At 39.4% G+C, this 532,592-nt stretch overlaps 6 protein-coding genes, 1 long non-coding RNA gene and 1 pseudogene across 17 annotated transcripts; 2 read left to right on the plus strand and 6 right to left on the minus strand.

Moving 5' to 3' along the window:
• Positions 1 to 559: 559 nt before the first annotated feature.
• On the minus strand, positions 560 to 147,896 carry LOC116665322. 2 transcript variants are annotated; one of them, XR_004321892.1, is made up of 4 exons: positions 147,491 to 147,896; positions 45,771 to 45,902; positions 1,287 to 1,703; positions 560 to 1,081 (listed from the first exon to the last, which is right to left on the minus strand). It is a non-coding gene; the product is annotated as an uncharacterized LOC116665322 (long non-coding RNA). The 2 variants fall into 2 exon arrangements; XR_004321891.1 differs by lacking the exon at positions 147,491 to 147,896 and having other exon boundaries at positions 45,771 to 46,019.
• Positions 71,330 to 73,830, plus strand: GPR6 (G protein-coupled receptor 6). The gene is made up of 2 exons (XM_006187411.3): positions 71,330 to 71,608; positions 72,224 to 73,830. Exon 2 carries the CDS (start codon positions 72,243 to 72,245, stop codon positions 73,332 to 73,334), a length of 1,092 nt encoding a protein of 363 aa, XP_006187473.1. The 5' UTR covers positions 71,330 to 71,608; positions 72,224 to 72,242; the 3' UTR covers positions 73,335 to 73,830.
• Positions 147,897 to 178,011: 30,115 nt separating the features above from the next.
• On the minus strand, positions 178,012 to 301,260 carry WASF1 (WASP family member 1). 8 transcript variants are annotated; one of them, XM_032484691.1, is made up of 9 exons: positions 246,159 to 246,737; positions 197,160 to 197,320; positions 190,464 to 190,598; positions 186,211 to 186,364; positions 185,011 to 185,128; positions 183,376 to 183,548; positions 181,583 to 181,762; positions 179,799 to 180,427; positions 178,012 to 178,880 (listed from the first exon to the last, which is right to left on the minus strand). In XM_032484691.1, exons 2-9 carry the CDS (start codon positions 197,290 to 197,292, stop codon positions 178,723 to 178,725), a joined length of 1,680 nt encoding a protein of 559 aa, XP_032340582.1. In that variant the 5' UTR covers positions 197,293 to 197,320; positions 246,159 to 246,737; the 3' UTR covers positions 178,012 to 178,722. The 8 variants fall into 8 exon arrangements, with proteins under 8 accessions (XP_032340582.1, XP_032340580.1, XP_032340579.1 ...); XM_032484689.1 differs by lacking the exon at positions 246,159 to 246,737 and adding an exon at positions 301,153 to 301,260 and having other exon boundaries at positions 178,014 to 178,880; positions 184,984 to 185,128; XM_032484688.1 differs by lacking the exon at positions 246,159 to 246,737 and adding an exon at positions 297,883 to 297,988 and having other exon boundaries at positions 178,014 to 178,880; positions 184,984 to 185,128.
• Positions 247,127 to 291,508, plus strand: CDC40 (cell division cycle 40). Its single transcript, XM_006187409.3, has 15 exons — positions 247,127 to 247,365; positions 262,525 to 262,611; positions 268,752 to 268,881; positions 271,700 to 271,783; positions 273,278 to 273,417; positions 274,489 to 274,585; positions 276,013 to 276,152; positions 276,970 to 277,044; positions 278,911 to 278,956; positions 281,054 to 281,155; positions 282,185 to 282,300; positions 282,557 to 282,690; positions 286,839 to 286,915; positions 288,390 to 288,534; positions 289,552 to 291,508. The coding sequence occupies exons 1-15, from the start codon at positions 247,177 to 247,179 to the stop codon at positions 289,727 to 289,729; spliced, it is 1,740 nt and encodes a 579-aa protein (XP_006187471.1). The 5' UTR covers positions 247,127 to 247,176; the 3' UTR covers positions 289,730 to 291,508.
• On the minus strand, positions 292,506 to 394,729 carry METTL24 (methyltransferase like 24). 2 transcript variants are annotated; one of them, XM_032484694.1, is made up of 6 exons: positions 393,862 to 394,729; positions 359,729 to 359,827; positions 352,296 to 352,435; positions 343,502 to 343,730; positions 301,153 to 301,281; positions 292,506 to 297,996 (listed from the first exon to the last, which is right to left on the minus strand). In XM_032484694.1, exons 1-6 carry the CDS (start codon positions 394,558 to 394,560, stop codon positions 297,847 to 297,849), a joined length of 1,446 nt encoding a protein of 481 aa, XP_032340585.1. In that variant the 5' UTR covers positions 394,561 to 394,729; the 3' UTR covers positions 292,506 to 297,846. The 2 variants fall into 2 exon arrangements, with proteins under 2 accessions (XP_032340585.1, XP_006187469.3); XM_006187407.3 differs by lacking the exon at positions 292,506 to 297,996 and having other exon boundaries at positions 299,893 to 301,281; positions 393,862 to 394,724.
• A 21,844-nt stretch (positions 394,730 to 416,573) lies between these two features.
• Positions 416,574 to 446,686, minus strand: DDO (D-aspartate oxidase). Of its 2 annotated transcripts, none has more exons than XM_032484696.1 (5): positions 446,612 to 446,686; positions 435,471 to 435,646; positions 431,448 to 431,556; positions 428,092 to 428,268; positions 416,574 to 418,540 (listed from the first exon to the last, which is right to left on the minus strand). In XM_032484696.1, exons 2-5 carry the CDS (start codon positions 435,640 to 435,642, stop codon positions 417,973 to 417,975), a joined length of 1,026 nt encoding a protein of 341 aa, XP_032340587.1. In that variant the 5' UTR covers positions 435,643 to 435,646; positions 446,612 to 446,686; the 3' UTR covers positions 416,574 to 417,972. The 2 variants fall into 2 exon arrangements, with proteins under 2 accessions (XP_032340587.1, XP_006187470.1); XM_006187408.3 differs by lacking the exon at positions 446,612 to 446,686 and adding an exon at positions 437,405 to 437,529.
• On the minus strand, positions 440,021 to 466,449 carry SLC22A16 (solute carrier family 22 member 16). The gene is made up of 8 exons (XM_032484695.1): positions 466,310 to 466,449; positions 462,470 to 462,949; positions 459,284 to 459,401; positions 453,785 to 454,316; positions 450,305 to 450,432; positions 447,710 to 447,819; positions 446,612 to 446,711; positions 440,021 to 440,391 (listed from the first exon to the last, which is right to left on the minus strand). The coding sequence occupies exons 1-8, from the start codon at positions 466,360 to 466,362 to the stop codon at positions 440,194 to 440,196; spliced, it is 1,719 nt and encodes a 572-aa protein (XP_032340586.1). The 5' UTR covers positions 466,363 to 466,449; the 3' UTR covers positions 440,021 to 440,193.
• A 27,552-nt stretch (positions 466,450 to 494,001) lies between these two features.
• On the minus strand, positions 494,002 to 510,721 carry LOC116665325 (annotated as a pseudogene).
• Between the last annotated feature and the right edge of the window lie 21,871 nt (positions 510,722 to 532,592).

Consider the following 532,592-nt stretch of genomic DNA (forward strand, 5'->3'; position numbering starts at 1 on the left):
CACAACTGACTATAGAATGAACTTCAAGTCCCAAATAATCCAGGGCCTCTCCTCCCAAGACCTTCATGTCCTACCCAGGACCTTCCTGACTGTCCTCTCCTCCAGGAATAGGACTTGATTCCACCGTTGAGAACGGGGCTGACCAGAGGAGGAGAATCAGTCACAGTGGAGCCAAATTCCTGCCTTACCCGAGCTGGCGTTGCCATCAGGAGCAGGACTGGGTGAGCTCACTGTGTGGGGGGTTGTCCCCTCCTCTCCTCTCCCAGGAACCCCCGCAGAGCGTGGAGCCTTTCTGGTGGTGGCACTGTGGTTGTTTTTTTGGTTGACTGTGTAGGGAAACTGAATTTGCCACCTCGTCTCCCCTCCACCCCTGGCCCTCAAAGTACAAATGGGGAAACTGAGACTGGAGACACCAGGTGACTCAGATCACATGATGAGGGTGTTTGAGAGCCCAGTCAGGACCCCCACCCCGTGCATTTCCCTGTGCCCTCTTGTCCATGTTACAGATCACCAGACTGTGAACACGAGCGCGGGATTATTCCTTACCTTTCTGTTTCGAATCCAAGTTCGTGTGCCGGACACACAGTGAGGCCAAGCTAACCAAGACGTCGGAGTTTGAAGCAGAGAAAAGTTTGCTGCAAGGGCCGAGCAAGGAAAACGAGCAGCACGTACCCAAAAAGCCTAAACTCTCAGATGGTTTTCGAGGAAGAGTTTTTACAGGCAAAATTTAGGGGGCAGGGCTGCACGGGGTGTGACCTTCCTCTGATTGGCTGGTGGGGAGGTAACAGGGTCGTGTTCCGGAATCTCAATCAGCCTCCTGGTTCCAATATGGGGTCCACGTGCTTGTGCTCAGCCTGAGTACCATCTTTCACCTGGGTCAGGGCCTTAGTTCCTGCAGAAGATCTCAAAGATATATTGTTACGTATCTTCCTTGAGGAGGAACAGGACCCGCCCAATCGCTGCACTATTGTTTCTTAACTGTTCCTCCTTTATTTCTGGGTTCCTTCACTCCCCTGATTAGTAACTGTTCCAGTTGGCCCTTTGAAACTCAGGAAAGGTCTAGGAGGCTGAAGCTTTTTTCCTACAAACAAGAAACAGAGGACATGGAAAGGCTTTTGTACCCCTGAGGGCCCCACAGGGTCCTGCTCATTTTCAACCCCCCTTTCCTTTGATTCTCCTCAATCTTGAAGGGAACAGGTATTGGAATCATAAACTCAGCTGAGGAACTTGGTGTTAGGGGGACTCAGTGTCATCTCTCTGTATCTCCCTCAGCACCTCATACGTACCTGCTACATAGTAGGCGCTCCAGGGACCGTGTGCAGAATGCGGGCATAGCCAGTGGTTGTTCTAGAAGTACAGCTGGAGGGGCAGGTGCCTGTGGCTGCAGGTCGCCTGTCCCCAGCAGGTGTGTGTGGCTGGCGGGTACCGAGTCGTGGCTGAGACACACAGGTTCTCTTCCGGCTGGTCTTCCAGCCACTGAAAAATTCTCACCTCCTAGGAGGTTCTAATTTAGCAGTTCACCCTTCACTTTCAGGAAGACTTTTCACCAAAGAAAATGGCTTCAATCTTTGAGATTAGCTGGATTTGCTATTCATTTATTCTTCAATTTCTGTGCTCCCTTCAAGAACTTCTTTTCCAAAAATGGTCAGTTAAGTAGTTTGATTTCCACTCTGTCCTGTTGCTTTAATGCGTGTCTCTGCAACCTTAAAAAAACAAAAACAAAAACAAAAGCAGAAACAAAAACAAAAATAAAACAATAAATAATAAAACAATAAACAATAAAAAAAAAACCCCTCTGTCTCAACTAATGATGTCAGCTGTGCTCCCTCTGTGGGAGCTAGGTTTATTTAGGTCACAGAGGTGTTTTTCCTCCCTACCCTGTTTAGCAATTTGTTTGCTGCCATTAAGAATAGTTTTGTGTTAAAATTTTTTATTTATCCAAGAGCAATGAGTGCTGGGAGGAGGAGGAGCCGGTGAAGACTCAGTGGCACCAGCCTGATCACACCATCCCAGATTCCTGCAAAGCCCTTTGCTGAGAGCAGAGAGGGCAGCACCCCCATCACACCGGAGCTGCCCTGTGGGACATTCACCTGGCCAGGCCACTGGCCTCCTTGGCAAAACCAGAGAGTATCTGCTGTCCCAACCCTGGTAGCTGGGTGGGCATGTGAGAACCACCTGGGAGCCTGATAAAATACTACAAACCTGAACCCGCCCCAGGACTCTAATTGGTCAGGGGCTGGACCTGAGCACCAGCATTTCTGAGTTCCCCAGGGAATGCTTAAGGGCAGCCTGGGCTGGGAACTGGGGAGCTGGGTTAAAATCAGGCCTGAGTGAGTTGCCTGTAGCATCAAAACTTCTCACAAAGGTTCTGAGTAGGACAGAAGGTTGGATAAATTGACCTCTAACCTGCAACATCTCTGACTCTGCATGACGCTAGTTTGAGCCCAGGATATTCAGCCAGGGGGAAAAAGGGGCTTGATCCATACAGCTACTAACAGGCTCTCAGCCAGATGCTTTAAAAAAATAAAGTTAGAACTAAACCATTGCTTTGGAATAAACAACCTTGTCTCTGTGGGGGATTTAAAAAACAACAATAAAAACCCACCAGTTATGTTTTAAGACATTAGCAGTGATAAAAAAAATACTTAAGAACAAAGAGTAGAATAGAAATTAGCGATCCTGACCTCAGTCTTTCTTACTTACAGTGTGACCTTCTGAAAAATTGCTCCACATCTTTGTCAAGCAACCTCACCTCTGGCCTCTTGATTTGCTCTGAAAATCAGCCAGTGAGGGCCTGGAGATATGGGGGGGCTAGGTTGTACCCTGCCCTGCCCCCTAGACCAGGAAAGAGGGTCCCATCCTGGGCTCTGGCCTGAGCCCCACTGTGCTCCTCCCCATGGACCAAATTCATATGTTGAAACGATAATCCCCAATGTATTAGGAGGTAAGGCCTTTGGGAGGTAATTAATTGGTCATAAGAGAGACTCTGTGATAGGATTAATGAGTGCTTTTATAAGAGACATGAAGGAGATGACCTGTCTTCACTGTGTGAAGACACAGCAAGAAGGTGGCCAGCTGTAAACTAGGAGGAGGGCCCTGGCACCTTGATCTTGGACTTCCAGCCTCTGTAAGTGTGAGTAATAAAGGTCTGTTGATCAAGTCATCCAGGCCATGGTATTCCGTTAGAGCAGCCCAAGCGGACTAAGACAGTGTCCCTGAGGCCTCAGTTGGCCCTGAGTGGGCCTCGTCCCCAGGCCATTGTCCCACAGCTGATTGCTGCACTGGCATTTGTCTCCTGGGGCCTGTAGGGTGGCTGAGCGTGGCTGTTTGCAGGGTATGGACAGATAGGCTGGGTGTCCACTTGTGCGGAAGGTGGAGCCAAGAATGGGACAACAAGAACGGGGTGTGCCACAGGCTGACCTCACTGTCCCACCATGTTCAGACAGAGCACTGAGATCCTCAGTTTGAACCTGGTCCTTTCAAGTCGTTACGAAGGTGCATTTTTCAAAACAGGAGGCCAGAACATACTTTACAGGAAGTTCATGTGCTTGATTTGTAACTTCTAGAAAGTTAGACCTCTGGGGGTCCGGACTTTCTTTGTACCCCTGTGTGGAGGTTCAGAGTGTCATGCTGGGTGTACACAGTGCTGCATGTACAAGGCACACACACCAATGATCTTCACATGCTGAGGGCCTTTCTGCATTTTTATGGTGTATTGTGAAGAACATGTGGATAGAGATCATTTCTGTTTGCCGAGTGTTTCTATTCATCCCCATCAGATGTTTCACCACTTGACTTGCAGATGTATCGTGCTCTTAGTCGTGTGGAAAGCAGTCACTTTAGGGGCAGAGGCTGGTGATAAAACCTTGAAGGCAGTCTTCTGAGTAGTCGGAGGGAAGGTTAAAAAGTACATAATTTCTTCTTTAGTGGAAAAACAATCCCACAAGTACTTGCATCCTAGCTCACAGTCAGTCACTCTTCCTTTGAGTCCCGGCAGGTGCATATTTCATGGTCCTTGCAGAACTTTGTCTTGTTCCTGTCCCTTCTCCACTAGGTTCGTAACTCCTCGAAGGCAGGTACTGCACCTTCTTCCTCTTTAGGGTTGCAGCACCATCCTCGACACTGTGTAGTGGGCAGCTTTCTACAACTTTTGTTCTTTACTCTGAGCGGTTCTATTCGTTATTAGCACTGTGGTATATTGCAACTGTACATAAAAATTAAACCATCAGAATTCTGTTAACTGCTATCAAAAGAGCAGATGACTTTTTAACATGAAGACTTATGTTAAAGGATGTAGGGAAATATTTTTTACATACGGCAGTTCTCTGACTAGATAAATCTTCCTACACACCTCTCATTATTCTCTTAGGTAAATTCGTAGAGATGATCTGCTGGGTCAAGGGACATGCATGTATTAAAAGCTACTATTCAGCCATACAAAACGACAACATAATGCCATTTGCAGCAACATGGATGCCCCTGGAGAATGTCATTCCAAGTGAAGTAAGCTAGAAAGTGAAAGAAAAATACCATATGAGATCGCTCATATGTGGAATCTAAAAACAAACAAACAAAAAGAAGACAAATGAACTTAGATACAAAACAGAAACAGACTCACAGACATAGAATAGAGACTTGTGGTTGCCAGGGGGGATGAGGATGGGAAGGGACAGACTGAGAGTTCGAGATTTGTAGATACTGACAGGTATATATAGAATAGACAAACAAGTTTATACTGTATAGCGCAGGGAAATATAGTCAAGATCTTGTAGCAGCTCACAGTGAAAAAGAATATGAAAATGAAAATGTGTATATTCATGTATGACTGAAAAATTGTGCTGTTCACCAGCAATTGACACAACATTGTAAACTGACTATAAATCAATTTTAAAAAGAAAAAAAAAAAAGCTACTATTGGTTCACACGACCAAGCTGTGTAATTCAGCTCCCTCTGTCCTCCCAGGCTTGGGGACCTACATGGGGAGAGGCCCTGAGCTGCTCTTTCCTACTTCCTCCTCCGTCTCACTCTGCTGTTTCCAGGTCCTCCGGTGCGGTGGGTAGGGAGGGGTGGAAGAGATAGAAGAGGGCAAAGTCTTAGTACCTGGTGGATCCTGTCTTGGTTTGTATGTCCTCTGGGTGTTGGGCCCCCAGATGCTCACTGTCTTGTAGATCATGTGGTAAGCACCTCCAGAGTCTGTGGGATGCCTCCACTCAACAGGTACCCCATGTGGAAATGTGCTTCTATTGGACCTTGTCCTCCCACCTCAATTCCAGCCCCCAGTTCTTGCTGGTGGTCATCCCCTGGGCAGGGTGCCAGCAAAACAGCACAGCTTGGCCTCCTTCTACAGTACCCACTAGTCCACAGGCCACTCATGCCTCCTTATCAACACCAGATGACAGGGGTGGGGCAAGAGCAGGCTGCTCCTTCTCTTTACAGTGCCATTGCTAACCATTCCTCTTTTCCTGCTCAGTCAGTGCAGAACACAGACCAGCAATTGTACATTAAGCAGATGTTCAGGAGGTCAGATGCCTGTCTCACCTCAGGCATCTCTGCAATCCATCCCAACTCTACAGTCCATCCACTGGGGTGTGGGGACAGGGGAGCACTCTCTTCTGGGTCAGGAACTCTCTATCCAAAGCCTCTTTTCATTTCTGCATCTTGGACTTACAGAGACTTGCAGGGAGGCATGGGGGTTAGTAGGCAAGGGATTAGCAGAAGCTGTGGTGATGGGTCTGGGAACCCTGCCTGTAGGATAAGGAGGTAGGTAGGGCCTCTGCACCTTAGCTTTGGCTTTTACCCCCAGTAATCAGACAATAGGAAATTCTCTTTCAGTGGTTAAATAACCACAATATAATCTCTATGAAGGAATAAAATGTAGCTGTGATTTTGTGATTTATAAGAAATACATATTTGGTCATTCAGATAGATGATTAAAACACATTTCTCAAATATTTGGTCTTTGTCTACAATTCCTGGCTCACAGATCCACAAATTCTTGGAATTTCCTGGGTGATAAGAGCAATGGGAACATCCTTTGTAATTGCTTCAGAGCCACAAAGGTGAAATGGGTGTCTTGTTATTTATAACAAGCCCCTTTCCACCACAACTGAGTTTATGTTCACGAGTCAACTTTTGGAAAGCACCTAAGGATGGGGGCTGGTTGCTGGGCAACCAACCATGAATAGAGGGTTGGAATTTTCAGTCCCTCCCCCTGATTCCTGGGATGGGGAAAAGGGCTGGAGGTTGATCAATCACCAATAGCCAATGACTTAATCAATCATACCTTGTAATAAAGCCTCCGTAAAAATCCAAAAGGGCAGTGTTCGGAAAGCTTCCTGGTTGGAGAACCAGAACATTAACATGTGCCATTATGCCAGGCTTCAAATTTCGCGGGAACAGAAGCTCCTTTGCTTGGGACCTCACCGTGTGTACCTCTTCATTTGGCTGTTGATTTGTATCCTTTAATATCTTTTGTAATCAATCTGTAATCTAGTGAGTAAATGGGTTTCCTGAATTCTGTGAGCTGCTCTAGCAAATTAATTGAACCCAAGGAGGGGGTCATGGGAACCTCTGATTTATAACAAGTTGGTCAGAAGTACAGGTGACAATCTGGACTTGTGACTGACCAGTGGAGGGTGGGCTGAGCCCTTGTAGGGAATCTGATGCCATCTCCAGGTAGATGGAGTCAGAACTGAGTTGACTATAGGACATCCATCTGCTGTCAAAGATTGTTTGTTCTAGAGGGGGAACCTCCCATGCTCCCCTACATCTACACATTGGAATTGGGACTTGGGTACAGAATCCTCTTAGTAGCCATTCAAAAATCTGAAGACTACTTAATGGGAAATATTTATTGAATGTATTTATTGATATATGTGTAATGGTTTTTGCTAAATGAAGAATTTAATCTCCAAAACCACATAATCCCATGTTTGTAAAATATATATTTCATATCTATAAATGCACAGAAAAAATCATTAGAAGAACACTACATCATTGTTTTCTCTGAAGGCTAGAATGACAATGATTTTCTTCACTGTGCTTTTTGGGGGATTTTTCCATTTCTGTGAGCACAAGTTACTTATTTTGATAAGTAAAAAAATTATTTCTGAAAAATACAATTAAATGTTAACCTCCCTCTGATCCACATCTCCCTACAAATGTTCTTTTTCCTTATTAACTTTCGAGTTTTCGGTACCAATGAAGCTGTTCTCCCTCAAAGCAAATGAAGGTGCAGAAATAAAAGCCACACGTGCTGGTGCTAAATTCTCAGCAGTCAGCAAGACCACACACGTGCAGGACCTGCTTACACAGAGGCCAGTGGAGCTCAAATAAGGCAGCCTCACCAGCAAGTGTTTTAGGAAGACTGCCTGGAGCAGAAGTCTGCACCTGGGTGTAAACTGGAACCCCCTGCAATGCTTTAAAAACAACTGATGTTGGGGCAGCAGGAGTAAAACACTGGAGTGATTCCAATGTGCAGCCCAGCTTAAGAGCCTCTGCCCAGGGGTGTGAACTTCACCTGCAAGTCCACCTGCCCCACTGTACAGGCACCTTCTCTGGGAGTTTCCTGGGTCTCTTCCTATTTCAATTACCTGAAAGTATTTGACTGCAAACGTAGTCCTCAAGATTGTAACTAGAAGTAGGAGGCAGGAAGATAAAGATTTTAGGTTCTAAACTGAACTGAATAATGTCCCCCAAAGATTCATGTCAACCTGGAATGTGACTCTATTTGGAATAGGATCTTTGCAGATATAATCAAGTCAAATGAGTTCCTACTGGATGAGGATGAGCCCTAAAGCCGATGACGGATGCCCTTAAAAGGAGGGAGATTTGGAGATACAGAAACATACACAATGGGAAGAAGGCCATGTGAGGGCAGAGGCAGAAACTGGAGTGATAAAACTATAAGCCAAGGAATGCTAAAGACAGCCAGCCACCACCAGGAGTTAGGAGAGTGGCATGGAATGGAATCTTAGAACATCCAGAAGGAGCCAACTCTGCTGACACCCTGACACCCTGGACTTCTGGCCTCCTGACCTGTGAGAGAGTAAGCCTGGTGTTTTAAGCCACCCAGTTTGTGGTGATTTGTTACAGCAGCACTTGGAAACTCATACAGGCTGTCTCAGAAGTCTTCCACAGAGCAGACATATGATGCCACATTACATCTCCACAGCACAGCTCTTTCTGGACCTCAAAGGTCTCTTCTCTGCATACCCAGTTCTCTTTGTATGCATGGGGAAAAAACCATCTTAGATAATTCATGTCGATTTTCTTTCAACCATGCATAGCACAGGAGCTATTTGGTTTGCAAGGTGGGAAAACCCCCACTATACATTTTGTTCCATTGCTTCTCCTAGCTCAGTCAGGAGACTTTTCTTATTAGAGTCACTCACTTGGTAACTAATAAGAATTGCCAGCCTCTGAAAAGCAATTACTTCTAAGTGAAACAATCATTTCTGAGTCAGAAAATGCTGTACATAATGTAAGCAAGGCACTATGTGAGCAGGAGTTTGCTGTTTCTGCTTCAGTCTTGAAAAGCTGCTTTGATCAGGATTGTCTTTAACAGAGGATGGGAGGATGGTGAGGGAGGCCTTCAGTGGTCATTTATTTTCTAGTTTTCCGATGGGTGGCACCAACCCTGTCAGTTAAGTTCCGTTCAATTGCATGCCCTCTATGTTAGGGGATGGGGATGCAAAGGGACCACTGCCCACAGGAGGGTGGACAAGTAACAGCAGACGAGAGCACAGGTGTGGTGGGCTGAAGAGGTGGCGTGGAATGAAACAGGAAACTGAACACGGATGCTTGTCTCTGCTCCCTCCTGAAACTTGCACTGAAATGAGAGTGAAGGAACAAAAATAAATGTGCATCAGCCCCAAAGGACACAGAGAACTGAGGAAGAGACCACATGAATAAGAAATGTCATTGAATTTGGTAGGATGGAAAGTAGAGGCAGGAGAGTAACAGAGAAATCTGACTACCGAGTGCCTGCAGAGGATGGGGAATCAGAGACGCTGAACCATGGGAGGTGGCGGTACGCATGAGGGGAACAAGAGGTTTGACTGAAATCCTGTTTAAGGAGAAATTAGAACCCAGGTCACTCGCCAGCTGGAGGAGCTACCCCTCTCCACCCAACTAGGAGGTTTATTGTTGGAGAGCAGGACCAAGAGGGGCTGCAGTCACAGCAGAGAGGGGCCCAGTGCTTTTCTGAGAGTGAACACCAACATCTGAACCATGGACTGGCCACCCTCTCCCTCTGTCTCCACTTCCAGGAGGCTGACCAGGTGTGCAGTCCTCAGGCAGGAGACGAGTAGATTCTCTCTGAAGAAAATGAATGGTCCCAAAGAGAAGATACATATAATGACAGATGGCATTTCTGTAGGGTGGAGGAGGGAGTGGAGGGGAAGGAAAGAAGAAATCCAAGTGCTCCTTGAATCATCCTGTCATCCTGGAGATCCCCACCCTTAAGTCCACACAGACATGGATGAGCCCCTGCCCCGGTGCACACACAGAGCTTCTCTCAACCTTTTAGTGTTGAGTGCATAGCCCGAGTATCCTCAGATATTTGATGAATGCTTTTAACATGAAAAATAGAAATTACGTTAGGTAAACAGCAAAAAGTGGACTCAGCAGGAAAAGAAAACAGGAAAACTAAAAACAAAACAAAAATCCTAATAGCCTTGGAGAGAAAGCATCTCCAAACCAAGAAGAGCTTGCTACTAAAAAGGAATGTTCTTCACAAAAGCCAAGAAGTGGAAACAACCTAAATGTCCATAGACAAACAGATAAGGAAAAAGTGGTGTATACTACATGCAACGGAATATTTTTCAGTTTTAAAAGAGAAGGAAACCATGTCATTTGCTATAACATAAGTGAACCTTGAGGACATTATGCTAAGTGATATAAGCCAGTCACAGAAGGACAAATACGGCATGATTCCACTTTTATGAGGTATCTAAAGTAGGCAAACTCGTAGAAGCAGAAAGGAGAATGGTGGTTGCAAGGGCCTGGAGGGAGGGGGAAGTGAGAAGAGTTGCTATTCAGTGTGTACTGAGTTTCAGTCATGCAAGATGAAAAGGTTGTAGAGATTTGTTGTACTTGCAGATGTGGTTAATAATATTGTACTGTACACTAAAATTGTTACGAGGATCGATTTCATGTTTCATGGGTTTTCTTTTTCCCATAATTAAAAAGAAAAAAAAAAAAAAGCAAAACTCAGCTCTGGCCTATACCAGCTGTGTGACCTTAAGTTAGTTACTTCACCTCTCTGAAACTCCATTTCCTCATCATTATGAAGTGGGGCTAATAACTCCCTTGCAGAGAAGTTGAGAGGATTCATCTAATAATATATATAAAGCACTGAATCTAGCAGCAGAGGACCAAAGAGAGAGAGAGAAAAAAGAAATGTTGGGAGAATGATATAAAACTCAGCAGCATTTAAAATATGATAATGGAAATAGTTAATAAAGTAACTGATCATTAATTATATAGAAAATAGCATTCAGAGGAGTTTTGTAGTTCTATTGAAGAATCTGTGATAATGATATGAAAAACTAAGCTGAAAAAAGGAAAAGCAAGTAGTATCTGAGAAAACAAAGAAGTTATACAAGAAAGGAAATGAAATTGTATTATACTATTTGGGTTGGCAGTGAAGGATAATCTTGTGATCAAAATAATGTAAACTGAATATTCACTGAAAGCGTGGTATCAAAGTTGCAAGCAGCGAAGGTGATGGCAGGGTATCAGAATGCTAAATCCTCATAGTAGGAAATCAATCACTAATGTAAAAGTTGATAAATCAGGAAAGAGTGCTATAAACATTACTAAGAATCACTGAGTGGACCCCCACCCCATAAGAAATAGTTGGAAGATTTGAGAATGCTTTATTTTCTGGGGAACTAGGCTCAAGCTAGGAATTTAGGGAGAGCTGTAGACTAGTATTCCTATTACAAGCTTTGTAGTATCATTTGACTTATAAAATTATGTAAATGTCTGACTTTGGTAAAAGAAATAAAGTTTAATAAAAGGAGGTAGTACTAAGGAGGGTGTGATTATTTGGAATGTGCTCATGTACTAGTCAGTTCAGGCTGCACAACAAAATACCCTTGTAGACAGCCACCTTCTCACTGGGTTCTCACATGACCTCACATGCATGCTCAGGGAGAGACAGAGAGTGCGAGCAAGGGAGCAAGATCCCTGGTGTCTCTTCTTATAAGGGCACTAATCCCATCCTGAGGGCCCCACCTTCATGACCTCATCTAACTCAGAATACCTCCCAAAGGCCCCATCTCCAAATACCACCATATTTGGGGTTACTGCTTCAACATTTGAATTTTGAGGAAACACAATTCTGCCCATAGCACTCAACAAAAGATGTCTTAAAGGGGTGACATTCAGACTGCTACAGAGAGTGGGCAAGTAGAAAAAGGAGGGCTTTGTACACAGGTATGCTGGAACCTGGGGTGTGTTGGGGGGAGATGCATACAGGAAAACATACAAGAAATACACTGCTCTTCTCAGAGATCTCACTGCTGTCTCCTGTTGGAGAGATCTTCCTTAAGCACAAACCTAGATGTTCTTGGCCCCTTTTCCTCCCGGCCTCTGGGGAGGTGGAGTCTTACCCTCTGGTCGACAGACCACATCCTCCAGCTTAGCCTCACTCACTAATACACATTTGTACTTTTATCTGCCACTTCTATTATTTCTTAATTTTTTCATTTTCTAAATTGTTCCCAAAACAAGTAAGAAAGAGGAATAACATTTTGTAGGGGCTTCCCTAGAGACCTCGATAAGGCATTTGGGAAACTAAACATAGTTCAGAATTGTTGGAATAACAGCTGTGTGGGGCGTGGAGTGGAAGTGGGAGGGGCAGTAGGAGATGTCCATGTCCTGAGGGAGCAGCACGAATGGTGCGCTAGGTTACTTAGTTAGTTAGGGCCCTACCAACAGCCAGGCTTCATTCACTTTGCACTTGGCTGAGGTGGGAAGGATGGAGTGTGGTGGGGGGTGTTCTACTGAAGGTTAGGAAGTGACATAGAAATGCTGACAAAGAAGCCAGGGCCTTGGCAGAGGACACTGAGGGGAAGGAATGAATCTGAGTTATAACTAAAAGTAGAATCAAAAGGATTTGGTTATTAGTTGAGTGAGAGAGAGATTCAAATTGAGAGTAACTCCTGAATTTCTGGTTCCAATTTCATGGAAGATACATTTCTCAGAGATATCACTGCTCACCTAGATGACTTAATCCATCACAGGCCCCAAGACACTAATCTGGGAAACTGGTCTCTAGTGCCCTGCTAACCCTCTCTCCCAGCCTAAGTCCTTTGGCAATTCCACACCTTAAATTCTAGTGTCAAGTCCTCACTTCTCCAATGCAGAGGTTAGAGAATCAGAAAACTTAAAAAATAATAATATTTTTAATCAATATTTCAAAATTACAGAAAAGTTGCAGAAATTATACAGTATCTTACCATTGGAGTCACCGATTATCATTTTGGCATCTTCCTCTCTTTCTAATTGTTATGATTTTTACTGCTGAACTATGTGAAAGGAAATTGCACGATTTCTGCCTCTATCCCCAGATATTTCAGCATTTATCTCCTAAAAACAAGGACATTCTCTTCATAACCACAGTATAATGGTCAATTTTAAGAACTTAAAAATTAATACAATATTATTATCTAATATATAATCTGTATTCAAATGTCACCAATTACCCAATAATGACTTTTATGGCAATCTTCCCCCAATCCAAGATCTAATTCAGAATTATGCATTACATTTAGTTGTCATGTCTTTTATTTCATTTAATCCGGAAAATTTCCAGAATTATTTTTTTTTGCCTTTCATGACTTTGATAATTTTGATGAATGCAGGTAAGTTGTCTTGTAGAATGCCCCCAATTTGGATTTGTATGGTGATTTTGGATGTTTATACTCAGGTTACATGCTTTGGACAGGATTACACCATAAGCAATGCTGTGTCCTCCTCAGTTTATTACTGGAAAATACACCGATGTGGGTGTGTTCCATTATTGGTGATGTTAACTTTGATCATCTGATTGAGGTGGTGCTAGCTAAGTGTTTTCACTTAGCTACTTTAAAGTTACTATTTTTCCCTTTGCAATTAGTAGGTTATCTTTTGGGAGAGACATTGAGACTTTCATTGATGACGCTTGCCTGAATCAGTACTATGATGCTGCAAAATGTTGATTTTTGCATTCTATTGTACATTCTATATCTATTTGTTGGCTTTTTATTCTAAGGATGAGCCTTCCCCTCTTCTTCACTTATTTATTTAGTATAAATATGAACTCGTGAAATTTTATTTTTTTCATGGTTTAAATTCATCATTATCCTTACTTATTTTGATGCTCAAATCATCAAAGATTTGGACACTAGGATTCCCTTCAAAATATTTCCTGTAATCTTGCAACATCCTCTTATCATTTTATGAGCATTTCTTACTTTCAAGAATAACAAGACGCCCATCCCTGGATTCAACAATTTCTCCAAAAGTCCTGGCTTTTTTGTGTGTGTGTGGAAAATGGTATTTAGGGATCAAGATCTGTGCTACTGGGGTGTCTCTGCCCCATCAGTGGTCAGAGCCAACAGTAACCACTAATCCCAGCCCAACACCAACCACGGATCCCAATCGGAAAAAAAAAACACAAAACTTTGCTTTTCTTTGGTCCATATGTGTGTCTTCCTTCTCATATAGTAAGAATCCTGAATCCTCCATCTAAATAAAAATATTGATGGTTTTTCTTAGTTCTGCAATATGCACAAAATAATTTCAGATTTGCCACATCCTTACTTCTACCAACAATAAACATACTGAAAGTTTAAGACTTGTTTGTATATCTTTCTGTCTTTAGACTGAGGATAGTTAAAATCCTGTCTTCAAAATTAATTTTTACTTCTCTTCTGTGTGAACTCACTGAAACCTAGGCATTTGTTTCTGTTTGAATTCAGTTTTCCTTGACTCCCATCCTTGTTTAGCTAAAAATAAATATTAGCATATTTTCAAAATCAGGACTAGATTAAATGTTATACTCAGAGGACTGTTACTCCCTCCTATACCTCTTCTACTCTTTCCACCCATCCCTTGTAGGTAACCAATTTCACTAATTTCTAATTATCTTTCCTATGTTTCTTTTTGCAAAACACACACATGTGCATGTACGCACACACACACACACATACACATTCTTTTTTCCCCTTAGTAATCAGAGTATTTTTATTCAACAACTGTATTGAACAATCTGAGAACTTCTCTATGAACACAGAGGTCAAAGACAGAGCTGTGATTTTCAAAGACAAGGACAAAGAATACACAGAAGAAAAGATAGAATGCAAGGCTTCACACGACAGAATAGTTAAACTGAAGGAGAATTTAGGCATCTCTTCTGTCCATCCCTAGTCACCTCTGGGTGGATAGTCTTCCCTCTACTGCTTAACTCCCTCCAGAGAGGGAGGTGTGCGACATGGAGGTAAAAAGCGCACACCCTGGAACCAGAGACCTGCCACTGACCAACTGTGAGGTATTGGGCACATAACTTAACTTCTATAAACCTTGGTTACTTTAGTGTAAAATGTGTATAAAGTTGCCCATCTTATAGAGTGGCTGAGAAGATAAACATGCTTAGCAAAGCATCTGGTATGCTATGTATGTTAGTTTTTTTCACTTTAATTATGATCAATGTCACCTTGGGGTGGCTGATTGACTCCCTGAATGTAGAGTTGCCAAATAAAATACAAAGCACTCAGTTAATTTTAATTTTAGATAAGCAACAAATACATTTTTAGTATAAGTAAATATAAGCTTTTAGTACATTTATGTCTCATACAATATTGCATGAGACATACCTATGCTAACAATCTATTTGGGAGTTGCCATATGATCCAGCAATCCCACTCCTGGGCATATATACAAAGAAAACTCTGATTCAAAAAGATACATGCACCCCAGTGTTCATAGCAGCACTATTTACAATAGCCAAGACATGAAAGCAACCTAAATGTCCACTGACTGATGAATATTAGAGTTACCAGGGGGAGAAGGGGTGGAAGGGGGTAAATTGGAAGTCTTGGATTTTCAGATACTAACTACCATATATAAAATAGATGAACAACAAAGTCTTGCTGTGTAACAGAGAACTATACTCCATATCCTGTAATAAACCATAATGGAAAAGAATATGAATCACTTTTCTGTACACCAGAAACTAACACATTGTAAATCAACTAGACTTCAATTTTTTAAAAAGAAATCTATTTATTGTTTACCTGAAATAAAAATGTAACTGGTGTGCTATATTTTCATTTGGTAATTTTGCAGCCCTACTTGAGTGCCACTGAGGGATGTAGGCTGTGAGTGCCAGAGCTCCTTAGAGAAGGGAGAAATCACTGCAGAGTCTGGAAAGTTTACTCAATTTCTAATTGAATTCTAGCTAAACCTCCTAAGGTATAATTTTCAAAAGGATAAAATTATACTCTCATACAAATTTAAAATGAACATATTAGATATTTTAATTAATTAGGGAACCAGTAAGATGTTAAAACTAGTTCAAAGGAGAATTTTGAAGAACACAGACACAGACATACACATACTTGCAGAAACAATTATAGCCTTACTGGATAACATACATTATTTGCATTGCTATGGATAAGAACCATTTCTAGTACTCTTAGTTTTCTTTTACTTCTACTTCTATTGGGCTGTGAAATTGCCCAATCATCAAAGAGACAAAAGGTCCACCAGACAGTGCCCAGATATCACTGAAAGGACATCCAGTGATCTTTTTTGCCCATTTCCAAATCTTTGGCAATTTTTCCTGACAGTCTTTACTAATACTTTGTTCCCAGAATTCTGCACAGGAGAATGAAACACACATGAAACTCAGAAATTGTACATTCTGGTTTAAAATGTCAATTTGGTAGACTAGCAATGATGAGAATTGAAGAATGCAAGAAGCAAAACTTAATTTTCAAAAACCGTTAAGTTGTGATGCTTCTAATTTCTCCTCGGGTATTTATTAAAGTGTGTCCAAATTGGTAAGTTCCTAATGAAACAGTTGCTTTTAATCATGTGGAAACCTCAATTCATTTTTTAACAGCAACTTTTTAAAAAAAAATACCAAAAATGATCACTTAACAAAGAAGAAATGGTTACTTTGAAAGAAACTACCTGTAACTCTATGAACACAAAAGATCTTTTTTCGGTCTGAGCTTAAAAACAGAAACAAAAGAAAACAAAAGACTATCTGATAGACAAAATCCTTGGGGAAAATATTTTACAGTCAAAGTGTTTGCTCAACCAGAAAAGGAAGAAGTTCAAAGATTCATGTGGCAGATTGCCATAGATAATGCTTTGTGAAGAATCCCCAAACTAAACTTTTTGCATTAGAGGAACCACATTTAAAAAATCCAAACTTAAAAAAAGTTATAGTAAAATATACATATCTTAAAACTTACCTTTCTAATCACTTTTAAGTGTACAATCCAATGGCATTAGGTACATTCACGATGCTGTGCAACCATCACACCCATCCATTTCCAGTAATTTTTCATCTCGCCAAAGTGAAACTCTGTACCCAGTAAGCAATAACTCCTCAGTCCTGCTCCCCGCCGCCCCTGACAGCCTCTGCCCTACTCTCCGCTCTATGAATTTGACTATTCTAGGGACCTCATCTAAGAGGAGTCAGACAATATGTGTCCTTCTGGGGTCTAACTTATTTCACTTGGCATCACGTCTTCAAGGTTCATGTTGTAGCACAAGGAGCCACATTTTATAAAGACAAATCAATACCCCGAAGATCCCAGGGGAAAAAAAATCCTTCCCATCTAATTTCAACCTTCCACATGCACCCTTGAGGACCGATCATACTGACGTTTAATAGTCACCTTAAGAGTGCAGGGCTGGGCTTTGATTTCCTTTGTGGAACTTTCATTTCCCACTTCACCAATCAGTGGTAAAAGAGCCCCTTCCTTTCCCCATTCATTAAGCTCCCACACATTCCCGCATACTTTGGGTTCACGGAAAGGGCCCTGGACTTGATGTGACCTTAGGCAACTCAGCAAACTTCTGTGACCTTCAGTTATCAGTGAGGTGAAAACAAGAAAAATCACAGCTTGATAGAGTGGTATGAGATTTGAAGGCTATGTCAAACTGCGAAATAATGTACAAATACCAAGTCAGGCTGTTTGGAGGAGGCCTTTGCGGGGCACGTAAATAAACCACTGTCCTTCCGCACAAAGCCACCCAAACTGTTTTTAAACCCCATCTACCCTGTAGTCCAGAACAGTAAGACAACAACTAGGATGGCTGTGGTATCTGATCGACAGGAGACAGTTTTCCTCCTGCAGTCTCACCATTCCCCTTGAGGATCACAGTGCTGGCGACTCACTGAGTTATTATAGAAAGCAACTTAATACTTAAAAAACAGTATCGTTATGCTCACTGCTCTGTGAGGCCAGCAGACAGTCGACGCTGGGTGACCTGCTGATGGCGAAAGGGCTAGAATGGACACTGCCCCCAGACAGGCAGACTCTCATTTTGCCAATAGCTTCAATCTTCCTACCACTACCTGTCCAGAGTTGCTAATGAGTGCCAAAATTGACTGCTCTCACCTCCTCTCGCAGCAAGGGCTCTCCTCTAGTGGAAGTGCTAATGAGCCCTGACGCTGTCTCAGCAGGCTGAGGAGGAGAGGTAAGAGTCTTGAATAATCCACTCACTGTCGCAGAATATTCCAGAACCACCTATCAAAGGGGAACAGTTATCCTCTCTCTAGCTTCTCCTGCTTGCTCAGAAGCCTCCCGATTCTGTTTTTTTGCATCAGGGTTAACACGCGTATCTCATTGTGTCATCCTCACACCATCGACAAGCTCAGACCAGACACAGACCTACTGACACTGGCCCCTCAGGAAGCAGAGAGCACTGGCCTGGGGAGCCCATCCCTGGACTGTGTCTCCTTCACCACTTTTTATCCTGTTTCCCCAGCTGACTGGGTGACAGCTGCTCTAGAAATACTGAGCAGAGTGGGCTTGCATAGGCTGAAGGAAATGTTAAAAACCTGATTTCAAACTGGAGGTTTTGAAGGTTGGGGATGCCCACAGAAGAGGTAGACTGATGCCCACTGCTGCGTTGATGTCTGCCTGCTGGACCATGTGTGGAAGGAAACACTTTGAGAAAGACATGCCCAGGGTGGCACAGACTTTACGGCAGGGTGATGGGTCGGGTGGAGTTGGGGACCCAGCTGTCAAATGTCAGCTTCCTCCCTGTCTGATTTGTAATAACAAGCATGTGTAACTTTTGTATTAAAAATTCAGTAAAGTGAAAGAGAATAAACAATCTAGGTTTTTCCTGTTGAACAACAGCGTTTCATATCCTGCAGAACACTTCATTTTTCAGTGGACATGAATCACTCGCAGTCTTCTGAGAGCCTAAACCACAAATGTGGGTAGGTTTACCCCTCTCTAGGTAAAAAGAATGAATTTCAAAAGAAAATTGGCTATTTCATGACACCCCAAGGCCCTGGCTATCGAAGAAGAGGGTGTTAGAGATGGGAAGCCTGAATGACTTAGAAAGTAAAGAGATGTGTGGCTCATGGTTAGATTCCCAGTCAGTCTGGCCTGTCAGCCCAGAGGCATCGCGAGGACACTGAGTTCACAGGCTCAATAACTCAGGCAGTTACTGATGCAATTAAGTTGCTGTGGCCTTTTGCAGCCACTTTACAGCTGGAAGGCACACTGGGAGAAGCAAAAATTTAAGCTTAGTTCACTTTAAGGAAGCCAAGTGTCTCTTCTAAATTTCCCCCTGCCCAGGGCTCCCCATACCTGGAAGACACAGCCTCAGAACCTGCTATAAATTTAGCTATAAAACAAGCAGTGTACACATGTCCTTTGCCCCAGAGCCCATCTTCTCTGGTCCCCTGGAATCTCATAGCCCAAGTTACAATCTTTTCTATTATACGAGCTTCATGCAATTCTGCAGGGAGAAATAAAGTCAGAAAAGTAATATTCAAAAAAAAAAGAAAACTAATATTCATAACAAATTTTTACTTTTTAGGGAAGGAACTCATGAATATTGTTGGATGAAGCATCCTTTCATTCAAGGATGACAAAAAATGCAAACAGAATAAAATAAAACCTATACTGATCTTCTGTCACATGGCTCTAGAGAGTCCTGGGTCAAATTATGCCTCTTGAAGTAGAACAGCAACATCAGTTATGTGATATAATGGTCAGTCCTGTCTTCCAACAACACCACCAAAGAAGTCCTGCCATAGATGTTAGATCAAGAAGATAAAGGATGAGAAAAGAAAAAGCAGGGACTCCGAGACAGAGAAGGTGTTTAAATTGTATGTAACAAGGGATTAAGTTGATATCACAGAGACCCTTCCTGGGAGCAAAATTATTAACTGTGGACTGGACCACCAAGAACCATTAGAGGTCCTCATTTTCTTAGCAGTTAGACACTTCTTTCTTTCTCTGTATTGCTACAGATCTCTCCTTGCTTGCAGAGAATGAAGGCACTGGCTCTTTAAAGATTCTTCTTGCATTGGCCCCTATGACTTTCTCCCTTTCTAGCTTCCCAGCATTCATCTTCCATTTGTCATCAGTGATTTGAATATGGACTTCGCTTTCTACGCAGGGCAATGCATTTTCTGTCCTGCTTTGAAGATTTAAGAAAGGCTATAGATTCCTCAGGGTTCCAAGAAGGTCTCCTGATTTCTATCACCATCCATGGGGATGAGTTACCAAGATGTAGTATATTCAGATTATCATTCTCTTTCCAACTTCCCCCCAAATACATTTTTGCCCCTGGTAACCTGCCTGCCCTGACATCACATGTTGAATGAGTCAGAGCTGTCTCACTTAAATGCAGCCAACACTAAAATTGTGCTATCGATTTCTGATGCTCTCTTTACTTTTCCTTGGTGTTGGTTTGTAAAAGTTGGTTCAACTAATATTACTCTAAATATGTAATGCTGGCATTAGAGCCCTGTCTCTTTCCCCACTTGCCTTGCTTACCGTCATTTACTGGAGTCATTTTTACGTCAAAATATTTTTTTTAAGATTTCAAATTATGGATTTTTCCATTCTAAAATAGTTCCAAATGTTATCTAGTCTTTTCTGTGGGGTCATAATAGAACACATCCATGCTGATTAGATATATCCCTCCTGACATGCATAGGGTAATAGTAAACTGGTATTAACTGTATACAGCTTTGAGCATTGAAAGACCTGGTTGAAATCCTGGCTTCATTACTTACTACTTGCATGATTTTAGGCAGATTATTCAGCTTCTGTGGGCCCCAGTTTCCTCATTTATAAATTGAGCTCTTCACATTTACTGCACAGGGTTTCGTGAAGCTCAAATGAGATTACACAGGTAGAGGTGGTTAGCTAGTACCGTTACTACTACTCTCTGATATCCCTGCTCAGCTCTCTTAAATTGGATACATAACCTGATAAGGGAGAGTGGTCTTATGGTGGAGACCATGAGAAGGACCAGGGCATGAAAAAGGCTACAATGTCTCCTTTTTTTGTGTCCTGGCTACTGTCATCTCATCCTTCAAGACGCAGCCGAAAAAATCACCTCCTGAGAAGATACCCTTGAATTCTCCAGATCAACATGGGCTTGCTTTTGTTCTCCAATAGTACCTACCATAAAATTTCTCTCCAACTCTGTAACATAGGTGCCAGAAACCCCCACCTCCAAGAGAATTCAATAGTTAGGAAATTAACAGTTTATTTGAAAATGTAGATTGAGTAGAGGAGGTTATAAGTGACTCTGTGACACTATTTATTACATTCACTAAAATAAAATAATAAAGATGGCATCTTAGATAAAGAGAATATTAATAACATTCTGCATTAATAGTAATGTACAATTATATAGTTAACATCCATTTAAGAGAAAAATCTCTCTTACTCAGCTGTTTCAATGAACACTTCAAAGTGACAATGTTACTTTATCATAGATAGTATGCCCAATAAAAGGAATTCACTTTTCTATTTCCATTCCCACCGAAATGTTCAAAGCTTTTCTGATTTTATATCTTAGATTTGTTGGCTCCTGAAGTCTAGTTCTCACTAACTCAAAATAGCTTGGGGGAATTGAGAAGCTTGGCTGCATGGAAGAACCTCAGCGCCCCAATTCTTGCACCAGACTGAAGCTTTTGCTCTGTCCATGATAACGTCATATACTTCCCTTCGGTTAGCCAATCTGATAAACATCTCCACTTGTCTCCCTCCAAACGGAGGCTCCCAGCTTCTTTGCTATCTCTCCCAAAATTGCAATAAAAATGTCTCCATTTCAACTCTGCCCTTGACAGTATCTCCCTTGTCCATTCTGAGCCTCAAGCTCTATCCCCTACACTACATCTAATTACCTCAAATGGTAATGATTAAATGCATAGATACTGGAACTAGAATTTTTAGAATTTTATATAAGGGGACTGAGGTTCTGGAGAATTACCATTGTAGTCATCACTTCAGTGTCTGTCTCTCTCACAGACTGAGCTTCCGGAGGGCAGGACATTTTCTTATGCACCATTTTGTCATAAGCATCACGTACAGACTCTGACACATGGGAGGCTCTTGATTCATAGCGATGGAGGGGACACATACCTGCCAAGAGACCAGTTTTGTGCCCTGTCTACTGTCAATTTCAGTCAGATAAAATGAAACTTCTTGGATGTCCTCTTCCAAATTATAATTTCAGCCTCTAAATTAGAAAGCTACAGAAGGGTAGGAGGAAAAGAAGGCAAAGGCGCTAAAGAACAGATCTGCCTAGTTCTACTCAGCTAAAGGTGGGAGGGGTGGGAGGAGAGCCAGGCTGGCCGGAGAGTCTTTGGTGAGCAGCTTGGGAGGTGGGGAAAGCCTTAGTGCATATCAGGGAAAAAGTCCAGAAAATGTGCCACATGTCTCCTGCTATCTGCTCTCACAGCAAGGACTGTCTGGGATTTTGACCCTCCCGGAGGCTGGCCTAGCTGTACTGGGTGCCTGGGATGTGGCCCACGTATGGGGTTGGAAGCCCAGGACCAGCAGGTCTGCTCAGATTGTACTGCCACATCCCTCCCTGACCCTTCTTCAAGGTCCAGCCTTAGAGCTTCTTGTGAAGCCATCAGTATAAACGTTCACTCTGAGTTCTGATTTACTGTCAGCTTGGTGCTCTCCCGGGCTGCCCACTGCCAAGGCATGCACAATTACAACCTCTCTGCTCAGCGTGAATGCACTCTGGGGGTGGGAGCAGTCTGTCTTTATAGGAACTAAGCAATAATATAATACTTTTTCCTCTTGCACATGAAAAAGAGGAAAAAAGCTCAAAAAAGCCAAGTTTTCAGGACAGAGAAGACAATGCCAGTCCATCAGTAGGAGAAGTCTGGTCTAGTGTAGGGGTGGTGTACAGAGAGGGAGACAGAGGTACTGAGGCTCTTGGCACTGAGGGCTCCAGACATGCAGAGAGAAATCACTTCACTGTCTTCACTATCACAGGTCCTGAAAATGTCCCAGTTTATCACAGCAAAGCGGTGGATATTTTCACAACAGAATTAACCCACAGAATCATGTTAGTCAAAGGTCCTAGAAAAAAAATAATGTCCTATAGGTTACAGTTACTCCAAGACCATGTCAAAATATTGGATCTACCTTTTTGAGATGTTAACTCAGTGAAACAATTGGCTTGCATCTTTCTTTTTAATTAATAGATTTTCTTTTTATAGCAGTTTTAGGTTTACAGAAAAATTAAGCAGAAAGTAGAGTTCCCACGTACTCCACCCCCTACTTCCCCACACGATTTCCCCTATTATTAACACCTTGCATTAGTGTGGTACTTTTGTTACAGTTGATGAGCCAATATTGATACATTATTTATTATTATATACTGATATGTTTATTCTATAGTTATATGAAGTCAGTTCTGGCCTCATATGCTACAGAATCCACGTATTAGTTTCCTTAGGCTGCCATAACACAGACATCCAAAATCAAGGTGTTGGCCGGACCATGCGCCCTGAAGCCTCTGCGGGAGGATCTTCCCTCGCCTGTCCAGCTTCTGGTGGTCCCAGGGGTTCTTTGGCTTGTGGCAGCTGAACTCCATTCTCTGGCTCCATCTTTACACAGAGTCTTTCCTCTGTGTCTGTATGTCTCAGTGTCTTCACGTGGTGTTCCCTGCTGTGTTTCATGTCAATATCCCTCTTCTTATAAAGGATGCAGTCATATCGGATTGAAGCCTATTCTAATGACTTCATCATAACTTGATTAAAACTGCAAAGACTATTTCCAAATAAGGTCACATTCATAGGTACTGGGGGGTCAGGAGTTCAGTGTATCTTTTTTTTTTTTTGGTGGGGGGTACACAATTCAACTCACAACAGCCCACCCTGTCAATAAATAGACTCTGCCTCTGCTGACTTTTGAGCTGATCTCCAAGTGATAGGCTTTGTTTTCTGCTTGTGAATGGGCTCAGTGTTTCCTTCTCCTTTCCTCTTGTCCTTCCTCTGGTCCTTGGGCTGTCCTCCGCCTGACATCTGAGAGAGTAGGCAGGGCAGAGACCACTCTGAGCAACTCTCAGTATCAAATGAATTGCACCCTTTCATGTCTGTGGGGCCCTAGTAAATGCATTTTGGTTGTAATACATGTAATTTATATATATCTCCCTAAAACTCTCCTAGTTAATCAGGTAAGTGAGCGTGGAAATGTCAGCCCGGAGGCAGGATCAGACACAATTTTAAAATTTCACCATGTATACTACACAATATCAGAATGCCATTCAGCAAATCTTACGTTTTTCAGAAAAAAAAAAATCTGTTTTAAAAAAACAGCACTAAAAAGATTTTTAAAATAAAATTTCCAAAATGCAGAGCCATCTTTCTAAGAAAAGAAAGGGAATATATTTCCTCTCTCAAGTGAATCCTCTGACAGGGTTTTGTATGACAGGGAAGGGAAATCAAAGATAAAGGGGCAACAAAAGTAAAGTCTCAGCACCTCGGATGGTACACTGAGAACAGCAGCGTCATCCTGTGTGTGCCAAACTCAGCTTCTTCCTCCAACACGGCGAAGGTTGGGGAAGACACAGAAAACAAATCATTGAGGGCGTGACGTGTGTACAAAAATTAAAACCAACAATTATCTGATCTTGTTATTTTATCATTAAAAACACATCAAAAACGGTTACCAATGGGAAAATTTCTAAGATGATGAGTACTGAACCCAGACACTGGAGTGAAAAGGGCATGGAGAAGGAATTGCCTTGCTGAACTTAGAGAAAACATTTATCTTCAGACAAGCATGATTATCTTGCAGACTTCCAACAGTCTTCTGCATCAATTTCCAGACTCATTTGCAGTTTGAAAAACTTTTCATCTTTTCCCAGTCCATCCATCTGGCCCTCTTTTTATCAATCCACTCTTCAAGAGTGTTTGGGTTTAAATCCTGGCTCCATCTCTGGAGAACTCAAGACAAGTAAAATAATCTCCTGGTGCCTCAGTTTCCTCCTATAATATGGATCCATAATTATATGTGTCTTATAGGGTTTTGTGAATAGTAAGTCAATTAGCATCTATTTTCCCTTAATCTAAGCTCTCAAATTTTAACTACATTGTTGTTGTAGTTTCTATCATAGACTGTAAGAGCAGATAACAAATTAAAATTAAGAAACTTAATTCTCCCTGTTGAGAATAAGGGAACATATTTCTCTTCCCCTCACCTTTTTGTTTTAGAATTTCTTTCTCTGTCCTTTTCAAATGCATGGAAATCTTTATAATGCCTAGATATGTTATTTACTAAGGCTTGTTATGCAGATTTCTCCGTTGCCAGCACTGGGCTGGTAACAGTCTAAAGTTGTGCCTGGTTGATTAAGAATTGTCCTGCCTCTCCTGGTAGAAAAGGGGAGGGTGGAGAGTTTTCCTGTGTCTGCTTTTTCTCAGTTGCTTCCAGCTCAGGATAATCTTATGTCAGAGTGGCCTATTTCAGGGCGGCATGCTCTCACCCACTTCAACATGCATCCCTTCTCAATGCTGCCCCACAGAGGGGTGAAGGCAATAGATGGAGGCCAGGCCCTTTGATGAAAACCGCACTCTGGTTGTCTTCCTTCCAGGGAGATTTGCTTTCATCTTTTTGGCTCTTTGCTTGGGACTGACTGAAACATGAATGAGAGGAGGCTGCTGTAGCCCTCTTGTCTGGCTGCCCCCTTCCTAGCTCCTCCCATTTGTCTGAAGTCCAGCTGCCACAGGTAGGTAGGGGCCAAAGCTGTTTTGTGCAAAGAAGGCAAAAGTAGCTGGGAGTTTCATGAGCAGAGGGTATTCAGAGTCTGACATCCTTTCGTTCAGAGTGGCAGAGACAGACTAGGCATCGGGAAACCCACCGTCAGTGTGGGCGTGCTCAAGCCAGGGACACGTGCCAGGCTCTGTGGGGCTTGGGAGGACTTCTGGCAGTGCCCTGAAGAATTCTCATAGAAAAGTGAACACATTACATGTGAGCAAGTCTTCAATATTCATTAGGTAGAAATAGACTGTCTTTTCTTTTGAATGGGATCATTTTCAGAAGCCCTGCTCAATTTCCAGTGAAACCCTATGGGTTTCGATGCTCATTATTCCCATGATAGTGTTTGAATTAGGACCATGACAGGCTAGCTTAGGGCCAATCAATCACACAGCCAGTCCTCTGCACACAAGCAGCAGAGAGCCGGGGGAAGGGTGACAGCAAACAGGGGTCTGAAATCTAACCATGCAGGGGACTTCCATCTGAGGGTATTGCTTTTCTTATAATTCTCTGTGAAAATTTGTATAAGAAATATCAGGTTGTTTTGAAATCAGAAAATGAATTAGACTGAAATCCCTCCACTCGGAGAATAACCACTGGAAGCATATATCCTTCCAAACTTTTCTCCATTGTATTAGTTGGCTAGGACTGTGCCACAACGAACTACCACAGACTGGAGCTTAACCGACAGACATTTGTTTCCTCACAGTCTTGGAGGCCAGAAGTCCAAGGTCAAGATGTGGGCAGATTTGGTTTTTTCTGACGCTTCTCTCCTTATCTTGCAGATGGTCTCGTATGGACTTTCCTCTCTGTGGGCGCATGTCTGAGTCTGGATTTCCTCTTTTTGTAAGGACATTAGTCATACCGATCAAGACACATCCTAAACATCTCATGTTAACTTAATTACCCCTTTAAAGACCTTGTCTCCAAATAGTTACACCCTCAGGTACTGGGAGTTAGGACTTCAACGCACACATTTTAGGGGTATGCAATGCAGCCTGTAACATCTCCTGATCTTTATGTAAAAATGTACATCTTCCCCCAAAACAAGCATCATGATGCAATTACTTTGTAACCTACTTTTAAAAAACTTTAACATGAGCTATTTCTATGCCAATAGATACAGACTAGGTCTGATTCAAGATTAAATGGTCTGAGTAGATGCATTTGCCTCCTACTCCCTCCTAAAACTGAATTAATCACAATAGCTCACATTTACTGGGTGCTTATTATGTGCCAGGCCCCATTTTGACTGCTTTGCATGTGTTCAATTATTTAATTCTCACAACTCTGTGAGATGGGTGCTATTATCTCCACTTTTCAGATGCTGAGGGGTGAAGAAAGAGTCAGTACTGCCTTGAGGGAGGGATTAGGAAGATTTTTCTTCCCTGCAGGGAGAGCCTGGAGTGAGTCAACAGAGGTGGGAAAGGACTAGAGGGGAGAAGGCTCGAGGCGGCTCCCCTCCGGGCACGGCCACCCACGGTCTCTGGCATCCACACCCTCCAGGGTGGCCCTGCCCCTGCAGGCAGCTGTGCGTCTTGACTCCCACTCCAACCCCTGGGGGCCCTTGTTCCCAGCACCCAGCAGTGCACCTCATGCAGAATAAGCTTGTATAAATATTTGTTGAAATAAATATACACTAAAATGAGCATCCTGAAAGGCTCTCTTATAATAGAAACATTCTTATATTTTTAAAGGTTTTTAAACATTAAAAAAAACTTCCCAGGGGTAGAGGGCCAGCATTCTCAGTTCAGCGAGTTCCATTTCTGGCTGCAGTTGAATGTAACACATTTTTCTTGTTAAGTGGGAGAAAGAAACTAAAGAAGGGCAGAAAATCCCCCTGTGCTGCCTCGGCTAATGGCAGCAGCATGCGTATGATTTCACTTTACCATTTGCAAAGCATTTTCAAGTGGTAGAGTTTCCAGGCCTCAAATGGAGATAATTCCTCACCTAGTATGAATGACGGTGCTTTTACTTTCCCTTATCACCATCCAACTCCATTTAACACATCTTTTTCCCACAAGATCATCATTAGCCTGGACCTCTCATTCCAGCCCAGATAGCTACACACACACCTCTTGTCACAGTGCACCCCAGGATGCACGCCCAGCCCGAGCACAAGCCAAGAAGCTGCCCCCACTTCTCTACACCAGCTCTCTCCACTAAGATCCTACAGGAAGTTCACTTTTACCATGAAGCCCTCCCAGATCCACTCTCCCAGCTCATCTCATTCAGTCCTTTCTTTGCCTGCTGAGTCCACAGATGCCTGAATCCCTAGATGAAGGAGTCAACCATTTATGCTCCTGCTTCCTTGAGCACAGACACACAGAAGTCCCACACCTGTGTCAATGGCTTTGATGATCCCATATTGCCAGAAACACGATGCTCACTGCTCCTGAGTCACAGGAATAGTGCCACAATTATACACTCAAGGATGCTTTGTCCTGATGACTGATGAGCATTGTCAAGGTTGGCCAGTCATTGTCCCTGTCCTTACCTTCTGTTTTACCCATCAGCTTTCAAAAAGTTGTGAATCACTGGAATGGTTGCTCCAAGGGAACGTTACAAACATTCACCACTCTCATCTTAATGATCAACATATCCTGATGCTTAGTTATGTATAAAACATTTACAGTTTTATTATAGAGAACATGGCTCAGGAACAGCCAACTGGAATAGGGCAAGGTCTGGGGAAGTGAGAGGGTTCCCCGGGGAGTCAGGAACACCTGATGCTTAATGTTTAAAAACCATTTTGTTGCTTTATTTTGTATGTCTCCTTACTGCAAGGAATAAGAAGAAATTAAGATGTGGAAAAGAAATGAATGTCTGTGTCCTCCAGCAGCTCATTCCTCCCATTTCTCTATAACTGCCCAGGCTGATAAATTGATCTCAGTCATAATTGTGAAAAGACAATCTTAATCACATCACTAGTGATTTCTCATCTATCTTACCGAAAAGAAAATTCCCAGATTGTGACTGATTTGTCCACACACGCACACGTGCGCGCACACACACACACACAAATTTAAGAGAACAACAAAATGTGCATAGTCCTTATTAGTATGGTTTCCCTGTGTCCCCTGAAGAGGACACACTGTACAGGAAACAGTACTATATTCAGGGGAGTATAAATAGGCAATTCTGAAGAAATGATTTTAAACAAGTAAGTGCTAAAAGAACAGAGCTCAAAAGAAAGTTGTTTGTTTTTTTTTAAAAGAAGAAACCCAAGAGACAACTGATTATCTATTGTCATAGGTTGCTTGTCCTTCAAGGGGGAAACAAGCTCAAACTTCCCTTCTACTGCCGTCCAGTATATGCACGATGGCCAGAAACCACCCTTCTCTCTTTACTACTTGGCCTTTTCCCCCACAACGTCCTGGGCATCCACAGAATGATGCAGCCTATAGGACACTGTGACACAGGATAAGAAGACAAGAGGTTTTCTATCTACCTGATAATGGTGGTCCAAACCAATTATGAGCTGGATAGGAGCCAGCAGCTCCCCAAACCTTTGAGAAAGAAGATGATCTCTCTTGTGCCTCCCAAGTGTGGGGTGTGGGCTGGGGAGGGAGCAGTGAGCTATGTGCAAGAGTTGCTACAAGCACCCCCTGAGCCAGAGATGGGCAGTGGGGTTCACTGCACCCTCCTTCTATGCATCATGGCCAACCACAGCCTGAGAGGGAGCCAGCAGAGAGAGAGCTGCCTGCCAGGGGCTGAGATTCAGCAATGGTAAAGGAGTTCTCCTCTTCCCAGGAGATTTCTGGTTCAGTCTTGTGACTTTGGGGAAGTCACTTCACTTCTTGGAGTGTCCATTTGCTAAATTATTAAGTGTGAGATTCACCCAAGTAACACTAGAGCTTTACACTGAAGATAAAATCAGAAATGTGATTGGGGACTTACTAACTAAACATACTCAAACCATATGATCCAACAACCATTCTGCTTGGTATTTACCCAAAGGAGCTGAAAACATGTCCATACAAAAACCTGCATACAAATGTTTATAGCAGCTTTATTCATAATTGCCAATAATTGGAAGCAACCAGGATATCCTTCTGTAGGTGAATGCGTAAATAAACTGGGACATCCAGACAATAGAACATTCATTATTCAGTGCTAAAAACAAAAGAACTATCAAGCCATGAAAAGACATGGAAGAACCTTAAACGCATATTGTTGTGTGAAAGAAGCCAATCTGAAAAGCTGTCTGATTTCAAATATATGACATTCTGGAAAAGGCAAAACTATGGAGACTGTAAAAACTCCAGTGGTTGCCAGGGGTTTGGAGAGAAGGAGGGGTGAATAGATGGAATACAGGGGATTTGTAGGGCAGTGAGATTACTCTGTATGACACTATAATGGTGGATATGTGTCATTATACATTTGTGCAAACCCACGTAGTGTGCAACACCAAGAGTGAGCCCTAATGTCAGCTGTGGACTCTGGGCGATGATGATGTGTCTGTAGGTTTATCAGTTGTAACAAACGTACCACTGTGGTGGGGGATGTTGACGGCAGGGGTAGACAATGGTGGGTGAGCTATATAGGAACTCCGTGCTTTCCTCTCAGTTTTGTTGGCAACCTAAAACTGCTCTCAAAGATCAAGTCTAAACTATAAAGTCTAAAATTATGTCTGATAGCATTACTTATTTTTTTAATTACTCCTAATTGGTGACCTCAATTGTAGAATCAAGATGATACTGCCTGACTAAATCATTAAACACAGTCATATTGTCAAACTCATTTCTCCTATGCTGGAAACTTTATAATTAATAGTAACACCTACAGGAGTAAATGACTATTACTCACAACATGCCCCAGATTGAACTGAAGACAGCAACATTTGGAAGCAACTTGAAAAGTGAGCTCCCCAACACAGCTCTCAATTCTCACATTCAAATAGGATGATCATGGCTGGAGGAATGGGTGATGGGTGTGCAAGTTCTCTTAGGAGACCCCCAGGGTTTGAGGGAGGACAAGCTCAGGAGGCCCCAGGCCAGTGTAGGATGTGACATCTGCAGGGACTCTCCTTGGGCTCAAATGAGGCCATCTGCCTGACACATCCATGAAAACGCCAAGGGACCACCTAGTGGCCCAGAAGGGCAGGGAAGGAAAGCTTTGAGTCAGATTTCGGTCTGGGAGGAAGAAGAAGAAACCCCAGGCAGGGGAAATACTTGCTGGAGCCAATTGCTGTGGCAGAGAGAATCAGGCAGGCAGAAACAGGGAGGATTCTGGGAAGCAGGGCTTGCAGGGTGAGTGGAGGGGGAGACAGCCTGCACGTCGGCGCTAAACGTACACTGAGGGTCTCACTGACCACCCCCCCGGCCTGCCCCACCCCTGTGCACAGCTCAGCGTTGGCTTCTGCCGAGCTGCGGATGAACTTCGCCTTTCTCCAGCACCATGGATAAAGCTGCTGGTCACCACTTCTGTTCAAGAAAGCCTGAGGCCTTTTCTTGCCTTGTTGCTGCATCATGCACACCACACTCTCGTCCCCCACTTTAGCTCCACCGATCCTCTGCCTAGGGTTGAGGCCTGCCTGCTGCAGCCTCTGTCTGTCTAAGGTCACGTCTCAATCCGGAGGTGTGGGTGAGCCATTTCTGAGGGACAGAAGCACAGCGCAGACCTGCTTACACCATGAGCAATATGGAAAGAAGGGTCAGGAATATCACTGAGGGCCTCAGGAGCCCCTGCATGGAGGGACCCAGAAGACAGGGGGACTCTTTCCACCTGCTGTCTCTGTTTCTCTGGCTTTATGCTACATCTTGCTATAGACTGGCTTATCTTCATGACAAAACAAACACACAAAAAAATATGATTTCAATAAAACTGAGAAAAAGCATGATTTCAATAAAAATTTACAAATTTTACCATCTACAGTTTCACCTTCCAAAGACTCTCTTAGTCCCAAATTCAAAGGTCCTATGAAAGCCTTTGATGCACAGCTGGGGTCAAATACCCACCCTAGACTGATCAGTGATGGCTTCAGGGCAGACTCATACATAGACTCATATTCATACTAAATTTTTCCTGGGGCCAAATTTAGTAACCTGTTGGAATTTCTGACTTTTCCTGTCTTCTCCACTTGCTCACTAATGGAAACGTTGCCTTTATCCACTCAGAATGAAATTAGCACAACACTGTAAAATTATTTTAAATCAATAAAAAATGTTAAAAAAAAAAAAGAATGGAATTAGAAGTCAAAAGAGATAATATGTGTTAAGGAACTACATACATGTTCAGTGATGTTCTTCTTACTAATTTTATTCATTGGGGAATCCCCCAGGTTGCTTCCCGAGGAGAATTATCTCACGCCAACCAGCTCTGGGCTACATCTTTTATGAGGGAGGACAGGCTTCAAATAGGCTGTATAGGGGTAGCTGCAGAGGTTCAAAAGAGGCAGGATTGGGAGGGGAGGGGCAGAGGGTACTAACTGGTCACATGGAGAAGAGATACAAGGGGGTCACTTGGAAGAGGCTCTAGGGAAGCTGGGCAGTGAGGGAACTGGTTGGGGGTGGGACAGGAAGCCAGGTTTTTGAAATACTAGGGTGTGATAATGGACTGGACTATCTTTAATGTTCTTCAGGAAATGTTAATAAATATCAGAATACTTTTATGTTGAATGTTGGTTCCTGGACAATATGTAACTCCATGCAGAGACTAGACTCTGTGTGGCTTTCTTAATGTCAGATACAAAAATGTACAGATACATAAAAATGCTGATGGCGGTGATGATGATGATGATGACAAAACATTTATTGAACATTTACCACGTGCCAGGCTCTGTGCCAAGGGCTTCATGTGCATTTGATATTCCAAACAACACCAGAGGGAATGAATACTTACTATCCTTAAAAAAAAATCATATAATATCATTTAATATGTGGAATCTAAAAAAAATTATACAAATTCTTTTTACAAACCAAACACAGACTCACGAACATAGAAAAACTATGATTACCAAAGAGGAAAAGGCGGGGAGGGCTAAACTAGAGGTTGAGGATTAACAGACACACATTACTATATATAGAATAGATAAATAAACAACAGGGACCTGCCATATAGCACAGGGAACTATATTCAATTTCTTGTAATAACATAATAGGAAAGAATCTGAAAAGAAAGTATATATATGTATATGTATGACTGAATCACTTTACTGTACATCTGAAACTAACATTGTAAATCAACTACATTTCAATAAATTTTTTTAAAAAACCCATGAGGAAAGTAAGGCTTAGAGACGTTAAATAACAAGTCCAAAGACACACGTCTTACGTGGTAGAGCTGGGATTTGCATCTGAGCAGTGTGATAGCGGCTGTGGAAAGAGGGGTTGTGAGGTGCAGATGGGGTGGGGGTTGCTTCATGGTAAGAGATTCATCCATTTCTAGAAAATGGGTACTGGGCAGAAAACTCCATGGAGCTGGTAACTTTAGCCCAGCAGGGTTATAGCTTCTATTGGGCTTCTCAGCGGAGGGTGGCTCCTTGCTGTTTGAGTCACATAAGTTGTCCTCATGCTGTTTCAAGGTCCTTTATTAGTCCCCATTGGCCTCTTTCCCTGAAAGCCAAGTCCTGATCTGGCCTTGCCAATCAACACTGGCATTGTGGCCCAGTGCCTCCTGGACCTACCCACACAGCCTTCTTACCTGCATGCCTTCCTCCAAGTAGTAACCAGCCAGCAACACCACCCCTCACCCAACCTGTATCCTTGTTAATTTAAAGCAAGGTGACATCAGAAGATCAGGCAGCACTAGAGTTAGGCCCCAGGAGAAGTAGGAGAGTGACTATTGGGAGGCTCTGTAGTGACATCGGAGCCCTGACTCCCACCCTACAGTGAGCAACAGAGGTCCCCAATTCCCTGGCAGAACTGTGGTGAGAACCCAGAGAGAGATGAGGCTAATGATGGTCACCACTCTGCCAGCAGGTCTGGGCTTGTGAGAATGTATAAGACACAGGCTGGGAATGCAGTGGCTTCTAGGGGGATGAAGTTCCTGCAATTTCAGGTTGAAATAAAGACAATGGAATGTTTTATACCAAGTCTGGTGTGGCCCAGAACCATAGGTTCACTGCTAACTTGTTTGTCTTAGGATGTTTGACCAACATCACAAGGTTCTTATACAGGTCACATTTCTAAGTCCACATTCATTGTTTGGATCATCTCCAAGTCCCAAATGACCATTCACAGAGCAACTCGCTGAGCACATGTTACATAGAGACTTATACTGTGCAGCCCATAGTCAGGGGAAGAATTTGAGATGCATAGAAATCTCCTTTCTAGCAAAAAGGCTACAAATTGGCAGACTTCCTAGGGTGCTAGTTAGCCCAGGCTCTTCTCTGAGAACTTCTCAGGGTGTTAGCAAAGGACTCGGGCTCTCTATCCTTGATTACCCAGCTGCAGTGAGGACTAGCCTTCCCTTGGAGCAGCAGGATGAGACTGGAGGGAGGACCCCATGGGGCCATCGATTTCCTCATCATTATGGTCAAGGCAGTTGTTAACAATGATGGCCAAAGACCCATTAGCAATAATGCAGTCAAAATGGAAACTCAAAATGGCTCAAGCCCAAGAGCAGAATCTGTGAATTAAGAGACTGAGTCATCTTTTCTAAGCCTAGGAAAAATATATCAATTTATAGATTGTCACCTCAGTATCTGAGAGGGAGTTCAGAGAAACAGAAAAAGGAGGAATTTGAAGAAGTTGAAGTTGGCTTATATTCTGCTATGTCATCATCATCATTATTATTATTGCCTATGTAATATTACCATGAGCCAGGTACTGTTCTAAGCATTTTACATGCATTAGCTCATTTCAACTGACCACAATATGACCACTTCACTGATATGACCAGTTTGGGGCTGCCTATTCCTTCAAATCTCTCCTTGATTTCTGCCCTTTACAGTATATTGCTTTCAGGACCAGTAACTACAGGCAACCTGGGCTCATGTGATGTAAATAATAACTTAGTCATTAGCCTCTAGTGAATGCTTGAAAATCTATCATGAGATGCTAGATAAAGACATTGACACTGATTACATGCAAACCCATCTGTAAGGGATAACCCTTTACACTGAAAAAAAAAAAGGCTGTTAAATATCAATTATGTATTAGGCACTGCTGTAAACAGTATTTCATCTAATATTCACCATCCTACAAGGCAGCTGGTATTTGATGCAAATTAAAGTTAAGCGAGCCCAAGAAACTCATTCAAGTCCTCCCAGTTAAAATGTGCAGGGACTAGGATTTGAGCCCAAATCCTAGTTCTAACAACACCCAACACGTTCTTGCTCCTGTACCTTACAGCCTTAGCTCTGAGTTAATGTGTTTTCATCTTTTTAAATACATTTTCATTTATTACTACTTCATTATACATTTTAATAAATAATGACTTAAAAACATAACCACAATACAGTTTTCACACTTAACAAAATTAACAGTAATTTACAATAAAGCACATGTTCCATTTTTCCTGGTTGTGTCAAATATGTCTTTTTAAATTAAGACTTGTTCAAAAAATTAGCATCCAAACAAAAGCCACACACACCTCATTTGGCTACTGGGTCTTTTTCTTCTTTGATTTTTAAAAAAATTTGAAAAAATTTAAACCTACAGAAAAGTCAAAAGAGTAGTATAATGAACACCTGTTTGTCTTTCAAGAAGCATCACAAAAGTTGGTATATGTCTTAAATCTTTTTTATCTATAATTGTTCCACTTCTCTTATTAAAAAAAGAGTCATTTATTTCCAAGTTAAACTATGTCATTTGACCTATAGAATGTCCTACATACTAATATTTCTGATTAAATTACCCCTGGTATCATTGAATGTGTTCTTCTGTGTCTCATATTTCCTAAGAACTAGAAATTAGATCTAGAGTTTGATTATATCCAGGTTCTTTGTTTTGGGGGAGGGGGAGAATCATCCTTCATAGAATATGTTGTATACTTTCAGCTGTATCACATCATGATGCACTTAATACCTGGTTAATTTACCCCTGACCTTTGGGTTCACATGATGTCACCATGATCCATGTATCATAGAATGCCCCATCAACTTTTAACCTAATGGCTTTAGCTGCTATTGGTGACTGTTGCCTTGAACCATTGTTTTGTTAGGGTTTGCAAACTAATGAGGACTCAATTTTATCATTCCTACTGTGCTTACCAGCTGTGTTTCCTCCATAAAAAAAACTCCCTCGCAGCAAACATTTGGTTGCTGTGAGGTACAAACCATGAGGTTCATTTAGGAAGGGGAGGATAGCCACTTGATTTCTTTTCTTTCTTTATCAATTTTCAGGATGATGAACTGGTATTCTGGCGAATTCCAAGGTAATAAGGCGTTTTACCTGTTGTGGCAGTAGGGGAAGGGTGTAGGGGATGTGGAGGATCATTATGAACCCAGGGACTTTTCCATATTGATGTATTTCAATCTGTTGCAGTTGTTTGGGCTTGTTTTTTGTTTTTTGGGTTTTTTTGATGTTCAGACTGTCTCATCTTTGGTAAGTGAGGGCCCCTTCAATTTAGCTACCATGTCATTTTGATGTGATCACAGTAATCTTTGACAGTGTCCTTGCTTTTAGGCATGACAAGATGTTCCAGCTCAAGAAGACCTTGTTCCTTTTAGTGGGAAATGGCATCTAGAGACTACAATCTGGGAACTAGGGGTGTTTGTTGTTATTGAGTTACCATTGTTTCTAAATCTTTTCAGTGGACGTCACTAGGACATATCAAAGTTTTAGAAAAAGAAAAGTAAGTCATGAGTTAATACTGAAATTTTCAACTAGAAGAATTACAGGATTTTATTTAAACTTCCTGATTTTATTCATTTATTTGTCTATGTTTTATCTCTTACTCTGAAAATCTTAGTTTCCTCCTAATGAGATTAGGGCAAACATACTTGTTTTAGCCTATTTTCTGGTTTCAGAATAATAATATATGTTTTACCCAATGCCAACAAGACCACTGAATGCAGAGTCAGGTTTCTTGATACCTTTGTGGTTCTTTTTGTCTTTGGGATAGATCCCACTAGGGGTGTGTAGTGAAAAGACTGTGGCTTAAGTTCATTTGAAATTAATTAGCCTCCTATAGGTGGTTATGCCACCAACCAGATACACAGATAGTTTTTTTTTCAGTTTGCTGTCCATTTTTAGGGGGTTATTTTTATTTAGTTAATTTAAAATTATGTAAAACATTTACTGGTTCTAAAATCAAACTGTAAAACAAGGTGTATTCAGAGAGGTCTAGCTTCTATTCGACTCCCTTCCCTCCTGCTCTCTCCCCTCCCCAGTGGTAACATTTTAAAATGAGTGTCTGTGTATATGTATATGCATGTGTGTGTGTGTGTGTGTGTGTGTATGCCCATAATACGTATGTATATGTATATACACATATCATTTATATATATACATTATATTATAATATACATATGTATAATACCAGTTGACCCGTAAGCAATGCAAGAATTAGGGGTACCAATCTTGGGCATAGCCTATGCATAATTTGTAAGTGGCCCTCCATATCCGTGGTTTCTCTGTATCCAAGGTTCTGCATCCTCGGATTAAACCAACCATGGAATTATAGAATCACTATGGAAAAAATTCTTGTATAAGTAAACCCATGCTGTTCAAGGGTCAGCTGTGTGTGTGTGTCTGTGTGTGTGTGTGTGTCCCAGAGATTACTCCACAGCAGTTTATGGAGACCCTTCTCATTCTCTTTGACAGCTGTATGGTAGTCTACTATAAGCATGTTCCATAGTTTATTCAACCAATTCCTTGTTTATAGACATTTGGGTTGTCTGCAGTCTTTGGCTATTACACATTGGGCTGAGTGAATAGTTTTATGAATTCATTATCTAGTATTTTTTCCAGTGTGTCCTTGAGGTAGAGTCCTAGAAGTAGGGTGACTCGGTCAAAGGGCAAATGCATCTGTGATTGTGCTAAATATTGTCAAATTCCTGTTCCTAGGAGTACCATTCTGAACCACTCAGAACTAGCGTGTCCTGGGTGCGTGAAGTATGCTCAGCATTGTGATGAGCTGTTTGAATACTAACATCTGGGAGACTGTGCTGCACTTGATCTTTGGGAAACTTGACTGCTTTGTTAATTAGCTAGGTTTCCAGACAGACTGAGCCTCATGCTTTCCATTGCATCTTCTGTGAAATGATACTCCAGTTTGCTTTTATAAGCACATCATCAGGGCTATGGGTATGAGCAGAAATGTTTCCCCCAGAGTCTGCTCAGGGCTCTTATGAAGCTGCACAATCTGCAGTGAGATCTTGGTCTGCAGCTGGAGATAATATCTACATTGTGTCAAGCCTAGTAGAGATAGGGTTCTTGAAATAAAATCCATCACACAGGTAGGACTTACTCATAGCAACCAAGAATGAAAGAAAACCCCAAGCAAGTCAGTATTTCTGGGTGCAGACTCCAACAAAGCTTACGCTAGAGATTTGTAGCTGGGAGATTAGAGGTGTGCAGTCCTTACAGCCCAACTAAATAACCCCCAATTCCTTCCTGAATTTTCTTTCCAAGTTCTTCTTCTATCATTAAAACCTGTCCCAGGTGGGGGTTCCCATTTTCTATTTTTCAGATCATCCTTCCATACGTGAAGTTGTTGGTGGGAGTGGGAACTTCCCCAATACCTTACTTACATTATTTAATTCTCATAACAATAATTCTATGAGTCAGGTTATAGGCACTTTCTAAATGAGAAACCCAAGGTTCAGAAAGGGTAGGTGACAGGCCCCTTTGCAGACATTATGTAAGTAGTGAAGTCAGCCTATGCCTATATCCCCTACACTGAGATCCAAAGCCTGTGAGGAAGACACAGCACAAGGAGGCTGGCTCCAAGAGCCTAGTAATTGTCATATCCTCTGATTTTCATGTATTTCTTATTCTGAGGAAGGGGATCCTAGAAAGGGTGTTGGGCTAGAAAACAGCCTGCAGGGTGGGTTCGTTTTTCTCACTGAAGTCCCAGAGAGCATCATTTGTCCCTGCTTCTTCTGTCCTGCTCAGCCATACATACTGATATTTAGCCACCCACAGACTCAGGCCTCTCCTGCTGCTGAACCTGGAGGAGGCAGGCCAAGCTGGCCAGTGTCCTCAGTAGGCAGATGCTCGAATGCACCTTCATAGCCCATGGCAGCCACGTAGCACTGGTGTGAGCACCCAGGTACACCTTTTCTCCCTTACTTCTTGTCTCTCTCCCCATGAACTTGTTTCTGACAGGTTCTTGATCCTCATCTCACTCCCAACCAGAAACGAGCACCCTGTGCAACTCCCAGGGCATCTGACTTGAACTCTGCACTAATCTGGAATGCCAGTCCTGGGTCAAGGATATGCCCATGCACATCTAAGTACAGAGGCTGAGCACAGTGTCCAGGGGCTTGGTGCCTCCTCATATTTGGCCGATACTCAATGAGTGTTCATTATTACTATTATTGCCAGCAGTAAATAGATTCTTAGCCTTGGTATGTGATTATTCCGGTGATAACCAGAATCTACAAACTTAGCCATAAGATTCCAAAGATCTATGGAAATGGTGGGGAGGGAAGTGGGTGATCAAGTAACATCTGAAAAACCACTGCTTCATGGCTTTTGATGGTCATGAGACCCTGTCTCACTGGCCAAGAGATTCACCACAATTACACCATGCTCTTCTGAGCCAACGATCATACCTGCCCCACACCTTCTAATAGTTAATGGTACCTTCTGAGCTTTTGGAGTCTAATAGCATCTGGATCATTACCATTTGCTATTCCAAGTGGTATGACTTCCCCAGAAGCCACAAGTGTGCAGTGTGAAGGCTGGGTAGACCCTGATTTCACAGCCCAATGCTCTGGAGGGATATCTTGACAGTTTTCTCCATCACTAGGACAGTAGGGCCATGAAAGATTCATAGGAATGACTCTAGTTGTGGTACTGGACCCAGGCTGTGGCTGGGACACATTGTAGAGGAAGAATCTGCGAGCTAGAACCCATAGACTTAACCTTTTACCACGTGTAACACCAAGTTCTTTGGGAAACTGACAGGGGGAAAAAACAATAAATAACCTGTCACCCAAACCTGTCCACCACCCTGAATCCTGGTTAATGATGAAATTATCCATATAATCACGTAAGTCAAAGACCAAAAAATCATTCTATATTCCTCCTCTTCCTGTTTTTCATTCATCTAAGAAGTCACTAAGTCCCCCTAGTTTCACCATATTAACATTTTCCTATCTCACTGCCTGGGCCTTAGTTCAAACCTTTGGTATTACTCAGCTGCTTCAGTTATCTCCTAACTGGTCCCTGCCCTCATTCATGCCCTTCCATCCAGCCACCAAACCTGATCATGTCACTCTCATTTTTAAAGTACCTTTCACATCTTCCCCATGGCCCATAGTATCCAAACTCCTTAGCACAGACAGAACCTGCCCCTAAGTCCCGCACCTGAGCTCTATCCCCTGTCAATCTCTCCACCCTCATTTCTCACCACTCCCCACATGTACTTAATGAGTCAGATTAGGCTGGAATATGCTATAGTAACAGACAACTCCCTAAATCTCCATGGCTTAACATACCAGTTTATTTCTTATTCATGCAAAGATCCCTGTGGTACCACATCTCCACAAAGAAGGTGAGACATGTAGTCTTTCATGTGCTCAGGAAAGAAAGGAGAACCAGAAACTATTAGACACTGGTCGTTTCTACCGTGTGCTGTGACCTCCTCAGCATACCCTGCTGTGCGATGCCTCTGTGCCTTTGCACATGCTGTTCCTACCCTCTGCAATGCCTCTCTTTTCCCTCCTTTCCCATCTCTTGCAGCCTTTCTTTCTCTGCCAACACATTTCCTGGGAAACTCTCCTACTTGGTGTTTGGAACCCAGACTTCGTGTCTCCTCCATGAAGCATTTCCTGACAGTCCTCAGGCCCAATGATGAAGATGAATCTACCCTCCTCAGTGTCACAACACGTAGGACATGGACAAGTTATTGAACTTTCCTTTCTGTGCTGACATGGTTGGTTGATATCTCTGTTCTCCCTGCTTCTTTATGTCCCAGGATCCTGACATAGACCCTGGCACCCAATAAGTGTGTATAGAATGACACTGAGTGAGTGAATGTGGCCCTTACTGGTGGGGGTGCAGGTCTTTCTCATGAGTCCCATCTGCATTATACGTGCCATGAGGTTGGAAACAGTGATCTATGTCAGAGCTGCTGTCCTCATCTCTCCCTAAACCCTCTGCCTGTATGTTAGAAGGGCCTGTTGTCTCCTTGGACCTAGCAAGCACTGCTAGGAACAAACAAGATGTTAATTCTTCAAGATTCTGTGAATACTCTTTCCACTCATTCTTGAGGCCAGGACAAGGGTTAACAGATGAGGGGAATAAATACTAATTGGGGAGGAGCTTTGGAAAAAGGAAGAAAAATGAAAAATGACCATAGTCCGCAAGAGGGTAAAGGCATTTCTGCCCTTTCCTTCTTGGGCATGATCACCATGTATTATGTCAACTTCTGTCCAACAAGGCTCTCATTGACTACTTATGCTCAGGACCCAAAGGAAAAGAGGTCCTACATCAGTTCTTCTTTCCTTCAATTGCCCCCTGGCTTCTCCCACTAAGGCAGGCTGCTTCCACTGACCTCTACTTCTCCTAGTTGGGCCCAGTTAACTAAACCTCAACAACTCCCACTCTGTAAATTTCACCTGTGCCCTCATCAGTAAGGGCCACATTCACTCACTCAGTGTCATTCCATACCCACCTGGCTTCCTCCTTCCTCTCCTTGAAAACCAATTTTCCCACTAATATTCCAGTCTTCTCTGGAGATTCAGGTTGTGGGCCGGGCTATGTTAACTCAGGGTTCTTGCTAAACTATAATGGTAATAACTGGTATTTCCTCCTTCCCATTATCTGTCCAATAATCTGTGCATCTAGGATATATTTTCCTTCATTTTCATTCTCTATCATCAAAACTCATTTTGCTGTTCTCATTCCACATACTTACAAGCTCAGAGTGAGTTAGTGTGTCATCTGGGCTTCCGCCTGGCTAGCTATGCCTTCTAGATTAATATCCACACTAGATTTAATTAGCACAGTATTTACCTCTGCTTTTTTGCTCATTAATAAAGATACCACAGCAAAACAGACTCCTGTGACGGCCCTCCTGAGCCATATCCAGGTGTCTAAATGTGAGAAGAGAGCCATTTGATTATTTGTGTGATAACTGACATAATAATGCATTCTTAACCATTTCCCCAGAGGCTCAGCAGCCTCTTCAGAAGCAACTGTCATACAATTATTACTTTCAAAATTGTATTTTTAAATCAATGAAGCACTTGTGAGATCTTAAAAAAACATTCCCTTCACTGTTCCACCCTGACCACATCTTCTCATTGATCCAGAGCCCCTAAAATGGAAGAATATGAAAACAAACTCCAAGGTACAGAGCTGGAGGAAGAACAGTAATGAGCAAGCCTTCTATAGGGTCACTGGTGGCTCCCTGCCGTGGGTTGGAACACACCTGGTGTGCCATGCCTTGAAGGGGTGTTTTTAGTTACCTACTGATTTCCTCATCTGAACCAACTGGAATTCATGTTTGAGCAGGGAAATTTCATAAACCAATTTAGAGACCTCTATCTGCCAATAGTTACTTTGAACTCTTCAGTTATTAATTCCAGAGCTCCAAGGGTATTTGGACAATGCAAAGAACTCTTTTATGAGAAATACTGCACTAGGATCACTGAACATGATTGTTATATGTTACCAGTGTATCTGGTGATAAGAACATAAGCTGTCCTCTCACAGGGATTGGTGGGCCAACTGACATCCTTCAAAGTCCAACAACCCCCACTTCTGGGCTCTCAGATGTCTGCCTGTGATCCCTCAACAGATAAAGTACATCCTTAACTGGGCATGTCTCCCGTAACAGACTAATAGCCCTTGGGACTGCCTAATCTCACAATAGCTCAGGCTGGCTTGTTTCAGCCCACCTTATCAGACTCACAAACCCCACCACCCTTCCCAGACCCTAAACCTCTCACCTCACCTACAACCAATCAGAGACTTGTGCACAAACCAATCAGGCACCTTGTGACCTGACCTTATAAAAGACCCCAACAACCAGCCCTCGGTGCTCACACAGACACCTCTCGTCTGTGTGGCCCTCTGTTGCCTATAGCAGCTTACCCCTAATAAACTCCTTTTCTATTCCCACACTTTATCCCTGGTAAATTCTTTTACCAACCTGTGTGTCACTGGCTCACTGACCAACTGCTCCATTGTGTCCCACAAGAGAGATTTTCCTAAGACATCTGTGAAAAGTGACATAGAATAAACCTGGTAGGGGGACACGGAGGTAACAGTAACAATAACTTACAGATGGTTAACATGGTGGCTCTTAATTAGGGAGGTATCTGAGGTTTTTCAAAGACTTGAATCCAACTGATCAGGGGCTGAATCCAGGCATGTGTATTTTGAAAAAGCTCTCATTGCATACCTTTTCCTTTGGAGAAGGAACTTCATGGATTTCAAAAAGCATTTCCATCCTACACAACTGCTTGATGAGACTGCCTCCACATTGTCAGGTTCAGGGTCTCTTAACACTTAGGCTCTTCGTTGGCCATTTGCTCCGTCTGGTCAGACACTCCCTTCTTTCCTTGTCTTCAGGGAAACCACAGCCAAGAACTGTGGTTCTTTTTTGCTTTTCCTCTGACCTCAGTGATGACTCTTTCTGTCTCTTGCTAGATCCTCTTCCTCACCATCATCTAAATATTGAAGAGCTCCAGGGCCCAGAACCTGCATATCCTCTCTTCTTAGGTGACTCAATCAGTCCCATGGCTTCAAATACCTTGTCTATGCTGAGGAATTCCTCATTTGTATCTCCATCTCCTACCTGCCTCCTGAATTTTGGACTCCTATATCCAACTGCCTGGCTAACATTTCTCCTTGAATATTTAAAATATTTAAATATTAAAGTATTTAAAACAAAAGCAATACTAAATATTAAATTAAAAATATTAAACATTAAAAATTTTATATATTTAAAATTTTTTGTAAGTTTATATATAAATTTAAATATTAAAAATATTTAAAATAAAAGCAAAAAAGAAAAAACAAATGGGATCTAATTAAAAGCTTTTGCACAGCTAAGGTTACCATCAAAAAAATGAAGACAACCTACAGGATAGGATAATATATTTGCAAATGATGCAACTGACAAGGGACTAATTTCCAAAATATATAAACAGCTCATACACCTAATATCAAAAAAACAAGCAACCCAATCAAAAAATATGCCGAAGACTTAAATAGGCATTTCTCCAAAGAAGACATACAGACAGCCAACAAGCACATGAAAAGATGCTCAACATCACTAATTGTTAGACAAATGCAAATCAAAACTACAATGAGATATCACCTCACACCAGTCAGAATGGCCATCATTAAAAAGTCTATAAACGATAAATGCTGGAGAGGGTGTGGAGAAAAAGGAACCCTCCTACACTATAGGTGGGAATGTAACTGGTGCAGTCACTATGGAGGACAGTATGGAGATTCCTTTAAAAAAGTAAAATTAGACTTACTGTATTATCCAGCAATCCCACTCCTGGGCAAATATCTGGAGAAAAATATAATTCAAAAAGACACATACACCCCAATGTTCACGGCAGCACTATTTACAATAGCCAAGACATGGAAACAACCCAAATGTCCATCGACAGATGACCACCAGATAAAGAAGACGTGGGAGATATATATATATAGATAGATAGATAGAGGATGGATAGATAGATAGATAGATAGACAGATATAATGGAACAGTACTCAACCATAAAAAAGAATAAAATAATGCCATTTGCAGCAACATGGTTAGACCTGAAGATCATCATTTTAAGTGAAGTAAGCCAGAACGAGACAGAAAAATACCATATGATATTAGTTATATGTGGAATCTTAAAAAAAAAGACACAAATGAACTTCTCTACAAAACAAAAACAGATTCACAGACATAGAGAAAAAACTTATGGTTATCAGGGGGTAAAGGGGGTGGGAAGGGATGAATTGGGAATCCAAAAATTGCGCCTCTTGGGGAGTGATGGAAATGTTAGCTATCCTGATTGTGGTGGTGATTTCATGGGTGTATGCAGCTATCAAAATTCATCAAATTGTACATCTGAAATATGTATCGTTTACTGTACAGGAACCATACCACTATAAAGGTGTTTAAAATATATATAATCTTATTTTGGAACTTAAAAAAAAAGAAAAAAAAAAGACATTACAAACATAAAATGTCTAAAAAAAATTTTTTGATCCCTCCAAACCTGTTCCTTTCCTAGGCTTTCCCGTTTCACTTAACCAGTTGCTCAAACTAAAAATCTGACCTACCCTCTATTTGTCTTTTCCCCACATATCTAATCCATCAGCAAGACTCATAGCCTAGAAGTGTTCTTTTCTCTCCATCTCTCTCCTATTACCCTGGTCTAGCCCACCATCTTCTATTTGGACTCATACCCACAGCCTCCTAACTGGTTTTCTTGTTTCCACTTGATTTTCACCTACCTCAGAATGACCAGAGAAATCTTTTAAAAACAAAACCCAAATCATGACGTCCCTCTCTCTTCTGAAAATATTTCTCATGGATTCCTATTTCTCTTAGAATTAAATTCATTCCCTGTGTTTACAAAGGCTGAAGGACCTAGCCCCTGGTCCCTCTCTCCTTCACTCACTATGTTCTAGCCATGTTGCACCCCTACCCCCCTTTTTTTGTTTCTCAAATACTCCAAGTTTGTTCCTATAATAGGGCCTTTGACTTCCATGTGTCTTCTACAGATTGACCATCTCCATCAGCTTTGCATGGCTGGTTCCTTCCTGTCATTCAGATCTCAGCTTGAATATCACTTTTTCAGAGATACCTGCACTGACCTCCCAGTCTAAAGTAAATGCCCAGTCCCTTTTTTCACACTCTCCTGTTTATTCATCTGCATACGAGTTAGCATTTATTTGCTATTTTTTCATTTATTTATATACTTAGAATGAGAGCAGGGACTTTGTCTCATGCTTATTTGAAATATCCCCCGTCCTAGATAACTAATGAATGAATAAACCCATTTACTTTATCAACCTGGCTACGAAGGAGGCTTGCTCGTCCTTTTTAACAGATGAGAAAAATGCCATCCAGTGGGGCCAGATGACTTGCTTAAGGTCCTACAGCTAGATCAGCAACAGGGCAAGTCTTCTGAGTCTTACTCCAGCCTTGTTTTCTGCACATTTAGAGGCTACCTCCACATGGAGACTTTCACCTTGAAAAAATGCTCTCATCTTCCTTTAAAAAATTAAATGTCCTGCCCACCAATGCAAAATAAGAGTGGTGTGCAGACTATGAGTCTAAGTGCAGGGAGAAGCAACAGTTGCCTGAGTTTGGTGGATTTCTGCTGACCAAATGTGATGCGACCTCCAGGAAAGGAACACAGTAGAGAACAACACAATTATACCGGGACTGCGTGGGCGTGTAAGTGTGGTGTGAATGAGTACCTGCACACATCGTTCCTCATCCGTGGGTCCTTTGTGCTTGCACTGAGCCAAGACTCCTAGGATGAGTCACAGTCACCAGCATGCATTCCTTGAGCTGAACCACCAGCATCTCCTTCACCAATTATTGCTCACCTAGGAAACAAGCCCAAGCAGAAAGTTTGAATGTACCCCAGGGCAGAGCCTGCAGGCACCCCTATGATTAGAAATGGGACTATCAATTAGTTTTCAAGTTGGGAAGGAGGTCTTCAGGTTTTGTCTTTGGAGGTGATCACCTGGCCATTCTTTTTCCAATTGAACCAGTGGCAGTACATGTATTAACAATGGCAGCATTTACCTAGGCCTGAGTGTTTCAGAAATGTGTAGGAAATTGTTCCCATAGCAATGAGGAGATGGCAGTTCAAGTGTGCTGTTCCTGCTGAATTAGAGAATGCAGCAGCCAAGTTCTTCCTCTTCAGACTAAAGCTCTCCTTAAAAAGGGAATGATCATGTTCTTAAGCATATCTTAACCGCCACTTAGCTTCCAGATCTGCCAGTTCAGAAAACACAGCCAAGTCCTGAAGGCTGTATGTCCAAATGCTTCCAAGGACATCCAAGGAATGAAAGAGGTTTGAAACCTGCTCACTCCTGCTGGCTTTTCTTAAGCCTCTGCCTTAATCTGGGCTCTCTGGTCAGTTCTGTTTTGTTTGCTGGCTAATCGCAGGTGTTAGCACCTGGGCTTGAAACCCCGGCTGCCACCCTCCATTTCCCTTGGTTTCCATGCTTGAGCCACACAGATTGTCATGAATAACTGCAAGGATTAGCAAGTCCCTGTTGTTCTGAGGACTCAACCCTGAGTGGAAAGAACTTGCTGAGGAGCAGGGGAAGTCAGCTAGGGGTTTTATCATCTGTATGACATGAACAAATCCCTTAATCTCTGAGTTTTAGCTTCCTTGTTTTGAAAACAGCATTTATAAGTTATAGGATTCTTGTAAGGATAGTACAAAAAGTAGAGAAAGCAGCTTAGTGCAGTGCCTGGGCAGTGGTGGCCTTCCACAAACTCTGGTTCTCCTCCCCTTGACACCCTACTCCTAAGGCCACACTTTCCTCAGGAGGACAGACTTTCTAGACTGAGGCAAAAATACTGGGAAGAGAGAGCTTCCTTGAAGGGCAGGGAGGGAGAGAAGAGGAATGGTGGACACCAAGGATGCTATTCTTTGGGGTGGAGTTGGGGAGTGTGTGTTGGGTGACATCCAACCAGAAAAGACCCATGAACATGTTTTGGGATATTTGGTAGAAATCTTCCATTGCTTTTTAAAAGGCTGCTGAATTGCACTCTCTTGGCTAATTGACATTTTCTTTAATCGTATTGCTTATGAGTTTCACCAGAGCTGTGCAAACAAGGTTTGAAATCCAGGGGGATAGGAGGGCACTGAATAAAGACTGAAGAGGAATGAAGCAGCAGTTGGCAGCCCTTGCAGTCCCTCCTGATGGAGTTGCCACACACCCCCTTTTCATGAATTACTATAAGACTGGGGTGAGGTAAATGTGGGGTATTTAATACTTCACTTCTTAATTATGCAACCCCTTTATCTTTGACCACAGAACTGAGAGTTCTCTTTTTTTTTTTAAGCTCAATAACACATTGCCTCCTGTAGGCAAAGGGAAAGACTTTTCTCTACCCTCCTGGGTTCTCCACCTGGGGCCCTGGAAATTAAACTCACAAAAGACAGACTGACGAGAAAAAAAAAAATAGTTTTAATTATGTGCAGAGGCAGTTAGGATCTGGGGGTTTGTATACCACTCCAAAGGGCAACAGCTGGTGGAGAAGAGGCTAGGTAAAGGAAAAGGGATTTGAGGCTTTTTTTTTAACTGAAGGTATACCTATTTCAGTTTTGACTCAAAATCAAAACCAATAAGCCCTCTCACAGCTTAACCAGGGATGCAAGAGATATTCCCAAAGACTGTGCAAAAGATGCAGCCCTCATGACCCAGAGTCATTCCCAACGATAGCTGAAAAAAAGACATGCATGAACCTCTGAGAGCCAGAACCATCAGCAGGGGTACAACCCCCATTTCTGTATGGCCATCTACAAATTCTCAGGGCCCGCAATCTGATGATTGGCCACATCCAGACGTGATCCTACCACCCTGTGCCCCCTAGCAGGCAGAAAGTCAAGCCAAAGCTCTCAGGACACAAGTAAGACAAACTGGAAATGTCCCTGGGAAGGAAGGGACCAGTAACCAATGAGTACTCAAAACCCAATTCACGAGAGTCACAATATAAGTAAGTACTTCTTGCCAATGTTTTTCTCCTGATAATCTAAATTTGGAAATGAAAAGACAAAGAGATTCTTAACTGCTCTGTCAATTAGACCCTAAAGGTAGAAATCTGGGAGGCTGATTTATTAGTAAGAATTTTCACTTTTTGCCAGTTTTGTCCGACATCCCAAGATTTCAGCCGGAGCCCCCAGACCAAGTGGGGTGTCTCAGCCACCCCTTTGTGGTAAAAAGAAAATACTCTTTCTCTACCCTCTTTGTTCAATGGCTGGGGCCTGCGAATCAAACTGATGAAAAACAGAATAACAAGAGAAAAAATAGATTTAATTATGTACATACAGTGGAAGTTCACAAAGAAAAATGTGGCTCAAGGAGGAGTTTAGAATGTGGGGGCTTATATACCAATCTAAGGGGTGACAAAGTGTGGAGAAGAGGTTAGAAAAAGGAAGAAGGGTTTGGAGCTTCTGGGCAGTTGGGGGTGAGATATGGAAAGGTGCGCAGGAAACACAGGTAAACAAGAGTTGTTTAGGAAGATTTGCTATACAGATGTAAGTCTCTCCCTGCCTACTCCACAGATAAGAGTTATCAAGAGTCCTCCTCTTCCTGCTTTAAGAGGAGATACCTTCACAAACTGGAATTGCCTTTATAAATGTAAATTTCCTTCACAAAAGGGAAACAGGCTCTGTTTTTAGAGCTTTTCCTATGTCTATTGTTCCTCAGTTGCCTTCAGCTCAATATAATCCTTAAACCAAGGAAGAGTGTTTTGGGGTGTCATGGTCTGGTCCCTGCCACTCCCAAACCAAAATCATGGCACACTTTATACTCTTCTGTACCTAGAGACTTCTGACCCTTAGCAGAAAAATGCCAGAAAGTCACAGCATGAGAGAGAAGAGTAAAACTTTCAGATAACCCATGCATGAACTAGCCTTTCCATAATGGGTTGCCTCTGGAATACACATATTTTTAATGTGATAAAATGAGAACTCAAGCAACATCAGAAGGTGGAGGATCCTAAGGGGCAATGATCGGTTCCCAGGGAGGATCTTCTTGGAGGGAGGTCTGGCCAATTCTGCTGCAGGGAAGATGGACATAGAGCAGGGGATCGAAGTGGAGAAGTCCAGAAACCACAGGGAGGATGTCAAAATGGCATGTTTCCTAGCAACCACTCCAGACTCCCACAGGTACTGCCCACAGGTGAGGGAGAGGTGAAGACAGCAGGAATAGAAAGTCAGGGAGGCCCTGGACAAGTTTCTGAGGGAACTCTGCACATAGAGCTAAGCAAAGTTCTGCCTGTCCTACACAGACCCACCTTTAACAGGCAGTGAAGGAACACTGAAGGTTCACCAGTTGCCATGGCCAAAGGGGGTTGTCCTGCACCTTTGCCACCTCACAGGCCAGGGCTGTTGTGCTGGGGAGAGGCTGCCTGTGCCTCAGGAACCAGACTGAGCCTTGGCCTGCCCTGAGCCACAGATGCCTGGGATGCTAAGCTTCCAGCCTGGTTCTCACTCCTAGGCCAAGGGATGACTTGCATATTGCGTTTGTATCAAAAACAGCTCTGAGGCTGAGAGCCCAGGGATCTGCAGCATCCTCAGGGGCTGTTAGTCACCAAAGTATCCACCTCTGGTTTCTGTTCACAGATGCTTCAATGCCAGAACCACCGGAGATGCTGTGCCCACTCAAGGGTGTGGAGGTGATTTAAGGAGACACACTGTCCTTGCCCTAATTGGTTTGCCCCAGAGAAAGCCAATATTTGGCTATATTTATCATTGCTGATTATTACTATTGTTGTTGCTCATACAGAATTTTGCCAATCAAGCTTTATCCTAAAAGGCTTTCAGATCCCAAACTATAAAACTAGCAACATTCAGCCCCACTCCTCCCTGCCACCCACCTTCCATGCCATTCCCCAACCCCCATATGTGGGCATCTATGAAAAAATTATGAAATGGTTAAGTATGTGGGTTCTGAAACTAGCCTGGATTCAATTCCTAGATCCTTACTAGTTGTATGATTTTTGAATGAGTTATTAAGTCCTCTTATACTTTTTTCTGTAATTTTCAAAACAACGATAATCAGAGTATCACCCTTATTTTTTGGAGATGATTAAATTAAATGATGTATATAACTTATATGCATGCCAGGCTCATAGTTATTATATGTGTGGTATTATTACCATTATTACTATCTGATATATACAATGTCTAGAATAATGGTAAGAGTAGCAGCTTTGGACTAAATTAGTCTTGGGTTCAAATTGTGGTTCTCCTACTTACTAATGGTATAAACTTAGACAAGTCACAACCTCAGCTGGCCTCAATTTCCTCATCTGGAAAAAGGAGATTAGCAACCTCCCCAGAATGCAGTCATCCCCAAGGTAGGTCACACAAATAAAACCTCTGGCCATGCTTGGCACCTGGAAGACACTCCACAGTCATAATTTCTTCAAGACCAGCTTAAACGTTACCTCCTGTTCAAAGTCTCCCACACCCCAGAGAAGCCATGCTTCTCTCCCTCACATTTCCATACCTCTTATCTATTTTTACAGTAAAGTCCTGTATTAATTTTCTAGGGCTGCTATACAAAGTCCTATAGACTGAGGGGCTCAAACAACAGAAACTCATTTTCTCACAGTTCTGGGGGCTGGGTGTCCAAGGTCACGGTGTCAGCAGGACTGGTTTCTCCCGAGACCTCACTGCCTTGAAGATGGCTACCTTCTCTCTGTGTCTTCACCTGGTCTTTCCAGTCCTACTGGATTAGGACATCATCGAACTGATTCAGTCATATGACCTCATTTAACTTTAATTACCTCTTTAAAGGCCTTATCCTCAAATACAGTCACCCTGGGGGTTAGGGCTTCACCCTATGAATGTTGAGAGGACACAGTTCAGCCCTGACCAAGGCCCTGCCGTAGTGCCAGGCACAGTCCACAGCAAAGATGGGGGCGGGGGGAACTGGCTTAGACAGAGCTTGGACTGTCGATGCCAGTCTATTCCACTCCTGGACACACAGCTTGGAAGTTACCTTGTCTTAATCAGTGAGGATTGGAGTGTCATGCTGGTGAAAGAGGAATAATGCATCATAATAAAAGAATTTCACAAAACCCTTCCTCTTCCAAGAGCTGCGAAGGCTGCTTAGCATTTATCTAACACATGCCACGTGCCAGCCTCTGAGGTGGAGACTAGGTACAACAGACACATTCTTTCCTTATAGAGCTCAAGGTCTAGTGAAGGAGGTGGTCTGTAAGAGACGCCGTCAAATATATTTTGCAAACTGGTAGTGCTGTGGAGGAAAAATTCATGTGTGAGAGGCCGTGAGATGGTGTACCTGACCTGGGCTGAGGGCGGACAGCTTCTCTGCAGAGTAGTCAGAGGAATCTGGAGCTTACTGGTTGGGCCAGACGACAGGTTGGCTTCCTGCTGCTGGAAGCACCCTGAGTCTATGACCGCCCACTCCAGGACAGCTCAGCTTTAGTGACATTGGCCTAAGCAAGCTCCGGATAAGGCTCCTGCCTATACTGGTCATCGGGGTTGGTGTGCTGATCACTCCTCCCACCTCCCCAAAGCTGCATGTTGGTCAAACAATCACCTTCTCAGAATCTTAGTAAAAATTATTCAAAGAGGAAACTTATTTTAAATAGCAAATACAAAAGCTATCCTACTGACACATTTTCTGGCAAGGTTGAGAGGGAAGGAGAGCCAGCCAGCCCAGCTGCTCTTCCATGGAGACAGCCTCCTTCCTATCATGTGCACACCCTGGACAAGAGCCGGGTGGTGGTGCTCCTCCCCCTCCGCTCACATGCAGCAGGGCCAGGAAGTGCCCCCAAGGATGCTCCCTCCCAAGAAAAAGACAATTTCTAGGAGAAACAATTGAGCAAAGGAGGCAGGCAGAGAACAATGAAATGCTTAAGTGGAACTCAGCTTTGTTTAAAAGCAAGGAGGAAAAATCTCCAGTTTTTGTGGGAATGCTGGCCGAGTGGGCCGTGGGCCTTTTGCTAGTAGCCCAGGGCCAGCCCTGGGAGGGCTGTGGAAACAAAAAAGCCATCCTGTCATCTCCCTCCTCCCCCTTCCTGGTACATTCAGGCTTCTCAAAACACCCCTCACCCTCACTCCCAACCACCTGAGGGGGGGGCAAGATAGCATCATTCAGCTGGTGTAGGAGTTTGTCTTGTACCTCGGTTCATGGAGCACTGTTGTGTACCTAATATGTGCCCACATGGACCAGGTTCTAGGGCATAAGTAAAACGTGTCCCAACCCAGGGGCAAGACAACAGAGACTGAGGGCTCTGCTATGCCCCGTGCATGGGCCATGGGTGCACGTTCACTCCCTGAAGGGGAAAAAGGCCCACAAGTGCCAGGGAGGAGCCCGGACAGGCTTCAGAGCAGGGAGGACGCCAGGCTGACAAGGAGGGAGAGTGCTGGAGGCAGAGGGAACGACATGGGCAGAAGCTCAGAGGCATGAAACAACATGATATTTTAAACCACAGATAGGTGTGTATTGCTGGAACGGTAAAGAATGAAAGATAGAAAAGTCATACTCACAGAAGCAGAGAGTAGAAGGGTGGTTCCCAGGGTCTGGAGGGATGGGGCTGGGGAAAAGCAAGAGGTTGAAAAAAGGGTACAAACTTCCTGGTTATAAGATGAATGAAGTCTGAGGCTCTAATGTACAACTTGGTGAATATAGTTAATATTATTGTATTGATATCTGAAATGTGCTAAAAGAGTAGAACTTAACATAGCACGCCCAACAAAAGGTTAATATGTGAGGTGATGGATATGTTAATTATCTCAACTATGGGCATCTTTTCACAATGTATATGTATATCTAATCATCACATTGTACACTTAAAATATACTACAGTTTTGTTTGTCAATTACACCTCATTAAAACTGAGGCGGACAAAGAACGAGGGCGAGAAAGATAGAGACAAGAAGAAAGTGCTAGGAAAATTCTGGATAGAGGTGGATACCAGATCATAACGGGCCTTAGGTGCTCTCATTAAAGGATTTAGAGCAGAAAAAAAATATATACTTTGTATGATCAGGTTTGCAATTTAGAAATTCTCTGTGATTAAATATCAAGGCAGGGAACTCTACAGGAAGGTCATTATAAAAATCTAGGCAAGGGACGAGTAGAGTCTGAACCAAGATTGCGGTGGCAGGAAATGAGGAAAAGGTGAACAAACACTATAGATTTTTTAGCCTATAAGTAGCCTATAAGTACCTAGGGAAGGGCTGTGCTTAAGAATGTGGATGTTGGAGTCAGCTCACTTGAGTTCAAGACCCAGCTCTGCTTCTTACTTGCTGTGTCTCTTAGTGTCTCCGTTTCTGCATCTGTGAAATGGAGATAAAAATATAACTTGCTTCACAGTGTTCTTGGGATGATAAATGAATCAACAAAGGTAAAACACTCAGAAGAGCCTACCTGTCGCACAGTAACACCCCATGAATGTTGGCTATTATTAGTATTATCAGACATAGAGAAAGAGGGAGAAGAGGAGGCTCAGAGAACAACTGAGTTTGGGAATGTACACGTCTGTGTCAGGTTTGTACTTTGTCTTCGGGGCAGAGTCCTTACCCCTGGAGGCAATCCTTTCTCTAGAGATGTAGCCTTTCTTAGGTCTCCTTTGGATGCTTGTGGTTCTCAGCAAGTTTCTTCTGTTCTGATTGTGCCCAAACTCCTGTGTGTTCTAGCACTGGGAGCCCTGGCGTCCCCACTCAGCCCTCAGCCCCCAAGCATCAGCCTCTTCAGGCCTGGTGATGTCTCACCCTGCACCCTCCAGCACTGGGTGGCCAGGGCCCAGGGGGAACCTTGTATGCATCATTCCACAATTCCAGCCCCCTCAGCAGCCCCTAACTCTGATCTCTGCCTCCTCCACCCAGAATCATTGTAGGTTTTCACTTGGCCTCCACATCTCCACACCAAGGTCTGAAGGCTCCCAGGTGGAAAATAGGGAGAGGAGAGGGGAGGGGTGGAATTTGGAGCTGACTTTGGGTGTGTCCCTTCCCTCAGGGAGCACAGACATGTGCTGTCTGTTGACCAATGCCTGAACACAGTTGTTTCATATATCTTGTCCAGTTATAGTGTTGCTTATGGCTGGAAGATAAGCCCATTGTCAGTCACTCTGTCATGACTGGATATAGAATTTCTAGCCTCAGTCCCTCATCAGGGAGGCGTGGTTAATCCAAGCAACAGACTAAAGAAGATCATTTATATATCAGTGCATGATGTGTCATTTGTCAAAAGGTACATGCACTATAAATATGATTTTCTTTATTCTTTAACCCCATATTAATTGTCTACTATTAAAAAAACTCACACTTTAGTACATCATAATAATATTATTGAAACCAAAGATAAAATCTTAAAGGCAACCAAAAAAAAAAGTATTGTATACAGAGAAACAATAATAAGAATATTGATTGACTTCTCATCAGAAACAATGAAATCCAGAAAGGCAACAGAAAAAAAGGGTAAGAAAGTTTTCAGAAAAACATTCTGAGAGAATTAAATGCCAGCAGAACTGTGCTAGAAGGAATGCTGAAGGAAGTTCTTCAGACAGAAAAGAAATGATTTCAGATGAAAACTCAGCTCTACAAGAGGGAATTACTGGAAAGGCAAATATGTGGGCAAATGTAAAAGACGACCCTTTTTTATTTTCCTAACTTCTTTAAAAGACAACTGACTAAAGAAAAATTATAATTTTTTGTAGAGTTCAAAATATAAGTAAAATATATGATAATAATAACATAAAAGACAGAAGAAGGAATAAATCATATATCCTGTTGCAAAATTCTTACATTCTAAGTGACATGAAATGATATTAATTCTAAGGAGTTTGTAGTAAGTTATGGATGTATATTTAAAACTACTGAGCAATTTTTAAGAAAATAATATAAGAACGTGTATAGCTAAAACACCAATAGGAGAAATAAAATGGAATACCAAAAAACCCAAAAATCCAATTAACCTAAAAGAAGGCAGAAAGCACAAATACTAAATAGTACAAACAGAAAACAAATACCAAGAATGACTCTAATGACTGAAACCCAATCATATCAATAGATACATGAAATGTTAAAAAAACAAGATATTCCAATTAAAAGTCAAAGCTTGTCAGAATGGATAAAAAAGCAAGATAAAAGTATATGCTACACATAAGAGACACATTTTGAATTCAAAGACCCAGATAGGTTGAAAGCGAAAGGATGGAAAAAGATGTACTATGCAAACATTATAGCATAAGAAAGGTGGTGTGGCTATGATAATATCAAACAGAGTGCATGTTATGGGCTGAATTGTGTCACATCCTTCCCCCTCAAAAAAACCCCTCATATGTCCATACATGCTAAGCCCCAGAACCTCAGAATGTGACTGCATTTGAAGACAGTCTTTAATGAGGTTAAGTTAAAATGAGGACTTTAAGTTGGGCCCTATCCCAATCTGACTGGTGTCATAAAAAGAGATTAGGACACAGACATGCTGCGTAGACATAAGGCCATGTGAAGACACAGGTAGAGGATGGCCATTTACAAGCCAAGAAGAGAGACCTCTGAAGAAACCAACTCTACTGCCACCTTGATCTTGGACTTCCATCTTTCAGAACTGTGAGAAAATACATTTCTGTTGTTTACACTACCCACTCTGTACTTTGTTATGGCAGCCCTAGCAAACTGGTACAGTAGATTTCAAGATAAGTGTAACCAAGAGACAAAGAGACATACTTCATAATGAACAAAGGGACTATTCAACAGGAAGATATAATAACCCTAAGTGGACATGCATCTAACAACAGAGCTTAACAATTCCTGAAGCAATGACAAAACTGGGGAGTGAAACAGATAAATTCACAATCATAGAGGCTTTAACCCTCTTCTCTCAATAATTGGTGGAAACAGTAGACTAAAAAAAAAAAAATCAGTGAGAATATAAAATATGTAAACAGTACTAGCAACCAACTTCATGAAATTAACATTTATAAACAGTACAATCAGCCACGGCAGAATACCCATTCTCAAATGTTCACATGGAATCTTCAACAAAATGCATCAATTGCTGGGTCATAACACAAGTCTCAATAAACTTCAAAAGACAGAAATGCTAACAGAGTACTATTTTTTTTTACCACAAAAAAATTAAATTAGAAATTAATAACAATATTGGTATCTAGGAAATCTCCCTAAATATTTGAAAATTAAGCAATGCACTTATAAATAATTTACCCCTTTTCCTCTGGGTCAGAGGAGAAATTACAAGAGAAATTAGAAAATATTTCAAATGGAATGAAAATACAACATACCAAAATTTGTGGTACACAATTAAAACAGAGCCTAGAGAGAAATTTGTAGCTTTAAATACTTATATTAGAAAAGAAGAAAGCTCTAGGATAAATAATCTAAAAATAACCTAAGCCTCCACTTGAAGAACTCAGAAAAGGAAAAGCAAATTAAACCAAAAAATAAGAAGGTGGTAATAATAATAAGAGCAAAAATGAACTGGAAAACTGATCAAAAATAATCAAAATCCATTAAAGCCGAAGGATTATGCTTTGACAAGTTTAATAAGGTTAGTAAACCTCCAGAAGACTGATGAGGAAGAGAGATGATTAATGAGAGGCAGAACACAAATTACCCATCTCAGGAATAAAAGAGGAACATCACTAAAGATTCAACAGCTGATAAAAGGATAGTAAGGGAATTTAAATTTTATATCAGCATATAAATTTGACAATTTAGATTAAACAGATAAATTCTTTGTATAATATTTTCCAAAAAACTGACACAGGAAGAAATTTTTTAAAAACCTGAATATCTCCTATATTAAGGAAATTGATTTTATAATTACAAATCTTTCCATTAAGAAAATTCCAGGCCTAGATTATTTCACTGGTAAATTCTATCCATAGTACTAATATTACACAAAATCCATAAAAAAATAGAAAGGAGAAAACACTTTCCAAATAATTTTATGAGACCTCTAACCTGATACAAAGAACTAATAAAGACATTGTAAGAAAAGGACACTGCAGATCAATATTCCTCATGAACATAGATGCAAAAATGAACACTGCAAAATATTAGAAAATAGAATCTAGCAATATATAAAACAGATACATCACGATCAAGGGATGTATCCCAGAAAGATACAGTTGGTTCAACATTAAATAATAATGTAATCCACCATATTAATAAAATACAGGAGAAAATTGTATGATTATTGGAATAAATAAAAACCATTTTTAAATGTGACTACCTATTCATTATAAAAACTCTGAAAACCAAGAAGATAAGAGAGCTTCCTCAATTAATAAAGCTAACACCATACTTAATGGAGAAATACAGAACATGTTCCTATTATGGTTGAGAACAGAAAGAATGTCCATTTTTATCGCTACAATTCAACACTTTCTTACAGGTCTTAGTACGATAGGGCAATGAAAAGAAATGTATAACATAGAAATTGAAAAGGAATAAGTAAAACTTTATTCAAAGACAGTATGATTTTGTTTATAGATACTTCTAAGGAATCTGCAAAAAATTTCTAGAACTAATAAGTTCACCTAGCAAGGTCGTGGAATACAAGACCAATAATTCAAAAATCAATTGTTTTCCATAATCTGGCAAGAAAAATTAGAAAATTAACATTTTAAATACTACTTAAAATGACACCAAAAGCCATAAAATACTTAGAAATAAATTGAAAACCCTACAGTTTGGAAACTGCCAAACATCGTCGAGAGAAATTAAAGAAGACCTAAATAAATAGAGAAATATATCATGTTAATGCTTTGGAATATTCAGTATTGTTAAGATATCAGTTCTCCCCAAGCTGATCAACAGAGTCAACACAACCCCACTCAAAATTCCTGCAGGTTTTTATTGTAGAAATTGAGAAGCTGATTTTAAAATGTGTATAAAAAGGTAAATGGCCTAAAATAGTTAAAACAATTTTGAAAAGATGAATAATGTTGGTGGACTTACACTACCCAATATCAAAACTTATTTTCAAGCTACAGCAATCAAGGCAATGTGGTATTGGCACAAAGACAGGCATATAAGTAAATGAAACAGAATAGAAAGTCCAGAAAAAAACCCACAAAATATATTAATTTTTTAACAAAGGTATAAACATAATTCAATGAGGGAAGAAACAGTCTTCACAATAAATGGTACTGGAATATGTGGGTATCTATTAGAAAAAAAATACTGAACTTCAACTTCTGCCTCACACCATTACAAACACGAATTTAAAATGAGTCAACACCTAAATGTAAAATTTATTAAATGTCTAGAAGAAAATATAAGGGCAGACTTATGGAGTAAGAATAAGGGTAGTACCTTTTGAGTCTTAAGAACACAAAAGGCACTAACTATAAATGAAAAAAATGGATAAAACGGACTTCATCAAAATTGATATGGCTTTTGCTCTGTAAAAGATACATGTAAGAAAATGAAACGTACAGTCACAGATGTGGAGAAAATATTTGTAAAATATATACCTGAAAAATTACTTCACTACAATACATAAAGAACTTTTACAACTCAATTTGAAGAAGACAAACAACTTTGTTTTTAAATAGACAAAAGATCTGAACAGTCACCTCACAGAAGGAAATTTATCAATGGTCAAATAAGCACATGAAAAAATGCTCAACATCATTACTCATTAGAGAAATGCAAATTAAAACCACAATGGATATCACTTCACAATCACCAGAATGACTGAAATTAATAAGACTGAAAATGCTAAGCATTAATGAGGATATGGAGAAACAGAAGCACTCATTCATTGGTTTGACAATTCTTTACAAAGTTAAACATACACTTAACCATATGACCCAGTCATTCCATTGCTAAGTATTTACTAAGAAAAATAACATGTCCACAAAATCTTGTACGTAAATATTATAGTAGCTTTATTCATAATTGCAATTATGCTAATAATCCAAATATCTATCAAGAGATGAGCAGATAAGTAAATTATAATACATCCAGTCAATTATTCAGTAAAGAAAGGTCCAAACTATTGATTTTTTAAAAGTATATTGCTAAGTAAAAGAAGCCAACCTGAAAAGGCTACATTCTGTATGATTCCAAATATATGACATCCTAGAAAAGGCAAAATTACGGAAGCAGTAAAAAAGAAAATCAGTGGTTGCCAGGGATTTGAAGAGAGGGCGGGGTGACTAGGTGGAGTACAGGGGATTTTTAGGGCACCCAGACTATACTGTATGATACTAACAGGTTGGATACATGTGATCATGTTTGTCCAAAACCACAGAATGTACAAAACCAAGAGTGACTCCTGATGTGAACTGAATTTTGGGTGACTATGATGTATAGGTGTATCTTCATCAGTTATGACAAATGCACCACCCTGGTGGGGAATGTCAATAACAGGGGAGGCTCTGTGTGTGTGGCGGCAGGGGGAAATCTCTGTACCTTCCTCTGAATTCTGCAGTGAACCTAAAACTGCTCTTAAAAATGAAGTCTTGGGGGAAGGATATTGCTCAAGTGGTAGAGCGCATGCTCAGCACCAAGAGGTCAGGGGTTCAAACCCCAGTACATCCTCCAAGCAGAAATCAGTGAAGAAAGCTAATTACCTCTCCTTCATTAAATGAAAAATGAAGTCTTTAAAAACGTTTTTTTAAAAAGGCAGCAGAAGTAATCTCAAGGTGGATCAATATAACACAAAAGATAGGAACTCAGCTTTCTGTCTGTTGTGTTAAGTGCAGAGGATATAATGAACAACACGGCATAGACTGCCCACAGAGAATGTTCATTCTGGTGGAAAAAGAGCAAAACTGATTATGCAGATAGTGGTGAGCAAGTCAGACCAGCGCTGTAAGGGAGAGCTCAGGTGGTGTGGGATTAGAATTGGAGAACCTAACCGAGTTTGAGGACCAGGAAAATATTCCTGAGGAGGTGACATGTAAGCTGAGTCTAGGGAGATGTGTTTGCAATGCAAAGAAGGTGAAGAAGACTCCAGCCAGAGAGAGCTGCACCTGAGCAGACTCCAGGCAGGAAGGAACGTAGCCACTGTGTCCTGAGCACAGACAAGAAAGAGAGCGCCTGGAGGTGGGGCAAGACAGCAGGACCAGCTCTCAGAGCCTCATGTGAAAGATGCAGCCTTTTATCTTATGAGCAGTGGGAAGTTATGAAGGGGAAATGCATGGCAGGGACATGGTCAATTTTGTCGTTTTAAAAAGATTACTGTGGGTGCAGAGGGAAAAATGGTCTATCCCAGTACTATCCCTTAGAAATAGAATGAGAGCCACAAATGCAGGTCACACATGTAATTTTCAATTTTCTAGTAGCCACATTTAAAAGATGTAAAAAATTTAAAACCTGGGAATAATTATTCTTAATAATACATTTAATTCGAAAATTCCAAAATATTATCTCAACATGAGCCAATATAAAAAATTATTGAATTGTTTTGTTTTTTTTTTTACATTCTTTTTGTTGTTGCTGTTCTGTCTTAAAAATCCAGTGTGTATTTACAGCACATGTCAATGCAGGCTGGTCACATTTTCAAGTGCTCAGTAGCTACATGTGACTAATAGCTACTGTAATGGAAAGTACAGGTCTAGACTGAGGCAGATCTGATCAAGGGGCTTCAGTAATTTCAGGGCAAGAGAAATGAGGTGAGCCATAGGGGTTGATCTGAGAGACAATTTGGAAAAAGAATTGAGAGTGCTTGGTAACTGGCTGTCAGAGTCTCAAACAAACTCCTTTCTCTAGCAGTCGGTCCTTGCCTTACTTAACACATTTGATGTAGTTGATCATTTGCTCCTTGAAACATTTCCATTAATTGACTTCAAGCACATTACACTCTCCCACTTTTCTTCCTACCTCACTGATTCCTTCTTCTCAGTCTCCCTTGCTCTTTCTTCCTCATGTCTCTGTCCTTGAACACAGGGGGGGCTCCAGGGCTCAGGCCTGTACTAGCTATCTTCTCTATCTATATCCGCCCACTGCCCTGGTGATCCCGTCTGGTCCTGTGGCCTCAAATACCATCTATAGGCTGGTGACGCCCACACGTGTATCTCCAGCCCAGATCCCTTCCCTGAACTCCAGACCTACAAATCTCTTATAACCCATGTCCAGTTTTGTTGCCACTCTCTTCCTTCAAAATAAACATTTAGGTTCCCCTGGTCCGCTGCTATCAGCCTAGTCTAGTCACTTAGAATACAGGAGTGAGCAACACAATGATCTCTGCTTTCAAAGAGTTTACATTCTAGTGTGTGTGTGGTGGGGAGAGGACAATGAATAATAACATAGTAAATAATCAAATTATACAGTATGTTAAAAGTTGATTTGAACCACAGGGAAGAGAAGAAAGGGGAAATTTGGGATGGGGGCGCTAATTGCAATTTTAAATAAAGTAGTCACGGTGGAGGAGGAGCAGAATGTTACCTTCACCTTTTAAAAGCTGCCTTCGGTTTTCAGTGTTCAGGACATAATAAAGGTGGTCAAGGGTTAGCCTTGGAGGAGGTGAGTAGTGGTTGTTTTCTGGTTCTCTTTTGAAAACAAAGCCTAAAGAATGTCCTGATGGCCTCCCTCATTACCCGTGAGAGCTGAAATTCTCTCTAGAGGGCTATGTTTCTTACTACCAGCCAACATTTTAAACACTTTCCAGAAAGAGAATTTTCTTTACTTCACAAGACTATTCCTAATAAAATGCACAACATCACGCCAGGATGCTGGGCTGTTGGCCAAACTTACTCATGAGCTAAACCTCTCAGAACAGGTGCCCAATCTGTGCCTCAATAAACGCCACCCCCACCCCCCCGCCCACCATCTCTACATGGCTCCTGCATGGTCCGTGTTGCAAGTGTTTGGGAGTGAGCCAGAGTTAAGAGCAGAGTTCAGAAACCAAACTGCCTGGTTTCAAATCCCAACATGGACACTTACTACACACATAACTTTGGACAAGGGAATTTCAACCTGGGTTTGAAATATAGGTAACAGTCTGTATTTCATAGGGCCATGTGAATAACGACCATGCTAATGATCCCATGTTTGCAGTCCAGGCACATTCTCAGATATGGCCAAAACCAGCCAGGAGGGACATCAGACTCTAGAAACCCTACGACGCCACTTCCACCTCATCTCAGTGTGGCAAGTGCCCCTCCCAGCCAGTGCTCAACAGCACCACCTAGGGGCGACCTGGCCCTTCCCCAACACAGCATAGAAACCAAGTGGGGCATTCTCTTCTCAGGGCACCTTCGTGTTCTACGTGAGACACAGGAAAAACGTCAGAAGGGCAACATCACCCTGTGATGCAGTCTGTAAGTACTCCCACAGGAATGGTTTTTTTCCCCTTTTAGGGGGTCCCTGTGAACTCAGACCTGCTCAGAAATGGCAGCCACGGTAGTGAGTGAACTGAAGAGCAAAAGACGATAGATTCTTTGTGGAGATAAAATGGTGACATGTGAGATGCTGAAGAATATGTTTCACACCAAATGTGTGAGAATAGCTGAAATGTCAACACTCTATTCCATTAACATCTGTTTTTCTTCATCTGAGATCTCCCTTTAACTTTGTTATTTTAAGTATCCCTTATGTTTCAAGATAATTTTCCCTTCATAGTGTAAGCAAATGCCTGGAAAAAATTAACTGAAAAAATGGCTTTTAGTCATTTGGAGCAGCAAAAGCAAAAGTAGCAGCTGAATCAAAGCCAACTTAAAATTAAATTGCTAGTGCTTGCCTGCAGTTTAGATAACCAAATGTAATGTAAACACTGCATTATTATTAGGAATGAATGGGGACGCCTGTGATCTAGAAATGGATGAGGAGGAGGAGTGATGGAGGTGGGGGTTCTTCCATATGACTGATTCTGGCATGGCTTCTAAATCAGCTGCAACCCTCCATAGGACCCAGTAATGCAAGGTTTCTCCTCTGTCACTGTTACATAACCGGACTACACATGAGTGTATGCAAGCACATACTCACACATCTAGACACTGCAAACATGCCTATGTGATACGCAAGCACACACAGCCCCACACCCTTCCCCTGAGAGGCACAGGAGCACAGTTAACATCCCCACATACAGACCCCCCCATACAACACATGGACTTCACAAATACACGCTCACAGAACACACATGAATACACGAACATCTCACAAACATGTATGCACCACCCACACACCAAAACCGCACAGCACATGAGTACCACACAGCCATGTAAAGCATGTGCAACACATAGTTGCAACTCGCACACACACACCCCCACACACACACTGACTCTTCTCTTGGTCCTCACAGGCCACGTTCTCAGTATGTTGATAGAAATAGCTCACTTGGGCAGGGAAAGGGCTGCCTAAACCATCTCAGCTTTGGTTTTGCCTCATATTACAGGTCTCTAATGACCTAAAAGGCTACTACAAATATCCCCAAATCATTACAGGCAAGTCACAACAATACCTTATTCCTAGGAGAATTGTGAAGCCCTCTGAATTAAAATCAAGATAGGCCATCGACTAGGGATGAGACAGTGTGTCCTTTCTATAAAAAACTGAACACAGTGTTAAGTGCTGATCTGATGCAATTTGTTTGGACAGAGTATGAGAGAAGATACAAGTAAAACTTGGGACAAGTGGTTTCAATGAAAAATTCTGCAGCTAGAAAAATCATCCCATGTGTGAGACTTGGACTTGAATTTTCCGTACACCCCTCTGTATTTCATGGCTTTCAAAAATACACAGATGTATTATCTAGGATTTGGTTCAGCTGTCAAGTGACAGAAAACTCAAAATAGTAGCAACAGAAACAAAACAGAGAGCAAAAATAATTCCCATATAGATATAGGATGTCGGGCTGGTGTGGTGGCCCATGACCACCAGGGACCCATGTTTCTTCTCTCTTATTATTCCAACATCTTCAACATTATGGCTTCCCCTTCAGGGACCAATATGGCTGCTCCAGCTCAATCATCACACTCACATTCCAGTTGGCAAGAAGAAGAAAAGAGAAATAGGGCATATCCCTTCCTTTCAAGGACACTTTCTAGAAGGTGCCATACAACACATCCACTCACATCTCACTGGTCAGAACTATAACATGACCACAGCTAGCTGCAAGGGAGGTCTAGACATATGCTATTTATTCTAGGTGGCCATATGCCCAGCCAAAATTGGAGGTTCTATTATTATAGAATAAAGGGAGAATGAATATTGGAAGATAGCTATTGGTTTCTACCACACGTTAAAAAAAATAAGATAAAAATAGCCTCCACTCAGAAGTAATTACTGTTAACATTTTGATATGTAGCATATATATATACACACACATATATAATTTCTTTTACAAAACTGAGTCCATACTGTATATACTGGATTTTTGTTTGTTTGTTTTCATGCTGTGAATGTCTTATAACCATATGTAGATGCCTATCCTTTTTAAAGAGCTCAAAAGAAAAATCTAATCTGCCTCCAGCTAATAAAATAAGCATGTTATACAAGTCACTCAAATCAATTATTTTTACTTGAAGCATCATTCAGCTTGGGGTTCAGGACAGGGATGTAAATGCATATCAAGTAAAAAGCCAGGAAACTTTGAGAATCTGTGAGAGGGTAGGGTCCCTGGCTGCAGGAGCATCGGAGCTGTAGACATCCTGAGAATGCAGGTGTGAAGAGGACTCTTGGTGGGGACTCACCTCTGTGCACATGGGAAGAAAGTCTGGAGGCAGAAGAAGAGGGCGGATCCCTGCTGGCTCCCTCCTCTTCTCCAGCCAAACCCTCAAATGCTGCTAGCTGGAGAATTGAGCTCATTTGGGAAAATTATTTTGTGGATTCTGCTGATTACGATACTTAGGGCTTTATTCCCTTAGCAACCTCTCCTAGTTTTCAGAATCCTTCTTAAAAGATCAGGGGATTACATTTCAGATAAGCATCCAGAGTGGTGACTTATCTTAGTAGCAATTCAGAAGTTCCCGCTTGCTCTCATTGAATAGGCTGCTTTATTTACTTGGTGCCCACAAGTGTGTCACAGAAAAACAGCCTGCCTTCTGCTCTCCACTCCCTGCTGTCTTCCTAAAGCGCCTGTTCAAACCAGCTCCGCTCAGCGTCCTCCCCTAGATCCCTGTTTCCTCTTGCACCAAATCCAAACTTCTCCACTCGACTTGCAGCGCTTTCCAGGATATACTCACTGGTTTGACTGACCCCCGTTCCTAAAGCTAAGCACACATCAGGTCCCCTTCCCAGAGCAGAGACCTTGTTTAGGAAAGTGAGACTTTGAGAACCAAATGGACTCTACCCCTTATAAGCTACGTAAGAATGAATGTTAGTTAACCCCTTAGATCTCTGCTTCCTGGTGTGTTAAATGTAACTAATAAAAAGAGACCCATGGGGTAAAAGAAGACTATGCATATAAAGTGCCTTGCCCCTGACAAAAGCCTAAGTGACTGTGACTTTCCTCTCCCCATCCCCTCTGTTTAGGGCTTTTCTGCTCAGAGTTTGCAGCAGATTGTGTTCCAGTTGGATGCCATTTTTGAGGCTGGTCCATACCTTGCTCCCTCTGGGCTGGGTTATTCCATTGCTCAGAGCCTGCTGGCTCAGATGACTGAGAAAGAAAAGCTATTTGAGGGAGTGAGATGGTGGAGAAGAAAGATAGAGAGGGTCTGAAGGGAAGTGGAGAGATTAACCTGAAAAAAAGACAGGGACAGGAAAGATGAGGAATGTAGATGGGGCCACACGTGTGAATTTTAAGTAGGGAGCCAGGGAATCAAGGGATTGCCTTCTAATTCCTTGTGAAATTTGGGGAGGAGGAGATCAGTTAACAGTGCGATGACAAATGGAAGGGACTTTACAGTTATCATTTCGATGACTGCACAATATTACATTAAGGACATAGAGAAACATTGAATTTACCACTTCTCCTACTGTTAGACACTCAGATTGTTTATGTTTGCTATTATTAGATAGCCCCACAAAGATTACTTTCATGTACACAATTATTTTTATATTGTATAATTATCTTGACATGAAAATCAGCAGCCAAAGGGCAGAAACATTTTTATGTCTCTTGAAATTCACTGCCAAATTGCTTTTCAAAATAAGTGTAATAATTTACAATGCTAATAGCACTCCACGAGTGTACCAGTTTCTCTGTCTTTTATAGCACTGAGTTTTATTATTTTAAAATGTTGTTTCAATTCATTAATGATTTAAATTATACTTATTTGAGTAACACTAAGGTTGACCATTTGTCTCTCTTTTTAAAAACAATTTGAATCAGCTATTCTTAACCTTTACCTGTTAGGACTTAATACTGATTTTATATAGCTGACAAAGTCTATGGTAGATATTAATCTTTTGCATGTCCAATTGAGGGAATTTTCCCCATTTTTCATTTTTTAATTTTAGTTTTGATTGTTTAGGAGTATTGCATTTTATAAAAGTTTTTTTTAAAAAGATAATGTGTACTTTGATTTCTAGCCTGAGAAAAGTAAATACCTATCTTTGCAGTAGAGTTTTTCTGTCATTTATTAGAGAATAAAGGGGACAGAGGTCTTCTGGGGACATAAAAGGTTATAGGAGGGGGCTGGGCCCTAGGCAGGCTGCAGTCTCCTCTGAGTGTCGGAAGCTCTACTCTGGCCAAGGCCTGTATAATTTTCCCAAGGAGAGTACTGGCACACGAGGACAGCAGAGACTTTGGGCAGAGTTGGGAGACTATGGCTCTTAAAGTCTAGCACAGAGCTCCCCAGGGGGCTTAGAGGTTAGGGCCATTCCTTTACATACATTGAATCCATATTTGTTTTTATTTCCCATGAAATTGTTGATATCTCATACACAAAGTACCTGCTGATGTCCTGTGTGCCCTTGGGCAACTCACTCCACCTCTCTGAACTTCATTTGCCCCATCTGCAAAGAAAATAACCTCAAACATCATGTAATTGTTTCAAAGAATAAAATGAGAAAATGAGTATGAACCCACTGTATGAGCTTCAAAGCACTTTGAAAATATAGGGAACAGCAGGTTAGAAGACTACCTCCTTGTTACTTTTCAAATATACCAACAGAACCAGCTTTATCCTTCTCATATTCACTTAGTCAGTAATCTAAGCTGCAAAATTATGCATATCTCCATGAAACTCAATAAAGTTATTTTCACTCTTTGTGAAAATGAACAAATGTCTTTAAATGCTACTATTTTTCCTGATTTGTTTCTCATGCCAAAAAAAAAAAAAAGTCACTCACCAACTGAATTAAGTAAAAAATTTCAGCTGCCCTGCACAATGTTCTGCATCATGTGGCCATGTACTGATAATAATGGTGGATAATAATGGTGGCTCTTTTTCTAAATTTGGTGGGAATATTAAGTGATGCTGAACTCCAAGGATAATAGCCTTTTGGAGTGAAGACTACTCACTTGGCATGAAGCAAGAGCAGCCCGGATGTGGTTGGACATGCTGAGGAAGTAGGTACCTTGGACATTATGACCCACCATTGATGCCTGAGAGGGAGAGGAAACCCTGAGGACAGATAGAAACAGAGAAAATGAGATATTTTGAATATCATTCATCTGCCTCAGCATTTGTCCCAAAAAGATTACACTTCATCCAACACCCTGGCTCTGGCCAAATAATGTAGAGCATTCAATGGCCCTCTGTGATTCCTGCCTCTTTCAGCAGCAATCTTTCTTAATAACAGCTTCATACATTTCACTAAGCACCTGCTCTCTTCCTCTGCTGTCAGCACAACTATCTGTATACCAGCAAATAGACTTGTACTTCCCAGTAGAAAACTGTATTCTTTGTCTCTAAGAACCAAGTAGAAGGAGTGTGTGTGTGTGTGTGTGTGTGTGTGTGTGTGTGTGTGTGTAGATGCCCAGAGCAAGAGGTCAGGATTGCTGGTATGGGTCTCTCCAACCTAGTTTTATAAGGTCTAGACAGCTTGGCTGACTGCAGCTCTGATTTTGTAAAACAGAATTGATTTGCAAAAATCTGGGCCAGGAGAGGGCACACCTGGGAAGTGACTGTGAACTCAGAATAAGTAACAGGGCAAATACTTGAGAGCTACAGAAAAATAGAGGGTTGAGGGAAACCAGAATTTAGAATTCCTTGATGGGGCCATTAATTTCATCAAGGCCAAATGGGAATCAAGTGTCAGCCTTCACCTTGGGCCATAAAGGAAGTTCTTCTGAGTGTGGAAAATTAAAGTTCTACAGAGGACTGTTTAGTGTCCTAAATCTGAAATTACACTACGTGATTTATTGCTAAAACTCCTTTATTGCAACTATTCTAAACTCCAATCCACTATTTCAGGAGTTTCACTGCATGCCAAACTGAGAAAAAGACTGTATGACTGCTTAGATGAGTGTTCTCTACCCTGGCTTTCCATTAGCATCTTTAGGAAATTTGATGCTGGTCCTCACTCCAGACCAGATGAGTCAGAATCTCTGGGTGAGAGATCCAAGAAACTAGTTTTTAAAAGCTTTCTAGGTAATTCTAATGTCCAACCAGGATTGGAACCACTGGCTTAGGCTGAGATGGGCAAGACATACCCAAGGGAACCAGAGAAAGAGTTGTGGTTGAGAGGTTGTGATTCTTGGGCAAAACTTCAGACAAGGAAAGTTTCTTTGTTGTTCATGCTTGGATAATGCCGGAATATAAAGGCACCAGAGGATATGTTCAGTGTGTCACAGGGGTGGATATAATAAATTTAACTTGTGACTACAAGCCAGAAACCAAACTTCACACATAACCAAACCCAAAAACATAACCAGGATCAAACAACCTGGTGGATGAATAATATATTTAGTTGTGTGTTTCAGTCAAGTATCAAAGATTTACAGAGTAGAAACCCACTCAAGGTAGCTCAAGACAAGGGAGGTTTGTAGTAGAGACTACAAATAGCAATTCTAAGGGATGTAGGGATCTAGACTCCCAGAGACAGGAACCAGACACTCAGGGACTGAGGTCATTCCCTCCATCTCTCAGTCATTTATCTTCCTTATCTCTGTTCCTCTCTGCACATCTGCTTCATTCTTTCATTACAACTGGCTTCCTCTGATTCTTATTTGACACAGGGCTCAACATGAGTGCTCCAGCCCTACCTTATGATCTTTCAGGTCCAGAGACCAACCCTGACTGACCATTGTCACAATGTTTCTTAGTTCAAATTTTCAGGAAGGGAATCTAGTCACTGGTCTTATATAGCAAACAATGGCTGGTCTTGACTAGCCTTGGGTTAGGCATCAATCTCCTCCCATAAGCTGGGCCAGGGGTAGAAACTGTCACATGGTTCACAGACTGAACATTCTTGGAGACCAAGATGTACTTGTGCAGAGCTTTGAGTGGAACAAGCAATGAAGTACTTCTAATACCCATCCATAACCATTGCATCACACACCTTTCTTCTTCTTCTGCCTCCCAGGAGATAGGTGGGGATGGAGGAGATGAGGAAAGCTTGAAAGAATGTGCATTTTCTGCTTTCAGGATCCAGTCCAGCATCTGAGACAGGTAACCACAGACTGGCATGACCCAAAGACAGTCTACAAACTCTCAACCAGCATTTATGTACATGATTATACATGTGTTGTCTTCCTTCTGATACCATTAAAAAGTCAGTCCATTACTGGTGATGGTGAAATCCTGAGGATGTACAAAACACAGGATCTCTGTTTGTTTAATTTTAACCTCAAAATTTCTGCTGCATTTTAACATGTAAAAATATAACACACAAGGGATTCTCCTCCCCTTGTGCCTTTATCTGTTTGAAAAATTTGTGATTAACATGCGATTATAGTGGTTTGACAGTTCGACAGCTCTGAAATAACATTCTTGGGTTTTAGTTGACAATCTTTTACTGAAACCCAAAATGGCGCTTTCCAGAAACTTAGACCTTCAGCCAACTTGAAGGTTCATGAAAATGGTGGTATGAGAATTTTATGAACTCCCCAAATAGAGAAATTGTGTGTAAAATCATTTTATGGTCCAACATTGGCTATTGCAGCAAAGAATTGAATGGTCCTACAGTTTTTCTTCTTTTCTCTAGTTAAATTCAGCTGCACTGAGGCAGGAAAGCAGGACTAGTCTGGACTTGGGGACCATGTTTAGAGGGAGAAGGCCAGGATAAAAATCCACCTCCCACTCCAGCCTGTAGACAGGAGTATACATAGATATTTTTTTCTTTTTGGGCCCCTGGGTCTAGAGGCAAAGTTAAGCCAGGAGAGAGAAGAAGGTACACAGGGAAAAGTAGAGGATGCCAGTAACAAATGTCTATTTTCACCTTGCTCAGAGCATGCTGTCCCTGAAAATCAGGGCTCTGGCTCTGGTATAATGCCATCATGCTGATATGCAACCATTTATTTTAGAGCCTTAGATGGAGTAAACTATTTTAGCTTTTCCCCAAGTACAGCTATTGGAGATCCTGGCTAATTAAAAACAAAGAAGAAGTCCAATACTTGTATTTTACTGATGAAACAAAACACCTTTAAACCAAAAGGATGATTTATCTGGGCTGGAAATAAAACTCCTGCCTACTGAAGTCTGGTGCAGCTGAGTTATCACTATTTTTGTCCTGTAATTTGTTTTATAGGGTACTAATTAACAGGGCAAAGTCTGTTGCCAGGAAAGTAAATCACATTTTGCTGTTTTCTTCTTTTCTAACAAGACACAGACCTGGTCTTTAATCAAAGAGCAAGTTCCAAGGGCACTATCAGCTACTGTAGTTGCAAAGAATTCGGCTGGGAAGATAATGGTGAAACCTGTTGTGTAGAGCTCAAGAAAGACAGTGGAAGAGAGGAAGAAATGGAGGGAGAGAGAGGAATCGATTGCACAGGCAACCTTCAAAAGAAGAGATTGTTGTTTTTTTTTTATAGATGTCCCATCTTTTTTCTGTTCCCCACAACTTGGCTTTTCTCCTCTGACTTTACTCAGCTGACACACTGTACCACAAACATCCTTAAACAACTCATTCCCCCCAACCCCCAGTTCATTCCTGTGCCTATACATTTATTTTTTTTTTAAGGTTGAGGCAGGGAAGTCTGATGACAGACCTCCCTGCCCCAAGCTCTCCCTTCTCTAGGGCTTCTTCTTCAATCTAGCCTCCAAATGACCTTTGACCCTGGGCTTTGCTGTCTGGCCAGTGCAACTCATCCCTCACCCCTCCCCTCCCAGGTCACCCTCCTTGCCTGGCCTCAAAGTCTTCACTCCTTTTTCCCTTTCCGCTTTCCCCCATCTCATTCCTGGATGTTCTGGACTGGCGGCGGTCCTCTGGCTTCTCCTCCCTCCTTGAACCCTCAGAGACATCGTTCGGGGAGGGTATATGGTGGGGGAAGGTAGTTGATGGGCGGGCGAGAAGAGCGAGTGCGGAGCTGGCACCCTGGAGCCAGGAGCCTGACGTCACCGCGCCCTGCTTGTCAATCTCCGGCGGGTACACTACTTGTAGCCGCCTTTTCTTCTACTGTGTGTCTCACTCTCGGAGGCGCCGGCACAGCGACAGGAGCCCCGTATTCCTCTCCCTGCCAGCCCAGCCACCACCTTCAGGCGTTGGCTCTCTTCGCGCGGGGAGCGCAGCCTGGCGCGCTGCCACAGAGCTCATGATCGGCGATTTCCTGAAGCCCTGACTCCTCAGGTGAGCAGCCCGGCTTCCTAAGGGAACTTTGAGAGTGTGGAGAGGGGAAGGGATGAAGTGGCCAGGGGATGAGTTCTTCCCGAAGCCGGAGAAATGGAGTCAAGCTTGATTCCACACCCTCCTCCTACACAGAAACATCTCAGCCTCTCTCCCGAAAAACCCCTATCCCAGGGTTCTCTGTGGCTCCACGATTTCAGAAACTTCTCTTTCAGAACCTTGGACAGCGACTCTGCCGCCTAGTTTACGAACGCCTGACCACGCGGGTCAGCGCCAGGGTGGGACTCTCAGAGGCTGACACCACTAGCTTGGTGCACACGATGCGTGTGCAAATACAGGCACACTTAGGTGATCTGTGTGCACGTGACTGTATGTTATTCGTGTGTATATCTGTGCAAAAACTCAGGTATTAGTGCGGGTATGCCTTGTGCATTTCACTCACTCACACGCTCACTAATTCAACAGGTATCGTTTATTTTTGGCTGTAAACCACTGCTTCCTCGTTCTGTTCTGGAGTCCCGGGGTGGGATGGGCAATATGAGCAGGACACCGGCGCCCGGGGAAGTACCCTGGCGGCGTGAACCACACACCTGAAGCTTCCTCTCCCTCTCCACGCAGGGTGTAGCGTCCAGCCACAATGAACGCGAGCGCATCTTCGCTCAACGAGTCCCAGGTGGTGGCAGTGGCGGCCGAGGGTGCGGCGGCAGCGGCCACAGCGGCAGGAGCGCGGGACACAGTTGAATGGGGGCCCCCTGCAGCGGCAGCGGCGCTGGGGGGCGGCGGCGCAGCTAATGCGTCGCTGGAGCTGTCTTCTCAGCTGCCAGCGGGGCCACCAGGGCTGCTGCTGTCGGCAGTGAACCCATGGGACGTACTGCTCTGCGTGTCGGGGACGGTGATCGCAGGTGAAAATGCGCTGGTAGTGGCGCTCATCGCCTCCACACCGGCTCTGCGCACGCCCATGTTCGTGCTGGTGGGCAGCCTGGCAACCGCGGACCTGCTGGCGGGCTGCGGTCTCATTCTGCACTTCGTGTTCCAGTACCTGGTGCCCTCGGAGACTGTAAGCCTGTTCACTGTGGGCTTCCTCGTGGCCTCCTTCGCGGCCTCAGTCAGCAGCCTGCTGGCCATCACGGTAGATCGTTACCTGTCTCTCTACAACGCGCTCACCTATTATTCGCGACGGACCCTGTTGGGTGTGCATCTCCTGCTCGCCGCCACCTGGACGGTGTCCCTAGGCCTCGGGCTGCTGCCGGTGCTCGGCTGGAACTGCCTGGCAGAGCGCGCCGCCTGCAGCGTGGTGCGCCCGCTGACGCGCAGCCACGTGGCGCTGCTTTCCGCCACCTTTTTTGCTGTCTTCGGCATCATGTTGCACCTGTACGTGCGCATCTGCCAGGTAGTCTGGCGTCATGCGCACCAGATCGCGCTGCAGCAGCACTGCCTTGCACCACCCCACCTTGCAGCCACCAGAAAGGGCGTGGGTACACTGGCCGTGGTGCTGGGCACTTTCGGTGCCAGCTGGCTGCCCTTTGCCATCTACTGTGTGGTGGGCAGCCATGAGGACCCAGCTGTCTACACCTATGCCACATTGCTGCCTGCCACCTACAACTCCATGATCAATCCTATTATCTATGCCTTCCGCAACCAGGAGATCCAACGTGCCCTGTGGCTCCTGTTTTGTGGCTGTTTCCAGTCCAAAGTGCCCTTCCGCTCCAGGTCCCCCAGTGAGGTCTGAAGGCTCCCTCTGCCCTCTCACCAACACCACACCCCAACAAGCCAGACTTTGGTGACGAACTGTGAGATCCCAATAGTGTGACTCTGACTTTGGAAAGAAAGAATAAACATAAACACAACAAACTTACAAAGACAAAGAGGCTTGTTGGTACTTTACATATACAGTGTATACACGTGTACATATATATACAAATATTTGTATCTTCTGGAAGTGTTCAGGATGTGGAATCTCCTGTTCTGTGAAAAAACTAACAAAAATGTGGTTGTATACTCAAATTGTACATCACATTTGTCAAATGAAGACATTCCAATACTGCTTAATTATAGCACTTTATTTTTAGCTGCTGAACTGCCAGAACAGTGTTGCCATTTTCAAAAGGTAGGGGAAGGGGGTTAAAAAGTGTATTTTTGTTGTATGTGATAAAGTATTTTGCTGCATATGCATCAGTAAATTATAACATATTTTGTACACAAATAAACACATTATAAAAATGCAATTTTTGGCATGTGACTGATGATAGAATAACTATTTAAGAGCTGAATTAATTAGTGCATTTACTCTAACAGTTTTTTTATGTATCATCTCCCTCCTGTGAAAATCTTGATGTAAAAAAAAATCATATGTATTTGCACATTGTTCACAAATTGTCACTGAAACACCTTATCCAGATTATTGGGGAGGGGAAAGAAGGGAGTAATATATTCACATCACAGTATTCATAGGACACTAAAGCATTATTGGTGTTATCAGTGCAAACTAATCTACCCCCTTGGCTACTGGGTTTGGAAGACAATCTCCAGAGGATGTCGGAAACCATTCCTTTATCTTACACATGTGCACTTGTGAATCCTGAAATCACAATTTTTAGACATAGTTTTTCCATCTAGAAAGAATTTTAAATGTTGAAAATTCATATTGACTGAGTTTATTGTTACTGGCCAGGTCTTGTAGCAAAATGCACAGTCCTATAAAATAAACAAATTCTTCTAAGACAGGAGTCCAAGATATACTGTGTTCATGAGATAAATGAAGGTATGCCTAGCAGTCCCCTTTAAGGCACTCTTATCTTCAAAACACAGGGCATTAAGATCCTCAAGAACTAAACATTCCCATTCCACTACAGGGTGTGAATCATAGTTAAATTGTTCCCCTCATCCCCTTCTTCCAGACTGATGTGAGGATAAATACAATATATGTGGACATGCTCTGAGCACCTATGAAGAAATATGCACAGAAGTACAAATAGTTACTGGTCTTAGGCCTTAGGAAAATACACACAAGCAAATTTTCTCATATAGTCCACAAGTATTTACTGAATGCTTATTATCTTCTAGACACAGTCTCAGGGCTGGGACTACAGAAATGAACTAGATAGATAAAAGGTGTCTGCTCATAGTGTTATACTCTAGTGGGGGAGATGGCCTACAAGCAAACAAATACACATTGAAGAGATTTATTATAAAGAATTGGCTCAAACAACAAAAACAAAAGAACTGGCTCATGCAACTATGGAGGCTAAGAAGTCGCAAGAGCTATAGTCAGCAAGCTGGACACTTAGGAGAGCTGATGGCATGGTTCCAGTCTGAGTCCAAAGGCCTGAGAACCAGGAGAGCCCATGGGCTCAAAACCCAAGAAGAACTGATGTTTCAAATAGAGACCAAAGGCAGGAAAAGACCAGTGTTCCAGCTCAGGTCAATCAGGCAGCAGGAGTTTACTCAGCTCTTTTATTCTTTTCTGCTCTTCAATCCACTGGATGAGGCCCCCTTGCATCAGGGAGGGCAATCTGCTTTACTCAGTCTACTGAGTCAAATGTTAATCCCATCTAGAAACATCCTTGCAGACACACTCAGAATAAGGTTCAACCAAATGTCTGGGCACCCATGGTTCAGTCAAACTGACATGTAAAATTAACCATCACATCAAGAGAACACAATGATCCAAAAAAAAAAAAAAAAAAAGAAAAGGAAATAAATGTTTCAGGAGGGAGTAGTCAATTGGGTCAAACATTGCTGAGAGAATAATTCAAATAAGGATTAAAAACAATGACTATAGATTTTTTAATGTGAATGTCATTAGTGAACTTGACAAGAGAAACTTCACAGGAATGAGGCGGGTAGGGGGAAAGGTACAAGAGAAAAATGAATGAGCATTCTAGTCTCCATCATCTTGCAACAGAGCTGCAACCTTTTTAAAACAATAAAGCACACCAAGTTTTATAAACATATAGTTTTATAATGGCTGTAAATTTAGAGCCAGGAAGATCAGCATTATTACCCATTTGTTATATTAACATTTCTTTTAACGAACTAACCGTCATAGACTAGTCAGCATCATCAGTGTTTCAGGCTCTATTAGTATCCAAGATGCATCCAAGTGGACTAAAATAGCAAAAGCTCTGGCTGTAAGCTTTTTCAAACACGTGGAGAGGTAAACAATATGACTTCAGAGATGGAATAAAAAAGTCATTACACATACTATAATTACAAAAAAATTTTTCTTGCCATTAGTAAGTTAAGAAATTTCAACACTAGGGGTGGGGTACAGCTCAAGTGGTAGAATGCATGCTTAGCATGCATGAGGTCCGGGTTCAATCCCCAGTACCTCCTCCAGAAATAAATAAATCTACCCCCCCCCCATTTTTTTAATTAAAAAAAAGAAAAGAAAAGAAAGTTCAACACTAAGCTAATAGGACAGGCCATGGGTTTAACTTCTATCTACTTGGTATTAATATTAAATATCTGCCCTAGTCCTAATCAAAATCTTTGAGAGAGCCAAGAACAGGAAGATACTAAACAATCAGGTTGTTAATACTCCCGGTGTACACAATTGGCCAATCTGTGTAATGTCAGTGGGCTGGATTTTATCCTACCTGATGATGTAAGGATATAAAACTCAAACATTTGTATGAAGAAATGTCACATATTCATTTGGTCCAACTAGTATTAAGAATCTCCTATTTTAATCTCCTATGCTAGTTGCTGGGAGCATACAGTCTCAGAGAAAAGCAAGATTCACTCTAACATCCAACCGCCTACACACTTTGCTGTCTAATGGGCATCCTAAATTTAACACATTTAAAATAGAGCCACTGATCTTTACCCCAATAAGTGCTCTTTCTCCCTTCTTTACTATCTAAGTTAATGGCAATGTCATCTTCCTAGTTGTTCAAGCCAGAAACCTTGGACTGACACTTACCCTTCCTCTTCTCTCAGACCTCCCACCCAATGTGAATGCTTTTTTGCCTTTATTTTCAAAAGACATCCAGAATCTAGCCACTTCTTCCCATCTCCACCACTATCATAATCTCTTGCCTGAATTACTGTAGTAGCCTTCTCTCTGGTCTCCTGGCTTCAGTTTTTGCACCCTTCAGTCTGTTGTCTACAAAGTGGTTCATCCCACAAACAGTTGCTCCCTTGACTACCCTTCAGATCAAGTCACAGAATGAGCCCCCTAGCATTATAGCATGTCTTGAAAGGACAAATTTAGGGGGAAAATGTGAATGACATAAAATCCTGGTTCAGAACTATTTTAACATGGAACTTAAATCCAGGGTTATTCATAACTTAATAGCTCTTCCCCAAGGAGATCACTTATAAGCAAGAAAAATATTTTAATTGAATGCTAGAAATTTAAAGAAGTTTGTCAAATCTCATCAAAATCCACTTGCTGGAAATAAAAGCTTATTTTTTTTTTTAAAAAGGACAAACTTGGAGAAGAGGTATTTAGACTCCAGAAATAGGCCTTGAATAAGAGTTTCTTAAGTGAGGAATTTGGGGGTTGTGGGGGCCTTGTGTCTGGTCTAGAAGTGAGGACATAGACTCTTCATCCCAAGATAAGGAATACAACTGGAATAGACCTAGAGTAGGGGCCTCTGCAGCATGAGGCCCAGGGCAGAGTCCCACTTAGCCCAAGGTATTATTTTCCTATTGCTGCTGTAACCAATGACCACAAACTTGGTAGCTTAAAACAATACATAGTCAGTCCCTTACAAAGATCAGAAGTCTGCACTATATTTCATTGGGCTGTAGTCAGGATGTAAGCAGGGCTGCACTTCCTTTGGAGGTTCTAGGGGGAGAATTTGCTTCCTTGACTTTTTCAGGTTTTAGAGTTGTATTCTTTGGCCTGTGGCTGCTTCTGCCATCTTCAAAACCAGCAGTGTATTATTTTGCTTCAGTGGTTACATTGCCTTCTTCTGAAGCCAAATCTCCTTCTGCCTCCCTCCTATAAGGACACTTGTAATTACATTTAGTGCTTGCCCAGATAATCCATGATAACCTCCCCATCTCAAGATCCTTGACTTAATCACATCTGCAAAGACTCTTTTATCATATAAGGTAACAGTCACAGCTCTGAGAACAGTACTGATGAAAAGTGCAATAGTAAAGGTATACACAGAGTGGTAGGGATCCCATAGGAAGGTCAGGGAAATTCTATGGAAGGCTCCACTAGCAAGGCAATACTGTGCTGAGTCAAGAAGAACAAAAGAAATCTACAAGGCAAAGGACATTGAAGGAGAGTGTTCTAGATCAGGAGGACAACATGAATCACAAAAGCATGGCCCATTCAGAGTAATGCAGGCCATTCAGTATGGCTGGAGTGTATAAGATCTAGAGCCTAGAGAGGAGGTAACAGGAGATAAGTCTGGAGAGGTAGGCAGGAGCAAGATTATAAAAAGCAGCATTAGGAATGGACTGCAGGTGGGAAATCTGGAAGCCAAGAGACTATTTTGAAGACCAGTTGCAGCAACCAAGGTAAGAGGTGCTGTCAGCCTCAGCTAAGAAGGGCAGAAGGGGTAGGGAGAAGATGGACTCCAAAGATCTCAAAGAAATAGAGTGTCTCTGACTGAGTGAGTGATTATGATTATGAGGAACAATTTAGGAGTCAAGGATGTTTAACTGGGTGGATACACTGAGATGGGAACAGAGGAGGAGGCAGATCTGAGAAAGAGGATAGTGAATCAAGTTTTCCATGTAGGAAATGTCAGGATCTGTGGGATAACCAAGTGGGGGAAATTGGCCCTGTGGCTTTAGAGCTCACAAGGATTGCTGGAATGGAGACCTTTTTTCGGTAGTCATTGACCTCAAGGTGGAAGTGAAGCCATGGGAGGGAGTGAGAAAAGGCCAAAGTTACAATCTGGACACAACAACATATGAGAGTACAGTGAAGGAACGCAAAAGAGAAAAGGAGACCAAAGAGGAGCATCCAGGATAGACCCTTGGAAAACCAAGAGGAAAAAAGTTTAAGAAGGAAGTGATCAAGTATATAAAGGCTGCCCAGAGGTCACGTAAGAGAGGGTTTGGAATGTGTGAAGCTGAGTGAGAGCAGCTTCAGTGGAGAGCAGGATAAAAGCTAGATTGCAGTGGATTGAGGAGACAGTGGGAATTTTCTAATTTTTACAATATATTTAACTTTAAACAGAAGGAAAGAGATAGGGCAGTAGTCTGGGGGAAATATAGGGTATTAAGATGGTCTTTGTTTTGTTTTGTTTTTTAAACATGGGCAAAAATTGAATATATTATTAGACTGAGGAGCAAGTATCATTAACTGGAAAAGCAGAAGACAGCGGAGAGAGAAAGATGCCTGACAGAGTGAGGCTTCACAGGAGAATGGGGTCCAGAATATGATGTCAGGAGGAGAGAGGGACTTAGACAGGAGGAGGTGGAGACACAGCTCCCCTGCTCTGACAGGAGGCAAGGTGGGAATGACTGGTATTAACAGAGCTAAGTTTACAGGTGGTGGGAGGAAGTTCACAGAGTTCCTATCTGACAACCTCAATTTATCTGAAGGAGGAGTGCCAGTTAAGAGACTATTGCAAGAAGTATCAAGAACATAAGTTGATGACATTGGGAACAAAGTTGTGAACTTGAGAGAGTGTAATCATTTAATCAAAATTAGAGGTCAGACCATACCAAGAACTGCAAGGATGCAGAGCAGCTGGAATTCTTATACATTGATGGTGGGAATGTAAAACAGCATAGACACTTTGGAAAATAGTTTGGTGGTTTCTTGAAAAGGTAAGCATACTCCTACCATATGACCCAGCCATTCCACTCTTAAGTATCAATCCAAGAGAAATTAAGGCATATGTCTATACAAAGATTTGCACATGAATTTTCACAGCAGCTTTACTTGGAACAGCCAAAAACTGAAAACAACTCAAATGTCCATCAACAGGTAAATGAATAAACAAATTGTGGTACATTTGTACAATAGAATGCTACTCAGAAATGAAAAGGAATGAACTACTGATACATGTGACCACATGGATATGTCTCCAAACAATTATGCTGGGTGAAAGAAGCCAGGCAGAAAAAGAACACATATTGTAAGATTGCACTTACATAAAATCCTTGAAAATGTACAATGACAGAAAGCAGATTAATAGCTGGGATTGGGGGATTAGGGATTGGAAGGAGAGAGAGAGGCAGGGATGGCAAAGAAGCACAAGGAACCTTTTTGGGATGATGGATAAGTTCATTATCTTACTTGTGATGATCATTTCATGGATGTACACAAATGTCAAATTTCATCAAATTGCATACTTTAAATATGTACAGCTTATTATACATCAATAAGGTTGTAATAAATAAGTTAAGGGTCAGAGAAAGAATCAAAGTAAAATAGCAGCTAATAATAATAAAAATAATACCATATGGAAATAAAATGCAAAGTTTCAATGTGGCATGGCTCATTAGTCAGAAAAAGCTAAATTATGTTGCAGTAACAAACAATCCCACAAAAATCACAGTGGGTTGACACAGCAAAGATTTCTCTCTTGTATAATGTTAACTGCACAGCCTGGGCAACTTCCTAAGGCAACTGTTTTCTATACAATGTAGTCACCCATCTTCTGGCACTATCCCCACAACATAAGACCATCTCCAAAATCACTGGGGTTTGGGAGAACTGTAGGGTCTCACAATAGCAGTGAAATGCTTTGGCTCATAAATGACACTTTCACTCACAATCCATTAGGCAGAGCTAGTTACACAGACCCACCTAACTACATGAGGGATATGAGGAAGTGTAATGATCCTGAGTTCTCAGGAAGAAAGGTAAATCAGAAATGGATGAATTCAAGATTTTTACCACTCATGGCTTCCAGAACAAACACGCCGTTTTTGTCAAAACTGAACATCAAGTTGCAGACAGAGATTCACAAGATTCAAACCCAAATTTTCAATTATTTAAGACTAGACAAGATGGGCAAAAGACTTGAACAAGCAATTCTCCAAGGAAGACATACAAATGATCAATAAGCACATGAAAAAATGCTCAATATCACTAATTATCAGAGAAATGCAAATCAAAACTACAATGAGGTATCACCTCACACCAGTCAGAATGGCCATCATTCAAAAGTCCACAAATGACAAATGCTGGAGAGGCTGTGGAGAAAGCGGAACCCTCCTACACTGCTGGTGGGAATGCAGTTTGGTGCAGCCACTGTGGAAAACAGTATGGAGATTCCTCAAAAGACTAGCAATAGACGTACCATATGACCCAGGAATTCTGCTCCTGGGCATATATCCAGAAGGAACCCTACTTCAGGATGATACCTGCACCCCAATGTTCATAGCAGCACTATTTACAATAGCCAAGACATGGAAACAGCCTAAATGTCCATCAACTGATGACTGGATAAAGAAGATGTGGTATGTTTATACAATGGAATACTACTCAGCCATAAAAACCGACAACATAACGCCATTTGCAGCAACATGGATGCTCCTGGAGAATGCCATCCTAAGTGAAGTAAGCCAGAAAGAGAAAGAAAAATATCGTATGAGATCGCTCATATGTGGAATCTAAAAAACAAAAACAAAAAAAACAAAGCACGAATACAAAACAGAAATAGACTCATAGACATAGAATATAAACTTGTGCTTGCCAAGGGGGTGGAGGGTGGGAAGGGATAGACGGGATTTTAAAATTGTAGCATAGATAAACAAGATTATACTGTAAAGCACAGGGAAATATACACAAGATCTTATGGTAGCTCACAGAGAAAAAAATGTGACAATGAATATATATATGTTCATGTATAACTGAAAAATTGTCCTCTACACTATAATTTGACACAACATTATAAATTGACTATAAATCAGTAAAAAATGTTTAAAAAAAAAGTCACACTGCAGGAAAAAAAATTCTTTCAATAAAATTTAAAAATTTTCTACGTTAAGAAAAAAAAAGAGTAGACAGAAGTTTACCATTCTTTAGTAAACTTATGTTACGGTGCTGTTTAGTTCATTTGGCAGAACACAGCATAAGAAAGCCAAGACTTGAAGTGAGCATAAAGGAAAAGCAGTTCCAGACGGGAGCCTGATTTTCTAACCTCAGTCAGACTTTGCCCCTGGTCTCACAGGAGAGGACAACTGTGAAGGTTTAGCACAAACCTGTCTTCACAAATAGACTAACAATCCCAAGCCCACGTTTTTGGATATGTTGTTGAGATTTTGTGGGAGAAACTGAGGGAAAGAGTACCAACTGATGGTGGTCAGAGGATTCAGAAATATCTGAATTCTACCACAACCTTAGTGTGTCCCTTAGGGAAATAGTGAGGCACAATATCCAGTCTAAATTAATAGTTGATAAAGGAAAGGAAGGAGGAAAGAAGTTTGCTGTGATTGTGAGCTGTGGCTTTGGAAAATAATCTAAATGCAGAACATCCTTAGAAGCTAGGCTGGTTCATGTAAACTGTCCTTTTCTCTTAAGCCAGGAAGGTAGACATTGCCTCAGTCCAAAGCTTGACTTGCTTTGCCCAATTTAAGCCCCTGATACTCAAACCGAGGTCTCAGATCTTGCCATTAGTGGTTAGAAAACAAACCAACACCAAACTTCCAGACATAGGGAGAATGATTCAAAATGAGAGAGAAAGTGAGAGAGAGACCCAGTGGCCAGTTAGCCTGGACCTGGTTGTCTCAGCAGATAGCCAGAAGGAACTGGCCAGGTCTCCAGACAAGGAGCAGCGCTGTCCCTCCTTCTCTAGACAGAAGGAAGGGAGTATGCAGTCAGCCACTTACGGGGTGGACCAACTGGATCAGTGCTCCTGCCGGTTAAGGGTAGTGTGAAAAGAAGATGGAGAGAGAAGAAAACAGCGTCTTACTTAATGTAGACGTCTGGCTTTTTAACTAGCTGTCAGACCTTGGGCAAATTCTTATTTATTCTACAGGGAATCATAATAGTAACTTAGGGTTGTTGTAAGGGTTAGATGAGTTAATATATAAAGTTCAATTGTGCCTGACACATGATAGCATCTTATATGCCTTAGCTGCTATTATTATTACTGTTGGTGAAAGCAGACTTCATGAATGCTGAATTTCACCTAGTCTAGATTTTATAGCCTTAAGTGCATTTTGTTTTTCAAGTTTCCTTCTACTGCACTCATAAAATATTTTTCATACATTATCAGTTTCCAGTAATCGGAAGATCTCGAAAGTGCTATTAAAATCTTTAGCTACTGCTCTGAAAATAATCTGAATGTAACATATGATATTTGTATAATATTTTGATACATAGTTAAGATTTATCTCCAAAACAGCAATCCAAATCAGTATTATGCCCATTTTTTCCAATGAATGAAACTGACATCTACATATTTGCTAAAATACTAATCTTTAATTTTCAAATAGAATCAATATTTAGGAATACCTGAGAACAACATTAATACTGATTGTATCATCACTGCTTCCCCCAAAGTAGATTTTTTTTGTACATAAAACCAAATAAAAAATTAACTTACACACAAATTCTGTCTTTCTGTCTTTGTCTTTCTGTCTCTGTCTTGCACACACGCACACACATCACGTACCTGGGAGTCTCTGTGACTCATCAGGGCTCACGCACAGAGGATATACTACACAACTAGTGTGGTTTGTGTTCCAAGATGCCCTGAAGAACTGGATTATTTCCTAGAAAAAGTGCACCTATAAGAAAGGAATTTATTAGGATCAACTCCAGAGGTGTACATAACCAGCAGAGCCAACATTCCCAGACAGATAGGTGGCTGGATGAACATATTTGAATACATACATGTAGGTGGAAGGAAGTTGGGAGAAGGACCTACTCACTAAGAGAATCCTTTTAGTATAATTATTTATGAGTCTGGGCATGTTGTATTGGGGGAAAGGGGTTTATGGCCATTTGATTATGCACTTGAGAGCCCTGTCCTAGAAGCCTTCCTGTATGTGCTGGGTTAAGTCTTCGTGTAACCAAGTCCAAGAATGACTACAGTGCCTGGCAGTGGGGTGTTACTGTAATATTCAAGTGAACCTTGTATTAAAAGAAGAATTGCCCCTCAATGTTTTTTATTATTAATGGGAACATACAGTAAATAAACATGAGATGGCATTCTTTCCTTCACTGAAAGTGCATTAAATTTGTTTTGCCAATATTTCACACAAAGGAGCCTATAAAAACTGTCGCAGAAGGTAAAGACAGCTATATAATCATGTTTCATAACATACTGATAAGTCATATGTCCACCACTGTGAATGCACATCCACTTTATTACCGAAGCAGCAGACAGCTGATAACATTCTCTTTTATTGCGAGACAATCAGTGTGTGGCAGGTGTCACTGGACAGGGTGGTACAAGAACAGCAGGACTTCCCACACCACGCAGAGTGCACGTGAAAACCGGTCAGGCCAGGCTTTGCAGACCACGCTTATCTCCTGGAGCCTGTGACTTCCTCTCTGCACACAGAGGCCACCTTCTTTGTTAAGGGAGCCAACCAAGTCTGCTAGGGGTTTTTGTTGTAGCATCAAAGGGCTAGAAGGGGCCTTAGAGACCATCTTGTCCAACTCCCTTGGGTTTCAGACAGTGATATTGTCTTGGGATTCAGATTAGAGAAAATGGGTCACTTACCCAAGACTGCACAGCTTGTCGATGGGGAAGACGGATCTGAACTCAGTTTACCCAGGTTTCCTACTTTTCTGTCCTGTCACCTGAAGTGGTCAACATTCTGTCAGCTCATTCAGATTCATGTGGTCTCTCAACTATCTTTATAGCCTCTCTCTGCCCCTTCCTCTGTTCTCAGAGATGCCCTTTCTTACATCCTAGAAAAGCAGCTGGGCCAGGACCCCATGCCAACCCTAATGCCTGGACTGAGCTCTGAATGTTGTTAGGGGTGGTGACTCAGGCTTGACTTTTGGCAAGGAGGATGCTGATGGAGCTATCTGCAAAGCCCAATGCTCTCTTTTCTGGACTGCAAACCCCAGGCTCAGAGTGGATGGTCCCACCACTCCAGAGTCCTGGCCCTTCAGTGTGATGCAAAAAGGGAGTTTTGACCCTAGGTTACAGTTTTAATTCTCCCAAAGCCCCAGGTTTGGCTGCTTTTCTTCTTTCTATCAGAGCCCACAAGCAGAGTGATATCATCCAGAAAGCAGAGTCTGGTGGCAGCTTCCCACCACATCACCATGGAGGACAATGTTTGGCAGTGAGTTGTAGACAAGCAGAGTCATCAGCCCTAAACACCAGAGCCAAACTCTCTCGTGCCCTATAATTCAGTCCAGGACCTGTTTTGAGTTTTGTTTACGCTTGAAATAACATCTTCAACTACTAAATCCTGCAGCTGACCACCTTAAAGACTTTAGGTAAAGGTTTTTTGCCTAAAGAGTCAAAAGAGTTATCTACCTCCCCCAATTAAGAAAATACAAGTGAGTACCTATCGCTAACATCTCTGGAGTGGGGAGGACTTTCTGAGCTGAAAGCAATGAACAAAACCACAAAAGTATATCAGAAATTAAAGAATGTGTGCTAAAACAAATCTGTGATAAAACTAAAAGAAAAAGAACAGAGTAGAGAAAATTACATATATATATGACAAGAGGGTTATTCTTTTACATTTTAAGAATTTTAACAATCAAGCAAAGCCAATGAACCCAATAGGAAAGTTAACAAAAATATGAAAGACATTTCAAAAAGGAAGATAAACTGCTCAATTGTATTACCAAGAACTGTGAATAAAAATAGCAAGATGCCATTTTTCCTCTAGCAAGTCAAGTGCTTTTTTAAATGAAAGTATCAAATATTGACAAAATAATAATCACAATGCCTTGTTGGCTTTAAAATATATGTAGAATTATAATGTAAGACAACATTTCACTGCCTAAGAGTAGAAATTTATGAATTAGAAAAAAACCCTATATGATGGAGAAGACTGATAGTCTTTGCATTGTTTGGGAAATGGTAATGGTGCTGTGTTAGTTTCCTGTGGCTGCCACAATAGATTACCACAAACTGGGTGGCTTAAAAAAAAAAAAACAGAAATATATCCTCTTACAGCTCTGGAGGCCAAAAGTCTCAAGTCAAGTTTTTGGCAGGGCCATTCCCTTGTAAGGCTCTAGGGGAGAATCCTCCCTTGCCTCTTCCAGCTTCTGGTGGCTCCAGGCATTCTTGCCTTAGCTGCATACCTCCAATCTCCAGTCAGCCTCCATCCACACCTGTCCTCCTCTCTGTGTCCTCTCCTCTTCTGTCTCTTTGTAAGGACCTTTGTCATTGGATTTAGGGCTCACCCAGATAATCTCATCTATTGAGATCCTTAATTACATCATCAAAGACCCTTTTTCTAGAAAGTCACTTTCAAACATGTATTCTATTCCATATTTACAGTCGTTCTCGGTGGAAAGATTGGTTTCGTACAAGCTAGTCCATCAGAATCAGAAGTTCCTAATATATCTTTAATAAGTATCACTTTGTTTGGAGATATTTCTACAGAATGTATGCTTTCTCCGTTTTCTATATATGTATTTTAAATTTACACAAATGGTGCTGGGTTTTGTGAGGTCTCCCTGTGTTTCTTACCTTTTTCTCTGAGTGCCATGACCTTGAGCTATCCCTGTAGCCATGCAGACTCTGTAAAGATTATGCTTCTCACTGCTAAATCTCAGTGTGCTTCTGCTACATTCTAGTCTCCCAGTAATGGCACCCAGATTGCCTCCCACTTTCTAAAACTACACATAGTATCAAAATGAACACTCCCAAATATGTCCCCTTACTGACTAGTCTGAGAATTTCTTTAAACTATACATATACCCAGGAGCAGAATTACTGAGTCACTTGACTCAGAATTTGAGTCAAATAATTGCTAAATTTGACCAAGTATTATCATATTGCTCTCCAAAATGGTTTTACCTCTGTGTTAAATGTCAAGATCACAGAAGTGCAAGTATTTGGACTTTTCCATACAGCAAAATGCATACAGCAGTAATGCTAATCGTTGTGTTCTCCCTCCCTTCATCCCCTACACTGCTTCCTGCTCTGGCCTCCTTAGTTTTACCCCATGAACTGGTCACCACAAGCCACAGCTGATCGATAAGGATGGACACATTGACCATGCTGAGCCAATCAGATACTTTCTACCAAAAATTTGGGATAAAGACACAGAAAGACCCAGTTATAAGATGGTGGAAGCTTGAATTGAAAGTTTATATAAGGTCAGAACTAAACTGGCTTAACCACCTTTAGTAACTTTTTTGCACTGAAATTTAAGCAGGGAGAATCAGTAGAGAAAGGGAGAGAAGCAGTAAATGGAGCTTACGTGGCTCCACTATAAATGGAAGAAGCAGTTTATCCTTTGCCTCCCTGGACCTGGTCCTCATGGTCTGGCTGAATTTTGTTTCCCATTTTGGATGTCTACAAGGTGAGTTACCTACTGAATTCTTTAAAAGAAAAAAAAAACTGACTTTACCTAACTTAAATAGGCTACCTTTCTAGTAATCAAATAGCTCCTAAGAAAATATATAGCTTATTTTCTTACCTTAGTAGACAGAGTACATTGTTTTTCTAAATAAAATTTTATTAGAACACAGCCAACTCATTCATCCATATGTTGTCTATGATTGTTTTCGCACTACAGAGCTGTTACTGTATGGCCCGCAGAGTCTAAATTATTATCTGTACCTTCACAGGAGAAGTTTGCTGGCCCTGGCCTAATCTTTAGATAACTCAGTGGCATCATTATGAAGATCACCTATTACAATCTGCCTTGGTCCAGTGCTGCTTGCTGGACTTCTTGAGGTGTGCAGAGGGCCATTTGCCCCACACTAAATGCCCCCAAAGAGCTGTGATGCTCTAGCAACTGGCTTTCTCTCTCCCTCAACTCAGGACTGTTCTGCTCTGCATTGTTACTTCTCTCTTTGGGTATGATGGCAGCACCACGGTTAGCTGTTCCTGTCTGATGTCTGTTGGACCCTCCCCTTTGCTCCTTTTTCCCTCCCTCTCCTTTCCCTGCAGCTTCTCACTTTGTACTTTTGTCTTTCAACATTGACTTTTAGGGCCAGTAACAGTCACCCTGTGCTCTGCTGAGACGCTATCTAGACACACTGCCTCTTTCAGTCTTCTTATCTGAGGTTCTTATTATTTTAATCACAGTTTAGTTTTCTCTTATGTTCAGATTACTGACACCTCCACATTGTGGAAAGTGCTGGAAAAAGAGCAGTGGAAATGTACAAAGGGGATTTCCAACAGTCCTGTGAGACACATGGGAAACTAGGCATTAGAACTAGAAAAGAGATGGGCCACCCCTCCTCCGTAACTTCACCCAGACTGCCCTGGGCCCCCTCCGCACACCACTGCTCCATTCCTCCCACTTCCACACAGGGATGGGCTGGGCCAGAGCTCATTGTACATCAGGAGGGTATAATTTCTGTTCACTGGGGGATGGCACCCTGGGACTCAGACTTGGGCCTCAATCCTGGCTCTTTCTTCGCATGGCTGTGTGATGGGTGAGGCCCTTCACCTCTCTGGGCCTCAGCTTGTTCATCTGCAAAATGAGGGGTTTAGACTGAAATGAGCGCTGAGTTCTCTTTAGCCCTGCCACTCTGTTCTGAGCAGTTGGCCAGCCAAGATCCCATCTGTGATGTGGCTTACAGAGATGCTGTATTGGCTGAGAATTAGCTTACTCCTCAGAATCTCAGGGGATCTCTTGCTTAAATAATTCTGGAGGGGGTTCATTATATCCAGAGGCTTCTCTACACGTTCTGGCTTTGACTAAGGTGGAAATGCTTTGAAAATTGTTGGAATTTCATGTCCTAGAAGTTCACCATGGAGCTCCAACCACATTATAGGAAGGTGTATGAAGAAGGGAGAAGTGAGCTATTCTTGTCAGCTCCTCTGCTAAAACCCTTGTAGCTCCCCATCACCACTAAAATGAAGTTTGACTCCTTCACATGGCTAGCCAAACCCTTCATCATTTACTCCCTGGCAGCTTCTCCCCACAGATCTCTTCTCAGCCATGCCAGATTCCTGTTAGTGCTTGCATATGCTGCTCTCATCCATCTCTAAGGCCTGGTATGTTCTGTTACCACCAACCTCAACCTTCTTGCCCTCCCCTCCCATCCCCTCTCTTCCCAGCTGGTGACTAATTCCTCAGGTCCTAGCTTACGTGTTCCCCCACCTCAGACCAGATTAGGTCTCCACAGGATGTTCTCCAAGTGCCCTGAGCTTTCTCCAGCCTGGTATTCATCACCCTTTCTGGCAATAATTTCTCTAAATTGCCTCTCCTTGCTAGACCGTTAGTTCCAAGGGACCCTGTCCACTTTGTCACCATCATATCCCAAAGTCTGGGACAAGCCTTGTGTTTAAAAGGTATTCAAAGCATACATGTTAAAGGAGGGTTAAGGAATGAATTTGCTTCCTCTTCATGATGAGAAATACCTTCTCTTTTTGGCACCGCTAGGGCAATTGGTCCAGAAGCCTTGAAAGTGATCCAGTTAAGTGGCTTAATTAGCTGAAAGCTAAATGATGAAGAGATGTCTGGTGGTGCTGGGTGGGCTGCAGATGGGGCTCTAAACCATTCTGGTGGCTGGGATGGTGATGTTATTAGATGTTGTTAGCACATCACATAGCAGCATAGGAAGATGGCTCAGCTAATCAAATGACTATTTAAAAGGCGAAAAGTAAGGAGACTGTTTCCAACTTTTAAACAAAGGGGGCATTAAATCCTTTTCACTTTGATCCTTTGACTCATTAGTCAAGTTAATTTCCAACTGCATAAGGCCCTAGGATAGCAGATTTCTCTTCCCCTGCCCAGCATCCTTCAGTGCCCTCAAGCAGCGGCACCTAGCATAGCTAAATCACACACTCCAGGGAAAAATGTGGGTTCTCAGAGGCAGAGGGAAGCCAAGAGGCCAGCTAGGAAACCCATCCGTTACTGCAGGTTCTTCTAATTCTAATCTCTATGAATAACAGATGTTCACAGAACAAAGTGTCCATTAAACAGCATTTAGATAAAGACACATGGCAACCAAGCTCCTTACACTTTCAGAGGCAGCTACTACAGCTGAAGAAAAGTACTCTAAATGCTGAGTGGTTATGTTAAGATAGGGGCATGTTTGATTTCTCTTTATTTTCTGTATTCCAAATTATTAATTTAATAATGGAAATATTGATTTATAGTAAAGAAAATATAAAATGGGGACTATATTGTCTAGTATTAAAGACAACATAGTACTGTGACCTTCTTACAAAAGTTAAAAATGTAATACTTGGCCCCTTGTTCCAAATTTCTAGTTCAATTTCCTGCCAGGATTCTCAATACACAGCAGCAAGGTCAACTCTTAATCAACTCTTAATCACTGTAGCGAGAGCTGGGATGGCGTGGGTTTGCAGCAATCATCTCTCTGTAAGAACAAGCACCCTGCAACACATTTTAGGATGAGAGATGACTCACTCAAAAATACGCTTGCTGGTGGAGTTCTACAGAAAATCATACCAGTAAATAGTGGAAACCAAGGTACACGGGGGCCCACTGAAGGGAAAGGCCACCTTTTATCCACCGAGATTTTAAAAGGCTTAAAAAGTAGATTTCCTTCTTTTAGGTTAATTCTAAATTATTTATTTGGCAATTGAAAAAGACAACAAAGCTCATGTTTACCACTATGCTTAAGAATAAACAGGATGAGGAAGGTAAAATCTGAACCGACTACATTATTTTCATGTTCAATTAAGACCCGCTTATTTTTAAGTAGGAGGTCTTTAGAATCTTTATTTCCTACATGTATTAGTTTCCTAATGCCACTGTAACAAATCATCACAAACTTAGTGGCTTTAAGCCACACAAATGTATTCTCTTACAATTTTAGAGGCCAGAAGTCCATAGTCAATGTCACTGGGTTGGTTTCTTCCAGAGGCTCTACAGGAAAATCCATTTCCCGCTTTGTCCAGCTTCTGAAAGCTGTCCTCATTCCTTGGCTCACTGCTCCCCATCATATCACCTCTTCTTCTCCCGCCTCCCTCATTCCATGGCCTTCTCTGTCTGACTCTGCCCTCTGGCCTCCTTCTTAGAAGGACCCTTGTGATTACACTGAGTCTGTGCAGATAATCCATAATCATCTCTTCATCTCAAGATATTTAACATAATCACACATATAGACAATATTTACCATGTAAGGTGATACACACAGGTTCCAGGGAGCAGGACATAAACAACTTTGAGAAGGAGGAGGCATCATTCACCCTATCACACTATGTATAACAAAATTCTCTATTTGGCTAAAACTGACAAACTTTTGAAAATATAGAGAGCAAGCATTGTTTAGTTAGTAAATGTATTTCAATATCTGTGATGTGTGATAACTATACTATAATGTGCACCCCCCAAAATGTTCCCAAATCAGAGACTTACCTATTTTAATAGCCTTTCATAGTTTCATCAATTTTTCTGACAAAGATAAAAATTTAAATAAAATCAGCATTTGTCTCATAGCTATGAAGGCCAAGAATTTTTTAAGTGATGAAATATATATTTTAAAATCAAAATGATCATTAAATTGGGTCTCATTAATTTGATTAATAATAAACGGGGTATTTTATTTTGTGAAATAACTTGTTCAAAAAGTTAGCTTTGAATCAGCTAGAAAGGGGCAAATGATGTTTGATTAGCTCTTTTTAAGAAAACAGAGAAGCATATGTGCTTTTTTGGTAAGTTTCATAAAAATTAAGTAAAGTTTTCCCTTCCTAACTTGCATGGAAGGATAAAACTTCAACCACCCAGAAACCCTGGCTCCCCTAAATGAGTTACTCTCTGGTATTCAGGAAGCAATGATTGTTTTTTGGTAAATTAATTTTTCATTATTTTGCATTCTACACATTCAGAATTTTTGATAATTCTATCCTAGCTGAAAAGACTAAAATTTTGCCTTCGTCTAATCTACAAAGAAATGGTTTGTCAAGCAACCTAACAACAAATAAATAAGATTTCAAAGAGATATATTTAGTCTGCTTATCAAAAAAATGTAAATAAAGTCCTCTGAAATTCTCCTATGCAAATAAAAACTACTCAAATATGTATTTTCTGTTCATTATTCTTAATGTAGAAACATCTTAATATCAGCTCCAGTTTATGTACATGAAAATAGTAAAAAAAAAAAAATCCATTTTTAAAAACATTTAAAATTCAGACTGACAACTTCAGTTTGTCCAAGTTAATGAGGTTTTTTTCCTTTTCCCCCTGTGCCTTATATTACAATTAAAGCAGTGACACCTAAATAATTTGAAAACTATTTAAGTAAAATGAAAAGATGTTTTAAAGGCACAATCACCATTTATGACAATTCAAAATGTGAATTATATTTAAGACTTTCTTTGTTAAACTGAAAAGATCAAACACCATTTTAAATCGAGAAACATGTTCTAATATATTCAACACGCAGCAATTTACAAAAGATTCACAAATGTTTGCAATTATCCTAATTTTTCTCCTACAGTCTAATTTGCAAACACTGGGAAAACAATTTCTATATTCTGTAAGTCACAAACAACAGATGAAAAACTGCAACCACAGACAAAGGAGAAGTCTGTGTGTGATTTCTTAAGATAACCGAAGTCCTGGAGTTGCTCACATAGAGGTAGGTTAAAAACACAACCCTTGGAAATGTATCTGGGAGATTAGGGTTAGGATTCGTAATTTTTAATTTAAAGCTGGTTTAGCATCTTGCTACTGTATGTTCAGAAGAGTTTATAAACAGAGGTTGTATCTGACTACACTATTTAGGAAAAATAAATTAAATTCAGCCAAACAATTATTTTGTTTCCTGTAGCAACTGGATTTAGTAGTCCAATAGATTATAACTAGATAGTAATTGGTTAGCTCTTTTGATTTCTAAATGGTTGATTATTGAAATATTGGTTTAAAAACAAAAAAGCTTTTTAAAAAATAAAGTAAAAGCAAAAAACTTTGACTAAATATTACATATATGAGATTTGCTTTGAATTAATCTGAGAGTGGAGGTGGATTATTATAGTTGGAAAAGATGGGTCATGAATTGATAGCTGTTAAAGCTGGGTGATGAGTACACAGGAATTTGTTATATCCTTCTCTCTACTTCTGGTATGTTTGATATTTTCCACAGTAAGGGGAAAAAGGAAAAGCTTAAGTTGCCAACCTTTGAAAGAAAACAAAACTAATTACTAGTTTAGCATCAGAAAAGGAAAAATCAAACTGAATTGTGGTTAGTTAGCCTCGTTTTTTAACATCTCCAGTGTTTACACTGCAGACGTCTACAGATGTTTCATACAGTTCAGTTCGGTCTAGAACTGAGTCTTTCAGATCTGCTGCACTCACCATACAAGCATGGGTGAGTCAGTCCTCAGAATGCTGGCAACTTGAGGCCCCCTTTCCAGAGCTTCTGGGTGATCCCTGGGCAACCTCAGCCCACCTGCCATCCAGATATTATTAAGCCCAAGGAATTCATGGTTGAACACTATGAGGTTTCCATATAATAATGATTTTGTGGTTTTCCAAGCCCCCCAGGCCCCTCATTGAATGGGAACTAACCATAATACCTGATTCTCACTGAAAATGGGCATATATGCACAAGCACACCTACACTTGCACATTTAACAATGTATAATTATACCCCTACCTTGTTCCCAAAAGGATTTAAGATATTTGTGCACATATGAAATAAAACTTAAATTAGTTTTGCGATTTAAAATGTCTCTCCCTAAAATAAAGCTCCATGAATATTTATTTTATATTTGCATAAAAAAGGCAAACACCTTATCATGAGACCCTTTTGTTCAGTTGGCTCACGTCACTCAAGCTCACGACAAGAAACTGTCCTATTTATACACAGAATGTTAGATTTGCTTTTGATTGAGAAGTGGTTAAGATCAGAAGAGTTGCCCCGTTAAGAATTTTGCTTTCCCTCAATGACATGCACTTCAAATTCCCATTTCATGATCCCTTGGATTGTTTTCAGTCATGACAACGGGGGCCCCATACCTTGTAAATTTACACATACAAGTCCAGTTGTTCTAATACTTCTTGCATAGAAAGGCACTCTCTACTGGAGATAAGTCTGCTTTCCCCTTTGTCAGCTCATTACCCATCGTCAATAAAAGTCTCAGTCAAAAAGTAGGAGGAAGCAATTTCCTTGCTACACTAGAACAAAAGGAGCCAAATCTCCAAAGATGAGTCTGACCATCCAGGGGCTTAAGAAGTGGAGAAAACACGTTCTGCTTGAGCACTCCAAGCAGTTGGTACTACCCAATTACACCCACTTACAATCACTGCATAGATTGAATCCCATTTGGCAAAAATTCTCCTGTTAGTTTGCAGGCAATTGGAGCTTGACCTTCCTGGGTAACAGCAGGGCTGGGCATGCTCCAGGCACAGCCATTCCAGCCTGAGGGACTCAGGGACAAGGGAAACACTGGAAGGTCATTACAAACCTAGTTAACCTGGAATAAGGAATTACAATCACATTTTTCTTTTTCATTCAACATTTAAAAAACAGCTATTAGTGCCAGACACTGACTGCGTGTCAAAAATCCAAGGATGCCTAAATCCTGGTTCCCCAACTTCACTGTGCTCCTGAGACCTGTCACTAAAGTAATTCTCATTACACAAGCTTGAGAACATTTAGTAGATTAACCAATGGGAGCAATGAAAAGCTAGTAAATGTGGTCACTGATAAACAAAGGTCCCTCAAGAGCCATTCAGAATAGCCTAGAAAACTAGTGTGAGCATACAGACTATATATAATTCTCCAAATTATTTGTGAGGCACTGAATGTCAGTCCTGACCCCAAGCCCCTCTGGTGCTTTACTATCCTCAGAAGCAAAAAGCAGGACTCCTAGTGAACAGCGCCCAGGAAGGAAATTTTTCATAAGGAGAGGAGGTTGGGGTGTTCTGGACTTTGGGCTATGATGGTGCTATGATGCCTTAGTCCCATGCCCTGGAGTATGTCTCTTGTCTGAATGTTGGTTTGATTGCGTTGCACTGAAATCTGGTTAGGGCCTGATGGATGTATGCTAGTCCCTTTGAAGAAGAAATTGCCCTTAGCAACAAACAGTTTTCACTGAGAGAAGAAACTCCTTTTGCTCTTGAGTTAGTTGCTCAAGGAGTCCAAGGTTCTCTTGAATGGTCTGGATTGTAGAGGAAAACTTGTATGTACCTTAGTGAGTCAGGCTGGCGACCAAGCAGCAAGGCACTTTGTATTCTTAAACCTGGCTAAATATCCTAGTCCTTGGGCAGAGCTTTTTAAATATGCAAATTCCCAGGCCCCACCCCAGTCGTACAGACCAGTCTCTAAGGGTTGTATGGAAATATGTTTTTTTATAAAGTTCTCCTAGTTGGAAATCACTTAGTTGGAAGACTATAGACTAAAGATGAGTGAGCTGTATTTTGTAAATCTAAATAACTAATAACAGTATCTTCCTCTCTGCATTTTTTTTCCCATTATGTTGTCCCTCAACCCATAGCATAGCCTTGTTTAAACACTCTAGCCACGTCTATTGTGTACTATGAGTTGTGTGCCCATGCTTATGCCAAAATATTAAAAGTGAAGTAACACTGGGCTTAGAGATCAACCTTCATCTCTCTGAGCACCAGTTTCCTCATCTGTTCAGTAGTAAATGGAATTAAGAATGTATATAATGCGTTTAATACAATGCTTGTAGGTCCCCAATACGCGATATTTCTAAAAACCTAGTTGCAATACCTATGTGGTGATAAGTAAAGATTCTCACTTCTTCTGGCTTTTTGCTATGAAAGGCAGCAATTTCCATGCCCAGGTGGAGGATATTAACAATCAATTGGGCAGTGACAGGAACCCAAGGACACTGGGCCCAGGTCATGCACAAAAATATAAAATTTGTATCTGAATGATGGAAGATTCATTATTCACATTTCACAGTAGGACTGTCTTATAGAAAATGATTCGAAGTTGGATTTCTTCAATCTACCAGCCCCTCTACTATATGTAAAATAGAATTTAATCCACACAAATCTTTCTCAGGAAATCATCTCCTGCATTAGACAAGGTCCAGTATTTATGAAAGAGAAATTTCCAAATGTAAAACCAAGTGGGAAGATGAATTATCATCTAGGAGCTCCATTAGCTCTCATTTTCCTTGTTTCTGGACTCATTTATTCTTTAACGTAGACTCAAACCACCAGAGGTTACCATCACATTCAGCAACTATTATTGTACCTACTGTGTCCGTGGTGCTGTGTTAGGTGAGGGGGTCAGCTTGGGGGTGGGAGTGAAGGACTCGGATACATGAAGGGAAACAGTGCAGGCGCCCAGCTAGAACAGTCAGGCAGCCAAATTACACTAAGAACAGGTGCATCCCCTTCCATGGCTACGAGGCCCCACATCATCTGCCCTGCCCGCTCCTCTTACCACCCTTCCCTGTGCTCACTCTGCCCCACCTCACTGGCCCCTTTCTCTTCTTCAGTCCCAAGCTTGTTCCCACTTCAGGACATGGGCCATGTGGTCCCCTCTGTGAGTGGACTCCCCTCCCCACCCATTTTTCATAGACACTACTTCTCTTGACTGGAGGAGCCCAGTACTGCCACCTCTTCTGAAAGGCCCTTTCCTGACCATCCAAATTAACAGCCCCTTTCCTCTCTTCTCCTCTTAATGTCTCTCAATCCCTTTCTGGCTTCCTTCATAGTATGAGACCTCCAATCATTTATTGTTATTTTACTTATTTGTCTGTTAACTGGGGTTTTATCTGTCTTCCTCACAAGAGTGCAAGGCCCAAGACGGTATCCTCAGTACCTATCACTGTGTTTTGAATGTGGATGGTGCCCAGTAAATACCTTAAAGTAAATGAATGATTAACAAGTCACGGCAAAGTAAGAGGGAAGATGCAGAATTACAGAAATTAAAGAGACTGGCGTTCAGAAGAAGAAGAGAGAGCCCCCCAGTGCAGAGGGAAGATGGTTGGGGTCCCTTTTCTGAGTGGTAACAGGCCAACAGTCTCACTAGACTTGGGAGGGTGGGTATTGGCCACATCCCTGGTGCTCTCTTGGCAGATGGCCACAGGGTCAACCATCCAAGAAGCCACTGGATGTGTGGGGCATGTCTCAATAAGATGCCAGAAAACAGTATTTATGGGTCACCTGGGCCCCAACTTAATCAACATGAACTTGACTCTGAGGGGCCCAGGCTGCATAAACCTCAAAAGCCATTCCTGAGATAACGACCAAGACCTCCTTAGTGCAGACGGCATCCTCGCTCTCACATTAAACATTAATAACTCACATTTACTGAGTATCTGCTTATGTGTTAGGCACTAACTTTATCATTTAATGCCCACAGCAACCCTATAAAGCAGATATTACTCAGGAAACTGAAGTAGAAAGGAGTTAGGTGATTTATCAATGTCACCCAAGCGAGGAAGTGGTAACATTGGGGCTCTGTCCCAGGCACCTGACTCCAGAGCCTATTCTTTGAAACGCCACATGACCTCACCTCCTGGAGCTGCTCATATACACTGCTGGTGCTTTGTATTCCTAACCACTCTAGCCCAAATGGAGTTTGCTAAATATTTAAAAGCAGTTCCTTAGTTTGACAACCTATTATGGGAAACCCTACTTTCTCTTTTGATAACATGGGAGCTCAGTTAATTTATCTGTGACAGTGGTGTGGTTTTACACACAGTAGGATGTTTTTAACAGCCTGATTATTTGGCATCTTGCCAGAACAGGAAGAGATCCTGTCATAGTCTTACCCAGCTTTGGGGCCACAAGGTCAACCTACTGATTTGCTGAAAGTATTCAGAGGCGTCTTTCCACCACTTGATGAATCTTCCTCCTCCTCCTCTTTCTCCACAAGCTGCCTTTTAGCTTTCTTCCCCACCCTGGCTGGCATACAATCTCAAATTAAAATGCCAGCTGGAAGACTGGCACAGACAGCCATGTGCCCAAGCTCACATGGAAGTGCTAAGTGCTGCTATTACCGAGAAGTCAGGGGTAGCGTGCAAGGATGCCAAAGCATGAATCCTCAGTCTTTCTCATCCAGAATGATGCAGAGGCAAAAAGGCACAACTTCCCTGAAAACTCAGAAGTGGTGTCACCTTTGTTTGTCTGAGTTGGCATGCAGTTGTGGAACTGTCCATATTACTGGGACCGTGTGTATAGAGGGGAATGAGTCTTTTTGGCTTCCTGCACAGAACTGCTGTGTAAACTCATTCATGCCAATATCAACATCTGTTAGGAAAGAATATGGGGGGGACAAGAGCCCCCTGATGTCTTTTCCCTAAGAGTGACAGCTCTCACAGGAACCAGGTATGCTCAGAGCTCTACTGCTTTTTATCTCAAACCCCTTGTTCTGGTAAGATGAACATAAAGGTTTAAAAAGGGTCCAGGTTAATGTTCCACACACAGTGTTAATACCATGTTGCTAGAAATGTATGCTTTTTCTGCCGTAAGTCTGCTGCAATTCAAAACAGGATTTTTTTTTTCTCATCAACCGATAGAAAAATCTAAATTTGATTTTATGGCCAAATTCTAAAAAACCACTGAAAGATATTTTTAATCTTAGGAGAAGCATCAGATTATACTCCCCCCCCAAACCCCGGTTGCTTATTGTAACAAAGTCATTCTAACAAGTTCTTCCAGAGACATTTCTAAAAGCCTATAATTAGAAGCAGACAGAACTAGGACTTTTTACTAAGCAAGAATTTTCATATATACCTTGAAATATGTTAACAGTGGTCACCTGTGGTGGTGATCCTAAAATGATCTGACTTGTAATAAAAGATGTCAGAGTCTGAATACAGCTACCTCATTGGGTGACTGTTAAATTTCTTTAGAAAGTATTTTTACATCATCTACTTAAGTTGGACATGTGAATACCCTGCGCCTCAGCCATTTTCATTGCTATAGAATTGGAATTTTCTGAAGTAGAGTGCAGGCTTTTTAATTCTATCAAATGCTTCAGATATGCAGACCTGAGCAAAAATATTCATAGCAGCACTATTTTGTAATAGTCGAAAAGTAGAAACAACCATAATGTCTACCAACAGTAGAATGGAAAAATTGAGGTCTAGTCACAGAACAGAATTCTACACAAAAATTAAAATGAAAAACTATTGCCACATGCAGAAGCATGGATGAATCTCACATAGCGTTGCATGAAAGAAGGCACACACAAAAGAAAACACATTGTTTGTGTCCACTTGTATGACAGAGTTTAATAGTCTCCACCAGTGATGGAAGCACTGGGGTTCACTCTGCAATCGTCACGTCGGTTATATATTTTGGGTTTCGTGTACTTTTCCATAAGTGAGTTACACTTCACAATAAAAATAATTTTTAAAAAGAAAATATATAGGAAGGAACTAAAGTCAATGTATACGGCTCATATTCTCAAATAATTTAGGAAAAACTCTGGCTTTATCCACATCCATTTTCCCATTCAAACCTGGATGTATGAGGCCAGAAGCCAAAGGCAAAAGTGGGTCTTTCTGGGAGCCTTTATGGTGGCTCTAAATCAAATTAGCTCCTGAGTTCCCAGTTCCACCTGTGAAAGATACCTAGTCTTGAACTCAGGAGTTCCAAATTCCATGTGACCAGATTCCTAAAGCCTTTTTACTTGATGAACAAATTGTGCTGTCAAGAAAGCGTCAAAATTCTATCAAGCTTAATTATGCAATTTCTGTCTTTAAATGACATACCTCCTGCACCGGGTGAGACCCACTCGTGCACTAATAGGATATGACAGCTGCATCACCAACAAAGCCTCCCCCGCCTTCAGTTCTCTTCAGAGGTGAATGCTTCCTGCTCAGGAGGTATTGACAGGCCCTTTGAGAAATGTGAACCCAGTGAAGTTGCAAATCTGAGACAGTGTGCCTGCCCAGACCCACCCAAGGACAATCTCATTCCACCAGTGGGTGTATGAAGGGGTGAAGAGGGGAGATTCATCACATTTTCCTTTTCAGACCAAAATACATTCCTGTTTGAGGCTTTGGAATTCTTTTCATGACATTTTTTATTTTTAAAAAATAGTTTAAAACTTTTTTTTTTTTTTTTGGTCGAGGTGTATGTAGTGTATTCCTGTCCAGAGGCACGCCCTTCATGAGTGCCCTGAACTGAGGACTCGTCTGTAACCTTCTCCTGTTACGGCATTTAAGGCAAAAGGGACAATATCTGTTCTCTAGGCTTTCTTGTCTCTTTACCCTCTTTGAATGAATAAACAAATGACTGAAAGGTAAGGTTTTGAAACCGAGCAGAATTCTGCAGGGCGCTCCCTTCCAGTGCAGAACTGAGCAGTTAAAGATTAGGACAAGAAGGTCACAGACCGTGTCTGATGCACATTCCTGAATTGTTTTACTGGTACTATACCTGCCACCAGAGGGGAAAAAAACCTGACTGTATGATGACCAGACTGTAGACGTGACATCAGGTGCTCCATCTTGAGCAGTACTAAATCTAGGACTAGCACAATCCCAAGAACTGGCCTCAAGAGAACGGGATTACCATTATTACTCATAATAATCTCTATCTTTGTGGGCATCAAAATAACTGTGGTCTGCTCTGCCTGTGTATGTAAGCAGGCAACTAAAATTGTCAGAAAAGAGATGCTACAGACCCATATTGACAGCTTCTACCCTGAGAATATGGTGCCTTATGTCAGCATGAGAAAACTGTAGAAGATGGAGCTTCGCCCCTAACCTCATGGAAATGGAATGACGTTTAACAGTGGGGAGGTGAAAATAGCTCTTACACCCCTTTCCTGTTTGCCTGTTTCTGTTCCCCTCTAACCTTGAAAGAACCTAACTATAGGAATGAGATTACTAAGCAATTTAACCTAACTTCTGACTTACGCTCTCCTGAATGCACACCCTGCCTTGCCTAATCTGTGGATTCTTTTCCTAGATAAAAAGAAGTAAGAATGAAGAATTAAGTAGTGAAAGAATGATAATCTCACTACCCTCAATAGTCCCTTTAGCAATTGTGCAGGCAGATCAGGGTGGGGCAAGATAACATCTAAAGAGAGAGTCAGCCAGTCTGCACGCAATGGAGAAAGACACAGAACCCAGCCTCCTGCCTAGACGATTCACTGACAGTCTTCCCCTCTTTTTCCCTTTAAAAACTGTCATGGCTGAACAGAATCTTTGGAGTTGGTCTCTGGACAGTAGTTCACCTTCTCCCCAGATTGCCAGCCATTCTGATTAAAGCACCTTTCCTTTCTACTGACACTTGCCTCTTGTACAGTTGGCTTTTGAGTGATGAGCAGCTGAGCTTGAGTTTGGTAACAGTTTCTGAGTCTCAAGAGAAAATAAAAGTTCTTTCAGCATTGGCTACAAACACATTATTCCAAATGTACTTTGGTTAGGAAAAGGAAACATCCAGTGAACTGAAAAGAAAAAAGGAATGGTCCCTTACCCTGCTCCCCCAAACCACACACTCAATCCCTCACTCAATTCCCTCGAGTTCAAAGGAAGATGACAGAAGAAGTGAGATGCATCAGCATATGCAGCCCCTGCTCTCTAGAGCCATCCACAGGCATATGGAAGGTGCTGACTAAACATAAGAAAGAGCTGTAAGATACTGAGTCTGGAATGTTTATTTTACTTATTTTTCACTAGTATTATCAACAACAACCTCTATATCCAAAGGTGGAAACTTTAGTAGAGGCTACAACATTATTTCAGTGGTGCTGATTCTACTGCAAACATTTTGGTAATACAAACGATCCTGAACAACACAACTTTGAATGTTTTTGCATGCAACAAGGCCCTTATGAAATGTAAGAACTGGGGGGAGTACTTGTGGATGATTTTATAAAGCCAGTTCAAAGAAAGGGGCATGTTCTTTGCTTCCCCTAGTATATTGTTACTGCGGGGGAAAAGTGGGAAAGTTTGGGAACAACAAAGGGAAAACCAGGGACTGGAAAAATCCTCCAAACCAGTGGTTCTCAAAGTGAGAACCCCTTCACTGGCAGCCTCACCTAGGATGTTGTAGAAATGCAAATTCTCCACCCCACTTCAACCCCACCTACCTAATCAGATTTCTAAATGTCCCCAGGGTTTTTTAATAGTCTGATTCCATTTTCACTTTCTTTTCTCATGTAAAAATAACTACTAACACCTTTGGACTTCTTTCAAGTCATCATCTTGGCGTACTTGTGTAAATGGATCCTGCCCTCTTCATTCTAGACCGTATGATTTCACATAGAATAACCCTGTTCGGCCTTCCTGTGTGTCATTAGACTGCCCCGGGTGAACTGGGTCACTTCTGTGGCTCACTGATCTGGTTTTCCCATAGCTGGCAGGAAAAAAAGGAAAATCACCTAGTGCAATTTCCCGTCAGGAAGCAGCTTGTTTCTCATCTTTAATTAACCATTTCTTCCTTGTGGAAATTCTATTAGAATTAAAACCCAAAATTCCCTGACCCTCTGTGGGAGAAAAGGAGCTATTTTCCTATCCAAGATCCCATGAGATATCCTGGAAGGTGGGGGTTGGTTTGTCACAAGTGGGGGGCGGGGGGGCATGAGGGTAAGGAAAGGTGGTAGTAAATTCCAGAGCAGATCAAGGGAGAGGGACCATTCCTTTTTTCTTTTCAGTTCACTGGATGTTTCCTTGAGGGAAACAGATCTGGAAGCCACAGTAAGAGGAGGCCTGTCTGACTCTACTCAAGATATAACTTGTCTTCATAAAACCATTTTGGGGCCTTATAAAAGTAAATTCAAATAAATGAAGAAGCATTACATGACAATAGATGCTCTTTCTCCAGCAGTACTTTTATCCTTATTCCATTTTGTCACAGAACAATTAGTTACTGGACAATGTTTTTTATTTCAATATGGAGGATGACAATGTCAAGAAAGAATACACATAAAAAATTCTAACTTCTTTCAACCTTTTCTAATGACCGTTGGAAGGGGGAAAACTCAAAACACTTATAAAACCAAGAACTGCTTTGGGAAACACAGTAATTTTTCAAATTTCTCTAACAGAGTTGTTTCCACAGAAAGTGGATGTGCAACAACCTGGAAGTCAGATGGGGTGGGGGGTCCATTTCCAGCTCTGTCAGGGAATCGCAGAGTGAACTTGGACAAAAGTCTTGACCTCTCAGAGCCCTTGGCTCCTCATCTGTAAAATAAAGGATTAGGATTCCCAGTCTCAAAGACCCATTTCAGTTCTAGCTCCCAAAGAGTCTAAAAAATTTAATAGCCAATAGGTGGAAACAACCCAAATGCCCATCAGCTGATGAATGGATAAACAAAATGTGGTCTATCCACACAATGGAATATTATTTGGCCACAAAAGTAATGAAGTACTGATGCATGTTATAACATGAACGAACTTTGAAGACACTATGTTAAGTGAAAGAAGCCCATCACAAAAGACCACATATTATATGATTCCATTCCCAGGGAATGGAAACCTATGGAAAAAGTAGATTTGTGGTTGCTTAGGGCTTGGGGCATGGGTAGGTGGGGGGATAAGGAGATGATAGCTAAGAATATGGAGGGGTTTTTATGAGGTGATGAAAATGTTTTAAAATTGACTATGGTGATAGTTAATACAAATCTGTGAATACACTAAAACCACTGAATTGTATATTTTAATTGGGTGAATTGTATGTTATATGAATTATATCTCAATAAGGCCATTTTTTCAAAGTCTATTAAAATACATTTTCAGAAGTTGCTAAGTTTTCGACAGGAACCAAACTCATGGAGTTAGACCAAGAACACCTTTATGAGATAGATAAGCATTATTATTTCATATGCAGCAAGTTGCAAAGGGTTTGATACCACTCCCATAAAGTAAAATCTGGAGGAGAATCAAACTCTAGGCCTTTGGGCTTCAAAAGGGAATGACATAAACCAAATGAGTGGAAAAGTAGAAAAATTAGGTGAGGAAAAGTTACATGAAAATCAGCGTAAGAAGCTGACTCTGCATTTGGGTTGGGGTGGGGGGTCAATGATGTGAAAACTGTGCTTCAGTGAGGACAGCAGCTGCTCAGTGACCCTGGAGATGGGTGGAGTAGCCAGGCCAGCCACAGTGCAGACAGGATGGTGAGAAAGCTAGTGCTGGCAGGTTACCTGGCAACACGCATGGGGACGGGCCAAGGGCAGACTGGGGTGGGGGCTGGAAGCAATTACTAGATCGCCCAGCTGTAACCACCATGGTGCAGGAGCCCATCTGCTGGCTCAAGGGCTTTTTCACGTCACAGAACTATAGCTGGCGCTCAGCAAAATGCCCTCAGCCCACAAAAGCAACACTGGAAAAACTGACCAAGCCCAAAAGCAGTGCCCTGTGTCAGACCTTGGCTAATGTCCCAAACTAGAACAAACGCATGCGCCTGTTTTCTTCTTTGAGAAAACATATACGTCGTGGTGCTGATGTCCTGCACTGCCATTATTCCTAGTGGGCAAGGGGGCTGGGATCCAACAAGCAAGCCCCTCCCCGATCCTCACGTAAGGTACAGCGTACAGCCTGACCCCACTGACCCATCAGCATCAGCATGCCATTTGCAGGGAAAGGGCTACAGAAGGGGGACCAAGGCCAGCAGACTGCTTGACTCTTTAAAACTCTCAAGTGAGAGCTTCCTAGACTCCAACCTGGTCAGCCCAAGGCAGTGGTTCTCAAGGCACAGCCCAGGACAAACAGAATCAGTATTGCCTGGGAACTTGTTGAAAAGGAAAATTTCTGCTGAATCAGAAATTTGGGGGTGGGGCCCAGGAATCTGTGTTAACCAGACACACTGAAGTTACAGAACCATTAGCTAAGTCACTCCCTACTCCAGAAACCCTAATGTCAGGCACCTGGGAACTGAATCCTGCAACTTTTCCACGGAACATTGAATTGGAGGGCCAGCAGAGACTGTGTCTGAGAAAGAGAAATCCGCAAGTTACGTACACCACGGACAGAAAACCTTCAAGCTTGGCCTGAGCCTTGCTCACCCATGCCCAGCCCCTCGGTGACTCACTTTTGTGAGTGGCACCCAAAGGGTGAGCAAGGTCTCATGTGAACACATCTGCCCACCTCAGCGCCCCCACTCTGCCCTCCACGAACTTCCCACAGGGTGATGGTTCCTTGGAACAGTCCCAACACTCACGCAGTGCTTCTGTCTAGGAAGTCCACTCACGGGTGTGCCTGCTTGATATACTCCACATAAGAACCTTGTGAGGGAGAGCCCTCCCTCCAGAGAAGAGCAAATGGAACAGAGGGGTGCTAAGACTATATACCCCATCTTCTCTCAGGTCAGAGTGACCTCCCCTGAACCACCTGCCTTCCTAGAGAAGAGCTTCTCCAAGGCTACACCCCCGGCTCAGAGACTGGAGACTTGGCAGCTTGCAAAGTGAAAACAGAGTGGGGAGCTGATTCCCTCTTCTCTGAGGGGTCCTTAATCCCCTCCAGAGTCTGTCATCAGCCAGAGCCACGAGGCACCTCTGCTCATCAGCTAGCCTGGCTGGGGGTGTGTGGTTGTCTGCGTGTAGGAGCCTGGGAGCACCCACCACCCATGCAGCCTTGTTTCAGGCCTGCTGGCTTCAAGAGAGCTTGCTCCCAGGCTTGGGCCATTTGACCGACCTCCCTGCGGGAACTTCATCTTATCTTCTTTGTCTCTCCCTCGCATTCCACAGTGCCAGTCCTGTGGACCAAAAAGTCCTCCACCATGTTTTCACTCGTCAGTAATGGAGGCAAGCAATGTTTCACTTAATGACTAGTTATTAGAGGAATTGTTCCACACAATTGTAGCATTCTCCACAGCCTCTTACTATGGAGAGAGAGAGGGACAGAGAGGGACAGAGAGAGATTGAATGTTACAGGACCAAGGTACCTTTGGGAAATACTGTGTACTTTGCCCTCATTACAAGGCACATTAGCTTGTTAACAGCTCTGAGAGTTTCTGCAATTAAGAAACCTATTGAGGTGGGGAGCGTATAGCTCAAGTGGTAGAGTGCATGCTTAGCATGTACAAGGTCCTGGGTTCAATCCCCAGTACCTCCTCTAAAAATAAACCAAATAACCCCCCCACAAAAAAAAGGAAAACTATCAAACACATGCTCACTGTCCACAGCCTTCAGTGGACCACTGAAGAATCTGATTCATGGATTCTCCCCTTGCCCAGCTTTCCTTGTCCCTGGAACCTGGCTGCTTCCAATTAGCCCCTCCCAGTCTCCCTCCTGTGTTGAAGTCCATAGCCCACTCAGGCTCCCCACTGAGTTCCTGGTTTCCTGTCTGAAGGGTGGTTCTGGTATTTCCGGTGTTTCCTTAATCCTAGGAGAGGATTATCCATGGTGTTCTGAGCTTGGTGAATGCCCAGACCTTTCTTGGGAGAAAACCCAAGACCTGCCACTTCCTTCAGGGATTCTTTGGGATTCTTTGGTGAAGGACAGGTCAGGCAGAGTTTCCCACTTGTTAGAGATTACAGAACCGCAGCCAGCTCCAGGGACATTCAAATAGACACTTATAAGAAATGACTAAAATGCAGACGTGGACTTGAGAGGGAGGTCAGTGCCAGAGCTAGAGAGCGGAGCTCAGGAGGGAAGATGGTGAGGGAAGATGGTGAGGGACAGACAACAAGGCTTCTTAAAGATAGGAAGGGAGGAGCAGAACACTGAAGGTGTGAATTCTGAAGACCAAATTCTGAAGACAATAAGAGAGCTTACTTGGCATCCTCGACCTGACAGATCCATCATTTTATTCTCATTAGACGCATTAAATTGAATACAACCTGGAAAGGGCTTCAGATGACACTACAAATACTGAGAAATTTCACAGCAAAAGGGAGAGGAGGCAAACACCAGTTACCATTTTCAAATGTTTACCAGGGGTACAAAGGAAAAAACTGATGGAACAGATAAAACTTCTCAAAGAGTAACATTGTATAGAATGTCTTTCTGTATACCTTTGGGAAGCAGAGAAAGGAAAACGCATGTGAGGTAACTTCTATGGAGTAATGGCAATTAAAACTTCGGATATCTTTTGGAACTTCTTATACATGACAACTCATTTTTAACCTTAAGATGACTTTCAGCTCAACATCTATAGCTACCACCTAAACTCTGCAAACTATCCCCAATCCACACATTACTCACTTCCAAGCACTGTGGATTTTAGAGCTCCTTATCTCTAAGGAATTTTTTTTCTTGTAGTAGAGATGTCCTACAAGAGCTAGCCAAACATATCAGAGAGAACAAATGCAGTTACTTTTAAAAATAATTAGACTATAAAAACAAAAATGTAGATCAAAACTATACTCACTCAATATCAGCTCAAAATGATTTGAAAGATGGAGTAGAGGGAAGGAGAGAGGAAAACTCATAATCTGAGTGATATTAAACACTCAACTATCTAGAATTGATGCTTCTTCCCTGCACTGAACAGGCGGCCCTTGACCTCCCTCTTTGAGGCTTTGGCAAATGATTACTTCTGAGGCAGAGGCATCAAATCTAATGTACTCCTTGTCACAAAAGCCTGATATTACATTATATTTCTCCTAAGTTAGTCACCTAATGAGATTGGCTCCAGGTGAAAATCAGAAGTGTGTCCTCCTGCTATTGTTAGCTCTCGTGAAGGGAGAGTCCGTCTCTTGCCTTTCAAAGGAGTCAGAAGTCCCTTAGCTGCTGATAGAATTATACACAGCTTCTCCTTGGCACTTTCTCAAATTCAGCACTTGCATTATAACATCACCAAAGATAATAAGGGGTCTGGCTGGGTACATGTGCAACATGCTCCATCAAGAGCCCACGTTCATGTCCTTGACCCATGGAGATAAGAGCTCTTGGGGCCACTCCTGAGTCTGGCTGTCTTTGTTGGTAAGATTCTCTCTTAACCATCGTGCTTGCGAAGACAAAAATGAAAACAAAGTGTTAGCAATGACACAGTCTCTTCTCTGTTCTTCTACAGGCACCTTGTTTTAAAATGTATCTGGGATTTATCGTAATCAGGTCTGGTAAGACAGGCAGACATGGAAATGACTGTCATGAAGGCAGAAGTTTTTACTCACAGATCCCTAGAAGCAGGAGGCATATCATGCCACACAGAGCAGGCGGAAGTACCAGGGTTGGTCAGGAGGCAGCAGGGGTGAGGGGGAAACATAGACAAAAGACTATTGCGGTTTTCACAGAAACAAATGGATCAGCAAGGTAAGCAGGATAGGATTTGCTAGTTTGAATAGTGTCAGCAAGCTCTGGGCTACAGGGTGGTCCCTAGTTGCCCAGTACCTAGCCCTGGGGGATTCAGGGCAGAGGGAATATTGGCTTGTTGTGTGAGTTAATAAAGGAGGTAACTTGGGGGCGTGGACTTTGCATTGGTTGGTTTGTATATGAAACACATGCTCATGGGCAAGTTGTTTACTCCTTCTAGGAATTAGCTAACTCTGGAAGGGGCAGTCTCTCCAGGATTAGCAAGGCCCCAAGATGTCAAAGCATCATAAAATGCAGAAAGTTTAAAAAAAAATCACCTGATGTCCCTCCCCACAATTCTCACTTCTTCCTTCCTTCTCTCCAACAAAGGACTAGTCTAGTCAGCATAAGCTCACTAGCCTCTCATCCATGTGGGAACCCTTCCCACAGTGCTGCCTTATCACATCGTTTAAGCAACCTGATTCAGAACCAGAGTTAAAGACACCTGCATGTCAAAATCATTGGGGGAATTTATTAAAAATACAGTTCCTTGGTTTCATTCCAGACTCACAGAATCAGAATTTTCCAAGGTAAAGCCACGGCATTCTGTGGTGGTTAATTTTCTGTCAAATTGACCCCAGGGTGCCTAGATATTTGCTTAAACATTTTTCTAAGTGTGTCTATGAAGGTGTTTCTGAATGAGATTAACCTTTGAATAAGGAGACTGAGTAAAGCAGACTGCCCTCCCCAGTGTGAGTTGGGTTCATCCAACTCATTGAAGGCTTGAATAATACACAAAAGGCTGAGTAAAGAGGGAATTCAATCTCTCTGCTTGACTGTCTTTGAGCTGGGATACCAGTCTTCTCCTGCCTTCAGACTTGAACTGGAATTTACACCACCAGCTCTCCTGGTTCTCAGGCCTTCAGACTCAGAATGGAACTGTACCACCAGCTCTCCTGGGTCTCCAGCTTGTCAGTTGCAGATCTTAGGAACTTCTCAGCCTCCATAACCATATATATGCCTCCTATTGGTTCTATTTCTCTAGAAAATTACACCTTGAAATTCTATCAAGTGCTTCAGATCTTCAGATTCAAATCTAAGGTGTGTATCCTCCAGTTCCTTGCACTTTCTGGTCCATGAAGATTTCTCTACTTCAATCCACACAGAGTTTTCCATTCTCTTGAATGCTTGGTGCACTAATCATCAGAACTACACATTTTTCTATTTATCTATGTTTTCACTGTCTTGGTCACTGTAGCTTTATATTAAATCATAAAATTAATGCAGCATAAGTGAGAAACTCCAAATATGTTCTTTTAATCAAAATCAATTTATTATTCAAAATTGTTTCCGCTATTCTAGGTCCTTCGCATTTCCCTATAAATTTCAGAATTAGCTTGTCAATTTCTGCAAAACTCCTTCTGGGATTTTGTTTGGAAGTGCTCTAAATCTATAGATCAATTTAGAGAGAATTGGTATCTTAATAACATTTAGTCTTTCCACCCATAAGCACAGTATGCATATCTATTTATTTAAGCCTCCTTTAATTTCTCTATGCAATGTTTTATATTTTTCACTGTACAGGTCTTACACACATTTTGCTAAGTTTACCCCTAAATATTTCATAATTTTGATATCATTATAAATAGTATTACTAAATTTCAGTTTCTAATTATTCATTGATTGTATATAGAAATTCAATGTTTGGCCTTGTATCCTGCAACATTGCTAAATTCATTTATTAGTTCTAGTAGATTTTTTGTAGTTTTCTTAGGATTTCTTTACATAGACAATAATGTCATCTGTAAATACAATTTTATTTATTTCTTTCTGATCCGTATGTCTTTTGTTTCTTTTCTAACCTTATTAGACTGGCTAGGATCGGTACAATGTTGAAAAGAAGTGATAAGAGTAGACATCCTTACTTTGTTTCCAATCTTAGGGGAAATGAATTCTTTCTCTAATTAGTATAATGTTAGCTACAGGTTTTTTGTTGATAATCTTTATTTAGGTGAGAGTATTTTCTTCTATTCCTAGTTTATTGAGAGGTGCTGTTTCCTTTCTTAACAAATCAGTATTGAATATTATCTAATTCTTTTCATGCATTAGATCTGATGAACTGATCATACTGTTTTTCATTTTTAAGTCTGTTAATGCAATAGGTCATATTGACTGATTTTGTTAAGCCAATCTTGCATTCCTGGGATAAACTCTACTTGGTCATCGTGGATTTGTATATTGTATATTGCTGGATTTAATTTGGTAATATTTTAAAAGAATTTTTGTATCTTTGGTCAAGAGAGATATTGTTCTTAACACTTCCTATGTGCATAATCTCTGCATGATCTTTTTTTAAATTGAAGTATAGTCAGTTACAATGGGTCAATTTCTGGTGTACAGCATGTTTCAGTCATACATATACATTACATATATTCATTTTCATATACTTTTTCATTGTAGGTTACTACAAGATATTGAATTTGTTCTCTGTGCTATACAGAAGAAATTTTTTTTAATCTATTTTATATATAGTAGCTAATATTTGCAAATCTCAAACTCCCAATTTATCCCTTCCTACCCACTTCCCCCCGGTAACCGTAAGTTTGTTTGTCTGTAAGTCTGTTTGTTTTGTAAATAAGTTCATTAGTGTCTTCTTTTTTCTTTTTCTTTTTTTTTAAGATTCCACATATGAGTGATATCATATGTTATTTTTCTTTCTCTTTCTGGCTTACTTCACTTAGAATGACAATCTCCAGATCCATCCGTGTTGCAGCAAATGGCATTATTTTATTATTTTTTTACAGCTGAGTAGTATTCTGTTGCATAAATATACCACAACTTCTTTATCCAGTCATCTGTCAATGGACATTTAGGTTGTGTCCATGTCTTAGCTATTGTAAATAGTGCTGCTATGAACACTGGGGTGCATGTATCTTTTGCACAATCTTATTTTGATTCTCACAAAAATCTTATGAAGATACGTCAATGCATCTTAAAGTGGATATAAGCCTTTAAAATCCCTGTCAGTCAGGCACTTATGCTGACTTTTTTTTTCTTTTTATTACTTGTATTGATAATTTTTAGATGAGAAAACTAAGGCTCAAGAGTTGAGTAACTCAACTTTTCCAGGAGTTAGAACTGGAATTCAAATCCTGGATTCAAATCCTACCGTATGTTCATGCTGCCTTTAGAGGGAATTGGTTTAACTTTCTCTTTGTGTAAGGATTCTGTATCAATTAGAAATGCATTTGACTGCACAGAATAGAAAACTCAACATATAATGGCTTATTTAAATAGATATTTTATTTTTCTTTTATCTTAGGAAGTCCAGATTTATGAATTTGAGAGTTGGCATGATGGTTCCTCAGTATCACCAGGGACTCAGTCTCCTTCTGTCTTTCCACTCAGCCCTCCCTAGTGTTTGCCTTTCTCCTCATGAGTACAAGCTGGCTGACCCACCTCCAGCATCGTGACAAGTTCAAGGCAGGAAAGAGGATGTGCAAAAAGCAAAAGGAGACTGCTATCTAAGTCTGCCCTCTTTAAAAGAATGTTGCAAAAACAACACAGTTAATTAATTACTTATAGTAATACCACATTGTCCAGAACTGTGTTACATGGCCACCCCTACCTGCAAGAAAAACTGGGAAATGTAGTGCTTCCCCCTAAGCAAATTGTCCACGCCCCGCTCAGGGTACATTGCTGCCCTGTGCAAAATTGGGTTTGATCAGTAAGAAAAGAAGGGAGAACAGATATTGAGTGGGTACTTAGCAAAGCTGACCACAGTGTCTCTCGGGGAGAACAAATTATTCAACAATCAATAACCCTAGCATACTCATTAGAAATGAGAGTGAAGTTCTGCTTGTATTATTTCCCACAGGCCACCAGGTAACAGTATAACCCTATGGATATATATGAGTTTGACTGAATTTTAGTTAAGGTAGCTTTCCTTGGATGGCACATCACTCCAGCCAAAGCAGTCCATCTATGAGTACTCTGTGAAACCACCCACAGTGTAACAAGGCTGAACTAGAGGTCGTGAAGAGACTTAAGTCAAAAGTTCACTGGGCCTAAATTTAAAGCAGGAGTTGGCGTGCTGCCAGTTTTCTTAGACAAAATTGTATTGGAACACAACCATGCCTGTTTGTTTAAATACTGTCTATGGCTATTTTCGGTCAAAACAGTGCTAAATACTTGCAACTAAGCCTATGGCTCACAAACTGAAAATATTACTACTTGGAACTTTGCAGAAAAAGTCTGTCGACCTCTGCTCTAAAGCAATGCTGTCCAAAAGAACTTTTTTTGATGGTAAAAAACGTTCTATGTCTGACCAATAGGGTAACCACTAGCCACCTGTGACTGTTCAGTGCTTGAAATAAGGCTAGTGAGACTAAGGGACTAAAATATAAATTTTATTTAATTTTAATTAATTTAAATTTAAATAGCTCCATATAGCTAATGGCTGCTACATTGGACAGTGCAGCTTTAAAACAGTAGTGCATCTTAAAGTGGATATAGACCTTCAAAATCCTGGTCAGCCAGGCACGTGTGCTGACATTTTTTTTTTTTTTTTGCTATCATTTCTTGTATTAATAAGTTCCTTACAGCGTGGCAGCTGAAGGACCAGAGACTTATATAAATTAACCAACTTGCCTACAGTTGCAGTGTTAATGACAGAGCCCATAGTCAAACGGTCTCCACAGAGCCTACAGTCGAACGGTCTCCACAGAGCCTATGTGTGATGCTTGCCAAGAGGTGTGGTGAATCCATGTTTTGGTTCTTCTGGAGTTTTCGGGGTGATGTGGGCAGTCTTCCCCCACTGTAGTCCTGGCCTGGGTGAAAGGTGTGTTATTAACATCCTGTCCATCCTTGGCTCCCTGTTGCTCTTTAATATGAGATGATGGAAGGATTTCTTCTATAGAAGATGTTCATTCTTTTACCATGAATAGTCCTCTTGGGAAGTGTTTGAAGCCAAATATAAGTGGTTGTACCCGAAATGCTAGCAAGGAATGAGCTCAGTGCACATACAAAATGCAGCATTCCCTCTCTGCAGTGTGGGTCCGTGTACCACTCTGCTTTTCCCTGGTTAAACAGGAGGTGCCTGTTGTCGTTTCTGCACTGGTTGTAAACTACCAGTTCTCTATTCATACTGACCTGGAAACCTGCTTTTCCCGTGAAATGAAATAGTAAGAAAGAAACATAATTTGTGTTCATATTCATGTCAGCATGGAAGCAAAGTGCCCCGACTGTGACAAGGCCTGAATCATGCAGGGGTGGGTTTTGACCCTGGAGAGGGCCTGCAATTTGCGGAAGTTAAAACGTGCGAGGGGTGACCACTGCCAGAAGAATCCTGTGCTGTAGCCTCAGCAGGAAGGGCGCCACTCACAACAGCAACAAAATACAGACTATACTGAAAAGTAAGCCTCATGTGCCATGTATGAGACCTATATAAAGAACACAAAAAGGCCTAATAAGAGACAGATGAAGAAGGACTCTGCATAAGCCCCAAATAGGGGGCCTGAGAGGACTCCTAAATCATGGATAAAATGCTAATTATTCTCTCATGAGGGGTAATAATAATTCTACTTTATGGAATTGTGGCAAAGGGTACCTGGGATAGTTCATATAAAGAGCAAGGTCATACTCATTATATATTAACTATTATAATTATCAGTTAATTTTAACCAAACAAAACATAATTTTAAAGGGAAGCAGAGAAAACTAGTTCTACCAGGTATTTAAGTATGGTTTAAAACAATGAGTAGAAGCAACAGGTTACTGACAAAAAGGCAGACATGTAAATAGAGAATAGATAGTACTGGAGACTCACTCTGACTGTGAGAACATAATATGTGATGAGGCAACCACTGCAAAATAATGATGAAAAGAAGGATTCCTTACATATTCTTGGGATAAAAGTAAGCTATTTTTACAAACAGCTCATGCAGCTCAATATTAAAAAAAAAATCCCAATAAAAAAATGGGAAGAAGACCTAAATAGCAATTTATCCAAAGAAGACATACTGATAGCAAACAGGCACATGAAAAAATGCTCAATATCACTAATTATCAGAGAAATGCAAATCAAAACTACAATGAGGTATCACCTCACACCAGTCAGAATGGCCATCATCAAAAAGTCTGCGAATGACAAATGCTGGAGAGGCTGTGGAGAAAAGGGAACCCTCCTACACTGCTGGTGGGAATGCAGTTTGGTGCAGCCACTGTGGAAAACAGTATGGAGAAGATTCCTCAAAAGACTAGGAATAGATTTGCCATATGAACCAGGAATCCTGCTCCTGGGCATATATCCAGAAAGAAACCTACTTCAAAAATACACCCGCACCCCAATGTTCATAGCAGCACTATTTACAATAGCCAAGACATGGAAACAGCCTAAATGTCCATCACCAGATGACTGGATAAAGAAGATGTGGTATATTTATACAATGGAATACTATTCAGCCATAAAAACCGACAACATAACGCCATTTGCAGCAACATGGATGTCCCTGGAGAATGTCATTCTAAGTGAAGTAAGAGAGAAAGAGAAAGAAAAATACCATATGAGATCGCTCATATGTGAAATCTAAAAAAAAAAAAAAAAGTAGGAAAGAAAGAAAAAGACAAATGAACATAAATACAAAACAGAAACAGACTCATAGACATAGAATACAAACTTGTTGTTGCCAGTGGGGAGGAGGGTGGTAAGGGACAGACTGGGAGTTCAAAATTTGTAGAAACAGGCATATGTAGAATAGATAAACAAGACTATACTGTATAGCACAGGGAAGTATATACAAGATCTTGTGGTAGCTCATAGTGAAAAAGAATATGATAATGAATATATGCATGTTCATGTATAACTGAAAAATTGTGCTCTACACTGGAAATTGACACAACATTGTAAACTGACTCTAACACAATAAAAAAAAAGATGTGATATATACATGATGGAATATTACTCAGCCATAAAAAAGAATGAAAGAATGTCATTTTCAGCAACATGGATGGACCAGGAGATTATCATACTAAGTGAAGTCAGACAGAGAAAGACAAATATCATATGATATCAGTTACATGAGGAATCTAAAAAATGATACAAATGAACTTATTTACAGAACAAAAACAGACTCACAGACATAGGAAAAAAAAAAAAAACTTATGGTTTCCCCCAAAGGGGAAGGCGGGGAGGAATAAATTAGGAATTTGGTATTAACAGATACATACTACTATATATAAAATGGATAAACAACAAGGACCTACTATATAGCACAGGGAACTATACTCAATATCTTGTAATAACCTACGATGGAAAAGAATCTGAAAAAGAATGGATATGTGTATGTATAGTGGAATCACTTTGCTGTACACCTGAAACATTATAAATCAACTATACTTCAATAAAAAAAGATCAAGCTATTTGGAAAAAATAATTTAGATTAACCCTTCATACCATACAGTGAAAATAAATTCCATATGTGTATTAAGGAGTTTAACATTTTTATAAAACACAGAAAAAAAACAGCAGAAAACGAAACTGAGTGATTATCAGATCTCTGGGGGATTAGTTAATTTAAGGCTATGAAGTGATCAAAGAAAAATAAGACAACAGACCCCAAATGGGGTTGTTTATGCTAAGTCCCATATCATAAAACCAAGACAATTACAGTTTCATCTTTCCCAGAAATTAATCTTAAAGCAGTCAATCAGGAATTGGCTGATCAGCACTAGTAGATAATCTGCTTGACAGACTCTGCCATTCCCTAAAGGAAAGTAACTTTGCAATAACCAACTCACTTTTCTGCCTAGTATAACGTCCTTGTTCCTGTTCCCTTCTGCGTTTGAAAGTCTTTCATTTTGTATAGCTCCTCAGAACACCTTTCTATGTGCTAGATTGGATGCTGACCAATTCATGAATCATTGAATGAAACCAACAGGATTTTTAAAACTTGCTCAGCTGAATTTCGTTTTTTAACAAAAGAAAGTACAAAAGTAAAGATTCGTAGAACTGACTATATAAAAGTATAATTGTTTGACAGGACAAAAACTGAAAGAAAATATCAGATTAGGGAAATTGTTTTTAATAAAGGTCCAAAGGATTAATATTTGTATTACATGAAGAACTCATGAATATTTATTAAGAAAACATTAAGACTCTGACTTATAAATGAGAAATGACACATACAATCCACATAAGGAGAGACATATTAGCAAAATACATATGAAAAAAAGTTCGCATCTCCCTCAGTCACCTAAAATAACCACCAAAACAAAATATTAACATAAGAGGAAAGAACTAGGTTATGTGCATCAAATTGGCAAAACGTAGAAAATCTGAAAAACTCAATGTAGATGAGATTGATAAAACTTGTGTATTTGTATATTGCTGTGTTACTGAAATTTGATACAGAACTTTGAACTTTGCAAATCATTTTGCCAATGTTCAAATCTTTTGTGTGTATAGTGTATGTATATATATTTTAATTCTCTGTATATTATGATATCTTGACATCTTTAAAAAAATCTTTCTGGCTAGGGAGAGACTGCCTTCCTGGCTGTCCAATTCTTAGAGATAGCAGAGGACACAGCAGGGAACATACCTTTGATATGCAAACTAGCCATTCTAGTCCTCTATCTAGCCTGTGCACGGGAGGCGATATTCCCCTGCCTTGAGTATCCCAGGGTAATTAGGGACCACCTCTATAGACCAAAGCCTGCTGAAATTATCCCAACTAGCCAATCCTAAACTGCTAACCCTGCCCTGCCTTGCCTTTCCCGTGGAAATAAAGGCTTCTCCCCATTCCATCATCTGCTTCCTGACAATCCTGGTGTTTTCCACAAGTCCCAGTGTGGCATGCGGTGCCTCCTGTCTCTAAAACCTGTTAGCATAATAAACTTTCTTTTTTCCTGAGCCTCTTTCCTCTTGAGGCCACACATGACTGACTATCTCATAAAAGAATACAAAACACCCTGAAATACCATTTGAGGAAAATATTCCAAAAGAAAAAAGATGTGTTTTGCTGAAGCATTATCTATAATAGTGAAACAATTGGAAACAACCAAAGTGTACAATGGCAGGGAAATAATTAACCAGCTTATGCTATGCATAATTAACACGTTATCATTTAAAAAGACAATTATGAATAATTTTTAAAACATTAGATAATTATATGTAAAATTAGCATAAAAGCAGCATATAAGCACAAAATAATGAAAACAGTTTTTGGTATGTTGTGTTGGAAACAGTGTGAGTCAATTTCTTTTCATTTTATATTAGCAGCTATTAATAATGTTATCTTGTCAATGTAATTTAAAATTTTAAAGTTTTATAGCTAATAAATATAAATATCTTCTAACATTAAGGAATATAGGTACCTCAAGAATATAATATGAAAACATCAGTACCCATTTGAATTATTACTTTTCATCCTTTAATTTAGTTAAAATATAAAATGGAAGAGATCTTTTCTAGAATTAATGTCTATTTTAATATGATTTTTAAACTGTCAGTACTTTTAAGAATGATGACTAGAGTGGTGAATGCCAATCTTCCCCAACTGGAATACTTTCTATGGTCCATGATGCCCTGGAAGAATCCAGTGCCCCAGCTCTGGATTCCCACAATTCTTCACTTCTCTGCTAGATATTAAAGAGACCATCTCATGGCAACAATTTTTTGAATATGACACTCAAAGCACAAACAACAAAGGCAAAAATAAATAATTTGGACTGCAGCAAACTAAAAAGCATCTGCAGAGCCAAAGAAATAACCAACAAAATGAGCAGGCAACCTACGGAATGAGAGAAAACATTTGTGAACCACATTGATAAAGGGTTAATACCCAAAATATATAAGGAAGTCATATAACTCAATAGCAAAAATCAAGTAATCCAATTTAAAAACAGGCAAAGGACCTGAAAAGACATTCAAAAATATTCAAATGGTCAGTGCATACCTGAACATCACGTACTCAACATCACTGATTATGAGGGAAATGCAATTCAAAACCACAATGAGATATCACCTCATATCTGTTAGGATGGTTATATCAAAAAGACAAGAGATAACAAATGCTGGCAAGGATGTGGAGAAAGGGGAATATTTGTACACTGTTGGTAGGAATGTAAATTAGTGTAGTCACTATGGAAAACAGTGTGGAGGTTTCTCAAAAAATTAAGAAATAAAATATGATCTAGCAATCCCACTTCTAGGTATATATCTGAAGGAAATGGAATCAGTATCTTGAAGAAATATCTGCACCTCTATGTTCACTACAATATTATTTACAAAAGCCAACGTGGAAAATACGGAAGCAGTCTGTGTCCGTGAATAGATGAATGGATAAAGAAATGTGGCGCGCGCGCGCGCGCGCACAGACACACACACACCAGGAATATTATTCAGCCATGAGGAAGAATGAAATCCTGCCATTTGTGACAACATGGATGAAACCTGAGCATAGTAAGCTAAGAAAAATAAGTCTGACAGAGAAAGACAAATAGTGAATGATCTCACTTAAATTTGGAAATCTAAAAAGAACCAAATCATAGAAACAGAACAGATTAGTAGTTGCCAAGGGCAAGGAGCGTCGGTGGGGAAATTGGTGAAGGTGGTCAAGTGGTACAAACTTCCAGTTACGAGGTGAATAAGTTCTGGGATGTAATGTATAGCACAATGACTACAGTTAATAATACTGTATTATATATATTCCAAAGTTGCAAAGAGAGTAAATTTTAAAAGTTCTCACCACACACACAAAACTGTAACCATGTGAGGTGATGGATGTGATAACCTTATTGTGGTAACCATTTTGCAATACATACATATATAAAATCACCACATTGTATACCTTAAATATACACTATGACCTGTGTCAATTCTATCTCAATAAAGCTGTGGGGGACAAGGGATACTTCTGAGACTGAGGGACAGTGAAATCTGGACTGGGTTTAAAACCTGGCAAATTCATGATTTCCAATTTGGTCAGGAGCTGAAAAGAACTAAGTTTTCATGGCATTTCACACATAGCCTAAGACACAATTTTTACAAAGTCTAAAATAATAATAATAAGCATTCAGATTCCCTGACAGAACTTCTGTAAATTTACATCAAAAAGTCTCCTTTTTGCCTAACAACTCTTTCCAGAGAGCTGATGTGATAAACACACCATTTTTAGCAACAGGCTTGTTTTCTCTTATGACTATTGTGTTTACACTGTGATTATGTTCCCTTTTTCCTTCGACTGCTAGGAAGCTCAAAGTCATTTTGCAGTCCACTTCTGCTGTTGTACAGGACTTTGATGGTTGTAGGCTATTTCAGTGTTTTCACCTCACCCCTAACATTACTTTCTTTTCATTCCATCATTTTCCTTTTTTTCAGTTTCTTTAACTACTTATGTTTTATCCTGTTATAAATAATTTTATAAACTTTTTTTTTGAAAGGAGGAAGCACACAGATTAATCAAATATTAAATCATGCCTGTTGTCAGAGTTCCTGAGTCTACCCCTTTTGACATTTTACAAACTGAAGAAATACAGCTGGGGACAGGTGCTCCGACCACCCTGAGTGCCCCTGACATGCTCCCTTATTAGAAATGCTTTAAGAAATTCAACTCTTCATCGAAGCCACGCCTGATTTGAGCCCTAAAACCACCCCCACAACATTAACCAATTTATTCAGTCCTTTTAAAAAGTGGAATTAACATTTTTTAAAAAACAACTTGCATATGTATACATAAGTATGTATACATATGTATACACAAGTATGTATACATATGTATACACATACATATGCATACACTGATTTTAGATATGAGACTCACAGCTCACCCTCTCCCAGAAATACACCAAGAATTACATCTACAAACCAAGTGAATTGCACAGAACACCTACTGAACTCTGGTAGAGTGTCTCTCGTTTAGAAATGAGGGAGGATTCTCAGAAAATCCGATAAACAACAAGTTTCTACTGTATAGCACAGTGAACTACATTTAATACCTTGTAATAGCCTATAAGGAAAAGAGAATGTGAAAAGGAATATATATGTGTATACACACACACACACACACACAAACTGAATCATTATGCTGTACACCAGAAATTAACAACATTGTAAATGGACTATACATCAATTAATAAAAAATAAACTAAAATCAGTAGAAACAAGGAAAAAAAGAATCATATAGTATGTACTATTATGTGCCTGGCATCTTTTATTCAGATTAATGCTTTTGAGATTCATCCATGTTGTATGTATCGGTAGTTCGATTATCTCCATCGATGAGCAGTATTCCACTGTATGGATGCTCCACATTCTGTTTATTCATTTGTTGATGGTTATTAGGGCTTTTCCAGTTTGGGGCTCTTATGAATAAAGCTGCTATGAACATTTACATAAAAATGTTGTTGTGGACATATATTTTCATTTCTTTTGGGTAAACACCCAGGAGTAGAACTGAAATGCTTGTTCAAATATTTTGCCCATTTTTTCATTGGATTCTTTGTCTTCTTATTGAGTTCTTTGTATCTTCTGAATACTGGCTTTTGTATAATGATTGATAGACAGATACAGATATCCACAAAATATTCACAAACATCTCTATTTATATTTAATAATAGATACACTTCATATACTTGTGAACATAAATACAAATATTTAATTAATTTTATTCATATATTTTATATGCAATATAATATATAAATATATTTACCTATGTAACTTATTTATAATATAAACATACATTTTAAAATATTTTACCCCAGTTTGTGGCTTGCCTTTTCATTTTCTTTATATTATCTTTTGAAGAGCAGAGTTTTTTGTTTTGAACAAATTCAATTTTTTATGGTGTGATTTTTGTGTCCTAAGAATTCTTTGCCTACCCAAAAGTCACAAAGATTTTCTCCTATGTTTTCTTCCAGAAGTTTTGCAATTTTAGCTTTTTTATTAAGGCCGCTGATCCATTTTGAGTTAATGTTCGCATATGGTGCAACGTAAGATTCTAGGTTTTTTTCCAAATGGACAACAGCCTCGTTTGTTGAAAAGACTATCCTTTCCCACACTGAGTTACATTAGCATTTTTATTGAAAACCAAAGGACCATAAATGTGTGGTTCTATATCTGGGTATTTTTTCTGTGTCACTGATGGGTATCATTATCCTTATGGCAATACCACACTCCTTGATTACTGTAGCTGTGCAGTAAGTCTTGCAGTCAGGTAGTATAAAATCTCCAAACATGTTCTTTTTCAAAATACTTTGCCTATTCAAGGTCATTTTGTATTTTTATACAAATTTCAGAATCACCTTGTCAATTTCTTTTTTTTAAAAATGCTGGCTAGAATATTTATTTGAATTGTATTCATTGACTCCATTAATCGGCTTGGGGAGAACTGACATCGTAACAGTATTAAAGGTTCTAATCCATGAACATTAGTAATGAAAGGCTGTATGATTTCTAAAGTGCTGGGTATTTTAAAGTCCTGAGTGAATTTTCTGTTACCATGCTTTTTATATGTGTGCTTTATTTCTCACTGTATGTTTGATATTACATTATTATATTTATTTAAAGAAAGCACTAAAATGTAATCAAGTAAATAATTTGCTTTGTATCTTAAGAGTGGCATAGTTCTTCTTTATAGAGATGTTTTAATTTTTCTCAGCAATGTTTTATCATTTGATGTGTACAGGGTTTGGATACCTTTGCTAAATTTATACTTAAGTATTTTATCTTTTTTTGGATATTATTGTAAATAAATAAATGGTTTTTTTTAAAATTTATATTCCAACTCTTTGTTGCTAGCATACAAAAATACAATTAATTTTTGTATATTGGTGTTGTATTTAGCAACCCTGCTAAACTCAGTTTTTATTTCTAATCGCTTTTTGCTAATTCTTTAGGATAACCTACATATATGGTCATGTCATCTGCAAATAAAGATAATTTTACTTCTTGACACTTGAATTTGCATGGCCTTTGTTTTTCTTGCCTTATTGTAGTAGATAATATCTTCAGGAAAATACTGAATCAGAATTGTGATAGTGGATAGCCTTGCATTCTTTTTTTTTTTAACATTTTTTATTGAGTTATAGTCATTTTACAATGTTGTGTCAAATTCCAGAGTAGAGAACAATTTTTCAATTATACATGAACATACATATATTCATTGTCATTTTTTTTTTTGCTGTGAGCTCTTGCCTTCTTGACATTAGGAAAAAAGTGTTTTCACCATTAAGTACGTTGCGCATTGCAGGATTTTTGTAAATGCCCTTTGTATATGGAGAGGCTTAACTCTGCAGTTCATCTGTGATGTCTCTGTGCTTATTTCTGAGGACACACAGAACCATGAAACTGACCCTTTGGCCAAGATAGGAGTGAGACATATTAGCTAGTAATCTATAATGTGCCATTTAAAGTCCAAAACTTCCCTAGAGGCCCCCTATATCAGCTTGTCTATATTGTTTATGGAAAAAGTATAGGCTGATGGCCTGAAATGGGTTTACTATGTACATAGCCTGGTTTTGGCTTTATGAGAGCAGAGAAAGGAAAACTAGCTTGTAATTTTTGGTGGTTATTGGTGGGGGCAGAGTGAGTTCGTGTGCAGAGGGTAAAGGGACTAGCATACTTTGACCCTCCCAGCAGCAAATGAGGAAGGAGCATCTGGGTTTCCTACGTGCTTGTCCAGAGGTGGAACACAAAGGGAAGAGGGAGAAGTGAAGCTTAAAAGCTGTCAGAAGGTAAACAAAAAATGGAGTTGGGAGGAGGGTACAGCTCAGTGGTAGACTGCATGCTTAGCATGTACAAGGTCTTGGTTTGATCCTCAGTATCTCCATTAAATCAATCAATCAATCAATCAATCAAATTGTCTCCCTTCCTCCCCCCCTCAGACACGCATGATGAATTTGTCCCTATTACCTAGTTGTCAAATTTAGTGATATCAAATTATCTACAATATTCCTTTAGTATCACTTTAATTACTATGGAATCTCTAGTGATGTTTCCTCTTTCATGCCTCATATTGGCAGTTTGTGCTGTCTCTTTTTTGCTTGATTGGTCTAGCTATAGGGTTATCAGTTTTATTTAGTCTTTCAAAGAACCAGCTTTTGGTTTTACTAATTTTGTTTATTCATTCTCTGTTTCATCAATTTTCTCTATATTATTTCCATTCTTCTCTTTTCTTTATATTTATTTGTATTTTTCTAGCTTCTTTAGATGAAAGCTTAGATTGTTCAATTTAGATCTTTTTCCTTCCAGCATTATTGAGGTATGATCGATAAATTAAAAATTGTATATCTTTAGGTGTATAGCAGGATGTTTTTATATACATATTCATTATATTATCTTTCTTCTTTATTAATACAAGTATTTAAAGCTAAAAGTTTCCTTCTAGACTTTGCTTTAGCTTCACCCCATACACTTTGATATACTGTATTTTCATTATCATTCAGTTACAAATATTTTCTTATTTCTCTTCTGGTTTGTTCTTTGACCCATAGATTGTTTTTTAAAAATGTCATTTAATTCCAAATATTTGGAGAGTTTGCAGATTTCATTAGTGACTTATTTAATTTTGTTGTGGCCCAAGAATTCAGTCCTTTTAATTTACTGAGACATCGTTAATGGCCAGCACATGGCTTTCTCTGGTGAATGATCCACGTGTACTTGAAAAGGATGAGTGTTCTGCTGTAGTTGGGTGGAGTGCTCTATAAATGGTGGCAACTTTGGACTGAGTGGTCAGGAAGGGCTTTTCAGGGAAGGTAGAGTTAAAATTTGTAAATGAAAAAAGAACCAATCAGGTAGAGACCAGGTAGAGACAGACTGGACAGAGGGAGTGGCTGATACAAAGACACTGAGATGAGAGGTGGGCCCTGTAATAACTGCCACCAGAGGACAGTAACCTCCTCACAACCCATGCCCACTCAGCTTTTGGAGAGCTGCAGTCACATCTGGACTGGTGCTTTATATCCATGGTCCTCCTTTCCCCCTGACCAAAGGCTGGTGGAACTGAAGGGACTGGTACTGGGTCACCCAAGTGGCAGGCCTGCCTCTGGTCTTTGCCTCAGTTATGATTTCCAGACAGCTGTCTTATTCCCAAGACTCACTAGAATAACAATAATTCTAAAATAATAAAGACATTATCACATGTTGTACCCAACACACATACAGCAGATTCCACTAAATCCTCACGACTGTATAAAGTAGGTGTCATTATCCCTTTGACATGTAAGGGAAGTGAATCTCACTGAGGCTGAGGAACTCGCCCAAGTTAATGAGGCTGGGAAGAGGCAGAGTTGGGTTTTGAGCCCCGAGAGCTCTGACTAAAAGCCCATGCTTCTAACCATTAGACAGCACTGCCTGTATCCACCCACCTGTCTATAAAGTTATGATCCCTGAATGCCTGTTCTCAGTACCAGTCTTGAAGCTGCCAAATTTCTCAGCACACTGAGCGTGGAGCCCTGCCGTGCTCCTGCTGATTCTCCCAGCCTGGACACAGACACGGGACAGGAACCTGCTCTACCCTAGCATCTCCAACCCCACTGCGCCATCCTGGCCTGCACCTGGATGTCCCGGAGTCACAGCAGGGGCCGTAAACACTTCGCTGTACCAGTGGGATTCCAGTTTTGGCCTCCTGGCCTTGGCCTCCCTGACTAGGGCCTGGGTCCAGTTCCAGGTCCTGGCCTCTCCCCCATAGCCTCACGCCTTCTGGGCTCACTAGGCTCTGGGTCTGACAAGATCCACACTGCCCCCAGCTTCCACCTTCTCCTGTGGTTCTGTGAGGTCTACAGTCCTGAGACTTATGGGAACTACACTTGCCCTGCACACCCTGAACGTCACCTGCAGTAGCAGATACCTAGTATTTTCATCAGAAACCCCATCAGCAAAATGTTTGCACCTGTGCCCCCAGTATATGTGCACCTAATTTTATGTAAACCACAAACATGAACTATTGGACCAGTATATTACATACTTCACAAAGCACAAAAAATATGGAAAGTGCTAAACATGAAAATGCTAAATTATAAAATAAAGCACTAATACATATTTAACATTTCATATATATAATATGCACACTATTATATGTACACACTAATATTGTATACATTATATAGTATATACACTAATATTTTCCACCTTAAGAATATATATGTGTGTATGTGTACTGCATGTGTTTTATTTTCTTTCATTCTTTAACACTTTTTATATTTTGTGTGCTTTATAGAGTATACAATGTACTGGTACATGTCTACTAATATTCTGTATACCAAGGATTTTCACATGTTTCACATGAAGGGTATGCCCCTCCTCTGGAGACCCCTTAACCACAGGAACCAGACCAAGCCCCAGAGGCTGACTTGCCACCTTCTCCACCCCAACCTAGACCTTTTCCTCTGTGAGGCAGCTCACTTCATCACTCCCCTCCATCCCAACACATGTTTTGGAGTCAGAACAAACTGGGGTCAACTCCAGACGGCCACTTACCAGCTGTGTGACCATGGACAGTGTATGTGAACTCTCTGGGCCTTGATTCTCATCTGTAAAACTGGGACAATAGCGCCAACTTTTCATGGTGGTTTTGGACAGAAAGAGGAACCACTTAGAAGGGGGCTGGCCAGTGAGGGCAGTCAGTGAACGAACACCAACACTATCATTTTGCCAGGGGGCTCACTCCTGCCTCCAGCCGCAATTTATTCTGACCCATCCTGCTCTGCTGAGAGCCCCTTACTTAGTTCAAGGGCTACCTTTCCTGAGCACTCCTGCTCCCCCACTTTCCTAACCACTCAAACTCCCCCAAACTCTTCCTCCTCTGGGACCCTCTGCTCTACTATACTTGGGCCTGGGCATCTGTAGATTGCCAATTAACCATTTCTATCTACTCTAACTTCCCCATTCGGCTTACTCGCTCCTCCCAGAGGGCAGGGGCTCCAGAGGTGGCATGGAGGTGTTGGTCGGCAAAGCAACTGGAATGGACATGTGCACTCAAATTGCGTGGCTCTGAAGTCCTCCTGAACCCCTATCTCTTGACATTTTACCACCCTCAGTCCACTTGCTGAAATCACAAGGTTGTGTCTGTTGGCCTGTGAAATCCCACAGGCTCCTGCAGAAGAGGCCACTCCAACCACACACTCCAGCAGGTTCTGCTGAGCTGGGATCAGCATCTAATCACGTTTCCATCACAACACAGTGAGAAACGTGTGACTGGCCCTTAGCAACGGTCTCTCAAGAAAGCTACCCCTATAGAGAGCTCATTAAGTTAACTGAACACACGTGAGGCAAAATCTAAAAACAGAGCTGTGCTGTCTGAAGCCTCATGCAGCACGTGGCAGAAGCTGAAAAGGGCAAGGAAGGAGCCTCGCTCCCAGGAAAAGCAGGGAAAGGAAAAGAAATCTGCTGGGCCTGCAGGCCCTGGGTGGGTCCAGATCCCTGAGCAAGAGAGCTCTGGACTTCCTCCCAGGGCTGAAGACCCTTTAATGAGGCCAGGCCAGCCACACCAACTCACAGACAGCTGCTCCCAGGTATCAGAAGCTCTTCTTCACCCCACAGACCCCTGAGTCATTTGAAACCCAGGGCAAGAGACCACCAGGAGAAGAGCATTTGAAGTAGTGAAAATTTTAAATTCAGAATTCATCTCAATTCAGCAAACCTCAGGCACCCACCATGTTGCAAATGTGTGTCCTGAGTGACACAGTCCTTACTCATGAGGTTTACGAAGACAGATGGGATATGTAACAAATACCCACAACTCAGGATAACTAACAGTAGACACTCTAATGGGGAAGCAGGTGGAGCATTCTGGGAGCAGAGAGGAGAAAGGAGGAACACTGAATAGGGAACAGGCAATCAGGGATGGCTGCATGGAAGAGGCAGTGTTTTCCCTAGGCCTTGGCTCCCAACTCCTGGCACCTACAAGCTGTCTTCCTCAGTGCTCAGCTGAATTCAGCAAGTGCTGGTTAAGTGGTTAAAATAAGAAAGTATTCTGGGATCTCAGCTCATTGTCTAAATTCTGGTTGCCAAAGGCAGCCTTGGAATGCTGCAGCTTCTTTTGTCTTTGGTGAACTGACTGGAAGAGGGTAGAGGGAGTCAGACCTCAGAGAGCAGACACCAAGGACCCCGTAGCCTTGCACGTTTGCTGATTGGCCTTAGTGAGGCCTTATGGCTCACTTTGATGTAAAAATAAGAAGGCAAACTGGGGCAGCACACAACTGTGAGTTATGGCTTTTTAAATGACTTTGAAATGCAAAACAATTTCAGCTACCTTCAGTTGCCTGCATGCCTTCAGGCAAATTCAGCACAAGGGGTTAATACTAATCCCTTTGCCTAGTGTATAAAAAAGGCAACTCTTCTGTGTTAAAGGGGGAGCAAATTTGCAAAGAAAAGCAAAGAGGGATTATGTGTTCCACCCCTAACAGTTTATATGTTTCAAAAGAATTCAGGAGAGCAGGCAAAGGAGTGGGCATCTTTAACCTGACAGTCTTAGCAGGCCATCAGGACAATAGGAAACCAGTCAGAAAAATAACAAACCACACACGAAACCACAAATGCACACATGCACACACCGGGACAGAGAGGGAACTTTCAAGAGTGTCCAGAGTTTAAAACACAGGACATCAGATGTGCAGGCCACCAGAGCTTGGGTCAGAAACCTCTGACCCCACTACAGCTGGTGAAGGTGAAGAGGGAAGAGGCGGAGCCGCTGTGGGGTGTTAACAGTGGGAATTCAGCTCTCACATCTTCAGTGCCACAGGAGGCTCCATCCCCAAGAAGCTGGCGCTTGAAGGAAGGGAGCAGCTCACAATTGCTTCAGACAGAGCCACACTCAAAACTGGGACACATGTCTGCAGTTATCTCTCAGATCCACAGACGAGGTGAAAGGTGGTGACAAAGGGGTCTGGGAGACCTGGAGACAATGGCAGGGCTCATCAATGAGAAAACGTGCACTGTGAAGTACTATGCCAATGTCAGGTTTTTGTTTCTAAGGAAATTAGCGTCAACATTACATCAGTTAGAATGAGAGTCTATGGTTCCCAGTCTCTTAGCAGCTAGTGATGTTTGCCTCATCCCCACCCACCTCACTGAAAATTAATCAGTTCATTCATTTATTCCTTTACTCAATCCATTCGAGACATGCTGTTGAGCACCGCATACGCATTAGGTTCACCAAAGTGATTAAGACACACCAATGCCCTCAAGAAATTCACAGCCTGGTAAAAACGTTCTAAAGGTCCAAGTTACACCAAATGCATGGAAAGGGTCTGAAAGGAAACAGGCCAGAAGTGGCTTCCTCTGAGGAGGGGAGAAGGATGGGGGTATTACTGAATTCTTTACTAGTTAAAGACTCAACCAAAGCACCCAAGCGCACCTCTGATTTTTGAAAAACTACTCCGCTGTGAGAGACCTTTTCATATGCACCAAAATGAAAAAAAAACTTTTTGATCTTGGACTAAGCTGCTATTTCAATTAGTCAGAAATTTAATGAAATGGATGTGACCACTGCTGGCAGCTGTTCCCAGCTGAGTGAATTCACTCATGAGTGAATGTCCCAACCCTGCAGGTCGCATGAGCACCAAACAACATTTAATTATTTCCTACTTCACACTGTCCACTTGGAGCCCAAGTAAGTTCTGCTTCATGTGCGTGGAGCTCCTGGGGCTCATTTTAGTTCCATTTTCAACTTACCGTTGACCCAAATCCCTCTCTGGCCCCAGGGGTGAAGACTCTTATGTCCAGTCACATAAATTCTAGGCTTCAGAAGAGACTCGCATGCTGACAGCCATTTACCCTGTCCCTGGGGCCCCATGTCCTGCCACCCTGCCCTTTCAGGTGACCAGAGGGCCTGTCACCCCCTCAGGTGGGCAAGGCTGGGAGGGCTGAGAAAGGTCTCCAAAAGGGGGGCCCAGACCACCCAGCCAAGGATCCTGACCCGTAGTGCCCACTCCCCACTAGAGGGCACGGGAAGAAGTCTTCCTAAGTGTCCTCTGAGAAGTTTTCAACAGGCAGAAGCCAACTTAAAAATAAACAGTAGAATTAAAATATAATTCCTTGGTTCTCAAAGTATAGTCCCAAGCCCGCAGCATCAGCAAGCCCTGGGAATTTGGTAGAAATGCACATTCTCAGGCCCTGCCCCACACCTACTGACTTAGAACCTGGGGCGGGGCCCAGCAGTCTGTTTTATCAAGGCCTCCGGGGGAGTCTGGTGCAGGCAGAAGTGTGAGCAACACTAACGGAATCATCTGAAGCCAAGGAATGCCTGGTTCCTGGTGCATGAGACTTGCAGAAACTACTCAGCTTGACTGCCTGCCTCAGAAGTGTGTGAATGGCCATTTGCTCAGACACTTAATTCTACAGGTGAGCTAAGTTATTGAAGGATGTCAGAATACCAGCTGTATTAGTTGGCTAGGGCTGCCATTACAAAGTAACAGGCTGAGTGGCTTAAACAACATGCATTTTCCCTCAGTTATAGAGGTTGGAAGTCCAGGATCAAGGTGTCAGGAGACTTGGTTTCTCCTAAGGCATCTCTCCTTGGCTGGCGGGTGGCCCTCTTGCTGCCTCTTAAGAACGGTCACGCCTCTGAACACACGTGCCCCTGGCATCCCTCTGTGCGTCCTAATGGCCTCTTCTTATAGGGACACCATATTGGATTAGGGCACACCCTAACAGCCTCATTTAACTTAATCACCTCTTTAAATATAACCTCCAAATACAGCCATATTCGGAGGTACTAGAGGTTAAGACTTCAACATATGTATACATCTGGGGGGACACATTTCAGCCCATGACAAGCGTCTTCTCATAATGGACTGTTCTATCAGTTTTCACCAGTCCTGTCTGAAACCCTTTCCCCAGGTGTGTGGGACCAAGGAGAGGATGCCTGGATTCTCTCTCTTCTCCTTGGCCCCCTTACCCCTCACACCACCGTCCAGGAGGCAGCTGATGGTACAACCCTGAAGACCCCTGGGAAGGACAGCCATGCCGTTGGCCTGAGAAGCAGACAGAAAGAAGAGGAAATGGAAGGGGAATGGGAGAGAAGGGGGAAGGAGAGGCTGAAAACAAGAAAGGAGGAGGACAGAGGGTGAGAGCGCTGAGTCGCTCAGGAGGGAGAGGCGTGCCTGCTTTGATTCCAGAATCAGAGATTGGAAGGCAACCAGGGTGCCGTTTGGAGCCAGAACAAGGCCATCTCACTCATGAGCTGTATGGTCTTGGGTCAGCCATTTACATCCTTGATGCCTCTGTTCATTCATTTGTTCTCTGGTTCATTTGTTCACTAGTTAATTCATTCATCCATCTTACAGAATAAGAATAGGCTTTCAGACACTGTCCTAGGTATTATTTCCTTGTTGGTGAAAGAGGAATAATAATCCCAATTTGCAGTTGTTAGGAGGATTCGAGGTAAACACCCAGTAGAGTGTCTAACCTATTAGACAGTGATGAGTTTGTGAATCTCACCTCACGTGAATGTGAGCCCTTAAAGATAGGGCTTTTTTCACGTCTGTCTCCCAACACCTGGAGAGTGACTGGTACTCAACAGACATTCGAGGAAGGAAAGAACCTTGGAAGGTGGGGGCATGAGGCGAGAAAGAGAAGAAAGAGAGGCAAGCGTGGCACACTGAACGGTCATTACCATTGCTGCTATGGGATGGCCCAGATCTTGGGGGGTCCTGAGAACATCGTCACATTAGCACCAGATATGGGGACCACATCACTTCCCTCCTTCCTCAGCAAGGCTCCTGGAAGACTGTACATGATTCAAGGGATTCCAGGTCAGCTGTAGGCCAGAGGCCAGTCCATGAAGCAACTGAATTTGTCACCTGCAAAGCCACTAACAATTCCGGGAATACATACAGAATCTGGGTATTACCTTTGTTTTCTTTTCCTTTGTGCACTATCTAGTTCCACCCGCTCACTTGGGTGCCGCATGCAGAGGCCTCGCACCCGGCGCTTCAGACTCAAGTTTCTAGTGCAAAATGGCTGCGCCGACACCTCCGCTCGGAGCGTCCGGCCGAAAGCAGAGAAGAGCTCTGCACGGCAACTCAAGATGGCGGGCGGGGCGGGGACGGCCCCTGGGCAGCGTCTGGAGCCCCGCGGCACATCCGGGGAGGACTCGCGAGAACTCCCCCGCTCCCCTCCCCACTCACAAGATCCCGCTAAAGCAGCCCCGCCCACAGCCTGCAGGGGAGAGCATGTGCTCTGGAGCTGGAGCTTCCAGCGCTCCATTCTCCCATCAAAGAATAAAGCTTTCCTTTGCTTCTCAACAGCACTTGGACCCTTGTTAGGGAGGATCAGTTATAAAATTTCTCTTTTACACTCTCCCAACTTCACCCCCCTTAACGCTACCCCTCACTCCCGATGCCGGGAACTTCTAGTTGCTCACAAGCTACTAGGGTCCCTCACCCTGGGGGAAAGGGGAGGGGAAGGACAGAGCTCTGAACCTTTCCACACTGCGCCCCTCGCACTTGACAAGGCTGGTCTCCCTGCTGATGATCCCAGACATCTGGTCTGGGAATGAGCTGATGAACAAATTCTCACCATGGTATAATAAACATGGTAGGATGGTGTGTTACACTCCCAAGGGTACTTGTCCTGTGGCTTTAAGCCACAATCATTACAAAAAGTACTGAGGGGAACTTACTGACCAGCCAGCCTGACCCTTCATCTCCAATAGCCAATTTGCAGCCCCACAAGGACATAAAAACTAACTGAGCCCCTGAATAGAACGTCTTTGTCACTCCCTAAACCCCAATTTCCGAATAAACCGCGCGTTGGTGCTGACCTACATTTCTGGCTTGGCAGAGACCAGCGAAGAAATTCTCTCTTCCATCTCCCTGCCTTTTCGGTGCCTTCAAACACTGCCGGGGATTGTTCTGTTATCACCTCTAATTTGACGAGAAGTAATTTCCTGACACAGGAAGATCTCCCAAGAAGCCACGCCCATGACCAGAGCCATCAAGCTGGACCCCCCGTGCTACCAGCCCACCCAAGACCTCAGACCCCACCTTCCTCTCATACACTCTTCCTCTTGATCATGAAACAGAGTTCGCTTTCCTTCTCCTTGGGACAGAAATTGCCAGAACGGGAAACAACTGCTTCCAAAGCTGTTTTTATAACTGGAAAATTGAGGGCCTGTGTTTCCTGTATCTTAGCAAAGGAGACCAGGTGTTAGCAGCAGGTCTGACCTTCTCTGTCCTGGGCCCAAGGCCAAACAGAGAGCTTGTCCCAGCACAGAGGGAGCCACGCAGAGACCTGTGCCTGCCACACCCGTCCCCAGCACAGTAGCTAAACACAGAGCGAGACAGGAAGAGTCTGCAGCGTCTCCACAAACAGCAGCAGCAGAGCTGGACTCACGTTGTGCTTAATGAATGCTCAGCGCCAGGACGCCTCCCTTCAAGGCTGCAGGGAGACCCTAGCAATGCATCCACAGGTCATGTTTTTGTAAACAATGTAGACGTAAGACATTTTAACCCCAGTCAATGAAGACTCTTTCCCTTCTGCACTCCCTCCACCATCCTCTTGTGGAGTGGTGGAGACTTTCTGGGCATCTGTTAAGGAGAAACTGAGTAAGGGATACATTTAACTTGGGTTTCATGGGACATTTTATGTTGGCCACAGTTGCTTCCGTGTCCTGTTAGAGTATTGCTAGCCACCCTGAGGAAGGAAGGGCTTCCAGGAAACCTGCCACTGCCCACTGGGCATCCTCTGTCCTCCTGACACAAAGGTGCAAGGCCAGGGTCTGGGTAGCAATGTGAGCACGTTCTGGAAGAGCGGGCCAGTGAAGGAGAGAAAAGGTCAACAATGTATGAAGCCAGAGGCAAGTCTGTGGAAAACTCAACCACTTGTTACAGCTCACACATGAAAGAAACTTGATGGCAGTTTTCAAACCTTTGACAAGAAGCCTAAACATTTACATGACACTGCTGATATAGAGTCATGAAGCTGGAAGAAATTTTGCTAAAATATAATAAGGAAAACCAAATTTTGATCAGCCAGGTTTGAGAAAAGATGAAGTATCTTTCTCTTCTCTCCATAAAAAAAAAAACGAAAGAAAAAAATTACCAAGTCATCGTTAGATGAAGTGATCAGAGAGCATGCAGGAAAACGTAATTAATTAATTAAGGGAATAAAGTGTTTATAAGGGTGTTTCAAAGAGTTAATAAAATAGTATGTTGTTTGAATTTTATAATATTTGTGTTAGTTTTGATTTGTATATGTTTGCTCGTTCTAAGTAAATACTCTCTTTTATACCTAATTTTGTGTTGTGTGTTTTTGTTTTTAAGAAGGCCTCCAAAATTATGTAAGGTTTCAGGCCCACAAAACCTGGATAGAGCCCTGGCAGGGAGTCACTAGGGAAACAACTTAAACCCATCAGAAAGAAGTCAACCACATAACAACAGCAATGACATTTTCCCCGCTGCAACCCCAAACAGCTACTCTGTATAAGAAAGGCAACTGAGCACAGAGAGGCTTTGGGTTCATAAGTAATGAGAGTTAAACACAGTTAAAGGAAACATTCTCAATGCAGACGGATAATGCACATTAATTTGTGCATTGGTACAATGTAACTTGATACAATGTGAGTTGTGAGTTGGTAGCTGGGGCCTCAAAAGGAATCCAAGATCCAGTGTCAAGTAAACTCTGCCCCTGTTTCTGGCAGGATGGGGCTGTGATGCTCCCTGTAGAAGGGGGGCTTCCCGGGACCTCAGTCAGAGGAAGGGAAGACACATCTCTGGAATGAATCTCCCCACCCACTAGTCCACGCCTTATATTAATGCTTTTAATTTCCTGAGTCTACTTTGACAGCCCATTTTTTCTTGGCTTTTGTTTTCTTCCTTTCTTTGTCATTTTATGTTTGGGGAAATGAAACATTAACAAAAAAAATCAAATCAACAGCAATACGCTTCTGCAGGTTGGGAGGGCAGCTGGAGCCCACACTGGCGCTGGATGGGCACTGAGATTTTAATGGGCCCTCAGGAAGGCTCAACATGACAAACGGCTGGACAGGTCCTCTGTCTACCTTTTAAATGTTCTCTAATTTCTTTAGTGACTAGTTTTAAAAATCATTATGAAAGAAAATGAAATATATGTTTATGTTTTTAAAAAGCCTCGGCCTCCTCTGTAGCAGGGTCAGCAAGCCTGAGGCCACCAGGTCACCTTCCCCAAAATCACCCAGAGGTTTCTTAAAATGCAGAAGCCCAGAGTCTACCCCAGAACTTCTGCATCAGGGTTTCTGAGAGGACACGAGGCTCTAATGTGGATCTGGAAGCTTGAATTTTAAGAAGCTTCCAGGGGATTCTGGTGAAGATCGACTGGGGACCTCACTTGGAAGGTTTTGTGAGACTTAAAGTAGATTAAGTTCATAAAAGTGCTTCAAATGGTACTTAGAGCTTCATAAAGTGCTAAATGAACCTATCATCACTCTTCTCTGTTCTGGGCTGGGTGTGGGGGAATGTAGCAGTGAACCAGACAAATGTGTCACCTGCCCTCAAGGATGGAGGATGGAATAGATGCGAAGAGCTGTGGGGTCAGGGGTTTTGCCAAAGCCTAGTTTACAACCGGAGAAGATTTTCTGGGCAACAGCCAAGAGCTTCATACCCTTAACTAAGGTGACCATCTTGGCTCTAGAATTTCTACACAGGAAGACCCTACGGTCAACCTCATTGGAATGCAAGTTAGAGACATGTCTTAAAGTCATGTTTGCATGGCTCTTTACAAAAGACTGAAAAATAAATGTCAACTGCTCACAGCAAACACTCGCAGGGGAAGGAGAGGCTGGTTCCCACAATGGAGAGCAGGACCAGGCGGGAAGCCGCCAGCTGCCAGGCACAGCACTAGAGCCTTTCACATAAACCACAGCACTTAATCCTCACTACAACCTTGTCAAACGGGCCACATCACCGCATCTTTTTATGGGAGAAAACCAAGTCTCAGAGAGGGTGCATTAAGCCTTTAAGTTCCTGCAGCTAGAAAATGGCAGATTGTCTAACTCCAGAGCTGTATTGTGCCTCTCCAACACATAATAATCATCTATCAAGGACATTTTATGGGCTACCTTGGATTCTCTAAGCCCTAAGTCTTCTGACCCTCAGCTATTCTTGTTATCACTGTGCCAGAAGATTCCACTATCTGAGGCTGACACCCAGAGTCTGTGACTCCACGCACCACCCCCAGACCAGGGGGGAGAGCCACACCACAGTGCATCATGGCGTAGGATTCCTCAGCAGTTGCCCCAAGGGCCAGGTGATGCAACCCTAAAGTGTGGGGTATTTAGCTCCACAGGAGATGAACTTGGACCAGTGGGGTGTGGAGTCAGGAGAGACCCAGGAGATAAATGCTCCCTCAGCGTCCTCCTCTTCCTGTCCAGGAGATGTCTTGTGTGGCCAACTAACAGGCCGTGTCTCCTCATGAAGCCCTGGCCAGTGTGGTAACACACCACCCTGGGCTCGCTTCCCCTCCTTCCCTGCCTGCCCTGGCTGTCCTGGGGCTGCCTCACCTAGGCTTTGCTGCAGGTTCTGCTTCCTAGGGAACCCAGGCTAAAACAAAGAAACTGCAAACATTCAGGTGGATTACATCATTTAACTCACAGGACACCCAGATAAGTTATTATCACAACTTTACAGATAAAGTAACTTGTGGGTGAAGTCACACAGCTGTGTTACCAGTGCAACCAGCGTCCAAACCCAAGAAACCGAACTCTAGATCCCACACTTCTGACTCAGCACTAGAGAGTATATGTTCCCAACAGCCTCCCTCGTCTATCTGGTCCTCCACATGCATCACTTCTGGTACATATTTTCTGTGGAAGAGAATGCTAGATGTATGGCATTATCCGTTCTAGCCATCTTTAAAAGAAAAGAATTTGGGGAAGGCTCTAGGCTTCCTTGCAGCTAGGTGCAGCCATGTGACAGAGTACAGACCACTGTCACATAAGAAGTGATGTGAATGATTCCCAGGTGGTGCCTTCGAAGGGAAGAAAACTGCTCTCCCCCTCCCCTTCTCCCTTTCCCAAAGCTGGAATGCGGACATGGTCGTTGGCGTTAGAGCAGCTGACACCCTAAGATGGAAGCTGATTTTGAGGGTGGCAGTGTGCTGATATGAAAGGAGCCTGTTTACCACCATGGAGCCACCACACCAGCCCTGGACTGTGAGGTGAGAGAAATAAACTTCTAGCTGGTTTTGTCCACTCTTGTTTCAGTCTTTGCTGCAACACCTAAACTTTCATTCTAATATACTTTCCACTGGGCAGTATAATAGCACAACTAGTTAGAGCTGACCTCTGGAGTTAGACCTGGGTTCAAATCCTGGCTCCATCCAAAAGGATGGCTCTGGTTCTTTTCTGGTAGTTACTATTCATCTTCTTTGACAGCCACTTTGTAGACCTTCCTGGAGGACAATTATTCATAGCATTGGCTTGATGGCTGAGCCCAAGAACTCAGACTGTTGGGTTCAAATCCTAGAACTGTTTGCTCCAATTGTACTACCTCGGGCAGTTTACTTGACCTCACTGTGCCTCAATTTCTCCATACGTGAATGAGGAATAAGAGTGCCTCCCTCTTAGGGTTTGGTGAAAGTTAAGAGAGAGCACAGCCACTCACTATGAATGGACTAAAAGATCCCTGGCCCAGGACTTGGCATATGATAAGCATTCAGTAAAAGTCAGCTTTTGCTGGTGCTTATTATTGTTACTATTATTCCTTTGCTGAGTACAGTTTCATGCATAACAGGTATCAGTAAATGCTTTCAAAGGATGAATGAATGAAGATCTAAACCACATTATGTGGAGTGGAATAAGTCACAAAACAAACCAAATACCAAGGTGAGATGTTTTACCCTAGACTGATCGCTGTGTATAATCGCTGCTCAACGGTGTCTCTCAGAGAATGCTGCTTCTCCGTCTGCAGACCCTCGCAAGAGTCCCTCAAGCTTGGAATGAGGGGTTTCAGTGATGTTTATGCTAAGTCAGAGTTTAGACTATAGCTCCTCACAGACCTCCTCTATAGTGGGGATCCCATGGAGCCCACGGGGGTGTCCACAGAACGCAGACATCCAGGCCACTTTTACTGTGGGTATTGACCCCTGCTATTTGGTGCAAATGTAAGAATCTGGAATTGTTATCCTCCCAGAATGGTGAGTGTAATTCTCACCAGTGATAAGGCTACAGTAAATTGTCTCAACCCGGGTGTTAGTTAGGAGCAGACCCTGGACAGGGCAGCCCTGGGGCAGCCCAGCTGTAGCACCAGAGGCTGACTCCACACAGAGTCAGTCCCTCCTCTGCCAGACAACACCACTGCTTCTAAAGAAACAGGGCTGCCCAGAACAAATGCATTCTGCTCAGAGTGCTGGAACCACCAGTGGCAGAGTGTGGACTCAGATGTCCTGGGTTTGTGGTTCACATTCTGGCTCCATTACTAGTTACACAGTCAGGTTTCTCTCTCTGAAACTCCATTTCCTCATCTGTCAAATGGATAGAATAACAATATCTACCTCACCAGTGGCTGCAAGAAATGAATGAAACAGTCAGTGTGAAAAGCTTATAACAATGCCTGGCACATAGTGAGGCCACAATAAAAGCTGACTATTATTCTTACTAGTTTTATTTTCTGGCTGGGGCACACAGCAGGACACAAGGGTCCATGTGTTGCAGTATGGTTTGCCCTACTTCTTGCTTCTGTACCTGACCCAGGCTGTCCATCCAGCCCCATGACTCTGCTAATTCCATCCTGATCACTGGACAGTGGCCCACATTGGACCAGCTGCCACTAGAACACCTCCAGAAATCTCACCTCCTGCCTCAGGTATGCCCCACTACATTTTCAAATTAAAATCAAATGGAAAGAAAAATTTCAAAGAATTTTATAAATTAAATGAGCAAAAATCCAGATAAGGCTGTCCTGGTAAGCACTGCTTTTCTTTTTTTTCCTCAATTCTTTCCCCTCAGAGAGATAAGGGCAGATCATTTTGGAGGAGGGTACTTTGCCACGTGAGCCCTCTATTAGGGTGTGGGCAGGTAGGTGCAGGGGGTTCGGGGGAACTGCCTGACAGTAGCTCATCCACTCAGCCTGCCAGTGTTTCTAAAGAAGTTCCTTATCAGTGTTTAACCCAGAGGTCCAGGAATAATGTTCTCTGCTTAGCGGGTTAATAGAATTGTACAAGGCAGGGAAATACTGCCACCTGTTGATCATCTGGAATCCCTGTTTGAGCACAAATTTCCAAGTACACATACTCTTAAAAATTTACTTTAGCCTTCTACTAGTCCTGGCTACTTAGAAAATTCAGTATCTTATGTTCTTGCCCAATATGTCCATTCTCACACAAATAACAGGTAAACAGACCTAAAAATCACCTTTCAATATCAGTTCTCTATTCTTAAAGTCACCTCTGAATAACCAGGTGCCCATTTCATATACAGTTGGCCCTCTGCATCCACGTGTATCTGCATCCAGCAGAGGGCAGACTGCAGGGGATTGGAGCATCTGTGGTATCTGTGGGGATCCTGGAACCAATCCCCAGCAGATACCGAGGGACAACTGTGCATGTATAAAAGTTATGTGGGATCATAGGATTAAAGGAGTGTTCAACTGCAAGTTTGGAATTCTGGGCTCTGTCCTTGGCTGACCATCAACTGGCTGTGGGACTGGGCGAGTGCCTTCACCTCACAGGCCCTCTGGTAGGTGGGGAAAGTAGGGACTTTCAGTTCCAACACTATAACATTCTGGGTACCTAATAACATGGCATGGCAAGGCCTTACAAGTGGATTTTCTGAACTAAATATAACATCACAAATATTACATCAGAAAAGTTCTATTTTAAGAAAATGAATAAAAAGAGCTCTCTTGGAGGCTGTCCTCTGGCTCAAAGCGAGAGAATGACTGTGGAAATGTCTGGGCATCCTTCCTCCCCACATTCCTCTGAATGGTTCACCTCTGGCCCTTTCAAGCAGAGGGTGGGGTGTGCTCAAACCATCCTTGACCGCTACTGCCACTAGGAGCCCAGATCCCCCCACGGAGTGCAGGCACTGGGGCTTCCCCACCTGAAGAAGCCCTGGGGCCATCAGCCAGACACTGGAGGTGAGCGATCCCTCCTTACTGCCCAGGACACCTGTGTTCGTGGCCCTGGAGCTCTGAGGGTTTGTGGCAACAGTTAGAATGTTTTCTCACACCTGGTAAAACAGTGTCTTCCAGGTTGGACAGTCAGCCCCAGAAATGGAAGAACTAAGGGGGTTCACAGATACATGTACAGTCCTGATTTGTTATATACCTTCAGATAGAAATATGTTACACATATGCTAAAATAAGAAAATCAATTGTAAATCACAGTAACCAAAAAGCCTTATTCTGTAAAATTTTCAAAATACTACTATGCTCATTAACCGTATTAGTTTTAAACTGTGCTTCCTTATTTCATCTAACTCATTCTCAGATGTCCTATCTCAGAATTGGATTTGGTTAGTCTACACCTCAGACTCCACTGTTTCCAGGCGTTAGAATAACTTGTCAGCCACTGCCACCAGAAGCAAATCTCTTTCCTGTTAAGCCCTACCCAGTGATGACTTTAGAATTTGAGGTATACTCTCCTCAAAGGAGAATTTTTTTTCATAGTTTCTGCCTTGTCTCGCCAAGTCCCTGCTAAGCAACTCCTGTAGCCCTCAAAGCAGTGATATGCTGGTAAATATTTAACAGTCACCCCCACCCACAGGGGCCAGGAAGCCCTGATGTGTGGTGTTTGCCAGTTTCCATGGTGTAAATGCTCCTGTTCCTGCTCCTGCCCCAGCCAGTTTCAAGCTGCTGGGATGTGACTGAACAGAGTTGGGAAGAAATGTGCAAAACTAGCAAGTGCCAGCCCCACTGCCATCCCCACCCAGCACATCTCTGCAAAGTGAACGCACTTTCAAAACTGAGGAATTCTAAAAGACACACTTTTCCTCCATGTTTGCATACAGAGCAGAAAATGTTATTTGTAATGTAAAACATTATTTTAATAATCTGCAAAAAAGTTGATACAAAGTTATTTTTTCCACACACTCCCACCCCCACTGAAAGGCCTGGGAGAGTCTCCCCAGTTCCTGCAGATGCAGTAAACAACAGTGTGGGAGGAAGGGGAGTCACCTATTTTATTACTGCAAAATCACAAAAGTGAGAGAAAAGTCTGGGAAGGAGGACCAGATGCAAGTAAACATGACATGGACAGATAAGGCTGAAAAAGGAGGTGGGGAGCAGTACATTTCAAACTGAAATCTCTCAATGGGGCCGAGCCCTTGGGGAGAAGCAAGCTGAATGCCAGAAGTGTGAATGGCAGCCCATTCCGCAGTCCCGGTGAGCCCTGCTCCACACCCATCAAAGCTCTGAGTGACTTGAGAGAGCTTGCACTTCAGGGAAATAAGAGATGAAGCAGGGTCCCAGGGAATCCATGAAAAGATGAACAGTGACCTCATTCAGACCTGGCTAGGGGTCAGCACAGCTGACAGTACATGGCTCAGGTCTTTTACACGTCACTGAAGCTTAGTGGGAGACGACCAGGCTTGGAAAAAACCGCGAGGAAGCAAAAGTGTGTTTTCCTTCTTCCATCCTAATCCTCTCTCTTCCTCTCCCTGTTTGTCTGGCTGCTGGCTGCCTTCCAACTAATCCACACACCCAAGAGGATTGGCCAGTCTGCTTCAACTAAGAATTCCCTTCAAAAAGCAATTTGCATTTTATTAATGGATCCAGAGTGACAGAAAAGCCTTCAAGAAATCAGCAGTCAGTGCAAGCAGGTGGGGGTGGAGGCTGTTCTGCCTCCCCAGGAGACCGGGGCTTGGTCCCAAACACAAGTCTTGAGAGAGCAAGGCCGAAGAAGTCAAACACATTCATACAGAGGGGGAGCACCTTCTGCGGGGGACTAAATGAGAGTAAATGAATTTACATTTCAGGATAAACCATACAACAGATATGAGAAACAAACCACAGAGGACAATAATTGTTTTAAATAATTTACCATCTTGGACTGGGCTGTCCTATCATCATCTGGCTTGTCATTTCCCTGTCTTTCCCTCTTAGATGCTGTATGTAGTTAGTTTGGTATTTTTGTTTGTTTGTTTTTGTTTTTTTAGTTTTAGTTTTTAAGTTAAATTGATTAAGGTATAATTTTGCTTTTAGAATTATCCTTAAAACTTTATTAAATGACATACCCAGAGGCATCATGGGAATAGTTTGGAAATGAAAGTGGTTTTTTCCTTTCATCTTTGCACAAAGCAAATTAATCAAAGTTGACATAATTAAGCAGAAACTTCTCCAGGAATGTCTATTAAAACGACCTCTACCCGGCTGATTATGCATTCCACATACTTTCTATCTGCCTCTTTGTTCATTCATTTTAAAAAGTTTATTCCTTTATCCTCATACTCCACACCTGTCTTTCTCCCATCATGTTCATGTAGGCAAATATGCCAATAATTTTCATCTATGTATTTTTGCATATGTGTTCCTGTAAAATTTGTTGTAGTTTTGTATACTTGGCCATTTATTTAAGTGAGTGATACTGTGTTCTGTACCTCCCACTGTTACTTTGTTCACTGAGCATTGAGTTTTCAGTATCCACCCAGCCTGCTCTCTCGTGGTGACCTGAGTGAGCACAGCCGCTGCACAACACCCCAGGCCATGCCTCACCACATGTTACCTCTGTTCTCCTTGTGAGGGACACTGAGTTCATTTCCAACTCTTTGCCACCACAAACAATACTGTGATGAACAGTCTCCTTATGGATGTGATGAGAGTTTCTTTGGGATAAACACACAGGAGAGAACTGACGGGTCACTGGCGATGCAGATACTACATTTTTCTAAGTAGGACCAGAAAGCTTTCTGCTCTTTCTGAAAAGAGTGAAACAGTCATTCCTTCCGTTGAGCAGTGCATAAGGGTTCCTACATCCTTAATAATATCTGACATTATCCAACTTCATTTTTTGCCTGGCTAATTTGTATAATTAATATCTCATTGTTGTTTTCATTTGCATTGTCTGATTACTAATTGTCTGAAGCATTACTTCCTATACATTACACAGTGATGTTCTATCCTTTGCCCATTTTCTACTGAGGCTTCAGTCTTTTTTTTTATTTGAAGGAAGTTCTTATATAGTCTAAATATTAATCCCACGTTTAGTTTAGACTTTGAAATTGTTTTCTCTTGCCCTACTATCTCTGCATTATCTTTGTTTTTTCCTGGAAAATAATGTTTAATTTTGAGTTAATCCAATTCATTTATTTGTTGTTATTTTTGCAGTGTATTTTGTGCTTTTAAAGTTGTGTTTAAAAAGTCCCTGTGTCTGAGTCACAAAGATGACTCCTATATTTTCTTGGATTAACTTTATAATTTTATCTTTTATGTTTTCATTTTTAGTTTACCTCTAGTCCACCAGTGATATGGCATTGGGTAGGATCCAGTTTTATTTTTCTCTATATAGTGAAACAGATTTCCCAACACCCTTTACTAAACAGTCTATCTTTTCCCTATGACTGTCACCTCTCTCTATCCTATTAGTCTCCACTTACACTTGGATTTGTCTCTGAGCTCTCTGTTCTGTTCGATAATCCATTTGCCTGTTCTTATTCCAAAACTAAACTGAAAAAATTAATAATTTGGTTCTATAGTATGTCAGTATCTAGTAGCATTAGCCCCCTTCCTACCTTTACTTTTCCTTTTTAAGGTTGATTAGTCATGAATCTTTATTTCTTCATATAAATGTTAGAGTAAGTTAATTAAGTTCCTCAAGAAAATTCAGCTAAAATGTTGATTGAAATAGCATTTGATTTATAGTTCACTTTGAGGAATAATCAACATCTTTATAATATCATTATCACACCATTTAAGAGTATGGACAATCTCTCCATTTATTGGCATATTCTATGCTGTTTATAACAGTATTAAAGTTTTCTTCATAGAATTATCATGTAGTCTTGGTCAAGTGAACTGGATATTTTGTGGGTTTTTGTTTCTATTATGAATGGTATCTTAAATCTGATTGTATAGTATAAGAGATACTGTTAATTTTTACAGGTTGATCTTTATCTATCAATACTGTTAAATTTCTATTACTGCCAATAATTTATAATTATTGTTATTTTTCTAGAAAGGCAATTATATCTACTGAAAATACTGAAAGTTTCAACTCTTCCCATTCAGTCTATACACATACACTTTTTTCCTTTCCAATATTGTTGAGAACCCTATTCCTCCGCAAGGTAGTATTAAGCGCTATTAGTACTAGCAGTGGTGGTGGCAGTAGTGGTAGTAGTAGGTATTGGCATGTAAGGGATATTGTTCTTATCCCTATCTAAAATTTTTTCATTATGCATTAAAGTGTATTTGCTGTTAAGATTTTGGTATATAAGCTTTATCAGTTTAAGGACATCTTCTTCTACCCCTAATCTGATAAGAGAGGTTATCATAAACAGGTATTGATCCTTGTCAAAAGCTTTTTCTGCAAGGATTGAGGGAATTATATAATTTTCCTTCCTATGTTTGGAAAGTGGGGAATTACATTGATTGATTTTCTGATGTTGAGATACTTTTTCTTCCTGGCATAAACTCACTTGATTTTGATGTATTATTTTTCTTTTAAATAAACTGATGTATTCAGCGAATACTGCACTCTCTGCTTCTGTACATATGTTCATAGTGAAATAAGTCTATAATTTTCTTTGTCTTCTGTCTTTGCAATCGAGTGTACACTAAATTCCTAAAATGAATGAGGCAGCTTTCATTTTTCCCATTTTCTGGTACAACTTATATAAGATGGGAGTATCTGTTCCTTAAAAGTTTGGTGAAATCTACCCGTGAGACTGTCTGAGCCTGGGATTTTTTTTAGAAGGTAGGTCTTTGACTGCCTTTCCAACTTGTTGACCTAGTTAAAGCTCTCTATTTTTTTCTGTTACAATTTTAGCATTTCATATTTTTCTGTACGTTTGTTTCTTTCACCTAGGCCTTCAGATTGAGGCAGATATGTGTCCATGTGCTCTTCCATTCTCTCTATTGTAGTTATTTCCCTCTTTTTATTCTGTATTTTTTAATTTATGTCTTCTCTTTTTTTTCTTTATCTGTCTTGCCAGAGATTTGTTGGTATTTGAAAAAAATTTTTTGTTGATTCTGTGAATTGTTTTTCGTTGTTCCCTATTTTATCTAATTCTGCCCTTATAATTATTTCCTTCTTTCTTGTGTGCTCCATTGCTCTTTTCTAAATTCTCTTATTGATTGTTCACTTCATTTATTATTTGATATTCTTTGTTTCCTGATAAATGTATTTGAAATATACAGTTGAATCCCACAATTTTGATGTGTAGTATTCACTGTAGTCCTGGTATTTCTTAAAAATTCCTTTATGATTTTTCTCTGTAACTCAAAGTTTGTTTAGTAGTCTGTTATTTTGTTTCCTGACAAAAGAGATTATTAAGTTCTATTTTTCTTGTTAGTCTCAGAATGTATTCATTATTAATTTGTTGCCTAAAACATGATCTATTTTTATAAATGTTTCATGTCTGCTTGAAAAGAAATTATTGTTTCATTTTATTGTTAGGTCTTTATCTTTGCTTTTTCTTTCTTTCCTTTTTTTTGAGGGGGGCAGGTGCGAGGTCTACTTGATCGATCTTTCTCCAGCTACAGTTGTAGGATTATCTAGTTCTCTCTGTCATTCTTTGAAGCTTTCTTATTAGGTATATATAAGACCATAATGGACATATTGTTTCTTATTATTATTCCTTTTATGCATATATAATGTCTATCATCTGTCCTTTGTGATATTTTTTGCCTTAAATTTTTATTTTGTAAGATATTAATATTGCTACTTTAATTTTCTTTTCATTCATAATTAGCTGGCATTTTTTTTTACCTATTTTTATTGTCAACTTTCTGTATTTTGTCATAAATGTGTCTTTTGTAGACAACTTACTGTTATATCACATTTTGTTTGTTTTTGAATCCACTCTGAGAGTCTCTGCCTTTGGTGAATTTAACCTTTCTGATGCTATAGTTCCATTTAGTTCCACTATCTCATTTAGTTATTTATTTTTTATAGTCACCATAATGTACATTACAACCCCAGGATTTATTTATCTTATAACGGGAAGTTTATACCTTTGACCACCTTCACCCATTTTGCCCACTCCCTGACTCTCGCCTCTGGCAATCACCAATCTGTTTTCTGTATCTATATGTCCGTTGTTTTTTTTTTTTTTTTTTTTTTTTTTCAGATTCTACATATAAATGAGATCATACAGTATTTGTCTTTCTTATTTACTTAGCGTAACGCCCTCAAGGTCCATCCATGTTGTCACCACTATCTTATTTTGCATTTGCTTTATTTTCTTTCTTTTCTCTATTCCTAAATTCCACTGCATGTATCAGGTTTTTCCCAAATGCATTGCTGTCTATATATCCCTGCTTACTCTACCATAATCTTTTGGGTTCCTGCCCACTCTGCCCCCTATATCATGTTGATAGAATTTTAGTTCTGGATTTTACATGGGAGGGCTTTTTCCCTTCTGACACCAGATATGTGGTGTCTTTTCCAACACTACTCTCCAACACCAACCAGATGTCCTATAATTCAATTCTGAAACTAACTACCCAGAATTAGTCAGATTCCACAGGTTTAAGGACTTAGCCCTTGAGAGTGCCCTCACTTCAGATGCTAGCATTGAGTTCCTGGGATACCTATGCATCTGTCCAATTCAGCTACAAAGTCAGAGGTTTGCACAACCCTCACCCAAGGCTTGATAATTTGCTGGAATGAGTCAGAGTTCAGGAAAATACCATACTTACTACTACAGTTTGTTACAAAGATTGTAAAATAAAATAAACAGCCGGGTGAAGCGGTATGCAGGACAAGGTCAAAAAGGGTCCTGAGCACAGGAGCCTCTGTCCCTGTGGAGTTGGGGTGCACCACCCTCCGAGTGTGTGCATCTGTTCACCAACTTGGAAGTTTCCCAGACCCCATAGTTTAAGGGTTTTTATGGAGTTTGCATAAAAAAGTCAATCTCAGTGATGAAAGGAAATTTCCCTCCATAGGGTCATGCCAAAGTCCCAAGAGAATGAGTCTTTTGCAGCCTAGACTGTTTTGGAAAGGGCATCTTCTTTTCGATTCCTGCTGGCCTCTCTTGGAGGACTGCAGTTTTTGGACAGAGGCAGCTCTGCTGCTTCTCTGCCAGGCACCAGCCCAGGGGGATTTCTCTGAGATTTCCAAAGCAACAACTGAAAACGTACACTTCCTCTCCTCAAATGCGCACCATTTTCTGGGGCTAAACAGAAGTGGGATGAGACCAACCTTCATAGATCAGGATCCAGGTCCCCTGATCTTCTTTCAGTCATAGGGAATTCCTCTCCCCTTCCTTTTTAAATCAGGACCATTTCCATCTCCCTATCTTCCCAAAGTGCCTCCACCCACTCTGGGCTGGGACCATCCAGCCCACTGCCCCTAAATGAGTCTGAAACACTAAAGCTCTCTCTCCCCTGTGGGGTGCTGAGTTTCAGGACAACAGCTCAGAGCTTCAATGACACAATGCTACTTTCTCCAAAGATGCGGCTGGGAAAAGATGAACCAGTTAGGTTTTGCTTATTTATTTATTTTTAATTCTTACTTTGTTATATAGATGTTATGTCAACACTTTCAGTAGTCCCTGCAATTCACTGCCCAGGTCCTCTTCAGTGTTTGGGTCACTTTCCTTACTCCAGGGGGCAGCCAAGGTCCAGCAGCTGACTGATGTGGGATTTCAGTGAGGTATGAAGGCTTGGCCCCCTTGACTCAAGGTGGTACAACTCTGAAAGGCCATCCACTGGCACTCCCTGTGAAACCAGCTGAGACACTGTGGCTGATGGTCCCAACTTCTCTCCCTGCCCACTATGCTTCCTTCCCTTCCCCTCCACATGCTGGCCCATGAAAGCATACTCCAAGGAGCTTCCTGCACACAGATCTCTGCCTCAAAGACAGTCTCCTAAGACAAGCCCTAAGAGATAGATATCACTTATTCACACTTTATAGATGTGGAAACTGAGGCTCTGGCAGTGTAACTTGGTCAAATGGTAAACTTGATATTTGATTATAAAATCTGTCTGGCTCCCAAGCCTTTGAAAATCTTTTGTCCAGCAAGGGCAGGAATGTAGAGTAAGAACAATCATTCAGCTACTCCTCCCAGGTCCTTCCTACCAGGCATCATGTCCCAAACCCATAGTTACATCACACACACACACACACACACACTTCTTTGCACCAGGGTTACCATCTCTTTCATGTTGGAAATTCCCAAAGAGAAGTGGGGAGACGCAGGTCACAAAGGTAAGCTTCAAATGCTTTGCAACTTCAGCAGCCCTATGCCAGGCTCCGGGGCTGGGAAAGAGGGCTCTGGCTGACTGGCATTTGCTGGGGCTGAGGCTGTGTTTCCCTTGCAGGATCCTTAAGAGGGGCCGCCAACCAGACTCCAGGAATGGCTGTCCCCAGGAAGGCTCCTCTGCCTCCCCTGACTTCCACCTCTTGTCCTCCTCCCATTCCTGAAAAGCTCAGTAAAAGGGGGAGGGTGTGTGTGTGCCGGTTTTCAGTTTCCAAGGCAGAGCCAGGAGTTGATGCATTCTTTAAGAACAAATGCCACCTGCTGTCAGAGCACAGCTAAAAGCACAGCTAATAACGCTCCCTCTGGGGCCTTCATTATAACGTACTCCTCCTCCCTCCCCCTCACGCCCACATTAACGTGCTGCACACTGAAATAGTTTCAAAGTGTAAGGTCCTTGCCTAGCACTTTTTAAAGAGGCGGTCCTGTTCGTGCCGCAGCAGAAACACCCTGAGTCTGCCCGACGTCAGAAATGCGCCCTGTGCTATGAGTTGAACTCACCTCACACAGCGAGACTGCTGCTCTCCCTCCGCAAAACCCTGCCGGGCTGTGGCATCAACGAGAAAATGCAAGGAACCCCCAGCTGTGTACAAACCGTGTTGGTGGGTTCATGCCCGGATCCAAAATACCGAGGGCCTGTGTGTGGCTTCGCGGCCCCGAGACCGGCCCCACCTCGGCCCCATGCTTTCCGGGTGCTTCTCTGGAGGCAGGAAAAGTGTCCGAGCAGAGGAGGGGCGGGGCCTGCGGCGGGGCGTCACTCAGCGGAGGAATCCGCCGCCGGGACCAAGCATTCGGCGCTTGCAACCGTCGGTCTTGCCCCATGTGCCAGTCAAGTGCCTGCGGCTCAGAGCAACAGCCTCCTCTGTGGGTCATTGACGTGATAGCTCCAGTTGTCCTGCTTAGCTTCCCCCCCACCCCCTAAATGTTTTATTAAAAAATGGGAAGAACAAGAAAGTTGAGTGGATCACCTTAAAAGCTTAGAAGAGTTCTGCCACTCTGGTTGCAGAGAGGACACTACCAAGGTCAGAAGCAAAGCAGTTTGTGGTGCCACGGCCTCCGCAGGGTCTTGTCCGCTCCTCCTTTTGGTGGAGCAGCTGTGGTCCCTGTACCCCTGGTCTGTGCACTTCTCCGCAGGGCCCCTCCCCTCCCGAGCACTCCCCATTGCACTCTTGTGCTCTACAGAATACTCCGGAGTCCCAACCCTCAGGCATCAGAGCTGGGAATACGGTGGTGAGGGGGAAAAATATATAAAAACCATCACCGAATTTATCATGTCTGAGGGGAAGGCCAACACTGAACACGGAGTTAAGACAAATAAAAATAACTGTACCAAGTGCCCAGAAAAGGAGGGACACGGAGCCATAAGAACGTGCGAGGGAGACTTGATCTAGTCAGGCGGCCCTAGGAGGTGGTGACTGGGCTGACTCTGTGGGAGGAGTGGACTGAGTGGACTGAGGTGAGGTGTGCTGTGAGCCAGAGCCAGAGAGGCACCAGAACAATGGAAAATCTTTAAAGTATTCGAAGCTGTCATAGGAAGTAATCAGATTTGCATTAAAAAAAATCTCTATTGGCTGCAGCAGAGAACAGAATAGCAAGAGACGGTGGAGACCAGTTAGGAGTTACTGGACCAGAGTGACAGCAGTACAAATGGAGAGGAGGGAACAGGTACTAGAGACCTTTTTGAAGAAGGATCAGCAAGACTTGGTGGATTTGATATGGGGGTAAGGGAGAGGGAGGTGTCAAGGAAGATACATGGGTTTTGGCTTCATAAGTGGTTATATAGTAAAGGGAGGATCAAATTTGAGGAAAGATAATACATTTTAGACGTGTTTAGTCTGAGGTACTTAGGGACATTCAAGTTGTGTAGTCAAAGACCTAGCTGGGCATCCGTGACAGGAGCTCTGGGCTAGGAACCTAATTTGCGGTAGAAGTGGTTACCAAAGCCCTGGGCCTGGACAAGTTCACCCAGGGAGCAGTTAGCTGAGGAGAGAAGAGGGCTGGGGAAGATGAAGGAACTCCAGCAGTTAATGGCAGGCGGAAGAGAATGAGTCCTGCTCAGGAGACTAGGAAGAGCTTTTAGAGAGCAGGAGGTGAGGCAGGAGAATGTCAGCTCACGGAATCCAATAGAAAAGAACGTGTTTCACAAAGAGGATTTTGCTTCTAGCTACAGTGGAGTAAGAGGGACCAGATTTGTCTCCCTGCTTTAAACACCTCTTAAAACAGACTATATGAAACAATGGTTTTCAGAGATTGAAAAACAGGCAGTGCAGGATGGCTGTTCCTGAGAAAAGAGAAATAAATGAGTCCTACACTTGCAGTTTTATGCCGCCTACTGCCTGGAGGTTTTCCAGGCTGCAGGGCAGGGAGTGGGACCATAAGCAGAACCTGATGGTCTTCCTGGGTCCAGGAGACAGGAATGAGAGTTTGGGGAAACAGATTTAGTCTTTTCTTCCTCTTCTTCCAGAGGGCCTGAAGTGCTGCCTGGGGGGCCTGGGGGACTCATGGTGAATGGTTTGGAACTAGCTATAAGCAGCCTAGTGAGCAGGTTAAAAACAGGACTTGCAGCCTGACTGGGGGAATGACAGAGGGGGCCCCATTCTGCTTGGAGAGTACAAGTTCAAGGGGAAAGAGGGTCAGCCCTCCTGGGAGCTAGGGGCTGGGTGAGAGGGGGTGACACAGGCTGTGTGGATTCATACTTTCAGGGTCCAGGGCCCAGATTTGTCCCCTTGCTTTAGCCAGTGCAGGTGCCTCCCTGCCCCTGCTGGGGTTGCTTACTCGGGCTTGTCTTCTAGAGAAACCTTATGGAAGATCACAACTGTGTTTTTTAACTTCTCAGTAAGAAACAGCCCATGGAAGCCCACCTGCCAGACGTGGAAGCCCACCCCTGTGGGAGAGAGAGTCACCGCTGCCTTTTCTCCCTCCCACTCACTTTAGCGTGTTGCAGCTTATGCAGGCTGACCTTCCCCGGGGGTGGCCTAGCTGGCATACCTCAGAGGCAGTGACAGGTAAAGGTTTCACCTTCAGAGGGAGAGATCCCCAAATCAACCTACCTAAGGGCATGAGTGATGAGCCAGAGAGCCAGGGCTGCTACCAATAGTCTCACTCCAGCAGTGCCGACTGAGGGAAATGCAAGGCAAAGAATCTCCAGCCAGGAAGTCGGCTCAGAGGGTGGGCCAGTGGCCTGTTCACGCCCAGCAGCACCTGAGCTGCTCCAGGTGAGGAAGCCTGGGAAGGACAAGAGAGGATGGGGCTAGGAAATGGTGGGGAGGGACCCAGGGTCACACAGCTCTGTCACCATGCCTTCCTTGTGATGCTGAACTAACTACCACTCTGGTTGCTGGTCTGGGTGGGTGTTTTCCTTGAGACGGGTGAAGGGAAAGGCTCTATCGTGTTCATATAATGTTCGCCACCCACCACATTAGTTTTCTGAATTTCTACTTAGAACATTTGTGCCTGTCAGATAAGAGAGGAGATCAATTAGGCTCCAAATGTCACCATTTCTAGTAATTACCATCATGCACAAACAATGGAAAACGCTAAACAATGGGTCTGATTTGAAACATTAACTTTCAGAAATGCTCACAAATGAATCACTTCATCTACAATCAACTACTATTTTAATTTTTTTCTCCTTGAGATAGAAAATAGATAATTACTGAGAAGAGAATTGGGGAAACTTTCCACGCACATAATTTGTGTGCAGAAACATCGAAACAAACATTTCTCTGGAATGTACAAAATGATTCCATATACAATCTGTTATCATTGTAGAAAACCTTCTAAAATGGATTCAGTGCAAGAAATCCTGGTTGGAAAACATCTGTGATTTAAGGCACGTCAAACTTGTAATATGCATGTATGGGCGTGTGGGTGTATCTGTGTGCTCCCCATAATAGAGTCCCTGTGCTTCTCGCTCTGTGCATGGCCCACGCATAAGTGGGCATGAAATGATTATGAACAACCCCTCAAGCTGCTGTACCAAGGAGAGTGTCTGATAGAGCAACACAAAAAAAGAGCATACAGTCAATGACTGCTGTGTGGTGAGGAAGACTTGGTAACTATAGCAACTTGCTTTAAGAACAACCCTGCCAGAACTTAGGTGGGCCCCGCCAGCCCTCCCACTGTCACACCGCGGGGAGAGGGAAGCCGTTCAGCAGAGGCGGCAGGACAACCACACAAAGGGCACATGGAGGAAAGCAAACCTCCTTAAAGTTCCGGCACCACATGGGTCTGTGAAGCAGCAGATTAGGAACAAGAGCAAGAATGCAACTGAGGAAGGTGAACATAAAGAGTCGATTTTGAACTCTTGCAAACAGAGTGAGAATTCTTTGTCATGAATACATCTGCCCAGCTGTGACCATTCTGATGTAAACTGGCATGGGACACCGAAAAAGATCAGCACACACTCAAGAACAGAGACAGCTAACAGGACCCAGGCAGGGTCAGGGTGTTAACATCTGGCTCCTGGATAAGCCCTCACTCATTCCACTGGGAAGAGGGACTGGGGTTAACACCAGAACCCCACATATAGTAGACAGATTTTTAGTTGCGGCAATTTTTTTTTTTTAATGTTTAACTGTTAGTAAACTGCAGATAGTTGAACCCACAGGGTGAGCTCATTTCTCATCATCAAATCCTTTATAGTTGTCATTAAAAAGCCTGGAGCAAAAGGAGCTCCTCAGACATGGTGAGACTAAGGTTTCTATGCCAGGGAGACCCCAGTGACTTTTACTAATCCCTTCTCTGAAGTGGGCAGAGGGAGGCCTCCCTCACATGGGATGGAGCCTGACATGCTGTTACAGGACTCAGGCTCAGCCTGCCCTTCCACCACAGCTCTGTCCCGAACCACGTTCTCCGCTTGACTGGAGAACTCACTCCAGTTTTTCTGCCAACTCGCTGCTGCTCTTGCTCCCTCCCCTCGCAGCATCTTCCTTCTCTTCTCCAGCTCTAGATGACCTAAGCCTTGCTAGTCCTCCCCTCCTAACTACCTCCATCTCCTGAGTATCAGGGTTCTCACTATATCTGTAGGCTGCTGACTCCTAAATTTATATCTGCAGCTCGTGGACTCAAGACTGATGTAGCCAACCACCATCTCAATACGTCAATGAGGATGTCTAGCATGTCTAGCAGGCACCACACACACAGCGGGCCTCAGACCACCCCCCTGTAGTAGATGGTTGGTTCCACCATCAAAGTACATCCCAAATATGAGTGCTCCTCAGCCAGTCCTCTACTCCCTGCCAAGCCACTGACAGCTCTGCCTGGATTGTGACAGCAGCCTCCCGAGTTCTCTGCTTTAGCCCTTGCTCTTTCCTAGTCTGTTCTCCACATGGCAGCCAGAATCTTGAAAAACACAAATCAGATCTTATCACTACCTTGCTCAAAACCCTCTCATGTCTTCTGGTCACAGAATAGAAGCTGGAATTCTTGCTGTGGCCTCTGAGCCCTTTGTGATCGGGTGCACCCTCCTCTCCAGCCTCCGCTCCAACACCTTCCCCTTTGTTCACTCTGCTCCTGACACACTGGTTTTCTTTGCTGCTTCAGACATGACCACAGAGCCTCACACATGCTGCCAACTCTGCCCAGAGCACCTGGAATAGCTCATTCCCTCTCCAAGTTTCCACTCTCCTTAGAGACATCCTCCCTGTCTATTTTACTGAACGACGCTCACTCCCACATCCATTCTATCCCTTTATCCTGCTTTTTTCTTTCCCACACTAATCACTACCTATATTATCATAGAAATTTGTCTCCCTCAGTAGGATTTGAGGTTTATAAAAACAGGGGCTTTTTGTTGTAGTTCACTGCTTTTTTTTTTCCCCAGGACTCAGAACAGTGCCTGTCACATGGTGGGCGATCAGAAAATATTTATAAATGAGCAAATAAACACATGCATAAGGACAGCAAGTGCACATTTGTGTAGCACATTGGCTGTGACATGTAGTGGTTCACTCGCTTTTAAACTGCTTTTGATTTTGTTGCTAAATGGTCTGGCTCCTGCAACAAATCAGGAGATAACATAAGTCATTCTGCTGGAGAATTAAAACACATCTGGGGTCAAAACATTGTGCACCCACGTGTCTGATATAAAAAGGTATTCAGCAATTTAGTTAAGGGAGGATCCTGGATAGAATTAGAACAATAGGATTTTGGAGCTAGAAGAGACTTCTCTCCCCAAGGGAGATACATACTTCCCTCCTCCAAGAACAAATACCTACTGTTCCTCTCACCCTGTGTTCTGTGGGCTCACGTGCCCCAAACTCGCTCACCAAAGCATTCTTCCAAAACAGGTGCCTCCCTCAGAGGAATCCTCCTTCATGTCATTACAGAATCACAGAAGTGTTAATAGTAGACACCACTATTGGGCATTAACTATTTGCTACACACTTACTTAACATTCATTTGTTTAATCCTTGCAGCAACCCAGTAAGCTGGTATTATTGGTAGTCTTGTTTCACAGATGAGGAACCAAAGCACAGAGAGGATAAAGGATTTGTCCAAGATTACAAAGCCAGTGAGATGTGGAGCTAGGATTCACCCTGAGGTTTGATTTCAGCATTCATGCTCTCAGTCACCTGCAGCCTCCCTGCTCGTAGCCCAAAGAGGCCTTGGAGACCACCTGGTTTGTCAAGTTGGGTGACTTGGCCAAGGTCACACAGCAGGCAATGGAGAGAGGGTACAGGTCGAGGTCTATGTTCCCCGTTCTCTCCAGTTGGCTTGAAAGATTTCAAGGAGTGTTATCTGCCCTTGGGGAGTGGGCAGCAGGGGAGTTCTATGGTGTAATCAGTCCTAACTACTAATTGCTAATTGTGTAAGACCAATGGGGGAAATTGCCTCAAGTATCCTATAAAAGAAGGTAGAATTCAAAGTAAATATCTAGAACTTTATCTCAGGTTAAGTGGCAAAGTATGCCTTTTACATTTGAAATATTGTTTCCTTTTTTAAGTCTTTCACTACAAGGTACTACTGTGTGATGTCTACTTAAATAGTACCTTTACCTAAGTTTTTCTCTGTTGTTCCCAATGAGTAATTATACTTACTTTAAACCTGGTGCAGGCTATACCTTCTGTGTGCCTTAATTTTGCGACATTCAAAGACTACTGTGTGCAGCCCTGATGGAGTCCCAGTGGCTACACAGCATTGCCAGGACTCGCCCTGATGTCCCAATCCCCAAGCACACACGATGAAATACATGGCCTTGAGCAAGCCAGCCCCTCTGAGCCAGCGTCCTCACTGCTAACACAAGGGATGGGCCTAGCTGGTCTCCATCACACTCTATGGTGTCTTCTGTTTCTATATCTAGAATAATCACAGTCATTATTTCTTTATTACCAGCCACCGTGCTAAGTGTTTTATGTGCATTTCTCATTAAATCCTCATACCATCACTATGAAATAGATACTATTATTATCCTAATTTTACAAATGAAGAAACCAAAGTTTAGAGAGGTTAATAAACTTGCCCAAGGTCACAAACACAGCAGGTGAGTGGCAGAGGTGGGATACAAAGCTTGGTGTCTGCCTGGATCCTACAATCCTAACAAGTACGAGGTGGTAGAGTGCACCCTCACAAAATCATGGACAGCAGAGGCGTCCACAGAACATCTCCCCTCACAGTACAGACGGAGACACTAGGGCAAAGAGAATCTGAGAGACGTTCAACATCACATTACCAGACAGTGGCAGAACCGACATGAACGCACTTTTGGCTATTTACTGTGGCTGTCCCATCAGGGGGACTCTGGAGAATGGACATCTCTCTCATCACCAAGCTTTTGATTGGACTTTTGATTAGGCCTGGTTTACTTACCTTTTGCCCAGGAACAGATTAAAAATAGACTGGGGAAGTTGTATGCATCTCCCATGCATTAAATTTATACATTTTCATGCTAGACTTAAGCCTGACCCTCTATGTCCATCCTTTTTTTTTTTTTTTTAAACTTTATTTGGAATTTGTATTCAGAGTCCAATCTGGGTTTCACAAGGATGCTATTGGTTGTCAATGTGCTGTTCTAGTACTTCCCCACAGATCTACTGCAAGGTGGGTCTGCAGAAGGCAGAGGCTGAGCTGAGCTTGAAGGGCCTGCATCTTCTCCCACGTGCTAAGCCCTAATACAATCATTCAGTGTTCTCTTTCACATCATCTACTGACTTTTGACTTTTAGGTTGCTTTTAGATTAGGGCACTGATTCTCAAGCCTGCCTATACTTTAGAATCATCTAAGAAAATGAGAAAAAAGGCTTGTAATTTGGGGCCCACTCACCATTGAAACCTTTGGAAGCCCCAAAACCACTGAAGGCATTTAAGCAGAAACGTGATGTAGGGAACTTATGTTTTAGGAAAGCTGGTCCATAATTAACTGGAGAGAGATTTTTACAGTATTTTTTGGAAAGAGCCAGGTCTTCCATTGCTTAACCTCTCAGTTTTGTGTTAATCTTGAATCACAGGTTCTGCACGCACCCCATTCTTTCTTCTCATGGTTCCCTGGGGAGTTTCTCTGACTTTCCTTTCCTTTTGCAATCCTCACTCCATATAGAACAGCTTGTAGAGGAGCATGTACCTCTATACTGTTTTCTCCCTACTTCATCATCAATTTTGAAAATATATTTTGTTTACATGTTACAACATTCAATATATAGTAAAAAATTAGTCTCCCTACTTTCTCCCTCCTCAGTTTTCCTCCCTGGAGCCCGGTTTCCATCTCTTGGCGTGTCCTTGCATTGCAGAGGTGGTTTCTGCAAAAACAGGCAAATATTATGTATATGGATTTACCCAAATGGCAACCTTCTAAACACAGTAATTTGCTTTTCTCCCCTCTTTCATCTCCAAAATTAAGCACGCAGGCCCTTGCTTTTCTAGATATTTTTAAAGGGGAAAAAAAAAGGAAAATGACAAGGCTCATATAGAGGATCCAGAACGTTAAGAGTTGTCATAATCTTATTTCCGAATTCCTTGTTCCATAGTACTTAGAGCTTCCTGCTCTCTTCCTTTATCCTCTGTACCTGAGGGTGGAGCTTTCCAAATATTATTGTCACTCCCCCAGTCTCCTGGGTCCTGGTTCCCATTCAGCATTTTTTTTTCAGTCCTCCCTTCATGAAAGTACCTTTGACTAGGAAGTGGCCCTGAATTTACAGTTGAGATGAAAGAAACAATGCTTATGAATAGCAGGCCATTCAGAGGCTGCCTAACCTCATTTGAGAATTATACATCTCAGGGGAATTTATGATCCATGGTCACCCTGAGCAACCATTCACTTAGTAATTTAGATCAGTGACAAGCATCTGAGCTATGACGTTAAAAGTTGGAATTCAGAGGAAGAGGTAAACAGAAAGAAACCATGCAAAAAGAAATGTGATGCAACTTGATAACTGACTAGGTTCAGGAGTGGAGAGAAAGGAGTGAACAACTCTCTGCGCCTTAGAATCTAAGATTTTAAGCTCAAGCAACCAGAAGAATGGTGGGATCACTGTTAAACAAGACTTCTTTGTGAAGGGCTTTCAAAAGCCTTATTTTTTTCTGGGTTGAATACTGTACTCATCAAATTTCGGAGGCAAACCAGGCATGGGAAAATCTGTGAAATAACGGAGTTTGACTCTTCTTTGCACCTTTTCTGCTTCATTCTTCTGCCTGATTCCATGGGCTGTTCTTCCACGTGGCTGCCTGTCGTATAACCCTGCCAAAGTGATGAACGGTATCAGGTGTGGGCTGATAAAGGCAAAGCTGTGCCCTCTTCCAGGAGCAGCTACATTTTAAAAGAAGACTCATGAAGAAATAACGCCTTGGAGATTGTCATTTTAAGTAAAGAAAGTCAGAAGAGAAAGAAAAATACTATATGATATCACTTATATGTGGAATCTAAAAAAAAAAAGACAAACTTACTTACAAAACAGAAACAGACTCACAGACATAAAAAACAAACCTATGCTTACCAGGGTGGGAAGGAAGGGGAAGGATAAATTCAGAGTTCGAGATTTGCAGATACTAATATATATAAAATAGATAAACAAGTTCATACAAGGAACTATATTCAGTATCTTGCAGTAACTTATGGTGAAAAAGAAAATGACAACGAATGTATGTATGTTCATGTATGACTGAAGCATTATGCTGTATGCCAGAAACTGACACAACATTGTAAACTGACTATCCTTCAATAAAAAAAAATATATATATATATGCAAAAACCACCAAACAAACAAAAGAGAAATAAAGCCTTAAGACAAAGAAAGAATGCACCTACAAGAGTGGAATTAATGGGTCCTAGGGTACATTTTTTTAGATGAGCTGGTAGTCTTCAAATCACACCAGTGGTTAATCAGAAGGTTAATTTTGATCTATTGGGATCACTTATTTTGAAATTTTATTTGCATGAACAATCTACTGACTACTGACGGAGCTTTAGGCCTATTATTGTGAGAGGTACAAAACTACTTTCTAGCCATCCATCTATTTATTTTAAAAGATAACAGACATTGAATAAATTTCTTCCATATTTCCTGACAATCTGTTTTGGTGGGATTTTTTTGGTGGCTCCTAACAGGTCTTCCCTTACTGGGGTTATGTAATAGTTAATGTCTTGTTGAAGAACAATGAAAACTCCATCACCACATCCAAAGCTTTAATAGAGATGCCATGGCTCTTTCTAAAAAAACAATTCCCCACACCCTCAGTTAAGTTGAATGCAGCTGAAACAGCTGAGCGAGCAAGCAAGCTCAGACCAGAGCAGGAACTTAATAATGCATGCATACAACAGTCACTAATTCCAATCCAGCTGGGTTTACCAGAGGTACAGCTAAAGGAGACACTGCTTCACCTCCTCCAGGCATGTGAGGTTGAAAATACTCATACTGTTTAAGAACTAGAAATGGAATAGTGGTGAAAAGCATCCACTCTGGAGCCAGGTTATTTGGGTTCAAACACTAGCCCTGCCAATCACTACTTAAGTGACTTAAAGACATGTATTGAACCTGCTGTGCCTTGGATTCTGTAAAATAGGGACCATACTAATGCCTGTCTTACAGGGTGGTTATGAAGATGAAATGACATAAAACATGTACAACACTTAGAACAGGGCATGGCAGATAGATAATGCCAAATGAATGTTAGCTCTTAATGGTTTTACTTACTAATTGAAACATTTCATATTACTTCAGATTTTACAGACATGCAAATTTGCAATTAATTTTAGTCTGTTAAAATGAGACAAAAAAGCAGTATCTGGTTTCTTTCTTTAACCATTTCAAGTTTATCTCTGATGTCCTAGGGTCTAGTAATGGCATCCACATGTGGCCAGGGACTATAGCAGTTGGGCCACAGAACAGCAGGGGGATGCCAGGGGAACCTTCAGAATCATCTTTAAATTCTCATTGCCCATCAGGGTAAGATAAACCCTTTTTATATCCCTTCACTTTCATACCATCCACACCAAACTCGGCCAACAACTTCTCACTTCTGCTTCAAGCAAGCATCCCTGACACTGGAGAGAAGGCAGTTAAAAAAGAAATATATTCCACATCCATACTTTAAAAAAAATACTGTATATGCCAAAGTAAGATTTTAAAGAAGTGACATGGCAATTCCTTCAGCTAAAGGAGATACAAAGTCCCTCTGAATATATCATCTCAATGAAAAGCAGATCTATGATGCCTCAGGGTTTGGAGAAAACTGATACCACCAAGGACTTTGGAACATCTGAAGAGATACTGAATAAATGGGTCTTTTCATCATGATGTCTTTTATTGCTCAGTGGAGCTACACAAACATTTGTTGAATATTTACGCTGGGTGCTTTTCCTGTATATGAAATGCCTGTCACATAAATGTTAATGAATGTTTGCTGATCTATTGAAAAGTAACAGTAATTAAATTGGGTGGTTGAAAATATTTTACTTAGTATTATTTAAATGCCACATCCTTTACGTTTTGGCTTTTAACTAGGGTTAAAATAGCTTTTTCTAAAATACCATAGTAGGAAAATATTCTATTCCATATTGTTTTGAACAATTTCTATTTTGTGGCATTCAGTAGGATTCCAGAAAAGAAACATAGCAAGTTTAGTACTTTTATCTTTTAGCTTAGCTAGCAAACACCAAATTAAAGCCACATATAACCCCTAGACAGTTTTTACTGCTATTGATTAAAAATTCACTTTGATAGCATTATTTTTAGGTATGAAAATGGAGCATATTTGAAAGAACTCCAGAGACTGCATATTTTCTTTGAGAAGACAAATCATTTCCTGCTGAAAATATAAGGCTGAATCAAATATCAATGTTAGAGGTCTAATAAATCTTGCTGATGAATTACACAGAAACACATAAAATGTCTAAAAGGTAGCTCATGCTAGAATATATTAAATAAATTTACATGCATAATATATATTTTCTTCCTTCACTCAACTTTCCAAGAAACTAAATGAAATATTTTAACTTTAAACCAGCCCAGAGATGGCTCTGTTTCATATCCTATTCCATGTTACCTAAACTTTTACTTTTATCCTATTTCTAGAAAGACGAGACCTCATACTGGATAATGGGATACCTGGCACAATTTAATTTATCCGAAAATCTCAGAAGGCCATACATAGAATAATGTGAATTTTACCAAAGAAAAATAATGTTCTTCACAGTCACATAACATGTAACATGAGCACTGGAGGAGCTCAGCTGGCTGTAGCTGGACTAAGCACAATGCTCCTTACTCTACAGCTATGTTTGCTGAGACACCACTTACAGGCTCTCTCATAGCACTGAAATCATGGAATAACCACAACACCTAAAGCCATAAAAATCAATCCACAATCTCAGCTCTTGGGTGCGGATTAGGAGGCATCTCAACTTTAAAGATCCTACAGGTAATAAAATAAATCATTAGTGATAAATGTTTTTTTTTGGTGATTAGCTTATGGGTTTACTGATAGTGTATAATAAGCCCATTGGGGAATGGAAGAGGACTGGTGAGTTTTGGAGTGAGACTGGGGGTGAAGCGTTATGGGCGGGACAGTTACATTAGGGAGCTGCAGAATTGCCAGCACAGCGGGAGCACTGAGGTAGTTAGGGAGGAATGTGCAGGGTGGGATGAAATGGAAAGGGTCTTGTGAGTGAGATGGGAGGAAAAAATGTAAAACACTCACTCTCTTCATGTAGATACATATGCATATAGGGTACATGTATAGCTTTCCTTCTCTCCTACCCCAGGTTGGCCCTGGCTAGTGATCCAACTCAGCATCAGCATGGTCTTCAGTAGAGTTTTTAAAACTCTAAAATATGTTTTTCTTAAAAATAATTGAAGCTGAGTAATTTCATCTTTTTGGGGTGTGTGTGAGGTAATTAGGTTTATTTATTATTTAAAAAATTGTTTTTAATGGAGGTACTGGGGGTTGAACCCAGGACCTCATGCATGCTAAGCATGCACTTTACTACTGACCTATACCCTCCCCTTAAAATATGGTTTTTAAAACTAAGCCTTATTTTTAAAATATTTTAATGTATAAAATGCATATTATCTGTAGAAAAAATGATAATCTTATGATCTAGAGATATTCTGATAAATTTCATCCAACTGTTCTGTTTATTATATTTACATAGTTGGGATTATGCCTATAAGATTTTTAAGAATCTGAGTATATGTTTCTTTAACTATAAAAAAAAAGCATAAAATACTCCCTTCCTGAGGAAGGGAATTATGATTATCCTGAACGCTGTTTTTTCCCTTGTGATAAAAGTTAAGTCCCATAGCATGCGCCCCCCTTCCCCAAAACTGTTGCCTTTTATCATGGTTTAACCATTTGCTTTGCTTTACTTTTAGTTGTTATTCAGAAGTCCCTCTCCCGACACCCTCTATAAAAAATGGGGACAAAGTAAATTTCACCTGAACAGCACGCTCCCTTGTGTTCATTTATTACTCTCTTCTTTCATAGTTGAACCCCTATCCCACCCCCTTTCCCTGTAACACATGGTTGTTGTTGGTTGTGATCTTTATTGTAGTGCAAGACAGCAAGACAAACTCAGTAACTCAAATGGTTGCCACAGAGTAAACTGTCTTGTTCAGACCACCCTGTAAATCCCTTGCCTAGTTTTCAGCCTTTGGAGGCAGAAGAGGCAAGGAGTGGGGGCACTATTTGCCTGTCCCGAGGGCTTTTAATTTTATTTTATTGAGGTAACACTGGTTATAACATTATATAAATTTCATTTGTACAACATTGTATTTTGACTTCTATATACACTACAGCGTGCTCACCACCAAAAATTTAGTTACCATCTGTCACCATACAGGTGATCCCCTTTACTCATTTTGCCTAGGGTTTTTTAACCCCAAACTAGGTTTAGTTCTGCTTTCAAACAGGCTATTCTTGTTTTTTGAGAAGGAGAGTATTTCTCTGTCTGGGCCCAACTCCATCCCTTTGACATCAAAATTGCTTTACTAGCCTTCTAAGACCAACCTGCCTTCTGCCTTCTGGGCTCTACCAGGAAATCACCAACATGCCTTTTTCTCCTGGCCCTGGGCCTCCAGCTCCTTACCCAATGTACTAATATGAGCTAGCCATCTCCATTAGCAGATTCCAGCAGTTTATTCTTCCATGTCCTTGCTGTTAGGGCTCTTACAGTAGTGAGCTGAGTGACCCCAGCCTGTTTCTCTATTCAATTACCTCGCTCTGGTTCCCACATTTTCTCTGAAAAGCCTGTTGCTGCATACCCTGTTCCTGTCCTTGGAATATCTAAGTCACAGCAGGGAAGGTCATCCTTCATGAATCACACTGTTCATGTACGCATTAGCATGTTAGAAAGTTAATCGCCTTCTCCTGGGAAAACAGAAATTTCATATGGTTCAATGTAATAAATGTCATCAACCGGAAAATAAATAAATCAGTCACAATCTATTAATACTCTGGCATAAAACTCTGGCAGTGAGAATGAATAAGCTAGAGCTACATAGATCATCATAGATAAAACTCACAAACATACTGCTGAAGAAGAAAGCAAGCTGTATATAGTACACCATGAATACAAAGTTTGAAAGCTAGGTACAGCAACACTAAATATTTCTTAGGGATTTATACATACACACATAATCATACATGTAAGTATATCTCAGAAATAATTCTTGGGGAAATATATATATATTTTTTCCTGGTGTACATGTGCATGCACACCCACACACACATACATCCTTACATATACATATATATCCCTAAGAAATATAAGTATAAATATATGTATGTATATATTCATATATAAACACATGTAGTAAAAATACAAATAAGTGCATGGAAATAATAAACACTAAATTCATGGTAGTAGTTACAATTGGCAGGAGAACACAAGTAGTTTCAACTGTATTGGTTAGTCTATATTTCTTAAGGTGGGTAGGAGACATGTGGGTGTTCATTATACATTTGATAAATTTTATATACTGCATAACAAATAAAAAGAAAATGCTCTTCAGCTCTTTCTGTAATAAGGTAGTTAAAATACTTAATCAAAGTTAGCTGAAATTTTGATGGAATCATTTATTATTTGCCTTCCTACAATGTAAAATTCTGGTAAGAAGTAGGAAACAGTAGGAAACTTCAATCCTAATTAAAACCAACTCCTCTCTTTCCTAAAATTAACTGTGGAATTAATGTGGATCTGGCACTAAGTTTCTCAATTGCTATAAGCAAACTGGCTATGATTTCTGCTCATCTCTGTTCAGGTTTTGGTGTTATAAATCATCATTTGCCAATAATGAAATCATATTTTAATGAAATATAAACACTATTAATATTAGCCCTGAATTTATGAATTTTTCATTGAACTATTCATAGAATATGTTCTGCCTTATTTATCTGTCATCAGAGTGGTGTCAAGACTATGTGCACAGAATCTCAGATAATTAAAAAAATAACCTCTGTTAATCAGCTGGTTCACATGTACCTTTTCTTTAAGCTTGTTTTGTCTACACACAATTCTGGTACCATGTGTAGTCACTACAAGCCATAATTAATAATATCTGCGTAGTGTTAGCATTTGCAAAGTGTTTTCAATCTGAGATAATGTCAGAATTCTTTTGTTTTAATTTTCTATAATACAAACTGTATGTCACCAACATATATAAAATCCTTGAGAAAATTATTAATATTTTAAAATCATATGTTCCAAATAACAGTAGAAACCATACAACTTTAAATTATATCCTATCTTAAGGAAGGAATGAAATAAAAACATATTTAATGGTACCTCTAAAAATCATGCTTTGAAGACAATAACATATTACACGTACATATGGAACTATGACATAAAATATCATAATATTTCTGTGAGGTGAAAACAGTCATTTTATTAGAGAAATACTAGGTGCCCAAATTCTCAATCACCAAGTTCCTCATTAAGTTCTCAAGATAATAAAGGTATTCTGACTACGTAGCTACTTCAGACTAACATTATTCACAACGGAATGGACTTTGGGAAGAAGCAGATTTCAAGTGTAAGCGTCTATATAAAAACTAATAGTCTAAATGTATATAACTTACTTTCAAAAGGTTCATTAAAAAGTCTACATATATACACACAAAATAAAAAAATAAAATTAAGTAAAATGTTAATAACAAGTAAACCTGAATAAGTGGTATCTGAGTGTTCTTTGTACTATCCTTCCTTATTCTTGCAACTTTTCTGTAAGTTTGAAATTATTTTCAAATTAAACATTTTTAAAAGTTAATTATCCTATTTTGGGCTTTAGGAGAGAAAGCAGGCAGGAGGAAGGAAGGGGGCAGATTTTAAGCTCCTAGCCAAGTACACAGGAGTCCCCTGAGGCCTAGACCCTGTAAGTTACTGACTATCACATTTCATTAATTACAGGAAGAAAGATTTTATACTGCCATGTTTCCAGGGAAGAAAGTGTTCCTTTCTGGCCTTGGTTCAGAACTCCAAACTTTGTTTCTGAGAATAAAATCCTCCTCTAAGGTATGTTCAATTTTCAGGATATTCCTGGAATGATGTAGAAAGACGGATAGCAAAAAAAGGGAAAATGCAATCATTTCTGATGATTTCAGCTGCAGGCAAGCCCCAGATAACCTGACTGGTAGGAGAACCATGGTTAGAGTTTAGCCTGTCAAAGACTGTGAAGGGTCTGAGATTTCATCTTATAAGCTAGTTTCCTGGATGCTGACAGAAGACATGAGACACTTGAGTAAGAAATGCAAGACTATTTCTCACAGCAAAAGCAGTGGCCAGAGTGTCAGATGTTTACAATTCCCAAAGGGGTGATGAGAATGGGTCCAGGTGTAGATGGAGCCGCAGTGGGTTGTGTTATAGGAGAGCAACACGGAGCAGGGTACCTGCTATTTTAAAGCAGGAAACAAGCAAGTTTACTTCTTCAGGGAGGAAGACATTACCTCATCTTTCAAGGCTGCTCACTGCAAAAACAACCGTGAGAAATGGCCCAGATAGAGAGTAGTCAGGGTCTTGCTGGAGTCAAGAGTCTTGGAGGACTGTTTTGCAATAGTCCTTTCTCAGTAACAGTTGGAAAGCTAGTGCGTAGCATTGTGCAGGCTATCAGTCATAACCAAAACACTTTCAGGATAGAGCTAGTGGCAAATGGACTCTGCAGGAAAATAGTAGACAGGAAGGATGGATGGGCAGGCAAGTATAGTTCATCCAAGGTCTTATATTTGATTAATAAGTAGGAGCGGTAGAAGAAGAGAGCAGGTGCCTACCAGATAAGGCGGCTGGACCCTTCCAAGGAGGATGGGAAATGTCTCTCTCACTCGTATTGCCTGTTTCTTTCCCTTAGCAGCTGTTTTCTCCTCCTAAGCCTTCCTTTTTGCCCTCTACGGGATGGCACTTTGGTGGCTGGCCCTGATTTAGACTGCTTTCCTCTGAGACGTCTTCCCATCCTAGATATTAGCTGCAGTCATTGCATCTTGCCCCACTTTTGCATCTTAACTTCAAAGATAAAGCAACAGAAATTATCCAAACTGAAACATAAGGAAAAAAGGAATGTGTATGGGGGTATGTAATAGAACAGAGCATCCAAGAGCTGTGAGACAATATTAAATTACTAAGCTTATATGTAACTAGAATCTCAGAAAAAGATGAGAAGCAAAACAGGGTAGAAGAAAAGTTTGATAGATAATAACTGAGAAGCTTCCAAAAGTTCCATAGATGAACCTGATGATCAGTCAAGTTTAATAACCACTGGGTAAATGGTAGGCAACTCCTCCCCAGTCTATGGACTAATAATGCAAGCGAACTGCAAGAGTGGATAGAAGCTTTTCAGAGGTAACTGCTTATTCATGTGTTAATGAGGCATCAAGCATGCTGACAAGTCAACATAATAAGAACACTAAAGAGGATTTTGTTTAGAGCCAATTCTCTATGGTAAGGGTGTTTAAGTCTCTGATTTCTAATAAATTTGGGGGGGGAAAACAAATTATCTTACCCTTCCTAAAAGAGATGCAGCCATACTAGCTTCCCTCCTCTATGAGAAAGTGACTGTAAACTACTTTAGATCTATGTGTTCCTCTTCTTTACAAGCACGTAATAGTCATACATGTCTGACATATAATAACTATTTATAAATATTTGTTGAATGAATCAAAAAAGAAAAAAATGACACCTGGAACTTTTCTCAAAAGAAACAAGGTTTAAGTACAAAAATGGAAAAACTATCCTTTTAGGTTAATGCACACAATCTACACCTATATGTGCTTTTTAGCAACTCATAGCAACTAATGCTGATAATAATAACAGTAACTCAACTCACTCATTATTCTAACAAACATTTACTGATGGCCTCCTATGAGGCTAGGACCTATACTGAGGGCTGTGGACACAAAAATGAACAAGATAGAGTTCTCAAGATGCTCACATTCTAATATAAGACGACAGTAATATAAACAAATAATTATAATATATTCTGATAAGTGTTATGCATCATTTTAAAATGAAAACAATGTACAGAATATTCTTTTTAAAAAGGTAGAAAAATTCATAGTAGCTTATAGTAATAATAGTGATTAAGGACATGGGCTATGGAATTAGACCTGGATTCAAATCTAGGCTAACTCCTTATAAGCTATTAGATATGGGCAAGTCATAATTTCTCTGAATTTAACCTCCTTCCTCTGCAAAATGCAGATACTGCCAGTTCCTACCTCAACCTATTGTTAGGAGGATTAAATGAGATGAAGAATGTAAACTACTTAGGGCAGTGCCTGGTACAAAAGCAGCAGATGGTTGGTGGGGTGAGTAGGGTGGAAATGGTAGTAATACTAATACTTCCTTTATAATATATAAAATTTAAACCCTTAGTTATCTGTAAAGAAGATATATGTAGAATGATTTATTTCTTAAGGATTCTAGATAGTTAATATTTTAACAAATCTATTATACCAAGAACTGGGAGTAGAAAGATGAGTAAGAAATAGTGCCTGTCCTCCAGCAGAGGTATTATCAGTGATACTTATTATGGCACCATTTATAATCAAGAAAGATTCTACAGTCACCAGAAAGTTAAAATAGAATTGGAAGTATAAATAAATGCTTCAAACACACTTGCCCTCCCTTAAGCAAGAATGCTTCAAAGCAAAGTGCCACTGGGGAATTTTGATTTATGATGAAGCTTTTACAAGTTGTATGACTTCAAATAGCATCCTGTAAGTCCCCACGCAGTAAGTTGGGAGCCACTTGACAGGTTTGTCACTTGCTTTTTCTCATTTTTCAGAAAACTCCAGGGATGCACTGTCTCCACTTATGTAAGGCTCTGTATCTATGCTTTTGAACACTTCCCTTTGTTAGTTAAAAATAACCCGGATTGTTCACAGTTCTCTTTCTTTGTTCTGATGTGTCTTTAAGTGCAGCTGCATGCAGTATCACAGCAAACAGTTTAATTGTGAGCTTAAAGAACTAGGTTAAAATTTGGAAATTATGCATTTTATGTAACTCAAGTTCAAGATGGAAACATGTTTCGTTATTAATTTTTACTTTTCATTAGTACCAAAATGGACTTCACACTAATTTCCCTTTTGTTGATAAAGGAGCAAAAAAAAAAAAAAAAAGAGAGAGAGAGATTAGGCTGGCCAATTTCTGCTGGTAATAGGGTACTAGGTAATTTAGATCTACCTTCTTACTGAGGGCAATTAGAAAGTTGGACAAATATTAACATTAAAAATATATGCTTGAAACCATTTGACAGATAACAAGATGGTAAAGAACTGCCAGTCCAAGATCTGGGAAAACTTGATGGCCCTGTTATTTTCTCTTGGATGAGTTTAATGATTCCTGAGGGGACTACTGAGAAAATAAGCAGTCCTTCTGACATCCTTATGATACTAGAAGGATAGGAACTGGGGTTTGGGACTGGCCATAGAGGAAGGCTGGGTGAACCTCCTTACTTTGGGTTAGGACCCTTAAGGGCTGTACCCTAGAGGCAAGGTTGAATCAGAAGCAGACAGGCTTTGAAAGGGCTGCAATTCAACTCTGAAGTATCTCCATTCCTAAAACTGGACTGAATTTTAAGATATACAATATATCGTATATAAATAGGATATATATACATATTACATATACAGTGTATATATAGTGTATATATATAGTGTGTGTGTGTATATATATATAGTATATATATATATAGTGTGTATATATACATATAATAGTCGATTTTATATATATATATATATATATATACTGATTGCTAGGCCAGAAAATAGTAAAAGTAAACCTTCTCTGGAAGAAGATATTGTTTCAAAAAGCCTTAAAAATTATTTCTATAATCATAAATAACATAAAGAGAGAAGACAACATAAAGAAAACCTACAGAAATAACAGACATTAGAAACAGAAAACATCTGATCTCTCCAGATTTATTCCAGGTACTGGAATTAGCAGACACAAACTATGAAATAACTATACTTACTACTTTCAAGGAGATAAAAGACAAGATTAAAAATTCTGACAGAAAACTGGAAACTTTAAAAAAAATTGGAAATTCTAGAAATGATAAATACATAACAGAAATTAGGAACTTATTCAATGGGTATAACAGCAGATTAGACACAGATTAAGTGAATTACAAAAGAGGTCAGAAGAAAATATCCAAATTAAACACAGACTGACAAAGAATGGAAAATAGAAAACAAAGGTTGACAAAGAGAAGACACAGAGATGATGTAACATGTAGGTAACTGGAGTTCCAGAAGGAAAAGAAAGAAAATAGGCCAGAAGAACTTTTTAAAGAAATGATGACTAAGAATGTTCCAAAATGGATGATAGATACCAAGCCACAGATTCAAGAAGCCTTTTGGATTCCAAGGAAGATAAATAAAAAGAAACTCATAATATTACTACAGATTCTAAAAACATTAAAAGGACAATAAAGACATACTGTGAACAATTTTATGCTAAAAAATTAAATAATTTAGATGAAAAGGATACAATTGAAGATCTGAATAACTCAGTATCTATTAAACAAGTTAAATCTCTTATAATAAACTATAACACAAAGAAAACTCAAAGCACAGAATGTTTCATTGATGGAATTTATCAAACATTAAAAGGATAAAATACCACTCTTATACAAACTCTTTCAGAAAATAGAGGAAGAAACATTTTCAAAACACCTACATGAAAATCTCACAAAGACATACCAGAAAAAGAAAACTATTAACCTTCCTGAACAGTGATACAAAAATCTTCAATAAAACATTAGCAAATCACATCTAACAATATATAAAAATGATCAAAATCAAGCAAAGGCTTATTCTAGCAAGGTTGATTTAATGTATGGAAATCAATCAATGTAATCCATCATATTAATGGAAGAAAGGAGAAAAATCTAACAGTCGAACAGATACAGAAAAAGTATGTGAGAAAGTGCAACTCCAAACCAAGATAAAAACTCTCAGCAAATTTGGACTGGATAAGAACTTCCTCAATCTGGTAAAAGGCATCTACAAAAACCCTGCAGCTATCATACTTAATAGTAACATCAAACTTAATGAATTCTTTCCTACTAAAGACAGGATCAAAGTAAGAATGTCTGTGCTTACCATTCCTATTTAACATTGCATGGGAAGTCCTAGCCAGGGCAGTAAAACAAAAAAAGAGATTAAAAAGCATACATATCAGAAAATAAATACATTGTTTCTATTCACAAATGATGTGACTGTTTATACAGAAATTTCTATGGATTCTACGAAATAATTATTAGCACTAATAAGTCAGTTTGGCAGGTTTGAAGGACACAAAGTAAATACACAAAAATTAATTGCACTTTCATATATTAACAGCAAGTAACTAGAAAGTGAAATAAAGAATAAATAATGTCAAAAATGTAAGATACTTTCAGTACAAATTTAATAGAAAACATGTAAAACTTCTACACTGAAAACTACAAAATACTGCCAAGAATGAGAGAGACAGACCAGGCTCATCACTGAGCCATGGGAAGACAGTATTGCTGTCAATCATCTTTCCAACTGAGCTATAGAGTCAATGCAATTCGAGTCAAAATTCCTAGAAAAAATTTTTTGTACAAATTGACAAGCTTATTCTAAAATTCACACGGGAATATAAAGGACCTATAATATTTAAAACGATCTTGAAAAAGAACAAATTGGAGGGTTTACAGCACCTGACTCCAAGACTTACAAAAGGTACCAGCAATCAAAGCTGTGTGACACTGGCAGAGGACACACAAATAAACCAATGAAGTAGCAGAGAGCCTAGAAATAGACTCCCACTCATACATGCATTTGATTTTTGACAAAGGCAGCAAAGCAATCTGTGGTGGCCATAAAAATGAACCATTCAGATCTCCTGCTGGGGGAAGCATGGCTGACTAAAGCCCTAGCTGCTGCCCTTCTGGATTTTACTATTATGTTCATGCTAAGGCCAAGTTTATCTTACACTGCTCCTAGCCAATGATTAAGCACAGCAGAGTTAGTAATACTGGTCCATTTCTCTAACAGGCAACTCCGGTGTGAGAAGTCCCCACTGGCCTGGCCAAAATTTTCTTAGGATAGCACTGCAGTCTAAGACACTTTTCAACCAATCATCCTTTTTCCCTCCTCTCCTTTCACCATCCAAATGCTCTCCACATGTCTTCTCTGGCCTCCCTCCCCTTTTTCCTTCAAAGGCATTCCCCCAATAAATATCTAGCATATTCAATCCTGTCTTGGCATATGCATCTCAGAGGACCCTAAGCTAACACAGGTGATGATGGGAATGGTCTCAGTACACAAGTGGTAGGATTGAGTTTTAGCCTGGCTTATTCATTACCTGGTAGGCAGAGAAGAATGTTAGCCTGAGTGGTATGTGGGGAATACAAGGTAGGCGCCAAACTGCTGAAGATTGTACCAATGGCGACCTGGGAAAACATCCTGGGGAGGGCGATTGCCCTTGCCTGTGTAATGATTCCGGCATCTCAGTGAAATGGGGAAACAATGTCTAAAAATTTAGAGAGTGGGATTGGCTGGTTACTGCCAAGTTGCTATAATGCTCTACAGAGGGAGGATGAAAAAACAAGGGCTGTCAACAAGCAGTTAAAGTCTATAGGTGAGGTATTACTTGATATCTTACAAAAAGGCCCTTATTTCAAGCTGTGGAAGAGCAGATAGAACTGAGTGGCTAACTGAAGATCTGTTTATTAGAGTCACAGAGGTCTAGAGACATTTAAATGCTCAGCTGAGGAGGTCTGCTATGCTAAGGACAGGAAAATTTGCAAGAGGGCATACGAACAGAGTGGTCAGAAATGAAGATCGTACAACAGGCTCCCACTTATCAAGGCCAGTCAAGCCACTGCTGCCTCTAAATGTCCAATGTGTTAGCAGCCAATCTGATTCTAAAATGTATATAGAAATACAAAGGACCAAGAATAATAAAGATAAGCTTAAAGAAAAATAGTAAGGTGGAATGGCTTGATTTCTTGGATATCAACATTTTTAGAAAAAAATTTGGTATTGGTATAAGGATAGACCGGTAGAAAAGAATACAATCTATAACTGGACTCATATATTTGTGTGTATCTATACTGTCATCATTATACAGTCATATTATATAATCATATATCAACATAAATACATAAATATATATTTTTGTCCGTGTTTATGTATTTTTAATGAATTGGCCCTGTAGAGAAGTGGAAAAGATAGTCTTTTCAATAAATGGTGCTAACTTGATTGGATCTCCAGATGAAAACAAAATGAAACTTAACTTGACCTCACATGGCTCACAAAGGTCAATTCCAGATGGATTTTAGATTTAACTGTGAAAGGTAAAATGACAAAGCCTCTAGAAAACAATATAGGAGAATCATATAACTTTAGCATAGAGAAATATTTCTTAAACAGGGCACAAAAAGCACTAACCATAAAAAGACTGATAAAATGAACTACATTAAAATTAGTAACTTATTTTCAGAGCACCATTAAAGTGAGAAGACAAGCCACAGAGAAGAAGAAGATATGGCTAATAAAAACATGGAAAAATACTTAACCTCACAGGAAAAGAAAACCATAATGCGACACTGCCACAAACCTGTTAGAATAGCTAAAATAAAACAGAATGATACCAGAAACTGGCATGGATGAGGAACAACAGGAATTATCAGACTGTTGGTGGGAGTGTAAATTGGTCCAAGTTCTTTGGAAAATCATTTGGCATTACTACTAAAGCTGAAGACATGCATATCCTATAATGTAGCAATTCCACTTCTAGATATATACTTAACAGATATGCCTGCACACAGACAAGAATCATATGCAAAAATGTTCACAACAGCATTATTTCTAAAAGCCCCAAACCTCAAACTAAAATATCCATCAAGAGTAGAGTAGATAAACTGCAGTATATTTATACCATGGATCACTATAAAGCAATGAAAACAAAGTAGTTTACATATAACAATATAGTTGAATCTGACAAATAAAATTTTAAGTAAAAGAAATCAGACACAAAAAAGCACATACTAAATATTCCTTTTATATAAAATTCAAAATATAGGCAAAATTAAACTACTATATTCAGGAACACATGCTTAGGTGGAGTAAGTCTAGAGATAAGGAAGTGATTACTATAAATTAGGACAGTGGCCACCCTTGGGGTTGGAGTTGAGGGAAGGGGTGGTAATTAGGAAGGGCATGAGAGAGGCTTTCTGAAGCGATGACAGTATTCTATTTCTTGGCCTGGGTGGTGGTTACATTTCTATTCACATTGTGGCAGATGACTGAGCTAAAAATTTTATGCACTTTTCTGTATGCATGTTTCACAATAAAACAAAAAAACAAAACAAAAGGAATGGGCTAATCTTTGATATCAAGGTGAAAGGCTTAGTATTCATTTAGTAGGCCCTTATCTTTCAGTTATTTTATTGACAATAGTAAGCAGTTCACACTAAATTATTCAGATTCTTTTAGTGAGATCCTTTGCCAGGTTTTTCTGAGATGGTTGGCTAAGGTTAATAAAACAGTTATTGCCAAAGACTTATGGAAAATTAACCAATCCAAGAATCAAATCTAAAAATATGGCCTCATTTTAATATGCTGCAAAAAACAAAATTAATAGAATCACATATAGTATTTATTGAGCTAAGGGAAGTATCTCCAAAAGAAAATGGATTCTTGTTAACAAAGTAAATGAAGCAGAAGAGATAACTTAGACATGAAAGGAACAGATAAAAAGTCAAATTCCAAAAAGCCTCCCCCCTTGCTGCTGCTTTGTTTTGAATTATAAATCTTCATGGTAGAATTATCTTTGACAGACTCCTCAGAAGATGATTTCTAGATCTGAAAGGTAACAGAATAAAGGGTAGCTAAGCATGTTAAAGTGGGAATAGAGCAGAGATTCAGCAGATGTGACAGGATAAAAAGGAGGAACTGCATAATAAACTGAGGTAGAAAGAAAACCAAGATGCTGCTGAGCCTAGGGAAGGAAGAATATAAAGTCTATAAGGCAGAAGACTAACCTGAAGGATCTGACAATCCAGAACAGCCCACAGGAGTGTACTTAATGAGAAAAGAAGATCAAACGAGCATTATGGCAAATTAGATGAGAAGAACTTCAATGTGGGAGTTTACTCATGGGGCTAGGACATGGGTCAAGCTTCCCTAGAGACAGTTCTTTCATTTCACAATACAAGCAAAATCCAACTCTGGATGAATCCAAATGTCTCATTCTGGCAAATGTCTTCAGACTGCTGGGGGAAAAAAAATCACTGGAGCCACTTTAAATTCATTGTCACCAATCTCAACATTTTCAATGTTGTCTGACAATTTTCCATTTCCCTGGAAAGCTCTCTCCCATTTTCCACAATGACTACTTCAAACCTCTTCTACTTTTCTTAAAACTGCTCGCACTCCTCCTGCTCCCCAATCACCCTGAGCAGTGCTGTTATCTACTTCAAAGAGAAAACAGATACCACTTTCTCAACTTTTTGGCACCAAACCTTCAAAGCTGTTACACATTCTTCCTTTTCTCCTTCCTGCAGGCAAGGTTTCCTTTTACAAATGTAAGATTAATCCCTCCCGCCAACTGTGTCAGTAATCCTTTCCCTGCCTTATGTCCTAAACTGCAGCACTCATCCTCCCAAATCTGCTCTTCTTCTTCATGGTCCTTCTATCAGTAAGTCAGGGCTCTGGAAATTATCCTTGATTCCTTCCTCTCTAATTACCAAGTCCAGTGCATCATATTCTAAATCTCTCTTGAATCTATCTCATTATCTGTCTTCTCTGTCATCATCACCTCCAATTATTATCTGTCATCTACCGTACCTGCGTGACTGGTCTCTTGATCTCTAAGTTTACTTCTAACTCATTTACCATGTTGTGGTTGCCAATCATTTTTCTAAAATGCGACTCTGATGTTACTTACTCAGTTTTACTGCCCACAGAATATAATGCAAGTTCCTTAATGTGGTTTATAAGACCCTTTCATGGTTTGCTCTTGCTTACCTTTCTGACTTATTTCTAGTTACCCCAACTCCTTGCAAGCTTTGCATCAAGCATTTCCAGACATGCACACAACTATTTCCTTTGCCTGGAAGATTGTCCAACTTCACTTCAACATTCACCTGTCCAGGCCACCTCAAATTTTAAATATCACTTCCTTTTGGAGGACTCTCCTGACTTCCTAGACTAGATATTTTCTCTGTGCTATGAGCTTCCCTAACATAACTTTCATTGTTCTTTAATTTATCTGTATGCTCAGAAAGTAGGGCTCTGTCTATTCACTGTTATGGCCCTAATACCCAGCAAAGTAACTGCAGGCATCAAAAATTTTTGTTAAACAGAAATATAATAAATGTAAAACTGAAAATAAAAACAAACCATTAATAATAGATATGCTCCTTTATCTGGTATGGTCTAGATAAATAGTTGCTACAGATTTTCTTTAAAGTTAGAAGCATAACATTTCATAGCTTTCATAAGAATGAAACAGATACTTTTAAGTAATACTGGAAGTTGTTACAATAGAAGACAGATTATGATTTGAAAGCTCTTGTGACTTTTATATTGTTTCCAGGCCAGAAAGGTGTAATCACATTACTCCCAGAGACATCAGTATCCTTTATCAAGAGTAGTACTGAAACAGCTAGCCTAAAGGCAGGATGGATAAATAAGAAATTTACCAAGAAGTCTTTGAGTATTACACTCACATACATATAAGGAATATATTTATATAGACTCTATAAAATATTCAAAATCATTATCACTAAACAAATTTATCTATTATAGGAAAAAGAAGAAACGATAAATATTCTGAGAAAAAATGACTTCCATACATGCTCAGTCATGTTTAAAATATTTTTTCTAAAGAAAAAAAGTCAGAGCAGCTGGCCTTACAATAATGAGAAAAAGGTATTGATAAAGTCCGTAAAAAAAAAAAAAAGTGCCTGAAATGTTCATTCAAGGCTGGTATTCATTCTTCATTCAGAGCCTGGTTGTCAGGCTTGAAAAGCAACAGAGATTACTGATGCATTCTACAGCCGAAACATGGAGGAAATAAATAAATTTGTTCTTAGTACAGCAATGAATAAAGGGAGGAAAAGACTTAATTCTTTGTATTACAAGGGTTCTATGCTTTCTATTTGACTGCAGTAAGATGATTTCTATTAATTACAGTTATATGACACCGTATAGAAATACCATAATTTGATATTTCATTTTCATTAGTTCAGTGCAGCAACGCCATCTTTAAATCCTGATATTGCATGATTAATATCCTGCATTGGTTTATCTGTATTTTTTAATTAAGTAGGTAACACAGAGATCATGAATTCTAGAAGGAATTTACTAAACTATTTAGGAGCTTCAAATAAATAATACTTGCTTCAGTTTAGGGAGGTAGTTTTAAAAAAAAGTTGGGGTCAAGATAAATGCAGTAGAGTGAAAATGGAAACAAACAAACAAACCAGCAGTAGTATGTTTACTATAGCCAAAATCAAAGCTATGTTTTGAAAGTAATTAATGAGAATTCCCATTAACTCAAAACATTTGATCAATTTTGCTCTCTACCTTAATAAATGACTTCAGAAATATTAATAACTTTCACCTTTTGGCCAGAAAAGTTGATTCTATGCTTTCCATTTTTTAAACTACACACACACACGCATACATAGAATTTTTATGAAGCCAGGACTAGTTTTAGGTCAACTGTATTACTGATATCAGTGGGGGAAATTTTTTTAAGCAGGAGCAGTGTCTAGTAAGATACAATTTTAAGAGCCTTAGAGGACAGAACAAAAAGGAGGTATTTCTGAATCTGTTTACAAGAAGAGATATTGTGAGTTGCCTGTTTAGGACAAGGCCCCTGCTGTCCTGTGAGTAACCTATTTGGCAAACTGAAATAGTACATAACTGTGATGCAAAATGGCTTAAGTATTAGTTGAAGAAAGCTTATAATAAAAGACTTAGAGAAACTGAAAAGGAATATGAACTGTACTTGTGGTCATCTGAGAAGACTTCATGAAAATATGGATGTGAGATGGTTATTGAAGAAAGGGTAGGGCTTTTAAAAAGTGGATATAAAGGGTAGTGTTTCATAATTTACAGAACACTACTGAAATGAACATTATTCTCATTTACCTTTAATACATATTTATAACATGAAAATGCTTCAGAAGTCATCTCATCTTCCCAAATAGATTGTTATGAAAAGTAGTAGTTATAGCTTAAAACACCTCATAATTCTGCAGCTTACAAATATCCCTTACTTAGGAAACATTATAGACACACTTCCTTTCCCTCCACAATGACTGAATTTTATCCCAAACTCCACTGTTAAGCATTTCCCTCCCCTTCTTCTGTCCCATCATTATCAGTGAGGGGAAGGAACAGTGTTACAAAAAAGCCAGAGGGATTGACAGTTTCAAGGAGGTAGAGTACAGGCAGAATACAAAGATCAAATAAATTGAGGACTAAAGAATGTTCATTGGATCTGGTAATATGGATTACTTCTCCATAACATGTAATTCATTCTTTCTGCCTCTATGCTTATGCACAATCTTGTGCAACAGTAACATAATTCAATAAGAAAAAAAAATAGTCATTACCCAGTAACTTTCATTCTTCTTAGGGTATTAAAATTGACTACGGAATGATTTGTTCCAAAAGTCTCTCAGCAGGTTAAGTTGAATACTAGACTGAAAGGTTATTTTGATTTTAAAATAAATACTACATATATGGCCTCTTCAGTCTCTGGGCACTTTCTTATGTTCTAGGAATGTTCTGAAAAACAAAAAAACCTATCATAAACTATTTAGGATACACACTTGCAGGCTTTACAACAGATCCACTTCTATTATTAAGAAATCTTCAACCATTTCCTTTTGTATCACCCTTAACTATACTGACACCAGCACCATTATCTTTTAGTTACCTGGCCACAACTGAGTTTTACAAAACCTATCAGTTACTGCCTTTTGACCATATAAGCACATGTGGAAAGACAAACTTTAAATTGTGGCATACTTTCTTGATTTAAATTTAACACTATACAGTTCCACGAGGTTGGAAAGAAACCTTAAACAGCTATCTGATCTCTTGTTCTAGGCAAAGCAACCCAAAAGAGCAGAGCAAATCATTTTATTAGAGTTATTAGGAAGTTTTTTATGTCCAAACTGTATTGCTACAGTGGACTTGATTCATCATTCCTATTCTACAAAGATTACAGATCATTAGTTAGCTGCCTAAAAAACCCCCCAAATTAGCAAGTTACCAATGGCCTCCTGTATCAGTAATCTATTGCCACAATGCTATGTGAAATAATCCACCTCAAAACTTGGGTGTATGACAATAAACATTTATTTTTATTCATGAATTTGTAAGTCAGCTGAACGGTTCTTCTAGACTGGGCTAATTTTAGCTAGGGTTGCTCATCTGTCTACAGTTAGCCAGCAGGTGAGCTTGCAATTGGCTGGTCTAAGCTGGCCTCAGTTGGGATAGATCTCTGCATGAGGTTTCTGAACTTCTAGCAGGCTGGGCTGAGCTTACTTCTGCCACATGCTTTTGGCCAAAATAAGTCTCAAGGACACTCAGATTCAAAGAGGTGAGAACAGAACCTGTCTCTTGATGGAAGAAACTGAGAATTGCATTGCAAAAGAAGTAGAAGCAAAGATGAAGATTACAGTCCCTTTTACAAACTATCAAAACCCCATTTAGTCTTTTCTCAGGCTAAATAATTTGATATTGATGCTGCTCTCCCTCTATCCCTGAATCTGGACTGTGTAAATGTTAACAACTCATTTTACCACTGCAAAATGTAATTACAAGAATGCTGTTATATTGAAGTCAAGGTGTGCTGAAATTAGAGAGCAAGGTGAGATTTTAATTCAAGAGTATAAGGAGTTGAAAAATACTGATTTTTTTTTTTACTTTAGGATATATATATAATATAAAAGCAAGCTTACATACTAGGCAATTTAAAATTTTTCATTTACTATTTAGTTTACTTTATATTATATTGATATATATATATATATTGATTGATCAATATATATATATATTGATAAACTATCAGAAATAGTTTTATTCAAAGAGGAAACACCCATGAACCTTTAAAATGAACCATTTATTAAATCAGACTGTTACTCTTAACAGTTAGGTAAGTTACATGGTTTATGTCCGAGTATTTCACATGGAAAAATTTTAAACTCTTATAGGCAAGCAAAATTGTACCACACAATATATAAGTAGGAAGGGGATACTGCTAAACATTCAAATAAGGCAAGTATTTAAAAACAATAAGACAATAATTAAAAAAAATTCAAGCATTCCTTTAAGAGAATTCAATGCTACAAGCTAAATGTACTTATCTGAGTGTGTTCATATAATCAAGGCAGTGTTTCTTCTTTTAAAATGTAAGGAAATGGAATAAGGCTCATTAATAGATACAGCTGCCCTCAAGATTTTTAATCTCAGTTGCTTTCTTTAAATTAAAATTCACAAAGTGCACAATTAAGATATATCAAAAAACTGAATCTGCTACTCTAACAACAGCTGTCCATGCTTAATACTTAGTGGTTTATTTGACCAAATTATGTCTTTTCAGGGAAAAATAAAAAAAGATAAGCCACTGTAAAACATTTAGTTGGAAACATATGCTAATATTTTTCTTAGAAATCAAATATTATGGAGGAAAAGGGTTATTTACCTTAAGGAAAAGAAAGCAAAACACTGGAATGACCAAACATTTTCAAAGAACAAGCACCACAAAGGACATTTGCATTCAGTTTTGTAATATTTATCAATGCATTTTTTTTCTTACTCCAACCAATCTACTTCATCAAATTCTGAATCATCTTCTGAATCACTATATTCCACAGCAATACGGCGGGACAGAATGGTGGCAACATCATTTTCAATGCGTTCATGTTTAGCTTCCTGTTCACGCTGCTCTTCGACTTTTCGCAGCTGAATACCTGATATAGTAAATCCAAACCATTCGTTGTAAACCAAAATACGAAAAACTAGGTATTATTAGATATTATTAATATAATAAAATCAAATACACATGAAAAATACTAGCAGAAAAATAAAAAGCAAGATCTATTAAAAAGAATTTGAAGGAATCATATTTAGAGGGACACTAATTCTTTTATTATGTTATCATCTGTGATATTACTTGGTGACTAATCACATATCCCAGTGGACATCTATAGTTTGTTTAGCCATATGTTCTATTGTGCTTCCGTACTCATTATTCCCTAAATTTTAACCAGGTAATACATTTCTTTTGTTTGTTATCTGTACGGTCAAATAAATTAAACACTGTTGAGCGTATTTTCTATGGTTTTATTCTCCCCAGTACTTGAGAGGAAGGCAATACTACATTCTGTCTGTTAGTGCCTGGTGTATAGTAGGTGCTTAGGAAATGTTGGCTGAATAAATAAATGAATATGACAAGTCTTTCCTTTGTTACTAAGGGAGGAAACTTAATCCTTTAAAGGCATTGGTAGAGCAAGTGTCACTTATACATCAAATTGACAGCCTTAACACTGAAGAAAATGCCACTTTTAAAGGAGTTAATTATACATATTAAATATAATATGAAGGGTTTTAACTAAGTTTTCTATAATGTTTAGTCTGATACTTTTAGTTTCTCATTCATTCAATTAACGTTTTAAGAAACTACTAGTATGAAAATAAAATAATTAATGTGATATATTTTCTTGAAAATGACTTAAAATATAAATCAAAGTTTTACTTTCCAAAGACCATTTGTGTAAAAACATGATCATCTAAAATTTTATAAATGAAGACAACATTATTGTCTCAAATATTTAGAAAGTTTCTCATGCTATCATAGCAACACATTTAATGACTCTTGAGAAAATTACCTTTTCGTATTGCTTCCAGAAGTACACTCCTGGCATCACTGATTACGGGTAAGGTTGATGGATGACGCTTTGGCTCAGAAGCAGGTATAACTTGTGATGGAGGAGATGGAGGCATTAATGGAACATGGGGACCTGGGGCAGTAGATGGAGTTGGATGTAGCCCAGAGGGAGGATGAGCAAGAGCTGCAACTGTGACGGGTGATGATGGTCGAATGCCAGGTGGAGGCAGAGGAGGCGGTGGGGGGGGTGGAGGCAGCCCCTGGACTTCTCCTTGTGGGAGTGGATGAACTGGTACAGTCTCACATACTGGGGCAGCTCTAGCTACTGGCGGAGAGGGCTGTACTAGAGGAGGCGCAATTGGAGGAGGAGCTGGGTGAAGAACTCCAGGGGCAATCTGAAGAGGAGCTGGAGGTGGTGGAACTGCTGGAGCTTGCAAAGCAGTGGCTGGAGGTGGAGGTGGGGGAGGTACTGGTGGGGGAGGTGTTGAAGTCATTGAAGCTCTTAATGAAGAAGTTGACAAGGCAGATGGAAGAGGTGGTGGAGGAGGTGGGGGGGCAGGGCTCACAAACACAGGTGTCCTGCCTGTAGCTGGTGACTGAGGACGATTTTCTATCAAACCTGTAGCAGAACTGAAATGATAAAGAGATCCTAGCAAGTTATTTAAAGAGGAAAAACTAACCGCACAAAATATAAATGCTTATCAGTAATTACATCAAGGTAGATGCATTCACATGTTCCTATGAGACTGACGCATTGCCTACTGCGCTAAGAAGGCACTCATTCACATGTTCCTATAAAAATTCTTCAGCAGTATTTAGAATACAATGAGAACGAAAAGTACACTAACAAGAAAAGTAATACATGGTGCTTTGATTTGTAATATTCTAAATGGTCTCATCCTCTCATGCAACTTTCATATGCACTCAAGCATTTTATGCTTATTTGGATAAATAAAATGTTCAATTTTACACTCTGATATGAGTCTTTGTAATGATACAACACTTCTTAAATTACAATATTTGTAGCAATACCTGTGGCCCATACAATACTGTATTTATATTGAAGCTATTGAGACTCATCATATGTCATTTCAGTTAAATCAATGACAACTAATTACAATCCACAAAAGGAAATTTATGGCCCTCTTCCTTGCTGAGGGTGGAACATCAAATAAGTCAGTGATATAAGGTTGATTTTTTAAACTGAAAATTGTAATACTGATCTCTGTTTCTCTATTTTAAAAAATTGCAAAGTGGATAACAATGGACAAAATTAAACTTCAAAATAGCTTTACTGGAAGATTATTAGCAGCAATTATCTATTCTCCCTCAAATTCTTAGAATATTTCCCCTAATATCAAATTTAACATTTATAATCACATCCTTGGTTCCCATTTCTTAGTCCCTAACCACATTCCAAAAATTCTTAATTTTTATTCATATATTGCACATCATGTGCTTGATACAGAAAACTATAATAAAATGAAAGACACTTTAATCTTTAAATTCTCATTAACTAAATTTTCCCAAGAGAATGTCAGCTCTTGTCAGAGGCTGGCAAATTATGCCCCAAAGGCCAAATCTGACCCACTCGGGTTTTTGTAAATAAAGTTTTGTAGAAATGCAGATTTATGTACATAGCTGCTTTCATGCAACAATGGCAGAGTTAAGTGGTTGTGACAGAAACCACACACCCACAAAGCCTGAAATATTTACTATATGGGCCTTTAAAGAAAAAGGTTACCAACCCCTGAGAGAAAACATCATGTCCTTGTCCCGACATACCTGATACAGGTGGGTATGGGTTTCATATCTCCTGTTGCATGCATTGGTGGAGGTGGAGGTGGTTCATGTGGTCTGACTAAGACTCTTTCCTCAGCTCTAGTCAGAAGTTCACTCATCTGACTAAATGGCAAGGCAGAAAGTGAGTAAGATCCATCCATATGATCCACATATGTCTGAGGTCTAAAAAATATATATATAATATCAGTGTATTTTTCTTGAATTATTGGTGAAGCGTTCTTTATGAGATATTTAAGGTTTATCCTTTGAATGCCAATATTTTAACTACTTTTAAGAAACTTCTTTCAGAAATTTATTACATTCATCCTGCTTTTAAAACACAGACTGCTGCTCACAACGCACTTTCCTTGCTGATTCAGGTTATTACAATGGCCTTCAGTTATTTCATTATTTTATAGTATAAAATGAATTCAATTCACAAGGGTGAAGAGTATTACATATATAAGCTTATAAATAAGAAAAAATGAACTTTTAGCAAATTTGTTCAAAGTTGTCTGCCTCTATTTAATTTTTTTCTTTACAAAAAGATGCCAATGACAAAAAGCTAGAATATGAAAACTGGAATTTTTTACTACCAGGATATCCTGTTGCTCTCTTAAACCTAAATGACTTCCAAATGTCTTGTACCTAAGGGAGAAAGGCCTCCCTGATACCAGTAGCACAGAGATGGCTAACTACATTGTTTTTGTCTTTTTCCTGATTTCTAAGGTGCTAGGGTACTCAGAAAATAGCTGAGTAAATAATAACACAAAACTTCAGTCAGATATAAGCGAAATCTTAGATACACTGAGCAAGACATAAACATTTACTGACTGTAGTGTATGCTAGGGACAAAGATGGATTTAAAAGATGTACACAAAGCAAATCAGAAAGTACTATATTTACACTATTAGGTCAGCTAAATACCTTAATCATTTAACAGCAGTAGAAATGTTTGTCTAGAAATTAGTAATTTAAAAAAAATCAATTCTTTCGGTCTCCTTCTTTTAGTACTGCATATAGATAGTATCTTGCATATTACTCCTAAAATAGGCCAAGATATTTTATACTTAATGGCCTAATAATTTACACGTACTATTCAAAAGAAAATCTTAAAGTTCTTTTCCATTCAATCAGTAATTATAAAATATATAATAATAACTATAATCAACTGTAAGTAAATTTCTTCACAGAGAGATGCTAATATGTTTCTTAGTGTAGCATGTTAGTTAGATGGGGCCCCTGGCTACTCAAAAAGAAACAGGACCTACTGTATATTTCTGCAAAAGAGGATGAGTAATTTTGTTTGAAAGTTCTGACATATCTGAGTGGGAGATGTGGCATAGAAAGGAAGTCAGGAGAAAGAAAAAGGAACAAAATATAGCCCCTTTTCAACTCCTATTTTATATATAGTGAATCAATAGTACTTCAAACAAAACAAAACAAAACACCTCCAGACCTTGTTACTGTATTACGAAATTCTAGCCGACTCTGCCTGAACTATTGAGAGGGAGTTGAGACTTCACATGAAAGCTAAAACAACCCTGAAGGTCATCTACTCCAACCACTTCTTCCTACAGATGACAAAACTAAAGTCCAAGTATGAAAACGACCTGCCCAAGATCAGACTTCAATAGGGAAACAGTGGTCAGGGTTTCAAAATCAACTCAATATTTATACACTAGAGTCTGTCAATTCAACAGTTCAGGACCTAAGACTTAGAGCTACAGGTATTAGAAATAAAGTCAGTGTTTTACCATTAATTTTGTTAAAAAAACAAACAAAAGAAAAGAAACCTTGTTTCAAAATGAGAGGCTGGGCCATTAGCAACTTCAATATGCTTATGTAAGAGATTAGCATCATCTTCAGCCAGCTCTGGACCTTGGGCCAGCTTCTGCCATTCTCTCCGCCTGTCATGAGGTGCTCTTGGCACTTTTTCTGGTTCATGAGGACGATCTAGATTTTTCTGCTATAACAGATGTATTGAAACAAAGCCAAATGCTGAAATGCTACATTTTAAAAAAGAGGTTATAATAATCAAAATAGAATTTTAACATCAATATTGAAAAAGACAATGTTATCATAATACAGTAAAAGTAACAGAGACAATTCATTTGTGCATTCAGAGCTAAGTTAGCTAGTTTGCTTGTAATCACAATTTCTCATGTTTTTGAACCTCCAATTGGAATTGATACAGCAGATAAAAATAGTATGCCTAAATAATAAAACTTTATGTTAGAAAGTCCTGTCAGATGAAAAAAGATGCAACTTTGCTCCCACATCTATCAGTTTTTGCTACAATGAGTGAAATTTCTATCATTAATGGTAACTGTCTACCTCTAGCCAAAAGGTGAAAATTTACTAAGGTTATGTTAATCTGACAATTAATTATGTAGCCAATACATTAGAAAAAAAATCCAATTACCCAGTTAAACCATAATAACTGTATCATTCAATAGAAAATAGGGTATTTGAAAAAAATGATGCAAACTGTGAAAGAAAAAGCATAGAAAGGTCTAGGGTAGGTGTAACAAGTCAAATTCCAAAGAGGCCAAGCAAGTAACATGAATAAAAAGAGTCAGGTATAAGATAAGGCCTGCAGTGAACTAGACTGGTATGTCCATCTAAGGCATTCCAAATAAAAATTTTAAAACCACTGTGTTTGTCAAACAAAACACTGCTTGCTGGCTTAGTCTGGGCTACCAGTCACCAGTTTGCAAACTCTGGCTAGAACACTGGTACACTGTCTAGTGCAGAAAATAATGACATGTAGGCATTGTGGAGAAGAGCGGAGAGAGAAGAGATAGCTACAGGAGAAACAGAGGGATTATAAAGACAGATGCTGCCTCCTCCATAATTCTGCCTACATCCAACTTTGTCTTCTCCTTCTGTATTTCTAGTTATCATTAACATGGAATAAAACATATCCAAGTGAATTTTATTAGAAAGCAGAAATGACAGCAGAGCAGACAGATGATAGGAATTTAGTGAGAATGTAATAACCTTTCCAGAACATTTAGGATATGCTCTATGGTAAGAAAACATTAACTTAATCTACTTTACCAATATCTGCACAATATTCCTTTGCTTCGTTTTAACAGAATGCCTGTCTCTTCCCTGATCCACTTAATTCCTATTTGTTCTTCAAGATTCATTATAAGCTTTGTTGAAGTGTCCCTGTCTTCTGTTTAGAGCAGGTGCTATTTTGTGCCACCCAAACCCTCCATGCATACCTCTGCTAGCATACTTATCACACCATGTTATAATAACCTAAGTGCTTATTTGCTCCCCATTAGACTGCGATCTTTCTGTGTATTTGACCATATGGACCAAACAAAACTGTCAAAGTACAGCATTTACAAAGTTCCATATATACAACAAAACAGAAATATGTGAAAACTAACTTCAATTTTTTGAATTTCTTGTAATACCTTCTGCTTCCTCTTTTCCTTCCTCTTATCCTCTGTATCTTGTAACATTTTTTCTTTCCATAGATCAAAGAAATATGAAGGATTGGTATAAAACTTCAAACCTTCTTTACCATCATCTCTGAAATATAAAATATCAATTAAAACATACATTAGTAAGACTTAAAGAGACAATCAGAATTGAAATAATTTTACTACAGTTTTTTTTCCTCCTACATTAACAAAATACAGCATGTGTAAAAATACTGACAAAATAAATCAGAATAGGCACCAACAGAACTCACAAATCAGACAGGAAACTAAGGAAAATGGAAAACCAAAAGTTTTTCAGAGTTAGTGTTAATAATTTAAAGTACAGCTGGACAATTTTCATCCCTAACTTCTACTGAATACCATGTTTTCTAGAAGTCCTGTGGGAAATGCCAATAATTACAAATGATTCTGCCAAAGATAAAAGCCTGAAAGGATAATAACATCATTTAGAATAGAGAAATTATACAGGGTGTCTGCCAATACTCTCATTTACTAATCATCTTACGAAATCCAAAAAATATCATCGAATAGACATTCTAGTAGTAAGTTACATCCAATCACTTGCCTACTGACAGATAGTTTCAAATAACTATCCAAATACCATTTTATCCAGGATATGTATTATACCTCTTAAATGACCCATTTAACAATTCATGTGAAAGACTCCAAAGAAAGGCTTAATAACTCCAGATTTTTTTAATGATAAAAAAATTTTTAAAGAGATACTACATATTCATTATACAAAAATTTAATGCATATAGATCAAGAGTGGACAAGAACAAGAAAAAACAGTATTTATTTTATTAATGTGGTGGGATTTTGAATTCTTTATTTTTTTCATTCTATCCAATTAGAAATTAAATTAAAAAGACAATAACAACTTCTTTTCCCTTCATATTAATATTTGCCATTGGCTTTTTAAAAAAATACTTGTTAAAACAACTCCTTTGAATAAGTCTTGTCTTTTGTATACCAGAACCTTGGGAACTTACCTAGTGAATAAAGCAAAGGTTTTCTAAAGGTGGTGGACAAAGAGGGCCCTATGCATTGGTCAGGAGTCCAGTGATATAAAAAATGTTTGGGGATTTAGCATTTAAAGGTACACTACTACCTGTTTCAATCTGAAGTCTGAGATAAATAACTGGCCTTTGTATTTATTAGCCTACTGACCTGTAAGGAGTGAGTATATTGAGAGGTGGAGGCTGTTCACAAACATCATATGTCTCCTGTAATGGGATAGGCAAAGTCTTGCGGTCGAAAAGCTGCTGATCTTGAATTGTAGAACTTCGGAAAGCTTTTCTCATTGTTATATCTTGCAAAGACACTAAAATAAAAATCCAAAATGTATTTTGTTTTATTTACTAAGATGATTTAACATAAGGGCAAATTCATATACTGTCTTTATTTAAAAGTCAGCATGGATCAGAAGGTTCTGACTGTAGTGGCTTATGAATCAGGAACCATATTTTTAATGCTCTATCATTGTATCCCAAATCAATTTGTGCTTTATTTTCCCAATCAGATGGGTTTTAATGCAGCTTTTGATTTCTGAGGCTCAAAAGGTTCTAATGACACCTGAAGCGTATCCTACATTTCCCATCAAATACATCTTTCTCTTTTCTCTACTTGCCATCCCCAGCTCCCACCAACCTACATTCTTCTCTTCTTTTTTTCTATAATTTTCTTTTCATCTCCCTTTATTAATTTCATTTAGCTTATATCAATAACACCGAAGGAATTAAATTATCAGTGGCATGTCAGTGGGCTAAACACACTATTGCCCTCTATGCTAGGAGACTATAAATATGATAAATGTACTATAAAGTTAAAACAAACTTACTGTAAAGAAAATGAAATTTTCAAGTACCCGGCAATCTGTATTATTGTTTATTTCACTTATCTTTTATCTTTATAAGGACCTCTCCTTAACTAAGCTCTTGAAGACTGAGACTATCTTGTACTTTAGTGTCTTCAGTAACTAGCACAGCCCCATCATATATATATGAGGGTTTAAAATAACTTCATTTACTCATTTTCTTTTGGACGGTGAAGCATGTTAAAATAAGAAATGTACCAAAATACTAGATTCTTAACTCTTAGAGTGAGTTCCTGATATTAAAAAATTAGGTGATTTCTTACATATTTAATATAGCTTAAGTATAGATACTTTATATCATAGAAAGGTCAGTACTAAATAATCATAAAAATTCTTAAATTATTTTTCTCCCTAAAATAATATCTCTTTCATCCTCACAAATAAAACTCACTCAACATGAAAGTTTGGATTTATGAAATAAATGGAGCAATGAGGCTGGCAATGCAATAGCCATACAATGACTGCATTTCCAGCAATTCTACTGCTACCTGACTTGTAACACACTTAAAAACACCATAATAAAATTCAGAGAAGGAAAAAAGTTTTTCTCCTACCATCACTAAAGAGTAGTATGAAGGATATTTAATGAGTACATACTATAGTGCTAGAAGCTTTCACTAATTTTTACTTATCTTACAACAATTTAATGAGATAGGAATTATTTCATTTTTAAACAGAAGAAAATAGAAAACATTATATAACTGGCCCAAGGTAAAATGGTTAATAAGTGGTAGAGTCAGAACAGAAAACTTAGATCTGTCTGCCTTTGAAGCTAATCCTTTTGCCACAATACCACACACTGTTCCCCTGGCTCATGTCAGAAGTGGCCTCAGTTTTCTGCAATCAAAATGGATCAATTCTTGCCACTCTCTTACTCCTCCTTATTAACCATAAGTATGAAACCTAGTGTTTAATCTTCCAAAACGTCCTTAGAAAAGGATATAAAAAACATGTAAATTAGTAAGCATTTTTCTATCTTCAACTCTCATTTGTCATTTCTCTAATTTGTCAACAGACCACTGTGACAGCTGCCAACAATGACATTTGATATTACTTAGTATTATAACAAAACAGTAAGTCAGCACATGTTTGTAAACATAATTGAATTAAATATAATTGCACAGGTCTTTGTTTAAAAATTCAGTTTTTTACACTTTCTAAATTATATTGGTAGTTCTCATTGTTACTTACTATTTAATGGTAATTAAAAAACCCCAAATACTGATATTACACTCTGTAATTGTACTTATAATGTTACTTTGCTTAAACTTTCACTGAGTTAAAAAATCTAGGTTAAATAACTTTGAAAATTCCTCTATCCAACTTCCCCAAAACAATTTCAAATTAAGTAGTTCAACTTTTAGGTTCTGAATTTCTCCCCAGTGCTCCACATAATTTTAAAGGAAATGGAACAATTTTCCTTTCCTGGCCCATTAAGAATTTTTTAACACTTAAACGCATCTTAAGTTATTTATTTGTTTCATTTTCAATTTTAATGAGAATGCTAAAATATGTTAAAATTTTGAAAGCGTTTTGAAAGTAAATGTTAATTTTTATTTCTGTTACATAAAAGAACTGCCTATGTATTTCTATATTATTATATGAAATGTACTTATAACTGAAATGTTTAAGTTATTTAAAAAAGAAATTTTGGATGTAAATGACATACTTGAACATATAGCCATAAAATATTTTTTTAACATTAGCAATGATTTCAAGAATTTCACGAGGTGTAACTAATATACATAAACGTTTTAAAGGATATCACCCACAGAATGTGAGAAAATCTTTGCAAATCATAAGATTTGGGACTTGGATTCAGACTATATATAGAATTCTTTTAACTCAACAATAAAAAGAAAAATAATCCAAATAAAAAATGGGAAAAGGATATGAACAGACATTTCTCCAAAGAAGATTCAAAAATGGCCAGTAAGTCATTTAAACCCTGGTTTCAAATCTTAGCTCCACCATTTTCCTGCCGAGTGACTTGTCACTTAAGTGGCTTATAAGGCATGAAAAGATGCTCAACATCTTTAGTCATCAGGGAAATGCCAATACATTCTACAAAATGAACCAATGTTGAAAACATTATGCTAAGAAGTGAAAGAAGCCAATCACAAAAGACCATATATTGTATGTTTCTATTTATATGAAATGTCCAGAATAGGCAAATTCATAGAGAAAGAAAGTAGGTTAGTGATTACTAGAGGCTAGGGAGAAGGGCGGATGGGAAGTGACTGCTATGATAAAGGGTTTTTGGGAGGAGGGTGAAAATTTTCCAGAAACTGATTGTGGTGATAGATGCACAACTCTGTGAAAAGACTAAAAACCACTGAACTGTACACTTTAACCTTAGATGAGTTAATTAATTGTAGGGTGTATGAAATATATCTCAAGAAAGCTGTTTGATTTTTTTTTTAAGTACTGTCTTGGTTTTTTCTCATATCCAGATCTATATAACTTTCCATCTTTGGATGCAGTAGAAACATAGCATAGTAAATTACCTCTCCTTATTCATGTATTAAATTAGTTATGTCAGAAGAAGTTCATGCCATTACTAAAACATCAATCATTATATTCTTCCTTTGCTTTTTCTAGTGATAACCTTTAATAGTCTTATTGTTCAAGTTTAGATCTATTATATAACTTGCATTTAAAAAATATTATTCTACAAAAAATATTTTGAAGAGAGGATTATAAGAGATTCACATTAAATAATCCTCTAGGGTAGATTATGTTCTTAGTAGTTTCATTTCTTTTGGTTAAAAGAAAAACAGAAAGAGGCATTTGAGAAATATGATTGGTCAATGTATTCTATCAAGGCAAGAAATGTTTCACCACTAAAGTTTCTACCATTATTTTAGCCTGTAATGTAGTTTTCTTAACCTGATATCCCTAGCTTTATATCTCAGTATAGAAAATTTTTGTCCTACATACTGGCATTTTGTTTTTTGGTTTTTTTGGAAATGATCCTTTAAAATGGGAAGTAACATTTAAATAACCAGATCAGATTTTAGCAATTTAGCAATATGCACACACAAAAGCATGTTAAAAGGAATTGCATTTTTACAGAATCAAACCTAAGAATTTCAGGTAATTTTCAAATATTTTTATTTCTAAGACGAAAGTATATAAATAAATTATAAGGAAGAAAAGAAATGAGAAAGAAAATGGAAGAAAAGCCTGCCTAAAAAAAAATTTATGTCAAAACATGAAGAGCTATTTATTATACAAAAAGAAGAGGTAAAAAAAGGGAAAAAAGAGTAGAAAACCCAGAAAATTCATGCTAATGGCATTTATAGATAATCCACTGATCTATTACAACATGTACAACAAAGGTCGTGGGTAAAAAAGATTTGTAGTAAATTCATGTTTTTCTTGTGTGTGAGTGTATGCACTTACTTCTTTGATGAATTAAAGTACATTTCTCCCAGTTATTACTTTTTAATAAATTCATGTTTAATATTGTTCTTAAATATATATCACGCATTCCACCTAACCTAAAATATACATGTGAAAGAAAATATAATATCAATAAACTTACATTCTTCTTCTTTAGGATCAAGCTGTGTAACACTAACAGATAACCGGTCCACACGTTCTTGTAATGAATTAACTCTGAAGGAAAAACTATGTGCTTCATTGAATAATTCTCCAAATATATCTTCAGCATATTTACCTAAGCAGAAATGAAATACATACCATAAAATTTAATGTGATCGGAGATAAACATCAAACAATTCAACCTTTGAAAAATGCTGACTAATGAATTTGGCATTTATTTGAAATTAGTTTAAACTTTAAACCCTAGCCTAAAGTAACCCAATTGTGATAAAGTGGGAAAAAAAACACAAATTCTGGGAAACATGGTTTTAAATACTAGCTTTACCACTTTCTGGTAGGTGACTAGTGTCTAAAATGGAAATATTCAAAATATTTGCAAAAGAGAAACTGACAAGGGCTTGATTTCTAGAATATATAAATAGCTCATATGACTTAATAAGAAAAAAACAAACAACCCAATCCAAAAATGGGCAGAAGACCTAAACAAGCAATTCTCCAATGAAGACATACGAATGACCAATAGACACATGAAAAAATGCTCAGTATCACTAATTATCAGAGAAATGCAAATCAAAACTACAATGAGGTATCACTTCACACGAGTCAATGGCCATCATTCAAAAGTCCACAAATGATACATGCTGGAGAGGCTGTGGAGAAAAGGGAACCCTCTTAAACTGTTGGTAGGAATGCAGTTTGGTCCAGCCATTGTGGAAAACAGTATGGATATTCCTCAAAAGACTAGGAATAGACTTACCATATGACCCAGCAATCCCACTCCTGGGCATATATCCAGAAGGAACCCTAATTCAAAAAGACACCTGCACTCAAATGTTCATAGCAGCACTATTCACAATAGCCAAGACATGGAAACAATCTAAATGTCCATCAACAGATGACTGGATAAAGAAGATGTGGTATATTTATACAATGGAATACAACTCAGCCATAAAAAAATGATAACATAATGCCATATGCAGCAACATGCATGTCCCTGGAGAATGTCATTCTAAGTGAAGTAAGCCAGAAAGAAAAAGGAAATACCATATGATACCGTTCATATGTGGAATCTAAAAAAAAAAAGACAAATGAACTTATATATAAAACAGAAACAGATTCACAGACATAGAATACAGACTTGTGGTTGCCAGGGGGAAGGGGGGTGGGAAGGGATAAACTGGGAACTTGAGATTTGCAGATACTGACTGATACATATAAAACAGATAAACAAGTTTATACTGTACAGCACGGGGAAATATATTCAAGATCTTGTAGTAGCTCATGGCGAAAAAGAGTATGAAAATGAATATATGTATATTCATGTATGACTGAAGAATTGTGCTGTACACCAGAAATTGATACAACACTGTAAACTGACTATAACTCAATTTAAAAATTGGAAATACCTCTCTTGCTTTATCCCTATCTATCCACCCGATGAGGGTTAGAGGTTACAATGTAAAAGTACACACAAATAACACATCTCTTAATCCCAATCACATTCATAAATAGATTCTACACTAGAACTGTATTTTAGGCCAAGTGGCAGAATCCAAGATTCTTCATAGACCTAGTAGGTGATCTATCTCAAAATTCTGAAAATTTATGAGAGATATTTTACATTTTCTCATTCTATTTCTTAAAAGTCAACATAAATCTAAAATCACTTGTTTCTCCAGTCAAGTAAATTTCCATTACTGAAAGGAATAAGCCAAAATAATCACATTCTAAAAGGAGAAATAGAAATTTCTATCTAATAAATAAGCCAGGGAGTTTTAGATGACCTATAATTTTAAAATTTCAAGTGTATTTAGAACATATAAAGAAATAAATACTCCAATACAAAGATGAGTCAATTACTACTTGTACCTTTGAAAAAAAAATTGATAGTATTCCTAAATCAAGACATTTTAGACTCAAGGATATTGTGAAGGTAAAATGTAGCTCAACAGTAAGTGCTACAGAGACAGTTCCTATAACAGAGTACTAAATACTTACAGAATGAATTCATTAATCTCACCAGTTTACATTTGAACAATGTTGTCTTTTTTTTCAAAGCACTTCAATATATTATCAGTTAAATCAACAAACATTTACTGAGGGCTCACCCTGTGCCAGATGTATTTCCTACTGAAGTCACCAAAAAGTAAAGTATAAAATTCCTGTCCTAGAAGATTTTATAATCTTTAGGAAAAAAATCAGACCTTTAATCTCTCTATAATAAATTAAGAGAAAAAGGATAATTTTTACATATTCATTCACTCACATATATTCTTAAAATCAAAATGACTGAGACAATGTACCAGACCCTGGAGATATAAAAATGATTGGAAGAAGGTCTCAGCCACTGATGAGTTTTGAGCAGAGGGAGAAGAAACAGACATTTAAATAAACATGAAAACCAATTTAATAAATAAGTCCAAAACTTTGTTCCATTCACTTTGAGGCCTTGGCATCAATTTCCTTACCTGTAAAATAGGAATAAAAATATCTCCTTCAAAAAGAAGTTACAGGGTGTGGGGATAAAGCTCAGTGGTAGAGCGCACACTTGGCGTGCACAAGGCCCTGGGTTCAATCCCCAGTGCCTCTGTTAGGGGAAAAGTTTTTTTATTAAAAAAAAAGAAGTTATAAGAAAAGGAAACAAAAAAGGCGGGACGGGGGGCGATGGGAGCTAGTAGAGTACCTGATGCGGGACAGGAATTCAACAACAGGCAGCTCTTACTATAAAATGAGCTAAGAGCCGCAGAGCACAGAGAAAGAAGCATCTAACTTTTGGGTGTTGGACGTTATTAGAGACACTTTCAGAGACACAGGGTTTCTCTGGCAGATAAGGGAAGCATCCCAAGTGGAAGAAAAGGCAAGTATAAAGCTATTCATTTATTCATCAAGTACTTGGGATACAGAGATCTAGAAGAGGTAATTCCATCCCTAAAAGAACTTAGTTTAATACATGGCTGTTTAACTTATAGTCTGTATACCACCTGAAATTATATGCAGCTTTTTTAATGTATTTGCATTTTTCTGGAAAGAGGGCCCATAGGTTTTGTTTGTTTGTTTTAACAGATCTTTTTTAAAAAAAAGAGTCTACGCTTTTCTCACCTCAGGTTTAAGTGCCAAAACACTTCAGTGAATTAACACCCCATCTCTTTTCATCACATCTATTCTTAGTTTCTAAATCTACCTCCTCCTTCCCTCCCTGAGAGAGATAAAAGGAATTAAGTTGTAATGTAAAACTGACTGTGTATGTATCTGAATTCCAAGTAACCTTAACCTTACATTTATTATACTATGTCTCTACTCAAGAATCTGATGTCTCATTATCTCTGATGTTAAGGTCTAAATCCTCTCATCTAACATTGTCTTCCATAATCAAGTTCCACCATATTTTTCCAGTATCATTTATCCCTCTTATCCTCCTCATATATTTATTTTTGCCCCCATTCATTTGTCTACTTCTTTGTGCAAGTTAAAATGCCTTCCTCCCTCATTCCTCTCCATTTTCCAAGTTCTTTTGTTCCTTAAAGGCCCAATTCAATTCACATTTCATTTAGCAAATTTCCTCTAATAACTTCACCTATGTTCACCTCTCTTTTCTCAGTTCCTTTAATCTAAAACTCATGGTTTTAATTATATACATGCTCACATTGCTTGAAACTCAGCTGGTTTCAGTATTCATCATATTAGACTCCTCAATTAAATGTGGTATGCTCTTTTTGGACAAGAAACGTACCTTTATCACACAGAAAATTATTCAGTGTTACCTGTCCATTATTTATATCAGATTAGTCTTATCAAGCCAATCTATTTATCTGCTCTCCTACCCATCCATTTTGCTATCTATCTGTCAAATTTTCTATGATTGAGAACAAGAAGTAGGTTCTATCAGCTCATCTTGGCAGCATGAACTGACTATTCAACAGAATAAAAGCCTTGGGAAGAGAAAAATGGTAAAAGATCTCTCAGGTAGTTAAGAGTCCCAATGGTTGCTAAATAAGAAAGTAATAACATAGGAAATTTTTTTCGGTATAGCAGAAAAAATTTAAATAAAGAGAAGCCTAGGTTTTCAGTAAATATCTATTATAAAACAGAATTGTGTTCTACTAGGAAAAATACTGAACTAGGATGTATATTTTTTGCAAGGAAGAGGTCAGGATGATGTCCACCCCTAAGCCATGCTAAGCCCTGGAGCTGACCTTCACTACTGTGTTCTGTAGCACTGCTGATCCTAGGAATAGTGCCAAAGTGAAAATCTCAATTACCCAGAACCGTTTTGAATAGCCAAGTTTTCTAAGTCAGATATTATTTAATGCATTAACTATTATTTTAACTATTTTGAACGGGAACTGATGTAAAATCTACTCTCAGCTTTTCCGTCTTCTCAAATAAAAATTAAACATAATTTAACTGATTACGAGAAATGACAGCCTTGAATGCATAAGAATATTTGCTTTTACATTAAATGGCCTCTTTCCAGTTTTTATGTTGCTTTTTCCCTTATGTCACTTCTTTTTGCTATAAATTACCTCTCTTGGTTGCCTTCAGTAATGCCTGCTTCTGTTATCTACCCCCATATCTTCTTTTTTAATGCTCTGAAGCATAAACGTTTGGAAACCACATTATCAAACCTGTCAGAACTATCAAAGTAAAAGAAAGCAAGCTTGGAGAGGAATCAACTGGTCATTTTACATGCATAGTCTTTAGTGCTTGGGCTTGTTTATTCTGGCTATCTAAAGGCCTTTTAAATTTAATTCCAGGTTCTCAACTATGTCAAGTGGGAAAGCTGCCAGAGAGCTTAATTCTAGGGTGGTAAACTATCGTTGCCCCTTGCTACAATATTTTATGCTTTTTCTCTTTCTTTTTTTGAATCTCTACCAACTGCTTAGAAAATACCTATATAGCCTCTGATTCCAAGTCTGAAGCACCCAAAACCTAGTTTTATTGTTTACAATGTATTTCTGTATTTCTGTTTTAAGAGTTTGGCTACAACATGATCATGTGCTTGCTGACAGATGTTGATTACATGGACTATACCAGACTGGAAAATTCCTTAAATTTTCATCTCTAGGTTATGTAAGAAATGGATTAGTACTGCATAATCGACAACCTTAATCATTACATTAATTCTAAATTCTATATTGAAAATATACCTAAAACAAGATGCCTATACTAGATCCAATATTCGTTTTACTTTAAAGAAATATTTAACCAAATTTATTAATGTTATTTCTATGCTCTTAACGTGTGTTTTAATATTAACACACTAATGTACCCATGTACATGTACTATACATAAATTTTATATGAAATTATGTTACATTATTAATATCTAACAGATCTTTAAAACCAATTAGTGCTAGCAAATGACTTTAAACAATATGATTAATCATATATTAATACACTTTCTAGAACTTTTCTTTTGACTTGTGTCAAAAGCACATTCTATATTGAATTTCCCAAGGAAGAAACAAGTAAACAATATAATGTTAGTGATTCACTGGCAATAACTAACCTGAAAAAAAAAAATCACCAAAAGGGACAAGGAGTATACTTAAAGTCAACAAAACAGTCTTCTAATTTAATCTTACAATTATTTCAAAGGCAATGTAGAATTTAGTGCTCTCACAAAAACCATTCAAATATAACTTTTTACATGTATATGTCCAAATGCTCTCACTTGAAACAAATCAGGTTAACAACCTTTTTTTTTATCTTGTGCTAAGTACTCAAACTATAAAAAGAAAGGACAAAAGTTAAAAGGAAAAGAAAAGAGGAGCCATTCTGCTTATCAGGACAATCTGCGGGGGTGGGTGGGTATAGCTGATAAATCTAGGACTACTTAGACAAGATATCTAGGCCAAGAACACCTTGTTTCATCTTTAAACTGAAATATAAATGTCTAATAAAAAGCTAATCCTTCAATTCAAAAGATAAACTGAATATCTAAAAATTTTTGTAACATTAAATTTAGACTAAATGGGAAATAATTTATTCACTTTCTTAACCTAGTAGCTCTGTTCTGTAATAATGGAAACACACTGCCTGTCTCTCCTCCTCCCGTAAACTGCCCCTTCCATTGGCCTTTATTATCTGACCAACCTGCTTACCTTCTGTCTGCCAGCAGCCAGGTTCACTTACTACTTTCACAACATGCTGCAAATCAGACTCTTGACTGATATCCTAATGGCCTAATGGCCTAATGTCATTTGACTAAATTAATCCTCTGACTAGTTAGTTACTACCTCAAATCTTTCATTTTTAGGTATTTGATAATATAAAAATATTTCCCTAGGTTAATAAGATACATATAAAGAGATACTAGTATCCCAAATCACAAATAGTTGGAAGTTTCTAAAAACATAAACAGCAATAACAAGCAAGTAAAAGTACAACTCTAGCTCAACCTTTCATAGATCAAATCATACTTTAAAGACAATCTCAGTAGTTTTTTTATCCATCATGCGATTCTGTTCCTAATGATTCTGTCCTTATTTTCCTTTCCCATAAGAAACACACAGGGGAAGAAGAAATGATTCTAAAACTCATTAATTTTACTTAAAATGAATACGTTTTTCAAGATTATTTTGTACTCTTCTCATTAAATATCCCCCCCCCCATTTAATATCCTAAAGTGTAACATTCTGGTTTGTAATATTTTTAATTGATACAAAAATACTTACTTAGGCTACTTAGTTGTCTAATTATATTTGCCAAGGAAATATTGGTTACACATTCCAGTTCATTCTTAATTCCTCTAGGCAGAGCTGTGTGGCACAAGTGCCTTGGATCGATGTTTCTTTTCACTAATGGCATCTTGAGATCAACCTCTATGCCAGTTCACCTGTAGAAAATCAAATAAATTAACATTTTTCAGTTTCAACCAACACAGAGAAAGAACTTATCTTTCACATTTAATAATAAAATATTTGTCAGTATGAAGATGGTGAAAATGGAGTCACTTGACTAAATGAATCAAAACTGATTTGTTAACCTTCTTTCATCTTCAATTATTAGAACATCAACATTATATAAAATTAAAAAAAAACTTACTTTGAATGTCAGTTGCTTCATGGTGAATTCATAATCACCATTGCTATTATTCTCCTAAAATCATTGTTTTTACTTATTATAGCTAGGGATTTTGTTCTAGAGAGTATGACAGGTCCTCACTACGGAAGCACCTAAGAGGATTAAAGAAGCTGAAAGAATAGTATCAAATTTACATTTCCACATAAAATGTATCAGGTATTCAACAGCTCAGAAATCAAATAGTCCAAGAAGCCCTACATCCTCAATCTCATCAAAATCAATCAAATGTTTTATTTAATTCATGAAACAGTTCAACCTTCTTTGAATTACAGTGAGTCCTCATTTCCCAGGCTTCCCATATACACAAATTTCAGATTCCACAATTTAATCAAATAATACCACAGTCCCCTAACTACATGGTTCCAATTTTACTCACCACAGTATACTAACTGTAAACAACTACATAAGTACAAACTCCTTTGTTGGCACTTCAGTTCACAAATTACTATGTTAACAGGAGATGCATGTCATGATCAGTGACCAGTCCGGTCATGTCACTTCTTTTCAAAGTCTGTTGGTGATAGGTTACTTCATCTGTTATTCAATTTGCCTACAGACAGCAAAGCATGTAGTTGGTTTACTTTTTTGCCTCTCAGTGATAAACTCATGAAATTTTACAAAATGGTAACTGAAAGAGGGAATGGACCAACAAAGAGAAAAGTGTGGCAAAGAAAGGAAAAATGGTAACACTGGAGTGAAATTCAAATTGAATGTAAGTGGAGTAGCAGAAGAAAGAGCTGATTGCAGGAATGATGCCACTGCCACTGTTTGAAAGACACTACATACACCGTCAGAGTAATTTAGTGAAGGTGCAAATATTGTCATAAATGAGGAAAGTGGTTGTGACAAAACAGTGTATGTCCCAGAAGAAGTGACAACAGCAAAAAAGAAGAAGTCACAATACAGGAATTCTCAAAGATATTTCAGGACATTCAAAGTGCAAAGGATAAAATGTTGGAAGCTGATCTAAGTTTAGTAGAAAAGAGTAAGACAATTTGCCAAGGCATAGAAAAAGATGCTCACTCTGCTAGCTGTTTTTCTAAGTTACACAAGGGAAGGCAAAGCACTGTTAAACTACTCTTGGTAAGTTTTTTACAAAGAAATAAAGCGCTGTAATTCTAATTATTTCTAATGTTTCATATTACATTGTCCTAAATTAATATTAGTTTTACTTCTTTTTACATTTCCCCATACATTCATAACAAAGGAAAGTTTTTAATGTTCTGACAAAATTTTTTAAAGATTCTAGAACTGTAATTTTTCCCATTGATTATTAAGATCGTTTTATACACTTTTAGTTTGTATGGTCATTTTTTTGGTCCCACACTACTATACAAAGTAAGGACTGCTTATACTTACCTAGTAGTAAACAATGGTTACTGAAGGAAGGCATTTATTATTTACTGAACTTTAATCACTACCAAATGGAAAGTTTTGGATAAATCTAATTGCATTTAGGTATTACTATATCAACATTCTTTTTCTTTTTTTTTTAATTGAAGTACAGTTACAATGTGTCAATTTCTGGTGTACAGCACAATGTCTCAGTCATGCATATACATACATCTATTTGTTTTCATATTCATTTTCATTAAAGGTTATTACAAGATATTGAATATAGTTCCCTGTGCTATACAAAAGAAACTTTTTAAAAAAATCTATTTTTATATATAATTGCTAATATTTGTAAACCTCAAACTCACAAATTTATCCCTTCCCACCCTCTTTCCCTGGTAACCCTAAGACTGTTTACTATGTCTGCGAATCTGTTTCTGTTTTGTACATGAGTTCATAATGTCCTTTTTTTCTTTTTTTTTTTTAGATTTCACATATGAGTGATAGCATGTGGTATTTTTCTTTCTCTTTCTGGCTTACTTAGAATGACAATCTCTAGGTCCACACATGTTGCTGCAAATGGCATTATTTTATTCTTTTTATGGCCAAGTAGTATTCTATTGTATAAATATAACACAACTTCTTTAACCAGTCATCTGTTAGTGGACATTCAGGTTGCTTCCATGTGTTTGCTACTGTAAATAGTACTGCTAGGAACATTAGAGTGCATGTATCTTTTCGAATTAGAGTTCCCACCAGATATATACCCTTCAGAAGTGGGATTGCTGGATCATATGGTAGTTGTATTTTTAGTTTTTTGAGGAATCTCCATACTGTTTTCCATAATGGCTGAACCAAACTACACTCCCATCAACAGTGTAGGAGGGTTCCCTTTTCTTGACACCCTCTCCAGCATTTATTGTTCATGGACTTTGAATGATGGCTATTTGACTAGTGTGAGGTGGAACCTAACTGTAGTTTTGATTTGCATTTCTCTGATAATTAGTGATATTGAGCATTTTTTTGTGTGCATATTGGCTATTTATATGTTTTCACTGGAGAACATTTAGGTCTTCTGTCCATTTTTGGATTGGGTTTTTTTTTTTTGTTATTAAATTGTATGAGCTGTTTATATATTCTGGAAATTAAGCCTTTGTCAGTCGCATCATTTGCAAGTATTTTCTTTCATTCTGTAGGTTGCTGTTTTGTCTTGCTTATGGTTTATTTTGCTAGGCAAAAGCTTATAAGTTTAATTAGGTCCCATCTGTTTATTTTTGTTCTTGTTCCTATTGCCTGGGTAGACTGCCCTAGGAGAACATTGCTAAGATTTATGTCAGAGAATGTTTTGCCTATGTTCTGTTCTAGGAGATTTATTGTGTCTTGTCTTATATTTAAGTCTTTAAGCCATTTTGAGTTTATTTTTGTGTATGGAGTGAGGGAGTATTCTAACTTCATTGATTTACATGCTGCTATCCAGTTTTCCCAACACCACTTGCTTGTCTTTTCTCCATTGTATATTCTTGCCTCCTTTGTCGAAAATTAATTGACCATAGGTCTGTGTATTTATTTCTTCAACATTCTTTAAAAACAAATTTTTGCATGAAATCCATCTCCTCTGACCTGTTCGTTTAGCATTCTTTATTTTTAAACCTTTTTACAACTATACAATATGAAACACATAGAAAAAAGTACACAAAATTGTTCAACTCAATGATTTAAGCAAACATTTACACAAGCTAACCTAAGGAATAAAACAATGCCTGGACCCCAGAACCCTCCCACTTTGGTCTCCTCCCCAATCACCCTTGCTTCATTCCTCCCCAAAGGTAACCATTATTCTGACTCTTACAATACATCCATTTCTTTGTTTTTCTTTATACTTTCACACCTTAAGCAGGTAACTCTAAACACTATAGTTTCGTTTGGATTGCTGTTTGAAGTTTATGTAAATAGAACCATATGATATATATTATTCTGTCTTGCCCTTTTCAGTCAACATTATATTTGTAACATTCATCCATGTTGCTCTGTGTAACTGTAGAGTGTTCATTATCAATGCTGTATGATAACTCTACTGTATAACTACACCATAGTCTACCCATTCTAATGTTGAGTATATGTACATGAGTTGTTTCCATTTTGAGGCTATTATGAATAATGCTACCATGAACATTCATGTACAGGTGTCTTAGTGTACACACTTCTATTGGAAATGTACTTTAGAATAGCTAGGTTAAGGACACATACAGCTTGAATGATGATGTCAAAATGTTCCAAAAGCGACTATATCAATGTATATTCCTTTTAGCTGCTGTTCCACATCCTCACAACATTTGACACTGTCAGTTTTTAATTTCTAGCTATTTTGTAAGTAAATTGTGATAACTTACTGAAGTTTTGTGTTTTTCCCAGTTACTAAGAGTTTAAGCCCCTCTCCAAGTGTTTATCTTTTGGATGTTTCTCATTTGTGAAGTGCCTATTCAATGCTCTTGCTCACCTTCTGTTTACCATTTGTAGTGTTAGGGTTGATTTACAGGAACACTGGATATGAGCCTTTGAAGGTCATATAAGATGCAAATATCTTCTCATGTCATTTACTATTTCACTCTCTTGATGTGTTTCTTTTATGAGGAAGTGGTAAAATTTATCAGTTTTTCTTAGGTTTAGTATTAAAGCAGAGATTTTTAAATCATTTTCTACACTAAGATCATAAATATAACCTTTTATATTATCTCTTAGCTTTGTTGTTTTGCCTTGCACTTCTAATCTATAATTGACATGGAATTAATTTTTATGAATGGTATGAGGTAGCAGTTGTGTTTCTTATATTATTTCAACACCATTCACTGAAAACACTATTCTTTCCCTACTGCTCTACAGTGGCACTTTTGTCATAAAACAAATTTCTATGTATTTTAAATCCATTTTGAGGCCCTACAGTATTCCACTAGTTTGTACCTAGAGCTAATCTTAATGGAACTTTACAGTAAGTTTTGATATCCAATAGGGCAAGTTCTCCTACCTTGTTCTTCAAAGATGTTCTGTTTATTCTTGGCCCTTTGTATTTCCATGTGAATTTTAGAATCAGATTATCAAGTTACACTCACACAAACACACCCATTGGGATTTGACAGGAACTGTACTAAATCTATAGATCATACTGGGTAGTACTGATACCTGTACAACACTGCAACTTCCTATCCACAAACATAGTGTATCCCTCCAATTATTTGTGGCTTTTAATATGTTTCTTAATACTGTTCTATAATTTTTCAGAATAGACATCATACATCTTTGTTAGATTCATTTGTATGTATATGATTATTTTTAACAATATTGGAAATGGCATATTTTATTCTCTCTTTATTGTATATGAAGAAACTAAGTTAAGTTTTGAATACTGACCCCATATCCAGAGACTTTCCTAATCTCTAATAACCCATCTATAATTATTTTGGATTTTTAAAAGGTATACAATCTATTATATGTGAATAATGATTGTTTATCTCTTCCTTTCTAATACTTATTTATTTTTAATTTTTTTTCCTTATCACATTAGCTAGAATCTTTAATATAACATGAAATAAGAGTACTGTTCTTTTTTTCCTGAACCAAAAGGGAAAGTCTTCAACACTTCACAAAATGCCTGCTGTAGGGTTTTTGTTGTTATTGTTGCTTTGTTTTGTGGACAATTTTAAAATAGATTAAGGGCATTCCTATGTATTCCTAATTTGCTAAGATTTCTTTAAAATAATGATGCTGATTTTATAATATTTTTCCTACATTATGATGGTTATGTGACTTTCTTTTATTGTTAATGTGGTGAACTACACTGACTGATTTTTTTAAAACATTGAAGTATAGTTGATTTACAAGGTTGTGTTAGTCTTTGGTGTACAGTATAGTGACTCAGTTACACACACACATACTCTTTTTCATTATAGGTTACTACAAGATATTGAATATAGTTCCCTGTGCTATATAGTAGGACCTTGTTTTTTATCTATTTTATATATAGTACTTAGTATCTGCAAATCCCAAACTCCCAATTTATCCCTCTTCCCCTGGTAAGCAAAGTTTGTTTTCTATGTCTGTGAATCTGTTTCTGTTTTGTATATGAGTTCATCTATGTCATTTTTTAGATTCCACATATAAGTGATATCATATGGTATTTGTCTTTCACTTTCAGACTTACGTCACTTAGTATGAGAATTTCTAGGTCCATCCATGTTGCTGCAAATGGCATTATTTCATTCTTTTTTATGGCTGAGTAATATTCCATTGTGATTTCTTTTATGTTAAGCAACTTTGCACCTTTGGAACAAACTTAGCTTCGTTGAGATATATGTGGTAGGGCAGAATAATGGCACTCTGAGGTAATCTGTGTTCTAGTCTCCAGAATTTGTTACTGTGTAACAGTACATGGAAAAGGGAAATTAAGATAGCAGTTGGAATTAAGGATGCTAATTAGCTGGCCTCAAAATAGGAAGATTTTTTTTTTAATATATTGCTGGATTTGGTTCTGGTTTATTACTACGTTTAGTAACTTTTGCACTTATGTTCATGAAAGAAGTTGGTCCATTATCTTCCTTTCATGTAATGTCCTTTTGTACATTAATGTACATTTTTTGTTCACTTTGTATTAAGTTTATCCTGGCCTAATAAAACAAGTTGGGATATGTTCCTCTTTCACTATTCTTTGGAAGGATTTGTATAAGATATGAATAATTTTTTCCTTAAAAGTTTGGTATAGTTAAACTATGAAACAATTTAGCCTCAAGTTTCCTTTGTGGGAAGGTCGAATATTATGAATTCTTTAACTGTCATAGAATTTTTGAAATTCTCTACTTTTATTGCTAACTTTGGTAAGCTGCATTTTCTAGAAATTTATCTACTTCATTTAAATTTTCAAATTTATTGACACCAAATTATCCTTATGCCTCTCTTATTATAAGATTATAAAATATATTTTTAAATTTATTACATTGATAAACTTTGCATGGTATTTTTTTTAAATCACAAAGAGTTTTATCAGTTTTATTAGTCTTTTTAGAGAACCAATTTTTGGCTCTACTGAATTTCATTATTGATTTTTTATTTCCCTCCTGCTTTCTGTTAGCTTCATATGATGGTTTTTAAAAAAAATTTCTTGACATAGATGCTCACTGATATACAGCTTCATTTCAAGCATATGGTTTTAAAGCTATAAACTTCCCTCTAAGCATATATTTAACTGTATCCCTCAAATTTTGATATGTAATTGTTCACTGCAAAATATTTTCTAATTTGTACTGTGATTTTTATTTGATCCATGGGTTATTTAGAAGTGTTATTTTGCTTGGGTTTTTTGGGGGGGAGAGGTAATTAGGTTTATTTATTGTTGTTTTTTAATGGAGTCACTGGGGACTGAATCCAGGACCTCGTGCATGCTTAGCATGCATTCTACCACTGAAGTATATTATTTTGATTAACAAACATATGGAGACTTTCTGATTACCTTTTTGTTACTAATTTCTAGCTTAATGACATTATAGTCAGAGTATACACTTTGTATTATTTCAGTCCTTCAAAATGTAGTCAGTCCTCAGTAAAGGTGAGTTCCTGTCTCCCACTAGAGCTAAAAGCCCCAGGAAGAGAGGGTGGCTGCTCCCAGCCAACATGGCCAACAAGGGTCCTTCCTATGGCATGAGCCATGAGGTACAATCCAAAATCGAGAAGAAATATGAAGCATTTACACTTCACATTGCCCAGCACATAATCAATTATACATAAAGAATGTATATTTTTGTGGTCGGTGGTTACAGTGTTCTACATATGTCCACTAGTTAGATTTGTTAATTGTGCCCAAATCTTCCATAGTCTTAGTGATTTTTAGTCTTCTGCTTCTATCAGAGGGATGTGTTAAGATATTCCACTGTGATTACAGATTTATCAAATTCTCCATATGATTTATATATTTTGAGACTTTGTTATTAAGTACATTTATTATTATAAAGTTCTCTCTTTATCTCTAGTAATACAGCTTTTGCTTAAATGACATATGATATGATAGCTTTTCCCATACTTTTCCATTGAACTTTCTTGTATCCCTATCCCTATGTTTTATACATGTCACTTTATAGTATACAGTTAGGTGTTTCTTTTTCATTTATTACTATTTTTAACTCAGTTTGACAACCTTTCATTACTTTATTCGTATGATGCTGATGTTCCCTCTACCCAGGCCACATTCCATCCTTTCCCTATACCTATTTGTTCTTAAGATTTCAGCTCAAATAAGAGCATTCCCTGATCCCCCAGCCCTAGACTAGATCAGGTCCTTCGGTTAAAAATTTCTCATAGGACCCTATAATTTTTCTGTATAGCATTTGTCTCAGTTTGTAATCACATATCTTCATGACTGATTTCTATTTCTCTCCTTTATTAGTTTTAAAGTAGGTATCGTGTATTTTGTTCCTCATAGTATGCTGGATACCTGGTACACCACTGGCACATAAAAAAATGTTCAGTGCATATTTACCGAAAAGTTCAAACATTCTTAACTCTAAATCTCTCTCCCAAGTTGCAGATGTATATATGCAACTGTCTCTTGTACTTCTGTACTTGGAAGTTTCTGAACATCCTTCACATTTGTTCATCCGAAACTTAACTCATTACATTTCCTCTTCAAATCTAGGCATCATCTTTAATTCTTTCCTACCACCACAATTCCTGACTATATCCAATAGGAGATAAAGCTTTACTAATTCTATCTCACAAACACCTCTCATATTCTAACCTTCTTTTTAAATTCTAACTTCTACTGCTTTAATTCAAACCTGGGCATCTCCCACGTGGTTGGACTTAGAGGCTTACAACTTCTTCCTGCCATGCCATCTATATCACCACTCCCACCACAGCTTTAAGAATATTATCAACATTTTGAATCTGGTAATGTCATTCTCCTATGAAAACAAACCTTTCAATGGTTCCTTCCTGTCAGGCCTCTCCCTATTCATAGCCTCATTCACCACTACATTTCTTCTACTTTATGCGCTAATCATTCTGAACATATTTTGCTGTTTTATAGTCCCGCCTTTTCTCATGCTGTTCTCTGTCTAGAATGCTTTTCCCTTCCTTATCCTTACAGAGAATAAATCTTCAAGACAGACTCAAGCATTATCTCTATTCTGAAGCAGGATTCAGTCCCCTAAGCAGATGTAACTATCTACTCTTTGGTGCCCTCAACTTTGACCCACATATGCATCCATCCAAATATGACCAGTTATACTCTTTTGCATTGCACTTCTAGGTTTACATGTCTATGCCTGAACAAGAGCTCCTAGAGGGCAAAAAAATCATGTCTTACTCATCTTGTGTTTCCAAGATCTAAAAAATGAAAGATGTTCAATAGTTGATGATAAATGAAGGGGAAAAGAGCAAAACCATTAACTGTAAGATGGCAAAAAAAAATTTTTCAGGTTAGTGAGTGGAGAGGAGATACATACATACCTTTCTAAAGCAACTATTTAATTATGATTCTAAGGAGTTGCTCTTTTCTATGTGCATGGAAAAGGAGTACATTTGAGAAAAATAACATCTTACTATTTGTATTGTGGAATCACAGGCTTGCTTGTTTCATCCTCCCAAGAGAAAGTATGGATCATATAGATCATTTATATTATACATATATTATGTTATATACATATCATATACACATACACGCACACACATATATGTGCAAAAGAATAAAGTAGTATGTAAAGTGTTAAAATAACCCAAGACCAGACAGATATCATAGTAATTTTATGACTTCAGAAATCAGAAAGATAAATTATCTAAATTCTTACTTTTAGAACTCAAAAATAGCCCATAAAATTTATTTTTTTTAAGTGTTTAAAGGACTTTTTGTTAACAATTCTAAGGAAAATAAAATAACGGCTTAAAAAAAACTGCCATAAAATAATTATAGTTAATAATCGCTTTATGAGTTAAAGAGCATAATAATTAAGAATTAAAAGTATTTTATTATGTCATTATGACAGGTGATTAATTCTTTATATTCACAATGAAACAACTGATTTATGATTGTTTAAAGGTGTTCCTGAATTTTTAAAAATGACAATATTAAATAAGAAAAACTTATGCTAAGTTAAGAGCACTGTGCAAACTAAAGGATTATATTATATAACCTAAGAGAATAAATTAGAATAAAATGACTACTAAAAACAAATTTCAGTATTCTAAATACTTTAAGAATTTCTGTATAGCACAGGGAACCATATTCAATATCTTGTAGTAACTTATGATGAAAAAGAATATGAAAACAAATACATGTATTTTCCTCTATGACTGAAGTATTGTGCTGTACACTAAAAATTGACACAACATTGTAAACTGATCACACTTCAATAAAAATATTTTTAAAAATCTGAAAACAGAAAAAAAAAGAATTTCTGAGGGAACAAATACTTAAGAAAAGTCCTACTTTCTTAAGACTAGAAGTCGATTAATTATGTATAACAGAAGAAAATTAAGTAATTTTTATGTATTCCTTAGGGATACATAAAATTAACCAATTTCCCCTGTTATGAGGGGTAAACTTTAAAACTATTCACTACTCATGAATCTCTAAAACTCTACAAACAAAGAGATGACAAAGCCAAACTAGGCACTCACAGGATTAAAGAACTATTAATCATACAGAACACCAATAGTTATTTGATTGTTTTGAGATGCTCCGGCCATTGCTTAAAGAATCTGACCTAAGAGTGCTATCTTTACCAAAAATTAATAAATTATATCTTTCATCTCAAGTCATGATAGCTAAGTATTAAATTTTGATAGGCTAGGGTTGAAAAGAACACACTGCTATACTAAAACAAAAAAGAAATAAATAAGTTACACATTGCAGTCCATTACTGACATTACTGTTAGATTCAAAAAGAAAATTGGACACTAATGAAACAATTAATAATGTTAAACAACTAGAGTGGAAATGAGATTCAGTATAGTCAAATCTGATTCCATTACTCTCAAAGAAAATATGTATTTCTTTTAAATTAATATAACCACTACTGAAATTTACTTAGATAAATCATACAGGCATAATATTGCTTCAAGTTTATTTTTAGAGGCTTAAGAGATGTTAATTTGAAATTTTAGGTATATAAACCACAAATACAGATTAAATTATTTGAAAAACAAGATTTAATGTTCTTTAGTCTATTAAAAAGTAGTATCTCTAAAAGCAATAATTACCTATCAGTATGTCGTACTTTATATGAAAATGACACTCCTAACACACTGCCATCCATCCATTATCTAGACATCCAACTATTGAACATCAATGGCTCAAGCACTATGCTAAGTGCTGAAGATAAAAGGGTGAGCGAAAAAGTCTCCCAAGGATTAGCTAGAATCTAGTATCTAATTACACTTGTGATAAGTTCAATGAAGTAAAGTATTAGGTACTATAAAGGGATCCGTTTCCTTAAGGAAATGACATTTAAGTTAGTACCACAAGGATTATTCAGAGTTAGCTAGCTAGGTTGGGGGAGCTGGAGAATGTACACATGCAGGTTTTCATTCTAACTTAGAAGGCATCATATGCAAAGGCCCTTAACTGGGAAAGGGTTTGATGCACTGGCAGATATGACAGCAGGCCAGTGGAGAGGAGTACAGTGAGCAGAGACTAGAGGTCACTAGGGGATCAGATCAAATAGGACTTTGAAGGTAATGTCAAAGATTTTCAATGTTATCCTAATGGGAAGCCATTCAAGGATATTAAGAAAAAGAGTGCTAAGATCAGGAACTACTATTCATTCTAATTGCTCTATGGAGATTGGGGTAGGCAATGGCAGAATAAATGCAGGTGGATCAATTAGAAGACTCAGTTACAAGATGACAGAAGTAGTCCAGGTAACAGAGATAGCAGTCATTTGGATTAGGTGATGGTGATATAGAAACTTGTCAATTCAACGTATACCCTGAAAATAGAATCAACAAGAATGATGATGGATTAGATGTAGGGGTGAGGTCCAAATTCTTGGCATAAGAAAATTCCTGTCAGCCAAAAACTAAAAATTTTTTCTAAAGCAGATCAATTATATCAATATATTATTTCCTATCTACAAACTCCATGAGATTGGGAACAAATTTATGACCAATACTAGTAATAAATATAACCATGTAACTGGGATCATAGAGAGAGTAATTTAATGGTATTTGGGGCAGAGGGCTGTGGGGGAATGATGGCTTTTAAAGCTAAAACTAACTGCGAGGGTAAAGGAGTGTTCAGTGACTTTCTTTTCCTCTTCTATTTCATTATTCTGCTGTACGACATATGCCTACTTTTATCTATTTTAGCCTCAAAGGAGAAATCTTATATCCACCTAATTCTTTTGTTCCCCTATACCGTTTCCATTCTCTGTACCCTGTAATTTCAGTTCACTTGACTTCTAGACTAGAGGGCCCAGGTGACACAATATTCCTAGCATTTCATCTTCCAGTGCCCCCACTCTTAGGAAATTTCCATCCATCTTCTTTCTGTAATAAACAAAATAGCAAAACAATAGGTATGTGCATTATTAATAATTAAATTTCTCCAATGTTCACTTGTACCTTTCTCTTCATGTGTACAAGGTAACAGAATGGATGTTGATCACTGACAACAGCAATAGCCATTATATTCTGTGGTACTGCACATTCATAATGGGATGAATTTCACTTCTCTGTTTTGTTGAAATTTACCACTCAAATGAGTTTCAAAGACCTTCTCAAATATCTTAAGGTTAACAGGGAAGTGACATACAGTATAGGGAAAATTTTAATGTTTATACATCAAAAATTGAGTAATGTATTAGCACTTTTTTGGGGGGGGGTTGAAAAAAATCTTTCAGACCCCTGATATTAGCTTAAATTATTTTTAATGTAATGTTACTTAGCAGTGTATAGATGTACAATCAGCTATAAAATCCTTATGCTTATAACTCTTATACCAAATATATATAAATCTATAAAACCAAAATAGATTTGAAATTAAATACAACAAAAATACAAAGGCAATAAAATTCAAAATAACAGTATTAAATACAATGAAATCATTATGCATTAAATCCCATTTGCTATATGAATCTTGAACTGGTTGCTCCAAAAACCTCCTTTATTTTGTTTATGCCTATTCTAGTATGTGTAAAAGCCTTTTCTCTATTTGAACTGCTGTGAAATTTATTCATACATAACTTGATTGACACTATTCAGGCTTTACTATTTTCAAATACAACATTTATGTAATAAACGTGTCCCTGCACTATCATTATTAGATTGAAACAATTAAAGCTATACTATTTGGCACCAAAGTTATGCCAGACATAATCATAAACAGAGATAACAAAATTACCTGACAGGATTTACTAAGTCCTTTTTAAAATAAAGTGTTAAATTCTCATAAAAAACTCACAAACATCCAAAAATATGTCCAGGCTGAGACCCACAGGTCAAGCCAAAGACATGACTCAAAGAAGTGGAATGAGCTGCTCAAGAGGCAGGGCCAGAAACAGAACCTATTTATATGCATATGTGTTTTATCATACTCTATTAGTTTCTTTTATATTAACATGAATTTACATAAGGTGCACTTTATGAAACCATTCTAACAGTTCACAATTCAGGAACTGAGCAAAATTTCACTTAAGGGGAGAAACAAAATGATTCTTTCACCAACCCAAAAAGATGAACACATATTTTTTTAAAGTATAAAAAATACAAAAAGTACATCCAGTATGTACCATGGATGAGAACAAGCCCACCCACGGACTCCTTCTGCATGTGATTTATGCCAAGATACGGAAAATTTTATCCTCCCGTCCCACTGTCTTTCATTCTCAAGCCAGGCTTTCTCTAATCTCCGGATATATATTTCCAAATACTATGAATAAACCTCAAAAGCAACAAGCCCTAAACTAAAGTCATTATTTTTCCCCAGCAAAAACCTAGCTCTTTCTTATATTAGGTAACAGTTCCATCAGAGTAGCCAAGTTAGAAATAGCAGAATCTTCTTTGACTCTTCTAATCTCACCACATCCAATCTGTGTAAGAATATTCATTAAATTCCTAGCAGCAGCAGAAGTTTCATTCACTGGCATCAAACTGTTGGTATGTACCTTGAATTTTTTGAAATGCTGACAAATAATCTAAAAATTTTCCACAAATTTATATTTCCACATCCTCACAAACAGCAGGGAAAATGCTTTCTAATGCCCACATATCCTGTAAGATGTACCGTAATTTATTTAAATTCCCTGAATGCTGGACATATTGATGGATTTAAAATTTTTACTACAATACATACTGCTGGGATTAATTTTCATTATATAAATCTTTAGAGAAGTTTCAGTTTATTTTCTTGGAATATTAAAAATTCAAGGCCTTTTAAGTGTTTATTTTCAAACTGCTTTTTATAAAATTATGCCATTTTCATTCTCATCACAAATGAGGGTATTTTACTATTTTCTCAGCTCCATTATTTACTGTCTATGAGACCACTTGGGCATCAATTTTCTCATCTTTAAAGTAGGGATAATAACAACTCCTACCTCAAGGGTTTTTTGTGAAGGTTAAAATGGTTATTACATATACAGCTTTTAGAAAAGTCCTTGGCACTCTGGAACAACCAATGGGTGAAAGAAGAAATCAAAAGGGAAATTAGAAAATATATTGAGCAAACAAAAAGGAAAACAAAACATACCAAAACTTACGGGATGCAGCAAAAGCCATTCTAAGAGAGGGGCTTAAAGTGATAAACGTTTACATAAGAAAAAAGAAGGATCTCAAATAAACAATCTAACTTTACACCTCAAGAATCTAAAAAAAAAGAACAAACTAAGCCCAAAGTTGGCCAAAAGAAAAAAAAAATAAAGCTTAAAGCAGATTTAAGTGAAATAGAAAGACAACAGAAAAAGTCAATAAAACTAAGAATTGGTTTTTGAAAAGATAAAATTGACACTTTTTGCTAAACTAACCAAGCAAAAAAAGAGGACTCAAACAAACCAGCAATTAAAAAAAACATTACAATTGACACTAGAGAAATACAAAGATTCATAAGCAGCTACTATGAACAATTATACATGAACAAATTAAATAACCTAGAAAAAATGGATAAATCCCTAGAAACTATGAAGATTGACTTATGAAGAAACAGAAAATCTGAACAGACCAATAACAAGTAAGGAGATTAAATCAATAATCAAAAATTTCCCCACCAAGAAGAGCCCAGGATCAAATGGTTTCACTGGTGATTTCTATCAAACATTTACAGAAGAATTAAAGCCAATATTTCTCAAACTCTTCCAAAAAACTGAAGAGGGAGGAACATTCCCAAACTCATTTTAAAAAGGCTAGCTTTACCCTGACACCAAGGGCAGATAAGGACACTACACTAAGGAAAACTCAGGCCAATATCCCTGATGAATACAGATGCAAAAACTCTTAACAAAATATTAGCAAACCAAATTCAACAGTACATTAGAAGAATCATACACCATGATCAAGTGAGATTTATCCCTGGGATACAGGGATGGTTCAATATGTACAAATCAAGAAATGTGACACATCACATTAACAAAACGAAGGATTAAAAAAAAAAAAGCATATTAACAAAATGAAGGATTAAAAAAAAAAAAAAAGCATATGATTGGAATACTACTCAGCCATAAAAAAGAATAAAATAATGCCATTTGCAGCAACATGGATGGACCTAGAGACCGTCATTCTAAGTAAGCCAGAAAGAGAGAAAAATATCATATGATCTTACTCATATGTGGAATCTGAAAAAAAAGACAGGAAAAAAAAAGAACACTATGAACTCATCTATAAAACAGAAACAGACTTGCAGACATAGTAAACAATCTTATGGTTACTAGGGAAGGGGGGTGGGAAGGGATAAATTTGGGTGTTTGAGATTTGCAAATGTTAGCCACTATATATAAAAATAGATTTTAAAAAAAAGTTTCTTCTGTATAGCATAGGGAACTATATTCAATATCTTGTAACAACCTTTAATGAAAAAGAATATAAAAACAAGTACATGTATGTACATGCATGAATGGGACATTGTGCTGTACACTAGAAATTGACAGATTATAACTGACAGTACTTCAATAAACTCTAGTATAAAACAGAGTAGATGGAATGATTGGTAGCCAGTAAGGATGCCAATTCCATTTTCTTTTCATAGGCTTGGTAGAAAGAGAAAACGTAGAAACTAGTGAAAACTGGTATTGCAGGGTTAGGAAATCTACAGGAATCTTAGAGATGAATGAATTGATGGGATTATAACATTTTATATATAGAAATGATGAAAACAGAATAAGTATAATAAAAACAGTAAATGAAACTATAATAAAAAAATCATACAATCATCTCAATATATCAGGAAAAGCATTTATGAAAGTCAATATTCTTCCATGATAAAAGCTTTCAACAAATTTGGTACAGAAGAAACGTATCTCAACATAACAAAGGCCTTATATTACAAACTGACATCTAACATACTCAACAGTAAAAGCTGAAAGCTTTTTTTTCTAAAGTCAGGAACAAGACAAGGATGCCCACTCTTACAACTATTATACAACATAGTACTGGAAGTCCTATGTCAGGGTAATTAGGCAAAAAATAAATTAATTAATTAAATAAAATAAAAGGCATCCAAATTGGAAAAAAGGAAGTAAAATGACATCTGTTTACAGATGACATATCTAGAAAACCCTAAATAGACTATCCAAAAAATTGGTAGAATTGATAGACACATTCAGATAAGTTGGAGAATACAAAATCAACATAAAAAATCAGTTTTATTTCTATACACTAACAATGAACTATCTGAAAGAGAAATAAAGAAAACAATCCCATTTACAATAGCATCAAAAACAACACAATACTTAGAATGAAGTTAATCAAGGAGGTAAAATATCTGTACACTGAAAACTATGACATTGATGAAAAAAACTGAAAAACAAATAATGGAAAGATGTCCCCTGTTCATGGATTAGAAGAATTAATACTGTTAATATGTCCACACTACCCAAAGCTATCTATAGATTCAACGTATTTGGAGCACATTGAATTCCTATCAAAATTTCAATGGCAGTTTTCAAAGAAATAGAAAAAGCAACCCCAAATTGCCAAAGCAATCTTGAGAAAGAACAAAGCTGAAAGCAACACACTTCCTGATTTTATACTAAAAGCCTATTGAAATTAAAACATTATGGTACTGGCTTAAAAACAGCCCAGAGATAAATGCATGTACATATGGTCAACTAGTATTTGACAAGGAAGCCAAGAATACTCAATGCGGAAACATAAGTCTTTTCAATAAATGGTATTGGGAAAAGTGGCCATTCACTTGCAAAAGAATGAAATTGGACCTCTGACACCACTCACAAAAATTAACTTGAAATGGATTAAAGATTTATATGTAAGACCTGAAATATAAAATTCCTAGAAGAAAACAAAGGAGAAAAGCTCACTGACATGAGTCTTAGCAATTATTTTTTGGATATAACACTTAAGGCACAAGCAACAAAAGCAAAAATAAACAGAGGAAGTACATCAAACTTAAAACCCTCTGCATGGCAAAAGAAACAATCAACAAAATGAAGACACAACCTCCAGAATGGGAAAAAATATTTGCAAGCCATTTATTTAATAAGGGGTTAATATTCAAAATATACAAGGAACCCATACCAACTGAACAGCAAAAAAACCCCAAGGAGTGTAATTAAAAATTGGGCAGAGGAATGAACATTTTTCCAAAAATGATATACAAATGGTCAACAGATACATGAAAAGATGCTCAACATCACTAATTATCAGGGAAATACAATTTTTAAATTCTGCAGTTAAAAAATTTTAATGCATTTTTAAAGGTTACTTTCCAGTTACAGTTATTATAAAATACTGGCTGTATTTCCCATGTTGTACAATACATTCTTGAGCCTATCTATCTTACATCCAATAGTTTGTACCTCTTACTCCCCACTGGTAATCACTAGTTTGCTCTCTATATCTGTGAGTTTGCTTCTTTTTTGTTGTAGTCACTAGTTTGTTGTATTTTTTTAGACTCCACATATAAGTGACATCATGCAATTTAAGACTGTAATGAGATACCACCTCACAACTGTTAGAACTGCTATTCTCAAAAAAACAAGAGATAACAAATGTTAGTGAGGATGTGGAGAAAAGGGAACCCTTGTGTACTATTGGTGGGAATGTAAATTAGAACAGCTACTATGGAAAATAGAATGGAGACTCCTTAACAAGATTAAAAAGAGAATTACCACATGATCCAGCAATCCCCTTTCTGGGTATATATCTGAAGGAAATGAAATCACTATTTTGAAGAGGTATCTGCAACCCCATGTTCACTACAGCATTTTTCACAGTAGGCAAGACATGGAAACAAACTAAATGTCCAATGATGAATGAATGGATAAAGAAAATGTGAAATGTACAGTATATATAATGAAAGGATACTCAGTGATAAAAATGAAGGAAATCCTCCCATTTGAGACTAACTTGAGGGCATCATGCTAAGTGAAATAAGCCAGATAGAGAAAGAAGAATACTGTATGATTTCACTTATATGTAGAATCCAAAAAAGCTGAACTCAGAAATAGAGAGTCAAATGGTAGTTGCCAGGGACTGGGGATTGAGGGAAATTGGGAGATGATGGTCAAAGGGTACAAACTTCCAGGTATGAGATTAATAAATTCTGGGGAATCCAACATATAGCATAGTAACTATATTTAACAATATTGTATTAAACACTTAAAAGTTGCTAAGAGAGTAGATCTAAATGTTTTTACAACAAAAAAAGGTAACTATGTGAAGTGATGGATGTGTTAACTAATCTTATTGTTGTAATCAGTTCATAAGACATACCTGTATCATATTATCACATTGTACACCTTGAATTTATACAATGTTATATGTCAATTACATCTCAATGAAGCTGCGGGGAAAAGGCCCTGGTACACAGTAAGCACACAATGAACACTGCTTTATCATAATTTCTCACCAACACTGATTGTTAGGAGATACAATTGATAGTACTCTCTGGCTCATTTTAAAGGGGGAAAAGTATATGGAAGCAGTGTTAGAGAGTAAAGATGATGATGAACCACATCTTTTCCAACTTAATATGGAATGTATGAATATAGCACTCTCCCACAAAAGGGTACAGATGAAACTAGTTTTAGGAACCAGCCAGTTACCAGTTAAGGTAAGGAAATGAAAAGTCAGTTTGGAGAAGAGGATGAAAACAACTATATGTAGGGAAGTTTGCAGGTCACAGAGGCAGAAGCTCTCTGGAGCACAACGGGAGGATCTGAGAAAGATGGAGAAATGGGTCAAACGAAGAACTGTTCAAAGCAGTATGAAGATATGAGTCCAGAAGATAATGAAAAACAAGGCTTGGCTTTTTGCCAGTTGACACAGATAAACAGTGATATGAGGCACAGTAAAATTACTCTAGGTCCTTTCAAAGAGTATGGGCACTCTCTTTGGTTTATGCTATAGTCCTGAAGGTGTTAAAAGATGATGCTTGGCATGAAGAAGCAAATACCCTTTCAAACTTTACCACATGTTGTCATACAGCTAATTACTGGCATTGCGGGGATAATAATCTCAGTTCTGACTTCCAATTCAGTGTTTCCTTCATTATAACATATTGACACTCTCTCCTAAATATTTTTTTTCTTTTTCAGCTTTATTAGGTAGAATTGTTACAGTCTGACTGCACATATACATTATATTGCATGTAAATGCATATATACAATATACTGCACACTTAAAAAATTTACATATGTGTACTTAACATTGCTTCGAAGAACAGATTAGAGCTTTAGCTTTTTAAAATTACATAGTTATCAAAGGAATATAGCCAATCACAAATAAGAATCAACAGAATGCAATAATTCAATCATAAAGGACAGCCAACCTGTGTTTACACATATTCAAGAAATCAGTCTAACTTATAAATAAGTAGTTCTTTTGCGTCATTTATTTTTTTTATTACTACCCCATGTGATAGGCAGAATTCTAAGATAGTCCCCAGATCTCCAGCCCCTCTGTACTGCTACTTCTATGATTATATGTTACAAGAGATTCTGAAGACGTAATTAGGATCACTAATTAGTTGACCTTAATATACAAAGATTATATGCATGGGTTTAACCTAATCACATGAGCCCTTTAAAAACAGAGTGTTTTCTTCAGCTGATGACAGAAGAGGAAGTCAGAGATTCAAATTATGTAGGAGACTCACCATGCCATTGCTGGCTTGAAGATGGAAAGGACCTGAGAGTAGCCTCTAGGAGCTAAGAGTGACCTCTGGCTGACAGGAATAAAACAAGAACCTCAGTTCTACAACTGCAGGGAACTGGATTCTGCCAATTCAAATTGAACTCAATGAGCTTGGAAGCTGATTTCCCCAAAGCCTCTAGAAAGGAATGTAGCCCAGTCAGCACCTTGATTTTATCCTTGTGAGACTCTAAGCAGAAAAACAGCCAAGCCCACCAAAATTTTTGATCTATAAAACTGCGAGATAATAGGAGCTATTTTAATCTGCTATATTTGTGGTAATTTGTTAAGCAGCAACAGAAAATTAAGACACTGCACACACTTAAAGTGTACAATTTGATTAGTTTTAACAGTTTAACACTGTGAAATCACTACAGCAACTCCTTAATTTTTCTCTGTGTCCCTCTGCAATCCCTCTCTCTACCCATGCCTGCAAGCAACTACCAACTTGCTTTCTGTCACTATAGATTCTTTGCTTGTTGTAGAGTTCTATATATGTGGAATCATATTTACTCTTTTTTGCCCCTTCTTTCCATTAGCCTAATCGTTTTTTTAGGTTCATCCATGTTGTTGCATGTATCAATAATTCGTTCATTAATTGTTGAATTTTATTGTTCACTGTATGGATGTATCCTAATTTATCCATAGATCTGTTCATGGGTATTTGGGTTATTTTGGGGTTTGGCTATTACAAATTAAGTTACTATGAACAGTTTGTGCAAGTCTGTGTGTGAATATATGTTTTTGTTTTTCTTGGATAAATAATACATATGTGTGTTTTAAGGGCCTAGGGTGGGGCACGGGAGAGGGTAAGTGATAGGCAAAGAGTTTAGGGTGCCTTTGGTGCAAAAAATGAGAGGATTCTTTTGAGTTCCAAAAGTAGATTTCAGGGAAAGCTATGAGCTTTCCTCTTCTGTATCTGGAAAAAATGTTAGAGGAACTAGGATTCTACAAACAGTTTGAATAATAGCAAGGAAGATGGACTGACAAACAGAGACTTAAGTCTCTTCTTTCTAAATTCTACTTTTTTACCAATATATCTTTCTTTCAGTGGTTTCATTTTGTTGCCTATATGCTTAATAAAGTACAGTATCATACAGATAACGTTTAATGCATTTTCAACACATTATTGCAAAGATGTCTGCATTCCAGATTTCTCATTTACTATGATGAACAATGTAACTTTGTCCTCTGTGAACAGGCTACATGACAAGAACCATGGCCCAGCCTTAACCTGACCTCTATGGAAGGACCACAGTTCAGCAAGAACCCAGCATATATGGGTAGTCTTCAATTTAATATGTATTACACATGTAAGCAAATAAAAGGGGTCTAAAACAAAACACATAATGCACAGACTTTGTTACCACCAACCAAGCTTAATAAATTGAAAGTTTATTATCAAGCAATTCTGAAACTAGTGGTGAAAAATCAGAGTTCTACCTGTCTCATTGACATATTTGAGTGATTACTGGGCATGTCGGTGAATATATTTTAGAAAATACATTCAAAAGTGTTTTTAAAGAGTAAAAGTATTTTGAATTCATCAAGAATGATTACTTACCAAAAATATTTTCTTTCGGGGGGACAGGTCCTAGAACTAGAGATAAATTCTGCTTAACCTCTATTTTTCCGTGATTTCTCTTCTGTGAGAGTCTCCTCTGACTAATCACGTTTTAACTTTTTCATTGTACAGTATTCTCAAAACAAGCAAGATATAAACTAAGAAATATCAGGCAGACAGTACACTGCTTGCTTCAAAAGTCACAAAACAAAGACAGGAGTAGAAAGAATACTTCCTAACTCTATGAAACTGGTATTACACTAATACAAAAACAAGATAAAGATGTGTCAGGAAAAGAAAACTACAAGCCAACATCTCTCATGAACACAGATGCAAAAATCCTCTACAAAAATTAGCAAAATGAATCCAATAAGGTATATAAAAAAATTATACACCACGGCCAAGTGGGATTCATTCTAGTTATGGAAAACTGGTTCAACAGTCAAAAATCAATCAAACGAATCTATCATTTTAACAGGCTATAGAAGAAAAGTTACATGATCGTATTAATAGATGAAGAAAAAACATCTGACAAAACCCAACACCCATTCACGATAAATTCAGAATGATCAGCAAACTAGGAGTAGAGGGTAACTTCCTCAACCTGATGAAGAACATCTAATAGCTAAGGCTGTTAACCTCAGCTAACATCATACTTCATGGTGAGAAACCAGAAGCTTTCCTGCCAAGATCAGAAACAAGGCAAGGATGTCCTGTATCACCACATCCTACTCAAAGTCTTAGCTAATGCAGTAAGACAATAAAAGGAAAGGGTATACAATTTGAGAAGAAAGAAAGAAAACTGTCTTTATTCACAGATGTTTGCCTATGTAGAAAATCCAAAATAACCAACCAAAAACCTCCTGGAATTGCCGTTATTATAGCAAGGCTGCAGGATACAAAGTTAATACACAAAACTCAATTGTTTTTCTATATACTAGCAATACATAATTGGAACTTGAAATTAATAACACATCATTTACATCAGTAGCCCCCAAACCAAAATACTTAGGTATAAATGTAACAAAATATGTATAAGATCTACATGAGGAAAACTACAAAATTCTGATTAAAAATCAAAAAAGAACTAAATAAATGGATATTTCATATTCATAGACAGGGAGACTCAATATTCAAGATGTCAGTTCTTCCCAACTTGACCTTTAGATTCAATGCAATCCCAATTAAAATCCTAGCAAGTTATTTTGTAGCCATCAATACACTGATTCTGAAGTTTATACAGAAAGCCAAAAGACCCATAACAGCCAATGCAATATTGAAGGGAAAGAAAAAGTTGGAGGACTGACACTACTTGACTTCAAGACTTAGTATAAAGCTACAGTAAGCAAGACTGTGATACTGGCAAAAGCACAGACAAACAGATCAATAGAACAGAATAGAGAGCTCAGAAATAGACCCACATAAATACAGTCAAGGAGCGAAGGCAATACGGGCATACCTCTTTTACTGCACTTCACAAATATTACATTTCTTACAAATTGAAGGTTTGTGGCAACTCTGTGTTGTCAGATGATGGTTAGCATTTTTTAGCAATAAATTATTCTTTAAATTAAGGTATGTACATTGTTTTTCTAGACATAATGCTATCACACACTTAACAGACTACAGTATAGTATAAATATAACTTTTATACGCACTGAGAAACAAAAAAACTCGTATGACTCGCTTGTGACATTCACTTTATTGGAGCGGTCTGGAACCAAACCCACAACACGTCTGAGGTATGCCTGTACAATGGAGCAAAGACAGTCTTTTCAACAAATGGTGTTGTACAACTGGACACCTACATGCTTTTTCACTTTTTTAGTGAACACAGGCACAGACCTTACACCTTTCACAAAAATTAACTCAAAATGAATCACAGACCTAAATGTGAAATGAAAAACTATGAAACTTCTAGAAGATAACATAGGAGAAAATCCAGATGACCTTGGGGTTGGCAGTGACTTTTTAGATATTTTAATACCAGATCCATGAAAAAATAATTTATAAGTAGACTTTATTAAAAGTAAAAATTTCTGCTCTACAAAAGACCATCAAGAGACTGAGAAGACAAGTCACAATTAGGGAGAAAATATTTGCAAAAGACTTAAAAAGGACTGTTTATCCAAAATATACAAAAAATTCTTTAAAGAGTAAAAGAAAAAAAAACAAAAAAACCCAAAACCTGATTAAAAACTGGGCAAAAGATCTAAACAGACACTTCATCAAAAAAGATATATAGATGGCAAATAAGCATATGCAAAGATATTCAACATCTATGTCATTAGAGAACTGCAAATCAAAACAACGGGACACCACTACATACCTATTAGTATGGCCAGAACCCAGAACACTGACAATACAAAATACCGATGAGGATGTAGAGCAACAGGAATCTCACTCACTGCTATTGTTGGGGAGGATGCATACTGGTACAGCCACTTGGGAAGACAGTTAGGCAGTTTCTTACAAAACTAAATAAACCCTTACGATATGACTTAGTAATCAAGTTCTTTGGTATTTACCCAAGGAATCCTATAGTTGAAACTCGATTTGTTTTGTTGTATCCACACAAACAACCTGCATGTGGAACGGTTTACAGTAGCTTGGTTCATAACTGCTAAAACCTGGAAGCAACCAAGATGTCCTTCAGCAGGTGAAGGGATAAAGTATGGTATAGACAGCCAAACGGAAAATTATTCAGTGCTAAAAAGAAATGAGAAAGTATTGCCGAAAAACCAGCCTCTGAACCTCAATAGCCAAATTGAGACTTGGAAGCAGATTTTGGGGAGAATTAGAAAAGGAAAGCTTTATTGCTTTGCCAGGCAAAGGGGCGTCACAGCAGGCAACTTAGAGACTGTGAATCCATCTTGGGGTTGGTGTCCTGAGGTTTTATAGAAAAACCGGATAGAACAGAAAGGCGACGACAATCAAGGGTGTTTTCCGGGGTACTATATACTTCTTAATCTTGATGAATCCATCTGGGGTCATGGAGAAACTCTGAAGGGTCTGTTCATTCTGAGGCTATCAGCCCATGACCACCTTCCTGGAACACAGCTTCTGGGTTAAAGGACAAACTATTCTGGGTAAAGAATGTACAGAGAGTGGAGAGTGTAATGGAAAGGTTGGGGGCTGTTTAGCACAAAAGCAGTTGAGCAAGTGAAGCAAAAATGGGGGTCTGTCAAATAATAGAAAAACAAGTCGCAAGAATTTTAAGTCAGAATGAATCAGCGAACAGTTTTAGCATCAGGGAAGCCATTTTGTTAGTTTCTTACTCTTCACTATCAAAACATGAAAAGACATGGAGGAACCTTAAATGTATTATCACTAAGAGAAAGCAGCAAATCTGAAAAGGCTGCATACTGTGATATTCTGGAAAAGATAAAACTATGGAGACAGTAAAAAAAAAAAAATCAGTGTTTGCCAGAGTTTTGGAGGAGGGAAGAGATGCATAGGCAGAGCACAGAGAATTTTTAGGGCATTCTGTATGATGCTAAAATAGTAGATACATGCCATCAGACATTTGTCAAAATCTACAGACTATGTAACACCAAAAATGAACCCTAATGTAAACTATGGACTTTGAATAGTAATGATGTGTCAATGCAGGTTCATTGATTGCAACAAAGTTTACCACTCTGGTGCAGGATGTTGATACTGGCATAGACACACATATGTAGAGAGGGATGTGTGTGGGAAATCTGTACTTTCTGCTTAATTTTGCTGTGAACCTAAAACTGCTATAAAAAATAAAATCCCTTTTAAAAAAGTCATAAATGATGTGAATATACTTAGTGCCACGGAATTGAACACTTTCAAAATGATTAAAATGGTAAGACGTTATGTATATTTTACCACAATTTTCAAAAAGTCGTAAGAAGGTTCTAACAATACTAGTAATTAAGAAGGTATTCTTCTCAGATGTCTATATCCTCTCCATCTCTTCTTAGTCAAAACTACTGCCTTAGTGTTCAGACTGCTGTAACAGAGTAACAGACTGGGTAGTAGAAAAAATTTATTTCTTACAGTGCTAGAGAGTGGAAAGTCCAAGATCAAGATATCTGGTGAGAGCTTGCTTCTTAGTTCATAGACTGCTGCTTTCTTCTCGCTGTGTCTTCACGTGGCCAAAAGGGCAAGGAAGCTTTTATAATAACATCATCATTTAAGAATGGGTCTACTTTAGGGTGATATTTTTTTCTAACTGCTTCCTTCTGGCTTAGGCCTGAAATAGCAAGCTCTAATTCAAAGTGTGGTCATTAAGCCAGAATCAGTAGTATTAGCATCACCTAGTATCACCTGGTAACACGTAAGAAGTGCAAAATTTTAGTCCCATCCCGTAACTTCTGATCAGAATCTGCTTTTTAACAAGATTCCGAGGAAATCAGAATGCACAATAAAGTTTGAGTACAGTGTTCTAGAAGACTTAGCTCTTGTGTGTCCCTTCTACTTTCTCCTTTAGACTCTCAGCAAGAGGCATGAATGAATTCCAGCAGTAAAGGAAGCAAAGTACAACAAAATCAAAAGTTTTTAATAAAAGGAGAAAGGTAGGAATGCAGTAGGACAAACTCGAATTTTAAAAGGGTACTAAAGGTATAGCTCGGAAAAGAGAAACATTCACTAGAAAAATCAGTAGTATACCAAGCCAAAATGGAATGTCAGTATCAGAGAATATGGGTACAGAGAAAGCAGATGAATGCTTGTGAAAAGAAAAAGTTTGATAGATAGGGAAACTAGGGTGAAAGACTAGGAAGAGTTTACTAATGAGAAAAAAATGATACCCTACAATAATTCTATTTTGAATTCTCATTTTGACCAAAATATTTCTGAACTCTTTTACCCTGAACAGTTTTAAGACTATAATGTTTTAAAAATACCAATGTCATTCTCAGATTGCATTTACACATCAAAAGTAGAATCTTTCCTTGATTACAATGAAAATAGTTAGCTTCTTCATTTTATGGAAAGCAGGGTTCAAAGAATGACCAGAGACACCAGAGAGCAAACATGAGATGAAACCTATTTCAGTTTTAGTATCACATACATCATTAAGATAATAAACTAATATTGGCATTTTACACTCTAGCAATGGATGAAATATATTTATTTACTTTGTCCTATAGCAAAAATATTGCTAGTTGTACTTAATCTGTAAAATTTTAAAGGCAGTTCCCTACAGTGGTTAGGAGTATAGAGTCTGACAACAGAGGAGATGGGTTTGAATCTGGCTCTGCCACTTACAAATTGTGCTAAGGACTTTAATCTCTCTGTGCCTCTGGGATTAATACTACCTGGTTGATGAGAATTAAATAAAATAAGTGACTAGCAGAAGGCCTGGTAATATAGCAAACAAGACCTCAAAAATGTTAATTACTATTTCTGTGAAAAAAATTATGTCTTAAAGAAGAATCTTCCAAAGATAAAGGGTTACCCTATCTTATCATAATTGGAATGACTTTCTTTCATTTTAAAAAACAATATCTGAATGAAAGGGAACAGAAGTAGTCTGGATTTCTGCCACCTTCCCTTTTATAAACTATTATCTTGCATGACCACAGAATCCATTATGTATATGCTTCTAGAAAAATGCTTTGTTGAATCTTCAGACAGACTTCTGGTCTTTAACATAATCAATAATCAGATCTGAATGTTAGTTTTTAAAAGACTCAGCAGAACAGAAGTACTGCGGTCTGTTTTTATCCACACCTCACTTACAACAACAAATGTGTAGATTCTCCACACCAAGCAGTTTTCCAATTCTCTGTGGATATCAACTGGGTGTCCAACAAGTCAATTCAATTCTGACATTAACTACCAGGAGTTAGTGCAACTCCATAGGTTGCTCACTCCAACAAGACTGTTTCCACTTCAGAAGACAGTCAAAAGTCTCAGGACTCCCAACATTCTCAACAATAGGCTATAAATTGGCGGTTCCCAAGACCCCCTCCTAAGGTTTGCTAATTTGCTAGACTAGCTCGTGAAACTCAGGAAGGCACTATACTTAGCATTTCTGTTTTTTTATGAAAGATATAACTCAAGAACAGCCAAGTGAAAATACATATGGGCAAGGTATTGGGGGTAGGGAGAAAACAGTGCAGAGCTTCCATGCCCTGGTCTGGGCACATCACCCATCCAGCACCTGAATGTGTTCATCAATCTGGAAACTCTCCAAAATCTGTAGTTTAAGGGTTTTTATAAAGGTTTCACTACATAGGCATGGCCGATTAAATCACTGGTCACTAGTGATTAACTTAATGTCTAGCCCATCTTCCATTCTTGGAGGCTGGAGAGTAAGGCTGAAAGTTCCAAGCTTCTAATCAAGGCTTGGTCTTCTGGTCCCCAGCCTGAAGCTATCTAGGGGGGCCCCTGCCACTAGTCATCTCATTTGCATACAAAAAGACACTCACTCCTCTCAGAAATTCAAAGGTTTTAGGAGCTTGTGCCAGAAACCGAGGACAAAGAACAACTGTATGTTTCTTATTATATCACAGTATCACAAAAAGCAATTTTGCAATTAAAAATGAAGATTTTAAAAGATAAAAAATAAAAAGTAAAATGAAGATATATCTTAGTCATTTATCCTTGTGCTTATACTCCTCTAACAGTCTAAAAGTACATTTGGTTACATTGTTGTAGATACTATTAAGTCAGAAGGCAATGATACACTCACCTCCTTTTTATACCAAAGGATGAAGGATAGAAAAAAAAGAGATCGTTTTCAAATTTCTAAAAGTTCACCTGCATACAATCTGTCTTCCAAAAAATGATAAAAACTGTGAAATTATTCTTTTTGTGAGGATACATTCCTTGCAAATAACACTTCTCTTTGAAATTCATGCTATTTAAGGGAAGTATAAACCTTAGTCTCCATCTTCTTTTCACCTCCCACATTACCCCAGGGCCATGACTCCCTACTTTATTCTACAATTAAATAACAAGTCAATTCTGTGTGATAATTTTTAAAAATAATTTTCCATTGTTAACCATAGGTATGCAAACTTAAGTGCCTCCAGACCTATGGGAAATTTGATATTACCACAAATTCTTTGCAACTCTTTAATATATTATTTACATATTCCTTGAAAATAGGCTGGTTTTGTGATTTGTTTTGACAATATCATGTGGTATAAGTGATGCTGTGATTTCTAAGTCTAGGCCTCAAGAAACCTCCCAACTCCTACGAATGCTTTCTTGGAACTCTTCCACAGATAAACTCAGATAGTCTCCTGGAGATACATGGCCCAGTTAATATCCAGAACCAACTGGAAATGACACAACACTGTAAACTGACTATAACTCAATTAAAAAAAAAAATCCAGAACCAACTGCCAGACATGTGAATAAGGTCCTCTTAGACTATCTAACCGCAGTTGGGCCACCAGATAACTGGAGTCATGTAAGTAACCTTGATAAGATCAGTAGATGAATTGTTCAGCAGATTCCAGCCCAAATTGCTAGCCTACAGAATTATAAGCAAATAAAATAGTTGTTTTAAGCCACTGAGGTTTGGAGTGGCTTATTATCCTGTGATGGATAACAGATACAAGTCCACAACCCCCTTCTAAAGAAATGAAACTATTTTTGCACACAGTAAAACTAATGAGTTGTATTACTTTGCCTTCAATTAAATCAAACTGATAATCCGATCACAACTACTGGATTGGTATTTGACCTAAAAGTAGCCACAAATAACAAGACATAGAAAAGATCTGTCATCTATAAAGTGATACAACACAAAATTCTGCCCCAATGGACAACTCCATGGAAGACAGTGACAAACAAATTCAAATTCTTTATTAGATAACATGAATGCATTATAAACACTGAAAAACTGGTCATTAAAGCTGCTACTGCATTCTGAACATAATGTAAATCTTTATCCTGTAGGCACTAGGATTCAGGGGGCTGTGTGTCTGCTCAGCCTCTTTGTGATCCTACTCAAGAGTAAGCCTCCATTGCCTAAGGAAATCTGAGCACTTTTCTTTACCATCTGAAAGGACCTAGTATACTATACTAATTTCATCTATAGTAACACTTTGTTTTCTTTTTTAACGTTCATAAAATATTTCTAAATAATCTCATTTGAGAGGCAACATGGCATATTGGACAGAGCACAGACTTTGGGCCAGGGAGACCTAAGTTAAATTACACTAATCATGTGATCACTAACAGTAGTTTTAAGGATTAAAAATAAGAGAAATACATGTAAACTTTTTAAAGTAATTGGCAAATAACAGCATCCAATTAATTGTTTTTCTATAATTTAGTAAGATTTGTTAAGGACATCAATATTACCAATTGGCTTTTGTTATGTAACAAAACCATCTAAAAATTAGTAGCATAAAATAATAACCCATTCTGAGTCAGCAATTTAGGCTATGCTCAGCTGGGCAGTTCTGTTGAACTGTATTGGTTTCCAACTGCTGCTGTAGCAAATTACCACAAATGTAGTAGCTTACACAATGCAAATTTATTATTTTACAGTTCTGGAAATCAGAACTCTCACTGGGCTAAAGCCAAGATGTCTACAGGGCTGGGTTCCTTCTAGAGGATCCATGGGAGAAACTATTCTTTGCCTTGCCTGGCTTCTAGACAGTCTGCATTCCTTGGCTCCTGACCTTCTTTCACCTTCACAGCCTGCAATCCCATCACTCCAACCCCTACTTCTGCCATGATGTCTCCTTCTCTGACTCTCTTGACCCTCTTCCCCTCATAACAACGCTTTTGATTACACTGAGCCTATCTGGGTAATCCAGCTAGTCTCCCCTCTGTAAGATCTTTAATCACCTCTGCAGAGTTCCTTTTGCCAAGTAAGGTAACATGTTGACAGATCCAGGGATTAGGACATGGACATCCTTGGGGGGACATTATTTTACCCACCAGAGCCACAAAATTAATTAAAAAAAAAAAACTTTTTTGGACTTTAGAACTACAGATAAGGAATTTTGGACCTGTATAACCAAAGGTATGTAAGACCAGTGACATAAGAAAAGCACAGGATAACTGTAGAAATATAATGAATGGGAAGATGACAACCAGCTAAGTATTAGGAAAAACTCAATGAAATAGACAGTATTTGATGAGAGCCTTCAAAGATGCAAAAGGATTGACAGATGGAACACTGATGCAAAAGGTAATTTTCAGACATACTTGCTCTCAAAACTTTTCAGAGACATACAAAACAGCAACAATAAATTCAGAGACTGAAAAATATAGTATATATATTTGGAGAAGAAAAAGAATGAAGTTTGACTGAACTGTATAGAATAAAAGTAGGAGAATAGTGAAAGAAAACAAAGATAAACTGAAGACGGACACAATGGGCTATATTGCTTGTCAGGATGAAGAGTTTGTCCTTAATCCTGGAGGAAGTGAGCAGTCAGGCGGAAATAGTTTTGAACTAAAAAATGATGTGACATGATTGGTGTTATACTGGAGAAAGATTAACTTGGCAAGAGGATTGATTCAAATTGGGAAAAGCAGAAGAGTAGCAGATAAATGATTCATAAAGAAGTAATAAGCACTTTAGGGTGATGAGAGAAGTAGAATGATGTCAAGATCACTAAAATTCATAGGACATTTTCACCAACATGGTTTCAATAAAAGAAGCTACAGGTTATAGTGCTTATAGTGTGTTAGGTATCACTCTATGAAAGAGTTTAACTGCATTTTATAGATGAGAAGACTAAGTCATAGAGAGTGTAAGCAATCCTACACTGAGTAAGTATCATGGCTGGGATCTGAATGCAGGTGGATATGACCCCAAAGTCCAAATGGATATGAGCCTGTAATGTCATAATGTTAAGGTCTCTAACTGAAAGCTGAAAAATTTGATTAGTGAAAAATTTACTATTCTACCCAAAAGTAAACTATGATAAGTTAAACATGTATACTATGAACTCTAAAGTAAATACTAAAATGTCACAACAAGGAGCATAGCTATTAAGTCAACAAAGGAGAAAAAGTGGAATCATTAAAAAAAACTACTAAGACAAAAAAGGAGATAAAAGAGATTGGTAAACAGTTAAGACAAAAAGAAAACAAATAGCAAAATGAAAGACTTAACCCCTACCATATCAATAATCACATTAACCATAAATGATCTGAACATGCCAATTAAAAGGCAGAGATTATAAGATTGGATTAAAAAAAGCAAGACTTATCCACATGCTGCCTATAAGAAACTGTTTTAAATATGAATATACAAATAGGTTAAAAGTAAAAGGATAGAAAAATATATACCATGCTAATGAAAAAAAAAAGTTGGAGCAACGACATTAGTATCAGACAAAGTAGGTTTTAGAGAAAGAATATTAGCAGAGATAAAGAGGATCATTCATGACCACTCATATTAATAAAGGTGCCAATTCATCAAGAAGATAAAATAATCTAAAATAATTATGCACTTTAGAAATTAGGTTCAAAAAAGTAAAAACTAACAGAAGTGCAAGAAAATATAGAAAAATCCATATAGTCAGAAATTTCAACATCTCTCTTTCAGTAACTAATAGGACAAGTGGACAGAAAATCAGTGACCATATAGATGTCTTAAAGAACACCATCAACCAAGTTTACCCAACTAAACTTTACAGAATATCCTATCCCAAAACAACAGAATACAATTTTTTTTCAAGTATTGCAAGTATATAAGTAACATTTACCAAGAGATACGAATTCTCTGTCATAAACAAGTCAGAATACATTTAAAAGGATTTAAGTCCTACAAGGTAAGTTTTCTGACCACAATCTATTTATATTATAAATCAACAACAAAAGGATATCTGGAAATTTTCAAATATTTGGAAACTAGGAAACCTATTTCTAAGTAACCGCCAAGTCAAAGAAGAAGTAAAAAGAAAAAAACTATTTTGAACTGAATGAAAAGGAAAACACCATATCAAAATTTGGGAAGGGAAGCAGCTAAAGCAGTACACAGAGAGAAAGTTATAGCACTAAAATGTCTACACTGGAAAAGAAGAAGGGTCTCAAGTGAATGGCCTCAATTACTTTCACCTCAAGAAATTAGAAAAAATAGAGCAAATTAAACTGGAAGGAAGGAAAAGAGAGGAAACAGTAAAGGTGAGAGCAGAAATCAATGGAATAGAAAACAGAAAAATAATGCAGGAGGTAAAATAAAAATCAATGAAACCAAAAGCTGGTTCATTGAGAACATCAATAAATTTGATAAACCACTAGCCAGGCTGATGGACTTGGAGAGGTGGGGGAGATAACAAATGGCCAATATTCGTAATGACAGGAAAACTATGACCAAAGATTCTACAGGTATCAAAAAACAGGAAATATTAGAAACAATTTATACCAATAAATTCAACATCTTAAATGAAATGGAAAAATTCCTGGAAAGACACAACTATTAAAACCTCACTCAAGAAATACATAGCCCTTTGAAAAAGAAAAACAATACTGGAGGATTTATACTATCTGACTTCAATAGTTATCATAAAGCCACACTATTCCAGGTAGTTTGGTTATTGGTATGAAGACAGACAAATAGCCAATGGAACAGAATAGAGTCCAGAAATAATCGAACACATACATGGTTAACTGGTTTTTTTTCACACTGGTGCAAAGGTAATTCAGTAGAGAAAGAATTTTTTTTTTAACATGTTGATTGCCACATCACCCAAATCTGGGTGACAGTTGTGTTTCCTCAGGGGCACCTGATCCACAGTGGGCAATCAATGTGTTAATGGTGCTACAACTGGACATCTGTATTAAAAAAAAAAAAAAAGAACTTTGATCGTTACCTCATACCATATACAAATGGGTCACAGACTTAAATATAGAACATAAAATTATAAGACTTCTAGAAGAAAATAGAAAATCTTTGTGGACTTGGGTTAGGCAAAGATTTCTTAGATGTGACACCAAAAACACAATCTGTAAAAGAAGAATTTTTAAATTGGAATTCATCAAAATTAAAAACTACCATTTTCTGAAAGACACTGTTAAGGGAATGAAAAGATAACTGCAGGTTGAGAAAAAATACTTGCAAATCACGTGTCTGACAAAGCATATGTATCTACAAAAAAGAACCCTTAAAATTCAATCAGAAAGCGAATAATCCAAAGCTAAATGTCCAGAGGCTTGAACAGATATTTCACAAAAGAAAATACACAAATGACATATAAAAAGCTAATCAACATTATTAGTCTTTAGGGAAATGCAAATTAAAGCCACAATAAGGTATCACTACATGCCTATTAGAATGGCTAAAATTAAAATGGCAAGGATGTGGAGCATGTAGAAATATCATAAAATGACATAACTACTTTGAAAAACACTTTGATACTTCCTTATAAAATTAAACAAATATCTACTATATAACCCAGTCATTTTACTTCTAGGTATTTACTCAGGAAAAATGAAAGCGTATGTCCAAACAATGACTTATACCTCACAGCAGCTGTATTTGTAACAGCCAAAACCTGAGAACAACCCAAATGACCATCAACAGATGAATGGATAACAAACTGTTATCCACTGAAATAAGTGTTTATACGATGGAATATATTCAGTGAAAAAAATGAACTAATGATGGATGTGACAATATAGGTGAATGCTAAAATCATTATGCTGAATGAAAGCCAAACCAAAAAAAAGTATATACCGTATGATTCCATGCATATAAAGTTCTGGAAACTATAAATTAACCTACAGTGTCGGAAAGTAGATTAGTGGGTGCCTAGGGTAGGGGCTGGGATTGGGATTGGTGGAAAGAGTAGGGAAAGACAGGATGCAGGAATTATAAAGGAAGAACAGGAAATTTGGGGCAGGAGGTGTGGTTCATTATCTTGATTTTCATGATGGTTTCAAAACTTGTCCAATTGTACAATTTACTGCATGTCAATTATATTCCAATACAGCTCTCAAAAATCCATTTAATCAAATAGCAATAACCATTTATTCCAATATAGTCAACACTCATATCCTACTATAAAATGCTTATTATTTTCTAACACCTATTAACAAAAAAATGATTTAAATTTATAATAGTAATATTATACTACTCAACTTCAATGTGCAACAGAGTACAGTTTTTCAAAAATCTTTTTGAAATATGCAAGCAAAAAGTCTTAAAGACTAATGGATTAAAACAGTGCCAATTCAGACAAACTCGGGTAGATCAGTGAGATTTGATACCTATCTTCTGTCAATACATTACCTGACTTGAAAATAAATGCAGTTACCACAGTGGAAAACTGGTGAGTATGTGGCTTTAACAATTCCCATCATATCGCTAAAAATAATCTACAAGTATAAAACAGCAAATGAGTTGGGTTACTAGGCATTTGTAATTTGCCTATGTTGAAGTCAAAAATTTCCCCACAGAAACCATTTCACATGGTGGCAAAATTCCAGACCAGTTCCCAAATCCTATTTAAGTAGTTGGGATTAATTATCCTCTCTTTCTTCTGCAACACTATTTTTCCCTCTATTGGATCACTGTCATCAACACAGAGACAAGCTATAATTTTTTCCATTAAAAAAAAAAACAGAACAATTACAGTAACAACAAAAACAAACATCTCTTGGTTCCACTTCCTTTAGCCATTCAATTCCTCACTCTCTGATTTCTCTGCTCTCCTTTTTGGCAAAATTCCTTAAATTTGTCCCTGATTTCTCTCCTCCAATTCTCACTTAGGTCTGCCCATTTAGACTTTTATTTCCAGTACGTATCAAATCGCCTCACCAAGGTCAGTTATCTGCTATAGCCAGTGGTTAATTCTGAGGTCTCTTTTTAACAGTATCTGAAACACTCCTTGAAATTATTTAATTTGGCTTTCAGGAAACCTCAAGTTCCTGGCTTTCCTCCTCATCTTCTGTACCTCTAAATCTTAGGGTATTCTAGGACTTAGTCCTTGGATGTTTTTTCTTATTTTTATCTATACTCACTCCATTAGTGATTTCATATTAAATTTCATTAAAGCAAGATACATCTACATCTTAAAGAACTTGTATGCTTCACTGTCATCCTCAAATAAGGTCAATTATACATAATTCTGTCATTTGGGGAGGGAGCTGCAGATGAAAAACAGATTCAAACAGAAACAAGTTAAAAAGAAAAATAAGAGATTTAACTTTCAGTAAGTCATCACCATCTTTCTTTAAAGTTCAGTATTATTGGTATAGCTACTTAAAAATTAAAAATAATAAAGCTAAATTGATGAATATGAAAACAAATATTTATTATTTATTCTAGTCATTTATTACATTAGAGACTTAAATACCATAGTAAATATTTTATTAAAAATGTAAATCATGACCTTATCTATGATTCTGTTTCCTTTTGGGTCTATAACAGTAATATATTAATATAGACTTGTTACAGAAGAGTTTTTTATAACAATTATCTCATTTTACCCTAAAAAGGCTCCATAAGAATATTACAGTAAATAATACTTTAACCAGCAGTTTCTGCTCCTAACATGACCTCTCACATAACAGTCAGACTTTTAATGAGAGGATTTAATGAAGTTAAAGTTAGTTGGAGAACTCATACACCTATTCCTACTACAAGTAATATATATTACAATTCATGTTCAACTGATGACAGGTCACTAATGTCATCTTTCTGTACTTAGCATAACATTACAAAAATAAATTTACATTTCCTTCTAATGCTATGAAACCAAGTCCTTTATATACACATCCATTAAGAAACATGCTTTATTTCACTTACTTCCATGACTATACCAATGATGAAAATGATTTTAACAATGATCTCGTACATATTAGGCACACAGTTGTTGGTTGCTTCTATCACAGTGAAAAATAACTTATTTTTGCAAGCAAGATTACATTTATAATTAAGCACTCACAAGTAATGCATGACTCTTTTCCTCCCTCCAAGAGACCCACCTCAAATGATGTGGCATGCACTGTCCACTGACCCCAGGGCAATGGTTAGAAGCATACAGACCACAGTAAGGCTTTTTAAAGTATAGCCCATTGCTCTTACGGGCTCCAACTGTTAGTGCTTCCAGTCCTGAGGACTGAGGAGTAGCCCCCTCTCTTTTACTACTAAGCACATCAAGTGTCAATACAGACTCAAGAGTTCTGCCTTCAAGATCTCCATCCCTGAAACGTCCTTTTCTGACCTAAATATTCTATCCCACCCCTCCAATTTCTCATTATAAAAATTTTTTGTCCTTACCAAGTCCCTGTGATCCTTTCCTTCTCCTCTATTTTCAAAGCCATCAACATATTTTGGGTTTGCTTCCCTTCCTACCTCATTAGCACTTCAGATTCCTTTTCAAAGAGAACTGCCCCAAACCACAAGGTCTTAATTTATCCTCTGGACTAAACTGAACAGTCCTATCAGAATGCAGCACATTATACCTTCTCTGATCACATCTTCAGCATCCTTTTCTGGCTGTACTTTTAATTTCCACTCTGTAAATACTGAGTCAGTAGTCAACAGTTTTGTTCACCCCAGTTCTATACTCTCTTCTTCATAAATCCATCTATATCCAGATCTTGAACTATCATCTTGAAACTACTCATACAAACAACAGTAACATCTCTTTACATATTTAGACTTGTGCTATCCGCCTGCCAGGCAGCAACACAATAATGTCTCATCAATTCACTTTCAACATATCCAAAATCAAATTCATCATCAATGACTTCCCACTCTCCTCAAAAAGAGAATGTACTCATTTTTTTGAATTCTCTTTTTATAATAACAGCAGCAAATCACTTAGGATTTGAGATCATCTTTAAAGCAAAGTACTGGATTCTCTAAGATATCAATTCAGTAAACTTTTGATTGTGTGCAAACCGCCCTCCCCCTCCTGCATTTTCATCAAAAGGAAATGATATAGCCATTTTCATTTAACTCCTTTGATGATACACTAATGGTACAATATTTTTTTACTCTGCACGTGGCTTGAACTCTGGAACCAATCCCCAACACGTATCTCCAATTTTGCCACCTAACAAATCAAAATAATTCCATTTTTCCCCTACATCTAGAGGATACTTGAGTTTGAAGTAAGCATAAGAGATTGGACACTTAGATTTTGGCTAGTATTGTAAAAGACTGTAGCAATATGCTTAAAGCTTAGTTTCCACCTCCTAAAAGTGAGAATTAAACCTTCTCACAAAGTTGTTGAGGACTACACCACATAACCCCTAGAACAGTGCCTAAAACACCCAGAACAGTGCTCAAAAAATGGTGATATTGTTATTACTGCAAAACCAGAAAGTCTTCATAATAAGTTAATTCATCAGCTTAACTGAGCATCTATACATATAAGGCTTTGGTAGGTGCTAGGGGATCTTTATCATTTAGAAAAGGTTAAATTATGTCCCATATACTTTGTTTAAGAAAGCAAAGTTTAAGAACTATATATTTTAAAACTGTTTCCATGCAAAGTAATTAAAATATAAATTTTACTTTTAAAGGGAAAAGATATATTTTTTTAAAAAGACACGTAATGGAATCTATTAATTTCCAATGAAGTCAGATGTAGAAACCATTACCATATTTTACAAGTTTAAAAATCAACTTAATTTTTCTTTCAAAGAAAAAATTCATTATTGACCTACAGATCATAAGGCTTGCAACAGCCTATCCTCATCTCTGCCAGAAGTGTGTAAGATTTAAAAAAGATTACTGTATCCCTCAATTCAGCATAAAATAAAAATACTGTTAAAGTCACATTTAACTCAATATTCATTTCTCTCTTTAAATCATAAGCTACTTACAGATACTATGTAGTTGAAGGCCTTGACAAAGGTCTTTCTCAACTGCAAGATTTACGTATACTAAATCAGAGCTTCTCAAATGCTAAGGTGCATACCAGTCACCAGAGGATTTTGTTAAAAAGATTCAGTAGATTCTGACTCAGTAGATTTGGGGTAGGCCTAACTTCTGTGCTTCTAAAAAGCTCTCAAGATGATGCTGACACCGCTGGTCTACAGATCACACTTTTGAGTACTGAGGCACTAAAGACTATGTTCCATCAAAAATCACTAAGTCACTTTTGAGAACAGTATTAAAATAAATGAAAAATCAAAATTCTATCTAAGAATCCTATCAAATGTTTTAGAACAATATACACTGAATGCCCAAGGGCAAAGCTAAATTAAAATTGGCTTTGCTCAATTTTTTTAGTTCTTAAATTCATAAAACCTAATGTATTCTATCATAAGTTTAATAGAATTCTATATCAGCTTCTATCAATATATTATTTCCTCATTAAATTTTTAAAGCATACTTGTTATTTAGCTATCTCATACCTATCTCACTCAGAATCAACTATGGCCCCTTTCTCAGAATTCGCAATAAATCAAAATATCTTCTTTCAAAATATTGTACCAGGCAGCCTGGTCTAAAGCTATGTAATTACAAAGGTTCTTAATTACTAAGACTCACAGTATACATCACAATTTGATATATCTAAACTACCTAACTTTTATATAGGGCTTTATAGTTTACAAATGATTTCTAATGTATCATTTAATCCTTACAACTCTTCAAGGTAGTTTTTAATCACTCACATTTTAAAAATAAGGAAACTGATCAGAAGTAAAATGATCCAAGAGTACATAATAAGTCAAAGTACTAAGAATTATACCCAGTCTTCTGATTTAAATACAGTTAATTCCTGATTAATTTTTGGGTAACTGTAGGAAGAGGTATATATAACTGAAAATAGCCATCAAAATCAAAACTACAGTTTATTCAAGGAGAGTTATTACAGCATGGCTTGTCATAAAAAGGAAGGAAGCATCCTACACATCTAACAGTGAGGAATAAGTGAAACAAAATTTGGTTTACCTATTTAATGAAATACTATGCAGTTTTTAAATATAAATATGATAACTTCTAGGTTCCACTCCAAAATTTAAAGACCTTAGAAGCCATTTACTCTTTCTCTCATAACAAAATGAAAGTTGAATAAACTGTAAACCAAGGACTTTTCTTAGATCCATCAGAGATGAAGTCACAGGACAAACTGCCACTCAATAAACTAGAGAGAACATGAATCCAGAGAATATAGATTAGCTAATTGAAGCAGAAGCCACAGGAGCCAGGAATTGGTATGAACAATTAAATAGTAACTTCAACAAGTTGCTGGACACTGATGTGGACTAGTTTGAAAGTTAAAAACTCCTGGAGGTCTACTCTAAGGAGGTATTGGGGTGGAGGGTTGCTATACTTTTCTGGGCTTTATGCCCCACAAGGTTATCATAGTGAAGATCAGAGAAAAATCTCCTGTTTGGCAAGGGGAAGGGAAAAGTAACCATTCTGAAGTAAGTCCAGAGAGTTTGCCACAACAAACAGCTATTCAGCAAAGGAAAAGACTTCACCAGAGCTTTATCCAACATGAGGAAAGGAAAATTACCCAATTCCTGCCCACTCTAGCCTTACTGACATACCTACAGTAAGGGGAGAGGAAGCTGCGAAGCACTTGTGAAGGCCCGGGGCACAGACACTGTAAAAGACTGATATTTTATCATAGGATTATAAAACATTGCTCAACCCCCACACTTTATCACATCAACAGGGATCCTATATAATAAAAGGATTATGGCTGAAAAAAACTGCAAGGCTCTAACTCTATTTAAGAAGGTGTTTCTAGGGAAACTCAAAGACAACAAGGGAAACAAAAACAAGGACACTAAAGGAAACTGAAACCTCTGACACCTACTGCTACAGCAAATGGTAAACATAGCCTAATTTCTAGCCAGATAAATATAAAACCTCACACTAAAGACCTACCTATGTCAGTTCCTATTATCCAATGTATCATGTCTGGCTTTCAAAAAAAATTATAAGGCATGCTAAAAGGAGAAGCATAGTCAGAAGAGTCAAAGCAAGGATCAGAACCAGATTTAGATATAGCAGAGATTTTATAATATTAGACCATGAATTTAAAATAACTATGATTACTAAGGGTGCTAATGGAAGAAGTGGACAACATGCAAAAAGCGATGGATAATGTAAGCAGAGAGATGGAAACTCTAAGAATCAATCAAAAAGAAATATTAGAAATCAAAAACACTGCAACAGAAATGAAGAATGCCTTTGATGGGATCATCAGTAAATTGGACACAGATGAGAAAACAATCAGTGCACTTGAAGTATCAAAAGAAACTTCCCAAACTAAAATGCAAAGAGGAAGGGGGGAGGTTATAGCTCTGTGGTAGAGTGTGTGCTTAGCATGCACAAGGTCATGGGTTCGACCCCCAGTACCGTAAATAAATAAATAAATATCTAATTGCCCCCCCCCACTTTTTTTAATTAAAAAAAAAATACAAAGAGACAAGAGAATGAAAAAAATAGAACAGAATATCCAAGAACAGTGGGACAATTACAGAAGGTGTAATATATGTGTAATGGAAATAACAAAAGAAGAGAGAAGGGAGTAGAATAAATATTTGAAGTAATAATGCCTGAGAATATTCCAACATTAATGACAGAAGCCAAATCATAAATCCATGATGCTCAGAGAACACCAAGAATGAAAAACCAAAAAATCTACACCTAGGGATGTAATATTCAAACTGCAGAAAACTAAAGAGAAAGAGAAAATATTTTTAAAAGCCAGAAGGAAAAACATCTTACCAATAGAGGAATAATGATAAGAATTACACTGACTTCTTGTCAATAATCATGAGCAAGAAAGTGGAGTGAAATACTTCAAGTGCTGAAAGAAAAATCACCAACCTAGAATTTTGTAAATCAGAGAAATTATCCTTCAAAAGTGAAGAAGAAATAAAGACTTCTTCAGACAAGTGAAAACTTAGGGAATCTGTCACTAGTAGACATGCCTTGAAAGAAAAAATAAAAGAAATTCAGAGAGAAGGAAAGTTATATAGGTCAGAAACTTGGATCTACAGAAAGAGTTACAGAGAACGAATAAATAAATATAAAATAAAATCTTAATTTTTTTCTCTGACTCTAATAGACAACTGTTTGTTCAAAGTAATAATACCCACAAAGTATTGGGTAATTATTGTTTATGGATAAGAAAAATGAATGGCAGCAATGTTGTAAGGAATGGGAGGAAGGAACTGGGAATATTCTGTTATAAGATATCTGCACTGTGAAGCAGCACAGTATTATTTGAAAGTGGACTTAGACTGCTTGTAAATGTACATTACAAACTCTAGGGCACTACTAATATTCTTTTAAAGTGTAATATGCTAAGAAAGGTGAAAAATGGAACCATATAAAATGCTTAATTAAAGTCAAAGAAGCCTGAAAAAGAGGAGAAAAGTATTTTTTTTAAAGAAACAGAGAACAAATATAATGAATACAAAACAGTTACAAATATGGTAGATAGTAATCCAACTACATCAATAACCGTTTTAAATGTTGATGGTTCAAATACACCAATTAAAAGAGAACAATAGAGTGCATTTAAAAAAACCAAAAAGACCCAACTAGAAACCCACTTTCAACAGAAAGACATCAATTAAAAGTAAAGAGATGGAGACACGCTAATACTAATAAAAAAAAAAAAAGTGGGAGTAGCTGTATTAATTTCAGAGAAAGCAGACTTCTGAGCCGGGGAATATCTCAGGGATAAAGAAGGGCATTACATAACGATGAGGGTATAAATTCTCTAATACAACATAACAATCCTTAACACATGTATATCTAACAACAGAGCACCAAAATATATGAGGAAAAATCTGATAGAACTGCAAGGAGAAGCAGACAAATTCACTATTACAGTTAGAGACTTCAACACCCCTCTAGCAGTAACTGACAAATCCAACAGGCAGAAAGTTAGTAAGGATAGGGTTGAACTGAACAACACTATCAGTCAACTGGATCTAATTGACATTTACATAGTACTTCACCCAACAATAACAGAACACACATTCTTTTCAAGCTCACAAAGACCATTCACCAAGACAGACCACATTCTGGGCCATAACCACCACCCCACCCAAAAAAGGAATAGACATCACACAACATATACTCTCAAACCACAAAGGAATTCAACTAGAAAGCAATATCAGAAAGATATCTGGGAAATTCCAAACTATTTGGAGATTAAACACGACACTTTTAAATAACATATGGGTCAAAGAAGTCTCAAGAGATATTTTAAATATTTTGAAGTAAATGAAAATAACATTTTCAAAACCTGTGGGATCTATCAAAAGCAGTGCTTAAAGGGAAATTCATACTATTGAATGCGTATATTAGGAAAGAAGATCTAAAATCAACAATCTCAGCTTCCACCTTAAGAAACTAGAGAAAGAAGAGCAATATAACCCTAAAGTAATCAGAAGAATAAAAAACAAATAGAGCAGAAATCAATGAAACTGAAAATGGTAAATCAACAGAGAAAACTAATGAAACCAAAAGAGGGTTTTTTTGAGAATACCAACAAAATTGATAAATTTCTAATCATGTATCATGATGTATCAAAGTTTTATTTTGGTTTTTTAAAACAAATGAGTGCTAGTCTTGTTCCTCAACTAAAATATAAAACGTTTCTTCAATTCCTCTCTTTTGCCTAACCCTTCCACAATTCTCTGGCATTATCTCTGGTACCTTTATGTTACCAAAAATTATCAAAAAAAAAAAAAAAAGCAGATATAAGACAACAGATGATTCATCAAAGAGTAGAAAACAAAAAAAGCTTATTTTTGTAGCATAATATGAAAACATAATAGACTTTATATTTTTTGGTAGAGGACTCAAATAAGTCAATCAATTCCCTGACACACAAGCTTGTTCCTTCTCTTTTCAAATGATTTAGTCATTATAGAAAGGTCACTTATTAGAGTAGACCTGAGTAATTGTTACTCAAGAGCAAAGAATGTCAGGAAGCTTTTCATTGCCAAACATATCCAAAATAAAACACTGCCACCATTATCATACAAGTATCGTCACACCCAACACCACCTACTTAGAATTCCTTTAGAAGCATTAGCTTAAGAAGTGGTGCCTTGGTAGCATAGAGTAGTAGGAAAAAATAGGACTTTGAAATCTCTGTTCAAATTCCACCTCTACCATTTTCATTAGAGTTGTGACCTTGCACAAACTACATAATCTATGAGAGGACTCCATTGGTTGCCAAGTATCAAAAATATCATTCCAATTAGTTTATGTAAAAAGGACAACTTATTACAAACATAACTATGGTGCCTCCTGGAACCCAATCTCAGGACCATGGACAAAGACAGCTAAACACAGCCAAGATTCTGTGTACCTGCTTCTCCTCTTTCTTCAACATGCCCCTGCTCATCTAGTTCACAGAGCAAGAAACAAGGCCATTAATAGTTTCTCAGTTTTGTATATTATAGCTTCATCCACTGGGGAGAAAACAAATTACTCCACTCTCTGGGCACTTAGGATCCAAGAAAAACTGAGTAGCCTGACTCAGGTGCAAGTGTCTAGGACTGGACCAATAAACAACAGACATGAGAAGAATCGTGACTGACCGCTCTGGTCTCCTCTAAGCTAGCATAATCTTTTTAAAAGACAGATCTGATCCAGTTATTAACCTGATTAAAACCCTTCATGGCCTTCCCCAAAACACTTAAAAATAAAATTCATAGCTCTTGTTGAACCAAGACTTATGTGGCCTTGTATGGTTTGGCTCCTGTTTACCTCCCCAATCTCCTATGAAGCCACGTTCCCTCTTGTTCACCATATAGTTGAGCTTTAACTGCTCTGGACTTTTTTTAGTTTCCTGAACCTACCAAAACTTGTTTTCTATGTATTCTTTACATTCTATTCCTTTTTCACCTAGCTAACGTCTGTCAATCTTTCCTCAGAGAAGCTGTCCCTGATTTCTAAGGTAAACTAGGTTACCTATTCTTGTCCTTTATTAGCATGTATCACAATTTCTAGTGATAAATGTGTGTATTTGTTTAGTATCAGTCTCTTACCATACTGTTAACTCCAAGACCTCTGTTTTGCTCTCCACTGTGTTTCTAGCACCTAGCTGGACCTGAATAATTATGTGTTGAATGAATAACTGGCTTAGCATGAAACAAGTGGTAATCACCACTAGACTGTCCCATTGCAGATGAGGGAGAGGGTAGCAGGCAGGCAGAATTAACTATTATCAAGTTATTAAAACGGCTGCTTCAGCAGTAACTTACTGGGGAAAAGGAAGAGAGTGGTTCCCAGAGAACCTGTGCTTCTGCTGAGCAGAATAAACTTGTTTAATTCAGTTAACCCCCTTCTTTCATAAAATCAAGCACTTTGAAATACCTTATTCTTACAATAAAGCAAAGTATGTTATTACAAATAGTATTATACAATACTAATATACTGTCTCTGAATAGTGGTTATTTACAAACCTGAATAATAAAGTAGCTCCATATCATAAGACTATGACACCAAGTAAGTAAAATAATAAATATAACACTGCCTATACAGTGGCTTGCACATATAGGAAGCATGCGATGTTACTTCTCTTCTTAGAAGACCATGTTACTTATTATTCTTGAATTTTATTAACCTCCAAATGAGAACTTAATTAAAAACCTACAGAATACTCCAGTGTATATGACAAACATAGCTGTATTTCATGACCCCATTTCTCACAGCATCTTGATCTTTCCACTTTCCTAAGAGAATTACTTACCTCCTATTCTGTGGTAATTATATCTGCTCAAATACCCATTTAGCTTAAAGAAGTACTAGAAACACAAAAATGAAGCAAAGCAAAACAAAACAACAACAAAACTGTCTTGTCCTCAAGGAGTTCATAAACTCACTTTCTCACTCTGCCTCCAACAAACCTACACCTATACTCCTGCCATGTCCAAAGTCCCACAGTGCCCAAGGTAAGGCTGCCAGATTTAGCAAATAAAAATACAAGATACCAATACATAAGCATATTGGTTCTGAGAAAGTAACTTCCAAGTTCTAAACCATTTTACAAGTTTTAAAATATAATCAATCCCATTCTACGTTAGGAACTACCAATACACGAAGATTCAAAATTATAAAATGAATGTGATAAACTAAAAACACAAGATTCCTCATTTTATAAAAAGCTCCACCCCAGAGGTCATTTATTTTTAAAATTAGGTATTCAGGCACATTTAGAACAGGATATAATTTACAAATCTTTTTATTAATATTTTACTGTAAAACTGAAGTAAGTCAAAAAGAATCGAACACATTTCTATACTCATCTAATTTAGGAAAAGAAAACCTTTAATGTACATTTTCATGAAGTGTCCTATAAGAGGTAAGAAAAAAATTATTATCAGTTCATAAATGGAAGGTTAACAATGTATTTTGAACTACCTACTGCTAGGTCAAAAAATGTGTGGGTAAAGGAATTATATCTGAACAGGTAAATGAAGTTCGAAGAACCTCCAAATACATTTTTCTCTTTTCTATTGAGATAAAGGCATATGCTTTATGAATTAAAAATCTGTTTGATAAATATTTTTAAAATGTCTACATAGGTACATTAAATCAAGGGATACTCTTCATTCATTCATTTTATTTGTTCAACAAAAAGACTGAACCTCTACTATTTGCTAAACACTATGCTAGCAATTTCGGATTTATGACAATAAGCATCAGATGAGTTCCTGTTCTCAAGGAGCTTAGAAAAACCTTGAGTTAACTGTATTTACCCAATAATGACAGTTAAATTTCAGTTGGTCATTTAAGAGAACATTAAAACTGTAATCAAATTAATTCTCAAAAAAACTATAAAACAGTAATTTTAAAGACATTTGAATAGTCTTACCATTTATCTGAAGTTTCCCCACAAAGTAACTAAAAGCACTGTTTTGGGAGAAGTTATATCTTAATAGCAGTTTTTAACTATGAAAATTAACAGAGTTAATCCTCCAGTAAGGAAATCAAAAGCTACTATCCATTGTGATAATGAAAATCAAGTACTTTGAAATAACTTTTTCATACAATAAAGCAAACTATGTTATTACAAATAGTATTATACAATACTAATACACTGTCTCTGAACATACGGTTATTTACAAACCCAGATAATAAAGTAGCTCCATATCATACCTTACAAATGATCAATAAATATTCAATGTATTACAAATTCAAATGTACTACATTACACTACAAAAACCAAAGTATTACAGATTCAAAATGTATTCTGAATTGTCTCATCTGCAAATTTTTTAATGAAAAAGGCCTTAATGTTTTCTGAAGATTTTATTTTTCACAAACTTAATTCAATATTCTACTTGTTTATCACCAAGTCACATAACTTTTTCATCAATATTATACCAATATTTATAACTATATATAAGTATTAACTATAAAACCTATTAAATCTACAATTATTAAAAATTCAGTGGATGAGAAACATTCTTCAATTTACAGCCATGTCTCCAAAGCAAAATTCAGCCATTCTAACACACTACAGAAAATCTTAATGACATTTTTTCATTGTATTTTACACTAAAATATTTTCATCATCATTCATCAGCTAAAATATTTAAATTTTCTTTAAAAGCATCATGAAGACATCTTTAGTGACTTCATGTACACTACTTAGTGGCATAAATTTCCATTTACATATAAGGAAACCAAGGCACAAAGGTGTCCATTTTGCAAATTGCAAGGTCATTTCCTAACAAGCAACTGATCCTACACCATCAAGTTATACGTGCACAACTTCCAAGTGCCATAAACAATTACTGTACCTTAAAACAACTGCCTCTGCAATGCCTATGTGTAATTTCATTTTACCAAGAGGGTTATGGCAACAATCTTAAACAAGAAAAGCTAAAAAGGAGGATTACAAAAAGAAAAATAAAACACTTATTTTTGGTACTGAATCACTTATTTTTAAATAATGAGATGTAAACACTTTTTAATATAATAATCAACTAATAGTTGTTTCTTCCGTTTTCAAAAAATACTTCATCTTTCAGGTAGATCATGCAAAATCCGTAGCTACCCATCCTTGTAGACATAAGTTAGAAAAATGAGAAAAAAAAGTCTATATCAAGTAATTAAATACATGATATTGCAAAGAAAAGAATAAAAAATAAAAATTTAGAGAAATTTAGGGAATGTAGTTATGGCAGCTAAAAACCCATCTTAAATATTAAATGCTTCCTTTCATTCAACCGAAGGCTAGGATTAGCAATCAAATATTTCGTTACTGAAAAATAAAGAAATTCAAAACTTTCCTTATTCAAAACTTGAGAAATTTTATATCAAGGACTTTATTCAATATTCGACATTTTAAAATATACTTTTCCCAACAGAAACTTAGAGTATAAGAGAAAAACTGTTCCTGAGAGTTCAAAGACTAGGACTGCATCTGTAATTACGATACAGTACTATCAACAATTAGAAAAATGAAAGTTACCTCCCATTAAAATTAAGAATATTAGGCTGAACAACCAATATATCAACTGCCGGACACAAATAAGATTTAGCCAGTAAGTGAATCTAACACCAATGAAAAAATTAAAGTATAATCCCAGACACACTTTACATAGAAAAGGATAGGATTAGACCCAGTTGTATTAAAGTATCTAGTCTAGCTGGGAATTAATTACTCGGCTATAGGACAGGTTGTGAACCTTCAAGTCAGATGTGCTTTCTTTTCACCATTATTCTAGTTTATCATCCGCAAGTGCAACAGAAGGCGTCAGAGTACCGAAGCTAGGGGGCATACTGTAGCAAGGGGAAAAGAAAAATGGGAAAGGTGCAATGGATGCTGCAGAGTTGAATAATTATCTGGGTGGTACAATGGGCGAGTCCTGCCGACATCGGAGCTGGGTGAGCAGCTCCTTAACTCTGCCCGAACCACCCTCACCCCGGCATAGCAAGCATCGGAGGCAACCGCCCCGCTTCGCCTCCTCTTTCAGCGAAGAAAGGGATTCCCGCACTCGCTTTACCGTTATGTTGTGTCTTCGGACACAGACGCGCGGCGCAAACACGCAAACGCACCAGCTGGCATTACACAGACTCGGGCACGTAGCGAAAGCCGGGCTTCTCCGGCACCGACTCGGTACCGCAGCCTCCCTCAAACCGAGGAGGCACCGGCGCGCGCCGCGGGGGCGGGGGCGCTCAGGGGGTGGCACCTCAGGTGAGACCCGCAGTCTCCCCGCCTAGAGCAGCCTCAGGGCGGTCCCCGTAACCAAAACCCGGGCGCACCCGCCGGCCGCCAAGTCCTTCGGTACCAAGCCCGGCTGGCGGGTGGGCGGCCGGAGCTCTGGAAAACCGCGAATGGGGGTGGGGGCCGTCGCGGGGGAGGCGCGCCCATCCCCGTAACCTTTGCCGGGGTAGCAGTCCACGCACTCCTCTGTCGGTTCTGGCCAGTGAGGAAGAGTTCCTCTCCCAGCACCCTGTCCCCCCCGTAAAAACAATTCCTGAGAGACTCGCGCTCACCGGGAAATCCTGAGGGGCTCTTGCCTTACCCCTTCTTCATGCTTCGGCGGCGGCCGCCGGTCCCCCTCGGCTCCAGGGACTCCACCTAAAACCCCCAGAAGCGGCAGGCTCCGGGGTGGAACCCGTTCTGGGCAGCGGCCGAAGCACCAGGCCACGGGGAACGCCGCCTGCGACGCCCGCCGGTCGACGGACCCACCGTGTGCTCGACGCGCGAGCGAACAACACCGCGAGCCGCCGCTGCGCCCCAACCGCCCCCTCCCCGCGCGCGACGCTCCACAACCGGACGAGGGGACCCGCGCCTGAAGCAGGGGGGACCGCTGGACTCGCGCCACCTAATCCCCCATCTTTCCCACCAGGAGCTATTCCTCTCCAGTCAAGGTCTTCCCAGTTAAGATTCTCACTTTCCTCTTCAGCTGCCAGTGCCCAGGTGCAGCTGTGGTGGGAAACTCAGCCTCCACCCACTCATCCATCAGTGGGGATGATTATAACTCTTCCCCCCTTTCCCTGAGGCTTTATGGTATTGCCCAATCCTCAGTTTGGGGGAGGGGGACAGAGAGCATAGTGCTCGGCCAGGGAATGAGGGAAGATGATAGCCAATTGAATGAACCAACCATTCAGGGGCGGGGTCAAAGAGGGGCCTGTCTGCCCGCCCCGCCCCCTCGCCCCAGACTACAGTTCCCATGGTGCCTTTCTCACTTCCTGCCGCGCTGCACGCTGGGAGTATAGCACCTCGAAGCTTCGAGGTATTTCGGGACTAGTAGTCTTTAATCTAGCCACGTAGGTCCTGAAAGTTATAAGCTATTATAATTTCCCTGTTTCCCTAGGTAAATGTTTTCAAATTCCCGGTTCTATTGTACGTATATAATACTAATTAATTAATTACATTTATTGTTTAAAAATATCATAAGTGATTTCTAACGAAAGGAAACCAGTAATATGTGTCATCGCAATCTGTCAGGACCTGAAGCTGCTCCTTCTTCCGCCAGGGCCTGGTCTCCGCAGAATATCTATTGCCGTCATGTCGGCTGCAATTGCAGCTCTGGCTGCTTCCTATGGTTCGGGTTCAGGGTCCGAATCGGACTCGGACAGTGAGGGCGGACGATGTTCGCTGCCAGCCGCGGACTCCCTCATGCACTTGACCAAATCGCCTTCAGCAAAGCCCTCTCTAGCAGTGGCGGTGGACTCCGCTCCGGAGGTGGCAGTTAAGGTAGGCGTTTTGGCCACTGATGCGGGGCGGGAATTGTAGGTTTCTGCTCCAAAATCCAACAGTCACTTATTAGGCCCGGGGTTACCTTTTCCTCAATACTAAGAGGTAAGTGCTAACGCTTGGATCTCTTCTCCCTACGTTTATCTTCTTCGAGAGAAGCCGGGAATTGGAAGTTCTGGACAGTCCCAACACTCCTTCCTCTCTCCTCCCACCATCAGAAAGCAAGTGGGAAGAGGGGGTGAAATTTCGAATTTATGGATTAGAATGTGGCCTGGATAAAGTAGGTGTAACCTCAGAACATAAACAAAGCTAAATCAGGACTTCCCAAACTAGATTATGTGCCCTCACATAAAGTGAGCAGTGACCTGGCTTTGTGGTTTTGATTCTGATCCCAGCACCACCACTTGTGTGAACTTGGGCAAGTTATACAACCTCCTTTGTTTCCTCACCTGTACGATGGAGATGTAATTTTAAAAGCACTTATCTGTGAGAGAATTACCGTGACGATTAAGTGAAATGATACAAATAAAGCTTATAGCACAAAGCCTGGTAGCTAATTAAGTTGCAATGAATCTTAGCTCTTGTGATTATATATGTCAAGACAGTGAGAAAAGGCCTTGGATTTAAGAAACAATGTGCATGGTCCCAACTGACGACGGTGATAGAGGAGAAATTGGGTTACATAGTTCCTTTAATAAATATTTATTGTACACATGTTATTTGCCAGGAACTGTTCTAAGGGCTGAAGACACAGACCAACAAGCCAGACATCTCTTCCATCATGATGCATACATTCTAGTGGAAGAGGCAGCCAATAAAATGTGACCAGAGTGGTTACAGATGGAATTGAGTACTGTGAAGGAAAAAAATAGTTTTGTGAAATAGACGTAGAGAATAAGGTAGGAGTATAACTTCTATAGATTAGTCAGTGAAGTCCTCTTGGGAAAGTGGCTTGAAGAAGAAGAAAAAGTTCGCCAAGTGCAAGATAAGGCAGGAGTTTCCCAGCAAAGGAGACAGCAAACCTTGGGATGGCAAAGAGCACAGTGTTTGAAGAAGTGAGGAGATAAAGGTCTGCGTGTCTAGAGCTGGAGGAAGGCGTCCACCAGTTGGTAGTACAGGCCCAGTAGAGCCTAATGGGGGTGATCAGGAACTCAACGAGATGAGGGAGGCAGTGTACAGAAGTTCTTTGTATTAAAGATGTTCCCAGGTCTACTGTTGTAACTCAAAGTCTTTTACAAGTTTTTAGTGAGCTATTTATGGATTTTACTTTTTACTAACTGGACATCAGGTATGAAAGAATGCTTAGAATTCTTATTTTTATAACAAAACAAACTCCCCAAACTTAAACCCCTCTAGCAACCTCCTGAGTCTTCATTCTTTTCACAGCTCAGCTTTTTGGAGCTCTCTCACTTCATCTCTTTTCTTCCAATTCAGTGCAGACTAGCCCTAGCCTCTTGGCAGACTTACTCTCCCTGAGTATTGTCACTGGCTTTCCAGTTGTCAAGTTCTGTTGTGTGTGTTGAGTATCTGCATCAAGTGACACTATTAAATAGTTCTTTGAAACTTTCTCTCCCTTTGTCTTCCATGGGGCCATCCTCATTCTTCTGATCCTCTGTTCTTCTGCCCTCCCGTTCAATATTGGTGTTTCCTGAGACTACCCTTAGTCCCCTTTGCGGCCTCATAATCTCCAGGCCTTCAACCTGCAGTGCTTCTGATGACTCACAGGTGAGCACAGTGAAGTGGTTTGCATAGGCTCTGGAATCAAGACTGCCTACAGCACTTACCCAAATGGTGACCTTGGATATATTACTTAAGCGCTCTGTGTCTAAGTTTTTTCTCATCTGTAAAGCAGGAATAACACTAATACCTATCTCATGGAGGGTTTAAGACTTATCATAAAGCATGTGCCAGACACACTGTTCTTATCCAGTTATAAGCTCCTTGCTAGTCTCAGAACCATTAACCTTCTCTCCCAGGATAGCTCTCAGGCGCCTCCAATCCAACATGCTGGAAAATTAACATTTTCTTTCCCTCAAGATTCACTTCACCTGTTTTTCCCATTTTGATTAATGATCCCACAACCCACCCATTACTCCAAGCCAAGAATAGAGGAGTCTTCCTTTTCTCTTCCTTCTTCCTCAGCCCCTGAAGCTAGGTATTTATTTGATCCTAATTTCTGCTTCATTAATTTCTCTCAAATCAGTTCCTTCCTTTCCATTTTTACTGACACAGCCTTACTTCATATCATCCTTACTTCTCTCAGAAGTCATTCTTGATTTTTATTTGTCTCTGAACCCCTACTGTTGGGTAATGGGTCCTGTTCATTTTGGCATAATGATATTTGTCAAATCTCTCTTTCCTCTTCTGCTGCCACCATTCAGATTTTTATAATTTTTCTTCAAGACAATTATAATAACATTATAATGGTAAACTGAATATACTTCAAATTTTAAAAAGTAAGTACAAACTGTCTTGCTGGTGTACAGGTTCTGTCAATCAAAATCTTATCTGAATCAGACAATAAGACCACGTGAAAAGTACAGCCTCTTCTAAATATCCTTAAATAAATTTCTAAGGGTAAAAGAAACAGAAATTTTCATAAATTGTTGTAAGAAACAAAATTTTTATATTGTAGTAAATGCACTTTTTAAAGTTAAAAAAATAAACCTCCTAACTGGTCCTTCTACTTCCTCCTTTCTTGTCTCCCAGTTCCATACCCCCTTTTCTCTTTCATAATGCACTCAGAGTGATCTCTCTAAATTCCAGTGTTATCATATCACTTCCCTGCCCAAAGACACCATGCTGCCTGCTGGGTAATTTCTAAGTTCCTTATGTAACGTACAAAGACTGCCATTCTCCCATGCTGAACTCTGCGAAGCCCCCAAAGCCTTATTTTCTTTTTTTCTCTTAAGATTTTGCCCACACCAGTCTCTGCCTGGAAATCCCCGATCTCATGCCTCCCCTCACTCCCACCTCCCAAAACTCTGCTGTCCTTCAGTCTCAGTGCACATGTTTCCTCCTCTTTCTACTTTAGTCCCCTTTCCACTCAAGTTACAGCACTTGCCACATTGCTGTGATTTGTTCATTTTTTTCTTTCCCCTGGACCAGACCCTGGAGGCCAGAGATTGTTGTGTCTATTTGTTTTCATGTCTTCAATGCCTAGTACACAAGATTAAGAGAAATATATTTGGTGAGAAAATGAATGAAAGAGTAAGGGGAAAAGAAAGTCTTGGAAAAGCATGTACATTGAGAATCAGTGTTCCCTGATTGGGTGAGAGTGAGGGGATGTCTCTAGAACTCAGCTCAGTCGCTTCAAGTTGTAAGTGAAATAATCCAGGAAGAAAATTCTATATGGTGTGAGAGGTCTGGTAGAAGCAGAGCTGGGGCTAAACCCCCAATGATCTAGGTTCTATAATGAAAGAGGAAGGGATATTGATCATTGCTAGTTTGTTAATATGCTTAAAAAAAAAGCCAATACCTAGTAAATTTAATGATAGAAAAATGTCCAAAGTGGGAGATGTGAAGCATACAAATAAAATACATTCATCTGTATTTGACAAATTATATTGTGACTAATAGCGAGCATTTTGGCAAAGTATAAACTTATGTAATGTTTTAAATCCATATCCCTCCAGCTCTGGGAAAAAAAAATCCATATCCCTGAACACTAATGAGATTTCATATATCTTACTGTGATTGATTTTTTTTTTCTTGAAGTTACTGTTGGGTTGTCTTTTTCCTTTTGATTTGTAGGAGATCTTTATATATTCTGGATACTATCCTTTGTCAACTATGTGTTTTGCAAATTTGTGGCTTGTTATGGATTGTAGTTCCTGTTTCTTGTTTAAATCCTTCCTTTTCTCAAAGTCACAAAAATACCTCCCCCCGTTTTGTCTTCTGAAAGCATTATATTTTTGCTTTTTACATTTAATTCATAAATCCACATGGAATTAATTATTGTGTATAGTGTGAACATTTTTAATAATATGGCTTGATTTTGATAGGGTTGTTCTAGACACCAGCCCCCAACACCATCTCCATCCCTTTCTGTTTTTGTTCAAAAATGTCTTGGCTATTCTTGTCCTATGTAATTCTATATATATGGTTTAGAATTAACTTGTAAGTTCTACTAACACCCAGGTGGGGTTTTGTTGGGGATTGCATTAGAATCATAGATCAATTTGAAGACAGTGTTATATCTATTCATTCATTTAGGTCTTCTGTAGGTTTTTAATTTCTTTGAAAGTTTATAATTTTCATCATTAATAACTTGATCAGTTTTGTTGCAGATATTCTAGGTGCATCTTATTTTTATGCTACTATAATAATTTGTGGGTTCTTTTTCTATTTAATTTTTTGACTGATCTTACTACTTACATAATGGTATCAGCTACAAATGTGACAGTATGTTTTTTTCTTTCTTTCAGTTTTTATTTTTTTTCTTGCCTTGCCATATTGCTAAGAACTCCAGAAGGATTAAAAAATAAGAAAGGAAGAAGAATGTGTCAGACCAATTCTAAGCAAAAGAAAATGGTACTGGTTGTATTAGGGTCTATGGAATAGACTTTAAAATGGAAGAAGAATCCCTTCATAGTGATATAAAGTTAAATTCACAAAGAAATGCATAACAATTTTAAATTTATATGCACCTGATAATGTAGGCTCAAAATATTTAGGCAAAAAGTTGTATAACTATGAGAGAAATTGATAAATCTATAATTACAGCAGATTTTAATATACCTGTTTCAGTAATTGATAGAATAAGCAAAACAGTATCAGTAATGATACAGAAAATTTGAACAACAGAATTAGCCAGCTATATCTAAAGGGTATAAAGAACATAGCACTCAATGCAGAAAATTGTTTTTAAATACTAACAGAATATTTTTTAAAAAAACTGACCATATACTAGGCCAGAGATTGGCAAACTTTGGTAAAGAGCCAGATAGTAAATATTTTAGGCTCTTCTGTCCACATACAGTCTTTGTGACATTCTTACTGTCTTTCCATCTTTCTTTTTTTAAACAACCCTTTAAAATGTAAATGTCTTATATTTACTTAGCTTGTTGGTACAAAAATAGACTGTGGGCCAGACTTAGACCAATAATTATAGTTTGCCAATCCCTGTACCAGACCATAAAATAGGTTCTCTGATCATAATGCATCTAAGCTAATCAGCCACAAAAAGATAACTGTAAAATCCCCATATTTGAAAATTATGAAATTGTACTCAGTAACCCATGGGCCAAAATTAAAAAAAAAAAAATTTTGAACTAAACAATAAGAAAATAATGCTCATCAGAACTTGTGAGGTGCAGCCATAGCAATAATTTTTTTTTCTAATCTTAAGTATATGTAATAGAAAAGAAGAATGGCACAGTTAGATGGTAGGCATCCATTCTTTCAGACTGACTTTTTTGGTAATCATCCCAGACTTTTGCTGTACTCATTTGTAAATGCCCTCAGTTTCTGCTTTTTAAGTGGTTACCCCTAGAAATTAAAATGTCTGAATTAATCAGTACTTTTGCCTCTTACTGAACAGTGCAAGAACCTTAGAACACTTCAGTTTTATTCACATCCCCCCACCTCTACTGTAGCTATTGTGCTGTGTATTTTATATGTATTTCCCTCACACGATGATAGTGAATGATGCTGATTTTTCTATCTCATGCAAGAGATGGCCTTCTTCCTGCCTGTAGTGCATACTTCATCTTTAGTGAGGGTTAACTGGTGGCAACTGCTTGCATTTTTAGTTTGTCTTTTTTTTTTAATTGAAGTATAATTGACATAAAACATTATATTAGCTTCAGGTGTACAACATAATAATTCAACATTTATATACATTGTAAAATGATCACCACAGTAAGTCTAGTTACCATCTATCACCATACAGTTATAAATTTTTTTTCTTATGATGAAAACTTTTATGATTTACTTTCTTAACAGCCTTCAAATTTGCTATACAGTATTATTGACTATAGTTGCCATACTGTACATTATATTCCTATGACTTATTTATTTTACAAGTAGAAGTTTGTACCTCTTGATTGCCTTTATCTATTCTGCCCATCCCCCCAGGCCCCTACCTTCTGGTAACCACTGATCTGTTCTCTGTATCTGTGACTTTGAGTTTTTGGAGGGTTTTTTTTGCTTATTTGTTTTGTTTTTTAAATTCCACACAGAATGATATCATATGGTTTTTGTCTTTCTCTGTCTAACTATATTTCACTTAGCATCATACCCTCAAGGTCCATTCATGTTGTCATAATTGGCAACATTTCATTCTCTTTTCATGGCTGAGTAGTATTCCTGTGTGTGTGTGTGTGTGTGTGTACACCACACTTTTTGTATCCACTCATCCACTGATGGACACTTAGGTTGTTTTCATATCTTTGCTGTTGTATATATAATGTTGCAGTGAACATAGAGCACATATATCCTTTAAAATTAGTGTTTTCATTTTTTTCAGATACATACCTAGAAGTGGAATTGCTGGATCATATGAGCAGTTCTGTTTTTAATTTTTTGAGGTACCTCCATTTGTTTTCCATAGTGGCTGCACCAATTTACATTCCCACCAGCAGTGCACAAAGCTTCCCTTTTCTCCATAATCTTGCCAACACATGTTATTTCCTATCCTTTCGATAATAGCCATTCTGGTAAGTGTGAGGTGATATCTCATTGTGGTTGTGATTTGCACCTCCCTGATGACTAGTGATGTGTGGGGCATCTTTTCATGTACCTGCTGGCCATCTGTATGTCTTCTTTGGAAAAATATCTGTTCAGACTTTGCCCATTTTAAAATTGATTTTGTTTTTATTATTGAGTTGTATGAGTTCTTTCTGTATTTTGGATATTGACCCCTTATCAGGTATATGATTTCCAAAAATCTTCTCCCACTCAGTAGGTTGCCTTTTTATTTTGTTGATGGTTTCCTTTGCTCAGTTTGATGTCTCATTCATTTATTTTTGCTTTCTTTGCCATTACCTTTGGAGTCAGATCCCCAAAAAATTGCTAAGACCAATGTCAAGGAGCTTTCCACCTATGATTTCTTCTAGGAGTTTTACAGTTTTTGGTCTTACATTCAGGCCTTTAATCCATTTTGAGTAAATTTTTATGTATGGTGTAAGACAGTGATCCAGTTTCATTTTTTTTGCATGTTCATTTCCCAACATCATTTATGGAAGAGACTGTCCTTTCCCCATCGTATAGTCTTGCCTTCTTTGTCATGGATTAATTGTCCATATACGAGTGGGTTTATTTCTGGTTTTGGGTTCTCTATTCTGTTCCATTGATCTGTGTGTCTGTTTTTATGACAATATCACTCTGTTTTGATAACTATAGCTTTATAATATACTTTGAAATCAGGGATCATGATGCCTACAGCTCTATTCTTCTTTCTCAAGGTTACTTTTGCTATTTGGATTTTTTGTGGTTCCATACAAATTTTAGGATTATTTATTTCTGTGAAAAATGCCATTGGACTTTTGATAGGGATTGCATTGAATCTGTAGGTTGCTTTGGCTAATGTGGACATTTTAATATTTTAATTCTTCCAATCCATAAGCATAGAAAATCTTTCCATTTATTTGAGTCTCTTCAGTTTTTTTCATCAATATTTTATAGTTTTCAGTGTACATGTCTTTCAACTCCTTGTTTAAATTTGTTCCTAGGTATTTTGTTGTTTCTGTTGCCATGGTAAATTGGATTGCTTTTTTAATTGCTCTTTCCAGTAGTTCACTGTTAGCATATAAAACACAACAAATTTTTGTATATTGATTTTTGTACCCTGAAACTTACTGATTTCATGTATTCTAATAGTTTTTTGGTGGAGTCTTTAGGGTGTTCTATATATAAATGATGTCATCAGCCAATTGTGACAGTTTTACTTTTTCTTTTCCAATTTTGATGCCTTTTATTTCTTTTTCCTGCCTAAATTGCTCTAAAACTTCCAATACTATGTTGAATTAAAGTGGTGAGAGTGGGCATCCTTGTTTTGTTCTGATTTTAAAGGAAAAACTTTCATCTTTTTACAATTGAGACGTTAGCTGTAGGTTTGTCATATATGGCCTTTATTATGTTGAGGTACATTCTGTCTACATTTGGTTGAGTTTTTATGATAAATGTCATAAAACTTGTCAGTTGCTTTTTCTGCACCTATTATGATGATCATATGATTTTTATTCTTTATTTTGTTAATGTGATGTGTCACAGTGATTAAATTGCAGATGTTAAACCATCCTTGCATCCATAGAATAAACCCTAATTGATCATGGTGCATGATCTTTTTATTGTATTGTTGTATTTGGTTTAAAATATTTTGTTGAGGATGTTTTCATCTAAGTTCTTCAGGAATATTGGCCTGTAATTTCCCCCTTTTTGTGGTGTCATTGTCTGGTTTTGGTATCAGGGTAATGCTAGCCTCATAAAATGAGTTTGGGAGCATTCAGTCTTCTTCAGTTTTTTGGAAGAGTTTGAGAAGGATAGTTATTAAATCTTTGAATGTTTGGTAGAATATACCAGTGAAGCCATCTGTCCTGGAGTTTTGTTTACTGGGAGTTTTTTGATTACTGATTCAATCTCCTTGCTAGTAATTGGTCAGTTCATATTTCCATTTCCTCATGATTCAGGCTCAGAAGATTGTATGTTTCTAGGAATTTATCCGTTTCTTCTGAGTTGTCCAGTTTGTTGGCATATAGTTGTTCATAGTATTATCTTATGATCCTTTGTATCTTTGGTATCAGTTTTAACTTCTCTTTCATTTCTGATGTTGTTTATTTCACCTATCTTTTTTTCTTAGTGAGTCTAGCTAAAAATTTATCAATTTTATTTATCTTTTCGAAGAACCAGCTCTTGTCTTTTTTTCCAATTTTTTTTTAGTCTCTATTTCACTATTCCATTATGATCTCTATTTTTTCCTTCCTTCTACCAACTTTGGGTTTTATTTGTTCTTCTTTTCTGGTTCCTTTAGGTGTAAAGTTAGATTGTTTACTTGAGGTTTTTCTTGTTTCTTGAGGTAGTCCTATATTTCTGCCATCCCTCTTAGAACTGCTTTGCTACATCCCATGGATTTTGGTATGTTGTACTTCCATTTTCATTTGCCTCAAGGTCTTTTTTTAAATTTCTCCTTTGATTTCTTCATTGACCCATTGGTTGTTCAGTAACATGTTGTTTAATTTCCACATATTTACTATTTTTCAGTTTTCTTTTTGTAATTGATTTCTAGTTTCACACCATTGTGGTTGGAAAAAATGCTTTATAAGATTTCAGTCTTCTTAAATTTATTGAGACTTGTTTTGTGGCCTAACACATGTTCTATCCTGGAGAACATTCCATGTGCATTTGAAAAGAATATATATTCTACTGCTCCTAGATGGAATGTTCTGTATTTATCTATTAAGTCTGTCTGGTCTAATGTGTAATTTAAGGCCAATGTTTCCTTATTGATTTTCTGTCTGGATGATCTATTCATGGATGTAAGTGGAATGTTAAAGTCCTCTACTATTATATTGCTGTCAATTTCTCCCCTTAGGTCTGTTAATATTTGCTTTACGTATTTAGGTGCTCCTGTCTTGGGTGCATAAATATTTACAAATGTTACATCTTTTTGTTGGATTTAGTTCTTTATCATTATGTAATGTCCATCTCTATCTCTTATTAGTCTTTTTCTTCTTTGTTTGTTAAGGACGAAACTCAAAAAATATCTTTATATGAACTTCTATTTTTTTTTTAATCTCAGCCATTTAAATTCCCATTTTAGGAAGTCTATTCATTTCATTTTTCACTTTCTGGGGGAAAAAAAACTATACTACAAATTGATAGTTTATGGTAATGGTTAATATTTATGTCCTGCTTTATAGTTTACAAAGTGCTTTCACGTTTTTATTTGATTGGTTGTTTGTTTACTATTTTTTTCTTTTTTTTTTTTTTAATGGAGGTACTGGGGATTGAACTCAGGACCTTGTGCATAATAAGCATGTGCTGTATCACTGGGCTATACCCACCCCCTAAATATCTATTTTCTTATTTGTTCAACAGTAAGAAATGTATAAAGGACAAAAAAGTAATTATTGCTTAATTTTATTCTCAAATTACTTTGAATCAACAAAAGATAATCTGTTTAATCTTATTTGACCCATAGGGTGCCCTTCACTTACTGCACTTAAATTTTTATGAATAATTAAACCTGAATAGAAATCCTTTGTAATTCTTTGATAATTTTAATTACATGCCTAATTGATATTGAACCCCTCGTGGGTATTAAAACAAGGTTGTGGTGTTGTCCAAGTTTTTCTAATTAAACTTAAAATTAATAACTTCACTTATTGAAGAGTTGTTGAGTTCTATAATTTCAGCAGGAGCTAGAAACTGGGACCTATTTATATTTTTTATTAGTTGCTTCTGTTTCTTTTTTTAAATTGCTTTTTTAGAGAATTTCTTTTTAAACTGTATTTTGCATTTAAAACTTGATGTCTCATAGTACGCTGTTCAAAATAATTCAAATTTAGAATATTTAAAATACCCTTAATCAGAAAGATCTGGTAAGCCATATTATAAAGTGGTTCTAGCAGTTGTGTTCTAAAATATCCACTGGGGAGGTATGAATGTGGCTAAGCCTTCTGTTTCTTTAAGCAGTTTGTCACTGGGGGTTGAAAATTAAGAGAGAAAATCATTTAATTTAGTTTTTGTGCAGTTTAAGCCATTTGTATATAACCTTTTAACTTTATGGTACTGGGTTTTGCTGCAGAGCCCTAAGTACTCTCTCTAATCAATGAAGATTCAGGTGTGCTTTCCAGGAAAATACGTATGTGTCATATAATTGGGTGACCCAGCGTTTGAACCCCTTTCCTTAATAGTCTTAATGTGAACAACATCCCTCCCTGCTTCCTACCTTCAGAAGCTGAAAACCCAGATTCTCATTCTCCCAGCTCCCTTTCAGCTAAGGTTCAGGACGATAATTTGGACTCAACCAGACAGAGGTATCTGTCTAAATTCTAATCTAAAGCTAATTAATCCACAAAGAAGTAAAGAAAGAGAATATTTTAAGTGGCAGTGGTGACCAGTATCATCTGGTTCCTCTGGCTGGAAGTCTCAACAGCAGCATCCAGTGGCAGCCATCACAGTTTAGTAATGATGTTTGGTAATGATGAACTTTTGTTCTCACTGTACTGGTTTGAGATATGACTGATTTCAAATCATGATTCCATCTAAATACTCACCCTTTATCACTGCCTATTCCCCCAGACTGATTCTCCACCCTTCTTGGCAGTTCTAAGAGAAACTTGAAAGGATTCAGCCTTTGAGGTTTTTAGTTGCTTGCAGTTAAGCACCCTGACTAATACTCTGCCAGTGATTTGTGTTTGCTGCTAATTGAGTCTCTTTAACACTGTTCATTGTGGTTACTTTAACTTTTTCCCTTTCTCATTTATTCTGTTGGTACCGTGGAATTAAGTGACTTAATCTTGCTAATACTTTTCAGAGGTGTTGTAAGGATTATGTGAGGTAATGTGTCTACCCTGGTCCTAGCACTCTTCTAGCAAATTCTGTTATTTATTATATGGGTTATTGTCTGTCTCCCCCACTGTAAACTCTACAAGGGCAGAGAGCTTTGTCTATTTTCATGGGCCTAGAACAGTGCCTGGCACTTATTTATTGAATGAATAAATGAATCTGAATATTGTCCTTGCTCTATGAAGATGCCTGTGTTCCTAAATACACAAAGAAAATGAAAAGATCATCTATGACTCCCAACATCTCACACCAACTCCAGAAACCTATCACCTATCACCCATTCTTGTCTTCGTCATCTCTGTTTCATCTCAGTGAGGGTTGTTTCTCTTTTCAGAGGCTAATTGGCTATGTCCTAAATTATCTCCCCTCCTACCTCCTCTAAAATGACCATACCTTTTTGATTATCCCCTGATTCTTATCATATGTTCCTCTCTCCTTGTTCCTTTCTGTAGTTTATGATTGACTAAATCTTTTGCTTAACCTTTTCTTGAAGAAGGAAAAAAAACAGACTAATTTTACCCTGAAAATCCTTCAGTCTGGCACCCCATGTCTTCTTCTGTACTGCCAAATGTCTTAAAAGAGCAAAAATATTGCTGTCTTTTTTTTTTTTTTCCTAAATCCTTGGTTATACCTCTGCCCCTTGCAACTGGCTTTCCATACTTCACCCCACTACCACAATTGCTCTGGCAAGATTTTTTGTGACATAATTGCCAGATTCATGATCTTTGTTCAACCTTCATCCTCTTTAATTTCTCCATGGATTTGACATTTCTTTCTTCAGTTTAATTTAACAAATATTTATTGAACATGTACTTCATGCCCTGCATTCTGTAAGGCAGTAAGGATATAAAATATAAATAAAAATTATGTGCAACAAATAATATATCACAAGGGATATTATGAGTTATGTATAACATCTCTTAGGACTGTGGATGAAAAAGCATTTTTCCTGAGCCAAGAAGAGGATCAGGGAAAAGAAGATGATGACTTATTACCAGATAATAAAGGGAAACGCATAAAGAGCAAAGTAACATTACCAACAGTACAGAAAGCATGAAAGTGCTTGATTTTTTTTATAAAAAAAATCAGCAATTAGTCTAATATGGCAAAAATCAAGCTACAGTAAACCAGATAAGGATGTCTTATAATAAGCTAGGCAAGATATGATGAAGTCTGAACTAGGATGATAGAGAAGGGAAGGTGGGAGTAGGATTGCTAGAGAAGTATTTCAGAGGTAGAATCAGTAAAACTCAGTGCCCAGTTTGTTACTGTGTGACAGTGGAGTCATGGGGAAGGATATCTTCTGATTGGGACATAGCAAAGTGTTTGATGCTGTGGAATACACATATAATGCAGTTCAGCAGGCCATTAGGTATGTGGATACAGAGGCCAGGGATGTTGTCAAAGGCTGCAGATAAAAATTTGGGGTAGAAATTGAAGTCATGAGAAGGATGAGATAAAGATACGGTCAATTTTGAAACAAGAGAGGAAGGAAGTTTAAGAGAGTCATACTTGAAGGACTCTATTTTTGAGAAGTAGAGAAACTATGTTGCCTGCTTTAGTGAGGGGTGTTTTAATGGTGACAAAATTTTGGAACAATAACTGTGTGCCTATAGTATTATTTTTCTTGTCCGTTTTTCAGTATTTGGTAATTAGCTGGCCTAACTCTACCAGATCTTCATTTGTTAGTGGCATTGCTTTTTCTCCAGCATCACTGTCAATTTCATGATATCCCACCTGTTTTGCAAAATTTGTGATATTACTTTGCGTTGTCTTTGTGTTATGTTGACAGATGTATCCTGCATCAATAGGAGGCCAACATAATAAAGATGGTGATATGATGGGGATAGTTCTAGGAGTTACGGACACATTTGTGCATACAAAATCGAACTTCTGTAGCTTACACTTTAATAGAGAGAGGTAGACAATAAATAAATAAATAGAGAGAGGTAGACAGATATAATGGAGAAGAATAAAGCAGGGTAAGGGGAAAGTAGAAAAATTGAGCAGAGACCTGAAAGGAGAGAGCAGTCATGTGGATATCCTGAGAAAGGACATTCCACAAGGAAGGAACAGTAAGTGCAGAGACCCTAAAGCAGGATTGTCTTTTGGTGAATTCCAGGAATAACAAGTGAGCCTGTGAGGCTGGAGTAAAGTGAGCACAGGCACAGGGCTAGTTGAAGACAGAAGTTGTTAGAGGTAGGGGACAGATTATGGAGGGTAAATTCTCAACCAGTTAGATTCAAACTTCTTCATTTTATAATAGCAATTTTGTAATTCCATCTTTACTGAAATATAATTCATAGATGATATATAACTTCCTTAAAAATTTCAAAATATAACTTGAATACCCTAATTAGAGAAAATTTATTTATAACATGTTTGATATGTAAATTAAACATGTACCGATAACATGTTTTTATTAGTAAATGCCCAGGTGGGACAATACAGGAAGACAAAAACACCCTATAAAACTACCCTAGGGAACTATACTTTCTGAGAACAACTTGGTAATGAGCTGTGGTGTGGGCCTTTGTTAGGCATTTACCCTGAATGGAGAAGCTGGAGGATTTAGAGTGAAGGAGTAACATAATCTGACTAATATTTTAAAAGAATCATATTGGTCTCTGTGTGGAGTGAGGCTGTGGGTAGACAAGGGCAGAAGCCAGGAGACCACGTAAGAGGCTATTGTAATAATCCAGGTGTGAGATAAGTTGGCCTGAGGTGATAACGAAAGAGGACTTGAGAAGTGGTTGAACTCTGGGTGTACATAGAAGGTAGAGGATTTGCTGATGGATTGGATATACAACGTGAAAGAAAGAGGAGTGAAGGAAAACTTTGGCAATTTTCACCTGAACAAGTGTAAGGGTGGGATTGTGGTTGATTTAAAGAAAGCTAGAAGGAGTCTTTGGGGAAGGGGAGATCAGGGGTTACTTTTTTGGATATATTAAGTTTAAGATATCTGTTAGACATCCTGGGAGAAAAGATGTCGAGTTAAAACTCACATATATAAATCCCTAGAGTTCAGGGGAGAGGTCCAGACTAGAAAATTGTTATATATATTTGTTTAGGTGGTGGAGTTATACAAAAGATAGACTACCAGTGATTCACTAGTGGAGATGAGATTTTTATGTTCATTAAATTGGGGGATGAATTTAATAAGGTTATAATATTGACTGACATAGATTATAAGACTTTAGAAGATTTGAGCCCTGCCACTTAGTTTTGTTTTCTCTGCAGCCCCTAACCATATCCATCTGGCTACATATCTAATTAGGTTTGCTAAATAAAGAAGGAGTGTTTCTCCTAAGTTTGGACCCAGAAGATCAGGTCTTTTGAGTTAATAAAAAAGAGTTGGACTCTCTCTTACTTTAAGGTTTTTAGTAGTGTTAACTTACGTAGAAATTTTAATTTGTTCAGATGGGATAAAGTCAGTATTTTGGAAGGAAAAAAATTTTGTTATGCATTCTAACCTCTATACTATAAATATTACTTTTATTAATTTTTGATTATTAAAATTATTAATCATACAGCACTAGTATAATCTTCATAAAATTGGTGTTAAAATGGCTGGTGTGACCTTAATGTAGTTTCTACAATATAATAATTACTTGCATTATCCTGAATGTTCATTTGATTTTCTTGTAGGAAGATTTGGAAACTGGAGTTCACCTTGACCCTGCTGTCAAAGAGGTTCAGTATAATCCTACCTACGAGACCATGTTTGCTCCTGAGGTAAGAAAACATGTTATATTTGTGAGTGTCCTTTGCTAAAGTATATAAATTATACATAGATAGATAAACAGTTGGTGAACTTTCCAAAGTTTTCTCACAGAAGTATACTATTTAAACATTTAGAAAATGTATCTGGTTATGTCAATTATATCTCAATTTTAAAAAAGAAAAATATATCCTTCTATTCTTCAAAAGTTTAAATAGTATGCTTTTGTGAGAATACTTTTAAAACTCCACTACTGTTTATCCCCCAACATTACAACTGTCTGATGGCATGAAACTATATCTTTTAAAAAATGGAACGTTAAAATATCTTACTCTTAGATGCAAACTTAGTTAACATCTTCCTCTTAGAGTTGATAAAGGAGTATTACACAATCATAAGGGGAAAAATTTTGGTTTATTATGAAACATCTAGTTACAAATGCTGCTGTGTTAAATGCTAAAAAAGGTGCCATACTGACGTGGTTGCGGCTCAAAAATAATCACACTGTTTATTGCTTGCTCTGAGTCAGACACCTTCTGGATTCTTTCTTCTCATTATTATAGATGGTTATGGAAGCATTTAAAAAGATGAGGAAGAAAAAAACCAGAAACAGTGGAAATTGTCTATTTAGGAAAGTCTTTGTAGAAGATTAGATTTCCAGATATTTTGCCTTTAAAAAGAGAAAAAGAATGCCCAATTGACAAAATACAGATGTCAGAAAAAGTCATTATTAAAAAAAATGATAATAAGGTCTCTAAAGTAGCAGAATGTTTAAGAGCCCTTTAAAGATGGAGATGAGGAGCTATCTCTTACTGCATCCTAGTGGAGAAACAAGTACTTTTTCATACTTTTTATTTTGTAGCTTATACTCATTGTCCTTTTTGTTGATATATCAGAGTCACAGAACTATTTCGTATAATTTTCCTGCTTAGGTAATGGAAATGTGTGGCACAGTGAAGGATGTCAGTGCTAGTGTTTATTAGATAGTACTCTGGCTGTTCTCTGAGTGTACAGTAAGCAAAAATCTCATTCTCATGCTCTGAGACTGTGGCACATTTTTAAATTTTATACCATTATTTCTTAAATCCTTATAACCTGTCAAACTAGAGGCTGTTTTATTACCCTTGGTACATTTTAGCTGGCATGTTAAAGAGGGCTAGTACATTATGTATATGCTGCGTGGTTTTTTTTAAATGTAAAGTTCTTTTAGCCACTGAATTTAGAAAATGAGAAAATTTGGAAGTGGCATGGTATATGACATTCCTATGTCAGTGTATTTTCTCTGAAGTCTATTTTTCTTAAATTTTTAGATCTTGTGTAATAGCTAATATATTGCTATGTAATTAGTTTTTGAAACTTTCAAGAAAAATTCAAAAGGTCAAAAGATATTGTGGTGCTCTTGATAACACAGTAGGTTTATCATTCTCTTTGGGGGATTATCAATTCTTTAATTTTCTGGGAGTTTTTTCCCCCATATTAGGGAGCCTCACTTAAATATATAAACTAGTTTATGTCAGGAACCTTTCAGTGTTTACTGTCAACAATTTAAGAAAAGAATGGTAAGACTGAAAAGCGAAGAAAATGATAATTTTTCCTGGTTGTCGAATGAATTGTCTGTGATGTAACCAAATTATTAACTTTGAACTTTATAACTCGGGTCTGTATAACTTGGCAAAGTCTAGAAAGATGTTACTAGGGACTTTGCTAGGTGAAATTCAGGTTCCCATATTTGGGATTCCATCATTAGAAACAAGATCTAATCCCTCCCCTAAAGCTAGTAGTTTACCAGAAGGGATGTGCTAAGTGTTTGGGTTTTCTTTTTTTAAAGACAGAGACCAGAATTTGTCCTCTAAAGCACAAGTCAAGTTTAAGAAGAGATTGTATCTGATAAAAAAAAATTCTATGAAATAGTAGTATTTTAAATGAGCAATACAGTCCAGGTTAAGAACATGAGATGTAGGATTAACCAGACGACTTACTAGCTCTTGTGTGACCTTGGATTATCTTAGTTTTTTAGTTTTTTCATAGGTGAAATGAAGATAATTTCTACTTCACCAGGTTATAGGAGATAATATAAGGTTATAAGGTTATAACTGAGATAATATGTGAAGTGATTAGGAAACTCTCTAGCACAGAGTAAGCATTTAATAAGTGATAGCCTTTATTGTTATTTATATTAATATTATTGGCATTGATGGCTAGGTAGGCTTTTATGAGGAAAGATTCCAGGCAGAAGGGAGCAGCATGAGCCAAATCATGAAGGATGTAAAGAACGGAATGTTTTAGTCATTATCAGTAGGGGAGAAGGGTTGTAAGGGGCCAGGGTGTAAAGACTTTTGTTTGATTTAGTAGATGATAAATAGATTTCTAAGGTCCTTTCTGGGAGAGTGGCATAATCAAAGCTGAATTTTTAGGAAGATTAATTTGGTAAGGCTTTGCATGATGGAAAAGGACGGGGATAGAGACTGAGATAAAACTACCATTTATTACATTATGCCTGGTACCACACTGAGGGATTTTGTATACCATGTCTCCTTTAGCTCTCACTACAACCCTATGAAGTAGGTACTTTTATCCCTTTTATAGTGAGGAATTCAACTGTCAGCTTAAAATGCCAGCAGGTGACATATTTGGGGATTTGTGTCCAGATCATCCTTAACAATCACTCCATAACTAGAAGATCATCTTGGAGGACATTGTGTAGTTTGCGGGTACACCTCCCATTTAATTCAGTAAATTAAAGAATTAACTATTTTATTTTATAAACTATTGTTTCTCCCTCCCAACCAAGGAACTTTCCTAGTTGGTCTACCTTGTATAAACTTTCTCAAATTATAGATAGAACCTAAAGACATAATAGCCATTGTTCTAGTCTAGTGATTTTCTTCATTTTACTCAATCCTTTTGAATCTGCTTAGAGAAAAGCATATTTGTTAGCTTCTCTAGGCTCATTTATAGCCTATAAGCATCATAGAGAATTTCAGACTCCTTAAAATACTACTTCTAAGAATCGAAAAAATATAAAAGTTTAGAGGGGAAAAATGCCAGTTACTGTTTAAAATCTGGGTGTAAGGGTCCCTATAAATTTTAGTGTTAGAATGAACTTTAGAAATCATATAGGTCAGCTCTTTTATTTTACAGATGAGGAAACTGAGGCCCAAGGTCATAGAACCACTAGTAAAATATGCTATAGTAATATTTAAACTGTGCTTATGTGTTACAAGATTAAGGTATTCTGCCAAAAATAAGTGAATTGTGATGCTCTTTTCCAAAATTGTAGAAGATAATCAGTAGACTCTTTTCACCTTAAAATTTGTTTGTAAATATCTTATACATTGATTACTGCAATAAATATTAATGAAAAACTTAACAGCAATCTAAGTATAATATGGTTGTTTGTTCAATAACTTGGAGTTCTTTTTTTTAGTGTGTGAACTTATAGTTAGGATTTCATGTAGTCAGTTTTTATTCATATGTTAATTCCTGAGATGTTAAGATATACTGCTAAGGCATCAACTTTCAAGTACTCTACCTGCTGAAGACTTGAGAGCCACTCCCTTATAGTATGTGGGTTTCTTAGATTTATCAATCAGTCTTAAATTGAAAATACTTTTTTTTAAGTTTATAAATAAATCACTACTTCACTCAAATGACAGATGTAAGGTTACTCTACCTCAGAAACTTTTTTTTTGGTGCAGTGATGTGAATTAATATTTACACATATATTTTATATGGGAGATTTACAGTTATAATTGACTATAATATACTTCACTATTGTCTTAGCTAAGAACTATTACCTAATTGGAACTCATATCTAATTAACTTGAATATATATTTTTTAAAATCACTTGAATATATATTTACACTTAAAAATTAACTACCTAAAGTTGAAAAGAAGTATTTTGAAATCAGTTTTGTGTTGTTTTTAAATATACATTGTTTTGTTTTTTAATGGTTAACCCAGAATTAAGAGTTACATATTCACACAGACCAGGAACATCTGGTAAACATCTTTTGAGTAATTGATAAGAGCTAAGTCCTGCTGAATAACATTCTCTGCTTTTCTCTGTTGACATTTAATGTCTTTGAGGTTAGCTCCAATACCTGCCAGTAACCAGAAAGTTAAGATGAGCCAGAAGTAGATGGATCCTACTGCCAGGCAGCTTCCTATATCAGTGGAAGATTTTTTTTTTTTTTTTTGGTCTCAGTTTAAATATCTGTAAAACATAAGCACATTTAAATTTTCACACTGTGTTAGGAATAGCACCATATGTAAGATATACTTGTTAAAATATATGGATCTATATTCTTATAGAAATCAAAGTTCTTAACACTGAGAATTTTTCTTTACAAGATGGAGCCAGTTTTATATGAATGGTCTGTAGAAGAATTTTTCTCTTTTTGTAAAATCTTAATAAAATTAGACTATGGAAATTGTACTTTCCTTTTTTAAATTGGAAATTATAAGCATAACGATTGGTAATTTATTGTATGTGATAGGAGTAGCAATATGGGCAATAGGGATTTTTATCATTTTAGAATTTTTTACCCCCAGAAATATCACATGCTGCTTTGCAGATGGTAGCTGACTATAGCAATTAGAGCATCTAGGAAACTTAAGTCGTTTTATTAGCTTTAATTTTATGGATGTTCTTCTTTTTGTAACAAATTTCATGACTGAATGTAACTTCCAACTTTCAGAACTCTAGATTTTTTCCCCCTTATTTTTGCCCATCATTATAGCAAGAACTAATATGGGCTGCATTCTCTTGTACTGTATTATAATTTAGGATAAATAGTAATAAAAGCTTTATATATAAATTTGACATTTTAAGATTGAATAATTTTAAACCTAGAAATGGAAGTTGTCAATAGAAAGGAAGATTATAATACTTTATTTTCTTCTAAATCAGAAAACATTATAAGACAGATCTAACATTTAAATTCAGATTTTTGTGCATAGTATAATGCTGATTTCAGAGAAGATAGCATTCTGATTAAGGAAAGATCAATCATTTATATTTATGGCTTGGGAAATGTAACATAGGAAAGATGGTTTCTAAAGGTAGTAACCTAAGATGTTCTGATGTCGAAATATTTCATCATGACAGTAGACCTTCCAGAATTCAAATAAAAATACCCTAATTCCACTGTTTCCAAAGTGGAAGTTCATTTTATTCTTTATTTAAAACTGAAAAGAGTTGATTTTCCCAATACCTTTTGTAATAGTATTAAATCAGTTATTTACTCTAAGCAGGTAAAATATGTCATTTTGACTTTTTCCTTCATTTCTAACATGAGGAGAATACCTCTCTAACTTTCCAGAATTTTTGTACAGATCAAATTAGTTAACATTTGGAAAACCATTCTAGAAACTCAGAGCATTGTAAACAGATAACAGTAGTACTATTTTGTGTAAGCCTTTCACAGTGTGACTTTTTCAGAGTGGGGAAATTTTATTTACATTTATAATGTCTTTTCCTAGGGGCTTTTTCAAGCACTTTATTTTTTTTTTCTTTTTGTGCCATGATTTTTTTTAATTGAGGTATAGTTGAATTACAGTGTGTCAGCAATTTACTTTAATTTCCTATCTTTTATTTATTTTCCTATCTTCTGCCCCCAGTGAGATTCTGATTAATCTTTTCTTCATTTGTGCTTTCTATATGCCAGGTACGATAGTAAGTATTGAGGATTCTAAGTCTCCACCTTTGAGAGATACCAAAGAAAGTCATCAGAAATCCCCCATATCATGGATTAGACAAAACTATGATGAGTCTCAGTTATCTCAAGCAACGCTGTCAAATAAGAACTTCCTGCAGTGATGGAAATGTAATAGCCAATAATTGTATGTGGCTATTGAGTTCTTGAAATGTGGCTAATATGACCAAATAACTGAGTGTTTTATTTTAATTAATTTAAGTTTAAATAGCTACACATAGACTCGGGTGAGCTGGTTCCTCTGCTGGCCTAGTGGCTGACAGTGTTAATCCGCCATAGTCCAGTTGTACTGAACCACGTGAGATGAATGTGTTCTCAAATAGGTTAATCAGCCCCTGAAGATTTAGAGTTGAAAATATATTGTGCAATAATTCAGCTCATTCTAGCTTTATAGGCTGAGAATTTGTGTTTTTTTTTTTTTCTTGCAACATTGCAGTTTGGACCAGAAAATCCCTTTAGGACACAGCAAATGGCTGCCCCTAGAAATATGCTTTCTGGATATGCTGAACCAGCTCATATCAATGATTTTATGTTTGAACAGCAAAGAAGAACTTTTGCCACATATGGTAAGGTGATAATGAGAGTTTCAAGTTAGACCTTATTAGAAGTGATGTGTGTAATGTTTGTGTGTGTGTGTGTCAATCTATCTTATTTTCTGGCTTTTTGAATTTGTTAATCTGTATTCCTTAAAAGGTGAGTGTATTTTCTTATACACATGTATAAATAGTTATACAAATGGGAAGGTAAATAATATTTTTAACTGTCATTCTAAATCCGCTCTCATTTCTGAGTACTGAAAATGTTCTGTGGTCTTAAAAACAATGTTCTCTGTTGTACTTTTTAATGAACACTTATTATTGAATGCCTGTATGTACAGATTGCTGTTGAACTTGGTAAATAACAGGAAAGTGTTGAGATTACATTTTTAATCTTAAACACTAGTTGAATTTATTTCTCATATCTTATCTCTAAAAAGTTTTCTGTTCATCACTGAGGGACATCAGGAAATAGAACAGCTACAAATTCATTGTGTAAAATAATTACATCCTATCAGTGGTGGGATTTGAGAAAGTTAACATACATTTAAGGCTGGGAATCCCCTCTAAAAGAAGATGGTCTTTATAATAATGTCCTTGTTGATGGGTCCACAGATCATACATCCTGATCATTTATATCAGAATTGTCCATATTTGATGGCACCTTTTTTTTCTCTTCCTATAATCCACATCTATAGGTTGACAGACACATTGATCACTGTCTACTTTGAAGAGTTTTTTGGTAGAATTGGGTGAGCAAAGACTGAGAATGTTTTTAGACTGTTGTAGTTATGATCTTCTTTATGAATTAATTACTTACGCTGTTTCTTTCCCAAAAGAATAGCTGAAAAAGAAAACTTTGAATTTTCTTACAACATTTAATAATTACATTTTTAGACATCAGCAACATTGCCTCTCTTATTTTCCTTTAGTTTTCTTTGCAGTTAGAATTCTAATACCTCCTCCTTTTATTTCTTACAGAATTTTTCTTAAGTTCTAAATAAATTTTTCTGTCCTATCTGCCATTAATTTCCATTATTATAAGATAGAATCAAAAAAAGGTTAAGAAAGCAGTGTCATATGAAATGTTATGTATTCAGTGATGCTTTTTGGTTTTTGTTTTTGTTTTGTGTTTTTTAGGGGGGTATTTAGGTTTGTTTATTGTTTGTTTATTTATTTATTTGAGGTACTGAGTATTGAACCTAGGACTTCGTGCATGCTAAGCATGCACTCTACCACTGAGCTATGCCCTCCTCCCTTCAGTGATACTTTTTAATAACAGTTATTTTCAGTAAAAAACAATGTATAAACAAATTTTTAAACATTTAGGGAAGAGAAGAAAGTTTACCGATAATCCCACTATACTAATCTATTCTTAGCATTATGAACTAAGCCTTTTTTATTATACATATATGTATTACAGAACTATAATTCTTCTAAGCTGAAAATTTTGCAACTTACTTTTTTAGTCAATATTCTATCATATAAGCATGTTTACTTTATAATCTCAAAGTTTATCATTTTTAAGAGCTGTAATATCCATTTATGGTTTATATCACAATTTATATGATTATTCTAATAGTGGAAACTTCTTTTTTCTAGTTTCTAGTGAGTAATGCAGACTGATTCACTGTGAATTAATTTAGAGGTTTAGTACAAATAGTCTTATTTATCCACAATATATACTTGGAAACTGGCTGTAAAAAAGATTGTCATATATGAGATCATATTTCACCATAGCAGGGTTATAATTAACTTAACAGTGTGCCAAAAGTCATAGCAAAGACTGTATACCTCTAAAATCACCTAGAAGAGTTCAGTGATACTTCCAATCCAATAAAATGGTTATCAGTGTACTGTACCTGTTACTTGTATAAGGTATCCCATGTAAATCTAAAGTATATATGTGGTACATAAAAATCAACTCTTTTGCATCATGAATTTATTGTATTCTAGCCTATAATGAAACGGACTTTTAAAGACTTTGCTTGTTTTTTTAGACTTTAAAAGGGAGTATTTTTTGCTTCTTCGATTAAGAGGGGCAAATACTTTTACGTGGTATTTCATGATTGTTCATGTGGGTTGTAGGCTATAGACTGATAAATAATCCAGCTCTCTCATGAATATGTTGGATTATTATTAAAACTGATTTTATCAAACATTTATCATTCCAGTACCCCCAGTTGAAGAAAAACTGATTTGAGTTAATATAGACTTCCTTTCCTGCAGTTCCCATAGACCATTGAAGACCAATGTAGCTACATACTCTAGTTGTAGGAGTGTATTCACATGCTAGTGGATATCCTTCTCTTATCAAAGAAATATAAATCATGATTTATGAGGTAGAAATATACTGTTTTTAAACTGAGAGTGAAGACTGTCTTTACTGAGAATGGCATTTTCAAAATAATAGCTAGATTTTATGTAATTCTTCTATTTATTTTTTAACTTATTTAATAGTTTATATAATATGATAAACTAAGCCATGTATTATCTGTTACCAAAAAGAAAACAATTTCTAAACTTCTGAATGTATGATGTATGTATGTTTTTCAGCTCTTAGAAAATTTAAGACTAAAATTTGATATTTTGGCCTAAGAGGCTATTAGTAATATAATGTCAGTATGCTCGACTCGTCTATTTTACTAAAGTCATTCACAATCCAGCCTGAGATCTGGGTTCATTATTCTAAATAGAAACAAAGCTCAGGAAAGAAGGATTGGTCCTAAGTTAAAGAAACATTTTCAATATCTGGGAAGGAAAATTTTAAATGAGTAAATGTGTATAGAATTAAAATGAATTGAAAGTGGTAAAAATGGAATCAATAATTTGTACTTTTTCCTTTCAGGTTATGCATTGGACCCTTCATTAGATAATCATCAAGTATCTGCTAAGTATATTGGTTCTGTAGAAGAAGCTGAAAAAAATCAAGGTAATTTATTAGAAATAATTAATATCAAATATATATATACTGTACTTACTGTCTTACAGATTGACTTTAGACAGTAGGAAAAAACTAGTATTTATCTCTTGATTTTTTTTTTTTTAAGTTCAAACAATAGAATGATATAGTTTAGAGGAGTGTGTAGAACTATCAGTTTAGGGCTTGCTTTTGCCACTTACTATGTGTGCAGTCTTGTAGGGGAGATAGTTACACCTCTATGGTGGGGAGGCTGTTGAGTTCTTGGCACAGTGTCAACCCTCCAGAAATCATTCAAGAAATTAAAATTAATATATAGCTAATTTTAGCAGTTTATTTCTCAACACTAATGTCAAGCTCCATTTTAACAGCAGAAAAAAATCTCATTTTGCATGTCTGTAGAAACTGTCTTTGAAGGGCTGCTTTGAAGGCTGAGTTTAAATTTGTATTTTAAAATATACGGTAGCACTCATATTCATTTTGTACTTAACATAAGATAAGGCATCATACTTTAAATGCTAACTTGCCACAAAGCTCATCAGCCCATTGAATCTTACCCACAAAATGCTCATTAGAAAAAAAATGCTGTTTGTAGGCGGGTACTTAGTAGCTGTAGAGCCTATGTGATCAAGCTGCCTTTGGTTTATGACCTAGTTTCTTGTTAAAGTAGAATTATAGCAAGGTTTTGTTATAACACAGCATAAAAGAAACTGATTTGAATTAATATAGGTAAGCTTTTTTCTTTGTTAGAAAGACCTTTATAATCCACATCTGAGCTAGATTCTCAGTTAACAGTTAAATTATGACTATGACTTCCATAAATCTTTATTTTTCCAATTTAATGTCTACACACAACAGACCACCTCCTACTGATCAAATGAGAATCCCAACCAGAAGTCTCCTCTTTTCTGTTTTCTTCTTACTAGTAAGATTTATGATAATAGAGTTCAAGTTTAGATTGAGATCTCTTGGAAGAAATACCAACCTTGTGAAACCTTGTTTAATTTATATTGTTGCATTATAAGTGAAACAAAGAAAAGTTATAACTACTTAATATAATTTACTCTAATTCAGCTTTTAAATGAGAAATACCAACTTATTCTTGCTTCAGAGGTAACTTTTATCATTATTTAGCAATATTAAATTGCTGTGTTTCTTTCAAGAAATGGTAAAATCTACTGATAAAGGTCAGTGTTTAATTAAAAAGATTGTGTACCATTGCAGGATTACAGAGCTGGGTCTTTTTTCACAGAATATGCTAAATATTGCAGTGGAGGAAAGCTGCTTTGCCCAGAAGGTTGAATCTCTTTGTATAGCATGAGTTGATATATCTGGATTCATATAGGTTTTATTTTGTATTTTTAAATAAATCTTTGGTCATTTGAACAAACATCTTTCTTTAACTATATAAAGTAAAATTATATATATTTGTAAGATATATATATATTGCTATTTCTTTAGAAAATATGCATATTTGTGATCACCATTTTTTTGTTTTTAATGTAGGTTTAACTGTATTTGAAACTGGTCAGAAGAAAATAGAAAAGAGGAAAAAATTCAAAGAAAATGATGCATCTAATATTGATGGTTTCTTGGGACCGTGGGCAAAATATGTGGATGAAAAAGATGTAGCCAAACCTTCAGAAGTAAGCTTTGATGTTTTTCATTGGCAATTCAAGTGTATGCCATGTCTCCTCGAAGGATATATATATTAATAAACTTGAAGTTTCCTTAGAGAACTGATTGACTGCTCAGAATTTCTCTGCCTTGGTTGACTGAGAAAATACAGTAAGACCCCTTTGTTTTTCTTTGGACTATTTTTTGGTTTATATTTTTTCTGATTTATTCCTTCTATATTTTTAAATTAAAATACAGTATTGAACAATTTTTAATAGAAATCACCTTTGTAATGCTATTAAGGTGCCATGGTAGCTGCTCTTCTGACACCAGACATTTAGATAGTAATTACAGAATTAATCTCTGTGATTTTAGAATTGATGGTGGGTTTTATTTATTTATTAATTTATTTAAAATTTTTAATGAAGTAATAGATCTATTTTTTTTAAATAATACTATGAAGCTTATAAAGTAAAACTATAAAACCCTACCTTGCCCTTCTCTACTTCCTAATCATACTATCTCTATGAGCCAGTCACTGTTCTAGGTCTTAGGGATGCAGCAGTGGACAAGATCAAGAAAATCCTATCCTAGCTTCTCACATCTGTATATCTCAGTAATACACATATGCTGCTATTTATTTTGACTTCTTTGTTATTGTAAAGATTTACTACTTCTCCTGCTCCTCCCGTAAAAGTTGAGTCACAGATCTACAGTCATTGTGGATATCTTTATGATTATGTAAAAGCTGTTTACTGAAGAACAGCATCGTGTTAAATTTACTGTCCTTTCTGGCACTAGATTTTCTGATTGTCCCATCCTTTCACTTGCATAATTAGCATAATACATTGTTACTTTCTAGGTGTTCCAGAAGGGTAGGTTTTGTACCAACTGAGTTTAAAAGTTTTAACTAGTAGCTACTGTTATGTTTCATGCCATTTTGTAATCTGCCGAAGAGTTGAGATTGTTGTCCTAGGAGACATACCTGCAGCTATTGCTTCACCAAAAAGGGCACGTCATTATAAAGAATTTATGACCAGCATTGACCATGATGGGGTTCTAGATCATCCATTTTAAAGTTCACTCTTTAATTTCCTTAGGAAGAACAAAAAGAGTTGGATGAAATCACAGCAAAGAGGCAGAAAAAAGGCAAACAGGAAGAAGAGAAACCTGGGGAGGAAAAGACGATCTTACATGGTATATATTTTTTTATGCCCCTTCATTTTTATGATAAAACTTTCAGATATTTACTCTGTTCTCTGTTCATATAATATCAACTGCCTTTACTAATCAGCTGCCAGAATTCATTACAGTAAGAATTATATTGGACAATTTGAATCACAAAGAAATTACAGCAAATTCTTCTATGTTCTAATAAGAGATAGCCACAGATGATTTTTTGAAGTGCTAATGAATTTTTTTTAAATGGTAGATAAAGGAGAAACCTAAATTGTCCACAATCTGTTCTTTCCTAAAATAAAGTTGACTCTTTTTGGTATATAAATAGTGCCCCCAGTCATTTTAACCTTTGTTTTTAACCCAAGCCAAATATTCTCCAAGTATCATCACAGTTCATAACTGTTACTAAATTATACTTTAAAAAACAAACTTTGTTTTTCATGTAAATAGATTGGAGATTAAGACTCATATTGGAGGGAAAGTATAGCTCAGTGGTTAGAGTACACGCTTAGCATGCAGGAGGTCCTGTTTTAATCCCCAGTACCTCTATTAAAATAACTAAATAAATAAACCTAATTACTTCCTCCCCAAAAAATAAAAAAATAATAAAAAATAAAAAGACACATTTTGATTAGTGGAAAGAAATGCATATTCACCAAAATAAATTATAAATATTCCAGAATCTACTTGGCTCATTAATAATTAGTTATATTGGGGAAATTAAGTGGTGATTATCAAAGAATAAAGAATAATTCAGTTTTGATAGTGTTGATTATTCTAATGTTATATCACTTATAAAGTATATAGGTTTTGTGAGGTCATTATTTTGTTTCTTAAGCTCCAACTTTATTTCTAAGGAGTCTGTTTGAGTACTTATTCTGCAGCATGCTGCTAGATGCTTTATGTATATTATGTCATTTAATTCTGACATGTGACTTTATTGTAAAATCTGTGTTGAAAGTAGGAAAGGGAATGGAAAAGGAACCTGGAAGGGCATAAATGAGGAAAGCAGGCAAAAGGATAGTTGATATTGTTTTGTTTTGTTTTAACTTCCTTATCCTGTTTTGCTTCTAATTCTTTGCCAGTGAGTCACAAGACCCAAGTATTATCTTTTCTTCCATTGCTGTAATTATTACTATAGTGGAGTCTTTTGTATATACCACTGAAATGTATAACTGGGTAAAGGAAGTAAGGTCTTACTTAAAGATCTGATAGTCTCTGGATATTTAGGAATTCCAAAATACTCATCTAATTGTAAATAGTAGCAGTGATTTCAGGCAGCTAAATTTTAGCTGACTCTTGGTCTCAACATCATTAGCGTATTAGTACCTAAGCCTAATATGGGATGATATCCCTATGAGTAAAATGCTTGTTATTTGAAGAATATAGAGTTCATGACCATGGCTTGTATTTGTTCACAGATTTCTTTTGCTTTCTTGTTTCAGTTAAAGAAATGTATGACTACCAAGGCAGGTCCTATCTTCACATACCTCAGGATGTTGGTGTTAATCTGCGGTCAACTGTGCCACCTGAGAAGTGTTACCTTCCCAAAAAACAAATACATGTGTGGTCTGGACACACAAAGGTAAGCAAATTGGTTGTTTCTGTTTGTTGTATTGTATAATAGTGAAGCCAGCATAAATTTTCAGCTATTGATGTGGGACATCCAGTATTTTCTGGTAAAGCTGTAGGGAAGTCAAGATAGAGCAGGGAATTCAAATTGAAGATAAACCGGAATCAGATTGTGGAGGTACCCACACAAACCAGTCACAAATGACTACTCAGTCTTCAAGGTCATCTGGATCGGTGACATAAGCTTTCATGATTCAGTGTTCTATCCCCAGATGGCAGCCACAGCCCTTCCCTCCAGGTTCCTGCTATAATCTGCTTCCTCCTGGGCACCAAGTCAATAAGTGATGGGCTGGTACTGGCACCAAAGCCTCAATAACTTTGCCTTAGCTCTTGGGGTTATCACACTTCAAAGAAGATCAGATGCTCCCTGGTTTATAAACTGTGGTAACACTTAAACTAACGCTGAGATAAGACACTTGAAAACTTTGATGTTGATATTCTTTGTCATCTGCACTGTTCCAGCTGATCATTTCTAGCTCTTAGCAAAGAGCAAAGGGACTGAGTAAAAGAGGGAAGAGGAGTGAGGGCATTAGCAACATGATTGACTAAGAATTCCCCTGGGTGAGGAAGTCAATAATAAAGGTTAAAAAAAATCTTGAAGAGCTTAGTGTCAATAAGGGCTTCTCTTACAATACTAATGAAGGTTATTCTGGGGCATGATTTTTAGAATGAAGAAAAGTAGTAAATTAGGTGACGTGTGTTTCCCTTCTGTTTAACTTTATCTGATATTTTGAATGCTTCTGATTGATAATTGTAATATCTTTTTACAGGGTGTCAGTGCAGTCAGATTATTCCCTCTCTCTGGCCATTTGTTGCTGTCTTGTTCCATGGACTGTAAAATTAAGGTGAGTTTTCAGTAACAGAGTAGAAGTGCTACAAAGCTAGTGCTTTGGTTAAATCTATTTGGTTAATTATAAATAAATCTGAGTTTGTTAGGCAATTAGAGGATAATTATCTTCTCTTAGGCCCTGTCAATGCAGCAATTTAGGAACTGCTTCCAAACATGTTGATTCAGATATGCTCTGTGGTCCAACTGGCTAGGCTCTTTGTAAGCTTAGACAGCTGATTAGAACATAATCACTTTGGCTTTAGACACAAATATTTCATCACTAATAATGCATTTTTATAGAGGTTTTGGATAATGTAACTGAGTTCATTTGTTTCTCAGTACCTTAAAAGTAGAGAGGACATATGATTAAAGTCCCATTTTTAGAGAGTAAATAATGCGATTCACCCTTCTACAGCCAGTAGGAGAAATGCCCCAAGCCTCTCCTCCCACTTGTGGTCTTGAGAAGCTCCACCTTTAACCGACGCTTAGCTATAGAGTGTGTGGTAGAAGAAACTCAGTTGCCAATACATGTCAAGTTGAATATGGAAAAGCCTTTTAAAAACTTAAATCTGTATCTTTTTGGTGTCTTGTTTCCGGATCATTATAGTGATCAATAAATATCAACCCTATAGTGCTCTTGAGACTTGGAAAGTTTACTGATGAAAATTTTATTCTTTGTAAATAATTCATGGATAGTTAAAAAAAAAAAAAGGCAACTTTTTTTGATGAGAGCAACCATTTAGGCATTTGCCTGTACGTAGTGACTTATATGACAGACCAACAGTTTGGAATAAAAACCCTTATTTCCTTTAACCTCTACTTCGTACAAACTATAAGTTCTATTTAGAAGCAATTAAAAAAGCATAAAATTCAAATTAGTCCATGTCTGTAAACATTTACCTATTATTTGCAACAGAATGTGGATAAAAAGTTATTAAGGGGATCATTTCATTATGATGTAAACGATTGTTGTAGAGGCAGGTGCAAGGTGTTCTGGTTTCATAGAAGAAGCTTACCCCAATAGGAAGGTGACTAAGCTAGGGTAATAGGAGCATAGGGAGTAGAATATGTCTGAGAGGAGTGAACAGAATGAATCTCATGGTATGTGCTGAAAACTACAGGTTTTGTGATAGCTGGAGTATAGAATCCAAGAGGCACAGAATGACTGCAGTCATAAGGGAGGGACCAGATCCTGCAGGTCCTTTTCTGGTATCCTGTGGGAACTGAAACTTTATCCTGTGGGCTTTGGGTGGCCAGGCAGTGCTTTCTATTTTAGAGCACTAGCAACACTGTTAAGGCTTGGATTTGAGGCAGGCAAGAATAAAGATAGTTTCGAAGCTATTGTATGTATTCACTTTAGATGTGATAAGAATTATGAGCCTGTTACATTTTAGTCTGGGTCATCATTTTCATAATAGCTTTTATAATACTGAATACTTCAGAAAAGTTTAAAAAAAAAACCTATCAGTACCAAAATGTTATAAACATGGCAGTTTTAATAACATTAAAGAATTTTAAATGTAGTTCATAGTATTATGTAAGTAGAAACTTTTCATCATAGAAAATATATTGAATACAGAAAAGAAGAAAATGAAAACCACCTGTATAAGCTCCATCTAAATTCTCTTGATTTCAAAGTTTAGTTTTAAAGTGTATGTGTGTGTATGTGTATGTGTGTGTGTGTGTGTAGTCCAAATAGTGCAACACAGACTAGCAGCACCAAGCAGTATGTTTAATGACATGTAATGCCTTTGTTTAAATCCTCTGTACACACAGTTATGCACACACATGGCTGGCATATGACTTTTGTTATTGATTGAAAGTTGTCATTTTATCGAAGTCTTGTATTAAATTTAATATTTGTGTAATTTTTTTTCTCCAGCTGTGGGAGGTTTATGGAGACAGGCGCTGTCTGCGAACATTTATTGGTAATACTTCTTTTCTCTCTGGCTATAAATCTGTTTGAAAAGACTTTTTAAACTAAGATAAATCATTGACAGTAATTTTACTACCCTGATATGAAGGAAAGTTTTCATAGACTTGAGCTGAGTCTTGAAGGAGGGGTAAATCTCCCCACATAGACAAAGAGAATTAGGAAGAGAGAGCAGCAGAAGCTAAAGCAGAAGTGGTATGAGAAAACACGTTGCTTTGGGGGAACCTCTTGTACTTCAGAATCGTTAAACATGTGGAATATGGTGAAAGATGAAAGTGGAGAAAAGCAGCGGAGGGGGCAGAGTGTGGAAGACCTTCAGACTATCCTGGGGGCCTTGGGAAGCCAACCACCGAACAGCTCTTTAAGGAAAGCAGCATGATCAGCTTTGAAGTTCACAAAGATCACCATGGCAATACAGAAGATGCTTTGGTGAGACAGGCTTGGAGGCAAGAAAATGAATTACAAGGTTATTTCCTTGGTGTGGATTAGAGCTGATGAAAGCGTGAATTAAAGCAGCAGAGATGGAGAGGAAAGAACCATCAAGAGTTAAAACCAGTTGGACTTAGTAACTGGAAATGAGTGGTAACAGTGAGGCAGGAACCTAGAGTGACTCCCAGGTGGCTGGATGAATGGTGGTACAGTTCACCATAAGAGGATGGTGAGGTTTCAGACTCATTGAATTTGAGCTGCCTTTGGGATATTGAGATGAAAATGTCCAGTAGCAACTAGATAGCCAGATGTTGAGCTCTGAAGAGAGGTTGGGAATTGGCAACAAAAGCAGATAAAAGGATAAGACTGAGAGAACTCCTTGAGGGAAAGAAGGCCAAAAAGAGGGCAGCTTTGTGGTAGACTAGCCCTGTTAGTAGATAACAGTTTATTCTTTGTTAGATTTTGTGTGAAGGCTGGTTACATTCCAAATTAAACTAAATCACATTGAAGACCCTTTGTGTGAATTGTAGTGACTCTGTTTTTAGATTTCAGTGGGAGTTCGTTCTGCAGTGCTTTGTTATGATTTTAGGGCCTCACCGCACAAATAAATACTGCCCAAGATGCTGGGGCAGCCTAAAGGACGACTTGTGGGAAGGCTCTCAACAGCATCTAGAGAACGAAATGTCTCCTGCTATGTAGGGGATTTGGTCCCTATCTGTCTCTGCTGCCCTAACAGACAGTTTTTCAGTGGAAAACTGAAAATTTCCTGCTTAGAAAGATGATAGCAGCTCTGACTGGGACTCCTGCTGTAGGAAAGAATGCCTAACTGCCATAGTACATTCTGCGTGACTAGAGTTCATCACTGGTGATGGTACAGGGCTTCTGTGTGCGGCTGACAGTTTGTGTCATGCACATTTTGCACAACTGTACTTGGCAGTCTTGGTCACGGTGAGATGGTTTTTTAAAAAGGGAAATTTGTGCTTTCATTTAGCCACATTTTATTCGTTCCTGAACTTTCAGAAGAGTTGATTGGTCTGGCAAGATTGATTTCCAAGCAAAGCATCTTAAAATTAATTTATTGTCAAAAGCCATTTTGACTAAACAGTAGTTAGTATTTGTTTTCAAAAAGATTTAGTCTCAGATTCTGAGTCCATTTCTATGAAATTTGGTAATGTGGTCACAAATATACAATTATTGAACAAAGGCTACAATTTTCATGAACTTCAGGTTTAGGTCACATTCTTTTCACCTCCAGCTTGGCAAGTAATCTGAGAAGGAACCTTCAAAATGTCTCCTTTGTTGGCAATAATTGGCCTATTATGTTTCCTTAAATTCTTGGCTGTTCAGTCATCAGCTGGATGTATTACATATTAAGAGAGTGCCATGACAGACTTTAAAAAAAAAAAAGTTAGATCTTTTCTCTTGGTTCTTTCCTAACTGTTAGACATCAGAATCACCTGAGGAGATTTTCAAAGATGGGGAAGAAAACCACCTACATTCCCAAGCCCACATATTCTGAGTCAGTAAATCAGGAGGTGGGGTTCCAGTGATTTTGACTCAGTGTGCCTTGAAAAATACTCTTTAATGCTATTTCTCTTATGTTGCTTATATTTTAAAAGAAGATACTTCACCTCACCTCCATTTCTATTGTCTCTGCCTTTAGGTCACAGTAAAGCTGTTAGGGACATCTGCTTTAATACTGCAGGGACACAGTTCCTCAGCGCAGCTTATGACAGGTATCTTAAGCTCTGGGACACTGAGACAGGTAAGAGCTCACTTACACTAACACATATTTATCTTATAAATTACCATTTTTAAATGAAACAATGTGATTGATCTGTGACAAAATGTTACCTCCTCTAACTGCTGATTCTCGTATCATTGACTATTAGCTAATACCACAAAATGTAGAGTTGAAACTCAGCTATATAAGTAGCTTTTTCACTATGAAACTATAAAAGTTTGTTTCCATCAAATACAATTGATAAAGCAAAAGTATTGATAGAAAAGGAAATTTGAAAATTTCCAAAGACTGTTTAATTGATCTTTTTGTTCCCCTACATCACCTAGCACACTGCATTGCACATAATAGAAGCATAATAAATGTCTAATGAACAGAATTCAATTTAATTGTCCCAGTTGGTTAAAATGTAGCTCTGAACTTCCATGGGCAGATGGTTTTATATATTCACATATTAATGTCAGTACATTGTGGCTAGTATAATTTTACATAATTAGAGAACCATCTTTCATCTTACCAATTTTCAAGAGTCAAGATAATAGCTAATATTTATTGAACACTTTACCAGGCATTGTACTAAGCACTTACATGTAGTATCTCATTCAACCTTTAAAATACCACTGTGAGAAAAATACTATTATTTATTATTAAAAATTATACATAAATTGTAGATGAGGAAATCAAGACATAACAAGGTATCTTTTCCAGGGTCACACAGCTGGTAATGTCTGAATTAGGTTCAAACCAGTCTCTCTCTAATGCCAAAACCCATACTCTTAACCTCTTTGGCAGTGGTCCTCAACTCTAGCTGCATACTGTAATCACCTGGAGAGCTTTGTCTATTCTGCAATTGATGATACAGATTTATTTTTGAAAATATTTTTAATCATCAAAAATCTTTGAAAAGGAACAGTGTAGTTTACTGTAAAGAACAAATAGGCTGCCCTTCAAAATACATTAAGTAGATGATCTCTAGATCTTAACTTAACCTCAGGATTGTCTTTAAGTGGTCAGATTCATTTTACCTACTTTAACTTGGGTCTTTGGTTTCAGGACAGTGTATATCAAGGTTTACAAACAGAAAAGTACCCTATTGTGTGAAATTTAATCCTGATGAAGATAAGCAAAATCTCTTTGTGGCTGGGATGTCTGATAAAAAGATTGTGCAAGTAAGTCTTTTGACAATATTTTTATTAAGATTCCTGAGCTTTATGTTGTGTCAGAGAATGGAATAAGGAATATTAACTTGTTTAATGTTTGTTACTTTTAGGGACTGCTAATACTCTATTCTTAGCAAAAAACTAAATTTATAAAAACATGATGTTGGAGATCTTTTTTCCTTCTTCACTTTCCATAATTATGATCTTTGTTTTCATAAACGTGTTCCACTGCTATCTCTGACCCTTTCTCTTATTTGATATACAGTGGGACATTCGAAGTGGAGAAATTGTGCAGGAGTATGATCGGCATTTGGGAGCTGTCAACACCATTGTTTTTGTCGATGAGAATAGGAGATTTGTGAGCACATCTGATGACAAAAGCCTAAGAGTTTGGGAATGGTGAGTTTTTATCATCGCAAATCTGATTTATATCAAGCAAACAATTTAAATTTTGTAGCCAAAGACAAAGCCTGATAATATGCAACCATCTTTGCAATCTGAATATTTTTACAACTATGATCTCTGGCCAATCAAACTGTTTTAACTATTCAAGTATCCAGAATACGAAAATAAAAATTTAAACATGCTACTTTTTATAGTCCTTGGATAATCTATCTAAAGGATATGTATTTTGAGTCACTTTTCTTGCAATAGTGAAAAGTTTGTGTAGTGCTGTCTTACATGCTTTATTAGGTATCTTATCTTTGCAAAATAACTGACAAAAAGCAGGGGTCACAAATGTATATACTGTATTGCTTATGCTAGGAACTGAGCCTAAGATCCTGGCCTTAGAACCAACCCAATAAAATATTTTAAGATCTCTTAATTTTTTTAATGTCTGCATTTTGATTATTCAATACTGAACTGCCCCATGTCCTCACCCTTATGTCCTACTGTTCATAGCCCATTATGGTAGGAAACAAATGTTTTACTTGTACAGTATAATCAGAATATATTGGTTAATTTTGCTTTCCTAGAGAATGACACTTTTCTAAAGTGAAGAAATACTAAAGTTAATTTCACTGAATATCATTGATCATACTTTATAATTGATTTTCCAAAGCAATGCATAATAATCTTTTTGTTAGAATGAATATTTGTTTTCATAGTCAGTTATAAAGCACAGCTCAACTATGGTTATAGCCTAGCAGTGGCTAGAAAGTGTCTTCCCACCCCCAGAAGTTGTTCTCCTTTAGGAAGTAAGAAGCCTTGAACTACAGGCAATAGTTTCCTCCTGAAACTGAGTCTGTCTGGGGGTGAGCAGATCCCTAACCATTGTCAGGACAGTTTGGGTTACTGAAGATTTGATGTGATTTAACTGCAGTTTCTCCCATACTCACTGCCAGTACACCCCTCCAAATTACCCCCAATTAATGGAGAGTTGACTATATTTTAAATGTAGTCTTAACATCATTCTTAAGGTCCTTGTTTGAGACTATATTATAACTAAGATCTCTCCTACTTGAGAAATGATGTTATATGCAGAGAACCTGATGTGGACATCAAGTTTTATATAAGCCAATTTAGACCACTTGCACAACAAACTAGATAGTTTAGCATAACTATAGCTGTTTTGTTTTGTTTGTCTTTAACAGTTTGATTATGCTTAAACTTTCAGATGTTTCTACCTTCATATGATATTTCAGCTCCATTTTAAAATGTGTCGCCGTATAAAAGAAATGGGTAAATAAATGATGCACCAATTATAGGGCTTTTAGAACGTGTGTGTTTTCTAAATTACAGCATTGGTCAGCAAAATATTTTGATTAAAGAGTTTGATGTTAGCATTTTTTTTTTCTTCTCAGAGCTTAAGAAATATTCCTAAGAGTCATAATATAATTTCATTATGAATGATGACATCCTATAGATTTCAGTTTACTTCTCACTTGCTACTGGAGCTTTCCTAACCAGTCCTGACATGAGATTAGATGCTTCTTCTCTGTCATCTCTGCAGCCCTTTGCTTCCCACAGCCTTTTAGTGCTAATTTTTTCCTCTTCCCTGACAAGTTCCTAACCATGTGTCAGTCATCCTCTCTTATTTGTCCCCAGCATCAGCACAGGGTATGGCATGTAGTATGCACTGAATGTCTAAGGAAATCATTATTGCCATAATTATTAATGAAGTTACATTATTGAGCTCTTTCTATGTGCCAGGCACACTAAGCATTTTACATGAACTGTTTCATTTAATGGGCAAGTAATCTTATAAGATAGGTGCGTCTGCTATCCCTATTTTATAGATAAGGGAACTGAGATTGGTTAAGTAACTGGCCCAAGGTTCCACAAGACATGAAAGATCCAGAATTCAAACTTAGATCAGACTGATTCCAAAGTTTTTTTTTCCTTTTTTCTTTTTTTTTTCCAGCTTTATTGAGGTATAAATGGCAAATAAAATTGTAATGTTTTTAAAGTGTACAACATAATGATTTGATATACATTATGCATTAATTAGCCCTTTCACACTGAGTTAATTAACATATCCGTCACCTCACATATTTACTTTTTTGTTTGATGAGAACACTTAGGTTCTAGTCTCTTAGGAAATTTCAGTTATACAATACAGTGTTATCAACTATAGTCACCATGGTATACAGTTGAACCTCAGGCCTTACTCATCTTCTAACTAAAAGTTTGTACCCTTTTACTAGCTTTGCTTAATTCTCTACCCACCCCAACACCCACCCACCCCATTCTACTCTATTTTTATGAGTCTGACTTTTTTTTTTAAAGACCACACACGTAAGTGATACCATGCAGTATTTTTCTCTCTTATTTATTTCACTTAGCATAACACCCTCCAGGTTTATCCAAAGGAAACTTGGGTTTCCTTAAACAATACAATACAAACTAAGACCATTATAAACAGTTTTAGAGGAGAAGAGAAGATTGTAGTTAGATGTTGAGCATCCTGTGGTATTCTAATTGCCTAAATTCATGAGGTATCATAGTCATGTTTTCTCCCAAAGGCATTTATTTTCGTTAAAATATTTTTAAAAGAAACTTTTACAGAGGTTGAGACTACTGTTTATCTTTAAAATTTCATAGACTTTTGTTAGGTTTTTTTTTTTTTTTTTTGGATGATTTCATTTCCAGACTGAAGATTAATTGTAACATAAGTTACTGGCTTATTATACTGATTTGCAATTATTTAATTATTATTTATTAAATATAACTGCGCCTGACAGACATTTTTACTAGCAGTTATGAAGTTCGTAGGGAATTCGGATTCTTTTCTTGTTCTAGAGCTCAGGGTACCACAAGTCTTTGAAATAAGTGATCTATTTGAATGTTTCTGCTTACTTTTAGTAAAACATTGGTTGATATGAACGATGGTAAATTTATTTTTTAATGATCTTATGTTTTAATTCATGTTATAAAATTATCAGCCACTAATAATATGAGGAAAGAAAAACAATAGAACCTTTTTAAAAAGATTGAGGGCTCTTCTCAATACATATGAGTCATTCTGAATGTCAACGTTCACTGGTACCTTAGAGGTATAAGGGGTTGGAGATTTGATAAATGATACTGCTCCCCAGGTTATACCTGAAAATGTTTTCCTCTAACGAGACTCCGATAGAGGTTTTTTCCAGTCATTTGCTTCTTCTGGGTAGATAGATGGATAGAGAAAATTCTTACTTAAAGGCAAATTATTATTGTTGTTACTATTGTTATTTTCAAATTAATCAGTCTTTGAACTTGAACCATAGTTTGAAATTGAAATTGCTGCTTTATATTTTGTATTATCAAATTACATTTCCAAAACATTACTCTATAAAAAAATATTTCTGATGTCACATGAAAAGCAGCAAGACAAAAATCCTTCAGAATTACTAAAAAAATTTTTATCGTGGAGAATATTAAGAACAAAAAGAACTTAACTTTGGATGGATCTAGATTTAGGTGACCGGTTTTAGATTTTTGTTTTATCCTTTGTATCACTCACATGAGAATTTTTAAAATGCTTTTTCTCCTACATCATACACATTTGGAATACTTTACATGTAAAATGAAAATAGAAGATGTCCAGGTACCAAGTACTTAATCTAATTTCTGGATGGGCTTGACCTGCTCCCAGATCCCTGTATGGCTTTGCCTCCCATCCATTTGCATTGCTGAAGGCTCTTTAGCACTCTCACCTGCTTGCAGAGTAACAAGTTAAGGTTGACTGGCAGGTAAAATAAAAATACTTCCTGTAGGCTTGCCTCAGACATCTTGCTTCTGCCTACCACGGTATATTTTTACATGAGTTCATTATTAAAGAACTCTTAGTAACAGATTTTTTTTTTAACACAAAGGCCAAAGTTTAAATCAAATAGAGACAGAAAACTAAATCACTGACACTTATAATTATCCTGGAAAGTCATTTGGAAAGTAAAAGATTTATAGTAGGCAATAGAATGTCATTTTGTGATTTTGCTTCCTTTAGGACGTTTCATGAAAGCTTTATTAAATATCTAATTTCAAGAGTATCTCTTTTGTTTCAGAGACTATTATTCTAACAGTACTTTAAAAAACTACTCTGATAAGCTGTTTTTAATTTTTAGGGATATACCTGTGGATTTCAAGTATATAGCTGAACCCAGTATGCACTCAATGCCTGCAGTGACTCTGTCTCCAAATGGTGAGTTAGTAGATAGAATGTGTTTTTAAATGAGCTTCTAAGATACAGTGTGATTTCTAGATTGAAAAGAACCTTGGCCATTCCCGCCTAGGGGAGGTCTGTCACAGTGCCATACTTGTATAAGGAAATCTTTTCAGTATTAGAAATAATCACTCATTTATTTTTATGTGCGTCATGTCATCCATTCTTTTTTTTTTTTTTAATTAAAAATAAAAGAACCAATGATTTGTAACCAGCATTGACCAAGCATCTAAGGGTTTCGATTAGAGAATCGGGTTTTTTTGTTTGTTATTTTAATAATTATCCTTCCAACAGAATCATGTTCAAAAACCCATTTAGTGATTTATTAGAAGCTATTTTTCTTCTAGGGATAGGAAATTTTGGTCTGGTTCCCTATAATGAGAACACCTTAGCAAATTCACTATAAAAGATTTTCTCAGGCAAAAATAAAAAAGATGTATCTATTTAATACTGTTTTCTATTCAATGATCCCATTGCCTTTTTTAAGTACAAGTACCACAGACAGACTGATACAATTCTAGCTCTACCATCAGGGTATTAAAGTAGAGGATGTGATGTGTGGGCAGCCTTGTCATCAAAGCCACTATTGACTCACATAGCTACTGTGAGTGTAGAGCAAGGAAGAAGAGCAAGAGTTTGTTCTTCCATTCAGGGTACTTGTCACAAACAAATCAGTGATCATTTGTCAAATGCCCTATGATTTTTATGAGAAGAACAGCCTAGTTGAGTCCTTTTCTGATAATCACCATATTGTATACAGTTATATTTATCACTGTGCATCTGCATTTCATGTGCGTTTTTTTAAACATCCATTACAAATACTGTGCCATCTTGAACAAGGCCATTTACCCACTCAGACTGTGGGCACTGTTAGGATTAGTCCCTTAGTTAATCATATCTACAAATATATAGGATGCAAAGTTACTGCAGTTTAGGCTCTAGGGGCTTTGGGAGTCCTGGCAGATGAAAATAATGTGGCCCACAACAGTTATTAGAATTCTTTTAATCATATCTTTTTTGTACAGTTCTATTTAATAATCTTAGGTTTTCCCATGTAGAGTTTGTTTTTCCTCTTTCCATAATTAACATAAATAGATTTCTTTCCATGGTTCTGTTGTCTATCCTCACTACAAATTAATTTCATTCATAAAGCTAATTGAGTTCTATTAACACTAAACTCAGAGTTATGTATATCCTTATTTAAACAAAAAAGAAATTTATAGCAAAAGTGGCCAAAGATACAAGATTGTATGAGCAACATTCATTACTTTATATGTAAATACCTCTCACCAGCAATAAAATTGTAACATTTTCTAGGTGGTATGGTAAATTCATTTTCCCATTATTAAAAGGTTTTGGGAACAAAAGAATACTAATGACTGAACATATTTAAAATAATGTCTTTTTAAATTTTTCAGTCTTGCTCTAAATGTCTCATTTATTGAATTTGCAGGGAAATGGCTGGCATGCCAGTCGATGGACAACCAAATCTTAATTTTTGGAGCACAGAACAGATTTAGATTAAATAAGAAAAAAATTTTTAAGGGCCATATGGTAGCTGGCTATGCTTGTCAGGTAGACTTTTCACCAGACATGAGGTAAGTTTAAGTCTTGTCATATATATTGATATTCAAATATGATAATATAAGCTATTGCTATACAAATAATAGCACTGTACAAATCACTTTCACATTTGTAGTTGTATGAGAACTGTGGAGGTTATCAAAATGCCAGATAAAAGGCAAGAACAAGTTATGACAACTGCATTCGGCTTTTTTAATTTCTTCAGTATGTTTCCTTCTATTGTTTAGTTCTGTGCCCTTTACCTTCATAATGAATCCCTGTCTGTAAGGCAATATCTCACTTTCTCTCTGCTTTTCTAAACAAGGTTAGGAGGACTATAATCACTATATTGCTGTGGTTGAATGAACACCAGAAGGATTAATCCTATATCATGGGGCTGAAGTTAACAACTTCACTACAGCTTTTCTGTGCTGAAACCTCAAATCCAGCTTCTGAATGTTTCTAGGTCACACTAAATTTGTAAAGCCTAGAGTTGAGAGAAGCCGCATTCATCTCCTCCCTCCCCCATCATTAGCTAAAATAAATGAGTATCAGTAATTTCAGAAATCACTGTAAACTTGTATGTTTAGCCTGGAAATTGAGACTTAGACTCCTACCTCTGAGTCAGTCTTAGACATATTTAAAAGCTGTTGGAGCCAAAAAATAATTTGGAAAGTGGTAGAGCTACTATGGTTGTATGGGTCTACATGTGTTTGCTGGCTCTGTGTGAAATTGGTTAGCCTGCCTATTTCTGACTGTCTAGAGAGGGATTGTGATACTGCATTCACTGTGGCCCCTGGGTCTCCCAATTTTCCAAGTTAAAAATAATTTTTATTCTTAGATTGGTCACTCAATGGGGAGGTTTTTTGATAGAAATTTAAATTATAGACTGTTTTATACTCCACCTTGTTATTCTGGGTATTATATATTCACACACACACACACATATATATATATTAAGGTGAAAAAGATAGACTCTTTCTCTGTTCCTCATCCACTTTACTGGTTTTAGATGTTTGAATAATTTGAATTTATTTTTCTTCCCATGGCAGCTATGTGATTTCAGGAGATGGAAATGGAAAATTAAACGTTTGGGACTGGAAGACCACAAAACTCTACAGTAGATTTAAAGCTCATGATAAAGTGTGTATAGGCGCAGTGTGGCATCCTCATGAAACATCTAAAGTCATAACTTGTGGTTGGGATGGTCTCATTAAATTGTGGGATTAATGAGATTAATCCTTAAACTACCCAGGATCATTTTTGATCCAGTGTCATATTTAACTATATTTAACTATTAAATGTGTTGGATGGCAACTTGATTTACAGATTATGATCTTCTTACATGGCCTTATAAAGCTGACCCATTGTTTAAAAAAAAAGCTATGTAAATTTGACTCATATAATTTCATTGGAAATTTCATTTTGTTCTTTGTAAGTGTTATTTATACAGAGAATGACCATTGACTTTCTTATTTGACAAGCAGTTGTTGTTGGCAGGCAGTTTGGGTTTACCCCTATGACATACTGAAAGGATCCCTTTGGAGCTGAGAAAGAATCCCTAGTGGCTTACCTCTTCCACAAAAAGGGAAGGAAGAGGGATGATATAATTTAATGTGAATCTGAAAGATGGATAAAATCACCCACAATGTTCCCATTATTTTCAATGGGTCAAGTTCTAATCTTTCAGATTCAGGAGTTCTAGTGTTTTATGACCTATGTTGTGTTTGTTTAGTTGTAAGCCAACAATCTTCTCTGACTACAGCATTCCTCTCATTATTAAACAATGTAAAATAAAAATCAGTCCAGAGTTCCTTCCTTGATTTTCTTCTTAATCAGTATAGAAAGGACTATCCATAATTAGAGAATTACATTATTTTTGAAGATGGAACTCAAGAGAATGAATCAAGACTTTGAATTGTATTTGTATTTACTGTCCACTAAGGACGTGGCTACACTTTGAGAAATCAGGGTCTCATAGGTCATTGCTTCACAGGTGTTACTACTGAAATACTCCTCATAGGAGAATGGATATGAGGGCATAGTTCAGAGTGTCATCTTGTAATTTCTTTGAAGTTGTAGGTTTATCTTTAAGATTATTATGATTTTGCTTGTGAACATATTCAACAGAACTTTTTAAGATTAAAAAAAAATTTTAACTTCTTTCTAAATCCTTGGGTAAAATTGACACTCCAGGAAAGATAGCTAGGGTTCCCAGTTTGAGAAGCAAGGACTGTGATTGGTTAAAAAAATTTTTTTTTTAACTTCAGATTGTGAATTTAGCTTCTTGAATATAATAGCTAATAGCACTTTAGTTTGACAAGCCATCTCTCCTGTTTTATTACAAATCTATATTAGATGTTTGAATGTGTTGTGAAATATTTCAGTACCATGCTATAAAAGATTTGTTCGTAGTTTCTCAAAGTGCTAACTTGGAGACCAAAATCATGTTGAGTGCTGATATCCTAGGGACATGAGTTCTTTGCTATCAAGAGCAGTTCATGCTCCTTGCTCTTAGAACTCCCATTTTTAAACGTTAAAATGAAAAAATACCTGGTGTAGATGACCAGGTTTTATAGCCATATAAAAATAAATTTCAAAGAAGGAAATAGAAAAAGAATAAATGTGGTAGAGATATTTTTGGACACATGGGCACTCAAAGAAATATGAATACACTGCCTAGCCACTGCCATTTCTATATCTGCCAGGAAGGGTGGCTGTCATTTCCCGAAGAGGAAAGAATTCAGACAAGAGCTTTTCTTTAGTCCCAACCACTGGTTTTAACAAATGTGAATTACTGAAATATGATGGGACAAAAATAATCATACATTTAAACTATCTTGTTCGACACCAGTATTGTGTATGTTACAAATCATAATTTCTAAATCTGGGTTTATTTTATTGTGTTTTAAACTGTTTCTAAACTAAGGAACTGTATATAAAAGTTGTCTCTTTTTTAAAAGATCATATTTTTAAATAAAGCATTTTTTGTAGAAAGTGTTATCAAAATTTTTGTTCTTAGTCTCCTTTTAAGTCTTAACTCTGTTGAGACACCAAATTAAACCATTTGCAGATTTTGAATGGGTCATTTTGATTTTTATGGGGAGAAATGATGCTTTAGAGGTGAGTATGGTTTATTAATATGGTATATTAATGGCTTTATTCTAAATAAATAATAAAAATTCAGGGCAGTACCCTCAGAGCACACAGATTAAGTTTAACGCATTCCGTATTTATTCACTGAGTGGTGGCATTGAGTCATGATTGCACCCATTTTAGAGTACGCAAATGAGTGGAGTTCTTTTCCAGCATAAAAAAGTCTCAAGGTCATGTTGTTACTAGAATTAAGTGGTTACCATCTGGTTCCTTTCCCTCACTGCAACCCTTTTGTCACACCCAGGACAAATTTCCTTCCTAAAAGTTAGAATAAAAGTAATGCTTTAGTGAAAGGTTTAATTGAATATTTAAATGTTGAAGCAGAAGCTGGGAATATTTTGTGCTAAATAAAGAGCCAGTTTTAAGATACGGAACAGGGAGTAGCATCAAACAGGCACTTCTCTAAGTAGAAAAGTATAGAGTGATTTCTTGGATGCATTGTGAGGCTGGTTGTTGTCCTTGGCATGTTTATAAATTATCTGGAAGAAAATGTTGACAGTGAAATAGCAATCCCTTGGATGGAAGCTGGAAGGATTGCAGCACTAGCAACAATTATAGAGGCTCTCCTTGAAGAACACTTTCTCGGAATGTGGATTGAGAACCACTTGCATCAGAATCATCTGGAGATGGTGTCACTTACTAAGAGACAGAATTCGGAAGAAAGTAGAATTCTGGTTGGGGGAGCCATATGAATTCAGGTATGGGGAAGGCAAGTGTGAAGTTCCATCCAGGTCAAATTATCAATCAGCAGTGTTAACTGTGGGTCGCAAAGTGAGACCTAGGGAACACTGATGCTATATTTCATCAAAGATGCATGTTTTTCACATTCTGACATCTCTGAAATAAGGCTATGTCCTAAAAATCAATGATGTGTCATGTATAACAGTATAAACAAAGCAAGTACGAAGGGACCTAAGAAGGAGAAGATCCAATGGAAAGAAGATACTATCACAGCACCTGGCTTAAAATTCACATTATTCAATGTTTATTTGATCAATGGGTAAATAAAATGAATGAACTAGGAGAAGACTGCAGTTTTTAAAATACGTATATATTCATACACTGGGTCAAAGTTGGCACTTTTAGCAAGGTCCCCAGATTCACAGTAAGAATGAGAATTAGTGAAGAGTTTGAGTTTACCTTAAGTATTTCAGAAACTATGCTGTTTATTTAGTATGTGTAAACTCGAAAGTTAGTTAACCATAAATATATACGTGTGTATGTGTGCTCATGTGTATATGTTTGTATGTATGTATGTATGTATGTGATATTTAACACTTTATATATTTATATATACACCTCCCATGTTCAGTCACTTTAATAATTGTAGAAACAATTTTCTTAACCTAATCACTGCAACTTTATCTGGAATTTAAGGGAAAAGAAGCCACAACTTGCAGCCAGAGTTCTCAGAGCGGCTTTATTTTTAGTGACAAGGTGTCACTCCTTTGCTTGTACAGCTTCCTATCATTGCAATAACTGTCTTCAGATGAATTTTTAGCTCCCCTCACCCTACTCTCCAACCATCAGCACTTGAGATCTGAAAGACTAACTCAAATCTCAAACATTTTGCATTTAAGTGTGCGTTCTAGTTTAGTGCTGTTTAATAGAAACGTGTGAGCCATATATGTAAATTTTAATTTTCTAATGGTCACATTAATAAAGGGATATTAATTTTAATAATACGTATATATAATAAATCCAAAATATTATTTCAACATTCAGTTATTTTTAAAATTAACATTTTACTTTTCTCATACTATGTCTTTGAAATTTGGCGTATATTTTACACTTAAAAGCACATCTTAATTCAGACACTAAATTTTCATCAAATGTTTTATCTGTTTCATACAAAGTAGATTTACATGTCCAAGTTGTTCCAAACAGAGCTAAGGGTTTTCTAATAATTGAACCAAGTATAAGTTTTTAAACTAATTAAAAGTAAACATAATTTAAAATTCAGCTCTTCAGTCACACCAGCAACATGCTATGTGCTCAGGAACAACATATGGCTGCCGTATGGTTCTAGTACCACCTTTTAGGCACAATGGCTCAGATATCCAGCTTCACTGCTTCATCTTCTGGAAGGCGTTTTAAGGTTAAAACTACTTACAAGATATCGCATTTAAAAATAAATATGTTCATAGTTTTCTGTGCTGCATTTTAGGTAGTTTCCTCCCAACTGGTTTATCTTCCAGTTCACTTTACAGTCTCCTCAGCTGTGTCTAATCTGCTGATTAATCCATTAAACTCATTCCAATGACTATTTTTCCTTTATGGTAGGTCTATTTGTACTTTTTTATATCTGCCTGCTCTTCATATGTCTTATTTTATTATGGTTTCTATTTAGTCTTTTGTGCCTTTAATCAATTTAAACAATTTATATTACACTTTCTTTAAGACTATAACTCTTAGCTCAAGTTCTGGAGCTGAGAATCCCAGTGTTTATTATGTCTGTAAACTCTCTTATGGTGAGCCATTTCCTTGTCAGTTGTAATGTTTTATTAGGAGTTCATCTTACATGGGTCTTGTTTTTTGGAGGAAAGCCCAAGCTGAAGAGTCCTTGGAGTGGTTTTACATTTGCTTCTGCCATATACCCCTGAAGTTATCTCTCCCTAGAACTGGTTTTTCATCCTCTCAATTTATGGTTTTCCTCACTGGGTGATTATAAATTCAACCCCATAAACAGACTGGAGATCTCAAATTCTCATAAACTTTTTCCCCAAATCAACAGCAAGGATAGACTTTCTTGTGCTCCAGGGGCAGGGTTGTGGGGAGGGGGCAGATTTTTTAGAACCCTCTTCCACTGAGGTTGTGGCCCTCGGAAGTTACCACTGCCGCAGGTATCTCAGTCCCAGTCCTTTCCTCCAACGCAACAGGCCTTACCTCTAGTGCTCTAGGCCTCTAACCATCAATGGCATACTGAATTCCTAGGACCACTACGGTGTAGTTTCCTGCTCTATCTCTGTCTATATATACACACACACACATACATACATATATACATAAATGCACACATATATACTCACATACACATACAGAAGGATCACCATAAATATAAACACTTAACCTATTATCTTGGGATAGTGCCACTTTGTTAGGACAGTTTAGAAGCAGAAGGGTAAACAAGTGCAGTCTGAAACATTCTGACTTGTAGAAACTTGTGAATTTAAGTGTGCTATCCAAGAAGGTACTTTCCCTAAGGGCACTTCACTTGATGACTGGAGAGTCATCATAATGGATTCATCTTTTACCTGGGCCTTTTCTTCTGAATAGGCATATCATTTAGATCCTTCTGAATTTATCCTAAGACCTTTATAGCACATAAGTAAATAAATCATTTAACCACCATCTAAGCCTTCTCTAATCACAAAAATCTTAGAATAATGAGATTTTCAAGCTTAGAAGAAATCTTAGAAATCAAATATTCCAATTTAGGAAAATAGGCCAATAAAGATGATGACTTGCTCGGTACCACACAGCTAGTTAGCAGCAGTATCATAGTCTGTCTCCCTTCATCCTGCTATCCTGCCTCCTCTACATAATGCCACTTACTTGTGTATTTTTAAAACTGTCATATTTGTGTTCTAATCTTTGTGGCTACCAGCTTCCTCTCTCTGAGGTAGCTTAAAAGATTATGTTTATTTCATCCCTTAGTAGCAAAGAGAACCTGCAGCTAAAGACATTCTCAAGGCCTCTTCCATAGAGTTAGATCCCCATCACTTTCTCATAACTGTGCGAAAAAGGGCTTTTCTTGGTCATACTTCAGTCAAATAGCCTGGAAAGCACAGTACCCTCTCTCACCTTGTTTTTACTCTTTGAACAATTACCTTGATTATTTTGTCCTGGAAGAACAACGTAGTTGTAATCATTTTGTAGAATACCAGCCCCTATCCTTGGCAGAAGTACCCTTACTTCATCATACCTTCTTCCTCTCATAAACTGAAAAATATTCTCCATGCTACTGTAAATTGTGGTCTAATACACTCACTCTAAGAGGTGTGTTTTCTGGGAATTGGATTTTTAAAAAAAGGACAATGAGGAATAAGAAAAGGAGATTGAGGTCTAATAACCTAGGATAACTTCTAATAATAATTCAGCTTTTAATTATTATTGTATTTATTCAATTCAATTATTATATAGTTCTCAAGTCCCTAAGGTCAAAAAAGCTCTTCGGGTTAGCATCCTTTAATCAGGAAGTTTTGCAACAAGCAGTGCAATAAATAACCATGTCAAGAAAAAGACAAATTGTGCCTAAAATTAAATAAGCCAAAATTAGAGATAGTGGTCCATCTAAATTCCAAAGATATTTTTAATGCCAGAAAAAAAAAAAACTTCAATAACAAATGATGATGAAATAATTTCACTGAAAATTGCTATGTGAAATAGCTTTCTTTATATTCATATTCAACAAATATTTATGGAGCACCTTTTACCTAGTGGGCTCCATGACAGGCACTGGGGCTACAGACATGGCCCTTACCCGCATGGAGCTTCCAGTCTGCTGGGAAAGCCATTACACAAGCAAATACACTAAAGTAAAAGGAGTGTAAAACTGGGGAGAATAGAGGGCATTGTAGGGAGACATAGCTGGGGGTTCTTCAATAAGGGGGTCCCTAAGGAAATGATGTTTGATGTGTTATCAATCCTTGAGAAATAATATTTTCTTGTACAGATAATTAATAGCTTATTTTTATTGATACATAATGTGGTTTTTCATTAATGTTATAGAATCCATTTGGACTTTTTGTTATTACATATACTCACCTAGGAGTGATGTCAAAATATCCAATGACTAGTAATGCAGGACATAGAGCAGTTAGAACAGACGTTAACCACAGTGCTGGGGCAGGGTCCTGGAGGCTGCCTGTTGTGCTGTACATTAACTGTTTGATCTTGTGGAGATCTGGGGATCCTGAGGGAGGGGCTGCAGTGGAGGAGAACCACTGAGGGACTCAGGACCTCAGCCATTTACCAACCTAGCTCCCTGGAACTTACTGACTACGTATCTGTCCCATGTATACTGAGCTTCTCTACTGAAATAGATTAGATTAGAATTCAAACTTGGCAAGAAAAAATACCCCTTATTATTTCAGACACTCTTATCACACAAAACCAATCACTAAGAAAAACTTAAAATATCTTACATGAGAGTATGAAATCACTCACAAGCATGAGTTTTAATGAGTTGAGAACTAGCACTTCTCCATACAGTGCTAAATATAAAGTGTGACATTAAACTTGCTTGATTTATTTTTCTTAAGGACAGAAATACAATAAAATTAAAGAATTTCAATAATTTCTAAATTTAGGCGATTTAATGATATCTTGAATCTTTGTGTTATGGTTTCATGTGATAAGTTCAAACGTACCTTTAAATGTAAGAAAAAGGAAGACATTTTAGCATAAGAGTAAATGTAGTGAATTCACAAAGAACCAGCAATTGGTTAGTACAAAAAGAATTAATGTTATTGCTTAAAAGGCAAACATAAATTTATCTCCAAAAGAAGAGAATCATATTACATAATTGAGCTTGTACATACCATTGTATTGTCAAGTATAATAATCTGTTTCAATGAGGCTTTCATTTTTCATCTGGAGAAATATGATGAGACTGCTTCCCTGGTATTAATCCAAGCTTTGCAAAATTCAAACATGTAATACTTATGAAATGCAAACCTTGTACTGTATTTACCATATACTAAATCTTACAGCCAAAGCAGAAAAGCTTACATGCATAACTGATTTGGACTGAACACTGTAAATTCATGAATTTACTTTTGTTCTACCATGATGTAACTACTAGTGGACCAATTCTAACAGAGGTTTGTTTACTTCTTCCTGCCTCACTTCATTTGAACATGTCAAATAGTTACAAATATTTATACGATAACCTATTATAACTGCATCAAATGCAATCACTCTAAGAGAGAAAGGGAAAATTGTTTTCCTTTGAGTTTAATCTCAAATTGTGACACAGATTTTGTGCTAAAAGGTTGACCTCTGAATCTCTTACATCCTGTCTTTCACATATCATGTCTTTCATCTAAAAAAGAACAGCTTTTTTAATCATTTGATAAGAGCATTATTAAATTTGTATTTTCAGATTCATTTATAAGCACTGATCTGGTAGGAGTTAATTAAGATATATACGTCATAGATATTCACTTCTGAGTTCATATACCTACAGGTCAAAGGCAAGTTTGAAACAAGGAAAGGAAACTCACACTGCACTTCTGAGTAACTGGACCATTTCTAAAATCCAGGAGCAAAGTGCCACGTATTGGGACCAGCCAGGGCCAAGCGTCACTTCCAGGCCTTGCAAGATCTTTTCTGGCAACCTGAATATATTGAGAGAAGTTGTTGGGTCCTCATACTTTTTTTTCAGTAAGCCTCTGTTTGGTGGCCATATTTTAATTAAGTAGATTGTTAAAATTAAACTTGCATGCTACAAAAATGATCTCAACTCCAACAAATTTGCAGGTCTGGTCTTACTACATTTGTAGGTTTTCCTTCCCATTTACTAATAGGGAAGCAAAAATACGTCCTTACATTTGTCAAAGACTATTGAAGCAGCACTGTGGAGGGGACCTACATGGGCTTTGGGATCTGACAGGCTGATATGTAGATTCCTGTTCCACCATTTACTATTTGAATAATCTGAATAAGCTATTTAGGCTCTTAGAATTTCCTTAACTGTATAATCAGTAAAATTATGTCTCCTTATAGGTCAGGATAATTAGGAATAATCTATACACAGTACTAGGCATATAGTAAGCTCTCTATAAACAGCAGCTCTTGATTTTGCTTGTTTTTTGTATTCCTTTTATATTGCTTTTGTGGTGGTTTATGGTGGCAATAGTGGTTGTTTTGCCTGCTCTTCACGAGCAGGGTCTCCCCAGACAGCAGAGCTGTGACAGTCTAGACCATCCTCATGGCCTCCACCAGTAGTTCTCCACAGTGGGTGATTTTGCTCTCGTGGGGACTTTACCACTGTCTGGAGACCCATCTGGCTGTCACACTGAGGGGAAGAAGGGAAGGCGCTCTCGGCATCTAGTGGGGAGGTCCAGGGATGCCGCTAAACATCCTGTAACACGTAGAATGGCCCTCCCTCCCCTGGCAAAGAATTACCCAGCTCAAAACGGAAATAGTGCTGAGGTTAAGAAACCCTGGCCCACACAAAAAGCACAATAATTCTAGAGGCAAGGAAACCATAGCAACAGTCAGAATATTCAACACAAATTTCAAACCATCCATGAAGGGAATGAAGGACAGTCTTGGGAAAAAGCATAAAATAAGTACAAATAACTATTGAACAGGCTGCCTAGTAGGTGGGTGTGGGTGGGTGTGTTTGTGATTTATTTTGAGTTTGTCTTCTTTTTTTTCCTTAACAGTACACCCATTCTTGCTTCAGATATATATATAGTGTGATGAAGCCAATGTTCTGCACCACCAATCTGGAATAAGTGGTAACTTGCCCTGTACAAAGGGGGCTTTCAGTAATGCTATTAATCTTTAATCCTATGAATTAAAAATCTTGGTATGAATGTTAACATATCTAAAACCTGATCAGACTAGACCCTTAGGATTAGTACACTTCATACTTTGGTGTATAAGAAGGTTTAAAGGTTTAATGTATAAAATGGTTTAATATGTATACTTTAGTGTATAAAATTGTTGTTAAAAAATGAAAGAGAATCTGTAATATAATCCGAACAGAAATAGGACTAAAGTTAACTTTGTTTTGGAGGCTATAGCATGCAAGCTAACAGTATAAACCACTTTAGAGTTTTATGGACTTCTTGTACTTCCGAAATACCTAGGGACACTGAAAGCAGCTAAACTACTATTTCACATCACAGTTACTCAAACTGGTACTCCAACTCACTGACTTTTATTAGTGTACTATAAACTTTAATATAAAAATCTCACTTATATTTTTAAAAATTATCACTACAGAAAGTCTTGTTCCCTTTTAAACCCAAGTTAGTAAGATCATCTAACGCTAATATATTTTGGTTTCTCACCTGAGGAAAGCTATTTTCAAACCACTGCAAGAAACAAAAAGCCAACCCAGGAAATGTCTGGGATAAAAGGAGGGAAAGCATTGGGAAAAGGAATCAAGTCTAGTAGTAATTAGAACTAACGAGTTCTCTCCCCAGATTTCTCGAACATATAATGTATGTATAGTTTTCCTGCTCTTCCAGCATGTAAAAAATGCCAGAAAATATACTTAGTTTATAGTAAGGTAATAATTTGGTTTATTTTTTATAATATTTAATTTATTTTAAATAAAATTTTTAAAACTCATGTGTAGTGGTAAATGTCTAATCCTGAAAATAGAAATGATAAGAGACCATTTGAACTATTGAGAACCTTCATTTTCTGTTTAATTTTAAAAAATGTAAAAAGAATTGGTACCTGTGAAACACTGTATAACCATCCCAAGAAAGAGAGAGATTCTGGCCCTCAGGCCACAGGCTTACAACAAATGCCAACTATCAGCAAAGAAAAACTCACTTAATCTTAGAGATAATGTATTTTTTTTTAAATGACAGCAAAGGCAAGTCTATGGTCTAGAAATCAGGCTTGAAGTCCCCCAAGTTCTGCTTTGTGCTTAGTTTCATAGGAACAGAAAGGGATTTAAGGCTGAGTATGAAAAGAATCCTGAGCTAAAGATCTTGGTAGTCTAGTCTTTCAAGCTTAGTGACAGAATTTGGTGTGTCCAGAAACCAAAATCAGTGGTTCTTAAAAAGCCACAGCATGGATGGCCTCAGGAAAGGCTTGGGAGTAAAGACTGAAATCTACAAAGTTATAAAGAATGTTAATGACACGGTGAACCAGAAAAACCTTGAAAGAGGTGAGTTAACATCAAATAAAAGGTCCTATTTTAAATGGTAGGCTACAAATTTAAGGAATAAAAATGGAAATGTTATGTAATTTTTTTCATGGTGGTGAATTCATGGATTATAGACACATAACAAATTTTAGGGAAAACTGAGATAAGTGGGGGATTATCTTCCAGGTTAAAATGAAGGAGAACAATAATCCCCTCTTTGTCAGAGGCAAACGGGCAAAGAGCCTGGGTCTGGGCAGAAGGAGATTGACTCCTGTGTCCATTCCCTCGACAAGTGTTAATTAACTATGTCCCTACCACGTGCCAGGCACCAGGCTACACGTACTACAAAGGCAATAACACAATCTCTGCCTCAAGCAGGTCACAGGCTAGTGGGAGCCTGGAGGTGTATTAGAATCATAGTCATGCTCCATGCTGCAAATATTTTCTTGAGTTCTTGATGAGGGCCTGCATCCTATTTCCATCTCGTATTCACCCAACTCAGAGTGTAACAGCTACTTGCATTGAAAATATCTTTCTTCAGGAACAGCTGAGGCTTAGATAAATCTTTGTAACTGTGAAAAAGCCTGAAATCCTGTAGTTCTAACTCTTTGAGGAGGCTGTACCAGAACCGCACAACACTGCTGTCACTGCCACTGACCTCAAAGCCGGGCCAGTGGAGATGGATCTCAAAGATGAGCTGTCCAATTTGTTCAAGGACATCTTCCAGAATAAGATTTTCCAAAACTTTCCATTCTGCACTTTCCAGATCTGCTTTGAGAACATCAATCTGTAACAAAATGATGAAATGAGATTAGCAGAGTCAATAAACATTGTTAAAAATACCATCTTGTTATCAGGAGCATCACTGTATAGCTACCTCCCAAGAAAGCAGAATTTTTCAAGTGTTGGAGTTAGAGGTCTTTGTCAAATGACCACCTATGACATGATTTCTAACCTCACTCCACACCAAATGTTAATATACAAATAATAAAATACCAGTCAGAAATCATGATGGCTCCTCTTAATTTCTGACAAGTGGGAGTGAATTCCTGAAAAGGAAGTGCTGGAAAATATGTATCACGGGACCCTGTGCCCACAGCCTCTCCCCAGCAACCTAAACACTACTCAGGGGAGCCCATCCGTGTCCTGGCAGAATGAAGGCCTGCAGAGAGGGACTGACAGAGGGTCAGTGCCTTCAGAGCCCACCTCACAAATCTTATACCTCTCCAATTTCATCAGAACTGAAAGCCAGGGAAAGTTCTCAGGTATCTTAACACTGGACTTGTAAAAAAATTATTATTATTATTATTATTATTATTATTATTCCATGATTTATTTATAAAGTATATATCAGCACAGCATTCTACAATTTTTTTTAATTTTAAAAATTAAAACAAAATTTTAAAGCAACACTATTCTCTGTTCATCTGATAAATACAAGCTCACATTCCAGATAGGACAGAATATAGGAAGAAGAGTAGGATGGGAGAGATTTTGCAATTAATTAAGTTATGAGAATCAGCTCCTTTCTGCTGGCTTTGCACAAAATCCATTAGACTAACAGAATCCCAAATACCTCCAGAAAGCAATGAAAGCTAATTACTTACTGAGTACTTCTGTGTGCCTAGCACTATGCTAAGTGCTTTACCTTGCAATATTCATATACTCCTCTTAACAATTCTGCAAGGGTGATTCTGCTAGCATTCCTATTTAAAGTTGAGGAAACCAGACTCAGAGGGTAACCCATCCCCAGTCACATAGCTGGAGAGGCAATGGTGAAATCTGAACTGAGTCTGTCTACATGGCCCATGTTCTTAACCATGAAACAAGGTTGACTGCCCATTAAAAAAATAAAAAGAGGAAAAATGGTAACTCAGAGTTTCTAAAACGCTTTTGCTTTGGAAAATAAGGTACTACTGGAGAGTGAATAAGGGTCAGTGAATATAATTATTGTTATTAACATCCTCATTTTACACTGGGAAGCAGAACATTTTCCAGCTTGAAGAATTACTTTCTACAGGCATAATCTCAGCAAAACAGCCCTATAGGTAAGCAAGGATTTGATTAAAAAAATGACTTTTCTGCTGCCAAGAAATGGAGGGGGAAGTTAAAGGGGATAATCTGACCACACAGAGGAAGGCTGACAGCATTCAGACACAAACTGGAATGATCAGGATGGAGGGAATCACTGCACTAGAGCAAAGCCTGTAGTCCCAAGAGGTGACAGCAGAACCCTAAACGGCTCCTCTAGAAGCTGCCAACCAATATCCTGCCTGTGAAAGTGAAGTATCTTTGCCTTTAGAAGGATGGATAATGACCAAGACCAATCCTGCCCCAGCCTCTCCTCTCTCTCATTGCATGTGTGACAATTTCTCATATGCAGCTGAGACATGAAGTTCTCAGTGCAACAGTAACATTCCTTGTGTGATTTCAAAGTTGAGTGGAGGAGGAGAAGCAAAGAATTTAGACATAATTGGTCCAAGAAAATGATCTTTGCCTGACATCCTAAGACCCTGCAGGAGTTGCTTTCACTCTGCCTTGGATAGTACCTCTCGTCCACCAGGGGAATAATGATGGTAACAACCCCAAGGATATCAAGAAGACTTAGAAAAGGCTAGATATACATAAACCAATTTGTTGGTTCAATGGTTCAAAAATTAATGAGCTAAAGTTAAAAAAAAAAAAACCCAAAACAAACTTTCTTTTCTGAAAGGAGTTGAGTAAAGGCAGGTTCCATGTGAAAATATACAAGACTAAAATAATTTTTGTGAACTGGACACGATAGTTAATTGACTCTTATTTCATCTCTGCTGCCCTGGCACTTCCTTGGCTTTGTTTAACCTTTTGCCTTTTTAAGCAAAGTAATCCTGAATTATGGTAATTAATTTGCCAAAAGAAATATTTAATCAAAAATCCACAACATTTCCTAATTGGTACAGAAAATATTCAGAACTCAAAATCAACATTTGTTGTGTCAATTCATATAGTTAGAAATTTCTTAGGTTTCTTGTAGATTTATTTTCTACCATGATTTTCTGTGAGTTTACATATGTTGAGTGTGATCAATAAACCAAAGTATTAAAGGGACAGGGTAAAGTTAGCCTAAAATTCACCTAAAAAGTGTATTGGTGAAGTATATAGGAATAGACTTTGCATGTTTTTTCCAAACATACTTTTTAAATAGGCTATCAATCAGAAGTTATGAGCAACAGGGGAAAAAACCATATTATTAGGCTAAATCATAACAAATATATGCTTTCTTTAGAAATTCAATTTTCATTTACAAAATGCTACCCTATCTAAAGAGCAAAAAGTATTTCAAACACAACCACACTCCCTCAACCCCCTTTAGATTCCAGTGGCCAAAAATTCTTCACTTCAATCAGAATTACATAGGTTGATCTAAATCATGTAGCCAGGGTAGGTAGAACAGGACTGAGGACATAGCTCTTTCCCCTCCTCCAGCCTGAGAGCACAGCCAGCCAAATGCCGTGCATAAAACATGGTTTTCTCTTCCAGTGTGCTTTTTCTGTTTGTTGCATTTCAGAATGTTCCATTACCACAACTATTTTGCAAGTGTAATTTCCATTATTACTGCATAATGCACCCAATATTATTGTTATTATGAGGCACTAAACATCTCTGAATAAGACATGCCACTTTTAAGATTCTAGTATCAGCTTTCTCAACAATTATGGCACAAAAAATCATGCAAATTATTACATTGGAATAATCAAGTGCTAATTCTAGTATAGTTAGGTTAAATGAGGTTTCTTGAGAAAAACAAGTAAGTGTTAACTCTGTAAACTCTGCAATAACTGAAGACATACTCTTGGGTAGAAGGGTCTCAAAGAAAGTAGATGAAGCAACCCATTTGGTATAACTTCAGAAGCATTAAAGTAGTCCTCCCATCAAAGGTTATCTCCTTTTCCTTATGCCTGAATTATACAATAAACCACATTTTACGGGACATTTTGAGGAAATAGAATTTTAATTTTAACTGGATTAAAATGTGGGGCCATGTGTCAGCTTCCTCATCATGGGCACAAGTTTATCCTGTGTACATCCACCCAGGACTTCAGAGATGAGAGGAAAGGGACTAAGATTCGCTGGCATGGGTATTAGTCTGCCAGGGCTCCTGTAACAAAGTGCCACAGATTGTGTGGCTTCAACAACAGAAATTTATTGTCTCACATTTCTGGAGGCTAGAGGTCCAAAACCAAGATGTCCAACAGTGTTGGTTCCTCCTGAGAGCTGCAAAGGAGAATCTGTTTCATGCCTCTCTCCTAGCTCCTGGTGGTTTGCTGGCAATCTCTGGCATTCCTTGGCTTCTGCATTGCTCTGATCTATGTCTTCATCTTTACATGGCATTTTCCTGTGTATGTGTCCAAATTTCCCCTTTATGAGGACACCAGCCATATTGGATTAGGGGCCCATCCTACATCATTATGACTTTATTTAAACTAATTACGTCTGCCTTGACCCAGACTCTATTTCCAAGTAAGATCACATTCTGAGGTACTGGGGGTTAGGACTTCAGCATATGCATTTTGAGGGGACACAGTTCAACCCACAACAGCCACCTGAAATAACTATTTCTATAAGGTCAATATTCAACCATAATTTAAAACAATTTTATTAATACAACTTCTTCCTGACTTTTAGTTAAATTTTGAAAGGTTGTTATCTAATGATTAAAGCAAAGTAAATCCAGGCTTTTATATATAATCTGCTTAAATTAAAAATTGAGCACATTAGAAAGAGGATCTTGTTTTTGTAGAAAAATAAAAGAAATTAATCTATCTTAAACGAACAAGAGGATTAAAAGTCTCTTTTAGAGCCTTAGACATTAAACACACTAAATCAGGCCCAATTGTCATTGTTGGCTGGCAGAAATGTAACATTACAGGATTTCTGCTACCACTAGGGAAAGAGAGATTAGACTTGCCCTGTGTATTATGAGAAATATGAAGGGTCACTCTAAGCTAATGTAGGATCAATTCTGAACTAATGATATAAGAAAATAATTTTTATGTAGTAATCCACTCAGGAGCAACACCCTGTAAATGAATTTTAAAGAATTAAGGAAAACATTTACAAAGAAAGACTTTTGGGGGGGGGGGGGCAGATCTCTAGACTATTCCAAAGAGCTAACCTGAGGCTGCTGGGCAAGAACCTTCTAGGCTGGATGAAGTAATATAGCACGTAGACCCAGAAACCTAGGTCAGGGATTGGAAATGGGTGAGCTGGTGACAAGTCAAGAAGTCAACTGGGCTGCTGGTGACATGCAACAGCAGGGAACAACGCAGTGCAAATTTAGACAGGATTGAGATGGCAGCAAGGGACATGGCCCAGGGTGGAGTCTGGCAGGACCAAGGACAGCACCAGACAACTGCTTTAATTTCCATCATCACACGAAGTTCCACTGGGCAGTGCTGCTCAGGGTATCACAGCAGCAGAATCAGCTGGAAGGCTGTGAACACACAGGTTCTGATTCAGTGGATCTGGAGTAAGGCCTGAGTTTTGCATTTTCACCAAGAGCCAGCTTATGGTGATGCTACTGGTCCAAAAGTTGACAATCTGAGAACCACTGGACCACACTTTGAGAATCAATGTCTGACGACACTGGGTGAGATTTTTATGGTGTGTATGCAAAGGACTCAGTGCCAGCACAGGCAGGCTGCGTTTTCCCCCTTCTCATAAGCAGGTGCAGAAAGTATCCACACCTGGTAATCTTTGGCCTGGAAAGGTATATGGTAGTTTTCCAACACCAGCTGTTTTCTTAGTTAGCATATAGTTAGGCCAAGGCTTCCCAAACACATCACCAAAGGTGTCAGTAAGGCTTGTATTCCTTGGAACTGTGTGCAAAAAAATATGTTTGTGCCCATGAGCACTTTTCTAAGAAAACTGTATTCCCTGGGACCTTAGCTCTAGAGCCAAATGGCCTCATCACATGGTTCTGGGGCAGGTTGTTTAGCCTCTCAGTGACTTAGAGGAAAACACAGGACTCCTACCACAGGGCTCTCTTAAGGTTAAAGGAGAAATGCCCATAAGGCACCATGCACAGCACCTAACACAGAGTATGTGCTCCACTGGTGTTAGCTGTTATTATTTTTACTAATTCCCAATGAGATCCATAACCCCTTTGCCTCCTGCTCCCCGATTAAGATTATCTTATTTAAGCTAAATATAAAAATGTACCTTCTCTGCACCACAGCAGCTATGTTTAGGGAGATGACTTGGGGGAAGAATTAAAATTTGACCAGCAAATATACAGAGGTATTTCAAACATGATAGTCAAGGACCATCTCTATACAGCACATTGGGAAGTGAAACTGAAAAGTTTTTTCAACTGCATTTCCATCTGACAAGAGGCAAAAGAGGTATTGTCCCTGTATCCTAGATGGACTATAAGTTCTAGGAAGTCATTAACTTATTTATTTTTGAATCCCTAGCTTCTACCCTACTGCCAGGCACTATCAAATATGATGGATGGATGGATGGATGGATGGATGGATGGATGGATGGAAGGAAAGATGATTAAATGGATCTCCCAGGGCCCAAGTTATTGAAGATTAAAGCCAGTAGGGATATGTGAATATCTGGCCCAACTTCCTCATTTTATAGACAAGGAAAACTAAATTCTAAAGAGGCTAAAGGATTTGCCCAAGATCACAAACTAATGAAACAGTGACAAATATTCTACCTCTCAAACATCACTCCTCTGCTCTGAGTCTTAGATAAACACACACACACACACACACACACACACACACACACACACACACACACATTCATCAAACACTAATACAGCTTTGAGGTGAGTCTACAACTCTAAGCTTCATTTTCCTTGAGATTCAAGGGTAAGTGAAATGTTTTGTTTAAGGACTGCTACAATATTTGAGAAAGAAGCATAATTCCCTTCTTCTCTCAATATCCTTCTCTGCTAAGAATCTCTTTGCACTAGAAGCTCCCAGAAAAGCACAATCTGGCATTTTCTAAATTTACTTCTAATTAATATCAGTTCATCACTAAGAACATTAATACAAATTCAGATTCTGTAAAATGTTTGGTTCTTAGTAAAGAAAAATAGCAACATATACTATTGTTTAGTTTAAAGGCAAATGTAACACGGCAGAGGTATCACTTGCCCATATATCCATTCTTTATTCTTCCTCAATAACAAAACCCTGATTTCTAGCTGACACATTGCTGCCCAGATAAAAGACTGTATTTCCTTATCTCTTTTATGGTTATATGTCATGTGACTAAAATATGACCAATAAGATGTAAGTGAAAGTGTCATGTGGGATTTCCAGGAGGTTTCCTTAAAGTAAAGAGCTATACTTAGTGCTTTCTCCATCCCTTTGCCTAGAGTGAGAATGTGATGGCTGGAGCTACCACAGCAATATTGGACCATAAGGAGAAAGACTACACCCTAGGGATGAAAGAGAAGAGAGCTGAATGAAGCTTGGGCCCCTGATGACTATGAAGTCTCTATACAAGACTTGTACTACCTACCTCTGGACTTCTCTTATGTAAGTAGAAATTTCTTCTATTGTTTAAGCCACTACAATTTTTTCATATGTAATTCTACCTGCTTTTAAATACATTCAACATATTCTAGTATTCTTAGCTACTTATAAAGAGTGGTGTCCCTAATGAAAAATTTATTTAGGCTTGAAGCTTTCTGTGAAGTAGTTAGTGGCAGTGCAATAAGCCAGCAATCCATGCCTACTGGAAGCTGAAGTCCCCACTTAAAAGTACGCTGTTCTTATTCAGCACTTCCTGAACTGGTCAGCAATTTTCTAATTCTGGGATTACTACTCTTCCTCTAGATTCCCTACATATTTCTTTCTTGCCTCCTCCTTTGCTTCAAAACCAAGGCAATTCTTCTTCTTCCAGAATTCTCATGACCACTACACTGCACTCTCCCTTCCTCTCTTAACCCAGAAATACATAGTGCATTAACAAAATGGGTCTGCAATCTCATTCTTTGTTAGCTCCTTTAGCTCAAAAAATCTAGGTTTGGGCATCATGTTAATGAAGTTAGCTTTCTTCATCTATTCTATACATTTCAAATTCTAGTATACTTTTAAGAAGCCAGATACTGACATTATTTTGACCATTCAATGAATTCTACACATCTGTATATTTTTGTTGAAAGCACAGATGCTTTTTCTTGAAGAAGCAAAGCAAAATTCAGTCAGGCCTCAAGTGGAACAAGAAAATAAAGATGTATTTAGTCTCACAATACTCTCAAAATAACATTCACTTTAGGAAATTTTAAGTTGAATGTGTCAAGTCTTTCACCTGCAAAACAAATGTAACTTATAATTGGGGCAAATCCAGGTTTTGTGGAGCTTGAAGCTTATTTAATTTGAGGGCCCTCTTTAAGAAAAAGAGTACAAAATTACAAATATGGAATTAGGTAAAATCACTTCTGCTTATAATCAAGACATATACATGAGTCCCAACCCAAGAGAAAAGAGAAGATTAAGTGATAGAAAACTATAAACAGATGTATGGCTAAAAGTCAGAAAATAAGGGAAAAAATTAAGAGGTTTTTTTAAACTTTCAAGAAAAAAAAAGCAGTATCAGTTTTGAACCTCCTGTTAAATTTATGTAGCAATTGCAATGAGGAGGAAAAAACTTTATACACAGAAAGATCAATACCAACTCCCACATTTAGAAATTACCCATAAAATACTCAAAGAAATCTGCTATATATTCAGATACTGATTGTATCTAAACACCTCATTTTAGGGAAAATGTTAAGACAATGACTTGTAGAAATAACTGTTTACTGGTTCTCACTGGATACTATTTAAAAGCCCCTAATACTTGCTTTAGATGTGCCATCCCTCAGTACACATATATTATTTTATCTTACGTCTACTAGTAATAAAAAAAACCCTAACAGCCAACTATTTAAGCATTTGCTATGTGCCTAGCAAGCAGCATGCTAAGCACTTTTTATGCAATGCCTCCAGTTCATCCCCCAACAAACAAATGAAATGAGTGTTTCATTATCCTCATGAGACAGATGGGGAAACTGAGGACTCAGTAGGTCATACAACTTGTAAGAAGCGAAGCCAAAACCAAATCCAGGCAGTTTCCATAGAAACCTGAGATTCAGAGAAGTTAGCCAAACAACCCAGGTCATACTGCTATTAAGTGGCAGAATCAGGAATCTAACTGGGTCTGACATCAAAACAGGGGCTCTTATACCCTCATAATATTAAGGAAACCGAGCACAAAATAAAAAATTGTTGAGGGTTTCTGAATTTACAGTTCCCTTTGCAAAAATGACAGGAGGAAAGCAAATACGGAGTGTTTATTAATCTAATAAGTCTTTGTTGAGCTCCTAGCATGTGCATGACCCACTTGCTGCCATTCTTGGGGGTAAAAGGAAGCAATTAGTTCTGCCTTCAGACAAGGCACATGCATTTTAGCAGTTGTAGCTTATTTTGTCATTGGAACTAGTGCCCTCTCCCCTTTGTTCCATGTGCTTTTTCTGGAGTAATAACATTGTCATTACATTGATTTCAAAGCTTTTGCATGACCAAAAGGCATAATTTGGGGCTGGGACATTTTCTTTGCTACGTCATGCTTTAAAAAGTTTTGTACAAATTAACAAAAACACATAAGAAGAAGAAAACTACCATTTGCATCTGTGGAGGCTGACACAATTGCCATAAGGCTCCTGTTCCTGCTAAAGAGGGGTTTCCTTCCACTAATTCATCCCCTCCACACCAAAAATGGATTACACATTCCCTTTGATTCCTGATTTCAGGTTCAGGTCTAACCGGAAGGGGCCAGGTTGACAGCCAACACCATGTCATGTGTTAAATTGTCAAAAAGAAAAAAATTATTTCAGACCTAACATACCAAGAAAAAAACATATGACATTCCACCCCCCTCAAGCCTCTCCATTCCCTAGAAGGGGACAACAATTTGGGATGCTGTTTCGTTTGTTTCTATATATAAAAATAAGACATGAAAATTGGGAAAGTACAAAAAGATATAGAGAAGAAGAAAAAAGTTGTCCAAAATCCCTACCCCAAGAGGAAATTACTATTAATATTTTGGTTATATTTCTTGTAGTTAAAATACTACCTTAAAAATAATTGAGGTCAAACAGTGCATATAGTTATGAAATCTGTTTCTAATGGGAAGTTCTTTGTTGTTTCTTTCTCTGAAAGGCCACCCACTTAATATTCATGTACAGTGACCTTTTTTTCAGGCAAATTCATTTTAACATCTTGACTGGAGCAATCTAAAGACATATGCAAACTGCCCAAGCTTCTCTTAGGTATAATTCAGTAAGTTGTCCTGGGACTTTCTGACCCGCAGTAGAAATCTACCCTCCACAGAGCTAGATGACAAGATGAGAGCTGATCTTCCTAAAAAATAAGAATTGTCATTGTATTTTCACCATAATATGAATTTAATGAGAAATTTGTATTTTTTCATGTTTCACAACATCTACTGATTTATACCTGGCAATCTCTAAATTGCACAAGCAGGAAGGACTGTAAATTCAAAAGAAAGGAAAGGGCACAGCACATATGGAGGAGTGGAGGAGTCATTTAAACATTTATCAAGATTAAAGTGTATAAGAGACTCATTTGTTTGACAAGGAAGAGGCAAAAGAAGATGATGTGAAGAAGGAGGAGGGGGAAGAGGAGACTCAGCTTAATCCTCCAACTGCCAGGTGCCTTGCAGAGGATTTCTGATAGAGATTTCTCCTCTCTGATTGCCCTAAAACCTTCCTTTTTTCTCAGTCCCACATCAGGAACAGCAGAATGCCTGCCCAACAGTTAAACTGGAAAGACACCTTTACTACTTTGTTTGCCATAGATTGACATGTGGGACATTTGGCAGATGGTTCTCTTTGAAAACCACTCAAGTCTATACACTTTAAACTAAACCAAAGAGATCACTACATACAATGGATTTTTTTTCTTAAGCCTGTGAGTTGGCCCAGAACATAGAGAATGGAGGTAATCATGAAAATTTTGTCAGTTGTCAACCTGGGACTTCATCATCTTGCTTGATTTCAGTGGTGGCTGTTTTTATAATTTTTGAATTGATGTTCCCAGGATTCTCTATCATCTTATTCATCATCCTTTTAAAAAAGAATTGCTGATGCCTTGGAAGGTTTCAGCCATGAGGCAATGAAGTTTTATTGGCGCTTGAGTTTTCCAGATGGCATTTTTTCAAGAGAAACAGGGAAAGATGCCATTTCCTTAACATGCATACACCACTCATGGAGCTTGGCGGCCAGTCCGTTGTTAACCTGTCACCAGGAACACCTTCCCTAAACTGAATGCTCTATTTTTCAGGGAGTGGGTGGTTTCAGGCAGACATTTTCAGGCACCAAGGATAGCCCTGAATCATGTTAACTAGAATGACAGCTTACTGGATACTTCCCTGAATAACGTAGTAATAACATGTGAACTTCCTAGAAAGCCAAATCTCTTACAAGATATTATACTTAGCAAGTTTAAGTTCTTTTCAGTTACTAGTGATCCTCATACCAGTGCTTTCCATGAGCATCTAAATGGAGACAAGTGTGTTCTAATTGTCTTGTTTCTCATTAGGGGAGGAAAAGTAGTACCATCTTGTTTTTTCTGAAATGAGTTGCCAAATTTGGTTGAGTTCCTTAGCAACTGGATGTTTAACTAATAAATTTATGCTTAAAACAGCTTCTTAATGTCTTTAGTTAAGAGAATACATCTTTAATTTGTTGTTTCAAAGAACTGAGAGTGGCGAACTATATTAGTTATAGTTAGTTGGTTGTGAGCTTCTTTATCTCTGTGCTGGAAATTGTCAATCAGACAAAATTTGAACTTGCAAAAAACAGTTTACAGGAAAGGATCAACAGAGTCCACAGTCTATGTAAAAAATCTATATAGTCTATATATTTTTTAAAGTAAATTCTCAGTTATCTAGGAGATAATTCAAAACCCACATTCAAAAGCAGTTATAAATATCACAGCTAAATATCAAATATTTATTTTGAGTTATCTACAATTTGGACTAACTAGATCCCTAGACGAAAATGATAATTTTTTAAAAACAAATTGTTACTAGTGCAAAACCAGCTTTCATTATTTGTGGACAGTATGACATTTCTATTTTTTCATAGACAAAAACTCAGTTCAAATTTGTTTATAGCAAGCCCCAGAGCAACTTTAAAATATTTTAATAATGAATATTTCTTTTAAAATGAATCATTAAATAGAGATTTAAAATGTTTTGTGCTGTAGCTTTAACTTTTTTGCAGTGGGATTTGACTTTTTTCCAAAAATAAATTTGTTTTATTAAAACGTTTGGTTGTAAAAAACACAATTGGGAAAGAAATGTATAAAACACAAAGTAAAAGTCCCTTCTTCCCGCCCACATTTTAAATTTTGGTAGAGGTTGATAGATATGATAGCTATTGCTAAAATGCCAAGGCTGACTAATATTACCTTCACCAACACTGGCTCTTATCAGTCTTTTTACTGCTTGCTCACCCAACATCTCTGATGCACTGTGCCTCCTCTCAAGAGATCATATCCTTGAACTGTCCACCTTCCACAATGTTTCTAGACTTATCTACCTAATTTAAAACCTGATTATTTAAGTCTCCTGCTTCAGGTCCTCTGCTGGCTTTCTGCAGCTACAAAATTAAATCCAAACTCCTTTAGAGGGCTTACCAGGTCCCTCATAGCCTGGACTCAACCTCCCTTTTTTGCCTCATGCCCTTATGTTCTTGCTTTCTCCACAAATCACCTCTTGTATCAGCCATGCTGAATTTTTTTAACTTTTTGCAATTCATGATTCTCTTTCTCATGTCGCTTCCTTTGCACTTACTATTTCTCCTCCCTTCTACCTCTAGAGATAACCTCCCATTCAACTCCCAAGAGCCAGCTGAAATACCAACTCTTCTGTGACATCTTCCTGACCCCCTGTCCAGAAAAAGGAGTTACTCCTCTTCTGCTTCTCTTGCATTAGCGCTTAGTACTTTTCTAGATGAATGTTTGTCTCCCACTAGAGATCATGGTGTCTTTGAGGGCAAGAACCCTCATGCTGGCCTCCATTGGTTGAGTTCCTGATTTACAGAAGACCCTCAAAAAGGATTTACTGAACACCTAAAAGGTGTTCAATAGTATACAGCAAAAGTCAACAGCAACAAAAATCCAGTCTCTCTTCTGCATCTGTAGCATGGAATATGAAATATTTGAGAGTACTTAGTATATAACAAGCATTAACAACCTATGGCTGCCCTGCAGAAGGAAAGCATGCTAATAACTCTGCAAGTGTGCACTTCCACAGCCTCAGCTAAAATGGCAGAGAAGGATAACAATACCCAAGTATTTCTTCTTCCCACCCTCCTTCTGCCTTCCTCGCACTCCTGTGACTTCACATCCACAGCATTTACTCTCAGATGCCCTCTTGCTGGCCAAAGCTCCTCATTTCAAAACATACACCAAGCCAGACACAAAAATTTCCTACTTTTCCACCTCAGCCAACTTCCACTCCCTCAGCCAAGTATCATGAGACACCTACTCAAGAAACAAGTAAGATTATATGACTTAAGTACTTGATTCTCAGGCAAGAATAAACTGAATTTTCCAGAGATAAATTCCTTTTTAAAAGATTAGCTGATTAACTCAAATGAAACTAACGAGCAGAATGTACTGAATTTTTATTGGAAGGCCTTCTTGAAGTCCCTGGGACTTTCTTGGTCACTAGATACCACCAGCCCCAAGATAGAAATATGGTTCAGCAATCAGACCCTCATTTCTGAAAGGCTGCCCACACCAGGCACAGCTGCAGAGATTGCTTAGTGTGCCTTCCTTAGAGTGTCAGTGCTCAGCATATCACAATCCCTCAGTGTATACACTTCTGATTTAGTGGAAAGAAGTCATTAAAAAATAAATAAAATTGGGGCAAGAGAGTAAGGAGGAAAAATGCTGAGAGAAGAGTGACAGATGAGAAAGGATGTCAACACTGGAAGAATTACATAGAACATACCAAATAGATGGCACTGGGCACTCACACAAAAAAAACTACTGAAAAATCAGAAATGCACCCATCCCAACATTAAAATATTTTTCCTCTAAAAAAGCTGTGTCCTATAACATATTAGCTAAAAAAAAAATCCATTAAAGATTGAGTGGATCAGAAAATCCCAGAGCACTTTTCTTCCTGAAATGATGAAAGCTTGCTGAATGGCTGGAAATGTCTCTGCTCTACCCTCACTTCTCATGATATTAGTTTCCATCCCCAATTTGATCTTATTTCCAGGGCAGCCATTCCTCTTATAACCACACATGCTGAGATCAAAGGATGGAGAGACTGCTACTTACAAGACTAATGTTACAGAGAGAAGAGTTGGAAAGGGCTCAAACTTCATTATATAAAAAATAATTTCAAGGGATAAAAATCATTTTCAGAGGAAGCCAAAACCAAAAATAGTAGCAACTTTAAACTTCATTTCAGGAGCTTGAGGGCTGGTATATCCCTCCATGTGGTTGCTAAGGAACAGGATTCATTTATCCTTTGCTATCCAATAGTTTTTTGGAAACTGCTACCCTATATTATATCTATGATTGTTAAATCCACTCTAAATGGAAAAGCCCCTCAAAAAAGTGTAGTTTAAGTTACAGTATATAGGAATCTTTATCAGGAAAATGTTATAGAAAGCCAAAGTTCCTTTAATATCTTTTGTTGTTCCAATATATTAACATTCTTCTACTTGGAGAGTAGATTTTCTTATTCATAATATCTTATTCTTCATGTTGATTACTGAATGTAGAGTCTTCTTATAAATAAGTGAATTTGTCTTGATTAAACACACTAATCTGAGCATGTCAAAAAAAAAAAAGAAATAGAAATATTCTACTCTGAACTAAGCCATGCAAAATCATTCTGACTTTCCCCTAAGCATTAATGAAAGAATGTTCTTGATAACAGAATGTGTAAGAAGTAAAAAGAATACTTTCTATACATGATAAATGGTCTTCAGCTATTGCCTGTTATAGGCCCAACCATGTAAGAGAAAAGTCTGGGTAACTGTCATAGGGAAGTTTTTTGAAAGTGTCATCCATGTGTTTGTTTCACGTAAAAACCACACTGCTTGCCAAATCTCTGTCCTTCTACTTCCTGTAACTCTATCAACCCTAAGTAATTATTTACAAGTGTGCTAGGTCTTGCATTTCTAGTTCCCTGTGTTGTTAAATGAATAAAGGGCATTCTGAGAGCAGACTCTCCAGTGGGTAGAATATTCCTCTAGTTGTGTCCCTTGCTCATGCTCTGACTTCTCTACACATTATCACTTTTTACAAGAAAGCTCGATGAGGCTTTCCTCTTTGAAAGAGCTAATGTTACAATAAAGAATGGGGAAGAAACTGAGACCAATGGCTAACGAGGGGGGAATTTGTGATTTGGCAAGATCAATTTTCTATGACATTTTAAGATTCTGGCTGTCCTGTGCCTAAGCCCAGAGACTTTGTACCTCAAACACATATCTTCTAGTACAACTATCTCTGAAATGAAAACCATCAGTTGAATAGCAAAATCTCAACTGACCAGAATCTAACCACAGGAGAAACATTACTACATGTCATAAAGCACTTGTCTTGGGCACTCTTAGGCTTAAAAATAAGCCAAAATAATTTTTCCTGCAGATCAATTTTAACAGAGTTGAATGATAAGGGAACAGAGTCACATAAGAAATCTGGTTTTTTAAAAATGAAAACAATTTCCGGGGGGGGGGGGTTCCTTAGATAATTGCACACCCAATTCTATCTTCCACAATTAATTACTTACTGTACCACAAGAGTGAAGTTCAGAATGGCTTTACAGGATTGTCAAATACCTCATTTTGCTCACTCTATTTTTTATTAACTAGGGCCTATTAATGACTATTTCAGGCTCCTGTGGAATACTAGATGGAGGTCTTTGAACACTAAGTGCTAAAGTGGATTCATGGTGAAAACAAATTTGATCAACACAATTTTATTAGTTTTAAGATTTAAACTAGTAATGTGCATTTGTTGTTTTATTTGAAAATATTCAATTCTGCTACAGAAAATGAGAAATCAAATAGGATAGGTGAAACTTGTAAGACGTGTTAAGTATAGAAAAGTAACTTATGAGACATTATGCATATATAAAATACATAGATGTACTGAACATAAAAAGGGACAGAATTGCTGAGTAAACACTAAAATCGTCACTAAACAATATACATACATGAGGTATACAATTTGCTCAATATTTATGAAGTCTTAAATTGGTCACCCATTGGTTACATTCATTCTGGGTCCACAGATACTCTGCCAGATAAAATCCATAGCTGCTCATAGACAAACTGGTGAGCTTATAATTGTGGCCCGATGTACTTGTCCCTATATCTCTCCAACTGAGCTTTCTTGCTCCAAACCTCAACTCTGTTCTTTCTTGCTCCAAACCTCAATCATACCATCAGTAGGGAAGGCTGATGAAAGAGGAAGAGGTACCAGGGAAGGAGAAAGGAGAGGGGCACAGAGACAAATCAACTGACCAGGACTCAGGCAGTGTGGTCCTTCTACCTCACTTATAGCCAATCCTAAGTATATAAACCTACTCCATTTTTTTCCCCTTACTTCTCACTGTGTGCTTATAATTGATTCAAGCATCTTAATTTGTGATCATAACCCATGGAACAGTTTACCTGGTAGTGAATTTGGAGGCTATATTGTATCAAGGTAATTTCCCACATGACAAAACTCATCAGTGTTTCTTAAGCCCTCATACTGTCTTCTAATTGTTTCTCATCATGGGCTAATAGAATGAAAATAAATGAAAGATGACAACTAGTTATTAATTGGCTGAAGTCAATCCTGCTTAGTCCTACAAGTTGGTTACACGTGGTCTTGTTGTGAGTTTATATTACATATAACAATAGTTGTGTTTTCTCCTGGTAAAATTATCCCTAAGGCAAATCATTAAATTATACATATTGGTATTTCATGGTGCTCCACAAAGAGTATAGTGGACAATAAAGAGGGCTATAAGCTCAAGTTGCTCAGCCAGCTGAAGTTTCACTCCCATTCTTTTAGAAAGATGCTCACTAACAGTGTGTACCTGTGTTTATTAGCTACACATTTCACATAGGCCTTATGCTGTGTGCTATAGTGAAGAAAAAGTGAATATGATAGTCACTATCGTAGCATATGGGAGAGACAAATAGTGTATCATAAAGATACACTAAGTACCCAGGTAATTATGATACAAGGGACTAGCTAGCTATATTCTATAAGAGACATGCAAACAAACCTGTATGGAAATCATGAGGTAAGAGGTAAGCAATCATGCTCACGGTAAGAATACAAGTAAAGTAAAACAGTACAAACTCTCTTGCAGGTAACTTAGCAATATGTATGAAAAGCCTTAAGACTGCACAATTTATAGTAGTTAAACACTGGAAATAATCTACATGTCTAACATTTTGGGAGTGGTTAAACAAACTATGATACACCCACTCACTAAAATACATGCAGCTCTTAAAAATTACATTGCAGGAAGGTATCTCATTAGATGTTATAGGAAAAGAAAAAGATACACGATAAACAAAAAATGTTTAAAGTCTTTAAAAGAACAATGAAATGTCTTTCTCCCACCCTAGAATTCCCGGTACCTTTACTCAAAGACAAGACTGTTTTAAAGTGGACATATATACATATGTATGTACCTCTCTTTACTTTTATTCAAATAGTGGGTGTCATAGTATACCCACTATTTGGCTCTTTGTTTGGGGCCCTTAACAATTTATCTTGGAGATCTTTCCATATCAGCAACATACAGATTGACAGTATGTTTTTTAAGAGTCACAGACAATGCAATTGTATGGATTTTAAATATATCTCACTTACTCAGTCCCCTATTAAAGGACAATTATACAGTTTTAAGAATTTTGCTATTACAAACACTGCTGCAATATATCTAGACGAAACATTTAATAATATGAAAAAGTATTCAAGATATTTTGTTAACTAAGAAAAAAAGAAAGATGATCTGGTTTCCAGTTCCACAACAAGTAAAAATTCCAACAGACTGAAAAATCAACAACTCTTCTTGGATACATAAGAGAGGAAAAAATACAGAGCAAACCACTGCCCCCAAGATTGGAGAGACAGGAAATACAGGGGAAATAAAGGGAGCCTTGGTGTAACAGAGCAGAGACTCGGGTATGGAAACCACGGCAGGAACAGATGCTGGGATAGGAAAACCTGAACTATAGTTGACACATTGCTGAAGGCTCTATGTGATCGAGTCGGAGAGTTAAAAACTCCAAGAGGACCCAGTCATGGCCAGTGTTGTTGGGGTGGGGCAGTGTCTCTACAATATAGTGAGATTTATCTCTAGAATTCCAACCACATTCCCACCCACGGTAGAGAGAGAAACACTCTCTCAGGCTTCTGGCAGGGAAAAGAAAAAGGAAACGTTTTGAAATACGCCAGAGCATTCCATTTTTCCTTACAAGACTCGCCCTCAGGAGAAACTAGTTAACCTGACCCTAACCTGCTGGAGTATTATTAGAGACTAACTGATCTGAGGGGAGGGAAACACCCAACTCCAGCCCACTCTAGTCATCCTATCCCACCTAAGGAGAAAAAAGTGAGAAATGCTTGTGCAGTTCACTGTCCAGAGGCATAGGCTCACTAAAAGACTGAGACCTACTCACAGACTACTGAACACCTCCCCTACCAATGAATAACTAAAGGCTGATTTACAGCAGTTCTTTTTACCCAGGACATCACATCTAGCTATCAAGAAAAATTATAAGGCATACCAAAAGGCAAAAAAACACTAATTGAAGAGGTAGATCAAGCATTAGAATCAGAAATTACAGGAATGTTGGACATATCAAGCCAGGAATTTAAAACAACTATGACTAATATGCTAAAGGCTCTAATGAATAAAGTAGACAGCATGTAAGAACAGATGGACAACGTAAGCAGAGAGATGAAAAGCATAAGAAAGAACCAAAAAGAAAGCTAGAGATCAAAAAAACTGAAACAGGAATGAAGAATGCCTTTGATGGGCTTACTAGTAGACTGGACACAGCTGAGGAAAGAATCTCTGACTCAGAAATTTCCAAAACTGAAAAGCAAACAGAACAAAGACAGAAAAAAAAAATACTAAAATAGACTATCCAAGAACCGTGGGACAACCACGGAATATATTATACACATATCATGGGAATACCAGAAGAAAGAGAAAGGAGCAGAAGAAATACTGGAAATGATAACAACAAAGAATTTCCCCCAAATTAATGTTAGATACCAAACAATAGATCCAGGAAGCTCAGAAAGCACCACACAGGATGAATCTGAAAAAAACTACACCTAGGCATATCATTTTCAAACTATAGAAAATTAAAGATATTTTAAAACTCCTGAAAGAAGTCAGAGGAAAAAAAACACTTTACCTGTACACAAAGGAAGACAAGAATTTCATCATACCTCTCTTCAGAAACTGTGTAAGCAAGAAAAGAATGGAGTGAAATATTTAAACTGTTGAGAAAAAATAACTGCTGACCTTAATTCTTTTTTCAATTTTTTTTCTTTTTTGGGGGAGGTAATTAGGTTTGTTTATTTGTTTAATGAGGGTACTGGGAATTGAGCCCAGGCACCTGTGCATACTAAGCACACTCTACCACTGAGCTATAACCTCCTCCTTGACCTTAATTCTATATCCTGCAAAATCATCTGCCAGAAGTGAAGAAGAAATAAAACTTCCTCAGACAAACAAAAAATTGAGGCATTACCAGTATACCTACCTTGCAAGAAATATTAAAAATAAGTTCTTTAGAGAGAAGAAAATTATGTAAGTTAGAAACTTGGATCTACATAAAGAAAACAAGAGGATAGAAGAAGGAGTAAGTAAAGGTAAAATAAAAACTTACTTTTCTCATTCTTTAATTGAAGTATAGTTGACTTACAATGTGTTAGTTTCCGGTGTACAGCAAAGTGATTCAGATAGATATAGATATAGATATAGATATTCTTTTTCATTAGAGGTTATTACAAGATATTGAATATAGTTCCCTGTGCTATACAGTAGGTCCCTGCTGTTTATCTATTTTATATATAGTTGTTTGTATCTGCTAATCCCAAACTCCAAATTTATCGCTCCTGTACCCTCTTTCCCCTTTGGTAACCATAAGTTTGTTTTCTATGTCTGGTAATCTGTTAATGTTTTGTAAATAAGTTCATTTGAATCATATTTTAGATGTCACATATAAGTGATATCATATGATAAAAAATTTTGTCTTTCTGATTTACTTAATTTAGGATGATAATCTATGGGTCCATCCTTGTTGCTGCAAATGGTATTATTTCATTCTATTTTGTGGCTGAGTAGCATTCCATTGTATATACATATATCACGTTTTCTTTAGCCAATCATCTTTGATGGACATTTAGGTTGCTTCCATGTCTTGGTTATTGTAAAAGGGTTACTATGAACATTGGCATGCACATATCTTCGAATTAGAGTTTTCTCCAGATATATGCCCAGGAGTGGGATTGCTGGATCACATGTTAATTCTATTTTTAGTTTTTTTCGGAAACTCCAGACTGTTTTCCATAGTGGCTGCATCAGATTACATTCCCACTAACAGTGCAGGAGGGTTCCCTTTTTTCTACACCCTCTGCAACATTTATTGTTTGTGTACTTTTTAATGATGACCATTTTGACTGATGTGAGGTGATACCACACTATAGTTTTGATTTGCATTTCTCTGATAACTAGTGATGTTGAGCACCTTTTCATATGCCTACTGGTCACTTGTATGTATTCTTTGGAGAAATGTCTATATAGGTCTTCTGCCCATCTTTTGATTGGGTTGTTTGTTTTTTTGATATTAAGCCGAATGAGCTGTTTGTATACTTTGGAACTTAAGCCCTTGACAGTCACATCATTTGCAAATATTTTCTCCCATTCCATAGGTTTGTCTTTTAGTTTTGTTTATGGTTGCCTTTCACTTCTACTGATCGGTCTGTTCAACTTATCTGCTGATTCAGTTCTGGTAGGCGTATGTTTCTGGAAACATGACCATTTCTTCCAGGTTGTACAATTTGTTGGCATATAATGTTCATAGTATTCTGTTATGGTTTTTTGTATTCCTACAGTATTGATTGTTATTTCCCCTCTTTCATTTCTTATTTTGTTTATTTGGGTCCTCTCTTTTCTTCCTGGTGAGCCTAGCCAGAGGTTTGCTAATTTTTTTACCCTTTCAAAAAACCAGCTATTGGTTTTATTGCCTTTTTTCTATTTTTTAATCTCTGTTTTATTTATTTCCTCTCTGATCTTTATTATTTCCTTTCTTCTGATGACTTTAGGTTTTGTTTGTTGTTCTTTTTCTAATTTTTTATGTGATAGGTTAGGTTAATTATTTGATATTTTCCTTATTTTTGAGAAATGTCTGAATTGCTATGAGCTACCTTCTAAGGACTGCTTTTGCAGCATCCTTTAGATTTTTGTACAGTTGTGTTTTCATTGTCATTTGTCTCAAAGCATTTTTTAGTTTCCCATTTGATTTCATCACTGACCCATTAGTTTTTCAGTTGCATGTTGCTTACTCTCCATGAAATCACTTTTTTCTTATTTCTCTTTCTGTGGTTGATTTGTTTCATGCTGTTGTGGTCAGAAAATAATTTCTATCCTCTTAAATTTGTTGGTTTGTTTTGTGTCTGAGCGTATGATATATCCTAGAGAATGTTTTATGTGCACTTGAAAAGAATGTATATTTTGGGGTTTTTTTTTTAATGTAATGTCCTGAAAATATCAATTAAGTCTAGCTGTTCTAATGTGTAGATTTAGGATTCCTGTTGCCTTATTGATTTGCTGTCTGGAACATCTGTCCATTGATGTCAGTGGGATATTAAAGTCTCCTACTATTATTGGGTTCCCATCAATTTCTCCATTTATGTGTGTTAGTATTTGTTTTATGTATTTAGGTGCTCCTATGTTGAGTGCATATATATTAACAAGTATAATATCCTCTTCTTTTATTGAACCTTTTATCATTGTATAGTGTCTATCTTTCTTTAAGGCCTTTGTTTTAGTCTATTTTGTCTGATATGCACATTTCTACTTCTGCTTTCTTGTCATTTTCATTTGTATAAAATATCTTTTTTCATCCTCTCGCTTTCAATCTATATGTCCTTCACCCTAAAAGGAGTCTCTTGTAGGCAGCATAATGTTGGCTCTTGTTTTATTCAATCTGCCACTCTATGTCTTTCGTTTGGAGCATTTAGTCCACTGACATTTAAGGTAATTATTGATAGATATGTATTTATTGCCATTTTAAACCTTGTTTTCCAGTTGATTGTGTGTTTCATGTTTGTTCCTTTCTTTTTGTTTTTCCTTTTGTGATTCAATGATTTCCTTTTGTATTATGCTTGTGCTCTCTTCTTTTTGGTTTTTGTGAATCTGTTATATGTTTTTGATTTGTGGCTTCTCTGTTTTTTAAGTATGTTAAACCACTACTATATCTACTTGTTTTAGACTGGTAGTCATACAGGCTCAAACACATTCTAAAAAATATCTACATTTTCTACTCCCTTCCCCCATATTTTATGGTTTGATGTCCTCTTTTACATCTTCATCTTTATCCTTTTGCTGGTCATTGTAGTCATCATTGCTTTCACAAATTTTTTTTATTTTTTTTTTAACCTGTGTACTGGCTTATTTAAGTGACTTACTTTCCAATTGTGATTTTCTTTTTCCTATAGATTCTTGTTTCTCCTCTATTTATAGAAAATCTTTCAATATTTCTTTTAGGATAGGTGTAATATTGTTGCATTCTTTTAGTTTTTGCTTGTCTGAAAAATCCTTTTTCTCTCCATCTATTCTAAATGATAATCTTGCTGAGTAGAGTATTCCCAGTTGCAGGTTCTTCTCTTTCAGAACTTTGAATATATCTTGACATTCCCTTCTGGTCTGAAATGCTTCCGCAGAGAAATCAGTTGATAGCCTTATGGGGGTTCCCTTGTAATTAACTTTATGTTTTTCACTTGCTGCCTTTAGAACCTTCCCTTCTATCTTTAACTTTTACCATTTTATTTATAATACACATCTTACTGTAGGTCTGTTTGGGTTCATTTTGTTTGGGACCCTCTGTGCTTCCTATACCTGGATATCTGTTTCCTTCTTTAGGTTTGGGAAGTTTTCCTCCATAATTTCTTCAAATACATTTTTGGTCCCCCTTTCTCTTTCTTCTCCCTTTGGGATCCCTATTATGCATAGATTGGCATGCTTTATATTATCCTGTAGGTCTCATATATTACTTTTTTTTTCATTTGTCTTTCTTTCTGCTGTTCTGATTGGGTGATTTCTATTTTTCTATCTTCTAGATCACTTATTCATTCTTCTGCATTATTCAGCTTGATATTTAGTGCCCTTATCTCAGCTTTGGTTTCAACAAATGAGTTTTCTAATTTTAACTGGCTCCTCTTTATAGTTTCTAGCTCCTCGTTACAGTAATCTGCATTTCTACTGATAGCCTTTCTTATTCTTTCAGTATTTTTATTACCTTATTTTTAAACTTGGGGTTTAGTAGGCTGGAGAGGTCTGTTTCATTGTTCTTTCAGGGGAATTCTCTTGATCATTTAATTGGGAATGGTTCCTCTCCTTCTTCATTTTACTTCTATTCCTCTGACTCAACAAGTTTAGGAGAAACATTATCTACTGTGGTCTTGAAGGGCTGTTTTTACGTGGGAGCATCCCTGTGCAGCCTGCGTGAGTCTAATGTTTTTGGTGCGAGGGCTGTTTTTAATATGGATGCCTGACACTTCTTTCCTCTGTGTGTGCTGGCTGTTCTCCCCTTGACAGTGGGTATGATTGGTGTCATGGTGACCAGAGCCTGCACTAGATGTTGAGGAGGGCCTCCTCTTTGCTCTTTGGTTGTCACAGCCATATCGGGAGCAGGGTCATCTCCCCAGTTGTGGGAGTAGAAGTCCCCAGATCCATACCTGAGCTATGGTGTGAGATAGGTGGGACTAGAGCACTCCTGCTGGGAGAGTCACTGAGTATTCCTCTGGAGGAGCTGTCCATCAGAAAGTGTGCTTTGTGGTGTCACCTGTCACCTGTTGTGCAGGCTCACAAGATACACTGTTGTTGGCACTGCCTTCAGCCCTGCCTCAACTGTGGGAATGCAGGTAATCAGCCCAGGTGTCTCTCAGTGCTATGCTCACAAAGCCCCAGCACAGATGCATCAGTGCAGATCTGCTTAAGTCAGGCACCTGGAGTGCCATGTCATGCACCCGGTGGACCCAACATGAGAGCTATGGAATAAGCACAGACTCTTGCCCCGCCTCCACACACATGGAGGCAAAGCGCACAGCTGCTAATGCTGGAACTTTCCCAGCCATAGGAGCACCAGTAATCCACTCAAATGTCCTGCAGGAACTGAGCTTACAATGCCACAGGTAGCGCTTCAGCCCTGCTTCCAAAGTCGTGAAGTCCCTGGGGATCAGCTCAGATTTCAGACCCATGCCCATATGTGGGCAACATGCCACTGGAGTCTGCATGCTCCCAGAGCTCATAGAGATAAAGACATACCCACTGTGAGCATGTAGACAATAAGGCTGCTATGGCAGGGCCCAGTCCTTCCCTTAGCACATGCATTAACAATGGGGCTTCTATGGTGGGCCCCAGGCTCTGTCCTGCACACAATCGCAGTTGTGGCCCAGGTTACACTCCAGCCCCTTCAGGCTGTCTCCATGTAGCCGGCCTCAGTCCTCTCCCCAGGTCTGTCTGCTGAGGCCCGAGTCTCAGCCCTCAGTCCCTGCATGCAGTAGCATACATGCATCTTGGGTTGGGAAGTGCTACAAGGAGGCCAGGACCATCTGTGCTGGTCTCTCTGTTCTGCCTGCTGCAAGCTGGTTGTTGCACTCTCCTCTGAGCCTCTGAAGCTCCTTTTCTGTCCAAGCTGATCCCCTAACTAGTGAAGGGGGTTCCAGAGAAAGGAAATCTTTCCTCTTTCACAGCTCCCTCCTAGGGGCACAAGTCCCATCCCAGTGCCTTTTTTGTTTCTTTCATCCTACCCGGTTATGTGGTGATCTTTTTTGCAGCTTTGGTTGTATGAGATCTTCTGCCAGCATTCAGGAGGTATTCTGTGAGAGTTGTTCCACACATAGATGTATTTTTGATGTATTTGTGGGAGGAGGTGAGCTCCACATCCTTCTATTCTGTCATCTTGATCTATTTTTCTAATTCTAAATTGATCTGACAATAGCATCTTTTCTAACCACAATACTATGAGACTAGAAATCAACCACAAGAAAAAAACTACAGAAACACAAACACATGGAGGCTAAATAATATGCTACCAAATAATTAAGGAGTCACTAAAGAAATTAAAGAGGAAATCAAAAAATACCTGAAGAAAATGAAAATGAAAACACAATGATCCAAAATCTATGGGACACAGCAACGGAAGTTCTAAGAGGGAAGTTTATAGTGATACAAGCTTTCCTTAGGAAACAAGAAAATCTCAAATAAACAACTTAACCTTACATCTAAAACAACTAGAGAAAGGAGAACAAACAAAACCCAAAGTTAGCAGAAAAAAAGAAATCATAAAGATCAGAGAAGAAATACATGAAATAGAGACTAAAAGAACAATAGAAAAGATCAATGAAACTATGAGATATTTCTTTGAAAAGATAAAATTGATAAATTTTTAGCCAGGCTTATCAAAAAAAAAAAAAAAAAAAGAAAGGGGGACCAAATAAATAAAATCAGAAGAGAAATAGAAGAAGTTAACTAGCACCACTGAAATACAATGGATCATAAGAAATCACTACAAGCAGTTATATGCCAACAAATTGTATAACCTAGAAGTTGCTAAATTGCTAGAAACATACAACCTCCTAAGACTGAAAAAGGGAGAAATAGCTATCTGAACAGGTCGATTACTAGCAGAAATCGAATCAGTAATCAAAAACTCCCAACAACAAACGTCCTGGGCTAGATAGCTTCACAGGTGAATTCTACCAAATACGTAAAGAAAAGTTAATACCTATCCTCCTCAAACTATTCCAAAAAAACTGAAGAAGAAGCACTTTCAAATTCATTCTATGAGACCAGGATCACCCTGATACCAAAACCAGACAAAGACACTATTAAAAAATTAAATTACAGACCAATATCCCTGATGAACATAGATGCAAAAATCCTCAACAAAATACTAGCAAACCAAATTTAACAATACATTAAAAGAATCATACAGCATGATCTAGAGGGATTTATCCCAGGGGTGTAAGGATGATTCAGTATTTGTAAACTAATCAATGTGATACACCACATTAACAAGACAAAAGATAAAAAATCATATGATTATCTCAATCGATGCAAAAAAGCATTTGACAAAATCCAACATCCATTCATTATAAAAACTCTCAAAAGTGGGTGTAGAGGGAACATACCTTACAATAATAAACCCATAGCTAACATCATTTTCAGCAATGAAAAGCTGAAAGTATTTTCTCTGAGATCAGGAACAAGACAAAAATGCCTACTATCACCACTTTTACTCAGCATAGTATTGGAAGTCCTAGCCTCAGCCATCAGACAAAAAAAGGAGATAAAAGACATTCAAGTTGGAAAGAAAAAGTAAAACAGTCACTATTTGAGATGGCATGATACAATACATAGAAAACCCTGATGACTCCATCAAAAAACTATTAGAACATATAAGTGAATTCAGTAAAGTTGTAGAATACAAAACCAATATACAGAAATCATTGACAGCATTTGGAACAGGCTTTGAAAGACAACTTGTTCAGATACAGAGAAGATATTAGTGATAAAAGAAATTGTGACTGAAGCTACATGAGGTGAGAAAGTTGGAAGTCAAACTGTCTAGGTTAAAGTGTAGAATATCTGTGGGAAAGTGGTGGAAGATAAAGACGTTGGAAACTGAACTGAGAACTTGCACATCAGATGAAGTGTTTATACTTCACACAGTAAGTAGCACGGCAAAGGAGCAATAAAGACAAGGGTGGATAATAGCACCTCCTTTCATTTAGTCAGAAAATTTAGTTATTCAGAATATTCTTGAGCACTTAGGTCAGTCAACAGTTGGTGCTCTACTTGATATGTCTACAAAAAGGAGTCAAAATTATCTAACAGAGGGTTTCAGAGAGAAAGGTCAACCTAGAGGAAATTCAATGTTATAAGGCAAATGTAGGGGCAAGTATTAAAGTTATTGCTATGTAAAATACCTTCAGAGACATCAGTACTCACCATCCAAATGATTCCATAACAGCATACTCAATAAGCCTGTGGGGCTTATGCCCAAAAGAGAGACAGGGTAAAGAATTACAAGATTTCTATCAATATCATGAAGCAAGTGAGCTATTTGAAATGCACAGCAATTATATTTATGGCTGTCACTGTAGAACGGTCGACTCCAAGGACGTTAAAAGGATATCTGGACATCAGATTCACACTGCTGCTATTCTAAACACTTCCAAAATCCAATCCAGAATAGTAACCCTCTAACATTTTCTGGAGTAAATGGTTGACCTGTTAAAAATTCCCTACTATCACCAGAGAAAGCACAAGAGAAAATACACCAGATGGTCTATACCGTAATACTCCATTCCAAGTATTTAAATATTGGCTTAAAATAACTCAAATCAATTCAACCCAGGAACTATTTAATAAACAGCTCCCATCTGGGGAACAACCACCCAGGCACTATATACTAGATTCTTTACAGACCTTTTATCTTTAATCCCAACAATCTCACACAAAAGGTATTATTATCCCTATTTTACAAAGAAATAAAACATGTCATAAGGGCTTAATTCACCTGTGCTTTCACACAACTAACAGGAAAGACAGCTGGCATCTTTTTAGCTGAGCGTCAGTAACCCTTTCACCAGGCAACATGGTCCAATACTTCCCACCTGCCCCAAAAACAGCATTAGGAAAATGTCACCAATATTGTTTTCCTATGCCAATCCCATGATCAGAGCAACTGTGAGGAACCCTCAGGACTCATTTCAGACAGATAACTGGATCTCTCTAGCTCATCAGAATAATAATGCCATAGCAAACAGCAAAGCCAATCAAAGTTTCTAAGGAAAGAGCCATGCCAAATATTTTTTGTGGCCAGCCTCTTTCTTTGCTTCAATTGCTAGCAAAATTTTTAATTGGACAAAATAATAACCATGCTGTTCATTGGTTTGAGGCTCAGATGAAAACATTCCTTTTATAAAACCAGGAACAAGAAGTTTAAATCTTTAAATATAATGCCTATGTATCTTAAATATCTGAAATTCCCTTTCAAAATCTCAAGAATGAAAATTCAACTTAAAATATCTGTAAATAGCATGGAATTGAGTAAAATGTTACTGAGATGAGAAGATAAGAGAGGGGCCCCTTTGCTATCTTTGCAGACCAAATTCTTTAGGGAGTAGAGTAGTTTTCTAAGAATAGGAAGAACATTTTCTCCCTGAATACCACACATATGACTCCCTAACATCACTACACTTTCATCTTACATCCACAGGCAGCTTTCTTTTTCCTCCTCCAAAGAAAAGCCAGGGACATATCTGGTGGAAACATGTCAACATCTCTGAATATTATACACTGTACAGAATAAGAGAAAGGACACTGCTGGGAAAATGTTTTCTGTAATCTCACCAAAGACTAATAGAGGCAACCAAGGAAAAGCTAGCAATCTATTAACAAGTGCTCTCACTGCCCTCCATTACCATTCCTGTAGAGGGGAAGGCACTGAATGGCAGGAAGAAAACAAAGAAAAAGGGCCTAATCACCAAAGGTCTGGATGGTCTACTCACCCAGCCACCAAACACATTTCAAGTCCCCACTATGGGCTAGGCATCAGGAACACAAAAATAAATGGCACTTTAGATTGGATTTCTCTGTTAAAACTCCCCACAGCACATCACACATCTTCTCTGTAGCACTCATCACAGGATCACATTTCTTTTTTAGATATGTGTTAAATCTTAAGAGACTTGTTTATGGAAATGTAAAATGGTGCAGCCACTATGAAAAACTGTATGGCAGTTTCTCAAAAAAGTTAAAAATAGAATTATCATAGGATCAAGCAATTCCATTTCTGGGTATACTTCCAAAAGAACTGAAAGCAGGGTCTTGAAAAGATATCTGTATACCCATTGTGAGCAGTACTCACAATAGGCAAGAGGTGAAGCAACCCAACCATCCACTAGCAGACAAATGGATAAACAAAATTGTAGTGTACACATACAAGGGAATATTATTCACTTAAAAAGGAAGGACATCCTGTCACATGCTACAACATGGATGAACCTTAAGGACATTAATGCTAAGTGAAATAAGTCAGTCACAAAAAGACAAATACTGTGTGATTTCTTTTATATGAGGCACCTACAGCTGTGAAATTCATTGAAACAGAAAGTGGAATGGTGGTTGCCAAGGGCTGGGGAAGGGGAAAATTGGTGTTCAATGAGTATAGTTTCAGTTTTGCAAGATGAAAATGTTCTAGATATTGGATGCACAACAATGTGAATATACTTAGTATTACTGAATTATATACTTTAAAACAGTTAAGATAGTAAATTTTCTGTTATGTGTATTTCACCACAATTTTTTAAAATTTAATTAAAAAGAGATTTATTTATCCCTTTTTTCTTTATTATTTAAGCACAGATCCTTGCATAGAAAAGATGCTTAATAAATGTTTATTGGTCAGATAGATGGATGGAGGAGTGGATAAATGGATGGATGGACTGGACAGTGTGAATGTGAACAATGTGTAACATACAAACCAATAATTACTAGGCCATGTGAACACTGAGAAATGGGCCCTGGGAAGAAGTAAAGAGTTCTTGTTATGCTTGGTTTTCACACAATATTTTTCATATAGAATTATTTTGTTTTACCCACCAACACCACAAAAAAATTTTATATAGATTTAGTTCTACCTAGCTGAATAATTCTTATTTTTTTCTCTTATTTCTCCTCACTACAGTACAATCTGTCTTCTGACCTAGATGATATTAAAACAGAAAAATCTATTTTCTGTCACTTTTGCTTTTTCCAGCACCTCTCTTAATCCAAAAGGGTAATGAGAAATAAAGCTTACACTCAATACTGCAGAAGACGAAAGCGGGTGATAAGTTGCTCGCCCATAGGTTATTAATCAGATGTCCTCTGGGGCATAGTGTTATGAAGCTGTGTCATGTAATAAACAGCAAGCAAAAAGAATAATCTCCATTTTCTGACTCTGAAGTGGTTGCAATATGCTATAAAACTGAATTGACATCTGTTAGCAGGCTTGTCACATGAATGGTTTTTCCTGCAGAATCTGGAATAAATTAAATCTTAAAATAAAACTTGGAACAGAGAGTCTGCTTTACATAATTCCTTCTAATGGTGTGCTGTGAACCCATCGCACTGATTTTAAAGAGAAGTTCTTATAAGAAATGGTTCATTATCATTTTAATTGGAAAACTGTTGAATACCACTCCATGCTAGGAAATTTGTGTTTTAAAAGGTCCTTATGTTTTTAACTATAAAGTGGCAAATGAGAACTTCCTTTCCTAATATTTTCACTGGCTGGAAAATAAATCAGGTTTTATCTCCAAATGAAACTCTGATCACCTTTCTCCAAGCACCTGGAGCCTGTTTCGTGGGTGGTTTGTTACACATGGACACCTCAGAGGCTGGTGTGGCTGAGTTCCCAGGCAGAAATCTGGTGTGACCTCACAGATTTGTTCAGGAATCACTCCCTCAGAGGATTCACCAGTATGATAGTGAGTTCCTGGGGCTCTTACCGTCAAAAGGCATTAAGCATTTTTTAGCACACATAAAGGAACTCGCAGAGATGCATGACCCGGCAAATCTGAGCTGCGTGGCACTGAACATAACATCCCTACCGACCCCCAGTCTCCTTTAGGTAAGGAAGTCACACAAAAGGTAACCCTTAGGGGCACCTGGAGCTTGGAGCCCCTCTCTGCTTCCTCAGGATTCACTTGGCTCTCATACCCAAAACTTTGTCCAAATGGCAAGATTCTCAGATAAATACGCCCACCCCTGGTACACAGCAATGAATAAAAACAAATGCCAGCTCCCTGGAGGATAATTTCCTCCATATGTGAAAGCTTCCTCTTTGGTAATAATACTGTGCCCCTTTGAAAACTTCAAAGGAGCAAGAGTCAGTCACAGTGCTCTATAAAATAAAGTCACAATTCTGGTCCCATGAAAACACCTTATTCATCTCCCTCACCAACATGAGTTTACCTGCCTGCACAAACTTCTCAAAAGGCAGGTGTTTGTATCACTCACTTTACAATAGGGAAAACAGAGACACAGAGAACATAGAGACTGTGTGGGGAGCCAGGAAGTGAAGCTGCAGAAGCTGACAGCCAAACTCTGGACCCCCTTCCTGTTTAAAGGGTTTTATGCACAGCAGGGGGTGAGGGATTTGTAAATGGAGGTCTGAGGCACTAAAGTCCTCTCTATCCTCTGAGGCTTCTCTGAGGGAGATCTTCACATCCGCTTGGGTAGAGTGGGCTGGGGTTGGTTAAAAATGCAGGTTCCTGGGCTCCATGTCAGACCAGCTAAATCAGAATCTCTGAGATTGGTCCTGGGTTTGACATTTGAATTAAGCTCCCTAGGTGACTGGATTCTTTGACTGTGGTGTGTTGCTGTTATTTTTGGTTTGTTTTCCAGTGTTCTGAATTCTAACACTGAGATTTGAGAGGCCCTTAGTTGTACAGGTGGGAGTGAGTCTCCACAGATTCTAGAGCACAGTTCACACATACAGCCTTGCCAGTCATTGCTTTTGGCCAAGGAAAACCGAGAAAACATCAAAGTAAACAAAAACTGCAGCTCAGTCCTGCAATCCAGCTCAAAACTGCAACACTGAGTGAAAAATCTCACTGCACTGATCCTGAAAAATTGAAAAATCCAAACACACTGGTTTGAAAATCACTAAGAGGAGCTAAGACATTTTATTTCACAACAAATCTTACCATTATAGATGAATGATTAGGGTAAAAAGCCAAAACTCATTTCCTAAATGTTGAGTGTGCAAGTTCTCAACTCACATTCTCAAGATGGCTTGTCCTTAGGGTCCACTGCAGACTGATGGAAACAGAAAGATGTCTCTGCATTTCAAATTGCAATTCCGTACCGTGAGTGACTCATTACTCCTAAATTGCCACTGGCTTATTTCACAGAAACACAGCACCATCATGATTAAATAGTAATCCTGAGAGATGAAGTTGCTTTCAAATACACAGAAAGATACACACCTCTCTTTGAAGAAGGAATACAAACAAGTATATAGAGAAGATTCTAGTGGGCCCTAAAAAAATCACCTAGACTTCTACCTTTATCACAGCATATCTTGTTTCCATGCAGTTTTCCACCTGAATGTCCTTCTGAAATATCAATGACTAAGGCCTCTGGATACTCAGGCTGCTGCTGATTAATTCCACGGTAGGTTGTAGGAAAAGGTAACATATTCAAACTTTGATATCCTGCACATTTTATTTAGGAAGGTACTGGGGAGAAAGTCAGGTGGAAAAGTATATATTTCCTGTACACCTCACTAGGTAGTCGGGATGCACCTCCATACAATAAAGGGTCTCTGGTTTGAGTCAGATACAGTTTAGTTGGGAACACACATGTGAGAAGCAGGGGTCCAGCTGGAGGGTAAAAATGTTAGTCATCCAGGACTCAGGCATCTCTGGGCTTTGCACTGGTGTGGCAGATGACCAGGGGACATTTTTATAAAGGAGCTTTCCTCTTGAGAAAAAATTTATCCCAGAAAAACGACAAGTCTAGTACAGAAATCTGGTGCAATAGGCTGGCACAGAAATGGAAAAATGCCCTGGAGCACAGCAGAACATCTGTGCCTCACTCCACCCTTGGTAAGGATTCAGGCTAGAAGGCAACGACAACAGGAGAGCACAAAGCGTCCCAGTGCTGGGCCTCTGGGGGTCACCACTTAGGTTCAAGACCCAGTGTTGACAATTACTATTAATAGCCTCTGCTCCTGTGTTTCTCAGACTGTGGGTCAGACCTTACTACTCAATGTATGGTCCCCAAACAGCAGCATCAGCATTGCCTGGGAGCTCGCTAGAAATGCAGTCTCAGGCACCATCCTGAACCTCCTAAATCAACATCTACATTTTAATTAGATTCCTTGGGTGGTTCACATACGCATTAAATATGAGCAGTGTTGGTATAGAATATGATTGGGGTCAATATATAAGCATCTCAAAATCTTTCATTTATTAAGGTATTTTTAATATATACTGGAAAACATAACAAGGACAGTTGACTCATGGGTCCATGGATATTATTTCTCCAGATAATTCTAAGGAAGAAAAGTGAATCAATTTAAAGCTGACTTAAAGAAGTGTGAAGGCAAGACGCACACCATCCCCTTGTATCAAACAGAAAGTGAGAAACAGAATAAGGGTCGGGAGGGTGGACAACAAGGTCAAAGCTGGGCTCAAAAACAAGATGAACACCTCCGTGCACCAGAACACAGAGCAGTGAGCAGTACTGAAGCCAGGACATGCGGAGTGCCCGTCCTAAAGCAGGTAGCAGTGGCCCTGGGGGTGCATCTCCTACAGGGAATAGGAACTGAAAGTGCTCCCATGAGAGAGCAGCCAAGCCACATTCACTGATTAAGGCCAAGGACTGGAGTGGAGTTCCCTGGATCCAGAAAGAAGCCCAAAATAAACTTCTGAAAACCCCTGACTGGTGCTGTGGCTTAAAACCAGCCAATGGCCTAGGGAGATGAGAGGAGAGAGACTCATCCTCGCAAACAGGAAATGAGCCAGACCCCAGATGGTTCAGTAACTGAATAATCCCAGAATAAGCCCCCAAATGCTCATATAAGACCAGACCCTGAATGCTACTGTAAAATCACTAGGCAGAGAAGGGTGGAACCAAAAAGGAAAGAAAAAAGCAAAACCAAACCAAAAACCTTCCACTGAAAATGAGCCAACAAATGAAATTCCAAAATATACATAGAAATCAAATGATGAGAAACAGCCAACCAAAGCAGTAACTGGAACATTACTTCATTCCAAGATTAATTTTGTTAAACAGTCTGACAAAAGTTTAAAATAAGTAACATTTAGGATGCTCAGAGCAACCAATAAGAATAATACCTACTTTGGGGGGGAGGGTGTAGCTCAAGTGGTAGTGCACATGCTTAGCATGTACAAGGTCCTGGGTTCAATCCCCAGTGCCTCCTCCAAAAATAGATAAATAAATAAACCTAATTACCACCCCCAAAAAAGAAAAGTATCTACTTTCGCAAAGATGGAAGCAGTGGCAATACATTTTGAAACAAAAACATGCAGAACTAAAAAAGAACAGATGGACAGGAAAAATATCAATTAAAAAGCTTGGAAGTGAAATATACAACAATTTTAATTTTAAAAATATCAATGAATAGAATAAACTCTAGATGGGACATAGTTAAAAAGCATAAAGAATTGGAAGCTAGCATTGAAGAATTCACCCAAAAGTAGGACAGCAATAAACTTTTAAAAATATGATAAAGCAATTGACAGATAAGGAGAACAGACTGAGAGAGATTCCAAAATACATCTCAAAGGAACTCCAGAAGTAAAGAATGAAGGAAATGGAGGGGAAGCATTGAAAATATTTTAAAATACTCACAAGGTTCAAAACTCAAAAGATACAGAAAATAGAGTCCCTTTCTCAGCCATCCGGTTCTTCTCCCTGAAGTCAACCAGTATCACTGGTTTCTTCTGTATATTTTCAGAGAAATTCTATACATATAAAATCAAGTATGTGAATGTTAAAAATCTATATTCTTCTGCAATTTGCCTTTATAGGGGTATAATTTATATACAACAAAATTCATACATTTTAAGTATTTTGACATATGTACACATGTATGTAACCTCTAACACCGCAAAATGTTTCATTTCAGTAAATCTCTTACTCTGTTCCACCACTACATGCTTCAGGCAACCACTGATGTGATTTTTATCACTACAGAAATAGTTTTGCTTCTTCACATAAGGAGAGAATCATACAATATATTATCTTTTGTGTCTGATTTCCTTCATTCAATTTGAAGTCTGCCAGATTTGTTTATGTTGATGTATCATGAAGCTTGTTCCTTTTTATTGCTGAGTGGTATTCTATCATATGTGGATAGGACGGTATATGGTACATTGTATATGGTATATTCATACCATAACTTCCTTAGCCATTCACCTGTTGATGGACATTGTTGTTTTCAGTTGGGGCTATAATGAATAAAGCTGTTATGAACATTCAAGTACAAGTCTGTATGTGGACATATGTTTTCAACTTTCTTGGGTAAAAACCTAAGAGTGGATTTGCTGGGTCAATTCGTAAATGTAAGAACTGAATTAAGAAATTGCCAAACTCTTTTCCAAAGGAGTTGCCTTTCCACCAGAAGTGTTTGAGAGTTCCAGTTACTCCACATCCTCACCATCACTTAGTAATCATCAATCTTTTTAATTTTAGCCATTTCGGTGTTTGTGAAGTGGTACTGCATTGTGGCTTTGACTTTTATTTCCCTATTGACTAACAAAACTGAGTATCTTTTCACGTGTGCTTTGCCATCTGTTATATTCTCTTTGGTGAAATGTCTGTTTAAATCTTTTGCCTGTTTTTTTTTTTAGTTGACTTATTTGCCTCATTATCAGTTGTAAGAGTTCTTTATATATTCTGAATACAAGTCAAATAATTTGTTTAAACACTTCTAAAATGGTGAGTATGTAGATTATTTCCTATCCTTTGCTATTACAAACAATAAGGCAAAAAATAACTTTGTTCATATATCAGTTCACATATAAGGGAGTATGACTGTATGGCAAATTCATAGAATTTGATGGATCAAAGGGTATTTGCATTTGCAGTGTAATAGATATTGCCAAACAGCCTTGCATAAAGATTGTATCAATTTACATTCATACCACTTTTTATCTTTGACAATCTGATGGGTGAAAACATTGTATCTAAGTGTAGTTTCATTTGCATTTCTCATACTATTAGCAAGTTTGAATACTTATTCATATAAGCCTTTTGTATTTCTTTTTTTGTGAACTGTTTTCTCAGCCTTTATTCAATTTTCTTTTTTTTTTTTTTAATTTTGTTTGCTTGTTTTGTGTGTTTTGGGGGGTAATTAGGTTTGTTTGTTTGTTTGTTTGTTTGTTTGTTTTAGTGAAGCCAGTGGGGACTGAACCCAGGACCTCATGCATGCTAAGCACACATTCAATCACTGAGCTATATCCTTCCCTCTTATCCAATTTTCTATTAAGTTGCTAATGTTTTCCTTATTGATTTGTCAAAGCTCTTATGTACCAGTGAAATTAGCTCTCTGCTTATGCAGTGAGTTGTAAATATTTTTTCAGTTTATGATTTGCCTTTTAATTTTGCTTTTGGCATTTTTACCATGCAGAGATTTTATATTTGTACATAATCAAATTAATCATTCCTTCTTTTATGACATCCTTACTCCAGGATTTTTATCTAAGTGATTCTAAGTGAAGTTAAGTCAGAAAGAGAAAGAAAAATACCATATGATATCACTTACATTTGGAATCTTAAAAAAAGGACACAAATGAACTTACCTACAAAACAGAAACAGACTCACAGACATAGAGAACAAACAGTTTCTAGGGGGTAAAGAAGGTGAGAAGGGATAAATTGGGAATTCAAAATTTGCAACTTTTGGGGAGTGATGGGAATGTTAGCTATCTTGATTGTGGTGGTGGTTTCACTGGTGTATACATCTAACAAAATTCATCAAATTATACATCTGAAATATGTGTAGTTTACTATACAGGAATCATACCACAATAAAGGCGTTAAAAAATTCTCTATAGTTTTTTCCAGTATTTTTATAATATCAGTTTTTTAAATATTTTAAAATGTTTATTATTTGATTGGTTTGAGTTTCTTGGTAGAAGGCATAAAATGTGGATTATTATTAATTTTTTTACAAATGCCAACCAGTTGTCCACATAACTTTTACTGAAATATCCATCTTTTCACACTAATTTAAGATGACACCTTTATTATACATCAAACTGCATGTATTTGGGTCTACTTTTGGATTTTTATTCTGTCCATTAATCTGTTTATCTATTAATGCAAATGTATCATTTTCTTTAATTATTATAGATTTACAAGGATTTTAATTTTATAAGAATTTTAATATCTCATAGAGCTAGTCAACTTCCTTTATTACTTTTCTTTGCCAGAATTTGATTTGATATTTTTGCTTGTTTATTCAATATGAACTCTAATCTCATTCTACCAAAAAAAAAAAAAAATCCTACTGGCAGTTTTATTGGGATCATGTTAAATGAATAGGTTAACATAAGAAAGATTAAATAATTGTTAAGTCTGTCTATATAAGAACATGCTATGCTTTTGAATTTGTTCCAGACTCCTTTTAAATTCTTGAATAAAGTTTACTTCTTACAGATTTTGCACATATCTTAAGTTTATTTTTCTTTTTTTGTTGCTCTTGTAATTGATGTCTTCTCTTCCTTTAAATATTCTAACCGGTTATTCACAAAAGCGTAGGTTTTTACTTTTTGTATACTGCACTCAGACAGCTCATTAAATTCTCTTGTTGTTTGATAGTTTTTCATTAGATTCTCTTGAGTTTTCCAGTATAGAATCATATTACCTACCAATAATAGTGTTCCAATAATAATAATAAATAATACATATCCATATAATGATAAAATTTTTACCCCATTCCTAAATTTTACACCTAAAATTCTTTCTCTTTTCTAATTGTACTAGCCATTATCTTAGGAACTGTGTTAAATAACAATGGTGATTACACATTGTACAATTTCATTTATATAACATTCTTGAAATGACAAAATTATAGAAGTGGAAAACAGATAAGTGGTTATCAGGGTTTAGGGAAAGAGGTGGAAGGAAGGAAGGTGGGTGTGGCTATAAGAAGGTAACATGATCCCTATGATGCTAGAAATGCTCTACATCTGCACTGTATTATTGTCAATTTCCTGGTTGTGATTTCATACTATAGGTGTGCTATTGGGTACACTGAATCTCTGTGTTATCTCTTACAACTGCATGTAAATCTATAATTATCTCAAAATAAGAAGTTTATTTTTAAAAAAAACTCTAATCCAGCTTTTTAAAATGATAAGAACAGGCATCCATATTTTTCTCTGACCTTATTAAAGGTATTTCTATTGTTTTCATATTAATCATAATGCCAAAGAAGATATACCAAAATAAGATGAAATTAATTCAAATATATCAGCAATTGATAAATACAGATTAAATTCACATATATAGATAGAGGTATTATGGAAGTACCCATCCACTCCTTTCCATTGAGTTTTTTTTAATCTGCAGAGATAATAGTTAAATATAAATATAATATTTGTATAAATGAGAGAGAGGGCAAATGTGGCAAAATATTAACAACCGGTGAATCTTAGAGAATATATGAGAGTTTATTGTATTATTCTTACTCTTGTAACTTGCCACTTTTGTGTTTATATTTTTTCAAAAGAAAATGTAAAATTTTACAAAGGTAAAAGTAAAACTCCAGATAATAGCAATGTGGGGGCCCATGTTCAATGGATAGTTAACTTGCTATGATCTTTGCTGTGTTTAGGAGGAATAGAAATACTGAATAATTTTACATGTTGTTTTAAAATTTTAGTAATTATATTCATTTAAAATTTAAGGGTAACCACAAAGAATAAGAATAATAATAAAGCTTCAGCAAAAAAAGGGAAAAAAGCCCAATTTAAAAGAACCAAAATTTGTCCAGATATGCCAGTAATCACAATAAACATAAATGAATTAAACACGCCTGTTTACAGACAGATTGTCAGATTGGATTTAAAAACACAATCCAGTCATATAGTGACTATATCACTCTTACAGCCTAGATATAAACTAAAACTATATCAAAAAAATACAAAAATAAAGGACCCTAGAATAGCATTGCATATAAAACTTATCCCTCAGAAAAGCTGGTATGGCAGAACTAACAGCAGACAAAATAGAATTTAAGGCAAAGAAGATTTCTAGAAATAAAAAAATGACACAATATATATATATACATGGTTGAATGTTCTTCCTGAGTCTTTCACTTTCCATTTCCAGCAGCAAAGCAAGAGCAGTATTCCCAACAAGCATTTCAATGTAGGATAGTATCAATATATTGTTTATATTTCCAAATTTAATAAGCAAGAAGAAAAAGGAATCTTTTTGTAGTTTAATTTCAAAGCTCACACTCTCTGAAATACAGCAGCGACCACACAACATAATTGATGTTTTGTAATTAATGGCAGGCTCTCTGCCCTGGGAAGCAGAAAGTGGCATTCCTTTCAGGGTCCATGTGGACACTTAGCCTCAGGGGACAGCATCCCAGGTGAGGGAGGACCCGCCCCCAAGAGCTGAACAGGCAGGAAGTCCAGTTCCGCACAGATCCCCTAACTGGCAGCCCCAACCGGAAGCTACATCTGCTCTGTATTAATACTCAGCAGCTTATTTCATTTCTATACAGCACAGTATTTACTTTCTATACAATCTCCAGCAAAGCTGTTCAGTGCCCTGAGGCAGCAAACAATAATAGTTCTCTATGACCAAGTCTGAAGGACCAATTCCATTAAAAAGTCTGGACTGGAATTAGGTGCAGTTAGCAATTTCCAGATAAGTCTCTGATGTACTTTCCCTAAATACAAATAAAAAGAAAAAAGAACACGCTTCTATAAAATTTAGTAAAAACTTACTGAAATTGTTAATAAAAATTCTTTGAATTTACAATCAAATGACTAATTCATGCCGGGCACTCTGCTGGAGGCTTTTACACTGTGTCCTCTGATCTAATTCTCAGAAACAATCCATTTAGGTGGTATCATTGTCCCCAATTTACTGACAATCAAACTGAGCACCTAAAGGTTAAATGACTTACCCAATGCCAAAAACCAGCAAGAGGACTCATGCCTCAAACTTAGATTAATGAGTTTACAGAGGTAAATTCTAATGTAGTCCTGTTATTCATATAATCATCAGCATGGTTACGACCAAAAATAATAATTTCTCATTAACCAGCCTGGATCATTTAGGATACTCTGTGTCATAAAAGTCTTTAGAAAAAAGCATCTGTTATGATTAATATGAGCAGAAATCTCAGATTCAATATTTCTAGTCACATTCTGGAAAAATTCTTATGTGTAGTTACAGCAACAAGGACTTCAGCCAAGAAAAGACAGTTAATCATTTTAAATAACACTGGATCCAGGTGATATTACTCCCTGGCAGACTGGGCTTCTGCTGAGGCAGCTGCTCTCACCTGATGCTTTAGAAAGGTTTTTTGATTTATGGTTTGAAGTTAAAATTACCAAAGAGTTTTAAAAGCAGTATGAAAGCCATATGCATCTTTCTGCCACCATCTCAGAATGCTGCCTTATATTTTTACCTACGTTTTCGCCTGAGTGGCTGAAATCTACGTATGGCTAAAGAGAAGAAGAAAAATAGCTGCTTAACAGGGACAACATTAGGAAACACTATGAGATGTTTTAAAGTCATGAAGTGAAAACAAAGCAACAAAAACCCCTTTAGTTTCTATAGTCACTTTCAGGAAAAAACATCTGAAGAAGTCAAGGCAAAATCACTGACATTTTTTAGTGTGCTTTTTTCCTATTTGTTTTCCCTGCCAGAGCTGCATCCTATTTACCAGTGTCTATACGTGCAGAAAAATGAAAACAGATCTTGCTTGCTGTAGGCCAGAAATGAGGTTTCCCTTTATCTGGCTAGCTCCTAGAAGGATGCTCCTAATAGAAGCACTCACTCACCAATGGCTTTAGTTTTTGTTGGTTTTGTTTTAAAGCATCCACCAAAAAAAAATCTCTATGAAACAACATCAATATATTTTAAATTCTTCAACAAGGGATTTTTTTTTTAAGCGACAAATACATACCTGGCAATTCTGAGCCAGATCCCTTTCATTATTAATGGTTTTTTTTCCATCCTTTTTTTTTTTTATTCTGGTAAAATACACATCACATAAAATTACCATCTTAATCATTTTGTGTCATTATTAATGTTTTCAATAAAAATGAGCCTTAGGAATATAAAAAACCCTTTAAAACATTTATCCTTTTTAGGTATCACTGCAAATATGCTGCCTCATAAGTAGTGTTGTCAAAGGCATCACGCTTCATCCTCAGCATAAAGGTTTGCCCACTGCAGCTCCCATGGAGTTAAACAAGCACAATTCAGGTGCCTACTTGGTTTTATGAAAACACATTCTTCGTATGAAATGTAGCATAGATAAATTACATCCACATTTTTTTTGAGGGGGTAATTAGGTTTATTTATTTATTTGTTTGCTTTTAATTGGAGGTCCTAGGCATTGAACCTAGAACCTCATGCATGCTAAGCACCCACTCTACCACTGAGCTATACCCACCTCCTCCACAGATTATTTTTTGAAGTCTCATTTTATCCTCACATTTACCAACTCTTTGGATAAATATTATCTCAAACAGCAAAATGGCTTTGGTTAGCCCTCCTTTCTCTGCTCTGTCTTTTCTTTGAAGAGTAGGGGTAGATAAGGCCAGGATGTAAATAGAATTAAGAGGGAGCCTCAAGACTCCTAAATGAACAAAAAGAATCAATAGTCAGCTCTTTGAATAATCTGGAGTTGACATGTTAGAGGGTCAAGCCTGTAATTTTCAGCTGTAAAAACAGGTCTACTAAAGTAACAAGCAGCAAAAACAAAATAAAGTTCTGAAAAATGCTGTTACTTCTTCAGGCTCTGTTCAAAGATTTTACTCCAAAAATCCTATATATGTGTTTCATTAAGGCTCCTAACTACTAAACTCTAGTTACTCTCAATCGCAAAGCAAAATACAAATCAAAATACAAATACAAAATTCAAAACACATGTTAAAAGAACAGCACATTCTTTGAAGCTGCTCTTGAAGTTCTTGCTGTCCAGTTAAAGGAAGGTTTTGGTTTGGGTTTTTGTTTTTTTTGTTTTTTGTTTTTTTTTTTAAAGAAGAGTAAGAGGAGGAGCAAAAAGAAAAAGAATAATGCAGAAGAAGTTTTTAAAGATCAAGTAGCCAACTCAAGTTTAAAATTGAGTTCCATGTACACTGTATCTCAGAAGCACCCATTCTGGCATGTTCTAAATTATATGCCATCTCTAGCTGTGAATAATAGGTCAAGAGGCCAAGCCCAAGAAGGGCTGGCAATTACATACAAGACAATTATACCCCGGAGAATTTCTCTAGTATCCGCCAACAGAATGCAATTAGCTCACGTCTACACTAAAAATTGCTTTCAAAAAACACTGTTCAAAGATTGAATTTCTTTTTGCTATCCACTTACAATAAAATGTTTGTAGAGGTTTGACATCTTTTGACATAATTATATCAGTTGCAACACACATAATGTCCATTCAATTTTACAAAATACATTTTAATCAAAGCCACACATATTTTCTGAACTTTAAGAGCCTAGAGAGTCAAAATCACTGTTACAACAGTGAGAAACATGATACACTAGCAATCCCTTATCAAACATAAACCTGGCTCTGATTACTTTTTGTATTTGAGGCCAACGTAAGTAGTTTGCTCTGTCTGGAAATTTTAAATCAGTTGCCAAATGAAAATGGCACTCTTGATCCCATGCCAGGAGTAAGTTTCTTAGTCTCCTTTCCCAGGCTTGGTCAAAACCTTAGCACTACTCAACAGAAACTAAAATCTTGAAACCAATTTAAATATCTCTATCCTTGCCAAAACTTTGTATCTAGAGAGCCAACTCTATAAATAATGATGGGCAATCAGTAAGGTTAAAACTCAACCTTCAACTATCTAATCCTTGGTTTGCATTTAAAAAAAAAAAGCTTATGAGTTCATTCATTCTAATTATGAGATCAAATGAAAAAATCTGACCTTGCGATGCCCAAATTCATTCAAAATGGTTCCCAGTTTTCTAGTGCTGCTATATGGTTTTTGGGCAGCAACAGCTGGATGGGGGTCTCGCCAGTCGACGGACACTCGGTGATACCAAAGACGTTCACTCTCCAAAACGTGAGCTGATTTAACACTAGGATCAAAACAATGCACTTCACATCCATCGTTGGCCATGCCAACCTCAAAATGGGTATCATCACTTCCTAGCCTGTAAAGAAAGAGGGTGCAAGTCAACAACAGAAAAATATAATGGAGCAAAAGTGCTGGATAAACAAAAATGACAGTGTCAAGGCCAATTTTCTTAGTCACATCAAGCCTTTTCCTGCTTTAACATGTGGTTAGTTGCACACATTTAATAAACCTTCCTTCACAAAAGCGTTACAGCTAAAAGCTTCTTGATAAAAGAAGTAAATTATCTGCTAAATGCCAACCAGAGAATCACATGTTCAAACATATAGAAGCGTATCAAATTGACTTTCTAAAAAAGATACAAACTATAGTAGCAATGAAACAAAGACTATCTAGCCATCTTAAGAGATTTTTTTCAGAATGTGTAAGAAATGTAAGTCCCAGGATCAGTTCCTTTAGTGAGAGGTGCATTCTACTAATGAAGTAATTGGTCTCCATTGTAATGGCCACAGTGCTGTGCATGCAATTTGACTTAAAGACAACAGCTGTTTTTTTTTTTTTTTTTTTTTTTTTTGGAAATGGAGCATATTTTAAAACAGCACAGTTAAAGAAGAAAGGCAGTTGTATGTGGTTCTACTGGATCTGGTACTCGAGAGACAAAAGAGGTACATCACCTAACTTCACATAAACGGGAAGAAATTATGAATTAATTGTGCTTAAGCACCCAGTAGGTAACACATATTGTGGAACATTCACATACTTACAAATTTTTTATTTACTCAGGAATATTCCTTACTTACTGATGTAAGTTTCATTACTTTGATTAAAGCATCATTTTGAATGAAAAACATGAAATTAACCAAGAGAGGACAATTTTTTTAAAAGATCATTATGACTTTTCTGCCCAAAACACTATAATTAGATATGATTTAAGATACCAAAATCCCATAGAGTATCTATAATGCACTGGCCAAACCTGAACCCAGCGCAGAAATGCTTCATTATATTAGACTCTAGTATTTCAGACTGTTTTATAATTTGGAAATGTATGAGCTCATTAAGTAATAATCTAAGTCTTCAGTACAAAGATCTTCCACCTAGACACTCTTAATACTCTATTTGCCTTGTTCTTTCCCTTCACTCCCATTACATTGCTCTTTTTCTCACTGGACCCATGTCATGTCAACCTTCTGCTATCCCTCAGCTAAAATTCTCTTAACACTTTTAGCTAGGAAAAAGATTCAGCACTCTTCTCATAAATGCTCCCATTCCTTCTACCCAAGAGATCCTGATTCCTATTTTCAATCTCCTATTGAACCCACACAGCTCAGACCATTGTATTCTCTATCCTAGCTTTCCTCAATTTGTTCATTATTTAATCTGGTATTGCAGGTTAAATTGCTGGCCCTAATTCTTCACCCCTTTATCCACATTACTGCCGTGGTCATCATAGATGAGGTGTCCTTCCCTGCCTCTTGACTTTTCAGCTTGGCCATGTGACTTGCTTTTTGGAAGGAAGGAACATGATGCCAGTCCTAATCCTGTGGCTTTCAGTTAGGTTCAGTTCACTCTCTTGTACCATTATCGTGATAAAAATTTACCCTGGAAAGTTTGCTGGTCTCAGAAAAATAAAAGACGGGAGAAGCAGAGGTGCCCCAGCCAATCCACTGGCCTTCTGTGAAACACAGAATTGCCCTTAGCCACCTCAGCCTGAAGTAAAGTCTCCCAGCTGAGCCTGGCCTGGATCAACTGAAGCCCAGCCAATCTGCAGACTTATAAGAAATAAAAAATAATGGTTTTAAGTTATTGATCTTTAGAGTGACTTGTTACACAGCAATAGCTAACTGATAAAACTCACATTAAATATAAATCCAAGAGTTGCAGTAGACACTAAAAAGCATTTTTTTTGTAGACAGATTTCTTTCTATGTAGATCAGAATGCTATAGAATTTACCTGTCCCAAGGGATCTTTTCACTTCATTGAATTTACTGAAACTTTATTGAGCAAACCAGTGTTATCATAGATAACCCATTGGAAAACATCAGTTTTGTAGCTTTACTAAGAGTACAAACCACTATGTCAAAAAAGTACTCATTAAATATAATTTGTATATAAATTTTCAAGAGTAAAGAAAGGTGAATAATATCTTTCTCTGTGAATTTTCAGAATATTGTCTCAAGAAAAGATTTTCCACTGTAAAATATATACGTATTTTAATCAAGACTTCAAAAAAAATTCTAGAATTAACCACATACAGTTGTATAACTAATTTTTTAGTAAGACACTTTACTATATATTGATGTATTTTCAACTTAAACTAGTTTCTTGCAATTAAAAAATAACAAATACACTTATAAAAAGTTCAAGTTGTAAGTACATAAAATGAAAAGTAAAAGTTTCTTACCACTAGAAATTTAGCCATTAATTTCCAGATATAATCACAGTTAGCAGTTTTTTGTGTATCCTTCCAGAAATTTTCTATGTATGATCAAGTGTTCTCTACTAAAAATATCATTAAAAAAATTTATATATATATATATTCATTAATCATTAGATGGTGATGAGCTACTTTGTATGATACACTAAATAATATGAAACTATTGAAATTTGTAAAATTTTTGGTTAACTTATGTTACTTTTACTGAATAAAATTCACTTAATCTAAATATGTAATATGCACTGTATTGGCAAGTAATCAACTACATTTATTTAGTCAATGTCCATAATTCTTATTTTCATTTATTTAAAATGGTACTTCCTCATGCTTAGTTTAAATTAGTCATTTGTGGTAGGTGTAAAAAGCAAGAGGAAGAACAAATGTAATATACATAGGTGTTGCAAAAGTGGCCCAAAGTGTTAAAATCAGGAGTCAAATCCAATCTAAGTAGTTCCAAAGCAAGTACTCTTTACACACTTCCTCACAGCAAATGAGTACAAGACACAGCATCATAGAAGGAATATGTGTAATCTTGAGAATCTAGGAAATCATCAGCTACTAGACAGTAAAGCTCCATGAAGAAAAGGGCTGTGTCAATCTTGCTTATTTCTGAATCCCTAGTGCCAAGTAGATAGATGAATAATGACAGACAAATCCACAAAATGTTGCCTTCTAAGTGAAATAAAACCATTAGGTAGAGTCTGAAATTCCCAGAATATACAGTACAATATCCAACATGGCATGGGATGGGCTACATTTCACTGAATTATTCATGTATATAGACAAATATTTATAGAGCACACTATATGTTCAAGGCACTACACTAGACACCAGAGGCAGACAGATAAATTAAATATGATCCTTGATCTGAAGAATCTCATAAATAGTAAAGAAGAAAGATTTTTGAACAAATAACTATAATAAAATAGCTAAAACTAAAATTATTATTTATAACAAAAATGTATTACATCTGTAAGGAAACCATTTTTTGCTCTTATTTAATCAGAAGGAGAATTCACTATAGAAAATTTTATAGACTTTTTTTTATAAGATTATATACATATATATTTATTTATAAACATAGATCATATGGCTTCTACTTCAAGGTCTAAGATAGTTTTTCCAGTTCCTGCCATCACATCTGCATTCCAGCCATTAGGAAAGTAAAAGGGGAGGGGAGATTCACATCTTTTCCTCTTAGGAGCATGGTCTAGAAATTGCACATATCACTTGCACTCACATCACATTACTCAAAGCCAGTCATATGGTCACTTGTAGGTACAAGGAAGGCTATAATATACAGTCTTCTGCAAGGTGGCCATGTGCCCTGCTAAACTCAGCAGTTCTGTTACCAAAGACAAATGGAAGAACAAATACTGGCAGATAACTTGCAGTTCCTGCTACAATCCATTTCTGAAATAGTTAAGCAGTTAATACGTATATTCAAAGGTATAAGCCTTCATAAAAACTGTAACCTATCCCTCTATATGGGGGAGAGAGAAAATTATATAAATCACACTTACAAGTATTATTCTGCTTATGTTAATACAATGGTTTGCAATTGCAATAAACTTTTCAGCATAGAAGGGCATCAAATCTGAGGGATTTGTTGAAGAAATAGTAAGGGGAAGGCTTATAGAACTAAATTTCCAAAGGTAATAGAATAACAGAGTCAGTAACCATCTTGGCCCTCCTCTCCAGAAGTCTGAGAGAGCAACAATCAGGATCCCTAAGTGTGGCAGTGCAGGTTGTGCACTAAACAACTCCAGGGGGCACAACTCACATCATAGTCACCATAATGATAATTATTCAGCAGATGGCAGTAAAGTTTCTTGAGGGAAGAGATGCCTTTTCCCAAGTTGTATAAAAGTGTACCTTGGACTGACTACATTGCTAGCAATTGCATGTCCTTTAATGCTACTGAAGGGTAGAAGGGATGGAAGAGTCACTGTTCAAGTCCTTGGTTATTCTTTTAAAAATATTCCTAAGAGTATTAAGGTGACTGTCCATTATGTTCCCTAGGAATCAAAAACTCAGAGTATAAATGCATGAAGAGATGTTCAAGATTATTGTTCAGTAGAAACAAAACCATAATGTGATACCACTTTACATCCACTAGAATAGCTATAATCAAAAAGACCAATACATGTTGGTGACAATATGGAGAAATTGGAACCCTCATACATTGCTAGTGGGAAAGTAAAATGGTATATAACCAAGATAAATGAATATATATATCCACACAAAAACTTGTATATGAACATTCAAAGCAATATTATTTATAATAGCCAAAAGATGGAAACAACCCAAATGTCTATCAACTGATGAATGGATAAATAAAATGTGGTATATCCATACAATGGAATATTATTTGGCAGTAAAAAGAATGAAGTACGGATACATATTACAAAATGAATCAATCTTGAAAACATTATGCTAAATTTTTAAAAAGCCAGTCAAAAGGCCACATATTGTATGTTTCCATTTATCTGATATGTCCAAAATAGGTGAATCTATACAGACAGAAAGTAGATTAGTGGTTCTTTAGGACTAGGGGATGAAGAAGAGAAAGAAGGTTGGAGGGAAATAGGAGTGACTGCTACTGGGTACCAGTCTTCTTTCTTGGGGTGATGGAAATGTTCTAAAATTGACTGCGGTGACTAGAAACCATTGAATAGTACACTTTAAATAAGTGAATTGTGTGGTATGTGAATTATATCTCAAGAAATCTGCTTAAAAAACTAATAAAATAAAATAAAATCAGAGTAGATACAGGGAAAGATTTTTAACTCTCACCATTGAAGGCAGAAAAGTTGGAAGAAGTAAGACAATTAGTGTTTTCCCCAGAAGTTTCTGTTGTCCATTCCTCATCCCAGCAGGAACCAGAGAATCTGGCGAAATAATTATCTAGATCTGTAAACTGCCAATTACTGGAGAGGGAGAAATAGGTTTTCCAAAGCAATGACATTGAATAGTGGATAAAAGTATTTTATATTTATTAATTTTTATTAAATAACATTGCCTGAAATGCCAAGATTTCATCTAAAACATATATTCTCAGTAGGGTTGATATCACCCATAAGGGGACAAAAATTGATTCTTAAGGGCAAAGAAAAGCTTTCTGTTTTACATCTAAAGTATAGATACAGATGTTACATAAATATACAATGTATCTAGGGTATTAAAATTTCATGGGGAGGATGATTAGGGAAAAAAAGGGTCCTTGGGTCCCTGGTTTTCTGATCCCTCATTCATATAAAATATGAGCTTCTGCCATGCTAATGAAACTATTACAAGATGAAAATTTTTGGCTCTGGAGCTCCCATTCCTCTGAAATGCTCACAGCAACCAGAAGTTCCAGATTTTCTGTATAAGATATTGTTGCCTAACTATGTATCACGTATCAAATTTTCTTCTGTCTTACACTGAGAATTTATGTCTTGAAACCAAATGGTGCAACATACCAGAGAACTAAAGAGATTAAAAACATTTAATGATATATTATCTCTTCTCAGGTTTTCTCTTCCACTCCTATTCCTACCACTGAAATATAATCATTGACATGAAAGATAAAAAGGTGATTTTTCCCAATTCACTTTAGCTACTACCCTCATCCCCACAGCACCTCCCCACCATCACCCTTCCACCTCACACACTACGAGCAGACTTGCAGGGCAGGCCCTGTCTGCAGTCATGGGGTAGACAATGTTATCATGGGAACCCACAGCCTCTCTTCACTTCTCTTCTCTTTCCCCTTCTCCATAACATAACCTTCCTTTTCAGTGCCTTCTCCTATCTTAATTGGTCTATTCTATCCCCATTTCAAAACTAAAATGGATCTTTTTTAAATTTTCAACTGAACTTTACCCAGAGTGCACTCTCCCAGAAAAGTGTCTTTTACATTAACTGTGGAACAAAAAGCTTTGACTCCTAGTAAAGAAATTTCAAACATCAGAGAGAAGGTGGAGGTGATACCTGCTTCAGTTCTAGGAGAGCATTCAACCTCTACCTTTTGATCTGTATCACTCCCAGAAGGTCACCCCCAGTTGCAGCTGCATCCATCACAGGATAGGGATGGCTGGACAAAGGAATAGCAGTGGCATGGTCCTGCTGCTGCCACAACCCTGGGGCTTGGAGCACATACTGCCTGGATGGAGGGACCACACTTACCACCTGCCCTCCCCTCCTACCTCACAACTATCCCAACACTCTCAAATGCTTACGCCTCATTTCAGGACCACCACTTCTGGTCTGGGTCTCTTTCTTCCCTCAGCATCAACTGAGATGTTGTCAGTCAGCTATTTACCTGCCCCCGAAGCAAGCAATTCATCTGAGAAGCAGGGAATGCTTGTCTGGATTCTCAATCCTGAGTAACAGTGCAACCAACATAAACATCCACAATCCAACGCACCCTTTTTTAGGGCATAAGAAATATTGTCTTCAGTTTCCAGTTTTCAATTAAGCATTGTCAGGTTTTGAATCAAATGTTGGTCCTTAAAATCTATTCATTTCTTTTCCCAGTGGAACTCAGCTGTTCCTATCTGCTCTTTACAAAGTTGATTTTGAACAGTGAACATTTAAATTAAAATAAGAAACTACCTTTTTACATGTAATAATCTGAAATCTTATAGCAGAACCAATTTATCTAATGGCTCTGAAGTATAAGGAAAGCAAAAAGGAATTTGAAAGATTTTCCCCAAAACAGTCCTCCCAGTTCTGTTTTACTCAGTTATATGCTTTAAATGAAATTATTCCAGGGTGTAAAATATTAAGCAAAACATAAAGGCAGTTTGGAGCAAGAAATTAGGACCAAGCTGAGATCTCTAATTTGCATTTAGTATTATGCAATTATTTTTATGACCTGGTTTCATACATTTTTAATATGACATAAAATAAACTCTACTGTCACAACTTCCTATTCTTCTTACAATTTTGCAGTATGGCTGGTGGGCTCCCAGAAAAAGAGCTCTGTTTTAATCAACTGGCTGAGCAACTCATTTCCTAATCCACAGCCTCCTAGTTTAAATCAAGACAGAACCAGCTTCCCTCCTTCGTCTCCTTATCTCATGCAATAGTTTATGGAGCAAATGTGTACTGAGTACCTACTGTGTATCACACTCCACTGATATACACCATGGCTCTTCATTTAGTTCACAGAAGAATATTTCCATTATCCTGAAACTGTTACTTGAACTGCTTGTGTGTGTGTGTGTGTTTAATCCATGCTGATTATAACTATGAATTCTTGTTTGATAAAGTTTGACAGCGATGGTGGATGCATCAGCCCTTTTGGGTGGGCCTCCACAACACCCAAACGTCTGCCCCGAACCCTTATCATCTAGGATTCCAGTTGGCAATTGTCACTCCTGATTCTGAACATAAACTGCAGAGGAGATGAAACCTATTCATGAGGAAAAAGCAGATGATACTTGCGAAGGTCCTCAATATTTTGTAAAGGACTCCAGGCATCTTTCCTGAGAATCTAACCACACAACTTCTACAGAGGCTACAGAACAGGGTATTGCAAACACGAATAACTCTATCTTGCCTTTTTTTGAGACATACATAATTTGTAAGTTTTCAGGACTGCTTACATGTGTACTGGTGTATTTGGTGAGATAATCTCATTATGTTACATTCACCCTTTTACAAAAAAAACTCTCTAAATCTAAATTGTATACTTAGGTCATTTTCAGCCTGAATAACTGAATATCAATACTTCGCAGTTTTGATAAAATCTCATTGTTTCCATAGGAGTTCCCTCTTCTTTCTTTTTTAGTGTAAAACTATACACAGATTTACCGTTGGCATAAAACATAAAAATCAAACAGCAGCCATTTGTCTTGGGTCACTCATCATAACTGCATATAAAATTTCTAATATACTCACTGTTCTTTTCTATTTCTAATAAGAATGCTCTAATTCCAGCTAGAAATCATTGGCTTCAGCAAGAAGATCATCATTATGTTGAAAATGGAATGGAAGTAGCCAACTTACTACTAGCAGAATGGAAGAGAGAGTGGCCCTGGCCACTCTGGTGAGCTGCAGGTGCCCACAGTTACATAGCAGACAGATGGGTCTAAAACGATGGCAGGAGAAGCAGCAGAGCACCTGTTATACCTACCAGCATTCATAATTTGTGTTGTTGACAAAGCCTTGGCTGCCTGCAGGATCTTTTTTTTCCCCCTGCTATAAAACGTACTTACCCTAAGGAATAGAGGCGGCACTGCTTGTTGCGGATTTGATGAGCTAAGCCAAACCTGTCATCAAGACAGACCGACCAGGGCTTTTTTGCAGGGCTGGAGTCAGTGGCTAGGCTGTCTGTACTCATGTGATCGCATGCAATCTGTAAAGATTGGAAATCAATGTGAAAAATTTAAAGCACTGGATGATAGATGGCAGGTAGAGACTTACTGCTTCCCTAGTCCCTGAAAACCATAACAGAAGAGTTATGTCCTTCACTGCTAACTACTCCCCTCCCCAGAGAAATACAAGACTGCTGTGAAATATCTGGAGGAATTCCAAATACCAGATCATAGGTAACCTCGTGGAGACTAGAAGCAGGTTTGAAGGGAAGTTAAGAACTTCTATAGCCATATGCACACGTGTACTGGGAGAACAAATCAGGAGTAAGGATACAGGGATGAGGGGTCACGACAGGCTTTGCAAAAGTATGTTAGTCCTGGAGGAGGAACAGAACTGAGACCAAGAAGGGATTTCCAGACATGAAGAACAGTGCTCCCAAACCACAGATGTCTATTACCCACAGCGTTCTTACCAGAAGTTGTGAGATAACGACCAAAGGAATAGATCTTAGAAGGATTCAAGATTAATCTATTTCTTATCACAGGCAGATACAGTGGGGCCACTATGGCCCAAAAAGGTAACGTGCTAACCAAGGTAAACAGCTGATCAGGGGTCAAGTGAGAATAATACATAGTCCCTGCTAGCAAGACAGTACTCTGTGATACACTGTTCTAATGAGCTTCCTCCTGTAGGGGAGGGCAAGAGCCCCAGCCAGGAAGGAAGCTCTTCCTGAGCTAGCCAAAGCACCTCTCTTAACTCATCCAACAAAATTAGATAAGAAAACCAAAGGGAACATGTATCTAAGCCAAGCAAGTCTTTAACTTCAAATGCACTTTAAGTAAATATACTTGGTGAGGAATTCTGATTTGTGCTTAAGGCTGACACAGTGTGCACGGCTGAGGCTGCTGGAACCAAAGAAAACAAGTTTTGTGGCCAACGTATTTATCTTACTGAGCAACAGTACTTCCCTCTAATTCCTCAAAACTCTCATAGCCATCATGATGCACCATAAATCATGCAAAAGCTCTTGCTGTCACATCACAGACAACAGACCACTCCAGATGCAAAGGATGTTTTGAGGTTCACTGCCTTAGTTCATTGAAAAACATAACAGCAAACAATTTTCTTCTTAAGAAGATATTCTAGACTTGCCCAATCCTATTATTTAAGTCATTTTCCAAAATGTTAATCTGAAAAGAGCATATTATTTGTAACCAGCATCTCCCTTATTCTGGCTGTAGTCTAGGGCTGGCCTGGCAAGTTCACCCCAGCACTATCAGTGACTGAGTCTTTTGCTAGAATACAGACATTTTATGGGAAAGCTTAAAAAGTGAAATCCTATATATTTACTTATTCTATTCCCTTGATGAACTAAAAATTTACATTTCAAGGCAAGACAACAGAAATGTAAACACAAAATTTTATGACCAACCACTTGCCTTGTATGTGCAGACATCTTTGGTGAACTTTATGTATATACAATATTAATATATCATTTCCCTTAAAGGTAGTGACTGGTGCAGAACAGACTGGGTCAGGTAACCTGGGGAGATACTGGGCCTCACTTAAGGGAAGTTCTTAGCTTAAATACTTACTTAGAACCTTATTAATGTTACTAGTCATACTACCTGTATTCTGCCTCTCTTATAGGATTATTGTTTCTTGTATTACCAAATGTGTGACTGAGCCTCCAATAAAATTAATGATTAGGCGACTTGAAACGATTGACCAAATACATAGTTCTATAAGATCAGTGATTGTAATAGTGTAAATTTACATATGGAAACAAGCAACAAGAGGGAACCATTTCCTGGACCATAACAGACTAGGAAGATAGGCAATCCAGAGGATTCTGACTACTGTTAACAGGGTCTAATCCAGTAATAGCACATTGAGTGGCCTATCAATTAAATCCTCGCCTGACCTGGGGATGAGAATTCCTGGCACCATGGGACAAAGTGGTCACAAAATGCCTCCCAAACCTTGGTCAAAATTAAGACCCAAAGGGAGGGGATTGTAAAATAAAGAATGTTCCCCAACATCCAGTTCTACAAGAATCAAGTCATTAGCTACTGCAGTTGCTCACCTACAATACAGCCTGAAAGGAATTCAGGGCAAAAATCAGGATGAGGCATTTTGCGCTCTGAGAAAACTGGCAGAACTGGCCCTCAGACAGTCAGAGATTTTCAGGAGAAAATTTATGAACCCAGGTTCTTGCATCTTCCCATACTTAGAAAAGCTCTAAAGCCATTAACTAAGATATCTGCTCCTCACTATTAATAGTAACTTTCTACCAAGATGTGTGATTGATTGCACAGTCTCCTTCGTCAAAATCACGTATCTACTTGCTTGTCCCCTTACCTCCTTGGATCAGTCCTCAGAGCTCTCTTAGGAACTGTCTCCCAGGTTATAATCCTAAATTTGGCTCAAATAAAATTTCCCATTTCTTTCTCAGATTGACTGTTGATTAATTTTTGTTGACATCCTCAATCCAGTATCTTTCTATTTGTCTACCCACAACCACTGTTGAAAGGAAAAAATAATAATAGAAAATGGAACTGAATCTTCTCTCAAGCAATTAGTACAGAATTCATTTATTAACTGGATTTGTCAACATGTTAATTTGTATAATTCATTTCCTACTATTCTCCCACAGATTAATGGAAATTGTTTCTCTGCCTGCCTGCTTCTTGTCCCCACCCACCCAAAGGAAAAGTTGCTAATCTAATTAGTCAAAGCTCAGTGTTCATCAAGCTTGTTTTTCACTAGTAGGTGAGTTAAAATGCCTTAAAACTTTGTTGGCACTCGGTTCCATGCCCTGTCTCCTGAAAGCAGTTAGTTAAGCCAGGGCAGTTCGGTGGATCCCAAAGACATGCCTGGATCTCTTAAGCCTGAGTCATTTGTTCTAGGGCAGCTTCCTGGGGTATTTTTATTAAAATGGTATGATAATTCCCATTTGTTATTGTTCTTTGTATGCACTCTCCCTAAGAACCTCCCAAAAGTCAGATGAGGAGATGGACTGTCACAGGTTCTTGTTCATAATTGCCTCCAACACCGTTTAAACCTAACTCCAGCCTCTCCTACCGTGTTTCTCAAGGTGGGCCCACAGACATTCCGATGGATGTGGGAGTACTTAAAAATGCAAGTTCTTAGTCCCACTCCATATCTATAAAATCAGATTCTGTGAGGCAGATGCACGTGAACGTGTACTTTAATAAGCTCCCCCAGGTGATTCTTTCACAGGTGGGCCTATGAATTTCCTGGACACCTTCTGTAAAGCCCCACTGGAATGTTCAAGCCCATCCTCATCTGTGCCTTAGCAAATTAAGGGAAGAGGCTATGCTGGGCCAGAGCTTTCAACTACAAACAGCAGTCCCTCCAACCCCACCCCTAACAAAGAGCCAGAGGCAGTCCCTACAATTAGGTCTAGACCCCAAGAGTCAGGTTAGTGTTAAGAGTCAAGATTCAGGGCTTTGAGGTTCAACTGCTCCTCCTTTATGAACCCGGGGGAGTGCAGTTTTATTCTATTAAAGACGCTTCAAGCACTTCTTCCTCCACAGGTTTTGTCTTGCACAGATATATCCCTATTGGAAAACTATTCTTTTCCATTCAATCTCTCCTATGTCCCCCTTTCCTCTCCTAGTTCAAAACTACACACAGGAGTTTTTCCATTTTAACCATTTATTAACCAACTCATTGATAGACATTAGCTTTTGAAAACAACTAGGAGTACTCAGTAAAATTCATCTCTTAAAAATTAATTAAATATTGATTTTTTCAAACTTAGTTAAGATTTATGGTCAGGGCCTCAATAAACTCTCTTGCAAGCAAAATCAACTCCTAGCTAAGCTCTAACTCAGGTAATTATGTTTTTTTCTTTCTATCTAATTCTCCTTGTAATTTTTAGCTATATAAAGAGAATTAGCCCTGAACAAAAGAAAACAGACTCCAGGAAAAAAAAATGTTTTCTGAAATGCTTTTTAGTTATTTAATTTGAAGGGATCCAATTTGTATTCATTTCATTTTGTATCCCAAAAGCCTGAATAGCATTTCTGCCAATCCATAAGTAGAATCTGGCAAAGGGAGCTCTTAAAATTTGGGGACTTTTGGCAAGAGTCACTTCAATAATCAAACTGTATGTTTACATAATACATTATTTTAAAAAGTAAAATATCAAGGAAAGAGTTATATTTTTGTTGCTTTTATCCCAATTTGTGTGTGTGTATGTATGTGTGTAATAAATATGATAGATACTATTGTTATAAATTTGTGAAATCTGACCCTCCAGATCCCTGGATTCTTATGTTATTCTTACAAATAGATGGGTAGATGATTAGATAGACAGACAGACAGACTGAATTTAAAACACTTTTTCTTTTTAGAACAACTGTTGCTTAGATTAATTTTGTACTGCAAGCCATGCTTCCTGAAGGCATATGGTTTGGGGGTTGCCATAAAAAGCTAGATCTGGAGACTTCCTTTAGAACAGAGCACTGTGTTTCTGATTTAACCATTTCTTGTCAGCAGCACACAGTGTATCCCTACTCCAGAACTCAAGAGATATAATCACAGGCTTTCACATTAGAAAACAATACCTAGTAAAATTGAGCTTGATATTCTGCCCTTTGTACCCAAATACTATATCCTCTGATGTTTCATTAAAAATGCAGGGCCCCAACCATGTCATCAGGGTTGCCACAATGCAAAAGTCCAGGGGTGCCAGGCCCAGAACAGTCTAATGCCACACTGTCCCATGCTCTGTGCTTCTGTTCCCGAGCTCCCTTGGCCTGGTGGACACCCATCTGTTCTCCCTGTTAGAGAATACACAGCTCTCTTGCATCCTAGCTGTTTATCAGTGTGTGTGTGTGGAGAGGGTGTATTTAATTCAGGTTTGACATCTCAGTCAGTGCCCAGCCCAATGTCAGCCACAGAGCAAGTGCTCAACAAATACCCACTGAACTGAGGAATGAATAAATCAATGATGAACATATCAAATGCTGGGCCTTGCTTTACAAGCTTAAACACAGATTTGAAGGAAATTTTTAAAATTTTAAAAAGCAGCATAAGAGGATAGAGGTGGAATTTGCTTAAGTATCTACAGAAGTTTTTTTTTTTTTCTTGCCCATTATGACTCACTATTGCTAACTGTGAAAATTTTAGGTAATAGTGACTCTAATATTCTGCCAGTTTTGTAGGCTTTCATTGTCAAGATGAGTTCTAAATGAGGCACAAGCACCCCAAGCAGCCAAAAAGCTCTGCATTACATAGAAAGGGGGAGGAAGCACTGGTTAGTAGGATTCTGATTAAGAACCAGTTAGTGTCATCTCTGACAAGCTCCCACCTGCTGGCCTCCTAGTGACCTGGAAGTACACAAAAGCATAGGACTGTAGTGGGTAGAATGACCTCTGATGACAAAACCATCATGAGGTCTGGAACTTTATCTCATTCCTTTGTATAGGGGAGCTTCAACAGCCAAATCTCTATTATTATACTCATCAAGCTGAACAATAATTATATGTCCATTTATCTACCTTCCCAACTAGCCTGTTGGTCACTTGAGGGCAGAGACTGTATCTCCAGGGCCTAGCACAGTTCCTGGCACATAGTAGGATGCTCAGAAATACTTGGTTAATAACAATTCTGCACTAGTCTCAGCTCAGTACAAGCTCATGGAATTAGGAGGATCTTGGAAATAATTTGATGCAATCTCTTCCTATTCAAGATCAGAACAGCCAGAACCAGAGAAGCAAAATAAATTGCCCAGGGTCACAACGTCAAACTACATCATAGGATGCTTTTTTTTTTTTTTTAAGAATTTTTTTCTTCTCAGTCCATAATTCATGGGGAAACTCCAAGAGGGGCTTGAAATGACCCTTTCATGCCTCAAGAGCTTCTTCTAAGTTAAAACGCCTTTTATGAGTTACAGAACATGAACCTGAAATACATATAAAATGGAATTTGGAGGCTTTTACATAGTCAGTTTATTGGGGGGGAGGGGTGAAGCCCACAATTCTCAAATTCAACTCATAAATTTAACATCTCTCATTTTTCTCTGGGGCTTTTAACGGCTTCTTAAAGTCACAGTTAAGAGATCCAGTGTCTCATTCTTCACGTAAAACCAAACTATGAAATTAAAATTTCAGTGTTTTAATTCAGTCTGTGTAAGTCCACCAAATTAATTTGCAGCAGCAAAATAAGATGAAATTATGTAAAGCACAGGGACCAATTTATCATCCCATTACTCATGATGAATTCAACAAGCTTTTACTTCTACATCTAGATGACAAATATTAAAATCCCTGGTTGTCTAACCACATCATATGAGAAATGGGACTTTCTTTTACCCCTAAACTAGCCTTCTAAAAATTTAGAAATATATGCTCTCCCATGGATGAAAAATGAGCTTGGCTGCCAGTGAGGTTTGGGAGGGGGCGTGGCATGCCAAGAGCCAGTGTGCTGAAGGGAAAGCAAAAGAACCAGGGATCCAGTGCCACACCAGCTCTACTGTGCAGCTTCCCGGGGTGGGGGGTGGGGGGTGTCTGTGCACGCCTCACAGGCAGTCTGAGTTTCTAATTTACTAACACCTCTCAGTTCAGGGCGAAGTTTCCCTAAGGCCTTGATTTCCTCCTCTGTCTCTCTGTCCCCAGGATCAGGCTACTTGAGAATGGAACCTCCTGATTAATGTGTCAAGAGCCATAGATGCTCCTTAATGGACGGTCTCTGCCTGCTCGGGGCGCTGGGCAGGAGCTGCCACAGTGTGTTAAGTCACTAATGAAGGCCAGTGCTCAGTAATGATTTAAAGTGCCCTGAGAATAGAGAGCCTTAGGATTCATTAGCTCTCCTCTGACTGCCTGCAAAGTCTCCTCTGCTCTCTGGCCTAACACACCCCTGCCTGCCAAGCTTCTGTGGCAGAAAAGTGAAAAGGCAGATTTCTCCAAATACACAACGGAATTTGAACCTCCAGATGATGATTTTGGTTTGTGACACACTGGACTGCCTACTCATGGGCACGAATCTGTCACTTCAAATGGCTTTCCAAAGCAATTTTCTAAAGTAGATCTTTAAAACACATTGGGATGAATCATTAAAACATCTCAGGATGATGATACTCCTGGAAGGGAGAAGATGCCGAAGCCGAAGCAGATGGAAGGCATCTTTTATCTGCCTCTAAGTGAGTGGATACATTTAAGAAGCAAGGCCTCAGAGACTGCCCCTATCAGGTTGCTGTCAGGAGGCCCTGAGAATCTCCACAGCCCCTCACTGCCCCTTCCTTAAAAGGGGCAATTAGCATCTTTTACAGAGTCTCCAAACCCACTTGCACCAGAAACTCAACCTGAGTGGTGCTGATGTATCTCAGGAACCTCAAGGCTTCTTCATCCAGTGACCGAGCAGGGCCTGCCCAAGGTTGGAGATCTATATGCCACCGGGGACCCTGTGAGGAGAAAACACAGGTCATTGCATAAGGGATCAGGCGCTTGGGGTGGGGATAGGAAGGACGCAAAGTATCAGTGAGGCAAGACTGATAGCCGCCTGCAAAATAAGCACGGCTGCACTCAGGCGGCAGGGAGCTGGTTCTGAGCTGCTGTTGTTAAGGTGACATCAGTCACAGGGAGACAAATGAGGCCTGAGAATGCCCAGCTACCAGGTGAAGCAGGAGACTGCAAAGGCCAGAGGGGATGTCTGTCTCAAGCTTCTGATCAAAGGCAAACTCCAGCTGACCCCATTGGGCTCTCTCAACTGTGGCTTTATACTACCCTGTGCCACTCCCCATTGAGAAGCAAACCTTCCCTGTCTCCTACAGTTTCCAAGGCTTAGAGCTTCAGATATAGAGGCCTCCTAAGGGCCAGTTTTGTTTTCATGGCACCATAATGCCTGAATCCTCATGGGGCTTGGGCATCTTCCCACCACAGACACAGGGAGAGGGGGGAGGGCACCACCCAGTGTCCAGACCTCAGTGCACCTGGTGTCTGGACCATGCATGTGCCAGTAGACCCTGGAGCTGTCCCCACCAGGACCAGCCAAGGGTGGACTTCTAGCACTGTGAGGCAGTCTCCACCTTTCAGCAGAGGACATGAGGGGATCCCAGGAGAAGAGTGAACAGAGATGAGCCCTAAGCCCCCTTTTGCAGCAAAGGTGGGGTGGATGAAACGTTGGGGGAAGGTAGTGATGATCTAGAAGAAACAAAAATGGGGACCCCCTCCAGTCAAAAGGAAGCACTAGTCATGAAGTCCTTGCTGGAGCTCAAGCTCCCCACCTATAGTTGTCACCACCTGGAAACCTCCCAGAGGCTGACTGTGATCAGAGTGTAGGGTGGAGAACGGTGGGGGCTGGGCAAGGAGAAGCCCCAGCAGCTGGCAGGGTGAACGTCTAGCATCAGGAAAGTCTTGGCACAGGGGTTCCTGCAGAGTGGTTGGGATTGGCCCCAACCACTAAATTCCATTTTATGGTGAGGATGGGGTCAGGGGAGGGTTCTGAGGAAAAATAAAGGGACTATTCATGTACACACATTGTTCTCTAGTCAGGTATTGCAATGGTCTGAATGGGTGTCCCCCCTCAAATTCCTATGTTGAAATCCTGATGCCTAATGTGATGGCATTATGAGGTGGGGCCTTTGGGAGGTGCTTAGGTCATGAGGGTGGAGCCTTCATGAATGGGATTAGTGCTCTTTTAAAAGAGACCCCACAGAGTTCCCTAGGCCCTACCATCACGTGAGGACATGGCGAGAAGGCCACCATCTGCAGCCTGAACGAGGGCCTTCACCAGAACTCAACCTTGTTGGCACTCTGATATTGGACTTCCAGCCTCTAGAACTTTGAGCAATAAATTTCCTTTGTTTATAAGCCACCCCATCTGTGTTATTTTGTTATCCAGAACAGACTAAGACAGGTATCATGCAAGAATTATCTGTCACTCAAAAAGAAACATCTAAACAGGCTAGCCCTGAGACACTCTAGTACATATAAGGGGTTTTTGCCCCTAAATGGGATGGCCTAGGTGACTTGGGGTTAAACTGAAAGCACGTAGGAATAGGGTAGTCAGTGTGAAGCCAGGTGTGTGGCCTTGGGGAAGAGGTGTGTGGCCTTGGGGAAGAGGAGCAAACTCTGGCGTGAGGGTCTGAGTTAAATGCAGACACTATGTAAGTGTAAAGCATTATTCCCGGTTCGGCATTATGAGACTCATGTCACTGCACCACGTCCCAAGAGCCCACAGTCTTAGTGGCCAGACAGACCTGCACCACCGTGTAGTGACTGAGCACCCTGCAGTCCTCTGGACTAAAAGCACCCTCACTGATTTCCCACAGGCTGCTTTTTCCTCTGGAATCCTTAGGGCAAGGCCAGTTTCATGAGCATGCAACCTGCAGTCTCAGAAGGGCCTGTGTTTGGCTTAATGCTCTGCTGACACTGTCCTGAGACTCTTAACAATTTTTGAACAAGAGTCCCTTTTATTCTGCACTGAGCCCCACAAATTATTTAGTCAGTCTGCCCTGAGGGACATCTTTCCTGGGGAAACAGGCTTTTCTTATAGCTATTCTTGTCCTCTGAAGGTTGAGCCAGCAGAGGCTGTAGTCAGAGAGAACCTGAGAACATTAACTCATATATCCTCCCAGTTAATGGCTTCCACCTCCCTATTTCTTTTCTCCATCTCTGAATTAGCTGTTGATTACCACTCAGTCAAACGATATTTATCGAGCATCAGCCATCCAGTGCCAGGTACTAGTCAGCATAGACATGAACAAAACCTGGACTCTCCCAAGAGGCACTCACAGTCTGGTAGGGGAGACAGATATATACGACATAACATTGATACAGAAATGCTAAAACATTACAGAAAATCATTCTTTCCAGGAAATTTTTAATTATGAAGTCATAAATTATACACACATTTAAGGATAAATGCCTCTTAGTTTTGCTTGGTCACATTCTTTTTGAGTCAGTAGAGTGCCTCCCCCAGTTGCCGCTGCTGTCAGCACAGCAACACAATGCTGCATGCGAACTCGTCCGGGCCTGAGGTTTAAAAATCCTCCACATCACTGTCGTGGGATCTTTACAAGCACTCCGGCATCTGGCCCAGGAGCCTCTTGATGAAAATGATAAGGCTCTTCTAAATCAAGGATCTGAAACTTTTTCTATAAGAGATCAAATAGCAAATATTTTAGACTTTGTAGGCCTTAAGTTCCGGTTGCAATTCCTCACCCTCTGTTGTAGCTCAAAAGCATCCAGAGACAGTAAGTAAACAAATGGTCAGAGCCGTGTTCCAATAAAATTCCACTTACCAAAACAGCCGGGAGGCTGGATTTGGCCTGCAAGGCTGTAGCTTGCTGAGCCCTGCTCTATTTGATTCTAATTTGGATGTAGACTGGCCTGGAAGAGAGTGTTTACTTAAAATAATGCAAGAGAGACAGATTATGATATCTAGATTACAAACAACTTTGTCATCTAGGTGACTTGGGTAAATGTCGGTCAGGTCCCAGCAGGATTCAGTGGGAAGAATTTAGCAGAGAGACTATCTACAAAGGGGAAGGCAGAGTTTAGGAAACCAATAAGGAGTAATGCAGTACCCATGGCTGGTAGCACCAGGGAGCCCTTACAAACCTAAGTCTGAAGGAGCAAGGAGGGGGAGAAATTTGTGAAACCTAGAGAGGGAAACTGTGTGGGGAAGGTGTTTAATAGAGGAACACAGCCAATCCTGTCACATCCAGTACTATTATTTACCCACCCTACCTGTCAAACCCAAGAAGAAGCTAAAGAAGACAGAGGTTGCAATTGATCCACACAGGTCAGCCTCCCAGGGTACAAAGCAGGAGGAGCAGGATGGAAAGTGGATCAGGAGAGGCGAGTGGAAGGTCTCCTACACAGCATCCTTTGCAAAGAGGCATTGAGATTTGCATGAAGTCATTCATTCATTCACTGACCATTTGTGCCTCGTGCCAGGCTCTGGATTACAATCCAATATGGGACACAGCTGTGTAAACCAATAAATGCAATGAAGTTCTGCAAGGGCTCTGACCGAAATCTCCATAGGGCACAATGGCGTCACAAAGAGATGAAGGACCCAAGCATTACTCCAAAATAAATGCCAGAAAATACAAATGTAGGTTGTGGGAAGCAGTCTCCACTGTGAGAAGTCCAAAAGTTTCATTAAAGAGACACCTTAAACACAGTAGAAACACTTAACCTGGACTACACACAAAAGTAATGTCACAGATCAATAATGGTGACTCCATATGGTGAATCAACATGGTTAAAACAACAGGATTATTTTAAGAGTCCACAAATAGTAAGTCCTTCTTGCTATAGGATACTTCTCAGTTCTAACACGACAATGCTAAATGCAGCAGCTGGAACAGTGAATAATACAACTTGTGGGCTCTCAGGTAGGGATATAATAGAAACATACAGCAGAGAGACGCCCTTAGACGTGCTCTGGCTTAGTGCTCTGGTTGAGCTGTTTAAAAAACATCTCACATAATGTTCTCATTGGAATCAGTCTGACAGCAGTTCATGATTATTTCCCCAAGGAAACCACTAGCTTTTATCATCTCTTTCAGTTATCATTTGTCTTAATTCTCTAGTGTACACATCAATATTTGTTCTTCAAAAATCCCACAAACAGAATTCTCTGAGCACATTAAAACACTGATGGTTGGTGTTTACTAGAACAAGGCAAAAAAAAAAAAAAAACTCTTTTTCTTTTAAAAAAATTTTTATCATTATGACTTTCCCCCAAACAAATCCCTAAATGCCAGGGTACACTATTAACCACGTGCTCCAAATATCAAGTGGTCAGAACAAGGCTACCCCTATCGCTCCCAGGAGGTGGGAACGTAGATTCCCTGTCCTGTCTGTCATCCCCACTTTCTCTTCAGACAGATAAAGGAGCAGCTTAAGCAGGTGGTGGAGATACCATCACTGGGGGCTGGTCTGTCTGCCCCCAACAGGCTTGAGCTGAAATGTCGAACAGAGCATACACAATGAGTTGCCACAGAGAAGTGGCCAGGCTCCCGAGCCCCCGAGGAGACAGGGGTGCCTTTGTTCCTTTGCAATCTGTAGTCCTGCCCCCTACCTAAACCACCAGGCCACTCATACAAAGGAGCCCCTCCCCTAACATGGACAGGCATCCCAGGAAAGGCAGGGTCTCAGATTTCTGAGGAAAGGGAGCAGCCCTCCACACTTTCTCTGGAACTTTCTCCAGGAAACACACATTGGGAAGTGAACTGGCTTCTAATGAGGGGCAAATGTTTTGATTACATGGCAAAAGTTCCCCAAAATTAACATTAAGAATAGCAAAAGATTCTATACACAACTAACTCATGTTGTTCTGGGGCTATTTTGCAAACATCTGAGATTCTCCTCCCAAAGGGTAAAAAGTGATCACTGAGTCAGCCCAAGCTGATGCACAGAGATAATGGATCTGGCTCGAAAAGACTGCAACAAACACGGCCATAAGTCTTTCACATATTTTTATAATATGTGACTTCAGCATCAAATTTATTTCTTGAAAAAAAAATTCATTCAAGCCAAAGAAACTGAATTCCAAGATTTTACTATTAAAAGATAATGCAAAAAAAAAGCAGTCTTTCAGAATATTCTTTTGCCTACCAGCCTACACATGTACACATAGTAGAAATATATTAATTCAAGACCATAAGCCCCAGCAAAACTGGTTGCATATATATATATACATATATGCAAAATATATATATATGCAGACTCACCCATGACCTGAAAAGAGAGTCATTGATTCTGCCTTATACAAAAGCTTTCTTTGCCTTAAAATTTGGAATAACAGCTTCGTTCTTCACAGGCCATTTTCCCCACAACCATGAATGACCTCACGTAGCCCAGACAGAAATTATCACACTAACAACAGTGCCACATCAGCACAAGCAAGTTTTGTACAAGCATTTTTTTAAACTTTCTTTTAAAATAAAAACCAAATATAAAATAATCCCAAAGAAGGAGTCTAATGCTCCATCCATCTGGTTTTCAATGCTTCTCCTCTTTGGGGATGAAATTATATGATGAGTGATATAAACGATCAGTTTCTTTATTGTGATGCATAATTGGCAAAGTGTCTGGGATTACTTTTTTATAAAGTTTCAATACTCCCAATGCACATTCCCATAGCTAGTAAACTCTTGACAGGGTTTTAAACCCAGCAATTGTCTGTTGGGAGAAATCACTTGATTCTCTGTGTTTTGCTTGTGTCTGTGGAAAAAACAAGTTTGTGAGTCCTTGACTCAAACTAAACAATACGCTGAGCATGCGTGATGAGCTGATGTTGGGGAAGCCCAAGCTTTCTGGGAGAAACAAACCCAAAACAAGCAAAATATATTTATTTAGCAATTTTGCTGCAATTTTGTGCTAATTAAGAGCATCTGTTAGTGGGCAGGAAACAATGATTGAAGGAAATTGTTTGTTCCTTTTGAGAAGGAGAAGGGGGGTTGTGGGAGTTGTTGGCAGAAGGGGAAGACTCAAAATGGCGCCTGAGCAGAGCCTGAATCCAGGCACAGCTGAGAGTGTGTGAGCACCAGCCACTGCCTTTCTGTAATGCCCTGAGATGACCATGGCTTTTAGGACTCCATCTGAGTATGAGGGGCCCTGAAATTCTCTGGGGTGGCAGCTCACATTCCTCCCCCACGTCCCCGTGTGACTGGCCTTTCTCTCAGAATCAGCCCTGCTTCAAAAAGAGCAGGGGTCAGTTGCACATTTTATGGTGACAATTCATCCAAAACTTTCATCAAAAAAAAAAAGAATCTCAGTTTTAGTTCTAACATGGGTAAGCACACCCCTCCCTGTGTCTGGCACTGAATGCAACAACAAAACCGGGACGAAATGCACAGAGCAGCTATTTGAGAAATCTGAAAAGTAAACACTGGCAGGCAGATTGGGAAAGAAGACCAGAATTCAAAGCACCACCAACCGGCAGTGAGGTCACTACTGTCTTCTTCTAGTATTCTCCTTATGACCCCACTCAAGGCAGCCTCACACTGGAGGTGGGCATCAGTGCAGACCAAGAGCTCCAGGAGAAGCCCTGTAGTTCAGGCTCAAGGAGGGAAAGGGTCTCCTAATGCTGAGAGAAAGACGATGGGGGTCCCCCATTTTCCCCTCCTTCTATTTCCTTTCCTCCATTCTAGTGTCCCAACTCCCAGGCAATCCCACTGCAGCAGTGGAGGCCACAGCTGGAGTCTGCAGGCACCTAAAACTCTGAGGAAAGGGAAGCTTCCTCTCTAATCTGAGGCTGTGGCCCCAAGAGGATGAGGTGAACCCCTGTTGAGTATTTTCTTTCTTCTCCTAAAGCTTGACCTTGGACTTGGGCACAGTCACAGGAAATGTGCAGCAAAGCATGGGCAGAGCAGGGGTAACTAAAGCCTAACCTTTCTAGCCAGAGGTTCAGAAACCATGAGGTACTGGATAACACAGTTGGCCCCCGATTTCCATGGACGTGGAACCCAGGCACACTGATGCCATTGTATAAGGGACTTGAGCACCTGCGGAGTTTGGTATTCCCAGGGGTCCTGGAACCAATCCCCTGGACAACTGTACTGCGGAAATCATAGAGAAGGAGAGCTACCCCATTAAGTGGTTTATGAGGGTCCAGGCTCACCTCTGAACAAGAGATGCAAGAATCTGATCCTGGTTAACATATCAAAGACTCTGAAAACCAAGCTAACAGACAGGCCTCCATCAGGTCCCAGACTGGCCACTGGATGTCATACATGTGAGACAGATCTGAAGAACACTGCAAAGGTTTTGAAAACAGAACTGATATTAAAATCACAATCCACAGAAGGCTGGCTGGAACTTGAGGCCTGGACCCAACCAGGTTAATTGCCTGTGAAAACAAATATATGGACAGTATCTATAGAATTTAAACATGACTCAGGTTCTCATAATATAATATACAAAATGCCCAGGACATAACCTAAAACCACTCAACATATGAAGAGTCAGGAAAATCCCAGCTGGTGTTGGGAGAAGACAACTGACAGATGCCAAAGCAGGCATGACACAGATGTTGGAATTAATTGACAAAACCTTAAAAGCAACTATTACATAATACTCCGAGAAGTAAGCGTGTACACTGTTGAAACCAATGGGAAGACAGAAAATCTCAGCAAAGAAACAGGTGATATAAAGAGCCAAATGGAAACTTTAGAACTGAAAAATACAATAACCAAAATTAAAATCTCAGTGGACGGACTCAACAGAAGAATGGATATGACACAAGAAAGAGTCAGTGAACTTGAAGATAGATCAATAGAGAGTATCCAATCTGAACAACAAAGAGAAAGAATGATTTGGAATAAAAAAAAGAAAAGAGCCTCAGGGACCTGTGGGACAATATTAAGGGGTCTAACACTCAGTCATTGGAATCCCAGAGGAGGAAGGGAAAGAATACAGTGCATAAAAAAATATATATAATAAAAGGTATAATACCTAAAAGATTTCCAAATTTCATAATAGACATAAACCTAAAGATTCAAGAAGCTCAGTAAACCCCAAACAGAAAGATTCAAAGAAATTCACACGCATACACATCATAATCAAACTGCTGAAAACAACAGAAAAGGCTTAGGCTCTATGAATCTTGTGATAGACTTCATAGTGGGCCAGGGTATAAATGGCTAGATAAGTAAGGTAGAGCCAGTAAGCCCACAGGTGGGAGCCTCTTACCCTTAAGCCCCCTTCCTGTCAAGACCCAGTCCCACCTCTCCAAGTTCATCTGCTAAATGTCTCCGGCTGCAGACAGCACACATGCTGAAATCCAAATCCAGGGCACATTCTGAATCCTTTCCCATCAATCTGCCACCTCTGCATCATTACACAGAGTGTAGTCTGGGAGGCAAGGGAACCAGAAATCAAATCAACTCTGACAAGAAAAAATGCACTATCATCTAAGTAGGCCCTCATAACTTTTAGAAAGAAATTTTTTAAAAATAAAATTAAAAATAAAAGGACAGGGAGGAATAAATGCTCAGCTCTAGATTTATTCTCTAACTTATCCACGTAATTTAGAATGAAATGCCAAACAAATTTGACTTAGGTTTTACTCTTAAACTGACATCGTTAAATTCACTACTTTCTCTGTGTGTGTCAAAATAGTTCAAGACTGAGTGAGGCTGAAATACACAAACGGATGGCGAAGAGAATAAAACATACAATGTACTTTAGGTTTTAATCATAGACAGTAAAAAAAGAAGCCAAATTCCTGGAGTAGATCCAGTGAAACACAGAGGTTTACATTCGTTTTCATGATGTGGAAACTACACAGCATCTATGTACATAGTAGACACCCAAATGTCAAATCATGGATCTCTCTAGGGTTACACATCAACCAGGAAAAGAAAGAAGGAGTTTCATTTGTCTTATGAAAGTAAGATTCTATGTTTGCTTAAGAAAGCAAATAGGAATTTAGAAACAGTATTTATCACATTTTTAAGGATTCTCCTTTTCTTTCTCCTCCCTCTTCTCTCCCCCCACCCACCTCCATCTCACACACACACATTCCTCTACACACAGAGAAACCCTATTCAAAATGTATAAGGTACCTAGACTTCCTGGGACTCAGAATCCTAGAAGCTTAACATCATCTGAACAAACATCAGTCTGCTCTAAAGTCACAGGCTTTCTTCAGTTCAAAACCTCCAGCCAGTTAACATCTCCCAAATATTTATCAGTTTCCAAAACATCAGCCACTCAGGACGGAAGGTCTTCAACACCCCTATAAACCATTTCAAGGATACTTGGATCCTAAGTAGCTGCCAAAAAGCCAAAGGAAAAGTGGAGTTAGCAGAGGGTGGGAAGAACAGAAAAACCACCAGTAAGGAGGGAGAGGAATGGAGAAGGGAAACAGGGAAGGGGGGGCATGGGAGGAAAATGGGGTTGCTCCCCTAATACCTACACAGCCATCTCCATCCTCCCCACAAGTTTACATAGGACCCAGGGTTGTCCATAAGGGATACCCAGGCCTCTTTGGTGGTTCTCAGCCCACGTGAGTCTTCAAACCTCATGCCAAATCACAAGTCTCCCCATGGGTTCCCTCACTGAGATCCTTCAGCTGCTCGTCATATCCCTGAAAATGCCCCATTAGTCTCTCAGCCTTGGAGCCTTTAACGCGGCTCTGTGGCACAATGTTGAACAGAAAGCCTGTCAGTGGTAAAGCTCAGTGCTGCTGAGCTGTTTCACAGGGAAAGTGTTTCAGTTCTAGAGTCTAAACGAGACGTGATTTTTATCACCAAAAAGAATTAAAATGTGCCACCCAGAGCATGTGAGACACAGAGCTGGAGCATCCCACAGCCACCCTGCAGGCTGACACGGGGACCAGCAGCTGCATGTGGCACAACAGGTGGATGGGACACAAAGCTATCCCCAGAAATCAACCGTAGACACAGAATGGTGCTTGGGTAGTCTCCTTTGAAAAAGGACATAGCAAGCAAGACATAAAGTGCTCTGCTACGAGCAGGGCAGCCCAGGGTACACGGGAGGGAAAGAGCAAAGTAGGGTCCAGGAGCCCAGAAAAAGAAAGTAAAACGTATAATGTATTTTAGGTTTTTATCATAGACAGTAGAAAGAGAAGCCAAATTCCTTCCTCCTTGACACCATGGGTCGAGGGTATCATCAGGTTCCCAATGAGGCTGTCACATCCCACTAAACGTTAAGTCATCAGTTGCACACAACTATGTAGGTATGTATTTCTCAGTTTTAAGTATATGTACATTCATTATCAGCTAACTCTTGTCTTCATATTATCCATGTTTCGTATTTTCCACATTACCACTCTCTGACCCTTTTGATTGTGATATATAGTGTCTGGTTGCCAGAGTGAATCTTACTGACAATTAGAGATAAGACTCTGGTTCTGGGACATTCCTCACATGATTCTATATTTATAGAACATTTTTCTGTCTGAGTGCACTGTAAGTTATAGTGCCTGACAAGTAGAAGCAGCCCAATAAATGTTTCTTTTTCATCTGTGGGTGGCTGCCAGCAGTGTAAAACAAGGCAGAGAGAGCTGGCTGGACAACTCTGGAACCAAAAGCACTTAAGCTGCAAACCTAAATGGAAGGAAAGATCTACAATCTTTATCACTAAGTGGCCCTTTTCAGGAACAAGAAGAATTGCTAAAGGAAGCAGGCCTTTTCGGAGGTCAATTATGACCGGGTTTGTAACTCTATGGACTCAGAGTTCTTCGGTAAATGAGAGTGGGACCCTCCAAGGTTAGAAGTGAAGCTGCCAAAGTGTCATCTGACCTTGGCCCAGTCCTCTTTCCCCAATTCAGACTGAAAGTAATAAGTGAAGGGGACAAATTGTGCAAATAAATATAGCAGTTCCAATCTGATAAAAAATTTTGGCCAATTTCTTAATCGTATGAGAAAGGAGGGCTGCATTAAAGAAAAACAAACATCCATCCACAAGGAAGAGCTTCATAAACAAACAGGTTTTAGAATTCAGAAGACAGAAACTATTTCTAGCTTACATTTTGTTTCATACTAGTCGAGAATCACTGTATTCAAAGAGATCTTAAGGGTGATCTAGACCAACTCTTTTTCATTATAGATGAAGAAAATGAAGTTCAGAGAGGTGAAATGACATACAAGTCACATAGGTAGGAGGAGGCAGGGCTGTGACTTGGACCCAGACCTCTAAGCTGCTTGTTCCATCCTTGTTCTGCTATACCATGTTTCCCCCATCCCAGGTCCAAGAGTTTTATCTCCCCCATATCTAGTTTTCCTGTTGAGATAGACACTACATGCCCATAGCAACTTAGAAGGGATTCTCAGGTAAAAACCAAAATGGCTGCCCTTCTACCCAGGTGACAGAAACAAAAGCAAAAATAAACAAACGGGACCTAATTAAACTTACAAGCTTTTGCAAAGCAAAGAAAACCATAAGCAAAACAAAAAGACAACCTACAGAATGGGAAAGAATATTTGCAAAAGATGAGACTGACAAGGGCTTAATTTCCAGAATATATAAACAGCTCATACAACTTAATAAGAAAAAAACAAACAACCCAATCCAAAAATGGGAAGAAGACCTAAACAAGCTATTTTCCAATGAAGACATACAAATGGCCAATAGGCACATGAAAAAATGCTCAAATCGCTAATTATCAGAGAAATGCAAATCAAAACTACAATAAAGTATTACCTCACACTAGTCAGAATGGCCATCATTAAAAAGTCCACAAACGATAAATGCTGGAGAGGGTGTGGAGAAAAGGCAACCCTCCTACACTGTTGATGGGAATGTAGTTTGGTGCAGCCATTATGGAAAACAGCATGGAGATTCCTCAAAAAACTAAAAATAGACTTACCAAATGATCCAGCAATCCCACTCCTGGGCATATACCCAGAGGGAACTCTAATTTGAAAAGATACATGTACCCTAATGTTCATTGCAGTACTATTTACAATAGCCAAGACATAAGAGCAACTTAAATGTCCATCAACAGATGATTGGATAAAGAATTTGTGGTATGTTTATACAATGGAATGCTACTCAGCCATAAAAAAGAATAAAATAATGCCACTTGCAGCAACATGGATGGACCTAGAGATCGTCATTCTAAGTGAAGTAAGCCAGAAAGAGAAAGAAAAATACCATATGATATCACTCATATGTAGAACCTAAAAAAAGAAAAAAAGAGGACACTAATGAACACACCTACTGAACAGAAACAGAGTTGCAGACATAGTAAACAATCTTATGGTTACCTGGGGAAAGGGGGTGGGAAGGGATAAATTTGGGAGTTTGAGATTTGCAAGTGTTACCCACTATATATAAAAAATATAGATTAAAAAAATTTCTTCTGGATAGCACAGGGAACTATAGTTAATATCTTATAATAACTTTTAATGAAAAAATATGAAAACAAATGTATGTATGTATACACATGACTAGGACATTGTGTTGTATACCAGAAATTGACACACTGTAACTGACTGTACTTCAATTAATTAATTAATTTTTAAAAATAAACAAAATGGCTGTCTTGCACTGACACACTCATTGATGCAATGGGTAACAAATTTATGAAATTCTTTATCCATAAAATGTGGAACACACTAAAAAATCTTGCAGTGGCTCTGAACATGTCATAGATGATGAATCCTCAGTGATTTAAAAGGAGGATTAGAATGTGTCAGGGGAAAGGATTCACATCTTTCTGATGAATGTCAGTGGTGTGTCTAAGTTGAGGCAATGCCAGCCTGAGTTCCTGAGTGACAGCCAGAAGGTGAGATCTTGCCTCTCTCCCCCACCAACCCACACTAGAAATAAAGGATGAATAATAAAAAAAGTTTATATTAATGTACTGAAATTTTGAGGATGTTACTACAGGAAAACCTAGCCTATCCTGACTGATACAGGTCCCTAAAAGACACTGGGTAAATTATGAATCCATCCCCACAGAACCTTCCCAAATCCACACCATCAGAAGTTGATGGTAGGCTAGAACAAACCATTGGTCTTATGGAGATTCTTGTATGAGGAAAGAAAAGAAATATAACCAAAGATAATTCACTGTCAAGAAAAGACTCGGTTAGGAAGTGCTCAGATAAAGACCATAAGGACATTGATTACAGAACAGATCCTACTGGCTGGTTTGTTTTCTGAAAGCATCCTGCCCCTCACATGCCAGGCCAGGCCTTTTTCCTCCTACTCAGAACTTTCTCCTTTATTCCCTAGTCAATTCAAATTCCACTTATTTTTTCAGGGTCCAGGTTTAGTCCCACATAATTCCCCCAGAGTTCCTAATCACTCTAGCCTCTACTATGCACAAAATAAACTATGCAAACCAGGTGCTGTGGCAATTATTACTAGTACTTCTCATCTTATACTGAATCAGATGTTTGGTATAAGCTATTTCAAGCATGTCAATCTTGTTTCTCAAACCAGACTACAAGCTTTGTGAGGACACCATGTGTTTTACTTCTTTTGCAGTCCCCCACAAAAATGATTCCAAGGGACATTTTTACATTGATTGAAATGCCAGGGAAGAAAGAACATGATAGAATTCTTGGGCTTGAGGACCATTTTTTATTAATTTAGAAGAAAGTAGGGAAATTCACTAGCTGGGCTTTATAATAATACCTTGATCTAACTAGAATAGGCTTACCATATGACCCAGGAATCCTGCTCCTGGGCATATATACAGAAAGAATCCTAATTCAAAATGACACCTGCACCCCAATGTTCATAGCAGCACTATTTACAATAGCCAAGACATGGAAACAGCCTAAATGTCCATCACCAGATGACTGGATAAAGAAGATGTGGTGTATTTATACAATGGAATACTATTCAGCCATAAAAACCGACAACATAACGCCATTTGCAGCAACATGGATGCTCCTGGAGAATGTCATTCTAAGTGAAGTAAGCCAGAAAGAGAAAGAAAAATACCATATGAGATCGCTCATACGTGGAATCTTAAAAAAAAAAAAACATAAATACAAAACAGAAACAGACTCATAGACATAGAATACAAACTTGCGGTTGCCAGGGGGATGGGGGGTGAGAAGGGACAGACTGGGATTTCAAAATGTAGAATAGATAAACAAGATTGTACTGTGTAGCACAGGGAAATATATACAGGATCTTGTGGTGGCTCACAGAGAAAGAGAATGTGACAATGAATGTATGTATGTTCATGTATAACTGAAAAATTGTGCTCTACACTGGAATTTGACACAACATTGTTAAATGACTAAAACTCAATTTAAAAAGTTAAAAAAAAATAATACCTTGATCTAGCTAAATATAAATACTATTTATTTACTTCGGTGGAAATAAATTACTATCAATCTTAAATGTCTTTAATTCAAATTAAAATAAAACCTCTACAGCTCATATAGCTCAATATCAAAAAAACAAACAACCCAATCATTAAATGGGCAGAAGACCTAAATAGACATTTCTCCAAAGAAGACATACAAATGACCAACAGGCATGTGAAAAGATGATCAATATCACTAATTATTAGAGAAATGTAAATTAAAACTACAATGAGGTATCACCTCACACCAGCCAAAATGATATGAAAATGATAATAAATGCTGGAGAGGGTGTGGAGAAAAGGGGATCCTCCTACACTGTTGGTGGGAATGTAATTTGGTGCAGCCACTATGGAAAACAGTACGGAGGTTTCTTTAAAAACCAAAAATAGAGTTACCATATGATCCAGCAATCCCACTCCTGGGCATATACCCAGCGGGAACTCTAATTTAAAAAGATACATGCACCTCAATGTTGACAGCAGCACTATTTACAATAGCAAAGACATGGAAGCAACCTAAATGTCCACCGACAAATGACTGGATAAAGAAGATGTGGTATATAAAGGGGGAAGGGCGGGGAGGGATAAATTAGGAGTTTGACATTAACAGATACACATTAATATATATAAAACAGATAAACAAGGGCCTACTGTACAGCACAGGAAACTATATTCAATTTCTTGTAATAACACATAACAGAAAAGAATCTGAAATATATATATGTATAACTGAATCGCTTTGCTGTATACCTGAAACTAACATTGTAAATCAACTACACTTCAATAAAAAAAAGTTTTTTAAGAATATGTGGTATATATATGTGCATGTACATAATGGACTATTACTCAGCCATAGAAAAGAACGAAGTAATGCCATTTGCAGCAACATGGATGGACCTAGGTGTTATCACATTAAGTGAAGTAAGTCAGAGAAAGACAAGTATTATATGATATCACTTATATGTGGAATCTAAAAAAATTATACAAATGAACTTATTTACAAAACAGAAATGGACTCACAAACATAGAAAATTTATAGTTACCAAAGGGGAAAGGATGGGGGGAGGGATAAATTAGTAGGAGTTTGGGATTAACATATACACACTACTATATATAAAATAGATAAACAAGGACCTATTGTATAGCACAGAGAACTATATTCAATACCTTGTAATAACTTATAACTGGAAAAGAATCTGAAAAAGAATATGCATATGTATATATGTATGTATAATACATACTGAATTACTTTGCTAAAACTAACTTAACACTGTAAATTAACTATACTCCAATTAAAAAATGGTTACACAAATTAAAATAAAGCCAGAGGTGACATGTAGTTTAGCAGGAACCCTGAGAGAAACTGTAAGAGAGCATTGTTGAGAATTTAAGACATTTCATTCAAAATTAACATTTATTTTGGTAAAGGAAAGGTTAATAAATATTTATATTATCAGTTATAAATTTTAAGCTAAATCTGTACATACTCTATACCTTGAAATCATAAAGTCAGGTTTTATCTAAATAAAAAGGCACAGAGCCTTTTTATAAAATTGAAAGTTTGTTTTCATAACTCCAAAGATTGTTGGCAAGTAACCTTGAAACTGTACATATCTGTTACTGTGATTTTATTAAATGTAGGAAAATTAATTGCTTAAAGGTGAAAACTATGTTTGCCATGAGAGGTTGATCCCACAAAGCCTTGCAGAAATGAGCTTCTGATCATAACTGCCCTGACCAATCATTCTGTCTGTACAACAGTGCTGAACAGATCCTCTTAGAGATAAATAAATGCATTCCTTATTGTAGAAATTTATTTTATAAATAAAATAAACTCCAGCATACTTTAGAACATGGTGCACAATTTTGATTTGCTTCAATATATATTACAGCAGAAGCACTCTTAACCTGTCTCTACAAAACCAAATTGTCAGATGAACAGACACAGCATTTTCTCTCCCTGTGCACTCCTGCTGCTACCAGTTTAGTCGTATTTTTACCAAGTCATTTGGCTTGTTCCCAAACCAGTTTACATCAATTGTACAAGTTATATTATACGATTTAATTAAAATATAGGTAAACTGATGAAATCTGTGCACAGAAGGAAAGTGGGTTCTCTTTTCTATAAATACCCAGTCAAGGAAAGCTAGGTGCTATTTTTAAATACTATTGTGTTAGGCATGGGTGAAATAACTGTAAAAGAGAATGACAAAATCTCTAAAGTCTAGAGGTGTTCTGTGCTCAGACTGCTTCACAAGTGTCAAATTCTTGCTCTACTTTGAAAAAGCCAAAACTGGAAAGGGTGGGTGATACAGCTCAGATAGGTTGTTGCAAGAAAGACCAGAACTCCAGCAAGGGGCCATACTCACAACAAAAGATTGGCAAATAAATGTGCCTCCATATGTGTTATGTTAAAACAGATTATGTGTATACTTTTGGAGGATTCTCTATTTTAACATAACTAACCAATTGCGGTAAACTGATGACTGTGGATATGAGTCCACTTGCTAATTACATGGTAGTAAAGATTCCAGAAGTGCATACTTAAGAGACAGTGCAATGTTTCTAATCAGCTTAGATGCTAGATTCATGCTGATGCATAGTTGGAGAAATATAAGCATAAATCAGGGCTGTGGACCAGGTAGAAGACTGTAAGAGATGACCCATAACTTCCTTTGTAATAAACATAAGCTTCTCAAGGAGCTATTAATTTTTCTGCCTTGAAAAAAAGATTTTTTAGCATTCAACATTTTTACAGCATAAAACAAACACTTATTACAAGTAAAATAGCATTAAATCAATAGTAGAAAGGAACCACTGGCTACTATTTTGAAAGCAAAACATGGCTCTTCTTCAAGGTGAAGCTTGAGACCCAGGAGAGCAGAACTAACCATCAGTAGGATTACACATCTCAGCACCATATGTCAGCACGAAGCCAGACCAGGGGTGGTCCCCACTCTACAGGCTGTTGGCCAGGACTCCAACTTCTGAGAGCTCTGCCCAGCCAGCAGTGAGGTAATTCCAGCAGACAAAAGCCCATCACACAGGGGTAGCTCTGAGTTAGAGGTGAACCCTAGTTTTTTTGGAGGGGTTGTTTGTTTTTTGTTGTTTTTGTTGTTTTGTTTGGGGGGGTGGTAATTAGGTCTATTTATTTACTTTTTATTTTAATGGAAGCAGTGGGGATTGAACCTAGGACCTTGTGCATGCTAAGCACCCGCTCTACCACTGAGCTGTACCCTCCCCCAGAACACTAGTTATTGAAACATTTATCTCAACTTTAGTAATCAACTATCCCAATCATGAGTAAACCTGTCTTAATCCAGCATTTGTGCCTCTCTGATGAGGGGAGTGGTCCTTCACAGGAGGCCTGGGGTCGGGGAGGCTGAGGTATCTGCATTCTGAAAGCCTCTTTGAATGATTCTGACCCACTCTCAGATTAGGAATTTTTGTGAGGTCCATGAGCCCCCTGAAATCAACTGTAAATGAATGTATATGCAAACAGACAGATGTTCAGTATTCTGGAACACTTGTCCATAGCTTCCATCTAACGGTTTTCATTAAATTTTTGTAACTCAAAAAATGTGAAGAATCACTGTTCTGAACTCAATTCAATTCTTCACTACCCTGGTTGTCTACATAGTTCAGAGGAAATTTAAGAAGAAGCTGAACACAAGCATTCCCTGCACAGAGCCTTCCTGCTCTATTTCTCTTTCTCTCTCTATTTTTTTTCCTCCAAATTCCAATCTGTTCCTATTTCTTCACTTCTATTTTTAAATTGAAAATTTTTGGTTTCAAAATAACTATAATCTAAGAACTCCTCAGATGAAAGACACAGAAAATTAAATTTCCAATTTCCCTTATTCTACTTCTTCCATTCATGTATGGTTTTGTCATTAAAACATTTTTTTTAAAACCTTAAGAGCATTTTTAATCTGTTTTCCCTATTAAGTTAATGACCTGGCCAAACATAAGTTCCTTTATTTTAATTATCAGCATCCTGGCTTGCCTATATTTTTAAAATAACAAATTATACACAGAGATAGTACCTGTTTTTTTTCCCTGTTCGTTGTCTGGACACATCACATTAAAAAGGAAGGATACAATGTTCTATGTGTTAAACTGGCTTCAATCTGTGCTGCTGCTTTGGTTTTATAAATAAGAACATTCCCTGTCCAGGAGGAAGGCCTAGGCACTCAGATTTTCCAAAACAATTCTCTGTATCCAGGGTACCCAAATAAATTTAAGCACTTCAGTTTCAATACTGATGTAGCAGTCTGCTCCTGATTGAGGTTAATGTCCTCTAAGTGCACATTAGCTAAATAAGCCGTTTTTTACTATTTCTGTACAAAATGAATATTCACTATTCAAAAGAACATTCCCTATCATAATTATATAATCAGTTCAAATTTGTTCTTAAGCAACAACATAAGCCATGCTTCAAATTCCAGCCTGACAAAGTAAGCTTTAAATACATATTATTTGACTTGGGAAATATCTAAGAAGCCTTAGAATGAAACTTAACATCTACAGTAATCAACATATTTTTCTGAGATTTCAGATTTCAGCATAGAGTTAGCCATAGTATAAAGCAGAAAAAATACTAAATATGACCTCAGCCAAACTGGGTTATAATCTTTATTTATCTTGAACCAGTTATATTTAAACAGATTCCTTCTTGGTGGAATCCATCTCACTCATAAAGCTACTATGAGAACCACTTGGGATAATATCATAGCAAGCCTTTGCAAGCTGGAATAAATTGTATAAAGCAAGGTATTGGTATCACTGTTGTTCCCTCTAACACAAATGCCCTCCAAAATTAATAGGATGCTCCCTGCATACGTCATTATGATGAGGTGACAAAGGTCATGTGGGTGAAAATGAAGGCAAGAAAGAAAAGCCAAGGTAGCTGAAGTCCTAGGCAGAACTCGCTCATAAAAGAGATACAGTGGGCTGATCGGTGCTTGGCCACCTTTTTTGACAAACCCCTGGTGTTCTGGGTCAGCGCGCTATGCAAAAAACTGATTCACTAGGAGGCGAGGCCAGCAAGCCTTCTCCCTTATCTGGCAAACAGCAAACTTCTGGGTTCCTAATGCAGGGCTACAAGTGTCTGACCCTGCAACGTCAGGCCTGGGAGCTGACGGAAGAGTGAGCACCATACAGTTCCCCAGTAGTCAAGTGACCGCTCCTGCAAGGCCAAGCTGGGTGCTTCCTAGAGAAGCAAGTACGTGGACTCCATCTTTCTTTTGAGCACGCCCAAGCACATTAGTGAGCACCATCAGGCTGTGGTCCAGGGCACTGTCACAGTTCATCTATCTTTATCTGGACAGAGCAAAGCATGTGGTTTCACACCTGTCATTTATTCCATGGGCTTCTAGGCATTTTTTTTTAACTGAGATAAAATTCACACACCATAAAATTTGCCATTTTAAAGTGAACAATTAAGTGGCTTTTAAATATATACAGATTATGCAACCATCACCACTAATTACAGAATCTTTTCATCACCCTCCCAAAAAAACCCCATTCCCAATAGCAGTCATTTGCTATACCCCCCTCCCCTTACCCCCTGGCAATCACTAATCTATTCCTATCTCTAAAGATTTGCCAATTCTGATTATTTCATGAAAATGGAGTGATGCAATGCATCAATGACTTTTGTGACTATTTTCTCACATTTAGCATAATATTTTCAAGGTTCATCCACATTGCAGCATGTATTAGGATTTCATGTTTTTATAGCTGAATAATATTCCATGATATAGATATACTACATTTTGTGAATACATTCATCAGTTGATGAGCATTTGGGTTGTTTCCAACTTCTGGCTATTATAAATAGTGCTGCTATAAACATTCATTTATAGTAGTCACACAAGTTTTGTGTGAACATGGTTTCCATTCTCTTGGGTATATACCTAGGTGTGTCATTTCTCAGTCATTTCCAGGCATTCTTGAACCCTAAAATTCATGTTAGCACCCTCTGTGTAAACACATTTCCATGGCAGACAGAAGGAAATATAGTTCACCAGGGATCCCAAAAGCCAAATGAAGTAATGAAGACACATATGAAGGAAAAAGGAGGTTCTGCATGAAGGAATATATTACTGTTTCCAAGATGTCATTAATAATGTATTTCCCCTATATCATAAAACAGCAGTAGCCATAGCTAGGATGAAGGGACCAGCACTAGACCTAAACTGGCACAATCAACATGTAATGAGCGCTTACTACATACATCCGAGGCACTGTGCTGAGCATATCATGTGGATTGTCTGACAGTAGAAAGGATGTAGGAAACACGATTTTTGAAAACAAACACTGATTGCAACCAATTCTGCCTTCCTGCCAGAGAGGCATAATTCATCTTTATGCTGGGCCTGGAGGGAGAGGGGAAAACTAAATTGCCTGAGTAAGAAAATGACATGCACTTGGGATTTGTTTGCTGGAAGCTCAAGAGAATAGGGTGGGGAGTGATGGTTTAAAGGCTTGAAAATGGAAGAAAGTGATTGATGTGTAGATAACAGAAGGCAGGATCAGTGGTGTAGGAGCCAGTAAGAAATCCCCAATGGGCATGAAATCTTTAATCAATTTTAAGTTGATTTTTGTTTTGAACTGCATTGATATCTCCCTCTATTACCCTGAGACCTTCAGTAAGGCCTGTTATCACTCTGTGGGATAAAAGAAGTGGGCAGTCCAGATCAAAGAGAAGATAGCTGTGGCCAGAGGTAAACACTGAGCTAGGAGAGTGATCAGAAAATGTAAGCCCCAGATATTAACAGAACATTGAGGGGAGGAAAGATACTGGACCTCTCACAGCACATAGCTCAAGCCATTTTAATTTAAATGTTAAAACAAAGGGTGAACCCAGAAGCTGGAGATGATGGGGTCATCTGACTGCCATAATATAATCTCAATAAATCTATATGTATTAGAAAAGGTGGGTAACAGGCAGTACAAAGCAAACACCAAGAATTAAGACATTTTAACAATCACTCCATGGCAATGACCTCAAAACAAAGACCGGGAAGACTTCACAGTGACATCCCTGTGAATGATTAGAGAGGACCAAAACATGTTCTCAGTATCCCTGGTGGAAGCCTAGGACCAATCACCTCATGCTGCAGATGATAAAACTCTAGATGAGAGTCTCACGGACTTGACTGGGATCACTGAATGTCAGTGGGAACTGTCACTTGGAACAGTCACAGTTAGGTGGCCCTGAGGCTACTTCCATAGCAGGAGCTGGAAAATGTTTTCTATAAAGAGTCAGATAAAATATTTTAGACTTTGTGAGCCAAGAGGCAAAATCCAGGATATTAAGTAGGTACTTATATAACAAGAGAGAAGACAAATTTCCACATTTTTATTCATGAAATTAGAAATATAATAATTGTATACTTTTTTTGTAATACAGTTCTAATGAAAATAATGTAATTTAGGGGGAGACAGAAATTTACTTCATTGGGGTTCAAAGTTAGTGTTTCCTAACATCAAATCAATTGTAATGTTCATCTGTAAAAACCATTCTTCACTCATGGGCCATAAAGACACAGGCTGGATGTAGCTCCATATCTCTGTGTTATAGTCACTGTTGTCTGAAACAAAGTCAGTAGTGGTTGCTCTATTCCAAAAGCCTGGAGCATAAACCCCGATTCAGAAACTAAAGACCTGGAGAGAACTTCGGAATAGCTCTTGAGAGATCCAGATGTTCATCAAAGACATTGGTCTAGTACCCCAGCAATTGAAATAACCATTCTTTTAGCCAGTATTTACCAAGCACCTGCTCTGTGCTGGTACCGTCACAGTCACTGGATACATACAGTGGTGAGCAGGACAGATAAGCCCGCTACCTTCATAGGCGATGAGAACACAAACAAGAATTGGAGAAGGAAAAAATGGCAGAGCGTGGGAGTACCACCAAGAAAATAAGGGAGGTATTAGAAGAGCAACTAGAATAGCGAGCTACTTTTGATAAAATAAGGAGCTCCTTTTTCTCAACATTGTTATCAACATTTGTCAGACATTTTACATTGTTTCCAATAAGACGAGGGGTGAAATAAAATCCCATTGTGATTTGATTTGCTTCCTCTGCTTATTGGTAGGATTTACCATCTCTCTGTGCTCACACTCTCTCTCCACATTATAATTATAATACATTATATTTATATGCATATAGTTTATATACAGAGAAGTCTTTCAGGTTTCCTCTTCTGTTAATTCCTAGTTAATTCCTTGTTTTTCTGTTCAGTTATCTTTTTTTCTTACTGTTTTGTTGGTGTTCTTTTAAAATTTGCAGTATGAATCCTTTATTCATGATATGCATTGCAAATATCCTCTCTCAGCCTATACTTGCCTTTTAACTTTGTAGTGTCTTTCGTCTACAAGAAGATTTTAATTTTCAGTTGGTAAATAATCTACTTTATGTGAGATTTGGTGGTTAGCCTCCCATCCCAGTGGGTAAGTTCAAAGAGTGGTGGGTTTCGAGTTTAAACCTTCATCCCATTCCTTATAGCTATCTCTTGCCCAAACTTATTAATGTCTCTGATCTTCAGCTTCCTTGTTTGCAAAATGAGGACAATGCCTACCTCATAAACTTTTTGGTGAGAATTAAATGAAAGAATACATGCAACTACCTTAGTACTGTGGCCCCCTCCCACTCCACTTTTAAATTTTAAGTTTCTTAAAGGCCTTCCATTCCACACAATACCATGTGCAGGGTCAGGACATAGATTTTGTGTTAGTTAAATTGAGTTTATCTTTAAAATGCAAATAAAGTACCAAGTATAATAATATGCACTTAATTATCAGACTAAAATGTGGAAGGCAGAACCAGAAAAACAGTTTAGCAATTAGCTCTTTAACCATGATTACTCCACTGGCTCCCCTGAACTAAAGAAGTAGCAGAGTTATAGTAAATGACACAATTAATGGGAGATTTGTAAACATTCTTCTGAGTGAAAATTATATTTCAGAAGATTGGAAACATATTTTATACAGTCAACCTAACACAGACCAAAATTATTTAATAACAATGTCATAAAAGATTTGAAATTGGTTTTAGGAAAAAAAAATCACAAACTGATACGAACAGGTATACCTTAATAATTTTATAAGAAATGAGCTATGTGAAGAATAAGCTTATAATAAAAATGCTTACAAAATTTAATATTTACTTCTGGCTTTTAAGATTTTATAATATTATGGCACCTCTGATGGTTGAGCATATCATATATGCTTTAAATTTCAAGAATAATAAAAGAAGCATTAAAAATTCCAGTGAACACTGGGCTTTATACCACACAGATACACGTGTCTACACCTTTTCAATGTTCAAGGGCCAGCATCACAGCCAGCAATATGAGGTTGAACAGAGACCATCCTCATTTATGGAACTATTTCCACAGGCCAGGTGTTTTCATCTACACAGTCTCCTTTAATTTTCATGACAACCCTATGAACTAAGTACTACTACTTTTTTACAAAGGAGGAAACTAAAGTTTAGACAGGGTATGCCACTTGCCCACATCCAGCAAGTAGGGGAGCAATGTTTAAACTTCTGACCTCAAGTGTAAAATTATAAGCCCATCTTACAGGTGAGGCTGCATCATAATGAAGTATTTTCATATTTGCAAATCCACATAAATAGGTCTCCAAGGATCTCATGGGTTACTTGGCTTCCCCATCTTCTACCCTCTAAATTGCTGAATAAATAGGCCTCCTTCCACATGTGACTGAAATCACTCTGTCCTCCTTGGGCACGTGTTTTGCTAATTAGGATTTTTAATTGATTTGTTGTGCTCCACTTAAAGTAGATGAAAAATAAACTAAAAATACTTGTCGTCATATTGTGCACAATAGCAAACACTGTACAACATGAATATTGCCTCTGATTTGTGGCCAGATTCTGAAAACACTCTTGGAAGTCTTTCAGCTTGCTCAAACTAAAAATGAGTAAATGACTGCCATGACGGTGCATTTAAACATGGAGTCTGATTCATCTTACCAGAGGCCTTCAGCTCATTTACACCTATGGCTTTATTTATTCGAATAACTTGCCTTTCTCCCCCCAGGAAAAAATGACCTGCAAACCATCATCCCATCACTGCTCTGTGCAAAGAATCTAATGTAAACAATGTCAACCAGAATCACTGAACTTAACAAACTCCAGGACACACCACAACACTGTTCATAAGATGTAAATCACATCTTGTTTTATTTCACTTTCTGCTAAATTCAGATGTCTGCTTCATTTTCAATCTACGTCCCCTGAAAAGAGCCTCCCATGCTTTATCCAATACTGCCAAGTGTGCAGACTCAGCAAGGCGTTAGAAACAGGGAGAATGAAACATAACCTAGACGATGTTCGTTTAGATACAGATGATTGAAGGGATTGCATACTGTGGTGACTGTAAGTGCTGCTCCCCAAACATGTCCTGCTCTCTGACTTCTGAGTACATGGCAGACCTCTGGTCTCCTGCATTGGATAAGGGCCCAGCAACTAGCTCTGGTCACTGGATTGTGAGCAGGAATGCTATGTCTGGTTTCTGGCCAGGGCACTTAATAATGCCACGCAAGACCCTTCAGAGCACTCACCCTTCTGCCAAGGTGACAGGTGATGTTCCAGCCTGGGGTCCAAAGAGAGGGTGAAGATGGCACAGAGCAGCTCCATACCTCTGTCAACCAGCAATAGATACACAGCAGAAGCAAGAAACAAAACTTTGTTAGCAAGAGCCCTGAGATCTCAGGGTTGTCTGTGATCACAGCATAAACTGGCCTCTCCTGCCAGATACCCCAGACAAATGAAGCCTTGAAAAAGGACTTGGTGTCCCTAGTGATAAGTTAGCAGGTTTGTGTGATTTAGTATCTGGCGCTAAATGTTATTATCTTGTCAGAGAAAGGTCTCTCAGCCCATAGTTCACTCGGAACCCAATCATCATGTTCCAAAATCTGAATTAAATAGACCAAGCAAAATTGAAAAGGGAAAGCTACAATTGTAACCTTCCAAACTGCCAGCTCTAATTTATTGATCTACCAAAGTTCTTAGTTGTAAACAATAGAAACCATTCTGGCTAGTTGAGTAGAAAAGGAATTGATTAAAGATTTATTAGCTTACAAGAATCTCAAGAGCAGAAGGAACACCACCACAGGCACCAGTGTAGACTGCCCTGCCTCACCACTGGGCACAGCCACCACAACTCATTTCACCACCCTAGGCACCAGATGCCTCTGCTAGAATCTGGGTCTCCGAGGTCCTCATGCTGAAGATTGCTTCTTCTATTGTCTAAGGTACAATGCAAACTGCTTTGCAGGTGTATCTGAACACTAAAGCCTAGGTCACATGAATGCCCTTTAGGATCAAGGAAACTTATTTTTTGGGTGTTTTCTTAGCAAGGTGGAAAATTCCTCAAACACAAGAAGGGAATTCAAAGGTGTGGCCAAAAAGAATGATAAATACCCATTACTGAAGATGTAATGGGTAATAAGGATAACTATTGTCTTCAAATCTCCTTCTAGTCCATAGTCAAGTTTCCAGAGCCTTCCTGGTTACTGCAGCTCTTTCTCCAATTCCACACATGTACCCTTCCAAAAAATCCGTGTTTTTACTAGTTTCAGTTGGGTTCATCACTTGCAACTCAGAGAGTCCTAATGCAGAAGTAACCATATGTTAAAGAATCCCAAACTAGCCAGTTACAAACAGGGCTATAAATATTCAGATGCTCTGAAGAATTTTTCAGATCAGATCTTTTTTTGCAAAGTAACTCTGAATTGACAGAAGAAAAAAAAAATCAAAGAACGTAAGATTCCAACTTTGGTTTGAGAACCCTAATGGGGCTCATGGGCTGAATACTGATTATATTTATCTTCTCCACAAAAGCCCTCACAAATAACTTTTTACTTAAAAAGAAAAGAAAGAGAAAACTATTGCATAGACATGGGTCTTGTGTGCATATAACCAATTGAATTTTTTTTTAAATCAGAAGTATATACAAGGTGCCAACTTACTGCCAAATGCTAGTTGGAAATAAGGTTATCTTCAACAGTTCTATATAGAGGAATAGTTAACCAATAAAGAAATATATATATACACAGAGTCACAGATGCTAAGATCTGGGATTATTTAAAAAAAAGAAAAAAGACCTACATTCTATTTCTAGGTGCTCAGGTCCAAGATCCCTGAAATGGACTAGCTGAAATAATAGAATAAAATATGAGAAAAACAAAAACCTAAGGGCAAACTGTGCAATAATTATACTGGATAGTTCAGGAATGCCAAGGGTGACTTCTTGGAGTAACGTAGAGAAAGCATCCTCTTTCTCTAAGAATGGCTCCCTGGACAGAGGGAGGGACTATTGGGCTATATTTTGGCCTGTGACTAGCACTGGTTGAAACCAGGAGACCAACCTCAGGAGTTGAGGGAAGTGAGTCTTGTTACAGTAACACTGGACAGGGAAGGCCAAGGAACATGGAAAGCTAGGATTCCTTCTCCCCTCAAACTGGTGGTCATTTACTCCTCCTCCAATGCAATGAGAAATTCCCAATTTTTCCCAATAAATTTCTTTAATTTTTCTTTTTGCCTTTTTGCTTAAGCTAGGCCAGTCCATCTTTCTTGTTTATAATCAAAAGGACATTATATTAACTAAGTACACTCCCCTATACTCTTACTCTGCCCAACAGCCAACTCCAGCCTTAGGTAACGCATTATCTCTTAACTACAAATGACTTAAAAGGACCTTTGCCTTCTGTGTATCTAGCATTTATGTGTCATGCTGCTATTAAGCTTAGCAGCATTAACCTGGCTTGTCACTTTTTAGGAAAAAAAATTGCTAATTTTGGTATCTGGCTCAGGGGTTGCAACTTCAAATGCCTTCAGAGATCAGACAGGTAACGTAAAGTGAGAGTACTTAGACTCCACTGGACACTATGTGACATATCTGAAGATATTTATGTACAAGTACTTAAACTACTGTGTGGCTCAGACAAAATTCGTGTGCCAAATTTACCTCCTTGAGCCATCGACTAACCAGCCAGCTTGTTATTAGTTTAAATTACATGTTCCTAGACTGGAAGGCTCACAAAACTCAATTTTGTTTCAATCATTTGAGCAGGGTAAAAATGCTTCTTGCACAGCAGATTTTCCCACCCTCTTTTAGCAGAAAACTCCACAGGCTGTTAATGGGATTGATGTGAGATGTCTAAGAGAACTCAAGGGCCGCTTTTAAGAGAAGCTTATCAATGCTGGTAGATACCTGCTTTAGTATGAGTCTCGTGGTAAAGAAGCAGGTTCCTGCTGCTTTCTATGAATCACAAAATAAAGAGCCAAACTCCTTATAAGCACTAGGACTCCAAAGGTGTCATATAGCACAGATGGAAAAAATCAAATGTCTACCACTCTTGACAGTCTCCAGTTTACACAGTTCTGATTTTCTTCACAGACCAAAAAGGAAATCCAATTCAAGAAAACTGATAAGGTTTTCTGTTCCCTGGAGAAAGTAGACTAGACAAATTCACACAAAATCTAAAATCTTCACCACCAACTGCTGAAAAACAACAAACTCCATTAGAAGTTCCTTTGCCCACAAAATGCTCTCTGAGGAACTGTGGGGTTTGAAAGGAGTGCAGAAGCTTATTCTCCATTTCAGGCACATCAAAGTTTTAATCAGAACCTGCTTTTCTCTGTGAAACTAAGCAACTGCTGTTCACACCCACATACTGCTGGAGTGCATTCAATTACCCTCAACGACTTTGTTTAAAATGAAAATTCTTTGTGCCTCCTGAGGACAGTGTGTGAGAATTGATGAATGTTGTTCTAAAGGACAGAAGTGTAGGGATACAGTGAAAACCTAAGTAGCTGGAAACTATGGCTGGGCCATATTTTACAAGCAATTCAAACCTACCTTCAAGTATTTTGTAAAGAATTAGAATGTTTAAGGTAATTGAATATAACAAGGGGCATACTATGCCATTTTTCAACTCTTTCTTCTGGATGACAATCACAGAATTAGAAAACGAAGAGGATGGCGAGAAGTGATGAAGAAAGACCAAATTTTGCCATATGGCTTTTCAGAAGAAGAGGAAAAAGAATTTTTTTTCCCTGACACATTGTTCGGAAGGATCTGTAACTAACAAATCAAGCCAGCACATTGCTGGGTTCTGTAGCTCTGTGACTCAGAAGTCACTTTTCTATCCAACATATTAAATGTCAAGTAAAATATCTCTGATAAGAGAGAAGAAATTTCTTCAGGAAGCTTGGCTCCTGTATGAGTGCTGATGGAATAAAAATCATATTTTAAGGCAAGGCAAGAAAAATTTAAACATAAAGTTTTTTCTCTGCCCATCTGGGCCTCCTCCCTCCTCTCTAGTGTGCATTGTGCGTCTGCATTATACATTAATCAGACCTCTCCAGTGAAGATGTAAAATCCCTGCTCAACCATAAAGAACAATATTCCTTCTTCTGAAACCAGCCATGTAACTCCTTAGACAGTAACCTTCCTTTCTCAATCCTATAAGGGGTCGCAATGACCCACCACTTGCCTTGTATGTGCAGATTCTTTGGTGAAGTTTATGTACAATAATAACATATCATTTCCCTTAAAGATAGCGACTGGTGCAGAACAGATTGGGTCAGGTGACCTGGGGAGATACTGGGCCTCACTTAAGGGAAGTTCCTAGCTTAAATACTTACTTAGAACCTTATTAATGTTACTAGTCATACTACCTGTATTCTGCTTGTTTTACAAGATTATTGTTTCTTGCATTACCAAATGTATGACTGAGCCTCTGATAAAATTAATGATCAGGTGACTTGAAATGATTGACCAAATACATAGTTCTATTAGATCAGTGATTGTAATAGTGTAAATCTACATATGGAAACAAGCAACAAGAAGGAACCATTTCCTGGACCATAACAGACTAGGAAGACAGGCAATCCAGAGGATTCTGACTACTGTTAACAGGCTCTAGTCCAGTAATAGCACATTGAGTGGCCTATCAATGAAATCCTCACCTGACCTGGGAATGAGAATTCCTAGCACCATGGGACAAACTGGTCATGAAATGCCTCCCAAACCTTGGTCAAAATTAAGACCCAAAGGGAGGGGATTGTAAAACAAAGAATGTTGCCCACCATCCAGTTTACAAGAATCAAGTCATTAGCCACTGCAGTTGCTCACCTACAATAGAGCCTGAAAGGAACTCAGGGCGAAAATCAGGCTGAGTCACTCTGTGTTCAGAGAAAACTGGCAGAATAGGCCTTCAGCTAGTTAGATATTTTTAGGAGAAAAATTATGAACCCAGGTTCTAGCATCTTCTCATAAAAGCACTAAAGCCATTAACTAAGATATCTGCTCCTTATGAATAACAGTAACCTTCCACCAAGTTGGGTGCTTGACTGCACGTACCCCCTTCTTTAAAATCACATGTATACTGGCCTCCCCCTTTACCTCCTCGGAACAGTCCTCAGTGCTCTGTGAGAGACTGTCTCCCAGGTTATAATCCTCGGCTGGGCTTGAATAAAACTTTCCATTTCTTCCTCAGACTGACTACTGACTAATTTTTTGTCAACAGTATCTGTCCTGTGCAAACAGCCATATATTTTGCTGCTGTCTTTTAGGTGGATGGCCAACAGATAAGAGAAACATCTAACCAAGATTGCAGAAAGAAGCCAAATCATGGAGACCTTATCTTAGTCCTATTAATTATTAGTCCTATTAATCCCCCCAGAGGAACTTTATCCATATAATCATAGTAATAGTCTATTTGCAAAAGAAAAACCAGAAAGAAATGCAGATAGAAAACAGAAAGGAAAGTAATGAAAAAGAATTACAGTGATATTTGTATGCTTAAAGCCTCTGTAATACAATATACAAAAATGTATGGGTTCCAGGGGAGTCCTAATCACATAGGGCAGTATTTATCCATCATGTCTCATTTGCCCTCATTTCACAATGCTCTAAGATTAGAACCCCTGATGTGAAAGAAGATTTAATATTTAGAGCTAGTTCTTGCATGGCTCGGGGAAAGAAGGGGAAGAGAAAAGAGGAAAAGAATTATATGAAGACTACACTTCACTTCTCTTTATTATAATAGATTATTTTCTTTAAGAGAAGCATAAGCTATGATTAAAGTGGCAGTATAATTGCGGAATTTTTGTGCCTCTAACACCTGCAAAGGAGGCACGTTGACAAGAAACACTCGGCAACCCAATTATTTCATGCAGGTTTTCATCCACCCAGAAAGCCATCCTCAAAATAGAATGGAACTTTTCCTCCTTCACCAATCTGGTAGGTGCCTACAGCAAAGTAACCAAGAACCTGAATAGCATTGTTTATGATTACTCTCAGCAAACAAAATTTAAATTTAAAAGATCAAAAGAGTTTAACATACAACTTCCAAACTTTAATTATATCAATTATTTCATTGTGCATTCAGCTTATATTTCACCTTGTCTTGATGAGAGGCTGAAAAGGAACAAGACGTCCTCAGAGAGATAAGGGATATTGAACTCTGTTCCCAGAAGTAGGAAAACAGATTATATAAGTGGTCTTTCCAGTTTTGAGGAACAGTTTAATTCAACTGTGACATAATGGTAAAATGAAACAAAGTCAAGATTCCAACTATCTAGGAATTTGGGGAAGTTGGAATGTATACCTTGAATAAGAAAATAAATAACTAAATAGCTAGGGAGAAGGAAACCCAGGGAAATTTTTTCTTTAAGAAGCTAAAAACTAAAATAATACTTTAAAAATAGCAGTTGCTATTTTCATTCAATTCTTTCATATTTTTTTTTTGAAAATAACCTATTTTTTTAATTGAAGTCTAGTCAGTTTACAATGTTGTGTCAATTTCTGGTATATAGTGTATGTTTCAGTCATACCTATACATATATATATATATATTCCTTTTTATATTCTTTTTCATTATAGGTTACTAGAAGATGTTGAATATAGTTCCCTGTGCTATACAGAAGAAATTTGTTGTATATCTATTTTATTTTTATATATTGTTAACCAAAGACATTTAGAGATACACATAATAGGTTGAAATAATAAGATTCTTTTTTTTTTAACTTACTGGTATCATGGGAATAAGCATTTTCTAGGGGTTACTTTGGGAAATGCAATCCTTTCAATCACAAACAATTGTGCAGACAAAATAATCAATCTGAAATAGATTACTATGTTACAACATGTACAAAGCAGTTCACAAATCAGAATGCACTTCTGTTGTCTCCCAAATTGGCAAAAGATCAGCAAGGAAATGGAAAGCATGAGGAAAGTTTTCCAGGTGATGATCCTTGACCTGAATATTCAAGGATGGAAAGAGCATGAATCATAGGAAAGGAGGATGGGGGCCTCACAGGTAGAATCAGCATAAACCAAAAGAATGGGAAGAGGTTATAAAAACTGACATTTGGGGAATCGCTGAGGCTAACAATTTGGGACAGATTAGTGAAAATTAAAGCTACCATTATTGAATGCTTACAACATGAGACTCTGCAAATATTTCCTTTTGTTTTTTTTCTAATTTAATTTTAATAAAACTGAGCTCCAGGGCTCAGACTCAGATCTCTTTATTAGCCATACTCACTGCCCAGATGATCTTCTGCAGTCTCATGGCTTTAAGGTCGCTTGTACACTAATGACTCCCACATCTCCATCTTCAGCCTGAACATTTCCTCCAGTTCCAGACCCATATGTCTAACTGCCTATTTGACATTTCCATTTGGATGTCCAAAGGGTATCTCAAACTTATGATGTTTAAAACAAAACTCCTGATTTCTATCCACTGCCCCCTAAAACACAAACACTAAAGAACAATAACAAAATAAAAATACTACTCCCTCATCTTCCTTTAAAATATATCCAGTATCGGACCACTTCTCACATCTCCACGTCTACCTTCCTGTCTAACCCATCACCACCTCCAGCAGGAATCACTACAACAGCCTCCTAAAGGAGGTGGGTGTGAACTTGCCCTCCAGTGGCCTCTAAGTATGCATTCCAACTGCTTCCTTTTGTAGGACAGGCTTCAGTTATCAATTCTGTTGTGAAGGGGAGACTAAGATTTAAGAGTGATTCTTGAACAGGTGAAACAGAAACAGCAGAAGCTGAGAGCAGATATGAAAGGACAAGTGTGCAAGGTGGGGTTGAGTGTGTCAAGCATGGAACATTTGAGGACATCCAGAGGGACAAAAGAACCTGAAATCCCTAAGCAATATCAAGTCCTAGGTCAAATGTCCCCTCCACATTAGCCTTTCTCAACTCCCCAGACAGAGTTCAAGACCTTAATCACAGTATTGGTCACATTACTGGTTGGCTGTGCTGAGTGCCTCCCCAACTAGACTTTGAGCTCATTTAGTGCCCCCAGCACCTGATGTAGTATTGGGGACCCAGCACCTGATGCAGTATTGGGGACCTGGTAAGCCCTTCGCAAAAGTGTGCTGAAACATGGTATCATGGAATGTGCATTAGGAATATGGAGAAGGAAGCTCCTGCATTCTTTTAGAAGAGCAAATTAAGATTTTACATAGGAAATGAGGTTATACATATACGTCTGTGTGTGTGTGTGTATTTGTCCAGGAAAATAACACTGATGTCCTCGACAGGGACAGCAGAGGAGGAAAGCCAGAGGGGCAAGGCTTGAAAAGGAAGTGAGAGAAAGGAAAACAATGGAAGAAATTGGTGGGTGTGATATTGAAAAGTACATTAGAAGCTAAAGAAAGCAGCAGAGTCCAAGGAACAGTTTTTCTCTCTCCCCAACAGGCCAAGCAGTGGGGAAGATGGAGGGTGGATGTTTAAAAGAAAAGAGGAAAGGCCAGGCAACAGAAAGAAGTTGACCCAGAGGATGTGATTAGGGTTGATGGGTATAAACACCAGGCAAGCTCATATCTGCAGTTCTTAATCTTCTCACTCTCAAGTATCAAGTAAATGACTGAGCTCCAAGAGGAGGATAGAAAGCCAGAGGCTTAACAGAGGGTAAAAGTGAACTACTCAATGAGGTGTGAGCCAGTAAGCTAATGAGGTAGGACGGCCAACACTGCTGGGGTTGTAAGACAAACCCGGGATATTACTTCAGTCCTCTTGGTTCCGATTAACTTCTCATTAAGTGGTGCTGGGGGCTCGACTTCTCACCCCGCGCAGGCCACCCTGCCAACGCCTTTAGCAGATTTCAAGGGGAATTTGGCTGAGTGGATCTTCATCACCACTATGAAGACAGAGTGGAAAAACAATGTACAGTGGATAACCACCCAGCTTCGCCCAGGGCTCAAGGAGAAAAGCCGGAGGAGCACAAAATATAAACAAAACCACAACTCCCTTCTTGTCCTTGCCTTGCGCAGCGCTCATGCTCTCCCCTCACTAAAATTTAAGTTCTGTGAGAGCTGGGCTTGGTCCTCCCCTGCTAGGTGCCCGCATAACAGGCTACCTGGCACACAGTGGACGCTCAGCAAATACTGGTTGAATATTAAACGAACTCTGCTCAGTCCCACTTCATTGTACCCGGGCATTGAAGGATGACACCAGTGGAGCTGCCTAAGAGAGCGCAGGGGTAAGAGGAAGCGGAAGAATATTCTGAGGGTCCCAATGGGGCAGCCTGAGAGCCCAGAGCAGAGGGCTCTGTAGCGCTGGACCGGAGGAAGATTCGACTCTAAGGCCCAAGACTGCATCTTGTGCAACTGACCTTCCGGCGGAGACGCCCGCGCGGGGCGCAGCAGCCCGGCTCCGGCGTCCCGCTCCCGCCGCCCCCCGGCGGCGCTCGGCGCCCGCTGCGCACGTAGGTCACCTGCCTCCTGCTGGCGCCGCGCAGTGGGCCGGGCGCGGGTAGCAGGTGTGGCCCGGGCGGCCGGGGGGCCGGGTCTGGCCGCGCGCTGCGGGCCGGGAGCCGGGGCCCGGTGCGCCGCAGCTCCACGCAGAGTCGCAGGCCGAGCAACACCGCGGCGCCGAGCAGACACCGGCGCAGGGCGCTGCACCCCCTCCTGGGCGGCCTCTCCCAGGCCATGGTGGGCCCGGTCTGGGGCTGGTCTCTGCCACCCGCGCGCGCCGGCCCGCAGCGGGGATGTGGCTCTGTGGGCCCGAGCTGCCACTGTGGGAACTCCCCCGCAGGCCGGGGCGCGGGCTCGGGCCCGCCTCCCTTCCCCTGTCCTAGGAAGCCTCGGCGTAACCTTGTCCTGCCCGGTGGAGCGCGCTCGGCCGGCCCGGTCAAGGGGCGGCCGGCAGGTGGGGTCTTGGGGTCGCAGGCAGCTCGGCTGAGCCAGACCCGGGGCTCCAGCCCCACCTCGGGGATCCCGGAGGAGGTGCCCTCCAGCCCGGCCTCCGGAGCCTGAAAGCTACATGGCCAGAAAAAGCACATTCCTAACGGGATCCTGGGCTGTAACTTCATTTTCTAGTATTAGTGTTGTTGAAGCGAGGAAGATAGGTTAGCTACAGTTTTTTAGTTAGCCAGGTTTTGCTACAAGGAACAAATTCTGATTGTCAAGCAGTTTGTTACATTAAACACATTATAAAAATATATCGCACTATGCTCAGGTTTACAACTTCTCTCCCTCAAGAAAGAACGGGGAAGGGGAGGAGAGAATAGCGCTGGATGCCGAATAATCAAATTAGAGTTATTCCATTTCTAAATTCTGCCTGAAGCCAACCCGTGCTTTCTCCCCGTGTTTTGAAATGTGTAGGGGTGAAGGAGGAGGGGGAGAAAGCCAGCTAAGACATCTGACAGCAGGGAGAGAGAATAGAAGTTACCATGGCATGATGTAAATCAAATTAATTTAGCTCCAAACACACACCTCCCTGCTGTCTTGCAGAGATACAGAGGGACAAATTTATCTTTCGGCAAAATGCACCCCAGCTGGTATTTCCATCACCACCTTGACCTTAATTAATCAGAATGAATGTTCACAGCCTGAAGTCCAGTGTTGGCTGTTTCGTTTTCAGTTGTTAGTAGAATTCTTTCTCACAACCCGTTTAAGGTTTGGGTTTGGGTTTATTTTCTTTCGCTGTGGCCACATTTTTTTCATACTCTAAGCTTGCATTTTCCATACTTTTACGTGAGACTACCCCCGCTGACGTATCCTGTCCCCTTGAAAGCCTACAGCACGGACAACAGAGAACAAATATGGAAACCCCGCCCCCACCCCTGTATGAATTTCGGGAATTTTCCATAAGGAGCCCTCCTTTCTAAAATCTCCCTGGCTTAAGAAAGACCCGATTTAGTCTTTGTCACTGCACAAAGCACTTGGGCTATTTCTCTACATGTAACAAAACTTCTCAACCTGATCTAGTCCATTCTCTGGGCACACCCGGTCCTCAGGCTCCTGAGTGTTTCATCATGATTGACTTTTGTTTTTTTCTTAGATGTAGCCCTCTGGCTATTGCAGATGGGCTCTGTTTAAAAGAATCCAAGCAAGTACATTTTTCCTGACAAACTCTCAGAGAAAACCTCACATCCTATGACTATTTAAACAACATGAATTGTGATGTCAGACTTGAACTGTGTGCTGAATCAGGAAGCTATGAAGCTTTGGACAAGTACTTCACCTCTCAAAGATTCAATTTTCTCATGCGTAAATAGACCTATATATCTGATAGGATTAGAAAGATAGCATAAAATATTGTATGTTCAGTACTACCTGGTTCACAGAAGTTACTCAATTAATAGTAATTGTTTTTATTATTTACCATTAAAGAAAATCATGGATGTTATGAAAAACAAAATTTAAGCATTGATTCCAAGGTAGGTAAACATAAGAAAGTATAAAGAGATTTATGTAAGTGAATTTATCTTATACAGTAGTCTCTGGATTAGGAGTACCCAACAGTTGCAGGAAACCACAAAGACTCAAGATCCCACAAATGCACCCTATTAAGTTACATAATTGTGTGAAGCTATTTAAGACATGATTTGTGTTGTTCTCAGTAAACCTGGATCACCAATGTCTGGTGTAGACTTTGCTAGAAGTTTTAATTTCTATGCTACCAACACAGTGAAAGAAGTACCTTTTGAAGATTATGATATCACTAACTTAAACCCTCTGCTCATCCTTTGAGTCACTCTCTGGAAGGAAAAATGAGGAGTATCCTGTATTATTAAAATGGGGTACTAGTGAGACTCTGGACTGAGGAGGGGAGGGTGGGACATAGAACAGTGTAGCTCTTGAAGAGAACGGGCAAGATGACCTCATATTTTCCATTACCTCATTTCTATGGTTCTCTAATAATGTTTCCATTATGGGGAGAAAATTCAAATAAAATATAATATTTAAATGCCCCTTTCTCTTATCTTTTGCACTGTCTCTATGTGTTTATTACTAATAAAAAGGAAATGTTTATATGTATGTAGCATCATTAATTTTCTAGGAAGGAATCTGCCATTTTTAACTTCCACACAGTATTTCTGTGTGTTGTGGATGGTAATGAATCAGGAAATGGATCAGTCGGTCAGCTGGAGAGGCAAATCCAACTGATGACTGTTGTAGATGACAAGCAATCTTTCATTCACAAACTTTGTTTTTCTTATAGAGTTGAACTTGTCTCTGTCATTTCTGGATATGTTTCCGAAACACAGATAATTATTAACTACTGAGTTATAGGTTCGTTAATTAAATGTGCAGGTCAGTAAACCACAAAAGCAGCTTTCATTAGATCACAAATTACATCCTCCTTGAGGTTTCAGCCAGCAAAATTAGTGTTAACAGAACATTTTTACTGCTAATCTCCTAGACACCAAACATTTCAATTTGCACACATGCTGTAGTGCAGTGGTTCTCACCAGAGGTAATTTTGCCTCCCAGGGGACAACTGGCAACTTCTGAAGACATTTTTGGTTGTTACAACAGGTAAGGGTTGGGGAGGATGCTACTGGTATCCAATGGATAGAGATAAGAAATACTGCAAAAACCTCCTCCAATGCAAAGGATAGCTTTCCACAAGAGAGAATTTTCCAGCCCAAAATGTCAACAGAGCTAAAGTTGAGAAACCCTATTGTAGCCATGGATGTTAATGTAGCAACTTTTAATTATAGAAACCGACAGACAAGGATCCTCACCTCCACTAGTGGTTATTTCTGTTTCACATTGTGAAGTACCCAACCTGAATTGAAGTAATCAAATTTTGAAAGGAATGGAGCTGGGATGTCTGGCATCTGCATCTTCCCCCACGCCCACCATCTTTTCTCCATGTAATACCTATTCATTGTGGAAAATACACACAAGCAAAAGAAGATATCAACAATCATTCATAATATCACAACTCAGATATAGCTATCCTGTCAGATTTTGTCCTGTTCATATATATATATATATACACACACACAGTTTTCAAAAGTGAAGTCATATGTATCTCTTTATAATCTGCTTTTGTAACATAATGTTATATAATTTACATGTATACAATAATAAAATATTATTATTTAATATTAATATTTAAATTATATTTAAATATATAATTTATCATGTTAAATAATATAATGTCTGGGATTTGCTTAAAAACAATCCAGTGAGGAGGTGGGAGTTAAGTGGGAGTATAAATGAAACAAGAATTGATAATTGTTGACAATTGTTATAGCTGGCTGATGGGGGTTCACAGCTCTCATTACTGAGTATGTTGGAAGTGTTCCACAATAAAAATGTCACTAACCATTAACCTGTCAACCTACATCATTTTTAATGGCTGCATGTACCATAATTTAACCAATCTTTCACTGTTGAACAATTAGATCATTTCAAGTTTTTATTTTATAAATAATGCTGCAGTGGACATCTTTGTAGCTAAATCTGATAGGTCAGAGGTAGACTGTGAGAAAAATAAAGAAGCCAAGGATAATTCCAAGGCTTTTCCTGAGTAATTGGAAGAATGATATTGCCATTAACTGAGAAGGGTAAGACTCAAGTAAGAGTAGTTTGGGTGAAAAATCAAGAGTTTGATGTTGGTGGTCATGTTAAGTTTGGGAAGCCATACAAGAGGAGATGTCAAGTGGGCAGTTGGATTTAAAAGACTAGAATTCAGGGGAATAGTGAAGGCTGGAAATATAAATTTGGATCATCAGCATATTGATGTTGAGCGAGGGAGGGAAGAAATATTTGAAGGCTTAGCTCTAGAGTCCACCAATTTAAGGTAAGGAAGATGAGGAGGATCCAACAAAGGATTAAGAGATAGACAGGCAGTAAAGTAAGAGAATACGTACCATCCTAGAAACCAAGTGAAGAAAGTATTTCTAGAAGGAAAAGACTGAGAGGGCTAATAAAATGTGGGCTGAAAACTGCCCATGAGATCTGTTAACAACATGTCTTGTTTATTATCTGTCTCTCACAACTAGAATGTAAATTTCATGAGGTCAGGGACTTCGTCTGCTTTGACTATTGCTATAATCTCAGTTCCTTGAACTGTCCCTGGCACGTAGTATGTGCTCAATAAATAACTGTTGAATTAAAGAGTGAAAAATAAATCAAATCTGTGTATATTTATAATTATTTCATCATATTAAATTCTTAAGAGTAGAATTGTTAAGTTAAAGCAAAATTGAAAGTCTTTTGATGTGAAGGGCTATTATTAATTTTTCAGTCCATCAAAAAAGACTGTATTAATCCCATTTAAAGCCCATCAAATGTTCCTTTGTTATCAGGGGGAAACCTCAAAGGATAGCTTGAGCCAGCCTCTGAGATGAACTATTAAGTTTATTTTTAGTTCCCTCCTACTTATTCTATCACTGCACTTGAAACCACACTTGATTTCCCCTTAAATGCCCATCTCAAGTTGCATCTTAGATGGGATTGTATTCACTGGACTGTCAATAAGTTTCCTCCTCCCTGCCTTAAGGATGTATCTAAATATTAAGATACTAGTTCAACACAAATTAAGACCCCATCAGAATTATCCACATTAAGGGAAGAACTCATCAAGATTAAAGCTTTCATGACCTAGAAGAACTGATATTTGGGGCTGGGAGTCCTGCCTAAAATCACACCACTGCCTAGTCTATCACCTAATAAAGCCTGCTCTGGGCTAATCTTACGGAAAATGCCTGGAGACTGTCTCGGTGCCCTGGCCTGCTTGGGAAAGAAAATGAGTCTCCTGCCTCTTTTGAATCCCTTAATGCTGCGTTCTCTCATTCTTGGTGTTTGTCTTACTCAAGCATTTGTGGACTTGCTTTATCCTTCCCCTACACAGGCTGTTTCTCAAGCATGGGATGGGATCTAACCCACCTCTGCATTGCCTGCAATGCCTTTTGTGGAATGCGCCTCAATCAGACCTCTGGAACTGTTGGCAAACAACAGACATCACACTCAACCCTGCTGAAAATAGACCCAAGATAATACATTTCCTCCAGAAGATCCTGGCACTCATCCACCCTAACCAGTAAGGAATCATGCTCAAACCTGTGTTTGATGGCTCACAGGTAACATCTCCTACCTGGTTCCTTTTTCCCACTCAAGGAACTTGGAAAGAACCAGAAAATGCTTCATACAAGCCATTGAAAAAAAAGAAAGATGTGGGTGTGGGGAAAGCAGTTTGTGGACAGGGTGCAAACCATGAGGGCTGGTAGCTCTTAGGTAAACGCTAGACCTGGACAGGAAGTTCATAAAAAACACATCACACACACGTACACACACTTTCCTGGATTCTGAAAACACATCTGAAGCATTTTAGATAGGTTTATTTACAGACATCAACTCCCATGATGAGACAGTCCTGGATTTTATGACACTAAAGCAGCTTAGGTTAAAAATGATCAAAACATTGCCTGTTCATGGGCCACCTATGGAGCATTTCCCCTTCCTCCCCCTCAACTCATCATTATGACACATGCCAGAAATAATCTCCGTGCTACAGATCACTTTGAAGTCAAAAACATTCCTGGTTGAAACTTTCCCAAAGTCAAGGGCTTAAAAAAACCTTTTAAGGTCAGAAAAGATCACCATGGAACTGACAGGATAAAGTGAAGCACAGCATGCCCAAAGGCAAACATCTCAGGGCCCTGTCATTTCAACTTAGCCTGTGAATACATAACAAATCCTGAGGTCAAAAGCCATTTTGCTTTTTCATCACATCACTGCTCTAGCCCTAGAGAGAACAGAACTATACTATTTTCAGATCATAATGCACAGGCTCTCAAACTTAAGTGTGCATGAGAACCACTTGAGAGTTATTTAAATATAGGTTAGGAAGTCCCACCTCCAGAAATTAAGTCAGAGGGAGGCACCAAAAATTTTTCATTTAACAAGTTTCAAGTGGTCGGTGGATCAAACTTTTAGAAGCCTTGACATGGCGGTTCCCCAGCCATGGTGATGGTGGAGGTGGGTAGGGGCAGGGAGCAGAATGTAGGAAGCAATTATTACAAGGTATCCATGCATCCATGGGTGCAAATGTTCTCCTTCAGTCCTCTAAATACAGTTACTAACAAACTTTTAGGCATTAACAAGGGATCCTCACAAGCAAAAGTTCAGGAGCTCCCTTGGCAACCATTCTTTTCTTCCCCATGACACCTGATGGGAAGGTGAAGGGAGTACAAAGAGGAGAACTTCCTTCCCCTATTTGTTCTGGGAATTTCGCAGAGCTCTGGAATGAAAGGGTAAGGAGCTGGGGTCACCCCCAGGAATATTGTGTGGGCAGGGCTGCTCCTTGCTGACTCAAAGTAAGGCAGTAGCAGCTGGAAATCTGCAAAACCTTCACTGGGATACAGTGCCCTTCGACTTACTAAAGGACCCCAGAGAGTTAAAGATACATGCACTTGGGAAGGCAGGTTAAGGAAACAAAGCCAAAAGATCAGGTGAAGCAGAAGACCCTAGTCTAAGCATGGCTTCTCTGAAACTACTAACAGTGTAGCCCTGCACAAGTTACCTTATCTCTCTGTTCCTCAGTTTCCTCATCCATAAAAGAGAGACAATAACAGTAACTTCCTTGTAGGGTTGCTGTGATGATTAAATGAGTTAATGTATTTAAAGAAATTAAAGTTGTGTGCCTGGACCACATTAAGTGCTGTCACGTGTAATGTGTTATCATTCACTGTAAGTCAGAAAGGACATTTAATTTTGCACTAGTTTATGTTCCTTTTGCCTTCACATTGGATTGTTTGTTTAGGGCTTGATCTTACTGGGTCTTAACTTGACTGGCCTAAGAGGGGAAATGAAAACCACACCTCTGCTTCTGGTGTTACTACCCAGCCCATGGTCTTGTTCCTTCAGAATCATCACATGCCAGGGCATGTCTTCCTACGGTTTCCAGTGTTTCTGGGAAAGCACATTGATCCAATCAGGTCTTTCCCTTCCCACTTTGACCTGCAGGATTCCAAACCATGTCCTTTCTTCCTTTTATTTCTGATACCTATGCCATGGACCCACATGACCCCTCTCTCCTTTACCTTTCTCATCCTGTTCTCTGAGGTCACTTTTCCACTTTCTCTTTAAAATATGCTTTTCATATTGTGCCAGCTCTATCACCTCTGGCTCCTTTTCACTCGCCACAGCCCTGATCACTTGACTATAGTTTGCACCATCAATTAGATACAAACCCAGTGGCAGAGCACACATCCCCCAACACCACCTTTAGGGATGTTCATAGTGCAAAAGAATTCTGCTGAGAATTCCCAGAGAGCAGCTCCCTCTGGGGGGTGGGAAGGCAATGGAGCAGAAGGCCAGGAGCAACTATTCCTCCTCCCACCCACCCCTACCCCCACCCCACCTTCCCCAGTGACTTAGAGGGTTGCTCAGAGAGGGAGACATATCTGAAAGAATGTTGCTGTTGCTAGGAGAGAATGCAGGAGAAATAGTTCCCGTCACAAAGGGCAGCCAGGAGAAAAGAACTGGACAACAAAGAGGGGGGACAAGTGTCTGTGTCTTGCTAATATTGCGGGTGCGTTGCTACCATTAGCTGCTTCAACCACAAAGCATGAGATCACTTGAATGGGTTTTTAATAGCTGCAGTTCTTATTTTAATGTCTTTATGGGTTTTTAATTCGGCATTTAATGTGGGGAAATAGTATGTAAAAATCAGGAAACAAATTTCCATTATGGCCATAACTTTGGCCCATCAGGTATCACACAGCACTTAACTGTCTCTGCAGTGCTTGTTTACCAGCCTAAGTCCTACTGCAGATGCAGGGATGGGAACGTGGATGGAGAATTAGTTATTTTTGCCTCCCTGCTCTAAACAGTCTTGGTATGGAGAAGAGCTCAGTAAAATAAATGTAACTGAAGGTTTCAAGGACTTTGTGATGCTAGACTTGGTAAAAATGGACCCAACATTCAGGTACCCCACATTTCAGACAGGCACCCCCATTGGCTATACACCAAATACCCATTCTGCTCTCCTGCCTCTGGGACTTTGCTCATGATAATTCACCCTGCCTGAAAAGAACACTGTTGCCCTGTCCTGAAGATGAGAAGGTCCTGGGAAGATTTGGAAAAAGGCAAGCTGAACAGTTAGGATTTTAGTTAAGGGGCAGTGGGGAGTTCTTGATGGTTTTGGAGCAGAAGACACTGGTATGGATTCAAGGTAGAGTTGGATTATACCTTTATAGACCCTAAGAATGCAGACTGGGGCTCTCCCCACCCCCATCTATATACTTCAGAAGGAAAGCAGAGGACCACATGGTAAAACACAAAACATCAGATATGTTGACAATGAAAAAGCTTGATTCTACATCTTCTGAATGTACAATTATGAGTGCAGAAAGAGAACTCTTTTCTAGTTCTTTCTCTACCTCTCCTTACCACCCAAGACTGAGATGGATCCCTTTCTTTACTGTAGAGCATATTCCCAAAAATGTATAAAATTTTATAAGGTTTGAACACAGAGATCTAACCAAATAAAGCAGTCATTGTCCAACTATGCATTTTCTTCACACAATATTAGATAACTGTATAGTGTAATTATTTCATAACAAATCCTCTCACGTTTGCTGCAGACTCAGAATGCCCTGAGAGTAACCTCATAGTACATCTCACGTCTTTCTTGAACTTTTAAAAGCAACACTGATAAAATTTTAAGGGAATCTTGATTTTGCATATTTATTACATTGGATTAGAGCCTTCCTAAATTTGGTAGACAATAATGAAAATAGTTTGCAAGCCACCCAGTCATATTCCAGCATTCAATTTTACCATAAAGGGAGAACTAGTCAGCTTTGGGCATCTATATGACGAATCAAGTCCTTCATTTTGCCTAATTCTGATTTAAAAAGCAAATGGGTGTTGATTTCACAAGGTCCTTCAGCCCTAAGCTTTCTTAATAATGAAATTAAATATGAAAAGGAGATACCTTAAGGTTTCACTGATAGGAAATAAAAATCAAAACTAAATCCACAATCTGTCACAATCATATCTCTTTAAAACAGAGAAACCCCCCTTTAACACAAAAGTCTCCATCTTTTTGGCCACCATGCTTTAATGAAATACAACTATTTCTTTGTAGCCTGTTTCAAATACCACGTTAAACAAAGAGGAGAGGTTTCATTGTCTTTCAGGTTTTAACATCCCAGGATAAATTAGCTGTTCGTCTATTATTCATCTGCGGCTGTTAGAAATTAAGTCTTTATTACTGACAGGGGTAAAACTTAGTGGGGCAGATCAATAGAAGTATTTCTACAATAATAGAAGGTAGGAAGATAATGATTAGCCATATCCTTTAAAAAAAAAAAAAAAAAAAGAAAGAAACTGCCTTTCATTAGTATTTCATGTGCCAGGAAAGGCTTTTTGAGTTGTTGAATAAAAGACAGCTCCTAAGGTTCAACAGCTTCATGTACCATAGAAATTTCCTGCAACTCTGAAACCTAACTGCCTAGCAAAAACAAACAAACAAACAAACAAACAAACAAAGCAACAAACAAGAAACAAAGCAAAAGAAAAGCATAATCCATGCACGGTCCACTCTCAGAACCAGAGGAGAGCCTCCATAATTAATGCACTCATGAACCCGTCACTCGTCAATGCTAAGCTCTGCATTACCACATTGAAGGTCATCAGCAGCCATAATATCACAAGAGACAGAAGAAAAGACACAGTGAACAAGATGCTTCAGTGACAAGACAAACAGCTCTGTTCTCAGAAGACTGACTGCTTGGACTAGCTTCACACTTTGGCCCCACATGGTTTCTTTGGAAACTACTTGTCATGAAATTTTATGATCTGTTAAAAAAAAAAAGTGTAAAGATATTTCTTACCTACCTCACAAGGATGTTGGAAATATTAAAATTAGATAGTTGTTAAAGTGTTTCTAATTCTCTTAGGAAAGACTGAAGAAATGCTCTGTGGATAAGCGTGTTCGTTGGAACCTTAAAATAGTCATAATGATCCCATCCCACAGCCTTCTCCCTTTAAAAGCCCAGGATTATGCTGACCAAGCAATCAGTTACCATGCCTCTACATAGATCTTTAAAATTATCCCACTTGAAGCCCAAAAGTATTTAATACATGGCTGACAAAAAGAAAAAGGAATTGCACCACCCCTCCAAACACTTCCTGGATTATTTCAGCAGCCCTGCCTTGTCTAGAGGTGGAAATATTCCCATTACTCACTCCTTTCCTTTCCTCTAAACACATTTTCCTTTGTCTACTTCCAAATATAAGAACTAGCAAATGCATTTCCCACTGTTGACACACCCTCTTCACATCTGTCCATATTAGCATGTACTATTCTTTCACTTAAGGTCTAATGGGTAAAGTCATGACCCACCCTCAGCAAACATATCTTCAACACCTCTGTGCTCTGCATGCCACCCCCCTCGGCAGCAAACACTTCTAACTCCAGCAGAGACCCAATATATGTAGATTTCCAAAACATTTCCACCTTTTACTCCATAACCCTCCCCAGCTCCAATACTACATAATCAAAACCAACTTTCAATTGAGACCAGCAACTCATTCGAGTTAAGCTGTTAATAAATAGTGTCTGCCTAAGGACTATGCCTTCCTAAATGTTTTACTTTGGATGCCTCTCCTTTTGACTGTGATGTACCTTCCTTCCCCATCCTTCATATATATTCATTCCCACAACCTATCTCCAGTGAACAAGGCAGACAGGAAATTTTACTTCTGTTAAAAATCACTATACATAAGAGGTGGTCCAACACAGGTGTGATACTCATAGTTCAGAGGAGGGGAAATAGGCCTCAATTAAAGAACTGAAATTCTAAGAATGAAATTTCAGGTAAAATTTGAGAGAAGTAAACTCAGGGGACAGAAGACATCCCCTGAAGTCACCTGACTGGGGTGCGACCTATTCTATGGCTAACCTAATCTGACCACTGGACTGCATGATTCCAAGCACTTAGAACTGAGTAGTGGAGATGATGGTGCTGGCTTCTCAGGCACCTGGCATGGTTGGTATATAGTATTTATTTGCAGACAACAGATGCTACACTTGAGTTAATGTAAGCAGAAAAGTATTTATTTCCAAGTATTATGAGTATACCAAGTATTTCCTAAATCATGGAAGAGTAGAGGAACAGGTGCTAACTGGGCTACCGAGAACAACCACCAGCTACCTCTGCCATTGTTGCGAAAGCAGCTACCATTGCTGTCGGATGCAGCAGAACCAGGAAATGGCTGAGGTTGAACCATGATGCCTCTGCCACCCTCTGCTCCAGCAGGAGTGGTTGTTTCTGGCCCTACCAGTTTGCACACTTAATTCCAAATCCAGGTTTCATGCAAATATACCAGTCCAAAAGAATCTAAATCACAAAAGGAACCTTGTAAGAGAAGCTGTAAGAGTTTCTAGGAAATGTAGATTTTAGCTTTCAAGATTCTACATCACAGAAAAGCACATTATAAGGACACTGGAATACGTTTTGATCAATTCATAGACTCCGTCACCAGCAAAGCGCATTAACAATTCACAGGAAATAAAACTAGAAAATGGGTAGTGACATAAATTCTAACCTTTTTTTCCCTTTGCGTTCAGTCTAATTTCACTTGCTTATACAGCAGGGCGTGTAGCAGCCTCACCCCGGCCCTTCAAACCCCAGTTCCCAGGGCAAAATGGCTGCTACAGACCCCTCAGCTTGGCGGACGGCGCGCACAAGTGCTTCGGTAACAGTAACGACAGTCAAAATGGCGGCGGCGGGCTGTGTGCAGAGACGCTGCGCAGGCACTGCCATCTGGCGCTGGGAGCAGCGCAGCTGTGTTGGACACGCGAGAACTCCGCCCTCTCCCCCTCCCCACTCACGAGATCCCTATAAAGCAGCTCCGCCCACAGCCTTAGGGACAGCCTGTGCTCTAGAGCAGAAACTCACACCTCTCCATTCTTAGTTCGAAGAATAAAACTTTCCTTCGCTTCTGAACTGAACTCAATCTCATTCTATTGGCTCCAATGACACCAGGCAGAAGGACCCTGGTGGAGGCCTGACTTAAAAGGGTCAGTAACAAATCTACTACATTATATTCCTAATGAGTGAAGTTCCAATAAAACTGAAGACCAATCTTGAAATAGCAAAACATGTTACTTTTAAGTATTTTCTATGAAACATTTTTTTCAAGTGCTTTCCACTTTTCCAGCCTCAATTTTTAAAAAAGACTAAATGCAATTAATTTTTTATCAGTGACCCCAAATCATAACCATAAAAGTTACTGTGTTGCAAATAGCACACGCATACACACAAACGTATTAATAACAAAATAAAGAGGAATACATGTGACATCCTTGTTTGTATAACTGATCACATGGTCATATCTGGTACCTTCTGCCACCACCCACTCTCGACTCCCTTGACCTTCAGCAAGCATCTCCACTGGTTGTGGATCTTTGTCTGATGGAGTGACCCAAACCTTCATTCCAGAAAGGTCTGGGCCATTAGTAGTCCTGCCTGGATTGGGCTATTGTAGTTTTCCACTGACCTTAGTCACAGGGTATGGTAATACTGAGACATGCCCTAAGGGAACTCCTGTACTTCAGACATTCTCTCCCTTACCTCCACTGAGAAGCAGCAGTCCAATTTCCCCTTAGTAGTCAGGACCCAACACCCCAGCCAACACTGTAACTCCCTTCTTTGCCTGTTCATTCAGAGGCATGAGGAGCCCAAAGTGAGCAGGCATTAGTAGTTGTTACTTCCAGTTCAGTGGAATCACTGTTGTATCTCCTGGTGGAAGCAATACTTCACGCTGAAACTAAGACATCTCAGCTAGCAGAGCATAAGGTTGTGGGAACAAGAAGCAAAAATATTGCTAGTGGGTCACTAGGGGTAATAGTGAGTGGTGATGCTCCCATTTCCACCCCTTCATTCCTGGACCTGTTACTGACCTTTTTGAGTCAAGCCCCAACACAAGGGTCATCCTGCCTAGTGTCGCTCGGACCAGTAGAATGAGACTGAGCTCAGTTCAGAATCAAAGGAAAGCTTTATTCTTTCATCAAAGAATGGAGAGCCTCCATTGTGCTCTAGACCACATACACTCCATGCAGCCATGGGCGGGGCTGCTTTACAGGATTCTCATCTGCTGAAGGGGTGGATTCTCTCTGGGAGGACGCATTCCTGTTGCTCACAGCTCCTCAGACTGAAGTGCCAGGCACAGCATCTCTGCACACAGCCCACCACTACCATCTTGAATCGCAGTGTCATGCACAGAGCTTCTGCACAGGGTCCTCAAAGTTGGGGTATTCCCCACAGCAGTTCTGAGCTGGGAACTGTAATCAACATGTTAGCTGCAAGGCCTTTGCATAGGGCTCCCTGTAGGTGAGGGAAACTAGACTTAGCACGAAAGAAGAGGTTAGACCTTATCACCTAGATGCCGCCTTATTTTTCCCGGGGACCCTGGTGGGCTTTACCAGTGACAGACCCATGAATACTGGCTATCAGAGAAACGGGACCATACATTGGATGCTGATTCAGAGCACACATAGTTTCCTAGAGAACAAAACAGTCTTCAAAAGGCCTTTCCATCGTTCCATCCAACCAATTACTCCAGGATGGTGGCGAACATGGTAGGAACAGTGAGTCCCGTGAGCCCAAAGAAGTATGGCCCACTGTCATACTTCTTTGCTGTGAAGCGAGTTTCTTGATCAGAAGCAGTGCTATGGGATACCATGACAGTGGATAAAGCATTCAGCAAGTCCACAGATGATAGTTTTGGTGGAAGCATTGTGTTCCAGAAAGGCAAATCCATGTCTGGAGTAAACGTCTATTCCAGTGAAAACAAAACATGCTCCTTCCACGATGGAAGTGGTTCAATGTACTCAGTCTGCCAGCGGGTGGCTGACTGATCACCCCAGGCAATGATGCCATATCAGGGACTCAGTGTTGGTCTCTGCTGCTGGCAGTTTAGGTTCTTAGCAGTAGCCATAGTCAGGTTGGCCGTGGTGAATGGAAGTTCATGTTGCTGAGCGCATATATAACCTCATCCCTGACACAATGGTGACTTTGTTCATGAGTCATTGAGCCATAACAGGGGTGGCTGGGGAAAGAGGCTGATTTGTATCCACAATATAGATCATCCTCTCAGCTCGATTATTAAAATCCTCCTCTGCTGAGGTCACACGGGACATAAATACCTTCATGTTCTTATGCACACTTACAGAGATCTATCCACATACCTCTTCCCCAAATATCCTTGTCACCAATTTTCCAGTCATGTTCCTTCTGAGTCCCTAGCCATCCAGCCAAACCACAAGCTGTAGCCCATGAATCAATATATACCACACATCTAGACATTTTCCTTCCAAGCAGAGCACCTAGCCAGAAGCACTGGCCAAAGCTGTGCCACTGGGAGGATTTCTCTTCACTACTATCCTTTAGTGACCTTCCAGGAAGGGGTTCTAGGGCTGCCCACTTGTGGGTGGTGTCTGCATATCGTGCAGAATCATCTGTAAATCAGCGTCTGGGAGAGAGGAGGCAGTGTAGCAGGAGCGGGGGCCATGGGCATTGGGCCACTTCTTCACGTAACTTATCTGTGTCTTCAGGGCCTGCTTGGACCTAGTCACGTACATACCACTCCCATCTGATGATGGAGTGCTGCTGTGCGTGCTCAGCCTTATGGCTTGGTGGGTCAGATAACACCCAGTTTTTGTTGTACAGTTCATATCACATGGTAACACAGTGACCTGTGGTCAAGTGTTCGATTTATACTGGGGCCCAAGATCTGTTTCTCAAAAGGAGAATATTTATCTGCAGAGGACGGCAGAGATTTGCTTCAAAATCCTAAGGGCCTGTGCTGCGATTCACCTATAGGGGCTGCTAAAGGCTCCAAACAGCACCTCTATCAACCACTGGCACTGCAAGTACCAGTGGATCTGCTGGATCACGTGGCCCACGTAGCAGAGCAGCCTGCATGGCAGCCTGGACCTGTGACAGAGCCTTCTCTTGCCCTGGGCTCCACTCAAAACTAGCAGCTTTTTGAATCACTTGGTAAATGTGCCAGGGAAATACACCCAAATGAGAAATATGTTGCCTCCAAAATCCAAAGAGACCCACTAGGCATTGCATCTCTATTTATTTATAAGAAAGGCCAGATGCAACACTTACCCTTTACCTAGAATGGATATCTCAACATGCCCCACACAACTGGACCCCTCGAAATTTCAGTAAGGCAGAAGGCCGCTGAATTTTTGTCACGTTTATCCCACTCTCTGACATGTAAATGTCTTACAATGAATCTAGAGTAGTTGCTACTTCTCAGTCCAATCAGTATAATGTCATCCACGTAGTGGACCAGAGCGATTATCTTGTGGAAGGGAAAAGCAATCACGATCCCTGCAAACTGAACTATGGCAGGGCTGGAGAGTTGATATGCCCCTGAAATAGGACAGTAAAGGTTTATTGCTGGCCCTACCAGATGAAAATGAACTGCTTCTGGTAGACCTATGGGCAGAGATGGAGAAAAGGCATTTGTCAGTTCAATAGTTGTCTACAGGGGATGTGCTAAGTGCTAGGTGACAGGGGATGTGCTAATGTTCTCAAGCAATAAAACCACATCTGGCTCAGCAGCTGCAATTGGTGTCACCACCTGGTTAAGCTTACAATAATCCACTGTCATTCTCAGAGATCCAACTCTCTTCTGCGCAAACCAGACAGGCAAGTTGCATGGAGGTGTGGTGAAAACCACCACCTCTACCTCTTTCAAGCCCCTATTGGTGACACTCATCTCTGCAAACCCTCCAGGAATGTTGTATTGCTTTGGCTTTACAATTTTCCTAGGTTGAGTCAATTCTAGTGGCTTGTCCTTTCCCACCATAATAGTTCCCACTCCACAGATCAGGAAACCAGTGTGAGGATTCTGCCTGCTGCTAAGTATATCTACAGTAATTATGCATTCCAGAACTGGCAAATTAATCACAGGATGGGTTTGGGGACCTACTGGGCCTGCTGTGAGACAGATCTGAACTAATAATCCATCAATCCTCTGACCTCCATAAGCCCCTACCCTGACTGGTCACTCACATGACTATGGAGAAGGCTGATTATGTCTCCCTTCTTGCTTTCTTGCCCCTCAATTCAGTTTATTCTCCACCCAGCAACCAGAGTAATACCAGATTATGTCATTTCTTTGTCCTCAACTCTGATCGCTTCCCATTGCACTTAGTACAAAATCCAAAACCCTTACCATGGCCCCAAATCAGCCCTGGGTCTAGATGTCTGACCCAATTTCCTCCCACTCTCCTTCCTGCTCACAGTACCTCACCACACTCCACTGTGTGTGTGGTTCTTCACACTAGGGAGTACACTCCACTCCCTCCTCAGGACCTTTGCACCTGCTGTTCCTTTTGTACCATGTGAATATCTGGGGGAAGAACATTCCCCCAGATATTCACATGGATCCTAATTCCCTCATTTTACTCGGGTATCTGTTCAAATGCCACCTGCTCAGAGAAGCCTAACCAAACCACTCTGTGTAAAATAGCAGTCTTTGAGTTTCCCTATTTGCTTAAGAAGAGGTTTTTTTTCATAGCACTTAACACCTTTGAACATGAGGGTATGCACTTACGTATGCTGCCTCTCTCAGTGGAATATAAGCTCCATGAAGACAAAACCTTTGTCTCATTTACCACTCCTGCCCTGAGTTTGGGAACACTGTCCAGCACATCATAAGCATTTAATAAATATGCCTCAGAGTAATTAATTAATTATTAACTTAGCAGGTCGGGGGCACCATCAATTTAGGGTCACCTACCTCAGAGCATAACGTAGTGAACTATCTCATGAGCCCTGGTCAGAGCTCTTCCATAACCCTATTCTAAAACTCCACCCATCTCCTCAAGCTCCTTCCCAGTCCTGCAGTTACTTATGATTAGCAAAAAACTCCGCTGCCCATTTTACAGGGAACAATGAAGCTCATCAGATGAGAATTCCAGCAAAGTCTTTACTCACCCTTACAAATGTAATGACATGCACGTCCCTGTCAGCTGGTTTTTTCTCTGTCTCAGAGGAAGTGTTCTCTCTACCATCCTTCCTCCACCTTCTCCAGGGATCTTACACATCAATTAACTCTCTGTGGTTGGATCTTCAATTTCCCCCACTCTAGGGACTGTTTCCTTCTGCATTTGGCATTTTTAAGTCTCCCATTTTAAACGTCCCATGGCTTGGATGAGGGTGGGTCTCCCTCGCACCATCAGGCTTTAACAGGATTGACTGTTAGGCTGATGGTCCAGGTCAGAGGTCCTGTGACCTGAGTGGAGTTGGCTGAATTGCCATGGCAGGCCAGAGCTCACCATCCATCTTTTGCTCTAGTCCAGGTTTCCGCCCCTTCCACAGGCTCAGGTGGCTGAGGTTCCAGTAGGTCCATGCCACAGCACAACATGTTATAATAATATGTACCTGGCATGGCCCAAAGCCTGGTTCTCAGGCTTAGCTGTTCATCAGAAAGCTCTCGGAGTAGATTTCAAAAATATACGTTTCCAGGTCCCACCCCCTGATTTATTAGGTCTAGAATCTGGTTTCTTTTTTTATTGAGTTACAATTAACATACAATATTATATTAATTTCAAGTGTACAACATAGGGATTCAATATTTTTATACTTTATGAAATGATCACTGCACTAAGACCAGTTACCACCCTGGAATCTGTATTAAAAGACCACAAAACAGGGAAGAGACATAGCTTTCAGCTGCTCCTATACCAGAGGGTACCCTTACACTCCATCAAGATCCCAGCTTAGTAGAATAACACCTGTGAGATGTGCAGACTTGGATGGGAGCACAGACACCATGGCTTTACTCCTAAGAAAATGTTCTTCATCCTATTCCTTCTAGCTGGTTGGATAATTCAACTGCCTGAGAATCCAGGCCATCAATGTATTCTCTGTGGTATTCTCAAGCTGTGAGATTTTAGTAGTAGATAGATTTTCACAGTTTTTAAGGAAAATCAATCAGAAAGACAACAAGAAAGGCTTACTAGTCTTTTCTACTTTAAACTGGAATAATCTGCCCATTGATGTCACATTCATAGTTTACTCTCCCACACATTCACCAAAAGCTTATTGAGAAGCAGGCGTGGTGTTTGGAGCTCAGGATAAGTGTTAAACAAATCAGACTTGTTTCTGCCCAAATGGAGCTTATAGTTTAGTGCAGGGCAATCTACAGCCTTCTGGTCAAATTTGGCCCTCTGCCTGCTTTTGTAGGTAAAGTTCTATTGGAAGACAGTGGTGACTATTGTTTGCACATTATCTCAGGCTACAGTGGCAGAGTTGAGGAGGTGAGTGGTTACAACAGAAACTATGTGGCTGGCAAAGCCTGAAACATTTACTATTTGGGTCCTTTACAGAAGCAATTTGCCTCCCCTGGTCTAGTGGATAGTTGAAATCTGTTTTCTCATCACAGGTATACACCTGTTTTTTGTTAGCAGACTTAGACAAGTTTTTGGTTGAAAGGAGAGGATCTGTTTAAAGGACTCAGAGAGGAAGGGGAATTATGATAAAATATTTCCCTACAGAATCCATGTACAAGAAATTAAATACAGGCATTACTTTTATAGCCATACAGATTGGCCATAGTTCAATTCTATTAATTCAAGGACAAAATATGCATTACTAAGGACACGATTGGTTACAAAAGGATCTTGACCAGATGTCGATAATATATTCATAAGGTAACACCAATGTAAGAACACAAGAGCTTTGTTTGGGTAGTTTTGACTTTGTCTATTCTACTAAGGGGAGATAACAAATATAAAGGAGATAAGGTTATGTAAAATGTCCCCAATTTAGGAAAAGCAAGGACAAGATTTCTAAGTAAATCTAGAAGTAACCAAGTGCTGGATTTGCTCCATGATGTTAAGATTTTACTCTTATAGGTATAAAATATATCTTTATTATTGAAATTACTGGAGAAAAGATAACTTCTTTTGGGGGGAATCTGAAACTCTCCACGTCCCATGTCCTTTCTCTTCTTAATTTGATAATTTTTGAAAGGCAGTTTTTAAAAACATGAGGTTTCAGAGGAATATAGAATTGACTGTCTAGCCAGACATCATGAGAAGTGGAATTGGGTCAGGACCTGGGTCTCTCTTGATGCCTCCCTAGAGGTACATGGCCCCTTGAGCTTCCTTCTCTGCTTTTCTCTGCCTCCTCTCTCCTGCTTGGCTTCCTCTACATAAACCTGAACAACCTAGACTGTTGGCCCAAGTCTCCGTGTCTACAGAGCCACACCAGCCCAGAGCTGTCTGAATCCAGGCTTTACTATGTGATGGAGAAATGCATGCCTGTCTTGTTTAAGCAACTTCTTGGGGGAGTTTCTGTTACTTGCAACTGAACCTAAACATAATTTATAGTTTCCTCTGATCCAATAACTGTGACCAGAGAGGCAGGGTACTGGAGATACTGCCCAGACAGTGAACTCTCAGGTCCAAGCAGGTTTCCCAGGAAAAGGCACATAGACAGAGCAGGCAAACCATTTGGGTTATTCACTACAATAGCTGAGTTCCAGTGCTAGACCACTTGGGTCTGTGTGGAAGAGAAATACTAGGATACATGAAAAGATTTGGGGTAGACTGGTATCTTAGACCATGCATCAGACTAAAAATTACAATTCAAGGGAAATCTAGGCTCTGAGTGGTGGAATTGTGGGTAACATGGCTGCAGGCCAGTTCAGCAGGTGCCCTGCCTAGATGGAATTCAATTGCTCTGCTAATAAGTAAAGAAACATTGGTTACATTTTTTCAGGGATCTGGTTAACTCATTCCCTTTAGCTACTTAGGGCTGTGATTTATAGGCAGCAAAGTCACTTAGGATAATAAAGCCCCCAGGCCTGGTGGCACACTGCAGAGATTTTTCAAGAAGAAAGAGACCGCTTAAATATCTCCATCGGCTTTTCCTAAGTGAATGATACCCAGAGGAAACAGGCTTCAAATGTGTCTCCATCACTCACATCCTCAAGAAGAAAGATGAGAGGAATCAAGAAAAAAATACTGTAAGTGCTACATTCATTTCAAATATCTGACAAGTTATGAGAGTCCTGGAACAGGTTTCCCAGAACTACAACTCCCAGAGGACACAGGTCCCACTATCATTTTCTTCCTTTTCTCTAAAAGCTCTTAGTGGGTTGAGAAAAAAAAAATGGTTCAAATGTCAATTAGTTTGAATGCATCTATTCAATAGAAGGAATAATATGTCACTTTTTAAATGGCCCCTTTCTTCTGTACAACCATGTCCTACTGGGCTATGGCCTTTTGGTTTAACTTCTTTTCTTCCTAAGTGAATAGAAGCCTAAAAGTCTGTGCATAACCTCTCTCTGCTGAAGACACATCGCATCTGCAATGCCAGTGCCCTCAAAGCTGCCGTGTCCCTCTGGGTCATAAGCACAGCAAGTCCAAGCACAGCCACAAATGTCAGGCACTTGGAAGCAAGGGTTTAAGGAAATCAGTTGTTCTCCATGTTCAGATAAAGCTTTTAAATGGTCTGTAATAGAAAACAGGAAAGAAAAATAAAGTAGTCCATTCTCACGCCTTAGCGTAGATCACCAAAGACTTCAAATTATAGAAACAGGAAATCTGTGGAAATAAAAAAATAACCAAATGAGAAAAGCAGTGGCTATTTATTCAGAGTTTGCTCTAGCATGGGAGTCAAGCACCGTCACTCCGAGGTAGGTAGCAGAGTGGGAAAGCTCTATAGTGACAAGAGAGTAGACTTCAGGTGTGCCCTGAACAGAGGTCTTGGCAAAGGGAAGCTGCAGGCAGGATGTGAAGAAGCGGGGCATCCTGCGCATATCTGGCTTTCTCTGGTTGGTCCTAAGTTGGAAACAGGACAAAAATTAGGGAAGCTGTCAGTTATTAATCAAGTACTGGCCATTTGGGGGCCAGTAGTTCCAGAAATGATGGTTCAGCTTTCTGGACTGTTACTACAGATAGCAATTTATCTTCTTACAAATCTGACTTATAGCAAACTAGCTCCCTCGCTGGTTATTGGAAATAAGAGGTTGGTTTCTCAGGCAGGTTGCTGCAGACCATGGATCCGAGTTCTTTTATATAGAGTCTAACCATTGTCCATTTGTATAGTCAGTCTCTCATTTTTCAGTCAGGCAGCTGTCTCTAGGCAGCTGGCCTACAGCCAACAAGGTGGTTCCCAGTATTTCTGGAGAGCCATTTTGAGAGACAGCTCATTCCTACCACCTTGACCAGGAGTACATAAGAACACATCTGCTGTGTGAGCACACCCCTCTTAGCTCAGTGCCCCAAGGTGGTGAGGCAGGAAAGGGAGGACAGTGGCTACAGCGGTGGTAGAGCCCCGTGAGGACAGGAGTGGAACAGCACTCATGACCCTCAGCCCCAGCCATTGGTTACAACTCTGTGGGTCATGAATAAATACTGATGCTGGGGCCCCACCCAACCCCCAAAGATGTTAACTGAATAGAGCAAGGCTGGGCATCAGTCGTTTTTCAGAACTTCCCAGGTGACTAATGTGCTCCTGATCAAAATGAATAAACCTTTAAGAGACACTGAGAGTAAATATTTCGCAGTTAATGAAAATGAAATCAGGGCATGCCATGGCCACTTTCTCAAAAAACCTCTAATCTTTCGGTCTTGGGATGTTGGGCTTTAGAAATACACAATGCAGAGTTCAATTAAACTAGAGTAATTGCCTAGACCATTGCAAATAGGCAATAGGCATAGAGTGTGAACTTACCTACAAGAAATGAAAATGCTGCAGGATCTAACCTGCAGGCACAAGGAACAGCTGAGCACACTTAAAACTGCTGTAAAAATGACTGAGAAACTATTCTGAGCAGCATTCTTCATTTTTATTTTTAACCTTTAAAAAAATGTATTCCTCACTCTTCAAAATGCCATTTTATCATAACATAGTATTTCTCACAGATTGTGTGTAATGCGTGCGTGTGTGTGTGCGCCGTAGGTGTGTGTATATGTGTCTATTTTGAGACTATCTGAGCTTGTACATTTCTCAAATACTTTAAACAGAATTCAAAACAATTACATTTAGGGCACAAAAACCAAAACCTCAAAAGAATCACAAACATACTCCACACACCTGGTATTCAATTTTTATTTCTAGTTGGTTCTGAATTTTCAAATTTAGCAATATTTCTGAATTTGATACAACACCACCCCCTGGTGGAAATCTATAGGAAAGAAACTACATTTGATTTAACTTGAGAACTTTAATACTGCAAAAGATGATTAAGATCGTCAGGACACTGGCCTGCTCGTTCTCTCTCCCTCTCTCTCCCTCTCCTCCTCCCTCCCCCTCTCTTCCTCTCTCCCAGGACAATAGTCTCTTCAAACAAAATCATACACAAAAGCTCAATGAATGGAACAGCAAGAATGGAGCTGTGCTGGAGGCTTTCTCTTTCCCATTCTCTTTGCCAACACCATATCACAGGATATCTAAAATAGAACTTATCACTAAACATAAGCCATATACCCAAAATTAAAATTAGAATTGCATCTGTTTCTCCCAAGCTTCCTTACCTCAATGAATAGCATCTCCTTTACCATTCATTCGGCCAGAAACCCTCCTGACAGTATGCATGTACAGATTAAAGCCCAAGTCAAGAAACCAGATTAGATTTATTAATTCAGCAATTCCCAAACTATTTTATCATGAGACACATTCCACTCTTCCCCAATACTTTTTAACAACTTGCAGAAAACTCTGGTTATATTTCATTCAAAGCGATTGCTCTACCTTAATTAGCAAATTAGCTCGTTGGCTGCACATGCTGTTCAATCTTCAAAAATGCTTAGGCAAAGTCAACCATCCAACGAGCCAGCTCTCAATCATTTGTGGTAATGGAAAGTGTGACCCTCGGGTGATTGACCCCAGACAGCAATTGAGTTGATGTCTCATCTGTAGGCAACTTCATTCCTGTCTTCCACCATCAGTACCAGCTGAGGGGAGATAGAAGTTGCCACTAGTACTAGCAGGAATCATGCTTTGTCCTCCACTAAATGGAATAAGCTTGAATTGCATGATCACCATGTAACTGTGAAAGAATCATAGTGTTCACTTGATTACAGCCTACAAGCATCATGGGCAGCTCTGCAATTGGGAGCAAGTTAAGTATTTCCATACATTATCTCCGCCTATGGATTTTTAAGCCAAAAACAGTCAAAATCCCTACATCCGTGTGAATTAGCATAGATCCTTGGACATGAAATCTAAAATAAATCTTATTTTATAGCAAGTATTTTTTTTAACAAAAATAGAACTTTATGCCGTATATCATTAGTTCTAGACTTTAGTACTAGATTAAATTAGTGCTAGTCCTAAGCCTACTCATACATATCGCGTCATTTCTAATTTTGAAAATAAAGTCATATCTAATTAAACTTTCATTCAATGGAAAAGTTATTTGAAACTCTTCTGGTGCTTAAATTGTATTTTGATCAATAGTTTCTGGGGCCAATTGCTGTCGTTTCACTTCACCTACAGCTTTGATTTGGGAGCAGGCGTCCTGAGAGCTTGGGCACACTCGCTCACTAGCCTGGCGGCCTCCAGAGCAGTGCCCCAGTGCGTGGCGATGCCCCCACTCCCGTGGCCGTAGTGGTGGACCACAGGCAGCCTCCGGCCGTCCCGGACTAAGAGCTCTTTCTCCAGCCGCACGCCTGACCTGGAAGGCCTCAAGCCCACCTTCTCCCTTATGTCACAGGCCCCACGGAGAGAGGGCTCCAGGACACAGCATCGGGAAAGAATGTCTTTGCTAATTTCTGCATCTGGGGACAGATTCCAGTCTCCTTTTTGCCTAGTTCCACCCAGGGTTACATTGGAGATACCAGGGTAAATATACGTTAACCCACTCCCATCTCGGATAAAATGCTTCAGCCAGGGAGCCTGCACTTTGAGCACTTGGCCCCTCACAGGGAAAATCTTTGCATCTCCTGCAAGCTGCCTGCTTCCAAGGCCTGAACAGTTGACCACGATGTCGAAGGACGGGTGGAGCTCCCACAGGTCTTCTATTCGTCGGGTGAGAATCAGACCCCCGCTTCCTTTTACCCTGGGGAGAACAAGAGACCTTGAGGTGAGCCAGAGCAGCTTTCTGCTCAACCCCTTATAGGAGGTGACTGACAGGAACTTGGAAACGAACCTGCAACCGTCCATCGAGCAAATACCTCCAGAGCTTCCAGGGCCCAAGCAAGCCAAATTCTAGCTGACTGCCTGCCTCACATCCTTGGAACCCGAGGATTCCTAAAGTTGAACCTAAATAAAAACCCATTTCAGACATTCAAAACAAAGAAAATTATACGCTTTGTCCTTTGTATGTTTAATGGAGTTCCTATGTCATTCTAGATGCTAAATAGATACCAGGTTAACTTGGTATTTTAAATACCCAAGCATTTTTTGTTTATGTCATTTATTTAGCACTTAAATTTAGTGCCTTGGCTGTTTTGTCTCATGTTGTTAACTCTTGCATGTTTTTTGCATGAGTCTGGTCTTCCTAATGAGATGGTTAGGACAGAACTCACATGCACCACCACCCCTTATGTCTACCACAGGATGTTAGCATGTGACGAACACAAAATATTGCAGCCAGCTGATGAGCTAAATAACAGTTGTGGTTTGTAGTGATTTTTTGGACCAAGTATATCAATAATGAAAAGAAATGGCATATCCAGGTCCTGTGACCTTTTTTTTTAATAGTGGTAAAATATACATAACACAAAATTAACCATTTTGACCATTTTTAAGTGACCATTTTAAGTTCAATGGCATTAACTTTAATATATTCACATTATTGTGCAACCCCCACCATCATTCATCTCCAGAATGTTTTTCACCTTGCAAAACTGAAACTCTGCACCCATTAAAAAATAACTCCCAGGTCTTCTAATCATATTCATAAGTCACTTGTAGAATTCAGGAGATGTAATATGAGAAAGAGATTATCAGACTATCAGCAACTCCACTTAACAGATGCAGGTTGAATGCCTGTGTGCAAGGTACTGCTTAACGAGATAGGGCCCTTCCTCAAGACTGACAAAAAAGGAGCTAGGAGACTGAAGTGGAAATACCTGGCAGAATGAAGGAAGCTCCAAATGAGAGGTGATGTAGAATCAGAAAGCATGGGTTTAGATCCCAGTTGCCTCACTTTAGCTCTGAGGTCTTGGCCAACTCAGCTCACTTTTCTGACCCTCAGTTTCCTCATCTGGGTCATGAGGATGACACCTCCCTTGTCTGCTTCAGAGATGGCTGTGAAACTCAAATGAAATAATGGGCATGACGGTGCTTCACAAGATGTAAGCACACCAAATTCTTGGGGACTGATATCAATAAATTACAAATTTCTCAAGAGAAGAGACTATGTCTTATGCTTCTTACTATACCTATGATCCAACTCAGTATCCAGTACCGAGTGGCCCTGACATAAGTATGGCCAACACTGATGACAATATGAAATCCTGATTTGGGTATATGATGATTAATTCTATGTGTTGGCTTGTCTGGGCCATGGGGTACCCAGATATGTGGCCAAACATTATTCTGGGTGTTTCTGTGAGGGTATTTTTGACACAGTTATCATTTAAATTGGTAGACTGAGGAAAATAGATTACCCTCCTTAATGTGGGTGGGCCTCACCCAACCCATTGAAGGCCTGACTAGAACAAAAAGGCTGACCCTCTTGCTGCCCAACTGCCTTCAAACCAGCACATTAGCTTTTTACTGTCTTCAAACTCAAACTACATTATTGGCTCTCCTGGGTCTCCAGCTTGCCAACTCACCCTGCAGATCTTGGGGCTTGACAGCATCCATAATTGTGGGAACAGAGTCCTTATAATAAATCTTCATATATATATTTTTTTCTATTGGTCCTGTTTCTCTAGAGAACACTGACAGATACAGAGGGGTAGGTACCACATTGACATCCTCTCTCCCCAACTGCTGCAATTTAAGCCTGTTCCAGGGAGACCCTGGGAAGAGCTGAAACCAGAAGCTAAGGTAGAGTGCTTGTCCCCTACCTGCCCCTGAGAGAGCAGAAGCAGCCATGCCAGCAGTTCTGAGCACCATCTGACTTCAGTGCCAAATCAAGAGCAGTTTCACGCTGAAGGGAAGCATAAGAAAAGGCAGAAACTTCCAGAGCATAAATAAGAGGTGTCCAAGAAAGTGGTACACAATGGTCTGGTTTGACAGTTGATTTTATCTTAGCAAGGAAGAACACTTGGAAGTGATTTTAATTTTCCACAGCTACTTTCTGGTTGGAAAGTTCAGTTGAAAGTTGTATTAAGATCAGCAGGAAGATGCCTATCTTCCTACTCTGGTGCCCGTTTCTAAAAAATGCTGCAAGTTGATGAGAATGGAAGAAACCCATTTCTGCTTAACTGCATCATAGACCTGGACCCCAGTAGTTCAGTTTCCTATTCTGTAAAAGAGCAGCAGCGGATTGTGTCCTTGGCCCTCCCTCTTCTCCCTCCTCTGGCTGAAGGGTAAGCTTCTGGGGGTACAGGGGAGTAGCCTGACTACAGCCTCTCAGTCTCTGCATTCCACCTCCAGCCCCCGCCACCCTGTCTCTGAGATACCTCCTCCACCAAACAAGAACTGTTTGAAACCCCGAGATCAGAGTCATTTAATTACTCAACAAACATCTTCTGAGGGCCTCTGCTGTGTGTGCCAAGCAGTGCCAGGCCAACAGAACTCAAAGGTTTCCCCTTGCTCTGAGAGCATGTGAACAGGTAGGACGTGTACTGTTACACACAGGCTGTCACTTCAAGCAGCAATGCTCCAAATACCAGAACCTAAGTTCTAGGCGCTGGCGCTTTTAATCTCTGCAATCTTGTTGTTATTCAGAAAACCCATAGAAGACAGTGTGCTGTTTACCTAAGACAAGAAAACCAAAGAAAAAAATCTACCCACCATTTCACCCAGAACTTATAAAACCAAAAGATTCCTTTTTGATATAATTAAAAGTGATTAAAAGAAAGAGAACAAGGCTAGAGCCACTGTCTTGTTTGAACTTTTTCTAAGTAAAATAATTCATAGAAGTTAAAACTGTTTAATGCAGCACATTTTATGGTCACAAATTTTCAGCTCTCTTAGTGGAATAAACAATTTGGGAGCTTAAATTATGTTTTTTTAATATATAATAAATAATTTTTAAAATAATAAAATACATAGTGAATTTTTAAATGGGATAATAGATGAGTGTTTTTCAAGGTAAAATAACTATGTAAAGTTATTTTTTTCTAACACTCGTGTAGAAAGAAGAGTAAATTGGAATTTTGTGGTAAAACTGACCACCTATAGCAGTGGTGTAATCTTTAAAATAGTGAATATGAAGACTTTTAAAAAGAGTGTGGGAAGGCCCTGCCTTTTACCAGAACTATGACCTTAGTCAAGTCACTCAGTTTCCCTAAACTTTCATCTTCCATCCATAATTCGGAGATAATGATCCTGACCTCACAGGCTCCTTGTGAAAATGAAATGAGACAACATCTGGAAAAATCCTGGCACAGTGCATAACACATTGGGGTTTCTCAATTAAAAAATATATAAGATAAAAAAGGACTTAGAGGTATGTTATGCTACTCTAAAATGCAAGACCCTCTGTGTCAAATGCCTGCCCATGTACCACTTAGATTTAATTATGTTTTATAGCCTCTAAGCATGACATTTGGATTTTTAAAAATATTTTTAATTTGTCATTATTTGAACATTATCTTCGCTTTGCTTTTCTCATAGATTGTGGATTCGATGTATTTAATATTTAAACATGATGTTCTGTGTTCCAACCAGTCTAATTAGAACTCAGAATCACTCTCCTAATTCAGAGAAATAAGGGAATTTACCAGCCCTGGGAGTTGAGTACATTTGTTAAATTCACTAAACTTGTTTCCTCAACTATAACCCAGGGATAAGACAGCCAAGCTCACAGGGTTTTCATGATAATTATGTAAGAATTCCATAAATGCAAATATCCTCATTTTTCATTTCAAGGGAGTTCTGCTGGTGGAGCTACTGAAGAAAGTCCACTGCTTACCTAGTGACTTCTTAAATTATCATAGTGATGGGCTGTTGGCTCCCTCCCAGGCCTCATACCCGGCCTTGTAGCCCAGGAGGAAACTTACTGATTGTTCCCAGGGATCAGTCATCCCCAGTCATTATTGTATATCCCACAGACAGTGCACCAGGGCGGCCCCGAGGCTTCAGAGAAAACCATGCCTGGAAGCTGGGTGACTAGGCGCCTATAAGGTTGCTTTTATGACCACATCAGGTAGTTATTCTGGAGGTTTTGAGTGACGTGGGTGTAAGAAGCTTGGTCACTTTTTTTTTCTTGGACCCCCCACAACCGAGCAAGACCTCATCCTGAACAGTGAGAATGCTGATGCCCCAGCCTCCCTTGAGGAAATGAGGGGCGGGGTGACTCAAGAAGCTGTGCCCACTGAAGAGCCCCAGCCCGCTGCCCTCTGGTCATGGGCCTAAAACCCGAGAGTACCCACTTCCACCAAGCCTAAAAGTCCACCCTCTGCTGGACGGCATCAGCCTGACTGATAAACACAGGGGTGGTCGTCTTCAGTGTCTTTCCTTCAGCTCACCAGGACTTTCAGCAAAGGAGGGAGATTGAGCCCGCTGCGCCCCTGAGAGGGCAGGGGCTCCACTGTGCACTTCTTCACACACACTCTACCTCCCAGGAGTAAAGGAGAGTCCCCTTTTCCCCTGCCTTCTCTGGGGACTGGAGGCAAGTCCTGCACCCTACGTCCCACCACCTGCCCCAGCCCATGCCCTGTGAGAGAGGAATCCCAGGCGGCACTAAATGGAGAGGAGGGGGTTCTGGGATTCTGGTGTGGAGACCCCAGTAGGGGCTGGAGGCAAAGTGCAGGGAAAAACCATGTCTCAGGTGCAGAGGGAAGGGGCTGCTTTGACAGGAGCTGAAGGAGGAAGGGGGCGGACCTTGGAGTGGGAAGGCAGTGCAGAAAGGGGGTGCAGCGGAGCAGGGAGAGAACGAGGGGTGCAGCAGAGCCAAGATATTGTCGTGGAACCCACGTGCGCCTGTAATGCGCTGGCTGAAACTTAGACCCTTACTGTTTTGGGAACCTGATAAGTAGAAACCGGAAACAAACCCTTTTTGTCATTCAAAATGTCTAAGGACCTTCCTTCTGGCCAAAGGTGGACATTTTAACACTCCATTGTTAACATTTTAACAGCTTGTAACTTTATTCTGGGAATATTATCCAAATAGGTCTCTGAGTTTCACAAATATAAAGCAAAAAACTCTCTTCTAAGCATGTGAGATGACTCCAGGGTAAGAAGGAAAAGTGACTGTCTGTGTCACTGAAGGCTGAGATGCTTCCCCGCAGACCAGACTGCTTTGGGAAAACCCATGTTCCAGACAAGGAGAGTGGAGGGAGGAGGGGATGGCATGGTGCTGTTCCTCAGACTGGCTGGAATGTCCTCCAACAGAAGACAAGGGCCAGAGCCCCAGGGGACTGATTCTGGGAGAACTGGGGAGACCTGCGCCCGAGCAGGGCCGTGGTGGAGCCCAGGGGTCAGAGCTGGGGATCTGACCTCTCTCCCAACCTCTGCATGGAGCCCAGTTCCACTCTGACCCAAGGAAGGACCAGTGATTATGGAGACAGGATCTACAGTTTTAAGCTTGTAGGAATGAGGAAAACAGCTTTGAGTTTTTGCCTCACTATGTGAGGAGAGAAACAGAAAACCTACGAAGCCATTTCTAAAGAGGTGGGGAGACACAAGGACGGCCAGGAGGGGATGGTGGTCAAGGACCTAGAGGGAGGCCTGGCTCTCCGAGATACTTGACATAAAGAATTTATTAGATGTATTCGTATTATTAGGTATTATGCATGTAATATTAGACATAAGTCAATTTTAAAAATTAATCCTTGCTTTAAGCCTTAAGCATGACACTTTATCAACAGCAATCAAAAAATTAACTGTTTTCAGTCTATTTTTCTGAAGACAAGGAGGGAAAAAAAGAAGAAAACTAATTGAAAATCTCAGTTGCCAAATAAGGCTACGCATGTAAATTCATGGGGGGAAATCCACCATTTATCCCTAGTGACGCTTAACATAGCTATACTTCAAGTAGCTTATCATAGTCAGGATTCTGACATTATCTCATCTGATGACCGTATTGCTGACTCATTCCCTTGTAATGCATGTTCTAATAAGATGAACTGCATTCTATTTCCCACTTCTCAGAAGATCCACCTCTGCCTTGTCCACTCCACATGCTCTTATTAATCGGCCTAAGCCCTGTTCAGGCCCAGAGCAGATCTGAGGAAGGAGATGTGAATGAAACCCAGGGATGTACAATCCATATTTCTGTCCAAATGCCAAAGGAGCCGCAGGAGTTTCATAGGCACTGCCGTGAGTCCGGCCAAGCAGGGGAACAGAAGCTACAGGAGGCGGGAGACAGGGGCTCTCCCAGGGAAGGTGAAAAAGGACTCATTAGATGAGTGGGAAGGAGAGTTCAGGGAGAGAAGCCCAGTGAGGTCAGTGCAGTGGTCAGTGGGGGCCTTATCAGAGCCACAGAATAAGGCCTCCTGGAACGAAGGCAGGGCACTGAAGCTACAGGGCCCTCAGCGCTGAAACAGGACACCCAGCTCTCTGCATGTCACCCACGGCATGGCCGTCCTGGCCCAGCTGGGTGATTTATTTAGGTAGGATGCCTGGGAAGAGACAGGATCAGTTGACTTATTGCCTCTATGATTCATTTCCTGGAAGGGCAAGTACAAAGCAGCAGAATATGACTCCACTGGCCAAAGATATAAAACACGATCTGCCTGGTTGATTAAACTTCAGAGGATTTTGTTCGTTTGTTTGCTCTGGATGTTATTGGATATACTTTTTTTTTTTTTTTTTTTTTTTTGAGAGGGAGATGATTTCTTCTGTTCTTTGAAAAATGCTAAAGATCTAATTTGTGGTTAAAAACATTTTTTCGTTCCTGGAAATTAATATTATTTCAGAAGGCTAGAGCTTAGATTGAAGGCATTGTTCCGTGGCTTGCTGAGTGAAATGCCCATTTTTGAGTCAGAACTCTGTAGGCTGAACACTCACATTGTGCAGAAGGGGCGTGGGAGGCAACATAACAGACCCTGGGCGTGAGGAACAAGCAGGGACTGTGTGGCTTCCCGGCTGGGTCATCCCCGTGGTGGGGAGTGGGTGGCAGCCTACAGAGTGAGCCCCAGGGCCCCACACCCTCAGCCACGATGCTGCCCTCCCTGTCACCTGGCCTGAAATCCTTGTCCTCAGAGGGTTGCCTTGGACTCAGAGGAGTCCATGCTAAGCCTTCCCCGGGAGGAAAGGGGGCATGTGACCCTCTTCCTCCTCCATATTGGCCTTCTGGTCAGATGCCAGGCTCTGAGGGAAGGGGGGACAGCTGATCTTACAGAGAGGAGGCCCCCGCATGCTATCTCTGCAGGCCCCACATTGGGGCTTAAGAGGAAGCATGAGGTGTCAGGAGCCCAGAGGGGCGATGGAGGGGGAGGGTGCAGGGCTGCTAGGACAATGGTCTCCCCATGGCTTCTCCACAGGAGACTGTGAGCATTGTCTTTCTGAGGTACTCATGTCCCCACCCCCGTCATGGGGGATGTGTATATCAAACAAATGGACCTAAAAAGGTCTCCCCAGGGCTCTGTGGGGACAACAGCAGCCCCTCAGGCCTCTTCTTGACTCTGTCACCTAAAAAGAGACAGGAAGCGCATCCTCCAAGGCACGCACCCCAGCTGGCTGGTCAGCAGGCCAGGATGGTGTTGCAGTCAGGAGGTGGCTCCCACTGGCACAAAGTACCATTCACTCGGGGTTATTTTAAGTAAAGTAAAATGCTGACAGCAGACTTCCAGCTAAGGAGGAGTTGCGGGATTTTTCCCAGGGCTTCATCTCACAGTTAGAGATTAGGCCTGAAAATAAGGTTATTACGGAAATAAGGGGCCTGTTTTCTAGAAGGTGATACTTTAGAAGCAGGCAGAACAAATTATTCAGATAATGTAGATGTTTTCCTGTGACAGTGGTTGAGGGTGGCCCCAAATATGCCTGTATTGACAGTAAAGCTCTACCACTTTGGGTTTGCCTAATAACTTCTCCTTACCAGAATTTTATTCAGGTAAGACGTACGACAGCTCAACTTTGTATCAATAGGATTAGCACTTTCAATGTTCTTTTTCCAGGCATTTTTCTAATATAAAGACAAAAATGCAACATTACACAACCTTGCCACTCAGAAAAGATGGTGATGCTCTGAAGCTGGAATGTTGGCGAATGGTAACTCCATCACATGATGGCTCAAATGCTCATTTCCCAGCTGATACCTAGTGGTTTAAATTTAGCATACGAACAGGGGTGTATGGGCCAGTGAACAAGGCACAAAAGTGTGGGTTTTATGAAACGGGAACTTAAAAAAGAAAAATGTCCCATATAAATTGCTAAGAGAAAAAAGTGAGAAGAGTGCTTATCAAGCAAGGAAGATATCATGATGCTCCTGACAAGTGCCCAACAGACACGTGTGCTCCCTCCTCTGTGCGCCCATTCCACCCTCATAAATCTGTATTAAACCTCACCATTCATGTTACTGTAATTGTTAATTAACATGGATATAAACATACAGACACAAACTCATATACACACATATACACCATCGCCCCCAATAGACTGAATTCCTTAAGAAAAGTGATCGTATTTTATCCTCTTTTGACCAGCTGCTAGCACAGGGCGAGTATACACAGAAGTTCAACAAAGAATTGTGGAATTTATTAATCATACCAATTACTTATCCCACCTCTGGGACCAAGTCATTGTTGCCACTGCCTACCTCAAGTCACTTTTCCAACATTACCCAATAATTTGCATTGTTCCTATTCATACACCAAATATACAGATTAGGGGATGGAAAGAGCCAAGGTTTCACAACCCTCGATATGCTTGCAATTTCCAGACGAAACTAAAAAGAGGTTTATTGATGTGTCTCAAATAAAGATACTCTTGATATGTTTCCTAAGTAACTGGAAACAGAAAGCCCTGAAAACCAAGCCAAAAGGCAAGTTTACGGAATTTGGGGCTGAACTTGGTGAGGAAGCAATTACCTAATTTAGATAAGCCCTCAGTTTTAGGGTTCTTGTTTATAACAAAGTAAGTTAATGGAGCTATTTTCTTTATCATTAATGAGGAAAAATTCAAAAATAATTTATAATAAACCCAAGAGTCCCTTATCCAAAGAACTAGAGTGAATCATATCATTTTACAGCCGGAAGCATTTTCTCCAAACGTCTCCACTTTACAGGTGAGGAAATTTAAATACTGTTTCAATAACAGGGTTGCAGGGGGGTCTTACTGGTGGGGAGAGAGGGGGACCAAATCAAGCATCAAGATACACAGTGGAAGCAGAAGATGGACATGTTACTAATTGGGTGTGACCCTCCCTTGTGACACAGGCAATGTTTTCAGATGGTTTCACAAAGCTCTTGGTGTTTGTGAACGAGACAGTGTGCACAGGTGCTCGGAGGGACCACAGAGAATTTTCAGTACCTATTTTAGGGAAGCTGTGGAGTTATTTACAGGTGTGACAGACAAAGGAAGCAGCAAAGAGCCACTCCAACTGACCTTTTCTCCAACCATGGGAGGTAGACAGGGCCTTCGCATTTCAGTGTCGTAAAAGCCTGACCAAACACATGTTGGGGGAATTTCTTCAGCTCATCCTTAGTCATCTTTCGAAATCCCAGCACCACGTCAGCCCAGAATGGCACTTCTTCAGCAGGAATACTCCGAAATATCTGCCAACTCAAACACAGTAAGTGGAAAATTTTCCTGAAATTTTGTGAAATTTCTAGTGAACCCCATGTAACATTCTCTAAAGCATTTTAAAAACACACTTCCTATATCTATACAGAGAAAAATAAATCTATTCTTCTATTCTCTTGGGTTCAGATAACTCAGTAGCTAAATTTAAAATATTCATGTAGTGGGGCGGGGAGGGTTGGAATAAGGTATTTTAGAAGTTGTGTGTCTTCTAAATATTGAATTTAATGCTCTTTTTCTAAAAAGCTCTTGCCCAGATTTTCTTTCTTTACTTATGATGATGCACTTTTGAGGAAAGATTTTTCTCTTTTGCATAATACTTTACATAAATTGTAAGCAAAAGTTTAAAGGTTGGTCTCAATTCTGAGCAACTTGGAACAAACAATGGTGGGGATGCAGAAGACGGGTGTGAATTATGAGTTAAGTCATGGATAGTCACATTAATTTCTTGATAAGAGAAGCCAGGGGTTGACAGGGGAAGCCTTGTTATCGTTAAGTCATGGTTGGGGGTGATGAGGCTGGAATGATATTGGTTGTTACAAGAAGCCTGTAATAGTACTACCAACAGCTGCTAGGCAGGTTTGGATTTATAAGTATTGGGTTGTTTTCATCAATAGGAACAAATGTTGTAAAGCATGGCTGCTCTGATATAGCAAGGAAAATCATTTAAGTGCTGCACTTTGTTGCTAATGATATGATCATTAACGTAGGGGAATTTATCTCTCTAAGTGATTCATTCAGCGCAGTTCCTGTGGAAGGAATAAACGTTGTTTCCTGCAAGTCTCTACAGTGGGCCCTCTTGTTGTCTCATTCTGCACACCTTCCCTGGGCTAGATTGCCCTCTTCCATGTCTTCGTCATCATCTGTAGGCCAGACACGCAGAAGGCCACATCTCCATCCCTCTACTCTCTCCTGAGCCCCAAAACCAGATCCAGACTTATGTTGTCTACTCCCTACTGGATAAGTCTACCTCCATGTCTCAGACATTTACCTCATGCCCCACTCTTCCCCTATCCCTTTCCCCATCCACCTGGATGCCAACTCAAGAAATCCAAGAATCACCCCTGACTCTCTCCTCTCTCACCTGCTACATGCCATCAATTACCCAGTCCCATAAATCTCTTCTTAAGTGTTTCTCAAATCCGTCTATTCTCTGTGCCAACTATCAGCACCTAATCTATCCCATCACCATCTCTCTTCCCATAAATCTGTTCTCTGCACTGCAGACAGAGTATTTTTTGAAATGCAAATATGATCAGTTACTTCACTATGTAAAAATCCTCAATGGCTTCCCATGACCGCAGACTTTTTTTAGTCCTTCCAACACACCAAAGTCACCCTAGATTCAGGTCTATGCATGTACTATTCCTTCTGCCTGGAATGCTGCCTCCTCTGTCCTGGACTCTGTCTCAGCCCCCTTCACCTCTATGAGGTCAGCCGACTAACCTATACTCATGCGGATGGTCTCCACTGAAACATTACTTTTTTCCAGGTGGCTTCTCATAATTTCCCAGAGCATACTTATTCTCCAGTTTCGTGCTTCCATAGTACACTGTACTCTTACCTTGGTGACTCGTGTATCGTTTGTAACTCATTAGATTTAGGACATTCCCTGCAGAACATAAGCTACATGAGGGCAGGACCATGTCTGTCTTTCCTAAAAATTCACTCGGCATGTATTTAGTATACATCTACTACATGAGAAGCAGTATATAATAAGTTGCTCATCTGTATTTTCCTAATTCCTAGGAAAGTACCCAATACTGGTGAATGCTGAGTAAATTGTTTTGGAGGAATGAATAGATGAATAAAGCTTATACTTATGCCAAGGCACACAGGACATTTGTGCCCTTATCTTCGCTTGACTGATACAAATCTTTTCTGAAAGCAAGTGGGATAAAAGTCATTCATATGAGGAAAATAAATAACTCTTTTTAGAACAGCTTAAAGTACATTCTTTTTAATATCCTCAATGGTGGCAAAGTCTTACTCTTGAAAGGACATTTGAATCTTAGACACAGCTGTTTCCAAAACTTACTTAGAGCCAATGTTTGTGAATCAGACTGGATTGTGTTGGGTTTGAACAAAAACAAAGTGTGACCGTAAATCAATGAGAACAATGATTCTATGTAGCTTATCAACTGGCTCTGGAGGCAATTTTGCAGTTTCAATCCATCTTCAGAGGTAGAGAAATTAAGTTGCTCATTTGGGAAACTAGTGATTTCAGCATCATTTGGAGTTTGCGATGTGAAGGAGGGTAAGAAGAGGAAATGTGCCTAATTCAAGTGCATTCACCAGCAGAAAATGTTAGCAGATAGCCTGCTCTCAAAAGAGGAAACAAAACAATTTAAAAAAAAAAAAGCACAAAAGATGCAGTGGTTTTGAGAACCTTGCAAAAGACAGATATCCCTCTTCTTTTGAAGGCTGTAGGGTATGGTTGTGTTATCACATAGAAAAACACAGATAAGATACGTGTATGTCATAAATTAAAAGTGATAGAATGGTTAGTGATCTCTGTTTAAGAAAATACACAAAGATATTGTCATATTTTAAGTGCCAGTTTGTGTTAGAAATGTGTAATAGGAATTATTTGAAAATCTTTTATTTAATTTTGCATTTCTTTTGAAATCAGGTATTAGAATCAAATAGAAGCATGCTAACCATTTCGGAAATATTTTTCCCAAATGGCACTTCAAAAGGTAAATTTAGTGACCTATGAAATTTACTTTTTTGGAAACATCTCATTCTCCAAGGACATCAAATAAATAAGATGTGCCTATCCCTTGGGTCTCTACACCCATTCCAATATCACACCTGTTTGCCTTCCATCAGCCCTAGCAGCCCTATATAACCCAAACTCATTGTTTACCTGCTATATGGTTTTTTTTAGCTGTATTTGTGAATTACTGCAAATTCCCTGAGGAAACTCAAAATAGCACTTGTGATGAGAAACTGTAATGTTTGTTTATTGTTTAAAAATCTAACACTATAACTGGCTTTCTTGAGTTCTTTGGGATAAAGCCTAAAATGTTCTTCTAAATCCTCCCATATCTAGTTCAGCACACTGCTCACAGTACGTACTCAGTAATATTTTAGGTTGGACTCTCAAGTCTGTTAAGATCATTCTAAATTCTAAAATAACTTCAGAATTCCTCTCTTACCCAGACACCAGAAGAACACCAGCATCTTCAGCTTCTGTAGAATTGGCAATTGCAAAGAGGTGATCAAAGGTCTCTTTAAACCACTGCTTCTGCTTGTGAAGGGGTGTGTCTATGATGGTGGAGAAAAGCAAAGCAGAACAGAAAGAGAAATGATGACAATGACTGTGCTTCAGAGAAACTCCTTCCTAGAAACTGGGAAAAACAAAAAAGGCAGAGAGGAACATTTAGATGAAGTACCACATTGTGCTGGAGGATCTGTCAGAGACCAGAGCTTTGAATGTTGACACGTGCTGTCAACATCGGTTCATATAATGATTAATAATGATCAACCAACAGAGGGAAAAGCAACCAATGAGGGCAAAATCTAACATAAAGACCAGCTGGAAAGGGATCTTTGGCACTACACTTATTCCAGAAGTCCTTGAAAGGTCCATAATCAATCTGAGCCAACTTAGTTCATAGTTGAGGCGTCCAGCTGGTCACACAGTTGAAATTATAGGAGTAAGAACCCGGGGACTGAAAACATGGCAGAAGACCAGGGGAGATCTGTGAGGTCCAGGTCAGAGAACAGACTGCCCATCAGTGGGAGGCCCAGGTGGCTCCTCTTCCTGACACAAGGAAACAAGGCCTGCTTTATAGAACTGAGCTCTCCACAGCCCCATCCATGACTGCCATTACCTCCAACCCCCTCCACTCCATGGAATCACAGACCAGCCTGGAGGAGCATTTCCGGGGTGTGCAGGGGGCCATACTAGGCACCACCTCTCTGTCAGCGTCCCATGGACCAGTACTCCCTACCCACCAGGCATCCCTACCAGAGCACAAGAGACTGGGCCCAGACACTACCTCGGGAAGGGTGCCAGGCCTGCCAGGGAGGAAATAAGGGTCAGGGTTCAATCCCCAAAATAATAGTGTCCAGTCTAGGCACAGAAGCAAGCATGACCCAAAGGCACAGACAAATCCAGCTGTGGATGAAGTATTTGGCCATCTGATTCCTGTGGAAGGGTCATGAGAGAGGGAGCTCAGGGTCAGGTCAGGGACTGGGGGACAGTAATCCTGAGGGGCTGTGTTGGGGGAGCCACAGAGAAGATGGGGAGACTGAACAGAGAAGACACTGCGTCAGCTCTGTTGGAGAGATGTCCCTAAAATTCATGGTGGAGATGAAGAGGCCCCAGGATCCTGCTTCTAGGTGAATGAGGACATTTCAGTAGCAGGTTTTAAAAAGAGCCACTTGTCAAGGGTCCTATGAATATTTATTTTATAGTGGATCTGTGCTGTTGTCTTTAAACATGTGCCCATGTGAACTCAACACATAGGCACAAAATTCCAGAATTGCAGACTGGGGCTACTTGTTTAGGAATAAGGGACAAATAAATAATAAGCTGCAGAGAGAACTAAATTAGATCTCATGTGGATTATACTCCAACAATCTAATAAGCCAGTGTATGAGGCTGTATTGAAATGCATCTATGTGTTCCCACTCCAAATAGTAAAAAACAAAAAAGGGACTGCTATTTATACACTGCAAAAGTCATCCCAAAAGAAAAGACAATTTCAGTTCAACAGTGGGTGGAGCAATTCTCGTGACCTAATTTGCCTTCAAGAGCTGGGAAAAGAAAACTGTAGCTGGAGTAGCAGTAGTAACAGTAGCAAATGCTGACATAGCACTTACTGTGTCCCAGGCACTGCTCTAAATGCTTCACGTGTATTAACTCATTTAATCCTCTCAACAGCCCTATGGGACAGTGTAGTCCCCATATGGTATTGACATTGATGAGCATGGAAGATTTTTACCACTAGGGCTGGTCTGAAAGAAGCCCAGATTGAAAACCAAAGTCTGTCTAACAGCACCAGAGAGAAAGCCCCTGATCTAAGGGGCCTCAACCACCCAGGAAAGGGTGAGCCGGGCCTCAGTGGCCTGAATGAACTCTCCAATGACCCTACTTCTTTAAAAACGATTCCATGACTATCAGGCAGCCTTCTCAACACTCGAGCCTGATGCATGCAAGGGGATGGACACCTGGAAGATGGACACAAGGACTCTGGTCACAAGAAAGGTGGCCAGTGGAAATTAGCACTCTGCAAACACACCAGGCTCCTGCTTGGTCCTGCAAGGCAGCAACCAGGAGGTGCTCTAGCACCATCATGGGCACTGACAAAGCCAAGCTCCTGGGCTGTAAGACCGAGGCCACTGCCCTCTCCACCCTGGGAGAAGATGAGTTTATTCTCTGTTAGGTGAAACAAGGAGCCTCTGGACTGGGAAACACCAAGCAGGTGAAGGCAGGGATGCCATACTGAAAACAATAACATTAAGGAAACACATGCAAACCAGATGCTAAGTCCCCAGCCCTCCTCTCCCCCTCTTTCTAGAATGCTGCCAGCCAGGTCTTCACCCTCCCCAGCCAGGAGATTGGAAGTCTCTTCTTCGGGGAACATGACTTCCCAAGAAGAAAGACATAAATATAATGACACCAGAAGTTCCCCAGCTAAACAGTCCTCTCATCTCACTTCACAAAGCCTCAAGGCAACAAGCCCTACACAAGGGCTCAAAAATTCCCATCGGCTGTTTACGGTCCTGCACTTAAATGTCAGCAGACAGGTAAAGAGGACCACCTGTAACATGACAAATGAGCACATCAAACAAACAAACAAAACACAACTTGGAGACAACAGAAATTATGCAGGGAAAAGAAGCTTTTAAAATTATGATTAATATCTTCAGAAAGAGACAGTTGCAACTATAGAATACAGTATGTGATAACAAAGGGAAATTCAAAGAATAAAAACAGCTTTGCAATATTAAAAATTCTATAGTAGAAATTAAAAGCCCAACAGCAAGGTAAAACACAAAACTGAGAAAATCCCCCATAAAGTAAAACAAAAAGAGAAATAGGAAGGGGAAAAAAGCTAAGAGAATGAGAGGATTCGTCCAGGAGGCACGGCAAAACGGCGATTCCAGAAAGAGAGGCAGAGACAGCAGGAGGGAGGAGCCAGCAATTGAGACAAAGACTACAGCTTGAACTGAAGAACGGGAGTTTCCAGATTAAATGGATAAGGCAGTTTTCATGATCAAGACTGCTGTTTTTTGTAATAACTTGTAATTATTTGACTATTTAAACTGTGTACATGTATAATTTTGATACAAAAGTCAAAACTAAAATTAAAGGGGAAAAAAAGAATAGAAATGAGAAAGTGGAGACATTAGCTGCAAAGTGATTTTGTTTCCTATTTAATGCTGTTTCCTTCTCCTCCCATTTCATGTGAAGAATACAGAATGGAAAGGGTGCATGGGCATGTTTTTTAAAATAATGCATTTTCAGGCCTGAATACATTTTAACTGATTGTTTTGAGTTTGTTTTTTTTTTTTTTTTTACATGTTGACCGTTTTTATACTGCCTTAGAAGTGAGGATAACATGAGTCCCATTACAAGTAATCTGACTTGATGGTCATTAATGGTATCAAGGGAAGAACAGAATTACCAACTGTGGTAGCCATTAGTGCTGTTCACCAAATACTCTGGCAGTCTGCCTTCTGGGAGCCTTATAGAAGTGTATTTCCTTGCCTCCTTCTGAGGGGTGGGAGCATGTGGCAAGGACTGGCCAATGAGCTGTCATCAGAAGTGATCAATGTTGCTTCCTGGCCAGAGCCTTTAACTGCTAAGGCAAGACACTACCACCCCACCCTCCGCCCCAGAGCTCTCATCCCTCAGGCACAGGTACTGACCACATTCAAGGCTGTGGCTGCTTCATCAGCTTAGATCCCTGGGTGAGGAACAGAACACTTGCTGATGCTCAGTCAACATACAGTGTGAAATAAATCTTTGCCTTTTAAGCTGTTAAGATTTGGAGGTTCTTTTTGTCCTGCAGCTCAACTAGCCTTTCCTAACAGATGAACCAACAAGATGTTAAAAGTGCACCTTACACTTACATGCCCATCCAGCTGTTCTTGTCAAAAGAATTCCACCAACACCGTTCTACCTAACATCTATCCTATCTGACAGAGGAGCAAAACCCCTCTCTCACCTGGATAAGTAGGAGGAATAAGCATTCCGGCTGCCACATCACTCGTGGTCTCAGGAGTGAACTTGTCTGAAATGACTGTAATGGAGCATCGTGGGACCAATTTGGAAATGCACACTGTGGTAGAAAGCCCCATCACGCCGGCCCCCACAACTGCAATCCGTACTCTATCCATGGGCCTGTGAGGAGGCAAAGCATGAACTATAAACCTTGTCTTAAGAATTATTCCATCCAGTACAAGGTTTGGCCCTGAGGTTTCTTTCCTGTCAACATTTCTCATGGGGTGAGAAGAATTCCTATAAGCAATCTGCCCATTAAATGTCAGGGTACAGGCAACAAGATCTTCATGGAGTTTAGACCATAGCGCAAAACCAGCCTGGAGTTGCCTTAGAACACACGACTGGTGAGTAAATCTGCATTTGGCAGCAGATTTCTACTCATTCCTAAACCACTTGCCCTGTGAGCTGTCCCAGAAACCTCCTGTGGAGCAGCCACTGGGAGGGCATGACCCACGGGCAATTTAGAACTTAGCTCTTACTGTTTACAAACTGGTTTTTAACTATAACCACGTGACACAAAGTCTGAATACCTGAACTCGGCATCTTCTCTCCTGCTCCTCACTCTCACTGGACATCAACTCCCCCCACCCTCACCCTCACCTCCCACTCCCCCCTCCACCCCTGTCCTGAAACCCCACCCTCTGAGAGAAGGCTTTCCAGATAAGGAGGCTAGAGTCCTTCGTAGACTGGAGTTCTGATTCTGTAACCTGGGGAGCAACCCAAGGTCTCCTCACCTCAACTCCCTCATCTGTACCCAGCCAGGTGAATTCTTTATTAGCTCCTGTGGATAGTAAATAAGGAGACCCACTGAGATTGTCTCATAAAGGGGGCTTCTTCTGAAAGTCAATATGGAAATGCAGGAGAAAGATGTCCAGGATCCTAGGCTGGGTATCCTGAGACTGACCACCCCCATCAGAGGGCTCAGTGTCCTCCCCTCACCTCCCCTCTGAGCAGCAGGAGTGCACTGAACCCTGTCCACTGTCAGCTTCCCCTTTCCCTGTTGTTTCCCTGCTTGTCTTTCCATTTCCAGTTCCCACTCTCTGTCTAACTTTCCCTAACAGGTGTCAGATGGAAACTCCAGAGAGAGAAAATGCAATTGATTCAGTTGGTTGTCACCATCCCTCTTGAACAAAGCTCTAGCACCAGGCCAGCTTATTGGGCTGAGCCGGCCTGTAAATCTGCCCGTGGCACAGTTGCTCTTCCTTGTCCAATCAGCAGCAGCCAGGGCATCGGGTATCGTGGTACAAATCATGGCCACCTGCACATAAAATTCGCCTTTCCCTCAGGAGGGGGTGGGGCCGTTCCCACCGCTGCTAGCAGGGCAAAGGTGGTGCGGCTCAGCCGTCAGTGCCCTCTTCGGGCTCTGAAGGTCCCTGACACTAAGGCACTTTAAAGTCCTCCACTGTGGTTTAGTGAGTGTTATTTCTGTTTCTCAAGCAGCATACTCATTTCCTCAGCCGTGAGTTTATCTGATTGCTGCCCAGCGGGCTGGCCAGCTGAGAAGGACCAGGATGGCCAGGGCAGAGGGAAGAGAAGGGGAGGGTCCAGGGCAGGGGGCAGACCAGCTGAGGGAGGTAAGCTTGAGGACTGTAGCCCGTACCTGTACCCCAGACGTAGAAGGAAGCCACCTATCCCCTTACCGGCTTTCCTATTCCACAATGGCCTCTCTTTTCCAACAACTTTCTCAAAATAGCTCTAATAAATAGAGAGAGAAAGTAACCTGTGGCCGAGAATATCCAGCTGCCAGGGAGGAGAAAAGTGACCTAGCAAGGTGGGTACCTTCTGCCCAGTGACCTGTGAATCACTGTCCCCTGATCCCACTAAGACACATCGCCAAGCCCCAGAACGACCCCTGAACCAAAAGCAGGATTCAAGTACCTGTCTCTGAAAAAGCAGCCTGGGAACCCACAGAAGGCTCTGGCACCAACACTTGTTTTCCCAGTGAGCGGTTGGTCTAGTGCCCTGAGAGACAGGAAAAGCGAAACTGCTTCCCATTGGGGAATTTGTTAAGGACATTCCCTCTAATCTTACACTCCATTGGCCCACACGCCTGTGTCTGTCACTTATTCCCCAGGAGAAAGAAGTGCTTGACCTCATCTTGTAAGCTCCGTGGAGCTGCAGCTCTGCCAAGCCCCTGGGAGCTGGTCACTCTTCTCTTTCTAGTTTACACACCCCTCGGTCTTGCTATAAATCTGGGGCTTCTCCAGCTGATTTGTAGGCATAGTAAGTAAGGGGTGACCCTGTCCAACTTCCAGCAAGTTCTGACCAGAAGCAGACACCAGTTTCCTCATTTGGCTGCCCAGAGTTAGCTGCCGTCTCTCGTTGGTGCCTGGCTCTGCAGGGTCAGCTGGTCGGGGTGGGAGTAGGGGGTGGGTGAGGGCAGAATAATGTTGTTGATCACTAAGCTGATGACCTGATTGCAGCTGGAAACATGATTCAGGAGATAATCTAGGATGAAAACCAAATGATTCTTTAGCCCACATATTCAATATTTGCTGAGTGTACACTGTGTATAGACACTTTACAGTCAACAAATTTGTTTACAGGGGAGCAGTTTGTTGTATCAAAATAATGATAATATTGTAACTAGTATGTATTTAGCACTAACCCTGTGCTAGATAGGTACATGAAACCATAAAACACAACCACCCTATGAGGTAGGTACTATTATCATTAGCCCCATTCTATAGATGAGTAAATCGAGGCTCCAAGAGGCTAAGAATGTGCCCAAGGTTTCTTAAGTGGCAGAGCCCCATTTGAGTGTCAGATTCCAAGGCTCAGTGTCTAAACTAAAGCATGTACTTTGGTGTTAGGAGACCTTGAGGAAGTCACCTTTCTTCTGAGTTTCAGTTTCCCCATTTGAAAATTGGGAACGAACTAAATTTTTGTAAGAATCTGCTGGATTAAGAGATGTAAAATTCTTTGTAAGGTGATATATATATATAAATATTTTTATTGAGCATCTACTATATAATCAATCAACAAACATTTATAGAGCAGTCACTCTGTCCAAGGCATGCTCCAAGGGCTATGAGAGAATTAAGGATTTCTAAAATGTTGTTTCCTCCCTCGAGAAAGGGAACAAGGCAGAATAAGACAGCCCTCGAATAAGCAGCACTAACTTAGCTGCTGTGAGGGCTCAGGAGAGAGGAGCAGGGTGGACCCAAGTGGCCAGTCCAGGAGAGAAGATGGGAAATAAGGAAGGCTCCAAAGAATCAGTGAGATATGGATGGACAAGGAAGAGAAGGGAGGGAAATATCAGGAGGGAGGATGGTGTGAGCAAATCTGCAGGAAGTTTGAAGAGAGCTGAGGAAACAGTGGACGGCTACACGGGGGTTTGTGTGAGAGCAGAGTGCGAAAGTGCCAGAAATCTGGCTACCATGGAGGGCTGGACTTGAAAAGTCCTGGGAGCCACGGAAGACATCTGAGAGGGCGCCTTCTTCTTCCTGCCCAGATCAAGACTCTACTTTCCTTGGAAAGCAAGAAGAGGAGCAAACGTTTAGAAATGAAACCAAGAAAGAAAGCGGTGTGTGTATACAGCTAATGGGTCTTTTGCTTTTTTGCTCCACAGAACTTCAGCGAGTCACTTAAATGAGGGGTTGCTCAGAAAATTGACAGGAAAGCTGGTGTAGGTGTCATGAGGTTTGAGAGTTAACAGGGGCCTCAGGGACCATCTAGGCAGGGTCATGTGTTACCACTGTATGGGCGAATGGCTGATATCCAAGAGTTGACGTGAACTCCCGAGACTGCAGGCAGGCGCAGCTTCACACTCCTTCCCCACAGTTTTCCAGAAACCGTACCCTGGGCTCTGAACATCTCCAGAGCCTCACCTGTGTGGTGTGTTGAGGTCCTCCCTGCCCACAGCCCCTCCTGCACTGTTCTCTGTGGGTGTCAGTGGCTCATGAGGTGTTAGCCTTGCTGGTGTGTCAGTCTGCCAGTATATAAAGGGTCTCAAGCCGATGGAACTTGACTTCTTCAGTTGTATATGGCTAACAGGTTGGGGCAGGGAAGCCAGGAATGGGTGAGTTTGGGGAGACTCAGTTCTCTGACATTGACTTGGCCCTGACTCAGGACACAGAAGTAGGGCAGACCCTATAATTGAACCCTTTCTTCCTTGTAAAATAAGAGCTTCAAGACTTACTTATTGGAACATCCAAGAAAATCTTAAATGATGCAGATATAGTATCTCATTTTCTCAGTGCTGGGAGGGACATTTCATTACGATCCTGAATTTTCAGATGAGAAGACTGAGGTGAAGAGAGGTTGATTTGCCCAAGAGAGAAGGCTGACAGCAAGCTTTTTTTTTTTTTTTTTACTTGCTTTTTTTTATCCACATGCCACCTATGCCTCTCATATTTCATTGCCCGGTGGAGGGGGGCACCCTGGTACTGATGGGAGTATGCGACATTCCCTCAGGCCCGCAAGAATCAACGACACAGAAGAACAAACACAGAGAAACATTTTCTGGCAATGAGAAAGCAGCATAGAAAATGAGAATTCTCATCTTTGTTTTTATTTTCTTCTACTTTTATAAAACGTTTTAAAACTTTCTTACAAAAGTTTTAACAAGACACATATATAACATGACATATAAGAGATGAGACTAATGTTCCTCTAATACAAAGGCATTACATGGTATTTCAGGTGCTGGAGGGCACCTGGCACATTTATTTATTAGGACCAGACTCCCCAGGGCTAATCACTGCGGTGTTTTCCAACTCGGTATTATTGGTCGTAGGAAGTAATTTGCCTGAATTGCTCTCTTTTTCAGTCTCCTCCCAAGCAGTTGTCAGAGGCTTCCCAAGGGTTTCTGGAAGCGTGAATGTTAGTAATCCACTCACGAAGGCCAAAGACCCAACAACCAACTAGAAAGAATTAAAAATTAATTAAATAAATACACATCAAGGAAGAATTGTACCCTTCAGAGAATTATCATTTCTTAACCTTTTCCAGAGGGCAACAGAATTAAATTGGACAATGACAGCTGTCATTTTGATTCCTCAGCGAGATCTTTTTGGTTACTTACACTGGACTGGGGGTGGTCCTTGAATTCACAGGCTTAATCTGATCACTCATTAACCACTGTGGATCACCTACTCAACAAATCCCAGTTACTGCCTGCATTATTACCCATGCAGGCACTGTCCTAGGAGCTACACAGTGGGGGAAAAAGTCCCTGTCCCATCTTCCCAGACTCTAGAGTCTCGTGGGGAAAACCAGAGCCTTGGGTGGGGACTTGATGGTCAGGAACCATCTTAGTCAATCCTCTCCCTTCCCCAGTAATTGACACGCTATCAGCGTTCGGTAAGTGGTGGGGAATGAATGGATGAATGCATGCATGCACAAATGAACGCTTCAATAAACCAAAACCTACAGAATTTAGGGGAAAACAAAACAGAAGCAGTAGAAACCAATTGCTACTGTGCGGAAGGGAGGTGGGGAACGAGGTAGGGAAGGGTGGTTCCAAGTGATTTTCTATAAAAATTCAGTATTTCTTCACTTTCCAGGTTTTGACACATAAAAGGCAACCTTTTAGACTAGCACCAAGATGTTTGCTTTTAAAAATACAAATCATATTAAAGACTAAGGTCTGCATATCTATTCTCTGTTGATCATTACGAAGATCTTGGGTGGATTTTGGAACTAAATCTCTCTATGGTTTGTAAAAATGCATTTTGTCCTCACATAATTTAAACTCCTTTAGCAAAAAAATACTGCCTAGGAAGAGCCCATAAAAATAAATTAAGGCATGGTTTTTCTGATAAACCTGCATACTTGGTATTTTACTGCCTCTGAGACAGCGCAACTGTGACGTGACGTGAGGCCACATCAGTAACAGGCGTGACCTGGGAGGACAGCTCTTTATTTTGTTTTGCAGAACGCTGATAAGCTAACTCTCAGAAATACACGAGTAAGCCTAGAAGCAGCAGAATTGAAAGAGACATTGCAGAGGACATAGAAACCCCAGAAGAGCCCACTGTCAGGGTCTGAAAAACACTAAGTCTAAACAAGAAACAGAATCAAACGGAAGATGCAAGACAGGACTCAATTTCCCTTTTGAACCTGGTAGTAAGAGCTGTCGGGAACTAAGCAAACTCAGAACCCTGCAGCTCCCTTCTCACTCCAAGCAGAAAACCTGACCTCCCACCGCCCCTGGCCAGCTCCCCCAACCCTGACAAACACCCCAACAACCCCCTCCACCCCACCTCTCTGCCCCCTGGCCAGGAGGAGCCTTTGTGGCCTCTCACCATTAGCAGGCCCCACTCCTTTCTCACGAATTTTTCATCTCTGCCTTTCCATAGGCTAGTTTCCCTTGGTAAAAATAAAAGTTCTTGAGCCTCTTATAATCTCCCTACTCACTCTGCCCAGAACTTGTACTTGCTCCCTGTGTGGCTTAACTTGTCTGCTCCTCAGTTTCCTTATCTGTAAAATGGAAATAATAATAGTACCTGCCCCCAAAGAACTGTTGAAAGGATTAAATTAAATAACATATTTAAGGCATTGAAAACAATGGTGGGCTTATGGTAAGGAGTCAATAAATGTTGGCTGTCTTGTCTACTCCGGTTATTTTTTGAAACAAACAGAAGAGGCCCTGTGCCTCAGCCCGCACCCACTCTGGCCCCGAGCGCCCCCTCCTCTCCACCGCTGTCACCGCTCTGCAGCATGGCCCACTCCCACCGCCCACAGAAGCTGCTCATCTCCAGTCACAGATTCCCAGCTGCCAAACCAGAGGGATGCTTTCCTGTTCTACTCTTTCTTAGTAATTGTCCTGTCATCCCTTCCTCACCTCCTCTCCTCCTCTGGGTTCCTGGTCACCTCCCCATTTCCTTGGCTGCTGCGTCTCAGTCTCCATCCCAGACCCCTCTTTCCATCAGACTGGAAATGCCACTGTTCCCGGGGTTTTGCTCTTCTGTCTCCCTCACTCTCCCCTAACCTCTTCATAAGCTGACTCGCAAATCGGCACCTCCAGTGTCCCCTGAGCCCCAGACCTGTAAAGGCATCTGCCTCCTGGACTCTCCCCTGGCTGTCACGCAGGCACCTCATACTCATCTTGCACAATTCGAGTGCACTTTTCTCTCCAGCCCCAGAACAGCCCTTGCATCCCTCCAGCTGCCCCCTCTACTGCCCCCAACTTGCCACAGGTCCTGTGGATACGACTGTGTCTTCCATCCTGTCCTCTTGAGCCCACCTTTAGTCTGAATGTTCTTCTATTCTGATCTCCTTTGAAACCCCTGCCCCTCCTTCCACCCTTATCTTCTGACTCCCACAACCCATCCTGGGTATTAGCAATAATGCTTGCACACAAACTCAGACTAGCCCTGTTCCGTTTCCCCTCTAAGTTTTAGCTTTTCTTTTCCTTCTGCCTGAAATTCCCTTCTCTCCTTCTCCACCTGACTGACTCTCCACATGACTGGCCCCTCCAGACACAGATTAAACGCTCCTCCTCCAGGAAATCTCCTCTCTGGCCCTAGCTTGGGTTGGTCACCCTCTCCTATAACCCCATAAACCCCGTATATCCCTACGGCAGCCCTCTTCTCTGGGGCCTCTGCCTTCCCCACCAGACTGGACCTCTCTCAGGACAAAGCCCGTTTCTTTCACCTCTGCACCTTAGCACCTAGCACGGAGGCAACTTCAAAGTCAGCACTCAGTAAACCTTTGCCATATGAGTTGATGAATACAAAGATGTTGTGAATTAGGTGTCCACTTTTTTTCTTAGATTATTAGAAAATAATGGCTGATAATAAAAGCCTCAGAACGAGTGATTTTCATGTGCTGTTTTTCAAAAGAGAAAATATAAACTTTTATTCTAGATTAGTGTTTCTACTCCTCAAAATGAAAATACTGGCTCCCCAGGCTTAATAAATAAGCTTAATGAGAAGTTTGTTTTTTACTCATTAAGAATAACAAGCAACATTTGTTGTATCCAAAGGATGCACATTCACAGAATTCTTTTGCAAATATACACAAGACCCCACTGACACAGGTTGTCCTGGGGAAGGCGGACCAGGGTCAGGGTGGAAAAGGAACTTATTTCTCTGCATCTCCTTTAGCTCTTTGTTTAACCTATGCAGAAGGCATGGCATCTAGGTCTGAACCCAAACTCTGTCACTTTTAAGGTGCTGTGTTAACCTTGCGGGAATAATTACCTTCTATCCATCAGTCTCTACATCCATAAAATGGGGATAGCAAATACAGTACCTGCAGACTCTGATGACTAATTTTTGTAAAGTACTTAAAATAGAGCTGTAATTTTAGTGATTTTGTAGCAGTTTGCTTTTATAGATTTATCTATCTTCTTCTGGGTGGAAGCTTCTTTTTAAAAAATGTTTTCCATTTTTATGGAACGCACAAAGAAGATGCTTCAGGAAAAGTCCATGCCCTAAAAAGATTGGTGGACTCTCCAAAACCCCTTCCTATGCAGGCAAGACCCCACCCCGACCTCCAATTAAATGAACTTGACTAAGTGGTTGTTACTGGGACATGAGAGATCCACACTGAGCCAGTGATTCCCAAAGAGCAGACGCACACCACCTGGGTGTGCAAGGTGATTTTTGTTAGGTAATCTCAAACAATTTGTTTTATTGTGAAATTTTGTTTGTGAATTTTAGGAAAACCTATAACTAGTATAACACCCACCATTTCACTGTTATTATTGATTGGGGCAAAGCTAAATTTTTTAAGCCAGCCTATTTGATTTAAAATATTAAGTAAATTATAGCATGAATGGCCCACAAGGTGAGAGAAACACTTTGCTGGACCCAGTTGTGGGGACACAAAATCCCCTATCCTGCAAAAGTTCAATAGTTTAACTGGGGGACAAAGACATCCATGCCCTTAATACAGCCAGACTGTGGTGGCAGGCTGTGGAAAGGGTACACACGGATGCTATGAGATCTGGGAGAGGAAAAGGTGGGTCACTGGACATGGGTGGCTTCCTTGAAGAAGTGGGGTTTGCTCTGCATCTTAAAAGATATGTGGGGGCTGCCTCACTAAACACCTGTAATGTTTGGCCTCCTGTTAGTCTAGTCGTCCGGCAGCGGCAGTGCGGGAGGGCCAACTGGGAGTGAGGCAAGTGGGGCCAGTTCTGGTCTCGCCTCGCCAGCTGTGTAAGTCATGGCCACTAAAGCCAGAAAATCCTGGCAAGGCCGCCGTTCTCCACAAAGCCTGGGAAGACCCTGTGAGAGGAACTTCACGGAAACACTGGGAAGGAATCGCTGCCTTAGCTCATGTGACGGTTCTGGGAGCCCTTCAAGGCTCTAACCCAGGTGAGATCAAGCTTCTGAGGCAGTCTGAGTCCTAACAATTCTTGGATTTATCTCTTAAAAAGAAAAAAAGAAAAAGGTCTATATCTGTCTTGTTTATCTGACTATCTATCTACCTACCTGTCATAAAATGTAAGTAATAAAAAGCATAAAATAAATGCACAGTTTAAGAAATAATTATAAAGCAAACACATCATGGTCTTGATCACCCACAACAAACACAGCTTGCACCCCAGAAGCCTCCCCCTCCCTCCACCACAGGAGAAGGTCCTGGGTTAGTCACTTAGCCTATCCATTTTCCTGGTTTTAACATCACTTTCATGGCTATAGAACGTTTGTATAAAACTGTTGCCATTCTCTTTAAAAAAAAAAAGATATATGGAAGTTTGACTAGGGGATGGGGGTGGTGGGAGGTGGGGGAGAAGCATTCTGTGTAGAGGGAGGTGCAGGCAGAGGAGGGGAGGGGCAGGCAATGAGCAAGAACAGGGTGGGGGAAACAGAACACAGAACAGAATAGGGAAGATGGGCAGGGGTCAATCTGGAGAGGACGAAGAGTATCAGGCAGAGTTGGGGTTTGTTCTGAAGGCGAGGGGCAGCTGGATTGGAGCTGTGGTTCGACAAACTACTCTGCTGCGGTGGGGATGGGGGTGGCAGGGAGTGCAGGAGAGGACCCAGGAGGCTGAGGGTGACGAGGAATTGAACAGAAAGCAGGCAAGCTAGGACACTTTTGAGAGCTGAGAGGATTTGGTGTCATGGACTGGGAGGAGACTGGGGGAATATAAAGTGATACTAAAGTGTCAGGCTGGAGGCCACAGACTCCCACCCCAGAGTGGAGCAAAGAAGCGAACGTTTGTCACCAGCCAGCTGGGTTGGGGAGCAGGGAACTTGTAAGAAGCCCATGGGGCTAGCGGAAGCATGGGCCTGCCGTTTGGGAGAGAAGTCAAAACTCAGGAGAGGTTTTCCATGAAGGGATTGGGAAAGATGGCCAGGATGGTCTTGGAGAGTGAGTGTCTTTAAGAGGCATTTAGAAGAAAAAAGAGGAGCACTGGAGGAGACTGAGAGGACACCACCTAGGGAGAGCCACGGCCAAGAAGTTCAGGGGAAGGAACCTGGGGGAGGCGAGAGAGGCTAGCACACGAGGGCTCTCCCCTAAGTCACTGCAGCACCTCAGGCCACCTCTCACATCCCACACCATCCCCTCCTCCCTGCCCCCGAGCTTTCTGGTCTCCCATCTTCCTCCTGACCAGAGGGTCGTACAAAACCAGGTGTGTAGCTGTGCTCCGTGTGATCTCCCAACCTCTCAGCCCATCCACAAGGGAATCTGCAAACTGGACAGAACCACTCTCACTCTTCATAACCAGGAAAACAGCTCACACTACCAGAGCCAGGAGGACACATACAGGCAGCCTTGCCCGTGAAGAGCCTCTCAAGTTTCAGAGAAGCTGAAAACCACAGATCCCTAAATCTCTCCATCAGGCACCACCGGATCCTTCCAGAAGGAGCAGCCCCCAGAACTGGCCTGGACCGGTGGGAACACAGAGGCAAGGGCTAGGCGCAGGAGGTAGCCTGTGGATCCAGATTTGGGTGGAGGATCAAGGGAGAGTTCAATTAATTAGCAGCTCATGGGGGTAGAGAGGGAGAGCACGATCAACGAACAAGAAAACCACAACCACCCCCCTACTTACCAACCAGTGAGCTATTAATAAGGTTTCTACAAACCTCCAGAACTGAATTACAAATTGGCTTCCAGTAAATAAAAATACAGACAGCAGTTGCTCTGCCCCTCTGCTATCTCGGTAAAGTTCTATAAACTGATGAGTACCTGGGGCGTAAAGATCCAAAAGCTGGAGAGATAAATGCAGAATGGGGCCACGATGCTTCCCAAACGGCCCACCATGCTGCCGCTCCCCACAGCCAGTGACCTGGAAACACGAAGCGCGGTGGTGAGACAGCAGCAAGAACAGAAGACAAGCAGGGCACAGATGATGCAGAGGGTGAGGCAACAGCTGCCCAGAGCTTCTGTCCACCCTCCCAGCAGAGGATAAATAATAACACTTAAGTCGGCTTAATATACTTGGAAATAATTTTAATTTTTCAAGAATCGTTCGTGATTTATATTTGAACTCTGTGAAACAGCGGTGTATACAAGCATGCAGATAATTCAAGACAAGACAAAAAAAGGGTAAACCAATCCTCATCATGAGGTCCTTACATATACTGATTCAGTCTAATATTGAGGATAGCATCTTGTTTTCTAGGGCAGGGGTTTATTCGCGCTATGGAATGGGGATTTGGGAAACTAAAAGATTTCTATCTATGGAACATTCTGTTTCAATTTTTTAAAGTCAAGCAATATTTTAGTAAGTTTCCCTTTGAAAGTTATCTAAAGAAATCTTATATAATGTCTAGCAGGAAGCAAAGAAAGTGCTTTTCATGTGAATAAGTATCTCTTATTAAGCCAAGGAGAGAGATGCCAGGAGAAACCAAACCGGCCAAACGCCTTGATCTCAGATGTCTAGCCTCCACAACTGTGAGAAAGGACACTTCTGCCATTTGAGGCCCCCAGTCTGTGGTGTTCTGTTGTGGCGGCCCTAATAAACTAATGCAGCTGACATCAGGACATCAAGAGATACGTCCTGAGAAAACTAGCCCTGAGTCATATGGAGAGTCAGTGTAAGTCAACTGCATCTGAGGTTTAAATGGTTGTAGGATAAGAGAGTGTTATTTCGAAACAACCTCTCTAATATCCTTGCTAATGACATACAGACAAAACCTCAGATTCATCATGTAACCTTCCCATATCTTGGAGCTCCAGTAACTTCTACGGAAAGAAAGCATTTATACTCAAAGGTCAAATAAAATGAAATTGCACATAAGTGAAAGATAACAAGAAAACAACAGAAAAATAAGTAACTCCTACCTTACAATGGTTGGATACAGCTCTGCTGTATAAAGGTAAACAAGGCCAATCGCTGCCCCTATGGAAAATTTCCCAGCCATAGTTGCCACCACAAACCAAACATGGTAATCCTGAAAATATATATATTAGCAAAATAGACCATCATTTAGTCATCAAGTAATATTTTTAAAAGAAAAACAGAAAACCCTTAAAATTACTACTTAAAACTTTCTAATTCTCCGGTATTTTTCAGAACAATGAAGAGTTTTATTTTTGTTTGAGTGTATTTTGTAAACTCTATTCATGGTCCACAAAAGTTTTCCCTCTTTATGAAATGTAGAGGAAAGTTCTACTGTGCTTCCCCCAAGCCTCGGAGATTTCAAATTACCAAATAAGAAAAGCCATTTGGGAAGAGACGCTTTGGAATGAGGCCTGCCCAGATGGTGCGTTTTTGCTGTTGTTCCTGACATGTTTCACTTCCAGGGGCCCCAAAGACCTCCCGTACTCCACCTTTTCTCTCCTCCCCCGTCTACCAGCTGGAGGTTGAGACTCTGGGGACTTTGGTTCCCTGTGTTAAGGATGGCAGCACCTCTGTCGACCTGAGACCCTGAATGACTCCATGGAGCCAAACACTCCCTCATCCCTTTCATAGCCACCAGTGAGGTACAACACATCGAACTTCCTAGGAGCAATAAATAAATATCTATAATGTGAAGTCACTGAGATTTGGGGATGCCTCTATTAAAGGAGCCAGTGTCACCTTGTCACCTTAATTACTATCGTAGATAATATTTGTTAAATGAATTAATGGGACTTTAAAAAAAAAAAAACTTGTATTATGTTGCCACTACCATTTGGAGAGAAATTTTATTAAAGAAGAGAAATTTGTAGTGAAGGGTTAGTGTTCTATTTCTAGAAATCTCCATCAGCCACTGTCCTGTCTTCCCCATCACTGCTGGGGCTTAACTGCTGTAGAACTTGAGGGTTCCAGGATTCCCCTAAATCTGCACCAGCTCAAAGATAGCTTCCATCGATTCAACTAAAATAACTGCAAGACACTTGAAAACAAACAAAAAAGGTGTGGATGAAGCTCCCTTGAACTGGCAGAGACCTCCTTGTCTTAAGTAGTTTTAACTGATATGCATCAATTGTATATATCAATCACTTGGAAATTTCAATCCATAAAACATTTGATGCACCAACCCCGATAATTAAGTGAAGCATTACTGTAAAAGGAAATCACTGGTTAGCTTAAATTTTAAACAATATGCAAAACTTAAAATGCCTTGATCTAGATGTTGAGATACTACTGCTTAAGAACGATATAATCACTGGAGAAAATTATATAAAATATTTTAAAGTATCATTATAGTGACCATATTTTCTAAATTCAGAATGAAAATACAGGTTCTAAGAACATTTTGGGGGGAAAAAAGAGGGGCACTTCTGGGTGCAAGAGGTATTCTAGGGGATGGAGTTTGCCAAAATATAGAAATATGAACGTCGTTTCAGTAGTTTATGGCAGTGTTTCTCACTGAGAAATTGCATTTTTAAAAACAAGCTCCTTGGGGGATTTATGCATGTTAGAAATTGGAAACTACTAATCTATCACAGTGAAAAACAAGACTATTTAAATTGGAACAATCCTGAACATAAGACTCATTATATCTTTCAGCTGTCTCCATGGCTCCCTGCCTCCTTCAGGTTTCTGATCACACTTCTCTGAACACACCATCCTCACTCACCTTAGATAAAATAAAACAGTACACCTGTGTGTTCCCCTCCATACACAGTCATTTTCCATCCCTCATCCTATTTTGTTTTTCTTCATTATACTCAGAGAAACTTGACTTACTGCATGTCTTCAGCACCTAGAAAAGAATCTGGCACATACTAGGTGCTGGATAGTTCTTTAACGAATAAATAAAGGTTTAAAATGACAGTAATTGCTGGAAGGTGTAATCTACTCTCCTCGCTCAAGATTATCCTGTTTGGAGAGGGGAGGGTACAGCTCAGTGGAAGAGTGCATGCCTAGCACACATGAGGTCCTGGGTTCAATCCCCAGTACCTCCATTAAAATAAATAAATAAATAAATAGTCACTATATGCAGATGACAATATCATATATAGAAAATCCTAAAGGCTCCACACAAAAGCTACTAGAGCTGATTAAAGAATTTGGCAAGGTAGCAGGATACAAGATTAGCATACAGAAATCGGTTGTTTCTTTACACTAACAATGAAATATCAGAAAAGGAATGACTATACTTCAATTAAAAAAAAATAATAAATAAATAAACCCAATTACCTTCCCTGTCCCAAAGAAAGATTATCATGTTTACAAAATACAACACTGGCCATCTCTGGGAAATGGGATTATGGGCACTTTTTTTCACATTTCTTTTTTCCTTAAATTTTCTACAGCAAACTTGTTCTACTTATATAACAGAGAAAGAATAACTTTCTTTAAGAAAATATATTTTAAATATCTTGTATATACTCTATCCATATGTCTGAATTCATCTTCATACTTCATGTAATAAGCTAAAAATGCTCCCAACAAACTACCACAGTATAACTAACCATTGCCTAAATTTAAAACATAAAATAACTCACCTTGGGGATCACCATCATCACAGCACTGGCCACGGCACTTGAGATAAGGGAGAAAATCAGAATGCTTCTTCTCCCTACACGGTCCATCCCGAAGCACACAAAGATGTAGGCAGGAATCTCCACTAATCCTGTCATGGAGCAAAATGACGCATCTCGATAAGTCATAGTGTCCAGATGAACAAGGGGGCCCTGCCTTCTAAGCCCCCTACTCAAAAGGAACGGTCAGCCCTCTCCCTGCTTCCAGGGGCTTCTAAGAACTATCCACCAACTGCCTGTGAGGCAGCAAGCTCTACCAGTTTTAAACTCACTAGAGTGGGGAGGATGACTGCTGTGACGTGCACTAATGCTCACATAATCCACCTAGCATTTATCACCTGTCCTCGGGATCTTATCCCCACAGGCGGGAGCTCCCCAGGACACAGCGCACACAGCACTGGAGGATGACCAGTTGAGTGAGTAAATACGTAAGCTAACAGACAACACTGATCATTTCTGACCTTTGGCTTCTCCTGCGTGGCAGAACTATGGGGAAATTCTTGTACCGATAACTTTAAACTTAGAAACTAAAGTAGGAAAGTTTAGGGTCGACTAGGTACGAAACTGATGATAACTGCTTGGTAGATTTTAAACCTGAAAAATCTAACATGAATCTCCCACAGAACGGGGACTTTGTCTTGGATCTCTTTTTATTCCCTCCCTCAGAACAAAAAATAAAGAGCTGAATCCAAAAGTCTGTAACTGACTTAAATGCCCTTCCATGGAAGAACCAAAGTTTAAATCTTAGAACTAGAAGAAAAAAAAGCTTTACATCTTACCAGCCAGAATGCAACAGGGAGCAAGCAAAAAGATCTCAGCAAAACTGAGTGAACCCAACAACAGCCTTTGAGGAACTGTCCCTGTTCACCAGCCTGGATCTTCCACGCAATTCAAAAGTCAGTTTTCTCATCTCTCTGCAGCTCACCTAACCTCAGGATACTACCCAACCCTGCCTTTTAGGGCTGATATGCATTTGCCCATTCAACTACAGAATGTTACAAGCACCTTACGAGGCAGGTCTGGGCCTACATGTCTCCTACAGCCTTGGGAACATATCACAGGGGGTGGATATGCACTTTCTGGGAGAACAGTCTTAGCACTACATCAGAAATTAAACTCAGGTGCAGCTGCTCAGAAAAACAATGGCTGGGCAGAGGCCAAAAAAAAAAAAAAAAAAAAAAACCATTCTGAGCCCCGCTGGAGAGACAGTCTCCCTCCCTCTCATGAATGTTAAAAATAAACAACTCCAGAGAAAATGCCTCCCTTTCTTTCACAGCCCCTTTGTAAGAGCCAAGCCTGCGGGCCAGCACAGTAAGTACATCCATTACTCTACTCTTTTTTTTTTTTTTAAGAGTTTATCAAGCACTTTTCAGGATCAAATAAAACAATGATTCTCATGGGAGTAGGTCTGGATTATTAGCCCCACTTTGCAACTAAATTAAGTGATTTGAGCCAAATGAGTAGTGACAGCTCAGGCACCAGGCACGTGAGGTCCTTGGGAGCCTCTTTCTTGCAACCTCTCTCCCTCATGTCTGATTCTCTCCACGTCTGACTCAGGGCTCCTCTCCACAACACTGTGTGCACGGCCACCAACCCGACCGCCTCCTGGAATCTACCAAAGCTGTGCAGCAACGGTGAAACAGCTGAAGAGACAGTTTAAGGTATATTCTACCCTGATTTTCCTTGAGTTGTTGGCTTCAGATACTGATACTATGTCTAACTTCTGATTTGACTCTGGGATAGAAAAGGTGCAAGCAATGAGGCCCAACCCTTCTGGGACTAGGACCATGTGCCATTATTTCCTTCCCTTTGTAAAGTGTATCTCTCCAATCACTCAGACCCCATTCCGCTCCCCATTCTACGTAACCCCAAAGGCAGGTCTTGAGGCTACTGAAGACTTTATCACCTGCAAGCAGCAAAACCTGCGCTGAAATTCCCACCAGCCCCAAACCATCTCAAGAAATGAAAAGTTGGTCAAAAATTTCACAGGACAGAAGTGTTGACTAGAAGCACCTATCAGCTAGAGGACTGCTGGCAAGGGTAGTGACATGAAAAATCAGACACAGCAGAGACTATAAAACCATGCTATTTGTCTTGGAAACATTTTTATATTATATGATGAGAACACCCAGTTTCCTGAGAATTTATATCTCCATCAAAATTAAGAAGCTATATCATAAAGATCTAAAACAGCAGTATTCCTGAGCTCCCCCATGCCACACATCCTCCCTTGATTCTCCTGGAATTTGCTGCTCTGTTCTAGGAATAGTGCATCATTTCTCAAATGGACACATAGAACAGGTTTGAAGTCAATATGGGCTCTTTTTACAAACTTGTTGGTCTGCCCAAAAAAAAAGTAAAGTTTTTTTTTTCTTAAAATGACTTCTCTCATAATTCCTGCTGAGCTATAATAAACAAAAACAGACATGACATTAGTGCACTTTAATGAGAAGGGGTGATATCTACATATAAAAAATGTAAAGCAAACTTTTCTAGGGATAATATCAAATACAGCCTACATGGAAATAACCAGGAGTTAAGACTAGCTGGACAAATGGAGATTTCTGATAATTCTCTCACATTTGGTATGAATTTGAAGTCACACCTCAATTGATCACAGCAGTATCTGAAGCTATCTTAACCTGCTACTGAACTGAAAGAAGCATAAATTATAGTTGCACGTATTTAGGTTACTTTACTGACTGAAATTCCTGAATTAAGGACATCTGAAGGTAGAAAGATACCAGAAGATCTCTGAGACATGTTAAATTTTAAAAGGAATGCAACCGGCAAAGAAGAAGATGTAGTGAATAATCTCACTTATCTTAAAATATAAAATGTTTATCTGCACAAATATGTGGAGATGAATTAAAAGGGATGTGAAAGGGTACAAGCCAAATGTTACAGGGTTACCTCTGAACGACAGTTCTGAGGTGCTGCTGAGCTTAAGGAAGGAAGCGAACAAGGAGAGGCAGAAAGGGAAGGAGGGACTCAAGTCTTCTGACTGTCTGCATTTTTTTTTTTTAAGTAAACATATGCATGTGTGATACTAAAAGAGGCCACAAAATATAGTTGGCAGTATTGTTCCCAGTACAAAAAAAGACAAAAACACACTCAAAGGGGGAGGGTATAGCGCAGTGATTGAGCACATACTTAACATGCACAAGGTCCTGGGTTCAATCCCCAGTACCTCCTCCAAAAACAAAATAAATAAACCTATTTACCCCCCAAAAATAAATTGAATAAATAAATAAACTTTAAAGGGGGTGAGGGTCTAGCTCAGTGGTAAAGTGCGTGCTTAGCATGTGCGAGGTCCTGGGTTCAAGCTCTATTAACACACACACACACACACACACACACACACACACACACACACACACACACTCAAAACTTCACAGAGATGTCACTTCATTCACTGCACTTAAATATAACTTAACCACTTACCCATGAGGAAGAGATTTAAATATTCATTGCCTCCCAAATTAACAGAATTCAAGGAAAAGCAGTAGAACCCCAAACACCCTGTGAACCAAGTCAGCCAAACAGTAAGTGTCCTTGTTCCAATATTGCAGTCATAAAACAGATCTGATAGGCTGTGCTTCTCAACTTCAGAGGGCTTGTTGCCAGCAGGACCATGGCAACTCAGTGATGAAAGTTCTGACAGTTTACAGGATCTCGTCTTATTCCACTTGGCCATCGTGTTAATTACTTTTTGTGCTTCTTCATATTTTCCCTCTGAGAGAAGCCAAAAAGGTGTCTCTGGGAGCATCCAACAGCACAGGACAAAGGGGACAGTCACTGTGGAGAGGATTATTTGATAGATCCACCAGGTCCTGACAAAGTAGCCTGTCAAAGCCACCATCATGGTTCCAAATGCAAAAAAGGAATGCAAGTGAATGGACACCCATGTCCGGGACTTCATGCCAACAAATTCTGTCACATAGACAAACACCACCACAAGATAGCCACTTGCAGCCTGCAAAACAAAGCAGAGACTGTGGTCCAGGTTAAAGGTCACACATATAACTACTAAGGAATCTGATCTCTCTGCAAATCACATACAGACAAGAAAAAATAACAAAGCTTTGTTTTCTGAAGCCTGTATCACATTTACACAGTGGAGTTTAATCTGATCCGTCCTTCTTCTTTAAGTGGGTCTTTTCATCTTCCCACACTTTGTCCACCCCAAAGGTAAAACTTGAGTGGTTACGCATGATATAAATGTTACACACTGCCTTTCGCTTCATTTAAATATTCCTTTACAGTGTGAATTTATTTCTCAGTTCCATGCAAATGTCTGTATCAATTTATCTACGTAGAGGAGAGCCTTATTATTAAATCCTAAGTTTTAAATAAGGGACAAAAAAATTTTGCTAACTTTGGTAGCTAGTGAGAACTTATGGTAACTAGTGAGAGAAAAAAAGGCTTGATTAAAGCTCTATTTTAACAGGCAACAAAGAAAAAAACAGACAAATTGGACTTCATGGAAATTAAAAACGTCTGTGAATCAAAGAACACTATCACCAGAGTGAAAAGGCAATTTACGGAATGAGATATATGCAAATCATATATCTGATAAGAAATTAACATCCAGAATATATAGAGAACTTCTAAAACTCAATAAAATAGACCCTTAAAGGACATTCGGTCCTATCCAAAGCATCTGTAAATCACTTGGTCCACACCAAACGGTCCTTGAAATTTGGTCCTATCCAAAACATCCATAAGCATATTTGGCCCATGCCAAATGGTTCTGGACAGGACCAGATGTCAAGTACCTTTTTTTTCATAAATTTATTTATTTACTTAAGTGGAGGTACTAGGGATTGAACCCAGGACCTTGCGCATGCTAGGCATGCACTCTACCCCTGAGCTGTACCCTCCCTGCTCAAGTACCTTTTGGCATGGACCAAACTTCTTATGGATGTTTCAAACAGGACCAAACATCTGCTAACCAAATAACTGAATTCAAAAATAGGCAAAGGACTTGGATTTCTCCAAAGAAAATACACAAATGGTCAACAAGCACACAAAAAGATGCTCAGCATTACTAATCATTAGGGAAGTGCAAAACAAGATCACAATGAGATACCACCTCATGGCCATTAAGATGGCTAGAATCAAAAAAGAAGGAGGAGGAGGAAGAGGAGGAGGAGGAGGGGAAGGGGAAGAAGAAGAAGAAGGAGAAGGGGAAGGAGAAGGGGAAGAAGGAGAAGAAGAGGAAGAAGGAGAGGAAGAGGAAGAGGAAGGAGAAGGAGAAGAAAAAAAAAATAACAAATGTTGGTGAGGATGTGAAGAGATCAGAACACCTAGCACCGTTGGTAGGAATGTAAGATGGTAGAGCCACTATGGAAAAAAGTATGGAAATTCCTCAAAAAATTAAAAATGTAATTACCATATGATCCAACAATCCCATTTTGGGAATATATGCAAAAGAATTTAAAGGGAGATCTCAAAGAAATATTTTCATACCCATGTTCATAATAGCATTATTCACAGTAGCTATAAAATGGAAGCAACCCAAGCATCCATCAACAAATGAATAAATAAGCAAAATGTGGTATGTACATACAATGGAATACTACTTAGCCTTAAAAAGGGATATTCTGACATATGCTACAACATGACTGAACTTTGAGGACATTATACCAAGTGAAAAAGACAAATACTGTGTGATTCCATTTATATGAGGTATCTAGAATAGTCAAATTGACAGACAGAAAGTAGAATGGTGGTTGCTAGGGGTTGGAGGGAAGAGGGAATGGGGAGTTATTTTTTAATGAGTACAGAGTTGCAGATTTGCAAGATGAAAAGAGTTCTTAGAGATGGATGGTGGTGATGGTTGCACAATATGAATATACTTAATATCACCAAACTATATATACTTAAAAATAGTTAAGATGGAAAATATTGTTATGTGTACTTTACCACAATAAAAAATGTGGGAAAAAACTATATTTTGAAAATGGGCCTATCTTTAATTTAACAAAATTTAAATTATATTAGCAATATGTGATCATTCATGGAATAAACAAAGAATGACTCAAATGATGGATTTTTTTGTGGAGGGGGATAGTGGGGAAATGATTAGAATTTTTCTTACAAAATTATTTCACATTTGACTTTTATAAAACAAATCATAAGCTAATTTTTGTAAAATCATTCTAGAGGGCCACTGATTTCCCCAAAGGTCTCTCTTAATCCTTCGATATTTGAATCATACTCTTTTGTATGAATCATACTCATCTTGTCCTTATCCCTGTGGATGTTAATTTCTTCGAAAAGTTAACTGATCTATCTCTGCCAGATCCCAGTTTGTCAAGGGATCTGCATAGGATTCAGGCAGTTTTACCCCCATTGCTTTCAAAGACTTTTTTGTAATCAGGCATCTTTTGTAAGATCTGCAATTTCACTTTGCATCAGAGTCAGAAAGAGGCTGGCCTACTAGTGGTAAGCAGGGAGGGGCTTGGTGGGGACTATTGTATTAGTGGTCAGTTTCATATTTTGTGGCAATAGCTTTCATTTCCCCACAAAACCCTGTAATTGCAACACTCAGATAATGAACCCTGATAATGAGGACTCCTATGTCCAAGAATCCAGTTGTCTGGTAAATGTTAGTTGCTATTAGAACAAAGAAAGAAAGATTATACTTCAAATACTACAAATTTCCCCATTAAGGAAAGCTATAACATGAGTCCCCAAAATGTTTTTTTCAATGCCAATTCTTTCTGAGTCCACACCGACTTCCTACTGGTTACTTCTGTCACTGGATGCAGACAGTCCATACACAACTGCCTAAATAATTCCAGAAAACTCTTTGACTCCATTCACACCTGTCACCTCCACTGATAACACTCAGTTCCTCACATCTACTCTGACCCCACTGCCGACAAAGCAGCTAGAATGACCACTTCACCCCTGAATCCACTGAACCCCTTCCATGGATTCCAACTGCCTTCAGGAAACCAGGCAAACTCCTTATCATCCTACAAGGCCCTGCCTAATCATCTCCCTCTTCTTCATCAACGTATTTCACCTCCTCTCTGTTCTCCTGGCATCTGGACCTTCAATTCTTTCTCATCTCAGGGCCTTCTCACTTGCTGCTCCCTCAACCTAGAAGGGTCTTCTCTTACCTAAGCCTCAGACTAAAAAGTCCCTGACTCTCCAGACTCCCCACCCCACCCCCAACCACAGGACCCCACCACTGTCAGTCCTCCACCATTAATACTGAAGGTATTTTTGAAGATGGCCTGTCAATGTCTTGCCTTGGGTTATGGAAACAGCCTGGTCTGGTAGCATTACACTCTGTGGGCAGATCAATAAATGTGCTGAGTAAATGAATCTGCCCACGTCTTCCCTACTCAGAATTGTATCAAAAATACATTTCCCCAAAAAAACAAATGAAAGAGAAAATTCAGGCCACATTTTACAAATGTATTCTACGGGTGGCTATTTCATTTTCTTGGCTCTGGAAGTCAACTCATGATATTCTGAAAGACCAAAGTAGATATTTTTTAATTAGCCTATTAAGTCTTCCCAAAGAGGGCTCTGCCCTCTCTCAATATCTGTCTATGCCTCTGTTGAACCTGTGTGAGCCACCATTCCCAGAAGGTCTCTGATCAGATCTCACTCTGCATTTCCCCTTATTCTGTCTTCGATGGAGACAGAACTGCTGGTTGTTATCTTTTGTATTAAAAACTCTCTACATTCCTAAATATATGTACACTTTTTTTTTAAGATGCAACACCTTCAGTTCTCCTAAATTTTTTTTTAAGTGCATCCTTCTATCCTTCGCCATCTGTGTGGCTTCCAAGGAAACTTTTCCAGCCATCAATGAAGACTCCAAAACAGAACACACCACTTTGCCCTCTGAGGGGTTCAGTGACCTCCTCTTCTGCGACTGAAGTCTTTGACTTCTCTCCAGACCTAATTGTCCATTCTGGTGAGAGGGGATGCACGCCCTGCTCTGCACGTTCAGCAAGATCACAAGCTCTTCCTGAAGATAAAACTTCCCTCTGTTATCCTTGACCAGTGACCTCCAAACAGAATCACTGCTCCTGTTGTTTGGTGGTTTAGAATCTGTCTGGAAACCTCACTCAGTGTGCAAACAGCTCCCTCACTCGCTGGTCCACTTCCAGTAACAGTCATCATTGTAAGGAGCACCTAGGCCGTGCCAGGTACTGAGCTGCGGATGCTTACCTGAATCTCACTGAACCCTGGTAACAACCTGGTGAAGCAGGTATTATTTTCTACAGTTTACAGATCAGAAATTAAGGTTCAAAGAGGATAACAATGTGTTTGCCCAAGATCACATAGCTGAGAAGCCAATATCAGACCGAGCTGGGATTCAAACTCATGCCCTTTCCCCTCCACTCCCCTGTTCCCCATAACAAAAAGGCCTGATGCCTTCTTGTTTTCATTCTTCCAGCACATTATGCAAATGACTTTCTTAACAATGTACCTTAAAGGCTTTTCGGCTCATGCATACAAGGCCTGACTAGACTGGTATAATTGCTCCGAAGTAAAATAATTCACAACCATTATTTGTAATGGTTACAAATAATGACTTTTTTTCCTTCTTTCTTTCCCCTATGCCTTCCTCCCTCCCTCTCGTTCTCCGTCTCTTCACTCTCTTTTGCTTCATTGTACTGGTTAGACTCTCCAGTACAATGCTAAGAAGTGGTGTTTCACAGATCTTTACTGTTAGTTGATTGTGGAATATGGATCATGTGTCGGGCATAGAGTCAAAGTTTCTGCCTAGTAAGCAACAATTTTTCATTTTAATGAATTCTATTCTAAGCATAGGTCACTAATATTCTACAGAAAGACTCCTGCAGCGGAGGATTCGAAATGAGCAAGACTAAGAGAGTTAAGGTTTAATATAAACGTACTGCAGTAGAATTAAAGAGGTTAAAAAGCAACAAGGACAACAACCCAACTCACAATAGCAAGAAGAAAGCGTGTGATCATGAAGCTGTAATAATCAAATGTGAATGCCGCTGCTACGCCAAACAAAAATATACCGATGCTTGTGGACCACAAGACAAGTCGTCTTCCTGCCCTGAAAAACAAGAATCACACAGTGGAAGGAGCAAGGCATGACTGCAACAGTTTAAACATCCACATTAATTCATGAAAGATGAGTATTACCTATATTTTCAATAGTTTATGTTTGTTGTTATTCATTCATTTATTTAGAGCAAATCATGAGTTAACACATGATTTCTTCAAGAGGCCAGTTTTTTAGCAGACAGGCCTCTACTGGAGCTGCTAATACACACATGATCACTCTGGGTGGTCCCCAGAGGACCTCCTCACTGGATCTGGAGGCAGGGGAGGGAGGACTTGTCCTTTCCCTGCCAGGACCTGCTCTCTGACTGTTGGACTGTCTTCCCTGTCAGGCTGGCTCTGCCCACCAAGGGTGAGGCAGCTCTTACTAAGCCCCTCTAAAAACAGAAGTCTTGCTACACTCTGCTCCTAGAAGAAGTTGCCTTATATTTACTTGCCCTATATTTTCATAATTGGGAAGAGCATTTCTTTGTCTAAAAAGCAAACAAATATAACAATTATATGCCTGCAGATTTTTAAAAATTGATGTATAATTCACATGCCATAAAATCCAACCTTTTAAAGTATGCAATTCAGTGGCTCTTAGTGTATTCACAGAGTTCACCATCTAGTTCCAAGACATTGTCATCACTCCAGAAAGAAACTCTGCACCCAGGAGCCATCATTCTTCTCCCTTTGTTCCCTCTAGCCCCTGACAGCCACTAATCTACTTTCTATCTCCATAGAGTTCCCTATTCTGGACATTCTATACAAACGGAGTCGCACAATATAGGACCTGGCTTATTTTACTAAGCACTACGTTTTCAAGGTTCATCCATGTTGTAGTATGTATCAGTACTTCATTCCTTTTTAAGACTAAGTAACATTCCATTGCATGGTTATACTAGAATTTGTTTATCTATTCACTAGTTGATAGACATTTCCACTTTTTTGTCTATTATGAATAATGTTGCCATGAGCATTTGTGAACAAGACTTTGTGTAAAGGTATGTTTTCAATTCCCTTGGATATATACCTAAGAGTGGACTTGCTGGCTCAGATGCTAATTTTATTTATTTTTTGAGGAACTGCCAAACTGCTTTCCAAGGTGGCTGCCCCCATTTTACAATCCCACCCATTCCTCCACATCCTTGACAACACTTGTTATTGTCCATCTTCTTGACTATGCATTCCAGTGAGTGCACAGGGGTATCTCCCTAAGTACTGATGTACACTTCCCTAATGATTAATGATGTTAAGCATTTTTATATGTGCTTATTGGCCATTTGTATACATTCTTTGGCAAAATATCTATCCAAATCATTTGCCCGTTTTCAAACCGGGTTATTTGTCTTCTTATTGTTGAGTTATGAGTTATTTATATAATCTAGATACTAGACTGTCATTACATACATGATTTGCAAATATTTTCTCCCTGTGAGATGTCCCTGACAGATCATTTTAAGGCAAAAGAATACAGTTCTGAGATTCCAACCAACAGGCTTGCTCAGTGCAGAAGAGGATATGCAAGCAAACTGGAAACAGTCATCTTCATGGCTTCAACCCTCTTTGCTCCCACATGCACCAGTAGGGATTGTTGGCCCTAAACATGAATGTTCCCCAATCTTATTTGAGCCTGAATGCCATTTAAAACTATTTTTCATCCATCCCTATCAACCCCCTCTACCACCCACAAAGTCTTCACTCTCAGCAGATGAGCAGCCCTCTCCTGCAGAGAACAGAGACCATCAAAGAGAAAGCCCCACAACTTCCTGCTCCGCCCACCTGCCAGCACCACTTACATCTGCCTTCAGCCTTCTCTTCTTCCCTCCTCTCCAGGGACACACACTCTTTTCTCTCCAAATACCATTTTGCAAGCTTTGTATTGGATCATGTCTCTTCCCACTTCCTCTGAGGCCTTATTCTACCAATTACTTCTTTTCCCTCTCCTCTGACTCCTCCTCTTCAGTTCAAGTCTCTTCTAGCCAAAGACAAGAAGGTTCTCTGGACCCCTCACTCCTGTAGCCACCTTGCATCTTACATTTCCTCCCCTGACAGACTCACCAGAAGGGAGTATCAACCTCCTCAACCCCTGTTTTCTTCCTCTCCCCACCAGCAACCTAACTTCCACACTCCCCAGGAAGACAGTTATGAAGCAGAAGATTCTTAAACATTGAAACATAACTTCAGTCACCAAATAATCACTAGACTTCACTTTTGCTCCAATTTCATTATTCGAATACCACCTCCTGGAGGGGATATGGGTGGTGGGGGGAAGACCTGGGTACTCCACCCTTTGGGCTTCCATAGTCTTTGCCTCCATTGCTTTCACTTCTACTATGGCCCTGGACACAGCAAAGTCCTATAATTTTTCTTTGTATGTGTTTGTTGGCCCCATTAGACTGGCACACCCTGAGGGCAGGGATTTCTGACCTAAGCAGTTGTCTCCAGGTTCCCAGTGCCTAGCACAGGCCTATAAAATTCACAACCGTGGAGACCAAAGAAGTAAGTTCATCTCTGTGCTTTAGGACAGGTACTCAAAGCATGGTCCATGCCCATACAGAGATGAACTTTGCTTTATTTTAAGAGTTACATATTCATTGTAATGTGTATTTTTAAAAAATATATGACTGGCATATCACACAATTTCATGGGTATCATTGCTTAGGACCAGTCTATACCTCTTAAAAAACAAGTCTATTTAAAGGAAAAAAAAATCAAATAACATTGAGTGGTCATATGTCCAAGGCACTTTTTCTATATTAATTTTATAATAACCTTCTGAGGAGAGTGCTATTATTTTCATTGCCAGCTTACAAACAAGATTTTGAAACATAGGTTAGGCAATTCACCTAGGGTCCACCAATCACAAATGGCAGAACACAGGTAGCTTGTCTTCAGAACCCAACCCCTTGACAGTATGTTATTTTGTGTCCCTAAATAACAGACCAGCAACGAAGTATGTATTTAGAGAGGTATGAAGATGACTAAAGTTTTTAACTTAATTTCCTGTCCCCTAAGAAAATCACACAGGGAAATGAACCCTACACTGATGCAGTAATCCTAAATAGTCCATTTTACCTGTCAGAAAGGTAGCCGAAGATCACTGCTCCCAGCAGGACTCCAAACATAAATATGGGCTGGATCAGCCTTCCAAACCATTCCCGGTTACACACCAGATCCCACTCAGTCACCACGGTGCTTTGCCACTTGCTCTTGTCATAGATGTAGCCATCCAGGCAAGGAAAGCTACTCTTATGGCCGTTATAATCATAATTCAAACTCGACTTGTCATCCCTTCGGAACCTGCGGCAGTTTGTGAGCTCCCAGACCTCACCGTTCTGTAGCTGCACTATGATGTGATCTTCCCGGCCTATGGAAAATCGGGTCCAGATGTCCTCCAGCATCCAGCCAGAGATATCGTGGAAAAGAACCTGACTCACGTTGCCAGGGGGCCTGCAGGTATGCTGGGGGGACACTGACAAGAACACAGAAGCCAAGTAGTGGATACCACAAGAGATGTTCTGGAAGGCACATATGAAATAGAGGAATATCTGGTATCTGCAAAGAGGAAAAAAGGAAGTTATTTCTGGTCTATGGGCTAAAAAAGGACTTAAGCAAATATGAAAAAAAAATCACGCTGGGAAGATCTTGAGCATTCTTTCAATTCAAACTTACTTCCCTCTTACAAGGATAACTTCCTGGGGCAGGGGGTGGGGGGAGTCCTAGCTCCTTAGGCATCTAGCATTGTAACATATCATTTTCTCCCTTATAACGATTGTTGCCATCAGGTGTCCCCCAAGCTAAGGTCCCTTAAGAACAACAGACTTAGAGATACAACATATCACTGTGCCCACAGCTGGAGAGAAACACTAACGGAAAAAGAACGATACAGACACAATAGACAGAAAACCCAGAGAAAAGAAAAAGCAAAGATGATCAGAACTCCCAGGAAATAGACCAATGCCACCTGGGTGACAGGTGAAATAAATTACTTTCAGCCCTAGATTTATATCATTCTATATAATGAAGTTTAACTGGTGTTATCCCACTGTGGCTGAGTATGGACTCTGGAGCCAGCCTGCCAAGGTTTGACTCTTGTCTCTGGTTACTTAGCTCCTGGGTCTTTGGGCAAGATCTTGCCCTTTCAGGGCCTCAACTTCCTCATATGAAAAATGGGTTGTTGTGGGATTGTAAAGAGTTAATACATGTAAAGCACGATGACACACTGTAGGTGCATGTAAGTGTTAGCTGTTATGGTGTTCAAAAGGTGAAGTCAAAGAAGAAGAGCCTAAAAGGTTCATGTACTGGGGAAAAAAAACACACTACCTATATTCACTGGGGGAAAAAAATACTACCTATATCCATAGATGTAAGTCAGTGACAAGGCTCCACAGTCCAACTCTGAAATTTTTAACCATCTCTCTCTTTATCCCAAGGTAACTCAGAGATCCGGGTTCTTAGATCCCCAACACAGATGCCTGAATCTCAGTTTCCTCAATTCCCTCTGACAGGGAGCTTCAGTTACGAAGTTTTTGTAACTTCAATAGAGCTTCAGGACAAGTCTTGGAAAGGTTTTTTAATTCTTCTTAGTGTCCCACTTTTCTTTCTTAAAGGTGATCAAGATAGTGCTTCCCCATCTTAAAAATGACTAATGAGAAATTAGAGATAATTAGGGTTTTCTGCATAACACTTTCACTAGGTTTCCTTGAGACTAAATAATAATACACTGTAACCTCCCTTTGTATTTATTAACAATAGAGAGATCAATTAGAGCAAATGCCAGAAAAAATATGGAGTACCGTATTATGGTCACACTGTTTTCACCTTTTGCTGTAAGCACTGACTGGTTACCCTTTTCCTTCCTATAAGCAGCTTTCACAGTCTACACTTCCCATCAGATGAGGACTCAGGTAACAGTAACAGCCATGATTTACTGAGAACTTACTGAATGATAAGACTTTTCCATACATTATTGTGGCTGGCTAAGGATTGTCTCCCAAAATCCTTTCTCCCAACATGGTAAGCCACATCTGACTATGTGAGTGAGGACAAAGGGAGCAGCAGACCCAGGTGCAGAGAGGAACCCCCAGGCTGTGGATGATGGAGCTGCCTCACCCACTTGGGTCCCTGGATGACCACATGGAACAGAACCTGCCGGGAACAGTTACCAGAGAGGAAAAAACTTCTAGCTGAGGGATCTCTTTGTTACAGCAACTTAGGCAAACACCAACTAATGTAAGTACCTTAGTTAATCCCTAAAATACATGGGGAAAGAATGGTATTAATAACTACTACCTCTTAGGATTACTGTGAGGATGAAATGAGAGGCTGCACGTGGAGTCCTTATAATAAACATTTGTAGTACTATTATTACCCTCATTTTACAGATAGAGAAGTGAGAAGTAAAATGCTCAAGACCATACAGTTAATACTTGATAAGCCAGGGTTGGAACTGTGACATCCATCCCCAGAGCTGATCTTGTAAATCCCATGCTATTCTGCTTCAAGACCTAGCAAGGACCTGGCCGGGTCCCATGGTTGTGCTCAGGAGAGCATCACGGTTGAGAGCATGGGCTGTGGGGGCCAATGGACATCCAATTCTGCTCTGCTACTAACAGGTTTGTGATTTAGGCACAAGCCATGTTTTCTCCTGCATAAAATGAGAGTGACCCACCAATCTTACGGGGCTGCAGTGAAGATTAAAGAGGGTAGCATGTACAAAGAACATGTGACAGAGCCAGGCATAACTCAGCATTCAATAATGCATGTAGCAGGAGGAAGCAGGGGAGAGCTGGGGCTTCCTGCCCCTCTGCCTGCTCAACAGCTTCCTTTTTGTGGACACTGGGAATCACAGCCAACATTTGTGCAACTTTTACGTTGGAGAACAGCACCACATCATCTCCTCACCACAGGCCTGGGAGGGAGCTAAGGCATGGATGATTATAATTCTCACTTTGCAGCTAGGAAACTGAGACACAGTACTCCCAGGGTCAACTAGAGGTACGTGACAGACCAAGATTCAGACTGAGCTCCAAATCTCTGATCCGCATGTTGTATGGCCGCTCACTTCCTCTCATCCCAAAACGTTCTGGGTCAGACAGAGGAGTATTTCTCCATAAGTGAGTGAATGAGTGAATGAGTGAATGAGTGAATGAGTGAATGAATGAATGAACGAATGAATATATTTTAAATTTTTAAAAGCAATTTGGCAAATGAAAAGAGAGTGACAACTGCACAAAGGTTTAAACTTAGATCCCACCTTGCGGGAGCTGTGGGTCCTTGAGCCCATGAGTCTCAGTGTCCCAATCATTAAAATAAGGATTCACCCCCTTTGCAAGATTCCGAGGGCATCAAATGAAGAACTGTGTAGCTGGCACATATTAGGTTTCTATAAACGGCAACAAAGTCTGACCAACTGTTGTTCCCGGGGCAATTCAATACCTGCCAGGCACTGAGGGAGACTCTACCCTCTGGGCAATGAAAGAGGAGCCCGTTTGGCGGATTAGAGAAACGAGCCGCCAAGAACAGGCACTCCTCTACTCGTGTGACCTGGCCTCTTCAGCCCGGCCACCTCACTCCGGCTGCCGCAGAGGGTGCACCCCACGTTCCACCTGCCAGGGGGCCGGCGAGCCGGGAGAGCCCCGCACCCACCACTCCCGAAGCTAGCCCCAGCGCCCCCAGTCTCGCTCTGGGGAGGTCCCACCGCCAGAGTTCTAGAGGGCAAGCCCAGCCTGGGGCAGGAGTTTGGATGCAGGCCTCTCGATTTCTCTGAGAAAGGAGAGTGGGTGGAGATGATTTCCGAACACGAGCGCAGCGCGAGTACCCCGCCGCAACGGAAAGAAACAGACCCCACCGGAGCCTCCATCCACGTGATGCCCGCTCCCCTGGCACCGTCCTCCCCCCGCCCCCACCTCCTACCTGCCGAAGTGCCCCACGCGGTCAAAAATCATCTCCAAGTTGCGGGACCCCATGGTGCCGCCGTGCGCTGCGCTGCGAAGCGGGACGCGTTGGGCTAGTCTAGCGCTGGGGGCTGCGGGCACAGCGCCCCGCCCCGCCCCGCCCCGCCCAGCGCGGAGGGCGCCGCGGCAGCCGCGAACCACCCGGCCCCCCCTCGCCTGCTCGCCGCCCTCCCGCCGCGCCTCCGGCCCGCCCTGGCTTCTGCGTCCTCCGCGCGTCATAGTGCTCGAGTCGCGCGCGGAGCTAGCTTCTGTTCCCCTCTCTTCGCTTCCAGCTAATCGCCGCCGCCGCGGCCTCTTCCCCGGCACGCTGGGGTCCCGGAGCCCGCGGTCGCGGAGCCCGCGGTCGCACGGTGCGCCCACCGCCAGCTCCGCCACTTCCTGCGCCCTCCCCGCCGCCACTTTAGAGCCTTGACACTCACCGCGTCCGTTTTGGTCGCCGCCCTAGAGGGAAGCGCCAGCGCCTGGGAAAGTTTGTCACCCGACAGCCCAAGGCGGGAAAGCGGAGGCCTGGGTTGCGTCGGAACCGTGCGCCTGACATCCATGGCTCTCAAACTTTCGTGCATCTATCCCAGCACTTGTCTGGGCTCCACTCTAAGGCACAAATACCGCTTTTTCAGAGAAGTCCAACGGTTCGAGGGCCAGGACAGGGATCTACTAGAGCAGAGCAGAAGGAATGGATTCTGATGACTGAGAAGTGGCAGGATCTTGCAGGGCTGTGTGAAAGATTTTATGTTAACCAAAGGGCAAAAGGAACGTCCTGGGTAGACTTAAACAGAATAATGAAAACAACAAACTTGTACTTGAAGAGGATTCAAAAAAGAGAGGAAAGCCCATCTTCCAAAGTACTTCCCTCACCTACTTATCACAGAGCCTGAAATAACATCATTTAGAATTCACTTATTTTTGCTATGCATAATCCTCTCTAGGTATTTTCTTTTGAAATGCAAATACTCCTGGAATGATAAATCCATTAAGTAATAAACAATATGGAGTGGATTTGCTAAATAGGTAGATTCCTGCTAACTTAGACTTAAGGTGGGAAATGCTGGGGAGGTACAGCGATGTGGGGAGGAAGGAGAGTGAGGGTAGTTTTGCCAAGAGCTGACCCTAGGAGGAAAGATGGGAGCCACAGAGGCCGGTCAAGACCCTATATTGCTTCAAAGCACCAAAGGGAGAGTTACCTGGAAAAGATATGGAGAAATTTGAACTTATATTTGCTATTTTAATTACACCAAATAGAAATGGCACAACATAGATAGAATGGACCAGTTCCCTGAAAGACTAAAACTGCCAACATCCACTCAAGAAAAAAAGATAACAAGGAATAGCCCTGTCTCTATTAAAGAAATTGAATGTGTAGTTAAAAATTTTCCCACAAAGAAAATCCAAAGCCCAAACATTTAAGGAAGAAATAAAACTGATACACATACACTTCAAGGAAACGGAAGACTAGGGAATACCTCCCAACTCATTCTGAGAACCAGAATTACCCTGATACCAGAACCAGTCAAAGAGTTAAGAAAACTACAGACCAATATATCTCATGAATATAGACATAAAAATTTCTTGACAAAATTTTAGCAAATTGAATATATCTTCATACAAAAAGGACAATACATCATGACTAAGTAAGGTTTATCCTAAGAAAGCAAGAGTAGTTTAACATCTGAAAATCAATCAGTATAATTCACCATATTAATAAATTAAAAATGAAAAACCATATAATCATTTCAACAGATGCAAAAAAGCATTTGACAAAAACCTAACATCCTTTCATAATAAAAAAAACACTCAACAAGCTAGGAATAGAAGATATTATACTCTGTTTCTACCCATAGAACATTCTGACACAAAGTGTATGGGGTTTTCCCTTTACCAACAACCAATTCTCCAACTCTCCAAATATCAACTGGGTGGCCTAAATTTAATTTAATTCTGACACTAACTACCTGGATTTAGCATCAGATCCCACAAGTTAAAGACTTAATCTCACAATACTGTTCCCTACTTCAGGTACCAATCACAAGTCCCAGGCTTCCCATACTTCCGATCAGCTGGCTATAAAACAGGGTTCACCTACCCCCTCCTCAGTTTAAATAATTTGCTAGAACAGCTCATAGAACTCAGGAAAACACTTTTTTTTACTGAAATGAACAATGAGTTATTTGTAACTTTTACCTTCCTTGACAAGAGTTTCCAGGAATAGGAAAGTCATACTAATGAAGACAGGAATAGTAAAATGATGTCAAAGTGGACAGTCAACCGGGCAAAGATTTTGTTCTCATCACCCACCTATAGGCTTCTCCAGCCCATTCCTCTCCCATAGCTCTAGACCCTTATCCCAACTCTCTACTGGACAACTTCATATGTTCATGCCTCCGATTACCAGAGCAACCTCTCTAAAATTCCCATGTAAATAGGTGATGGCATCAGTGAAATCCTGGCTTTTAGAGTTAAGTTTCATCTCCACAACGTGGCCTTCAAAGCTTCCGAGGACTGGATTCCTGCTTACCTCTCAAGCATCACCTCCAGTCCTGTCCCGTTGCTCCAGGATTACAGGGCTTCATTGGATCCCGAGACCAGGGACACTCACTCACACCACCACCCCTTTACTCATGCTGTTCCTTCAATCTAGAAATCCCTCCACCTCACCTACTGGCTAAATCAACCAATTCTTCAGGACAACGCTCGGTTGGTGGTCAGTGTCTGATCCTTGGTGACAACTGAATGAAGTTCCAGGTCCTTTCTCCAGTTTAAAAAGGGTAGAGTCAGAACCATTACTTACCACCTGTGTGATCCTGGGCAAATCATTTAACTTCTCAAAGTTTTCTCTTCACGGTAATAATAGTACCTACCTGGTTATGAGTATTAGATATCAGTGTCTTACCAACTTCAGTATCCAGCCATTGGTGATGGATCACCTTCATGATAACTGCCATATCTATAGATTATAATTTTATAAATATATTTTAAATGAATTTGAAATTGACTAACATTTTTAAACTAATTTGTAATATGCTTATTTTAAATATATTATATGTATTAAGAAGTTGCTGCCAGAAACAGAAACCTCTCTAGGCATTTCAAGAAGAGAAGGAAACAATAAAAGGGATCGTATGCTTTCAATATTGTTGGAGGTCTGGAGGAGGAGTCAGGGGTCATAGCTGGAGTATTGCTTTCCGGTCACACCACCTAGGTTGCAACCCAGAGATCAGGGAGCTGCTGCAGCTGTAGCCACAGCTGCTGCCACCACTGCAACACAACTGCATCATGCCCAGTTATAGGAGAGGGATTGAACTGGGAATGCTGCACAATCCCAAAAGATAATGTAGCCTATGCCGTTGACTATCTCACCTGATATCCACTGAGAGAAGACAAAATAAGGGATGAAGTGGAGGGGAGGGGGTATAAGGAACAAAAATAATCCTGGTTTTTGCAAACCCTGATTACTTTCACTGCTCTTATGATATCCTTTCATGAAAGGGGCTTTTATTTCCTGACCCCCATCTTCCCTCTATCCACGTGCCCCCCGACGTCTGCCCCAACCTGCTGCTTCCAATTCTCTTTAGTTTCCTCAAGCAACTGCAATTGGTCAATTGCTGTAGAAGCCTGGGAAGAGGTTTAACGGAGTAGATATTTGTAAGATTTGGCCCTTCATTTAATAAGTATGTGTTTTACTTGTGTCTGCTCTGTGTGAGGAAGCAGAATGAGTCAGCACACACAGAGACACACGCCTTAAGAGTAGTATGTATACAACACAGCAGCTACACAGATGATTAGCCAGGCAAAGAGTGCACGGGCGCGAGAACGAGAAACCCTCTGCTCCCTGCCTAATGGGAAAGCCCCCAGAAAGGATTTAGCTGCGACAAGTCTACAGCACAAATGTGAACAGCATCATCCCTGAAAGGACCTAGTTAGCTGGACTGCCCTAGAGGAGCCACTTGAGCCTAAAACCTGTGAGCAAGGGCCCAGTTACAGTACTTTCTACTGCATACACTTCTCACAACTAAGATCAGTGGTGTTCTCATCCCCATACTCAGATAAGGAAAATGAGACTCCCAGAGAACAGGCAATCTATTTGAGGTTGCCCACACTTGAGAGTTGCAGAGTCAGATTCCAACTCAGCCCTGTCTTACCCTAAAGCTATCACTCATGACCACAACACTAGCACTGCTTGTTACAAAAAGTGTGTTTTGCAGAGTTACTGTTGAAATGACTGGAGCAGATATCTGGTAACTTTGAACCACCGGTCCCCCCAACCTCCAAACTACTGTGCAATAAGCCCTCAAAGATATCCATTTGGCCCCTTGTTCAAGTCAAAATCCTTAAAACTTAAAGGAGGAAGCAATTGCTTCTGGGTGGGGTAACTTGGAAGACTTCCAGAGGACTGGACATTTGATTTCAGATTTGAATGATAAGCAAATATTGCCAGGCAAGAGGTGGGGTAGGGAAGGTGTTCAGGCGAAAACAGCCTGAGTACAGACCCAGATGTAAAAGTCAGGACCTGTGTGAGGCCATAGTGTAGAGCACAGCAGCAGATGGGGTGGGAGCAGGCGTGTGTTGTGCTCAGCCTGGTGCCTGGCACACAGGAAATACTGGACACGTCTTCCTGAACCACCTTGGAACGTATCGTTTAGAGTTCTGCAGTCGGATACCTGGTTGTAAATTCTACCTCCACCATTTAAAAATTGCGAGACCTCAGGCAAGACATCTCCCTGGTGTCAATGCCCCATCAAAATGGCTGAAAGTGACAGTCCTCCCTCACCGGGCAGTGGTGAGGGTCAAATGAGTTAAGCCCTCTAGACTGTTCTAGCCGTCGGTTCGGTTGCAAATAACAGCAAACCTAACTCAAACATGTTTAGATAAGGAAGGAGCTTTTTGAATCACAATGAGAAAAGTCCAGAGGCAGAGCTAGCTGCTTGCACGGTGGAGTCTAGAGAGACAAACAATGTTGTCAGGTTTCCCTTTCTCTTTCTCCGTCTCTTCTCTCTGCTCTCCTCTGCTTCTGTGTGTCTAGTTCAATCCCAGAAGAGAGAACCCAGTCTCTCCCACACCTCGGAGTCAAATTTCAGAAAGCTGGGCGTAGAGATGGGGGAGAGTAGAATGTTTTGATTGGTTGGCCTGTGAGGGGCAGGGAATGCTCTGATTGGCTGACCTATGGCTGGGGGTGGAAGAATGTTCTGATTGGCTGAACTGCATCACATGTTCAGTTCTCGTCAATGGCTGCCTAACAGAACCTCACGAAGTTCGGGACACACACGTTTTCTACAGAGGGATTCCGGCTGGACAGATAATATTTAGAAGCTTTTAACAGCGTGCCTGGCCCTGGGTAAGTGCTTAATAAAAGCTAATGCTAAGAATATAGGCCAAAACGGTCAATTAGGGCCACCAGAATGGAGTCTTGAATTCTAGGCTAAGACCATTGAGCTTTAAAGGACAATGGGGAGCCGCTGAAGGCTTTGTCCAATGTGGTGACCAAAGTACGTTTTTGGAAGATTGGTCTGATAATAGGGTTGTGACAGAGGGTGAAATTGGTGGTAGGAAGGTCAGCCGGGAGGCTGATATAGTCCAAGCTCAGTGTTCATAATCCAAATTAAAGATATTATAGTAGAAACAGAATGAAGGGGATTCCCACTTAAATGACAGCGAAGGAAGAAAGGTTTTAGCAAATGGCTGCCTGGGGAGGGCACATAAGTGTGAGGAGGTAAGAAGTCACTGAAGCTTAGGTGGCTGGAAGGATGGTGGCCTGGCCACTCGGCCTCCTCTCTTTCCCCCTTCCTCTCTTCCTCTTCACCTTCCCTCTCCACTGTCTTTCAGGAACAATGCAGATTTCTCATCTTAGACAACACAGTCTTTCTCTGGTGCATTTCACTTGCACACCCACTGAGGGATCTTCCTGGAGCAGCTTTAAAAGGATTGATTCATAAACAAATGCAGTGTGTTAAGAAAGATTCAGGAGAATGCAGTTTTCCCCTCTTACCATAAAAGAAAACAAGCAAACAAGCAGGGAATTTGTAGAATGTGAAAAATATTTGGAAAAACCTATGTCTCTTTCAAGAGCATGAAATGAATTAAAGTTTTGGCTAGGAACTTTGAGTATTATATTTGTGTTAGAAATGTAAAGAGTGTAGCAGGAGATGGACTTCACCCACTTTAGAAGAGAAGTAAAACAGGTCTGTGTGTTTGTGTGTTGGTGTGTCTGTATCTCCAGGTGTGTAAGTGAACTGAAGGAGAACCACTGACAACTTGGAGACAGCTATGTGTCAGAATAATACTAACCCAAGTAGTCAAAAAATGAAGAGCAAGTCTGAGGAAGGGAAGAGAAAGACTTCCTAGTCCTTCTTTCAAAGTGTATTTCCTGTGGGGCTGGATGTTAAGAGGAGGGTTGCATAATAAGGTGTCTCAAAACCATCTGGAAGCAACCTGGCCCTGTTCCAGGGACCCTCTCCCACAGCTCCAGCTGGCCCAGCCAGTAGCCATGATGGATTTCTTTTTTTAAGCAATGATGAAAATTTGCCCTTGTCTTTCACCTCTGTAACTTGGGTGTATTCTGAGTCTTGTGAAAACTTCAAGAAGGATTCCAATCCCCTACTCCATAATCTGGGAAGTAAAACTAAGTATAAAAACAACTGAAGAAATTATGGTGTGGTCTGTTACCTGTCTGCTACTTTCCATTTTCTTTCATAGTATAACTCCTTGAATAAAGAACCACAGAGGGATAGCAGAGCAGCCAGTTAGAAGGAGCCTATTACCCCAACAATCTGGCACAGACCTGAATAAGGCAATGACAAATGATGTCATCCAGAAGAGGTTGAAAGGCCCCTCTGACCCAAAGTTTCTCTCAGCCAATCTGCTGCAAACAACTGACATAGCACCCTAAGTGTCCCACTTTAAGGTGAAGTCTTTTCCCCTAAGAGCACTGGCTCTCCCTTTCTTTATACCAAACACCTGCTCATCCTTCCTACTTCGGTGATGGACCTCTCCTGTGAAGCTTTCACTGATCCCCTATCCCAATTCTTCATCCTCCCCTCTATCTATCTCCAGCAGGGAACTGACTGTGTGGCTAAGTACTTATCTTCTCCAATGGCTGCCAGACCCAAGAGGGGCCTAAGCCTAACCTTTCTGATTTTGCATCCCAGCACCGTGCCCTGTAGTTAGTGCTCAGTAGATGAAGGAATGAGTATGATGCAGCAGAAATGTGCGTTAAGTGATCATGTGAAACAGGCATCTTTGCTGGTGATCTTGAACAAGAACAACTCTTTTGAGATTCAGTTTCTTCACCTGACAAGTAAGAAAAAAAATCCCTCCTGTCTTTCTCACCCATCCTAGGTTTTCCATGGGACAAGTGAGATAAGGTGTTTGAAAAACCTCTTACAAGAGCAGAGCCCTGAAGAAAGGAAATCTGAGGACACACTGGTCCAGCCCAGTCATATTACAGATGATAAAAACAGATCCTCAGATATTTATCTTTTTTTAACCAAAACTTACTATTCTTAGGTAAATTCCTGTAGGAGCCTGCTCTTGGTATCTGACCTGTAAGTAGGAACCTAATAAATTCATTTTTTCAGGAGTTACTAGTGGTTGTTCAGAGTGTGAGGGTACCTCCCCTAAAAATATCTGCATTTCACTTAACAGATTTATAGTAAAAGGATTTATTTCAGGTCTTTGAACAGACTAGTAGAGAGGTATTTTGGATGAGACAGTTTCCAAGTCTTTCCCAATTTGCATGATGTAAAATGCTGTCTCTCTCTATACTATGTCTTGCACTGATCACTGGAGAAAAACTACATTAATGTTGATCTCCCACAAGTGCCCCCTGCCCCAAAGTCTGAAGGATTCACCTCTTTAAAATATGAAAACTAGAAATCTCAGGCTCCTGAAGTCACGAAAGCAGTAAATATCTTCAAAGAGATGGAAAAATAGTCATGACACATTGTGAAGAATCTTCAAATCGAATTAAGGGAGTCTGAGGCCCAGCTCTCACCCTAGCAAGTCTTATGAACTTGGGTAACTCAGGCTTTTTGAGCATTCTCCCCTGCCAATATTTTAATACATGTGTAAGTGTATTTTATATATATTTTATATATATATATACACACACACACACATATACATGTATATATACACACACACATAGATCAAAATTCAAAAGGCACTGTGATTTTAAGGGAAATATATCTTTGTGTCTCCCTCCTTGCCTTTCTTGGCACAGAGCTCCTAAAACCCTTGGAATTTTCTGAGTGACAGAAAGTGTCTTTTGTTATTTAAAACAGTCCCCTTTCAACCATATCTGAGTTTATGCTACTGAGGTGATTCTTGGTGGGCCTCTAGATAGCTTCTGGATGGGGGCTGGTCTCCAGGAAGACCAAGCCTTGATCAGAGGATTGGAACTTTCAGCTCCACCTCCCCAACCTTTGGATAAGGGAGAGTGGCCAAGATAGAGTTCAGTCACCAGTGGCCAGCAATTTGATCAATCATGCCCATGCAATGAAACCTCCATAAAAATCTCTAAACAGGGTTTTGTGAACTTTCAGGTTGGTGAACACATCCACTGGGAGGATGGAGCATCCCAACTCCACAGGAGCAGATGCTCTGGCACTCAGGACCCTTCTAGAACTCACCTATATGCCTCTTCATTTGGCTCTTCATTTGCATCTTTTATACTAAACCAGTAAGTGTTTTTCTGAGTTCTGTGAGCCATTCTAGCAAATTCTCAAACTTGAGGAGGGAGTCATGTGAACCCCCAATTTATAGTTGGCTAATCAGAAGTATGAGTGGCCCAAGACTTGAGATTGGCATCTGAAGTGGGGGCAGCCTTGTGGGACCGAGCCCTTTAACTTGTGGGCTCTGACGCTAACTCTAGGTAGATAGTATCAGAATTGAATTTAATTGCTGGACACCCGGTTGGTGTTAGAGAATTACAGAGCTATAAAGAGCAAACAGTGAAAAGTCACCTTTACAATCCCATCTTCTAGCTCCTGTTTCCCTCCGTGGGCCTAGAGGCAACTGCTATTATCAATTATCTCGTGCTACGGGCTGAATTGTAGCCTCCCCCAAATGCATATGTTGAAGCCCTAACACTGACCAGTGTGATAGTATTTAGAGACAGAGCCCTTGGGAGGCAATTAGGTTTCGCTGAGGTCGTGAGAGCAGAGCCTCATACTGGGATTAGTGCCCTTATAAGAAGAGACACCAGAGAGCTTGCCCTCTCTCCACCATGTGAGCACACAGCGAGAAGAGAGTCCTCACCAGAACCTGACCATACTGACACTCTGATCCCAGGCTTCTGGCCTCCAGAATCAGGAGTAAATTAATTTCTGTTACTTAAGCCATCTTGTCTACGGCATTTTATTATCACAGACTGACCTAAGATACTGGGGATGCATTCAGAAACATTTGATGCATAAACAAACATTTGATTCTATTAATTTTCTTTCTTTTGGACACAAATGGTTCTGTACCTTGCCATCCTCTATCTTGAAGAATAGTCCAAGCCACTACATCTCTTTTTTTAATAGTTGCATATTTTTTCATTGTGTGAATATACCATAGTTCATTTAACCAAACTTCTATTGCTGAACATTTAGATTGTTTCCAGTCTTTCACAATTACAAATTATGCTATAATGAATAACTGTGCACATATGAGAACTATTTGTTGGCTAAATTCCTGGGAATGATTGTTGGGTGGAAGTCTATAATCTTGATAGATATCGCCAAATTGCCCTTCATAGTCATTGTGCCAGTTTACACTCTATTCAGTATGTATAATAGTGTTTATTTTTCCCTCACATTCATCTACACAGTATGTTAGCAAAGTTAGGAGATTTGCCATATTGACATATAAAATGTTAATTCTAATAATGTAAAATCTGGGTGGTTGGTTTCCCCCCTCTTCATTTTTATAATTATCCTGGCTCTTCTTCCCCATTTATTTTTCATATTAACTTGAGAGACATCTTAATTGGTCTCAAAAAAATTTCCTTACGGTACTTGTACTGAGTTTGCCTTAAAGTTAGGAGAGTTGACATGACTATAGCGTTGAGTCTTTTTCCTCAAAAGCAGAACATGCCTTTCCATTTGTCCACATTCTCTGTCATATCCCTCAGTAGTGTTTTAAGTTTTTCTTTAATTATAACTATCATATTTCCTTTAAGTTTAATTTACTTTGTCAGTTACAATATGAATAGGATCTTCTGTTACAACCTCTAATTGATTATTGTTTTTTATTTAAAAGACTGTTTATTTCTGTTGGGTTTTGGGGGGTTTGGTTTTGGTTTTTACCAAGCTAAATTACTTCCCATATTGTTTGACATCATTTTTCAGGTGACTCTTTTAAACTTTCTAGGTATAGCATTACATCATCCACAAATAGTGATCATATTAGCTCTTCTTTTTTTAAAAAATGTATACCTCTAGTTTCTCTCTTTTGTCTAATTAAATTAGCTAGTACTTGCAGAATAATGTTGAATAATTGTAGTATTACTAGACATCCTTGCCTTGTTTCTAATTTTAATGGAAATGTATATTGTTTCTTCATGAAGCTCAATGCTGGCTTTTAGGCTGAGATAAACATATTAAATCATTTTAAGAAAGTATCCACCTATTGCTAGTTTACTGCATCTTTACCAAGAATGGATATTGAATTTTATCAAGTGCCCTTTTAGTACCTGTTGGAAAGATACTATTAATGTTCTCCTATCATAATAATAGATTTCCTAATGTTAAATAGTCCATACATTCTTGGAATTCCTCATTGATAGTGTTATTCTTTTAATGTGTTATTAAAGTCTGTTTGCTAATATTGATGTTGGATCGTGTATTGATATTTCTAAGTGAAATTGCTCTATGGTTTTCTTGTGCAATAATTGTTGCATATTTTTAATCAATATTATCTTGGCTTCATTTAAATAATTTAGATGCTTTATTTCTCTTTCTATACTCTGGAACAGTTTAAATAGCATTAGAGTCATCTATATCTTTTATAAATTCCCTCTCTCTCTTTTTTGATTCCTTGCTGTAACAACTTTTTCAGTTAATCAACCATCTACTGGTCACAACTGCCTCAGAAAAAAATCTTTATTATTTCAAAATTTTGTAAGTATACATTGCCATCATAAACCCAAGGATATTAAAATATCATTAAAATGAGAAATAGCCATATAAATGTGCAAATGTCTATGCTAAATTTTTCAATACAGTTTTACTTATAACAGAAGCAAAAGAGGAAATAACTAAAGGCTAAATGTTCACAGGCTACTAGTTAAATTATGGTGTTTTCTATAAAACAAAATACTTTGTTTCAAATGATTTCACTTTCCAAATATTCATTTTTGTGTTTGTTTAAACATCATAAAATATCTATTGAATAAAGTGAAGTTAGGTTTTTTTAAAAAAATACTCTGCAGCTATTGAAAATTATGTTTTGGTATGGGAAAATATGACTTTCTATTTTTTATTAACATATAGTTGATTTACAATATTGTGTTAGTTTCAGATGTACAGCATAGTGATTTTTTTTTGCTGAATGTATTCCATTATAGCTTATTACAAGATATTAAATATAATTCCCTGTGCTATAGAGTAAATCTTTGTTGCTTATCTATTTAATGTATAGTAGTTTGTATCTGTTAACTCCATACCCCTAATTTGTTCCTCCCCTCCTCCCTCTTCTCTTTGGTAACTGTAATTTTGTTTTCTGTATCTGTGAGTCTGTTTCTGTTTTACATACACATTCATTTGTATTATTTTTTAGATTCTACATGTAAGTGATAGCATATATTATTTGTATTTGTCTTTGACTTCTTTCAGTAAGCATAATATTCTCTAGGTCCATCCATGTTGCTGCAAATGGTAGTATTTCATTCTTTTTTATGATTGAGTAATATTCCATTGTCTTCTTAAGTCAATCGACTGTTGTTGGGCACTTGGGTTGCTTCCATGTCTTGGCTATTGTAAATAGTGCTGCTATGAACATTGGGACGCATGTACCTTTTTGAATTAATGTTTTCATTTTTTTCAAATATATTCCCAGGAGTGGAATTGCTGGATCATATGGTAGTTTTATTTTTAGTTTTTTGAGGAACCTACATACTGTTTTCCATAGTGGCTGCACCACTTTACATTCCCACCAACAGTGTAGGAGGGTTCCCTTTTCTCCACACCCTCTCCAGCATTTTTTTTTAGTTGAAGTATAGTTGATTTACAATGTTGTGTTAGTTTCAGGTGTATAGCAAAGTGATTCAGTTATATATGTACATATACATATATACATATATATATATTTCTTTTCTGATAATTTTCCATCCAGCACTTATTATTTGTAGACTTTTTGATGATAGCCATTCTGACCAATGTGAGGTGACACCTCACTGTAGTTTTGATTTGTATTTCTCTAATAATTAGTGATGCTAAGCATCTTTTCATGTTCCATTGGCCATTTGTATGTCTTCTTTGAAAAAAATGTCTATTTAGGTCTTCTGCCTATTTTTTGGTTGGGTTGTTTGTCTTTTCAATATTGAGTTGTATGAGCCATTTGTATACTTTGGATATTAACCCCTTGTCAGTTGCATCACTTACGAATATTTTCTCCCATTCCATAGGTTGTCTTTTTGTTTTGTTGATGGTTTCTTTTGCTATGCAAAAGCTTTTAAGTTTTATTAGGTCCCATTTGTTTATTTTTGCCTTTATTTCTTTTGCCTTGGGAAACTGATCTTTAAAAAATCACTATAATTTATGTCAGAGAATGTTTTGCCTATGTTCTTTTCTAGGAGTTTTATGGTATTTTGTCTTACACCTAGCTCTTTAAATCATTTTTAGTTTATTTTTGTATACGGTGTGAGGTTCTAATTTTATTGATTTACGTGGAGCTATCCAGCTTTCCCAGCACCAATTGTTGAAGAGATTGTCTTTTCTCCATTGTATATTCTTGCATCCTTCATTGTAGATTAATTGAGGTTTATTTCTGGACCCTCTGTTCTGTTCCATTGATCTATTTACCTGTTTGTGTGCCAATACCATGCTATTTTGATTTCTGTAGCTTTGTAGAAGGAGTGTGCCTCTAGCTTTGTTCTTTTTTCTCAGGATAGGACTTTGTTTTTTATACATTCTTGATTGTCTAAAGCTTTTACGCTAAGAAATTGTAACCTTTATAATCAATAATATACCATTTTAAAACGAAAATTAGAATGATGGGGTGGTTGTATATTCATTTACATGGAAAGATGTTCACAATACATGGCGATGCATGTTTCAGAGCAACATGATCTCATTTTTCTAATTTGTGTTTCTGTAGTTATGGAAAGAACTTTGGAAGTGGTTTTCTTGGGCTAATTGAATTTTGAATGTTTTTAATTTTTGATATACATTTATTTCCCAGTTTTTCTAGGGTGATTATGAATTATTTAAATGAATGGCTGGATGGCTGGGTAGAGAGATAAATGGATGTTATCGATAAAATGCCATGTTTTGGGATTAAACAAGAATCTTTATATAATTAACTGGATGAAAAGTCAAAATTGCTATGGCTCCTGTCTACTCAAATAAGAAGTCTCCCAGTACAAACCACTCATGAAAAGAAGAAAGTATTATCTAGTCCCCCTCCATACTTCAGGCCAGGGATTGGAAACTGTGTACCCACCATCTCACTGGGCTGTCTAGTGCCGTAGCTTTGAGTATCCTGGCCTGAGTTGGGGGTGGTGGGGTGGCAGGGAGACAGGTGGTGCAAGAAGAGAAGAGGTGTCTTTCAGGCCAACAATATGTAGACCTCATCCTACATGATGACTACAGACCTTAAATGTCCTCCGCCCTTCAAGAGAAGGGTCAACTAAATGGGTAAATGCTATAAACCAGTGATTCTCTAAGTTGGGTCCCAGGCTAGCAGCATCAGCATCACCTGGGAACTTGTTAGAAATACACCCTCTCAGGCCCCACCCTAGGCTAGCTGAACCGTAAGCTCTGGGAGTGGGACCCAGCAATCTGTGTTTAATAAACCCCCAGGTGGTTCTGAGGTCTTCCAGCCACTTCTATAAATATTCCCACTCCAAGATGATTTCTAAGCTGGGGTGGTGTAACTGCTAAGGGGGAAGAAAAGTCTCTTCCCTTCTAAGAAATCTTAGAAAACATGACTTTTCCCAGAAAATTTCCAGAAAAGTTTAAAATCTACACATTCACAGTAAGTTGAAGAAGATTCCTGAGTTTCAAGGAACTATTTCCCATGTTAATCAAAACTCTTAAAAAAAAAAAAAAGACTTTTAACATTTGTCTGAGAATATATAAGGGTGGGATCCTAGAATAACAATGTCACAGCTGCTTGGACCTCATAGATCATTCTGGATCTACTCCTGGTTTTCACAAATGAAGATGCTGTTCTGGGGGAGGGTATAGCTCAAGTGGTAAACTGCATGTCTAGCATGCACGAGGTCCTGGGTTCAATCCCTAGTACCTCCATGAAAAAAAGTATAAATAAGTAAACCTAATTACCTCACCCTGCAAAACAAACAAACAAAAAAAATGATGCTGTTCTGAGAGAAGTGACTGGGCAACAGCAAAGTACAAAAGGTAAATGCTGGTTTGTTTGGGTTTGTTCCCAATAGACTCCAAGAAGCCCCAAACTATGGTTACTTAATAAGGTACCAAAGTGTCACCCATAACTGACAAATGAAGAAGTTCTGGAAGAAGCCATGGATTCTGCAGAAGTAAGATCTGCCCCTCTCCAAGCCACAGACAACAATCTCTAGACACATACCCACCAAATTCATTCTCACAAGCTTTCTCACCGAGAATGAACATCACTTAATGACAGAAGTCAACATGAATCCCAGACCTTTCCTGAGAAGGCCAAGGTGAGCAGTATAATTCAAATATTTCCTTCCTGAGTAGTTTCACATTAACTCTTTCCTAAAATGCATTGTCTAGAGCAACCTTTAAGATAAACATATGCTCTTCAAGGATGCTAGAAAACACTGAGTTACATTTAATACTTCTTAAATTAATAACACTTTTACATCAAGGCAAGATCTCTTACTTCAGTTAAAGTTCTGTTTCAACAAATACCAGAGACATAGCCAATAGATAATTATTTGGAATAAGTAAGTCCATGGCCAAGGCTTAAGTCATTATGTTGTTCTATAAACATGCTTTGCTGTTGTTGTAATAGTATTTCTATATAGGGTTTTTTGAGTTTATGGTTTAACTCGTCCATGGAACTTTGACTTCTCCATGAAACTTTCGTGTATGTTCAAAGATAAAGAAAGTATAATCATCTTGGAATCAGAGTACTGGAAAGAAGCATTAGTAAGTCAATATGTTTCTAAAGACAGATTACTTTGCTGATCCCTGGAGGCACAGCCAGACAAGTTTTAACATATAGTCTCTCCTTTTAATTAGCTTCATTACTAATAAAAACATTTATCAGACTCACATAGGCAGAATTGAAAGTTAAGAAAGTTGAAAACAGGTATAAAACTTTAGTAGTCATGTCTTTTTTTTTTTTTGTCATTAGCTGTCCTTTCACCCTCATTTTCCTAAAATATTTTCTTCTGAGAGCAATCTTCTACCCTGTCTTCAGCAGGGACAGATTCATCTTATGTGAAGCTTGAAGTTTATTCAATTTGCAGAAACCACTTGAGAGGATAAAAATTATGAATACAAAATTATTTCAAGTAAGAAAAGAAATCAAAATACTTTACAGTTTTCAAAGAGCTGACCAAAAAACAAACAAACAAACAAAACCCTCACAAAATCTGGAAACTAATTTATTTTTTTTCCTCCAAATGTTCTGACACTCTCTAAAATCCTTTTCTCCTTATGACATTATTTGCTGGACCAAACCTGACCTGAAACCAACTACCTCTGGACTTTTCTGTTATATAAGCTAATATTTCTCTTCATTGTTTAAACTACTTTGAGTTATTTGCAACATAGAATCCTAACTTATACAAAGATATGTGGAAACTTCATAATAAGCTTTAAGGATAGGTGGACCTCAGCTCAGGAAGATTTAGCCCAGGTTGCAAAATATAGAATGGTTTGTAATCACATGTCAATTGCCTCCAATAATGGAAGGAACTTAGAATCACTTAATTTTTAGCACTGTGTGATAAATATAATTGAACCACAGAAGGATATGTGGGAAAATAAAAACATCTGTAAGGTCAGAATAAAACAAAAATATTATTACTACCTTTACCAAGTGTTTAGTAATTAGCCCTTAATGGGAAATGGTTACATGGCTCCTTTGATGTGGTTGCCTAAAATTATTGTTACCCAGTACTGCTTTGTTTCCAGTAAAATAAAGAAATAGTCAATTGGTATAAAGATGGAAAAAAGGTAGGCAAAAGTCTGATTAACTAAAACCTGTATTTACTTAAAATCCATTAAGAAAAGGCATTTGAAAGAAGCAAGTGGAAATCATAACATGCAGGAAGCATTAGGGGATGTAGCTTTGAGACATAAACGTGCCATAGGAAAACGACAAGGGACCTGAGACAGAGAATTCTGTACGACTTTCAGGAGTGTGGGGAAACAAAGGGTCATTTTGAAAGTGCGTGAGCTCAGCGTAGTTCTGTTTGGAATAATGACAGAAAGAAGCCAAAACAATAATTGCATTTGGAACAGAATTGATTTGGAACAGAATCCTGCTAGGATTCATCATTTTATTACTGCTAGAGAGCAGAAAAAGCCAAGTGCAGTAATTTTCTCATATATTTTACAATTACGGTTTATTCAGTGATGAAGTTCTTGGATCTACCTGGAATCATAAAAGAGGAAAGAGCCAGGGTGAATTGAGGGGCTTACAAAAGCAGTTAATATTTGGGATGGATTTTTGTTACAGCAGTTTGACAAAATACCTTCTCTAGTTACTGCTCATAATGGAAAAGTAGGCTCTGTGGCAGAATCGCAGCCATTGCTAGGGCCTCAGAGAACCTGTCATCCAAGGCGCATTTTGCCCATAAATGAAGGGACATGTCGAAGATCACACCATCAGTTGATGGCAGAGTGAGTAGCAACTAACTATGCGTGATTTAAGTGAAAAGGAGAGTTGAGCCTAAGGAGGAAGTTTGTGTTTATTCCAAGTAGTAAAATGTGTGCCTCCTGTCCCCCTGCAAGTGCAGTCGTCAGTTCTCACAGCCTTCCTTCCCTCACTTGCTCTCACCAGACACCTGAGGCCATCACTTTAATTCCTACAGAAGCAGACACCTCCATAAGTTATGTGACCCCTGAGGGGTCTCATCCATGCTCACATCTCAACCTCCCAGCCTGTTGCAGATTCTCAGGCAATGTTTGCGAATGAATGCGGTGACATAGAAAACAACTGAATTGCTCCATAAAGGCTCCCCCTACTCAGGGGCCTTAGACTTCTTTGGTTTTCTAAGGCAGCTTACCAGCCTGCCTGGCCAGTACGCATGATGACCTTTGCTTGAGAATTCACTTATCTTTCATGGCACAAAATTTGACCAGCTGTCAATGTCTGTATTATAGGCAAAACTTCTCCCTCACCCCTCCTGTGACTGCCTTCAAGCAGCCAGCCCTCAGTCTCGGCTGACTCTTCCTTCTTATTACACTGAGAACATAGCAGAGAAAAATTAGTAGAGAATGTTCACACACACCCAGCATCATATCTAGCCCCTCTCCTGCCTTTATCCCTACACGCCCTGCTTTCTGACCGCTTTGAAGGACAAACTGTTCTTCTAACTCAGGAAGCCCTGCAATGTGTGTGCTAGGTCCCATCTCCTCTCTCTCCTTCTCAGGGACATCAGTCATGCAGGTAACTCCTCTCCCTTCTGCGTTCCCCTCCCAACTTGGAATCTCCCATCTGCATACAAGAAGGTCGATTTCCTGATCTTAGCATCCTCGCTGGATTGGGTGCTGCAAAATTTTAACCATGAGCATATGTCTGTGCACACACAGACATACATCCATACATATATGTATTTTCTTCTGGCACTTTAAGGTTTGTTGGTTGATTTGCGTTTTTCTTTTACACAGAAAACTTCATTGGAAATTTTTACTGGTCTACAGAATAAGGTAAGGATACTACATTCTTCTAAATGATTAGCAATTGTCTCAACCCCATCTGCTGACTAATCTTTTTTTTCCTCCACTGATTCAAATGCCACCTGTATTATATACCACATTTCTATTGCTATTATTTTAGTTATTACCTCCATCAGCAAGTTTTTTAAACTCAAGTAAATTACTGGTTCAAAATTTTTTCCCTGAATTTCTGCCACATGCTAATAAAAAATGTTAGTCAAATCCTAGGTACCTATGTATATACACTGCATCAATTATGTATTAATTTGTTTTAATAAAAAATGTATCCCAAACTGTAGACATTTGAGCATAAATATTGGCTTTTTCCTTTAAAAAAAAAAAAAAAGCAGGGGAGATGCTCTATTTCTTTGATAGCCATGTTATTACTCCTAAGAAACTGTGCCCACCATGCTTGCTGCCTACTTACATGCTTTCAGCCCAGCTCTGTGGGTGTACAATTGTATGTTTAATAAGCGCTCACCTGGATTTATACAGTCATTTTATAGGAAACTGCCTCAGAACCAGCACGTGGTCAGGACTGTCCATCTCACATTTAAATTCTGCCGCCATAACACTGCCCAGCTGGGAGCTGGGCTTGGCGCTTACAGAGTTACATTTCGGTGTTGGAAAGGACTTGGAAATATTCAGGTTTATTGGATTCTGAGCACTTCCCTTCTTCCCAATATATTGAGAAGGCAAAGCCTTCCTCTATTTCTTCCACCCCTCCAAATAGGAAAGTTCTATGGTACAATTGCACTGCAGAGAAACAATTTGTACATTCCATACAATTAATCTGTAACTATAATCCTAACAGTAAGAGAACAGCAGCAATCATGGGTTAAAAAAATAACTGCAGACTTCTGTTTCTGGTAGTATTGCAAACTCGATCCCCAAATATCTTGGGGGGAAAAGAAAGAAAGATGGAGGACTTGCAACTTTCTTTAAGAATTATTTATATAACTATAGTAATTTAAGAATCTAGCTGTAGTAATTAAGACTGTACATTGGCATAAAGGTAGGCATATAGAGCAAATGAACAGAAAGTTCAGAAATAAATTCACATGTATATGGTCAATTGTCTTTTGACAAAGATCCTAAAGCAATTCAATGGGCAGATGATAATATTTTCAACAGAATAGATAGAATAGTTGGATTAGTCATATGCAAAAGAAAGAAGGGAGGGAGGAAGAGGGGAGGAAGGGAAGGAAGGAAGGAAGGGCTCTTACCTTACACTATGTATAAAAATTAACTTCAGATGGATCAAAGACCTAAACATGAGTTAAAATTATAGAACTTCTCATAAGAGTTAAAAATTATAAAACTTCTGAAAGGTAACTGTACTAGTCATCGATTGCAGGATAACAATATTACCACCAACTTAGTGACTTCAAACAACATACATTTTGTTATCTCACAGTTTCTGTTGGTCAGGAGGCCAGGTGTGATTAGGTGACGCCCTGGCTTAGGGTCTCACAAGGCTGCAGTCAAGATGTCAGCCAGGCTGTAGTCTCATTCATGGCTCGACTGGTGACTGTTATTGGCAGATTTCCGTTTCTTGTAAGACTGAGGATTTTATGTCTTGCTAGCTGTTGGCCAGAGGCTCCCCTCAGCTGCTCGATGCTGCCTATATTTCCTTTACCTTATGGGGTTCCACAACATGACCATTTGCTTCCCCAAAGTCAGAAAGAGACCCCAGCAAAGTGGATGCTAAAATCTTAAGTAACATAGTCATGTAATCACACACAGTCATGGGCATCCCATCAGCTTTGCCATATTCTGTTGGTTAGAAGCAAGCCACAGGCCCTGCCCACACTCCAGGCCAAACGCAACAGCAAAAGCAATCGACATAAGTATATAGCTTTTCTGAATCGGGGGGAAAATGTACATGACCATACAAATCCTTTGCTTGCTTGTCTGTTTAAAAAATAGTTCTACATAGATATTCCTTGTATCTTGCATTGTATGGTGGCTTTTTTTCCATGTGCATTTTTATTTCCCTATTTAAGCCATAAGTTCCTGAAGAATGGAGAGTATCTTGTACTTTGTAGGTCCCCAGGCACCCAGCAGCAGTGTCTCACATGTATTAAGTACTCAAGAAATACTTGAGTAGAGAGTCGAATCAACACAATGGGAAGTGTGCAGGCTTATGGAATCAGAGGAGGATTAATTTGAATACCAGCTCTGCCATTTACTAGCTGCGTAAACAGTTATTTGATATCTCCAAGCCCCGGTTTCCCTGTAGAACCTCCTAGTTTTGAGACAAAATGAAATGTGTACAAACTGCCTGCCACATTTGCTAAATGATAGCAATTACTGTTATTTATAGATATGGGTAAGTATAAAATGTGAAAAATGAGTAAGTTTTAATATCAAACAGAAAATTAAAACTCAGCTTTCTGTGATACTTCTTTGCATCTGTGAAAACATGAAGATTCCTTTCAACTGCTGCTCCCCTCGTGTAAGGACAGACCCACCCATATGTACATACTCTCAGGTGCCCAAGCAGTGACTCTTTTTGCCAACCACCTTCTGAAAACCATCTTTTCCCTTGAACAAACTTTCCTAAGTGAATCTGATCATTACTGTATAAAATGCTGCAGGGTGTGTCTTCTAAATTCTAATTGTAATAATATTTCTACCACAAGAGGGCGCAGTGTGACTGTGAATACTGCACAAAACGATAGTCCTAAAAGTTACTACAAGGCAAAATAAACTATGCTCCAGTAATTGTTTTCATTTGAAGATTGTTCTTTGTATATTTGAATTAATTTTATTCTTTAAAGCAAGAATAATTAAAATTAGGAAATTTCCACCATTTCCTTCTTGAAGATCTTTTCCCAGGTTATGACTGGTTAAGCACGAACTTAGCATCATATTCTCTCTTTAAAATACTGTGATTCATCTCCTTTCTGGGAGTCATTTCCTGTAGGGCCTTAAAAGGACTTCTAGCTCCAAATTACTGTACATTCCCAGTTCTTGATATGTTTCCTGGGGACCATCAAGTTCATGGGTTTTATGATAGTCTTGCAAATTAGTAGAAAAAATTTATTAGCCTGTAAAAATTTTATCAGCCTCACTTGCTCCTGAGGGCAGATTGGTTACAAAATAGTGAAAGCACTATTATGTATAAGTTACTCAGCTATGAAACTAATCATTGTTATGCAAACAGTTTTAGCTTTTTATTTTCTCCTGGCAAAGAGTGTGCGTGGACACTGGATGTGGGCATGCATGTGAGCAAATAAACCTGTTGCCCCCTGCATGCAGTCTATGCATGCATGGCAAGAGTGATACACACAGGCAGATTTCACTGACAAATGGAAGCCACCGTCCTGTGAGAAGTGACGTGGGCCCCTGCTCAAGTGAATTACTACCCACAATGTGCCTGTTCCCTCCTCCTCTTTCTTGTCCCTCTGCTCCCCCTAACCTACACCTGGATGCCCAGTGGGAGAGTGGGCAGAACTTTGGCACACAATTTTACAAAGGTTTCTGATGTCTGGACTGAAATGGGTGCCTCCGCACTCAGGAAGTTGGCGCCTGTGTGGTGTGATGCAGTGGTCCAAGTCACTGTCTACTTTTCCCCTTTTGCAGAGTCGTATGTCTTTGTGGTTGCCAGACCCATTTCAACTTAGACTTCCCTGCCAGCCTTAATGTGGTTGAGGGTAAATGCCCTTACCCTTGTATTTTGGGAATGCCCGCCCCCTTCTGTAAGAGCAACTGTGGTTCATCATCCTTCTCACCAGTTATGGCTCTGCCCACCACCTAGAACAAGGTGACAGGTAAACCACACAAAAGAAAAGCAGACCCCAGTAGGCAAGAGGGCAGATGAGGACAACAGGGAGAAGGGACTGACTCTTTGTTAGCCATTGGCACTTCTCCCCTCTTAGTTCAAGCCTCTGAAGAAGTCAGTGGGGTCTGGCCCCATTATTGGGCATTTAATCCTGATTTGAGCCCTGCCGCATAGCAAAGGGAGCTGGTGAGGTCAGTGGAGAGCTAGCAGCAGTAGGATAGGGTGGCCAAAAGCAGGATCCCCAGTGGTTCCTAGGCCTGGGCTACCAAGCAGAATGTGAGGATGCTGACAACATGAACTTCAAGACAGATTTCAGAACCAGTTTTACCCAGTGGATGTACTGAGAGAGGTTAAGAGTTGTCACAGGAAAACAGTTTCATAACGTTTCTTTACTACAGGACTTTTCAGAGCCTTTAATATGTCAAAACTTGTATCTCCCAGAGGGAGATATTATTTTATCAGAAATCCTGTTTTTAAAATAATATCATACAAACCTAGTGATTGGGGTTGTATACATGGGAACTGTTTTTCTAATCATCTAATTTGGACCACTCATTCTAAAAAAAATCATAATGTGTTGCTCCTTATTAAATAAGAACAGAGGGGGAAGATAAAGCTCAAGTGGTAGAGCACATGCCTAGCATGCACAAGGTCCTGGGTTCAATCCCCAGTGCCCCCTCTAAGAATAAATAAATAAACCTAATTACCTCCCCCCTTAAAAAATAAATAAATAAATAAGAACAAATACTATTTATTATATGTGACAAAAAACACTATTGAGGAGCAACTCGGGGGTTTTGGAAGTGGGAGATGGCAGTATCATTATAATAATGATTTGCAAATCCCTAGGGTTCCAGTGAAGGGTACAAAGATTATCTTTCATTGAGGTGCATCTTTATCTCAACAAGCTTACGATGCTTTTCAGATGTCACCTGTAAGAATTCCCGAGTTCTAGAAACTGGTCAGAGGTAGTCTGGCCCATGGTGTGATGAATGAAGAAATGAAGGGGCTGAAGTTTGTGCCAAAGTACCTTTCTCCTGTTACTGCACTTTTACTCTACGCGCTTAGTATGTTACACTTTTATTTAATACTGTATGTTTGTTAGGCAGGATTTGAATGTCTGATCTCTCAGAGAGATATACCCAGCAACTATCTATTCTTAGTGAGAAAGGACAAGACACTATCCTTTCTAAACATCGTGGCTGGACTATTCCCCGGGCACAAAAGCAATACAAGTTGATGACCTAAAAGAAGCTAAACTGATTAAAAGGAAGCAGGTTGTAGACCAATAAAATCCCAGGAAAATCTGAAATGTGTAACTTTGTGTGTTACCATCGTCTCGTATAATAAGAATTGCTGTGGTAACACATGAGATGAGGATGCCAGAAAACGTTCTGGCTGAGTCCCTCTGCAGGCCAGGGAGTGTTCTTCTGTCATCTGCCAGACTTTCCCCTGCTGATCTTGCTTTGCTCTGGACAGTGGGGTGATGATAAAGGATGGTGTCCTTAGAGCATGTCTAGAGAAGTGGGGATTGGCAAGAATCATCTTCTGAATTCCAAATAGAGGAAACCAACCATCAATGTTTAGGGCTTAAGAATAGATGACAATCACTAAGTCCATATCGAAGTCTGTTCATATGACCTAGTCACAAATTCTCAACACTTTTCACCTAAAGAAACTTCCTCTAGAATGTCTTCTGTGAGTACCTGTGTCAAAAGGTGACCTTCAGGGTTCTAACCTGGTACCAAACTCAGGCATCTATTCTGAGAAACCCAAGTCTTATTTCAAAACAAACAAAATAAAATAAAACAGACAAACAAAAAAACCCAGAAACTGAAGAAAGAAAGGCGGGAGGAACTTAATCTCCTCCAGAAACCTAGGAGAGGGAGGAGGTGCAGACCAATACTTGTGGCCACACAGAGAGAAAACTTAAATGGCCTGAGAGAAAAATGTGCCATTCTAAGTGGAGAAGAAAACAGCTATTGTCTAACACTTAAATAAAAAATACTGTATAAACAGCTAACAGCTGTTTTTCAGCCTTTGCTTTTTAGAGGAAAAGCCAATAAAAGAAAAGACACACTCTTTTAAATGTGGTTTTTGTTCAGAGCCCAGATTTTCTACAATTCCCAACCCTGTGTCAGATCATTCTGTTTTGAAGACTACAAAGTTCAGTAGAGAGCCACAAGTCTGGGCAGGGGCCAAGCCAGACAGACTTTGCTGTACCAAGGGGAAGGTGCATACACATCGCAGGGGATTTTAGCATTAAAAACAGAAACCAGTCCTCTCAAAACCTTCCTCAGTAAGTGGCTATTGAAAGGAAAAAGCACTAACTTCACATGCAGAAGTAGGTAGCAAGGTGCATCTCTTTGAGATATTGTTTGATTTCAGCATCCTTCACTAGGAGATCACCAAGGAGAGTAAATGACATGGTCCATCTATTCGTTGTCCACGGATAAAAGCCACCTGATAAGCCCACAGCACTCTAATGAGCACCCATCTTGTAAATAAGGAAATTGCAGGGGACTTTCAAAAGGGATATTCATATGAAAATTACCAGCTAAGTCTTATAATTATGAAGCCAAAGGGATAACATAACAGTGAGGTAAGGCCTGGTTTATAAACAGACTCAAGGATAAGGTCTTACTGATTCCTTCTTAGAAGTGCCTCTGTTAGAGCTGTTTACTCTGAACACCAGCTTCAGCTGCTTGAAGGAAATCTAATACTTCCAGTAGCAGCTCTTCATATACAGATACATGAAGAGAGACAGAGCTTTGATGTTTTCTCCAATTATTTCTTATATCTTTATTTTATATTGAAATATTGAAGCGCAGGCTAGGTCTCCTTCTGCATGTGCATATCTTGCTGCTGTGTCCACATGCCCTGAATATCACGAACACATGACACCCATCCCCAGCATTATGGCAGAGCAGATCCTCTGAAGACAGACCCTCCTGCCACAATTCAATTAGATCCTGAACACAGTGTGTGCTGCTGGGCTTGCAGATAGCAAAGGAATCCTCCAGAGTCCAAAGAAATGGGCAGTAAGAGGAAATCCAAGCAGGAGGTGAGAATCCAAGCAGAAGAAAATCAAACACTAGGTCCTGGGCCCATTACAAGGGGCAAAAGCCAAACTAAGTCTCCTGCCTTAAGCCTTGACCCTTGAAGGGGGCTACATCGGCCCTTTGGGACCTGGAGGAGGCAAAGGGAGACCTTTGCTGGAGTCAACTCCAGGTGAGGCCCTCAGGACTCACACAGGTGCAGCGCAGTGAGCTCAGAATCAAAGATTGTATTTGAACCAAAAATGTACAATATGATGGGTGCTGTGCTTAAGCTCCTTTTGGGGCACCATACCAGGAACGCTTTTTTTGTGGAGGGGAAGAAAAAGATTTAAGTATGAAGTCTCACATTTTCTCAGTTGAGTGACAAAGAGGCTTTTTCGTGTTCCCTGACACTCTGGGAATTCAGGAAACAATTGAGTTATTGGTGGTTTAAAATGTCAGAGAGCAGCAATCACAATGTGCTTCCCACTCTCAATTGCTTCAAGCATTGTCTGATTTTGAGGCTATTCTTGAGAACTAAAATGTTTTCCTAGTATATATTGTGTAGTTTCCATGTGCTCAGTATGACTAATGCATTAGTCACAAGTTACAATATGAGAGACCCAAGAAAAGACAGTCTTGGTCTCTGGAGTGATTCCTTCCCAATGCTTAGTTCTTTCACTCCAACCAAGTATTGCCCCTGCCCCTAAGACCAGTTCTGTTCCTGGCAGGAGTAACTTCCTGAGTAGAATCTGCTGCTTCTTGAAGCCTTGATGCCTTCAGTAAAAGCCCCATCCTCCTTTTGGAGCAGACATTCCCCCTGTATTTCTCATCCTTTTCCCTATAATATGTTGTCTATCAGTGGAAAAATGTGTGAGCTCAGCTGTCAGCGAAGTGAGAAAGGGAGCGACAAGAGGAAAAATTAGGTGAGGCTGATGCAACTTGCACAAAGATACTTCAAGCTGTGCTTTTCATAATATGAAAACGCAGGAACCAACCCAAGTATCCAAAATCGGGAGTTAGCTAAACAAACTTTAGCATGTGAAAAAAAGAGAATATTATGTTGCCAAGACTGACAATAAATGAAAGACAGTGTGGACAGTGGCTCCATATGGGTTATGGGACTACATCAAACTGTTTAATGTCAGACTGGTAAACATAGAGCACTCAGTTATGCACAAGGGTTACAATTAGGAAAGAATCATGCAGGTATAGTGCTAAGAATTGAAAGACAGTACAGTGCCTTCTAACTTAATCATAAATGTATTACTTAAGATTAGTATTTACTAGCAAATTTACTGTGCAAGTATTTTTATGTTGTCTTTGGTTTTTTCTGTGATTCTTTAAAAAGCCTACATTTTTATTTTAAATGGCGAACTAAAAAATATAGTGAATGTATTAGTTAGAGTCCAGACAGGAGACAGAAATTACACAGCAATTTGCACAAGGAAAGTTAACTGTAAAGAGTTATTAAAAGGGAATTGGAGTAACATGAGTTTGGCCAGTAAGAGGTGAAGAGAGTGCTAAAGAAAACAGGAAGAGCAAACACAGCAGCTTTTGCCCCCAGGGCTGAGATGGAACATTCAGGAGAGGCCTCCCAGGGCTGAGAGCTAGACCTCGTGAGAAAGGGTATGACCACGGCTCTCTGGGTGGTGGGAAAGTCCAAAGAGGGCCGAACTGGTGAGACATTCCAGATGCTGCTCTCTGGAGTGCTGAGGAAGCCATCCAGAAAGTGAGCACCACGGTGCCCCAGAATTCCACGTGGGGTACCAGAGAAGCCACCAACATGAAGGTACCCCACTTTTGGCACTCTGCTATGAAGGTTCCTGTGGAGGTTCCAACAGAAGTCATTCACAGGGAAGTGCCGAGGGAAGCTGTCCACAGGAAGGCACTAGTGCTGGCCACCTGGCACTGCAGGGAGAGTTGTGCACGCTGCAGGAGCCTGATAAGCAAGCCCACTGGAACCAGGAAGAAGCCCCTTCCTCTTACAGTGTCCCTTCAGGACACTCTACTGACAAAACTTAATACCTCACTAATGGTCAAAGAGGACTGCTTTTCCATTATTGCCAAGCAAGTCATGAAGGATGAATTTGGAGCCAAAGGCAATAAAATGTTAACTGTCATAATGAATTAAGCTGATGGGTGGAGCTTGGGCTATACCCATGTTCATTCCAGGCCAGAAGTCGCAGATTTTCCTTTCAGAGAGCCAAGCCCACGCAGGAAGCCTGAGCCACCGATCAGGTAGCTGAGTGCGCTGGTCTCCACCTCCGTGGGTGCAATATCTTTTACGAAAGCCCGCTGGCCCTGCATAGTAGTCATTCCTTGTCTGCCCCAAGGCAGGCTGGGCCACATGGGTCTCCTCGGTCTTGTGATTTGAAACATATATAAAACAATATAAAAATGGCTTTCAGGTGTGTTAAGGTAAATAGTGAGTTAAGAATACTGCAAATATGTTTAGCAGCTAAATAAATGCCAATCATGGTTTTAAAATTTTTGCGGCATCCTCTTTGACAGTGTAATGACCTGGGCTCTGAGCCACTTACTAACTGTGTAACCTTGGGCAAATGACATCACCACTCTGTTCCTCAATTTCCCCATCTGTAAAGTGGGGATAATGGTGGCACCTACATCAGAGGATCATTGGGAGGTTTAAATGAGTTACTATATGTAAAGCTCTTGGCAGCACATAGTAAGCACTCTATACTTTAGGTATTATTATTAATATTTGAGAACAGTAACACCCTGGCCTACTTATGCTAGACCCCTCTGAAGTCCCTACAATCTCTCCCACGCTCCTTCTTTAGAATGTTGACCTTCTTCACAAATGCTGCTCCTAAGGATCATGTGGTCATGGTACAACCTCTGAATCCTGCCGGGTAGCCCATTAGTTCCACTGGTCAGTAGGACACTAGCTTGCTCTTGCATCATCAAGGCTGGACAATGAGGCTGAAAGCCAAAACAAGTAAACTGGCCCCCACATAACTGATCCAAACAGCTTGGGGCCTGGCACTACCAGTGGAAGAGCCTGAAAAGAAAAACAACCAAAAACAACGCACAGGCTTGTCTTTGTCGTGGCTGACCCAGCTCGCAGCCAGGCACGGAAACAGAGCGGCTTTATGAGAAAATGCCTTTCTCTCCACGCAGTAATTGAATCCAGTTGTGGATTGAGGTTGTACATTAGTAGGGTTTAAGAAAGGTTTGCCTCTTAGATATAGCTACCCCAGCTGAACAATCACTTATTTCTGTTAAATTCTCATTAAGCAGGGTGCTAAAGCATCCACGGACAATACGATTCTCTGGAACCTGGCTCTCACATTCACCCTACAGATATGCCGGGAATCTTTCAGGCTCTTCAAAAACTAAACTTCTTGGGTGGAGTCCAAGACAGCCCCTCTGGACACTGAATTCTGCTTTGTAGCAAGGAGTGTTTGGGGCAGTTTTAGGGCAGCTAAATGTTCAGATCACTTTAGATTGACTTCAGTGTAATTCCTCTTTAATGGGGTCTCCTGGTTGGTTCCTGTCTTTCTCCTGGAGAAGCCGTAAAGGGGAAGAGTTGGCCTATGGCTAGGGCAGGATGGGTCAGAGTCTGACCTGGTTGCATCTCGTCCCATGGCTGTTGCTGCCTGCTGACAGCCCGCTTCACTCAATGAAATGAAACAGTCCCTGCTCCAGCAACTGCCACCCACGTCAGGACAGCCAGTCTTACACCACCCAGCTGGAGTCCTGCCCTGAGCCCTCAGGGGCATAGATTCACAGATCTTAGCCAGCACCTCTTTAGTAAAGCCTTCTTTTTAAAAAAATTTAAATTACCTTGGTTGTCTTGTAAAGATGAAATGCTCCATGTGGGAAGTAGAGTGGCATACAGGTGAAGTTAAAAAGAGTAAAGTTTCTTTTATAGACATAAAACCAAAAGAGATAATTGGGCATCCACAGTGTGCACTGGCTGCCCTGTGTGGCATCATCCCTCCAGTCCTGGTCTGCTCTTTGAGCTTCCATCTTCCAGCTTCTCCCTGGGAAAGGCTTTCCCACCATGTTCATCAGCTTGCTGGGCAGAGAATAAATGGCTCATTCAAACACAGAGGAGAGTTGACTAAAGGGGCATTCCTCTCTCCTGGGTTGTTAAGCACCCACCCCTCGCTGAGGCCTTCTCTGCCACTGGAATTTGGAAGGATTGGGATGGTCTAAGTCAGCAACTAACATGCATAACTGCTATGAAGGGAAAGCCCATCTCCTGGCCTCCCAGAGCTCTCCCCTTCGCCACCTGCCACCCAGCTCCATCACAGGCCCCTTTGTCCCTTGGCCTGTGTGGATGAGCACAAGTTGTAAGCTCCCAGGGAAGATTTCCCCTAGAAACCCCCGGGGACCGCATTGGTGCCACTGTCACGGCTGAGAAGATGGAAGGTGGAAGAGAAAGACATCAGTACTGTGAAATCTTTGTTGATTTTCTAAAATTGAGTGGGAAAGAGAAAAGAAAAATGGGAAATGATTTCTGTGAGTGAAATCCTGTTCTGTTTATTTGAGCCCCAAGTTTCTAAACTAATCACCAAGCAACTAGCTGTGCTGGCCCTGGGCTGGGCCCAGAACACTAAGGTGCCCGAGACAGAGCCTCAGGTCTGTTTCAGGACCTCACACTGTGGCCAGAGGCCCTCCCCACCACCTCAAAGCCCCTACTCCTGTGTTAGTTTTCTAGGCTACATAACAAATAACCACAAACATGGAGCTTAATACAGTAGATATATGTTCTCTCATAGTTCTGGAGGGCAGAAGTCTGAGATCAAGGTCTAAGCAGGGCCACGCTGCCTCCAGCAGTTTTAGGGGAGATGCCTTCCTTGCCTCTTCCAGCTTCTGGTGACACCAGGCATTGCTTGGCTGTGGCTGCACCACTGCCATCTCTGCCTTTGTGTTCATGGCCTTCGCCTATGCTCTGTGTGTCTTCTCTCCTGTCTCTTCTGAGGACACTTGTCTTTGGATTAGGGCCCACCGGACAATCCAAGTGAACTCAAGATCTTCTCATTACATCTACAAAGACCCTTTTTCCAAATAAGGTCACATTCATAGTTCCAGGGGTTGGGATGAAGACATGTCTTTGGGACATCATACTCAACGCACTATTTGCTCCCCTGCCCCTGTCCTCATTCTCCCCTCCCTCTCCACCCTCACACTCGATCTAGAAACATGTCCAAGTTGCCTCACCAGAGAAAAATGAATTCTTTCTATCCTGTTACCCTCTCATCAACCTCTGCCATCCATTTTTTGTTCCTTCGTTCAGCTATCCAACCCTTCTGGAGAGAAATCTGTATTTGCTGCCTCCATTTCTGGCTGACCACTTAATTTTTTCACCACTTACTTTTCAAAGCAGTTTGTTTTGATGTATTTCAAGCATTGGAAAAGTGCAGAGAACAATATGACTTTTGCAATGTTTACATTTTTCTCCCACATTTTTGTGGTAAAACATGACATAAAATTTACCACTTTAAACATATTTAAATGTACTATTACATTTAATTTTAATTTCTGTTTGGTATAGGAAATAATTATAAATTATTTATTTTATTTAATGCAATTAAAATATCTTATTTAAATACCATTACAGTGGCATTAATCATGCCCACTTTTTTCAGTTCTTTGTAATTTGGCTTTGACCCTCACTCACCACTGTCCTATAAATGGTTCTCTCAAAGATCACCAGTTGCCATCCTCCACCTTCTCAGCCCCTGTACCAAAGTGGGTACTACTGACCACCTCCTTTTTAAAACTCTTTCTTCAGCTTCCCAGATCCCTGCTGTCTTCCTTGTTCAGCTATTTCTCTAACCCCTTCTCCCCCTGTTCCCTAAGTCAGGATTCTTCAAGGACCTGGCTAGTACCCCTTAGTTTGATTGCTCCCTTGGAAACTTCCCATGTTCTCACCCAATGTTCTGGCTTCAACCAACTCCTAAATGCAGACAACTCATCTAAGTTGAAGCCTGGACCAAAAGCTTAAGTTGATAGATTAAGCCTTCAAGACCTAGGTACACATTTCATGTTGTCTTCTGATCTCCACCTACACGGCCCATTAATACCTCAAACCCAGTATGTCTGCAAGGGGACTCATGGTCTGTATGAAACCTGTTCTCTCCCTGCCCCCATGTTCTCCCCAGATCTCTCCATATACCTCCATCCTCCCACTCACCCACTGTGGAAATCTTGGCACCATCTTTGCCTTCCATATCTATTCTGACCCTGTAACTTTTATCACTATGGCAACTCCACCACTTCACCCCACCCCGTGATGTATTTTCTATTCTGACATTCTCCTGCTTCCCTCTTCACCCTGGGAGACTACATTGGACCTCCCCCAGCTTTCCCTGCATCCATTCTCTCTATTTTCACTCCATTCCACACATTCTGAGTACAGTATTCTCCCTAAAACACAGTTCTAATCCACCTCATCAAAAACCCTCAGTAGCTCCCACTACTTTGAGAATAAAGCCTAAACTCCTCAGCCGAGCCTTCATTGCCCTCCCTGAACTGGCGCTGACCCTCTCCTGACTGCCACATACCCTTTGCTCCAGCCAAAGACATGAACCCTCTGTCCTCTGGACACATCCTATGCTTCATTCCTTACCTTTCCCTGTTCAAAATGTGGGTTTCATAGTCTTCTAAAAGACCTCTTTTCTTTCTGTTAAAATATGAGTAACAAAGTAAGAGATACTGACCAAAGAGAAGATTGCCAAATCCCACAAAGTGGAATCACCCACCTCTTATTTCCTGTACCAAACAGAAAACACAGTGCAGATTATTCTTATCTGACAGGGTTACAAACAGAGCTTTGTTTGCTCATGGAATTCACCAGCTTGGAGTGGAACCATCACCTTTTGAGAATGCAAACATTTCCTTGGTGACTCACCTGTAGGGGAAAGCATCAACTTTCCTGTTCTGAATTTCTGGAACAGAAAAGGGGCTCTGGTAGCAGATAAGATGGTAACAGAAGCTATCACTTCAAACCTGAAATCTTGTGACTGAGAGCTCCAGGAAGTCAAACTGTGCTAAAGATGAGATGCAAAAATTAAAAGGAAACTTCAGCCTGTAGAAATAATTGGAGGCACAAAGAAGATATAAGGTGCTTCAACGGGTGCTTGTTTCTCGTATATTCCAATTCCCAAGCCCTTGACCATACCAGAAGATGGCATCAGAATGCTTTTAAGAAGCCCACATGTATAGCTTACCAGTCCAGGCGTGCCAAAAGAACTAGCTCTTTTGGAAAATCTAGGTGTGGCATGCTTTAATCCATTTGAAAAGACCCTAATAGTATATCTTTCTGTCTATACAATATCTGAAATTTTAGACTATTCTTTTGGATTCCTTCTCCATTTAGTGTTATTCTGTTCCTGTGGCCCTTGAGATGTTCCAATGCAGGCTGAAGCTGTAGCTTCTTAAAGTACAAAAGCACTTTGAACTCTAAAAGCCCTGAGAAAGTCAACAGAACACAAGTTTAGGGAATTTTATGATTTCTTATCAGAGAGAGATTCTGGAATGTACAAGCTAGGCTTGAATCACTTGTGAGGGCTTCTAGTTGTGTCACCCTGGGAAAGGTATTTGACCTCCCTCAGCCTCATCTGTAAAATAGGATTATTAAGATTACTTTGCAGAGTTTTAAGGATTAAAAATAATATTTTAACAGACTAGCTCAAGACCTGGCATTGAAAAATTTCTTGCTAAGAGTAAAGTTCTTTTTTTTTTTAAATTGAAATACAGTCAATTACAATGTGTCATTTTCTGGTGTACAGCACAATGTCCCAGTCATGCATATACATACATATATTCGTATTCTTTTTCATTAAAGGTTATTACAAAATATTGAGTATAGTTCCCTGTGCTATAAAGAAGAAACTTTTTTTAAAATCTATTTTTATATATAGTGGCTAACACTGTAAATTTGGGTGAAAAGGAAGACTATGTTGTCCTTCATGTAGAATCCTTTCTGTGTTTACAAGACACATAAGAGATTTTTCTTTAAAGGAAAAAAAAATCTATGGTATTAAATGAGCTACTGTATGCCCTTCAGATGTGTTACCATTTAATATTCCTATTTATTTAATATTCTTTCCAGTCACTCCTTAGGTATGACTCTGGCACTTAATCACATTTAAAAGCAAAATAAAATGCAAGGAGCATTTCACATCCTGAGATAGATGTTCCCAGAATAGCCACACTATTCCCAGAACAGAGCTTGATTTTCACCTAAGGATCCTCTCCCCCACTTTCAGCTCCTGAGGGCTGGATGAGGCTCCACCCCAAGTCCAGGGTTCGAGCAAGTGGCCCAGATGTGGCCAATCAAAACATCATATTCTCCAGCCACAGTCATTGATTTAGAGATGACCACATGACCTAAATCAGTCCAATGAGCGGGTCACAAAGGAATTATGGGAGTCACTGGGAAAGACACTCACTCTTCCCTGCAGTAGACAGATCTGAGAGGATGTGAAGCTGAGGCTGCTACAGCCATGCTGTCACTGCATGGCAGTTGGTCAGGAAGGCAGCACAAAGAAGGCAGGCTGAGCAATGGAGAGAGCTCAAAGTTTAGAAACAGAATGGGATTTGAGCACAGCACGGGAAAAATCCCTGAGCTGAAATGGCGGAAGAGGGTAAAGGATGCAGGAATTAAAGGGTGAAAGAGGAGAAAGAGAAGAAGGGAGGCTGGAGAGGGAAAGAGTGGATACAATAGGTAAACAGGAGGGAAGGACAGGAGCAGCTTATCTGACCTATGAGGTCTGGCTCCTGTTCCTCCACCTTCTTCTGGAGGTCCTCCTCTATCACAGAAATTGAGTTACTAGTGTCGGGGAGGAAAAATCATTTTCCCTCTGCCCTTCTAGGCTCTTGGCTTAGACCCCTGTAATAAAAGAGAGATTAACAAGAGAAAAACATTTAATTACATACATAGATAGAAATGGGAGCCTCACAAAGATATGAGATTCAAAGAAGTGACCAAAGCAGGAAGCTTTTATACCTTTTAGACAAAGAAACAATACATTTGTGAAGAATTAATAAGACAAAGGGGTTTGAGGTTGGGTGACAAAGTAACAAGATTTGTTTATACATCCTTCTCAGCCCTAAATTCCCTATTTCAGGTGATAGAATACTTTCTACCCTCCTGGTACAGGGAAGGTACCTTTCACATGAGAGATTTATCTCCTGCTTTCGAGGGGACAAAGGAGGATCAAAGGGTCCTTCCTGTACTGGCTTTCTCAAGTTCCTTCAGTTAAAAATAATCAGTATGCCAAAGTGGTATATTTTGAGGAGACATATTCTGAGCCTCTACACTAGCTATTAAAAATGTGCAGCCTCCACATACAGCTTCCCTCTTGGAATTTATTCAAAGGAAATTATAAAGAGTATGCACAAAGATTTGTGTGCAAGGGTGTTCACCATACATTATTTAAGAGAACAGAAACTTGTGAACAATATTAATGTCTCACAATATATGTGCATGATATTTACTCATTTGGGTTTTGTGCGTTGTGTGTGTGTGTGTGTGTGTATCTATACTTCATATATGTATATACACTTTATATATATATTTGGTGAGTGTGTGTATATATATTCACACACTCACCCAATCTGAGAGGAGGTACACACAAATGTTATTAACAATAGCTGTTTGGTGGTGAGATTATGGCAGTTTTTTCTTTAATTTGTCCATTTGCTTACCTGTATGTTTTAATTTATTGTAGTAAGAATATGTATTGTTGGTGGAATGAAAAAGAAATAAAACAACCAAGTGTCAAGGCTTCAACTGGGGTAGAGCTCAGCTGCTGCTGACTTGCTGCCAAGAGCTCTTTCCAGGAAAGCCAGGTGAGGTGCCCCCACCCCCTCCTCAGGCAGAGTCACCACCTGTGGCCCTCCTGTGGGACCCACCTGGACTGCAACTGCAAAGCTGAGTTTGGCCCCAGAAACCATCCTCTGTTGAAAAGGGACACATGGCATATGAGGCTTTTGCTCGCTGGGCCAGGTCATCACGGTTTTCCTTCCAGGCAGACAGGCCACCGCCCAAGAACCAGGTGTGCTGGGGGTGAGCTCACCAGGAGGGGGTAGAGGGCTCTCCTGAGTGCCTCCCTGGCCTCATTAGCACCTCACTCTCTGCTGGAACCAGAGCACTAAGACAAAAAGCATCTTCACAGAGGTAATTGTACCTGTAGGGGAAAGACAGCCTTGGTTTTGGGGTGTGTTTTTCTTTTCCAATACATAAAAGCTCTTTATTTTTCTTAAATACTCTTCTAAAATGAACTATACCAAGTCTACCTCCTCCAGTGGGTAGTAGCTGTCTTAATGGCCTCTTAGTAGGATCCATAATTTTGTTTCCAGATACTAAATAGCAGTGCAGTTTAAAACAACAATTTTGGAATTGTTCTTGATTCCCTTCTCACTTCCTCCCCTCTCCTACCCTATGCGACGCAAACTTGGACCTAAACCCTGACTGATTGGAAGTCTATTTCCAGGACAGTCCCTGTCCCTACTTTCCCCTTCCAGTGCTGGTTCCTCTAATGTGCTTGCCTACAAGGCAGGACAGGGAAGGGGCCGAGGGTCTTACCCTGAAAGATCGCTGCTTTGCCTCGGAATAGCTGCTGCCTTCCTGGCCAACCTGGACTAACTGCCGATGCGCTCTGGGAGGCAAGCCGCCGAGTGCCGGCTTCCTCTGGGTGATACGTGTGTGCTTTAGAAGGACTTTAAGGGCAGGGATATGACAGATGCCCCTCAGCTCCTGTCACTGGATGTATACTCTACAAACTCTTTGGGCTCAAGCTCCCTGGGGAGTAGCAGAGTACTGTCTTGGGATGGGGATGGGATAAATCCAACTAGTTTCTAAGCAGCACACACTGAGCCACAGGGAACTCATTCCCCAGCCTTGACAAACTGGGTGCATTCAGACTACCCCCTGTAACCCTTCTTTCTGCCTGCTTTTCTTTCTCCAAGTCTCTTCTCTGTGCCTAATGATGTACTGGTAAATCAGAAGACCCTTTTCCTAATCAAATGTCCAAATGGGGAACTAATTTACACCCTGATCATTGTAAATTATTTTCCTAGAACCTCCTCAGCAGAGAGAAGGTACGGCTACCCCAACTTCGCATCCCCACAGGAAGGGGAGGAATTGCCTCTCCTCATACCCACTACACTGCAGTGACTCTTAGGCTGACTTCTCTCTCCTTCCTAGTCTTGTTAGGTGGAAGACGGTGATTGGTGGTAACAGGGCACATCTGTCTCCTCTTAGGAACCCTTGGTTCTCTGATTCCTGTGGATGTTGGCTCAGGTATTGAGAACCTCTCTGTTCTCACTCTTGAGTCCTAATAGCCAAGTCCAGCACAACAGGAAAGGTCCCATTCAATAGCTTATAATATGTTTAAAGTAAATAAATTTCCACTTCCAGAGCTCTTCATTCCTTTGTGTAGATCCAGAATTTTATCTGGAATCACTTTCTTTCTGCCCAAAGGACTTTCTTTCTCTCTCTCTCTCTTTTTATTGAAGTATAGTTGATTTACAATGTTGTGTTAGTTTCAGCTGTGCAGCAGAGTGACTCAGTATTTTTACAGATTATACTGCATTATAGATTATTACAAGATAATGGCTATAATTCCCTGTGCTATATCCTTGTTGCTTATCTATTTTATATATAATGGTTGGCATCTGTTGATCCCATACCCCTAATTTGTCCCTCCCTTTTCCCTCTCCCCTTTGGTAATCACAAGTTTGTTTTCTATATCTGTGAGTCTATTTCTGTTTTACACATACATTCATTTGTATTATTTTTTAGAGTCCACATATAAGTGATATCATACAATATTTTTCTTTCTCTGTCTGATGTATTTCACTAAGCAGAATATTCTGTAGGTCCATCCACATTGCTGCAAATGGCAGTATTTCATTCTTTTTTATGGCTGAGTGGTACTCCATTGTGTGTGTATGCATATATGTGTGTTTGTGTATATATGTGTGTATATATATATATGTACACACACACACACACATATATCACATCTTCTTAATATAACTGTCTGTTGTTGGGGACTTGGATTGTTTCCATGTCTTGGCTATTATAAACAGTGCTGCTATGAACATTGCTGTCCCTGTGTCTTTTCAGATTAGTATTTTCCTTTTTTTTTTTTTTTTTCTGGATATATATCCAGGAGTAGAATTGCTGGATCATATGCTAGTTCTATTTTTGTTTATAAAGAAACCTCCATACTGTCCTCCATAGTGGCTGCACCAATTTACATTCCCACCAACAGTGTATAAGGGTTCCCCTTTCTCCACATCCTCTCCGACTTCTGTTATTCATGAACTTTTTGATGATAGCCATCCTGACAGGTGTGAGGCGATTCTTCATTGTGGTTTTGATTTGCATTTCTCTAGCAAATAGTGATGTTGAGCATCTTTTCAAATACCTGTCAATCATCTGTAGGTCTTCTTTGGAAAAATATCTATTCAGGTCTTCTGATCATTTTTTGATTGGGTTATGTTGTTGTTGTTTTGATATTCAGTTGTATGAGCTATTTGTATATTTGGGATATTAACCCCTTGTCAGTCACATCATTTGCAAATATTTTCTCCCATTTCATAGGCTTTTTGTTTTGTTGATGGTTTCCTTTGTGGTGCAAAAGCTTTTAGGCTTATTTAAGTCCCATTTGTTTATTTTTGTTTTTATCTCTTTTGCCTTATGAGACTGATCCAAGAGAATATTGCTATGATTCATGTCAAATGGAAGGACTTTCTTTAACGTTTCTTATAGTATAGGCCTACTAGGGATCAATTATTTCAGTTTTTATGTGTCTGAAAAAGTCTTTCTTTTGCATTCATTTTTGAAAGCTTTTTGCTGGGTATAGAATTCTAGGTTGATAATACTTTTCTTTCTGTACTTCAAAGTTTGTTGTTCCTCAGTCTTGTCACTTGCTTTGTTTTTGACAAGAACTCTGCTATCGTCCTTATCTTTGTTTCTCTTTTCATATCTTAACTTTTTTCTCTGACTACTTTTAGATTCTCTCTTTATCACTGGTTTTGAGAAATTTGATTATGATATACCTTGGCATAATTTTCTTCATGTTTCTCTTGTTCGAACTTACTTTGTTCAATGCTGGATATTCTTCCATTTTAAAAATATTCTTGAGTGTTGTTCAGGGACATTGTAAGTTACTTGGAAATAGTTTGATCCTGTCAAGACTTGCTTTTAAGCTTTGTTAGGGAGGACCAGAACAGCCTTTAGTCTAAGGCCCCACAACTAAAACAATACCCTTCTGAGCACTCTATGCAATGCCCCATGAATTACAAGATTTTCAACTCTGGTTGGTGGGAGTAGGGTCTATTTCCCAACCTGTGTGATCTCTAGGGATTGTTCCCTCTGATCCTTTTGGGTGGTTCTTTCCCTGGCCTCATGCAGTTCCCTCCTATGCATGTGCTGATCAGTTGAAGACTCAAAGGGGACTCTCTGTAGAAGTCCAGAGTTCTCCCTCTTATGTGGCTCTCTTTTCTCTAGTATTCTGTTCTGTGAAGTCTAGCTTCATTGGTCTTCTTGGAATTCCTGCTTCACCTTCTCTATTCAGGAATACTGCTGGAGTCCACCCATATTCCTCTCTCAATGCCATGGCCTGGAAATTCTCTCCAGGCAGTGAGCTGGGGGCAGTCATAAGACTCACCTCATTTTTCCCTACTCTCTCAGGAATCAGTGTCATGCACTGCCTGAAAATCCAATGTCCAATGTCTGAAAATCATTTGTTCAATTACTTAGTCTGGTTTTTCACTTTATTTGGAACCCTGCTTTTAGTGTGAGTTTCCTGGAATTCCTGGAGTCATGGATGTTAGCTCTTAGATGGGCTTTTTAGGAATCATCTAAGTCCATACCTCCCATTTGCCAGAGAAGAAACTGAGGGAGGAGAAGGGAGCAGCCTGAGTTTGTGGCAGACCCTAAACTGGGCCAGGTCTCTTGACTTCAGATTGCAGTTGTTTTGAAAGAAGTAAGCTCCTAGGAGAAAAGAAGGAACTTGGGAAATTTCAAATTAAGACTCCATCATGTCAAAGAGAAAGTAGAGTAAGTTGCTCTCAGTGTCTCACCGTCTTCCTTGTTTCAACATTTGCCATATTTGTGCCTTTGATGAGGTCAGCCCCTTAACTCAATTTCTGCATTGATAATATAGAGCTTTCCATTCCCTCCAGATTTTCTCTACCAAGTCAGTCTCCTAGAATAACCGAATGATATTATGGAATCTCAGAACCAGGAAGAGGCAGATAGCAGAGCTGGGATTTAAGCTTATACCCCAAAGATGTCCCAAGGGAGCCTGGACATCATCTGAGCCAACACATCATATTATAAACAAGGGACCTGGGACCAGACAAGCTCACTGGTGCACCCAGACAGGGCTAAGATCTTGGTTTTGCTCTCAGATGCCCACCTCTGAAAGACAATGTGCTTAACTGAAACAGTCAGCTCTAAATGATGCTGCATTTTAATATACGTTGAGCTCACCACATCATTTACTCGCAAGGACTGCTCCAAACCCAGCTGGAAATTTGTATCAGAAATTTTTCCAACTCTTTTTGTCCATATTTTCAGAGCACTTACAATTGCCTGTTTTGCTTGTTCATCCATGCAGCAGAGTGAGAATTCCCAACAGGAACCTGGGGTCACTATGAGAGGAAGTTTTTGGAAGGGCAGACAAGTGTCAGAGAGAAGGAGGAAGAAGGAGGAAGGAAACAATGAAAGCAATGGCGCATTTTCCAGGTCATTTAAAAAGCCTCCAATCTGGACACTGAGTAGATAAGTATTTTTCTTTGCTTTAGCTCCTTTTAAGGAAAGACCCCCCTCTGCATTTACTTGAACACAATACTAATCACACACTTCTCAGCACGTAAAAAGTCTGGACGTTCAGGTTTTGATGTCCAAGGCAACCTTGGCTTTGCTTTGTTGATCAGTCATCACAATGGGGCCTTTCACTGCAGTACCACGCGGTTCCGGGCAACGTGACCAAAGATCTGGCAAAGGCTCTGGGCAGCACAAAGGAACGGAACTTGTCTTTGTGCTGTGAGTGCAGTGTTGGTGTTCGGAGTAACTTGTGATTGCTCCTCAGTTCAGAGCTCGGGCAGCAGTCTGAGCCAACTCAGTTGCACTTTTTTACCTCTGTCCTGCATCTGAGGCTCCTCCGTGGCCAGAGATAAGCAAAGCTCCCAGGACAGAGACGGCAGCAGGGCCAGGGCAAGGACCACTTGGGGAAACACACGCTAGGTGCTTATATAAAGACATTTTATAGTGGTCCAAAAAACACCCCTCTGTACATACTGCAGTGATTATTTTAACTTCTTTTATGAACTTGTAAGTTTCCAGAGATTGTTGAATTAAGCAGAGTCTGAAATTGGAGCATTTTCACATAGATAAAAGCATGGGAAAATGAAATGGTGTCCTCAGGAAAAGCTTCATGGGAAAATATACCTTGTATCCAACTGAAGGAAAAACTGTTCCAAAAATTATCTTTAAGGCAGATTTACTGGATGTTACCTAATACTCCCCACGCTGCCCATTCAGCCTGAAGTGCTGCCTCCAGGGACTTTTGATCTCAATCCACAGGAAAAGGCTTTAATCTGGGCAGGAAGGAGGGGGCCGGGCAGAGCTAGGCTGGAGTGGCATTCTGTCCATGGATTAGTCCTCACCTCTTGACGAGAGCACCAGAATGCTAACAGGGCATTCAACCCCAGAACACGGAAAGGTCCCGTGTACTTTCTAAACCATCAACAATTCATTATGTTCGGCCCAGTTTGGGGGGCTAATGGAAAATGGTACCCATCATATGGAGTTTATTGAACTATGTGTACTCTGGACACCCTGCTGTGCTCCATTATCACAGTTTCACTGAGGACCAGCCTCCAAGAAAATCTAGAAAACCATGAGAATATTAATGACAAGATAAATGGTTTTTATCAAATTCTTACCCTATTCTTGGCTCTTTACATGCAATATCTCATTTAATGCTGAAAACAATACCATTAGGAAGGGATCAGCAGAGCCCCTATCTTATAGAGGAGGAAGCAGGCTCAGAGAGGTTCATGAAGTGGCCCAACATCACAGGACTTAGTGCCATGATTTAAATACAGGCGACATGGACCCCCAGACCACGCACTTACCCACCAGCTATTGTAGGTATAGTCAGGGAGCAGAAGCAGGAGGCAGCAAAAAAGAGAGGTATAGTGATTGGGGTTGAACTGAAAGCAAGGCTTGGATAACATTCCCTGTGAATCTCCCAAAGCCAGGAGGGAGAATTTCCCTCCACTTCTGCGGACTGAGAAAATGCAGAGGAAATTTAAAAACAAAAACAAAATCCTACTCCAAAGGAGGAGCGAGAAAAGCGTTGATGGCAAAGTATCAACGAAATGCTGTGGTTTGTGCTCTTTATCTTTTCTCTCTGGGTCCCCTAGCAACAGTTAAGTAACATCGATGTTAACTCGAGTAACGTGCTGACTTAACTGTTCCTCCAGGCAGCATCACTGCTAAACAGAAACGCATGCTGATTTCTGCTCCGTTAAGCAAGGGAAACATCATCAGGGTCTGCCTGGTGGAAAAAGACAAAAAGCAGAGAGAAAGATGTTTAAATTTCAAGGTTATGCAAAAACAGAGAAGAATGAACAGGTCATAAATTAGTTTTTGAACTATTAAGCTACTAACAAAATCCTAACACTCACCAATATAGAGAGAGCAGAGGAAGTAAGAGGGTAGAGAGTCGTGATTGAGGCTGTTTTGCCACAACATATTGCTGCTGACACATTTTTCTAGTGTCTGAAAATAATCAGGCTTTAAAATACATATGCATTGTCTTTTGAGACGTGTGTAGCCTCAGGGTTGAAAAACAAACAACTCTATTGCCATGAGCTCATGCTGGAGTCGGTGTAAATTGCTTCCCCTCCTTATGTATAATGTTTCTAATTAGGACTATCATGGAGGATGAGCTTTGTGGGCTGTTGAATTGGCTCTTTGTGCTAATTGCAAACAGAGGGCTCTGTACTGGCCTGTGCTCGGCTGACCTGCTTCTAAGAGGCATCACTAGATGGGGAGGGTGACTCCCCCCAGTCTGCTCCCTGATGTCCCATACCAGGGAAACACCGGAGGGGATGTGCCCTCACCCCCTCACCATACCTGTCATTAAAAACAAGACATTTTTCCAAGATATGTGAATAGACAATGACTGGTTTCTAGTTTGCCCTTTTACTCCAATAAGACCTTTATGATATGATGTAATTTCTTTTGTGTTATGATTCCTACTCATCTTGTATGAAACTTACAGGATTTAATCTATGTTACGTAGTTCAAAATGAAGTCACAGTGGCCAATGTGAACAAGCTAGTTGTTTTGAAACGTGTGCTGTAGGACTGTGAGTGTCTTCAAGTCATAAACTGAGAGTGTTACTTTCGATAAGGAATTTATTTAGTAACGTCTGCAGAAAGATTTCACCGGAACAGAAGGAGCAACTGATAGAGACAAGACCCCGGGGTGTAACCATTGCACTCTACTGATGGCCTCCTTGAAAACAGACCCCTAAAATTGTTCTACTTCTGTGAAGAATGTCGTGAGTATTTTGACAGGGGTTGCATTGGATCTGTAGATTCCTTTGGGTAGTACAGCCATTTTGATAATGCTGATTCTTCCAATCCAAGAGCACAAGATATCTTTCCATTTCTTTGTATCATCTTCAATTTCCTTCATCAATGTTTTACAGTTTTCAGAGTGTAGATAACCTCCTTGGTTAACTTTATTTCTAGGTATTTTGTTGTTTTTTGTTTTTTTAACTAAAATGATGGTATTTAATGGGAACCCGAGGTATGGTTACAATTACGTAGTCCAACACAAAAAACCCGTGAGTGATCAGGAGTTGGAAGGTTGCAAAATAACGAGGGTAACACTGGGTACAGGAAGAAGAGCTGCTTCAGAACATCAGGAGCCAGGCTAATACGGCCTCTCCCTGCATTCCTGTCTGTGCTCACCCCTGGAGTCCATCTTGCCAGGGCCAAAGCCACCTCTGTCCCCACCACCCCAGCCCCCTCGGAAGCCTCCACGGTCCCCTCCTCGGCCTCGGTAGCCGCCCCAATCATAGCCTCCTCTGCCTACACAACGATCATCTCCGTGGTTAGCCCCCATGTGAGAGCCTCCTGGTCCCCCTCCTGGTCCATCTGGTTTAGGGGCCTTACACTGGTTGCATTCATTCCTCCAAGATAAGTTCATGTTCTCACACGTAGGATTAGGACACTTCCAGTCCCCAGCTTGCCGCTGTCCTCCACTGCCACCACCACCACTGGGGAATCCTCCTCGGCCACCACCACCACTGCCACCACCTCCATAGCCTCCACAGCCCATGGGTCCTCCTCACCCTCGGACTCCACGACCATTGCCACCACCCCGATTAAAGTCTGCTCGTTGAGTAACAAATGAGACCTTGATGGGATTCCCAGATAATTCTTTACCATCAAACCAGTCAATAGCTGCTTTAGCGGAAGGTGGGTCATCAAATGATACCATTGCCTCGCCCTTCAGCTTGCCTGTTTCCCTATCTGTGTACAGATTAATCATGGGCTGTCCCGTTTTCTTGTTTGTCTTAATGATGCCAATCTGCTTGAAGCAGTCAGCCACAGACTCATTCTCGCCCAGGCCTTGCACGAAGATGGTGTTGTTGTCTCAATTATCCTGTTCAGAGTCGTGACGTGATTCTTGGTCCCAAGGGCCACCAAATTTATTGAAGCCACCACAGTCACTTCCGCCCATGCCGTCTCTGGGTTCATAGCCACCTCCACAACCTCTGGGTTCATAGCCACCACCACCGCCGCCACCCTGGCTGCGGCCCCCATGGTCCTGCTGGTGTCCCCCGTTGCCACCACTCTGGTCCTGACTGCCATAACCGCCGCCACCACCACTCATGGAGGACTGGTCTTGGCCATAGCCACCTCCACCACCCCCTCCACCACCGCTGCTGTTGTACTGGTTCTGCTGTCCAGAGCCCTGAGTGGGGTTATAGCTCTGCTGCTGTCCACCATAGCCAGACTGCTGGCTGTAGCCCCCGCTCTGGGGCTGGCCATAGCTGCTGCTCTGAGAACTGCCACCGTAGCTTCCCAAGGTGCTACTAGGAGCTGGCTGCTGGCCATAGCCAGGGTATGAGGACTGCTGCCTGTAAGATGACTGAGAACTTTGGCTGCAGCCATAGCCACTAGTTGAGCCATAACCCTGGGGAGATGACTGTGTGCCGTAGCCTGTGTTCTGGGTCTGTCCATAAGAACCACCATAGCTGCTCAGGCCATAACCTAAAGTGTCCAGTGACTGGCCATAACCACTGTAACTCTGCTGTCCATATGGCTGATTGCTCTGCTGGGAAAAGCACTGCCCAGGCTGGGTAGGGTAGGCCCCATAGCTTTGGGTTGCTTGTTGGCTATAGTCGTTTGAGGCCATGTCTGCGCATGCATGCAAAGGCCAAGAAGCAATAAGGTTCCAACACCAAAGAGCAGCAACGCCTCGAGGGCTGAAGGTATTTTGTTATTTTTGATGCAATGGAAATGTTTATGTCAGTTATAAAATTCTGGTTTTTGAAGTAAAAAGAAAAAAAAAGTGAATGAAGGGCAACAAATGGCAAAATACCCTTCTTTCTTATGGGTGAGTTGTATTCCATTACATACATATGCTTTATGTGCTTTATCCATTCATCTATTGATGTGCACTTAGGATGCTTCCGTATCTTGGCGATTATAAAGAATGTTGTTGTTAGTAGTGGGGTGTGTATCTTTTTTAATTAATTCTTATTTTGTGATTGGCTTTATTCCTTTGATAATTATGTAAGTTTGAAAAGCTAAAGCTGTAAATGTCCTTAGAAACAATGAACAGTAAATATATGTAAATTTTTTAAATATGTGCAGTATATTGTGTGTATGTATTTACATGCGATATATTGTATGTGTGCAGTCAAACTGTAACAATTCTACCTAATAAAACTGAAAAATGAAAAAACAAAAAAAGAAAACCATTGAAAAAATAAAAGAGAGAGAGAGACCCCTGAGCCCAGTGACTCAGAGACTTTTCACTGGAGGACCCAACTCCACGCTGCTCAGAGCCGGTCCAGGTGGACACTGAGGCCCTGGCAGAGCTGAGGGTGACTTCTTCCCACTCAAGCTGATCATGAACCCATCGACGAAACGAGGCCCACTGCTCTGGACGAGATGCGTCCTTCCCAGACTTCTCCTTGGAATGGTAATTACCCCCTTTTCCATTTTCTCTACTTTGAGTGAGCTGTGTTGTGGGCTAATTATGTACAAGGAACCGAGAATTGAACCTTAGCTACATGTCATGTATCTCTAATCCTGGGATTCTCACTTGGCCTCACTCCTGGGCCCTGCGACAAACACTTTAATTAACAAAAGTCCAATTTGAGATCATTTCTCTAAGAGGCAACTATTTACCTAAAAGGAGTAAGGTGAACAATAAACGCTGGCTCCTCCCTCTGCATCAAAGCTTTGGGAATGTCCCACTTTGCCCTTTGTGAAGTGAAAATGGGCCAGGCCTCCCCTCCCTGAAACACTGAGGCCTTGGAGAGAGGCAGTGACCCAGAGGGCATGAGTCTCCCTGGCTTGCACTCTCCTGCTCCCCACCTCTGACACGCTTCTCTGTGCAGGTCAGAGACATTAAAGAAGTCAACCCTCAGACACCTGAGGAGCTGATTGTGAACAGGTGATTTCCTCCCACGGGTCAACCTCAGTCATCCTTTTAAGAACTTCCTCCTGGATGCCAGGCCCTGTGCCCTTCCTGGGTCTGGTTGTAGTGGGCAAAGCAGAAAAACAGTGTTGGATTGGCTCAGCTCGGAGGTCTCCCATCCTTGGTCTCAGAAGACCAAGTAAAGACCCCTTGTTGATCTCGATAAATATTTCCATTGTGGGACCTGGAGGCACCATAGTACCTAAGAGGTGTCAGAAATATCCTGGAGGGTGGGGGCTATTGCTGAAAGTCTTCCCCTGAGGATCCTAATAAACTCAGATGGAGTGACTGCGGTGATCTTGGGCAGGCTTCTCATGCCTCAGGCGGGTTGTATCACTGCCTTGTCCAGGCCTGCAGAGTCAGAGGAGCCCAGCCCACAGAGCAAAAGCCACATTGGAAGAAGTCTGGTACTGCCAGAGAAAGCCCCCTCGTGGAGGCCCCAAGGCAAACCCCAGATCCTTCTGCCCACGAACCCATTGGCAGCTCCCTGGGGACTGGAAACGGAATAGGGCATAAGGTCCCAGAGCCAGCAGGACATGAGGTTTGTGGATAGTCTGGCTGCAAACCAGGCCATGGAGGCGGCACTGGACGGCTGCTCTGAACCACAGAGGCACTCTGCGCCTTATGCCTGGTGGTTTCCCAAGGCCCATCTGATGCCCTAACCGTGACCTAGTTTTCTACCTAAGCTGAAATGAGAAAAACAAGGATAATACAGTGAGTTTTTCATTAAGCAGATTTGCTCAATTTTAAAGAACTGCCATTTGTTCTGGGACTATGTCCTTTCTACATTTTTGGTAGAAGAAAAGTACTTAATTTGAAGAAACAGATGGGATAATATATCAAAGGATAACATTTTTGGTTTTGCTTTTTAATAGTCCTGTTTATCAAAAGAAAATATAACAGTACCATATCATTCCCCCATCTTGTTTGTACATTTGTGTTTGTTTGTGTGCATAGTAGATTAAAGATGGTCCCCAATTCTTCAGCACTTCTCCCACTGAGAGGCGCAGCTAATCTGCTTCCCCTCGAATCTGGGAGGGCCTTAGTGTCTTACTTGGCTAAAAATGTAAATAAAGTAATAAACTTACTTTATTAAAAATGTGGTTGACATGACATTCTAGAACTTCTGAAATGAGATCATGGGAAGCCTGTAACTTCCTCCCAGGCCTCTTGGAACCCAACTGCCATGCTGTTAGGAAGCCCAAGCAGCCAGAAGAAGAGACCCACAGAGAAAGGAAGCAAGGCCCGGGCCATTGGCATTGGACAGGCTCCCAGCTAAGAGCCAGCACCAACCCGACCATCACTCGGTGAGCCCTTCTAGAAGTGGGTCCTGTAGCCCTAGCTGAGCCGCCATAGCTGATACCACATGGAACAAAGGTGAGTCCCATCAAGCCCTGCCCAAATTACTGATTCCTGAGGAAAATAAATGATTTTTGTTGTTTTAATTCACTAAATTTGAGGATGGTTTGTGACACGGAAATAGCCAGAATAGCTTGTTTGTTTAAATGGTTTGTGAAATTCAAAAGTCAGAGAACACCTTTATTGTTTATTTAACGTCGGTATTAGGCAAAATAATGCCCCCTCAAGGTATCCAAGTCCTAATCTCCAGAATCCGTGAATATACATGGCAAAAGGGAATTAAGATTACAGATGGAATTGAGATTGCCGATCAGCTGACTTTAATATAGAGAGATTTTCTTGGATTATCTGGATGGACCCAGTATAATCACAAGGGCCCTTAAATGTGGAAGAGGGAGGCAGAAGAGGACGTCAGAGTGATGCAGTGTGAGAAGAAGCTGACCTGCTTTGAAGACAGAGCAAGGGGGCCACCAGTCAGGGAATGCGCATGGCTCCGAGAAGCTGGAAGAGGTGAGAAAACAGTTTCTCCCATAAAACATCCAGAAAGGAATGCAACCCTGCCAACACAGTGATTTTAGCCCAGTGAGACCTGTGTCAGACTTCTACCTCCAGACTACAAGAAAATAAATTTGTATTGTTTAAGCCACTAAATCTGTGGTCCTTTGTTACATAGAAAACAAGTACAGCTCCTAGCCTGCTCTACTGCCTATTGACCTTTTAGAGTCATAAGCCATGGTTAAAACTGTCTAAAAGCTTGTATTGAGGTGGGAAGCCCCAGGAAAAGACTGGCAGAACACCCAGGCAGGGACACTGCTTTCCCACCAGTGCCATCCAGTTCTCTGGCCTGGCAGCATTATCTCGCTTTTGTGCTTCTGTAAAACAGCTTGCTTCTATTGGTTCCTGAAGCTCACTCCTGATTGGTCCATTTGTAATACCTGCTCTGCATATGGCGTGAACCTAGCTCACTTCTGATTGGTCCATTTCTATCACTCCTGATTGGTCCATTTCTAACACCTCATTTGCATAAAGCTCACTCCTGATTGGTCCTTTTCTAACACCTACTCTGCACATGATGTTGTAAAGTCTTGACTGGAAGCCTATAAAAGCCTGTGTAAGCCTACAGACAGGGTCCAGAGCTTGGAGTGTTAACTACTCTGGGCCTGCTGGCGTAATAAACCTGAGTTCTCCAACCCTCTGAGTGCCGCTTGGCCTCTTGCCAGGATCCAGGTTGCTGTAACACTGAGCTATAACACGCTTTGCTGTAACAGTATAGTACTGATTTTAAAGATGAGTCCATATAAACCTATAGGTTCTAGGGCCAAATAGCTCATTTGTAACATACCCAGGACTAGAACTTGGATCCTCTAAAATTTAAACTTGTGAGGAGATAAAATTGGAGGGTTGTATCTGTTTTGTTCACCATTGTACCTCCAGCGCCTAGAACAGTGCCTGGAACATGGTAGATATTTACTTAATGAAGGAATAAAAGCTGATACCTAAATGTTCTGCTTTAACCACTTGCTCCAGTAAGGTTACCAAAGGACAAAAACAGCAGCTTTTTAAAAGACAAAAACATCTCCATTGTATCCTATATTTTACATTCAGCGATGTGGCTTTGAACAGTGTTCTATTTTAAAATCTAACCATTTGTTTCATTTTAATGATAAGTTATTATATTTTTATACAGCTATATAGTACAGATTCAATGATATAAATAAAAATTCAAAAAGTATGAAAGAATAAAGTGAAAAATACATTTTATTTTCATCCCAGACACCCAAAGGTAACCACAGTTACCACTTTCTGTGTGTTCTTCCAAAGATATCAAGACATATCTTTGAGAGTTGAGACTCTGAACAGTTTTAAATACGTCTAATGTAGTCTTTGGATTTTGACGTTCTCCTCAGCACCTCTGTTGTGATGTGTCACTTGGGCTTAATGGCCCTGAAAGAGTCAGAAATATTCCCTGTGATTGGACAGGACCCATCCAATGAGGCTCAGCCTACCTGCTGCAGAGGTCAGGGTCTCCTCAGGGCTCCTGCAGACCTCTGGGAGTGGGGCTTATGGTGGCTGTTTAACTCCAGGGCTTGTTGACTGGGACCCAGCTGGATGTGGGGCTTTGTCCCATGTCCTGCAGCTGGTGAAGAGCCAAGATTACAGTGGTGTTTTCCTGACACATTGTGTGGTGTTTGTTGTTTATACAGTATCCTGCTTTAATCACTGGACACTGATTTAGTTTAAGAAGCTAATTGGCTCCTTCTCATGAACCAAAGTCCAAGAGGTGGCCAGGGGTTATCTCAAGATGCCAGGTGAGAAGGAGGGAACAAGGAACTGAAGTGCCCTTCATCCTTCCTCACATATCTCACCCCTCCCTGAGAGAGACTCCTTGTCATCCTCCCTTAGGACTACACACCTCCTCTCTGCAGCACTGTGTCCCATTATTTACATTTCTAATACATTTACATAGTTTATATGACATATAAAATAGATGCACAATAATTACAAATAATTACAGTGTCATTATTTGATTAGAATCTAGACAACCTTCATTTAGACTGGAAGCCTCCTGACAGCAAGGATAGTGCTTCTTTGTACTCACAGTGTCTCCATCACCTAAGGAAGCACGTGACGGGTGGGTGCTGGATACAAATGTGTTGAATGAATGAATAAATGAGCAGAAGCCTACTCTTGTGCTCTATGTGTATTTCCTTTTTCAGTTCTTACAACAACCTTAGGTAAACAGATTGTGTTATTACCCTCTCTAACACATAGGAAAACCAAGACAGAAAGCACTTAAGTAATTTGCCTGTGATTATATTGCAAATGGCAGTCTGGCGCCAGACTCTACATGCTTGACTACCACATCTCATGGCCCTTCAATAAAATTTAAGGCAGGCACCTGAAGACTGAGGCTCAGATGCCAAGTAAAGCAACAACAGCTTGCAGAGCCCAGCAAACAGAAGCATGTGCAAGACCAGGGATGTGGGAAGCAGAGGAAAGAGTCAGACAAGCTGTGGGTTCCTCAACAGGGATCCTGGAGCTGTGAGTCACAGGTGGGAATAGAAAGACTTGACTTTCAAGCCTAAGAAGGGGTTCCTGCTCAGATTCCTCCTGTGTGTCCTGGCCATGGCCAAACCCAAGCAGAGCAGATCCTGAGGTGAGGTCAGGTGAGATCAGGTGGCATCTCAGGTTTGCAGGGAGAAGACGGAAGAGTCTGGCAGCCCCAAAGGAGAAAGGGCTTCACAGACACCATCAGCCTCAGGGGAAACTGATGACACACAGGCACCCTGGTGACCCCAGGCCCCACCCTGCATGGGCTTCTACAGCCTCCTCGAAGGCCAGTCCTCATCTGCCTGTCTCCAGCAGCAACCTTCATGGAACTACTCCTCCCAACAAATTGGGCCTGGCACCTTCGTTAGGTGTGCTGTGCGTGTGGTGCTTCTGGCACTTTGTTGTCTGCCCTAAATGAGAGCTGCAGTTTGGTAATTGTTTGTATGAAGTAAGCCATGTTGCATCATAGAACTCTTGGATATTTGTTGTTTAACCCACAGCCCCCAAGAACCCAAAGTTCTATATTCTGACAAGAATATATAGGCAGTTTTTAAGTCTGGTAGAGATAATGGCTTCTAAGTATGGGCAGAACCCCATAGGAAGCTTCCTGTCTTCCCTCAGGGACCTAGAACCCCTGGCAGTTGGCTCTTTGAAACAGCTCTGTATCAGTCATTTGCATTTTAGTTTGAATACCAGCGCTGATTATCCTCTCCCACAGTTACTAGCATTTGAGACCTTCTGTCTCTGGTGTGAGTAAATGCTTTTTGTTAAAGGAATTTGGGGCATTGTCAAATAGGTGGGGGGTGTTTGGGGCCCAGGTAGAGAGGGAGCCCACACGTCTCAGGCCTAGGCATGTCCAAGCCTGGAATCCTCTTCCTCGGCAGCACCGGCACCAGCTCAGTGAATCTGCCTCAACTGCCTCAAGATTTAGTCTCTAGACATGTCCACTCTAGTCCAGCCTGAGGGAGAAGAAGCTATGTCACCAGAGCTGTGAGCCAGAGCTTCAGGGAGAGTGGTAGATTGGTAAGGAGAGATACTGCTATATTTATCAACCACATTTTCCTCCTGCCAACTACAAAACAAAATATAAAGTGAAATACGAATTTAAATTAAATTTAAAATCTCTGCCAGTGCTTTCAGAGGTAGGCCGGTTCTGGTGTCCCATCAAGAGAGAGAATCCTCAAATGCACAATAACCTCATTCAGCATTTGGTGCTAGAGCAACTGTTTACTTATATATTTTACTTATATATTTACTTATAAATAATGTTCAAGGTTCCAGCCAAGAACAGGGAATGACTTAATCCTTAGGAATTTCTCTTTTCTGCACGTGTTATGCCATTTTTTTAAAAAAATTGACACTTTGATGATTTCATCATCACATTTCCTTTGAAGGGGAGCTAAGTGCCATGCAAATTACAGAGCCTGATTCATGTTAACATGCAAAAGGCCCCATCATGCAAAGACATTTGTTGCTCTGCAGGTCTGGGGGGCTGAGAGGCCCCTGGTTTTCACTAAGAACTCTGACCCCTGCTTATTTGTGGAAAAGAGGAGGGAGCATCAATTATGCAAACATTTACTGTTTACTATTTTTTGTTTCGTCCTTTCCTTTCATCTTTTACTTTGCAGATAGTGACAAATGTTTTTTCTTTGTGACTCTTTCACCCAAATCAGTGTTTCTTCCACTCCCTATCTACTCCAGGAAACACTGGGGGAAAATTCTTTGTATTTCTTTTAAACAATAATATTTAAATTCTTGTTGAAGAACTAAGCCATGTTCATTATTGAAAATTTAGAGGGAAAAGAACTATTCGTCATCCCAGTATCCAGAGACAATCATTATTCATTATTTGGATTACCAAGGTAAGGCCTACTAGATTGTGATGTTTTATCTTTTTATTTATACAATTGTATTTGATTTCTAATATTTTGTTACAGATTTTTACATGTGTGTTCATGAGGAATTTGAGTCTGTAGGTTTTTTTTTTTTGTCATATCTTTTTCTGATTTTGTTACTGACCCTCCTGAGTCGGTTCCCAACAACGGTGCTTCTGTCCAGTGTTTTTTGCTCCAGTAGAGCAAGACCAAGTTCTGTTCAGAAGCGAAGGAAAGCTTTATTATTTGATCAAAGAATGGAGAGGTGAGAGCGCGCGCACTCCAGGACCGGCAGTGGGCACGGCTACTTTATAAGCATCTCATCAGTGGGTAGGGAGAGGGGCGGGAGCTGAGTTCTCGTGAGGCAGACGCAGCTGTGCCGGGCATCCGGGCATCCGGCAGCGTCTCTGCGCAGGCCCACTGAGCTGAGGCGTGAGGAGCAGCCATTTTGCTCTAGGACCTCGGTCTGAAGGGTTGGGTGCCGATCATCTGCACGCAGCACCCCATAAGCAAGTGAAACCAGACGAAGCACAAAGGAAACGGAAAAAAAAAAAGGTTAGAATTTACTTTATTACCCAGATTTTATTTTTATTTCCCAGGAATTGTTAATGGGCTTTGTCCAGGACAGTTTTGGTATCAGGCTAATGCTGCTCTAATAAATTGAGCTGAGATATGTTTCCTCCTCTTCTGTATTCTGAAAAAGATTGTGTAGAATTGGTATCACTTCTTCCTTGAATGTTAGTAGAATTCACCAGTGAAATTATTTGTTTGTTTGTTTATGCAACTTAAAACAAAACTCCTGTATTAACTCACAGTTCTGTAGGGCAGATATCTGGGCATGGCGTGCACAGGTTCTTAGAAGTTTGAAATCCAGGTGTCCTCACCTGGATTCTGAGGTCCTCATCTGAGCTCCCTTGACTGAGTCAGAATTCAGTTCCTTGCAGCTAGAGGACTGTGGTTCCTGTTTCCTTGATGGATGTCAGCTGGAGGCCATTTTCCATCCTCCTTGTTAATGACCCTCTCAAACTTCGAAACATGGTGTGGAGAATCTTTCTGTAGTAGTCGGTAGGGCTGCCACAGTGAAAACACCACAGACGGGGCTGCTTAAACAGCAGAATTTATGTTCTCACAGTTCTGGAGTTTGCAAGTCCAAGATCAAGGTGTTTTCTGGGTTGGTTTCTGGTGAGGCCCTCTCTTCCTTGCTTATAGATGTCTGCCTTTTTGCTGTGGCCTCACAAGGCCTTTTCTCAGTGTGTGTGCAGAGAGGGGAGCAGTCTCTGGGGTCTCTTCCTCTTATATAGACACTAGTTTTACCACATTAGGGCACCACACTTTGACCTCATTTAACCTTTATTGCCTTCTTATAGGCCCTGTTGCCAAATATAGTCACATTGAGGTTAGGGTTTTGAGCATATGAATTTTGGAGAGACACAATTCACTCTGCAATACTTCTCTTTCTCATGTCAAATACCTCTCATGCTTCGAAACTCTCACCAGTGAAAAGGCATCTTTTAAGGGCCCTTATAATTAGGTCAGATCCACTGGGAATATCTCCTTATCTTAAAGTCAACTGATTTGGGGCCTTAATTACACCTGGAAAGCCCCCTCAGAGCAGCATCTAGACGAGGTTGTTTTGGTTTTGGTTTTGACTTTTAATTGAAATATAGTTGAGGTATGATATAAGTTACAGGTGTGCAAAGTAGTGATTCACAATTTTTAAAGGTTATACTCCATTTATACTTATCATACCAATGGAATAATTTAGGCCTAGAGTTTACTGAAAGTTTTAAAATATAAATTCAGTTGCTCTACTTATTATAGTTTTATACAGAATTTCTATTTATTCTTGAGTTTTGGTAATTTGTGTGTTTTATGATAGTCCCATAAAATCCTTTTAATTTTTATCAGATTGGTACTGATGTCCCGTCTTTCACTGTTGATTTTGGTAATTTGTGTCTTCTCTTTTTCTTTCTCTTATTCAGTCTAGCTGAGTGTTTTTTTAAAAAGTTATTTTCAAAATACATATTTCTGGTTTAATTGAACTGATTTTCTATATATTTTTTATCTTATTGATTTTTACAGTGATTTTTATTATTTCCTTTCTTCTGCTTTAGTTTTCATTTGTCCTTTTTCTAATTTTTTTAATATGAACATGGATGTAAATGACTTGCAGTATTTCTTTTTTTTTAATATAGTTAGTTTTAAGAATTATCCCCAACCACTGCTTTAGCTGCATCTCATAGATTTTGATATATTGTGTATTTTGTTTATTTTTAAATTCATAATGTTTTTAAATTTACTTTTTGATTTCTTCTTTTGTCCATGAGTTATTTAGAAGCACATTGTGTAATTTCCAAATATTTGGAAATTTCCCGAGTTTCTTTCTGTTGATGACCTCTAACTCCATTTTGGTTAAACAACTTTGGAATAATTTCAATCATTTAAAATTTATTTAGATTTGTTTAATGGCCTAGCATATGCTCTATCCTAGAGAATGTTTCATGTGCACTTTAAAAGAATGTATATTCTGCTCAATTTAAGTCTTCTCTATCCTTATTCATTTTCTGTCTAGTTATTCTGTCAATTATCAGAAGTTGGGTATTGGAATCTCTAACTGTTGTTGTGGAATTGTCAATTTCTCCTTTCAGTTCTGTCAATTTTTGCTTCATATATTTGGGGGCTCTGTTGTTAGGTGTGTATATACTTAAAATTATTATATCTTCTTGATTTATTGACATTTTTATCATTATGAAATACTTCTCTTTGATTCCAGTGTATTTTTTATTTTAACGTCAGTGTGTCTGCTATAATATAACCACTTCAGCTCTCTCATGGTTACTGCTTACATAGTAAATATTTCCATTCTTTTACTGTCCATCTATTTTTATCTTTGAATCTAAAGTTTATCCATTATCAACAGTATACTACTGGATTGTACTTTATATCCAGTGTGACAATTTCTGCCTTTTCATTGGATGATTAATAATGCAATTTTACAAAATACTATGATTTTTAAAGAAGTTAAGAGAAAAAATATAAGTACTTTATATTTACTGACTAATTTCTTGTGTTCTTCATTTCTTCTTTGGATTCAAGTTACCACCTGGTGTTAACTTCCTTTCAGTCTGAAGAACTTCCTTCAATTTTTCTTGTAAAGCTGGTCAGCTAGCAACAAATTCTCTGTCTTTATCTGGATATATCTTTATTTCATTTTAATTATTAAAGGATAGTTTTACTAAATATAGAATTCTTGGTTGACATAGTTTTTTTTCTTTCAGCAATTTGAATGTATCACTTTACTGTCTTTTGATCTTCATGGTTTCTGACAAGAAGTTGACCATTAATCATATTGTTACCTTGTACATGGTGAATCATTTTCTCTAACTGGTTTCAAGATTTTTCTCTTGTCTTTGGCTTCCAATAGTTTGACTGTGATGTGCCTAGCTATGGATCTCTTTTTATTTATTCTGCTTTGGATTTGTTGAGCTTCTGTGGTTTGTAGATTAATGTTTTCATCAAATTTGAGACATTTTCATCCATATGTCATTAAATATTTTTCTGTTACTTTCTCTTAGCCTTTGACTCCAGTTACATGTATATTGATATGCTCATTGTTATACGACCAGTCTCTGAGGCTCAGTTTATTTCTGTTTTTCTTTAATCTTTTTCCTCTCTGTTCTTCAGATTGAATAATTTCTAATGCTCTGTGTTCAAGTTCACTGATTCTTTCTTCTATGGCCTCCTCTCATAGATGATTAAATTTTGGCTATATATATTTCAACTCAGTTTCCATTAGATTCTTTTTTATAATGTTTGTTTCTTTGTTAAGATTCTCTATTTGTTGAATCATTGTCATTACACTGTCCTTTAATTCTTAAGCATGGTTTCCTTTAGTTCTTTGACTATAGTAGCTGCTTTAAAATCTTTGCCTACTAAATCTAATTTCTGGACCCACTCAAACTCAGTTCCTTTTTTTTTTTTTTCCCTGAGTATAGGTCACACTTTTTTTTTGGAATATGAATCAGATTTCCTGTTTCTTTGCATGTCTCATAATTTTTGTTGAAATCTTGTCAGTTTAGATAACATACTGTAGCAACTCTGGATACTGATGTATTTGGATTTTGATTATTTTTATTAACTTGCTTAGACTTAATCAGCAGAATCTGTGTCTCTGCAGTACGTAGCCACTAATGTCTCTGCTCAGTTTGTTTTAAATTCGTACATTTAATTTTTAGCCTGGCTGTCCCTGTGTCTGCATAATCTGGTGGTCAGCCAGTGATTGGGCAGAGAATGTGCTCAAAAACCTTAAGCTTATATGATCCATCCTCTGCTGATAGATCTGTGTGTGGGTTGAGGAATTCATTCAAAGTTCAGTCAGTTTTCAAGGCTGCCTGACTTTTATTACTTTCTTCTAGGCTCTCCTTGATCTCCCCTGTACGTATGCATAGTTTTCTGGTCAACCAGGGGTGCATGGAGAGATTATACAGCTTTTCTATGGCTCTCTCATTTCTAGGGTTTCCCCCTTATGTTTCTGGCTGGTTGGCTGCCCAACTCCAACCAGGACTGCAGTTTCAAGCTAGCAGAGCTATGAGTTTTCCTTTTCAATTCTTACTGAATTTGCTGCTTTTAGTGACAACACTGCTAGGTATGGGTTTTTACCTTCCATTCAAAGTCAAATCCACCTCCTTCCGATAGTGAGGCTGCTGCTTTTCACAGCCAGTATTTTCCTGGTAAAATGACCAGGCTAAGTGTGCTGGGAGCACAGGGGAGAGAGCAGCTCCAAGCATGAAGGCCACAGACCCTCATTAGATTTACATAAAATTTTAGCAGCTTTTCATGACAAAATATTTCTCAATTTGTTGTTTCCCTTTGGTTGATTTCCAAAGCCTTGAGTCTGTTTCATATAACTTTGCCCAGTTTTATATTTTATATGGGGGAGGGGGTGAGAATTTGCGAACCTCTTCATTCTATCATAGCTAGAAGTCTCACCCAATAGATACTTTTAAAATGCAATCACACTGCGCATCCTGTTTTCTACACTGAAAGGTCTGTTCTAGACTTTTAGTTTGATTTGTGTATTTGATAATCTGACTTCTTTTCATTGATTTTCTAAATTCCCAAACTGAACTTTTGGGATCATTACCTTTGACCTAGAATCCCTTTAAAAACTCAAAGAAATCCTAAACAATTATGTAGTCAGGAGACTCCTAACTTGAGCACATTAAGCCCTAAGGGTAGGAAAAAGTAGTATCTGGGACAGACAGGGAGGAGCAATTAATACATTATTTTCAGTGTTTAAAAAACTCCACACAGAAGTACAATTACCAGAGATAAGGCTAAGCTAATCACAATGTCCCATTTCTAAGTTTTGGGCTGGAATTACTTCAGCTCAAAATAAGAATTCTAGTAATCTTATGCTGATCAGAAGTCTTGTTGGTAGTTATAAATAGCACTGGTTAACAAAGGTGGGAGGCTAAGCCAATTATTACCTAATAAAGCAGTTTATTTTAAACATGGGTGTGGGTCCAAGGGAACAAAGTAACAATTAAAGGGACACTTGGAGATAAAATAGGTGGAAACGTCTGATGTGGCCCAGACCTCCCTGGTACAGACAGGGAAACTGAAGCCAGTTCCACAGGCAAGTTACTAGCAGGGCCCAAACCTACATCTATGGGCAATTCAACTTACCCTTTAAGCCTACAAACATATTACAGCACAGAGTATATGGCTGCTGTCAATTAAATCCTTTGATTTAAATAATATAAACTATAGACCAGTGCTATCTAAAAGTACTTTCTGCAATGATGGAAATGTTCATATTGTACTGTCCAAAATAGTAGCCACTGGTCATATGTGGCTATTGAGTACTTGAAATATGGCTAGTGAAATTGAGGAAATGAATTTTTAAATTTGACTTAAATTTAAATTATAATTAAATTATAGTGGCTAATGTTTTGGAGAATAAAGATAATAGGCATTTGTGTCATTCATAAAACTAAATTTCCCCTCTAAGCTATTCAAAGTATAAGGCAGTTATTTTCAAACTTTAAATCACAGAATCCCTTCTTTAAAATATATTTTTTATAATATATAATATATGTATATATGTATATAGTTCCCAAACCAAATTAAAATGTAAACAAGCAGAGCTAACATGGGGCGTGGCCTGGAACCCACCTCTCCCTCCTCTGCTTCCACCCTTATCATCAATTCTCACCTGTCCTAACCCACTTGGGCCCTCCGGCACCTCCTCAGAACCCTGAGGACCACACTGAGCACAGTGTGAAAATCACCAACAAAAAATGCAGAAGAGAGCAGCGGCAGGAAATTCCCACAACAAATATTTACTGGGCAGCAAGTGGCACCACACACTGGTCTGGAGGTTATAGGACTTACACAGGAAATATGAGCCCTGCCATGAAGAGACAGGAAGAGACAATAATGTTTACCAATAACATCTTAGCCAGATGCTGACCACACCTCATCTTATTTGGTCACTGTATTAGCCCTGTGACGTAAGTATTACGATCCTCATTTCACAGTTTAGTATACAAGGCTCTGAGAAACTGCTCACCCAAACACGCACACACAACTGGTCAGGAGAAGCCGTGACCCAGGTCTGCCTGACCCAGACGTGTTTTGTGCCCCCCGCACCCAGGGCTTATCCAGAGGGGGAGGTTGTCTGTACATGCAGGCTCAAGTGGGCTGCCATGGGAACCAGAAATGTGAGAACAAATGTTACTCTATGTGGGTAAACTGTCAATAGATAAAAGAGGAGATACTCACAAGTAGCTCCCAGGCCCAGAAACTTCTGTGGGATATAGTCTACGTCTAAATAAATTTTAGATGCCAGATGGAATATAGTGAGTGTCCAAATAAATAAATTTATCAGATGGGTCTGGGGGTGGGTCAGCCATGAAAGAACAGGAAAGGAGAGCCAAGGCAGATAAAACAAGACAGATATGAGCATAGTCAGGGGACCAGAACTTGGCTGAGGAATTGAGTCTTTCTAACCCAGACACTGGCTCCCAGGTCATCGAACCATGAGGTGAATACATCAGTGTGATATTGTAATAAAATAAGAAATACGTGTTTGATCTATGTGGCAGTTCCTGCTACAGGGCTCCTAAAACCCTGGAAATTTTTGGAGGGATAGGGGCAATCGGAGCATCTTTTATTATCGTACTTAGTCTTAGTCTCTGGTTCCTGACATAAGAGCTCCTAAGACACTTGGAATCTCGAGAGTGATGAGTGTCTTTTCGTACATATGAGATGATGGGTGGCTGGGCGGCCCCTGGATAGTTTCAGGGTAGAGGTTGGTCACCAGAAGGCCCAAGGCTTGATTTCAGTCCCACTTCCCAACCTCTGGGGAGGGGAAAGAGCCTGGAAATTGAATTCATCACCAATTGCCAATGATTTAATCAATCGTGCCTATCTAATGGAACCTCCATAAAAACTCTGAACAGGGTTTGGAAAGCTGAGTTGGGGAACACACCAAGGTGCTGGGAGAGTGATGTGCCCAGAGGGCCTGGAAGCTCCACAGCCACCCCTCCACCCCAGCAGTATACTTAGCTCAGTGCATCTTTTCTGTTTGGCTGTGCCTGAGTTGTATCCTTTATAATCAACTGGTAATATAAGTAACAGCTCTGTGAACCATCCTAGCACATTATCAAGCCTGAGTAGGGGGTCTGGGAACCCCTGATTAGTAACCAATCAGTCAGAAGTGTAAAAGGCCCAGACATACAGCTGGCTCTGAAGTGGGGACAGTTTGTGGGACTGAGTCCTCCAACTGTGGGGACTTCACTAACACTAGGTAGTTACTGTCAGAATTGAATTAAATTGTAGAACACCCAGTTTGTGTCAGCAGAGAGCTAGAGAATTGCTTGGTGTCAAAACCCTACACATTTGGTGTCAGAAGTGTTTTGAAAAGAAATGAATCATGGTTTTCGCCTCTTAAGCTTGAAGTCAGAGAATCTTCTGTCAGCTCTCCAGCTTCTGTGTCCAGGCTCACAAGGCCCTCTCTCATGGGTTGCCTGCAAGAGGAGGATGTGCCACCTGGAGGGCGCTTTCTTTCCTCCTTGGGGATGCTTGTCACTGCAGTTCTTCCAGAAGGGCTTGGTAGCACCATGATGTGCGGTGTTTGAGTCGTAATACAACACCTTGTATCAGTCTGCACTAGTTCATTGTGGCTTCTAGTGTAATGCAGTTATGTCAGTCATTTACATATTGAAATACATATTACTTTATCATAAGTTACTTTCTTATTCTCTTTTGTACTACAACTAGGCATTGTACTGATATATTTTGGAATTATATGTGTCAGTCAGTTACCTTCTCTGTGAATTTCATGATAGATAAATGGCATTACAAAAATATTTCATATAAAAATGGGGTGTTTGGTCTGACAGAGTTGAGAACCATCAACTTACACAAGTTCATTTCACTTCCATTTTCTCTCTACTACTTTCATTCAATGGGGGCCAAGATAAAACATTAACAAGAAAAAAATATGGAGTGAGTACAATTAAATGCCAAAGAAATGGTTCAGACTGAGCATCTAGGAAGAATTCCCTAAAAAGGTTGCTTAGTGGAGGCTGCAGGAATTAGGGAGATTTCACAGAAATGAGACTCAAACAGGACTTTCATAGCAGAGGAGGGCTTAGGGAAGGGAACTTGCCCAGGGCTTTGCAGTTAGGGAGGACTCTGCAAATTTGTTGAATGCAAAGAGAATAGTCTTAGCCCACACATTGTGCAGCACAGGCCAGGCAGCTACGGAGAGACACGAGGCTTTTGTGCATGTTCTGCTTCCTAAGAGGCTCCGAGGGATTTCATTGGATAGTTAATGGATTTCATTGTAGACCCTGGTAATAATGGTAGGAGATACTTAATTTGAAATAAGCTGCTACTTTTTAACAACTAACATTTCCAAACACATACTTTGAATGTTCTGTGCTTATGTCAATGGCATTAAGGGTCTGACTAGTTAGACCCCATATCTGAATGATTTTGACTAAAAATATTAAAAAAGAAAAAGAAAGAAAGAAAAAGAAAGAGAGAGAGTGAGAAAAAAGAAGTTGATTTCAAAAATAAGGACATTTACATTGCCCCAGAAGAAAATTCCAGAGATAGGACAGTTCCAGGGCGGGTGAAATCGATGATTCGATGCACTCAAGGATCCCAGCTCATTCCATCTTTCATCTCAGTGATCCTGGGTGTTTCATCGTGGCCTCTGAGGCTGGCTCCCTTGTGGTCCTAAGATGGCAGCCACAGTTGCCAACTCATATGCTGAAGTTTAGACATAGAAAATGGAATATTAGTGTTTTGATTATTTTTTTAAGCTTGAAACAAATTCTAGGAAACCCCCAGAAGATTTTCCCTCAGATTTTATTGGCCAAAATTGTATTACATGCTCATGCTTGAATCAGTGGCTTAGCCTAGGGAATGAGATCGAATGTGATGGATTTTGTCTAATCAATATCCATAGCAGGAGACAGCCACTTTGGATGGAGTGAACCAGTTGGGCTTCTGACAGCAAGGAGAAAGCGGGGGAAAGCTGTGCAGAGGGCAACAGTAGTGTTTGCCATAACCAGGGGTTTCCAAATTGTTTTTTACAGAGCATTCTCTTGAGATGCAGGAAAAAGTAGTTCTTTGGTCAAATAAGTATGGAAAAGGGTGCACTATATCACTTCCTGGAAATTCAGTGTCATTAGCATAATAAAGGCTCTGAGAAAGCCTATACTTTGTGTTTAACCAAGACATTTTCAGATGTATTTGATCATGTAAACTTTCATTAGTGAAAATCTACAAACAATCCAACAGAAGTGATGTTGCATGATACATCTGTTTGTGAGACACAGGGTTGAATATTGGATATTCATTTGGTTTTTGTAACAATATTTTAAGTTAGATTTAGGTGTTACTAACTTTTATGTGCAGGTACATTTATAAAAAGAATTTTAGTTTTAATTTGGAATATTTTGCTACTTTTTTAAAGAGCCTAAGAATGTTGGAGAATTTATTTGTTCCCTTCTCTGAATTAGAAAGGGTGTGGTGGCCATGGTAGGCCAGAGACTGACTTGTTTGCTGAAACTAGATCTAGTAAAAAGATCTAGACTTCAGATCCATTGTTTTCATTCCTTAGTCTTTGGAGCAAACGAAAGTTAATTCTGTTGGCCAGGGTGCGTTCCAGATAAGATGTCCAGCCTTTCTATTATTGTGTTTTCCCAAAGAACACAGGGACAGGAACAATCCAAAGAGACTATCCAAGTCACATGGCACTTAAACCACCCCCAAAAGCAGCATAATGGTCAATAGCTTCCAATTGTAAGGGTTTGTGACCTCACTTAGGTCATTAACCAATTTAAAAGTTTCAACTTAGAAAGCTCTTTCATGTGCCCAGCCTGAGTCTTCCATAGCTTACTTAACAATGTAACTGAACATTCCTCAAGCCCTGGGAGAGTCAAAGGCGAATGACACCAGAAACGTATGTCCTTGCTTTAACAAGTGCTCTGTCCGCTTGGTGTTAAGATACAAGTCCAAATCTTAAAATGATAACAGGATAGCTCAATGATGTAGGGCAATTTCACAAGAAAGTCACCAGACAGTATTGAGACTGCATGAGATACACCCTGAATTTCTGCTTAACATCTTATTTTCCGTTATCCAGCCCTCACTAGAAACAGAACATGTGACAAACAGTTATACAGGAACTGTTGGCACAGCTTAGCTGGCAGGAGCCCCCGCTTAATCTGTGGCTCTCTTTTGGATCAGCTTCATATGAAAGTTCCTATGAAGTGCAAATATGTCATTGTATACACACATGTATTATAATCAATGCTAAGCTCCTTGTTCATGCCAAAAGAGCTCTTATAGACCTAGTGAGAGTGGAGAAGCAAATATAAATCTATTCCTTGTTTATACCGAGAAGTGTGTGGAACTTTTAAAACCATTGAAACATCAATAGAGGGTTTTTTGTTATTTTTTTTTTAAGATTTTTAGATACATGAGTAAAATGGAAATGCTCATGGTTCAAAAAGCTTAGTAAGTTTCTACAAATAGTTTAGTGGGGAAAATACCTTTGGATTTTCCGGACCCGCTTCTTCTCCTCTTTCCCCTATTTTCCTTTGGCCTTGTTGCCCATGCCTTGCTCAATTTGGATGATACTTCCAGTAGTTTCATCTAAATGCTGGATTTTCTGGAAGGGAACTTTGTTTTGTTGGTTTGGAGTTCGGGCCCAGACTGCTCCAGCTCCATCAGGCCTCTCCGCTGTGGCGCTCACCCGCAGGCTGGAGTCCTGGAATTGCCCGACTGCTCACCCACGAAGGGCTGCTCTTCTCCAAGGGACTCCTTGTGCTGTCTGCTGATAGAGGATCGCTTTCTCTTTTTTTTTCCCTCCCGTCCCCTTAGTGGGACCTTTCAAACTTAGCCTGTAAGGGCTAAAAGGGCAAAACTCAGGCATTATTTTTGTTCCTGGCAATCTTTCCCGTATGAATCGTACAAAAGTATTGGTAGTTGAGGAGTTTTGCAAATCTCTGGACCATGCTTTTATGAGATCTGATCACTCAGGAGTTGGTAATTTTTGAGAACTGTAGTGGAGAAAAGGAGGGACTATGTACTCTTTGGGTCCAGACTAGGTAGGTGGCTTCCGCCTCATGTTGCAATCGCTTGCCCAGAAATGATAGCTGCTCTCGTTGGTATAACACACTGTAAATGGAAAGGAAACACAATATGATGAACTTCTTGTTGAAGTAGGAAAAAAGAGGTGATGGGTGATGCCACCGAAACACAGTGAAGGAGTCCTTCATTTTTTGATAGAGTTTCGTTAAAGAAACTGAACCCTGATGCTTGTTACATAGCCCTCTGCTTGTAAGAGTGCTTCCTGGAATGAAGGATGGTGTCCTTGGCCTTCAAATGGCTAGCCTAGTAGTCTGCACAGATGTAGATGTCATCTTTTGTCAAAAGAGAGACCATAAAATGAAGAAGATAAAGGGTGTTAAATGTATTATTTACAAAAGAAACACATATTCAAGCATGCAGAAATTGCAGAGGGAAGAGAAAACCAATGGAATCCACATTTATCGATGTCTGCTATGGGCCAGGCACTCTGCTGGGCACACCACATACTGTCTCATTTAGCCTTAAACTCTGTAAGGTAGATGGTATTTTATAGATAATAAGATCAGAGAGGTTCAGTAACTTATCCAAGGTCACACAGCTCAGAGGTAGAAGGGCTGGGTTTCAAGCCTATGTTTGTCTCCAAAGTCCACGTTCTTTCTGTCATACCGTGTTGACATGGCTGATGTGGAGGTAAATATTACATTTCAATAATTATTAGGGACCATAAGTGGGATTAGCCCTGTGAGATTTAACCAGCTTAACATCAATGTTTTTTTCTGCCATGTGGTGAGAATACAATGGGAAACACCATGAAACAGAGTAATGGGGACTCTTGGTCAATCAAGGTTTTTTCTCTTAGACATTAGAAATGTATCCTCTCTCAAAAAAAAAAAAAAATGTTGAGATTGGGAATCAGGTCCCCACAAACACTTTCAAAACTATCATTTGGGGTGACCACAGATCTCTGCTCCTGTCTGTCATCCTAACTGATCTTCAACATACTGACACAATGATTCAAAGAAGTACAGAGGTCCAAGAAAAACACAGTTTAGGAAAGGATGGTCATTAACAAAGGCTATTTCATGCTCGTTAAGCAAAATAAGATTTTTGTAGTTACATAAGATACTCCATTTGCTTCTCCCTACTCCCAAAGAATGAGTTAATTCAACACTCAAGCACCACATGGTTGAGGTCTACCTCAACCACAATCACCTGCAGAATGGAAGTTCAGTAGAGCCAGAAGCCATGCAGAAAAGAAGAAGCCAAGCAGGGCAGGAGAAGGGACAGAACCTGACTCTCACCGGAAGGAGGGCTGAAATACTTTTTAAAGAGATAAGGCACTATTCTTTGTCTGTTATATTGGTATATAATTTAAAAATTGCTCACAGTGAGTTTTGGTAAGGCCAAGGGATATGGGCACTCTCACACACTATTGAAAGAAGTAAATTGAGATAGCCTTTTTGGAAGGTAATTTGGGAATACGTGTGTGAAGAATATAAGTCAGTGGTTCTCAAACTTCGGCATGCATCAGAATCACCTGGAGGCTCACTGAAACACACACAGCTGAGCACCACCCCCAGAGTTTCTGATACAGTGGTATGGGGTGGAGTCTGAGAAATATGCTTCTCTAACAATTCCCAGATGCTGCTGATCCTGCTAGCGAAGGACTATACTTTGAGAACCACTGATACAAGTGGTTAGGAGCTTAGCTCTGATGCTTATCAGCTGTGTGACTTATACAAGTTACTTAACCTCTCTGTCTCACTTGTTTTTCATTAATTAAAAATGGGGGCAATAATAATGCCCCTCTCACAGTTATAAAAAAAAAAGAATGAAATTTTGCCATTTGCAACAACATGGGTGGACTTCGAGGGTATTATGCTTAGTGACGTAAGTCAGAGACAGACAAATACTGTATATCACTTACATGTGGAATCTTAAAAATACAACACACTAGTGAATATAGCAAAAAAGAAGGCGATTCACAGATATAGAGAACAAAATAGTGGTTACCAGTGGAGAGAGAGAAGGGGGGGGAGGGATAAGATAGGAGTAGGAGATTAAGGGGTACAAACTATTAGGTATAAAATAAATAAACTACAAGGATATATTGTACAACACAGGGAATATAGCTAGTATGTTATAATAACTAGAAATGGAATATAAAAATTTGAAAATTGTGAATCACTATTGTACACCTAAAATTTATACAATATTGTGTATCAACTATACCTCAATAATAAATAATGTATTTATAAAATTTTAAAAAAGGAAAAAGTAATGCCTATTTCTAGCATTTTCATTATTCACAAAACAAAAACACATTGGCTTATCTTGGTCCATATACAAATACAGTGTTCCAGGAATTCTATGCCAATGTACAAAAATGATGCTAATGACTCACCATATTAAGTGTCTACTCTGTGCTGGGCATCAGGCTAGCTGCCGGGAGTGCAGCAGGAATAAAACGCAGGCCCTGTCCATAAAGAACTTACAGTTGGCTAGGGAGATAGACCTGTACCTTCAAGTTCTTTTCCCGGGGATGATAAGGGGTTTGTGCAGTTGTCTGCTTTCTTTTACCGTGGTGGCTGGTTAGAAAGGCAGCTGGTGGTCAAAGAATAGTTTTGCAAGAGAAGCTCTATCCTACATGTAGCACAGTATTGAATATACAATGTGTCAAGCAGTGAAGCATTTGGACATGTGCAATATGCATTTTCAATAGAAGTGAAGTTTTGTGTTTATGTCACT

This window comes from Camelus ferus, chromosome 8, assembly GCF_009834535.1.
Source record: "Camelus ferus isolate YT-003-E chromosome 8, BCGSAC_Cfer_1.0, whole genome shotgun sequence".
Classification (NCBI taxonomy): Eukaryota; Metazoa; Chordata; class Mammalia; order Artiodactyla; family Camelidae; genus Camelus; species Camelus ferus.

Excerpts from the sequence above, each read along its gene's own strand:
- GPR6 (XM_006187411.3), top strand. The coding sequence starts at position 72,243 with ATGAACGCGAGCGCATCTTCGCTCAACGAGTCCCAGGTGGTGGCAGTG.
- METTL24 (XM_006187407.3), bottom strand. The coding sequence starts at position 394,560 with ATGAAGTTACAGCCCAGGATCCCGTTAGGAATGTGCTTTTTCTGGCCA. Across the intron at positions 352,436-359,728 it reads GATACATCAGCACCACTCAG|ATTGCATGCGATCACATGAG; the intron begins GTTGAGTTTCTG and ends CAATCTTTACAG. Across the intron at positions 301,282-343,501 it reads ATGAATTTGGGCATCGCAAG|ATTGATGTTCTCAAAGCAGA; the intron begins GTCAGATTTTTT and ends ATTTTGTTACAG.
- WASF1 (XM_032484689.1), bottom strand. The coding sequence starts at position 197,292 with ATGCCATTAGTGAAAAGAAACATCGATCCAAGGCACTTGTGCCACACA. Across the intron at positions 185,129-186,210 it reads AATATACTCACTCCTTACAG|AGATGATGGTAAAGAAGGTT; the intron begins GTCAGTAGGCTA and ends TTTATATTTCAG. Across the intron at positions 181,763-183,375 it reads GCCTCTCATTTTGAAACAAG|ACCTCAGACATATGTGGATC; the intron begins GTTTCTTTTCTT and ends TATATTTTTTAG.
- CDC40 (XM_006187409.3), top strand. The coding sequence starts at position 247,177 with ATGTCGGCTGCAATTGCAGCTCTGGCTGCTTCCTATGGTTCGGGTTCA. Across the intron at positions 273,418-274,488 it reads ATGTAGCCAAACCTTCAGAA|GAAGAACAAAAAGAGTTGGA; the intron begins GTAAGCTTTGAT and ends TAATTTCCTTAG. Across the intron at positions 276,153-276,969 it reads TGTGGTCTGGACACACAAAG|GGTGTCAGTGCAGTCAGATT; the intron begins GTAAGCAAATTG and ends ATCTTTTTACAG.
- DDO (XM_032484696.1), bottom strand. The coding sequence starts at position 435,642 with ATGGATAGAGTACGGATTGCAGTTGTGGGGGCCGGCGTGATGGGGCTT. Across the intron at positions 431,557-435,470 it reads TATTCCTCCTACTTATCCAG|ACACACCCCTTCACAAGCAG; the intron begins GTGAGAGAGGGG and ends CCACCATCATAG. Across the intron at positions 428,269-431,447 it reads GGTGTTCTTCTGGTGTCTGG|TTGGCAGATATTTCGGAGTA; the intron begins GTAAGAGAGGAA and ends ACTGTGTTTGAG.
- SLC22A16 (XM_032484695.1), bottom strand. The coding sequence starts at position 466,362 with ATGGGGTCCCGCAACTTGGAGATGATTTTTGACCGCGTGGGGCACTTC. Across the intron at positions 462,950-466,309 it reads CGCGTGGGGCACTTCGGCAG|ATACCAGATATTCCTCTATT; the intron begins GTAGGAGGTGGG and ends TCCTCTTTGCAG. Across the intron at positions 450,433-453,784 it reads TTTAAATCTCTTCCTCATGG|GATTAGTGGAGATTCCTGCC; the intron begins GTAAGTGGTTAA and ends GCTCCATGACAG.